The sequence below is a fragment of the Pleuronectes platessa genome, chromosome 23 (assembly GCF_947347685.1).
Source record: "Pleuronectes platessa chromosome 23, fPlePla1.1, whole genome shotgun sequence".
Taxonomy (NCBI): Eukaryota; Metazoa; Chordata; class Actinopteri; order Pleuronectiformes; family Pleuronectidae; genus Pleuronectes; species Pleuronectes platessa.
Window position 1 is genome coordinate 9,159,939 of NC_070648.1, and position 482,507 is coordinate 9,642,445.

The 482,507-nt window shown below is 42.6% G+C and overlaps 30 protein-coding genes and 14 non-coding genes across 63 annotated transcripts; 12 read left to right on the top strand and 32 right to left on the bottom strand.

Annotated features, from left to right (window-relative positions):
* Window positions 1-1,181: 1,181 nt before the first annotated feature.
* On the bottom strand, window positions 1,182-16,635 carry LOC128430463 (uncharacterized). 5 transcript variants are annotated; one of them, XM_053416531.1, is made up of 12 exons: window positions 16,461-16,635; window positions 11,763-11,916; window positions 7,447-8,834; window positions 6,951-7,174; window positions 6,101-6,306; window positions 5,814-5,974; window positions 5,430-5,533; window positions 5,222-5,282; window positions 3,791-3,879; window positions 2,740-2,862; window positions 2,313-2,413; window positions 1,182-2,164 (listed from the first exon to the last, which is right to left on the bottom strand). In XM_053416531.1, the coding sequence occupies exons 3-12, from the start codon at window positions 8,804-8,806 to the stop codon at window positions 1,648-1,650; spliced, it is 2,946 nt and encodes a 981-aa protein (XP_053272506.1). In that variant the 5' UTR covers window positions 8,807-8,834; window positions 11,763-11,916; window positions 16,461-16,635; the 3' UTR covers window positions 1,182-1,647. The 5 variants fall into 5 exon arrangements, with proteins under 5 accessions (XP_053272506.1, XP_053272507.1, XP_053272503.1 ...); XM_053416532.1 differs by lacking the exon at window positions 11,763-11,916 and having other exon boundaries at window positions 7,513-8,834; XM_053416528.1 differs by lacking the exon at window positions 11,763-11,916 and having other exon boundaries at window positions 16,461-16,634.
* A 4,366-nt stretch (window positions 16,636-21,001) lies between these two features.
* On the bottom strand, window positions 21,002-26,388 carry LOC128430266 (4F2 cell-surface antigen heavy chain). 2 transcript variants are annotated; one of them, XM_053416297.1, is made up of 11 exons: window positions 26,241-26,388; window positions 25,151-25,359; window positions 24,869-25,053; window positions 23,820-23,993; window positions 23,609-23,703; window positions 23,368-23,504; window positions 22,766-22,875; window positions 22,336-22,538; window positions 22,172-22,249; window positions 21,838-22,057; window positions 21,002-21,724 (listed from the first exon to the last, which is right to left on the bottom strand). In XM_053416297.1, exons 2-11 carry the CDS (start codon window positions 25,345-25,347, stop codon window positions 21,573-21,575), a joined length of 1,551 nt encoding a protein of 516 aa, XP_053272272.1. In that variant the 5' UTR covers window positions 25,348-25,359; window positions 26,241-26,388; the 3' UTR covers window positions 21,002-21,572. The 2 variants fall into 2 exon arrangements, with proteins under 2 accessions (XP_053272272.1, XP_053272273.1); XM_053416298.1 differs by lacking the exon at window positions 26,241-26,388 and adding an exon at window positions 25,971-26,186.
* Window positions 26,389-33,002: 6,614 nt separating this feature from the next.
* On the top strand, window positions 33,003-40,333 carry snx15 (sorting nexin 15). The gene is made up of 7 exons (XM_053416299.1): window positions 33,003-33,208; window positions 33,916-34,072; window positions 34,483-34,598; window positions 34,807-35,143; window positions 35,237-35,404; window positions 36,172-36,369; window positions 39,764-40,333. Exons 1-7 carry the CDS (start codon window positions 33,110-33,112, stop codon window positions 39,901-39,903), a joined length of 1,215 nt encoding a protein of 404 aa, XP_053272274.1. The 5' UTR covers window positions 33,003-33,109; the 3' UTR covers window positions 39,904-40,333.
* A 7,169-nt stretch (window positions 40,334-47,502) lies between these two features.
* prox3 (prospero homeobox 3) lies at window positions 47,503-58,716 on the top strand. The gene is made up of 7 exons (XM_053416592.1): window positions 47,503-47,871; window positions 50,683-50,759; window positions 51,554-53,429; window positions 53,541-53,655; window positions 54,427-54,539; window positions 55,140-55,245; window positions 56,825-58,716. The coding sequence occupies exons 3-7, from the start codon at window positions 51,556-51,558 to the stop codon at window positions 56,996-56,998; spliced, it is 2,382 nt and encodes a 793-aa protein (XP_053272567.1). The 5' UTR covers window positions 47,503-47,871; window positions 50,683-50,759; window positions 51,554-51,555; the 3' UTR covers window positions 56,999-58,716.
* Window positions 56,109-56,182, bottom strand: trnai-aau (transfer RNA isoleucine (anticodon AAU)). Its single transcript has one exon. It is a non-coding gene; the product is annotated as a tRNA-Ile (tRNA).
* A 1,869-nt stretch (window positions 58,717-60,585) lies between the features above and the next one.
* tmem179ba (transmembrane protein 179Ba) lies at window positions 60,586-64,843 on the top strand. Its single transcript, XM_053416493.1, has 6 exons — window positions 60,586-60,735; window positions 61,149-61,341; window positions 62,238-62,434; window positions 63,102-63,239; window positions 63,586-63,664; window positions 63,766-64,843. The coding sequence occupies exons 2-6, from the start codon at window positions 61,243-61,245 to the stop codon at window positions 63,955-63,957; spliced, it is 705 nt and encodes a 234-aa protein (XP_053272468.1). The 5' UTR covers window positions 60,586-60,735; window positions 61,149-61,242; the 3' UTR covers window positions 63,958-64,843.
* Window positions 64,131-64,212, bottom strand: trnas-gcu (transfer RNA serine (anticodon GCU)). The gene has a single exon. It is a non-coding gene; the product is annotated as a tRNA-Ser (tRNA).
* Window positions 64,844-70,962: 6,119 nt separating the features above from the next.
* brms1 (BRMS1 transcriptional repressor and anoikis regulator) lies at window positions 70,963-80,742 on the bottom strand. Of its 4 annotated transcripts, none has more exons than XM_053415948.1 (11): window positions 80,733-80,742; window positions 74,743-74,814; window positions 73,256-73,483; window positions 73,064-73,154; window positions 72,834-72,961; window positions 72,042-72,121; window positions 71,836-71,932; window positions 71,623-71,712; window positions 71,449-71,513; window positions 71,318-71,357; window positions 70,963-71,238 (listed from the first exon to the last, which is right to left on the bottom strand). In XM_053415948.1, exons 3-11 carry the CDS (start codon window positions 73,479-73,481, stop codon window positions 71,219-71,221), a joined length of 837 nt encoding a protein of 278 aa, XP_053271923.1. In that variant the 5' UTR covers window positions 73,482-73,483; window positions 74,743-74,814; window positions 80,733-80,742; the 3' UTR covers window positions 70,963-71,218. The 4 variants fall into 4 exon arrangements, with proteins under 4 accessions (XP_053271923.1, XP_053271924.1, XP_053271926.1 ...); XM_053415949.1 differs by lacking the exon at window positions 80,733-80,742 and adding an exon at window positions 74,041-74,096 and having other exon boundaries at window positions 74,743-74,823; XM_053415951.1 differs by lacking the exon at window positions 80,733-80,742 and having other exon boundaries at window positions 70,963-71,226; window positions 74,743-74,879.
* On the bottom strand, window positions 76,080-97,723 carry ppp1r14bb (protein phosphatase 1, regulatory (inhibitor) subunit 14Bb). Of its 2 annotated transcripts, XM_053415953.1 has the most exons (5): window positions 97,452-97,723; window positions 97,047-97,358; window positions 79,282-79,365; window positions 79,129-79,161; window positions 76,080-79,018 (listed from the first exon to the last, which is right to left on the bottom strand). In XM_053415953.1, the coding sequence occupies exons 2-5, from the start codon at window positions 97,245-97,247 to the stop codon at window positions 78,950-78,952; spliced, it is 387 nt and encodes a 128-aa protein (XP_053271928.1). In that variant the 5' UTR covers window positions 97,248-97,358; window positions 97,452-97,723; the 3' UTR covers window positions 76,080-78,949. The 2 variants fall into 2 exon arrangements, with proteins under 2 accessions (XP_053271928.1, XP_053271927.1); XM_053415952.1 differs by having other exon boundaries at window positions 97,047-97,714.
* Window positions 97,724-107,889: 10,166 nt separating this feature from the next.
* Window positions 107,890-152,970, top strand: plcb3 (phospholipase C, beta 3 (phosphatidylinositol-specific)). The gene is made up of 34 exons (XM_053415976.1): window positions 107,890-108,555; window positions 120,441-120,527; window positions 134,225-134,293; window positions 136,861-136,998; window positions 137,324-137,403; window positions 137,510-137,563; window positions 137,859-137,931; window positions 139,468-139,568; window positions 140,275-140,441; window positions 141,435-141,581; window positions 141,697-141,854; window positions 142,146-142,228; window positions 142,792-142,876; window positions 143,761-143,902; window positions 144,740-144,841; window positions 144,934-145,007; window positions 145,097-145,193; window positions 145,320-145,404; window positions 145,836-145,960; window positions 146,129-146,283; window positions 146,367-146,528; window positions 146,625-146,724; window positions 146,837-146,941; window positions 147,174-147,268; window positions 147,459-147,582; window positions 148,283-148,324; window positions 148,497-148,606; window positions 148,748-148,857; window positions 149,281-149,440; window positions 149,677-149,753; window positions 150,136-150,225; window positions 150,325-150,382; window positions 150,511-150,597; window positions 151,175-152,970. Exons 1-34 carry the CDS (start codon window positions 108,457-108,459, stop codon window positions 151,466-151,468), a joined length of 3,735 nt encoding a protein of 1,244 aa, XP_053271951.1. The 5' UTR covers window positions 107,890-108,456; the 3' UTR covers window positions 151,469-152,970.
* A 12,488-nt stretch (window positions 152,971-165,458) lies between these two features.
* slc8a4b (solute carrier family 8 member 4b) lies at window positions 165,459-243,740 on the bottom strand. The gene is made up of 16 exons (XM_053415532.1): window positions 243,612-243,740; window positions 206,948-207,192; window positions 205,801-205,940; window positions 205,226-205,378; window positions 204,904-205,131; window positions 204,388-204,786; window positions 201,776-201,886; window positions 201,504-201,656; window positions 198,933-199,029; window positions 198,573-198,764; window positions 196,753-196,945; window positions 175,809-175,915; window positions 172,857-172,981; window positions 170,946-171,045; window positions 170,272-170,544; window positions 165,459-167,385 (listed from the first exon to the last, which is right to left on the bottom strand). Exons 2-16 carry the CDS (start codon window positions 207,111-207,113, stop codon window positions 167,006-167,008), a joined length of 2,817 nt encoding a protein of 938 aa, XP_053271507.1. The 5' UTR covers window positions 207,114-207,192; window positions 243,612-243,740; the 3' UTR covers window positions 165,459-167,005.
* A 16,290-nt stretch (window positions 243,741-260,030) lies between these two features.
* On the top strand, window positions 260,031-264,422 carry badb (BCL2 associated agonist of cell death b). Of its 2 annotated transcripts, none has more exons than XM_053415543.1 (4): window positions 260,031-260,191; window positions 260,850-260,999; window positions 261,087-261,307; window positions 261,672-264,422. In XM_053415543.1, exons 2-4 carry the CDS (start codon window positions 260,858-260,860, stop codon window positions 261,807-261,809), a joined length of 501 nt encoding a protein of 166 aa, XP_053271518.1. In that variant the 5' UTR covers window positions 260,031-260,191; window positions 260,850-260,857; the 3' UTR covers window positions 261,810-264,422. The 2 variants fall into 2 exon arrangements, with proteins under 2 accessions (XP_053271518.1, XP_053271519.1); XM_053415544.1 differs by lacking the exon at window positions 260,031-260,191 and adding an exon at window positions 260,304-260,512.
* On the bottom strand, window positions 261,688-268,344 carry zgc:101765 (uncharacterized protein LOC450036 homolog). Of its 2 annotated transcripts, none has more exons than XM_053415533.1 (6): window positions 268,250-268,344; window positions 267,255-267,538; window positions 266,894-267,039; window positions 265,914-266,053; window positions 265,653-265,811; window positions 261,688-265,563 (listed from the first exon to the last, which is right to left on the bottom strand). In XM_053415533.1, exons 2-6 carry the CDS (start codon window positions 267,503-267,505, stop codon window positions 265,384-265,386), a joined length of 876 nt encoding a protein of 291 aa, XP_053271508.1. In that variant the 5' UTR covers window positions 267,506-267,538; window positions 268,250-268,344; the 3' UTR covers window positions 261,688-265,383. The 2 variants fall into 2 exon arrangements, with proteins under 2 accessions (XP_053271508.1, XP_053271509.1); XM_053415534.1 differs by having other exon boundaries at window positions 268,285-268,336.
* Window positions 268,345-268,465: 121 nt separating this feature from the next.
* On the top strand, window positions 268,466-275,648 carry LOC128429763 (membrane-anchored junction protein). 7 transcript variants are annotated; one of them, XM_053415536.1, is made up of 10 exons: window positions 268,466-268,598; window positions 268,785-268,892; window positions 270,137-270,182; window positions 270,319-270,394; window positions 270,637-270,747; window positions 271,052-271,080; window positions 271,179-271,315; window positions 273,488-273,554; window positions 274,594-274,724; window positions 275,228-275,648. In XM_053415536.1, exons 2-10 carry the CDS (start codon window positions 268,792-268,794, stop codon window positions 275,265-275,267), a joined length of 738 nt encoding a protein of 245 aa, XP_053271511.1. In that variant the 5' UTR covers window positions 268,466-268,598; window positions 268,785-268,791; the 3' UTR covers window positions 275,268-275,648. The 7 variants fall into 7 exon arrangements, with proteins under 7 accessions (XP_053271511.1, XP_053271516.1, XP_053271517.1 ...); XM_053415542.1 differs by lacking the exon at window positions 268,785-268,892 and adding an exon at window positions 268,947-268,999 and having other exon boundaries at window positions 268,514-268,598; XM_053415541.1 differs by lacking the exon at window positions 268,785-268,892 and having other exon boundaries at window positions 268,491-268,598.
* A 6,480-nt stretch (window positions 275,649-282,128) lies between these two features.
* gpha2 (glycoprotein hormone subunit alpha 2) lies at window positions 282,129-283,028 on the top strand. The gene is made up of 3 exons (XM_053416474.1): window positions 282,129-282,249; window positions 282,650-282,834; window positions 282,924-283,028. Exons 1-3 carry the CDS (start codon window positions 282,129-282,131, stop codon window positions 283,026-283,028), a joined length of 411 nt encoding a protein of 136 aa, XP_053272449.1.
* Window positions 283,029-285,461: 2,433 nt separating this feature from the next.
* LOC128430507 (glycoprotein hormone beta-5) lies at window positions 285,462-288,646 on the bottom strand. The gene is made up of 3 exons (XM_053416594.1): window positions 288,383-288,646; window positions 287,300-287,501; window positions 285,462-285,800 (listed from the first exon to the last, which is right to left on the bottom strand). The coding sequence occupies exons 2-3, from the start codon at window positions 287,498-287,500 to the stop codon at window positions 285,612-285,614; spliced, it is 390 nt and encodes a 129-aa protein (XP_053272569.1). The 5' UTR covers window position 287,501; window positions 288,383-288,646; the 3' UTR covers window positions 285,462-285,611.
* Window positions 288,647-293,659: 5,013 nt separating this feature from the next.
* On the bottom strand, window positions 293,660-323,155 carry ppp2r5b (protein phosphatase 2, regulatory subunit B', beta). The gene is made up of 13 exons (XM_053416593.1): window positions 322,963-323,155; window positions 307,149-307,345; window positions 305,941-306,042; window positions 305,248-305,340; window positions 304,710-304,840; window positions 303,205-303,264; window positions 299,824-299,932; window positions 297,022-297,075; window positions 296,387-296,437; window positions 296,167-296,286; window positions 295,822-295,949; window positions 294,778-294,879; window positions 293,660-293,888 (listed from the first exon to the last, which is right to left on the bottom strand). The coding sequence occupies exons 1-13, from the start codon at window positions 323,153-323,155 to the stop codon at window positions 293,660-293,662; spliced, it is 1,569 nt and encodes a 522-aa protein (XP_053272568.1).
* A 3,137-nt stretch (window positions 323,156-326,292) lies between these two features.
* Window positions 326,293-332,706, bottom strand: batf2 (basic leucine zipper ATF-like transcription factor 2). The gene is made up of 3 exons (XM_053416120.1): window positions 332,353-332,706; window positions 331,276-331,395; window positions 326,293-329,710 (listed from the first exon to the last, which is right to left on the bottom strand). The coding sequence occupies exons 1-3, from the start codon at window positions 332,440-332,442 to the stop codon at window positions 328,685-328,687; spliced, it is 1,236 nt and encodes a 411-aa protein (XP_053272095.1). The 5' UTR covers window positions 332,443-332,706; the 3' UTR covers window positions 326,293-328,684.
* A 4,623-nt stretch (window positions 332,707-337,329) lies between these two features.
* On the top strand, window positions 337,330-338,431 carry LOC128430606 (gastrula zinc finger protein XlCGF49.1-like). Its single transcript, XM_053416710.1, is given in 2 exon segments — window positions 337,330-338,221; window positions 338,305-338,431. Coding segments are annotated over 2 exon segments (666 nt in total). The 5' UTR covers window positions 337,330-337,682.
* A 10,894-nt stretch (window positions 338,432-349,325) lies between these two features.
* Window positions 349,326-356,327, bottom strand: LOC128430390 (oocyte zinc finger protein XlCOF20-like). Of its 2 annotated transcripts, none has more exons than XM_053416432.1 (2): window positions 355,932-356,327; window positions 349,326-351,612 (listed from the first exon to the last, which is right to left on the bottom strand). In XM_053416432.1, the coding sequence occupies exons 1-2, from the start codon at window positions 356,224-356,226 to the stop codon at window positions 350,282-350,284; spliced, it is 1,626 nt and encodes a 541-aa protein (XP_053272407.1). In that variant the 5' UTR covers window positions 356,227-356,327; the 3' UTR covers window positions 349,326-350,281. The 2 variants fall into 2 exon arrangements, with proteins under 2 accessions (XP_053272407.1, XP_053272408.1); XM_053416433.1 differs by lacking the exon at window positions 355,932-356,327 and adding an exon at window positions 352,795-352,840 and having other exon boundaries at window positions 349,327-351,612.
* On the bottom strand, window positions 352,662-355,910 carry LOC128430387 (general transcription factor II-I repeat domain-containing protein 2). Its single transcript, XM_053416430.1, has 2 exons — window positions 352,994-355,910; window positions 352,662-352,859 (listed from the first exon to the last, which is right to left on the bottom strand). The coding sequence occupies exon 1, from the start codon at window positions 354,806-354,808 to the stop codon at window positions 352,994-352,996; it is 1,815 nt and encodes a 604-aa protein (XP_053272405.1). The 5' UTR covers window positions 354,809-355,910; the 3' UTR covers window positions 352,662-352,859.
* A 2,847-nt stretch (window positions 356,328-359,174) lies between the features above and the next one.
* Window positions 359,175-364,712, bottom strand: LOC128430388 (zinc finger protein OZF). Its single transcript, XM_053416431.1, has 2 exons — window positions 363,537-364,712; window positions 359,175-361,730 (listed from the first exon to the last, which is right to left on the bottom strand). Exons 1-2 carry the CDS (start codon window positions 363,829-363,831, stop codon window positions 360,400-360,402), a joined length of 1,626 nt encoding a protein of 541 aa, XP_053272406.1. The 5' UTR covers window positions 363,832-364,712; the 3' UTR covers window positions 359,175-360,399.
* A 2,054-nt stretch (window positions 364,713-366,766) lies between these two features.
* On the bottom strand, window positions 366,767-383,845 carry LOC128430607 (zinc finger protein 271-like). The gene is made up of 4 exons (XM_053416711.1): window positions 381,235-383,845; window positions 377,627-378,868; window positions 371,053-371,490; window positions 366,767-369,258 (listed from the first exon to the last, which is right to left on the bottom strand). Exons 1-4 carry the CDS (start codon window positions 381,527-381,529, stop codon window positions 368,012-368,014), a joined length of 3,222 nt encoding a protein of 1,073 aa, XP_053272686.1. The 5' UTR covers window positions 381,530-383,845; the 3' UTR covers window positions 366,767-368,011.
* An 82-nt stretch (window positions 383,846-383,927) lies between these two features.
* Window positions 383,928-389,064, top strand: arl2 (ADP-ribosylation factor-like 2). The gene is made up of 6 exons (XM_053415916.1): window positions 383,928-384,028; window positions 386,330-386,459; window positions 386,749-386,859; window positions 387,563-387,725; window positions 388,437-388,517; window positions 388,669-389,064. The coding sequence occupies exons 2-6, from the start codon at window positions 386,395-386,397 to the stop codon at window positions 388,801-388,803; spliced, it is 555 nt and encodes a 184-aa protein (XP_053271891.1). The 5' UTR covers window positions 383,928-384,028; window positions 386,330-386,394; the 3' UTR covers window positions 388,804-389,064.
* A 1,139-nt stretch (window positions 389,065-390,203) lies between these two features.
* On the bottom strand, window positions 390,204-391,112 carry LOC128430608 (semaphorin-4A). Its single transcript, XM_053416713.1, has 4 exons — window positions 390,989-391,112; window positions 390,705-390,912; window positions 390,447-390,556; window positions 390,204-390,359 (listed from the first exon to the last, which is right to left on the bottom strand). Exons 2-4 carry the CDS (start codon window positions 390,820-390,822, stop codon window positions 390,204-390,206), a joined length of 384 nt encoding a protein of 127 aa, XP_053272688.1. The 5' UTR covers window positions 390,823-390,912; window positions 390,989-391,112.
* Window positions 391,113-395,998: 4,886 nt separating this feature from the next.
* Window positions 395,999-397,802, top strand: LOC128430007 (carbohydrate sulfotransferase 12). The gene is made up of 4 exons (XM_053415914.1): window positions 395,999-396,442; window positions 396,534-396,677; window positions 396,810-397,087; window positions 397,181-397,802. The coding sequence occupies exons 1-4, from the start codon at window positions 396,239-396,241 to the stop codon at window positions 397,461-397,463; spliced, it is 909 nt and encodes a 302-aa protein (XP_053271889.1). The 5' UTR covers window positions 395,999-396,238; the 3' UTR covers window positions 397,464-397,802.
* Window positions 397,803-398,601: 799 nt separating this feature from the next.
* On the bottom strand, window positions 398,602-403,284 carry LOC128430609 (semaphorin-4F-like). Its single transcript, XM_053416714.1, has 8 exons — window positions 403,210-403,284; window positions 402,902-403,109; window positions 402,644-402,753; window positions 402,405-402,556; window positions 400,920-400,975; window positions 400,590-400,780; window positions 400,218-400,465; window positions 398,602-398,947 (listed from the first exon to the last, which is right to left on the bottom strand). Exons 1-8 carry the CDS (start codon window positions 403,282-403,284, stop codon window positions 398,602-398,604), a joined length of 1,386 nt encoding a protein of 461 aa, XP_053272689.1.
* A 2,323-nt stretch (window positions 403,285-405,607) lies between these two features.
* LOC128430006 (carbohydrate sulfotransferase 12) lies at window positions 405,608-409,394 on the top strand. The gene is made up of 5 exons (XM_053415913.1): window positions 405,608-405,899; window positions 406,256-406,431; window positions 406,523-406,666; window positions 408,304-408,581; window positions 408,675-409,394. Exons 1-5 carry the CDS (start codon window positions 405,800-405,802, stop codon window positions 408,913-408,915), a joined length of 939 nt encoding a protein of 312 aa, XP_053271888.1. The 5' UTR covers window positions 405,608-405,799; the 3' UTR covers window positions 408,916-409,394.
* A 14,551-nt stretch (window positions 409,395-423,945) lies between these two features.
* On the bottom strand, window positions 423,946-424,015 carry LOC128430709 (small nucleolar RNA SNORD31). Its single transcript, XR_008334064.1, has one exon. It is a non-coding gene; the product is annotated as a small nucleolar RNA SNORD31 (small nucleolar RNA).
* An 864-nt stretch (window positions 424,016-424,879) lies between these two features.
* Window positions 424,880-424,951, bottom strand: LOC128430705 (small nucleolar RNA SNORD31). Its single transcript, XR_008334061.1, has one exon. It is a non-coding gene; the product is annotated as a small nucleolar RNA SNORD31 (small nucleolar RNA).
* A 390-nt stretch (window positions 424,952-425,341) lies between these two features.
* Window positions 425,342-425,465, bottom strand: LOC128430711 (small nucleolar RNA SNORD22). The gene has a single exon (XR_008334066.1). It is a non-coding gene; the product is annotated as a small nucleolar RNA SNORD22 (small nucleolar RNA).
* A 312-nt stretch (window positions 425,466-425,777) lies between these two features.
* LOC128430704 (small nucleolar RNA SNORD30) lies at window positions 425,778-425,846 on the bottom strand. Its single transcript, XR_008334060.1, has one exon. It is a non-coding gene; the product is annotated as a small nucleolar RNA SNORD30 (small nucleolar RNA).
* A 248-nt stretch (window positions 425,847-426,094) lies between these two features.
* LOC128430700 (small nucleolar RNA SNORD29) lies at window positions 426,095-426,158 on the bottom strand. Its single transcript, XR_008334056.1, has one exon. It is a non-coding gene; the product is annotated as a small nucleolar RNA SNORD29 (small nucleolar RNA).
* Window positions 426,159-430,358: 4,200 nt separating this feature from the next.
* On the bottom strand, window positions 430,359-430,428 carry LOC128430710 (small nucleolar RNA SNORD31). Its single transcript, XR_008334065.1, has one exon. It is a non-coding gene; the product is annotated as a small nucleolar RNA SNORD31 (small nucleolar RNA).
* Window positions 430,429-431,427: 999 nt separating this feature from the next.
* Window positions 431,428-431,499, bottom strand: LOC128430707 (small nucleolar RNA SNORD31). Its single transcript, XR_008334062.1, has one exon. It is a non-coding gene; the product is annotated as a small nucleolar RNA SNORD31 (small nucleolar RNA).
* Window positions 431,500-431,672: 173 nt separating this feature from the next.
* Window positions 431,673-431,796, bottom strand: LOC128430712 (small nucleolar RNA SNORD22). The gene has a single exon (XR_008334067.1). It is a non-coding gene; the product is annotated as a small nucleolar RNA SNORD22 (small nucleolar RNA).
* A 311-nt stretch (window positions 431,797-432,107) lies between these two features.
* Window positions 432,108-432,176, bottom strand: LOC128430703 (small nucleolar RNA SNORD30). Its single transcript, XR_008334059.1, has one exon. It is a non-coding gene; the product is annotated as a small nucleolar RNA SNORD30 (small nucleolar RNA).
* Window positions 432,177-432,427: 251 nt separating this feature from the next.
* Window positions 432,428-432,491, bottom strand: LOC128430701 (small nucleolar RNA SNORD29). The gene has a single exon (XR_008334057.1). It is a non-coding gene; the product is annotated as a small nucleolar RNA SNORD29 (small nucleolar RNA).
* A 574-nt stretch (window positions 432,492-433,065) lies between these two features.
* On the bottom strand, window positions 433,066-433,139 carry LOC128430702 (small nucleolar RNA SNORD26). Its single transcript, XR_008334058.1, has one exon. It is a non-coding gene; the product is annotated as a small nucleolar RNA SNORD26 (small nucleolar RNA).
* A 1,892-nt stretch (window positions 433,140-435,031) lies between these two features.
* On the bottom strand, window positions 435,032-439,733 carry sb:cb1058 (uncharacterized protein LOC394209 homolog). The gene is made up of 3 exons (XM_053415787.1): window positions 439,558-439,733; window positions 437,964-438,748; window positions 435,032-436,500 (listed from the first exon to the last, which is right to left on the bottom strand). Exons 2-3 carry the CDS (start codon window positions 438,666-438,668, stop codon window positions 436,351-436,353), a joined length of 855 nt encoding a protein of 284 aa, XP_053271762.1. The 5' UTR covers window positions 438,669-438,748; window positions 439,558-439,733; the 3' UTR covers window positions 435,032-436,350.
* Window positions 439,734-442,025: 2,292 nt separating this feature from the next.
* On the bottom strand, window positions 442,026-446,449 carry b3gat3 (beta-1,3-glucuronyltransferase 3 (glucuronosyltransferase I)). Its single transcript, XM_053415788.1, has 8 exons — window positions 446,276-446,449; window positions 445,814-445,916; window positions 445,076-445,256; window positions 444,796-444,979; window positions 444,546-444,707; window positions 444,362-444,448; window positions 443,776-443,979; window positions 442,026-443,475 (listed from the first exon to the last, which is right to left on the bottom strand). Exons 2-8 carry the CDS (start codon window positions 445,905-445,907, stop codon window positions 443,377-443,379), a joined length of 1,011 nt encoding a protein of 336 aa, XP_053271763.1. The 5' UTR covers window positions 445,908-445,916; window positions 446,276-446,449; the 3' UTR covers window positions 442,026-443,376.
* Window positions 446,450-446,938: 489 nt separating this feature from the next.
* Window positions 446,939-458,011, bottom strand: naa40 (N-alpha-acetyltransferase 40, NatD catalytic subunit). Its single transcript, XM_053415790.1, has 8 exons — window positions 457,820-458,011; window positions 454,991-455,086; window positions 452,638-452,690; window positions 452,361-452,456; window positions 451,727-451,885; window positions 451,567-451,650; window positions 451,375-451,452; window positions 446,939-450,975 (listed from the first exon to the last, which is right to left on the bottom strand). Exons 1-8 carry the CDS (start codon window positions 457,823-457,825, stop codon window positions 450,828-450,830), a joined length of 720 nt encoding a protein of 239 aa, XP_053271765.1. The 5' UTR covers window positions 457,826-458,011; the 3' UTR covers window positions 446,939-450,827.
* Window positions 458,012-459,555: 1,544 nt separating this feature from the next.
* Window positions 459,556-459,637, bottom strand: trnal-aag (transfer RNA leucine (anticodon AAG)). The gene has a single exon. It is a non-coding gene; the product is annotated as a tRNA-Leu (tRNA).
* A 5,491-nt stretch (window positions 459,638-465,128) lies between these two features.
* rcor2 (REST corepressor 2) lies at window positions 465,129-479,286 on the top strand. 2 transcript variants are annotated; one of them, XM_053415808.1, is made up of 14 exons: window positions 465,129-465,207; window positions 470,379-470,504; window positions 472,931-472,987; window positions 473,612-473,692; window positions 473,955-474,007; window positions 474,168-474,329; window positions 474,446-474,570; window positions 474,852-474,918; window positions 475,093-475,329; window positions 475,762-475,839; window positions 476,136-476,193; window positions 477,207-477,274; window positions 477,533-477,694; window positions 477,843-479,286. In XM_053415808.1, exons 2-14 carry the CDS (start codon window positions 470,381-470,383, stop codon window positions 478,191-478,193), a joined length of 1,623 nt encoding a protein of 540 aa, XP_053271783.1. In that variant the 5' UTR covers window positions 465,129-465,207; window positions 470,379-470,380; the 3' UTR covers window positions 478,194-479,286. The 2 variants fall into 2 exon arrangements, with proteins under 2 accessions (XP_053271783.1, XP_053271782.1); XM_053415807.1 differs by lacking the exon at window positions 465,129-465,207 and adding an exon at window positions 467,281-467,474.
* Window positions 479,287-482,507: the final 3,221 nt, after the last annotated feature.

Sequence of the window (482,507 nt, forward strand, 5' to 3'; positions counted from 1 at the left end):
TGGACATGTAAAGAGGACAAATCTGACACTGGCAGACCTCATTTATTAACAAGCAACAGCTCTATCTCTTTATTACAGAGGTGGGCGGTGCTGTGTTAGAAAAGATCTGAGAAAAGCCGACATCAGAGGGAGAAAGGAGGGCAGACACACTGTGCCAGACATGTTGGACTTTAAGCAGGGGGGAGGGAGATCTCTGGTAGGGGACACTTGTTAAAGTTATCAGAGACATCAACAGGAAAAAACGCATGATGGTCACATGCTACACACGCAGACACATACAAACACACAATCATAAACACATCCATGCACTCGTCGAGGACAGTCATACTCAGGTTGTCATTTTTAACATACAAACCATAAACACACACTCAAACACTGTTATCATTTGGTAGTAACAGTCGTGAAGACATGAGAACAAAGAACATGTCACCACCTTGACTGTTAAAAACCGCTTATATCTGCATCATAAACACATCTAGCACCAAACAGCAGCTCCAGGGAACATTTAGTTTGTTTGTGTCATCACAGAGACCCTTACGTGACTTTTATGTTTACCTGTTTCATTTTAGCTCAACCTCGGTCTGGATTTAGCTGACCTACTCCACACAGAGATCCTGTGCAAACCTCCCTGTGCGCCTTTCCTGGCATCTTCCAGGACACACACACAAAAACTGGAGCTGTGGTTAACCATCAATAGGGCAATGCCGGCCACTCAGACAATTATAAGAGAGGAGATGACCTACCAAGGTCAATATTAGCCCATTAAAGTGTTATATCAAAACCTTTCAACACGCCGTGTCTTGTGTGTGTGTGTGTGTGTGTGTGTGTGTGTGTGTGTGCGTGATTGTGTGCGTGTGTGTGTGTGTGTGTGTGTGTGTGTGTGTGCTCCTCTTTCCATGTCTTTAGGCATGTGCATTTTAAACCTTGATGGACCATTTAGCTCATCCTGACTTTTTTAAAGGACTTTGTGAGAAGTAATAGTTTGACATTTTAAATGGTTCTATTATTGATTTAATGACAAAAACTTATATAAAAAGTCTGACATGTCTGTCCATTAAATATGAATATATCAGCACAAAGCCTGGAAACAGGGAAACAGCTAGCCTGGACCAATAAACATAATATTTCGTATTTGTTTGATCTTTGTAAAATGTTGTGTTTTACTGAACTCAAAAACAATCTTAAGGTCACAAATTTTATTCAAATGCACAATTTACAAAAAAAATCTCTTTCTTTTACTGAGCTACAGCGCCCCCTGCACCCACATGTGGTACTGGACTGCACAGTCCCTTAAACACAACTGAACGTTGGCTATTACCCATGACCCCTAGCTTTCTGAACCAGAAGAGCTGCTGGTTTGAAATGATGTCGCTGTCTTTTTAACTAATCTACAGTTCAGCGTTACTCTTGAAGTTGCTAGGCTAGATCGCCAAAGCTACATAGAGCAAGAACAGATGTTGGGGTTGAGGCGTGGGAACGAAAGCTGCCCCATTCTCACTTTTCCAAGTCATAGACCCATCAAACTAATTTTAAAGCTGCTATTTGAAGGTAAAAAATTGAAAGTGTTACAGGTAAAAGATACAGAATCTTGAAGTTTAAATTATAGTTTGACTTCAGCGGTGGTAATGCTTTTGGGAGAGTTAAAAGCTACTGCCAGTTGATAGGCTCTTTTCCTCCCACTGTCCCATCTCCAGGCTTCTCTTTCCCATCTGTGTTGCAGAAGAAGACAGCATGAGTGGGACCGGGTCCATATGAGCTCCATGACTGGTGGAAAGGTAAGACAGAGGTGGGCTCTCTTTGATTTGAGTCACCAGCGTCAACACTGGTGATCACACGAGAGTTAGACGCACAGATGTTGTTATATGTTACTGCTGTGCTGGGATCTCGGGCATCGCTGGGAGTGCTGGTGTTGCTGCTGGTTATAGAGTTGAGGATAATGTCTGCATTGCTGCTGGTGCGTGATGTTCCTGAGGAGGCGAAGGTCAGAGCTGGAGCATGAGTAGGGAGCAGGTTACTTCCTGAGGTGGGCATGGGGTTGGCGGAGCGGCTGAGGGCCAGACGCTGCGTGAGGATCTGGTGCTGCAGCCGCCGGTCGCCCCAGTCCTCCTGAGGCTGGCGGTGGATCTTCATGTGAGCGTTACGGGACTTGATTTTGTAGAACATTCTGGAGGGAGAGGGTTGGAGGAGAGAGGAAGACAGAAAATGAAAAGAAGACTTGGAAATCAGAACCATCTGCCGGCTTGCTCAGAAATGCCAAACCCTGTACACAGCTGTATGCTGTGGGTTCCTCTGGTCTGACTGGTCCTACTCACTTGCCACACAGCTTGCAGGGGAAGAAGCTGGCCAATGAGGGCGCGGGGACCGCCTCCGCCTGCCCAAAGCGTCTCTCCGCTGGCTGACAGATGGGCGTCATCTGTAACAACAGGACCAATTAAAAGCCACCATGCTGGGACTGACTTGTTGAGCCGCATTTCAAGCTGGATAACTATGGAACACAAGACGGCCAAATACCCCAGATTCCCTGAGCACCATTTTGTTCTGTTAGTGTGTATCGTAAGGCTTATCCGACACATGATGCAGTGTATCATGGGAATAAACAAACCACCACAGGACAAAAGAGGAGGAGAACTAAAGCAAAAGAATGTTACTTAAACAGAAACATCAGTGGGAAGTCCAGGATCAGTTTTCTAAGAGGAAGAAAGAGTCAAAGTTAACTCTTTACATTCACATGTTTCTTACACTTTTCTGCTGCTGCAACTCTTCATCTCTGTTGTCTTCCTCCTGCTGTTTCTTCTGCTTGTCCACAAGTTTCTTGCTCAGGTAGTAAAACTCAATGCACTGGCTCACAGTCTTGGTCCTTACCTGCAGCGTAAACAGACAAAAAAACATGTAAATACATTCAAACGCTTGATTCCGAATATCAAGCCGACACATTCAGTAGCACTAACACACTGTAAAATACAATGTTTTGCAACTTTTAATTCTTATTTTCACTAAGTCCTGTGAAAGTGGCGGTGCACTCTCAGTAATGTCACAGTTGCATAAGAAGCCATAAAGATAATCAGTGGATGTGGGGAGTTTAACTACTTTGACATCGCAGCCACTCAAATGATAGACTACAGATGGGAGACATGCAGTAAATTCTGCTTTCATGAGCCTGTGAAGGGAGTCGATGAGTTGAATGGGACGTTCTTCAAACTCTCTACTTGCTGTAAATGATCAGGTATTTATGAGAGTTTGTAATCTGTCTGTGCACCATGATCAGAAGTGGAATAAAACTGTACATTTAGTGCACTTAGATGAGTCTGCTGCTCTCCTACTGAAGTGCATGGTGAGTCAACAAAAAACACACAGGTGCAGGGACGGAAAGGAACACTGTGTACACTGCAGCTAAGGAAAATTCTTCCTCACCTTTGTGTCATGACCCTGCACAAAATGTAATGCTTCACTTTCCATGTGTTGATTTTGGTGGGTTTTAGTGGGTGTTACTCACAGTACTAACATTAAATGTGACAATCTGTTAAGATGCTCTATTTCCTAAATATGTACACAAGGAAAAAAAATTCACATATATTCCATGATTTGTGGCTATAGAGCTAACAGTAAACAAGGAATGACTTAAATGACATAAATTCTGGCCCCTTTATGGCTCCTGATTTAGAAGAAAACTGGATGTATACATGCATAGTTTTTTTAGGTTAGGGCATATGCAAATTAGAAGGGAGCACATTGAGAAAGGATTCAGCACAAAAGACAACCAATGCATTAATTCTTGTTGTAAAAGTTGTACCATTTTGTGTATGAGTGAGAAGTCTTTTCCGTAAGTACCCAGAGCTGCACCAAAGAGACTCTTTTCAACGTCTGTCCAAAAATCACTCCCTACAGAGAGAGAGAGAGAGAGAGAGAGAGAGAGAGAGAGAGATAGATGAGCGATGGGGGAGGGGGGAGAGGGCACGGCAAATAATGAAACAAATATCAAAAGGTCGCTGTTACTTGCGGTGGTGCCATGTAATGCAACCACTGTTGCGAAATCCTGCAGCAACTAGACAACCAGCCATGATTTGTCTGATGTGGAATGACTGCTTTTTAGCAATGTGCTGAGTCGATAATGCTGATGAACACGTGTTTGTTGACTTATCTCCTATATAAAACGTAACATAGATTGCCGGAGGAAACACACACACACACTCAGTGTGACTCACAGCTTTCGACAGAGCTGGGTGTGGTTGGTATTTGCTGTAGAGACCAGGAGTGATTCAGGGGGGTTAATAGCTGCAGTGGTATTCTGGGAGATGCCAGCGACTTTAGAGATTATTGAAAATAAACTTTTTAGCAGTCACCTGAGTTGACACTACAGCATAGAACCATGTGTCTTCTGTACCTCACATAGTTCATGGTGGATTTAAATGCACCAAAAAAACGGGAGAGAGACCTAGAAAGAGTGGGGCTGTTACAAAGCCTGCTATTATACAACAGTGGGAAGAGTTTGTGTTTTGCTGAGTCTGTTGTTTTACAGAAATATTGAACTTCCTTCACTGCATCACATTTGATGTGAATGTTACTTCTCTGGCCATTTATGTCCCCTGGTTAAAAGAGGTGCCACTGGAGAAAAAACTGGAAAAGATATTTTAGTGATTTGATTCCAATGCTGATAATTAGTCTTCATACAGAAGATAATTGACCCGCTTCTCTTTCTACCATTAACATTGGCCATTACAAAGTTATACTGTGCCCCAAGATTTCCATTTTATAGTCCATTATACGATCAAAATATTTAAAAAAATGTTAACTTCTGCAACAGAGGTTTTGATTATTTTCTGTTGAATGCTGCAGCTCTACATTATTGTGTATACGTGTTAAAAAAGGACACATTACAATGAGCATGAAAACACACACACCTCACAGTGTACCTTTTTTCCATCATTAATCATCAGAATACATAATATTTATCAAATATTGACTCAGTTTGTGAACAAGAACATTATTTTTATATTATGTTAATCTATACAAAGTGGGTCTGATTCAGAATCAGCTGAGAAACAGAAGCAGTGTGAACGCTCGTGGCATTTAACTGTCCGCCAAGTTATTTTACATGGTGACAGAAGAGGATTTAACTGTGGGTAAAGAGATGTCTTGACATAAGGTGATTTTTTTAGAAATTATTCTTTATTGAGTATGAGATAGCTCAGGCCTTAGGGTGAGGTCAAAGGTCAAAGGTTACCAGAGTAGTGGTAGTCTCCTGCTGAAGAGGGCTGCCAGAACAGCAGCATCTCCACAGTGGCCTGCACAGGAGAGAGGGACGGACAGGGAACAGATGACTGAGGCATGTGTGATGAATATTATGAAGAGAGTTATAACTGGATATGAATGAGAGAGAGAGAGAGAAAGAAAGAAAGAGAAAAGGAAAGAGAAAAAGAAAAAAAGATTACCATTGTGTTCCCCTGGCAGTGGTGCAGACAGTGCAGAGCCAGCTCGGTGTTACTGCCCCCTCCTGGTAGACAGCTCGAGCTACACAATGACAGCAGCTTATCCACTGTGCACGCACACACACAAACACAAAATAATAAACGGCCATTACTACATTTCATTATGTTACGGGTCTATATTTTTTGTCTAAAATTATTTTTAGTTCCCATTTCTCCTGTGAATAACAATGCAGGTGAGAGAAGAGGAATCCTGCGTACTGTCCTGTGGGACTTTCCTTTTCCCACTTCCTTATTAGGTTGGAGATCGCAGAGGTCACCTATTTCATTTTACATATAATCACATTTATCTGGTCAATGGGTTACAGATTATGAAAATCAGACATTTACCTTGATTTTGTAAGTTGGCGCTCTCCTCCAGCTCCAGCGAGGGTTTCCAGAGCAGCTGTTCCCTGGGAGCTTGGTCATGTTGGGACAAAGCCTCTGACCCATTGCCCTGAACGCAGCATGGTGGAAGCTCTGCCTGGAACTCAAAACCTACATTCACACACCTGGAAGAAGGGAAAGAGAAATAGAAACAAATGAAAGGGACTTAAACCCTAATCCTAACCCAAAATATTATTTTTAATATAATGATACTGTATTTTTCACCATCTCCCAGTTTCCTTTTTACCCACCGTAACACACCACAATCCTCTTCCTCGTCTCTGAATGCCGGTTTATCGTCTTTGTGATGGAGCGGTAAGAGGGAGGAGTACAGCCCCGTCCCTCTGCGGATTGGATTGAGCAGGGGTCGTGGAGTGTAGTGGCCCCTCTTCTGGCCCCTGCTTGGGTGAAGGACACTGGGAAATGGAATTCCAGTGTAGACAGGAGAGGCTTGTTGCTGTAAAATCCAGCGACAGAGTATTTTATAGTGTTGCTCTTTGTGTCATTTGATTAATACATGATCAAAAACTAAATCCAGAAGGAAAAATGTGAGAATAGAGTCCTAAAATTTGCAGTATTTAGAAGATGAGCTACATTTTTGTTGATTTGAAGGCAATCGGGTAACACAAACTCCTTAGAACTGTATTCTGAGTAAGGTGATTGGGGTAAATTAATAATTGCAGGGAGAAGCCCATGTTGCATCTGGCCTAGTTTGGAAGCAGGCGAATCAAACTCCATCATAGGTGACAATCGGGCCTTTCACCGACTCTTACTGTGTCTAATTTACAGAATCTATCTATACAATGATTCTCAAAATAAGAATGTGGTTTTAGAAGCAGTAAAACAAATAGAGCTAACATGATTTTTGGACAAATGTATGCATCCGCCCATCATGTGTGTACAGCTTCTACCCAGTTTCCTGAGTTTTGTTTTGTGTGCAAACACGGCAACCTCACAGTCAAAATGTGACTTTAAAAAGGCAGTGGGTGTTCATGGAGAATATGCAAAAAAATCTTTTAACTGTAATCTTAAAACCTGGCAACCAAACAAGTATAATGTATACTGTTTATTCAAGTCAGGATAACATGTACCACACCATACCTGCACAGCGGCTGATCCCGTCTTTGCTTTCTGGCTCACCAATTTAGGAGATGTGTCTTCTGCTGCCTCGTTATTTTGGCCGGTGAGGTGAGATGGAGGAGAGAGAAGATGGAGGGATGGGGTGTTCAAGGGACAGAGGTCTCTGGGTGAAGGGTGGAGGGACGAATGATGGAATGGGGAAGTGAGGAATGGAGACTCAGGAGACTGGAGGGTGTCATGTACAGCTGTAGGAATAACGAGAAGATGGTGGGAGAGAAAACAGAGTAAAATCTGAATAGTAATTCTGACATTACGATAATTGGTTTTCATATGGAAACAATTTCATTTTTCACATTTCAAATTTATTTTACAATGGTGTGAAAATGTAAAACGTGAAAAAATGTTTTTATAAAAAACCCCATGTCCCCTTTGTTATTTAAATTATTGATGTTTAAGTGGTATCAAAAAATATATATATTCATTTTCTTAGAATCATACTTATATTACAATATTTTACCAGTAATATTTCCATAATGAGAAACATGGGAAGATCTTAAGTTGTTGTCACTGCTGCTGGGGTCACCTGACGTCTGTGGAAAGCTGTGCGACAGCACAGGAAACTTCCACATCATCCCAGAGCAATGGACAGATGGGAGAGACTGAAGGTGGGATGTGAAAAACTGGAGCGGGCCAAGTGATTCTTGGCCACTTCCTCCAGACGCGCTGGGAGAATCCATTTTGGAGGGAGAGTGAGAAGGAGGGGGTAGAGGTGTGGGAGGAGGACTGAGAACTGAAGACGCGAGGTGTGACGATGTGGGAGGAGAGGGGAAGGATGGAAGTGAGTGGTGAACTGGGGAAGAGAAGGAGACAGGCGGCAGGTAGGGGTCTGAATCAAAAGCACAGCCGTGACTCGAGTTGACAAATCCAGGTATTTCTCCGAACTCCCACAACTGTCCAGAGGAATCCCCACTTTGGATCACAGGGAACCGTCTCTTACGCTGGGAGGGGAACGCCTCGGAGAAGGAGTCCAGCTTCTGAGTGTACGTCCCGCTGCTGATGGTGATAGGTGACCTCAGGGGCAGGCCCCCCTCTGCTTCTCCTCTCCACCTCCCTTCTCCGGTCTGACTCGTGGGAGACATACTGAGCCAGTGAGCCTCCACCTCTGCTTGCTGCAGCTGATCCTCACCCGACCCACAGCTGGACCCATAGTCTTCCTCTCTTCCTGAATAGTTATCGCTCACTCTTGAATCTGTCCGACAATAACCGACGGTGCTGTCGCTCAAGCTGCCTGCAGCACTCCTACTGTGGCACCTCGTAAAGTGGCTGATATTACCCTCCCTATTGTAAACCGCTTCACTTTTAGCATCACAGCTAACCTGGGTATAGTTATTATAATTTGCTCTGAGTTTACAACTGAGTCCTTCCTCGCTGTCACAGTTCATGGTGTAAAAAGCCCCATTTGGGTTATTGTAGCAATCGGCTTTACTGTAAAATACTTCTGTAGAGCTTTCACCGTCTTCCCATACTTCTTCTTTCTTGATACCACCACACCAGGGGTCAGTGAACTGACTGCCTGGCCCGCCATCTCTGTCCCGATGGCCTCTCAAGCCATCATCTCCACCCATACCTCTACCACTTGTGTTTTGGAATCCTCTATCTCCGCCGCTGCTCCCCTTTCTCCCCCCAGAGGAGTTGCTTGAATTCGGGAAAGACGCGACAGATTGTTCCCCCCTGCCTCCGTACTGCTCCAGGGGGTCCAGCGCAGGTTGATACCCGGCTTCTGGGCTCTGCAGGTTGGGCAAAGTGAGGTGAAGGGATGGGCGTTGGCGATGGTGGTGGAGGTTAGGGAAGGATTCGATGGGTGAACAGTCATCCATGGTTGTCTGCTTGGTTTGGTTAATGTGACTACAGGACACAGAAAGGAGCACAGGGTCAGTATAAACAATCATGTCACAGCATTAGCATTAGTACTCCCTTGCCACAACATTCTCTGACAGCTTCTAGGACTTTATTCGAAATGTGAGCTCTTCTGCAACCAATATTGTTATTTCTGTTATTGCATTTTATTTTTAGTTCAGTTACTCCAGTACCTACAAACTCAATCACATTAGAATAGGGAGTAAAAAATAGAAGCAGTCCGCAAACCAAAACAACACAGACGCGACTTAGAAGATAGAGGATAAAAGAGATTCTGTGATAGTAGAGGATTAATTACAAATTATGAATTTGTTATGACCTATCCTGAATACAATGTTTGGTTGTGTTATTGTTGCTAATCGCAGCTATCAAAATAAAGTAACGAAGAGAGTATCGTTACGTTTTTGCATTGGAAAAACAGCTGACATGCCTATTATCATAATTATTTACTTATTTACTAGCCTGTCCTTTTCCTCCGTTAAAAACAGATTCAAAGAAACAGCATCGGATGCGGTAGAAAATGTCTGCCCACAACTTGACCGAAGAAATCAAATACATGAAAACTTGTGCCGAGAGCGACGCAGCAAGAGAAGCCAAGAAACAAAATATAAGTTCATTTAGCTTAAATCAAGTATATGAAAAAACAACACTTCAAGAGAGAAGAAACTTGGTTACAATTCACATTCACACTGCGCTGCATTCAACTTTTAAGTCTTTCATTCTTGAAACCACATGCCGCTCTAAATAGGACAGTGAGTGAGTCAGAAACAGAAAGTACGAAGGAAGACGAGATGGAGACAGATACACTGTATCTACGTTTTGAGGTTTTCTTCTTTTTTCTTTTACCAGTCCTTGGTGCTTTATTTCTTTTTCAAACATTGTCCTCTGTTGTTTTCGGGTTCTGGTTGTTCTTCTTCTAATTTTCTATTCTTCATTCTTTCTTTCTCTTTCTTGGTCTGTCGTTCGCTACTGTGTCCAGAGTGTTATAATTTCCCCCTTCAGATTCATAGACAGACACTTAGTCCTTCCTATCTCTCTCTCTTTCGCTCTCTCTATCTATCTCTCTCCATCTCTCTCTCTCTCTCTCTCTTTCTTTCTGCTGTTTAACACACACACACAAACACACACAAACACACACAAACACACACACACACACACACACACACACACCTAACTGGATCAGTTACTGACTAAATCACACTTATGTGCGTCTACACACACACGCTGAATTTCACACACACACACACACACACACACACACACACACCTGCAGGTGTCAGAAGGGACCGAGGGGTAGTGATGTTGCCTCGCTGCCTTTTCGTTGTTGTGGTAACCACATCCTGAGGAAACAAACGCTGACGGATCTCCCTCCGTTCAGCTATCTTTATCTCTCTGCCCTCCGCCTCCCTCTCCCTGCCTCTCTTTCCGCCTCTATGCCCGTCCTTATCTCACTCGGAGTCGTTCTCTTGCAACTTTGTTTTCTCTTGTCCCATCTTTCATCTTCTCTCCATCGCTTGCTCTTTTTTTCATCTCTCTGCTTTGCTTTAATCTCTGTGTTCGTTCATACGCTCTCTCCTCTTCGGTGCACATCTTGGTTCTTTCCTAGGCTTTCCACATCTTCTAGGCACTTTTTCCACTATTCCTCTCTTTTTTCAGATACTCGTGCTGAGATTGAAAATGTATCCGAGAGGAACCTCAAAAGCAAGATGTACTCTATAAAAAGCATTCATCTTGGAAACTCTTTAATCGTTTCAGTTTAAAATATGTGTGTCTTTCAGTTCTCAATACAGTACATTTTGTAAGTATAAGTAAGTAGATTAAGAGTCTCTCGCTGAGACAGCTGACAGGAAGTGAGAGACATTCAAACAGGAAGGAAGACGGCGACAAGCGATGAAGTTCAGGGAACCCTCTAAACACATCGCAGCACCACCTACTCGCCACCCACTCGCCTACCTGACACACACACACACACACACACAAATTAAATAACTGTTTTCAACCTTTGTTTTGTCACAAAACCTTAAAGCACCTGCTCGCTCATGCAAACACAACCTCAAACATGACCACTGACAGGTTTACAAGACTGAGGAGCTTCAGAAAACCTCAGCCACACACACTCACACACACGCATACACACACACACAAACACACAAACACACACTCACACACAAGCACACGCACACGCATGTTATTTAAGGGTCTAAGAGTGATTGAAAGGTTTAAATAACATTCGTGATACTACATTAGTTAAAGTTTCCTGTAAAAGGCAGTATGACAATGTAGAAATAGTCAATAATACAAAGTGCCACAGATAAAAGGGAATTGTTATTTTCTGTGTTAAATAAACTAATAAATCAAATCCTGTGGTTGTCTTCTATATCACCTACCATCATCACTATCATCATCAAACGTACAAATAGAATACACACGTGTCATGTGGAATACAGTATTTATATATATGGTCAAATCTAAAATGTACAAAATTATTCATTTGTAACAAAATGGAAATAATTGAATTTAACGTATTTCACTTGGGTTAATGTAATTTCCACACCTGGAAAGCTGCTGTGTCACATTGTTCGCATTCATTGTAAAAAGTTGCATCATTCATGTAATCAAAGGAATCAGCATCTGTCTGATCGTCGTTCGAATCAACAAAAGTGAATTGAGGAAATTTGCGTCACTAAAATTGCAATTTTCAACAAAATTTGAAACTTTTAGTGCCGAAAATGACAGAATTTGCTTAATATAGTTAAACAACATTTGCAACACATGCACAAACACATGAGACCTGCTATGTACAGTTCGTGAGTGACAGTGCAGGAATGTGATGCTTGTGTAATCTGTAGTTGAGCTGCAACATTAGTCAGAATAATGAAAAACGTACACTGACGAGGAATTAACAAGGTTTCTTACCGCTGCTTATTTCTCGTCCAGCACAGGAAGTTGTTGGATTCAATTTAATGCCAACTTAAACATCCTCCTCAGCCGGCCTCAGTTCCCATCATTACAATTCAGTCTCATATTTGAGAGTAAAATGATGTCCTTCCAAATATTCAATAATTCTATTCTGCGAAGAAAATAGAAATTGATGCAATTTATGAAAGAAGAATCCAGTTTTTTGGAACCTAGCGAAACTGAACTCTGCATTAACCTTGGCCTTCAAAAGCCTAACCTGAGATCTACACCTTTCCGTCTTTATTTCAGTCGTTCTGACATGAGCTGCTAATTCGTCTTTGTCGTCTGTGCGTATATCATTTGCATACATTTGTGTCCGGAACCTTGAGAAAGCAGCGGAGTGAAAGATGTCTGAATGAGAGGAGGTGAGAAGGAAGCGGAGTGTGGAGGAGTGCGTACGTACGGGGGAGACACTTCTCTGGTTTTCTCTCGAATTCACCATAAAAACCCGCAGGAGCAGAGGAGGGGGGAAGAGAGAAGCACTTCTGGACTTTTTTCTTCCTCCGTCCCTCCGCCTGTCTTCCGTCACCGAGAAAAGAAGAGATGACTGGTAGGAAGAGAGGAGCTAACAAGCCGAGGGAGACATTCAACTTTTTCACCAAACCCAGCAGGTGTTCGACCTTCGGGCCTTAGGGTCGGCTGAATGAGCTCATTCCGTCTCCGAGACAATGTCCACATTGACACTGTAGGTGAATGTGTAATGGACGGGATGTGCAACTGTAACATTGATGATAAGGCGACGATGCTGTGTGTGAAATACTTAGCACACAGAAGCAAAACTACAACCAAACTGTGCGTCACACAAGACGTATGTGACTGAGATTATTTTTCAAAAAAGGTGGACCTTCCCTTTAATGTCGTTACAAACATTTAAAGCAAAGGGGAAGGATGATTCAGCGAATTCACACATTTCACTCAAACGACAGAGGATTTTTATCTCATAAGACAGTTTAACAATAGTAAATAACACTCAGAAAAGGGTTCATCGCAGTGTATTATTAACAAATGTGCCACACAAATGAACATAAATAATAATATTGTTGGAAATATATCATATTTTCATTTCAATGCACGAAGGCATTTGGAGAATGCCATATCTTTAATTGTTGAGGTAACAAGAGTTTATACGCCTGAAAAGATCACAGGCCATAAAATGTTCCGAGACCTTGTCTTCATGTCTGCACACACGTCTCCGACTTTTCACATTTCATCACCTAACACCAAAGTTATCAAAGCTGGATTTGAGAGCGACAAGACATTTAGCAAACAATAGTAGAATAACGCATATTAACTACAATTTTACATGTGACGCTGCTGATGAAGTGTGATACTAATATTTGGACACTTTCCATCACTGTATTTTCTACATGAAAAAAAACCTCAATCCTAATGTATTTAGCCTTTTTTTAAATTATCTGTTCATGTCAGTGCAAAAGATTGAATTCAGTTTTCCATGATGATAAAGATCAAAGGGGTCAACTAAAGGTGAAGTAACAGAAGCAACATTATATGAATATATAAATGGAAATATACTAAAGGGGTTCCTCCATTATTTTAAACTATCACAGCACTTTAACGAATAATGAATATTGATTAGCTGTAGTGCAAGTAAATCCTTTCACTTTTCATAGTTGTTTTTTGCATTTTGAAAAACCAATTACGAACAAATTATATAAGGATTACTATAAATATAAAATTTGCTATTGTGCAGAATTAGTTTTTCTGTCATTTATTCTCAAAAGGACATCAGCGTCAGGGATGAAAGTTACAACATCTCAGTTTGTTTGAGTTGTACCAACTTTTTAAAAGTTTATTTAATATAATCGCCTCTACAGTATGGAGCTGTACGATGATAACAACTAATTTCTCCAGGAAAACGTATAGTTTCATTTTGTCTCATGTTAATTAACGGAAGCACAAAACTTTTAGTTGAACTTCAGTCTTTTTGTCATTACAAGGATTTCATACTGAAACCATGTTTTTGAAGGATTTGTTTCGTTTGATTACAAAAACGTATGATAATCCACAGGGTCACTGCTGAGTAAGCAACAATCGGGCAGAAATCAGTGCATTGGGGTAAAACGGGGGAAGGTAAAACACCTTGTAGTCAGATATACCCAGATTCTGTCTGCTGCTGATTAGATTGTATTAGTCATACAATAATCTAAGGTATTATTCATTTCTGATGAATGATGGTTATCATTTACATAGCAGGTTTACAATCGATGGTAAACGTTCTGTATGACTGTATTCATATCTTATCGACCACTCAAAGCGCTTTACAGTAGAAAACACATCCTCCAATACAGTGTCAGCAACAAGGTCACAGAGTTAAATGTTTTGTGTTTACTGCTTCACACTTTGAAACTAAAAGGATGCTCGGAAACGGGAACAAGGCTAACGTCCCATCTCGCCATAATAGAATCTCGTTTATCCAGCTCTGCTCCAAACTTTAGCAGCTTCTTCCTCCGTCATACACCACCCCGCATATATATCTCCGTCCAATGTCCATCAGTCCCCTTAAATTAAATCAAGCAGCAGCGAATTACATTCCGTTTTTTTCATCAGCATCTTCATATAATTTCTATATAAATTCACAAAAAAGGCCATATCTCCCCAGGTTCGCCGCTGATCTGGATCTGCATTAATATTTTCTAGGTTCTGACCCATCCCGCATCCTTCCACCAAGTTTCATGGCAATCCATCGACATTTTTGCACAATCCTACTGACAATCAGACGCAGATGTTAATGTATCAATTTTAATTTTTTGCTGAAGTGCAGTCTAATGGGTGTACTGGTTTAAATCAAGTGCAAATATAAATCACAAAAAGATAGATTCCACTAGTATTTAGCCTTTTAGTTTGACACCTAAATCCCCACGCATGCATCTGATCCATTGTTTTGTGTGTTAAGGTATGATGAATGATTTGAGGTTGCACGAAAAGAACATTGCGGATGAGTCTGTGTTGAAGAAATACCAATCAGTGGAAGAATATAAGAATATTTTAGAGGTTTGAGAGGACTCTGATTGATTATCCTCCAACACTTAAGTCTTGGTAAAGAGCTAATAACTGCGAGGGAGCAGCAGGTCTCCATAGCTGAGCAGGGAGACACTGCAAACAACAACTGTGTCACAGCTTTATAACAAAGAGAAAACCCCACTTTACACAAGATCACATGATATCTGAGGTAGTGTTTATCAGAGCACATGTGGTAAATAAAGTGGTTTTATGGCCTGATGACTCTTTTATTTCAACTGTGCACCGCCAAATATTAGCAGAAAACTCTAAATACCCACTTTGAGGTTTGGTGGAGCAGCGTCATGCTGTGGGGATGCCTCTCTGCAGCGAGACCCGGAAAGCTGGTGAAACGTAAAGCTGAACAAGTCTTTCAATCCTTGATCCTAATATTTCTCTGGATCAGACTGAATTGCAATGCAACTTATTTCAAACTTCCTAAGTGTCCTCATTTCATCCTCTCTTCCAGAAGCCCATAATAATGGCTCAACATAATTTAAAGATGAAAATAGACGAAACAAGACAACGACTCAACTTAATTCTGATTCTACAGTTTGAGTTTCATGCAAAAAACTCTGGAGACGTTCTTCATAGAGGTTTTTTGATCAGGGCCCTTGTTGGCGCAGACGCTTGCTCGACTTCACACAAAGGCGGTCGTTGCCCTCGTTCTGTCTGCAGATGTCAAAGGAGGTCACAAAAATAATAAATAACAACAATACAAAGACTTCTCCTCAAGCTTTGCCCACCTTATTCAAATATTTAAGACAGAATAGCCACACCACACACTGCAGCCTTCAAAATAACGAAACATCGCCTCTGGATAACTGTTTGAAACAACTTCAATTCCCGGAGGGGTTATTACAAGAATATTATATGAGTTTGAGTTGCATGTCACACCAAATGCTATAAATGGTTTCTATGGCTATGTCCAAGGCTTAAATTCCACAGGCCTCTTGCCAAATGATCCCAGCAGGACCATGACCTAGATGTGTTTAACTGTACCTCAATCAAGATTAAAGTCAAGCTCTGGTCTGTTGTTGCCACCCTTATACAAAGCATCGGGTTTTAAGACTGTCCATGTTAGAGCATGTTTGCTGTAAACACCAACATGTTGCAGGTAACAACAATGAAATGCTACAAAATAAAGTGGCAGCTCGCGTCTCACTACCGTAGTTTCTCCTTATAGGGAAAAGGCATAGCTCTATAGCCACATGGATTATAGGATACGTGATATTCAAAAGAGACACATACGAAACTGCATGAAAAGAATTAGGACAGATCTTAGTGGGATCTGTCCAAGTTCAACAAATGTATAGAATATAATGGATCTCTTTATGGATTTGAACTGGATTTCTCTGCGTCTACATCCTTTGATTTGTGGATTTATTCAAAGCTACATTCACAACGAAGCATTTAACCCATCAAATCCTTATATATGTGCACCTTCAATGTCAAGTTGGTAAAAAACGTCGAAACGATACCCGACAAACAAGACCGAAGCAGAACAGGTGTGTTTTAGAAGTGTGTGAGTTTTTTAGCGATGTTGAGTTAAGTGAAACCTCCTCTAAACTTAGTGTGGCCTTGTCGTGTTCAACATACAAAAGAGAAATTTGAAGGAGAATAAAAATGAAGTCTTACCTGTTTATGTGTCATTACGCGGACAGATGTGTCTGTGGCAGATGAAATGCGTTTTGTGTGTGTTTGGGTGTGTGCGTGTGTGTGAGAGAGTGTGTGGTCTGCTGGAAGTTACACGTGTGTGTGAAAGGGGGAGGAGAGAGAGAAACGGCGAACAAGAGAGAGAGATGTAGTTTCACTGAAGGTGATCGGCCGCTGGCACTCTTTCAGTTGATCTTTCAGCCTTTCATCCCCCTTGTCATACCACAACCGTGTGTATGTGTGTGTGTGTGTGAGTGTTTGTGTGTGTGTGTGTGTGTGTGTGTGTGTGTGTGTGTGTGTGTGTGTGTGTGTCTGTGTGTGTCAGGCTGTGTCATAGTGATGCTGGAAACATAAGAAAAACACCCGGGGTGTGTGACTTCAACCTCTTACATGTACATGTACATACACACACTTTCGGTTTGAGAGGTTGGTTTTTCTTCGTACCTTCTCATCCCTCCTTTTCTCTTATGGTCTGTTTATTTTAAAGACACACACACACACCCACACAAATACAGGACCACTCAGAAAACCACATGCATATTGCCCATGCTGTCACTCAGCGTGTCATATTGACAATTTGGAAAGTTTGTCCAGTGGCTGACCTTCTGTAGATAATTGAGGTCTAGTGTTAAAGGGATAGTTCACCGAAAAATGAAAATGCATTCATTATCCACTCACCACTATGGCGATGGAGAGCTGGGCGAGGTGTTTGAGTCCACACGGCACTTTTGGAGTTTCAGGGTAAAAAGCGTTGCAGCAAAATCCAATAGGATTGAAGAAACGGGGGACTACTTCCTCAAACCTAAAAAAAAAACAGCGTAAAAAACACAAGATATCTCGATACTGCTCCTGTGGTGTCATCAAAGTGTCCGTTAGTCCCAAAATGTCCACTGATATCCTCCTCTGACCCGCGTTCACATTCGCACACACACCGGAAACACACACACTGCACACAAGCTCTTGCCCAAGGTCATGTGCATTAGCAAGTTAGCATCGGCACATTGTTAGGCTAAAAGCACGTTGTAGACAAACTGTTTACAGTTTTTAACTACGTAAACTTTACTCCAAAGGTCATTGCAAAGAAAAGAAAACAAAGAAAACTGTTTGTCATTCAATCTCTTCCTTGCTTCCTTGTTTAGATAGAGTTAGATCGATTCTCATGCCTGGATGGAGGCTACAGCTAGCATCCGATTAGCTTAGCACAAAGACTGGAGGCATGGGCTAGCAAGCTAATCCTTACAAAATCTGCCCGCTCGTTCTTTTAAAGCTCATTGATAATCACATTTGAGATACAGGAACTTTTTTACGTTTTTCGTTTTTTGAGGCAGGCCAGCTGCGTTCTAATCTTTATGCTAAGCTAAGGAGATGAGTTTCTTGTGCTAAAATCTCCATCTAACGCTTCACAAGTCTCCTTAGCTTTAAGTTCTGTCCATTCCCTGACAGCTTTATTGAATTTCAAGCTGAACTGACCTTGTGTATGACCTCCGGCGTCGGGTCGGCAGGAGAGTCGGATGTTTGGATTCGGAAAGCTGGAGGAACAGAGGGAAATAAAAAAAAGGTGAAGTTAGGGTTAGGGTTCTCTGCATATCCTAATTCCATCTTTTTCTAGTTTGTAATAAGGGAAGTTTTATAGGTGGGAGGTTTTTACCTTTGGACGGAGGCAGACTTGCTATTTCCTCTGTTTCCTGTCACGCAAAGCTAAGCTAACCTTTGACCTCTCTGGTCAGGTGTTCAAGCATCATAGAACAGGGCAGTCGGAGAAAGGAGTTCAGGATTAGCATCTAGCTGCTAGCATGTATATATACTTTAACCAATAAAATTTCATACATGAATTAAGGAACCTAACTTCAGGAAGCCACTCAAATTGTTTTCGGAAATAACATGTGCCTTTCCCTGGGAAATAAGAAAATGGCTCCATGTATTTTCTACACTCCCTTTGGTGATTATAGAGACACAGGTATGAACAGATGGATGTGTTCATCTAGATTTGTTGTTATCCAGGCAGTGAAAGGTAATCATCATGACAGCTTGATGATTTAAATGGGGACCACACTTTGAGATGAAGATATTAAATGTCCTGGACTCTCGGTCCCAAGCCTGATCTGTCCTTGTGTCACCGGTGGCTCTGTGTATAGCGTTTGTTGTAAGACAAATGTGAAGAAAATATAATGTGAAGCGTCATTTCGCCAGTGACTGAAATAAAGATGGTTCTGCTTTCTGGTAGTAAAATTACCATTGCTGTCATGAGAGTATTTATAAATAAGAGGTGCACAGCAGCTCATTGTTTCTCCAAGGTCCTGTGACATGATAGATTCAGCCTGATTTATGAATTGATGAGGCTGATAAGCAAGGCACAGATCCTCAAACTGCTGCAGACGAGTGTCACTGACAGCTCAAAGTGAAGTATTCCTTCATTATCAATGGAGCTGTGATACCTGGACTCAGTTTGTAACCAGCAGACACAAAGATATACAAATGCATTTGGTGATGAAGTTTAGTTAGCATAATAACTGCAACAAGAGGAAGCATATGTCTATATCAAAACCTGAGGATGTATTGAATGGTTAAGACAGTGTCTGTATATCGACTGAAGTGACTTTCTTTCGGGTTGATCTTGTTCTCACTCACTTTCAGCTTTTCATTGCAGAGGGCTTTACAATGTGAGGTGACGTGCTGCAGTGGATTAACTCAGTGTTAAACATCACTGTGTCTCTTGCCTCGCTCCATGAAAGCCGAAAAGGTCAAGTAACCCTGTGATGTAGATGGTGTCACACTCAGATTGAGAGTCAGGCATGAGTGTGCATGGTGGTGAGCGAGACGGTGGTTGGGTTTCACTGCGGCGTGGGGAGCGCAGACAGGCGCTGTGACAGGCCCTGGTTCCCGGTATCATTCACTTCAAACCTCCCCTGTGATACCACAGCAACACGACGGCACTGTATTATCTCCAGAGCCTGAAACTCAGCTGAAACTCTCCCCAAGCTTATTTATTAAAGGCAATTTGTGACATTTTTAAATAGAGGATGGTTTGAAATCTATGTTTTATGACATTACATTATACACAAGGTAAGAGTGACTAAGGTTAATATTGTATTTTAGATACAGTGGATTTAGGGGCATGACAAAGAAAATGTCTCGGGAAAGAACATTAATTACTGAATTGTACTTCACTGTTCAGTTTAATGCTACTACATACTTGTACTCCATTACACTTTGCTGACAGCTATAATGACCATCTACTTATCAAATTAAGATTTTACATATAAAGCATATGATGAGCTTATAAAATCTTTTCAATTCCTAAACTGCATATTATCATTAGAAATTAGCTCCACCTCACTGAGGGGAAATGTAAGTTACACATCAGTGCATGAGCAATGATAATACACTGTAGTAATATAATATAGGATTTCATAGTCCTTTATAGTACTAATTAAGAGTACAGTTAAAAGTACAGTTTGCAAATAAAACTAAAGGAGAGCAAACTTACGCCACATTTTCAGTGCATGACTTTTATTTAAGTAAAGGATTTGAATGTTGCCTTTATAACTGGTTAGCAGAAAAATACACATAAAATCCATGTCATTATTTATTTATATTATTATGACTGATGTATCAATGTGTGAACCACAATTCAATTAATAACTGGTTAAGTCCGAGCGTATTTTAGAGTTAATATATTGTTTGCTTTGATTAGATTCAATTAAATAAAATGAATTCATGAAAGTGTCATATTTCACAAACAGATATTATGTACTGTATCTCGAATTATAATTTACACAGTAACTAGTAACAACAGCTGTCAGAAAAAAGTACTTATACTGAAAAGCAGTGGTGTGCTTCAGACGTAGCTGAACAAAATAGTTCTTTCAAAAAAGTATTGAGTAAATGTACTGTTGTTCCTCATTGATGACTAAAACTAGAAGCCTAAATGGCTCTGGAGGAATTCTGGATGGGCTCAGGTTTGATCAAATATTTATGTCTTCATTGTTTTGCTGTAGTAAACATTACAATTATAAAATCTTGCAAAGAATGCCAGCCGATAAAGAGCAGGATCACAGAAACGGTTGTTGGATGACAAAACCTTGATCGTTTACAGTAAACCCTGTTCTTGTTCCCCCTGGAACCTGTCAATACTACAGCTAATCATCGTAGAGCATAAACAAGCCTAATTCATCCAGTTAATCATTATAATGAAAACAATTATACTGTAAACAATTTCTCTACAAAGTTTGAAAGTGGGACGTAGGATGGAGTGTTTTTTCGACAGTAGTTACTTCTGTAGAAGATCATCACTGTGTGACCCAAGTTGTGAAAAAGTATATGCAGATGGTACATTTTATTATATAAACCCATCTGAAGATGGTGATTGAAATAGACATGCTTCCTCTGTTGACATCTGTGACACACTTTCAAACACACACACACACCTGTACGTTCTGAAAATAGTGGATATCTTATCTGATGCTTTCCGACATTAAGAACACGCTTAAACGAAGGGTGACAAAAACATGAGAGCACAGGAGTCGGTTCAGAAACTGTTTATTCATTTCCAATGGAGTTCTCTTGACAGATTCAAAGCATCTGCAGCAGTATTGTCGTCTTGCCTTCTTAAAAAATACTTGAAACGCAGGCACCGCACATGTTCAAATTTGTCACTTGTTTTTTCCCTAGTGCCTTGCGAAAGTAAAACGGTCATTTAAAACAGAACTTTTTAAAATGTTTAAGTAAAAATGACAAACAAACCAAGGATTGGTAAAATGCCCAAAGAACAAGAATGGAATGTCTTTCACCCAAATGAACAAAATGCTCAATAGATGATGTTTGCATCTTTTCTAGAATTAAAAACAAGAAAAATAAACAAAAAAATTACACAACTTTGAAAAACAATTAAAAAGGATCAAATAAATCCAAGAGTTTAAACTGACCAATATTCTGCTGTTTTATGGCAGGTTTCCTTTGACCTGAATTTACCTTTGTTCTCACTGTATAAAATACTTTTGAATATGCCAATTTATTCCTTACGACTGGGACCTTCTTATCTTTCATTTAATGACACTAATCTGTATGCAGCCTCCCTGTAGTCTGGCGCCATCTCTAGACCGTGTAGGGGAACTTCAGCAGGACTGCTTCTCCTGATTCTAGAGTGATACTGTCCAGTCTGACCTCGGATTCTTCTGCGAGAGCGTTCAAGGAACTGTTTCCGGTCGACAGCCTCACAGTGGCAGTCTCTGGCAGCGCTACTCCCTCTGCAGGAACAAAGATCATGGTGTCAAAAAAAATATAAAAAGTGGACAGAAGTACAACCTGCTGGATGGTACACTTCACATTTTAACTGGATCACGGTTGAATTTAAACTTGCCTGTGGGCGTCAACGAGAGCTTTAGTAGCTCTGGTGTGTCTCCCCAGTTGACAGCCGCGATGTATCTCTCGCTCTGGTCCCACAGACGAAGGAAAGCGAGTGAGGTGGCAGAGGAGTAGAGAGGGTAGTAGTCTCCGTGGAGGAGAGAGCGCTCTTTGCCTCGCAGCTCACTGAGGGATTTGAACCACTTCATTACAGAAACTTGTTCCTTCCTCACCGTCTGTAAATGTGAGAAAGGAGGATAGTGGTTAAAAAAAAACACGGAGAGCAAATTTATGTTTTTTTTTTTTAACCACAGGTTCACTAGTTTGATCCTGGAGAAAAATCCACGTACCTCGGCTGCCTCGTCAACTACTGCTCCTTCTGCAGGGGCCTTCTCGATGTCCCAAACCATTTTAGAAAAGTTTCCCGCCTTAAAATAAAAGGGGAAGAAAAGTAGGTTACACTCTGTAACCAGCTGAAAGGCTGCGCACAGACTTCAACTGTGTTATCCCTTACCCCTCCTGCCTTAAGGCCGATCTCGTCTCCGTATGTAAACACAGGGGTTCCAGGCATGGTGAACAACAGCAGCTGGTAGAGACGGATCAGGGCCGGAGTTTTTGCCAGTGTGGACAGCTGGTCCCTCTGGGCGGCACCCAGACCCCAGGCCAGACTTCTCTGGTCAGTGTGAAGGGTGTCCATGGCCTTGATGCGCTCCACACCTGTGCAAATTCAGGTAGAAATAAAATCACCTATATTGTATTGCTTGTACCGAAGGACAGAAATTTATTTTCTTCATTAAGTCAGTCAGATAGCCAGGATGGAGACACAGCAAGGGACACACAGGATGAGAACCAACAGCATTTGCCACATTACTGTGGAGTGGTATTGCTTCTGATTGTATAACTGTACTCTGTAGAAATAGCTGTGAACACAACTCATAACCAACCTGCAGTTTTGGTGCTGAGCAGGTCGGACAGGGCGAGGTTCACACCGGAGGTATTGACGAGCTGGGACAACTCGTTGGGAGAAAGGCCTTCCACTACACCCATCAAGGCCCTGAGGGAAAGACAGTGAGGTCAGATTAGTGACCGTTTTCCTGCCACCGGATTCAATCGGCTCGAAATAGAAATTTTGAAGTTGGAGCATAACTTGTTTTAAGAAATAAACAGTGTTCAAATGTAATATTAAAGTCAATTGTGTCATTTCTCAAATACACCACTGGGTGTCGCTTTGTCATGAGTGTAAAGTGCCACAGGAACTAAAGACTCCTTTTTGTTGACCCAGCTCTTCCTGATCCCCCACCCACAGTCAGTCTCTTCCCCCCCCCCAGCACTGGAATGCGTTTAATCTCCACGGTCTCTTCTCTAAACAAACTAAACTCTGTCGGCTGACATTCTCCTCATGCTTTGAAAATTACTTCTACCCCTTCAATAAAAAGAACAGGCTTAAAAAACAATTTTTTTAACATCTTAATATCTGTGTTAAAAGTATATGCTTCTGTATGAAAGCAGCAGACACCATTAGCTGTAAACAAAGTGTCATAGTTACCTCTTCTTCATGTCCTCTGTGTGGTTGCCCAGTACAACAGCTTGCAGGTTTGACCATTCATCAGAGCTGGTGGCGACGCTCAAGTCTGAGAACTTGATGCCATCGACACCCAGAGCCAGCCAATGTTCTGCTGCAGCCTGAAAGACAACGTGTTCACTTTAGCTAGAAGAAGGAGTAAGGACAGCTAAACGACATGAATCAATTGAGTGAAGGACCACAGACCAATGTGTGTTTGTCCTACCTTAAGTTTAGCCATCACATCACTGGTATCAGCAGGACTGAACCAGGAAGCTGCTCCTAGGTAGTTTGGAGTCAGGTCTAGCACCACAGAAATGCCTATAAAAAACAGAACGCTTAGAACCAGTGGGCAGGAGCAGCTCCGAGTCCACAAGCCTAAAAACCTCAAAAGGCACTCCGTTACTCATACTGATCTCAATTCTATGATGGCCTACCCTTCTTGTGGGCCTTTTCCAGCACGGCTACCAGTTCGCTCTCTTTTCCCTGAGTTGGATCAATTACTTTGAGATCCAGGGTGCTTGGCTGGTCGACCTGGATGGAGTGAAGAGGGCCCAGGACCAGGCCTTTCACCTTAAGCTGGTTCATGGCGTCCAACTTTGCCTCGACACCTGCAGACAGAGAGAGGGAGAACTGTAGTTACACAATGGACCACAGAACCCTGATGTGTGAAATGTAGCAGGGTCAGGGGGTTAGGAAACGAGGGCAGGAGGCTAGAGGGCAAGAGACACAAGAAAGGAGGTAAGTTAAGAGTACTTATAGTTAGTATTGACTCAAGGCAGGAGAATGTGAATGGCTCCATCCACACCCTCTACTGGCCACGAGAAGCCGGAGTACAAGGCGGCCCTTCACTTGAAAAAACAGCCGGCTCACGTGGGGTTCTTGGAATGCTGCCCTAGGCTTTTTGGAAACCCGAGTGCTCACATGTAATTCACTTTAAGAACAGCAGTGCAAACAGTCTTTCCTTCCTGCCTTTAAAAAAAAAAATTGGAACACGGAGTCTTGTAACTGTTTCTAGCTTTTTAAGTGACATTTAATGAAAAGCCAGAGAGAGATCTGTTGAGATCTAAAATGAAGTATATAAGATATCTTAAAAAAAATCTGCACACCACAAAAAGGTTCTGCATTGCTCACCCATGACCTCAAGCCTGAGCAGAAGATATGACAGAAATGACTCGTGGCTTCTTTTTTTTTAACCGTCCTTTAGACCTTGAGTCACTCAGCGTCGGCCTCGTCAGCAGTTTGGTATCTGGCCAGTTGAAGTAGGCCACATATAATTCAGGAAACCCAAGACATTGTCACGAGACTTATCCCATGTTACGGCATGAAGACCAGAGGACTCCTTAAATAATCTCCAAATCTTATATTGGGCATATGCATAGCACCAAGAGCAGAACAGCACCAAGAAGAGGCAATGATCTTAGCATGAAAGAAATCATATAAAAAGAAAACCCTGAAATACATCTGAAATCTTAAAATACTCTACCTTCCATTCCATCAGCGAAAGCCACGACGTCTGGGATCTGGTACAGGGGTCCTTCGTTCCACCAGTTCATCTCAGGGAGGGGTTTGCAGCGGGGGGCCTGGACGATGATGGCGATGGCTCCGGCCAACATGCCGATCCAGCCCAGCCAAAACAGGATGAGAAGCACCCAGCGGGTTCGCACCCATCTGCAGGGACGGATGAGAATGTGGTGGACAAGGTTAAGGTGAGGACATAGTTCAAGACCAGAGGTTAGACCGCATCTGTTGCAGGTGGTGCTCTTACCCTGGAGTGCCGGCCACCTTCATCAGCTCCTCTTTGGACAGGCCGGTGAACGTCACCACATCCTCGGGGACCTTCAGCTTGACGCTGCCATTTTTCTCCGCGCCCGGTGCCGGGCCATCACCCGTCATCGGCTGCTTCTCAGGATCCAGCTCATTGAGCTCCACTTCCTTCATGTCGACCTCTGTGTCCTTACTCATGGTTGAGTCTGACTGTTAAAAAGGAGATGACAGATTGTCAAGTTGATGATTAGAGCAGGTCCAAAGAAAACACATGATGTGAGGATATGAACGAAAAGTGCCCAAACATATGACAGAGAAGACATAGTTGAAATGAGAAGGGGTTTGTTCACGTTTCCAGTGAATTGTTGTTCCTCATTGTTCAGACATGGAAACAAAAGCTAGTCCCTAAATGGTTGTTGCTGATTGACATGCTAACCTGTTCCAAGATCAAAAACAGGCTTTAAACCAACAGCCTTGGTTTCATTATGAGCTAGGGCTCATAGAAGCTGGGAACAAGAAGAACTAATAACAATAATAGTTGTGGGAAACAGTAGCTTCCAGTTACAGGATAATTAAACGGCTGTCTCTAGGGAAACAGAGACCTTCAAATTAAGAGCTCGCTAATCGATAACTATCCTTTTCAACCCCTCGTATAAAAAGCTGTTAATCACAGAAGACCAAGAACAGAGCATACACCTGATTGAAAACGATATTGATTACAACTAAAAGGTTACATCCACTCGTTGACACGGGGAGGTGTCAACCATAGACTGGCTGCTTCGTCAAACGCGATTATAATAATACAAAGTGAAGAAAACAACCGTATAAACTCGAGTGTCTCGACTGAATCCAACTCGGTTCTCGAATTAATCCCAGTACGATTCATTTAAAAACGTTTAATGTGGTTTAATCCCTTCCACCCCCCCAGAGATGATGAAATCCACCGTCGTCGACGTCATCATCATCCTCCTTCTCCTCTAAGGAGCCACGCGGCAAAAAAACCGCATCGCCTCTTCCTCTTTCTCACGTTCATCCTCCTTTGGACTCACAGCTTTGAGGAAGAGGAACAGATGAAGTAAGTGAAAGGTTACCTGTTAAAACACAAAGTATAGTCCGTCCGCTTCTCTGTCGGTCTCCTCCCGTCGGTCAGTTCTCAGTTAATCTAGCTGCTCAACCGGATCCGCTTTGTATTAGTAGTCAGATTTGAGGCCCCGCCCACGGTGGGGAGGAGCCACTAACCCCCTGTTTGTCCCTGTCCCTCTCTCTCTCTTTCTCTCTCTCTCTCTCTTTCTGTCTCTCTCTCTCTCTCTCTCTCTCGCTCTCTCTCTCTCTCTCCCTGGAGTAAACAAAGAAACAAGTAAACATCACCCTGTCCCCACACTACTTATTAGTCCATATACCAATTTCCTGTCAACGTCCTTTCTCATCCTCCATAACTCCAACTCATCGGTATACATTAGGTATTAAACCCACTACATGTCTATGGTCTGCTCATGTTTGTTGTCACCACTCACTCTGAGCCACCATGCTACACAAGACAGGAAAAGGTGTGTCCTTTTGCCCGGGGCTCTGTGTGTTTTACTCTAAAGCTGAAAAGAACTTAGATGCTTAGAAATTGTTACGACATACAAATTCCCTTTGCCGACGTTTCCTGAAGATAATGTCATCAGTCCTCCATTATGTTGGCCATCTGCTGATCAGCTGATCGACTGATTGATCGCGTACTATCTGGGCTCCTGGTGAGGCCTGTGATCTTGTGACTAGTGTAGACATCACTAATCTCATTTAAACCCTACTTCCTACACATCCACGTCAGACCCCTATTCGCACAGCTTCTCTACTGCACTGCCTAAACATTCACTGATCAATCTATTCCCTCCGAATAGATTGATCCCATCTATTCCCTATGATCACATGACACTGCTGATCAATTCAGCAAAGACAGGAAAAGAATCGATCTATCCATCTATGTATTAGATTGTTTGCCTTAGTAGGTGATGGGTGGGCTTGGTTTCCTGGGTTGTTGTTGACACTGCTGCTGTTTCATGTCCAAATTTAGAATGAATGAGCAAATTGACACTATGGATAATTTATTTATATAAATTGATATTCTTAACATGTGTCATTTGATCTATATTGAATTATAGATAGGATTTGTGAGCAGCTCACCTAAAAAGCGAGGCCGTCCTGTACTAGCCGGCACTCTGAAGTCTTTCTCAGCTGTTGACCTTCATTAAGTTACAGTATGGGAGAGAGTTCCTGGAAACACACCCACATGTACACAAACTGCTGTGCTGGGTTCCAGACTATATTTGTACATGATACACTATGATATTTTTTGTTATTAAAGGATGAGGATTTTGTTGTTTATCTCAGTATGTGACAGCTCGGATCCATATAGTGTGTAAATTAGACATCATCTAACTTCCTGTTAGTTCTATCTATTGTGATGAAGTGGAGGTGGTTTTTCCTTAGTTTTCAATAGGTCTTACAGCTGTGACTGAGTGGATTTCCTGGTTTACAGGGTTTCTAATGAAAGGATAAAAAGACAAAAGCCTTTAAGTTGTTGATTAATAGCTGATTAATCACTGCTCTTTGCCCTCTTTTACACCCTCCTGCTTCTACAGCTCTCATAAATGTGGTAAACCTCTATATGAAGTGACAGATAACTTTAGGAGCATGATCCACCACTTTGCTCAGGTGTGACTGTACCTGCAGGTTAGTGGTTGCATGGTTCACATATATCCTGTCTAAATCCAGCGGCTGTTGTCTCATGTGACAACAAACCGACAAAACACCCAACACCACAATACACACTGTAATAGATATAAGTCCTCTACACATCCCTCTTTCTCATCAAAATAAATGTATTGTCGCCTAAATTTAAAAGACAGTGATAGAGTATTCCAGTCCAAAATGTATTGGGTTCCTTCCTGGCCCATGTTTCACCAAGTTTCTTGGAACCTGCTGACAAACAATCCAACAAATTGACACAGTTGTTCTCGTAGATGTTTTCTATATTTGGATTTTAATTATTTGGGACCCAGTGGCGGCTACGAGTCAATTTCTGGATGGTTAGTGCGTCAGAAATCCATCTGAAATTTCCAACAAAATAAATCTGTTATTTGGCAGCTGTTTGTCTCTGGATATGACCCTGTCGATAAAACGGTCTCAGCAGGCACGTCCCCACTCGTGTGCATTGGTTACTATTTATATTCCCCTGTTAGACAAACTCAAACACACACCATCTGCTTCTGTTTGTATCTCGGGCCTGTTGATCCAGTCAGGTTGGAACAGAGCGGCAGGCTCATGTGACTGCGCTGTGGAACCAGCACTAATGGATAACCCTCCTATCTTCTCTGCTTTCATAAATTTACAGCTACATTAGCAAGCGATTCCGTCCAGATTTGATAAACACAGGGGGAGAGGATAAGACCGATCAGGGGTCTGATAAAGAAATAAGAGTGAGGAGGAGTGGCCGAGAGAGAGGGTGGTGCAGAAATGAACAGGGGAAAGGGGCGGAGAGACAGAAAGGAGGGAGCAGTAAACATGTTTATGAGTTGAGGGGGAACATTCTGAACAGAATTTATGTTAGAACATGGCCACTGATATTAGTGGCAACACCATACTGAGCAAAACGTGCTTGTGTATTTCCCAAACTCTTCCCCCACATGTTGCTTTAACCCTTGAGTCACACATTCCCAACAACATGAACGTGCAGGATACACTGAATTTCAAATTAAAGGTGACGTTGATTGATATATTTTTCAAACTGGCAGCAGTGTCGGGCAACAGAGATGGAGATCGCAGGTTCACGGAGGACGAGGATTAAATGAAACCTTTCCAGGACTTGTTCTATTGTGGAGCTCATTTGGTTTGTCTTCGCATATGGCATGGGAGGAGAGGAGAGTGTCCAGTAAATCTGTAGGCCTACACACACACACACACACACACACACACACAGAAATGAGAGAAAGGAAAGGAGGGCCAGGTTGCAGTCTATAGTTGTCTGTTTTTCTGAGGCAGGAAAGGAAACATTCAGCAGGGACACATCACTCTACACTGGATATCAATTATTACAGATGATTGGCCTATAGAAATAACTAACAATAAAACACTGAAAATCTTTAACGCCTCCTTATTTATTACATTTGCTGTTTTCTTTTGCAACGTTTTTACCTTTAAGTGTTGTTGACGTCAACCCTAATTCTGATTGCTTTGTCATACAGAACCTAGTGAACCTGAACTGCACTATTAGTTATTAATACTGTCATGTGAAATCTGACATATATATATATAAAGTATTTTGAAGCTTATTCCTGAGAAGGTCTCGTAACACATAATGTTAGATTGCAATTCGAAAATGTGTACTTTAGCTGTAGAGTTTGGTATGTCTGAGTCAGGTCTGAGTACACACACAAAGACACACACACAGAGAGAGAGAGAGAGAGAGAGAGAGAGAGAGAGAGAGAGAGACTCACAGTAAATCCTCATGTGATCCCTGTAAAAGAGGGAGGGTTTATTTTGCAAAAACGGCATGAGCCTGAGGAAAGAAGAAAAAAAGCCGGGGTTCAGACAGCCGAGCGAGCAGAGCTGGACCAGTTCAAACCAGTCTGGGCGAGTGGCTTTCATCTCATTGTTTCAGTGCTGTGTGCGCTCGTACAGTTCACACTGAACTGGAGGGCTTCTGGGAAACATGGCTTTCATATCAATGAAAAAATGATTTCTTCCGTTTTTAAACAATTTGTCCTGAAGACAATCTGCATAGAAAGTTGAGAGTGAAAAGTTCAACACGTGTACGCCACAGATACACATTAGATAAAATACAGTGAACTTCAAAGGGACTTTGTCGCGTTATGTAATGTTAGGGCTCTATAATCTCTTCCACTCTTATCACTGGTTTATTGCAGGTGTACATTAACCCTCCAGGTTTTATGTAAGAGCAACAGTAAAATCTGAATCCACACTCCCATGCAGATTGTACATTTAAATAATCTCTCGTCTTCCTGTCTCGCTCTCCACTATTTGTCTGTCTCTGATGTATTTCCTCCTCATTGTTTCGTCTCCCCTCTTCTCTTTGGATGAGAAATCCGTGACCTAGTTTTCTCCCACAAACAAAGAGGAGACTGTTCACGGGGGTAAAACCTTCCCCTCTAACTCTTTACCGGCATGAATGGAACGCTGATATGGACAAAGCAAACCCTGACCGCTCTGTCACGTCAGTTCATTCACAACAGAAATATATCCAGATTATAACACATTGAATGCAAAAGTGTACAGCTGATAGAGATAATTAGAATCGGCGCGCTGCATTTGTACACCTCCGCCAACGAATGCCGTCTCAGTCCACATACAGTTGTTCCAGACTCATATGAGGTCACGGTGACCCTCGGTCCCTGAAGTGTAATCAGTTCATCTTTGAACCCAAGTGACAACTGGTCAGAATTTGAAGTCACATTTGCGATATCGTGTTAAAGAGGCTGGAAAACAGAATGGTTTGTGGGGAAATTGGGACCTTTAACTTACAACCAGTCACATCTAAGCAGTCGAGCACAAAATGGAATCAGTTCCTCTTAGTTTCCAAGTTCACATTTGTACCGAGATTGAAAGGATTCCCTGGAGGTGTTCCTGAAATGTAGCCTTAACATCGCAAATAATGTACTTTGTATGGTCCCCCTATGGTTGACCTTTGACCGACAAAAGTCCAACTCAAGGTTAGTACCAAGTTTTAAGAAATTCCTCAAGGCATTCTTGAAATATTGTGTTCACAAGAATGGGGCGGACAGACGAACAACCTGAAAGCATACTACCTCAGTGCAGGGGCATGATAAAAAAAATGAACTAAGACAATATTATCTCTGTATTGCAGTATAAACACATAAAGTACGTACTCCCCACTTTCCTTGTTCCCCCCGTTCAGCCCCTTTCTCCTCACCAACTCTTTCTGCTATCAAGGAACAATGGTTGCACATTATGTAAGCAACCCCTCTCTGTGAGGAGAATTTCAAACAGTTTGATTCACGGATGCAGTGGGGCTGCTTCAGAAACATGCCAGGCCCATAAACCAGAGCCTGAAACGGATTGAAACACTCCTCTTGTCATGTTGTTCATCGTAAAATCCTCTCACAGATTATCCTGCAGCCTGAGTACAACCTGTTTGGAGACTGTCAGGAGCCGACTAAAAGACAAACCAGCAGAGCAGGTTATCTGAAATTAAATATTGACCTCATTTGTGTCAGCAGACATTTCCCTTTCAATTTAACAGGTAATTACCAAGAGGAAAGCAGCAGCGGGGAAGATTGACTCTGACCTTTGAGCTACAGTCTCCTGGACAGAAACTCTTACTCTACCTTACTACCATTCAAAGTGTTGGAAAGGGTTGTGAACACATGGGATAAAACCTGGAGAGACCAGCTTTTATGAATAATGTGACTCTTCCCACCCCTACAGGTCTTTTGAAAGTGTTGCAAAATGTGAAAGGGGAAATAGATATAAGCCTGGGAAACGGTTTGAGGGATTGTATGTATACGCAGCTGGAATTTCCTTTCCATTACATTGATGTCTGTTGTGTCTCTGTCTGATGTATTGTCTCAAACAGGGTATATCCAGGGCTTTTATGTGCTTTTCTTATTTTAGCACCTTTGACACAGAGACATCCATGAAGGTTCATTCACAAGCTACATGTACAAGTATAGATATAATTCTATTATCAAGCTATCATCAAATATAATTCACTAAACGCCATTTTCATATATCAGTTCCTCGTCCAAGTTAGTGTGTCTACAACTGGGTAAATTACAAAACCTTTGGCGCCCCCTGGAGTATCTCGATGCCATCTACATTTATAAACCACTGGCAGACATAATGTTGCTATTTGCAGATATCGTGACACATTTTAATTTGCATGACACTGACTGACAGTTTAATTGAACATTTCTACAGCTGCAAAATGGCCTCTCAAATAAATTCTGGATGTAATGGAGGATTGTCTTTCCTCTATGGTGACAATGGTAACCTCGTCATGCTGGATTGAAGCAGTTGGAGTTTTGAAATGTGAATATAATTTCAGAATACAAATACATATAGAATGCTGACTTTAGACTAATGTGATTTTAACTGCATCTGAACTCCTAAAACCCAAACAGAAGGATTGACCTCATCTACAGCAGTTTCTATGTTGTTCCATCACTGTGTTTGTGTTTGTATGGAGAACACAACAAGTAAATAAGAATTAACTGTAATGTCAAATCATTTTACATTATATATTGTGTTTTTTATGTATTCAATATTAAACTTGACATTTCACACTGAGACTTTGCTGCAAAATTTAAGAAAATATTAATACATATATATATATATATATATATATATATATATATATATATATTAATATTTTCTTAAATATCTATATATAATAAGCAATCAGGTTAAAAAATAATAGTACTGAATGTTATCACAGCCTCTTTTACATATGGTGCGTATAAAAAAGATACAAGTACAACGTATAAAAAAACTGACTGCGACTAAAAATAAAAAGTCAGTAGAGAAACTTAGTTTTTGAAAAAGTTTATTCAACATTGAATAGCTTACACACATGGACAGAATAGAAAGATCATCACAAAGTAATTGTGACATAAAGAAAATACATTGGTGCAGCTGAATAATAAAGGAATTGACAATAAATAAAACAATAACTACAAATATACATAATAATAAATATATACTATAAACGGTAGGCAGTGGAATCAATACAACAACAAAACAATTAGTCATATGCATATTTGATTATGCGTTTTAAAATAAATTCGACGTCGAACACGACTACGCAATCACGCACTCCCCGACGTCACTAGCCCGGAAGTGAGTGGAGAGGAGGGCGGCACGGGAGGATCACAACAGAGACTCGGCGGCCGATGACAGCTCCGCTTTTTATTTTCTGTTTCCATCAACAACGAGTATCATGTCGCGGAAAGCCAAGGAGGAGTATCACCGGTTCTTCTCCGTCACCGAGCCGCGGCCACACGAGAAGGGACACACCGAGTACAAAGTGTCCGCGCGGGTTGGTTTCTCCTCCTTCAGCCTCAACAGTGCAAACAGAGTTGTAAATTTGTTGTTATGTGTTGTCTCACGTCATCTTACATCTTTTTCTTATTCCTCAAACTACACTGAGCACACCTGTTCTCCGGTGTTTCATTGAAGTTAGTTACGTCAATGAAAAGTAGCTTCCTGTGTGTTGTTATTAGCCTGTAACACAACGTCACCTCAGCACTGTGTATGGACAACACAACGACTCTGCAGCCAGCCCGCACAGACAGAGGGAAGCACAATGGCTCTTTTCTCTGAGGCCCTGGTGGACAGGGAGGGAAACACAGAGAACTTGTGATCCAGCCCCATGACCACACCGGGGGCCCCTTGTTCTGGACCCAGGCGTTCGCATAATATCAAATAGGATCATATCTGTGGAGTTGCGATTCAACCCGTGACTTGTGCAGCGACTGTTGTGTAATTTTTGATGCAAAACAACCTGAGCTAGCGTGTCAAAGAGAAAAATGCTAATTCTTCATCGCAGTTGCACGAATCCCATGTTATGAATCACAAGCCGAGAAACTCATCCGCTCCAGCAAGGGGGCCACATGCATTTTGCCCCTTTTATTAGAATTTCAAACTGGTTGCCACCGGGAGTACCAGTCCTGGTCCTGGGCTCAGAACCCGACACAGAGTTTGTGAAATAACCTCTCCTCGCTCTCCTCTGTGTTCATCTCATAGTTTGTGTCCAAGCGCCATCCCGAAGATGTGAAGGAGGTGGTCGTGTGGAGGAGGTTCTCGGAGCTGAAGAAGCTCCACGGGGAGTTGGCCTACACGCACCGGAATCTGTTCAGAAGACAGGAGGAGTTCCCGGCGTTTCCTCGTGCACAAATGTTCGGTAAAATGATGCAAAGATTGTGTTACACTTTAGTTGGGCAAGCTGCAAGGACGAGAAAAAAACATAGAGGCATAATAAACATTTTACAATGTCAGAGATGTTAATTCATCTAGATTTTGAGGCCAGTTTTTTTTATGCAGATATCCTGTTGAGGTTATTTCCTGTTGAAGATCTACTTTCCCGTCTGTAGCCTTCTGTAATGACGATTGGGACATTTCCCCTCGGACTATGACATCATATTTCAGGGGTTGCAGATATACAACTGAAAAACAGCCACACAGTTGTGTTATACTAGTAAACAGTCACTATTTACATTGATCTTTAAGGCAACATATAGCTGCTATGTAAATACGAGCACCCTCACCTGAGTTGTCATTTACTGGTTTTTGTGTTGTGTATATCTGCTGCAGGAAGGTTTGAGGACGCTGTGATTGAAGAGAGAAGAAAGGCAGCAGAGGCCATGTTCCTGTTCACGACCACGATACCCGCTCTCTACAACAGCCCACAGCTAAAGGACTTCTTCAGAGTAAGACTCTCTCATAAGTTGCAGTCAGACATGCACTGAAACACGGACATTTTCCTGAGGGGCTGCATGTGAGAAGGCAAATGTCCCAGTCAGTTTATTGAAAACCTTTCCTGACGTTGTGTCTGGAAGATGTCAGAGTGAGCCCATGTGCCCATTAGATTTATCTCTCCACTCTTTCTACATTTCACATACCTCTCCCTCCTCCCAGGGCGGCGAGGTCATGAGACCTCTCGATCCAACCCCTCTGTCCTCCGCCGGGCCTCTGCCTCCCCCTCTCATCCCCCTCCCCAAACGGAGGGCCTCCGACTGTGAGCCCGCAGAGGAGGAGGAGGGGAGGGAGGCTCCCACTTTACCCCAGGACCTGGGAACCAACCTGGGTTTAGAAGTGGGAGAACCAGAGGTGGCGGCCGAGGCTTACAGCGAGATGGGAGGCTCCCCGAGAGAAGAGGAGCGAGAGGAGCAGGAGGAGCAGGAGGAGCAGGAGGAGGAGGAGGAGGAGGAGGAGGAGCAGGAGGAGCTCAGCGATACAGAGCTGGATAACAGAGGTACACAGAATCTTCTGGACTTAACCAAGGTCTGTTCTTTTCTTTTCTCTTCTTCTCTTGGTTTTACCTTTTAGTCCATGTTTCCACCAACAGCGCCATCTCCTGACCCAGCCAGGGAACACAAATCACAAGACTCCATAGAAGAGTTTGATTCCCTGTTCGACTCGGTGGCAGAAGAGCGGGTTCCATCCCCAAAGGAAGTAGATCAAGCTCCGCTGTCTGACAACGACCTGGCCGTCTTTGATCCCTGCTATAAACAAGGTGAAAACAAATGTGAAAGAGAACATTTAGTTGAACTTTGTTTTAAAGGGAATCTCTTGTGAAGATTCAGTGATTTTTACCTTTTTCTTTTTACCTTTTTCTCTAAACTGTAGAAAAGCCCATTGAACCTCATCTTGTTTCAGCTCATTTCTAAGTTTCTCTTTAGCCCAGCTTTGTTAAAACCATAACTCAAAACTGAAACAAATCATTAGAGTTTCTGACTAGTTTCTCAATCTACAGTGTATTATTATTGAACGACCTTCTCCCAGCTGTCGCAGATGTAACTATGTCTTTTCACTTGTGCATGAGGTTTCCCTCTTTTAGAAATGTTATCTGCTGCTCAGCTATAAGTCACACCTCTCTAATGGTTTATCTATTTTTACTTTGTGCTTTCTCAATGGGGTCTATTTATACTTTTCACATTGACTAGATTTATTCCCTGGCACAGTCGAAAACAACCCACCCTCTCCTTCGAATAATTTCAGAGTGTCATATGTTGGTTGCATAGGGGTAGCGTGGCCGAGCGGTCTAAGGCGCTGGATTAAGGCTCCAGTCTCTCTGGAGGCGTGGGTTCAAATCCCACCGCTGCCAATTTTGTATTTCAAATCTACTGCACTCTTCAGCTTCATGAAGCAGTATTGACATAGTAATTACAACTGTGTAACAGACTGAAATTATCATGAAATCCAGATAATCTGAAAACCTTTACTCAATGTCTCTGTGATTTTTTAAATACTTCTCTCTTCTTTCTCTTTTCTCTATCTCAGATAGATCTGGTTCCTCCTCGGACCACTCAGAATTGTTCTCACTGCCGCCGACCAGCCTACAAGGAGGCGATGTGGGTTACCTGAACCAAGCGGCCACTCAGCTGACATCTGCCATGAAGCAGGAGAAGGAGGGAGAGTTCAGCGCTGCTATATGCGGATACAGGACGGCCGTGGATATATTGATCACAGGAGTTCAGGGTGAGAATGAGGGATTGAGAAATGTGGGTTGATGAAAAAGGAAGGCAGGGATTGGGTTTTATAGTATTTAGCTCATTATAATATATTAATGTTTCCATAATACTGATGAAAGAGGTAAACGCTAAGGAGACGTACAAGGTAGATTGCACCTTCTTTGGTTACCCTGCCGGTTTAAATTGGTATTTTTCCTGCAACATAAAATGCATCAGCAGAGTTTATGTTATGCCTTTAAATTTAGAGCTGTTTGCTCTGTTGGTCATATCGACTCTATAGTGGTTATTCTGATGTGCTGTGCATACGCCACCACGTTGATAAATTCATTGTGCACAGCCGACGGACTGAGCTCACCAAAGCAAATGTGGCATCTCATAATTAGACCTCATAGTAAATTCAACAACGCAATTTTGTTTTAGTGAGGGTAAATCTGTGCTGTAAATCCATTGAGGCCCAAATGGATGACTTATTAGGTCAGTCTGCTCTTATGTGTTCTTGTTTAGTTTCAAACGGTTGAAGGCTGTAGATTCATTGCTTGGATTCCTTTTAGTGACATTTTGCTGACAGAAGTCAGAAAGAGCATCACAGAAAGAATATTTTTTAAACTGTTTTCTGACATGAAATATGGTAGCGTGGCCGAGCGGTCTAAGGCGCTGGATTAAGGCTCCAGTCTCTTCGGAGGCGTGGGTTCAAATCCCACCGCTGCCAAGTTTGCTTTTCAAAATCAGATTCATTAAGCATAAATGACAATGCAATTATAAATTTGTAGCACACGGAAATAATCAAAGATATGTATATTGAGGTTCCTAATCTACAGTATGTTATTATTGAATAGAAATGATAGTTTAATTCTCTGAGAGAGAGAATAATCCACAATATTGGATGGGACACGTGAATATATATTTGTAGAAATCACTTTACAAACAGTTTATGTGCAGATCCCAATTTGTGATAAGAGCTAGAATGGAAAATGCCCTAATTGAAAATTCTGCATCTTCTGACGCATATATCAGAGACTGTCATGCTCAGATCTGTTTGCATGTTATCTGCTGCTCAACTAATAAGTATGGAGGACCATACATGACTTAAGTAAAAATAAATAAATAAATAAATGTATAAATAAATACAGAAATAAATAATTAAAAAAGGAAATTAATTAATTAATACAGAAATAAATAAAAAAAAATACCTTAATAACAACAGAAATGTAAAAATAAATGACTTTTGATATTTGCACATTTATTTATTCCCTGATACATTTCCTTTTCATTTGCAGTGTCCTTATGCTAATGAGAAAGGCGGGCCTAACCGCAGTCTCATGCAGGATTGGTCACAGGAGTGTAATGATCCAGCCCTACTGCCTCTCAATGCTGACTGGTGTCCAGTAGCTGTTTGCAGCGTTGAGCCAGTCCATACTTAAATGAACTAGTTTAAGTTTAGAGGGTTAGTTCAGGTTATTTTTTATTGGGATGATTTAGGTGTCAGTAGTCCTGACTGTGAGCGTCACGTGTTGTACTGAGCACAAGGAGCGAGCCGAGAGGAGAAGGAGGAAACAGAAACTCCAGCTCGGTACAAACCACCTGCAGCTTCTGCTCTGATCATGAAGCCGCTGATCTCTGATCAGATGTGACCAGAGAAACTCTGTGTTTCCACTGTTCTACAGAGTCACTAACTGTCTGTTTCATGGTGAAGAGCTCAAGTCTCAGTCACTGCCCGTGTCTCTGAGCGAGTTTGTGGCGGAGCGCAGGGGCTGTGTGTGTGTGTAGCTCAGTTGACCAATCCTGCTCGAGACTGAGGTTAGGCCCGCCTTTCTCATTAACATAAGGACACTGAAATCGAAAAATAAAAGTTGGAATAAATGTGGAAATAAATAAATAAATGTGGAAATAAATAAATAAATGTGGAAATAAATGCAGAATTAAATGAATCAATGTCTTAAACTTATTTCCACATTTATTTATTTATTTCCACATTTATTCCAACTTTTATTTATTCCGTGATATATTTCATTTTCATTTTCAGTGTCCTTATGTTAATGAGAAAGGCGGGCCTAACCTCAGTCTCGAGCAGGATTGGTCAACTGAGCTACACACACACACACACAGCCCCTGCGCTCCGCCACACACTCGCTCAGAGACACGGGCAGTGACTGAGACTTGAGCTTTTCACCGTGAAACAGCCGCTCAGTGACTTTGTAGAACAGTGGAAACACAGAGCTTCTCTGGTCACATCTGCTCAGAGATCAGCGGCTTCATGATCAGAGCAGAAGCTGCAGGTGGTTTGTACCGAGCTGGAGTTTCTGTTTCCTCCTTCTCCTCTCGGCTCGCTCCTTGTGCTCAGTAGAACACGTGACGCTCACAGTCAGGACTACCGACACCTAAATCATCCCAATTAAAAATAACCTTAACTAACCCTCTGAACTTGAACTAGTTCATTTTAAGTGTGAACTGGCTCAACGCTGCAAACAGCTACTGGACACCAGTCAGCATTGAGAGGCAGAAGTAGTAGGGATGGATCATTACACTCCTGTGACCAATCCTGCATGAGACTGCGGTTAGGCCCGCCTTTGCAAATGAAAAGGAAATGTATCAGGGAATAAATAAATGTGCAAATATATTTAAGACATTTCTTTTGACATTTCTTTTGTTATTAACATATTTATTCATTTATTTCTGTATTAATTTATTTATTTCCTTTTTTATTTATTTATTTATTTCTGTATTTATTTATACATTTATTTATTTATTTATTTTTACTTAAGTCATCTATGGTCCTCCATAATTAGGTTCTTAATCTGCAATATGTTATATAACCTCAGAGAAATTATAGTTTACTTCTCTGAGAGCCAAGCACAATATTGGATAGGGCACGTGAATATATATTTGTAGAAAACACTCTACAAACAGAAACACATTACAAGCAGTTTATTTGAAAAAGAGTCTATGTGCAAATCTCAATTTCTGACAAGAGCTAGAAAGGAAAATGCTTTAATTGAAAATTAAGTCTGCACTTTCTGACGTATATATCAGTCTGTCATGCTCAGATCTGTTTGCATGTGATCTGCTCCTCAGCTAATAAGTCACTACTCTCTAATGTTGTTACTTTGTGCTTTCTCAATGGAGTTTTCTATTTTTGCACCCTCCCGTGTGCTTTCGTGAGCAGTGTCAATTGATGTGAAAGTATGGTAGCGTGGCCGAGCGGTCTAAGGCGCTGGATTAAGGCTCCAGTCTCTCTGGAGGCGTGGGTTCAAATCCCACCGCTGCCAACTTTATGACGTGGTCTTACTTAAAATTAATGAGGCAGCTGATTATGATAAGAAATGTGCTATCATGCACCCTGGTACAATTAGTGGATAATAACACGGAAAATCCTGACCATGGTCTCCCTCTTATTCTTTTAGGAGACCTAGATCCAGTGCGCAAGGAGTCCGTGATGAGAAGGACGGCCCAGTATCTGAAACACGCCGAGATGTTGGTCGACAGGCACTCGTCACCCACACACACTCTCACGGCTACACACACACATGCACAGGGCCCATAGATGTATATCTATATACACTGCTCCTACAATGAAGGCGAATCACAGATAAAGCTCAGGGTTGTGACACACATACGGAGACAGTATGCAGACTCACCTACACTCAGTGAGATCACCTGGACCACAAACGCCAGCTCGTTCAGATACCAAACTACAGCACACTCTCCTGAAGTACACACTACACTGCAGAGTGTTTCTTTGGCTGCTTTTGTTAAGTGAAAAAAATCTAAAAAGCTGAGAACTAAAAATGACTGTAAACCTAATGGATTCATCGATAATAATCCTTCTTCTCTCGCTCTCTCTCTTTCTCTTGTTAAATTCTTACCTTCCTTTTACAACGTCCTCTTGTTGAATACAGTAATGTGTTTGTAATTTTGTTTAATTTGCATTTTGCACAAAAAATGTTTTGTTAATAAATATGATTTAAATTTAAGTCAATAACAAATCTGTTTCCTTTCGTTAATGTTATAAAGAGCAGTTGGTTCACCCGAACCTCGGTAAGAGTGTTGCATGACATTATCAGACGGTCCAAATAACTGTCAACAGGCCGGGATATTCTGGGAGGTTGAGCCCAGTCAGGGGTCAGACATGAGTCAGGATCACTCTCCCTTAACTATTCATAGAATGTATTTTGATGGCAAATTATAGCGTTGTGTTATTTAACCTGCAACTGCAGATACATCTATCTTTACGTTCCAAATTATCAACTTGAAGCTATTCAGCTGGATAGATTTATTCTTTCTATCGTCGTCAGTAGTATTTATTATTTATTTTCAAATTATTCCTGAGCTTTCAGTGGCCTCTCAACAGGATGCAGCAGTTCTTGCAGGTGTGCAGTACTAAGGCATTTCCTCTGAGAGGCGCTGTTGGTCATTAGATGATAACGCTAACACTTCCTACCAAAATAAACTCATCATCTGTGTTAACACTTTAAAATCCGAAAATGTTCACGTTACTTCTCCCCAGCAGAGCAATTTTGGTCTTAAATCACAAACGTAGTTACTAAAATAAGCTTTTACACAGTTGCAGCTATTTCTGCTTTTTCTTGTGTTGAATGTTCTGTATGTAGAACAGCTTCCTCCAATGGGAAGTTAAAGTTAATTCATAAACATGTCTATCAGGCTGCTGCAAACCAGTCATTAACACGTTATATATATATATCCATTATTCATCATCCATTTTGATGTATGATAGTAGGCGCTTGTGCTACTTCACTTCCCCAATTTGCGGTCATAAAGCTGTTTCCTCTTTCCAGACTTTGAAACGTTAAAGAGCTTTCACTGCAATGCTTAGTATGGTATGCTTAGTATATATTGATTGATAACATATCCAACATTTTCACATGGACACTGTTTTCCTGTGTATACTGTGCTAATAAACCCATGGACCCTTTTATCAACTGCTCCCCTTTAGAGATTTGAGTTTCTGAATCAGACCAATCTCACGTTTTAAGGGTAAAGTTTTGTGTGTGCTATTCAAACAAAGCGGGCGAGTGGTGGATGGAGAGAAGAATGGGATGCGAAAGAGAGGGGACTAAAGAGAAAAGAGATCAGTGCCATGCAGCAGAATCCCTTCTCTGGAGAGCAGAGTGGGATGGAGGCAGGACTGGAAGGACAAACAGATGGAGAGGCGAAACAAAAAGAGAGGAGGCCAGCGAGAGGAAAAGACTACCCTTTCTTTCTCTCACCCCGACGAGAGAAAAAGAGGGTTTGCAAGAGATAACAGAGAGGATGGAGGAGAGGAAGAAAAGGAGGGATGTGATTAGTGGATAAGCAGAGATCATCCCTCCATTGTTGAAGGGATGGAAAAAACTGACCCTCCCTCTATTTTCATCCCCTCGTTCCTCTCCTTTTATTTTCAAACTCGCTGTGTTTTGCATGGTGGAGGATGGAGGGATGACGAGGACCGCGAGAGATAACATTGGTCCATCCTGTTATACATCCCTCTCTTTTTTCCTCTCCCCCCTCTCTCTCTACCTCTCTACCTCTCTGTCCATCTCTCTTTCTAGTGCCGCACCTGTGAAACGCGGATGTGAGAGGAAGATGGAGAGACAAAGAGATAGAGAGGGGTTGGAGAGAGGGATGAAAGGGGGGCTCACAACATTAGCATGCTGAGAGTGTCGGCACTCTCCTCTTTTTTCTCTCCCTCCATCTCCATCCCTCTTTCCTTCCCTCCCTCTGTCTCTTTTTTCCTCACTGGTCACTGCAATTATACCATCAAAACACTCCAGCCTGAGAGCATAATAGCTTCCCCCTGTGTGTGTGTGTGTGTGTATGCGCGTGCATGTTTTTGTGTGTATGTGTGCGTTATCATGAGATATAAAAAGAGAGGGGTGTGTGTGTATTTGTGCATAATTTAGTGCTTTACATGGTGCATTACGTGTGCATGTATGACATGGAGGGCAGCTGTTGGTGTGAGTGTGGAAGCCAAAACTGGATCCACTGCGAGTGTGGGTGCACATGAGTGTGTGTGTGTGTGTGTGCGTGTGTCTGTGTGTGTGCATGTGTGTGTGTGTGTGTGTGTGTGCAAGTATCTTTTGAGTCCTACCGGCTAGAAAAACTGCTTCTCCAACCTCTGACCAAACACACTCTTAAATGCACGTTAAGAGACCCACTTTACATACGTGTGTGTGTGTGTGTGTCTAGTTAGCTCCTATTTACACACACATACAGTACAAGCTGTCTCACACTCACACACACTAATGGACGCACACATGCATACAGTCATGGCTTTGAGACACAAACCGTTATGACCTACATGCCCAGTGGGTCATCGTTAAGCCAAATAGCACACTCTGACACCTTTGGCTGCACACACATACACACATACACATACACGTACACGCACACACACATACACACACAGACACACACACTCATTATATCTCGCTCTCTCACTGTTTTTGTTTTTGTTCTCTCAACTTCCTCCATCCCTCTCCCCTTCCACCCTATGTCTCTTCCTTTTTTATCTCATTCTCTAACACACACACACACACACACTCACACACACACACGCACACGCACACAGCCCCCCCCCCCTCCATGTGCCTGTTATCCCTCTCTGTCCGTTTGTTTTTTCTCTGTCACCTTGCCCTCAGCTATTCGAGTATACTTCTGTTGCTCTCTCGCACCCCCATCTCTCGCTCTCACACACACACACACACACACAAACACACTCGCTCTCTCTCTGTCTGTCTTACCCTCGCACTCTCGTCCAATCTGTTTCTCCCCCTCTGTCGGTTTCTGCCTGACTTGACGTATGTTATCTGTTTCTGAGTGTCTGTCTCCCGTTGACACTGCGGGCCCGGTAAGTAGCCTATTGTCGGTGTTATTTTTAATGCAACTGATTCATGGGCTGTATATAGAGATGGAGGGCGCGTCTCCTTTTCGTCCAACTATCACGAAAATGAAGCCAAATATCCCGGATATGAACGCTGCCATCTTGTGCATGGGGAGTGTGTACGGTGGCGATCAGGTTGTGGAGCCTTGGTAGCGAGGCTCAACGAATCGTGAGTGAGTCTCAGCTTTCACTCGGTTCCAAAGTTAATGATGCAAAGTGAACCACGAAGTATTTTACTTTATGTTTTTGCAAATATCACACTAACTCGCATATAATCAGACTCTATGTAGAGCCTTCGTCCATTTGTTATCTAAGTATCTCCCTAACTCAACCTTGGGTCCTATATGCATACCCCCCCCCCACACACACACAGTGCTTAGTTAGTCACAACTCTCTGTGGGTTTCAGGCCTGTGTGCGACCCCTCTCACATTATGCACAGTCATCTGAACCGTTGTTAATATGAAACTATTGATTGACGCAGCTTTAACGTGGTCTCACACACACTCCCTCACTTCCCACTTGTTTGTGGCCCGTCCTGGATTGAGCTTGTGTCTCCTCTTTTCCCGACTCGTCCTCTCTGCCCTGCTCTCCCTCTTTCTGCTCTTCTCTGTTTTCCCTGCTTTTTCAAACCCCCCCCCCCTTCCATCCCCCCGTCTCCCCCATCACTCTCGCCCATGTAAGTAAATCAATGAACATACACTTTATGCCATTTATTGATCCTTTTTGTATCTATCTGTCCTCACCCCCTCCTGTTCTTGCCCTCTCTCTGTCTCTTCACTTTCCACTCTACACTCGTTTCCCCCACCACATCCTTTTTTCTCACCATTTTTTTTTTTTGTCTCCCTTTTGAATTGATAATCTCTTTTCACCCTCCCTGTCTCTGTCTCTCTCTGTCTGTCCCTTTCTCTTTCTATCTCTCGCTGTGGGATATCCTATTTATATGGCTGGCACCTTCATGCTTCTACTGAAGTGTGCGTGTGCGTGCGTGTGTGTGTGTGTGTATGTGTGTGTGTGTGTGTGTGTGTGTGTGTGTGTGTGTGTGAGGGAAAGCGAGCGAGAGTGTTTGATGTTGGTCTAAGTGGTTAACATAATATGAGCCCTTAGAGAGATGACGTTCCCGTGCATGCACAGACACACACACACACACACACACACACACACACTTTAATACATTTTGGGGGTTTTTTGGTCGGCCTCTCTGTGAACATTTTGTGCTTTTTAGTATTCTCCAGCTCGTGCAGCAGATCCATGTATTATCTATCAATTGCATTCTCCCACTCTGACACTTACAAACGCACACACACACACACACACACACACACACACACACACACCACCACCACCACCACCACACCTTAGTGGCTCAACAGTCTTCCTAGAATGACAAAACCTGGTATTATCTTTTGTTATTTATTATTGCAGATGGAGCCATCATTTCATGACCTCGCCGTCTCTCGCCCCCCCCCCCCCCCCGCTGCTACCCGCTTTGTTTGTTTGATTTATTCAGACCTCTCTCACTTTCTCTCCCTTTCCCGCCCTCTCCTCCCGTCTGCATGTTTATGTTTATGCAGACCCATCTCCCTCTCTTTTTTCCCTCTCTCTCTCTCACCGTTTCTCCCCCCCCCCCCCTCTTTTTTTTCTTTCTATCTCTCTCTCCCTCACTCTGTACCCGTGTGTCCAGCTTTTGTTACCGGCCTCGTTTCCATAACAACTGCGACCTTTCAGTCACTGCCTAACCGTTTTTAATCAGAAGTAGGGAAAGAAAGAGATGTGATGACAGAGAGAGAGAAGGAGAGAGAGAGAGGGGGAGGGAAACAGGGAGGGGGAGGTGACTCAGGTGATGCTTTGGATGGTTTAAAAAAAAAAAACGATCCCCGAAAAGAGATAAGAAGAGAGAGCAACAGAATAAAGCGAGGAGAGGAAAGTGGCCCTGCAGGTCTCACAGGGACACATTCCCTGCAACAGGTAACGAAGCACTACTCAAGGTCAAGCCTCCACTTCAGTGTTTTCCTGGAAACAGGAGGTTTCTGTGTAGATCAGTAGTTTTACTGAAAGGTCGTGATCAACAGGGTATTTCTCTTGCACTGATTCAAAATCCATTTACTCTCAAAACTTAAAATATGCAGTAGAATGCTGTTTACCTTCATGTCGCAGTCCAAGGGCGTTACTCACCGGTTACAATTCAATAGTAGAATGAAATAGCACTCAGCGGAGTGCACACCTCTGCCAAGGCCCATCAGTCCCCTCATGAAACCACATTCAAATTCACCAGATCCACATTTTTATTTGGATCTGCACCAAATTGCAACGACATAAACATCAGTCCCCTAAAAATGTGACATCTTGCAGTATTAGAGGAATTGAAAAATGCTCATGCTCGACTCCTCCACAACATTTCATTGAACCTGTTATGTCGTTTTTGAGCAATCATGCTAACAATCAAACATTAGGAAGGTAAACATACCTATTTAATCATTTTTTCACTCATTTAACCAAACGTCTAACACGTATACGACCTGTTTTAGATCTATATATAACTTAAAAAACGTATTTATTAACAGGAGTAGACCTATTGTAGAATCAGATTAGACAGTGATTTGTTACTTTAATTATCAATGTTACTACCATATAACTTACTCCCATTATCATTGTCATTATTTCCCTTAGACAAAGTTTACAGTTTATCGTTATGTTCACATATAATATATATATATATATTATACTTAATATTCTGTTGTGTAAATATTTTGTTATCTATTGTATACTGTCATCTTTTCTTTGGGATTAATAAAGTCCATTTTACCTATTTTTGTTTAAAATAAATGCAACAAAAACGTGTGAGGATACTGTAACTGTCTGTATTTTGTCTGTGCTGTTTCTCACAGTAAATTCCTGTGGTGAGATAAACCTGTTAATGAATGACCACCTCCCTCTCTATGGCGATTGTGGAGTGACAGACCCTGCTGGACCTTGAGCAGTGGCCCTGGACAGCAGGGCCGGATCCCGGGGCAGGGGGGGCACTGGCCCCGGCTGAAATCTGATTGCCCTTGAGCTGCCGCTGTCCTGTCAGTATAGGCACCTATCCCTTACTAACGGTGCTAACATTAAATATAACAATGTGTTAAAACAATTTGTATGAATTTTGAAGTACACAATTTACCATTTTTACAGTATATTCAATAATGTATGGCTTTGAACCCAAGCTATAGAGCTAACAGTAAACAAGGAATGACTTAAACGTGCGTCTCTCTGAATCAGGACTTGGACATGGAAGTTGAACATATAACAGGCCCCTCTGCACCTGTCCATGCACCGACCACAATGAGACTGTCTGGTCTACCTATTGCGTCACCAGCTTGTCCCTCTGTTACAGCCTGTCACCTAGCAACAAAGCTATAATCCAAACTCTTCTTCGGTTGATAAAAAATGTTGAAAAGATGTTTTTTACCATGTGTACCGTTAGCTGTTCGGTTGTGTACTTACATTTAAAAGTCGATTCTCCTGCCGTGGTTGCCCCACTTTTTGCCACCGTTACCTCTTTGAACAACCGTCCATTACTGAAGTGCAATGAATCATAGGATATGTTGGGAGGAGCCGCTGAGACATCAATCAATCAAATTTGTATTCATATAACCCATATTCACATATATCACAATTTAACAAGGTGCGACATCCTCCATCCTTAACCCTCAACAAGAGGAAAGAAAAACTTCCACAAAAAACTTTTAACAATGGAAAAAACGTAGAAACCTCAGAGACAGCCATGAGGGATCCTTCTAGGGACGGACAGAAGTGCAACATGATGCCGTGTGTAGCGGAACACATCAGCAAAATAACATTGATCGATTTGAAGAAACAGTTTGTAACGTAATGGAACAGTGTGTCTATGTTTAAAGGATTAAATGATATATATTATAAATTAACTGAGGAGTCTTGTGGCCCCTGATGTAGGAAAGAAAATCTGCATCTGGACAGTAATGACAGGTGATGTTGTTCCGGGTTATTTATCTACTGTAAATATCTGTCTCTACGTGTGGGAGTGTGTGTGGTGGGCGAGCAGCGGCCATCTGTAACAAACTGTTGCTGTCATGAATTATCTAAAAGAGTTCATTTGAAATCTGTTCGAATGACTTCAGTGTGTGTGTGTGTGTGTGTGTGTGTGTGTGTGTGTGTGTGTGTGTGTTTCATGCCAGCATGGGAGGGACCGGACCGTCAAGTGGACACAGCTCTCGCGCTCGCCCGCCCACCGCGCGCCACCCCACTCCACACCGGCGGCAGCAGCGGCGCGTGAGGATGAACACGGGATTTGTTGCGGGAGCAGAACAACCCGCACAGTGACACAACTAGTGAAGAAGAGGAGGTGCGTGAAGGTAAAGAAGAAGAGGGTGCGGGGGGGCACATATTTTGAGAGAGTTGCGGAACAAAGAAGAAATAAAAGAGAAAAGAGAGAGCGAGCGAGGGAGGGAGAGAGAGAGAGAGAGGGGCTGGTTCCGCTCTGCCCTCACTGAGCTCCGAGGCCCGGCCGGTGTCCAGCTGAAGTGACCGAGGCAGAGCTCTCAGAGAGCGGCCGCTGGAAGTGGACGGCTCCCGGGGTGAGTGGACGCCGCTGGAGCTCCTGTCTGCGCCTCACAGTGAGTTCTGTTTATTCTTGTAAAGTAGCTTCATTCGTGACAGCATCCGCGTGTGTGTCCGTGTCCGTGTGTCCGTGTGTGTGTGTGCGTGTTTGTTGCTCTGCGACATTAGTCCACCGCTGCCAATTAGTCACAGGACGCCAGACGGGCGCGCGCACACGCACTCGCACACAAAGTGACAGCTCGTGCGTGAGGGCAGCCACAGTGTATTCCTCTCGCGTGGCAGAGCCGGCAGATGCTGCCACGCGCATTCTTCAAACATTTTATTATTTATTCATTCGTTTATTTATTTATTCATACAGATGAATAGATAGATAGATGGTAGATACTTAGATCCTTTAATATCAAAAATCCATAACAAAATATAAGTTATAGAAAACTAGACAGATACATAGATAGAGAGATAGATAGATGGATTAAAAGAAAGAAAGAACAATATTACCTAATCAATATAGAAATAGTGAAACACAATAAAGACAGTAATCCTCCTATAAATAACTGTAGCTAAATATCAATTATATATATAAATTGACTGATTGATGGATAAATTGATTGATTCAACAATATAGCCTAATCAATATCAAAATTATCGATATAACTGAGTGACCCTTTATACATCCAGACAGAATATTGAATATTTTAGACAGACACACAGTCTACTTCCATCATGATTTGTGTGTGTATTTACATGTCAATACGTTGATATAGTGTAATACATATAATACAGGAATAAAAGTATGCAAATGGACAACAGGCCCAAAATATTTTAGATTAGAGATGTAAACTGTTAGCCTCCGATTCCCCCCCCGCTGGCTCATGTCTTAGTCACATGTTCCGTCAACACATAAACCCAGATTAGAATTTGAAAAAAAGAATTTACTGACACACATTATTTAATACCAGCAACTTGTATGTGTTTAATTCAGCGCTCGTCCCCCTGTCCTCTCCGTCCCCCAGTGACAGCTCCACAGCCGCCCAAGTGCACCAGCCTTAAATCATAATCTAGCGGTTAACAGCTTTCGTTTTTGGTTGCTGGTTGTGTGTTTGTATTTGGTGCAGCTTTCCACTGGCTTTGAAAAGCTAATCTGTCCCTGATATAAGCGCATTGGCCGGCTCACCATCTGGGCTGTATTATAGTGGAGAAGAGAGGGCATTTGAATAATTGATATTTAGCTATTTATAGGAGGATTATTCTCTTCATGTTGCATCAGGGGACCTGTGCACTGGTATCAATCCATCTATCCATCTATCCATCTATCCATCTATCCATATATGCATCTATCCATCTATCCATCTACCCATCTATCATCTATCCATCTATCCATTTATCCATCTATCTACCAATCTTTCCATCTCATCTATCCGTCTATCCGTCTATCTATCTATCTATCTATCTATCTATCTATCTATCTATCTATCTATCTGTCTATCTATCTATCTATCTATCTATCTATCTATCTATCTATCTATCTATCTATCTGTCTGTCTATCTTTATATCTATCTATCTATCTATCTAACTTATAATAAACAATTGCTTTCAATGTAAATCAAGTGTATTTGTGTGTGTGTGTGTGTGTGTGTGTGTGTGTGTGTGTGTTTGTGTGTGTGTGTGTGTGTGCCCGCGTGTTCACATTTGCCGTATTGTCGCCCGCTGACTGCACCTCTCTCAGTCTGTCCTCACATCTGCCCATTTTCATCATCCATCCATCCGTCCCTCTCTCTGTTGTTGGATGAGTGGTAGTGTATCCATCTGAAGTGGATTAGGGGTGTTATCAAAGCTAAGTAGGACTACTGTTAACACACACACACACACACACACACACACACACACACTCACACACCCACGCATACACACCCACACACACACACACACACACACACACACACACACCGACACACACACACACACACCGACACACACACACACACAGGGTCGCAAACATACATGCCGCTCGCTCACTCCATTTCTCTCCCCAAGGACCATTGACCATTGTTAGCCCTCCCTCAAGCCTCTTTCGCTTTTGTGCAAATGTGTGTGTGTGTGTGTGTGTGTGTGTGTGTGTGTGTTTGATGGTAAATACTCTGATCAAACAGTGCTTAACAAGCTGCCTGAACTGATAACAGAGGGAGGAGAGGAAGAGAGGATGAGAGAGGGATAGAGAGGAAGGAAAGGGGGGAAAGGGGCGTCCAGAGGGAAAGAAGGTTACGTACTGAAAAAAGAAAAGGGAATGGGGGATGTGTGTGTGTTTGAGCTTGGTTAAAGTACAAGCTTTTCCAGGTATTGTAGGGAAACCATGCAGAATCATACACTAAAGTATCCAATAACACAACAGCTGTTACCCCACCCTTAATGTTCAGTGATTGGTGCTCTCTCTTTATTATACTCAGTGCCAGAATCCACATCCACACATGTTTATTATTGTGTAGTAAACTAAGAGCTTTGATGTGAATCTATTAGTCCTTTTAATTCTATGTATTTTTGGGACGATGGCGCTTTCTTAAACACCAAATCATTGAGAGAAACAGGAAAGACAGCGTGAAGAGACAAGGCTGATATGTGACAAAGATCATGAGCCAGATGTTAACCTACTGCACCACCAGCTCATAGCCTGGTCCCCGGTCTGCTGACCTGCACTCACACCCTCCCTGTGTCCCTGTCCTTCCATCGGGTTTGGATCGGAGCTGCAGCTCTCCATTCCTTCCCATGACAAGTCTGAAGGCCAGAGAGGAGACGACCATCCCTCTGGTCCTTGTCTTAACTTAATCTTACTCGTCTACACTCTCAATGTGTGTGCTTGTGTATTTTTCAGCTCTACGCACGGAAGCTGCAGCTCATTCTCTAGTGGTTGTGTCCTTCGATAGAGCCGTGACCCATTTCGCCGTCCAGGTAAGCAGAGGACATTACCCGGACATATGACACACGTGGTTTAGGTGTCACAAATGCCATACAGAGACTCTAGATGAAATTATGTATATTTCACTATGCTGAAAATGTCTGTCAGTAGAGCGTTTACCTCCAAGGCCCAATAGTCCCTTCAATTCAATCGAGCTGCACCAAATCACACACCTAGATATCAGTCCCCTAAAAAAAAAGAAGATAATTTTGGGTAAAATCAAACAAACGGACAGGAGTGAAAACATCACCTCCTCGACAAAGTTAGAAATCAAAAGCAGCAGTTTCCCGTTTTGCTGGATTACCCACAGAATTCTGTGTTAAAACCTTTGATGAGGAAAGTTTCTTTTGTACAGAATGATTCCAAAGTAAACTGTTCACATTGAAGTCTCTCCAAGATCTAGACTGACAGGGACAGGGCCGCTCTATCCGGTGAGCTGGCGGGCCCCACATATAGGGAGGCTTGAATCCTCCTGCATGCTTGTCCAGTACCCCCCCCCCCCCCCTTCTCTCTCCCCGTCTCAGGGCAAAAATCGTGTGTACCACAAAGACACTGCCAAATAAAACCAAAACTATCTGCATGACCATAGAGTATACCTATTATTTGTAATTTTGCTGAACTTGCCACTGAAGTGTATTGAACAGAGTTGTGCCGGTGAAATTGTTGCAGGTAATCGGTTGCAAAACACTTCAGCAACAACAGTCATGATCGTCTCTCTCTCTCTCTCTCTCTCTCTCTCTCTCTCTCTCTCTCTCTCTCTCTCTCTCTCTCTCTCTCTCTCTCTCAGCGATGGATTCACCCACAGATCTTTTCGGCGACTCCGCTTCCCAGATTCACGCATTCGCTCCCACTCTCAGCTCCACGGACCTCCCCGGAGTCCATCCCCAGCCCAGTGCAGGTCGCCCTCCTCCTGCCTTCAGACCGCCCGGCTTCCCCATCATCCACCACCACCATCAGCCAGGGGGAGCCTCCAGGAGGAGTGGAGCACAGCTCAACACAAGACACCCTGAGGGCAGAGATTTGGAGGAAGGTGGAGGAGACAGGAACGCACAGGTGGAGCAGGGGTGTGAAGGAGGAGAGGAAGGGGTCCTGGAGGGAGAGGAGAGCTTGTTGGAGGTGAAGAAGAGGCACAGTGATGCCGTTCTGGCAGCAGAGTGGAGCCAAGACGTCTTGAAAGTGAAGAGGATGAAACTGGAGAGTCGTCAGAGGGATGGAGAGGCTGACGGAGAGGCCGACGAGGGAGGCAGGAGACGCGTGGGAGGCAGGGAGGGGAGGAAACGGGAGAGGGAAGAGCTGAAAGAACAGCTGGATGAGGCGAGAGAGAGACTTCAGCTCCTGCAGGAGAAAGTATGGAGGGCTTTTGGGGAAAAGCACATGGTAGATGAGGAGACGAAAAGAGGGCGCATGAATGGAAACAAAGGAGCAGCTGATGGAGAGGTGGGGATGACGGAGGAAGAGGACATCACAGAAGGCATGTATGATGAAGAGGACATTGACGATGGAGAGACGGAAAAGGAGTCTTTCTCGCTTCTGTCCGTTTCCCCTTTTGAAAACGTCCACACCCAGAAGCGGAGAGATGAGAGGCCGAAGGAGAGAGAAAGGAGGATGGAGAGAGGTAGAGGAGGACTGCACCTGGAGGGCCTGATGGAGGGCGCAGGGTTGTGGTTGGACTGCGGAGGACTGGTGAGAGGAGACTGGGATGGAGGGATGGAGGATGAGGGTGAGGAGGGCGGGCAGAAGTTCGCTCAGGCACTGAAGCTGGAGCTCGGCAGCGCTGTGGCCCGAGTCATCGACCGAGTTCTCAGCCTCTACACCGAAACCACAGATTTCCCTCCTTCCTCTCCGCCCGCCGCCATCTCCTTCCTCCCATCTGATCCAGGCAATGACGGAGGGAGGGAGAGGGGACTGTGGATGGGACTGCTAACGAGAGGAGGAGGGGAGGAGAAGACAAGGGGTAAGGAGGAGAAGATGGGAGGGCAGGACGGAGAAAGAGAGAAGCAGCTCCAAAAGTTGAGGAACGGGGGGGGCATCGGGGCTCAGGGGCAGATGCACCGCGCCGAGCCGTCGGATCTGACGATGCCATTGGCTGTCCAACGTACACCCGACATGCGGAAGTCTCACCCGCTCCTTGGCCCACCCCTCTCCTCCCACCTGAATCCCTCTCACCCCAACCTCTCCCACCATCACCCGTCAGTACCTCGCCCTCCTCCTCTCTCTCACCCTACCCTCTTACCTCCAACTTCGCAGCCCAAGGACCCCTCCTCACATCCGTCCTCATCCTCCTCCTCTTCCTCCTCCTCATCCTTTCCCACGCCTCACCCTCCTCCTCCTCCTCCTCCTCCCCCTCCACCTCCCCCTCTCCCTCTCCCGCTGCTGCACTACTCCATGCAGCAGCTCTTCTCCCGGGCGCTCCACCACACGCAGCTCCCCCACATGCCGCCGCCCCGGAAGGACTACCTGAGCGCCGACCCCTTCCTGGAGTTCTCTTCCCACCCGGCGTCCCACCCCTCCTTCCCGCCGCTCTCCTTGCTCGGCCACCTGGATCCCGCCCTCGCCCGGCACGCCCACGGAGGCAGGGAGAGGGAGAGGGGGATGAGAGGGGACGGGGGGATGAGAGGAGGCGGAGGGATGGACGGAGGGGAACTTTACCTGAGCGCTGGGGGAATATCCTTTTTTGTGTGCGTTTGTGTCTAAGTATATGTGTGTGTGTGTGTGTGTGTGTGTGTGTGTGTGTGTGTGTGTGTGTGATGCGTGTATCTCCTTGACTGGCCTCATGTATACACCCAGGAGGGCTTGTCTCCCTGTCATCTGAAGAAAGCCAAGCTCATGTTCTTCTACGCGCGTTATCCCAGCTCCAACACCCTGAAGACCTACTTCCCTGATGTCAAGGTGTGTGTGATGGAGCCACAGTTCATTCAAAACCAGATTTGACTCTTTACTACAGAAATAAAAAAAAAATCTTGGCTCACCATGACACGGTTAAATTGAGTCTATGGCTCGGACACTTTTAGTTTGTCTGACTTTTGTCAATATTCATGCTTGTACATAAATTTAATAACATTATTTAATGACACACTATTTATAAGATATCATGTTTAACAGGTTACTTTCACTTTGTAAATTTCACTATGTAACTTTCAATTTGTTAATTTACTTTTACTTCACTTATTACTTATTTACTTTTACTTAAGGTCATAAGTTTAATGACCTTTAACCAAAGCAAAAGATATAATGAGATAAATAAAAAATATATATATATTAGTATCCACAACCAATGCATTAAGTGACATTTTGCTGATAATACTGTGCATTTCCACATTTCATGCATTTAATAAAATAAATTATAAGAGTAAGAAAATTATTATAAATAATAGTAAGTAATATATCAAATTTATCAAACTTTACTTCGAGAAAATGATCAAAAAAACTAACATTTTGGTCTTTAAAACATTTGTTAGCTGCACTATTACTAAAGCATATGATGATAGCATTATATTTCCTTATAATATTTTATATATAACGCTGAATGTCACAGGTTGGAAATGTAACTTTTTGAATTCAAACTGATGAGTCACTGTTGACGCTACTAACGAGCAGTTAGTCTGTTGCTGTGCTGTGCCGCTCACTTCTCCCCCTGCTGTTCCCCTGTTCGCTGTCTAGTTTAACCGCTGCGTGACCTCCCAGATGATTAAATGGTTCAGTAACTTCAGGGAGTTCTTCTACATCCAGATGGAGCGCTTCGCACGACAGGCTGTCCGCGACGCTCTCACCCGGTGAGTTCAGCCTGGCACCGGTTCATTTAAACTCATCTGCCGCCAAAACAGTCCACTGCTCACACGCTGGTACTGACTCGGTTTCAGTTATGCATCTGATGCCGTGCATATGTCGCCCTGCATATTCGGTCATTTGTAGAAATAAAGAATTACAAATTGCTAAATCATTACGATACACTGTTATTTCATTCTCTTGTCTTTCCGGTTTTATGCAAGAGTGAAGCATCCTGGTTTATTCACTTTTTTTTCATTTTATCTCATAGTGTTCATTGTTAGGCTAGTGTTAGTTGTGACACATTTATTAAAGATAATTTAAATTGAATTTTCAAAGGTTTAATTTACGGAATACATATATTTTCTTTGTAATTATTAGACCAATTCAATTTTAGCCCTACTGCTTCTGATACTGGATCAGTTTTAAAACTTAATAAATGTGAATGTAATGACCGTCATTATCTCAGACCAAGAGGTAAAAAAACTCCTCAGTGAATAATGCCTCATACATTAGTGTTAATTATAAGTAATAGTAATTAACACTACTAACATTATGCCTTTTTGTAATAGCTGAATTAAAATTCATTTGCTGTCCGTGTCTCCCAGGGATGGAGCACCTCGCCTGAGCAGAGAGACTCAGATGCGAGTGGGCCGTGACACGGAGCTGTACCGCATCCTCAACATGCACTACAACAAAAGTAACATCTACCAGGTATGCTGCGAGTACCGTGCTTTTCTTTAATGGAGTGGGGACCTTGGTTTTTCTTGAATAGGGTCAGAGCATTTCGTTTGTGAGCACAGGATCAACCCCAAGGTTCCATGTGTGTTATGTCATCAATGCTTTATAATGTATGTTATAATATATCAATAGGATGTACAAGCTCTAACTGCTGTTTTGAATGGCATGACCTTCTCGTGCAAGGTAACATGAATGAAAATCAGTGGTGGGGAAAATAAATTAAAAAAATATATATATATATATATATATATAGCAAATAGACAAAAATGCACTCAATTAAAAATGAATACACCACATTCCCCTTTCTACTTGGGTAAAACGTACTTGATCATCTACTTAAAAGTATTTAAAGTAAAAGGACCTGCTGAGAGTAGTCTAGTCCCAGTACTGGGGTTAGGGTCCATCATTAACGGTGCCTGCTGTATGGATTACTTTACTGTATTATATATATATTATATTAAAATATGAAGAACATGTATCACAGTGCAGGAATGTAGTGCTGTAGAAAGTACAGATTTTTGCTATCATTTTTACTGGAGAAAAACTACCTGTAAATAAATCTACTGAAGTAAAAGTACAGATATGTGAAGAAGTACAGTAACTAAGTAAATGTACTTTATTACTGGTGACAATGAAGCTCTTGTTTAAAAACACTTCAGACTGAATGAAGGAAACAGTTCAGATAGAAGCTCACCACAGTATTTATTTATTATGTATAGTACATGTAAATGATCAAAGTTGTGTGTTATGTGTTCGTTCCCATTTTGCATATGAAGTTTGCTGTGTTGCATAGCATTGGTGATATGTTAAGCAACGACACCTCTTCAAAAACAAAGTGGCCAGTACGGGGATCGAACCCGCGACCTTGGCGTTATTAGCACCACGCTCTAACCAACTGAGCTAACCGGCCATATTAACTATTTCAATTAGTTGTATTATTACCTATGTATATTATATATATATATATATATATATATAAACGTTTTTTTTTTTGATTGGGTTCATTTCACGTACATTTTTAAGTCAATGATGTTTGAATTTTCATATTTAATTTACAGACGCACAAAAGAGCATTGGGTTATTAATCGTATAATTATTTCCATTCTGACGTTTAATGAAACTCTCTATGGTACGGAGTGGTAGAAGTGTGCAGGCTTTATTTTGCACCTTGTGATGTGCGTATAGTTTTTTCTTTTCTCTCTCTCTCTCTCTATAAATATATATATATATATATATTTTATCTACATGTATAAGCACGTAGCTACAGTTTCCACTACCTGGTTGGATGGTGCTTGTTAGATACAGACACGTTGTGTATAGCAGCAGACTGAATGAAACCTATAAGACCATTACGATAAAAAACATGTTGCTTTTATATAACGACATCGTTTTGGTATAACAAGTAAAGATCACAGTTGACAGGAGACACATTTTCCAAAATAAAACTCTAACTCCAAAGTGTGTCCATACGTTTCCGGCCCTAATGTGTAGACGCACAGACGCACAGAAGCACGTGTACGTTGCCCTTTGACATTCAGCCTCCTCTCCGCAGGTCCCTGAGAGGTTCATCGAAGTGGCGGATGTGGCTCTGAGGGAGTTCTACTCAGCCATTTGGACTGGCAGGGACAGCGACCCCTGCTGGAAGAAAGGGATTTATAAAATCATCTGTAAACTCGACAGTCCCGTGCCGGACGCCTTCAGACTGCCCGGCTGTCCTGTCGGCTGACCAGGGAACCGCAGTGATCTGGTACAAATGCACAACTTCATAGACAATCACGACCACACAAAGAGAAGGGATCAACACACCATCATCCTCAAACTGTACAATTCCAGCCTGTGAGAAAAACCTTCGGCTCCACAGTTTGGTTCCTCATTATTCATCCCTGTAGAAAATGAAAGCTCATTTATGTTTATAAGATGTTTTTTGCGTGACAGTGTACAGGGAGCGGCACACGTGGACTGAAGCAGACCCACACACTCGCAGCCCTGTGCTGTGGATGAGAGTCTTGTGACTGCACTTATCAAAGAATGTGACCATACCGTTGAACTGGGAGGAATGGGCCGAGCAGGAATTCTCCTCTCTCCCCAACCTTCTCCAGCTGCCAGTGGGATTGTGAAATCACAGAGCTGCGACTCAGGTTTGATTACACGGACGAACAGGTTTTCATTACACTATCATTAAAAACACACATGTATATATAGTCACAATAAAAGGGTGTGTGTCACCACGAGATGGCAGGTGTGTCCAAATCAGTGAGCATCACATCCAGGAGCATTTCAAGGAACAAGCTGACGCCCCCCACCCCCCACCCCCAAGAGACATGTGACACCAAAACACATCATTCCAATCTTCAACTTCATTTATTTTATTTCCACAATTATTAACTAAGTGCACATCATTAATAGTAAAAGAAGTATTGTTTAAGTGCAAACTCATGTTATCGAAAAACTTACCAAGCTTTTGGCAGAAAGCTAGTGGGGCCTCATTAGGGGGTTTCTGACCATGGTGCCCTTGCAGTCGCCTGTACATAATCCATCATAGAATCTAAGGGGCTGTGGACTAATGTATTCACAGAGGCCCCAGGCATTTGGCCTCTTTCCCCTGTGCAGGTCGTTAAATACATTCCCCGCCAATGTATTGTAAATTACTACAGTTCATGAAAGACATGAGGTAAGATTTTTATGCATCCGTTCACTCATCAAACTGAGTCCACAACCCTAAGTACCTAACAAGTTTAGTGTGGGGCTTAATCACCAACAAACCATATAATCACACAGATTTAAGTTGGACCCTCCCTTAGGAGCGTTCATGGTTTTACACTACATTGATAAAACAACGGGATGATTTGCCAAACAATTTTTTAAACCCTAAAGCTACAGGTCAGTGGGTTCCATCAGTGGATTTGTTTTGCTCGTGTATCGGTCTCAGTTTAATATTACATTATTATTATGCAGCTTGGTCAAGCTTTTGTACAATGTAATCTAACTGTAATAAAAATTCTGTTCAGAGAGGGACAATATATTGAACTCAAAATGGTTAAGGTGAATGTTTTGTTGTTTCCTTGATGTACTCTCACAGTTGAAATACTTTTGTATAACTTGAATGTGAAGCTAAACGTGTTAGGCCAGTTGCACATTTAGGGTATATCAATATTTGTTTCCAGAAGTTTATGGAGAACTCTTTCAGTCTATTTACAGTTGGTGGACTTCTCCATGGTAAAAGACCATATGTAAACTCTTTGTGATGTGTTTTCAGATGCATGTTTCCTATATTTCACTTTTGTATTGTAACCCTGTACGTTTCTTTCATTGCAGTTATTGCTCTCTCTCTCTTTTATATTGTACATACACACTGTATTCTCTAACGTATATATCTGTGCCTCAATCCAGCTGTGGTGAATTTTGATGTTAAAACTTAACAGTGAATTAAAGTGATAGCAGGCTCGTGTTGGTGTGATGTCGCACACACTTACACACACAGACACACACACACACATGCACTATCTCCTGGTAGCCAACACTAATGCCATCATACATTAATCCCTTAATCTAACACAACCATAGCAACGCACACATTCACATACACATTGATGCTAATTCATGGATGATGGCTTTGGAAGAGGATCAGCACAGGACAAAGTCCAGCCACCTGAGACAGCACACACACACAGACACACACACCCACAGACAACATACAAACTCACAAACACACACAGACAACACACAGTTTCTCTGATATAAATGCATCTAGAAGTGTCTTATCACCGGACCTGGTGGTATTTTAGTATTTTTCTTGGAATGAAGTGGTTCCACATAAGAACAGCAGAATCATAAATCATAAATATAAATGCAAATCTTCCTTGTCTCACTTATTCTTTGTCCGTCTTTGTCCACATCTGAAAATCATCCAGGGTCCGATTTTAGCCAATTCAATATCAGGCCATTTTTACCTGCGGAACTAGTTGGTATTTATTAATAAAATACTTTAATGTCAAGACTGAGTGACCAATTCATTTGTACAGCTGTTACACCCCCCCCCCCCCCCCGAGAAAAATCAATCACAGCGGGGAAATGCACCACATCATTGATTTTCGTACTTTTACAAAAGCTAAATTAGCTACAGCTCTACATGTTCCTATTTACTTTGCCCTATACCTTTATTCTTGCTCCTCTACTCTGAATACTCCTACTTTCCAGGGTTTATTCTCATGACTTGTATTTACCTGAGATTTTAACAAACAAGTGTGTGTCCTTGCAGCTGTCTGTGAAATGTAATTCATTTGAGGGGTTTCCTGCACAATACAACTTATACAGTGATCCACAGCAGCCTGACACACACACTTTAACCTTGTTTCTTACCATAGACTGGACACCATCAGATTCTCTAGAAGGTAATACGAGAACTGACGAGCTCTGAGGAGAAACTGCAGTAATGCAACAGCTCCTGTATAAATGCAGAAACGTGTCAAACTGAAATTATTTCCCCCCCGCTCTGTGGATTTGGTATTTCCGCAGCAGAAGTGAATGGAATAGTCTGGAAGCGGCGACGGGGGCCACACAGAAAGTGGCACGGTCGTATGACAAATGTCACAAGGTCTGATTAAGCTCTCTGGGAATGGAGGAGCTACCCGTCCTAGCCAACACACACACACACACACACACACACACACACACACACACACACACACACACACACACACACACACACACACACACACACACACACACACACACACACACACACACACACAAACGCACAGTAGCTCTAAATCCTCTAGTAGCTCAACCTTTGACTAAGTCTAGCCACATGATAGTCCACTGCATATTATTACTGCATATTGTTTTATATTATACTATATTTAATAATCTTCTATCAACAGCTGGTGCCACATGAGGACAATGTGTCAACATAGGCCTTCATGTTAAGTGTGCATGTTTGTATGGGCCTGTTTAAAGGGGATCAGGGGATCCATCATCGCTTACATCCAACCGTCCATCCACCCAACCACACATCCCTTCACCCATTCACTCCATCATCCATCCATCCATCCATCCATCCATCCATCCATCCTCTCTTCTCACTGCTTCCCACAGCTTCAACTTGATCTGTATGGGTGATGGGATGAAACCAGCTCCTGCCCCGAAGAGAATCGTCTTGTATGACACCCAGTGTCCCCGGTTATCAACCCTGTCAGTGACAAAACCGACCAATTTTACGCATTTCTGGACGATTTGTATGCACGTCTGGCAGAGCCGAGGAGATGGCAGTTCCTCTTCTGGAAGATAAACAACCGGAGCTGTAGGAAACTACCAAACTTAGACACGAGAGCGAAGCTGGAGGCAGGTCGACCGTGGAGCGAGAGGAGCCCAGAGAGAGAGAGAGAAAGACCACAAGTCTATCACCGGAAATCAAGTGTATTTACCTTCAAACTTAAAGCGTGGCACCAGAGGAGGACGAGGCAGGTAAGTTGATTATTAGATCACAACTGAAACATCTGGATTTGATTCTGGCAACACACAAGAATGTGTGAGGGAGATTTTACTTCGACGATAATTCCAGGAAATCGAATCGGACTTTATTAATCCGGGAGGAAATACATGCTACGGGTTAACACAACACATAATCGAGAACAGAGAATAAAGTAATTCATATCAATATGAAGAATAAAGCATAATAAGTGAAAATAAAAAGTATAACGTGGGAAAAGTAAGTGTATGAGGAGTAAATGCAGAAGTAGCCCCTGATAGAAATCTTCACAAGACTATTCAATGAAACGATGGAGGGTTAAATGATTGATGGAGGCTTTAGAAGTATAATCTTATGTCTCATTACGCATTTGTTGTATTAGTGCGTCACATGTGTTTGTATTTTGAAGGCCAGCAGCGGAAGCCGGTGGTGTGCTAGCGGCGGGTTTGACTCCGGAGTCCCACTGCACACTGACGCCGGGCGGGCGCACGGGACGCAGCGGGATGATGTCGCTGACCTGGCTGCTGCTGCTGGAGCTCGCGCTCTACGCCAGCTCCTTCGTGTGCGGGATCGTGGCCGCCGCCTCCACCACCATCGTCCAGGTGACTCCAGGAATTAGCCCGGTCCATTTGTCCCGTCCCCTGGCCTCTCTTCCGGGTGGACTCGCCCGCTGGCGTGTTTGTTTTTTTGGGTGTTTGCGCGTGAGTCAAGTGAAACAAAAAGTTGGCGACAGAGACCAAATAACGTCACAGTTTGTTTTTGACACTTTTTAAAAACACTTTACTCCGTTTTATTGATTCGTTTTCACGGTGATTCAGATATTACGGTAACAGGAGCCCAACTCTGTCTTCTAACTTGTATTTTACGCTCTTTACTTTCTACTTGGCACATATTGCCAGTAACCGAGCGCGTGGACTCGCGACAAACAGGCACGCGCTTTCACTCTCTGCCCAGGAGTGTCATCTCCATCATCTTCCTCATCTCCATCATCTTCCTCATCTCGTTAGTTGCGCTCATCCTACGCTATTTGCGCACTGGAGGAAAAACAACCCTCCTCAACCTAATCAGGAAACGCGCGAGCACGTGAACAAAGCACACGAGCGTAAATGCTGGATATGCGCGCGCGCGTTAACAACAGTCATGTGCCCAGATTCTAGCTACTTGTGTGTGTGTGTGTGTGTGTGTGTGTGTGTGTGTGTGTGTGTGTGTGTGTGTGTGTGTGTGTGTGTGTGTGTGTGTGTGTGTGTGTGTGTGTGTGTGTGTGTGTGTGTGTGTGTGTGTGTGTGTGTGTGTGTGTGCGTTCTTTACCTCCTTAATTCCCTTTCCTGGATAAACACTGATCAGTCGTTATCATGGGGACCAAAGAAGAAGAATCATGTACTTTGGAGGTTTTTCTATGATAGAATCTCTCTCTCTCTCTCTCTCTCTCTCTCTCTCTCTCTCAAATGTCAAAAACAAAATCAAATCTCACACACGTCTGCCTTGTCTTGTCTTCCAGGGTAATTTCGGAGGCCTGTGCATGCTGTACGGACTCGTCGACTACAATGCCACGGCCGGCCTCGTGGGGATCCAGTCGTCCAGCGCCCCGTCCCTGTGTTACTTTGTGTCGGCCATCTCGGTGATGGTGGCAGTGGTGTGCTTCTCCCTGTCTCTGTACTGGGTGTACACCCTCTGCATCGACGGGAATTTCAGCAGGTGATTATTTTCTCATCATCTCACATTATAAGCCCCCACAGGCGTCTTTTTAGATTTCATTAGTTTTAACTGTCACAGAAAACCTACTGTAGTGGTTTTATAGGTTGGAGAACAAAAATACAGCTGTTTTACTGCAATTTACACAATCCTAGAAAAGACAATGGACACGTGAACATAAACAACAATATTCTGATAGTAACCTGGTTAAAACAACAACATGTCAAACAGGAATATGATATCTCCATTTACACGGACAGCAATAATTTGCCAGTAGCACAATCAGACAAAACATGTGATGGTTTTGATTTCTTTTTAAACCCGATATGAACGGATTGTCGTACGTCTTAATTTAATCGTGCTACAGCATCAAACCCAGACTAATAAACTTCATCAAGGCAGCTTAGTTTGAGGGTTTCATACAGTTTAGCTGCTGCTTACCCAGACTGAATCTCTGAAGCTGCAGAATTGATGAAGAGGTAACAAAACATGGAATGAAAAACACGACAATCAAAGCAGAGTGTAGTGTAGGTCAATGTCATGGAGACGTAGTCATTTGACATCATTTCCTCATTTGGTCAGAAGAGGAATCCACCTTTTTAATTCCTGTGTTTTTCTTTCCCCTCACATGAAAACGCTCTCACGCTCCTGTTCCTCCTCCTCTCCACAGGGAGCGCATGTGGATGAACATGGTTGTTGTTGTGTGCGGCATTTTCCTCTTCTTCCTGCTCATCACGGGCTGCATTCTGAAGATGGGGCGGGACTCGCTCTGCAACTCGGTGCTACAAGTCGTTCCCAACATTACCAGGTGGAACGAACACACACACACACACACACACACACACACACACACTATAACGACTAAAAGCACATGCATGCAGAAACATGTCCACACAACCAAAACGCCTCACAAACAAATCCCAAATGAAACAGACATTTGAAACCCACAGAGTTTTACTTCCTGATTGGCTGGACTCTCTGTCACTGACCGACCTGCCTGCCTTTTGGAGGCCGATACAAATGCACATCTTCTCTGCATTGTCTAGTCTTTGAAATATGTTTTCATGCAAACTTACCTACTGATATGTCTGTGAAAGCCTAATATCAGACACGATCCATCCACTTTCTAACACGCCATCTGTTTCTGTCTCAAGTTGTGAGCAGGCCCAGACTAGACCCTGGGCGACTCCTCTGAGAGCAGGAAAGTTCTACGACAGTCTGTACAAAGCTGAGGTCAGTATTCCTTTTCTTTATCCTGATGGCTAGTCCTCATAAACCTCTGCACTTTAACTCAAAGCCAGGACAATAAGGAATTTCATGTGTTTCCCTAACAGACCGCGGTGTGGGTCAACTTCTTCTTCTGGCTCATCATCGGGATCCTGGTCTTCATTCAGCGGCGCCACGGCCCCGGGGCGAAGGTGATCGTGGGGGGGTTCGGCGGGCCGTCCGGTGGGCTCTTTGGTGACCCGGGGGTGACTGCTGCGGAGACAGAGCCGTTTTTCAACCGACCCCCGCAGACACAGTGAGGACGTGAGTCCCAGAGGTTAAACAAACACACAGCAGCAACATATGGAAATAGGGTTAATACACTCAGTGTTCTAGTGAATGCCAACAAAGTTATTATTAAGATGCTTGTGATAAATTGTGAGTAAATGTGGCCGATCGAGGCACTGTCAACAACAATATAAACATTGTTCACCGACGAGGATGGGATTCGAACCCACGCGTGCAGAGCACAATGGATTAGCAGTCCATCGCCTTAACCACTCGGCCACCTCGTCCTGTTCAGCAGCATTATATGAAGCCAAGTGGTGTGCAGAGCCGTTTGTGTGTTTGCCTCAGGGTGTGTGTGTGAAGCAGACTTCCAAAGATTGAACTGCTGATAAGTGCATTTACCTGTTTCCCACATTTAGCTCGAAGCCATTTTCAACGTCTGAGACCTGGATCACACAGAAATGTGGAGTCCTGCCTTTGTTTTTTTTTACATGACTTAGAAACAGGATGTGTTCATCACAGGCATTTGGTTATATTTCACCAGTGGACTCAGATTTTGTACTTAGGTGTGATTTGCAGATTTTGTTTCCTACTTCAAACATTTTCTCATTTTTTACATCCGGTCCCTCCCAGTTTTAATAATGTTTGTTCTCTTTTTCTTTCTTTATGACAAATAATTGAATTCGGCACTCTCCTTTCTTTTTAATTTGCCACTGCTGATGTGTCCGACCCCTCACTTCTTTTTCTAACTTGTACTTTATGTTCACTCAGTGTTACTTCTATGGGATACTGTGTGTGATCATGTGCTGTAGAGTGAATGCACTTCAGGGCTGTTTAGTCCAGAAATCCAACAGTTGGCTGTTTGTGCTGATGCTACTTGACACATGTGCCAGAATAAACCAAAGAGTTTAAACACAATGACCTAAAGTTCTTTTCTTTTTTGCTGCTGTAGCATTTGTCAAGTTTTCTTTAACTCAGCTTAGTCACGGTCTAAGAAAGAATGGAGGCATGGGAATTCATATGTGGAGCTGTGTCGCCCTCTAGTGGGGGATAATGAGTAAAGACTTGGAGTTCGACCAGAGTCACTCTTTCATTTTCGCTTGTTCAAAGTTTTTTAACTGAGGGCGACAGAGAGAACAAATTCTGCAAAAGCTGTTTCCTGCTCGGCAATCGTATTATTGTAGCGAGGAAATGATGCAATGACTGTCACCAATACAGACCTGAGATCTGTGGAAACTCAACCCGGCCACTTTGTTCACAAAACAAGTCTCCTAAGTCATTATAATGAGAATCCTCAAATATATAAAAATAACAACATAGTATTTCCCCAAAAATGACTTAGTATCTCAAAATTATGACTCATATTATGATTTCAATTTTTTTAGTTTGATGCCATTTATCTTCCTGTGAATTAAGATGTTTAGTTTGACTCAAGGATGAACCTGATTTGATTCTTGGGGGTCAACGGTTAAGGTCACATGTTTAAGGTGTAGTTTTAGTTTTTCCAAATTGCCCAAATCCTTACACTCTTTACTTTGCATTTTATGAACTGAGTGCCAAGTGGACACAATTGACATATCTTTCTTTTCCATCCACAACTCCGTGTTTTAAACCGAGCACCTTCTCTGACTCGTGCGATCGGTGCGTCTAAATGCCTCTGCATTAATTCACAGCAGTTGCCAGACAGACAAGAATAGACAGGATGAGCTTACTCCTGCTATTCCAGCAGGACCCCTTCTGTCTTTCACCTTACCTGCGTAATCTCTGTGGATTACCTGATGTCCCTGAGGTGGAAGATAACGTTCACTGAGGAGAGAAAGAAAGGAGACACACGCCAGGAGACGAACACAGAGAAGTCTTCACCGGTCTGTGCAGAAAGAAGAGTTCATATAAAGTAGAAAGACTATCGAGGACGACCAACAGGAGAGAGAGAGCACTCTGGAGGACGCTGAGGACTCTTTGAATCTCGAGTGGGAGAAGGGATCCCCCTCAAGGCTCGTGATAAATCTGACTCTGGAGTCTATGGTGAGACACTTCCATCTCTCTTATTATTAAGATGTGTGGCTGTAAGAACGCATGAATGAGAGAGGGAATAGGAGGAGGAGTGCATCAGAGATTGAGTGCTGGTGGGAGAGGAGTGAAAGAGAACGAGTGAGAAGAGCAGTGGACAGTGGAGACCGAGCTAAGCTGTGATAAGCCTCTTTGAGCTACTTCACTCTCCACACATCAAATGTTCTGTTGTGAACCTGTTGATCTGAGCCGGGCCTCGTCACTGTGACATATTGATTCTCTTGATCTGCTTTTTTGGCAGGAGACCTCGGCCTTACTGCCAAATCAGACAAAACCTGTGGAGAACAGAGTCGAGTCCTTAAATCTCCTTAATCACAGACCGGCCTTCAACTTGACAATTACACTTTGCGTCTCTGTTTTTTTAAGCCTCTGTCCTCATCCTGTCCATGTCCTAAGCTGACCTCTGTCCGTCCCCCCTCCAGAACATGTCTCGCGATCAGTGTGAGTCTGTGGCCGTGAGCGTGGAGTCCCTCCTCAACGACGCCAAGAGGATGCAGCTGCAGTGCCGGGAGCGCAGCGAGCAGCTCTCCATGGCCGCCACGCAGCTCAGGGTGGAGTCGGCGTCCCTGAGGGAGCAGTGCGAGGCCACGCAGCTCGACATGGCGTTCATCCGCCGGCAGCTGGACGAGCTGCTGGACACCAAGGCCGCCTTCGAGGCCAGGGAGAGGCAGGCGCGCAAGCTCAGCAAGCAGCTGTGAGGAGAGGAGGAGGAGGAGGAGGAGGAGGAGATGGGGGTGTGAGAGAGGGGAGCAGCGTTCTACGTGTCATGAACTTCAGGCTCCCCCACTGAAACCCTTTGTTTGGCAGCCAGGAAATAGAAGGGATGTGGGTGAGGGGTTAAAGAAGAGAAGGAATAGGTGAGGGAGGAAGAGGAGGAAGAGGTTAGGGAGGAAGGGGACTGCAGACAGATTTAGAAGAAACAGTAGATTGCACAGCTTCAAAAAGGATCAGTAGTCCCCTTATGAAATCACATTTCAATTCACTAGATTTTTATTTACTCCAAAATGTACACACTGAAAATATTCAATATTTAATTCAAGTATTTAAAAAATGTCCTGTATCACAATGTTAAAGAAAGTTTAAATAAAATCCTGAATTTAACGGATTCTCTCTCATTGGGTTATTTCACAATCCTACACAAACTATTATGGAAAACAACTGAGTAGTTTTTGTGTAATCGTGTTGACTATAGCAACCGATGCAGTTGAAAACATAATAAAGTCAAAAGACAGCAAAATAATAAAAAATGTTTTACACCCAGCACCAATGGGCCCTTGAAGATTTGCTGTCATTATGAACAGATCCTAAAAATATATTTAGCAAAAACACAAATCATAACTGAAAATAAAGCAGCATGTGTGGTTTGTCAGGTTGTTGAAAGAAGGAGAGAAAAAGCACTTTATTGACTTGCACAACTATTTTCCATTCCTCTTGATTTATGCTGCTACGTTGCACATGCACACGAATTTCACGTCTCCTCTTTTTTGTGTCAAATAAACAATTTTCTTTCCTTCCGTCTCATTCTCTCTCTCTTTCTTACCGATATAACGTGTGGGAAAAGTATAAGTATCAGTCTTAAATCCTCAAAGTGTGACCAACCCCTAGTTTTAAAATGACTTCAATGGATAACACACAAATTAATTAAGTTTGTTGTGTTTTTGAAGTGGGCAACACATTTGAAATTAACCCTTAGATGCACGAGTGACTGGACCCTACACTCTTCCATAAGTGGGTCAAAAATGACCCATATTCGAATCAATGGGTTTTTATGCCAATTTCGTCATTTTGGTTAAGAATAATCACTTGTATAATATTTAGTATTATATTTAGGACCACACAAGAATGATTTCAAGTTTGAAATATCTTTATTTTTCACTTTCTAGCATTTTTGAAAAAGAAAATTAGCCAAAACAGCAATAGAAAAATGTGAACATCCATTGTCACAGACTGATACATCCCAGTTCTTCTCACTTCCTGCAAGCAGGGTCAATCCAATGAAGGCCATGAATTTATCTTTGGTTACATTTTTCCATTCTTTTCCTCAACCTGTTGCTACTCCCCGTCCTTCCAAGTTTGTGCTCTTCATCACCTCTTGTATTATATCATCAGTGATAAAGAGCTCCCATGCTAAGTGGTGCTAAGCCCTTGTGCAGGCCAGGCCCCTTGTGCAGGCCCTGACCGACTTCTGAGGATATTGTGGGAGGATACCCTGACCGACTTCTGGGTGGAAGTTACCTCCAACCCTGGGTGGGAGGTAACTCGCTCCAGTAAGAGCCCGTCCGACTCATTCTGTTGGACACAGAAGAGGAATCTTCTGAGTCAGATTGATCCTGTTCAGTTGGATTTCCAGGTGGACAACTGCCACTGCCACCTGGACAATAGTCTGGGTCCTCATCATCAGAAATGTCAGACTCGGAGTTCAACCCCATAACTGCCTCTCCATCATCCAGCATCTGTAGGACCATTTCAGCTGTGTATCTAGCAGCCATGACACCTTGGATGAAGAAACATAAGAGTAATGTTATAGATCAATATGTAGCTATATAAATAAATACACTCAAACACACTATATATAGTAATGTTAGCTAACTTAGTTAGCTAGCTAGTGTTAGCTAGTTATAAGGTAGGCTAATTTGTTGATAAATAAAAATAAAATACTCTTTCACACAACAATCATGAATGACACGCACACATACGCACACACACAATACATATAGTAATATTAGCTATCTTAGTTAGCTAGCTAGTGTTAGCTAGTCATAAAGTAGGCTAATTTGTTGATAAATAATAATAACAACAGTCATGAAAGACAGACACACAATATTATATGAAGATAATACTTACACGTAGCAGCTCTTGCTGTGTAAAATAATCTTCTTGAGGGGTGAAACTTCTGATATAGTCTGTGTGGTCCACAGTTATTTTATTCCTGACAGCCACAGTTGATAAAAACCAAAGGTTCCCATTGGATTCCATAGAAAATGCATGCGGGTCATTTTTGACCCACTTATGGAAGCTTGGGGTAGTAATACAAAAACTACAATTTCTTAAAAGGTATAAAACTTAAGTTAAAAATGTAAATGGCATTATATCAAAAACATGTTTTTTGAGGAATACCTGGAATATGAAATTATAAACAAATTTCATTACGAAGATATTTCAAGAAAACTACCTCACTGGGTCATTTTTGACCCACTTATGCATCTAAGGGTTAAAATTAAATGCTGATTGAAATGTGCTTTATTTATTTTCAGTTTATGCATTAATCTGACTCCTTTTGAATTATTAACAGTTTTTAGATTTTAGGTTCATCTGTGTGAATCTTTTTATTGGTGGATCAGGTTTTTGTATTTTATTTGCATTTGTTGGTTCCTTTTTCCTCGTGCTTTTACTTTACTTCCTGTCTGTATCCTGCTTCCTGCTCCTGTGATTGTCTGCACCTGCCGCAGTCTGTGACCCACCTGTCTGTTGTGTGTCTGTGCTGCTCACTCTCAGTCAACAGCCCTGGATTTACATCGTGCTGCAGTTTTGCAGGTTTGTTCCCTTATGTCCACTTTTAGTTTTGCCAGTTTACCTGCTTCTTATCCCCCCACACACACACACCTGCCTTTGGAGTCTGTTTGGAGTGAGAACTGCTGATGTTTTCACTAGTGTGTAATCACCTACATTGTATGAATTGTTGTTTTCTTTAACCCTAGAATGGGCCCTTTATGTTTGAATACTTTATATTTACATCGGGAGCAGGTCCTCTCTACAGAGGCCGCCATGTTTCTTTTACAGTAGCCCGGACTGGACAAACTAAACAGCTTTTGAGTTTTTATGACAACTGAAGGCTTCCACAGGTTCTCTGTCATGTCTACATATACACTATTTATAGGCCTAGTTGTCCTTTCAGTTTGACAATAATAAAAATATTCTACACATTCTATCATCGTGTTTTCTCACATTCATTTTAAAGCATCGATTGGAGCTAATAGAGCTAATGTGTGCAAGTGGGAAGCAGCCATGTTTTTAGGACTCTGTGCTTTAACCCAAGGTGTGAATTCAGTCTACATGGCTTCTTTGGGTCTTATTTCTAGACCTGTTCTGTGCTTTCAGTGTGGGTCGGCTGTTTTTTCCATTGCCTCTTTGTGCGTTGCGATTTTTGTGTGTTAATAAATCCCATTGTTCTTGTTGTTTCCAAGGTTTCCTGCAGTCGATCTGTGTCAGTGGTGGAGTGATGTTCGTCCTCACAGAACCCCCCCCATCGTGGGAAGTCACAATTTGGGGACTCATCCGTGATTTAACATCCACAAGGTGAAGTAAGTGTAATTATATATATGTCTATAACGACCTTTGATTTAAGATAGTGGTCCTCTCTTTATTTGTGTGTGTCTCTTGTGGTTGTTGGTGGTTGTTGTGTTTGTGCGTTCGGATGGGTGTTGGGTTCATTCTGATTCTAATCATGTAGTTATCCAGCGCCATGTTATTGCCTTATTCATTTCATACGAGTGTGGGTCCGAGTGTGGCAGTAGGGATGACTTAACATTGTGTGTAGTGCATGTGTGTGTGAGCTTTATGCTATGGGTATTGCTTTTGCTGTGTCACTTGTTGGTTGCTGCATTTTGTGTTGTGGTTGTTGCTGTTCAATTTAGTCGCAGCTACAGGTTTAGTTGCCTTTTGTTAGATTTAGTGTATTTAAGGAAGTTGTAAGTATTCAAGTATGAGTACAGATATAAAAAAGAAGCATACATCCAGAACTCGGCATTAAATAAATGAGTACATATTCAAAACATTGTGTTTAATCTAACTAATTTCATTATAACTTTATTCTTAAAATATTTAGATGTTCCTATTTTCCTCCAGTGACCATAATACTCTATAATAAGTAAAATTACATCAAAGAGAATATTTTTAAATGTTAAAGTTACTTAACAGCAGTAATTATATATAAACACACACCACAAAGAGATGCAGAGTCAAGACAGTTGTGTCACAAAGCATTAAAATTTTAATCATCATTATGAAATCATTCTATAAATACACGGTGGTCATATCATTAGGAAGTTATTTTAAATAGCAATAGATAACAAAGGGACAGGAGAGATGCTTGTTGGGGTCAAAGGCGTAAAGAAGGAGCGAAAGTCTGCCGGGCGCAAAACTGGGACTGCTAGTGGGAGAAGCTGGGAATGTGTGTTTGCGGGTGTTCAGTTTGGTGTCTTTGCCACTGGGACCCTCGTGTCATCACCGCTCTGAAAGACAAACTGAGAACAGGTCAGAGACTGAAGCTTCACGGCGTGCAGTGGTTTTGACGTGTGTTGAGGGAGAGAGAGGTGGACTTACTTTCAGTTTTCTTTTTCAGTGGCAACAGTGCTGCTTTCGCCTGGAGAACACACAACGTTACCGAAACACCTGGACACAAAATAGCTGAATGACTTAAAAATGAAAGGTCAGACCCGCAAGGAATAAATCACCTTCTTTATAGCGGCCCAGTCTTCGAGGATGTCGATGTCTCTCAACATGTAGACGATGAAAGGTCCTGTGAGAGTGACAAGGCAGTTTTCGAGTTGACCATTCAACATAGCAGTTATAAATGGTGGGATTAATAGAACAGTTTAAATGTGAAGAGTAGGATCTTTTATTTTTACCGGAAACAAGAGCTACTTTCTTCTTTCTCTCCATGCGACCCGGCAGAATCTTTCTTTTACACTTCTTGCCCCTCGTCTCATCGCTCCACTCTGCGATAAGAACAGATCACATTCACCACATGACATTCATATGAAGCCTCATGTCTTCTGGCAGTGGACTGAAGGGACAAAGAAAGGAAATAACATGTTCACGGTACAAAAAGGTGCGTGTACCCGAGGTGAGGTCTGTGTTCTGTCTGTCCTCGTCCAGTCGCCGGATCTTTTCCAGCAGCTCGGTCTTCATGGCGTCGAACAGCAGCGTCCTCTCGCTCTGTAACACAAGTGTGCACGCGTACACGCACAGTTTCAGTATTGCAATAGTTCTGCTGGTGTCCCAGTGCAGTATTGGGTATGCTGTGTTCCTACTGTGCGTGCGTCACCTCCAGGTGCTGCCGTGCTCCTTGCACTTCACACTCGTGCTTGTGCTGGATCACCTGCAGACACAACTCCCTGTACACTCCTGGACATGCAGACAGAGAGAGGCACATGTTATGTGGTTATCATTGTGGACCGTACAGCACATCGTATACATTTACATCAGGATATGAAGTCTAGTTTTAATAGTAGTGTCTTGGCATATCGTAAATAATAGAGTCTGACCGCTAATCATTTTTGGAGCCCGATTCAGATGTTAAGATTTGGATTATTCTTGTCTACCGATATATCGGCTGATAAGCATGTTGAAACATCGGCAATGATTCCTGAGAAGTCTTTATCAAACCCTTATGGCAAAGAAATTGATGATAAGTGAGGCTTGATATTTTAGAGTTTATCCAAAAACCTAACTACAGTATAAACAAGTATAAATAAATACAACAAAATTTATAGAACTCGAATTTAGAAATCAAATATACACTTACAAAGTGAGTGCAATGTTCTTTTCTGTATTGTTTATTCTATGAACATAATTGTATCTGCAAACATAAACACTGATACCAATACCTCTGTGAAAGGCTCATATCTTTAATTCATAGAGTAAGTTGTTGCTACCCTTCAATTTCATAAGTTAGCACCATAATAAAACCAGTGCTGTTTTCAGACTTCACTTTTTGTGCCGATTTAAACAAATGAGGGATTATGTGTTAATCGATGAGCTATCAAAGTTCTGGTTCCGACAGGAGGATGTTGTTTCCTTTTTGAGAAAATCGAAATGTTTACCACCAACCACGTACCGGCCACCTGTGTTCGGATCTGCATGCTGTTCTGCAGCGCCGCCAGTGGTTCCCTGTATTCTCCGGCCTTCCCAGTGAGCACCTCGTCCAGCTTCACTTTCATCTGGTTCAGCCGCTCCCGAAACAACCTGCAATCACACGCTGAAGTCAGGCTCCTTCTCCTGCTTCTACCGTCCTCCAACAAACATCTGTGGAGTCGTCCACCCCCCCCCCGCTCCGACTCTACTCACTTCTCCTTCAGCTCCTGGAATTGTTTTTCAAGATCGTACATCTCGTGGAGACATTCCCCCCTCCTCCGCTCGCAGTCTTCATCGTCCATCTCTTCACAGGGGACAGAGAGACAGAAACAATGAAATTCAATTTTTCCTTCTTTTCTTTCACTCAGTCTGGTGACACATTTAGCTGAGCACTTTTGACTTTACCTGAACTCTCCTCTTCTTCCTCCTCCTCCTCCTCCTCCTCTCCCTCTTCACTCTCGTCCAGGTCGCTCTCCCTCTCCTCCGTGCTCTCCTCCATGGTCTCTTCTCCGCCTCCTCTCCCTTCGTTTTCTCTCGGCTCCTCCACCTCTCCGTTGGCCTCAGGGAGCTGTGACTCTCCTTCTGCCTCCATCTCCTCCTCGGGCTCCCTCACAGGGGGCTGTGCGGGCATGGCTGAGAAAAGTCACAAGAGGAATGAACTCACAACGAGGCACGAGGAAACAAAGGTATGTTTTCGTCTGCATTTGTCTGTAAATCTTTTGGATGGCAAAATAACGCAAAAACGACAGAGCACTGTTGGTCAGAGGAGGCCCATTCAATTTGGTGCCTTATTTTTAGTGTTTGACTGTGGGTGCTGTGGAGTTGTGCGGTCTGATGGCTGGTTGGAGGCTAGTGGTTGGATGTGCTGTTTACATTCATATAATATAGTATTCTATACCTATCTAGTGCCTATATATTAATATAAGTCTGTAGGTAGATGGATCGATTTACTTGATTGATCCCAATTTCGGAAATGATTGTGTTAAAGCAGCATGTCCATGCTATGTAAACATGCATGCTTGTTTTCATAGCAGGTACATTTTCTCCTTTACTTTTATTATCTTAACTTTACCTTATCCTTGTTTTATCTTTGTCTTGTGTTACCTTAACTTATCTAACCTTTATTTTATCTTGTCTTATTCTATCCTTTTCTTATTGTTATCTTTATCTTATCTTATACTTATATCTACCTTATCTTATCAGTGAGAAGACAGCAGAATAGGGCTGCCGTTTGACTTCCGGTTCTCTGTCACCGCACAAAAACAAACATAGGTGATAGTTATTTGAGGAAACCAACAGTAATTAAATGCTGCAGCGCGTTATGAAGACTTAAACTAAAACAATCACTGATGTTATATTAACTTATCATCTTCACAACATCAGTCAACAGTGCTTTCATTTAGTAACGTAACCGGAAGCGCTGCTCCGCTCTGCCTCTCTTGCCCACCGCCAGCTGCCGTGATGTCATTGAGTAAACGATCGTTAACGTTACTCGCTCGGTTCTTTTACATGAAGTCTGTGGTTCACCCTGAAAACAACTAGTATGTAGTTTATCACAGACTCACCACAGACACTCGGGATGAGTCACAAACTAACACTCAGTCGCTTCGGCCATTTTCACCTCTCATCCGTGAGAGCGCAGTGAAGTCAAGTGCAACAGCAGCTACCGACGGAGAGGGACGGACATGCCACACACCGACACACATATACAGTGAAGGGGTCTCATGTCTGCTAGTTAACTAGGAAGCCGGTGTTTAGATGTCGGTGGACAAACAGACGCAGCTTCAACTCTGAGCTTCTCTTCCTACGAGGATTAACGAGTGACGTCCATTCTGTTGGTAAACAAGTAAGCGTCCAATCCCCGCGGAGCCAACAGGAAGCGGGACACTCACCTCCTCAGCGCGACTCGGCTCAAACTCTCCTTCTCCACATTTCCATCTTTTTCAAAAAACTACTTCCTCCTCTTCACTTCCACACTTTGCCGGACTCCTCAGCCCCGCGAGCTCAGCCAATCAGCGGCAGGCCCCGCAGCTCGGAAGCCGACCAATAGGAGCGACCGTCCCAGGTGAGCGTCGCCCGTCCAATCAGAACGCCAGAACGCGTTGCAGGGGCCAATCACCGCTCAGGTTGTTGCTGTGGGTCATCGCATTTAGCCAATAAGAAGGAGGTAAAACGAAAAGCGCGTATCTGGCTTTTTTTGGATAGTATTACATCTTCCCCACAATGTAATGTAATGTAATGTCATAATATATGTAAAATTAAATTATGTAATATAATATAAACTAATACAATGTAATAAGTATATTATAATGTGATTTAACGTAATATAATATGTAAAGTACAGTTATGTAAAAAAAATGTCCTGTAAATAACACATAAAAATAATTTGTTGTTTTGTTTTTATTATCGTTTTTAAAATTATTTTTGCAATGTGTTATTTATTTGTTTCTTGTCTTTATTTTGTAACCGGATTCAAAATCATCTGCTAACTTGATTCTAAGATGGTCCTCTATAAAACAAGGCCTTTAAGTTGTTTTTATTTACATTTTTTTATGATAAAGTAAAGAAAAAAACTGAATTTCTTATTGAGGAAGAGACTATGTAGTAGATCTGTGTTCACAAACCTGATACCAGGAGAGGATTCAGACTCTCTTCTCTGCTCCTGCTGGGACATTGTCATCACCACTGACTGTCCATGAACAGGACTGGACTCACATTTAACCACCATGTGATAAGTACTGGATAATATTTACTAAAAGGAACTTTCAACAAGACCTACCCTTTATTGTTAGTGTCTGTGTGTATGTTGTGTTTTCTCCTCTAAATGGCATTTGTGTCATTGTTCTGTACTGTAGCTTCAATGGCTTGTGAATGTCCTTACATGACCACTAGATGACGGTGTCCTACCATCACCCCACATGTACTGTAGTTGCCATACTTGCCATTGACCACAAGCTGGCACTAAAGCAATGCTAAACCTCAAGAGCCATGCAAATAATACAGGTGGAATTCTTTTCATTTGGAAAACAGGGGCTTGTCATGGCCGACATTTTGACTCATCATAAAAGGAAACCCAATGTGCAATCATTTCTGTAGTGCACTTCTTCATGTGGTGTAAAACCTGCTAGTCCTTAAAATGTATCTAAAGGATCAGGTTTTTTTTTAAGTATAGTGGCAAAGAAAATTACACAGAAGTCACATACAAATTGAGAGAGAGAGAAACAAAATGTCCATTTTACATGTTTTTATTAAAGTTGCATAAAAGTGTAACAAAATTGGGCAAAAACAAGACCTGTTGTTGATATTGCTACATTTGTTAGTTGGTTTGATCTAATCATTGTCCCAAAAAAAGGCCACCGCTCCTTCAATCCACATGGTTTAGCCTCAATGATAATAATCAGCATATATATAATCATTTGATATTTTGCAATTTTCCCCAACAGTAAAAAAACCGACCGCTCAATAACAGTCTAGGAAGGTATAATCCAAAACTGGATTTAGAAATAAAAATCCATTCAAATTGAGAGGATTGAGCTCACATGGTTACGATCGGACCAATCACAATGTCTCTGCAGACGGCGCTGGGTTTGGAGGTGCCACCAGGACCGAGAAGACGCAACCACACCAACGTTAATCTGAATGGATTTCTGCTCAGATATATATTAATCCAAGGCCCGGCATCAAGAAGTGTCATGATCACAATAAAAACAGATCAATGTAAATGTAAAGAACGTTGGTTTTCATCTAAACAAAGTATCACTGTATCAAGGCCTAAGTATTAAACACACACACTTCTACAAAAAAGAAACACCAGAATCTCATTTTGTTTTTCAAGAAAAAAGAGAAAAAGGAGTGACTGTGGATCTGAGATTCTCCACGCGCCGCAGTTCTGCTCAGCAACACACGTTTGTGTTACCGTTTTCAAAATGAATGTCTCCCGTTTATTTGGTTTGTGTAACATAAATAATACCTAAGGCAACATCTGTTTTTCAAAAAAGAAAAAAAAAGAAAGAAAGGATAGAAGGGGAGGTTGGACAGAGGGAGGATAATGGAGGAGAGGGAAATGACAGAACAGAACGATGGAAATGGGCCAGAGTGTGTGTTTGGTATGTGTATTTTTTTATGTGTGTGTGTGTGTGTTGGTGCTGAGAGAGAAAGAGGCAGACAGTGGAGGTCTGCTGTCACCGCAGGTGTTAGCAATTGGTAACGGCGGATGTAACCGCTCCTCCTATTGGCCGACGGGCTTCGGTCTCCAATCTGATTGGCTCAGGATGGGAAACAGATGGCTTATTCTTCGAGATGATTGGCAGTGGCGGCACAGAAATGCGGATCTTGTGTCAGCTGAGGACCACTCGCTCTCCAATTCTGTCCTTTTACTCTGCACTCAGTGTGTGAGTGTGTGTGTGTGTGTGTTCACATCTGTGTAAGAGGCAGCTGTGTTTGCTAATGCGTCTCCTCTGCCCCAAGGGGGTGTGTGTGTCTGTGTGAGTGCATGAGAAAGAACAACGGAAGAAAAGAGGGATGAATGCATTTAGACAGCTTCAAATTCAAAGCAGCGACCTCCCATTCCGAGGTCTAGTTGGTGGCTCCACTGATGTGACGGGCAGACAAAAGGTGTCCGCAGAGGAGACACGTGACCGCTGCAACGTGACAACACAACGTGGTGGACTATAGGATTTCTTCGAAGAAAGGGGAGAAACAGTGAGAAATAGAGAGAGAAGGGGAGGGGGTTGTTAGAAAGAAAAGAAAACACAAGGCAGCTTTGTTTCAGGTCCCCCTGTCGGACTGTCAGTGTGAGCGTGTGTGTCACAAAAAAACAAACAAAATAAAACAGGAACCAGTCCTCTTCTAAAATTCAAATATGTCGTACAGAACAGCAGAATATACAGGCCAGGAAAAAACCCTCACGAGAATGTTGCTGTACATTATGTAGCAACACACACACACACACGTAGCATTTCAACACACAGACGTACACGTGTGTGTGCAGGCCGCACACACGCGGGGCTTCTAAATCGCCGTCTTTGTACAGACCTACGTATCCGAGGAAAGAATTTAAAATCTAGTCAAACACGCCCAACCCAAAAGAATCTACTCCTACTCCTAAAACCATTCATTTCTTTAGATGACCACCGCAGCCAACCAGTGACTTTCTTTTGGGTTCACCCATCGTTCCCAGGATCAAATTGGCCTCTTCGCTGGACTAAAAATACACCGCACAATACTCCTTGTGGTCAGAGGCTCAGATTTTCCCCGCAAAATGACACAGTGCAGTTTTTTCAACAGACACACACGGAAAAAAAGTCTTCAAATGCACCACTGTAGCAAATACCTTTGATTTAAGGTGGAACATTTGCTGTACTGACCTCAAAAAGGTTAAATCTAAAGTCAAGTGATTATTGACTCCACGCCCTCAGAATGAAAAAGAAAGCAGCGTAAGAATTGGGGTGGGTGGCTGGTTTCAAATCTCTTACAAATAAAATAAGGGAATCTCATTGGTCGAGACCTGAGCCACGATTGGCTGCTTCCTCCTTTGAACCCTCCTCATCCTCCATCGTTCACCCATCCACTCGTTTCTTGGCTTCTGCCAGCTCTGGCTCTTCCCACTCTCGGCTGCTCCCAGTAATTATGGGATTCTTCTCGGCTCCCCTCCTCTTCCTCCTCCGACAGATGGAGGAGCTGGATGAGGGAGAGGCGTAGCTAGATAAAGGGTGAAGGAGGAAAGGCGAGCGCCTGGAATCAGGGCCGATGAATTGCTTGCTCTCGATCAATTATGAGCTCTTTCTTTCTTTGCTGGTGGTATTTTACGGAGGAAGTTCATCAAATAAGCAGGGGATGTCAGAAATAATCTGAAATAAAAGGGATTAATGGGACTGGATCCAGGCAACGGGAGAGAAGAGGATGAGATGAAGGGGAGAACAAAAACAAGAATGGGGATAAGAACAGAGGGCCTAACGACAAGAGGAACAAAAAATTTCCTCAATGGAAGAAGATTGACGTTAGAATACAAAAGAGAATGGGGAGTGAGAGGAAGACGAGAGGTGAGGGCGGAGGAGGGAGGATGCCCGGGGAGGAAGGGCAGGAGGAGTAGGGACGCCATCATTTCTTCTGAGGCGTGGAGAGCTTCTGCATCCCCCGGATCTTGTCGAGCAGGTCTGAGACGAAGTCCTACGGGGGGGGGGGGGGGGGAACAGGAGGGACAGAGCACATGAGGTGGAGTCAGAAACCAAAACGTTGATTTGGGCGCAGACAGACGGAGGAAAGGAGAGATTTGTTACCTCGGTGGGTTTGTAACAGTCGACCACCAATTCCTGTAAAACAGAGACAGACAGTGTGAAATGATGCTTTGTGATGCTTTCAGACCTGCACTGCGTTTTCTACACATCTGACCCAGCGGTTTTCATTTGTAAAAGGTAGTCTCCATGTCCTACCTTGACCCTGGCTGCACGATCATTGTCACTGGGCATATCCAGCAGCTCGTCCACATCTATCTCCAGCTCTGGGATGGCCTCCTCCTGCAACACAGACAGGAAGAGGAGAGGACACGTGAGCGCATGCAGAGACAACAAAAACACATCGGTTCGTTAACACGGTTCCCGAGAAACCAAAAGTGGCCGATCCCCGTTAGGAGCTCCTTCACGGAACGAAATCCTCATCATCCGCTCTATTCTTAGTCCCTGTGTTTATGTTATGTGGTCGCCTGCAAATAGATCAGCACTGGCATTTCTGACCTGGTGCAATTGCTGGTGTATGTTCTTCTGTTGAACACTAGAGGGCGGTTTCCTACCACCACATGTTGTACAGAACATGACAGAGAAGAGACAAAGACACAGGCAGGTAGACGGTTATCTGTCACGAACAAGGGGAACTGATCAAGCACGCGAGGAAAAGACCAAAATCAAACGGATCCATCCAACTTTATTCATATAGCACCTTTCAAGCAACTCAAAATGAATTCAAAGTGGTTTCCATGCGATTGACAAAACACAGGATGGTAAAAATGAATTCAAAATTGATAATAGAAAGACAACAATTAAAGAAAGTGAAGGCAATAGAATGTAGATGATCATCAGTAAAATTTTGGTGAAACATAACAGAATAAGCTTAAACAATAAAACCCATTCAATTATAAGACTGGAGAGGTGGGTTTTTAATCCCTGTTGAAAAATATCAAGCTAAATGCAATACATATGTTTAATTATATTTTGTGTTTATATTATAATAATATGAACATGTTAGTTTTCATTCAACCTTGTGTCGCCTTTGTGAAGCTAAATCCAGCAGCCAGTTAGCTTAGCTTAGTATAAAGACAGGACTGGTGGCTAGCTTGGCTCTGTCGAAATGTACAAACGGACAAATGTGGGGGTTTTGTTTACATACGAGTGTGGTATTGATCTTTCCAGCCAATGGCACTTGTTGTTGACACCAGGTGAATATTTAGACATAAACCTAAAACATGTAATATTGATAAGATGTAGATTTGCCCTAAACGCTGTTGAATCCATCGGGTAAATCTGGTAACATTAATTCTTTCTTCCTTGTGAACTGCTGGTTGTCACACTGCCGCCTTGAGTGAAAGTGTTGGCTTCTGAATCTCTTGAGGGGGAATCCGCTCAGTTCAATCATCGTACTGATTCAGAGCCGAGCAGAAACTTAGACGATAGGTTCTCGTGTAATTCCCATTCAAGCAGAAAAGCTGCAGCAAATAAAGGTGGAAATCGCAGACTTTAAATTGAAGCCCAGCAATTATTGCCTGATACTAACAAGATGACCCCTTACATAAAAGGCTTATTGAATTGATACTGTTTATTAAAGCCATCAGTGAAATATGCTAATACCATGTCCTTTCTTTCTTAGTGTCTCGTCTCTTCCTTCCTTCCTTCTCCTCTTCATGCGATCAATTCTTTGTCTGATTAATCTGTTGCCGTATTAAAAGTGGTTTAATAGTCTCCCACACGTTCTCCATTTCTCCATCTGTCTCACACACACACACTAGCTCAGTGTGTTCCATCAAAGCGCTTCACCGCTGGCAACACCACACACACACTCACAAAACCACACACACACACTCGTGCAAACACTCACAAACCCACACACACACTCGTACAAACACTCATTTACCCCTCTTCTGCAGCTCAACCGCTCCCCTATATTCATGTCATTCTCTTGGAATCTCTCTCTCTCTCTCTCTCTCTCGTCCTCCCCCTTGGTTAGAGTAGCCCACACCAGCTGTCTCTGCACCTGCCCGACTGCCCCCTACTCCAACACACACGCTCTCTCTCGCTCTCTCAAAGTCATGTGGACTCATAGGCAGCATGCTGTGTGTGCACACTTGTGTGTCACGTAAACCAAATGGTAGCTTTTTATTGTCGTGAGAACTCCGTCGACATCTCACACATTGCCTCTGATATACACAGCTCACTCACACACGGATTAAAGAATTATAAAAATATTTTTAATAAGTCTGAGCTGGATGAAGTGTGTGTCTTGATGTGAGTGTGTGTGTGTGTGTGAGTGTGTCTGTGTTGGTGTGTGGAGAGGTTGGGGTACAAGGATTAAAGTCAGAGCAGGACAGTCTGTATGTGTGAGATAGAGACTGGAGGTGACAGACAGACTTAGTGTCAGCAGAGTAACACACACACACACACACACACACACACAGTAAGTAGCAACACAGACAAAAATGTGCCAAATCAAACACACAAAAGATGAGAATAAGACTTTCCAGCAACAATGGGACAAATTAATCTTCACACACACACACACACACACACACATTAAGGTGAACATACACTGAAACACACACATGCTTACACTGCAGACATATTGAAGCTATCTGATTTACACACACAGTCTCCCTCACACGCACACACACACTCCAGTCTCACACAAAGACTCATCAGCAGAACATGTGGGCTCTATGTGCTGCTACATGTTAGAATGAAAGAAAGAAAGAAAGACTTCCAGTGGAGGTGTGTTCATATATAGAAAGGAAATAAAAGAGAAATACCAACTTGGCTCTATATTACTTCTAATTGCTGTTACATACTAAAAAATAAACACAATGTACCTGCTGCTCAATGTACTGGAAATAATAAGTGATACTAGTTTAATGCGGCTTACGTGAAAGCGATTTGAGACTCAAATGTGCGAGGGGGGAAGGGGAACGCCAAGAGGAAGGAAGGTAGGAGGCTAAGAAGCATGTTGAGAAGAGGGAGCAGCTGAGTGAAGCAGCCCAAAAGAGTGAGGGAGAGGAGGGAGACGAGGGGGACGAGGGAGGGAGGTTGAAAAAGGCCGGAAGACAAGCTTCAGAGAGGAGACACAAAGAAAGCGGGGAATCACTGGGGAGGATCTCCGAAACAAAGATGGACTTACTGAACTAGTCTGGAGTCTGGAGTCTGGAGGGGGTTTTCACTGTTGGCCACAGATGTGATGCAGACTAAAAGACGGCTACCAGTTACTTCCCAACACACACTGCAGGCGTCTAAACAAAGCAGCGATCTGGAGGTAACAGGTTTGCTTAACTGCAAATCTCTGTGGGGATCATTCAAAACCCATCTACATGTGTTTAGGTGTTTGACACATGATACTGCAGCAGCTGCAGTGCAGTAATGTGTTTTACCACCACATCCTTCAGAACAACTTCCCTGCTCCGTACTGTAGCTTCTCCACTCTCTACCAGAGGGATATGCCTCTCATTGGGTTTTTTTTTAAGCCATGCTTTGACCGCAGAAACCTCCCCTCAGGGCTAGGAACCTTTGGAGGAACTCTTTGTGTTTCCACCACAGGGATCAGGTTCGGAATAACGTTCCGGGGAAATCTTTTTTACCCCTAAAAATAAATCCCTGCTATGCGAAAGTACCCAGAACCTTTAGGGTGGGGCTTGCAGAACCAAACACACCTGATTGGTAAGAGCACTCCAGCATTTTATTTCAGTCACCATTTAAAAAAACTTGTACAGAAGAAAGTCGAGGCACTCCTGAGTACTTTTTGCTGATATTGAGAGGAAATTGTAAACTGCGGTCCTGTAATTATAAAGTTTATGTATAACCTCATCAGTGCTGTATAGTGTTCTGCACCACCGCCACCTGGTGGACTGGAGTTGAACAGTTTGTTGTAGCCGCGGGTTGTCCATATATCAGCAGGCTAATCTCCTCTGCAAGAAAAAAAGAGTGCCTTGGACTAAAAGTTCTGAGTCAAAACGAGGCTTTAATGATGATGCTGTGGAGAATGTGAACATTACTCCCATTGGGGACGCTGTGTCCATCTTTAAATACAGTCTGTGAACTGGGATACTGACTCATTGTTCTGTGGTCTCTAAAAGTTTAATTACACCCCTCCAGACGGGCTTGCAAATACGGTTCACACACCATCATCACCACCACCTCCACTGTGAGAGACACAATGTCTGTCTGGAGGCTGCCTGCAGAACCGAGCAGAACGAGATGTGACAGTATGAGAGCGGTGTGTGTGCGTGTACGTGTGCGTGTGTGTGTCATAGTACTATTTCTCTCACAGGGAGCTGTGTCGTGGCCGCAGATCAAATAGCAAATAGAGCACCGGAAAAACATAAGCTACACAAACATACACACAAGTAGGTCATTACATCCAAATAAGTCCTATCATCACTGTTACTGTTTATACCTCTTCAGAGGGGAACTGAGGAGAAGGAGAAGGGAAGTTAGATCTTCTTGGAAGTTCCCTCAAAGAATTTACTCATTAAAAGACTGAGTCACGCGTCCAAAGCTTTTGTTTTAACTTGACTGACCTCAGATCTGATTCCAAATGAAACAACGTGACTGTGAGTTTCAGATTTGTGTCCAGAAAGAGCGGAGACAAAGATGATGCAATGAGAGGCTGTGCGGAATGAAAGAAGCAGACCTCAGGGTACAAAGAGAGGAGATTCTCAACAGCCAGTGGCCAAATGCTAATAGGAAGCTCAGTGTATATCAACACGACCGTATTACATGTAATAAGATGGGAGGAAGCCAACTTCACTCTGGGAGCTGTGTGTGTAAGTAGGTCACAGAGGCCACCTACAAGGATTACACAGCATGGATTCCAGTGGTACCACACTACATTACCAATTCCTATGATAGGATCTGTGCAAACTGTGCAGCAGGGAAAGCGGAGATGAAGATAATTAAAAAGTAAGGAATCGCTGAGAGGCTCAAGTTTGAGCGATGAACAGCCACTTTTGCTTTCCTGCCGCCTCAGTAACACACCGGGATAAAAATAGTCAGACTTAAGGGTGGCTGTTGGCCCCGCGCTGCTACAAAGACGAAAACAATGTTCTGGCTGCGCGGACTGTTTGGAGAAAAGAGGAGTGGGGGGAGAAGGAAGCTGGAGACAGAGGGAAGAGGTGATGGCCAGGGGCAGACAGGATGGAGGAAGGAGGAAGAGGTAGGGAAAAGTGGGCCACGTGGCGCCGAACAATGTCGCCATTCACTCCAGCTTCCTTCTGCTCGAGTTTGTTGTGACTCGTCTGGCAAAGTGATAATTTATGCACCAGACTTCCTTTCTACTCCATTTGCTCCTCCTTTGTGCTTCACTTGTTCATGCTCTGCCATGTTATTGCACAGGGGCAGTGGAGAGACGTGGGGGAACACAGATGGCGAGAGAGGAGCGGCTGACCTGTGGGCTGCACGTTACCAATTTATCACTGATACAATATCAGGGTCTGAAACCAGAGCAGCTGATCGTCTGCCTCATTCAACTGTTGAACATCTGTAATGGATTTAATGCATTGAACTTTAATCATCGGTCTTTAAATGGTCCATATCGAAAGGCCTGAGTGATAAATCATTCAGCACTTTATCAATACTTAATAAAGGTTTATTGGTGCCTCAAAGATGTAGAGATCATTCGATGGTTCACTGAGGTGTGCTGAACGACAGATGTGAGGGTGACAACAAGTAAGAAGCGAGTACAGACATGGATAGGCTCATGACCACAGAACAAACAAACATGGTGGAAGGAACAGAATGTCTTGATGAAATATTTGGATGATGACCAGGTCTGATAAGGATGTGAACAGTGGACAACACATAATAGCAGAGCAGTTTTTTGATAAACACTTTCATTAAATAGAATTGTGCTAACTAAGGACACACTGCTTGTCCTTTAAGGCCGCAGAAATGCTGGAGCCATTCCCCACGGACACTGAATGCAGAATTCCTCGTGATCAGGAGCTTCAGATTTTCAGCTTTTTTTAAACTATCACACCTTCATTCATGTGCAGACCTGCGTATTGAAGAAACACTGATTGAGCAAGGCAGGATGTGCAAAAGAACTGGAGTTGAGCCGACGACAAACATATGATAAAAACAAGGGGACTGGAGACATTAAGCAATTTCTTACTTGTAATTTCTAAACTTTGCATAGTTATGGTCAAGCCAATATGGAAACATTTCACCTTATATGATAAGTGAAATGAACAATATGTAACTTACGCCCCTAGAGGTCTTTAAGTCAAAGCAATAACAAAAAACCTGATGTGATGACATCATGAAGAAGCGTGGGATCAGGGGAAGTTGTTGTTTTCATCACCGATTCAGATGAATATCTGCATGACGGAGTAAAGTTATATTCACCTCAGGCAGCAAACTGGCAATGAAAAAATCATGATCCATTACGAGTGACCAATACAAACAGAGGACAGAAAAAATGGCGGTTTGGCAAGCTGTGTGTTTTTGCTTCGCCAATAATTGTTTGTCCGGAAAGTAGTAGCAGAAGCCAGATGTGGTGGTGACCAGAATGAAACGTCCAGTTACCTCGAATGAAACTGGATATTACTCCAAAAACATTTTGGATAATGTAAGTACACAAGTCAATAAACTAAATCGTGGCCTATTCTATAATGAAGTTTAAAGCTGAAAAGTTGCCTGCAAGTCAACTCAAAGTGGTAGTTCATGAAACCCGTTCACCTGATTTGGTCGACTGTCATCTGATACACACACACACACACACACACACACACACACACACACACACACACACACACACACACAGAGAGTGGAGAGTAGTGGAAAAATACAGGGCTCGAACCTGCTTCCTGTCCTTGCTTCCCCCCCCTCCCTCTCTCTCTTTATCTTCATATCTGCTTTGATGCCCTCGCTCTCCGGCTCGATGTGCTGCTCTTGTATTAATCACCCTCAGTGTGTCTGTAATCGGCCAGTTCATAGCGTTTAGACCACCTTGCCTTGGGCGTGATAGCACTTATGACAAAAGGAGAGAGATAATTTAGAGAGTGAGGGAGGCACCGAGGGGTCAGCAGGGGTGTAAGGATCAGGGATGCTTTGTGTCAGTCATCGCCTGCTGCCTTCCATCCCCCTTATCGCGCTCTGTCTCACACACACACACACACACACACACACACACACACACACACACACACACATGGTTGCTTATCAGGAATCTGGAGTATCCTGCCGGCCTCCTTTTATCATGCTCTCTTCTCTTACAGCAGTTTTAGGTGACAAACTCATATGTGAGATGTGTGACCCCCAGAAAAACGCAGATGTATACAAGTCTCCTCTTGTTTTCTTAAGCACTGCAGGGGTTAAAGCACCAGCTCACCCAGCTACTTCCTGTCTGAGCACGTGACCTTGGGAGATAACGGGGGAGGGGGAGGTTGAAGGTTGGAGGTATCTGTGGGAAGTGGCTAGCCGAGTTTGTGTGTGTGTGTGTGTGTGTTGTAGAGTTAACAGAACCACTTTAAGAGGACAGGGTGACATTAGTAACGCTACTCTTTGTGCGATTGTGGGCGTGCACGTGTCGTTGCGTGCATGTGCACAATTAATCTAAGTGGTGACTGGCTGCTGTATTGAATATGTGGCCTCACACACAACCGTGAACCACAATCCATAATCAATACAATACAAGAATTTGCTTCATCTAGTCTGGAGTATTTGTGTTTTTGTGTGTGTGTGTGTGTGTGTGTTTGTTTGATATTATCTCTATTGCACGTCTAATCAGATGGATGTACTTCCTCCCAGGAAGAATATGACATCCTGTTTTGAGTCATGTGAAAAACAGAGAGAAGGGGCTCAGCTGTCACCGTTTTCTTTCCACTAATGAAAGATAAAACTTCACAACACAACTCTCTGTGTAAAACCTCCTGGAGATCCTTACTTCTTAGTATTACTAAAACAAGATGTGACCATCGGTTCCTACATGGTACCACCGTGTCCGTCTGTTTTGACTCCGCGGCCCCGTCAGCCTTCCTGTTATCTCACTCACAGATAACACGCAAACAGCTCTGTGCTGGAAAGTAAGGAAGAAGCACAGCCTCGAGAGTCTGCCTGTGTGGTGATGTGGTCCCGCTGTTGTGTACCAGTGCTGTGTGGGTTGTTTCAGACTTACTGCAGGAGAACGCCAAACCAAACCGGCTCCAAGAACAGAGGACGTATCTTTATATGATGCCAGGAAACGTTCATCACTATAATTAGACGTCAGGCACGGTAGTTTGGGTCCTTCTGACACTGCAATTTGGTGACAATAGCATGTAGCATAGTAAGAGATTATTAGCAAAGGAGGGAATGACAGAGTCTCTGGTGCTATATTTCATGGTTTGGCCCAGATCTTTCCTCTAGAATAAATAATCTATGGAGTGAAAACAGACGAAAAGTTCGGACAACTGCTAGAAGATTTTCTTCTTTAACTTCTTTTCTCCCTTAACTTCAGCTATTGTCTCTGCTTTAGCGGCCTACATCTCCCCAGCTGAAGACTCTGGTCAAGGTCAGTAATAGCACAGGAAGGCAGGCTGCTTAGTGACAGACAGATACGCCAGCCTATCATTTAATTTGGTCTGTGATTGGCCACAGACACATCTATTTTATTAGATTTTTTCTACTAAAACTGCCACAGGGTGAAGGTCTTTAATCTCCAATCACTCACACACACAATCAAACTCGCTTCAAAATCTGTTTGTGGAGTTAGAACATGAAATGTCACCCGACCTCGACCCTTCCCCGAAAAGCTGCCCAGAGTCATGGCTGCCCCGCTGCATGGTTGAATGATTCACACATCAGCTTGTTTGGCCTGAGTCAACGGTTCAGTGGTTTCTGTGTGTTCACTGGACATGTCTGTGCTGCAGCCTCTCCAGAGACACACACACACAAACACACACACAGTTGTTGGTTCCTCAGGGTGACAACAAGCCCTGGGAGGACAACTGCCAATGCTAACAGGGCTGGAGCTCGGTCGCTGTTTAACACTCACCCACTCCTGCATGAAGGCAAAAATGTGTCTCTCCATTGAACTGTCAAGCAGCCTTCACAACAAAGACCTACTGATAGAAATCAATAACTGTTTCCCAGATAATAAACACATTTCTTTGTCTCTCACATGGAGACACAGAAATCTAAAGGCTGAAGACGATTTCCATGTTTTTATTTGAAATTCAACTATGTTTTAGCTTTGGAACAATCGTGGCTAAAATGAGATCTTGATCATTGTTTCTAACATGTATTTGATTCCTAGAAATCCTCTCGGGACCCTCCTGCTGTGTCTCATGACAAATGATCATAGGAGCAAACAATCAATAATACAATAAAACGGAAACACATTCAGAAGAGAGAGGAAGACCAGACACACACACTATGACTGCATATTTAAAACGATATGCAAAGTATTACGATACAGGGGTTAGGATTCGATATATCTGGATATATTGATACTGTAAGATGTCATATATTTTATTTTTTATTCTTATTCCTAGAATTCCTCTGAGTCCTCTACAAGGCCCCTCTAGGAGCCAGGGGAGTCATCACCACTACAATTGGACTGAAAGGAGAGATTACGTGCAGATTAAAAAAAGAAGGCATACAAACAAGGATTACAACAGATTATCATTATGTCACTCTTGGCGACATTCATTAGTTAATTTGCCATGCCATTCTCTGGGTGACTTAATCCTTTGTTGTGACAGTTTGGAGCGGGAGGAGAGTTTGACTATGTAGGATCAGCTCTCATTTAGATATATTCTTTCTATCAGTTTAAATCCAAACTTTTCACAGTCATTTCCACGTGAAGCCTTTCAATTAATTCTGCCATGACAGATAAAATCCAAGTGGGATTGGGGATTAGATGTTATTAGAATTCTCTCACTGATCAGTCATCAACACGACCTCTGACCTTGTGAACACTGGGGAGGTTTCAGCTCCTGGATAAAAGAAAACAACTCACATGGCTGCAGCTGATTCTTTCTCTCATTTCTTCTTTCAAGTCATCACATGTATTAATTCTTCAGAGTTTAATGATTTAACACCTGATGACATGTTCAGTCAATACTCATTATCATCCTGTCTTTGTGTGTGTGTGTGGGTGTGTGTGACCAAGCACCTTCCTGTCAATCAGACACTTTGCCCAAATATGGTTGGTCCTTCCTACTCAGAAACTACACATACAGCACAAAGGGTGTTGAATAATAAAATAACATATCAAATAGTGTTTCATTGATAAGATGAAAATGGAATGAGCAACTTGTGTATTTATAATCCTTGTCTGAGTTGAAGATTCTGAATGATCTGACAGAAGTAACAGGTCACATTATTCCTCCATCTACTTGTCTGTCAGGCTGCCAGCTGTCTGTCCATCTGTCCACACATCTCTCATCCATCCATCCATCTCTCCACACCGCCGTGCCATTTCAACCAGAGCGATTTTCCTAGCAGCATGAGAATCCTTCCACATGACGTGTAAGCACGCAGTAGATACCACGGAAGCTTGAGGTAGGCTTCCCGCTGTGGTGACCTCATGGAGGACACGCGAGGCCAACATGGCGCCGCGTGCCTCTCACCCTGTGACCTCTTTAGGTCAGTGGCTGTCTGCCTGGCTGAGATGGACATCAGGTCAGGGAGTCACTGGCAAAGCAGCCTGTACCTGACGGAGCATGACTTGTTCCCCTTCTGGAAGCTACAGCTATTTAATATTAAAAGTCACATCCTCAGTCTGTCATCAATAGGGAAGCTAGCGTGCACTGCTCCTGTACTTTCTGTCATTGGCGTTTAATAAGCACATTATACACGCAACACAATGGAAGACGGTGAATAAAGCCATTAACTCAAACCTGCTTCCCTGCAATTACAGCTTAACGGGTGCCTGCTCTTAATGCACCTCCTGGGACTAAAATACTCTCCCCAGTGAAAGTGTGTTACCTCACTCTACCTGCAGGCAGTTGGCATAACTCACAAAGAGGCTCTGTGTGGTGATGACTCTGTACCGACGATCCACACCAACTGTTGTCGCAACCGATTCATATCAGGATGATGGCTGAGCGTGTTTTATTGTTTAATATGGTTTTAGTATGGAGGCCCGTGAGCGTGCATCACCAACACCCTCATATTCATCGCTCATTTAAAAAGTGCTCGGCTACAGCACCCTGGAGCCACGTTTAGAGAACTGCCACACTATTATGGCCTGTTTACCTTAAAAGCATCCGGATGAGTGTGTGAGCTTTCACAAAACGGCTATATATGGTCTTAAAATGCAAGAAGGGTATAAATGGATAACACCCTTTGTTCTTTATGACCTTCATCATTCAAACAAGCCGCTGTCTGCCGTTAGATACACCGAGAGCAGCTCGGTTTCATTATCTCTCTCCAGACACGCCCTGCACCACATGTGATCTTTACGGCAAAATGGTTTTGTTAAACCCTGTATTGTTTAAACCCTTCTCTTGGCCGGGGGCCTGATCCTTGTGACAGAGGGTGGAATGACAAGCTCATCGAGCTTAGCTAGTCTGAAACATAATACCGACGGGTTTACGAGGTGGGGAGGTGTCAGGCAATCAGTATGTACTGTGCCGTCAGGGTCATAACGGCTGACACATGACAGGGATTGTGGGAGATGACAGAAGACACCGCGACAAACAGGAAGAGCCCGAAAAATATGAAAAAAATGTAGAGTGTATGCAAAATGAGTTAATCAACTAAATGCATTAAACACTCAGATTTAAGTAGAGCCTCATTTATCTCGATGAACTTACCCAATATGAGTCTTTCACTGATATATTAGTGTCAGTGTTTTTTAAAACATGCAATTAAGTCAATTTTCTTATTTCAATGTCTATTTCAATTGTAAAATATCAAGCCTCATACATTTTTTCGTCATAACAGTTTAACAAAGTTAACTGGAGAATCATTGCCAATTTTTGGTTAATACAGATAAACTGATTGGTAATAGTATCAGCCCAAAATGCCTCATCAGTCAGGCTCCACATTTGAGTAAAACATTAAGTTGAAAGGAAGAAGATGATGAAAATGTATGTCTTCTAAATATCCTGCTCTTCTCATTAGCTCGCTTTCCCCCATACATGCAATGTATTATATTGTCAAATCCTGACATTAACCAGACCTCAACCTGACGTTTATGTTTCAAATTACATTAATTGTAATTATATTTAATTATATTATTTATTTCACCCTCACTGTACAACTGTAATACTCATACCATTCAATATTTATCCCTGCACTTCATTTTCTTCTTTTTCTTAGACCATCGCATTGTTTGTTTTGTTTAGTGTTGTTATGTGTATTCTATGTAAGAACATTGAGAGCCACTTCACCATGTCAAATTCCTTGTTTGTACAACTTACTTGGCCAATTAAACCTGATTCTGATTCTGAACTATCAAACGTGAACATTTTTAACAACAATCCCTTTAAAAAAGTGATTGACAGCCAGCATGCTGTCTCCATAAGGACCTGTGGGAGTGTGTTTGTGTGAATCAACAGGTGTGTGTGTGTGTGCGCGGGGCAAAAGTTCCTTTGAGTGAAAGTTAATATTGTTCATTTGTTTTATGTGTTTAATCCTTTCTCGCAAACCTGTGACAAGCTCCATAAACATTGCACCGAATGACTCACATCCCTCCTTCTCTCTTTCTCAAACCATGCGATCTCTCGCTCGGCTTTCTTCACTTCCTTCCGATCTTACTCACACGCCAATCGAAAAACAAACAATAAATGCTTAGTCTCCCTCACTCACAACATTCTTGGCCGTCTTCTCTCCTCTCTAACTTTATTCACCCTCTAAAAACACTCACATGGTCCGTCAGTAGGTCAGACAACAGCACATGCTGACTCACTCCATCACACAGGAAGACAACTATGCATGTGTAGGACCACATTTAAGCTATTAACGTGTGTGTGTGTGTCTGTGTGTGTTTGTGGTGCGGAGCAGGGGGGGTTTACAAAGACACACTGGAGTCTTTCACTCCCGCTGTGTAACAACCACTCTTTGTAGTCACCCTCTTCCATACCCTGAGCGATCAGGGCAATACTGATTGGTATTCAGACCTTGAAGTGCACTGTTTTAGACACATGTTGCCGGCCTCCTGTGTGTTCCTGTGCCCCGACTGAAGAAAGCCAACTTCATTCTCAGCTATGAAATTACAGCTGTTCCCAGAGTCAGGCTTCCCCCAACCCAATTCTTTCTAGTGAGTTAGTTGTAGAGCCACACAACAACAGGATGTATCGCTGCTTTAACTGTTTGTTGTTGGAGACGTCAACAGATTCAGGGACTAAATCTGACCAGAGGAGCATTTGCTGTTCATTATGGTGTGTTTGTGTTGTAAAGAGTAGAGTATGAACAGAGCGTTTGCATTTCCTGTGTAGTCCTATATGGATTTATAAGACTTACTGAAGGATACAGATGCATTTCCTTCATTTGCTAGAGTTTCAATAGGAGTAAATTAGTTTTATTGTTGAATTTAGACAATTGCTTTATATTGACTGCATTGGTTAACTATCTCATATATTATATTATTTTCCCTGTAACTGTGGACTTTTCATTTCTTTGCCCTTGTTACATTCTGCTTTTTTCTAATGTATCGTATGTGATTTTAAAGATATAATATGTAACAATTCTTCATTAAATATCTTAAAACAACTAGATCCATGTTTTTTATTGTGCTGACTCGTTAACTTACATTATCAAAACGTTTCCCCCAATGTTCAAACCGAGAGAAATCCCCAATTTGATTCAAGGTAACAAGATCGTTCATTTATGGCCTGCAGTGTAGATAGCAGCAATAACAGTGGACACAAAAACACTCTCTCCCTCTCTGACATCCCTGCCTACTCCAGCTACAGTTTCCTTCCCCTCTGCTTTTTTCCCCCTCTCTTCCTCTGTTCACTGCATTCCTGCTCACCAATTCTGCCACTGTTCTCCCTCGTATCCCCATCTGTGTTTATGTGTGTGGCCACGTAGGACCCTGGAGTCTGGGGATTGGTCCGCCCACTCGCTCCACTGTTAACCATGTAGCTACTGGTTAGCTCCAGTGCACTCATGCTGAAAACACAGCGAACTGAAAGGAAATAGGTCTTTACATGACGAATACAATTTTAACCGCCCAGTTACCAAGGAAATGGAACCAAGCCTGGAGTGAGACTTCATAATTTTACTAGAAGCCGAGTCGAGGAACTGATGAGTTCAACCCCCCCTTTCCTGTTCCCTAGAGTGAGCTCAAACTCACTTAGCACCTCATACACAGAGCCGCTATTAGAGCGGGGGGGGCGCTGTAACAACAGAGAATGTGTATATACAACTTATCTATAAGGAAACACTCCCTGATTTTATCATGTGAAACTTAGCACTGAAGTGTTTATGTTTCTTGAATTAACACAGTTTATAGTTGGGTTTGAGACATAAACTGTGAGATGGAGGGGGATTGTGGGATTTACTGCTCTGTTGCATCAATTCTGAGGATAGAAAGATGTGTCGGGTGAATTTGGGACGAAGGTTTCCTCGTAGATCCCTCGGACATCACTTGTAAATACGTCATTGTTGATGTTGCTCATGAATAAGTAGAACAATAATCTGCTACAACTTTCAGTTCCTTTCAATCAAGGCTTTTCCGTTTGCTGCTGCTTCTATTAACTCACATCGGAGGCTTTTATTTTTATTATTCAGACACGGCACAATTTAGTTTTACCTCCCAAAGCCTGAAAGACGAGTTCTCTGATGGTATCATAAGGAAAAAGGAAAAAAAATGATTTTTGGTTCACGGTGAGACTGTGGCGAGAATGTATCGGGCCACCACAGTATACATGATTAATGGGAACACTGCTTAGACACGGTGAGAAGGGAATCAGCCTTTGTGGAGTTAAATGCTTTCAAAGAGCCCATCCAGTTTTCCATACAGTCGATCTGTCAGTATTAATGTTAGTCAGGGCTAGCTTGCAGTCCTACTAATAGTCTATATGTATTTTGATATAAATCCATATACAAAGTCGATACATATACTTAGTAATAATTAAAAAATGTTTTATTCCTGGACCATATCAACATTCTCCAAGTAGCCCTCCTATTGGCCGCAGCACAACTGGAGTGTTTCTTATTCAGAGCAAATGCCACATTAACATCAACTGCAGCCATTTATCAAGCCCCTGCTAATATAATAACTGGATGGCTTTAATTACAATGCAGAATAAATCAGGGGGCTCTTTCGGGAATCGATGCAATTCCTCGAAGCTTCGTTTGATGAAATGGACACAGCCCTTTTTTGTTCCACTCCACGGTTAACCAACATAAACAGTTAACCAACCCTGTTGCCATGGAATCATAGGACGGCTCGGCTCCTCACTTTTAACCATAGCAACTCTGACTGATAGGCTGACTAAGTGCCTATGAGGACGAATACATCACAGGCAGCATCGCAGAAACGCCCGGCCGATAGCTTGAAGCATTTTTTTAAAGGGATTACATGAATGGGGAAAATAGCTCATTATGAATTCCCCGTTGAACAAAGTCTGTGCCGGTGTGCTAAATTGTTGAAATGTGCATCCATAATAGGAGAGAGAGAAGGGGGGGGGGAGGGGGGGGTGATAGAGTGGGAATAATGATTCCGACAAATGAAAACGTGGATTAAAACGAGTCGGTTCAAAAAGAGACATGGCGAGTGAAAGGCAGAGATGAAGAAAGAAAAGTGTGCTCCTTGTCCTTGTCGGTGAACAGGGTCGTCCCAGTTCCTGCTCTGCCCCCCGACCGGCTGAAGCTGCCTCTCTGGTTACACTGCTCGGTAGCACGTGCTCCACATTTCCCCCGTCTAAATGAGCCCAATGTGTCTCCATCAGTGAACCGACTGTAAGTTCATCTCTTTGTTGTCTAACAGCCTCGGCGGGGACGGGAGTCGGACAATGAAAAGGGGCGAACTACCGTGGACGAACGCCAAAAAACAGGAGAAGTAGGAGGAATGTGGGTCCAAAGAAATGTGAAAAATAAATCATTAAAGTTACACTCACACTTATAATCTGAAACCATGTAAAGTGTCTATAATAAATCAGTGCAGGGATCAGGTCTCGATATCTAGAGACGACAGCTACCGTCACTGTGCGTCCATCGGCGAGGGATTTTTCTGGAGTCTTTGTGCGACTGTTTGTGAAGTTGAAAAGCAGGACTCATAACACACCATCAGTGCAATGGATCCAAATAATATCTAAAAAAGATTTGTCAAAATGTCATAGTACCGCAAAGATTTTCTCCGTGGCAAATGTTTTGTCGCATAGCGTACAATTCCTGGCGGACAATCAAGGCACCCCCAGATTTGAAAATCCTCTGCAGGCCATTTAATCACCTCTGCTGGCACATGAGCCTCTGGCATATCCCTGCCACTTTATTATCCACATCTCACGGGATATCCCACACACTGCCACAAAATCCCTCACTGCAAGTGGGGAAGAGAAACTTAGCGGAGACCAACGTGGGAAAGACGACTTTATTTGGTCTTCTTACCTCACATGATAAGAGAGGTTATCGATTTTTAGACTTTGCCGCGAAATGACCCCATTCATTCACAGTGGCCTGGGATAATATAGGGTAAGAGTTTGTGAGAACAGTGTGATCTTCCACGTCTCTACCTCAGCCTACAAGGAATTCTCCAAACCTGTTAAGTCGTTGTATTCCTCACGCTCGGAATAGAATGTGGGTCAACGGCAGCTCAGTGGAGTTGACAACTTGACATGAGCTTACCAACTACTGACGCCAGCAGCTCCACCGCAGCTGCCGCCAGGTTACATTATCACTGCACAGCTCCAACATGTGTCACTCTGACCACGGGTCTGATGTTTGACAGAGCATGTCATACCCCTAGGAGGTATGGCCTCTACTGCTAGTTTTTTTCTTGTTGGCACCACCACTTTACAGTAGCTCACTCCCTCTCACTCAGCGTCCATACACGCACCGGACTCCGTGGTTCCTCTGTATTTGCTCTGGAAATATCTGATTGAGGTGCTCTGCAGTTTCTAGGGACTTTATCCTCCAGGTCCCCCCCCTAGTATAATGTCTGCAGAGATCCAGGAGATGTCCTGCTTCTAAGCTTCTAGATGTCATATATCTAGAAGAGGCAGATGTCAGGAGAGTTCGGGATAAGGGCTGACAACAGGGTCAGGACGCTGTAAACAAAGTCACGTGATCTAGTTAACTCGTCACTTCCTGCCCCCCGCCTTCTACAACCTACTCCACCTCTCACCTGAATTATCAGGAGGTTTATTGCTGTTGTGAAAGCGTCAGTGCAGAAAACCCATCGCTGCATTGTGCAACGTGTGAAAAAAACCCTCTGAAGTCATATCTCCAGATTTTACCCAGAGGTCATGTGTGAAAAACGGCTTCACTGCGCTTTAAACTTTCAAAGTTTGCAAGTAGGACACAAGAAAGGTCTTTGGTTTATGCAGCTGCACATAAACCAAAGACACAAGGCATGTCCTTACATTGCTATATTGGATTACTGTTGATATTGCACTAGACGCATTTACAGGTGTGCTTTAAATCAGCTCCAGCCAATCAGAGGGGGGGACAGGGGCAGTCCATTTCACGATCAGGACTATAAATCTGCCTGTGCCACATTTAGCCAACCTGTGGGTGGAGGAGTGAAGTTACACCACAGAGCTTCTCACATGGTTTCATCGCTTCTGGTGCCGTTACCCATCATGCCCCATCGTGCCCCATCATGCACCACCACGTGTACTTGTACATGGCCCTGATACTCTACATGCTACCGGAGGAGCGAAGCTAGGCCAGCAGCGACACAGGGGCCCTTTAATGTCTCTTTGTCAACAGTTGGGACACAAAGAGGAGCTGATGGACAGACTCCACCACCACCACCACCACCACCCCCAGCCCTATTACTTAGCAGAGCCGCCGGATCGATGGCTTCGATCGGTTTTGCATGCGGGTTTATTGTAAGAGGGGGTCTTTACCTCGCAGTCGTACAGGTCCGTTAGCTGGTCGATGATCCACTCCTCCAGGTTCAGCCGCTTCCTCAGCTCCTTGCGGTCGTATTTGACGGTGACGCGTCCCTGCTTCCGAACCGGCGTCTCCGGCTCCTCCGTGGTGCCGGCCGGCGTCTGGAAGTACACCCGGGGCGGAGGGCTCGTCTCCGGGCTGGTGACGGCAGCCATGGTCGCTTGTTTCTCCAGTGGTGTTGGTGGGTGGGAGAGGGGGGAGGTGAGAAGAACCGGGGAGGTGTGGAAGGAATCGAGGCGAGAAAAGAAGAAGAAGAGGAAGAAGATCTGTCCGGTTGGAAACAAAAACAACAAATTACGCACAAAAACCAAACAGATCCCGAGTGGAAAATGTCCCCCTGAAGAAACAAGCGCTGGAACCTGATGCTTTTTGTTGTCCGGGGAAAAAGACACACAAAAATGGTTCTGAGCGACGAGAGTAACCGGCTTATTGTTCTATTTCCAGCAGGCAAACTCCGCTTATATAAAAAGAGATGGACGCGGCCTCAACTCTTCTCTGAGCACAAAGAGAAACACTCGTCTCTCTACCTCCCTGACTCTCTCTCTCTTCACGTCCCTCTACCTCTCTGTGTCTCTTCCCCTCCCTCTCTACTACCCTGAGTCTCTTCTTCCCCTCCCTCTCTCTCGCTCTCTTCTCTCTCTCTCTCTCTCCCCCTCTCTAGCCTCGAGAGGCGCGTGCATGCGTGCTCTCTCTCCCACTGGTATCAAGCACGAGCACAGTATGCAGGAATAAACTTACAAATGATTCTAAAGAATGCCTAGAACCCCCCCACACTTACAGATTTGACCCCCCCCCCCCTTACAGTTCAGGAGGTTCTCTACACTAGAGGTGAGATAAAATACCGATAGGCGATGTACCGACTCAAAAGATCAGATTATCGATATGCCCGAGCGAACTATGGACATTTAGTTATAGTTTGGACTTGGTGGCCAATTTATGGTTATTTTTCAGTTTTTTAAATTGCAATATAAGAGACAATACATGGAAGACAAGAAGACATGTACAGTGCCTTGCATAAGTATTCACCCCCTTTGGACTTTTCTACATTTTGTCATGGTATAACCACAGATTAAAATTTATTTCATCGTGAGTTTATGTAATGGACCAACACAAAATAGTGCATCATTTGGAAGTGGGGGGAAATATTACATGGATTTCACAATTATTTACAAATAAAAATCTGAAAAGTGTTGAGTGCATATGTATTCACCCCCTTTACTGTGAAACCCCTAACAAAGATCTGGTGCGACCAATTGCATTCACAAGTCACATTTGCAAGTCACATAATTAGTAAATAGGGTCCACCTGTCTGCAATTTAATCTCAGTATAAATACACCTGTTCTGTGACGGACTCAGAGTTTGTTGGAGATCATTACTGAACAAACAGCATCATGAAGACCAAGGAGCTCACCAAACAGGTCAGGGATCAAGTTGTGGAGAAATATGAAGCAGGGTTAGGTTATAAAAAAATATCCAGAGCTTTGAACATCTCTCTGAGCACCATAAAATCCATCATAAGAAAATGGAAAGAATATGGCACAACCGCAAACCTACCAAGAGGAGGCCGTCCACCCAAACTGAAGAGTCGGACAAGGAGAAAATGAATCAGAGAAGCAACCAGGAGGCCCATGGTTACTCTGGAGGAGTTGCAGAGATCCACAGCTGAGGTGGGAGAATCTGTCCACAGGACAACTATTAGTCGTCTACTCCACAAATCTGGCCTTTATGGAAGAGTGGCAAGAAGAAAGCCATTGTTGAAAGGGATCCATAAAAAATCCCGTTTGGAGTTTGCCAGAAGCCATGTGGGAGACACAGCAAACATGTGGAAGAAGGTGCTCTGGTCAGATGAGACCAAAATTGAACTTTTTGGCCTCAATGCAAAACGCTATGTGTGGCGAAAACCCAACACTGCCCATCACCCTGAGCACACCATCCCAACAGTGAAACATGGTGGTGGTAGCATCATGCTGTGGGGATGCTTCTCTTCAGCAGGTACAGGGAAACTGGTCAGAATAGAGGGAAAGATGGATGGAGCCAAATACAGGGAAATCCTTGAAGAAAATCTGATGCAGTCTGCAAAAGACTTGAGACTGGGGCGGAGGTTCATCTTCCAGCAGGACAATGACCCTAAACATACAGCCAGAGCTACAAAGGAATGGTTTGGATTAAAGAATGTTAATGTCTTAAAATGGCCCAGTCAAAGCCCAGACCTCAATCCAATAGAGAATCTATGGCAAGACTTGAAGATTGCGGTTCACAGACGGTCTCCATCCAATCTGACTGAGCTTCATCTTTTTTGCCAAGAAGAATGGACAAACCTTTCCATCTCTAGATGTGCAAAGCTGGTAGAGACATACCCCAAAAGACTTGCAGCTGTAATTGCAGCGAAAGGGGGTTCTACCAAGTATTGACACAGGGGGGTGAATACTTATGCATCCAACAGATGTCAACTTTTTTGTTCTCATTATTGTTTGTGTCACAATAAAATTTATTTTGCACCTCCAAAGTACTATGCATGTTTTGTTGATCAAACGGGAAAAAGTTTATTTAAGTCTATTTGAATTCCAGTTAGTAACAGTACATAATGGGAAAAAGTCCAAGGGGGGTGAATACTTATGCAAGGCACTGTACATAAAGAGTTGTGCATGGGTGTATGAGGTGGAGGGGTGTGCGTGTGTGTGTGTGTGTGTGTGCACCAGTCTGGGTCACTGATGGACAATGGTATTTGAGAGGGGAGGGGTTGGATGGAAATTTAAAAAAGAGGGTCTAACACGACAACCATCCACAGAAGTGATGATAAGGTCAGTGGGAGTATATCCTGGCCCAGAGACAGACTAAATAGAGACTGAGTTATAATATATCAATACAGAATCATTGTGTCGTGATATTATCGTAACACAAGAAGTTCACAAATATTCCGGGAACCCCTTCCAGATTTCCGTGTTGTTGTCGAACACGTCTTTGTGCTCTCACCCCACCTCCAGGTCCTTACGCACACTCACCCATTCAGACTCTGTTAATAGCTTTAACCTTTGACCTCTACTTTTTGTCCTCCACAGTTCATCTCTGATCTCTCCCCTCTGAAAGCCCATCATTTATCCAATTCAATTGAATTTACTTGTCACAACATACATTATCTCAGAGCACTTTAAATACGATTATGGATCAAGGATCAAAGGATGTCTTTATTGTCCGTGTTTGGTAATTAGTAGAACGCAAAGCATTATCCATACAAACCTCTGGCTGAGCACGAGAGATGGAAAGTAAATACAATATTAAAGACTTGAATCAACATAAACACAAAAAAATGCAGTCTCAATAAATAAAAATTGCAGTATCATAGAGAAACAAACAGTTCTGCCTCGACCGGTTTATATCTCTGTGTGCACATAGTCATATTGCATGGTACTTTTTGTCTTCCCACAGTACTTACACAAGTTTCCAGTTTGCCCCCAGGCCCTAACTGCTTCAAACACTTGTACTTTGAATGCTCATATGACTGGTTCATGACTTACAGGGAAAAACGTCATGCCTACATTTCACACTATTGGAAAAGATCATCCGATGCATCATTTAAAAACAGAGAAAATTTCGTATCATGTGTGTGAATTTGTATTTTTCTGCTCAAACATCACACAGTGTACCGTGAGTGGAAAGGAGCTCCAGCATATGGATTTGTTAGTTGGGGGTTGGTTTTGGAATTTAACTTTTATTTTTCATCTAACAGGCTACGCTAAGGATTAAAAATACTCTGAAGGTGTTCCATTAACAGGAAGCCAGTCACATTTCTTCACACGCTGTCCATTGTGTTGTAACAGCAGGGATCTCCCTCCCACCCAACACACACACACCCCGGCTACGCTGGTTAATAACAAGAGATTTAATCGTAATAGAGGGGCTTAGTGAAGGAGGAGGCAAAAGTCAGCGACAGCAAGGGAGTGTGTGCTTTCGTGTTTTCATGGTGTGTGTTTGTGTGTGTGTGTTCAGAGTGTTTTTCTGGGAGTGTGTATCATTTTAATGGACAACCATGGCAACAAGACAGAAAAACCTGAATTATTCAGTGAGCATGTCTGAAACTTACAGTTGAGTTAGCACAAGCGGGTTGGCAACACACACACACACACACACACACAGATGTGTTTACATGACTTCAGAAGACATCATTTTGACTGACATTGATTTCCTGAAGACTTACTCAAACCTAAGCCTAGTTAACCTCAACCTAAAACTAAACCTTAAAACGTGTCTGCACTTTAAGATTTAATGATTTACTTGGTGGAAATTTGCTTTTTGTCTAGTCCCTATAATGGTCCGCACAACATGATACCTGTAACACACACACACACAACTAACTTATACATTCCCATGCTCTTTTTTGATATACAAATGCTCTTTCACACGCCACACAGAAGTAATTCAATTCCCATTAGAGCAAACCGCTTGACAAAAGCCTAACCCTCATGTGTCACCTGCATCAGTGATATTTTAGTGTTTCAACTTCATGTTGGACACAAGCCTCTGCAGAGAGAGGTCAGGGCGATTTTAGCTTGTAATATTAAATCTGTGGTGACCTTGGAGAGCCTGTGTATGTACCTGTGCAGAAGTCATGTCAGGGGCTCGGTTAATCTCAATAAGAACCTCAAACTTGAGAATAGCCACAGAGGAGTGAGCTTATTAGAATTTACACTGAGAGTAAAGACTGGACATTGCTGGGGGACTTAAGCACCGTGGGAGGCCTGTACAGGACACAGAGCCGACACAGACCCCGGTGTTGCCTCACACGTTTATCAGAAGCTTACCTCAAGTGAAAATGACAGATGCATGATTCTGTTAAAACATCATTATTGAGAAAAACCTTCTAAAATGTGGAATAAAAGTCTAGGGTTTGTTACTGCTTACAAAAACAAAGTGTCTGGTCACTTAACCTGAGGCCCTGAAGAAGTGATGAAATATTCGCTCACAAAAATCAAAAATCAAAACTTTGAGAAATGTTCTTTATTTTGTTCTTGCCTGAGCCCTTTAGTCTGGGAATGTAGGGAAGTAGTTCAAACTGGTACATACATACTTGCATCATTATTGAAAACTTAAAAAATATATAGATGATAACATCAATCTCGGGCGGCATGATTTGATACAAAAATTGTATTTCACCTATAAAACTTTTACAGGAGTTTTTTTTTTTTAAATGTTTTTTTAAATAAATGCATGTGTACTTTTACCTGACGTGATGTGAGTACTTCTTCCACCTGTGCTGCAAATGAACCCGAGGGGAAGTGACAGATCCTGTTATGGACTCTCTGTCTCTACTTCCTCCTCCAGTATGAAAACATCACTCGAAGCTCAAATCTGTTCTGAAGTCATGGCTTCCCTGGTCTGTGCTGATAAATGCATGTGTGCATATGGACTGATGGAGCCTTTGTAGTTTAGCTGATAGATACCAAAATCTCTCTTTTGTTTTTCCTATAAGGGATCCTTCCACTTGAAGGCGCTGTTCAGCCAATTCCTCTGTGTTTTTAGTTTGGTGAGAGGACAAAAAAGTGCACAAGTTTAAACACCCTGATCGCTACACAGTTATTTTGAGGTGCATTTATACTATGGTGCATTTTATTCACTTTGTAAGTCTGATAGACAGTCTCCCTCTGTTGCATTTTACCCATGTGTAAGATTAAGGTGATATTTTGTTTGTCATTACAGAACACATTTCCTCTCCTCTAATACACCTGAGGAGACCATGCAGCTGAGGAGACCATGCAGCACCTCTGGAGATGCACTGATAACAGAGGAAGACTGGAACCAGGGCCGGAGTCAGGGAGAGGCCACACACATGGTTACCCAAGACTCCACCAGCTGGAGGGATGCCAGGGAGGAAGAAATATTCTCTACATTTATAAGTTAGATTCTGACCAAAAATACACTGCTCAGATGCACAAAACTGCCTGGCAAATCATATCAACTCTAAATCTAGATGTTTGCTTGTGGACAAGTCGTCAAACTTACCCCACTGTGTACCAAACAGGTTGATCCTCAAATGATATAAAAAGCGGTGTAGTGGTTAGTTTCATTTCTGCAGCAGCCGTGATTAGACCTCTGCACCTGTTCCAGTGATATTTAGCAGCTGAACACACCTCTACAGTGTTGGACTGACATTTCATTAACTGTGAGATTAATGAGCGTCTGTCAAATCCTGTCAAGACATTCCTGCTCTGCTGGGACGTCAGGATATGTCTGCTACAAAAGAAACTCTCTCTGTCGGAGACACTGAAAGTTATGTGATTATAGAAAGAAAATCACAGAATCATATTGAAACACCGGCTCCTCAGTGGAAAATGTCAATGTGGAGGCATTGAAAGGCACATAGATGAACAGTGGCCTGATAATGTTGAAATACATGATGTTCAAACACACAGCTAAAATATAATGAATCATGTTCTACGTCAAACCCTGAACTGGTAAAATAAGGATAAACGAGTTAAATTTGATATACAACAGTATCATGAAATTATTATAATTGCAATTAAATATTCTAATGAAATATTAGACCCCCGCAGATGTGCTGCAGAGGGCATCACAATGGGCCTCACTGAATCAAAATAAACTAGCGTGGCTCTCAGAAGAGTGCATCCCTCGGCCTCGACCCAGCAGTCCCCTTATTATACCACATTTAAAATCACTAGATCAAGATATTTATTTCAATCTACAACAAATTTCTCCAACATGTTAGTCCCCATAAACATGCCTGATTCTTTTCATCAAGATCCAAGAATTGTTCTCTGAGAGAATGCTCACGATATCACAATGTAAAGGAAAGTTAAAATTCACAAAACAGAATGGAAACCGGTTCAGTCGTTTTTATACAATCCTGCTGAACAACAGACCGATAAATGCAGATAAAACACAATCTCTTGGCGGAGCTAGAAAAGTACAACACATTTGATTCACTTGTGCAAACACAGCTAACACAGACTTAACACAGGTTTCTACTGGTGATAAGTGTGCACACACACACACCAACACACACACACACACACACACACACACACACAGGTGGGCTAGACCCCCAGTGTGCTTGTAGCAGCTAAAACTGGCTAAATCCACATTCCTGATGATTGCACAATCTAGCCAGCTCTGAATGCAGGGGATGTAGTGAACACATATAACCACCAGAGAGCAGCATAGGATCGTGATGCAGCCACACAGAGGCAGCAGAGCAGTAAAGAGCCAAATGGTCAATATATAGTGATTCAGTTGTGGAAAAGACTAAAGTGATTAGGACGAAGTTGACAGAACTGAATGGTTCTCTCATGAAAGTAAATAGTGTTTTTAGCTCATATCCGTCTGATTCTTCTCCTGGTTAAAACTGGAATCAGCATTTTGCCTGCATGATGCCCAACACATTGACACTAACCCTGAGATGTTAAGGAGACAGATTCCAGGTCAGTGATTCCAGGTCGACCTCTAAGCAGTAATCTGATCAAGTTTTTTATTTTGCTCCTGTTGACTGAGTCAGGCCGTTCCCATTAAAGCTAGTGTGTGTGTGTGTGTGTGTGTGTGTGTGTGTGTGTGTGTGTGTGTGTGTGTGTGTGTGTGTGTGTGTGTGTGTGTGTGTGTGTGTGTGTGTGTGTGTGTGTGTGTGTGTGTGTGTGTGTGTGTGTGTGTGTGTGGAGAGGGCAGTGAATATGCCCCTGTGTCTGTATACAATGTGTCTTTGTGAGTCCCTGGCTTTGCGTCGGAGAGAAAGATCTGGCTGTTACTCAAGAGAGAGAGAGAAAGAGGGAAGGAGACAGATATCGAAGGGAGGGAGGAGGGGTTTGAGGTCTTCTCTCTTCCCTGTGTCTCCGTCCCTCACTTCCTTCCAAGTTTAACCTCTGTGCTCCCCCCTTTTGTCTCCTATTCAAACAGAGTACGAGTCCTTTTTTTCTTCTTCTAAACTCCTTCCTCCTTCTCTTCACCTCTGCTTTCACTTGTTCTTTCTTTCCTCCTCACCTTTAATTCAAACACTTAGATTCTCACTGTGTACAAAACAGACCAAAAACAGCCGCTTCCACGTTGCAGTGAACCAAAGCCTGACCATGATAAGATCTCATATTCATTCCAGTGTGGTTTGTTATTTTGTTTAATGATACTCCCTTTAGCTCTACTTGTCCTCTTTCTCTCCCTCTCTCCTCAGCTCCATCCCCCTTCTCCCCCCCCCCCCCCCCTCCTTCTCCTCACTACAGCTGTGTGAGAGATAAATGGCAAAGTTCATTCATATCCTGCATTTCCCAACTGGTACACTCAGCATGCTTTCTGTTCAAATGCAATCAGCAACAAGTAGCCTGCAAAGCTCTGCTACAGCAAATCTGTGAGACAACGTGTACTGTTGCTACACAATCTGGTATAATGCTCAGCCACACTCCATATTTACACCATGCACATGAGCCACATTATGTCACAGAGGAGAGGGACACCTGTTGGAATGAGACACAGCAGGGGAGAAACACAGAGGAGGGACAGGGCTCGTTTAGATGTAGCAGAGATGAAATGGAGAGAGAGAGAGAGAGAGAGCTGAAGAAAGAATGTATTTGTCAAAAAAGAGAGAGAAACAAAGAGTGGGGTGAGTGGAGGACAGAGGCTGTGCCTAATGACACCACAGGTGCCTGCACTTCAGATGCAACCCAACATAGTGTGTGTGTGTGTCTGTGTGTGCGTGTGCGTGCATCTCATTATGCACCGGAGAAACACAATATCCTGGCTTTATGCATGTGTGCCGCGCCGTTGAAAGTATGCATATGCATGTGGCCGTCTTGTTTTTGTTTGTTGTCACCTGAGAGGTTGTGTGTCTGTGCCCGTGCTTTGTCAAGATCAGATTAATCAGCGAGTCCACTGGGACTCAGTTACAGCTCAGTTGTAAGCCTACAAACTGTCCTGCTGCTAAACTGGCAAACCATGTATCCTCCACCTCCTGCGGCTCAAGCAGGACCAAGGTACTTCCTTCATACAAATATGAACGTGTGTGTGTGTGTGTGTGTGTGTGTGTACAATGAATAATTTCTGATTGATTCCTGTGCATTGTTTTATTATTTCCTCCTCCACTCTATGGTTTTGATCAAGGAACAAACCAACAGTAAGTCCCTCCATCAGTCAGTCAGCAGGCTGCAGCATAGCAGACATTCCTGCTGGGTGTAGTTAGGGGAGGCGGAGAAGGAGAGCGGTTGCCAAAAAATCTGTTGCTCCCTGGTGATTTTTTTCTTTCTTTATGAGAAGCCCAAGTTGTAATGTTGCTTGGCAGTGGGATCTGGACGGGGATCGGACTGTGGCAGTGCAGCCTCCTCAGCTCTCACGCTTCTTATAAACCTGATCCGCTGCCACTGACACGGGCGGAGAAGTTACCTGATGACTTCCTGAGAGCTGCATAGTCTGGATGATTTCCTCTTTATATAATTCAGACTTCACATCATCATTCATAAAATATGACTTTAATCTCACAATCTGGCTGCCGGAGTAGCACTCACACACTTACAGTCTGTCGCTTTGAAATGAACTCTAAGCAGATTAGAGCTTTACAATAACATATTTTTTAATAACATTACCGACTGCAGCAGTAATCTGTCAGTGTCAGCACCAGGGAAAACAACTCAAGGCAATTAAAGGAGATTGGAAGATTTAAATTGGCCCTTTGATTACACTCCTCCACAGTCCAAGAGGAACAGATATAATGCGCCCATGGTCAGCAGCAGTTCCCACCAATCTCCTCCATGTTAGCAGATGGGACACGGGCTAAACCAAAATTGTGAGAGAAGGTCAAATACATTTTCCTTGAAGATGATTTCTGTCATTAAAGGTAGTTCTTTACGCCCTGGTGTATGTCCAAGTGATTGACAGCTGAGACTGTCTCATGATTGGTCGAGTGCTCCATCCCTCGATCCCCACTCTGGCTCCAATCGAGCAAGATGGAAGCGTTCATGTCCGGCAAATATTTGGCTTCATTTCTGGATAGTGGGAGGAAGCTGCAACTCGACGTCCATCTTTATATACAGTCTATACTTTAGTTTCGTATCTGCTGAAGGCTGTGCGGCCCAAGGGCTCGTCAAATAGGCAACCTCCAGGTTTTAAAGGTCAGGTTACTCTTGATGGACACTATTGCTCAAATGTAGCTATAATGTCTTCTACAGCTCTGAAGGAAGTTTGTCAAAGTTAAACAGATTACCCGCGTTGTGTAATACAGTCGAGACAAAAACGTTTCATCAGAAGCTATTTGCTGAAAAGCCTGTTTTACACATGGTAACAAGCGATAACAATGTGTGTCACAGAAAGGGTAACACAAACTCTTAGCTTACGTTACGGGTCGGGTTCAGACACAATAAACAGACTCGGTTGGTTTCCTCTTGGGATTGTTCATGCTCGGAATGAAAAATGCATCCCACGCCGCACACACTTTACCAGGGAAGTAGGGTCTAATGAAAGATGCATGATGGGAAGTGTAGGAGCTGACCAGAAGTCAGGATCTTCTGACCTCTGCTGCTTTATATTGACTTTTTCCAAAGTTTCCTGGAATTCCCCTAAAGTTATAGAAGTAAAAATGTTAATGTACTGGATCAACCCTTTAAGTTCCAGCTCACGGTTTGATTGCATTTGGAGAAGTGTGAGTAGATATTTAACAATATTTGAAACATGTGCCCACTGCAGTATCATGTCCATATTGGTTGTCAGTGTAAATCTGAGAAGACAGACAAGCAGCCAGGCAGAGGACTGAACTAAAACACACCCCTTCTTCACAAACTCTGACAACCCTCCTCCTCCTCCTCCTTTCTCATTCACTCAGCTCAATCTACCGCCGTCTCAATTTCTATTTCTCTCTCTCTCTCTCTCTCTCCTCTTGGAATCTTCTCCGTTTGTCCCCCCCTTCGCAGAAAACATGCAGGGAGGAGAGGAGGAGGAGAAACGAGAGTGAGGAAGCGGAGAAAGTTGGTCGGGCAGAGGAGCAGATGGGAGGGAGGAAGGACAGGATCGCTCGAGTGTCGCGACTGATGAATAAACAGATATATGAATCAAAGCCTAGAATAAAAGGCGAGTTCTAGGCGCGCCGCCGCGGTGCGTGGACGCGGACAAGATAGCGGCGGTGCGCGCTGGAGCAGCCGAGTCCTCAGCGGGTCCGACTCCTCATGTTCTCCGAACTCTCGGCGAGGCTCCCTCAACTTTTCGGAGTCTGAAGAACTTCCCCCCGCGCCTCCGCGTCCCGGCCAGCACCCTCTCCCCGGAAGAGAAGACACAAGGACGCCGGTGGAGGCAGGAAGGGAGAGAGGAGTTTCTGTGTTCCCTCCGAGGAGTCCAGCTCGCCGCAGCCGGAGTTTAGGCGTCGGCGCCCGGGCAGGCAGTCCCTCGCCATGGCCGGGGCCAAGCCGGGAGTCCACGCGCTGCAGCTGAAGCCCGTGTGCGTCCACGAAACGCTGAAGAAGGGAGGGAAGTTCATCAAGTGGGACGAGGTGAGGGTGGACATGTTTGGAACTGGTCCCGAGCTCAGAAAACACGCGGTTTACTTTATTGAAACAAGCCAGGGTGTTGTGTATTGATCCAGAAGGGCTCCAGCTTTGGATTCCAATTGATTCAAAGGCAACATGAGGCGTGACAGCCTGTTTCTGACAGTTTGGGCCCGGTGTTGTGAAGTGACACGCGAGATCTCTGTGTGTGTGTGTGTGTGTGTGTGTGTGTGTGTGTGTGTGTGTGTGCGTGTGCAGGTGTGTGTGCGGTGTGCAGGTGTGTGTGCGCGCACTCACAGCCCCTGCCTCGAACCCAGGTGCCCCACTATATTTGCATTGGCGTGTGGGTGTGTGTGTGTGTGTGTGTGTGTGTGTGTTTTAATCAGATACTCCAGTAGAATTCCTGTGTAGTTGCCAGCAGCAGCAGTGCTTGAATGTGTTGTGTTGTGTTGAGTTCTTGTCAAGCCGGTTTTCTCCAGGCTCAGGTTGAGCTCCTACTCTCTCCTTTCTTTCTCTTCTCCTCTGCCCTTCTGGGGTTGTGCCTCCATTCCTTGGTGGACAATGGAGAGTAGAAATAACACCTTCTTCAACTGGGCATGAGGAGAAGTCTGTGTTTATGGCACTAACTAAATAAACTTGGTTTTTATCTCTAAATCACACCTACATCAAGGTTTCAATTGCTTTTACTTTGCTCTACTGTTCCTTCCGCGTTTTGCTTCAGAGCTGCAACCCTGGCATGCACTTGCCTGTCGTTAACCATAATAAAGCTGGTGAAACCTTTTCCCAGTATAAACACTGACCTTGTCAGGACCAGTAGACCTCACAGGGACCAAAGCTTGGGAATAATAATAATAATAATTTTGTATTTCATCTTTCAAACCCACCGCTTCTCAACGGGGTAAAAAAAAAGATAAATCCAATAATACAACAAAAAAAAGCAACAGGCAAAAATAATATTAAAAAAACGAACTTTTCACGAGCTGACAGGGAGTAATGTAATATAAAATCAAGGAGAGCAAAAACAATAATAAAGCAGCATTAAAAACGGGTGGCAATGGAATATGATCAAAGAAACAATAATGAAGTAAATGCCATTCAGTAAAAGTGAATGAGACAAAACGTAAGGTTTATGTTGGGATAAGGTTGTGGTTTGGCTGTAAACAATGAATGGAAGTCAATGCAGTGTCCTAACAAGGGTAGCTGTGTGTGATTGTGTGTTTTGAATGGACACGGCACAAGGCCATTCTGCCCTCTTCCTTACAGAGAAAGAAGGTGTGTGTGTCCATCAATGATTAACTCAGAGGCTGATGAACCCTAACTGGAGGCCTGTGTCTTCCATTTGGAAAGCCCTGTTGTGGATTTACAACGGAGATGCATGCAAGATGTGCCTGTGTGTGGGTCATCACAATCCTGCAGGGTGAGGTCTGTGTACTTCTAATAAAGCTGTTACCATAACTTAGCAGATATCTGGTCAGGTGTTGTGTTTACACGTGCGCGCGCACAAAAACCCACAGTCGTTCAAACTGCTGCCAAGGGCCATTAAGAACTGGACAACTTAAGTACTTGGAAGTAAATAACTTCTCAGCAACAGAGCCCCACACATTGCGATAGTGACGCGATGCGCATGGGTCTGCACTAGTGTGTAGGTCTGGCCTCCAAAGAAGGGTCTTGTCACGCAAACAGTGAATGGCATGTCCTTTTGATTTCTTTTCTCTCTCTCTCTCTCTTTCTCTCTAACATGCACACCAGCTCTCTCTGTCTCCTCTCTCTCGCTCTCTCTCAAAGGGAATTCCCAGGAAATGGTTATGCTGGTGATTAAGTGTGTGAACACTTGAAAACATGTGCCATCTTTCTCCCCTTCTGGCTTTCATCCCGTCTCCCACTTCTATTTGCCGTTTTTCCTCTAGAATACACAAATGTTTTATGGAGGATAAATTGAGAGAGAGAGAGAGAGGAGGATCGTGGGAGAGATGAGAGAGAGAGAAAGAGAGAGAAAAAAAACACTTGAGTATGGTGGTAGACGGCAAAATGCTCCATTGTTGTATACGAAATAAAAAAACATGGCTGAGATGATAGAGATTGGATCTCCAGCCTGTTGGTTCTTTATTCTCCTCGAGCTGAAGTGAAGGGTGAACTTCATTCAGCGCCGTTATCCCGCTCCAGGAGATCAGATTCACATCCTCTATAAATTCTGAATGTGACCGTTGTGAAAACAAGGCTTCTCCTTGGCCTCAACTTAGAGCAAACTCACAGAGGAACTGTTCACAGTGTGGTAGATATGCTGTCATTGAGATTATTATCTCACTCTTACATCCTCAGTAGTGGTAAAGCATTCAGTTAGCAGGGCTATGGATTTTTACTGGCCAAAGTATAAAATGTAAAATAGCGATATTGAGTCAAATGTTTCTGCTACCTGGATATTGGTAGATACATACATCTCTCTGTATATATAAATATATTAAAAATGTTTTTATCAATTATTCCTAAAATGGCATCAAGTCCTTCTGTATATGAGTTTTGTATTTTCTTCAGAAGAGACCCTGGGGACACGGAGTTATCTATTTCAAATGAAGCATGACTCTGAGCATTTAAGCCAAATTGTGCTTCAAATAATAACCAAATGACTTCAAGAAATAGTTTTTATTCCAACATTGATTTACTTAGAATTAACTATAGTGGACATTCAAGCTGCATTGATAGCCTCAAACTGTGATCTAGTAAAACCCTGAAAGGAGGAGTAGGTTCAGAGGTGAAGGTTGTGATTGGAACAGATCGGTTATTTTAGATAATCCCTGATGGGCTATTGTCACAAAAACTTGTTATGTTCCTTTAAGGACTTAGCAAAGTGAGAAAAAGAATTAGGACACACACACACACACACACACACACACCAGAGGGTGCCTCAGGCCAGTGCTGTTTGTTTACATGAAAACCCCACTTTTGACCCCATCCCTCTCTTTCCCCCTCTTCCCATCACTATGTCCGTCTTCCACGTGGCTTTATTCCTTCATCCCCCGTCCTCCACCTCCTTTCCTCTGGTCCCTTTATAAATCATGCTCTCTTTTTTCCTTCCTAGTATTCATCCTCCTCTTCTCCTGTTGCCCATACTCGTCTATCATCCTGCAGCCTCTGTCGTCTCTTCCCCTTCTTATCTGCTGGTCTCACAACCAAACCTCTGTTTCTCAATGGCCTTGGGAATTCTACTGTAGGACCATCAACTGACACACACATGCACACGCTCACACACAGTGACTCATGTAGGGGGGAGTAGGAATGCAGTCCAAATTTACCCCTCTTTCTCCTGCGCTCCGGCTTGTGTACACGTGTGCTCCTATGCGTGCGTGTGTGCGTGTGTGGTTGTTTTGTTCTGGGTGTGTGTTTCAACGTTGAACGACTTCCTGTCGGAGCTTGTTGCGAGGCTCCGGAGCCCAACCATTTCCCTCCCTCCCTCCCTCCCTCCCTCCGCCGCTGCCGCTCCGCCCCGCCCTCTGCGGCATCGGCCACAATTCAATTTAGACAAATTCCGACTGGAATTCAGTTAAAATTCCTCCTAAACAACCAATTAAACAAACACAGACAGACAGTTTGTCTACAGAGCAGCCTGGCTCTTTGTCAAGCGTGCCTCGCAGTGCTTTGATACAAATCTTAAAAAGCACACAGAAGTCAAATAAATAATCATCCTAACACATTACGTTAACATTTGCCTGCTTTGCCGAGTGTTTGCATTATTACTATCATACAGTCTGAGACCACTTTTCCATTCAGAGCCGCTGTGTATAAAGCTGCTGTGCCACACCGCTGAGCATTGTGCAGGAAGATTCTATCAAACCAAGCACTTTATATTCACTTTCTTTGCAGTTATAAAACAAAAGGAGACTCCTACATGTTTTATTTGGTCAGAACCAACTGAGAAAAGAACCCCCCCCACTTCTACATTTCTGTACATGATTTGTTTACGTTCAGTTTGCACAATTACAATTTTTTTTAAATAGAGTCGCCCAGCGTGTCATTAATTTGATGGAGCTCTGGGAATTGAACATCTTTTTGAGATTAGAGGTTTTGGCACCGCTGCAGCTCCCCTGTAACGTAAGCCAAACATGACAGACCATCAAATGTCGAGTTTCAGGCTTGTTTCCTGTCATTTGGCTGCAACCTCAGAAGGAAGATCCAGGCTACACCTGAGGACGCTGGGGATCATTCCATTGTCCATCAGTGTTTATCAGTGGCGTGTTGTCGAAAACCAGGCCGACGGTAGATACTTCCCCCTTTTGACGAATGACCTGAAGGCGTTTTCTGAGCTGCTGTTTTCATCCATCAACCCCGTCGAATCTAAAAGATGAGAAAGCCCGTTTTGTGTGTCGGACCACAGCCACGAGCTCCCAAGCTGCACTTTGTCCGTCTGGGCTCAGGAGGACTTTCTCTTTTATCAGAGGGAAAGATCTCTTCTCTGCTGACAGGTTGCTGAATGAGTCACAGTGACTCAGGCCTCTGTCAGCTCCTCTCTACAGTCAGATGTGTGTTACAGCGAATTTCAACTGGTAGACTGCAGGCGATTGTTTTTTTCCCTTCAGCAATTTATGCAAACTATCAGAACTAACACGAAACCCATGTTATTCCCAAGAAGGAGATGTTTTTCTTTGCCATGAACTCCTCCATGCTAGCGTTTCACTGGGGTGCTGTGAAATAACCCGCTTCCACCCACTTATGATTGTCCCCTAAGGCCTTGAGCTGGACTGAGTCGCTTAAGTTTGCTGATTTATGTCAGAAAATTCCCAAATGACGTATCCGTACTTGTTATATGTCAGAAAATGGGGGTGAATGTTGATTTGTCTGCGAAAAAGCGCAGCGAATTGAGCTGAACCAACGTGAGGTCACATTTGTTTTTAAATGTGCGACAATGGCGGACAGACGACACAGCCTTGGCGTGCAAAGACCTTTACACATCCCTTATACCCTCCTACAAATGTTCTTCCTGCATATTTGGTCCTCTGCATGTTCGGACGTGTTGAGCAGCCGTCTCATTTTTTTTTGGTTTCACTTGTGGCCCCGCAACGATACAGACCCTGCTGCAGCCTCGAAGGATCACAAGCAGGGAACAATAAGCAACTCTGCACTGTTCACGTGTTCTCATTTATAACGTGCACTAAATTTGATATATCAGAGTCCCAACACAAGGCAAGGAGATTTCACAACAGCTTGGAAAGCACTTTACACCTGAAACGCGACAGCCCCCTTTTTCAAAAGGAAAAACGTCTCGCTCCTTAGAAAAGGATCTCGGTCGTAAGTGGATGTGCTTTGTCATTTTGACCTTTCACAGGAAAGCACAATAGGCTCTGCTTTCATTCCGATTGTGCAAGTGAGCTGGTGTTTTAATAAAGTGGATAGCTTAGTTCCGCGTTAGATATGAGGGAGAAACGATGTCTTAGAGATGAGAAAGAGGAGGAGGAAGGAGAAAGCTCGGGCTTGCGCGAAGTTGTGACACCATGCCGAGAAACACCGCTGACATCCTGACAGAGTGGTGAGAAGCGAGGGATGGAGGGAGGGAGGGCGAGGAGGGAGGTGGGAGGTCAACCACTGCCACATGTGAAGTGTGGGCCTGACATCTGGACGGCTCCATCGCCGCTCCGGCTCTGTTTGCAATTTCGCCTCGATTTACTACACATGCAGCCTCATTGGACGTGTGTAACCTACATGAAGTCATTGTCATCTAGCCACCACTCTCTCATCCTCTCTGTGCTCGTGTCTGTCTGCTTCCCGTCTCTTTCGATTCGCTTCCTCTTTGACTTTTGTAGTCTCCCCCCCCCGTCCACTTCTTTATACCTCTTCTTCATTTCTTATGCCTGTCAGGTCTGGTTTGCTCCGACCTGCTTTTGTTCAAGCTGTGAAATAAAAAACCGCCCTTGTGTTAAGAATTACAAAAGATGAGATTTGTATCGTGTATCAGGTGTTAATAAGGTGCAGCAGCGGCTTGGTTGGTATCCGTCCTGTCAGTTGAGGCTGTCAGCCTTTGTCACGCCATGTTTCCTCTTCGTTTAGACAGGAAAAGACAAAGGGAATTTAATAAACGAGTAAGATTGAAGAAAGGCCAAAAAGGAGCGAGGCTGTTTGGAAAAATTTGAAGGAAATACGCAAGGATGCTAGGAAATAAACTAAAACTTAGGCGCTGACTTGCCAACTTTTCCCCGGGTGTCACGTTTCCATCACTGCCGATCGGAGCCGATTAAAACCCGTGTCTACAGAATCATTTGACCCTGGAGTGAAAGCCGATTGTATCCATTCCCATTGTAGGAAAAAGCCAGATGTTATGGGGTGTTAGTGTTTTTTTTTTGACCAGTGGATGAGGGCCAGTGTGCCGCAATGCAGAGGTGCAATCAGAGCAGCATTTTATTCATTCTTTGCAGTCAGTTTTTGCCGTACCATCCAGTAACACTTCAAATTCAATTTCAGAATTCAAAGCAGGCAAATGTTTCGTCTGACTTTTATCTCCCTCCTTGTGATGCACTGGCTAATCAGTGTGAGATTGATCAGGATGGCACGGCGTTCACCATGCCGAGACTATAACATTGCACAACAAAGTTTCCTGGGAATTCATAACTGGGGCGTAATGTGACTTTGGAGCACAAATCAAAGTATCAGACGCAGAAAAGGGTAGGAGGCTGTAATTGCAGGGTATGGCTTTGATTACAGTTTATAGACGGTGCCTTGTTGTATAATATTCTATAGCTATAGTGTTTTTTCTCCCTCTCTGGCCCCACTCACTCTTTCCTCTCCTCTCTCCAGAGTCCAAAGGTTACCTACTGTCATCAACTTTTACCATGTTGCCAAAGCAGCAGCTCAAACACCCTCGCACCGAGTGCACGCTGGCCTTCTTTTCACACACACACATACACACACAAACCACTCCTACAAGCTGTCACTGAACACACAAACAAACACACACACACACATACAGCAAGGCCGACCAAAGGTACACTTGGAGCGGCCATTTTTATCAGTTTCTCACTAATGGCTTTCTGACTGATAATCTACTATAAAACACCCACACCCACACACGCACATCAATTTGTGTTGATGACAGGATGCAGGAAGAGAGAGAGGTTTGTCTCTCTACATGTTTATGTTCTCGTAGATTGTGATTTTCAAGAAGTCTCATTAGGTTGTGGCTGCCTGACCTCGGCTTCAGAGGGGGGTCCATCGACCGGGCATGTGTGTGAGCCGTCGCGGTCGGGTAATGAGGCCCAGGGCATCTGGAGGGGGTCTGGAGTGGGAGACAATCAATCAATTAAGGAGAAAGAAGGTGATGGAGAGAGCGAGCTGACATGGAAAGGAGAGAGGGAAGTGAGACGTCTGAAGGTGCCTACATATGGCTGTTAATTGGGGAGTGCGGTGAGATCCAATTATAGACCATACCACCCACTCTCAAACAGAAAACACACCGTAGGGTGCATGTTCATGGTAAATAAGGTGTATGTGTGTTTGTGTGTGGAGGGCATGTGCTAATGATTTCCTGTTAAGGTTTCTGACATTTTGTACTTGATTTCAACTGCGAACTGAAGTGACCTTTGGTGCTAAAAGACATTTAATGACTGTGTATCGTTTGTTTGTTGTCAGATCATCAGATCAGAATAAAGGGGAGCAAGGCGTAGGCTACTTGAGCCCATCCTTTTATAATTGTGCATACATTGCGCTGGCATAAAGCCAAGCCACTTCTTTTGACGTGAGCAGGGAGAACACAAGAGTTCTGTCACTGAGAAGATCAATGATATGATGGGTTGATGTTTGCAAATCAGATAATTTACATCAGGTTGAGAAATACAAGAAAGCCACCACTTCCTCATCGAGTTGCTAGAACCAGCAAATGTTGTTGCATTATTGCGTGGTTTATATATTTAATCAATCATTAAAAATTAAGTGTTTTAATGAGTGTATAAATCAGTCACAGACTTCTGTGTGTCAATGGCGAAAGGCAACACTAGAAAGTAACTGGCAGGTATGGAAAACTCTGCAGGCGTGACATGCAAATACATGGAGTCATGCTGGTGTACGAGTCTTCATCCCTACGGCCAGCTGTATGGGTGGTGATGTTATATTACTGGTCACATGAGTTTGTAGATCACATTCCTCTGGGTAATTGTTTGTGGGTCCGGTTCCACTGGAATTCCCCATCTAAGTGTTGAGAAAGTATCGACACTGGATATATAACCAGTCGGTCCAGTCAATTTTAATTCTACACCGCTAAGTCAAACCCCATGTGATCTCAGGACTCTTTTAATATAGGAGAAGGTCTATAATGAGTTTCTCTAACGTTGTTATTTACAGAAACTCAACATGGCTCCACGAGCAATTAAGCTCTGACTGATTAGTGTCAAGGAAAACATTTCCTTTTTAACAGGAAGAAGCCTCGAGCAGAAACGGGCTTGTCGGCCATCGGCCTCGACCGGCTCAATTGAGAAGGAGAAGGAGGCAGGAATACATGTAAATACTGTATATTATAATAATAACAATAATGATCAATAAATACTGTTTAAATGGCAATCTAATTCAGACTATTGTCTTAATCCAGTCATATGGAATTGTATTGTTGTCCATGTAAACATGCTTGGCAGCCTGCTCAGGTAGATTATGAGACCTTATGTATGGTGAACACTGTGTTCCAGTTATAGCCAGCGCTACAGGACAGCTGTGTCAACTCTCTGTGTGTGTGTTAGGTGTGTGTGTGTGTGTGCAGGAGCAGACAAAAATACAAACACTTTTAATTGATGAGGAATATTCATACTTATCATGCACTGTATTTGTTACTAATACACTTGTAAATGAGGGACAACTATTGGATAGAGCTAATATTTTGCTCCTCTGGGCTGTCTATGAAAGGACCTTTTTGCAGGAAAATTATTTAATTATTACTAAAAGACATCCAGGCATTTGTTCCAGTGTATCCAGAAACAAGAGGAATACCTTGTGTCACCCTGTCGAGGCTCACTTGAGGCCATTATGGTGACATTTGAACATTCACATCGTCATCACATAAATCATCCCTGAGGATATGATCCAGATATTTGACTTTATTCACCACTGTGAATAACGCAAAAAAAGATTATAGGAACAAAATCTACATGTGATGAAATCTATATCTCATAACCACATGTCAGGCTTTCATCGATCTCAGGTGAACTCGACTGTAGAATCTGAAGTGAGGCGTTTATATTGTGGTAGAGTTCAGTGCAGTGTGTGGATCTACAGTTACAGGTCTTGACATTTACCAGGTGCCAACAACACATGTCTGGTTTGGTTGGGTTAAACTCTGGGTTAAAAGCATTTTCATTATCATGCAGTTAAAACAGGATTTCATTGGGATGCGTCTCTCTGGCGAACGTGACCTTATGACCGCCATGCATCTTGCCATATATTGTTTCCACTGTGCGAGTGGGCGTCTGAGCACCATGTACTCTTATTTTGAAAAGCGTTAGCTGCAAAATAGCAATCCTTCCATAATTTGTGCACCGCGATGACCGTTGAATACATTTTGATTAAACGGACTGAGCGTCAAACAGAGGTAAAAATGTGATTGTTCTGTTTACAAGCTGTAAATAATTGAAGTTGAATGGAAACTGGCCTGTTGAATGGATTAGTTTAATTCAATTTGCAAGAGGAATGTGCATAGTGTAGCCCAAACCAGTTTGCGCATGTAGCATTTACTACCCAGTAGCGTTCAACCAGGACTACCAAGCCAGGTATGATGATGTGCAGATGTTTCGCTGTTTATGCATTTGATAAAAAGCACAGTTATCTCTGCATATATGGTTTTGTAGCTGGTTCTGTTTGTGTCCCTTTGGAAGTGGGAACACCTGGTCTATTTGCAGTTTCTATTGTGTGCGCTTGTGTTGTCTCAGGGAATTAAACCTCGCCGACTCAAGATAAACAGACACGTGCCAATGCGGCTGCAGATTTGCGAGCTTAGGTTTCACTGGTTTCAGGTTTGGGAGAACTGCTCGTCGCTGACATCTGACATCAGGTCACAGCCGTGAGATAATCACAGCATGAAATTGGAGTTGGACAGTTTTCCACTGGTTCCAGCGAGTGAGCACTCCTCCCAGGTTCAGTCATTTACAGTAGCTTCCCAGTCGACCACACGTTTGAAGTTCTGCCGACATTGCATCTCTGTTTTTTTTAATACGAAAGCCTCTTCGTTACGAATGTCTTCTTCTACCCCTGACCTTTTGTTTCTCTTTCTTTTTCAACCCTCACCCTTTCTTCAAACTCTACTCCTCTCTACTTTCTTCCCATCCTCTCTTGTTTTTCCTTTTTTCTTGTCCTCATCCTAATCCTCCCGCAAACCTTTTCTGTGTTAGCAAACCTCGGAGCCTAAACTTAAGGTACGTTCAAACTGTCCCAGGAAATTGAACAGAGGTAAAACCATGGGATCTTCTTTTAGGAATAAGTCAGAGCTTTTGCATGTAGTTTGTTGGAGAAACGGATAAGTATTATTTGCTTTTACTGTAAAGTACATGAATAAATCCAATCAAATTGGATTTATATAGTGCCTCACGTTAAACTAAACAGTACAGCAATACAAAAGGCAATACAATATATTGATAAAATACATAAAAATAGAAGAATAGTTTAAAATTAAATTAAAAAAAGAAAAATCTAATTACAAACACTTTCCAAACACACTAATGACTTAGTATGACATCAATTGACTTGACATCATTTCAATTAGGTTAAACAACTAAGAATGCTTTTGGTTTCTGTTATAACTTCCTCCATTTATGGCATGATTATTAACAATCACTAGATATTTGCATCAAGTAATTTAAGCCTTGATTATTATCTCATGCAGATGATAACAATTTTAAATCATAAAATTCATGTTTTAAAACGTGAAGCTATGACCATTTGTGCATCAGCTTTGTTAAAACCATGTGATCCTCATCCGGCCCACATCACATAATAATAAGTGTGAGTGTGTGCTCAGTGGTGCGGTGTTTGTGTGTAGCTTTCTCCTCAACCTTTCTCTTCTGGTGGTATGTTGTGGTGGTTAATGTGGGCTGCCACACACGACCTTTCTCACTCTTTCCATCAGTTGTTGTTGATGATGATGCTTCATGACGCCACGTGCACATGAGTCATCTGTCGCTGTAATAAGAAACTATCTGGAAAAGTCTGGATGATGTTTGGTGAACCAGAGTGTGACTGCACAGCACTGTAATTACAGAGCCTGCTTGCGTGTGTTTGCTTGTGTGTGTGCGTGTGTGTGTCGTCATGGCATCTTGTGTATGACTCCATGATGATGATGCTAATGACATGTTGATGCAGGCTGCTTTGCCATTGTTGGGCTTCACTGTGAGTTCTGAAGCATCAAAACAGCTGCTGAACAACAGGTGCACACAAGCTCAGTATCCCTGTCTGTCCGTCTGTCCGTCTGTCTGCAATCCCATAATGATAAGGCCCCAGCCTCTGCTGTTATGAGTGACCTATTTCGCACCACGCTGTCTTCCAATATGGACACAGGAGACTTATAGATACATTTAGATGCACCTCAGAGTAAGTTGAGGCTGTCTCTAATTCAAAACTAGTTCAACCTCAATCTGTTGTGAAGGGAGTCAGTGCTTAAAGTAAAATTCAGGTTTCGTACAACCTGGGAACCTCTACCCTGATATGAGCTTTAAATGGATTGACAGAGGTTTACTTCTATCCCCAGTTTCTCCATATTTTGTACATCCCTATGTTGTACTCACCGGGTTTTTTGCATATAGACACATTGCAAAAAAAGTTGTCAGATGGGAAAGAAACGTGTGTGTGTGTGAGGGAGAGTGGGAGATGTTTATCCGTCCGTTGGATGGATCTTGTGTATGCATCCTTCTAACAGCTCTTTTTCTCTGGTCGTCTAGGAGCCAAACAGCGGGCCTCCCACCCTGGTCACTCTGAAAGTTGACCCAGATGGATTCTTCCTCTACTGGACTGGAGGGTCCAACCTGGTAAGACATGGACACACACACTCACACACAGACACACACACTGGTAGGTCTCAAAGTAGGCAGAGTGTCTCCCAAAGTAGAGGAGATCAAATCTAAATGGGCCGCTCTAAAGCAGACCACAGTGGGTTTTTAATGCACCCAGTTAAGTGCAGATATGTATATCACACTTGTTCTTTGTTTGCTTTAACTCTACCACTTTTACCACACTCCATCTTCATCCGGCCGTTTGGTCTCTCCCTCCTTCTCTCTTTGTGTCTTCTTGCCTCTTATTAGGATTCTATCCAGTCCATTAGTTCGGCCAATGTGGGTTTTATCAAGTTGTTCTCCACCCTCTCCTTGTTCCTGCCGCTCCCCTGATGTCATTGTGGTCTTAATCCCTTTCTCCCTCCATCTCTCTCAATCTGTTTATCTGTACGTGTATTTCCCATTAACCATCCTTTCCTCCTTATCATGTCCTCTTTTCGGTTTCGGAAGCCATTAGTGTATTATTATGCGTTATGCACTGAGGCGATGTAACCAGTCACCAGCATTTCCAGATCTTGATTGTCGTTGTGGTTTTGAAGTGCTATTAGATCTATGTAGTGTGCTTTATTACAAAGTATCTCTTATTACCACATTTAATTGTCAATCTTGAGGAAGTTTTCATGAACAATATATCATATCTACATATATCTGTGGTAATATGTGTGTGTGTGTGGGGGGGGGGGGGGGGCTTGGTCAGATCGAATGACATTACATAGCTGCTCAATTAACTCCCCATCTCTCACACACACACACACACACACACACAAAAAGTCTCTCTCTTTATTTCTGGCTGTCTATTTATCCACCAGGCACGTATGGAATGACCCGTTGATGTATGATCATATTTTGGAAGTGTGTGCAGGCGGCATGTTGTGTGCATGTGTCGATATGTATGTGGGCCAGAGCACACGTCACCCTGTCCGTCTGCACATGTGTCAGCATGTGTTCCTGCATTCATATAACAAACAGTCTTTAAATACTCATTTTATACTGAGAACTTGTGCGTATGTGTGTGTGTGTGTGGTATTACGATAATAGGCCATTAGTCGCCCGAGGTGCAATAGTGACACTGTTTAGCAGAGTCAATTGTCTTTTCATTATGCTTGTTAGACGTCTCTACACTCTCACTGCAAACAGCTCTATTAAGGCACATTACTGGAAACAAGAGGTTGTTCACTTGTCACATCCCGTATATATATGACCAGTGTGTTATCTATGGAAACCATCCTATACAGAAAGAAAACACAGCTCATCATTAAGAGTTCTCGAGCAATATTTACCATCACTCCCCTCTAACGACCCCATGTTGGTGAGAATGTCCCCAGAACTGGGTCCAGACTCTCTCAGGAGTTTGTCTTTTAATTTTGCGTCTGTCATGTGTCAGAATCATACAGTTTTTACTAAGGGGCTTACAGGAGAAACTCAGAAGAAAGTCTGCCGCCCGTCATTTGTCCTCTCCCTTACTCTGGAGAATGTCAGGGATTCAGTGCATGTCTGAAAGCAACTAAATTAGCGATTTTATTGAAAAGATGTCAGGTCTGGGCAGGAAACAGAGAAGCAGTCACCTTTTAGCGAGACTGATTTGTAATACAAAACCAAACGGCAAAGCGTAGCGTAACATACGTCTGCGACAGTTCCTCCTCATTTGCCTGAGGTGCTGCAATATTTGACTTTTCCTCCCTGGCTCTTTCATCTTTGTTAATGTTGGCCCGACTCAGCGGTATTATGTTCACGACTCTTACCTCAGTAGTGGGAATGCCGCTCGCTGTCGGTCACTGGCGCAAACATTTTTGAATGTGCCTCAACTAATCCAGTAATTTGAGGGAAATTGTGGGTTTTTTATTCAAATGCAAAGTTTTTCATTCTCAGGCCTTACTGTGGTGTTTTTTAACTGGTTTCCCAGAGATCACAAGTCAGTCAAGCGGAGTGGCTGCTTTTTTCAGCTCCTCTGTGTATTGAGTTTCTACAGTGACGCAGGCTTGAACCTGGACAGTAGATGTGGAAAACATGTCGTCCACAAAAACCTCCATTTGACGCTTCTCTGCACCGCTGTGAGATGAAAATAAGTGCACCCAACCATCTGTGGCTTTGGAGCGGTATTGTGTCAAGGAAAAGGGAAAATGGACACCGCTTCTCTAACAAGAACTCTATGTATATAGCACCTTTCAAATCCAAAGTTACAAAGTGCTTTACAATAACAAAAGATGCAAGATTCACAAATTCTAACAGTAGAAAATTAGATGAAATTTTTAAAGTGAGTCTTAAGAAGAGATTTAAAAGAATATACAGAGTCAGGGAGTTGCAGAGTTGAGGAGCCTGGACAGAGATGGCCCACTAACCTCTAGTGTTCAGTCAAGATTCTGTAAACACTAGTAGGGCCCTGTTGGAGGATCTCAGGCAGGCAGCAGCGTTCACGGTCATGGGGGGTTAACAAATGACATGTATAGGCCTGAGCATTCAAAGCTTTACAAACAGAAATCCTAAAACTCTCAGGTGGAGAGCAGCAGGGATTAGTGTGATCTGGTCACTTCTCTATGTACGCTTTTAAAAACCTCTAGTCTTAATAACAACTGAAAGTGCTGCGAATGCTACAGGTCACATTCGCAAACATATTCATACAGCACGTCTAGAACTGTTCTCCTTTATGGCTTGGAATGCAGGCACGCAGTAAAAGGAGACTTGAAGATGTTTAACGGCTTCCACTATGGATGCCTCAGGAAAATATGCCGCCTCTTCTGGCCTGTTGACAAACGAAGATCGACATCATCCGGCATGTCCTCAAAACGGGGAACTGTTACCGAGCTGAGACTACTCTGACGTGGGAGATGTTCTGACACGCAGCCCTGGACAGGCCTGGGTGGAGGCAGATTATTGATGCTTCACGCCCCTCAAGGAGCATAGAGGATTAGGAAGGCAATAAGGGCCATTTAGGGTTCATACACATTTCAACATGTGGACTGGATGAGCCAGAGTTCAAACCACCGAGCTTCCGATTTGTGAATAACCCGTTTTAACCCCCCCGATGCAGATCCACTGGGGTTTTTTGAATTCAGCGTCGTGGCTCCCCCAGGAATTTTTCTTTTTCGAAACCAGAGCTGAAAAGAAAGAGGACATGGCAACACAGATAGCAAGCAATCATTAATGAGAGCAGCTCGTACTCCTGGATGACAAGGGCAATCTGGATGGAACCCATTTTCTCTGAATAGAGGTGCCCAAATATATTTTGATCTCCGGTGTGTTTTTTTTATTTTTCGCCGCTCTGCTCCTCTTATTACTTTTAGATGTAAATGAGCTTTAATATGAGGGTCCCTTCAATCTGGGCTTGATCTGCGTCGGCACTGCTCTCCAAAGCAATTTTTAGCATCCCAGCAAGGACGTGCAAAACTCTGCAACCTAAAAACGTCAGAAGCACTTTTGCAACTGCACTGAACTTGAGAAAAGAGGATAGAAAGTGCTGCTCACTGTATGAAGGGCAAGAGGGACGCAATACTGACAGTGCATTTTATATAGGCCAGGGATACATATGGGATTAAAGCTCAGCCCCAAAATGTGTGCAAAGTCAAAAGAGAAATTTGAATTATTGAAATAAACGAAACGGGCATGTAAACATTTTCAAACAACCCCCTTGGAAATTCATGTTCCCTCTTCTCTTCATCCATCCATCATTGGTCTATTAGCCTCATTTTTCCCCCTCTGACTTTATATGCACCACCTGTCTCCCTCTTTTCACCCTTTTCTCTCACACTTCTTTTACATTTCCTCTTAAATCTGGTTTATCTCACTCCCCTAGTGTATATCAATCTGTTGGTTCATCCTCATCCCCTCCTCCCATCTTTTTTCTCCCCGCTCACTTATCTCCATCTGTTTCTTGTCACCTTCTTCCCCCTGCTTCGCTTTGTTTAACATTTTCCTTTTAAATATGTTTTTACTTCTATTCCAGTCTTTCATTTGTCTCCGTCCTATTTGTCAGAACAGGATTTTCTTAAACAGTCTTCTTCCTGTTCCTCCATTGAGCTCCATCCCTCTCTAATAATCTTCCACATCTCTCTCTCCCTTCCTCCACACTTCTTTCCTCCCCTTTTTTCAGTCAGTTATCTCCCCCTCAGACCTCTGACGTGTCTGTGTTTGTGAGATTTTCCCATAATGCTTGAGTCATTGGCGATAACTACCAACTGCCGCTGACAGAGACACACACACACAAACACACGCACACACACACACACACACACACACACAGTGGCTTGGCAGCAAATCGATGGAGACACACCCCACCACACACCAGTCTCCACTGTTTTTCTTTCCCGCCCGGTCACTGTTCTGCTTTCTCTGTCCGCTCTTTGCACTTTGAGATAAACTCATTGCGAAAACGATCCCGCTTTTACTTGAAAGAGTTGAACTGAATGTAACTGAGCCGCACTCTTGGGATTTATAGAAGTTATAATTGGTGCTCGGCAGCCATAAATCAAGTGGGGTCCTCAGGGGTTGAGGGTAATGACAGCAGGAGCCGCTAACATAACATACAGGCCCTGTGGAGTGTTAGTGTAACATGGTTGACACTATGTAGAGATGTAGCGGAGTGGAGGGATGGTCTCCTCCACTGTGTCTCTGTGCATTCTGCTAAGAGCTTTGCTTCAAGTGGTATAGCTTTAGTTAAACAGTGCATAGTTCACCAGTTCCCAATCCGTGCAGCTGCTCATGTGACATAGACCCCAGTTTTTTTGTCAAAGAAGAAGAAGAAGTCAAAGTTTATTTGATGACAATGCTAACAGGGGAGAAACATGCTGCCTTGATCACGTGTGTCGAATTGTCCAAAAAGAGATGCGTCAGCATATTGCCATGCAGGTGGTTTGGAAGATGTGGGCATTTAGGTTAGTCTATTTTGCAGAAAGAAAGAAAGCTATACATTTGAGGCAACTATATTGTAAATTGACTGTGATTAATGCATGCAAGCACTTTACCGAACCCCTTTGTCTCCTTTTTCTTTCTCATTTCAGCCATAAACTAGAGGTCGTAGAATTTTGATTTGCCATTTCGCTCGAATGCAGTGAGTAAAAGGTGCAGATGGCTGACATGTCAGATATTCATCCGACAGGTTATCTCAGTTGTCTGCCAAAAACGGGTTCAAATCGCAGTGTATGCTCAGGTTAAAGGCCCCACGTCCTGTTTGAAAACCAAATCTGACAATACAGCTCTGTTGACCCAGCTGAGGCTAAAATACAAAAAACTGAGCACGCCAGCTCTTCATGCACATCCCAAATCCACACATCCGCTGCAACATATGCTTGCACCCATCCAAACGCTTTGTGTTCGTCTCCTCTCTGTCCTTTCTCTCCTTCGGCCAAACTTTCCTCCACCTCCTTTTTTAGATTGGCAAACGGACTCGTGGACTTTAGAGGTGTTTTTGCAGATGTTCTCGTGGGTAAAGAAGTCTGCAGGATGAATATTTCCCACATGAAAGATGAAGACGACTGACAAATTAACATTTTTAAAATCGAAAGAATGGTGTTCGCTTTCCAAAGATCCCCTCGATGACTCGTGCGGTTTTAAAAAAGCAGCTCCATGTAAAGCCTGCTTTCCACAGCCTAGCAGTGCCAACCACGACAGATAGTTTTCACTGGACCTCGGAGGACATTGGTGCATTAAGTCTCCGCACTCCCAGCATTGATGATTTGTCAGCTCTAATGTAGTTTACAATAAACAAAGAGGAGCTTGATTTAGTGCCGCGGAGCCGCTCCCGGTCGACTGCAGCCTCACCTGCCACAGAGGTGAGATGCACCTGGCAGCAGGAACAGTCCTCCCCCTCGCTCTGTTTCACTATCCCTTCCTTCTCACTTTTTTGCCATCCGCTGTTGCCATGTTTCTACACTGCTAATCCACCTTCAATTTGTTTGACTCTTCCCCCCCCACGCTTTTCCTCTCCCTCTTCTCGGGGCAGCTGCTAGCCGTCTGGGAGATGAGGCAAAAGTTGTTCCTCTAATATAAACTGAAGGATGACATTTTCTCCCCCTCTGGTCTCCATCTACTCTGTCTCCTTGTCTTCCACCTCTGCATCTCCATTTCTTTCTTCCCTGCTCCTCTTTTTCCCCATCTCATCTTCAGCTCTCTTTTTCTTCTCATCAATGCTTTTCCTTACATGGTCCCCCTGAGTTATTGCCCCCTAATTTCTTGCAACAACACTCTTAATCTCCCCCATTCTCTCTTTCGGCGTGGGAAAGTGGGCAGGAAGTTGCTCAGACGAGGAGATGGGGGGGTTCTGGGGAATTTCCTTGCCTCCTCTTCCTCCCACTCCTCAAATTCCTCTTCCCCTTTCCCCGGAAATCTGCTCTCCCTCCTTCTGTCCGTCCTCCCTCCTTCCCTGAAGGTGTGCAGGTCAAGTCAATTACACCTGGGCTCTTAGACACGTGCCCCAAGGGATGTAATTGAGCTGCCGTTTAGCCTCTAATTGTGTCATATACCTTGAGCAGATTGGGTGGCAGCCCTCAAACACACAAACCACAAACAAATACTCAAGTTTGTGAGGGGTGGGTGTGCTAAAACTTGAGTTTAACAAACACCCCAGGGGGATTATCCAGTGCCGTCACATTCCATGTAACTGGAGCAGCTGAAGTGAAAGTGGTTTAGTTCAATATAAGAAGAAGTTAACCGTTAATGTGGGTGGTTTGGCTTTCACCAATTGGTTGTATGTAAAGTTGGACGCCTCCACTTCCTTAAAATGAAGCTAAGCTATCTGGAATACAGGGGCCTCCTTCTTGTTGCCAGCTGTGTCTAAGTTCAGGGGCTGTCATGTCATCCATCTACCTTTCGGTCTAAATCGTCTGTATTGATATGTATTGACAGGCTAGGAAGCTTATCTAAAATTTTACTTGTAGTTCCAGCTTCTCGAGGCTATTCTTGGGATACTCAGAACCGTGTAAGTTCATAAGTGTGTGAGTGTGTGTGTAAATAAGCCAGCTGAATTGCTTGTAGAATGATTGTTGGCAGGTATAAGTAGAGATCTAATAGAGATTATTTCCCTGGCTCAAGTCAAACACCCAGAAGGAATTAACTTCGGATAAGGGTTTACATAACACACACACACTCGTATGCAAGAGGTCATTCCTGCATGTGCACGCCAGACACACGCACACGCACACACACACACACACAGTGAGCTGATAAAATGGGGGGAAATTGAGGGTGTCAGTCGATAATGGGACAGTTTCCTCTCTCTCTCCTCTCTTTCAGTTCTTTGGTCACATGTTTTATTTTCTGTTGACATTATCTGTTGGTGCACATGACAGAGCAGTCACTCTCTCTTTTCCTCACACAGACACACACACAGCATAGACATTCACTTCTTCTTGTAAGACAAATTGAGACATGGCGTGGTATCGAATCCATTGTTTGAGCAGATGCTTCCTCTATATTTTGTGTGTTTCTCTCTGGCTGTGTTTGCACGGCACAGTGCTTAGCTAATGAAGCTGCTGCAGGGTGTGTATTAGCTGCATGTTCTAAAATCCTCTTAACTTTAAAAGAGTATTCCTTTTTTATTGAGAACTTGTGTCTTATTTTCACGGATTTGGTGATCATGTCTGTCAAAACAAATGACGGTGAACTCAGACGGCTGAGATCTGGTGATAACGTGTCAGACGAGGCAGTCAGACTGTTGTACAGGTGGTAAATAAACTAAGTTGTCAGTTGTGAACATTGATCACAGACCATTAACCATCCTTACATACAGAAGCTGAGGAATAGTCAATGCACTCCTTTTTCATTTCTCCTCCAAATACCATGGTTTAAATCATCTGTTTGTCTTTCCTGCTGGACTTTGCCTTGGCGTTGTCCGCGTCTTTCCAGATATATTAAGCATCATTACTTTGGTGAGTTAAAAAGGTATGATAACAGAACCTTGTACTGAAATAGAAATAGAAAAGTTTCAGAATGAAATATTTGCTTTATTGCCAAGAGTTAAATGAGCAAATTTGTAGCACTCACATGTCTGTGCAGCCAGCAGGAAGCTTGCTTTGCCTCATATATAGATGTCCAGCAGGGACAAATATACCTTCTATTATCTATTAGCTCTGTTCCTAGCTGTTCCTAAAAAGTCAACAATAATAATGCCCCAAAAAAGGCGCTAGACAACATCATGATGCCATAATGTAACTACTTTGAAGTGAGACCAGATTTTACTTATTTTAACTATTTATATCATTCTTAAAGCTGCTATCATCACCTGAATATGGAATTAAATCTACATATAAGTTTGTTTGCCTTTTGATTTTGAGGGTAAGGAAATAAACAATAAAAAAAATAACATAGTCAGGGGTCTCATAGGACTTTCTTATGTTACGTTACCCTGTTGAGACACCACCAAAACAAACAAGCAAACTTTTTTGTCATAGCCTAAATTGCAATTGAGACATATCGGCCAATCTGCGCCTTTTACAGACATATCAGTGTCATCATTTACTCGGCAATATGCTCCGGCCATGAACCTTAATCATTTACAGAATAAACAAATTGTGTGTGTGTGTGTGTGTGTGTGTACATGTGCGTCAGTGGGCTGCGGGCATCTGCACATATACAGGCTTGTGTTGTGAGTTCACCCCGACTGATCTATGAGTGTGTGTGTGTTTTGTGAAAGATTTACAATTCCCGCAACTATTTTGATCATGAGCATGTCGTTGTTGGTGTGTGTCTGTGTGTGTGTGTGTGTGTGTGTGTGCTTGGCCCTGTTCACCCTGTATTTATTTGCATGTCAGACATTTGCTTGGACTGTTTTGTTGATGTGTCGTCTCATTTTATTGCCGCTCCGCTCTCTTTCTCCTTTCCTCTCATAAATGACGGCGTGTCCTCATCCATCTGGATGTCATTTCTTTTTCACGTTTTATTATTTCTCTCCCACTCCATCCTTTTCACGCATCCTCTTCTCTGTACACATTCTCATATCTCACCGACTCCACAGCAGTTTGTCTGCTAAGTGGCAAAAAACTGGTTCTCGTGTTTACCCTCCTCATTTTCACCCTCTCTAGAGCCCAGAGATATGAAACAAGGGAGTGAGGAAGAAATAAAAAGAACAAGAGGGAGATGAACAGATACAGGAGGGATTGATGGAGAAAGAGAGCGACATTATGCTGATATACAAATAGGAAATGTTATGAGGTGAGACAGAGAGTAATAGGATCATCCAATGCTTCACAGGGGGATTAAGTGTCTCCAACCTTCTCTTTGTCTAAACACATCGCCAACTCTCCCAACGCAGCCATTAAACTGTTCTCTTTGTTCTGCCATGTTCCTGTGTCCTTTTAAAGTCTTCTGTCAAAACCTCCTGCTCTTCTTATGTCTCCTTTCCTCGCCTCCTGTGTCCTTTTGTCTCCTATGATCTCATCTCATCTCCTCTTGTCTCGTCTCCTCGCCTCACCTGTCAAATTCCTCACCTCACCTCACCTCATATCCTCTCCTCACCTCATATCCTCTCCTCTCTTCTCCCTTCCTCTTATCTTGCCTCGTCTCCTCTCCTCACCTCTTGTCTTGTCTTCTTGTCTAATTTTGTCTCATCTCCTCAACACCCATCTCCTTTCGTCGCCTGTTATCTTCCCTCCTCTTGTCTCCTCACCTTTCCTCTCGTCACACCACCTCTCCTCATCTTGTCTTCCCCCCTTTGTCTCCTCTCCTCTCCTCCCTTCCCCTCATCTCCTCTCCTTTTGTCTCCTCACCTCATTTCCTTTCGTCTCCTCTCCTCCCCTCTCCTGAGGCAAAGAGAGGGTGGAGATGTCCTGGCACCGCGTGTGTGTGTTTGTTCATGAGGATCAGTTTTCTAAATGCCGTCATCGTGTGCCATTTGAGACATATTTAGCCTCTGTCATATTTCATGAACACACACGGCCTCGTCACAGGAAAGGAGTGGCGCTCTCCTGATTGTTTAGATGCCCTTTCGTATTTTTCTAATCTTGAGAAATTGAATGTGAGTGGGGTTGAGAGCCAGGAGGGAGGAGAGGAAGTGAGAGGGAGAGGAACATTTACCGTACTCGAATTTGGGGCCTAAAAATAGACTAACCTCTAACGTACCTGTGCACATGCTGAGTAAGAAAATGTAATGTTATTCATAGCAACAGTCTGGCATTTTGTTAAATGTTTATTTTATTCTTGCAGAGAGTAAGATGAGAAGATGAATACCACTCCCATGTCTGTCAGATAAATCCGAGGCTCCAGCCAGCAGCCGGTTCAGCTCAGTGTCATGACTGAAGGCAGGGGGAACCAAACACAGCCCCCACCCGCACCTCCGCACTGTCTACATTACATGTTACAGCCGTTATCTTGTTTTAATAATCCATATAAAAACCAAAGTGAAAAGAAGAGGAATGTATTGGTGGGATTTCTCAGAGGAAGGAAACTCTTAACTTGCGTTTATTTACAGATTAAACAAACAAGATACAGTAGTTAAATGACCTGAGGGATATTGGTAGGTTTATTTCCCCCCGTGTGTCAAGTCTAGAGATACAAATCCGTTTCTTCTGAGGTGCTCTGCAGGGTTTTGCATTTTAGGGCTGACTATGTTAACTGGCAATAATGACTCACTGTCTCTGATTCTGCAGTTGGGTGTTACAGCACCAAATGTGTCATCCTCAACTTCTTTTCTATTGCATGTTTATCTTTCTTTATAATATCTCTACTTGTGGATATATGAGTTTTGAGGAGGGTGGGAGTATCCTCATTATGTGATGCACATGTCACCCTCATATCATCACTCCAGAAGCCTGATTTTGATTAAACCCCCAATGTGCGATCCAGCTTCCTCCAGAACTGTTGCATGTTAACACCTCACCCACGTTACTGAGACTGCGTTCACACAGAATATATTTCTTCCTCCTATGTGACCCAGATTGGAATATGTTTAATGACAGTGTGTGAACAGCAAAAATCACATGCAATCTGATCTTTTCAAATCAGATCTGGGCCTCTCTCATCTGTGGTTCTAAATCAAATACAGACCAGATTTGATTTGAAATGCCTCCTCAGTCTGAGCGGCCATGGGACTGTATTGGAAAAGACAAATAAGGAAGAAGGCTGCGAAGGAGGCAGTCAGTGGAAAGACGGTGAGGTGTAAGACCTCCTAAGTTCTTGGGGTGACACGTCTGTACAGCCGAACTTGAGGGGTTGGATTGTCACCGGTCTGTGTTTGAAAGCAAATCAAGAGAAAGAGTAAACCCTAAACAATCACATCTGTGGCCTCTTTGTTTTTCACCGACTTCTTCTCCTTGTTTACTTCCTTACACAACGTTCTGCATGTGACGTCTTGTTGTTCCTCTGCGCAGGCCGGTCACTTCAGGGCCATGACTAGTCCACATTGGATTCTGATCCTGGAGACATTTTACCACAACATTGTACGTCGTGTCGGTGTTCACTGCAGGCGTGTCTTAGGCTCCACCTTTACTTAATAAGGATGATGATAAACCATGATTAAAGCTATTGTATAAGATGCATGGAAAGTAAAAATCCGATCCCTGACATGAACAGGATGGGTTGTGGTAGCACTTTCTCACAGCATGTTTCCTGGAAAACTCCCACCCAGACTCATTTGGGCAAATGATGATCCTGTAGCCGAGGCCGCGCTGATAAATGGAGCGAGCCGTGTTTGAGCTCTTCACCGAGAGATGAATGGAGGCTACAGCCACCACGACTAGCTAAATATTACACACAGCGACACACAGATACACACGCGCTAACTGAGCAGAAGGCAGAATATGTGAGGAATGTGCTCTTGGAGATGACCGACCTTCACGCGGACACACGCACCACGTTGTGTGCTCGGATACACAACAAGTATGTGGAAGAAAAAAAACGCACACATTTCTGCTTCACGTTCACACAAGGTTCACACGCTGCTCCGATCACATGCTGACACATTTGTGCTCGTCCCGGGTGATGATTCGCTCATGAAGAGTTGCTTACACATCTGATGTGCATATACAAGGACTTGTCCATACACACACACACACACACACACACACACACACACACACACACACACACACACACACACACACACACACACACACACACACACACACACACACCCTATCTTGCTCAACAGGTCAGGATGTTGCACAAGTTAGGGCCTGCATGTCGAGGATATGTCTGTGTGAATATTGCTGCATCTGTGTCAGTGTGTCTGTCTTTGTGTGCAACTAGTCAGTGAGAAACTTTTAACCGTTTATGACACACACACACATACACACACACACGCACACACACACACCGGCAGCCGTCACATTTGTAGTCTCATTACTGTTGTCTCCAAGGAGTCACCATGGCAATAGCAGAATGAAACCATGGCCAGTGGGAGAGGAAGTGTGTATGTAGAAGTGTGTGGGTTTGTGTGTGTGTGTGTGTGCGTGCGCCCTACAGACCCAGAAGCGCTTGATTCCCCCAGGAAGTTACTTACTCTCCACAGGCCAATCGGAGGACAAAGTTTGAGACAGAGTTTAATCCAATTGGTCTAACTCTTCTGACCTTTATTACTCGCGGCCAATCCCAGGGGGGAGGACAGCCTGCAGGGCGATGACATCACAGCCGGAGTGAAGTAAAGAAAGAAGGAATGAGGAAGAAACACATTTCAACACATGAGCCAAAGGAAAGTGACTTTATGAGCTCGTCTCTGCTGTTGTTTCTGGAAAGGGAATGGGAGCGGAACAAGGCTAAAACGAGGGCGAGGAGACTTTGGACGAGCTGATAAACAGTCAGACAAAGATTAACAGGATGATTGACGTAAACACTGAAGGTTTCCACATTACATCATCGATGAAACAAAATCGCATTGGGGCCTAAAATCGTTACATTTCCCAGCAAGGCCCCCGCAGAGACAGCGTTTAGCATGAATGTAAAACTAAACAAATATTTACAGTGCGTCCGCCTCTGCTGATGACCACACGCTCCACCTCCCGACCAACCCCGTCCATTTTCATCCCCTCCACCACAACGCATTAGCCCCAGGTTGAAGGTGCAGTCATCTGTGGGTGTTTGGCTTGTTTGCATGTTGAAGCATATATTCAAATTTGTATTGTTGTGTCACTCATGCAAACTTACTCCAGGAGATGAAAGATATCATTTTCCCCAACTTTTACATAACGACTAGCTCTCTTCCTCACAGTCGCACAAACACACACAGAGGTGATATGTCATCGGTTGAGTTTTATGTCTGTGTCTGTTCGAAAATAAGTGGAGGATTTCATGGAAGGAGTAGAAAGGCTCGACATGCTTTTAGCTTGAAGAATTCGCTTTAACACAGGCTTTTATTTTCATCAGTTTAAAAACAGACTCTTGTTCCATCTGGGATTTGCACACAAAACAAAACAGCAGAGAATAATGTTGGCTAGTGTGTTTCTTAACATGCTTGACCCGTCTTGAGTTGAATTGCATTTTCTGCTCATTTGTTTTTCTAAATAGCCACCGACTCAGTCTGCTTCCTGAAAATAGACTTTTTCTACAGCCATGGTTACAGCTCCATGAGTCTGCTCCAATTACTGTTTATAAAAATGGACTTAGACGCCGGTTCAACAAAGTGAAGCCAATGAGGAAGCGTCTGGAACCTGTATTCTCTCACATGACCAACAGAGGGCGATTGCACTGGTCAGTCTCTAACATTATGGTCATACACACACATTTTGACATCTTGTTATATCTCTGTGTTTCAGGAGGTGGAGATTCTGGACATCAGCAACATCAGGGACACCAGGACGGGAAAGTACGCCAAACTACCAAAGGTTTGTAATCTGTGTGAGAGAGAGAAAGGAAGAGAGAGAGAGAGAGAGAGAAAAGAAGCTGTCTCCTCCTGCTGCTGATAACTCCGTCCTCTGACCAGCAGCGATGTGATGCTCAAGTGTGACTGTCACTACAAGATGTGTGTGTCTCCTCTGTGTGTGTGTGCGTTTCCTCTCCCTACTGATGGTGCAAAGGTGACGGAGCACTAATGAGCCCACTGACAGATGGGCTGTCACACAGGAAGTGATATAACCAGTGACTGTTGGCGAGGAAGTCATTGTGTAAGAGCGTGACAGAGACCCTCATATGAAGCTGCTGCACATTATTGGATCAAACGCATGAAGACTCCAGAGCATGTCCTCTGCTGGGCCTAATGTCAGCCTCGGCCTTTTAGTTTGAAACCTCCAGGGCTGTGTTTTAGTCTGGACGAGCAGAAACTGAGACTTTTACACTCACAATGCTTATGTACACACTCAAGATCAATTTTTAGTCATGATGTAACCTGATTCGTTAGGCTCCTACCACATGACCCCCTTCCAGAAGGAAGCAGCCAGCAATTATCGTCAGCTACCAGTGTAGAACGCAACATTGATAATCAATTACAAGTGTTGCTGACCCTGTTGTGCTGACAACTGTTGTGCAGTTAAATTCTACAGTTTATTACAACAACATGCTTACGTGTAAGAGACGAGCTGCTGTTCTGTTTACACCAGCACATGCCCAGTGCACATGAGCTGTCTGGTGATGTGCGAGTTCATTCGTGAGTGTATGGACGGAGATTAAAACTGATACAGAGAAATAACGCTTTTGTGGACAGAAATTGTTTTACTTTGAAATTGCAGCTTTCAAAAGATAAAGTAGGACGTCCATCATGGCCAAACAGTCTCTTATATTTAATCAACCATTAATTATTTCCTGGGACATTGGTAGAGAGAAAAAAAACGTCCAGTCTTACAATGTTAACAGAAAGTGATTAAAAAAAAAAAAAAAATGTTGTCCATGTCCCATCCTTCCACCAGATTTGTGGAAATCTGTTTTAGTAGTTTGTGCCTAATCCCACAAAGGGACAGGGGAGAAAACATAACCATAAATAATGAATCGAGAACATGTGTCTAATGTGGAAAACCCACAGATAATTATCACCCGACTCCACAGATGCATTTCAGCTTCTTTCAACTTCTTGTTTTGGCCGCGCGTCCTGCAACTTTGCTGTTTTGGCTGCTCTCATTAGCTTTGTATCCCGCTGCGGCCGGCAGATGTTTTCAATGGAAAGCTCTCATTAAGTGACTGTGTGCTACCTGCCCAGCACCACACAGCACACAGATGCTGTCGATTATCTGGTGGAGCATTTAAAGCAGATATGGAGCCAGATGTTTGCCTCTGGAGCTGGTAGAGATCCGAGTGAATATTGGACTTCATTCGTCAGGTGGGAAGCGTGAATGCTTCCCTTGGTTAAAATAAGAACTTGTTTCCTGTCATCCAGGAAACAAAAACACACAGAACACACTGAACAGTTTTTACTAAGATTAATGCTTGGATAGAAAGAGGTTCCAGAGAAAGTGGCTGATAGTTGGGTCTGTGATTTAACAGATGTCAACAGATGTAACATGTCGAATCAAGTGTTTTAAGGCCTGTACTGTAAAAGTATGATGGCTCTTAGTCACAAATCTGTATCCAGGAACATCCAGAAGATGATCAGCTGATCTAAAAGGATATGCAGGCTCTGGAGTTAGTAAATCCTTGGTATAAACAGGGGCTTGGTGTAAATTGTCAATACAATCTTAAAATCATTGCAAAAAGAAACAGGAAGTCAATGCTGTGAGGGCATTATCAGAGTTGTCACCATTATGGTTAGCATGTGGTCAGGTTTTTTTGAGCTAGTAATAATCCTGACAGCATTTTGAACCAATTGAAGACGGATGCCTGGGTAAGGGCCCCGTCACACACACGAATATCTCAGGTCAAAATTTACGACAGTTGAACTGCATGCAAATCGCAGCGCCGCTTTCAACTTGGGGAACTTTGACCCGTGATATTTTCGTAATGCTTTTTGCGTACGTGTCACCAGACCCGTACAGAGGACGTTAGCAGGGAACATTTAAAGGCACAGACAACCCCTGGGAAAGTTCTCAAACGTTGCGAAGGATTTAATATTTGAAAAGCACTTAAGTTGGAAAAAGAAAGGTCGGAATCAAAAAAGACTCCTGCTGATTTTTTCCGTCAAACATTTGTGCAAACGGATCCTTTAAAGTCTTGCTTGGTTTTTAACGATGATGCATTGGCCATCCATGTTAATTTTTCTTTAATTGACGTGAACAGAGGCTTGACAGAGAGGATGTTCGGTGGAGTCGGTGGTCGTAAGAGGAGGAAAGAGTCGTTTGGTTAATCGGATCAGAGCGCTGCACCGCATGCATCACATTAACTGTTCTCAGGAGGCGATGGAGAGATGGGCGACCAGCGGATGTACGATGGAGAATATACATGTCAAACCAGTGTTGATGTTTGTGTGTCATGTTCACATCCAATGTCCCGAAGAGTTTACAAGTGTGTTTGTGTTTGTGTGCATTAGGATGCGAAGTATCGGGAAGTGCTCGGCTTCAGCAGGGGTCCGAACGTCGAAGGGAAGATGTTAACTGTCGTCCACAGCACCGACCTGGTCAACATCTCCTTCCTCAACTTCCAGGCGATGCAAGAAGATACAGCCAAGGTGACCGTGGAAAACATGCATCACATAATCGACTCATATGATATAATGCTTTTTATTTCTTCCTTTTTCCTCTTCCTCCCTGTGTTATGTCCTATCTTCCCCCTTCCTCCCCTCTTTTTGAGTTTTTCCTCAGGTCATATGTTGATTACCTACTTTACTACGTTGACATAGAGGCACGCATGTTTAGGAGTTGTAAAGAGGGATTATTTCCTCTCTGTGTGTGTGTTGTATATAGAAACTGTTCCTCTTCACTTTGACATCAGGCAAACAGTCAAACAACTCGTGTTTTATCCGCTCACTCTTGTTTGTGTGTGTGCGTTTCCAGATTTGGACGGATGAGCTGTTCGCCCTGGCCACAAACATACTTTCCCAGAATGCATCACGGAACACCTTCCTCCTCAAAGCGTAAGACGTGTCTGTGTCTCATCCTGACACGAGGCAGCTGCAGATCTTAGGTCATTTATTTATCTGTTTATTATACACTGTTTCTGTGTACATCCGTCTGTTTCAGGCACACAAAGTTAAAGCTGCAGGTGAATCAGGACGGCAAGATTCCGGTGAAGAAGTGAGAAACACACCAACCACTTTTTAAACAGAATTCGAAAACACCAGCATCCTTCACTTCCTCTTTCTTTACCTCTTCCCAGTCTCTCTTCCACTTTCTCTCTGGCCTCATCTTTATTTCGCCTCTAGCTTTTCCTCAGTCATGTTAAATCTAATCCTTTCACACACTTTAGATTTGTTTCATGTTGTGAACAATAACTCCTTTAGCATAATGAAAGTTTTGTGTCTTAACTCTCTCTCTCTCTCTCTCTCTCTCTTGCTCTATCTCTCTCTCTCTCTCATTCTCTGTCATTCAGCATTCTCAAGATGTTTTCTGATAAGAAGAAGGCAGAGACGGCTCTGGAGCAGTGTGGCCTCATGAATAACAAGGTAATCATCACCAGCAGTCACTGACCACACAGCTACTTAAGATATATATGTGTGTGTGTGTGCGAGTGGGTTGTCGGTCCATACATGACAACAGATGCAACTCAGTCTCTCACCCTAAGGTGTCGGATTCCTCGCATGCCTTTGCCAGTAAGGTAAAAAAAGAAGGCTTCTATGTAGGGGTATAGTTTAGAAATCTACAAATTTACATTACAATCAACTGCCAACAGAAGAGACACGTTTTTGTACATGTTGGTTAATGAGCTTCAGAGACACAAAGGCAAGCTGTGTCTCCACTATGCAAAGATGCTACGCTAACTGTGTCCTGGGTTCACATCCAATTGATGGAAAAACATTTTAAATGAATCCAGTTATAATTTATGAGTGTTTGAAACACAAAGTAATAGTTATAATAACATAAAGGTAATGCTCACCTTTATTTAGGAAATGGCAATGAAACAATATCAGTACCTATCACAATATAAATTTCATTAATAGCATTATAAACCAAGGCTCCATATGCTTTGTGTAAACATGGTGAGGAGAGATAATGGTAATTCATCTACATCAGAGTTATAAGAGCACAACTGTCACTCAGGAGCAAAACTCTGTCTGAAGGAAAATTAACCATGTGACATTTATCTGGATTTATCGATAACGAATGTTGTGAAAGTTCTTTCTTTGATATATTGATATATAAACACGTTATATGTTTTATTGGCAATATGACCGGGTCAAACTAAATTGGCCCATTTTAGTACATTTTCTTCTTCGTATTGTTATTATTATGACTTAGTATTAGTTGAAAAGAAATGGAATATTCGAGTTTGGGTTGCAGCAGTTTTTATAAAGTTTGACTTCTCATCCACTGTATATTCAAAATCCTCAGCTTGTATTTGCAGAGTAAGTTACCAAAGGGTTTTGGTGTAGTAGGTGAAACAAGGTCTCTTGTGTCTTTATCGGTCAGTGCGATCTTTTGTAAAAAAATCTCTTTGGAGTCACAAGACATTTCCCTTTGAATGAGAGAGCAGATTGTGCAACTGCACCGTCAGCGTTTCTCGGTGTGTCGCTGTACTCTTCTGCCTCCTGCTGGTCGATCAGAAGAAGACACACACACACACGTGAAACAGAGGAGCTGTATTTTTGGGTTATTAGATGGATGGATGGATAGATAGATAGATAGATAGATAGATAGATAGAAAAACAGGGGAAATTAAAAGAGTAGCACAAACTATTAATATATACACAAAATATGAAAATATCAGGTAGGTTATTGCACAAAAAGTGACTGAATACACAAAATATTGCACCAAGACATTGTATTGCTCTTTTTTTCTTTGATGCATAGAGTTAAGAATACTTTTTCATATACATTTGTATTCCTTTAGAATTTTCACTTTCATTTGTCTCCATTCACACACATCAAATCTGAAAATTTAACTAGAAAAAAGACTGATGCAACGTGTATTTAACTTTGCTTTGTATCCTCACTTTGTCATTTGATTTTCACTCTCCCTCCTCTGTGTTCCCTGTCTGCAGTGCGAGGGAATAAAGCCAGATGATTTCACGTGGGAGGCCTTTGAAAAGTTTCTGGACAGCCTCTGTCTCCGGCCTGAGATACAAAGCATCTTCGAGGAAAGGTAACGTTTGTGCCACGGCTGATTTGGACTCGAGCTACTTATCAATAAAATGTGAATGAACCGGTAGCAGTCAGTAGGGGCGGGGCCGTGTGTCTTCAGTCTGCAGAATGAGTGTAACATGTCTTCCTCTGCGTCCTTGAATAAACTGTAGAAGTGTTTCTTCAAATTAAAAGCATAACGTGTGTGTTGTTGCAGCAATGCTTCACATCGAGCTGAATTACAGAGCTTTTATTTTGGAAAATTGTGTCCTTTGCTCAGAAGACCTCTGTAACAGACGGCATTTAATGTATTAAAAAAAAACACCGGTTCAATAAATCATTCAAACATATATAAACAAATTCAGTTCTCTATATGAAAAGCATGGATTACAAAATCCTCATTGCAGATAAACCAGGTAGGATGAACTCAAATCTCACTTTGCACAGTCACCTTTGACAGTTTATAGAAAAGCTATGCACACAAACTTTAAAAAGTGATAGTATAATGTAGAAGTGTTGGAGGAGGACTCACTAATGACAAGAAATAATCCAGAAGTAGCTCTGGAGGTTTAGAAGAGACACTGAACTAGTATTAAATTCACAAACACACAGGCTGTGATTTCCATTTTTCCCCCTGAATAAGAAATTGCAACTGCCGACCCTCTAGTTGTATTTTGAAGTCTTCCAGTAACACTCACAAGTCTTTTCAAATCTTCTCTGCGCTCCAGCGGCTCCAAGAGGAAGCCGTTTATCTCCCTGGACCAGCTGATGGAATTCATCAACCGCAGGCAGCGAGACTCCCGACTGAACGAGGTGCTCTACCCCCCGCTGAAACTAGAGCAGGTCCGACAGATCATGGAGAAATACGAGACCAACAGCAGCCAGCTGGAGAGAGGTGAGTCACCTACGTTCAAGGCGTTTATAAACTTACATCCAGAGCTCACGTGATTTCATTTGTGGAGAACGGGATTCAGCATCTGGCTCCTTTGCCTTTATTTGATCCCAGAAGGTCTCTCTTTAGGGAAGTGCACCACCCTGCTGTATCTTGTTATAGTTTGCGTCCTGTGGCGAGGTTTATCAGCAGCAGCAGTGCACAGATCATTATAGGTTTATAGGTATCATTTATTTGGACTTTTATTACAGCAAAGTTGGGCACAGGTTGAGCTCGTCTCAAAATCTTGGCCATGGCCTGTTCGAGGATGTTTCTACTTCTGTTGGAATCATCTACGTGTGTCGGCTGTGGTCGTCCCCTGATACGTGGGAACGTCTAGAGATCTGCACGGACACGTCAAACCAAAAATCTATAAGAAGCCAATATTGGGACAGAACCCGGAGCTGCCCTGGAAAGCCGATTTCAGACATGAACTCTGGATAATGCCAACAAGGATTTTACCTCTTTCATATGAAGAACACGGCAGGAGACTGTCTGGGTCAGACGTGTTCACAACTAAAGGAAACTCAAGGATTTTGGACACTTCTGGCTTCATGTCAAGCTTTTTGTCTTCATCATGTTCAAGACAGCATCAACCCGCCCACTTGCTAGACTATATTGTGCCGTTTTCTCACACTGGCTCACTCAGACTTTTTCCAGATATTTTACGAGGGCATTGGCAGGAAAACCTCTAGACGACATCCGGAGCACCTGACATGTACATACAGCCCCTCTGGATAATTTCAAGAGTTCTGTGAACATGTGAAACATCTTGTTTGAAATCAGGAGCCCTATTGCTGCTGAGGCCAGTTTACATGTAGAACTCTCATCTTCCTATCACTCTACGGATGCTGCTCAGTCCAGTTAAACAAACTGTCAAAAACAAGGTTCGCTGGTTCATAATTCATTGCTTTCTAATTAAAGTGTGGACCTCTGTCGTCTGTGTGTCTCCTGCAGACCAGATCAGTTTAAAGGCTTTCAGCCGCTACCTGGGAGGAGAGGAAAACGGCATCGTGCCCTCGGAGCGACTGGACGTCCTCGACGATATGAACCAACCGCTGTCGCACTACTTCATCAACTCCTCACACAACACGTACCTCACAGGTGAACGCACAGACCTCAGGTCCAAGGGGAGACGTATGCAAATTGAATGAGTCAACATTAAAGTTTGGTTTCTTTGGATCTGACAACCATCTTTTGCCTCCCTCTCTGTGTTCAGTGGGTCAGCTGACCGGCCTGTCGTCGGTGGAGATGTACAGACAGGTGCTTCTGACCGGCTGCCGCTGTGTGGAGCTGGACTGCTGGAAGGGCCGGCCGCAAGACGAGGAGCCGTACATCACCCACGGCTTCACCATGACCACGGAGATCTCCTTCAAGGTCAGAGGCGCAACGTGGAGTTTACAGAGTTTGTCCTGTTTCTAATGACACATTCTGTCTTTTATGGTCATGCTAGAAAGTCCTGTTAAGACAAATATGTCCTTACATATTATGTTATACACTTCTATTCATTGTCGTTATTATCATTTTGTTTCCCCCTGTTTAATTTGCTCTAACACATTTTTCATTTTGCTTATCAGAACTTATTAAGTGCCTAATAATCAGAACATGTAATGAGAAGTTTCGATCGGTTTTAATTCGCTCGCTCTCTTTTCCTCCGACTACCTGCAGGAGGTGATTGAAGCGATAGCGGAGAGCGCCTTCAAGACTTCGCCGTACCCCCTCATCCTGTCCTTTGAAAACCACGTGGATTCGTAAGTCACATAGGCTGTTGGTGTGTGGGTGTGTGAGTCTGTGGGTGTGTGAGTCTGTGTGTGTGTATGTGTGTGTGCCTAGATGCTAGAACTCAAGGGGTTTGAATGAGATATATCCTAGAAAGCATGAACAACTGTTGAGTAAAGGGCTTTGTCCTTTGATTAATGGATGGATGGGTCAACAGTCCTGATGAAGCAAAGAAAAGAGGTTAAGATAAACAAGATAAAGTTAAACGTTATAAAATAATTAAAATAGCCGTTAAAATCAGAACTAGGAGAAAGCACACCTATAAAAAGGAGTCTTTAAGAGAGAGTAAACAGAGAGGTTTAAAAGAGGATAAGGAGATTGTTCGATGCAGAGAAGTTAAAGGTAAGTAATGAGGTAGATTTAGTGAGGAGTCTTACTGCTGCGTTTTGGATACATTTATATAGATAATACTTTGTCAAAGGTTTTTTCACAAATGTTTATAAATTATAAAATGAATAAAAACAATAAAATAAGATAAAAAATGCTAGTTTGAAGGAAAGAGCCTTGTTGAAAGCCATGTCTGGTCTCCTCTCAGGGCCAAGCAGCAGGCCAAGATGGCAGAGTACTGCCGGACCATCTTTGGAGACGCCCTGCTCATCGACCCACTGGAGAAATATCCGGTAAGACTGGAGGGACTGACGGGCGCGATCTAACGTCTCATGTCATTGTGAAACACTTAGATTACGATATCCCCTGTTTCAACAAACACCATCTGCTGCTTTCAGTCTTCATTTTGAGTCACAACTCTCTGCTCTTAGCAAAACAGCCCGTTCACAGAGCGTCAAATAGGATCAAACACACTGAGATAAGCAGACGAGCTCATGATCTCGACCATTTTCCGTAAACTCGTGATGCTCCGGCCTCGACTTCAAACGTTAGATAAAGAGCTACTAAAGATACAACTGGCCCGCAACACAGACCACGGGTCAGGTCATTTTGACCGTAAACAAGCAGAGCTGATACTGCTGTTCATCTGGAGACTACATCTAAGAGCATTTCTAACGTGTTATAATCTCTAGAAAGAGTTTCTCATTTGAGCGTTACACAAGACAAGATGGAGAACAAGATGAGCTGCTGTAAGAAGATGTGATTGCTTTATCGTCTTGTTTTCTTGAGGTCGACGACTTTTAAACCACACACAATCATTCACAGTTTCAAGACATGAAACTTGTTGTGTCAGAGCGAGTTCAGGGACATTTATGTTGAGTTATGAAACCCTGTGGTTTTCTCTGACTCCTGTGACACTGCAGCATTTCATTTAGATTATATGTTGTGGCTGCTCGTCCCCCGTGACCTTGTTCCCAGGGCCTCATGATTCAAGTCCTCCATCTCAGTTGGTCAACGTCTAATAACTTTATCTTTTCTGTTGAAACGTTTCTCACCTTCTCGCCACATCACAGTTTGTTTTCTTTACCTAGCCACAGGATAGATGCTGACCCATCCCTGCTCGTCGCCCTCCCAATAAATGATGCAATATCTTCTTTGTTGTGTTACTCTTCTTTAGCTGATCCCAGGTCAGCCGCTCCCGTCGCCTCAGGAGATGCTGGGGAAGATCCTCATTAAAAACAAGAAGAAGCACCATCACCACCGACCCTCGAGCAGCATACGACGCAGGGAGCTGGAGGAGCCGTCGTCCCCCAACAATGGTAGGCCCACATCAATAGTTCAGGAAGCTGTGATTTAAGAGGGGGGGGGGGGGGGGGGGGGGGGGCGTTCCATTCCCTGTGCACGCAGTCAGACAAGTTCGGGGGGGGCCTCCTCTGCTGCGGCCCACAGCTGAGCCCACACTTGAGACTAGGCGGTTGCATGGTACAAAGTGGACAAACAACCTTGTAAGTGTTGGGTCCATTTTCATAGAAAAACCACGTAACATTACTGACTTAATTTACTGAAAGGTCAAGTGGGCAGGCAATAGTTTGAGCGCCCTCTGCTGGATTAGGAGGCAAACTACCTCAGACGGTCTGACGCTTCTCCACTCTGGATTTTGAATTCATGTCCCAACGCATTTTTTAATCTTGAACAAAAAGTGGCGGCCATCAAGTTAAAAGCTTCCTCGACATTGTCCACATCAGAAAAAGTTTCCAAACTCCGCTCCAACTTTCTCTCGATCACGTTTCCATCTCCATCTCCCTTCAACTTCCCAAGAGAGACTTGTCACTGAGCGAGAGACATGTGCAATGTTGCAGAGTAACAATTTGAGCCTTTTGCTTGGTGGATAAAAACACATTTAGTGGAAAGTCTCCCTGTTTCCCAGTAAGATTTCATTGTATTCACTGCTGCTATATGAAGCGCCCTTTATTTATACACTAAGATATCCATGGTTGTTGCAGCTGGTGAAATCTGCTTCTCTTTGGACGAATGAAAACCTCTGTCGTCTTGGAAGCTACACAAAAGCTCAAAGTAGCTGCTACACATCGATGTGCGAAGACAATAGGGTTTAATGGCATCTAATCAAACCTGGTACCTGTGTGTGTTTGTTGTAGACTGTCCGTTGACAGATGGCGAGGGGAGCCAGCTGCTGTCCAACGGGGAGGAGAAGCTGGCTGAGAGGATGGTCAAAGACTTGGAGCCTCGCAAGTCCATCGGTGGGTTGAAGTAGAAGAAGAGTGGATGATCAGAGAGGCTGCGAGCGCGCTGCCGATTTGTCCTAACTTCCTTTTGTGTCCCGTCCTCCCAGGAGGAGAGGGGGAAAGCGAGGAGGACGAGGAGGATGAAGCTGTGACGGAGCCGAAGAAGCCGAACACTGACGAGGTAAGAGGCGTCGGGGAGCCGGGGCTGATGGGAGAGTTTGACCGGCTGATGGGATGATTGATGGATCAGTAAGTGTCTGCCTCCTGTAGGGCACGGCCAGCAGTGAGGTGAACGCCACGGAGGAGATGTCCACCCTCGTCAACTACATCGAACCCGTCAAGTTCAAGAGCTTCGAGGTGGCAACCAGTAAGTGTGGGAGGGATAAAGAGAGACCGACGGGAAGATGAATCACGACTTGTTCATAGTCAATGATCAGTCACACGGCTTCATTCCTATAATCCCATTCTGTCTTCCTGTCTTCGTTCTCACCAGAGAGGAAGAAGTACTTCGAGATGTCGTCTTTGGTGGAAACCAAAGGCATGGACACGCTGAAGAGCTCCCCTTTCGAGTTTGTCGAGTATCCTTTGAGTCTCTGTTATTCCTTAAATGTCTCTTTTTCTTTTCTTATCCATATTCAAGAGCGTGTTCTTTCAGTTTGAAGGCAGGACTTCTGGATTTCACGCTCAGATGTTTCAATGCTTTCACTCAAACCCCTGCGCTCGCACTCAAGTAGTCCCTGCGTGTGCCTAGTTTAGGGTGTGTTCGCTTAACCCATTTATAGTCCCGTCAAGGTGGTAACTTTAACCGAGTTCATGCACTCCTGCCCTCCACAGCTTCTTTATTACATCGACTTCCCTTTTGTGTGCTTGAGGAAAAACACTACGAGACCTTCATGTAGCAGTCGCCCTTTTTTTCTGCTGTAATTTACAACACGTGAGAAATGGCACCCGCTCACGTACGCCACCCTCCTGCTTCGTGCAGCGTTGTTCCTCAACGGCACTCCTCCAGGTACAATAAGAACCAGCTGAGCCGGATCTACCCGAAAGGCACGAGGGTGGACAGCTCCAACTACATGCCGCAGCTCTTCTGGAACGTCGGTTGCCAGATGGTGGCGCTAAACTTCCAAACTCTTGGTTAGTTTTTTACTCTCAGACAACTAAGGAGGTTTAAACTATTTATACAAGTATCGCATGCCAGATGTTTTTAATTTCCCCCTTTTTTTAAAGTAGAATTTGAAACAACCATGAACAAACAAGTAAAAGGTGTCCCCGTCCTTTTTTTACTCCCTCCTTCCCTCTCAGACCTGCCCATGCAGCTAAACATGGGGGTGTTTGAGTATAACGGCAACAGCGGCTACCTGCTGAAGCCCGAGTTCATGAGGAGGACGGACAAACACTTTGACCCTTTCACGGAGGACATAGTGGACGGGATCGTCGCCAACACAGTCAAAATTAAAGTAAGTGTGTTTGATTTGTGTCACCCTGTGGGTTTACCCTGTTTTTGTGATGTAATAACCATGGACGGTTTAAATTCCACCAGGTGATCTCAGGCCAGTTCCTCACGGACAAAAAGGTGGGCGTGTACGTGGAAGTGGACATATTTGGACTTCCTGCTGACACAAAGAGGAAGTACAGAACCAAAACGTCCAATGGGAACTCGCTGGACCCCGTGTGGGATGATGAAATGTTTGTCTTCAATAAGGTAAATCGTGCACATACACACACGTGCATGTACCATGTGTCAATGACCAAGCATTTGGTTTCAACGTTTACCATCTCTCTCTCTCTCTCTCTGCAGGTGGTCCTCCCTACGCTTGCCTCCCTGAGGATAGCAGTGTTGGAAGAAAATGGGAAGTTTATCGGTCACCGCATCCTCCCGGTGTCGGCCATTAGACCTGGTCAGTACACACACACTTTGAGCTTTTAGAGAAATTAGTCTGTACATACTGCCCTGCACCACCTTGCTGTAGCATTTATTTATTCCTCCCTCCCTTTCTTGCTTCCTTCCAGGTTACCACTACATCAACCTGAAGACGGAGTTGAACCAGCCGCTCCTCCTGCCGTCCCTGCTGGTTTACACTGAGGCTCAGGACTACATCCCTAATGAGCACCAGGGTGAGAAGAGCAACACACTCACATCACACCAGTTCAACCACTGGACTGGACACAGACTCGACTTACTGACTTCTTTTAAAACCAGTGGAACCCAGGTTTCACTCTATTTCATTCATTTTTATATAAAGTCTAACCTTGGGACTTAACACTGGTCAAAATTGAGTTATATATGAAAATTAACCCGATGATATGCGTGACATTAAGGTGCTCTCTTGTTTTGTGTTTATCTCAGAGTACGCAGAGGCTCTGACCAACCCCATCAAGCACATCAGTCAGTTACACAGGAGGGAGACACAGCTGGCTGTTCTCATTGAGGACAACAGTGAGGTAAGACACACCTGTGTGTTGAATGAGAACCAATAAAATTACAGAAACTCTTGTTGAGATGTCAGAGGGTGTGTGTGTGTGTCTGTTTGTGAGGAGAACAAAACATCTCCCCACATCCCTCTAGTTGGTTCCTTTCAAATATCAGAACGTGGAATAAACACACTACATGTGTCCGTTGCTTTTGTCCCAGCTTGACCCCGACCAGCCCAAAGACGGAGAGAACAAGGAGTGTGAAGTCATTTCCTCCCCCTCCCACGACTCCGCCCCCAGCCAATGGGACGAAGCCCGCGACATCATCCCATCTCCTCCACCAGGTACGATACACAGCCTCCACATACAATGAGGAAACCCTTCAGTCAATACCTGCACCTGCCATTGACCACTTGTTTTCCTAAATGTAATTAGAGACTTTCTTCTCACTAGTTTCATGTTTCCAGAGCTATTTCATCTTTACCATGAAAGGAAGCTGCACTAATCAAGTGTACATGTGTAATGGCGACGGTTGTAAAGTGGCCCATGCTGAAAATAACAGAAACATTTCAGCATGTTTAGCTTTAAAAAAAAGTATTTTGTCAATGTAATTTACTTTTTCCTGAAAAGATAATGCCAAAGTTATATCAAACCTAACTGTTACATGTTAAGCCTGGATTTTAAATCCAGATCCAATGTTAACATTTTGAAATTAATATTAAATCTAGGGTGGTGGGTTGCAGAGCAAGTTTAGTATGACAATGTTCAATCAGTCTGCCTATACCTATTATTATGTTAATGTGTGTTTAAAATGTAATATGCCTGTCTTTGATGCACAATTATTTGATACATTATATATTAACCATTATTTATTTCATGCAACAATGTGTTTAAAAACATCCAGAAACAAAGGGCACAGTATGTTTTCACTGTGTTGTGAGTCATGTTCCTCCTCAAGTGTCCCACCCTCATGATTTAAAACTCAAAATCCATCGAGGATTTTAGTTTCTCATGACATTTTTCTTCCATCATCCATGTGTGTAGCACCGACTCAGAAGGAGGACCTCATAGCCACCGTTCTGACAGGTAAGGTCATCCCAGCACATCCATTCCACACACAAATGATTCAAAGCATTTGCGTGTCATGTTTTACATGTACATGTGGTGTAGATTGTTTCTTAGATCACTTTTCCACAGAGGGAAAGGTCAGAAAGTGGCTGTTTGAGCTGAAGATAACTTTCCTGTGTGTGTGTCTCAGACGTCCAGGTTCACTCCATCGAGGAGCTGAGGCAGCAGAAGTCCTACATGAAGCTACTGAAGAAGCAGAGCAAGGAGCTCAAAGAGCTGCGGAAGAAACACCTCAAGAAGGTACGCACTCGGGCAGACACACAACACAACGGATACACAGATTTCGGATTCAAAAGATGTATTTTTTATTCGACGGTTAAGCAAACTTGGATACAGAAAAGTAACTTCCTTCTGTGCTGTTTGTTGTGTGTGTGTCTCCAGGTGTGGAATCTGAGTAAGGAGCAGAAGAATAAAGGTAGCAAGCTTCAGTCCGACACCCAGAGGAGACGCAGTCAGGTGGAGAATCGTCTCAAACGTAGCATTAAGAAAAAGTAAGCATGGGGGGGATATGTGGGGAGTTTAAGGCCCAACAGTTAAATCCAATCAAGATGCACCACTTTTCTAAATATGCCTGATTTGTGTCATCAAGGTCCATGAATTATTTCCTGGGAAATTGGTGACAGTCAAAGAATCACTCAATGTTAAAGGAAGTAATCGTTCTCGGCCCATGCTCCATCAAGTTTTGCAGAAATCATATATAATAGTTTTTGTGTAATCCTGCTGACAACAACTGGAGAGGGGTGAAAGCATAACCTCCTCTCTCACCTTGATGGAGAGAACAATATCGAGTGAGATAGATACAGATGCTGTATGAAGATAGAGAGAGAAGGGAAGGAAAGAAAGGGAGAGTGAAGGGATGACGTAAAGGAGCCGGTGACTCGTGACACCTTCCTTCATTGTGTGTGTCTGGTCAGTGAACCACATGAGCCGGTGCAGCGGGAGTTGACAGCGTTGGACCAGGAGCTGGAGAAGCAGACGGTGCAGCTGAGGGAGTGGCAGTTGAAGGAGCTGCTGAAAGTACGACAAGAGCTTCACCTGCTGGAGAGGGAGAAGCAACAAGTACATCTGCAAGAGGTGACGTCACACACACACACACAGACACACACACACACACACACACACACACACACACACACACACACACGTTTATGAGACCCACATTTTGCACCCTCAGACATACTCATGGTGACATTTGAACAGCAGTGGCCTCCGTCCTGTGAATTCCTGAACTGACCTCTGAGAAACTGTGTGGCACTTCCGTACTCCTGCACTGTGATTGGCTGACAGGTGGCCGTCTGCTGTGTTTTCAGACCTTCCAGAAGTTAAACGACACAGCCCGTGAATGCCAAGAAGTTCAGCTGAAGAAGCTCAGGGAGCTGTGTGAGAAGTAAGTGAGGACGTTCCAGAGTCATCATTTATAGTCATTTACTATGAGGTCATTTTATGAGGGTCATTATAGAAGAATAAAGTTGTAATATCGTGATAGAATACTATAAGAAAAAGTTATGTTACGATAATGAAGTCGTAACAGGTTTAAGGTAAAAATATTACAATAATCAAGTTGATATATCACAATAACAAGAAAAAAACGTAACTTACAATAATAGTCATATCACAATAATAATGTCATAATCTATAACAAAGTCGTAATATTACGAGAAAAGTACTATGACTATTATGAAAAGAAAAATCTTTGAGTTACAATTTTAGTCTTAGTTTTTAATAAAAGATGAAGAGTTGTAAAGCTGGTGTGTACCTTTTGTCTGCAGGGAGAAGAAAGAGCTCCAGAAGATCTTGGACAGGAAGCGACAGAACAGCATCTGTGAAGCCAAAACCCGCGACAAAGAGAAGGCTGAAACGTAAAACACTTTGCTGAGCTGAAGTGTAATGATTATTGGATATTTGGGCGTAAACCACTCACTTTGGTCTTCCTCTCGCTCTTTCTCCTCACGCTGCAGGGAACTGAGTGAGATCAACAAGAAACATATTCAAGACTCTGTCACCTTAATCCGCGGGGCAAGTACACACACACACACACACACAGGAAGTCGTTGAGAAGGTCTATTTATCTACTTTAAAGTACGTTATGGCTCTTGAGTAAAACTTTTCACCTCCCTCCTCTTCTCTCTTTCCTCACCCCTCAGCTGGAGCAGGCTCAGATCAGGAGACAGGAGAAGGTGGAGCTGAGGCAGCTGGAGATTATGCAACACATAGTCGAGGAGCTCCCACTGGTGAGGCAGCACACACACGGACTCACTTTACAACGACCATTCATTTAACTCATTTAAGAGCAGAAGTAGTTCTGTTGAACAGAGTTTATGATGTAGAAAATTAGTTTTGTTTTGAATCTGCTAGTAGTTTAAATTGCACTCGATTTCTTTGAAAACAAAAGAAAATATTCATTTTGTAAATACGGATGCACAAAGAATGAGTTAACTGTTTAAATATGAAGCATACAAATCACTTAGCTCTTTGTAAGTCATGCTATATATAGATGATACTTCTGTTTGAAATATCTTTAAGTAACTGCACAGCCATTCAAAAAGAAATCATTTCTAATGGGTTATTTCAGAGACTTCAGAACTCACTGATTCTTGCTTGATCAAATTTCACCTCAGGATAAAAAATAACATGGAGACACACTGCCTGCGTCCTCAGGTGGTTGTGTAAAGTTTTGCTCTGAAAAATGTGATAAAAGAATCAAGCTCCCATACTAGGTTTTATCTGGCAAGAGAGCAAATAAGTGAATTTCCAGAAGTCTCTAACTGTTCCTCTGTGACACTTGTTTTCCTGATGTGCCGTATGCAGCTTAAGTCCCAGTTAGAGAGGGAGCTGGAGGAGGAGTACCAGCGCCTGCCGGAGGAGATCTGCCAGCACCTGCAGCTGGAGCTGGAGAACAAAGGTCTCCGCAAGGACGCCCTGTTCTCGCCCTTCTCCAACCACAGTGGCTCCGACTCCAACTGCTCCACGCCCTCCTACCCGTCCACGCCCAACCGGTGCACCTCTAATAGGTGCATGGACAGTAGCACCACCTCACTGGCCGACTCCAGCTCCTCGTCCACCACTCCCGGCCTGTCGGAGGTGGAGATGTCCTTTAGTTGAAGTGACTAAAACTATTACGTGTAAAAAGGAAGATACATTCAACTGGGGTCTATAATGATTAATATGTGGGATAGTAATGATATAGATTAACTAATTTTATTCCTTTTATTACAGAATGTTTTATTTGTGTCTACAGAGCTTTAATATTTTTATTTTGCAGTCAGACGACACATCGTGCCATTAGTTGGAAGATTTCATATGAATCATATCAAAACATCTGTTTTTACATTTCGTTGTTTTTCATTTTAATCTTTTTTACCTTATTCTTTGCATCCGTTCTATTTTTGTTCCGGTCATTAAGCTTTGCTACAGTTTTCCCACAACAGATTTGTTTTCACACTGTTTTCGGTGAAACTTGTTTGTGGTTTTAACCATTTTTATAGAAAAGGTTTCAGAGGTTTATCTGTAATGTCAGTCGGTGACCAGTAGGTGGTGGTGCAACCTCCTGATGACTTCCAGCTGCACGTTGACATTTTAAAGTAAAAACATACTTTACACTAAACCCCTGTTTGTTTTATTCTAAATCACCATTCGAAGCAAACACATGAGGGTTTACGAATCATAGCGTTTACTCGATTTGAGAAATGATCATTGTCACATTTTCTCAGGGAGGGACCACTCTCCAAATTTGAAGCATTCCCTCTTCTTGCCGTCGTGGAGAACTGTAGTTCAGCTCCTGTTTCCAGAGTCGACATAGGAACAACTAATAGACACTTAACATCAGGGTATTTATTCAAGGTACTACATTCAAATTTAGCGGTACTTTAAAAAAAATCTGTGGTTTTACTTCCGTTCTCTTTTTTAAATATTGTAAATGATTGTTGCTTTTCCATTCTTTTCCACTTTGAGGGGTAAAATGTTGGCACTGTGTGTGTGTGTGTTTGGCTGTACGTGAATTTTACTACTGACCACAAGTGCTGCGGGGGGGGGAGGTTAAGGACGACCTGAGAGAGTCCCATCTTGTCCTCCCTCCCTTCGATGAGCACTGACTGCCTGTCTGTCTGATTTCCCCCCACCCCCCCTCGTATTCGCATGCACACATACCCCCCTTGTAAACTATTATCTATTTAAATGGAATTTAAACAACATTTCTTTTCTATTGTGGTTATTTCAAGTTTTTTGCGGCTGGAAAAAGATTTAAATTCGCTTTTCATGATTTGCAGTGGAAAAAGTTTTTCCCATTACAATTTTAAATCGTGTTTTACTGTGTCTGAAAACAGCATGAAGCCTTTCTGAAAATTTGAGTTACAGTAAAAACCTACTTCAGCTCAACTTACCCATTCTTGTAATGCCCTCATTCTAGGTGCGTTAGCGTAACTTCTCCCATAAACGCTTACACACCTCCAAGCAAATAAGTATCTGAGTGCAAGCAGAGCATATTTTAAGAACAAGCGCAGGGTTTTGAGTGAGAGCATTACAGCATCTGTTAACGTGAAATCGCTCCTGTGACATGGACTTCAATAAAACCACTTTCCACTGGGATTTACTTGTGTAAAAATGAACAGTACTTAGTAAGTTTTGTTTAGATTGAGTGGCCGTTGACTTGGTCCATTACACACTGAGGTCCAGTGTGTAATATTTAGGTGAAGAGATAGAATATAAAATGATCCTAGCGTGTTTCATCTAACAGAGGCCGCCATGTTGTTGACAGTAGCCCAGACTGGACAAACTAAAGATAGAGTTTTTATGAAACTGAAGTTTACCTCAGGTTCTCTATCATGTTTGGAAAAGGAGGGTGAGATGAGTGGTATTCAGCTGCAACATGACACTTCACCACTAGATGTCACTAAATTGAATCACTAAGAGTCATCAAGCAGATTTTGAATATTCGACAAGGGAGGTTTTTGTTCTTTGCACGTTGACCTTAGATTTATGTTCCTATATTCATGAAGGAAAGCTTTTTATTGATACTAAAAACATCAGTTAAGTAGGAGTGAGTCGTTAGCCTGCTCTTCAGAGGAACAGTGACTATATATATATTCACAAACAATCTTTGGATCTTTTGACTCCGATGAAGACGCAGTTAAAACACAGATTGTTGGTTGACGGTAACTGCCAGGAGCTTTAAATTTAGCAAGGTGGATACACAATGTCATGACAGTGGATGTAATATACCATAGGGCCTTTGGTGTTGCACTGTTTTGTGTAAAAGGACGACAATGACATTTTGGGAGTTTGACCTTTATGAAACCAGATTGATCAGCATGAAGCTGTGACACTGAAAAGCAGTGATCAAATATAAATGAGCTCTTTTATTCATTTGACATCATGACTTGTTTGATTAAAAATGAAAAGACTAAAATTACATGTAGGGTCAAAGCATCTTTTTTGAGAATATTAGACTTTCACTAATCAATAGTCTTTTGAAGGAAGAAATTATGAAAGGTGATTCCTCTTTGTTCTACTGAACACTTGAGTTTAAACTTGCTGTTTTGGTTTTTAATCTTAAATCTGAGTCTCACCTCTTTTATTGGACCAAACAGAAGTTACCCTCCTGCTGCTGATGTTGTCAGCATGAATTCTGATAAACAGACTCTTCACTACCTGGTTTGACAAAGGCAGCAGGTAGGAGCTAAAAGAAGAGCTATAGTTTGACTTAACATAAGTCGGGATAAAAACACGACTCCAAATTAATCCAAAACGAGTTGTTTGTGTCTGTCAGATGTGTAAATAATCCTTTTTCTAGTCTACTCATTTAAGATGAACAACCATTACTTATCAAATTAACTCCACATGTAATGTTATTTACCTAAATCAATAATTTGTCTCCCAAACTCTCAATTTGTCCATATAGGCCCTTACAAACTAATTATCATTTCCTCTTCAAACCTTGACACATTTAGTTGAAATTTCTTTCAGTGACAAGATTCGGTCTTTGGTCCGTATGGCCTTGACACACAGAGAGGAGAGAGATACCCTGCAGATGGAGTCTGCATGGAATCGCTGTTAGCTGTTTCCTATAGTGCTCACATTCTGTCCTTTTCTTTAGTGACATCTAGTGGTGAAGTTGCAGCTGAATACCCCTCACCTCACCCTCCCCTTCCAAACATGAAATCAAATTTCACTTAATTCTGCCGTGTATCACAGATCATGTGAGCAGGGAATAGGAGTCAGAGGGGGTGTAGAGACTCACTGGTGAAGACAGGACGAGGGCTGATGGAGTCCAGGGGTCAGAAGATCACGTGCACTGCAAGACAAGACCGAGGGGAGAGGGTCACGGAGGAAGAGAGGCATCGATAATGTAGATTCAAAGCTAAGAGTTGGTCACATGTAGGGAAATAAAGGATAAACCAAAGTGACAGGAACATCCCTTCCTACATTAGACAGTGAGTGGTCTCCCCCAGGCCCGCCCTGAGCTCTCTGGCTGTCACGTCTCCCCCCCCTCCAACTTCCTTGCCCCCCAGCTCCACCCGTCACTAAGACCATCCTTTACTTCTTGGCTTATTGAATGAATGTAAAGCTGCCGCCATGTTTGTAACACTGCTTTCACACATTACAGCAGATATGTAGCGTCAGACACTATACATCTAGTGTATGTGGCTGTTGGATGTAAACTATACAATGATCTGGATGTAACATTTGATTGTTGCTTCAGAATTAATTTAAAGTACAATGACTGAACTTCCAGTAATAAACTTCCAGCTTCCTCTGCTATTTTGTGTTTTATTCTGTGCGCACCATCACAAGTACACTTTCAAAACCTCCACAAGGTGGCATCACCACCTATTTTCTTAAGGTTTATTTGTCAGGATTGCTGATGGTAATAATGTAAGGCTTTTTTAGCACTTGAATCCCATTCATCTGTCAGGAAAGGTGTTGTTTTAGCTGAGTTACTTCAAAGAAAAAGTGACATTTACTGATTAAATATCAGTCTCGTAATTAAGCCAATTTTTTCCACCAAGATTCTTGAATTAATTATTCTCTAAGAAATCTGTGAAACGGTCAAAACATGTTGCGCAAACATGACTTTTTTTATTTCATTAACAACTTGCTTTACTTGAAGAAAGGCTGATTTTCATTGCTAAGACAATTGTAGACAATTTTATATAAATTAATAAGTCAGAATGCAGCTGATTGCAGGACTCATCCAACTAGAGTGAATCATCAAGTCCACTCGCTCACCTGGTCAGACAAACACCTCTCACGTGGAGGCTGTTCTATCAATAAAGACCAAAATGCATTAACACTATAAATGTTAAAAAAAACTATTTATTAACGTTTAAAAGTCACACAACCAAACCTGTTGACATCTCAGTGATTGGTGATGGTAAATAAACCCTTCACCAGATCCCAGATGAATGCTGCTTATCACAATCACTGTAAGTCAGTGTAGATCAAGCTGTGTGGAGGATGTGAATAAACTGGGACTGTCAAAGGGTTGAGGGTTCAAGACCCGGCTGAAAACATTCTGGAGTAAAGATGCTCAAACAGAAGCTGTGTTTTCCTTGATCACGTGTTTGTGAACGAGCTGCAGGAAGACGTGTATCACAGATCATGTGATCGGGGCTTAAGAATCAGGGGGGGGTGTAGAGACTCACTGGTGAAGACAGACGAAGTGTGGACGAGGGCCGACGCCGTCCACCGGTCAGAAGATCACTGGCACTGCAAGACAAGGCCGAGGGGAGAGGGTCACAGAGGGAGGGATGCACCGATAACGTAGATTCAAAGCTAAGAGTAGATCACATGTAGGGAAATAAAGGATAAACCAAAGTGACATGTACATCACTTCATACATTTTGACTTTTGTTTGTTTATTTTTCTGATTTCTTTAAAACACAAAAGAAACATCTGAATGCGATATCGTTTGCGGCCACCTGATCAGCTTACTTCCATGCTAATAATAACAATACTAATGACATCTGGGTCACCACACACACACAAACACACACACACACACACACAAACTCTGATCAGTGAACATCACTGTTTATTTTCCTCTTCACACTGGCTCCAGTACGTTTAAGAATTGATTTAAGATTATTTTAATAATCTTCAGAGAAACTGACTGGCCTGACTCCTCAGTGTTGAGGAATTTCTGACAATCCTCACACATTACTGGATATGCCACTATATATTATGTTTAGTGTATATTACATTATATCTGCAGAGGAGAATAGTGCCTGTCTGAATTCCACAGACACTCCCTCTTCTCTCTATGCAGCAGAAGGTCAGGTTATAGATAAAGGACCAACTAACAGCATGTTGTAGTGTTAACGTTTAGACACTGTCATATCTTACTCTGAAGCTCCAGACAGAGAGACACCAACTTCAACTCTTATGTGTATTTCACCAGTTGAAAGACACGAGGACACAATGTGATTCAGTTATGGATATTTAGGCTCAACTATCCAATCGGATGTGAACATTCACATGTAACATAGAGAGTGACAGCAGTACTAGCCCTTCATGGATGTGCTGTTAGAATGGGTGATGCAAGTAGAGGGAGATATACTGGGAGGCTGTGGGAGACATCTTCAGACTGGGGGGGGTGACAGTTACTCTATTAGTGTAACAGACAGTAAAGTATTAATTATTGATTATTGAAAAAATTGATTTAATGAATTTCAGATACCGTCACATAGTTACACTGTAAAACTCCTCCACTGTCAGGAAACTGCTATAGTGTGAGTCTCTGCTGTGTGTGAGTGTGGGTGTGAGTGTGTGTGTGAGTGGGGGGGTGTGTCATGCTAACTCACTGTTTCCCTGTCGTCTCTCTGGCCTCGTCCGTCCCTGGAGCTGCTCAGTCCGGGTACATGTCTCTCTTCGTGGCTCCGGTTCTGCTCCTCTCACCCTCCTGGTTCCTCCACAGCGGGCCGACCTGTTTCTGTAGCGGGAGGAACACGTCCTCTCCCCGGGTTAGCTTCCTCGCTAGCTGCCGCTACTGATGTTGATACCGCACACGTGCGACTCACCCCGGAGAGGAGAGAAAAACAAACAGGATGTCTCACTCTGTGGATGATTTGTCCTCCTGATGCTTTGGTCCTGTAGAAAGAACAGATTCAGTGTGGAGTGGGAGCTCATGTTTTCACCCTGAATGTTTACTGGCTTTTATGTTTGTTTAAACAAGATAAAGCAGAAAATACTGGACTTGACATGTTTAAGTAACTACGTAGTATTCATTTTATGAGTTAACTATCTTGTCTTGTAGTTACAGCCCCCGTTATTTAATTAATTTACACTGGTGTACACATGTTCTGTCATGTACACCTGTATTACCATATGTATATATATATTTAAACGATTATATTTATAATGATGGGCAGTGTCAAGTATTAAAGGGCGCCATCTGCTGGATAACTGCAAGAATTACACATTTCAACTTAAAAAACAAAGTATATGCATATATTTATATTTATATTACAGAAAAGGTCTTGAGTTGTCAATAGGCTGCTGGGAGAATTCAAGCTTCAGTTTTCAGTCTCAGTTAAGGCAACACATTTAGTGTTAAAGTTTTGGGGAAATTTACAGGTTGGGTTGAAATAGATCAAGGGACACTAGATCCAAACACTGAAAAGGAAGAGGGATGTCTCATCTTTTATTCAATAAGTAACGAGTAAGTTTATTCTGCAAGTTTTATTTTTAAGAGGAGGAAGCAATCGTTTCTCTTGAAGCCATCAACCTCCACGTTCAACCGAGTAAACTCTATTCAATATTAGATTTAATAGCTTTGTCTTGGACAATTATTAGGAAATTAGTCATGAAATGAAAATGTGCAGGAAGGACAAAAGCCTAAATGAGAATAGAAAAAATAACAACAATCAGAACAGACATTAACGGCTGGTGTCCAAGCCTTTTCCCCACAGCAGCAGAAACCCTACACACTGGGTTTCTGCTGCACTGTGTGTGTGTGTGTGTGTGTGTGTGTGTGTGTGTGTGTTTGTGTGTGTGTGTGTACCCTCCGTGTCGATGTGTTGCCCTCTGGTGGCCTTGTGTTGTCAATCGATATGATGATGACTCGCTTAGACTCACACGCACTTGCACACAAGCTCACACTTACATGCTGGACAATGGACTTGCCTTGTGACAGTGAGTATACTCTATTACACGTGCACACACCCTTACTCAGCAAAGTGGCTGCTGTAGGCCCCGTTTACACTCATTTTATTTTAATCCAGCTTTCTCCTCAGCCCTTCCTCTTCCTCTTTTCTTTTTCCTCTCATCCCACAATGCTGTTGCTGAGCAGGGTCCATTTAAAAATATAATCCACCACAGATTTAATGATTACCTGCTCAAATCCTGAGTAACCAGAGAGACACTAAGGGGTCTCGGAGGAGTCAATCGGTCTGGGAGATTATGTGCGTTTAATCCCAGACGCAGCAACGTGTTCCGATTATCACCTGCGTCATTTCCAAATTCAACCTCACGAACAAATCTGTCAAATCTGTTCCAACTGCTGGATCTCTCTTTCATCGAAGCCTTTATTCTCCAATCTCTTCATCATCTTGCAAAATCTAACTTCTTCTCTCCCATATACCCATCTAATCTTGTTATGCCTCATATGATTATTTTATGCATCATGTAGATTTTTCTGGGTTTCCAATGTTTACATAATTTTAGGCCTCAATCAGCCCCGGGGTCTTAATAGATCCTAATGACCTCAGTGTGGAACCAATGTATCCACTTCACAATATAATAGATAAATGTTATGTAGGAGATTCTATCACCACAACTGCAACTTACACTGACTGGACAAACACCAAATATCAAAGATTTCTTCTGTGCTCACAACATGTTTGTTTTGTGATCCTGAGCAGATCGAGGACTGAACCTTCCTCCCTCGATTAGCAGCAGCTCTGTGTTTGGTGAATACAAACAGGAAGTTGTTTGCAAAAGAGCTGCCGAGCCAATTAACCAACTAAGAAGTGTCAAATCGAGTCTTACGCGCACAGACAAACATTTGGACCCAGGAGAGGCGAGGCGATCAATGCAGCGTGTCACTTCCTGTCGTCTTCCTCATCCCACAGGACGAGGCTGTGTGAGTTCCATCCTCCCTCTTCCCCACCTCTCCATTTGTTTATCACTCTCTGTCTGCCTCCCTCCTCTCACACTCTGCATCTCCATCCTCCTCTCCTCCGTCCTCCTCCTCCTCCTCCTCTCCCCAGTCTCTCCCGCAGGACCGTTGTGTTTACTCTCCGTCTCCTCGTCTCGTTCTTCTCCAGTGGAGGATGGACAGGCGTCTTGCTGCCGTAGTTACCGTGGGGTTGCCGTAGGAATAACAGCTGCCACTGTGTTGTTGGGAACTGACGAAGAAGAACGAGGAAGGGGAAGAATAATCAACAGTTTAAAACAAAAAAAGGTGCCAAACATAAATTGTTTCAAACCTTTTAAGACCAACTTTGTGTGTTTTTTCCTGCACCTAATTAAATTCTAGAAAGTGGAAGTATTTAATAGCTACAATGCAGAGAAGTGGAAATAATCTCACCTCCCTCCACTGTCCACTGCTCCCAAAGGATCACATCAGGGAACCGCAGTGGAGTTTCTTCACCGGCCGACCAGCTCCCAGGTGTGTGCATCTGTTTGTGTGCGTGAGAGTAAACATCTCCAGCAACATTTCCCCTCTGGTCACGACTATAAATACGTTTCTCACGTTGCCAGGTTAGCAAACAGATTTAAAAACAGACAGTGGTGAACGCCGGAGAGATAATTAACCGTGAGGCTGATCATTAGTGGGGAAAAAGAAATGCACAAACATAGGGGAGTTTGCTGCTTGACCTCATTGAGCATTTCACAGAGGCTTGGTTATGTTATGAACCAGCCACAAGGCAGAGCTCCCGATTTACCGGTCAATAAACATGGCCGACCCTCGTCTATCTCTGCAAGTGGCTGCAGGGCTCGGCCTCAGAGATAGCGTGACGGGTTAGGACAGCCGGAGGAGAGTTGCTGCTCCATCACGTTGAGAAGAGGACAGTGGAGGTGGTTCGGGCCTCATCTCATCAGGACGTCTCCTGGGCCCTCTCCATTGGAGGATTACTGGCTGACTACTTATCCCATCTGTCCTTGGGATCCCCCAGGAAAAGCTGGAGAGCAGAGATGGGACGTCCGCAATATCCTACTTAGCTCGACATCTGCAGACTTAATGCAAGTAGTTAATTTATATGGTCAGAGGATCATCCTGCTGCTTTGCACTTAGGGAACGACACTGCAGTATAAACAGGACTCCATCATTTTTATATCCGTGCTTATACATTAGGCGCAGACGTTATATGCTTCAATTGAGTCCATAATCCTTTCCAAAATGGCTTTATACAAATACTACAGCCTTCTGTAGACTGTTAACTTCCTATATTTGTTATGAGGGGTCTGACACAGAGGTAGTATAAAGCAGTTTTACGACTTAACGTTCTCTGAACTTGTATAAAGCACTTTTCATTTTGACCACAAGGGGGCAGCATATGAATGATGAAGTGCAGGAGGTCCTTTAAAGGAGTAATAAGCGATTTACTGTCATAGACTTCAAAGGTCACCACATCTGCAATAGTTATTGCCTAAAAAATGAAATTGTACTCTTATGGCCCATATTCACAAATCAGAATTTGACTCACAAGGCTTCAAAATCCGTTAAGGACATGACAACCTCTGTCATTAACCCCCGACAAGGGTGAGCAAAAACTTTTAACAGAGGAACAAATACACAGAAACTCAGAAGACTCAAGTGAGGGATCCTTGGTCATTCAATGGTTAAAAGATGAGCGGGGTACAAAAACCTAATTTAGTTTTTTAAACTAATTTGGCATCTTCTAAAAGTCAACGTCTCGTCAGACTGACATTTCGGCTTTTTCAGTTTTTTCACAGCTTTCCCCCCCGCTAGGCTCAGATGTAGGGAAACCCAAACAGGACATTTCACACTTAGGAGCAGTTAAATGAGCTGAAGAGGGGATGTGGCTCAGTGGTTGGAGCCCCCGGCTGCTGCACCGCTGTGTGGCTGTGGCTCACCATGCAGACTGGATGGTTTTCTAATTGCAGCACTGATGTTTAATGAAGTGTACAAACATTTTCCCGGGATGCAAACACAGATATAAACCAGGACTAAGTTACAGACTAATCCATTCGATACAAATATAATTCAGCATCTGCAAATCTGCAAGAGTTACGTGAAATTAGAATCTGAATTGGGAAAAATATAGACTGTGAGTCAAGACTTAATCTTCATCAGGTGAAAAAAGACACACACTTCTGCGCATTTGCCAGTCAAGTTTTATTTCATCTTGGAAGGGGGGGGGGGGGGGGGGGGGGGGGAAGAAAAGTTTGGTCTTTGTAAACATCTATATCATTTTTCGTGTCATGTCATTTTTCTGCGTTTAAAAATACTTAAACTCTGTACTACGACATTTTCCAACATCAACACTGTATTTCAGAATGAGTTGAATTCATGCATCGACACACTAATGGATGGAATGATATGAAGTCCCCACACACACACATTCACACACACAGACACACACTCATCTTAATTTGTAGTACTCTGAGGGATTTTTTTTTTTTTTTTACAAAACAAGTCACCTTAACAACACAAAACAATGAAATACACCAAAAAGTCAGATAATATAACAATAATAAAATAAATGGACAAAGTATAATACCAATTATTTATATCAAAAGCACTTTGTGACCTCATAAATAGGACTGAGTGATAAGTTAAAAATAAAAATTACAGAGTAAAGTGATAAAACAAAGATTTGTAAGGGAGATAGCGACAGATATTGAGAGAGAGGGAGGGAGCAAGGAAAGAAACATGCTGATCAATATGAAGAGGCTGGTTCTCACACACACACACACACATACGCAAATGTGGCCAAGCACAAACATGTGAATACTTTTCTCAATGACTTTATTTAATATTACCTGTATTCAGAAACCAAATCATTTAAAAGTCCGAACAATAATAACCAGCAGCGACAGCTCTAAAGACGTGACCTCATCACTGGGTTATAACCGCCTGACAATGTTCATAATGTTAATGCATGTTCTGCTGGTGGGCTCCACAATGTGAGGGCAATCTAAGTGTTGAATATTAAAGAACAACATTATAATATAAGTAATTATCTGAATAAATGCAGGACAAATAAATACTGTTAACATGACATTGTGAAATAATTCAAGAGAAAAGATGGAATATCAGAACCATGTAGTTAATTCTTGTGCGCACACACACACACATACAAATAAACACACACACACACACACACAGACACACAGCAATCCAATTTCCGAACATTTTGGCATCTCATTCATTAAACTAGCGTATGGGACTCAGCCAGCGACTGCGACTCACAGGTGAGCCCTTATATGAGATTACTACACCAACACACACACACACACACACGCATGGACACACAATGCATGTAGGCGTGAACACAATAGTCACATGCAAGCGAGGGGAGATGAGAACTACACGCTGTATGATGAGGAACATGTGTTGATAATCACCTGCAGAGAGAGACAATGAACGAGAAACTATGGTGTCACAGTCAATGACAAAAAAGGGCAAGCAGGACAAGTAAGACACGCACACGCCTCACACACACACTCACACACACACACACACACACACACACACACACACACACACACATACCGGCAACAGTCAAGAAGACAACGGCTTGCGGATAGATGGTCACTAAGCAACAGGCAAGAGGCTAAAAATACGGTTGCATTTCTACACTCAGTTAGCATGCACACGCATAAAGACACACAAAGACACACACACACACACATACACTCAGCTCTCCTCCAGCAAAAGGCTTATCAACCTTTAAAAAGACGACATGTCTAAATCAGTCCTAGTGTTCCTGTGGCGTCAGCGGCACCGTGGTCCCGCCCACTCGTTCTTTAACTGGCAACTGCTACACAGACGCTTAAGTCATTGAGAAAAGCCGTCGGGCCCGGCGGGCGTCTCTGGCGTCTCCGTGGGCCGGGAGCCAAGACAACATGTGTGTCGTGTCAAAACCGACTGATGACCTCTTTCGTTTCGGCTCTCGCTCGAAACAGCGTGCGTGAGAGAAATAGAGCGGGTGAGAGGATCTGGGGTTTTAGTCTGAATACATCTAACGTCACGTCAGCATCCAGGGCCGAAGCTACTACTGACAAATCGGAGGTGGTTTCCTGTTTATTTGGATATTTAGAGATTCTACGATTAAACCTTAATGGAGGCAATTGGGAAACTTCAATCGGATTTCACTGCCAGACACTGAAACCATAGTAGCATTACACTTCCTGTTGACATCCCAACTTCTCGAACTTTCTTTTTGCTGTCACGGCCAATCCTTTTCAAAGAGGGGTTAGTCGCGCTGAGGGAGGCCTGGACCTCGGCATTTAAAAAAGCCTTGCTACGCTCCTGCTAGCAGCTAACATGCTTTAGTTTCGCTAGGAGCTCAAGGCCAGCTCTTCTGTGAGAACTTATTTCCAGACAGCGATGTTAACTAAGACGATCCTTTAATATAGGGCAAGAGCAATATGGCAGTTGTCTAAACTCCTTTCATCAGGGAATAGAGGCTGTTTCTGGCTGGAAAACAGGCGTTTTAAAGAATCGCAGAAATCTTCATTGTTTCCTAGCTGTCAGAAAGCGAAGGTAACGGCTGTGAAATTTTAGGACGGGAGGAAAATGCGTACAGACGTTGTCACCCCCATGGATCGATGCCCCTACGCTCTAAATCCCTCATTTTTCTCATATGTGCACAAGCGTCGACCTTGACGAGGCGGCGTCAGACAAGCCGGTGTCTGTTAATCCCGGTCACGGCTGAGCACACTTTGTAAACACGGCTTTTTCCATCGGGCTGAAAGCATCCGGTAATTTGAGCATATTTTACAGGCGGGCATGGTGGGCAGGTAAATTCTAGTTCTCACTCCTCTTTTCTCTTCTTCGTGAACAGGAGTAAAACAGAGAAAACAGGCATAATTATTGTTTTCTCTCGAGAGGTCTATCCTTGAAGTTTTCAATCGGCATCGGGGGGCAGCCGAGAGGAAAACAAACAAAAGCTTTTTTTCCTTCCTTGCTGTCGTTATAACAATGCTTTAATAATGATCTGCACTGACAGGCCGTATGCCGTCCCTTCTGTGCAGCTGCAGTCTGTAACCCTAGGGCCCGACAGGAGGAGTAACACAAACATGATGTTAATGTGGCCTCGACACTAACTCATACCTCTTTACCACTGGAAGTATGCGCAGGTTAAATCCAAGAGAAAAGGCGAATGACTCCTCTCCGATTGCCAGTGGAGGAGTTTGCCCTTCAGGTGTTTCCCCCCCCCCCCGAGTGTCGCGTTAGATGTCGGAAAAACTGAGGCGCTCTCAAATTAGCAAGTTCCTTCTCTACTACAGAGTCATTGTGGAGTGAATACCAATAGAATCCATTCCCATTGCAGACAGAAGCCAGACGTTAGCAGGAGTTAGTGGTTTTCTTATGACCAGTGGAAATGGGGGCTACGGACAAACAAATACAAAACAGATGATTTCATATCATATATGTGGCATAAAACTATAGTTTCCAGCCAATTGGAGTTTCACTTTTTACACACACCATGCCTGGATCAATTCAACTTTCACGAAAACAAAATAAATAGCACAGATTTCTGATAAAGGACGCACACCCATAAAAAAATACCTGTGGTTCGAGCATGTTCAGCTGTGATGAGGATTGAAATGCACCTGTTCTTTACAACCACAGCCTGTGGGAACCGCACACGGACAAACAATGGCTCTCTACCTGTGTGGTGATCTGTGACAATGTTCTTCCATCAAATCTTTGGATAACAGAGACTGGTGTTTTTTCTGGAGTACAAAGAAACGTCCCAATGTTACAACACCTGCGGAACAAGACACGATATTTCAGAGCTGCCATGCGTTTTCCCTCGGAGCACCCGACCTCTCTCTCTCTCCGTCTGTGAGTCATCTCTGCTTTTATGTTTCTCCGACGACGGATTTTCCTCAAAACTTCTCCTTGAACTGAAAAAAGGGTGCGAGGGCATTTCTCGTCTTCCTCCGGGGGGGGGGGGGGGGGGGGTTCTCTCACAAAGAGAGCGACGTAACATAAATGGGATATCAATGTCTTTAAATGTCTCTTTTATCATCATGTACAACTAGAAACACAAGGATGTAGTTATTCATCATCAAGGTCACAGACAGTTGTGATTGGTCCTTCTTGTAACATCAGTTCCTGCTTTGCTCAAGCTGTCCGGGGATTGGTGGAGTGTAAACCTCACAGCGTGTGGTGCACAATGCTCCGTCACTGCAGGACACAAAGATCTCATGAGGCGGAACTTTGACGCCACTCTTCAAATGTTTTGTCCTTTTTTCACCATCCTCCATTTCTTCCCCCGGCGCGAAACCAGCATGTCAACTCTCCTCCTCCTCGTAAATCTATCTCGTCATATACTGTATTAATACTTTTGTTTTTACAATTGCACGGTAACAACATCAACACGTGACGCCATTGAAAATGTAAGAAAAAAAATGGGGGGTGGGGGGGCATTTCTGTTAACGAGATGGTTGGCGTTAAGAGGGGGGGGGGGGGGAGGGATTGGCTCGCTTAAAAAAGAGGCTCGGTGCGTGGTGACTACGGCGTTTCATTATCACAACTTTAAGACAAGATCCTACAGGGGGAGGTAAGAGTAAGGCAAGAGGGAGGGGGGGAGGAGTGTGTAGAGTCTGCGTTTGTGGGTGTTTGTCGGTGTGGAGGGATGGGAGTGTGCTGTGTGTGTGTGTGTGTGTGTTTGTGTGTGTTTGTGGGATGAAGCACAGTGTATTCAAGAAGAGATGGAATAAAGAAAAACAAAAGGTTGTCAGCTCTCAAGTTGTCTTCTGTTGCAGAATCAGTGTATATATAATTGTTTGTGTGTGTGTGTGTGTGTGTGTGCGTGTGAGTGTGTGTGTGTGGCTGTGTGTGTGTGTGTGTTGGCAGAAGAGAGGTTAAAAGTCATAAGTCACTGATAGAACTGGATTGTAGTGGGCATCATGGGAGAATCCAACTGTTCCCACAACAAGGAGACACAGTTGCGACACAGGGAGCGAGGGTAAGTGAGGAGGGGGGTGTGGAGTATTCTTGCCAATCTATTCTTCTTTTCTCTCATCTCTCCATTCATGTTGTACAGACTTTCAATTTGATTTAGTTTTGCTGCCTCTCTCGTCCTCCCCCCCCCCACACACATGTTCCCATTCAGAGCCTGGCTGCGTCTTCTTCTCTCCTACTGGTTTGGCAGTATACTGGAACAAAAAGTGCTCTTTAAACCCTTTTAATATCGATGCTTTAATCCTTTTTAATTTAGAGGGTCGGTGTATCCTGGAAGTTTGGGTTGGGTCTCCATGTCTAAAAGAGGCTTTTATGCTAAAAACAATATTTAGTTTGGACATTCTCAGGAGCTTTTAATCAAGGTTAACTCTCAAATTTATTCAAAAGGAAATGTGTAGATCTGCTAATTCTATAAAAACTACCATCCCAGAACCAGCTCTATTTCCTTCCTGTGTTTGAACATTCCTTCCTCCCTCCTTCTCTCTCTCTTCATATTGGCAGTGGGTCTCTCTCCCTCCCCCCTGGCTCCTCTCCGTTTAAAACTGTGGTAAATGGCAGTAGGCCTCCAGTGAAGCCAGCAGGATGTAAATGAGCCACATCGAGAAGAATATGAGCGACGTGACCAACTTGCAAGTCCGCGGCCCGCCCAGCTCCCCGCCGGCCACCGCCGCCCGCCGCCGGTACAGCAGTATCAACACGCAGACCACGGCCATGATGGTGAAGAGGGTGACGGAGAAGGCCAGGTTCCCCGGGTCCACCTTGAACGGTTTGCCCCTGAAGCGCCAGACGACGGCGGCCAGGGTCCACGCCACGCCGATGCCCAGGAAGACGTTGACGGCGTTGGAGCCCGTGACGTTGCCGATGGAGGCGTCGGCATACTGGTCCTGGATGGCGGCGACTTTGCTGGCGAATGTGTCTGAATGGGAAAGACAGAATATTTACAATATAAATGAAGTGAAGCCAATGGTTCGAGTGAGACATTTCAATGATGGTGTAACTTCTGAGAAGAGACTTGTGGTCGATATGCTGTTACTTCACCCAGACTTTCTCAAGCGGTACATTATCATGAACTCCTCCACCATCATCATAATTGTTGTTGTCAGAAGCTCTCGATTCCTCTAGTGGATAAGCGGCTGAAAAACCGTGCCAACATGAAGGATGCATGGAAGCATGTGTGAAGTGACATCGTTTGAAACGCTCGTCCTTCTTTTTGTGCATATAGGCAGCATAAATTAGCCTTCACACATTTTTTTTTCATTTTTTTTTTAATTAGGTTGGGACTTCAAACTAATTAATAACTCTACAGCTAAAGCAGTGTATGAACAAGGCAAAATACATGAAAACACTCCCAAGGTCAGAACAACACAGTTTAATAATGTAAAGCAACGGTATGGAATTATTATGTGACAAATGTTTTATGTTTTGCTCTTTCACAGCCACTGAGGAAATGGCCTCAAGGTAACATACAGTATGAAAGTGGCCATACACACACACACACACACACACAGATGTAAATTGTGCCCCCTGATTTAGAAAACTTGGGTTACACTATTATGTAATTTACCCAAAATAGCTAATCCTGTGAAATCTTACATGTAAGTATTACTAATGACAATTTTCCCTTCCAGTTACATCCAAAAGGATTATTCATAATTTCTATCCATGTTCTCGAACTAATACATATAAATCAGATTATTTTCCAGGATAGTCATAACTCATGCCTTCCTGGAATCTGCACTTGTATTTTCCCCATCATGGAACAGATGTAATAAATGCTGCGGGCGTACACGAGTGAAGCTCTTTGGTGGGAGGAAGATTCGGATAAAAAAAAAAAGAGGCAGAGACTCCACAACTGAGTTGGCAGGAAACACCAGGGAAACAGCTGCCAGTTATTGTGCGCCTGTCTTGGCTTATTTCTATTTTTAGAAGGGCTGGCGAGATGAGTCTCAATTCTCATTTCAATGTCAGCGGGTTTAATCGAAATTCATGAAAATTATCCCCCAAACTTTTCTTTCTTCTGGGCAGTCCTGCTGGTGACAGACCACACAAAAGAAATGAAAAGCGGGGCGCGTGTTGTTGACACACAGGCACATGAGCTGTGGGTTTTAATCTGAGTGATGAAGCTGCAAGTGACAACTCCGAAGATCGTAGCCAAATTTAGAAACCCGCGTCCTCACGGTTTTCCCTCTTAAACAGCCAGAAGCATTTAAGGGTTCAGAGCGTTCAGAGCAAGCCTCCGATCGGCGTTTGCCTCTAATTGCCTGAATCTGCAAATCTGGTGTAAATTGGCTTGATAATCCTCGAGTGCGTCTCCGATGTAATAATGCAGATATGCTTTTATAAAATCCGGAGGAGGGGCACATCAGAGACTGGGAGAAGCTGTGGTTAATGTTTCCAACAACTTTGAAGATCACGATCACACAAACACACTCGGGAACGCACACCCTCAGTGGAAGTTATAATAACCCGCCGGACTTGTCGCACACAAACTTGCATCACCTTGGTCGAGCGTGGTTTTTCACCCACGCACACACCTGGGGTATGATGGATGATACAATCGTGGAAACAAACCAACCCTGTAACACAACAACCCTATAAGAGGATAGAAGAGAGGGAGTGTGAAGACGGAGCTAAGAGAGCAAGCGGTACAGATAAGTGAGGTGGAATACAAGAGGGTGAGGGAAGAACAGATAAAGGACTGGGAAAGAAAGTCAATGTGATGAAACAAAGCAGAATAGAAGAGATTCAGAGATAGAAAACGAGAAAAAGAAAAACCACAACGCAGACAAAGCATCGTCAGTGTGTCTTGTGACAGGCCACACACACTAATGGATATCAAGCCTCCAATTCCAACACACAATATAACACGGCTGTTGGAGGAATTGATTCAAACGCTAATTTCCAGAGACCTCGCACCAAGGCAGCAAAGTTATCACCTGCAAGAGTCGCAAAGGAGCTATTTCTATAAATCATACACCGGGGCTTCAATAAAACAGCTGACGAGAGGAAAGAAGGAGGGAATTGAATTAAAGCTCTGGGACGATGCGTCTCCGCCGGGTGGAGACAGACTCAGGCTGAGGGCTCTGATGGAGCCGGGGTTTTACAATACAATTTTGATTTCCAAGCCTCCACACTGACGGCGGCTGCAAGTGAAATGAGATGGAGGAGAGAGGATCAGAGTCTGCTTTTATTTGTTTACTCACCTGTCTGTCACCTCAGATATTGGAGGTTAATATGCATCTGATTTTATGTATATTAACGGCTCGATTTTATTGTGAGGAAGCATAAATTACAATACTGCAGCTATTGTGTTATAGACACATCTGTGGAAACACCTTCTCAGCTTTAGGCTCCAGGGTGGAGATTCTCCCTGGCAAAAGCGAAATGGCGTGTTGAGAGCAGGCAATGCTGAGAGATCCCTTAAAATCTAAAATGGCTAACTAGCTTCCGGTTGGACCGCTGAAGCGAGCTAGCTTTACCAAGACTTGTTGAGTCATCAGCAGCCGTTATATGAAGGAGGATGTTTATCCTGCAGTAGCTGTTATCCTGTTGTAACAATAGACTGTGTATAAGAATGGACGACATGTCAGCTTCCAAAAAGTTAACGTTTTTAAATCGTCCCCTGGTGGCTGCCTGCAGTAGAGGTCATAAATCCTCCTCCATGTTAGTGCACAGGACTTGGATCAATTTCAAAAGTTGTAGGAGTACAAGCATTTAGTTAGTTTGAACCCGGTGTTTCAGAATGTCAAATAATAAATGCATATAATGTATATTCACACTATGTACAAATATAATTATTCACCTGGCACTGATGTTCCCAGCGCCACAAACACCACGGCGGTCACAGAATCCTTCAGTCCTATCGTGCAGCCGAAGTGCGACGCCAGATCGCCGGTGACTGCCGTCAGGCAGCCGATAAGTGATATCGAGACGAAGAAGCAGGCCCAGCCGTTCCAGTACTCAGTGGGCGGGACGAAGGCGAACAGCACCTTCCAGAAGACGGTGAGGAAGTGCATGATGTAGTCGAAGCAGGACGGCAGCCGCTCCTCGCCGCTCTCCTCCTCGTCGTCATCGCCTTTCAGGGAGAAGGCAAAAAGAGCAGTGAGATACATTGAAAAGACAGGACGAGACAGGGGAGTGGGGGGGGGAAAGGAGACAGGCGGTTTAGGATTGACTAAGAAGGACATATTCAATTATGGAGTGGATCTGAATAAACGGGCGTATAATTGTTTTTTTCTGATGTGAGAGAGGGCTTTAGCCTTGGCAGAGGTATGTACTCTCCTAATTAAAAATTAAACTTCAACAAACTCTTGTCAAGAGAAAGAAAAAATGTGTAACTCCCTTTAAAGGACAAAAAAACAAAACGTTCTTCCAATATAGTGTTATCAGAGGAGAAAATGGTGAAAGCTGTGAATAGATAAGTCATAAATTAAAATACAAACGCTGACTAAAACCTTTAGAAAATGTGAGAGTTACCTGCACTGACAGTAACGGCATTGACAAACTGCTCCCTCCAGCTGCTGCTCCCCACCACCAAGGCCAGGTTTGTCTTCTTGATCAGCTTATCTACCGTACTCTACACACACACACATGCGCACACACACACACACAAACATAAGAAAACATGCAAGTGGATACAAATGAGGCAGAAGGGAAAACACACAACCCTCAAGTGGTTAATTCACTCGCAGCCACACAGATAGAGGAAAATGCTGATTTCATGCCTTTCAATTAGCTTCCACGCTTCTATGATCTACGGAAAAAATCTGTTTTTCATAACGCTGAGAATTAGAGGTATAGGATGAGCTAATTAATACGATGCTGTGAAATTGAAAGTTCCACTGATGCCCCCTGTGAAATCTAGGGGAAAGCCTTCGGGCAAACCAGCTGAGGTTGTTTTATATTCAAAGCAGCGAGGAAGAGGAGTGATAAAAGATGTTGATGCAAAACAGCTTACAGCAGCTACGGAGCATCGCACCAGCAGTCATTATCATAACTCAGCTGACAGGGCTTTGAGGGGAGAAAAGCCTGCCCTGTTTACAATCTAATATGTGAAAGGCACCATCGAAAAAAAGCCCACCACAATATCAGCACTTTCAATAAGAGAAGAGATTGTTATGTATTGTCCAATACAGGGACGTGCACAGACATTTTGAGTGCCATTGCTCTAACCTGAATAGAAGACAACACCCCCACCCCCCATGCTTGATTAAGTTAGTACATCAGTGCAGACAGGATATTATTTCCTGTTGAACTATTTCAACTCTGTCATCTGTCTGATGCAAAGGACAATATTTAATCCTTGAAAGTAAACGTAATAAATCACTTTGCACATCATGTAAAGCAATTTTTGTGACACACGTCTGGACAGTCTCACAAAAATCACTTTGCATTATTAAAAAAATATATTTTATGACTGGGTGCTATGGTGATTTAATTTGCTCAAACTTGAACTACTATAAGTTTGCTCATATATATGCAGCTCCTATAATAACAGGTTTTGTCTTCAGATGGGCAGCTCAGTTTAAGTGGGCAAACAGGAAGTTGCCCAGGCAGCTTTATCCCTATGCTGTGCACGCCCAAGGTCCAGTAGCAGATAGAAGAGGTAGCATAGCATGCAGAGGCAAATTAAAGAGGGAGAAAGATAGTTAACCTGTTGAGCTTTTGTCAAAAGCGTAGTTACTGCTCTCTGCATATGCACACACACACAAAATTGTAAAAATGGACAAATGAGCAAATTAAATGGTGAACAACACAAAACAGTATGATTGATGACATTTTAAGACAAACAAAAATGACAGATTACACAAAAACTCATATAGAAATTAGCAAAATAACAACTTATTCAAGGTAATGAAGGCTGAACATGGAAGGATCTCAAAATCACAACTGATCAAATTAAAATACACATTCAATAGCTGCAATATTCATTGAATGCCTATTGAAATGAGTTTTATTATTTACTGGTGGACTGTACCAGCACCTTTCCTTCTAAGGCCTGCTGTGTACTGGAACAAGATAACAGCTCACTTTGAATACATTATCTTTTGTCTTTTTGCATCATAATGACAAGCTTCTCATTAGAGACTCCATTACAAAATGAATCATTCATCCTCCCGACTGGAGCGGCTGACATTTACTTTAAGCCATTTTACAACTGATTTGCATTTCAAGTCAACTTTACTCTGTAGGTATTATTCCACCCGGCTGATTTGATGGAGACCAAACTGGTGGGTGTTGTTATTTCATCAAGACTTGAACTTTTTAACAGAGAGCTGCCAAGATAGATATACGACATTCACTCACATGTATTTTACAATAACCGAGAAGTAGACACACACACACACACACACACACACACACACACACACACTCACAAAAACTTACCTTGAACTCGTAGGACTCCTCTATGACCACTTCTACCTGCGTGTGTTCACCCAGACTGGGACAGCCCATCTTCGCCACCTCCTCGTCCTCTGCTCCCACTAACGGCTTGTTCTCATTGGAGTCGCCTGGGAGACCAGAGAGATGACTGGGTTAGTCATCGGTTGCCAAATAATGGTTTCACAGACTCGTCAACTATCGAGACCACTACTCAACATGGGGCTTCATAAAGACTGGTCATCTGTGGTCTTAGATCGTTACTGGCAAAGAGCAGTGGCAAAGCATCTACAGCCGATATGCTACAGGGGGCCAAGACATGTCATAGGCCAAGTTGTCATGCGTGACTTTAATGCCGGAGGTAAGCCCGCTCACACATACGTGAATGTGAATTACATATCGCTAGTCAAAGTGCATGAGAGTCATACTGGGGTTTGCCTCGCCACAGGAAGTGAATGTAATGAACCGGAGGTAAAGGTTCACCCCGACAAGTGACCGGCCCCATTTACTTGCTTATAAGTACGCATCATGGCTATCTTGCATATCCTGAGTCCTTTGGTGTGTCGGGACGGGTCAGTGAGATACAACACGCAGTTAGTAGTAATAACATTTACCACCATGCGCTTTCTTTGAGTTTCATCTCTCTTAAACACATTTAGTTGACATCTACCAAAATGCTGTAGTCGTGAATGCCTTAGTTGCTAACGCTAATATTCAAAAGCTGAAGTGCCACATGGGAATCCAAGCTATCAAGCATCCCCTGCTAATATAAATCTGCATACACAAGGAATTCTATCAATTTGACCCCTGAAACGACCTTCCCATATGCCTTTCTCACTCACTCAGTGACAGTCTTTAATACAGCCAGCTGTTATCAGTGCCGACCAGCTGTAAGTGAAAACACTGTACAGTGTGTTATACAGTGTGTTTGTGTGCGGCGGCTCAGTGTGTGTGTGTGTGTGTGTGTGTAAATGTCAGGCCAGCAGCTCAGTGTCATCAAATAATTACTTCTAATTATATTTCTCTGTAATGAAACATGCCCTCTTCATGTCTGACATCTAGAGTGTGGGCCCTGACGCCACCACCAAGAGTCTGTGTGCTGAGAAGGACAGAGATAAAAAATCAATTGTCGACCACTGTGGAGACTGAGGTTTGAAACTCGGCCTGTAACTGGAGGCTCCATTTAACACAACCACTGTTGTACACATGAAGGAGTCTGAAACCTTTTGAAATACCTCTGATGCTCGACTGGGAAAGAGTAGTGAGTAGCCAACTCCATGTTGGCAGGTGAACACAAGTGGCTGGCAGATTCATGTCTATTGGAACAAGCACTTGGCTATTCATGACCTCCAGAGAACAACAATGAAGGAGCAGGAGAAGAAGCATAGAAAGGGATCTTGGTTGGAACTACTGGCCCATAGAGTAAAGACAGAATAACTGTCCAATCTTGTGAGGAAGGACAAAGTGAGTAGTGGTCTGACCCTTAAAGCTGTGGGCCAGTATTGATTGAAAATCTGAAATTAAGTGACATTGTGCAAATACTATTGGACAATTTTTGGGTAAAGTAAAAATGCAAGAGTAGTCTTTAATGTCACTCTTTATAACACACAATGTTTATCATTTAATGGATGGTATCTTTAAAAACCACCACTACATCCCTGGACAGGAATCTTATAGATTTTGCAGATATTCTATTATAAGCCAGAGTTTTGGACAAATTGAGAAGTTGACGTGGTGATGACACTTGGGCAAAAAATGACAGCGTCACCACAGTTGTTATATTGCACCCTGAAGGGATGAGTGTCATATCCAAAGAAATTTCATGGCAGTCGACTCGATAGTAAAGACATTTCGCTGAAGACCACAAATGTCAAACTCTCAGTTGCAGTAAGGTGAGGGGATTAACCAGCCAGTGTTCTATCCGTCCTGTAGATGTTCAGCTTCATCCTTTAAATTGAATATCAATAAACAATGACCAACTAACACTGCTATCCCTGGAGTCACGTCACCAGTAAAACTGAAGAGACAGATGATACCATACTGTGCCAAGACAATATATTTCTACTGGGCTGAAGAGTATTTATAAATAAATAAATAGGATTATCCAATAATACATTTTTACCCTGCCCCTTAGAGATATCCTATGACCCTCCAGGTCGAGAACCAATGCTTAGATGTGTGCATCTATCCTGTTAATAACACAAAATACAATCCTAAGTGACCTGCTGGAGATAAGTGGCCTGTCTGCGCTAATGAGACTTTTTAAAGTTTCAACTAAAACTTCTTTGATTCTTAAAGAAACGTTAAAGGGCTTAGACGTTTTAGATTCAAATATTTTTAAGCTTTTTAGGTAATTACGCAGATTAAAACATGACAGGAGAGGAAACCGACAAAAATAGAACTTTAGGCTGGAATGAACTACTTATTGTTCATTCTGCAAATGTCTTGCTGCCTAGCTCAATGAAATCTTTACAGTTATGACCCCAGAACACAATGAGTTCATCGGGCTATTTATATACTGTAGGATATCACTTATTTATGTAAAGTCTAAGGCAAGAAAGTGAATCAAATACAGATTGGGACAGGTTATTTTTCTAGTGAGTTCCAACATAATATTATGACGATGTTGCTACGTTAATAATACTTCCATTTTGAGCCTGGTGCTTTTTAAAATCCAAGCCAGGTCCTTAGTGGTTCAAGTAAAATGTTTCCAAACTTAATCTGAGTTTAGTTTGGAGGCCTCAGGCAATCGATGCCGGTCTCGCCCTGTTTATAGGAGATAGGTGTGTAGGCGGCCTGGGACTCTGGTGGCAACGCTCAACAAAGACTCTGTTGTGTCTGTCACTCCCATCAATTCTTTCTGCTCCTGCTCCTGAATTCTTGATATTCTCCTTGAACAACAGCCACACACACACAGACACACAGACACACAGACACACGGTATATAGGCAGACTCACCGTGTTTCTGTCCTATCTCCAGCAGGACCGGCTCTCCCAGCTCGATGGTGAAAGACTTGTTCTTCTCATACTCTTCATCATCAATAATCTTCACCTCGATGATCTTCCTGTTGTAGAGAGAAGCGAGAGACAAGACTGAGTGCATTCCAGATCATTAGCCATTTTTGTTTTATGAGCTCCCTCATAATAAAAAAGTCGTTCACAGCCAATGTGTTTTGTGCAACATCAAAATACAGAAAGTTTCCTCTCGTCAATCTTTAATCAGTAGTTATTTCTGCTGCTCAGACACAAAACACAGTAACAAGAGTTAGAACTTCTACACGAGGCGCATAAAACATAAAAAACTAACAGATTAAATCTGCTCTCCTCCGTGTCCTCATGCAGGAGATGATAAGGAGTCTCTGCAAAGATGAAGGCCGAGGCCCGAGTCGACATGGCTCAGTGAGACACTACACCAGGCTGCTACTCTGTCCCCGGCTGACAGTGATGCCACGCACAGCTCAGCCACTGCTGAGACATGTTCAATTAGGAGCACCCAGGAGAGAGGCCCAAAATGCAGCGCAGAGAGTTTTGAGGGAATGCATGCCACGACCGAAGCTTAATAAGTCAAGTGAGAAATAAAGAGGTGTGCACACCGACTCATAAATGTGATGATACCAGTTCGTTATCACCTTTGACGGAAGAAAGAATATCTGTTAATTTGAACGTATTGTGAAACACTGCTGTTAGTGTTCACCGACAAAAGATCAGAAACACTCTTTTCAAACGGGATATTAATCACTTGCAGAAAAGCTCATCTGTAAAACAGTGTGAAGAAAGATGACAGCTACATTTCATTATTTCAGCTCGATTTTCTTAGTATTTTCTTCCCGAGTCTCATGATGCTTTATTCCTTCTCTGTGAAACATTTATTGAGTCAGTGCTATAAGAAATGTCAACCATGCAATGTTTGCACCCATTGTTTGCAACAAGCTCAGTGGTGGGGATGAACCTGGACTGTGAGGAGGCAATGACTTAGAAGAGGTTGAGAGGAAAACTAAAAGCCAACATGGTCAACCCCTCTCATCCCCTCTCTGTTTACTCGAGGGGGGATGAATAAAGGTACATCTCATATTTCAATAAGCATGTGATATATGAACTATGCTGTTGGTGCTTCTAGATAACTCTCGTTAGTCTGGCTTCTTCCTCGCCTGCATCACCTCAAGTATATCACCTCCATTGCACCACTCCATCTGTATCTGACAGACAGAGAGGAAGAGAGAGTGTTCATTTCCACCCGGTTGTGTCATCATACGCCTCACTGTCAGCCATGTTGACTCTGACGCCGCAAATAAGCTTCGGTTCGACAGAGAGAAAAACGGGAGGGAGAGGTGGAGGCAGGATGGGGGGGAGATGGATATGAGAGATGGAGGTGTAGAGAAGTGGAAGAACATTGTTTTCATTGGTGAGCTGTGCAGCTACAGTCGATGAAACTGGCTGGATTTGCTGTTTTTATCGACTCCGGATAACATGGCAAACGATATCAAAATGTTGTTTAGTCAGATGGGAAACAGAAAAGGAAAGAAACACTTTGCTACTACATGCGGACTCATGTGAGGAAGAAGTGGAGCTGACTTCTTTTTTGGTTTAATCATGTCTTAATCAAGCTAATTAACAGAATTGAATCACCAGATTAATGTTATAAACACTACCATTACATTTGATTGTCGTGTGTTTTGATCCCATTTATAGGAGGATTGGTGAATCAACCGGAAACATTCAAAGTGACTAACAAAGTGTGAGTGTATGTGCACGTGCCTACGTCTGAGTGTGTGTTTGGGTTGAAGGCTTGTTGGTGCGTCAGTGTGTACATGTGCTGTTCTTGAATCAGTTTGATGAAATGTAGTTTTATATACAAAATCATTGAATACACCCATTTCTATTTATAGATATTGTTTACATCATTTCCATGCAAGAAAGGTCAAACCCAACCAACAGAGAAGAAATTCAACTCCTCAAAATTAGCCCATTTCTACAGTAAAAACCGTGGACCTGGCAACCCGTAAAGAGAGGGATGAATAGAGCAGAGGAGAGAGAGAAAAGAGGGAAAAAGAGTGTTGGGGGGTAAAAAGAAGAAAGGGAGAGAAAGAGGAGTGAATACAAATGAGGAAAGAGGAGTATGACTAATGCATAGATATCAGTGAGATGGGAAGGGTTACGATTCAATACGCACTCAGTCTATTCAGGGGGGTAAAGAATACGTAAACACACACACGCACACACTGAAGGATAACAATTTAACTTGCCTATACAAACACAGACAAATCATATCATCGACAGCGATGGGGAAGATACACACACATTCAGGGGATATTTACTGTTATTCAGTGTTTTTCATGTTGCACGTCGTACTCATTACACAGATTGTGGTTTGTATGAACAGACAGAAACCACCCCCACATGTACTCATGCTTCACTTGTGGCACAAAAACACACACACGAGAACACAAAGACGCAAACAACTCCGCTCACTGTACACAAAAACGCATGTTAATGTGTCCCAGCCAACGCTTGGGGGGGGTTCATTACCGTATGTGTGCACTAATCTAGCCAATTTACACGTTGCAGGCGACACACACTCACACACTCTCCCACTGACTGTAGAGCTTTCATTATTCATACTTGGTGCTGGCTGTATAGCAGCACTCCCATCTGTGCCTTCCTCTCTCCCTTACGTCTCTTGAAGCCCCTTCCTCAAATGATTTTCTCTTCATCAGATGAACCCAAATCTCTCTTTCCCTTTCTCTAATTTGTTTTAGCCATAGATTTTACTACACTTGTAACTGATGTCAGGGATCTTTGTTTTCGGCTTTTAACACCCTCCCTGCTCAGTTCTATGAAGTGTTTGGATGGATTCGGGTGCTTGTGAAAAGCTCCTACATCCCTGACTTTGAGAGTCAGCAATACTGGTCCTGGGGATTATCAGCAGGGGTCCAGGGCTTTGTGAAGCTTTGGCATTAGATGGCAAGTACTTTAGTTTTACTTTGACTTTTTTAGTTTTCTCTAGAAGCCTCTAGAATTTTACCAGGTACTAATAAAAAAGCAAAACATCACTCCTGTTAATTCAGCTTGAGTCTGGTTTATAGTCCTGTTAACTTTATCTTTTTTTTATTTGTTCCCTGTTGCAGCTCATGCCCAACAAAACCCCAGACCAACTTGAGAAATCTACTTTTGTGTTGTACCCATGAGGTGTTTTCAGTTTCCACTGCTGAGTAGGCAACAATTTCACTGTTTTCCTCAGTCAGAATATTACCACAGATAAAAACAAATGCTAAACATGCTGTGAAAATGTCGGTGCACCCAAAAATGATTCCAGAATTGGACAAGCACTACTTCCTTCCACAAAGTTATACAAGCCTGTTGACATTTAATAATACAAAAAATGCTTTAGCATCCAATAGAACAAGCACCTGACAAATAGGGAAACAACCAGAGAGAAATATGCAGAGTGCACACTTGTTGCTCTGTTGAATTCATGCTGTTCATCCTGCAGAAACAATCCTAAATGCAATACATCACAACACTCCTCTCCCACCTTCATTCTCCACTATCTCTCTTTCTCTCTGTGCTTCTCTATATTTCTACCTTGTTACTTTTTGACACCTGCTCCCACAGAAAGTTCCTCAGTCAGAGAGTAGCCTCCGTGCCCTTGTGTGTCAACAGACTGACACAAAACACACACTCGCACACACACACAGCTTCACTGAAGACACAAATAGACACAAAGAAATGCTAAGAAATAAAATAGAGTGAAAAAAGGTCAACAAAAGGCATTGATGATTGAAAAGCCCAGACGAATATCAAGAAGGCTGTAAATTAGTTTAATGGATAAACTTCATATTGCTGTGCAGTGTGCAATGTGTGTGTGTGCGTGTCTGACTTTAAACTTCTCACAGAGGTGAATGATTGAATGACATTTGGATTTTATCAGCCGTGACCTCATCGCATTACTTAATGGACAAAACCTCTCTTTACAATTCAGTCTCCATCGCTTTCCATTTTCTTCTGGCTGCAATTCTACTTGTGATTTACAGCCACTAGAAGCCCTGTATATGTGTGTGCGGCAATATGTGTGTGAGAGAAGGAGAGAAATCATCTTCGAGAACCACAACAGCAAACAATTAATTTTCTTGAGTGAGATTGATTCTTATATATATTAACACTCCAATTTTGCCATTTCTGCTTCCAACTGAGCCTCTAAATCTTAGACACACTCATACACAAGCACGCACGCACGCACACATACACACAAACAAACAAACAGACACACACACACACACAGTTGTGATAGCTTTGCAGCAAAATTAGATCAAAAGAGGGAATCTAGAAGTCAGATTTGCAAGCACTTTACACTGCAGGTTGAAATATACAAAAATGTATTCAAATCATCAGATTGGCTTTTCTATTGAGAAAAAAGTAAGGAAGTAGTAGTAATATATAATAACAAAGTAAATACGCTTCACCTTGTTTGAACCTAAACTTTTTGTGTAAGTGTAAAACAGAAAAGTGTTCCACAGTAACTACTGTCACTATCTATCAGTCTGAAAACTGCTGACGTTAGTCAGTGGGACTCTGAGCTAAAGCTGCTTTTTTTGTATTTTAGAGATAATATAAAGTGGAAATGGCAAAATTACAATATTAAGATAAAGTATAAAAATAAAGAAAATGTACAGCCGTTTGTGATCAAGTGATAAAATGCAAATTTTTCTGTCTTTGTCACACACATATGCCCACACACATACACTTCAAGAGGAGCAGGTAGGCTGAAAGAAATCCTTCACTCAGCTCTCCTCGTCTGAGCGGAGGCAACACAAAACAATTCGAGGGAGGCCATCGGAGAGAGCGAGCGAGATATTAAGCTCTTAAGGGGAGAGATATTAGCCCTCTTAATCATATCATGGAACTCAAAATGAAAAACTCCACGAAACAGACACTCTGTGTCACCCACAAACACACTCGTGCAAAGTGGTCTCCTGCTGTGGTGACTAATAAAGTTGTGTCTCTGGTGTCTGTGTGGGAGACGGAGATGGGTAGGCGCAGGAGATGATTTGAGGCTGAGGGAAGAGGGTCAGAGCGAAATATGGAAATAGGAGGATTAGAATGTGACAGATAAAGAGTATGAGAAGAAGGACAAAAGGAAGATGAGGATGCGGCCGGGATATGAAGTGAGTAAGAAAATGCTGTCGAGGTAAGAGTAGAAGAAGAAAAGATAAAGTGTTCTCCTGCCTCTCACACAGGAAATTCAATACATTCATGGTAAAAGGTGACCCTCAGTTAAAAATGAGACTTTCTGCTTCTCCAGCAGATTGCGTTCTTTATATATGAATGGCAAACTTCAGAAAGGGTCTGGGAAACATTTTGCTGACTTCATGCCTGAAACCGGCTTAGCACAGCTGGTGTTTGTTTGAATGGAGCAGAGAGGGGCCACTTCGCTACAAATATTTGATTGATGTAACCAATCAAAACTGAAATGACATGGAAGTTACGAAATATGTCATCAAACAGCAAAATCATCAGAGGATCATTGATGAGCCAGCTGCTTTTACACAAGAGACCAAAGTTGGAGCTAGGTTACCGTTAATAGGTTTCTGAAAGGAACTTCTGTAGGGAGGTAGGGAAACATTTTTTCATATATAAATCTTTAGTACTTAATAGTAAAAAGATGCAAGTGATAACTGGTTAAAGAAGTCTAAATAATAAGTGAATTTACCTACAGTACATCAGACAAGAAACCAGTAGACTGCTGTTTTGATTGCACACGATGTTGATGCTATTTGTCGCGTAAATATCCTCCAGCAAAGCCTCTGTGAGCACCAATGCTCCTGAGAGTTTGAATGCTCAACATGACCTCATAATGTGAACTTGACTCTCTGTTGTCATCCAGGAAGGAGAGGAAGGGGAAGAATGACAGATAAGAGGGGTTGAGAGGGAGGGAGCCTGTTAGAGTCTGAATCACCAATGGGTGATACAATATGGAGGATGTATGGTTGGCAAGGAAACCATTGAGTCAGGTAAACACCGAGTCGAGTATCATCCACACCCACACATATACACGCAAAGAGCTACAGTATATACACACACGCATCACATTGTACGTGTGTGTGTCTTCAGATCAGCCGTGGTTACAAAGTGTGTGCACGCTAATGCCTTCCTATCTGTGTGAGGTTGTGCAGGATTAAGCAATGTCACAAATCACATCATGCATATTACCACACTCACATGCATGCGCACAAATCTGCATGATGTACTGTAATCCAGAGGAGCTACTGTACTGTTAACCGCCGGGAATAGAAGAGGGAGAAAATGGGGGGATGGAGGGGAGGATGATTAAGAAATGGTAGCAATGGCCAAGGAAAAACAGGGAAAAGAGAAATGAAGGGTAAGAAATGAGAGGCTCAGATAAAGAAGAGGAGAGGCCGAGAAAATGACATGGTTTACGAAAGAAGTAATGGGATAAAAAAATAGGATGAAGGGGGAAGAGACAGGAGGAGGGGGAGGAAAGAGGAAAGAGGAAAAATGGGATTATGTGTGGAGGGGAAATAACGAGAAGAAGGAGGAAGGAGAAACTGTGGTTTTGGTGATGAGGTTTGAAGCAAAACATGGAAGTTGAGAAAGCAAAGCGTACGCACTACTGGGACTTGTCCCATCAGGTTAAAAGGAGAGTGGAACACACAGGCGCTGACGCACAGCGTACATATAATGTACATTACTCATATTCAGAGTGGCAGCAGCATTGCACGCCATCTGCACGTGTGCGTAAGACTGTGCGCGCGCAAAACACACGTTTATATCCCCTTTGATCAAGATCTCTCCCCCACAGCTACTCTCGCTCTGTTCATTCAAATACGCCTCATTTGCATGAATGGGTGCTGCGTGTTGCAGAGGACAACATAAACATATGACACAGACAATATGTCTCCTCATTGGAGTTACATGGGACATATTTGGGTTAGTTCTGGTGCCACATTTTGATTAATATATTCCTCTGATATGAATCTATTTAGATCGGCATAGTAAAAGACGCAGCTCGTATATATCTGCTGATTTCTGTGGCCTAATTGAGAACGCTACATCCCCCCACCTCTCGCTCTGCCTCTGTGTGTGTGTGATGTTACTTGGGGAGGGTCTCATGAGGAAAAGTCCGCACTTAGCAGTTTTCAAAGGAAGCACAGAAACACAATCGCACTCTTCATTAACAGTTTTCATATACTATTCATGGAAAAAAATGCAGAATGGGGGGGAATGAGGGCTTGGTGTGGCTCAACATTTGAGGCTCGTGACTTCAATCACACGAGACGGACGGACCCACAATCCTGGCACTTTGCCCTCCGTGGGCATTTTGTGTCTGTTCAGAAAAGCGAGAGAGGAATATATTAGGATCCCAGGGATATCACGGTGCTTTGGGCAGGGAGGAATCACTGCTTGCCTTCACGTCCGAAGGGATTCGCCCACCGACTTTCACGAGAGCGCATGAATCCGCAAATCAGCTGAGAGTCTTTTTGATGCGGCTCGTTCATAATGGGTCAGGGGGCTTTTGACTGAACACTTTGACTTTATGTAATAGTTTATGTAACAGCTTGTGTTGCCAGCCATTTTGCCGCCTTCCAAGGAAGAAGCCGGGCAGAGTTCAGTCGTGGAACATGGAACAATCTGAGAATAAGACGGGAAACCTTCACCTGAACAAGAACAAATACTGGTTTGTGCTAGTAAAATTGTTAACTTACAAGGCAGCACAAAAAAATTCTGTTGTAAATCTATTATCTGATTAGAAATTTTTCCATTTCAGAGTTGAATAAAAATACATAAATTTGACAATATAAATGAAAATATTTCCAAATATTAATTATTTTTCCCCTGTTTCAACTCTTACTAAATGTAAAACTCCACCACACTACACAACAGCATCATTCATCCCCAGCTATTTAGCTTGATAGGGTTTCAACTTGAACCAGTCATTAGGCAGTTGCCATGGCGATGGCCAAGATGCATAATGCCCCCCCCCCCCGTTCTCACGCTGTTGTTGCGTTTTAGAAAACGTTGCTCAAACGTTAACGGGTGTCAGTTCCGCTGATCCGCCTGCCACAAACCCTTTCAGCGGCGTTTAATTATACATTACCGTTGGCTTCTTTTTTTTCTTACCGGGCGCAGAGATGCACGGATGGATCGAAATGTGAAACGAAAGGAAGAGAACCAGGGGCTCAGGAGGGAAAACACAACGAAAAAGAAATTGAGACAAACAATATGGAAATACAGCAGAGAAATAAAGAGGCAATCCAGTGAATGTAAGGATGAAGGATGGATCAGTCGATAGGTCCCAACACATGAAGAGATTAGAGCGAGGAAAGTGCAGGGAGGGAAACATATTTCAAAGAAAATGGAGACTAGAGAGCTAAGAGAGAATGAGAAAAACAAATAGAAGACACACTTTTTTATCAACACTCCATAATCCTCCTCCTTTCTTTCTTTCTTTCTCATGGGTGAAAAACAAGCAGTGTTGAGAACAAACAAACGAAGATAGATGAATGATTGACAGGCACTCGTTCCTCCTCTTCTTCTGTGATCATCACCAAGTTCTCCCCCCCCCCCCCCCCCTCTCTCTTTCTTCTTCTCTCTCGTCTGTTCTCATGTAAGTTTTAACGCTTGTTATCAGATATTTATGTTGTGGTCAAATACGGGGCTTTGAGGTTGCAATTTCTGTTTTCAGACATGAACAGATGGAAAATATCTGGAAAATTGGGTCCAACCTCTTTTCAGAGTTTGTATTTCAAATATAAAGATCGCAGCAGCACAATGTCTGGGTCCGACTTATTTGCAACATGAGGAAAATATCGAGAGCATTCAGACAAGGGGTGGTGCCAGGGTAGAGGAAGCAGAAGGCAGGACACGCCGCTTAAATTAAAAAAGATGGTGATAGAAGAAGCGACTGACTGAGCTGTAATATTTATTTTCGTTTGACAACAATACTACAACCATTTGGAACCGGAAACTAGTTGATTTCAAGTTTTGAATCTTTTACATGTTAGAAACAGGCCTACTTCCTTGCTTTCAATTTTTGGGAGACTTTACAAATGGGCTCATTTGGACATCTTCTTGACATTTCACATGGGCTGAGAAGAGAAGTTGTAGAAAAGTTATGGAGAAACTGACTCCAGCATTTGTTTTCTAACATACAACCCCTCCAGATAATTTCAGGAAAATGTAAGAATATGCTACAAGCCATCATTATTACTTTAGAATGGGCAGTACAATTTGTCATTCGTAATTTTTTTAACAAATTTGAGCAAATTTTCAATTAAATTAGCACAGATCACTAGACATTCACATACGCCTGGAGCTTGGGGCCATAGGCCAGTATCCCACTCTGACCAGTAGGCAATCCAGTCTTGATCTACTAGGATTTAATATAAAGTTCACTGGTTTGCATGAGTTTGAGAGAATTATTGAAATTAGCTGTGGTCCTCACAACTATAGACAAACTGCTTTGTGCATAATGGCCGCCTGGTTTGATTGACTGACAGTAGATCAAGGTGAGAGGCTTTTAGCAGTGGGATATATATATTTATATATATCGTCATGCCATCCGCTGCCAAGGCCACATGTGGCCGACTACCAAAAGCTATCACTCACTGACACGCACACGCCCTAATTCTCTCCCTGCTCCCGCCACAGTCAAAATTACCACCCCTCTACTTCCCGCCCCTCAATCTACTCGTTCCTCATCTCTCTCTCCCTCGATCACCACCCAGGATTGCCAATGCTTGCCCTCACTAAATGTGAGCAGTTCTCCTCCTCCATTGGTCCCTCCACTCGTCCACCTACCCTGTTTGTTTTACTCCGACCCCTCCAGCCATTATTTGCTCCTGTTCTCGCTCTCCTCCGCTCTCCACCTGCCCTTTCCTCCGCCTCTTGTTTTTCCTCCCATCGGTTAATCTGTCTCTCTTTCCCCTGACTCTGCCAGTGTCTGTCTTTCTGTCTGTCCCCCCTCTATTGTCCATTTGTCTCTCTCTTTCTCTCACTCTCTCCATTTTCATTTACTGACTGTTCCCAGACCTATCCATCTTCCTCTGACACTTTCACTCTCCTCCTGTGTCCCCTTCATCCATCATTTTGTCCTGCATCACCCAAAACACCTGCACTAGTGTATTTCTAACCTGGAGATTGTGAGAGGTATTTGGTCCCTGACCATCAGGAAACAACAGATTGACAAAAGTGAGTATACCACAAGAAGCCCGACAAAATATGTTATGCTTGTTGGTCTCAACAACATGTTTAGGATGGAGAATTAGGGCCATATTGAAGAAAAACAAGTAAATTCAATGATAGAAAAGAGTTTTTATTACAAAATATTGATTTGAGTTTCTTGAGAAATTGTGTAATTTCTCAAGAAACTCAAGTCAATATTCAAATGTCACGTAGAGTCAACCAACAATCACCATACAGCCAAGCACTACCAAAACTTTTCCTCCAAATCTGTGTGGTTCCTTCTTTGGAAAATATCTTCTCTCCTTCTTCTACGCCTATCTCCCCAGTCTAATCTTCACCTGCCAGTCTCCACTTTACAGCGTGTATTTAAAGACCTTTAAAAATGAAATTTGTCTCTACACTCAGCTTTATTGGCATTGTATTTACGGTACACTAAAGAAATCAATCATCACAACCCGTGCAGTATACTAATAACTGCATAAAAAAATGTATGTATGTGTGCACACACAGAGAGGGTGATGTCTATTTAAAGTCATCCCAGAGTTGACCTTTACAATGGGCAGGCCAAACTTTCTTAATTCCTCCCTTTCACTCATAGAAATAGAAACAAGATAGAAGGAAACGATAAAGGACAGAAAGATGCAGGTAAAGTGATAGAGTGAACGGTGATGAAGATGGTGGGGAAACGATAAAGTGGTCAGAAGAAGTATGCAGCTGGGGAGACAGCAGAGGAGGTGAGATGGAACGGATGGGTGAGCAATAAGACGGTGACTGTAAGGGACGATAGATCCTCCTTAATAATGAAGAGGGAGACAGAGAAGGTATCAACAGCGATTAATAGAGGAGGAGAACGATGGAGTGATAGACAGATGGATGTTGAGGAATGAGGAAGGGAGATCAGGGCAGTAGAAGAAGAAGAAGAAGAGGAAGAAGACTGAGTACAGACGAGAGAGTGAAGGATTTGAGTTGAGATGGAGAGCTTGTGTGAGTCACAATGTCTCCTCCGCAAGCTATTAGTGATTTAATCACTTTGACATGTGTGTGTGTGTGTGTGTGTGTGTGTGTGTGTGTGTGTGTGTGTGTTTGTGTGTTTGTGTGTGTGTGTGTGTGTGTGTGTGTGTGTTTGTGTGTTTGTGTGTGTGTGTGTGTGTGTGTGTGTGTGTGTGTGTATATATCATACCAGATTACCCTGAGCTTGTGCAGTCAAGAACTGCCTCATCACTCTTCCAAGGCAGCGTGCATTCATCATGTCAATTGAGTTTCTCCATCTCTGGGCCGAGACCCCAAACAGGTTATGGCTGCTTATGGGTGGGTCTCCACTTGGCTGATGTAAGCTTTTACCAACCTATATATCGTGTGTTGGGCTGACATTAGCAGTGTGATAAAGCTCAAAACTGATCTAATACAGCAGGACTGTGGTGACACAGCAGAAACACAATCCCACACTACAGGCCTAGTAACACCAGTTCTTAAAAATGCAGCAAAATCTACCTACATCACTGAAGTTGCCAAGATTCTCTAAAAAGTGGAAAGAATATCGGATTTAAAAAAAAAAATTACCTTCAACATGCAAATTTGCCATGTGGACGATAATGAATATATTGAATATTTACTGATATTGATGATTGCTGCAGGAATGACTGATAAGTTTCTCAAGTCTGTTTTCTAAAATGTCTTCTTCTACAGAAACGGAATGGAACACAGTGGCAATATTTCAAAAACGCAGCTAAGAAATCAAATCAATGTGATTGAGAGACTTGATTGAACAGCGTTATTATCGTCACCTACAATCAGCATGAACCGGATTTTAGAGACTAAATGTAGCTAATTATTATATTTAAATCGAACACCTTTTCTTTTCAAATTAAATTAAAAAAAATACTGTTATCTTAGTGCTCATTATCTGATTGCACCTAACTGCTACACAGATATTATTTAGTCTGAACAATGACAAGCAATGAAACATGGAGTCAGACATCTGTCCTATTAGGCGACATTTTTATGTGATTCATGAACCTTAATATAATGTTATATAGGAAATTGAAAAAATAAAATTTTTAATTGGGGGACATGTCTCCCTTATGGACTGCATTAAGGGACGAAGGAGAAAGAGGGCGCTGTTCTTTAGATGTTTGTGAGTTCTTTTCAATGGCAGATGGTGGAAGCAGTGAAGAACTAATTCAAAAACCACTTCCCACAAGTTTATCCTCTCGCACAGACTAAACATTGGATTTATGGGAAACCTAGTTTTCCTAGAGCGGTGGTGTGAAAATGAGGCCAAAAAAACATCACATTTTGTAACGATAGGATAATGTATGAATTCATAAAAGCACCACCATGCTCTGCCCTCAACTCTTCACACTAGCAGTTCATTCAGTCAGTCTGCTGAGAGAGTGTTTTAAAACTTGTGGTCGGACTAAATAAATGAAAAAGCGGCAGCCCGGCTGACCCACCCTGAAGCTTCCACTGCAGCCCTTTGGTCAGTGAACCCAGCACCGAGGCCTTTTAATGTGGTCTCTGTGTGGCAGGGTGGGCCAACTGAACAGGGAGGCCTGGGGAAGGAGGGTGTAGCAGTGGGGGGGTGTAGTGGGTTTCTCTGTCCCTTGTTGAGGCTCTAATCATGGGCATGGAAGGGCAGAGGACCAGCAGCCTGTTGCCGCAGCTCACGGTGGGTCTCTGAGCCGTGATTACAGGGTGTGTGTTGCAGCCCACAGGGTTTTGATCACAGGGATACGCTGGCGAGAGTCAGGGTGCGCGAGCGCTCCTGTGTGTGTCTCGGTGTGGGCACGGAGCTCTGACCATAGGGTGTGTTTGTGCGAGTGTGTGTATGCTTGGCAGAGAAAATTGCTGGGACTGCAGGGCTAAGAAAACAACCACAGGGCTATAAGGAGTACAAAGAGAGAAGACGCGGAGAGGCTGGAGGAGAACAGAGACAGGGAGTGACAGGGATGCTAAATGGCAGAATTGTGCGACGAAGAAGCAGAGGCATGGAGGAAGAGAGAAAAAACAACTACAGGGGAGGGAAAAAAGAGCAGATCGGCAGAGGCAGCAGAGTTACAGCTGCTCTGGCTGAAAGCTGTTTTGTATTCGAGCATCGACAACTCCACCTTTCAATACCCCTGTCTAAATCACTACAATAAAATCCTTAACTGCAACTTTAGGTGTCAGGTCGCTGGCTTCGTCTTAGACCCACAAATCAATAGACTTTTATACGGCAACAATACAAGACAAAAGCAGAGAGGAGCCAGAGGCAGGGATTAAAAATGGGTAAAAAATTGTGTTTAGAAGAAGCCAGAGGTTCTGTGTGTGTGTGTGTTTGTGTGAGTGTGTGTGTGTGTGTGTGTGTGTGTGTGTGTGTGTGTGTGTGTGTGTGTGTGTGTGTGCGGCAGCAAAGTCAAAGTAATGTAGGACGAAGACAATCAGCAATGGGCAAACTTCAGATGGAGGTTGCCCCATAAATTTTAATACATGTCTAGAAAACAACACACACGGGCCTGCAAAGCCCGCACTCGCACACACACACAGACACACACACACACACACAGAGAAGCTTCTAAAGTTGTTGAAGATGTTGACTTAAGCTCCTTAACTTTGACTGCTCCGACATTAGAGGAGATGAAGAGAAGGGGGAGAGGGTTGAGGAGAGAGAAAAGAGGCAGGACAGGGAGAGAGAGGAACATTTAAGAGCAAGAGCCCAAAAGGAAAAAGATGCAGAGGGTGGATTATTTTTCTCTCTTCCATCTTTATCTCTTTCTCTCTGTCAGGCACCGTCTCATCTTCTATTCATAATCCATTTGTCCAATGAATGTTTTCCTTTACAAATTAAAGAACAAACAATAGACGTGTACCTACGCACACACTCTCAGTAGCAGATGTTTTTTGAGTCTGAAAATAAATGTTACAGAAACGCAATGTACAAATCTGAGAAAACGCGATAGGAGGAACTATGTTCGGTATAAAAATATGGATCTTAGTGTTAAAACGTCAGCGCAGACACGTGGCAGCAGAAAACAAATCAGTAGAAGAGAAGCACAAATCAAACCCAGCGACAAAGCTCCCCTTTTCTACTGTAATTATTCCCTTTGATTCTTTATCTTTCCTTCTATTTTCCCATCCCTCTCTGTCGTCCCCCCTTTGTTGCGCCCACAACGGTGCGGAGGGATCAAAAGTTGCTACGGCAACAACAGAGAGAAGAACGGAAAAAGAAAAAACCTGTCACAGAGACGGAGGAATCCTGACGTTCTGCGATGGAACGAAGAGAAGGGGGGGGGGGGGGGGGGGGGGGGGGATGGAGGAAGGCAGAGAAAGCGAGGCAAGTTAAAAGTGTTTATCTGCCCATTAGCAGGCTGCGTGTTTGAACCTGTAAGGAAGTGGGGTGTTGTAAGAGAGACAGGAAGACATCAGGGGAGGAGATGCTCCGGCAGAGTCCTGAAGAGCTCAATGAAAAACTGTGTTCCGACTGAATCTCGAAGATTTTGTACAGTACTGCATCTCTAGACGGTAAAACGAGACCGATGTGCAGGTTTTAAAGATGGGATCCTCCATGTGATGGGAAGTTAAATGTGTCACGCCATAACTGGCTGCTGCATTGTTAAGCTGTAAGCAATATGCACACAGGCTGTATTGGAGGATGGAGAAGTGGTAAGTGGAGTTTCACATTTTAGAAAATTGAAAATGGAAATTGTGGAAACACACACACATGCACGAGCTGAGAATAGCGAGCCAAGACACTCGCACACACACTGTAACGCATCTACACGCACTGAAAGACACACACTTGCACACACACTGTCACGCACACGTACAGTGCTCGGCTCTTCGGGGGATTTGGAGTTCAAAGGATGTTTTATTTCGGGAACAGCTTTGGGTTAGCCACCACACTCTGGTGACAGACGGAGAAACAGGTTGCAAATATCAAACCCTTTACAAGCAGTGTGACACGCACACCCATACCGCCCACACACACACACACACACACACACATGCTCATACTCTCCTTTTCCTAGTATTTCCTCTGTCTCTCTCTCCTAATTCCAAGAAACCTCTCACCAGAGAGGGCATGCGCTGTTTAAAACCTACAAGTTGACTTTTCCTTCCCCGGCAGCTAATGCACGATCACAGCTCCCCTGACAGCCGTGTGAAAAACAATAATGCTATGTTTGGGCTTCATTACCACAACAAAACATGGCAGGTTGCTGGGATTACAACAACAGTAGTTCATAGCTCCTACATCAGAAAACAGAGTCTTTCCCACTGAGTGAAGGGTTTCACATCTACGGTGTTGTTGTTTGCATTGCAGGAGATTTCTCTAGAGCTGACTATTCATATAGCTTAGCAACCATCATTAGGCACAGCTTGCCACGTGAGGATGGGGCTGTATCAGAGCAAGTGGAAACCCATCTGCCGACTATGAGCTAAGGACACTTCACACCCAACCTACACCTGCATGCAAACTGCACCCATTGGACTGTACTACCTGTCAATCATACTTCAATACATCGTCTATTTGACTCTAAATGGGACCATAATATACTAAATGAACATCATGCTGTATTGAAGAAGACTTGAAACTATCTAGTGGAGTTGCCCTCTGCACTTTTCCCCCCTTTGTACTACAAGCCTTGGTCAGCATGGTTTATCCCCAAGTTCAATTAGGGACATATAGTAAAGGTTAAAGGAAGCATCACATTTTCAATAACATCCCAAAATACTGGAGGTGCTTGCATGCACACACAAGGCAGCAATTGAACAGGCGTCGACACAGTTTGGAGGCAACACCTGTTTGAAATGTATAATGAGCAGCCAGGGGAGAGAGCCACACACACACAAACACCCACACACACAGATGCACAAGCACGGACGCGCCCACACACACACACACACACACACACACACACCTAACTGTCCGTGTCCTGGCGGTGATTCTGACTTGCAGGTCAGACGGAGGCTAAGAATAAACTGGTCCTGCTGAGCTTCTCTCTCTGTGTCACACACACACTCGGAATACAACACACACTGTTCACTTTGCCTTCTGGAAGAACACACGCACGCACGCACACACGCACACACCCTCATTAACAAAAAGACTGAGAAATAGATGGGGAAATCAGAGATGTAGAGACATAAAAAGGATGGAGCGAAAATCAGAAGTCTTGAACAAGAGAGAGATAGATAAAAGAAGTACTCGACTTCTGGATATATGACAAGAGTCAACATTGTGAATCATACATATTTCCTTTGCTGTGTGATGTATATATATGATTTCACCACAGTGACACTGAATAAATTCCACTCAAGGGAGAAATAACACACTGACATTAACACACTTAGACACACACATTTCCTGTCCAAGTCATGAAGTACAGATATTTGTCTTTTTCCTCTTGTTCTCATCCTTCGCTTCACAGCTCCTCTCTTCTCCTTCTCCTACACACGCTTGTTAAAAGACGGCACATGAAAAAATCATTCATCTTTGGGAATTGAGATGTCCACTTCTATTCACGTTTTAAGGCTCACTTCTTTTTTTGATCATATCTACACTACTTTCCCCGTAATTTGAAGGACGGGGCTGCGTGCTGGTTAACCAGCCGTGGTACATTAGCAAACCCAAAGTTAAAGGGGAGACAATGTTTCTGAATGCTTTTAATCTCGGTTACCTAAAGCAGTTGAGACCCTCTTGACGTCAGCTGTCGGTGGCGCTGAGGATAATGGATTTAGAAATATAAATAACACAACAATGAGAGCTTTAATAAAACATGTCATTAATCTTTCTGCAGATTCTGCACTACTTAGGCTCTAAGCCTCCTTCAATTTAGTGGGAGGCCCTCGTCAATCTACCTCTAAAGGAGACATATTATGCTATTTCAATTTGTTCATGTGCTCTAATGTATTACAGTTATTTTTGTGTATGTAAATGCAATACAAATTACATAATGCATAGCTAATCTAACCTAAACTAATGCTTCCTCATGAAACCGGGTTAAGTGAGTCTGGATGCAGACATGCACTGGAACTGGCTGACCAATCACGACAAAGCAGACTGGGCTTTAGAGCCAGGTAAATGTAAAAGAGGAGCTACAGCAATGAGCAGTAAGATGAAAGAACATTTGAACATGTAAACTAACCTGACTTAAAATTGTGACCCTGAGCAGAATATGTGTCCTTTAAGAGTATCTTCAGTATCCTGCTTTCGGGATGCATCCTATTAACTTTAAAAATTATCATAAATGGATTTTACAATCATCGTAGCCCAAAGATGCTTTTTGGAAACATCCTGACATCCTGAGCGAGTCGCACTCCCCATGACTAAACTGACCTTTCTGTCTAATTATGGAGGAGCAGGTATCCACCTCGCTGAAGCAGAAATAAACGAAATGTCAAATCACTGTCAGCTCCTGTGAGCCCCTCACTGAAACGGGATCGCTGACCTCTGACAAAAGGAAGCAGAGGAGGAAAAGGAGAATTTATACGAGTCCTTTTCCTTCTCCACTTCCCTCTCTTCCCCTCTGTTCTTGTCAGTTCAGCTCCAGTGACTTTCAGATTTTCTCCGAGAATGTTCAGCATCACTACCTCCACCCACCCACCCACCACCACGCTGCAGTTTCCTATCACTTTTAGAAATGGTTGTTCCAAAAGTTTTTTTCCAACAGACAGATTAATCAAGTGGCAGAAAAATATTGGCTTCCTTTAATGCACTGACTAACTCGTCAAAAATAATAAATGAAAGGTTCCTGGATGAGTGACATACTGTAGGTGGGACTAAACTCATTCTAGGGAGTGTGTTGACATTGAGTTATGTCTGGGTTGTGATTCAGCTAAATTACCTTGGCAGTAGGTCCCTTCTGTCTGAGTAAAGAGTTCGACAGAGATGGATGGATGGAGATGATGAGGAGATGGATGAAATATGAAGTGCAGAGAAAGATGGAGAGGTGAGAAAGAGAAGGTGATGTAAAGTGAAAAGGTGCCAGGTATGGCGAGAAAGGCAAAAGGGAGGAAAGGGGTGAGGAAAGGTCTGTCAGTGTAATTTAGTAAAATGTGAAATGCAGAAGGGAGCAAGCTGCAAATGAAAAACAGTCACGGGTGTGCAGGAGCGAGGGATGAGGGAGGGGGAAAGACAGGAGATGACAGGGAGGTGAGGGTAGAGGAGGAGGTGAAGAAAGGAGGAGCGGAATGACAAAACTCTGAAGAAAATCTAAAAATATAAACCCACTGAAATACGGGGGATGGGAGGAAGAGGTGAAGGGAAGAAATGAGGAAAGAAAGAAAGAACGAAAGCACAAAGCAGGAGCAGCAAGAAAGGAAAATAAAGAGGGGAGAGATATTATGATTGAGTGCAGACTGAATGAGTGGAGGATGACACCGGAGAGATGAGGGCAGAGAGAACAGAACAGACAGATGAGAAGAAAAGGAGGCATAAATAAACAGAGAGAAAGAGCTTGTGGGGTACTTGATGAAGAGAGAGGTAGTAATCCACCTTAAGCCTTAATTCAGGAACTGATTAGACCTCTAGGGAGACAAAAGTGGATGCATGGATGGATGGATGGATGGATGGATGGATGGATGGATGGATGGATGCATGGATGGAGATGAGGAGAAGAAGCTTGAAATAAGGGCTGCAGAGAAGGGAAGAGAGGTGAGAAAGAAAAGGTGGAGTGAGATGAAAAGGTGTAAGGTACAAAGAGGAGGGCAAAAAGGAGGATAAGGGGGAGGGAACGTCTGACGGTGTAATGGATGGATGGATTGAAATGAAGCTACAGCCCGCCTGGCAGTAAAAAGACAGACAGAAGGTACACAGAAGAAAAGGTACAAGCCCGGGATGAGGGTTGACGGGTGGAGAGGGGGAGTTCACGCGAGAAATGAAGAGCGAGGGATAAACAGAGCACTGCAGAAAAGGTGGACAGGGGGAGGGAGACGACAGGAGAAACTGCTCAATATGTCAGTGGGACTAACTCTCTTTCCCTCCGATGATCAATCCATCCCCACCTTTCGCCTAGTTTAATTTCTCACTCATCAAACTGCTCCGGAGCAACGTCTCTTTCGTCTAGTGTCTGATACCCTTAATTATAATAATAATTCACACCTAGCCCAGGAATATGTTTAGAGTTGCTCATTGTTGACTCTTCACCCACAAACTTAAACTCTATTTGGGGTAAAATGTCTCCATAATCCTCTTGTAGCAAACGCAGCAACAGTAGTTTGACTTTCAGCTAATCTAATCGGCAGCCATCTCCACTCCGCTCACATCAGGCCTGTATTTAGTTTCCTGTAGTGACACATAAGCGCCAGACTCTTGCTGTGGTACCTGAGGGCAGCGTTGATCCTGCACTATATCTCCATCTTATCTGCCCGTCTCCTCCCTCCTGCTCACTCCCACTCCGCTCTCAACCCCTCATGGCCTCACTGTTCACCTGCAGCAGTGATTGCATCAGGGATCGTACATAATTACACACAAGCACAGACACACACACACACACACACACTGCCCTTGTAATGACACTTCTACCTAGAGGCTGGCTGGTATCAGATGGCAAACTTTTTCCTAGTCAATAACTAGAGTATATACCTAATCTCAGCTCTTGATCTATCTATCTATCTATCTATCTATCTATCTATCTATCTATCTATCTATCCACCCATCCCTTGATCTAGCTTTCAACCAAAACCTAATGCCCAAATCACATTTGAGAAAATGGCTCTTGAAATTACCAAATACAACTAACAATGGAGTTCTTACAAGAACTGCAGTACAAGATTAAGCACACACTCCATCTTCTAAGTCTTTCTCCGAGGGCCAGACACACACGGACAGCTTTTGAACAGCCGTGCCAACATTTGCTGCCCCTAAACACGCAAGCACACACATACTCTACACACAGAAACACACACATCTCTGCCATTATACTTGCGAGGATGCTCACGGACATAAATGTGCTGACTACGGTCATGTCGTAAGAATTATGACCCTGACTTTATTCCTGTGAATCAAACAGCACCTCGAGGAAGTGTGAAACGTCCTCACTTTGCATGAACACCCTCACTGTTACCTTCTGAAACTCTTAATTGATTCCCATGCACTGAGATTTACAAGACCAAACACACACTCTCACGCACATACACAGAACACTTGCTTTATGGGCCCCAGGAGGCGTCGAGTAAAACTGCATTCCAGACCGCTTTATGTATTGGTCAATTTAACACCGCTAACATCAGCATATTAAAAAATGCAGGCGCCTAAGGATGCAAAAGCTTGTGTGTGTGTCTGTGTATGCACACGCGCTTGCAAGAATGAGAGGGCAGAGGAGCCGACCTTACAGAGGGGCATTATTACACTGTTCTCCACACAATTGAGCTATTTATTCTGTGAATGTTAAAACGCTCAATCAACCTGCAAGGTGTTGAATCAGACAGAAAGCACAGAAAGAAGGGGATGTATAATTTGTGATATAATAGATGTCTCTTTTTTTAGCATTTCAAAAAACATATCTTTGAATTGAAGGTATGAGGTGAAGGTGTATTGAGCTGTGTACCGCGTAGACTTGCATTATAGAGCAACCGGGGATATCACACAAAAAACCTGTCTCTGGTATAATCAAGATGTCACTCTACGTATCGGAAAAGGAAAGATATAACACACTGTGGATTCAACCGTTCAAAAGGAGTTCTGCATTTACAGCTGCTCCTGTGACAACATCTCTGTACTCACATGGTCTCGTCATTCTGAAACTCCAGCTTGCCAGATGACAGTTCGTAGTCCTCCCCTCCTCTGGCAGTGCCGTCCACTGTCCGATAGGGGACGGCTACGAGGCCCCGGGCCCCTGAAGTCCGGAGCACCTTCACCTCCATCACACCTATGCTCTCGCTCACTTTCTGACTGGCACACTCAAAGGTAAAGATACCTGGGAAAGAAGGGAAGAGAGAGAACGCGTTACCTCCCCGGGGAAGAGCACAGGAGAGATTTGAAAGATGAGGCTGCTATCACCGGCTTGCACTCCAAGGTGTATGGTATATCAAGTGGGAGGCTAATAGATTACCACCCACTCTCTCTACATAAAATGTAATAAGCATTAAGTGAACACCCACTCATCCCCCCCCGCACTTCCATTCTCTTTGGTTATCAAAGTCCTGTAAATGAAAAAGTGGAGTGCGAGCTGGAACTCTTCAAACATTCCTGTGATACCTCTTGTGGATGTCCTGGGAGTACAGGCTGTACAACAGAGAGGATTTAACACAGAGCTGAAGCACAAACATGCCGCACACGTTTCTACCAGATCTACAGAACGTGTTCATAACAGCTTCTTGTGCTGTTTTCACATTAACTGGTTTGCATGTAAAAGCTCGATCAGAAGATTGAAGTTAAGCTGAAATGAACAGATTTCCATCAAACTTTGATGCAGATCTGGACAAAGGTGCTGGTGGGGTGCTGGATTTTTTTCTATCCCTTTCCCTTTTGACATTTTCAAAGATCTCTCAAGAAATAATTCATGGATCATAAAAAAATGTCAGGCATTTTTATGGGACTAGAATCTATGAATTCGTGAAATTTGGTGCAGCTAGTTGAGTTTAAGGAGAGGGATGTGGTCTACGTTGTGCAATTCTAGTTTAATTTAAATAATTTGTAACTTTTAAAGATTTTTTTTTACTAATTCATTTTTCTGGAATAACAGTACCCCTCCAATTCAGTGTATTATTATTAAGTAGCCATTCTTTTTCGGTACACTGACATAGGAACTACATTGATCAGAATTTCCACTTCAGCTCCAACATCAACACATGCCGGCAGCTAACCAGCTGGATGCTCTGTTGTTACAATTTATTAATAAAGAGCTGTTGAAACTCAAAATTTCAAGACAACTCACTGCACCGGAATTTTTAATTTTGAAATCAAATACGATTGGCTCATTACTTAAGTCAACAGATAATCTTGGGTTCTTATCCTTCTTTATCTTTTAAAATTATCCATAAATAAACAGACTGCATTTGTACAGCTAGTCTATTCTATTGTAGTTTAGAAAGGTCAGTAGTCAAGTCGATAAGAGGCACATTCACATACAGCACTTCTATAAGCAATGTTTTTTCTTTCCCATCCTTCACACACTGTCGGTAGAGCAGTGGGGGGGCTAGCTGGGGTTGCCCGAGGACACTTTACTATGTGGACTGGAGTAGCCTGGGATCGATTCATCATTCTTCTGGTTGGTGGACGCCCCCACTCTCCCTCCTGGGCCCCAGCCGTACAAACGTATATTCACTGCAGAGCCAGAATTGCTACACTAAATTCAACCAACTCACTTTTAGGACGTCATGTGTTCCTTGACTTAGCATGTGGACACAAGCCTGCACATAAATGATCAGCAGACCCCAATCTTTGTGCATATCCCTGCTAATTTGCTCTGTAGACCCAATAGGCTTTAGGTCACCATGAATTAAGTAATAACAGCAACTTCTATTAGCCGAGCAATTTCATGTTTGTATCATGATTCCATTATAGTTATCAGTGAGAAGAATTTCCTTTAACATGATTTTTACCTGCGTGATCGTCATCGTAGATGGTCACGGTGGCTGTGTGGTTGTCGCCCAGCACAGCTTTAGGGGTGACACTGGTATCCTGAGGGACGGTGCCGATCTCAGGGTAACCAACCAATCGAGGGTTACTGAGGTGGACGTAGAAATACTCATCCTCCTCAAAGATGTCATCATCAATCACTCCGACTGTGATCTCTGTTGAGAGGAAGTTATTTGATTTCAATAACGCATCTTAAAATCATATTTTGTTGAAGCCAGTAGAAAAATTAATATGCAGATGGCCTGTGCAAATTGAGCTTCAGGCACGGTGACATGTTTTTTGAAAGTATGCGAATGACTCGTTGCTGTCAGTGTTGTTTTTACCTTTGAGGGTCTCTCCGGGCTTAAACATCAGTGTTCCCTCTGCGAACTCATAATCTGAACCTGCGTTTGCTGTACCGTCCTCTGTGCGATAATCCACCTGAGGGAGAGAGCAACGCAGAGAGATGAGAAGTGGGGCGAGGGAGCGAAAAGAAGAAAAAAAAACGAGCCGTCAAAGATGAAACAGAAAAGTGAAAAGATGTGAAAAAGAGCAGATAAGCACAAAGGGAGGGGACGAATGGAGATGAAGGAGGAGAAGAGAGATAGGGGAGGATGGCAAAAAGAAGAGAGGCATTTAGGGACGATGGGAACAGAGGGTGAGAGAGAGAGAGAAAAAAACTGCTTCATTAAACCGAGCCCTGTGGTCAGATACAGTCTGATAATAATGACTTTGAAGATAGTGAAACCAAACTTTCCCTGTAGCCTCTTCGTTCTGTCTGTCCTCTCGCCATCTGCTCGGTTGTTTACCCTCCTCCACCCCACACAGAGCCGTACAAACATGTCTACTTTACTTCTAGTCACGAAAGGATCATCACATTCTGTCATCCTTTCTCTAAAAAATTTGATAAAAAGAAAATGTGTTTGTGGGAAAAGCTGAATCAGCGTTCAACATGCTGCCATTGTAGTCCTTATCATCCACTCTATTTTTAGCCCTTCATGAAATGTGCATTGGGGACAAAGATCTTAACTTATTTTTGAATGCATCTATTCCGCTGGACGATATTGCTGTGAATTAAAAATATATCCCAAGGAGGGTCAAGTGTTTTTAAATTACACATAAAAGTTACATTTTATACGAACAAAAAACTTGAAAGATCATAATAAAAAACAGTTCCGTTAAATTTTAAGTGGATATGAATAGATATAGTTGAACTGAATCCAGAACTTATGACTGTGTTTTTAAATGACTCTTAGTTTCTAAAATAAAGTACAAGCAAGCTGTTTTGCATAGGGATAATCTGCTCTTATCACTATAATCAATATCTATACAGAATTTGAACGACTCAAATAATAATGAACCTAAGAACTGCACCTTATAGTGATGTACCCACAGTGAATTGTAAAATGTTGGCCACAACTTTTCCAGGCCACAACTTTACAGTTTGATTCACTCTTACTGTCTAATTTTCAGTGACAGCCAATGACTGTACATAAAGATAGACATTTTGACTGCTCAAGAAAAATGAAGCCACCTCCATTTCCTCCTCTCTGCAGCACAGGTCATAAACCTTACCACCTCCATGTTAGCTGAATGCACGTGAGTCAAACTTTGGATATCCTGCTGATTTATGTTCAAGTGCTGGTTTTACTGATAAGTTAGTTTATACTCAGTTATTTGATGTTATTAAAAAGGGCTGTGAAGCTGAAATGGGCTCCACTCTCAGATCCCCATCCACAGATACTGGCTAGACATCACCAGAACAATATGGCATTGTGTTTCTACAGTGGGAGTAAAGTGTAAACATGCTTTGCATCTTTATATTCAGACGTTAGTTCAAACAGACAGCTGCCTTCAGAGCATATCACCAAAACCCCACAGTGCACTACCTGCCCTTCAGCACGCAATGAAATTAGAAACTAGTTAGTGAACAGAGAGGCACATTCAGCAGCTAAAGATATTTCCCTGAGGAGCTCATGAAGTGCAAAACAAAGTTTAAAGGAGAGATAATATTGCAGATTCATCAGGTGAATCCAAATTAAAGCTGCCGAGTGTCTGACGGATGGGGCTGTATACTGTATGGCAACTTTGCTAGAGATGATGAATATTATCAGAGGTTTATTACCAGCTTGTTTCCATGAAGTTGCCAAAGAATAGCAAGTTAGCCGTTCTTTGATGAATGAAAAAGTTGACTCTAAATTAGTGGGCCTAATTTTTTTAACTTGCAACTTTAAAAGAGGATAAATTACTATGTTTATTTCTTTGACCATTATTTGAGGGCATTGAAAAAATTCTGAATCGTGGGTAGACTGTTGGAAATGTTGCCCAGTCCAAGAAGTTGACCACTGATTCCATGTCGCCTTGTCGAGTAATTCTGCTGGGAGCATTTCTTCATCTTTAATGTGCTGCTCTGACACCACGCCTGAAGGGACTGTGCCGAGGCTAAACAGGGCACTTGACTTGGCAGCTACAGCCTTCAGTAGGCGCCACATTGAGGCCACGCCATCAGCACAACACCGAAGACAACCCTGATGTTGCAGCATAGTTTCATTTGTATGCAAGGGGAGGAGTAGAGGAGAGACAGCAAAGCCCCTGTGTTTAAAGCGAGGAGATCAGGTATCATTACACCGACACAGACCTTCCATGGGAGGCTTGAAATAAAATATCTTATCCGATCAATGAGAAAGATGTGTTTTTTGAGATTCAACTCTGAAATCTGAAAATCTCTAAGTTGTTTTCTATTGTTTCCCAGTTCTCCTCTATTCAACTCCCATCTCTTTACCAGCATCACACCACAGTGTCAAGGTGAAGAAGATGATTCGATAAAGTAAGATTAGAATAAAAGTGCAACAGTGCCTCTCTGCATATTTCCCTCAGACACACACTCTCATTCATTCAGTCCACCACACACACACCTTGACGGTAACTCCGGCGTCTCCTCCGTGTCTGCCGACGGTCAGCTTCAGGGAGCCACAGTTCTCAAAGCACTGGTACAACGCGGGTTCAAAATCCAACCGGATGGTGTGAGGGTCGTCCTCAAGGGCTTGGATCTCATGGCTGCTCACCACCTGGAAAAACAACACAGTATCAGTTTAACATGTTTACTTTACATGCTTTTATCCAAAACGACTTTAGATATTGCACTTGTGTGTGTGTGTGTGTGTGTGTGTGTGTGTGTGTGTCTCACCTTGCGAGCCTGGTCGGCGGCGTGCTTCTTCAGGATGTTGCCGGCTCCAATCATCATCCTGGTTGCCTGGATACGATAGAACGCCCGGCTCTTCTGCTGCTGCATCAGGACCTGATCAACAAAACGCACACAAAAAGTAATCTATCAACAAAGTGATTTATTGTTCCTATCGCTTTAATTCATGCCTTCATTTGTTTTCCCTGACTTGTCCCACTTTCATTATGGCTTTCACTTTCAAACTGTCGGAGGCACTCGGAAGGTTAAGCAGGGAATCTCTCGTGGGAAATTCGGCTCATGCCTCCGCAGGGAGGTTAGAGGTCAAAGGTCACCTACAGATTCACTGAGTTAATTAAGGAAACTTCAAAAGGGTTCAGCCCAGTTCCTGCACTTGGAGATGAGGGATGTGTATTTACCTTGTGGTGTTTGAGCTTGGAAAAGGTCTAGTACTTTTTTTAGCAATACGCTATCAAGACAGAAAATAAATGAGTACACGAGTGAAATTTGCTGAAAAAGAATAATTGGACCTTGTAGAAATCCACTTTCTCTCAAAATCGACTCGGCGAAACGAACACTCGACTGTATTCCGCGGGCAAACTTGAAATCTAATGATCCTTATCAATCTATACTTAATGATTTCAATAAAAAAGTAGGGGTGACTAGCCATTTGATATCCTAATGATCCGCCAAATTGAAAACGAAGAAATTGGCCACTCTAGCTGTGGCGATCATTAGATTACATCTGGCATCGGAGCCGGAGAACACTGCAATCTATTTAAATTAAAAGGAAGTGAGCCGGACACTTTCAAATCTGATGGAAGGAATCGATAATCGCTAGTTAAGTTAAAGCTTAATCTGTTTTGGGTGAGCAAGCTGCTCCATCCGACTTCAATTCCCCCTGAACCCTTAGTGGAAAAATAACACTACTTACATTTTCATCACAACCACAAGAACCTCAATTTATCTTGTCAGGTTTAATCTGTAGGACAGCTGCCATTCTTATTTAAAGCTCAAGGCTGAGGGAGGAGCTGGAAAGGGAGGCAGCTCTGAATGTTTCTCTTTTTCCTCCCTCGTTTCCTTCTTTTCTTCTCTAACAAAGAATTAAGACCAAGAAATTGTGGATATCAATTAACAAATCTACAAGTAACTGGAGGCCCATTTCCTATAGCTTTTTGCAAAGCTTTTAACTGCATCTCATTTTAAAGCCACAAAGCCCTAATGCCTTTTGTGGTTGCTGCTATTTACAGCTGACTGTAAAATTGTGTTATTTGGTTCTTAGGTGATGATGTCTGAAACTCACCAACGTATGTATGAAGATCTTCACCGACTTTAAACAAATTTGCCCTCCTACTCAATGTGGTGTTCACGTGAATCTTTCCAGTCAGGAACATATTTTTTTAATATTCTGACACCTCACAAACCCATTGTAAGTTGTTACATTGTGTTACATTGTGTTGCTGCAGCCACAAACATGTACCTTTTGTCTGATTTCTTATGGTTTGATTCCCTGACTTTTTTCGTGATGAATCTGCCTGCCTCTAGAAACTCGAACTGGACTATCTTGCTCTCCTCAGAACATTTAGTCAGAACATTACATGACATGAGGAATACCCAAGATGTTTTCCTCTGAGTGTTTGTTTAGATCATTAGGGAACTACTCAGCCAATTCAATTAATTTCTCCAGTTGCAGTAGAAGACATAAATAGAGAGATTAAGTCTATTTACTGATGCAGTTATGCAAAGATTAGCCAGTGAATTACAAAATAATTTGTTAAGCGGCTTGAAAGTTGCTCTGAAACATTTGGAAATGTTCTCTGTACAACCGCTCTGCTTTCACCTGCAACAACTGTTACCTTGTTAACCCCTTCACGCCGTCACCCTCAGAGGAGTCACATATGAAAAGTGATGCCTGACAATGTGGCTGCGGCTGATTCATTCTGTAAATATAGGACTTGAGAAGCTCGGAAACTATGAAACTCAATTTTAGGCGTGAAGTCAACAGAAGTGGAGAACATAATCTTGTGAGATATTCAGAGTTGTTTTCAATTCAGTTGCTTTCTTCAGTCTTCCCTGATCAGCTGTAAGTGCACAAGTCCACACATCCTTTGAATTGCCCTCCGGGGATAAATAAAGTTGTTTGGAATTTATAAGCTGACACTTCAAACAGGAATCTCCTCTGATACATTTTCACACTGTGCTGCTGTAGCTCTCTGCATTTAGTTTTGGGTTTCATTGAACTCAAATGTTCATCGCTGTCTTCTACATGTATGGCTCCTTTTTCATCCTAAGATATTTGTATTATTTTAGTTTTTTTTCAGTAACACGTCCTGCTGTGGTCTCTCATGGGCTCACTCGGACATATTTCACACTTTTACTCAGGGGACGGCTGGGAAATATCTAGAAAATATCCTTTCTCAAACATTTGTTTTCTCACATACTGGAAAATATCAGGAAGATATGTGGACCTCATGTCTGAAAGCGGTTTTAGTTAACTGGTGGTAAACAGCATCAACAGGAAGCCACTGCATATCAAATGTGCACAGGCATATTTACCTAAACGTTTCCCTAAATCTACATGGCTAGCGTGTCTTGGTGTGTTTATGTAGCGTCCTAACCTGATAATTAGCCATCTCAATTAGCTGCTCCGTGTCTTTATCCGGGTGCCTCTGCTTCAGCTCCTTCAGCGTCTTCGCCATGTCCCTCCTGGCCTCGTCCTCCTCGTCCTTCACTCCTCCCTCCTCCCTCATCCCACTGTGACAGTTCAGCGCCATCTGTCCGTCCAGCTCCAGCATGTCCATCTTGGTGAACCCACCCGGACCCAGAGCTCCACCGCCTCCGTCCAAGCCCCTGACCTCTCCGTCCGCACTGCCCTCCGTCTCGATGATGATGCCGCGGTGCTTGTCGGCACGGTAGCGCTTGCGGACGTACTTGTAGATGAGGAGGCGCCGGTCGGCCACCCAGGCCTGGACCACGCAGACTGGGAAGTAGAGGAAGGTCAGCACGGCCTCCCAAACCTAGAGGAGAGAAGAGACAGGGTTCTATTTTTCTGTCCGCTCTTTACTTCCATACCATCCCTGCAAAAAACAACCTTTCTCTTTTCCCATAATGCTTTCTCCTCTTTCCATCCTCACCTCCACCTCCCCAGGTGAGAAGACATTCAGAATCAAGTAGAGCCAGATGTAGGCAAAGATGCTCCACGCTGCCGTGACGAAAAACACCCGGAGGTGTTTGATTTTGCGCGTCTCTCCGTCGGGAACCACGTACACACACAGGGCGATGATGACGAACATGTTGAAGGCAGCACTGCCCACGATGGTGCTGGGACCCAGGGAGCCGGCCTCGAAATCGTGACCGCACACCTGTAGGTACGGTGGAAAATCAGATTGCCGTGTTCCCATTACATTCTGTATTGGTTATTTGAATGGTTGACCACTTGGGTCATGCTGTACCGACCTCAATAACGGACAGCAGGATCTCTGGGGCGCTAGAACCCAAGGCCATTAGAGTGAGATTGGAGACGGTCTCGTTCCAGATCCTGACCGTGGTCGTGGTCGTCTCACCGTTTGGCCTCTTAATGGTGATCTCTTTCTCCTGGGAGGTTATGACCTGCACACAGAGAGAGGAAAGGAAAATACATAGAAAAGAAAAGAAAAGAGTGATACATAAGGAGAGGAAAGGAAAAGACAGCATAATGAATAGCGTATATCGTATCAGAAATACAATGGACATCCTAACTAATGAGTTATATGAGTATTACTTAATCTACTTTAAGGTAATGTAATATCATGTAGAAACCATAGACTGTAAATAAAGAAGGCCGACGCATCTCCAATTTCTCCTGTTATTAAAACATGAAGCGTTTTTATAGCATCGAATAACCAATTAAAATCAAACTCTTTAATTTATCCTTTTAAACTGCGGTCAACCACCAGGGGGCAATCAAGATGATTTGGCATGACTTTTAGGGGGCTGTCATGTCATCCATGTAAACAGTCTATGGTAGAAAATACTAAGCATGTTTTGCATACCTCGATAGACGACATGAACCGGTCGGCTATGATGCTCATGCCCAGGAACATGTAGATGAGCGCTACGAAGTAAACGATGGCCCGGGCCACTTTGTCCCCTACAGAGGGGTTCTGAGGGTTCCACACGGGCAGCACCACTCCTGACAGGGAACATCAAAAAAGAGTATTGCAGTGAAAACATTATTTGGTCGGGACAATTTTGTGAAATAATCTCACTAATCCCTCCCTCTCTGATCTCTGTGTGGCTTTAAACTAGTGTTTTAGCACCTGGCAGTTGGCAAATAAATCTGCATCTTGTTGTTTCCACAGCTTGTGGACAGGTCGCACAGACTAATCTGGCAAAATATAAAGTGATACACTGGTACCACACGATAAATATACAACAGAGTCTATGGAGCTGAGCTGTGGAGTACCAAAGCATGTTTCTGTATGATTCCCATCCATCCATCCATCCATCTATCCATTATCTACTGCTCATCCTGTAAGGGCTTCTATATGTTGGATAAAGAAATACTATTTTTTAAATACTATGGACAGAATACCATACAATAGAGCTGAGACTGATCGTGAACTCTTTCTCCTATCTGAATACAAACTGTATTATAATGAATATTTATTATTCCGCTCTGTACATAATCTGTGGATAATACAACCTAGAGGGTGGAGGTTAATAAATCTGCAGATACTATCAGTGACTACTTTTACATTCATTAATGCAGTCCAGCTATATGATTCAATACATCTACTGCGTCCATTGTAGCATAAATATTATATAAGATCATGCATGTCATGTTTAATCATTGTTTCTTAGAGAGGGCGTAATGGAGATTATTGAATCATCCAGTTTGTTCATTCAAGGAGGGAAGATGCTACTGACGCAGTGTTTCCTCTGACATTACACTGTAATGTTGTGTTTTTATCAGATATCAGTATTTAAAGGTAGACTTGACATCATTAGGTGTTGTTCTCATGAATGCTACTTATATCCATTACATGGCTGGTACACAGCTTTTAAACTGTTCTCCTACTTAGCCGAGGCTGCATTAGCTGAAAGGGTTAAGCACAGAAATCTATCCTGTGTAAATCTTGTTAATCCATCCTTTTGTGCATTCAACGGCGGCGTGCTCACAGATAAGACCAAACCCACCTTCCTGACAGGCGTCTCCACTCGACGAGCAGTTCTTCTCCTCCGAACCCGCATGGACCGATGCGGGACACGACAGGAGCAGGAGGAAAGAGAGGGCGAAGAAGAGGAGGGATGAGGAGAGGCGGGTGGCGGGAGAGGATGCAGGTGCAGACATGGCCGGAGCCATTTCTGCTGATGCAGCCGGGCCCTCACTGGACTCTACTGGTTTCTACTGGGTCGTCTCAGTGTGGGGTCACGTCCAAGTCCTGGAAACAAGAGAAGAGCAATTACTCAACACTTCAATCATACCACATTTCATTTCATTTGATGTATTATTACAAAAACACCTTCTGGGGAGGGGATAGCCATACAGAGATGTCATATTAAATGGCATGATTCTTGTCTTCATATAAATGGCCACATTTTACAACAAAGCAGAACTTAAAAATTGAACACCAACATCCTGTATGTCAAAGCAGCATGTCACCGTATTCAGCTATGGACGGTTAACACACAGGATATTTTGTCTTATAGTTACAGCCCCTATCACTGCTGAGGGGTTGCAGCAAGTGCACCAATTTCCAGCCTCCCTGCTTTCTGCTAATTTGAAATAAGCTCATGTTCCTCCAATTACAAGGCGAGGAAAAACAATCCTGGACTCGGTGGCCTTGTCAGCAGAGCCCCATTCTTCATTTGTAGTATTCTTCATTTATTCATATTTCAATGAAACATAGTTGTAAAGTGCTTCTTGGCGGATTAAAAAGCGATCAAAGGGAATAAAAAAGTAATAAAAGGCAATAATTGAAGGTGATTACATCACAGCGAGTCTACAAAAACAAGTCTGAGAACTGATGATTCATGTTTAGCCAGCATCTGTAATAAAGTTAAGATAATAAAGTAAAGATAATAAATAAATGTAGCAGGTCCCAGCTTCTCAGGAGACAGAAAAAAATCTATCCATCCTGTTTTAGTCCAGACTGGAGGACAGTGAAAAATCTTTTTAACTGGACCACAGAGCAGGCAGAGGACACACATCCATAAAGTGCTCTTTATACAAAAACAATTATAAAGTTCTTAAATCCATGGACCTCAGAACTTTATAATTGTTTTTGTCTTTCTTTCAGAAAACCACATGGTGTAAAATGTCTTGCTTTGTTTGTAAAACTCTTGAAATCAAGTGTGATGGAGGATAAAGGGGAACGTGGTTGCAGTAATATGGTGGGTTTTGCAATTGTTTTTTATAATTGTCCAATAGAGTAGCTCCACATGAAGACTAATGGTGTGTGGCCACTTGGTGAGATTAAAATACTGACTCAGATATTTACTATTTAACTATGGTTAAATGTTTAAGACATCATCCCTCTCCAGAAACTTAATTCCTTCACCCTGCAAGATTTCCCTCACAACATACTTGTGTTTACTTTAACCCTAAATTGCCCCAAAGTTAGTTAATGCAGGATTAAGAGTAGTATCAATAATATAGTTGGGGTTGTCTCTTGCTGTCTGTCCAGAAGTAAAAACAAGTGCAATATCTGGCCCACGAGGCTGAGCATGCAAATCCCTAGTGTACGATTGATTCCTCTTTTACCTCTTTTAACATGCTCTCATATGAACAGTACGATTTGGCACCAACCGCAACAACAATAACATTTAAACAGATTTTTTCAGTGCTCCCACCATTCCCTAGCGGAAATAATGGCCTTGAAACAAGTGTTTCGTGGGTGAATAATGACACTAGTCATTACAGACCTCTGCGTGTGTGTGTGTGTGTGTGCAGCCAGCTGTAAATGCTGCGAAGCCGAGTTTGTCAATAAGCGTAAGCTGAGCCGAGAAGAGGCAGCCGCACAACAGCGATGTGTTTCCACCACGAGGAAGCAGAGATAATAGGTAGTGAGTGAGAAGGGACTGAAAACTTGGTGGAAAGGCAGTTTGGGTTATGTCAAATCGAAAAAATAACAACAGACACATAACAATGGATGATAGGTGTACACACATGTACACACACTCACACAAACAATATTGAGACAAATACACAAACTTGATGCTGCTGACCTTGTACTTGCACACACATTCAGGGTTAGTCAGCCTTGAACGAAAAAATTGCTGACCCCTTCTTCACAAAATTACACCCCTCCACAAACACACACTCACACGAAAGCACAGATAGTCATCTGTTGTGATATTAGCAGAGTTGTTGACCCTGTTATCATCCGTCTTCCAGGGTCTCGCTACAATGACAACAACCTGTCACTTCGATACTCGGCTCGCCCCTCACCTGCACCACCCATCCCTGCTACCTATACTCCCCTGTCTCCCTCCTCTAGCTCAGTCTCTCCCCTCCATCTTCCTTTCTTTCTTTTATTCTCTGGTCAGTGGTCACACTTCACACGTATCACACACTATCCGTTACACTAAAATGTAAACAACGTCGTCAGGAATCAACTGTTTAACTCAGAATTGTAAGTAGAAAATAGTGTGAGATCTTCTGATGTTGGCAAACATGATTTATATATTTTATATAGTAATTATCAAGCAGAAAGAGACGCAGAAACGATCACACATGCTTTTATTACCTCACCCCTCCATTACCGCAACAGCCTTTTCTCTGGTCTTAATCAGAAAACCCTCAAACGATTGCAGTCTGTACAAGATTCAGCAGCTGGGCTTTTAACTAGAGCTAAGAGAGATGAGCACATAGCACCTGCTGTATGTTTTTACATCCTCTCCCTGTTGGTTCCAGGATTTATTAAAAAAATATATTGATTACTTATAAGTCTCTTAATGGTCGGGCCTGACACATTGATGATTAGTTGAAATGTCCCCGCCACTTTCTCAGCCGTCTTCTTTTACCTGTTCTGTTTCTTATTCTCTTGCTGTCTTTCCTTCTCTATCTGCACCTCCTCCTCCTCCTCCTCCTCCTCCTCCTCTCCCTCTCTGTCAGCCTCTTTCACCTGCTGCCCATCCTCTCCTCCCCTCTCCGTCTCCCTGGACGTGCATAAGTTAAACTCCTGTCGCCCTCCGTCTCTTTCTCGCTCTTTCTCTCCATTTCGCCCGCCCACGCACACGCTCACCACTTCACGTCTCTAGCACCTCTCCAGATCCACCCGCTCGATCTCTCTTTTTCACACCTCCTCTCGGCCCCGGACCTTAACGCTCCTAACATGTCGTCCTCGTCTGTAAACAAATCCAGGGCCCTTGTAGCGCACAATATGTGTATTTTCTGGCACAAATATAGCTAATGATAGTTAAAGTAAATCATGGCTTGTCCTGGAAAAGGTAGTTGTGGAGTATATAGTGTAAATTTATGGATATAGATCCGTCCATTCATTCATTATCTCTACTGCTTAGCCCTCGAGGGTTGCGTGGGCCTGACATTTGGCGAGGGGCAGGGTACTCCCTCGACATTTCAAACCATAAATCCTAATATTAAATACAAATGGCTACACGATGCACGGTGCTTTACGTCAACGTTGCCATATTAATGCTACAAACTGATATAAGTCTGATTTTCAGAGCCAAGTTAAGAGCAACCTTTAATGACAGCACTGGGTTAATGGAAGCTTCACCATTCATTGAGCAAATTAAAACCAGGGGGAAACACTGAGGGCAGCAAAATGAAAGTTCCACTGTAAATCTGAGCATCAGCAGAAGATGCTCCACTGAGTCATCATCGTAAACTAACGTGGAGCATTTGTGGAAGATGGAGCACGTGCTTATCTTGTGAATTGATCCATCCACTGAAACTGCTGGCTTGATAATACAGAATTCACGGTCTAAGCACACATTACTTAGGGAGAATTTTATGCTGACAATTAATTATTTTTCCCTTTGATAAGCAAGTGAGTTTGAAACTGTATCCTAATGATCCTTGTACACGTATGTATCTGTGTGTGTGTCTGTGTGTGTGTGTGTTCCTTATAACCACAGGGTTTTTCCTTGTAAGACGTTAACCATAGTGACAGATCATACATGCACACATGCCACGACCTGTCCTGCCTTTTCTCAACACTAACAGTGATGCTTGTGCACATGTGAGCGTGCAGGCAGACATGTGTGTTAACGTGTGGCTGCACACACACACACACACACAAGCTGTGTGACACATTCACAAAAACACCAACACACAAGTTGAACTGTGCGACACATTCACAAAAAAACAGCTGTGATTGTTAGTTTTCTCTGCTTTCGATCCAACCGACAGATGTTCAGAGTGTTGAGTGTGTGTGTGTGTGGGGGTTGGATCAGTGAATAGGATGAATGAGTGATGCATGTTTACAACATTGTCTCTGAAGCTTAAATGCTTGAAGACATCAATATAACGACCAAGAAGAAGAAGAGGAGAGAGGAGGAGAGGTGCTAATACCTATTTAAGACCTCATATATCATATTTAAGATATTCTTTTTTAAGAATTTCTTTTCAATTATTTAATTTGAGACCACTGAAAACCTGACAACAAGAACCAAACATAGAAATTACGATCTGTTATTTTTCAGCAATTAAAAAAGCGGAAAGGACGTCCAAACAAGAAACCGTCTTGAGGAAAAAACCAATGAGCTGCCCAGAGACACAGTTGTTAAATAAACCCGACTGATAAAGTTTGCCTCTAAAGTGAGTTAGGACACTGTTGAGTGTAGTGTGTGCCAGAAGCGCTGGGGGATGAGATGAAGGCCGACAACACACATATTCACACCCACTGTACAGCACATCTCTCACACACACACACACACACAGACACACACGCACAAGCTTCGACCCGCTTTTTGAAAGCAGTAAGGGCACCGACCATGGTTGTTGATTCATATCACATCACAAGTCGTACGACCTCTGCACTGAGTTGTAAAAATCTGAATGAAGTGAAGTCAGGTGCGATGGCATCACTGTTTTCTCTGTGAATCGCCTGCAGCCCCCTGAACACCCGGAGGAAAGTGGGAGTTGAAGATTGCAGGTAGCGTTTTGGTTTTTGTAATCTCCCATCCCCCTGCAGATAAATAATATTATATAACTAAAACACAGTGGTTGCTTATATAGGCCAAGAAGACTGCGTGTTTATTTTGTCATTGCCCAGCTTTGAATCTGCACTTCTATTTACAAAGGAATGTGGGAAGGAGTGATCGATTCCTCTTGCTTGGATTAAGACTCTAATTTTGTATTTGCTCTGTGTGAAACAAGCGGAAAATTAACCCATTTATGATCATCATTTAAATCCCCCCACTGTCTCTATCTCCTCCATCTTCCCTGTCTCTATTAGTTCTTCGATCTTCTTACCGCTCCAGCTCATAATCTCTCATTTCATTCCATCCCCCAGTTGCCTCCTTCCTTCCTCCTGCATCTATCTCCTCCTTCCTTCATCCCTCCGTCTCGAACAAAGTTATTGTCTCTGCTCCACAGAGAGTGAGAGCGACCAAGATAAAGCCAGTGTGACTGATCTTGGTCATAACTGTGGTTTTTGTGTGTGTGTGTGTGTGTGTGTGTGTGTGTGTGTGTGTGTGTGTGTGTGTGCGTGTGTGTGTGAATGCGGACTCTTCCTTGCAAATTCACTGGAGCTGTGCTGTGTGTGGTACAATTTGCTGGGTGTGAGCGTATGCATGTGGTGTGTGTGCATGCACATGCGTGACTGATCTTTGGCTACAGCTTTGGAAGCTCCAGGCTCCAGTGGGTGGGTTGGTGGTGGTGTGGTAGTGGAGGGGGGAGGCAGGGAGGCAAACCCAGGAGGGAGCAGTTATTGTGGGGAGGGGGGAGCAGAGTGGCGCTGGCTGCCTGTGGCACACAGAGCTCAAAGAGCCGGGTTTACTTGGTTAGGACAAGATTAGAGGAGAGATGAGGCGAGGGGACGATGACGCAACACACACAGAGGGGGACAGAAAGGGGGGAGGGGGAAGGGGAGAGAAAGGTAGCGGGGAAAGGAAACGAGGGGCTGAGATGAAAAATCCGTGGAAGGGAGGAGATGCACGGAGATGAAGAAAAAGAGCTGGAGAAAGAGAAGCAGAGCGTGAGGGTGCGTGGCTGCAGGATTACAGCTATCGAGTGGCTGAAGAGCTGATGAGATGCGTAATTAGGCAGATTTAAGGGCGATGGTGAACGCGCCCCACTGGGCCGAGGATACAGCTGTCCGAGCATGTTAGAGAGCGCTGGGAAGGGGCTGCCCTCGCTCGGGAGCACAGTGCAGATTGAAGGCGATGGTAAACGAAGCTCAGTGGAACGAAAACAAAGACATCAGGGACGCGGCCTGGCTGTCCCCTCCGAACACTGTTAAAAGTGTCTTCCGAATGTTGCACACGCATCAGTGAGTTTACGATGAGTGCGTGTATGTGTGTGTGTGTGTGTGTGTGTGTGTGTGTGTGTGTGTGTGTGTGTGTGTGTGTGTGTGTGTGTGTGAGTGAGTGTGTGTGTGTGTGTGCGTGTGTGTGTCTGAAGAGCACAGTGAATACGATCTGCAGACGGACTGACATCTGTCCGTGACACTGACGTCATGTTGAGATGGAACACGCAGAATTAAGAGCATTTGTGAACGTTTTATTCTCGTCTTATCTCATGAAACATTCAGGCATTTCTTGTGTCAGTGAATGCAACCCATAGACAGGGGGAGGCTTTTGAACTGTGGCACAGCACACACTGTCGAATGCATCCCACTGGAGCCACATGTTCCTTTACTTCCTCTCACTACACTAAATAATTCAACGTTAAATCATGTGCATTTAAAGACACATTTGCACCGATGGTTATTGTAACAAAAACACTTCACTAGATTTATAGAGTTGCCAACTGACTCCAGTGTGGGTGTGTGGTCAGTGCCCTGGTGGTCACTCTGTGGTTCTCCCTTCACAACTGTGCTCATCATTGATTGGCCACTGGGCTCATCCATCACTCTGAGAACAAACAAACTTTTTCCCTAAACAGAAAAGACAGCCCGCAAGACACAAGCTTGAGTACAGAGCGTCTGTGGCTCCGGGGCTACGACCGGCAATCACGACTTTTCATGCAGAGAAAGGAAAGAAAGGATCCAACAGGTGGATCCTTCCCGGCCAAATCTGTCCATTTTTCAAAGACACATCAAATGCTTGAGTATCACACATCAACCCCCCTCAAGAACTAATGATACACATTAAAAGAAAAAAATATCGGGCATTAAACTTTTCTCGTGGGGCCGAACCTCAGCCCTGTTGCTCGGCAACAGCAATAGGGGCGTGACGAGCTGGTGACGCCGGTCTCATTTCGGTTTGGCTTTGGGCCGGGGTAGAGCACGTCGTCAAAAGGAAGCAGACCTGACGCAGCTTGTAACTCATCAAATACACACTTACACACACAAATACACATATATGCACGCAACCGTGCACCCACAAAGGCAGGTGTACTGTTCAAACACACACATTCCACAGAACCTCCAGTGCAGTGCAGAGGGGAGTGCATAGGAGGGGTGACCTTTAAATAAGGAGACTAATCCAGATTTGACTTATATAAGCCAGTCTCATTATTTAATAACCATCCTTCATATGTGCTATAGTACTGCTGAGGGAGCGCACACACATGCACAAACACAGAATTACATGTAATGTTTCTACGTCAGCTTGAGTCATATGATGTGCAGAAAGTCAGATCAAGCCTCTAGCCAAGGTCACAGAGGTTAAGTCAGTATAATCACACGGCTTTTCTGTCATTACATCGTTTCCTCTCCTTATTCCTATTTACGCTCGCTCTTATTAAAATACAACCCCCCCTATGTTTGGTCGTGTGGCTGCACCCTAAGATGGTTTAGTCCCCCTCAGAATGATGTGAGAAACAGGAGAAGGTGAAGGGGAAGTTAATTAAATCAGAAGTCTTGCTGTTCTCTGCTCCCAAAAGAGTCTGGCTCCTTCATTTGCAGCATACAAATCCACCACAGGGTCCCCGAGTAAATGTACGCTAATATTGTCCTGCCTCAGGCAACAAACCTCAGCTCTGGTCCTCTCCCTTTACGCCTGTTTCTCCATGTGTTTGAATCTTTGTTCATGAGGTGATGATCCAACACGTTTCACTACTGAAAGCACAACGGCTGCCATCCTAAAGTTCGCGCTCACTCTCTTTTTAAAAATAGTGTCCCCCCCCCCCCCCCCCCCGTCTCTAGCCCTTCGTCGGCATGCTGCATGAACATGTGAAAGTTTGTGTAGGCGAGGACATCACTCAGATGGGGTTAAAAGGGTTTTAATGGGCTGTGACATTAATATGGGAGGAGATGATGCATGATATGATGCGGATGTCTGTGTGCGGGGTTTGAGCATGTGTGTGAGCGAGCTAGTGTGTATACGTGAGGTTTTGTGTGTGTGTGTTGTGACTGGGGGCCGGAAGCATAAAATCTCTGGAGGTGGAAATTCATGTTGTGCATAAATAAGTAACATTTTTGCCAGTTGGTTTGAAACTAAGTGTTGGGAAATGTGGGACCATATTTCAAACCAAGATTCATTTCGTTGTTATTCTTTTTTCATTATATATACACATATATATTATTTTCCTTCTTATTCGATTTAATTTCCTCTATGGAGCATCAATGTAGGTTCATCTTATGTCATCCTAATGCTGTCTCAATTTCCTGCAATCGGTATGAAGCTATCCAAAGGGGTGTTTTCACATTGCAAACAAATTGAACCCTGGTTAAATGGTGTGTAAAGTGCTTCACAGTACGTTTTCTCACTCATCTATAAGCAGCACTTTCTTCACTCACACTGCCTCCTATTTGGGATTCAATTTCTTCTCTGAGGACACTTTGGCGCAAAGAGAGGAGTGAGGAGACTTACGTTGTAACAGTGTTCTCACTGCCAACATGCTTGAGTGTGTATATTACGAGAGTGCTCATGCAAAACAAGTGTGAGCACCCACAGGGGGAAATGATACTGTTGAGAGATTTTATTGGGGGAACTGTGCATCATCTGTGGATGACAGATTGGATCATCTTCTGATCCGTTAGATATCTGAATCACGAAGCTGCTATGTGGATATTTATGTACAGATTCATGTTCCAATGCCAGGAGAACACAACTACATCACATATGGTTGCAAGTGATAGTGAAAAGTCTCGTAATCTGCTCTGCACCCGATCACAAACCTGAACTCACTGTTGGTTTCAGTGGAGTGTTCAAGCTGATACAGTGATAATGAACTCTGCTAATAACTAAACAGGAACAGGTCAGGTAACGTCTGACATAACATCTGGCCAACAAAAAGCAAAATGGGAGAATGTGTGTGTGTGTGTGTGTGTGTCAAAGTAGTGAGGGTGAAGAGTTTATCATCACAAACATCCCCCTTATCCCCTGGGCTTCTATTAGACGGGTGATGCAAGTTCTTCTCTTGCTTCCCTTTCCCACCCTATTTCCTGTTTCTCCCCCATTCCTTTGGTTTGTCTTTATACTCTCCTGCTTATCTCTTTTTCCCCCTCTCATCTTTTCTCCTTCTCTCTCTCTTCTACTCCTTCCTTTTTTATCGTTTCATTAATCGTACATTTCCATGTGTACGGCCATTTCCTCGTCATTCACAGAATCTCTTTCATCCTCAATCCCCTCTTCCTCCCTTGATCCCTCGTGTGTCAAATAACATCAATCTTAATAAAACTGGCTAAAGAAAATCCCCTTGTCACTGAGAGCTTAGAGAAAAGAGAAGGAGAGAGGAAGAGACAGGTCAGTCCGTGAGTGAGGAGGAGGACCAGGAAGAAAAAGAGTGGGAAAAAAGAGAGGGAAAGAGGGAGAGAATGGAAACACATGAACAATAATTGGAAGTTGCATTAATCCCTCCTATTCTCTCTCTTATATTAATAGTGAGTAGTGAAGCAGGTACACACGCACACACACACACACACACACACACACACACACACACACACACACACACTTACCTGTCAGTGCAAACATACTCGTCAACATTTTTCCACTCCATCTGCACAAGTACTCTCCCTCGTTAAAACACACACGCATTCATCTGTATCTGTTCACACACTCCCAGCATCACCCCCTCCTCATGCCATACAGGGATAATAACTTATGGTATCCCATTAGTTACCACGGTTACGGCCAATGTTGTGTTCCACATTCTTCTCACTGTCACTTTTCATTTTCTCTCTCTATATATATGTGCAATGTTTACCCGGTTTCTACCCTCTTCTCACTCTTCATTGAGCCTGTCATCGCTGAATTGGCACAACCTGAAAAAATGTCAACATGACCACAAAGATGCCAAACTCACTCGAGCTGATGCAAAACAGCAACAAAAGCCGCAAGAAAAAGACTCAAGTTGAGCAGAAAGGGTCTCAAAGCAACTAAAGGTAGACAAACAAATAGAAAAAGGTGTAAAAACAACCAGAAACACACCCATAGGACTACAGAGAGATGGAAGTGACTACAGAGAGGCGCTATCCAACCAATAGCTGCAGCTCTATATTAATGACATTCTTTAGCTATGGATTCATTCAGCCCAAAAAAAAGGGAATTTACATGTTGCCTAAGTGGCCTCAGAGTTAAGTCTATATTCTTTTCTTCTCTTGGTTTTCAGATTAAAGCATGTAAGTGCGTTTTTTATTTCTTTCCTTTTTTGTGTTCATATATTTGAAGACCGTCTTTGGGCGAAGAAGGATGATGGCCAAACCGAAAAGAGACGGCCCGGTCTTCTTATTGCGTCACAAGCTTGTCCCACCCCTAAAGCGGTCGCCTAGCAACAGAGCTATTAACGGGAAAAGTTTTTAGGTTTATCAAAAAGGCTGCAAAGATGCTTTTTTAACATGTGTATCATTACCTGTTAAGTTGAATACTGTAACCTGTAACCTTTATTGAATATTGTATATGTTTTGTACTGTTTTCTGGTATATTTGGATGTTGTTTTCATATACGCGATTACTGTTTTCCTGCACACCGTATGTGTTTTTTTAACATTTCATTTGTGTAATTTGTTTAAATGCTGTGTGAAATAACCTAAATATGGGAGACTCATAAATTACACAAATATTCCGTTTGCTCAGTCATAAACTCTTATTCAGTAATCACTTAACATGAGGAGCACAAAGGAGATGTTGAAGGTGAACTCATGATTTAGGAAGAGATAATCAATTGTATTGATTAGAAGTGAATGCATGTGAATGAAGCAGAAAGCTGTGTGCACAGTAAGTATTCATTATTATTATCTCAGGATTGTGACACGCAAAGTTAAATCCATGCAGCTGCGACACGAGGCAGTGGAAACCCCATCATTTTAATGCTGCAAATCTTTTGGCACTAATACCGAATGATGCACTTCTTTTTGAGTGGAGTGCAAAAAGAGCTAATCTGTCGTGTGTAGTGTTGTATTCAAATGGAAGAAGGGATGATCAGAGAGAAGAAGAGGGAATACAAAGAGAGAGTAGAGAGCAGAGACAGGCCTGTGTGCTGTTGTTGTGTTACCACAGTGATTAATGGTATAGGAACATTATTATCGTTGTCATTAAGGGTATGAAATGAGTGGGTGATGCACTCTGTGTGTGTTTGTGTGTGTGTGTGTGTGTGTGTGTGTGTGTGTGTGTGTGTGGTGTGTGTGTGTGTGTGCGTGTGTGTGTGTGTTTGTGTCAGCCAGATGGAGGAAACAAGAGCGTAATGTCAGCAGATTATTCATAGGGAAAACATTAACTGAATCAATTAGATAAGAGGGTTTTTCCGCATAAATCAGACTGTTAAGTGGAGATTACAGTAACAAGTCACTGCTCAAACTGGATTTCCTAAAATAAGGAGCATTACTCCAGCCTGGGCTCTGCTGTGTGCTAATGACTACATTATAGTGTGTTATTAAAAGTTTATATATGCTGCTTGTACATGCTTCATTAGGGTACACATACTCAACAGGTGGATTTAAAACAGTGTTTAGGCAGAGTGTGTTTAAATCCACAGATCATATATTATATATATTTATGGCCTGAAATGGTGAATTCAAAATATACAGTCTACAAGCGCACCTGACCAGCTGAAGTAGTTTGTGTCCTGATCCAGCAGAGGGCGTACACTCTCAGTTTGACCTATTGCATGTCCTCTTGACCTATTAGTAACCTTAAGTAAGCCAGTGATGCCACATTTTTTCGTAAATATATTGTGAGTCATGTCAAATTCATTTTTAACTTTTGAGCACCATAGGATCAAGTGTATGATTAATTGGTAGAACTACCTGATTCATTTGATAAAATACATCTTAAATCACTGGCGTCGCTGTAAAGAGTTAGCTGGAGCTGTGACAGGTACACACAAACACACACACACACACACACACACACTCAGCTTCTATGTCCTTCTTATGCACAAGTGCAAACAATGACTGTAAAATGCAAATGAATGTGGAAAGACCTTCGCTGTCACAGCTGTAATGACGGGAACAGGGAGGCGATGAGGTTGGCGAGAGTTTTAACACTTGCTATTAGTGGAGACACTGTACTTCTGTAAACACACACTGTGGCACAGGCTTAGCCAGAGATGAGCAAGGTTGACAGTTAAGTGCAGTAGAAGAGAGGACTGCACGGTCGGGAGAAAAGGGGCGAGGGGATGGAGATGGAAGAGTTGAAAGAGAGAGGAGACAAAAAAAGCGAAAGGGGGAGAGGTTTATATTCGGAGGGGGAACGAATTTCGGGCTTGGAACTGAATCAATCCATGGCATTACCAGCGGCGACGCCAGAGAGGTCTGGCAATCACCAGCTGAATGGAGCGCCTCAGCTCAAGGTCACACACCTACGCACACAGATTGAGGACACAACGCTGTTAGTGGGGACGCACAATTCCAACCTGCTGTCTCACGCTCCCCCTTGAATGTTTCCTCTTCTAAATGATGTCAACAAAACCTATGGTATCACCACAGTTTTGGGGGTGATCCGCTCCTCACTCTGTCTTTATTGACTATTCGGGGAGTTCAGTGGGGGGGATTAGCCTGATTAGAGAAGAGTCCAGGACTTTAAATGAGATTCTTACACCCAATTACCACTTCAGGTCCCCCTGCACTTTTAACAGGACACGTTAAAGACACATCTTGGTTTGTTTCATTTTCCCAAAACCCCACTGGAATTTTAGTCCCGAGAAGAAAAGTGAAGCCAAACTATCTTGGTCGCCCCCTGCTGGCTGGCTGCAGTAAAGGTTATTGTGAGGGAAAAGGTGTGATCAGCAAACTCCAGTAAGCTCACAACAACAAAGGTGTATGAAAGGAGTCGTGAACCACAGCAGCCGGGCAGCCGCAACTTAATACAGCAGTATTTTAATGGGAATGTTTTTACAGACACACAGATGTTATTGCAAATATATAAATTGCATAACTGCAATAATTGCATCAGTGGGCCACAGGCTCGATCAGCATTATGTTACCTCATTAGGCAACAGAACATAACAGATTGTTAGATGCAGAAAAAAAAAAGAAAAAAAAAGGCAAACTCCTAGTGGCTTAGGAGCCATCAACAAAGTAGTGCATTAGGATTTCGCATGTGCCTGACCACGCACTGATCATTTAGAATGACATACAGGATGCTACTTCAGATAAAAAATATTATTCTCAGAAACGACTTAAAAAACCAAAGAGCAAACTCTCTGGAGGTCTAAAAGGCAGTATAAGCTAACTTTGGTGAATAAATATTTGTCTGCAATTCAACTTAAACTGCTACAATCCTTCATAATGATGTTATGTGTCATATTGATAACATACCGTTTAGATAAATATGAAGCTGGAAAAGAGCTTTACAACGATAAAAGATTTTAACGCTTGCAATATCTGTGCCGGATATCAAAAATGATTTGACCAGTCAGAGTTGCAGGGTTCCCCTAAAAAGCCCAAACTTGGTAAGCACATATCTTCCCTAATTCATCGACTCAAATAGATACAGTATGAGCGTAATTTGTTGGGACACTGAGCTTCAGGCATTTAGTTTAGAGGATGGAGTGAGTCCTGACTTAACGCTGATGAGCTGAACTGTGCTCTGTGTGAGGTGCTGGAGCCTGAACCGGCTGACCTCTGCATCACTGGATAAACAGCAGGGTGTGGGTCAGGGTTAGTCATCTCTGACAAATAAGCCCCAAAATGCTAAGGGGAACTCACCCCTTGCAATTGTTTTGTTTGCGGGAGAAAGGTTTGCAGCAGAACCGGCTATTTTCCAGCAGGTATATATTACTATAGCTGCAATCTAGATCAAATCAGCCCTCCAGTGTGGTCTGAGCACAGTCTGATTATTCTGTCCTCATGCTTGAAGGTCTGTTTAGAAGCAAAGCAAGAGGTTGCTTCTATAATTGCGACAGAGTAATCAGTGTTTGAATAAATTCAGTTAATTAACAGGGGAAACAATCGATAGAGGACGAGGCCGAGCGAGGAGAGGAGATTAGCAAAACAACAGCTCATATTTACGATGCGGCTGACAACAGGAGCAGGGAGAGAGCGGCGGAGGAAATGAAGGATAAAGAAAGGAGGAGGAGGTTCTCAAGGAGCTAAAGGAGATATATAGCCTGATTAATAAGGACAGTGTGCATTTCCATTTTAACCTTGAGTCCTATTCTCACACACACACAACCAAATAAGTCAGACACGGGCTTGACTCATGAGCCTCTAGTGAGATGCACGGATTCCGTAAAACCCTCCAGACATCTACCGGGTGACAAATCCAGCTCACAATACCACAATCTGACCACAAGCCTCCTGATAGAGAGCTCGTGTGGACAGCGATCGTTTTAGATCGAAAGCGCCTCTTTTTAGTTAACGCATGGATTCAGCCTCATACTCTAAGTGTCCTGTGAATGACAACACTGACACAAATAAAGAGAGCGATACATGGAGAAAATAAAAAAGGCAGACAGAATATTTGGTCCTGCTTGAACTGGAGAGCGGGCAGGGATGAGTTTCAGCCACAGCCTCGCAGCGTTGTTTGACCACAGCCCCTCGCAGCCGCTCCATTAGACCAGACCAGAGTGGTGGGAGGACAATTTCACCCAATTTGTCTGGCCTCTAATGCATTCATCTCAAGCAGGCGGGCTTGCAATGTTTAATTTTCAAATGCACTCCATCTCAAATTACCGCTTTTCACCGTGGCAAAGTGGAACTGATACTGTGGCCGCAAGTTAAAAAATAAAAACGTGTAAGTTACTTTTTGGACGACTTGAATTCTGACCTCAGCTCAACAAGTAGATAAATGGCTACACCTAGAAAAAACGACCCGTCTGCAGGGAAACAGGACAGAGGCTTATTGAGGATGTCAAAGGTCAAAAGTAATGAGCTAGGTAAAGAATCCAGACAGGGCAGCGACAAATCCAAAGTCTTAACAAAGAGCAAAAGTCCCAAAAGGAGCAACACGAGGTAGATGAAGGAACTGAACATGTATCATCACTGAGGTGATTATGTTTTCAGAGCAGAAGCACAACCTGAACCTGAATGAGTAATATCCCCATTTTACAGTTTTTCAGGGAACTGAGGAGGTGAACAGATTTGCCCTTTTTATATATCTTGGCACAGACCTTTGTATTAGATCTCATATCTTCTCGTGAAATTTTAGACAATTGATTTAACAGCACTGAAAATGGCCTGAGTCGTTTTTAACAAGTTCACTGATGTCTTCCGATGAATCCGAAAATTGGTCCGTTTTATTTAAGGAGACTTCTTCGCGACCCTGGGCTCCTGACAGACCATCGGTGATGTCCCGAAAAAAACCATACGACATTAGAGCAAAAACCTATTTTGTCCCCCATCGAACCCACTTATTACTGTCTCCATTGAGAGAGACTATCCTCTCAGAAAAACACTTGTATCAGAGCAGAACTAGTTGGTGTTGCTACCAGCCGAGTTTTTTGTCGGACACTCGACGATTCCGAGACTAATTGTCTATTACGGGGGTGGGAGTGTCTGATCCCACCTCGTTCTTGTAATGATAATGGCTTCTCGCAGTTAGCTGTTAATTACTGCTGCTGCCCGCATGTATTTGAGTGTGTGTGCGTGTGTGTGTGTGTGTGTGTGTGTGTGGGTGTGTGTCTTCGTTCGTTATGCTGAGCACGCTCGCTCCAGTGTGAGCAACCATGGGTGAAACCGCCCCTCTGCTGCGGAGCGACGACGAGGGAGGAAAAACCAGGAGAGATAAAGTTAGATCGAATCTCGAACAGGTGGGGTTCGTCCCTGAGTCACCCTGACCTTCTGTGTCGTCCACTAGCGCGCACACACACACACACACACAATGATAAACACACTTGTCCCGATACGCGCACACACACAAATACAGAGTGTGTCTGTGGCCTGGTGATGTCAGAGCAGGTGATTTCAACTGTCTGCTCTCGACACCACCATCTGGCTTAACTGCAGGGAGCCATTCTCTCTGACACACAAACACACACACACACTATTTATGTCAGAAATAACTCACTTAAACACCATTCCTGACGCTAACAGCACACGGATGGAGAACAAGCACCCTGACGCACGCTCTGTTTCTATAGAAACACAGGAGAAGCATTTACAGCAATTACAATATCTCACAGCAGATACTAATGCGCGCACAAATTCCGATGCATGAATAATTTATTCATGTTCACATAAAATATACCCAGCCTCAAATCAATTAGGATGCAGATGCTCCTCTCTCACATATATATCTCCTCGGTGTCACAGTGCCTTTGACCAACCGTAAAAAAGGACGAGTCTCCGGAGCTCCTGACCAGGCCCTGCATTAAATTACAAGCACTGAAATATAACACGCAGCCGTTTGAGAGAGTGGTTGTGACCCTGTGCTGATTTTTCCCCCAAATCACTCGGCGGTTAATCAGAGTGGGTGGGAATGGCACGTCCCCCCCCAATGTTCTGTTTGTGCTGTTCTTTTTCTTTGGCTTTGTGAGGTGTAATTGCTAATGCTAAGTGCCCGACACTGAAACCAAATCTGTGTCTGACATACAGTACATACTGCAAACGAATGCAAACCAGGGTTTGAGTATTTACTGTAGTCACACCGGGAAAAAGATGTAGTCCCTGTATGCATTTGCCAAATCTGCTTGTTTTTTTGATGTGTATCAAGGATAGAGGGAAGTTATTTCATATAAACTGCTAACGGTGGTGAAACTGCTCGCAGAGGACGGCGGAAAACAAACAAGTATTAAATCTCCCAGAAACCCCCCCCCCCCCCCCCCAGTGTTTGAGTGACGACCACACAGGGACCAGCTCCTGCATCTCCCTGTCAACCGACACGTCAACAGTTCTGTTACGTGTAAACAACTGTGAGAGATTGGGCCGTGCTTTTAACAATCTAATGGACTCAAGTGCATTGTGCAAGTAAGTGCATTAATGGTGATGTCCAAATCAACTTGTATTAGTTTAATGTCGATGAAAAAGGCTTCAGTGTCTGACGCATGGTTCCAGATGGCTTTACTGGGTGCCATTCCCTTTAAAGCAACACTTTGTAGCTTGTCACCTTAAATTAGCAGCTTCCACATTAGTTTGGTGATTCACTGACTTAAAGTAGACAGAATAGCTTCACTTGCGTGTGTATGCTTGTGTGTGTGCATGCTTGTGTGCACATTGGAGACAAGAGCATTAGCAATATATGTGTGTGTATAGCAGTAAGTACCCAGAGGTTGTTTAAGGCCTTGTCTACACTGCTGAAGATTTTTGTTAAGTGGATATTTTCTCCTCAGTTTAAAAAAAGTCTCCATTCACCCATCCAGACGAGAACACAAAAACTACTACAAAGCCCTCCAACAAGCAGTCCCAAATCAATGATCCGTTCAATACCAAGAAACCCTCGCTGTGGTCCAAGTAATATTGGCTGAGACACACGCCTGGGAAATCTACATTTAAAAAGGGCAGCTTTAGCAGCGTAAAGCACCGTTAGCGTGTTTGTTTCCCACAGGGTGTAAGATTCCCTCGCCAGTAGAGGAGCACACATACTGGTAAAGCAAGTTACTAGTACAGTAAGTAAACTCTACTCATTGTGCCACCCACCAGCTCAGAGTTCAAGCTGAGACTGAGACCTCTGGTTCAGCCCATGATGTAGATCTTTCTGAAGTGTCACATTAGATGAGACAGCGCGGCTCCGGTATTCTCCTGGCGCTGATGAGCAGGGCAGAGCGGGGCAAGGTCAAAACACACCAAGGGCAAGAACAGAAGACATGAGCTGCATTCCAACCACACACACTCTGAAATAAGAAATTCATGGATTGAATTAAAGGCACGCCGTCCTTGCATGGCTAAAAGTTCATTCTTCTTTTCAACACACTCTCTTTTAGTGACCGAAAGAACACTGTCATGGCCAAATGGGTAGGCGACCCAGGGGTTGACCCAGAACTCGCTGGAGAGATTACATATCCGATCTGGCCTGGGAACGCCTCAGGATCCTCCAGGGCGAACAACGTCTGGGTTGGCCCCACGGCCCCACTTGGCCAAGCCTGGATAAGACAATGGCAGAATGGATGGCTGGATGGATGGATGGACCCAGTCTTTCCTCTCCACTGCCTATTATCACGGATCACTCATCTTTCAGTTTACCATGTTCATCTCGCCTTTCTATCACAGCTTGTCTTCTCTGCCAATTTGATATTCATCTCCATCCCTCGCTTCTGTCGCCTATATATTCCTCTTTTGTCCTTGTTTATTCTCTTCATCGCCTTCCACTGCTTGAGCTCCATTCAAATCTGCGACAACCTCTTGCAGGATTTCCCCCCAGAAATAATGACCCTGCCTCAGAATCAGTGTTATTGTTCATTAATGAGCTGGTCTGTCTCCGTTCTCTATCTCCGACATAATGGCTTCCATCTATTGGTTTCACCTTACGTCATTACAGTGCTCTAATTAGGTTTCATCTTGTCCCACACACCACAGCGGTTATCCATCCGTTCCCTACCTCCTTTTTCCACATCGCACTCCACCTCTTCACCTCTATCTGGTCTCCAGCTCTTCCGGACACATCTATTTGTTGTCCGATGCTGAACTTCATCACTTTCTTCCTTTATTTTCCTCTATCATTGTGCCTCTTTCTCATCAGTTTCTTCTGGCCGTTTGTCGGCTCATCACTCATTCACTATTTCCTATTATCTGTACCGTCTCTTAATGTTCCCCTTGCCACCTCTCCATCTTTTCATTTTTTTCTGTCATTTTTAACTGCCCACTTGTCTTTCCTTCTATATTCTTTAACCTCACTTCTCACAAGTCTCCTCTTCAAATCATTTCCCTCGTTCTGACTCTATTGATTCGTACATTCACCAGTGCAATAAAACAGCACCATCTGCACACGTAAACCCTATGGCTACAAATGAGACAGCGCATACGTCGAACTCAGCAAAACTAATCAAGTCCGAACTGGAATTAGTTGCCTTGTTAAATGATTTATCTAGAAAGAAAGAAAGAAATCTTGGCATAAACAAATTTCGGGGGCACATATTTTGCAGAGCCCACAGTTTTGGGGACTATTGTTGGATGTTGTTGCTCTCTAACTCTAACTCACCAAAATTGAATTGAATGGGTTCTTCCCTGACACATCTTTCCATCAAGTCAGGCTGTAATCCAGCCAGCTATTTCTGTGCAATCCTGCTATAACAAACATACAAATGCAGATGAAATGATAACCTCCTTGGTGAAGATTATCAAAAAACATAGCATGATAACTGAAGCAGGAACCGAAAGAGAAACCAAACAATGAAGGAATCAAAGAACAAAATCTAGATCCCAAAGGAAGATCTGAATAGAAGAGGAAGACTAAAAACCAAAGAGATCCAAAGAACAAACCAATAAACCACAAACATGCAGAAATAACCAAATAATAAAAGAAAGAAAAACAACATGACCTCATCCATATTTCTGTGGTTAGCCGCCAATGACATTTGTTTTTTTTATTATTCTGGCCCAGTCGTGTTCAAAGGACATCCTTTGAACCGGACTAATCTCTCGTGCCCTTTGAGAATGCATTTCAATTACCTGCTCATGTATTCCTTATTGATCCGGTGATGGACCAATGCCCGGATTCAGATATTGATCTGAGTCATGATCCATACTCACAAAGCGAGAGGCCGCTCATAACAAACATTCAACAGGCATTAGAGGGCAGTTAAAGGGTTATTTCATTAAGACTCTTGGCAATTAAATTACCTTTGACCCCTGGGCTATGATTTGGACTGACAACTCCCTCTCCATTTCTCTTTCTCCCTTTCTCTCCCTTTTACTCTAATTCGATTCATGACATCACCATCAGTTATACATGAGTAATATCGAAAATCATACAAAAACATTTATGACATTTCTTGCGCTCGCTCTCCCCCTTTCTGATTCTCTCGGTGTCTGCACAGTACACACACACACACACACACACACACATTCACTCACTCACTCACTCACTCACTGAAGGAATGGTGTGTTGGGATCCATTGCGAAGCAGCGGCGTGCAACGGACCAAGGGATTTCCAAAGGTCATAAAGGAATAGGGAGCTAACTGCTCTATACAAACACACATGTCTCCAAACACCACACACGACACACACCTTTCTCATGCAATACACTGCCAACACAGAGACACATAGGAAATGCAGCTAACAAAAAAACATCGGGTGAAAAGAGATATGCAATTTCAGATTCATGTACAGGACACACACATACAGACACACACAGACACTCACGCACCTCTGAGTGAGTTATGGTCCAAACGGCACATTATTGAGTGGTGGGTGACGGATGCAGCGGCCTTTTGCTGTCTGCATTGATTAAAGACACAGCGATTCAATCACTATCTGGAAAATATTTGAAATCATTATAACACCTAACTTCCCCTTAAACCACAACAAGTCATCTTAAATTTCTTTTGGGCCTTAAAGAGCACAACATGTAAATTGGTTAATTTGAGCAATAGCAGTTTTGGTATATCATATATTGGAGCTTTACCTAACAAGGCTGGGTGCTTCCCTCTGCCTCTTGTCTACATGCCAAGCAACGAAAGGCTCCAACGGCTGGATCTTTCTTGGGGGGCCAACATGTCCCAAGATTCATTGCCCTTCCTGCACAACCAAAAATCCATTCAGAAAATAACCACAGAACTCGTCAACCCCGGTTGACCTCCCTGCGGGTGTTACATGGAAGGAAAAAGTGCAGTAGCAATCGTGACAACAATTGGAGCCGTGAAGTATTTTCTCTGAGCCTTTTTTCCTTCTGCAGTTGCACCATTCAGCCCCTCCTCTTCCCATTTGGCCTCTGGTGCCCCGCAGGAGCATTCAATATCAGCAGCAAGGCTTGTCTGCAGATGACAGGTCTGACTGCAGGTCATGCAGAGTTGATGTCTTTGCTTCAGCTAGACCATGAGGCTCAGCTGCCTGACACCAGGACGCTCACTTTCTAATCAAAAGGACTTGACACATCTTTCTCTGCAGACCTTATAGGAGCTTAGTCTCTAGCAGTGGTCATTGCGTGCTTTTCACTGTCAGAGGAGGATGGCGATCATGCCTTGGGCACAAAACACGGCAATAGTGTCATACTGTCAGCGGCAGCGCCAGAGACAATAGCGTCAAGTCACAGCCTTCACTTTCTTCAAACAACACGTCGGTGCAGTCAGAGAGAAAAACGGGAGAAAAAGTTCAACCAACAAAACCAGGTTAAGTAATCACAACGGGAACCAGTCACACAAAAGGATGAGTGAGTAGGTATAGGGTTAGGGTTAGGGTTAGACTCTTTCAAGCCTGTGAGTTGGTGCACTTTAAAACAGAACCCACATTCCACCTTAACGACACCGCTCTGGAATTATTATTATGGATTTTGCCGAAGTCTCATGTCCTCACTCCCTGCTGAGAGCAATATACCCCCTACCCAGCACCTTCAGGAGATTTTATTTCGGTGTGGTGCAGCAGGTAAGTGTCTCAAACTATTTTCAACCAGAGCACATGAGCTCAAATCAACACTGAATCCCTGCAGCTCTGATGGAAGAGAGAACTCAGAATTATCCAACTGAAAGGAAAACACAATCAGAGAGGCAACGCATACCCTGCACAATCTGTATACTCCCTTATCAGGAAATGCTCTCTTCTGATGATGATTGGTTACTCTAAATAACTTGTAAATCATGTCTTTAACTCTATTGGCTGCAGAATGTAATGCACTACTTTGCTATATGTGGCATAGTGATATCATGATGAAGTCATTCCTACCATATACTTTATGATGATATGGCTATAGTCCTGTAGGAGTCCTATATAGCAGAGATACCTCGGAGATAGCTTTTGATTGTCTATTTAGCCTTATTATTTACGATGACATCTTGTAAAACTTGCTTTCGGGTCATATTTTTGCTGGAATTGACCTGAAAGTTGACTCAAAAACCCAACAAATATACTGACTGACTTTGGTGAAAATCTGTCCGTGTATTGTTTGAATTATATTGTACATACACACACTCAAAGGGGCATAAATCCTGTTTCCGGCTAGGCCAGTGCGCACGTTGATGACAGGATTAATAAACTACAATGGTGCAACTTGGCTCCTGCAACGTTAAGTTCGACCCAAGTGCAGAAAGCACACCACAGCCCTTATATAGCATAAAGTCTTCTGCCGAGAGGGCAAAGAGACTTCAACTGGCCAACGACATTTGGCAACTGCAACTGCTTTAAACACAAATCACTCTCCTGACTGCTGAAGTGGCAGGACTGACTGAGCTGATGGCTTCCTGGCAGAAATGACGGCAGAGCTCAGGATCTGCAGAGTACACAGATAAACAGGTGTAAAGGATGGGCTACCAAGTAAGAGCAAAGCATTAATGGAAACTATTATTGTGTAAAAATGATCTTACATGTAAAGCGCACTCATGATGATGTGTTGTGCTCATTAGTGAGGCGAACAGTGTAATCCAAAGGCTGCTGTTTGTGTTGTCGCAAGAAAACACTGTTCATCACAGTTTACAAGGTCCTGTTGTGATGATCAAAGCTTCACATAATAGAGAGTGAAAAAAGGAAAAGGGTAGGAAAACACTTAAGTGCAGTGTCTTGCTGCTGTTTAAATTATTGATTTCTTCAGGCTTATTTATGTTGCCTATACGTGCGATGAGATGTGTCCATTTCAATCAATGTAACTGTCACTGCTTACATACCACAAGACGGTTTCTATCTGTAATCAGAGGTGTTGACACAGGGACAGTGAGTCACAGGTGAGGGGTCAACAAGTGCAATGGATTGTAGCGCACATCAACACAACGATATTTACAACATCTATGACAAAGAGGTTGATTCAGGTGTGCGGATAGAAATTTTGGGCCGTGTGAAAGAATACAATACTGGCAACCCCCTCCCCCAATTCTTTTTTTAAATAAAATTAAAAAAAATAGAAATGTGCGCACAGAGAAGCACTCACACAAAGGATGTTTCACCGCTCTGTTAACAATGCAAGCCCTTAGGGGTTACACACCTGCCTCAGCTTCCAGCACACACTGCTGTTTACACTGCTCCCACACGCTCACTAGCTCTTACTGCTTCAAACACACACACATACACACACACACACACACACACACACACACACACACACACACTTATATGCAGGTACACACATAATAATGATCCAGCAGCGCATCCTGCAGTAAATCTAAACAACGAAGGTGCATTAGCAGTATATCACATGCAATACAATATACTTCTGAGACATACATAACGATATAGTGTGTGTGTGTGTGTGTGTGCGTGTGTGAGAAGAGAGAGCGAGAGAGAGGGAGAGAGAGAGAGAGAGAGAGAGAGAGAGAGAGAGAGAGAGAGAGCGAGAGCTTGTCAAACAAAGGGAGAGAAAAAAGTTAAAGTAGGTCCAAAACTGTTGCCATGGGGATTAATGAGATACAAAAGTCTTTAACGTAATCATTATAAGTGTAGACGAGTGTGTGTGTGTGTGTGTGTGTGTGTGTGTGTGTGTGTGTGTGTGTGTTTGTGTGTGTATAGCCGCTGCGACACAAGAGAAATGAGAAATCCTCAGTGAAATGAGTTTAGTTCGAGCCCCCGGCTGCCTCTCTATCTTTGGATCGATGCCGCTTTAAACCAGGACACCGTTTGACAGGGCGGTGGAAGGAGGTCAATAAAACCACACACCATGTACACAAAAGATTTCTGAGCAAATCTGAGTGAAATCAACTTTCTGCATGCCCGTCATTTCACTTCTTAAATCTGAATTCGACTGCTATTTTGGACCAACAGCTGTGGGCAACACAGCTCTGAGAGCAGAAAGAGCAAAGAGGTTGGAAGAGCATGGGGGGGCTCTTGCAGTTTAAACTCAGCTCTACAAAGCCATTAAACGTTTTTCATTATAATGGCAGCCCACCCATTGGTTTATGAACTAATTTTTTGAAGACTTGAGTTTTGCATTTTTTCCAGCACAATCTTAGTTTAATAAAACCAGAAGTAACCATGTTTGGAGGAGCAGGGGATAAGCCTGAGAGCTGAAGGACTCTGTACGCCCGCCAACACCTGCAACCGGCACCCATTGGACGGTACTAGCTGTCAATCACCCCAATGTATACTCTACTTGAAACTGGCGATGATAAACTTCATAGCTAAATGTCTACCGATGTTACAAATCAACTGAGAGGGATTTTCTCATAGACCTCTAAAGCTGATTTATTTTTTTCAACCAGTGGAGTCGTCCGCTGCTGGTCATTCAAGAGATAAAAGGTTTCATGCATTTCTGCATTGGCTTCACTTTCCAGAGTCAAAGTCTAAATTTGGATATAGTCTTTGCTCACAGCTCACTGTTTTTTAGCTTTAATGTTTTGATTCGGTCTCACCAGACCTCAGCAGCATCGTTTCCAGGCGCAGCAAGGAAGCTGTTGGCAACAAAAAACAGAAACAAAAAAAGCTCCAATAAACTCTTTTTGACCCCACAGTTCATTAACTGCTCAGCAACAGCAGGGAAAGGGCACAGCTCGTGAACACAGTGGAGCTCTCAGCAGCTTAACAGCCACATATCGTGCCCAGGACTGGGTGGACAGTTTAGGATCTTTTAGTTAAATGTTTCGGTTTTCTGGTTCAGTCACAAAATCCTGATCAACATTGTTTCCTGATGCGACAAACTGCGGGATGCATAAATTGGAAAACGTTTGCTAACCCATACTGCATGTCACCTTGGTAAATTCACAATATGTTAATGTTGTGTTTACAGCTTGTTCCACTGCCCACTAGTGGTCAGAAATGAATGCAGCCTGTGATATATTAATGCAGCTACTATATGTGAACGTTGTGTTTACAGATTGTTCCACGGATTTTTTTTATGTTCAATCGATTTGTGTCAATGGAGAACACAAGAAACAACCATTTCACAGCTTGTGTGTCTGTCCATCCCAATTTCTCACACCCCTAAAATATGCATGTGCCTGTGCGTGTGTATACGTGTGTGGTTGTGTGTGTGTGTGTGTGTGTGTGTGTGTGTGCGCTCCAAAGTTCGATTAGGGAGTTCTTGCTGTCTCAAATGGGTCAAATTAAGGTTGATCAATAGATTCACAGATCTAGAGGTCGATGCGTCCTCACTGAGGGAGGCATGAAAGCGCTTTTGAAGCTTTCGACTCTCGCCCTCAACCAGTGGATCCGAGAGAAACAAGCATTCATTACACTGGTAGTCACACACTCCGCTGCTACACACTACTAGATAGACACAACTGACCACACGCTCGCTCTAATGGTCCTGCTCCCACCTTCATACATTTTTTATGCATGTGCTCGTTAAGTGTGTGTACTACTATGTGTATGTAATTTGAGTGGGTGGGTTTGAACGTGTGTGGGAGTGCATGTGAATATCCAGAGATAACACTCTGCACAGCATTTATTTAGTCTTTGAAGCCAGTAATTGGCAGCAGGCTCATTGTGAGGGTGAGGAGATGTACACATGTGATGCTCGCATGTGTGGGTGCCTGAATGCGTGAGTCTATCAGCGGCTATTATCTACTTTGATCAATCTAAAAGCATGTTTGAAGCTACAATTGAGATCCAAGCAGGCAATAGATTTGTCCCGCTAGTAATGGCAGAGGAGGGGAAGGCGGTGAAGGGGGGAGGAGAGGAAGTGCACAAGGGAAAAAAACTGGGAAAATAAGAGCCGGAATATGGATAACAGGAAAAAGGCAAAGGAGACAAAAAGAGCAATGGCAGCACGATACAGAGCAGGAAATGAGAAAAGTGTCCTTGGGCCCTTTAGGCTGTACAGGCCACAAAGGTTTGGTCGTATCAGCAGACAGATGAATGGTGAAATGTGTATGAATGTTTCATTCTACCGCTAGATTAGCTGACATTTGAGAATTAACTTAATGAACATGGCCCTAGGACTGGAGGTTAATAGCTACACTGTCTTTGGAAGGATATGATCAGGGATGAGAGGGACAAAAAAAATTACTGTACATACTCAGCCAGGGAACAACTGGAATGGCATCCATAGGTTGGTGCCCCTGTAAGTGTATGAGCCTCTGTGTGAGACACTTAATGTGTATTGTCAAAATGTATTTGCTCTCAGTCTTGCTGCGCAGAGCGAAGCTGTTCTCAGCAGGTCTGTACAATAGCTAGTATTTTATCAAGGCTACCAATGTTAGTATATCAGGACATGCTGTGTGTGGCATCATTTTTCGGTTTCACACAAAGACTGTATAACAGAACGAGGATCAAATAACTATTTAAAACCAAACTAACCCCCCAAAAATGAACACTATAACATACATAATTTATAAAACGCAGACACTGTCATTGAGAAAATATTATTTAACTTGTGTTTAAACTTTGTTTTTATCTTGTTACACTTCCGATCTGCTAACATGGGGGGGGTTATGATCTATAGTGCAGCAAAATATTTAGGTCAATTTAAGTCAAAGATTTATGTTATGAGAAATGCTTAATGGATTTTAAATCAAATTTTGTCTGGATTTCTACAAATCAAACTACACTGTGCAGGGTATAGACTTTCTATACATCAGGATGCTGGTAAGATACTGTATGTAGGTAGTTTTTGAACCAATGCTTCTTATAGGCAGATAATTGATTGCTCAGACGCACAATGCTGGTAACAGGTCTTATGCCATTCAAACATAAAATCCTTCATGATCTAGATAAAGGAAAGGGACGCCAGCTGTCCTCTGCCATTTTACCATGACCGGATGGCATTAGTTCTGATTAGGTGGTGGTTTGCTTTGCGCATTTATATAATGTAATGTTTACTAACAGAAGTTGTGTGCTCACCATTTCAAAAACAATATGTTAATCATGAGCTGTCATGTGATGTTATGCGTGCAGTTCAAATATAGCCACAGTAATACATTTAATTCAACAGAGTGTCCAGGCATGTTTCGTCAACCAAACATAATAGAAACTGTATCAAATAGCCTTTATCCAGCTGGAGGATTGTAAGTCTCGCTTTAAATGGCTCTGGCAATTTGACAAATCTCAAACTGTGGCTTTAGATAATCCCCATGATTCCCATGTATGCAATTTCATAATGCATATTACACGTATGGTGTTACGCAACATACAGTCAGCATAATCTTCTCCAAGCTTTCTATGGATATGCTTTGTTCACGCACACGCATGGACTGTGCTCTCTGAGAGCACAAGTCATGTTGCAGATGTTAGTATCCGGTATGTGCTGCCGTTTGTTTGTCTTTTTGTGTGTGTGTGTTTGTGTGTGTGTGTGTGATGTTGAGGGATACTGGCAGCACAGTGCTCAGAATTTCATCCCTTGCTAATGGCACACACAGCGAGGATAGCAGAGAACCTGAGGGAGCTAGCAAGCTAAATCACATACACACAAACACACACACTTATGCATAAATAACAGGCATAACAACATTTAAATTGAACATACTCACAACAATGTGCCATGAAGGCTGTTCAATAATGTACCTTGACTTTTCCTTTTTGCTATAACACACACACACACATTCACACACACTTCTGTGCAGGCTGTTCATTTAAGTGTTATTTTTCTGCTGCAGGGCCCTGATGACACACACATGTACACGCGCACAAGCATGCACACACACACAAAGCCATCCTAAGGGAACCTCAGTTTTTTGAGTTTGTTTCACTACCCTCACCCGAGACGCCTTCACACCTCCACCCAAAGCTTCCCTCCATTTTGATGTCACGTCCATTTGGCTGCAGCCGAGGCATTAATGCCAAGTGACAAAGAGTTGTAGCTACAAACCGCAAGAGGAATCGAGATTTTAGGGGACCAGCAATCACTTTATATACAAAGATTCACCAGCAGCGGATTTAGTCAAGCTGACTTGTTTTTGCATCTGCGAGTTCATGGTAAATGCCAGTGACAACAACAGTAACAACAGGGAACTGGGAGGTTTTCTAAGAGGACGACATAAAAACTAAATGCTTCTTTTGCTAAAACAAGGGCAGTTGTACTTTACCTCAGTATAGTACCAATACACAACAATGTTAATAATAAAGAATTGCATACTCAAGCAGAAGTACCTAAGATGTAGAAGTGCAGTATAGATATAGTTGAAAAAAATAGTATTAAACACAGAATAAAATCAAATAGAATATACTAAATACCATATCAGAACAATTAGAAACAGACACAGAAACTTATAGTTGTAGCATTACATCAACAAGTGATGTAAGTAGTTCAAATGCAATAGACAATCTATTATAAACAGTATATGACATGGTACAGTATAAAATGTGATGACTTGCTGTGTAGTCTTCTCTCCGTCTATCACTCTCTACTCCACCTCTCTATTTTCTCCTGATCCCTGTTTCTCCATCGCTCGCCCTCCAGCTGCACTGCCTCGTCACCTCTCTCCTCCAGCTTAGAAATAAGTGCACATTACAAGTCCTTTGGCCCCTCGCTCAGCCACAGTCATAAAGAGCTGGCACTGTCCTGCCCTCTCTCTCCTCCACTTCTTTAATTTCAAAAGTAAATACCCCTGTGGTGACGAGAAATTACTGCTTTTTTAGGCAAATGCCAAAAATTGGCGCGTGTGTGTGTGTGTGTGCGTGTGCGTGTGTGTGTGGGCCGGCGAGCGTTGCCAAGAAGCAGTACAGTTTGATAACAGAGCAGATGGATAACACGACTGCTTTTGATTTGTTTGTGTTCAGGAAACGGGAGCGACAGAGCCGTGGCAAAACTAATGAAGTTAAATGGAAGCGAGTCTTTCATTAGCCCAATGCTTTCCCGTGTGATGAAGCTCCACACTGCCCTTTCTTTTTGTTGTTTTCATTTCACAGGAGCAGCGCAGAGAGGCGGCGAAAAAGGCTTCCACGTCCCGAATGTATTTCCAAAAGAGATCATTATTTTCGAAAAGAAAGGATAAAAAACGGCTTTATTATCTGGTTTACGCCGACACCAGTGCACACTTAGTGGCTCAGAGAGGACACAAACTTCCACATGCATGCAGACAAACCATGAAACCCTGCACATTGAAGCGGAGTATAAAGAGAAATGGCCCTGAATTGTTTGGCTTTTTGCACAGCAGTGGCGTGTGAGTGCTCCAAAAAGAGATAGAAAAGCTGGAGATGTGCATTGAGTGTGTTTGAAAGAGGGGAAAAAAAACGAAGGGAATGAGAGAGGAAATAGCATGACAGCAGAGTGGATTATGGGTATTTAAGCGGGCCTGACGTCCACTCCTGCCTGCTACATTTCATTTTCTGTTGTTTTTCCCGCCAATCGCTCCTGTGATTCTCATCCGTCCTTTAATCCAATTAGTAAAATCACCATACACGACAATACTTTATCCACACACACAAACGCACACACACACGTAAACCCACAAAACCACCCGGTCCGATGAAGCTGACACTTGCAAAATTTCACAATCACACATGCGTGCACTCGTGAACACACCGTCACACACATCGCATGCCGAGACCCCCCCTGCGGTCATGCATGCAACGTAGCTGGACAGCTTGTGTGTACGTGTGTGTGTGCGTGTTGAGTCTTATCAGATTATATAAACCAGGTTTGGGTTTATGCTGCTGTGCCAGATTATGCACCAACAAAAATAAGAAGAGGAGGCTGCCTGGACAGGAGAAAGACAGAAATAGCAAAAGGAGAAAAGACAAGAGCGAAATGGACGAGCAAAGCAGGAAAATTAAGAAAATGTTAAATTGAAGTTTCGGGACAGAGTCAGACCTCTGATGATTGAAGGGGACCTGGCAGGTAGAGAGTAATAAGGACATATGGGAGAAACTGACAAAGACGGAGGGGAGGTGAGGCATCAGGGCAGAGGTAGTAGAGAGCTCACGAGTGTAGCGACAGACAGAGAATGCAGGTGGGCACAGGGTGAGGAGAGAATAATGAGAAACAGAGGTGAGAGAGAGGAAGAAAGAAGAGAGGTTTCAGGGATGTGAGAGAGAGAGAAAGAGAGAGAGAGAGACTGATAGAGGAGAAGATGTGGGAGTGGGAGTGTAGACGAGGGGAGGAAAAGAGACAGAGGGAAGGAAATGAAAGTGACAAGAAAAGAGGAGGAAGGTGAAATACAGAAACAATAAATCGCAATAAATCAAATGAACAATGTCAATTTAATAATTTCTGCATAGAGCAGATATGTGACGGTGCCACATTGTTATTAGGGTTGGAGGTTGCTTCACTTATTAACTCCCTGGGATATATAATATAATATATCAGGAAAATGTCTCGCTATGAAATTAGATTTTTAAAAGGTGCAAAGATGAATATCGAATATGGATGAAACGACAACTGTGTGGGTAATATGAAGAGTTCACGCCTGAAAGCCAAGGATTCAGAAGAGACGTTTAAAATCAAGTATTTTCGGGGGGGGGGCTCTTTGTGCATCAGTGCGCAGTGTACTTCTGCTTTCAAGCACCCAACAACATATTATATATTTTGCCTATTGGGAATTACTTGTTACTAATTGATTCATTACTCTGTTCAGTGACTCTAAGGCCTGTCTCATGCACCTGATGCTCCACCTGTTGAGTGTTGCACTGAATTCCTGTTTGGCGATAGAGACACAAAAGATTGAGTAAAGCTTGAACGTTTAATAAGTGTTACATTTTTCCACAGAACTGGACTGTAGGCTGAAGTCTGAACATGAAAACCAACTGCTTCATCTGAAAAGGTTTATGGCGAGAGACGAACAGCCACGAGCTGAACTTTGGGATGTAAAAGAGGGAGGGGGAGACAGAGGAGAGGAGAAAATGAAAGAGTGAAAGCAGCACAGAGAGGGCGGAGAGGGAGAGACGAGAAGAAATAACAGGGCAGAGAAGGGAGGGGAAATTCAGAGGGAGCCAGACGCACAGAGAGAGAAATCTGTCAGGAAATAAATGTATGCTTGAGAAACAAGTGCTCCATCCGTTTGACAACCAGTAGCCACTCCGAAGACTTATTTCTCCTTAAAAAAACTGCCTCCGACATCTGTCTTCTTCACATGATGTTACCCATTCAGAAAAGCTTAAAAGGTCAATGCATTTTTCATCCGTGCCCGTTTTCACAGACGACTGGACACGTCTGCGATGGCCCATTTGGCCACTCATGAAGTCAAAACAGCAGATTGTGCCGAAGCTGGCCGCGGACACCAACTGAGAAAAGGACAGACGCCTTTTCTTTTCTTCACCCACCCCCCCCTCATGTCTGTTCCTCCGACCTCCACTAATCATGACCACCTTAGTCATTTCTCTCCTCTTAGCACAGTCTCATGCTGCCAAGCATCACACCAGCCCTGCGATGTAATTTAAGGCAACAACAACACCGCTGACAACAATAATAACATCTCCACGACAGTCTGCCCTGTGAGTCATGGCACTGGCACCGACACACAGACAGATTCACAGACACGGCGACCACCTCTCTCCCACACGCTGTCACCAGTTCAAGTGTGTGGCATATGCTGAGGTTACTCCTCAAACAAATGGCTCTCCTTCACCTTGGGATTTCTATTCTTGGCGGCGGCAGGAGGAGCCGGTCTGCATATCAATGTCCGGCTCATCAAGTGTGTGCGCGCGTCTGTTTGGAAGTTGACATCTGTCAGATTTAGGTTGCTCTGTGTTGACCTGTGTGTGTGTGGGTGTGTGTGTGGGTGTGCACATTGTTTTATCTTTGAGCCATATAAGACCTGTTGCGTCATATGCGAGCTTCTCCCTTTAGACCTTTGCAGTCACCGTTTTCGTGACATGACACTGTTTTAGAGTGTGTCTGTGTTTCTGTGCCGATGAAAGGAGGGGCACAATACATATTTAGGCAATCTGCTGCAGAATCCGACAAAGACAAATGGACGTAGTGGTGGGTCGGGAGGTTAAACCTTCACCTGCTGTGGATAAACGTCTGTGGATGAGGAGATTATTATTTTAATGTCTGAGATCTGTTTGCTGACAGTGGCTCTTCACCTTTAAATCCGTGTTTATTTCCAGTCAGTGAATAAAGGGGAATATACTGGGAGAGGAGTGTTGTACAGTTCTTTGTAGAGCACTCACTTATCCCACCACTTGATGATGGAGACTTCTGCTGAAACACATGTGGGCCTTTTTGAGTGGAAATTGTTTGGCGCCTGTCGAGTGATAGAAACTTCATCAACGCGTCCAATTGCTCGGGTTGAATCCTCTGGAGGATCTCCTACTGTGTTCTCACCTGGGCTCATTTGGACATAATCCAGTTTTAGTTTTAACAGGGGGCTGGCAGAAAAAGCTCAGGAGGAAGTCTGCAGCAAACCAACTTGTGAGATTTGTGTTCTCGCACACAGCCCCCTAGGAGACTGTCCAGAGTTCAGTGCATGTCTAATGTTGCTGGAATAGTTTTAAGAAGTGGATTTTTCCTTTAACACTCTCTGCAACCACCCTTCACCTGCCGTCTCAGACATTAAACGCGATTGCATTAGGAGTTTACACATGGCGTGTGATAAATGCAGTGAGTTCAAACACTGACTTTTCGCCAAGACTAAGGCAATACTGCAATATCTCCCTGTCCTGTCTCTGATCAAGCTCCTTGGTCCTGGTCAATATCGGGATTGAGAAAAAACGCTGTGTGCTGCATTCAGCGCTAGAGGCTATTAAGGACTCTGTTCATCATTAGTCGCTTTCCCTTTCAAGGACCGATCGGGCGCACGAGTGAGCAAGGGCCAAATCACTCTGCAGTGCAAGTGCGATCACCGTTGCTACATTGGAAACTGCTGTCCGGCTTGGAAATGGCACCGTTTGGCAATTAACTTGTCAAAGTGAATCCCTGAAGTGACGCTTTGGGAGCGATTGGAAGCTGATTGGGATGATTGATGTGTGGGGGGCCAACCTGTTTGTCCCCACGAGGGAAATCAGGGTGATATTAGGTCGGCACTACTTATCTTATATTTTGTTTTTGTTTTAACTCAGAGGGTGTTTCCCAGCAGTCTCCGGATATACCAGATGTCATGCTGTATTTTCTTGTTTTACGGCTGAATTTAACAAATGCACATGCTGGCACGCGTTATAGACCGAAATTTTATAGTTTAAAGAACTGCCCCTTGGCCTTCATTCTCAGAACGCACTGCGACAGTGAAGGCCTGACTAGGTGACTTTGTGCCGTAGTCACAGAGGCCATGAACACATATATCACTGTCCTCACATTCATTTGTTAGAGCGATTTAATTAATAAACTTGTAGCAAGGAGGCCGTGCTTTAAAGCTCCAGGGGCGGGACTCGCAGCTGATGCAGTAAGATTAAAATGCCTTTTGAAATGATTCTGATTAAACTGTAGTCCAAACTGATTGAAGGAGATGGAGTGTTGGTATCAAAAATGTAAATCAAACCACTGCTTTAGTGCAGGAGGCCTTACAGGGAACCTTAGAAAATATAACGGTAGTTTGTGAAAGATTTAAATGTGTCACGTCCAAGGACCATCTACCACTTCTGACTACAGCCCCTCCTCAACTAGTCAAAATACCCTCTCACATCAGATAAAATCTTGCTTTTGTCTGCAATGGGAATGGACCCTTCAGTAGGCACAGATTTTAATTAGCTCCAGTTCCATTCGGGAGTGATGGAAATGCGACGCCCGGGTGAATGCAGTAATTTGGAAAGACAGCAAGGTGAGAGAGCGATTTAGTTGTCGTGAAGTCGAACATGACGCACCGGGGTGGGAAAAAAACAGAAAAGCAATCTGCTCTAAAGTCGATGGGAAAATAATCAATCCCCTTTTGTAGTGGGTTCAACTACCCGCTTATTTTGGTGTAAAAGAGGCACACAACAGGACACACCCACAACGGTGGGCTGTGTAAATAGAATCAATCATGCAATTGCTGTAAAAACCTACAAATAAAAGTAGTTCCATCGATCCATTATCAATACTGCTTATCCTCTTGGGGGTCGCAGGGGCTTACATTGGGCGAGAGGCTGGGTTCATCGGCAACCAGGATTCGAAAAGGGAACCTCCTTGCTTGCTGCTTTCCTTTATTGTGAAATGTAATTTTTCCCCTGTTCCTTCTTCATTAGATTTATTTTTCTACTCTCCTTTCATCATCTGCCCACTGCTGCGCCGTTCACAACACACGGCATCTATCTCCAGGGCCAAAAACAACCCCCCTTCCGCCCTGTCAACACTACTAACAACATGCAACACACACGCACACACGCAGGCACACACACACACACACACACACACACAAACACACTTGAGAGAAGAGGATTATGACCGATAGGACTTTCCTACCCCCCCCCCTCCCCAGCAATCGGACAGACACACCATGCTGACACTAGCGGGATCCCTGGGTTCAGCAACCGGTAACAAGCGCACAAATAACCCCAGACCGAGTGCCAGTGATTCACATAACCAGATTAACTTGGACAGGAATAGAGGCGGAGATGCAGGTCAAAGGAAGTGAGTGTGTTGTTGAAGTCATTAATGGATTAGATGAGGATACACTCACAGGTAAGGACAGGAAGACACTGACGGCAAGCGGGTCTTGGATATTTTGGGTACTGGCATGAATACAATGAGACTTAGTCAGTACACAGGCCGGCACTTATTGTGCCTGTATACAAAACACACGCAAACCTAGAGGCGGACTATAAATGTGACAGCTCGACCAAAATCAACGTCAATATTGACATTTCTGGGATTAGGCCGCTCACAAAATAATGAATAAATGCATGGGCTTTAACTTCCTGACACCTGGTTATTGTCTGCAGTCGTATACAGTCACAGATCGCCCGGGATGTAAAAGTGAGCAGATGGACGACCTGTACAGAGAACCCAAAGCAAACAAATAAAAAGATACACAGAGCAAAGACATAGAGTGGGAAGTCGTCCGTTTAAAAATGTAAGCTCTGATGGAAATTCAGACGGAATCATCAAGTTGTTTGTATCAGGAAGTTTTCTTCATCAGGCCAACAGAGGTTCACTTTTTAGAGGCTAGAGAATCAGAAAACACTGGAATAAACATCTGACCCGGTGCACGAGGGTCAAAGCATCGCAGCCGCTTTAAACACAAAGATTCCATCTAGCTGACGTAAACTGAAAAATGGTTTGAGTTATGCAAATTGATGTTTAGCCCACATTTTCCTGAGACAGCTTGGGTCCTTGAATTATTGAGATGGCGACATATCTTTAATTTATTATTCATCATTGTTGAAAAAAGTCCCCATAACTATCGTCACGCTGCCATTGGCTCAGCTATCGCCATAAAACCACCACCACCACAATCATCATCATCATTACCTCATCCGTTATCATAAACACCTCACTTATTATAATCATAAAATAGTATCAATCAAATCCTCGTAATCATCATTACAACTACAACCATTTGCCATTATCATCGTAATTGTCATCACAATCATTTTCATCATCGTCATTAACCCTGTTATCTTCATCATCATCATCACCAGAGGTATGCACGCATCACCATCTTCCTCATAACCTTTTATTCTCACTAAGAATCTTTTAATCTTCATCATCTTCATAACCATCATCATCATCATTTATATTTTACTGTCATCATTTTGATCTCCTTCATCATCATCATCCAGTCTCAGCAATCATCATCATCGAAACTACAACCAGCAGCAGCAGCAGCATTTTTACTGTTTTTATTTTAACACACATTGTTTTAATCTTCTTCATACTCATGCTGTCCCTCTTCCGGCTATCATCATCTAGACTACCATCATCATCATCGCATATAATTGTGTTAATCTTAATCACCTAATCCCTTCTCTTCCTTATTTCTCTTCCTTATTTCCCTCATAAGACGCACAGAGTTCACTGTCCGTGCAGTGTATTCCATAAGGCAGTAATTCATTTCAACATAATTCGATTACAGTTATATCCCTTCCTGCCCTGCACCCTGACCCTGCGCACTCCCTCCATCTCTCACCCTGTAACCTAACCCAGCACCAGCTCCCCAGCCTGCACGGTCCACGACCCCGTTCGACCGGGATACAGTCCTGCAACTGAGGGGAAATATCACGGATGATCTGCCTCCAGCGGAGACAGCTCCCCGGTCAGGATCCCTGGTTTACGCACATACACTTTGCCTATTTTCTCAGCGGACTGCGCGCCGGAGAAATGCTTAATTGGACCGGTACTGTTGGTTTCGTCTGGACGTGCATGGGGCAGGGGCTCAGTGGTGTCGCACACATCTGACCGAGAGAGAGAGAGAGAGAGAGAGAGACCCCCACCGGTCCCGCATGTCTGCCCGGTGTCTCCATCAGCTCACCCTCCGCCTGATCTACACCTGTCCGCTCCGAGCTCCGTCTTTACGCACGAACCGATCCGCGCAGAGCCACCGCCAGCCGCACGGCTCGGACAATGCAATCATCATAAATGCGCGTTAATAACAGAGGTAATACACACGTTTGTTTGCGTCCTCTCACCGGTTCGGCGCTGTGGAAGAAGCCCGCGTCTGGATCCGTTCATTCATTCATTCACGCACTCATCCCTCCATCTGTTCATCCTTCGCTCCGTTCAGTCCCTCACTCAGACACCGAATAAACGAGCGAGCACGCGCACTTCATCCGCTGGCTCGCTCGCGCGTTATTTCAGCGTCCCTCCCCCCTCCCTCTCTCTCTCTTTCTCGCTCTCTCTCTAGTGGTTAAGGATGGGGAGGAAAGAGAGAGAGAGAGAGAAAAAAGAGATTGAGGGAGGCTGAGGAAGGACGAGCTGATGTGAGCAGGAGAGGAGCGATCATCACTGGGCTAGACGTGTGTGTGTGTGTGTGTGTGATGGGGGGACACTCAATGAGTGTGAAACAAAGAAGCATGCATGACCAGCAGCATCACCCATAGGAGTTGAAAGAAGAGAAGAGAAGAGAAGAGAAGAGAAGAGAAGAGAAGAGAAGAGAAGAGAAGAGAAGAGAAGAGAAGAGAGGAGAGGAGAGGAGAGGAACAGAACAGGAGAGAGGCACCAACCATGAAGCACAAACTTCCTATGGGGACCTTTTGTCCCTCAACTCCCCTTCACTGCTCTGTTTCTCATATTATCAGATAAAGGCATGAAATACACCCCCCCCCCCAAAAAAAACAAACTGTGCTTATAACACTTGAATTAACTAATCAATTAAGCTACATAATAAATAATGAATGTGGAGTAACATGGAGAAAGTAGACAACAATTACTACTACTAACACGATCATCAGAGACAATTCTCCTCAAGATCCCAACTACCTGGACAGAGAGCTGTGTAAATCTGTGTTGTTCTGCCATTAAACACATGAATGAGCTGCATTTTAAAAACTGTTTAAAATCAGTATTTCTAGAACATTGTTCTCGCTTTACGCGTGTGATCTTATTTCCATTAATTCACTTTAGCCAAAAATTCCTGTTTCTATATTTGTTTGTTGGTTGTATGGTTGGTTGGTTTATGAAAGACGCAGTTCAGGGAAGAAAACTGTACATTTTTATGTGGATCCGGATCAGGGGGCAGATACAGGAATTTCGCTTTCTTTATCATTTCATTTAACATTGGGTGTTTTCAAGATTCTCTCTGATTTCGCAGAGAATATTCCAATATCTTGATGAAGAAAAACATCAAGGATATTTCGGGAACTGAAAAGGAGTGTGTACAATTTGGTGCAGGTTGATTGGACTTTTGGGGCTTGGCAATAGGTTCTCTACTGAGTGCCATTATATTTTTGTGCGCGTAATTGATCCCTGCTTGTGTTTATGTTTGAAACCTTTTCCCTTCATTGCTGCTAATCTTGACCAGGACTTTGGGACCTTCCTGGTAAATAAAGGATAAATAAAATCCATATTTATCAGAGAAAAGTTCAAATATCAGTATGAAGAATCCAAACTCTAAACAGACAAACACTGTCACTGTGAACGAGTTTCACTACAGACCCAGAAATATGGCGTTAGGAATTTACTTGTGGATTTATTAAGTGCTGCTCTGCCTCACCTCGCCTCACCCCTCCAGAGAGAAGGAGGTGTTGAAGGATGGAATCAGAGAGTAAGGAGCAGACAGAATATTGTGAAAGGGGCCGAGGAGAGAGGACAGAGGCCTTGAGGACAAATGAGGAAAGGAGGAGGTAGAATGAAAGGCGACAGGGGAGATGAGTGGGATGGGTGAGGCTGTGAAGGAGCGGGCAGAAGGGAGAGGAGCGCCGAGGTCGGTGTAAATAATGAGGGAGAGCAGTAGTTTCACATTATCGCTTTTTTCGACACAGTTGATCAGAGTTCTGTCTCGGCGTAAAGGCCATGCTTCACGCCGCAAGCTAATTTACACCCTGAGGGGACACCATCACTCACTCTCTCACACAAACACACACGCAGACACACACATAGACCCAACCAGCTAACGTTGAACAATTCCAGTCCAACTCCTACGTACGCAGAGAGAACGCAGCAATCATCCACATCAAATTGTGTTCCAGCTCAACGCATAAGTGGGAATGCAAAGCTGGACAAACAAGCACACGTGCACACATGCACTCACAACATGACAAAAATATGCATGAACAAGCAAGAGCACATAAGCACATGCGTACACGCAGATCCCAACGCATCCATTTTGCCTTTACATAGTTTTCTATATATTAACCACAGTCCATGAACATAACAGAGGATTCTGTTTATCTTTGTGCATGTAACATCAAAGCACTTAATTAATGAACAAGATACTGTGTTCGAACATCGGGGAATAAATACAAAGGCAAAAATATCACATGCTCTTTCAGGGTCTTCTTGTAACTTTCATTAGCCCTGTCCGTTGGTTGGTTGGTTGGTTTATCAGCAGGATTAAACTAAATCTACAGAACGGACATGGGCCAAGAGAGAAGCTGTTCAATTTTAGGGGAGAATATTGTTTTCACCTTCTTTAACAATTGGAAAATGGGATGACATTTTCATCAATTTCACAGAGAACAATTAATAGATTAATGGAACATGTATATTAAGGGGACTGATATCTGTCAGTGTGTGTTATTTGGTGCTGCTCGTTTGAATTTAATGGGATTGTTGGGCCTCTGCCGCAGCATGTGCTCTCCTGAGTGTCAATCATGTGTCTGTGAAACGTCCATTTGTTTGTGACTATTGTCATTCACGGCTTAACACACATTTGGTGTTTCAGTGAGTTCTTCTGACAGCAGGATGGTGTTTGCAAGACTGCCTCGAAATAAACTACAGTGACAAACAGTACAATGTTGTGCAGGCTCTGTGACACAGTGGAAATGAGGGTGTCAAGCTCTCCCTAATAATTAGTAAAACCCATAGGCCGAATAAAAAGATGGATGACATAATAGCTTTGACAAATGAAGCCAAAGACTCTCAAAGTAACATGTGAGGGCTGGCTGTAGTGTAGGTCATAAACCCTGCCTACTCCATGTAAGTGGAGGGGACATAGACCAAACTAAAAATACACATTAAATACATTTTTCTCAAAGATGGTTTCTCTCACTTTAAGTAATTGTTATCAAACTGATGTTTATTCAAGTTTGGATTTAATTTGTTGTTAGATGCTATCAAAACAGGGTGAAATGTATTGATTGACAGCTGAGACTGACTCATGATTGGTCACGCCCCAGTATTGGTGGGACCATCCTTAGCTCCATCCACTAATCACTACAACACCTTTCTGAGACTTTATTCAGCAATTACAGCAAATACAATGCATCTTAAAAAGGGAATAGAAGAAACAATACACAAAAATAAGCTTGATTAAAACAAGTACGTAATACTTCAAATTCAAATAACGACAACAAAAGGCTTCAAAAAAGTCAATTAACAAAAGTCAAAAGTAAAGAAATACATCTAATTCAAGGTCCCAGCATCTTTTTCCGTCTACTATAGCGTTACTCCTCATGCCATTCCTTTCTCCTGACTAACTCTTCCACATTTCCTCTTCTCTCAGCTCAGCCTCACAGCATTACACATTCGGTGCCTATTAACCCTCCCCCATCACCTCGTCATGTGTGTGTGTCTGTCAGCCTCCATATTCCCAAACAAACCACAGTGATATCTTCAGAGGAAGCTCCACGTCTACCCAGTTTCTATGGCAATGGGAGAAAAAGTGGAGCGTTGTGTCTTTCCACTGTAACGTAGCTGAGACCGATGAACGTACCACGATGCATTGGCATGTTTGAAGGCAGCATTGGGAGCCATCTCTGCCTGGAGGATAATTGCAGTTTGCAATGAAATATTAACTGGGTTCTTTAGCATCCCACTTGTGAAAGTGTAAAACATTGATTACAGTCCTGTTTTCTTTATGTGACTGTAATGAGACTTGTTTGAGTTCCCTGTGAACTCAGTCCTAAAACATTATGTAAAACATTAAAACTTTAGTGTAGCTACATCTAAAACCACTGCATATATATATATATATATAGAGCATGCGCCTACACACTCTATTTCAGAAACTCTGGAGACCATTTATCATTTTATTATGTCCACTAAATCACCCTCCTTGTTACTACAGGCTAGCAAACTAGCTCTAATTAGAGATGCACTGAACGGGAACAATGTAACACTCCCTTCACCAGTTAAGCTGTCTGGCTGTGGATGCCCACAGCCCAGCTTCTCATTTCAGCAGCGAGAAAAAGCTCTTATCTGATCGCAAACTAATGGTGAGGAACATTAATTACATCCAGACAGCAGCCAACTGATGTTTGGTCCTGTTGCTCCATCTTAGCCTCAGTCAACTAACCACCTACTGTACCTCTACTAATTCCACAAACATCTCTCTGTATGTGGAACACATATCTCCTGAACCTTTAATCGAATCAACTTCACACTTGGAATGTCTATTCAAAATTGCCAGAGAAAGTGCAGTATCTGCGATTTGGACACACGATACATTCAATACTAATAGAAATTGGAATAACAGGCGACCAGCACTCTGTAACCGTGGGGCCGGGGCAGTGTGCCTTCAGTCTGCTGAGCGAGTTGAACATGTCTTCTTGGATAAACAGCTTCAAAAACCGGGTCAAACCGTGGATCATAAATCCCCACTAAATCATTTTGATAATTTGATTATTTTAATTTCAATTTATATGAAAAGAGACAGGCTGACACGTGACAGGTGCTGTTCTCCATCATGTCTATAGCATTCACAGAATCACTTCCTGACCCATACTGCAACCCTACACCAAGTTTCTTGTAAACCGTTCAACAGTTTTTGTGTAACCTTGATGACAAACCAAAAGACAAGTGGACAGGGGTGAAAACATGAAACAAAGTCTTTTAGTCACACATCCTGTAGTTGGCTCTACACAAAAGCCAATTTCTTCTTCACACTGATTTGGCGCATGTTGCTGTTCCTTATCGATATACAGGCCTAATTCCTCTCCATTCAACGTACCTATAAAAAACAGTGCAACACGCATGCTGTTGCATTGTGTTCTGTTGCATTGTGTTCTGATGTCTAACACGTGTTTCATTTGAACCACCATTCATTTGTTTTGCTGTGTGTAGGATTATTTTAAAGATTAGTGTGACAACAACCATAGCGAGAATGTGTGAGACAGGCTAGAGAAAAAAAGGACACAAAATCCCAAGGCTCCTACATGCTGGAAGACTTTTTGAGTTGGTCATCTGTCCTTGGTCCGAATGCCCTGGAGCGGACAGTAGTATGTTGGATGACCATGGAGGCCCTGAGATATATCAGGCTTTTGGATCCAGCCCCTGTAATCCCCAAAGCCAGAGCTCTTGGAGCTGAGCGTGGTGTCCACGGTCTCCAACTGTAAAAGCAGTGGGTCGTTATCGAGGGACACACTGTCCTTAAATCTGAAACCGTTGCTAAGCCCCACCGGGGTCTGAGGGGAGAGAATGAAGACCAGAGGTGATTCTACAGCTGTCAAAAGCACAAGGCTGAACCCCTGCAGCATAAACTCATGAGAGCGATGGCTCTCGATAAGCATGCATCTGAAAATGAGCAGTTGCTGGGGGGCGTGGACCGTCCACATCTATTCCATCCAACAATAGCCTATACTTATTTATCCTTAAGGGTCAGGAGGGCTAGAGCGGACATTTCTCAAGAGATGGGGTAAACGCTGGGTACCCATCAGGGCTGACATACAGAGACTGCTTTCATGCTATCATGCCATTCTAGCTAAAGAAAAATAAATAAAAACCACAAACCAGGTTCACCAGCTCCCTTTGACTCCGCTTTCATATCAGAGCAACCACAGTTCAGCAACACCGTCCCAAGTTAGCAAGCAGAGGTTTGGTAGACGTACCAAACACATTCAAGAGACCATGAACTTCCTCCTCTGACACTTCACACTATCTATCTTTTTAAAGCCAAGACCTCACAAAAAATATTTTTTATGTAAAAAGCACAGACTGACTGTATTTCACAATAAATATTACCAAACGTGTGCTTCTACTTTCGTTCTGCAATCACTTTCACTTCTTGAAAATACGATCATTTCATGTTTTCATAAGGGCATCATAAGGTTCAGAGACATACTCAATCACAAATACCAGCTCACATTAGTGGTGTTAGTTTGATGCGGCGTATTGTTGGAAAGGAGCCGGTGTGATTAGAGAAACTATCTTCAGTAAATAAAGGCTAATAGAGGCAAATTCCCCAAATCCCATTGCAGAATCCTCCAGGCAGTCGGGGGAGACGGCTAAAAAATTGGACATGATTACACAGCAGCTCGCTAATCAAGCCATTCTGCTTTATCTCCATGCTTACAAGGCATTGTTGCCTCCTGATTATTCACGAGCCACCTCAGACCCTCTGTGTCAGGCCACCAGAGCTATTGTATGTCATGCCGAGCGCAGTCCACGGGGGAGACGTGAAACAGAACCAAATGATGATGAGCACTGCGAGCTAATGAGCTTTGATCATTTGAAAGGGGAGAGGTGAGCGCCGCAGCCACACTACACTACGCCTCTCTCACACCTGCTGAAATATGCAGGGTGATACATCCTCACCCGCTTGTACATACATCCACAATCCTGCCAGGACACATGAAACCACACGAATGGATCCAGAATCACATAAACGTTGTTAGTTGTCTGTCCACCAGAGGTTGTTTTAGCAGTGACGGCCATGATACGCATGCATCAAAGCATCTGTCGCTGTGGGGCTCTGGCCATTAGGCACATCGTCAATCACAACAGGAGTCGATTGCTAAATGCTTACGTGACTCTGGGACCGACTGTTGTCAACTATAAACAAACCTTCACACGCTCGATATACTGTAGCATTCAAGGCTGTGTCCACTCACCAAAACAAACACACACACACACACACACACACACACACACATTGTAGCAGCTACATGCATTCAAAGTGAGTGACTCGCCAACATGATACACAGGAAAACACACACACACACAGAGTCAGATGAGATGAGATGTGGACTACTTCCATCAGCATGCTGGGTTATTGATCAGTGTTGAAATGGAGCCGCTGATTAATCAGGGGGCAGAAACCAATCAGATCCATGACGGACACACAAACACACACACATTTAGAATCCCTGTGTATCCTGCCAGATCTCACTCTGATCTGTGAAAATGTAATGCACTCTGGAGGCCAGATGGTGCCTGCATTCACTTTTTTTTGTGAATGTGCAGAGTTTGGGTCTGGAAGCCTTCTGGACACTGTTTCCGGTTTAAGCAGGCTAAGGACGACCGCAGGTAAACAGTCTATGTGAAAGTAAAAAAGGTGGAACACATATATTGAAATGTATTTGTCATCTGCCTTCTAATTTATCTTGATTCATATACAGCAAGTTGTTAATAGAGATTAGCTCAAATATCGCCTGGACCTAAAATACCTACAAAAAGTGTAACTGTCTGTGTTTTGTGGAGAAGAAACTCTTGTCCTGGATATCAACTGTCTACACCAGAGGCCCCAGAATATTGGCTGTATCCCCCAGAAGCGAGTTCATCATCAGATGGGCTCACAGATTCCTAAAGGCAGCCCTGCGCTGTCATCTGAGCAAACGTCAAAATCTGTGATCAACACAGCCACAATGGAAATATCTTTTGCCAAACCATGTCTGAGCTTTGTCTCCACTTCGGCAGTATATTGTGTAATTTGAATATAAAAACTAAAAAGGGGAAGTTGCTGCAAATAAAGTTTGACTACCGTCATCAGTGTAACTGTGAGAACATCCTGGAGTTTTGAAGCGCGTGTGGGAATCTGCAACTCCACCCAGAGATCTCAGACCAAATCACTCTGTGGATTACACCATACATGTTTGAAAAAACGCACACACACATGCACACACACACACACAAACACACACACACACACACACACAGGGTTAAACAGCATCCTTATAAGTATTGACTTCCATTCATTGAAGGCAGCCTAAACCAACCAAAAGGGCATCACTCATCCTAACCAGGACCTGAGAAATGATATTTTGCCTCAGAAGAACCAGTCCTAAAGTGGGAGCAAAAATGGACACGCATGCACACACAGACACACACAGAGAAAAACTCTTAAATTGTCACCTGACATAAAATCATGTTGTAATTTTATGTGTACTTTACTTGCTATAAAAAATATATTACCTATAACCTCATCTCTGCTCTCCGTCACGTGAATGCATGTGCACACAAGTGTTCTCTATTCAAATACACATGCGTGCATCCACCTGTGTTCTTTCTCTGAGTGTGTATCTCATACACACGATTCAGTATACAGTAACCTGAGGTGTTGCAAGAGCAATGGTTCTAAACTGCAATTCATCACTTCTGTCTCCTTTGTTTCTTCTCGCCTCAGGCAACACTGACCTTTCACTGTGATTCATATCACTACAAACACACACACACACACACACACACACACAACACACACACACACACACACACACACACCAATTTAACACAAGTTGTATGTAAACACTCTAATCTAGTGCTTTTTGCTTTTAATAATTTTGTGAAACTGAAATGTATCCATCCACTGACTAAATGTCCGTCAGTGATATAGTTAAATAATATGATGGCTTTTAAAAGTAGGATGAAAAATACACTGAATCATTGGCATCGTGTTCCAGCTCCATTCCTTCTAATGGCGTCCATCTATCAACATCTTTATTTTATTATTTCTAATGCAGATTTGCATTGTTATGCTGATATTACTTACTCTTGTTTATGCTCTGCTGACTGGGACATGCTGGAGCCAGCAGTAAGTGTAAGTTCTCATTAGCATTCAATGGTTTGTTAATGTAATTGTGCCGTTACCGCCGCAGTGTATTAAAGCGGTTTTCTAACTTTGTGAGAAGTGCAGTCAGAGTGCAGGAAAGTATACACGCGTGATGGCAAATCAAAATGTGAAATTATATTCCCCAAACTTTACTTTTCCTCCTGATTATCAGCTTGTGCTTGTTTCTGTTTAGGCTCTTACGATTTCTGTTACCACCTGGCTGAGACCCAACAAGCAGCTTGTTTCTATCAAAGTACATAAATAAGTAAAGCGAAATGACGCCATCAGCCAGCAAGCTCCACATGAACTAGTTCAGTCGAGCAACCTAGATACACAAGTGGTGAGGAAAAAGAACGGTGGGAAAATAAAGAAAAAAGAGACACAGCGGAAAGTGTAACAAAAGGGGGATAGTGAGAGAGAGAAGAAGATGGACAAACGGTGAAGGCGACACAAGGGGAGAGAAATGGAAGAAGAGGGAATGAGAGAATAAAAGGGGGAGATGCTGAGAGTTTTCGTAAGCCGGTGAAATGTGTGAGACAATTAAGGCAATGAGGGAGATAAATCTACTAATGCAGATACCGTGTAGTCTCATCTGAGCAGAGAATGCAGCTTGTTATTGTGCCTTGTTATGCCTCTCCATCCAATTTCCTGTCTCCCATCACTGTCAACACAAGACAAATAAAATCTTCAAGGCGGATGGATCATCCCGCTCCTTTTGAAAAACAGGGAAGGGGAAAACAGAGGCACGGAGCGGAGCAACTGAACGGGTCCCCTGGTCGAATAGTTATTGTGAAGAATATAAAGGTCATTTGCTACAACACAATGACTGGGACTGGTTGATATGTGACCTCTGATACCTCTGATACCAAATTGAAATATGTGCTAAGGCAAAAGAAAACGTTTAAAATCTTAATAAATTGCATAATAATTGCTGGAATGAGAAATACTGGAAATAATAAATACATAAATGATAAATGTACATTGGCGAACTATGGGGACTGTTGAGCCTTGGCGGAGGTCTACTCTCTATGATTCTAGATTTAGAAGCAATCAATAACGAGTGGGGAATTGGTGCACTGATCCAATCATAACGGGCAGGTAATATTAGATCCCGCCCCCTACAGCTGTAGTTTAAAACTAACTCAAATGGATGGAAATGATGTAAAAGACCGTTGTGTTAGTGAATAGGCTACAATTCATATTTACTTTTATTCTTAAAACTTTAAAGTATATTTAAAGCAGGGTATTACTAACTTTTACTCAAGTAAAAAATGAATGTGGTACTTTCACTTGAGTAAATGTAAATGTTGGAATACTTCCTCCACCACTGTGTCTTTTCCAGCTAAATTTGCATCACACTGTGTTATAGAAAAATGTGATTTAATTGCCACAGGCGCTGGAAATGCAGTCTGCTGTATATGGCTGAGTGCTGCACTGTATGGGGGCTTTATGTCAACTCAGTGAGCCATGACATTAAGTTCTGCTGCAGGCAGAGCGTCACACATAGTGCACATAAACTGATTAGCCAACAAAAGTAAATTTACTGCAGACAATCAACGCAGCATTGTGATAATGCTTAGAGTGGGTGAGGCTGTGCCAGAGCTTTCTCACTGAAGTGTGATTTAGCTGCAGCAAAGTGGGAGAGGCAAGAAATGAAAGGTGAAGGGTTTAAGAAGCAGGAGCAGTACTGAACTGCCTTTTCTATAGAAAGAAACCATTCATTAAGTATCATTAGACAAGCATGTGCAAGTATACACCTAAGAGTTCACATATGGAGCCCATATGTTCCAGATCAGCCTGCATATAAGTCTACAGCATCTCTTCTGAACGCACAAACACACACACACGTATCACGTCAACCACATGAAAACAACCAAAGACTTACAATATTAGAGGGTTGAAGGAGGGCTGGACAAGACTGTGTGTGGCTTGAGACCAGATAAAGAACATGCACAGGGTGGGACATGTGTGTGTGTGTCCTATAAGTTCAGGGTAAAGATTAAAGACAATTTTCATCCTGGCTTTCACCTTTTAGCCGACCCATATTCATAGGGGAAGTCAGACTATTGTACTATTTTTCCTTTTTCTTTTCTTTTGTTACTGAGATTTAACTTGTTAGAGATTGTGTATAAAGATGGACAACGCAACCATGTTTCTGTGTCTGTGGAGTATTTCTATCGGGGGATGGAGCACGGTAGCGCACTCAACCAACATGTCATAAGAAGAGACAGATTACATGTCTCGCTGGGCTGGACATTCATGTAATTTTATCCAGTGGAGAACCAAGCGAGGAATCCATTTTTAGCCCCGAACTGAAGTTTAAGAAGAGCAGGGTTACAGGAGCAGCGGGTTTACACAGGGGCGGAGTGAATGTAATTAGAAAGCTGCCATATGGCAGCCTTGTGATCAGTTATACAGCGAGGGAGCGGTCCGATTATAATGAGCATGTACCGAGAGCGGTGATGAAAGGGCTGGGGTTGAATATGTGGGCTGGAGGAGTGTATTCCCTCTGACCTCCTGTAGGTTAGGTTTGTTCTGTCCATGTCACTCTCTTCCACCAGAGCCATTCTGTTTTTATCCAAAATTCTCATACATTTACACTCGTCTTCTGTGCTCTTCTATCACCTCTTTCTCTATGCACTCTCACACACACTTCTGTCATGGCTTTACTTCTCATCATCTGTCGCTTTATCTCTCTTTGTCTGAATCTCTCCCTCTCTCTGTCTCCCCATGTCTGGTGCACAATGTCTGCATTTCAGATGTGCTTCCCATCTTTTTTGGGGTGGAATTGGGAAACCGAAACATCCTCTCTTCTTTTTTTTTCCACCACTCCTCCTGTGCTCCTCTCTCTCGGCTCTCCAGCCTCAAATAATTCAAAACCTGCTCTGCATATTCTTCATCTCCCACGCCGACAGACTAGCTGACTGAACCTGGGTCTGCACAGAGGGGAGAATATTTGATAGGACAGTGAGTGAAGCTGTGGCAGTGGCAGCAGACAAGCTGGGCCCTGGCACTGAATTGGAAGGAACATTTCGGGAACCACTTGCATACACTGTTAGCATTTGCTCTCAAGCAGCGACACACACATACACACACACACACACACACACCCACACACCCACACACACAGAAGCTAGCTCTAGCACACTGAGTGGTGGTTTGGAGACAGTGTGGGCGTGCACCCGCCTCTGTTTCCCAAAATAACCGCCAGATGAGGGGCACAGATGCAGGGCGAGGTTGGTCCAGGGAGATATAAATGGATGCTAATTGTATGGCTCCTTCAGATTACACTCAAAACCTGCAGACGTATACACAAACATGTGCGAGTCCGTGTTTAGTATATGCGTGTACATGACTCTGCTAGTACATGAAAGTGTGTAAGATCAGCTTTTGTCACTCAAACGTTCTCAGCCTCTTACGCACGGTAGTTCTATGGCTTAAGTTGGTGCATACATGGCCTGACTTTGCCTCACACACACACACACACACACACACACACACACACAGATTAAAATGGATAATAATTGCATGGTTCTCAAACGGCACCCAAATCCAACCAAAAGGAGAACTCCACTGTATTATCTCTATAATCCCTCCATAAATACAGCTCAAAAGAAGCGACTCTCGACAATGATCTTCAAGAGCTGCTTCATGAGTACGTCAGTGTATGAAAGCCTGACTGTGCAAACTTTGCATTGCATGTTTGTCTAAGTTTAGAATCTCACATTTGTTCCATTTGGATGCACTGAATTAGAATAAGCCCTCTGACACTGGATACGTCACAGCATTGTTTCAATGACTGACTTTGCAACGTTAACTTCGTTTATTTGTAGTGTCTAATAAAATAGCGGGAGAGAGAAGAATGACATTGGGGAGGAGAAAAACAGGCTCTGGATTAAAAATGTTCGATAATTACATGGGTGAGTCTCCTGTGTTGACGTGAGGAAAGTGCAAGGAAGTAAAGCCGAGCACATACATGGTAATTGCACACCCATACAGTGCTGCTCTACTGTAAAGATTCTGTATAAACAAAAGGAATGTATCCTATAATCAGCTTTTCAGGGAAAGAGAAAAACTTTTCCTGAAAATGTCACAATGCGATTTTCATGTACGCCTAAGCCTGAAACTATGACACATTTTTGACATGCCGCAATAATGTGACTTGAGTAATCAACTGCAATTGTAATATTTATTGGAAATAAGATATTTTCTCCTTTTGTTTTCAAGAAAGCACACAACCTGTGACAGGAGATGAGGCAGTGTGACAAACACAGCTCAGAAAAAGACAAAGTGACTCAGTTTGTAGTCCTACCTCCCCACCTGCTGCTCATGTGAGGTATGACAACTAACAACAGCCTGGCGGATTTTCTGTCCTTGTCTTCCATGTGTCCCAGCATTTGAGAAATACGAGAAGATAGAAGAAGACATTAACCTTCAAGTAATTTAAACAGGCAATGAGAAGGCAAGCAAGGAATGTGTGTCTCTATGTATTATATATGTCAATATTTTTGTCAGATGCTTTTTTTTTTTTTTTTTATATATATGTTTATTAGTTTTCCAACAGGTAATACAACACAAAACAAAACAAAAACAAGACAAACATTTGGCTCACACACATATTCAAATCAATACAGGCAGAAGATTCAGGGATCACGTCCTATACAAGTAAGAAAAAATTAAAAACAGAGTAAAATAGAAGTATACAGAAATAAAAGTAAATCAATTAAATGGTAAAACAGAGTGCCTCTTTTGAGGCAGAGCATTCTGATCTATGATACAAACCCTCTTGTGAGAATGGTGGAAACATTCAGACCAACATATGACAGAAAGGGTTCCCATGTTTTACGAAAGGCATCATCATTGTTGTGAAGTTTGCATGTCAAGTGGTCCAACACAACATATTCAAATACAACCCTTTGCCACTGAGCCTTAGATGGAGCTTTATCTGTGATCCAATTCAAAAGAATACACTTTCTAGCACAAAAAGCAAGTGTCTGATAAAGTCTTCTTTTAAATTTGTCAGTGATGGACATGTCAGATATACCAAGTAGCAGGTATAAAGGGTTATTATTACTGTTAATAGACAGAATCTTATTAATTTCCTGCCCTATGACCTGCCAAAACTGCTGTATTTTTCTACAATTCCACAAACAATGTGTCAGACCCCCAGATTCTATCTTACACTTGGGGCACAGTGGAGATGTATTAGGGTTGTATTTATTACGCTGAGAGGGAGAGATATGAACCCTGTGTAGGAGCTTCAGTTGCATAGCTCTCAGTCGGTTACAGATATTCAGTATTTTAGAACTTTTCCAAGCATCATTCCAGTCATTATCTGTTATCCTAACATTAAGTTCCATTTCCCATAAGCCCTTCAAAGAGGAGGTGTTTGTGATGTTATACTCCTTAAGGATATTATAGAATAGGCTAATAGAACTGCCAGATTTTTGAAAAAAGAGCTGTCTCTCTAGGCGTGAGATATCCTGACACTGAAGGATTGAGGTATCCTTCGTGACAAAATCTCTCACTTGCAAATATCGAAAGAAATCCTGTTTTGGAATATCATATTTCGTTTTCAACTGACTAAAAGACATCATGGTAGAGCCTTCCAATAGTTTGTGTAAAGTAGATATTCCTTTATTTTCCCAAATCCGAAAGTTATTGTCCATTAGTCCAGGGGGAAATTCAGGATTGTCACATATTGGAGTGAATACAGATGTGAATCGAGATCTGCCCTCTAATTTTCTAATGGCATACCATGCTTTAACTGTGGAGATTGTAATAGGGTTAGTACAAGCAGACTTCAAAAATGTATTTTTCCTAATAAACAGAAGATTAACCAAAGGGTGTTTAGACATTGAACTTTCTACATCCAACCAGAGAGACGTGGACTTATTATGCACCCAGTCAGCTATGGTACGCAAATGAACACTAAGCTGAAATTTTCTAATGTCCGGGAGATCGAGACCCCCCTCTGAGGATGGAAGACATAATGTAGCTATTTTCAGGCGGGCTTTCTTCTTAGACCATATAAAGGAGCTAAACCAACTATTTAACTGTTTGATAGTCTTATGGAGGAACATGACTGGGATCATTTGTATGGGGTAAAGTAGCCTAGGGAGAACGTTCATTTTTAGAAGTGCGACACGGCCTAACCAGGAAATTGGGAGGGTATTCCATCTTTCCAGGTCTAGCCTTATGCGCTCAAATATGGGTGGGAAATTTGCTTTGTATAGCTGTTCAAACAAGGGTGTTACACGTATTCCCAAATAGACAAAACTTTCTGGCGACCATTTAAACGGGAAGGGAGATGGGGTTTTAGGCATCTGTTTCAGACAGCCTAATGGCATCACTTCCGATTTATTAAAATTTATTCTGTAACCAGAAAAAGTACTGAACATATTAATGGTCTCAATAAGGGTTGGAATAGATATCTCAGGTTCAGTCAAAACAATCAGGACGTCGTCAGCATAAAGAGTAATCTTGTGTTGTTTAGTGGCCAAGGTGAGACCATGTATGTTATCATTTATCCTGATAGCCTCAGCAAGTGGCTCAATTGCTAAGGCGAAGAGCAGGGGTGACAGAGGACACCCCTGCCTTGTACCTCTAAAAATTGGAAAGTTAGAAGATTGTAACCCATTGGTAAGCACTGCAGACAGGGGATTTGTATAAAGTAACTTTATCCAGTTTGTAAAATTTTCACTCAAGCCAAATTTGTGTAGTGTAAAAAACAGGTATGGCATCTCTACGCGATCGAACGCCTTCTCAGCGTCCAAAGAAAGCACTACACCATTCAAGGACTGCTGTTGAAAAACCTGAATTGTGTTTAATAATCTGCGCATATTATTGTATGAATTACGACCCTTAATGAATCCAGTTTGGTCATCATTTATAAGAATAGGGAGTAAGCCTTCTAGTCTTGTTGCTAGTATTTTGGAGAGAAGTTTCAGATCGTCAGATGCTTTTTAAGGCTCAAGAATCTGAAATTCATATTCTAAGGTAACAGATAAGAAATCCTGTGAAGTATTTAGAAAATAACAGACATTTATCACAAAAACAAAAAACACCATTTCAATTTTAAGTAAAAGTACAACTTGGTGCTTTAAACTCTTGCTACACTAAAGGAGGAAACTATTGTACTTTTAACGCCGTAGATTTACTTATCACATACAAAACATGTGGTCACTTTATTATATATGATGCACTGGAAAAAGTTTAAGACATTAAAATTCTGCTTACATGTGCGATTCAGTAATATTAAATTATGATCCAATACTTTGATATAAATGTTAAACTCTCACAATACTCTTTTACACGTGAAAGTCCTACTTTTATTGATTTATTAAATTAAACTACTCATTAAGCAGAAAATAATTTGAACACACACCAGTATGATAAGAATTAACTAAAATAAAAACATCTTAAAATGGTTCATTAGGTTTATGTCCCATCTGATTACATGGAGATGGCAATCGAGACACTTTGCAAAAGCACATCTGCTTTTACCCAGATGTGCAAATGTGCAAAATGCCTCCACCTCTGTGAAATCTCGCTGCGCATGTACCCCATGCACTACGGTAACCCGCGGGGGGGCAGGGGGGTGCACAAACAAAGCCCCGGCCCAGTCCTAGCTCGCAACAGTGACGTCAGCGCGCCGCGGCGGAGCGGTGACGCCCGGCGATTGGGTGAGAGCGCGGAGCTAAAGTGAGCAGCAGGGCGAGAAGCGAGAAGCGAAACGCCAGCGGGAATAACAACAGCAGCAGAGGCCGCAGGAGGCTCCGCTACCGCCGCCTCACACCCCCCGGACCCTCGGCCCACTACAACCCGGGTAAGGAACCAGCTTGAATGGCCATCGCTTCGGTCTTAGACCCTGTTCGCCTGCCGCCGAGCAGCAGCTGCCGCCCCGCAGGAAGTTTCTTTTGTCCTCCTCAGTCAACAACAACACAACAAGCGAGTTGACCGGAGAGGAAGAAGAAGAGGAGGAGGAAGAGGAAGGTGTGCTGGCTCGAGTGTTAGGAGTGTGACAGCAAGTTCGTTTGGTTCGAAGCGGGCTTGTGCTGTGTAAACAAGTCGCTTATCTGTGGGGTAGTGACACTTTGAACACCTTTGGACCGGCTAATATCTGGGCTGGCAGAGAATAGCCCGCTGGGTGTGTGAGCCGTACAATAGACGATGCCATTTGATCACACTTGTAATTAGCAAAGACACTGTTTGACAATATACTGGTTGGACAGCTGTCGTGTAACAACAGTTTCATTCTGTATTCTCTCTAATGCAGCTTCTTATAATGGAGGTGCACAGGGACAGGTGTTGTTTTGGTCATATGTATGGACAACCTGCTTTAAGGCTGTTTTCTAGTGCTCCCAGACAGATCAACAACACTGTTAACTCAACTGGGATCTTAACAACTTTGTATGCATTTAGTTATCTGTAATACACTGTACTTAAAGGTTTGTACTGACTTCACGTTTCCCCCCCCCCCCCAGATGCCTCAATGGCTGCACACTTCACCATTTCAGACAATGAGTCGGAGACGTCGGAGGAGGTAGAGGAAGTCGAAGGGAGCCAATGGCCTGAGCCAAACCAGCAGGTTCTTCTGCGCCAGGCCCTCACCTTACCTGAACTCAAAATTGCAGGTAGGAAACCCCGGAGGACTACGAGTTTCTCTGTACCTTTTGTCTTATTATAACCCTAACCCGTTACCTTTCTCTCCCCCGATGTAGCAACCGGTCGACTCAGGCTGAACTCAGAGTCCCATGCCTACACTGTCTCACGAGACGAGGAGCTCCAAACCAGGGCGGAGGAGGAAGCCGGCACGCCCACCGACGGCGCTCCATTCCGGGGTCGGTCCAAGTCGGCTCCCCCTGCACTGTGGGCGGCAAAGAAGTACGGCCAGAAGCTCCGGAGGATGAGCGACGAGTTTGACAGCCTGCTAGACAAAGGGGTGAGAATTGAGGGGTCAGAGGACGAATGAGGGGTTTAAAAGGGTTTAGAACAACACAGATCACAGACTGTATATATACAGCAATGGCAAAGGAGACAATAATCCAGTATTTCCAGGTAGAAAGAAGCAAGTCTTGTTCGACTGATATGGATTTTGGGAGGCTGTTACCGTTATTAGGGAGCAAGACATTTCCAATACCTATATTTTGGCCGATCTATTGTGATAAAGAATTGGGCTATGATTCCAAAGATGTTGTATTCAATCAAGTATTTGTACATTTTAATGTCGGTAAACATAAACTCAGTGCAAGGCTAAGATGTTAATGTCTTTTTTTAACTCAACACTGTGTCTCCACTTCGTGCAGGGAATGAGGAAGGTGAAAAGCGCCGGGACGGCCGGCCAGTTGCACCACTCTAAAAGCTGGTGGAGCTACCTCTTCAGTCACCAGGAGATGGAGGGAGAGAACAACCACCTTGAGAACCAAACTCACCGCACTGAGTAGGCACTGCGAGTGGATATAAGAGCAACAGAGGGAATCGATGGGAACAAAAAGAAAGCAACGGGGAAGCCAAGTGAACAATTGTGAATGAGAACAGTGAGCTCTGCTCGGAGTAGGAATGGAAGAAAGGTTGGTTTGATCAAAAGGAGGAGACTCCAAACACAAAGGCATGGCTTAACGGGAGAAGCAGTACATAGTACTGAGGTTCTAAAGCCTCCAGTCATGTACATTTTACAACTAAATTGATATAAATTGTGTGTTTTTTGTTGGTTGTGATGTGAACAACACTGTTGGGCAGCTCACTGTGAACTGGTCAAATGTGAGACGAGCATGAGAACTGACTTGTGGCTTTCCAAACCCACTGTGCAAACGGATGGAAGGACGGGCCGAGAGAGGAGAGACGACCTCTTTAAATCGCAACAAAAGAATATGGGATGGGTCTAGAAAGGTGAACTATCAGTTAGTAAAAGACACTCAATCTTTTCAGTTGTCTCTCACATCAACACTATGCAATATACTGTAGATGGAGAGATAAATGTGCTGAAAACAAAACGTGACTATTTGAGACCACCTTGAATGCTGTTAGAACTTCCTTCCTTCCTCATTTTCTTGAGGAAATGCCAGCAGTTTGTGTGATGCTTGTTTGACTTCAAATGTTGGCGCTTTAATCGCACAAGAAATCCCTGTATTGTGCCAAAATAATCTTCAGGCAACAGAAGTGAGGAGAGAGGGTAAAAAAGGAAGGATTTTCTGTAAGTATTCAACTCAGGGGGCCTTTCTCCAACTTCCTGTTCTGCTACCAGAACCGTTTCAATCACTGTACTCGACTATCAACTGCTTTATATCTCAAATTGATCAAACGAACAATCTTGTACAAGGACAATCTTTGACAATGCAGAAAAGAAATATCTTTTCTACAATTTCAGGGTTAGATTATATCGGAAGGAAAGGACATTAAACAGACGTATAAAAAAGAGAAAGCACAAACCAATATGAATCTATCTTTTTAAAGCCTTGGCTGAGCAAATAAAATAAAACAGACTGCCAATTTTATGTGTAAATATTGTGTTAATATTTTATCAAATGGCATTGGACGAGGGGTTAAACGCGGCATTGGTTTTTAGCTAGAATCGAATTTCACGCGTTCCTATTTTAAAAGTCTGGCCAACCCAGCAATAGGCAATGTACAATCCATGGCTGTTGTGATCAATGTTATGTGCTTATTTAAAAGCTGTGGGTGGGGATGGAGTGACTGCTGTACAAGGTTTTAAACACACTAGCCGTTGGGCCCATTTACTCAGTAACCAGTAAAAATAGAGGACAGATTCAGCGTCCCGCCCCTTTTACTACTCACAATCCTATCACGTTTATATAAGCATTAAATGTCGGGGGAGGGGGTGTCGACTTTGACCTGCATTGAGGTGTGAATAAAATGGAATCAAGCCGTTGAGTGCTGATCTAATTACCAATTTATATGATATTTACTGGCTTTCGAAGATTCCTTGGCACATAAACTCCAAAATACCTTTTTATTTATGTTCTTATTGCTCATATTAATAATTATACAACTATGATCCGCCCCTCTACACAGCTCAGTAATTGATTTGGCTATTTGTGATTTGTGTATAAATGTGTGATTATTGGAAATAGGTTTGTTCTCTTCGTGTCTTGCGCTCGACTCGTAGGGTCGAGTTGTGGCGTGCCAAGCTGTGCAGGTCAAGGGCTGCGTTTGTTATCGTCTTGAAAGATCAACTTTGCTACAGCTTTTTTGATACAAACCTGAATGACATCTACCCTTTTTTCTAAGATTTGTCTAAGTCTCCTGTGTGTTTTTGTAACATGATGAGTTGACTGATATATCTGGTATGAAGCTCCTAACACAATGAATACAGTTAGAATATTCAGTTTGAGTCATACTGCTCAAAAAACGAGTGACTCCACTGTTTAATGATATTAAATATAAACAGCGGAGTCAGGAATGAGTGTTGAGGTGAGAACAGTACTTCAAACATGTCTCTTCCTGTACATCTACCTATACAAGTACTACAGTTAGCAGCTGTGTGGTGTTGTGAGCTTGGGACCAGATATGACCGCTTCACTCTTTAAAATAAAGATCAGCTGAAATTTTAAAGAGTATAAATCTTCTTATGAACTGCCTTGAACATGCTGTAACCCACGACCTGACACCACACAGCCGGCCTTGTCTCTTAACCTTATCAAACGCCTTAAATCTTCACAGCTCGCTGTCAGTCATTGACCTCAAGAAAGACGCACAATGACGTGGAGGTGCGTTTGCTAGCACAACCGCGAGGGGACACATTTTTAGCCTTAAAGGGCATTTCAGTGGAAGTCACGTGACCAGTAAGGGTTTTGACTTTGAAAACATTTATGACAGTGAACACACCCGAGGAAAAACCTAGCGTGGCAGCTGGAGTTCTGCAACCATCCTTAGTATTACTTGAATCTAGAGATGTGTTTTTGGAGAAAACTGAATTTGTAATATTCCTTTTTTCTTATTTTAGTTTGATTCATTTCTAATGACTTTTGTAAATGTATTTTCTCTACAGCTGTCTAACTTCTGGTATATGCTGTCCTAAATAAATAATTTTAAGAGTGGATTTCTTGCAGTTCCTTCAAATTCTCCAGTGCAGAGGAAGCTTTGGATTGTTTTAAATCCATTCATATGCAAAAATAGAAACAGAAATGGCCTCTGATGTGGAGGAGGAAATGTTGGGTAGCGGTCGACTGTCAACAGCTGCCATTGTTGGTTACATCTGTGTGATAGTCAAAGAGCTTATGTAGTTTCTTGACAAACAATGAGATTTGTTCAAGATTATTAATTTAGAAGCTACAAGATGCAGAGCAAAGTTTATTTTCGCATTATTGTTGTAATATTATGACATTTATTTCATAAAGCCCTAATACTCCATTATAAGAGGCAACGGAACTATATTATATAAAGCTATATTATTTTATAGTTATTAAACATTTGACGATTAGGCAACAAATCATTAGGTATTTTCTAAGAGGGCTCTCAGTTTTGGGGACACAACACACAAGGCAACTTCCTAGACAATATAAACATGATAACTGAACTCTTGAATCATCTCAGTAATTACATGTACGTCAGCTTGAATCGTCAGTGCAACCCAATGTATAAACCCAGAAAAACGTAATTAACTGAGCTGCATGTGTTGAAATATCCATTTTCCCACTGCTTGCATCGCTGGAAACTATACTGGTACTCAGTAGAGTGCATTTCTCCGCAATGGCACCACCAACAGTCCCCAAAATTCAATCAAGCTGCACCAATTTGAACACACTCATAGATATCAGTTCCCTATATGTGCCTGATTTCATTCATCAAGATCCATGTGTTATTCCACCATGTTAAAGAAAGTGAAAAAAGTCCTAGATTGTCCATGTGATCCAGATCTGCACCAACATTTAATTGTTTCTTTCCTTGCCCAAACAACCTCCATCACCCAAATTTTGTGATAATCCATCTTGTTGTTTTTTGTGTTGTCTTGCTTACAAACCAACAAAAAAGGCCCAATGGAGGCAGACTAGTGGTCGATCAAGCCACTTCTGAAGGATCCCAGCAGTACTTGTGTCCACAGTCTAAAGCCGACAGTCGGTCCATGTCTGCGTTGCTCAGCGTGAAGTCAAAAAGTTCAGCGTTCTCTGTTATCCTGTCTGGATTGGAGGACTTGGGGAGGACTGGGACACGCTGCTGCAAAGCCCAGCGCAGCAGGACCTGGAAGTGAATGAAAGTGAAAAAAAAATGATTTATCTTGAACCCAGAATAGGTGAGTTTGAATTCAAACAGTCTGTGTATGTGTTTACCTGGGCAGGTGTGCGTGCACAGTTCTTTGCCACCTCTGTAACACTGGGATCAGTGACAAGCTCCCCTTTCCCTAAAGAGGAGTAGGCTTGGAAACACACTGCGTACTTGTCACACACACTCCTCAGCTCTGTCTGGCACAGCCGTGGGTGAAACTCTACCTGAAGAAAAAAAAAGATATATATATTTAAATATATATATACACTCTGCACTGGCTGTTTTCATAGTGCACAAAATTATTTGTGTACAGCTGTGTATGATACCTGTAGCACTGCAGGGGGGATTCTGCAGGTCTGCATCAGCTCACTCATGTGCGCTGGTGTGTAGTTGGACACTCCGATGGCCTTCAGCTGGCCCTTGTCATGCAGCTCCTCCAGGGCGGCCCAACTTTGAGCTCGATTACCTGGAATCAAATATTAATCTACATTATCTCAGCTACACATTTGTGGTAGTTACAGGTTTGTAGCCCGATTTGTAACCATACAGCAGCGAGAAAAAAGCCCCCCCCCTATGAAACCACACTTAAATCTGCAAGATCTAGATTTTTACTCGGATTCTCACAAATGACACACTCATGAATATCAGTTCCCCTAAATGTGCCCGGTTGTTTTCATCAAGATACATGAATTATTCAATGTTAAATCAGTGAAAAGGTCAAAAAATTTGATAAGTAAAATCCTGCATCCACCCAAAACATTTCATGGGCTCTTTTTTAGCCCATGTCCCATTCTTCAACCAAGTTGTTGAAATTCATTCAGTTGTTTTTTGCATAAGTCTACCGACAATAAATGTAATACAACACAATACAACTTACTATTCCCGCAAGCAATTTGGTTTTATAAATAAATAAAAGAGCTGTTAACCTAAAAGTGCAGTCTCTTTAAGAATAATAAAGGTCACAATAGATACATAAATTAATTAAATACCCACATGGCAGATGGCATTTAAGAGTAAGTGTTTTTATTCATTCATGTGTTAAGCTCTAGATGGAGAACAGTATTGTCCTGTAATGGCTACAGGCTACATGGCTTGTGTCCCTCATAAGCGCCTTTTCCAAGGGTCTAAAAACCCACTAACATTTGACTTTTGTCTCTAATGGGGGTGGATTCAGTCGGCATTCACTCCCAGGTCGAAGGACTCCGATCTGCAGTGATGCATTCTTTACGTCGCACCTTACACACCAGGGGGGGAACTGAAATGCAAAGTACATTAAGTAGAATGTGACTTTATGTGAAATCTTTACCTGGGTTGCGTTGATCGGTCACCAGCTGACCCTGAGTACCAGGCCAGTGGATCAGGTAGAGGTCAATGTAACCCAGGTCCAGCTGCGACAGGCTGTGCAGAGCTCCTTCCATGGCTTTGTCACCCTGATCCTTTGGGCCCAGCTTGCTGCATCGGGAAGGAGAGAAAGTAAAATTAGGAATTTTTGCTCTGTGCAAAAACCAAGAGCTCAAGAGCCTCCATATTGTAAGAAAGAAAATCTCAAAACAAATATCCCATCTATATGTTCAAGATGACATGTGTGTTCAACAAAATATCATATCTTCTGTACTGTGGTACCCCAAAGGTCACTTATGTGGCAGATATGAGCTCATATACATCACCTGGTTATGAATACGTCCTGTCTAGTCAAGCCATATTTGGGCAGGAGCTCCCTCAGGGCTCGACCCAAGTCAGCTTCATTCTTGTAAACAGCTGCACTGTCAAAGGCACGGTAACCTGCAGCCAAGGCGGCATCCACAGCCCGGTGGACGTCCTCAGGACCCCTCAGCTTGTAGGTCCCCAAACCCAGGAGGGGCATTTGAACCCCCGTGTTTAGAGGGACTGAAGACGTGGAGGAGGGTGAGGACGACATCCGGTCTGTTTGGACGCTGTGGTTTACTCAGCACTGTTGAAGAGGGACACAGAGCAGAGGGAGGAATGAATGGGAGGCTATCTTGAGTATGGTTTGGAATGAAGATACTAGTGTTAGAAAATGAGCACTAATTGTGCTACAATGTTGCAGTGGTGAGGTTAAAATGTAGTAACGGCAACATTTAGACACTGGGACATCAAATTTTCGGGCATTCCATTAAGTAAAATCTCCCATCATGCCATAGTCCCTCTAAATAACCGTGTTATAGTACTTTGAGGTGATAGATGGGATATTTAAATACAGCATATTCACCAACCACCTCCATTTATTTAAAAAAATACAATTTAAAATCTACTTCCTGTAACTGGTGGTTAAATGTTCCCATCAACCCACAGAGTTTGTCACTGTACCAGCCAGTCTGTACATGTCTCGTTGTTAATACAGTGTTATTAAAACAACACACCCTGTTTCTTGACTGAAGCCACAAAGCTTTGGGAAATACACACGTCACAATATACCGACAATGACGCAGTGAGGACAGTAATGGGACGCAGTGTGCAGATTCAAATCCCATATAACCAGTCGAACTGCAACATGGCAGTCATGGCTGATAGTAAGGGACGCTCTGGTTAAATATAAAAAACACTCGTCTTAACTTTTGCTCGAGCTGAATTCTTATAAATGAGAGATAAATGTCGATAAAGTGAATGTCAGAGTATTAGAAAATATATAATTAAACCTTACCGAACTAAAACCGTAGTTTAAATGTGAATATTTACAACTTGTGATGTCTTCCTTCCTGCTGCAACACGTGGTCAGCTGATGGTCATGTGACCGTCTGGGCGGTTTTCTCCGTCTCCATAGCGACTCCTGCTGCGGCGCCGCGGATTGGATGAGGAGCTGGCCAATCATGGACGCCCGCAGAGAGTGGAGGGCGGCAGTTCCGCTCGTCCGGCGAATCACGGGGCGAGCGGGGCCTTTGAGTGACAGGCGTTTAACTGTTGACGTGCCGCTGGAGGCTGAAGTTCACTCGCGTCTGAGGAGAAGTGGACGACGTGGGAAATACAAGTCGCCATTTTCTGTAGACATTACGGTAATTTAGAGAGGGCGCGGGAGAGAGCTTCATTATAAACTGTTAATTGTGATAATTGGAGCAAAGGCTCAGGTGAAAGTGAAAGTGTTTTCTTGCTAGCTCCTAGTTAGCTGCGTGTGACATGTATGCTAACAGTTCAAAACTTGTTCAGGAAGACGTTCATTTGTTTTGTTTACGAACCTCCAGCTGAGCCATGACGCTGGATACCTTCTCCTTCCCTCTTCCTGAAACTCGGTTCTTCAGAGCTGACGGGTTCATCTACAAGTTTAAGATCAGAGGAGGCAGCAGCTTCAGGCAAGAGAGAAACATACACACAAGTTTATAATCCTGTCATTACTCTTCCTCTAGCGGAGAGCAAGAGGGTTCAAGTGAGAGACTCCGCATCAGAAGAAGTTAAAGATGTGAGTTTTCTGGCTTTATGGATCTCCTCTCCTCCAATAAGTTGATTTTCCTTCTTCACATTTTATTTTATTCAATAAGGGAGTAAAACAACTCAAGCTACAAAATCCAAAACCCAAACAAATAATAATAATAATAATAATAATAATAATAATAATAATAATAATAATAATAATAATAACAATAATGATAATAATAATAATAATAACTTGGATTTATTTAGCGTCTTTCTAGTTGCCCCAAAGCCACCTTACAAAGTTGAAAGGACAGAGAGTTATAGATGGACAGATGGACAGATCGATAGATAGATAGATAGATGGATAGATGGATAGATGGATAGATAGATAGATAGATAGATAGATAGATAGATAGATAGATAGAGGAGTATAAGGCTAGAGGAGTTCAAACATGTAGGGATTTATCAGTGAGGAGGAGGATCATGGTGTAGGATGGGTGTGGTGTACTGCCATGTCTTGTTTCTAATGGGAACCCTGGCAGCTGTGTTCTGTCTGACTGGAGCCTGCCAAGGTCCTTGCTGGGTACCACAGACAGGCAGGGTGGTCCAGATGGGAGGCGTTGAAGGCGTGGATGAGGGTCTCTGTCCCTTTCTTCCTATCCTCCTCAACATCCAGCGTAAAGCGGTGCAAAAAAATGTTCAGTCTCAAAAGCAGTTGTTGCCATCGCTAAATCATTGATCCTTTTTCTCCCTTTTATCTCCATCCTTCGCCCACAACAGAGACGACCACATGCTGTGACTGTGTCTTGATATTTTGTTTCATCTGTACAGGAAAGAGGATCTAAAGCCCCACAGCGTCTGTCTTCCTTTAGGCAGAAAAACTAGAGTCCTGAGTGATCATCCAAAGCCTTCAACCTGTTTTTTTTCTTCTTGTGACTGAAGATTATTGCTTTATCTAGCATCTAATGTTTCCAACACTTAAGGCTCAGCAGCAAACCAGCGTTTTCTGCTTTTAGTTGGATATTGTGCTTCAACAGTCTTTATTGCCTTTTCTTTCATACACTGTAATACATTCACCGATGGATACATTCCCTTATGCTGTGATCAGATTTGACCGTATTTAAAAAAGAAGTTACCAGAACTAGAAATGCTTCCACAATGTTCAGTGATGTGTTTATTTCAGTGGAGAGGAGTTGATGGAAGGAAACAGCTTCAATCAGGAACTGGAGGTAACAATGATTGCTCTTTGTCCCTCTGTCAGCATTTACATTTGTTATGTTGACTTTAACTGTTATTCACACATTTCTTTTTTGGTCAAATTCACAATGAACTGATGCGTTCTGACTGTATCTTCTCTGTTTTCAGGACATCATCAGAACGGTTCTCGGCAACCTGGACAATCTCCAGCCTTTCTCCAGCACCCACTTCAATGTCTTCCCTTGTATCCCTCAATGTAACTTCACCAGGGTGTTCGTCCACCAGTGTATTTATTCATCTGACATCTATCGCGGGGGAGGAAGTCATGCAGATGTACAAGTTTGCACGTGAAGTTTTGGTTGCATGTCTGTGTTTTATGGGTTGAAAAGTAGGTCACAGCCATTATTCAGAGTTGAGATCCCTTTCGTGCATGCAGCTACTTGTGTTATGTTCAAATCCCCTTGATTTCTTAACTTTTTCTCCCAGATAAGAAGCGGTGGGAGGGATTATCTAAGGTGATGTGCAAACACGATGAGAAGAACCTGAGCGCCTACCCTTTCATTCTCATCCTCTACCTGGAGAAAAACACTCCGAAGGGTGAGGTCACACGCAAAGCACTTGTTGCTGCACTTATTGTCTTTGTCGACAAACAGCTGCTGGTAAGATCACAGTATCTAATGCTGAATACACTCTGAGTTACATGCTGCCTTCACCTCAAGATATCTGGTAACTCAGCAGTATACATGGGATAGAAATTCCCATCACAGGCTCTCAGACGTTCGTCCTTGTTGCCAATCCTTCATCTCTTTGTGTTTAAGTGCAGAGGACGAATAGAGTTGTCTTTATACAGGTGCATAATGATGTCTCACATGTGCTATATATATTTGACATCTTGTTTCAGGAACACATGCAGAGAAGAGGCTGAGTCCAGTGAGTTAACGTTATATTATTGACAACATAATACAGTGTTATATAATTCAAACAGACACTGGGAATAAAGAAATGACCAGAGAGTGTGTGTTTTCTAGGAGAAAGAGAGAGAGCATCACTCCAGTGTTTCTAAGCCCCAGTCCAAGCGCACTAAGACTGACTCACCACTAGAGGAGGCCATACTACTGGATTTAGTCAAGGAGTTGGAGGCTGAGAGCCAGATTTCCATGGTGGGGTAAGTCCTCTTATCTACTGTTCTGAAGAGACTACACCTTCTGCCCCATTGAGATAAGATAAACTTTACTGATCCTATACCGGGTAAATTCACCTGTTTACAGCAGTAGATAAAGGTGGTGGAGAAAGTGAAAGTATAAAAATATATACTGAAAATAAAACAATAGAAAATACAGAGTTCATTTAATCTACACCTTTCACCTTTCTACCCTACAGGTGGAACATATCAGCAAAAGTATTATAGCAGTTTCAGGGCTGTACAGTGTGGTAATATTTGAATCCTCTCACATTGACTTTGTGTTTGCAAGTTTCTTTGATAAATTACTAGTTCATACCCTGATATATAATATTACTTGATTTGATTTTATCCATATCATCCACACTTATTATATATTCTCTCTGTTAAACAAAACCGAAAGGTTGCTAGTTTAAGTCCATAGACACACTCTGCATCAAATGCACTGTAATAGTGACATCTTTGTCATCATGGCTGTAATGTTAAGGAAATGTAGCAGGTATTATCGGCATTAATATGGACAATGCAGTGTGAGCTTACTGTATATTGACACACACTCACACAACTGTATACACATTGTGTAGAGATGAGCGTATTCCACACACACACACACATGCGCGCGCTCCAGTGATTCCTGCAGTTATGAATCAAGACATGAGGCAAATGGGCGCCACCTCAATCACTCTGACAGTCAGCTCAGTAGGGTGAAACTTATTATTTAAAATGCTCACACACAATCGCAGGCCTGCACACACACAAACACACACACACACACACACACACACACACACACAGTCACACACAAACAAGTTCCTGTCCTCCACTTAGTTTGTCATTCACTTATGTAAACAGAATTGTCTCCTCTATTTAAAACTTGACGAACGCACAGTCAAATGCACAAACTGTGTAAATATCCGGGGAAGAAAGAAAAAACCCGTCCTCGAGCATCATTACGAGTTCACAGGAAATCCAGTTTCATTGAGCATTTCTCATTGAATTACATTCACCACATTGACCATCACATTAACATGTCCTCACAAAGGTGGCGCACATCAGCACGCAGCAGTGCGAGTTCAAAAGTACAGCGCACATATTGTACAAACACATTTACTGTCCATGTTCAACTCATACACTGTGTGTGTGGGGGGGGGGGGGGGGCTATGTGATTGCCCTGGAGGGACAGAAGGTTTGTTTTTGTGTTAAACCTGCTGGAAACAAGGGAACAGAAAAGTACCAGTTACAAAGAGCAAGTGTGGACGTAGAACGGACAAAAAAGAGCTTTCTGTTCTGCTGCCATGTCTCTATGAATAACACTGACTGTGCAGTTCATAACAAAATGTACGGGTCATACATTGTTATAAATGTATTTCTGATCAGTTTACCAATGGAATTACAAAGTGTGTTTAAGACCTCATCAGACCCTCAGACGTGTGGTAGAGATAATGGACGGCTGGAGCTGAAGCTCTGAGGGCTGCACCCTCCTGCTAGTTCTTCTCTCTGCAGCCTCAGCCTAGTCATGGGAGATTTGGTTTGGTCAAAATCAATAAAACACTGCAGTTGATGCAGTGCTCTGTTGAAAGGAAGACTTGCCACCCTGACTTTTTTGTAGCCACTTACTGACTTCATCTGGAAGCTGACTGGACTTCTTAAAAGTCTCTTTGGACAGTGTCTGCTTATGCATGTTAAGTAATGTACTTAATACTCTTCACACAACTCTAACTCTAACTTAGTGTAAGAACTAAAGAGTAAAATAATGACTTATATACTCTTATCTAAAGGCCTTTGGAGGCCATGCACGATGAAGCATGACACCATAAAATGATGACTCATCATTTTAAATATATATATTTAAATACATTTATATACGACAAACCCTAAACTTAGATAAGCTTTGATATTATAGTTCTGATATATAGAGAGGAGTATGGACCTGGTCCGTTTCATGAAATGTTCACATGAAAAACTTGTTTAGTCACTTGTTTCTCAATCATTAAAAAAAAAAATAGTAACAGCACTCTATTTTTTCAGGAAAGTTGCACAAATATATTTAAATGTTGAGTTCCACATGGTAATTATTAGTTAACCACGCTTTCAAAAATGTTTACAAAAGAAACTGTTCCATTAAAGCAAGGTAACGGTGTGATGTGCGACTTCCAGCAGGCTGCACGTGGACAATCCACATGAAGAGGGAGAGGTCAAAGAGGATCCAGGACATGTTGTCAAGGTGATGCTTTTTATTTAGTCATTCATTCACTTTCATTCATCTCTTGCTCACATTTGGTGAACTGATTTGTCACTCTCTGAAATGTCAAATGAAGAAGTCAGTCGTCTCAGCTCACTGGTGTGTCGACGTAACCGAATCCAACAAGTCATCTTTCACTTTGAATCCCTCTATCCCCAGTACTAGAGCACACACACACACACACACACACACACACACACACACACACACACACACACACACACACACACACTTGTGGCACCTCTGCTTTATTGCAGCCCCAGGCTAACATTAGCGCAGACAGGTAGGATAACAAGTGTGATTAAGGTAATAATAGCATTACATCAGACAAAGAGTCAGACAGAGAGTGTAGGCTATGTGTGTGTGTGTGTGTGTGTGTGTGTGTGTGTAGATGATGTAAAGCAACAAACGTCTCCGATCTGCCCAGCCCCGCTCTCTTCTTGTCCAGGTCCCTTCATCTCATCTGACCCTCTCATTTTCTTTTTTTTTTTACACTCGTCCACCCTGACATCTCTTTCCACCTCTTCCATCTACAGCTTTTCTTTTCTTTTTTTCCCCCTCACATTTGTTTCAAGTGGAAAAAATGATTTAAACTAATTATGTCAGCCCATTGAGTTTTTTATTTTCTTAACACTGAGAAGGAAGTGCCAATACAGGTCTACAGAGCTTTAACACGGATTACGTTGGAATATTGTGGTGGTGTCAAGGTGATTGGTCACTCGTGCACAAACTCAAGAGAAAACTTGTGAAAATTTTTGAAAATCAACTACAATTTACACTAATAAAAACAGCTTTACTCCGCGTATAATTAACAGTGATGTCTTTTTTACACAAGAATTTGAATTCATTCAAAGATGAATAGGCTTTTTTAAACTACATGAGCTGTGGTCAGCTAAGTAGCCCAGAGCTTTTCTTGTTATTCTAGCTCATAGCCTTTGGGTGTTAGGTTGGTTCTACCACAGTTAGTAGCTATTAAAGCTTCGCCATCATTTTAATTGAATCCTTGTCTGACAAACTCCAGCTGAAATCAGACGTCAACATGATGAGTGAGAGTCCAGGTGAAGTGCAGCCAGGGACAATACAGGAAAAAGAAGTGGAGGAGGAAGATAGGGCAGCTTCAGAGAGGTCAGGGTTTCTGACTCGACTGGCCAGGTTAGTGGGATGGCACAGTGGGCATGTTTACTGATCAGCCCAGTTGAAAACCGCCAAGCAACCAGCAAGCAGTGTCTCACTTGTATGCAACAGACAAACAGCAGAAAGGTTAGAAGCAGATCTGCAGGAGCAGAAGACTCACGTCACATCTTATCTGTAGATATGATTGACTTTTACACCCACAGGAGAAACGAGCTGATTAGTATTAAGACAGAAAAAGAAGATGTCAGAGTTTAGGATGGATTGGGGAAATCCAGCTAATATGTGCACAGAAATTACAATACTCCCGTGAAGTATCTGTTCAGACAAGCTGGGACCCCAGACGTCCGCAGGGGAAACAAGGACTGTCAAAAGTAGCTCAACGTCAAATCTTACAAATGTAGTCTTATGGTTTACCCTGTAGTCGTTATGGTGATCATGATATACAGAAGCAGTTTATTGAATGAGACCAAGAAGCAGAGAGTTTTAACTTTTAAAATGTCTCGTTCTCCATCTCTTTGCAGCCGAATCTTCCCTTTCTCCTTGTTCTTCAGAGACGATTGAGAGACAGGAAAGTAGTTTCTGTAATGGAGTCTCATCAGGGTTTGGTTTAGTGGCACAAAACTAATTGTTTGGCTTAGTTTTAGTTTGGTTAAACTTGTTTTGATTTCTTCATGAACTATAATCTATAGATTTGTTGGTTTGTCTTCAACCTCAACTGATTCCTTTTTACATTTGTATTTGTCAGTATAGTTTTCTTAAATGTCCCCTGAGATCTCTGTTCTTGTTCTCTTATTGTTCTTGTGACATTTTACTTTGTAAAGATTTGTTATGAAATTGACATATTTAACTATTGTTACAGAGATGAAGAGTCTATTTTTCACAATATTTTTTATTGTAGATTTCCCCTAATATAAGCAAATAAATATTGTATTGTTGACTCTAGATCACTGCCTCTCTGTCCATTTCTGCTCTTGTATAATCTCTCAGCTCTAGTTTCTAGCGATGGAAATGAATATTTAGAGTGAGGCAAAATTTAAATGTTGACATTGTTGCTCAGCGTGCAGACTGTGCGGTGAGTTCAGGAAAACACATTATGATGCTTTTATTCTGATTGCCGTAGAACCTTCCGTAATGTTTCCACTCCTTCATTTGTGCATGTTTGTGCGCGTGTGTGTGTGTGTCCTCGTAAGCGCACACCTTGAGCTTCAGTGAGTATCACCTTGTGGAAACTCCACTTTCCTCCTGTCAATCTAAATTAGCTAAGTGTTCTGTGTGTGTGTCTCTGTGTGTGTGTGTGTGTGTGTGTGTGCATAGTTTAAAAGTATTTATACCTGAATTCTGATGCAAATATACCCCCAAAAAATATGTTACAAAATAAAATAATGCAAATGAACTTTGAGAAAAAGGTGTGGGGTGTGTGTGTGTGTGTGTGTGTGTGTGTGTGTGTGTGTGTGTGTGTGTGTGTGTGCGGTGTGCGGTGTGCATCCCTGTGTGTGTGTGGCTGCATACACGTGTCCAAGTGTTTATATATGGAGGAAAATGGGTCGACTTAAAAAACATTATCTTAGAAACAGGAAAACGTTGCCTAATCCTGTCCTTACATTGTCATAGAGCCCAAAATAACACACATCACATCATTTATCTAACATATACTCACACACTTTGACCACACACACAACATCCTGTCAAGACATAATGATACACACACAAAGTATTTAAAATAACACACACAACATGCACTCACCATGCACTCATCACACCATCATACGCTGAGACACACACTTCGTATAACTTTCCCTCACACACCGACACACACACGCGCGGATGCATGTGCACACGCACTGAGATTAAAATAACAGGGAAGAAGTGGAAGCGGACACATTAATGATATTATAGTTATTCAAGACGCCACAGTTTCCACGGCAGCCGAGAGCGACGGGGCCACTGAGTGATACAAACATCAGTCACCCCGCTGAGTCACACTGGAGTAATGTGTGAGTGTGTGTGTGTGTCTGTGTGTGTGTGTGTGTGTGTGTACTTCCAACTGCAAGAGAGACTCCAGTTTAACAAAGTTCATTCATGTCTCTCTCTCATGATGAGGTGCCTTGGCCCACTCAGACCCAAAGTCTCTCTACCCCCTCTCTCTTTGGTTGGCATGGAATCAGAAGAAACACACACACTGTGGCCGTCCATGCAACTTACAGTCAACACACTAATTGTTTGGTGTGTGTAGGTGGGGGGGTTTAAGTGATGATGTCACACATTCCGTTTTCCATTGACATAACTGGATTGGGAATGTTTGGGGTAGAGGGGCCATAAGATGATAATTGTGTTTTCGTTAGAAGGGATGTGTGTGTGTTTGAGAGTGAGTGAGAGAGAGAAAGTGTGTGTGTGTGTGTGTGTGAGTGAACGTGCAGCGCTGGAAGCTCATCCAGCATCGACTGAATCCTGCGTTAAGGCAGCTTGTTGTTAAAATGCATTGAAATAGCAGTGTGTTGCTCAAACATCACCTGCTGTCATGAAAATGTGTGTTTACAAAAAATGCACGCATGAGGCATACAACAAGTGAGAGGCAGACATAATGTGAATGACATAATTCTTATCCAACCCGGGCTCTGCATTGAAAGTGGGTTTAGAGGATGCGGTTGCCATTATACTTTATTTTCAACAAAACACAAGTAAAGGCCAAATCCACGAGTTAGAAATCCTGGTCGGCAGCACTCAGCCTCAAAGCAAAGAAAGAAAGAAACATAAACTATTTATACAGATGGATGACTTGACTGCTCCCCAAAAATCAAGTAAAGTGTCCTGATTCGATCTTGTGGCTGTCTCCAGTATAGCTCATAAATCCTGCCTCCTCCTCCATGTCGGTGATTTGGACATGGACCATCATAGAAAGGTAAAAGTAAAGTTAATTAAAATGTAGGGAGACGTCCTGATTGACAGCTGACATTGACTTACGGTTGGTCGAGCGCATGTGTTGGTGGGACATCTCTACCACGGCTACAAGTATTAGCATTCCCCGATCGGGACAGTGCGGACTCTGCATCCAAACGATGGCAGCGTTTATATCCGATTCATATTTGGCATAATTTCTCGATCATGGGAGCAAGTGGAGAAGCTTCGTCCATCTTTATATACGGTCTATCATCCCAAATATATGGTTACATTTTTGAATGAAGGCCAAGTAGAAAATGTCTTGGCACTGTAGCGTCACGCAAATGTTTAAACGTTCGGGGGTCAGATGAGTAAAAGTCAGCAAGCAGGAGTGAGTCAAACCAAACAATGTGTTTTGTTTATGATAATGAAGGAACATGTCACCCAGCGCAACAGTGTGGTTCACTGATGTGTTTTAAATAGCTGCTGGGCAACAATGGAGCGCTGTGGAACCGAGGAATAATCTACAATCAAGCTACGAGTCCCAGGATGCCCGTCAGGAGAACACATTCCTCTGCCAAAGCCCAACAGCTTCACACACTCATGAATATCAATCCCCGTTATATTCCTCTTTTTTTTTTTTTTTTTATCAAGATCCATTAATTCATAATTGACAGATTGATAAATATGTCCAAAAATATCACGATGTTAAAGAAAGCGATGAAAAATATTATCAAATCTGCTCCAAAATTGAATGCAGCCTTTCCTGACCATCAATCCTTTAATCCTGCTGACAAATAGCAAATGAAACCTCAACCCCCTTGGCAGAGGTAAACTGTACAATAGTTTGATTTTGTAAAAACGGTTGACAATGAGTTTGTATTGCTCTATTTTAGCTTAAATCGCTGCCAGGGTAATAAGAATAATCAATAAAGTAAATCGACTTTTCTCAAGTATCTTTTGAAGGTAGGAAGATTTTATTATCTTCATTCCAGGACATTTATTCAAGTGATAGATATGCAGAAATGTGAAAAGGTCTCACTATTAAAATAATGATTGTACGGATTCCATAGCATACATAAAAAGTTTTAAGAAATAAAAGACAGATTCTGATTGCTAGAAAACTCTTGAATTGGGCATATTTCTGTCTTTCTCCGACCTAAGGAGTTGTAAAGAGTAAAGATAAAGTTATTCTGGATAGAGGATAAATATGGAGCAGCTGATGGAGAAAAATTGAAGCAATAATAACAACTGTATCTGAACTCTAATCCAAAATATCTCGAGATGGAGCTAAATGTGTTCTCTGACACACCTCAGGCTGCTGCTTGCGATCGTATTGTTTGGTGAGTTCTTCTAGAATCAGTTCAACTGGCAGATTCTGTTGAGGACAAAGAGTCAAGTCATTTATTTTTATGGCCCAGTATCAGTGGGCTGCAGTGTCTCAGTGGGTTTTGCTGGCACACAACTGCAGTGACTCCCGACCTCACCTCGGGGAAGACATGGAAAAACTCATTGAGAAACCAAAGTGTAACCTCAGGGGAGGAAGTTTAAATAGAGGAACCCCTACATGCACACACACACACACACACACACACACACACACACACACACACACACACACACACACACACACATACATCTAACCCCCTCCTCCTCTGATCGCTGGGAAGTTGTTCCAGCAACTAAGTTTGTTCCTTCACCGTGAAACCCAGTTTAATTTGGAGACGCACCAAGAGAAGACAAAGGGAACCTATTGTGGGTCTTTGGCACCACGTTTAAAGATCTAGAACATTTTAGGAGTGACAGTGATACACGCGTCAATGGTCTGATCTGATAGTCGGTGACCTCTGATGTGTCACTGAAGCCCACACGTACGTGCTGCGACCAAAAGTCAAATTACAGGAATGTCTTTACCCGCTGGAGTTTGGAGAGGACGGTTGCTAAGCTGACATCCTCTGTTCAAGACAAAAGTAGAAGAGAAGCAGAGTCAGGCGTTCCCCAAATACACACACACACATACACACACACACACATGCTGAGAGAAAGAGTTGACCGAAACCCACAATATCTTCTGACCCGACCCTGCCCTTCCTCCTGCAGCCACAAATGGAAAACCCAGGCAGTGTGTGTGTGTGTGTGTGTGTGTGTGTGTGTGTGTGTGTGTGTGTGTGTGTGTGTCCCATTCAGTATATTCATTCCCTTACAGTGTGTATCAGGCTTAGAATATTATTTTGTGTGTGATTAAGTGTGTGTACATGCTTGTACGTGCACCTCCCTGCGTGTGTATGTGTGTGAGGTGAAGCTGTGTGAGTGTGTGTGTTCTCACTGTTGTGGTGGTGCGTTGATGGAAAACCTATCTAGTTTTCCTCTGTGTCACAGCAGCAGTGCCCCTGAAGGTTTAAAACAGAGTGCGAGGATGGGGAGGGCGGAGGGACGCGGAGATGTGAACACGATCCAGGAGGAAGACAGAGAAGAAGTTCAAAGCCATTAGAATATAACTGGAGAGTGTGTTGCTGCACAGGTAGAACGAGTGGAGGAGAAAGACTAAAGAGGGAAGAAAAAAAAAAAAAAAGGGGTCAGACACTCAGCTCTGTTATTGTGGGTGTGCCCACAGCTATAAGTGTCTTACCTGTGTTACTTATAGCCCTGCATGAGGCTCAGAGGAGACACACACTCACACACACACACACCTGTCTGTCCACACACCTGCCCTGCACTTCAGACGCCGCGCTCTCCACTCCACATCTCCAGGTAAGACCCTGCTCGTTTTTTAATTTGAAATGAAAGGAATAGATCTTTAGAACTTGATTGTTGCTTTTTTGGGGGGGATTTTAGAGGCTTTTGTCTGAGAATGCAAAAACATGGAAGTTTGATTTAGTTGAGATTTAGTACATTTGGGAGGAAATGCTTTTTTAAACCTATTTATCTGTTTGAAGATTTCAAATTTTTGCCACTCAAATTTTTTGCATGCATTTGCTCTCTAGTAACATGACAGTAGAATGTTTCAGAGTTTCTTTTAACATTCATAATAACTCAGCTAACCTTTTATAAAAGTTAGTATTATTTTTTATGATTTATATAAATGTTATCTTAATTATCTTAATAAATGATATCAAATGTATTGTTCTCTTTCAGTGAGGCTTTACACATGTAGTAAATGCAAATCAGTAAATTCCATCACTGCATTAAGATGCAGAAGATCCAAATAACATTTATTGTATCTGATATAAATTTTGAACATGAACTGTTTATATAATGACTTGGTTTGATGGTTTGATGCAACCTAAATCCTTCATACAACTTAAAGTAAATTCTAATATATAATTGATGATAATCTGGATGAGTGACAGTGAAATATTTTTAACTCTTTCTTGCCATATGTTTAAATTTATATTTAAAAGTTCCTTTTAGAAAGGATGCATGAGTTTTCTAGCCCTGGATGAGGTTTTATAGAAACATGTTTAGACATTTTTAATGTCTTTAAGATGGAGCAGCAGCTTATGTCACTATGCATGAACTTTGCGTCTTCATGTTTTAAGTTCCTTTTGCACACACCTTTTAAAGGCAGCATTGATAACATGATTTTCAGAAGGTGTTTCTGTGTTCCAAAAACCCAGTCTGTTCTTGGTGGTCTCAAATGCCCGCCCTCCCACTGTCATTTCCCAAAGTGGCGTGTCGTCTATTACAACCCACTTTCCTTGAAAACTAAACCTCCGGGCGTGGAAATGGCACATAAGAGGAAAAAGCCGGGCATATCCCCCTTTCCCGGTGCCCCCACTGGCTGACATGGGGTTAATGGGCCTCACACACACACACACACAGCCACTCAAACACAATCCTGACCCGTTAATTTGCTCTTATACCAGCAGAGTAAATGGCGATTCCCAGCGCTCCCTGGGCTGGAAAGAGCTGCCATTTTAGAGGGCAAGGGTCAGGATCGGTAGATTCTCAGGAAAATATGACTTTATTGTTTACACACGTGCTGGAGTGTGAGAGTGTGAGGGTGGGGGGCACGGGCACGTGCATCCATGAACACTCAGGATCATGCATGCATGTTTGCTCATGTGCGTTCATGTGCAAAACACAGACACACCGACACACACATAGGATCCTTCACCTGATTGAGACTTTAATCCATGCACAGCGATAGGCCGATGAACCTGCCGTCATGTTCTCAGCTCCTTGCTCATTCGTACGAGTCGGAGAGGGCTGTGTACACATGTGTCAGCAGGTAGCTGTTAAATGAGGCAGATTGAAAAGGTAAAGACAGTTGGCTATTGTTTTTACCCACACCGGCTGTTCCTCGGCTGAGTGACACCCAGCCAGACACGCAAGAGGGGAATCACCTTGGCCCGATGGAGACGGTTGCTCTGGGAAGCGCTTTGTTTTTAGGACAAAGTTCAGCAGCAGGAGATCGAGAGTCTTTGAGGCACCAAATGAAAATCCAATGAGTTAAAATGATTGTTTTGTATAAAGACGTTAAAACTTGTGACTTCTCTGTAGTCTTATCATTGCTCTGTTTGGACCCTCTAGGCTGCCATTCAGATGTCGCCCTGCGTGACCTCACATCTCTGCCTGCTGGTCTTACCAGTGATGTCACTGCTGCTGCTCTTCTCTCCCATTGGTTGGAGCTACGATGGCCTCACCCCTGGCTGTCACCTTCACCGTGAGTTACACACACGAGCACACAGGGGTACAACGTTTTCAGACCCCAAATCTATTCATAGGGAGCAACAGTGTTTATGGGTAATGTGGTCTTGAGTACATTATCATCAACCAATTGTTGAGACCAATGACTGTATATAAAGAGGGATGACACGTCTTTCTAGAGATCATAGAAAACGTTTCCAGGAAAGATTTATTTGACGTGTACTTTGACTGACGTATGGTCTATGTCCTAACCATTAACATGGAACCAGTCACCAGGGGACAATCAATGCCACGATGTCTACCATCTTTTATATACAGTTATATACAACCTTCAATATCTCATGAAAGTATTGCTTGGCCGCATCACAAACACAAAACACAAACATAAGCTCATTGGCCCTCTTGTTCCTCTCCAGCCTTCAACGTGACCATCCGCAGTGACCGCCGCAGCACGTGTAAAGGCACCCATCTGGTCTACGCCTGTGTGGGCTACTGCGAGTCCAGCGCCTTCCCGTCCCGATACTCCGTCCTCGTGGCCTCCAACTTCACCCACAACATCACCTCCGCCTCACGATGCTGCACCATCAGCAAGGACGCCAAGGTGAGGAGCGGAGGGAGGTGACTGGTTGTGCACTACGATAAAAAGTTTCTAAATGTCTTATTCATGGACTTTTGCTTTTCTTCCCTCAGGTCAAAGTTCGCTTGGACTGCCCTCGTGGTCGCCACCATGATGAAATAGAGATCCTGACAGCGAAGGCGTGTCGCTGCGACATGTGCCGCAAGTCCCGCTACTGACATGTCATGACAGCATGAGGTGTGGCACTGGGATGAAAACCACAATCCCCCTCGGAACGATTGAACCAGTAACTGTCCTTCATCTGTCTGTGTTGGCTTCTTTTAAATGTTGAAGAAAATTCACTTTAACCTATTTCACTGAAAACAAATTGGTTCCACCACGTTACTCTCAAAACCAGGATGTCCTTCATACGTCTTTGTAAAGAAAATCAAACGATGGAGAGGCACCTGCAGAAATACAGAGACCATAGGAGTCTGAAAGTTTCACATCAAGTGAAATTTCCTCTGGATCACTAATCCATTACTTTTTATTGAAATGCAAAATTCCCACTTTTGAATGTCCAAAGATACGTGCTGTATGTGTGGTGTGTGTACTTGTACCGGAATCTTTGTGAGGACGCATAGACCTTACGGAGTGTGGACATCTTGGGAAAGTGAGGACATTGTGACTCGTCCTCACTTTAAAGGGTCAAGACTCTCTTCAGTGTTAAGCTTCACCATATTTCTGCCCAGACAAGAACTCAAGAACGAACACAGCCGCTCAACTTGGAAGGCCTTTGTAAAAATCTTAACTGTATTGTCTGAAAACACCATTTGCAAAATGTTATTGGTGACGGTTGAGGCTGGGGCTGGTGTCCTCATTAAGACAGTAGTTTGTGTCTATGTGTGTGTGTTTGTGATTGTATTGTGTTTTCTTTGTTGTGTAAAATGTGATGTGAGGGCGTCTTCTGTAGAAAACTTGATCGACACACACACGCGTGTGACAGTATAAACAGTCTATCACAAAAACTGAAACTTAGCAAACCGTTACATATACGCAGACAGAAATGAAAAGTATTGACACTCATTCAAGCACGATGCAGACTCAATCAAATTCAAACTCTTTCATACTGAACTATATATCATATTATATATAGTTGATATTGAAATACAGTGTGGTCCAAGTGGTCTCAAACTTTCAGGACCAGACATGAATAAAAACATGTCAGGCAGTTACGTCAATGTTAATTCACGACATCGGCAACGTTTGGACTCAAGGTCATTTAAATACATAGTTCCATCATTTGCAATAACCACTAAACCCAGACACGAGACTAAAGAATGTAAAACATGTATTTATATTTATGAATTTGAACTGAAAGACCTTTTTGTAAATAATAATATCTATTGATGAAACCAAAGAATGTTTGAAAAACCAATGAAACGAGAAGAGAAAGAATGCACTGTATAGTTTGTGATGAATACGTATTTTCAATAAATTTCTATTCTGCAACTGTTCGAGGCTGATGTGGACTTTTGCTTAATCTTTTACACAGACACTTGTTTCCTTCACTCTAAGGCACATTGCAGTTACTTATTGTATTAACATGTATGGTAAAAAGCAGACTTACGGTTTGCTTTTGACCAAGATGGAGGAATATTTGAGCTCAGGTGTGACCCAATGCAGCAGGTGCAGACAAACAGAGGAGTAGGAACCAGGCTGTGTCTGAAATCACTCACTCATCACTAATATAGTCCACTTTATAGTGAATTCACCATTTTGCAGTGTTGCATAGATGTTAAGTGATATTTAACCTATATAGTGGAATCATTGTTTCCCACAATGCATCATGAAAAGTTGTTGATGGTAACTTACCGAGGAATGTTTACCATCATGCATTGCGCTCACGGCGGGGAGGAGTGAAGCCAATGTTCATGATTTACTCACACACACACACACACACACACACACACACACACACACACACACACACACACACACACAGTGATACTGCTGGGTTTTCAAGCATCTTTACCTGGCTAACATTATAACATTACACAATCAATATTATGCAGTTAATCAATTACTACTATTGAGCAAAGATGGAGCCTAACACCGTGTGTATCGTTTCAACACAAAGCAGATGACACACAACATGGCTGGAGTCAACCTTTTGGAATCCTGGGCCAGTGATAAACTGTGGGTTCCCAGTGACCTCACCACTGACATCTTTCCTTGAATGGTGTTTGTGTCAGGTCATCTGCATGTCAACAAAACATATTAATTTTTATAACAAGCGTACAAGATTGAGAGGACAACTTGATTGATCGAAGACTCATAGTTCAATTAAATTTCCCAAATGATTTTCACTTTTCATCTAATTTAATTGACAGTATGAAGGCCCTAAATACAGGACACCAGAGGTTCTGGGGTCTCAACTAGTTACCCACAGTGGCTGCTTGGTAATGTAGCCTGGTTTCACAGATACAGTAGAATAGTTGAAACACAAAATGTATGCAACAATAATGAAATGTGGTGTTTTAACACATATGCATACTAAAAAAGGTTTTTAAATGTAAAATTAGTAACATCATGACAAACGATCACAGATCTTGTATTTTAATATTTTTATTCTCATCCCTTGATTCCTCCTTTCTTACATACAGCCACATGTTGAGTATTGATACACACAAGGCCTTTAGTCCTCAAGTATCCTTCTTTCCAGAACTCTCCCTGTTGACATCGGCCCTCACGATGTGACTTTTCAAGTCTAGAAAATCATATCAGTGAATCAGTCGTTGACGTTGTGAGCTGAATGTGCCTCAGAAGGTCTCGCACTCTGTGTCCTGTGTGGAGCAGATGGCACAGTGGCAGTGCAGGGCCATGGGATAGTGGTAGAGAGGGGAGACGTTGGGGGGGCAGCCCGGCAGCCGCGCCGTCATGTGGCGGCTGCGGCTGTACGTGCACACGCGGTGGTGTCGCTGGATGTAGGGGGGATCCGGCACGGGTTTCTGGAGGGCACACACACACACAGATGGATCACAGGTTAAAGGTTATAACTTTCGACTTGAGCGTCTCTCCAATTTACAAACAGAAAGTATTTTCGGTGAACACAACAAAGTAACAGGGTCTCTTGAAACACACAACTAAAGTCTGCATGATGATGAATGATGCTGCTGTTTTCTGTCCTAGTTCACTGCAGCCTTAAACATTTGAATATCTTTATTTATAGGGCACTTCTCAAAACAAAGCAACAGATTAGTGCTTCACAAGTAAAAAAATACTAAAATTACATGGAGAATAACATAAAAAAAATATAAAAGGAGTCATAAGAGCTTAAATAAATAAATAAAATCAAACGTGACCACCCATTACATCATAAAAATCTAGGATAAGGTCAAATCAGGTACGATAAAAGTGTGTTTTCTTCAGACAGGGTGTTCCAGAGCCTCGGAGCTTATCTTTTAAAAGCTATGTCCCCCTTAAGTTTCAGATGAGAATCTGTAAAAGACAAAAGATCCCTGCTCGAGGATCTCGAGGTAAAAGATTTGTTTTACACTGAGGATTTAGACCGTTACGTGTCTTATAAGTCTTTAAAAGAACCCAAAAGTCAATTCTAAAGTAAAAACCAGTCATCATCCAATTACTCCAGGTGGCATGGATGATGTTAGTTACAGAAACGATGCAGCATCTAACTCTGTCAGACTCATCATCAGTTTCTCTTGCTCTATCGAACATTTGTCCACTTTTTGTGTGAATGTTTTGAGGACAAGTTATTGTCTTCATCCTTTTTTGCATCTAACTCCTCCCAAGATTATAAGATGTGCTTGAAATCCCGGAGAGCAACGAGCAAGTGGGCCTTGCCCTTGAGTTTCTTGCTTTGGGGGCCTGTGAGGTGAATTTCAAAGCGCACGATGATTCCACCCTGAGAATTTCTATTCTGAATGAGCCAATGCACTCCCCTGAGACAGATCATTAAATGTTGTGGAAAGCCCCCAGAAGTAGAAAGTGACCGTTGAGAAGGTTGCTTCTTTGTTTTGTAAGTGAAGCGCGCTGATGACACTAACGCTGACGTTCCCACCGTGAGTCATCTCCACTTGCTGCTGATTCAGAGCTTTTCTCCTCCGAAGACATGGAGTCTGACGGCGCTCCTGACCCACTAAACTTGGTTTTTCAATTACTCTTGAGGTGAAATTCGAATCTCGGCAGACGAGAACACGTCCAGTAAGAGAAGGCCCACCCTCCCCCAACTCGGAGGGCTGTGAGTATCTTTTATGACAGTAGCATATGGGTCGGGGCTGGGAGTGGGTCATCAGCCTCCTTATGGTTTGGGTTGAGTCCTGGGTCATTAATCATTCATCTGATTTCTCATCTGTCCAGTATAATGGAAGCTTTCAGAAATAGCAACGGAAAAAAGTGGCACAGATGCTCTGCCTCTATCCTGTGTGAGTTCATGTGTGTGTGTGTGTGTGTGTGTGTGTGTGGTTACATGTTGTGTCTGTTTTGGTACCTCCCAGGTGTGGCAGCGCCCCCAGCAGGCCTCCGTGGTGATGCGGAGGCCCTTGCAGCCGGGCTTCTGGGCCACGAAGGAGAACTCTCGCACGGCGCAGCCTCGGAAGCCGTGGAGCGCTGTCGTCACGGCAACGCACATCACGGTTGCCTCTGCAACCAGGAGGATGAAGAGGGGGAGGGGCAGAGGATGGAGATGCATGCTGGGTAAGGAGGATGGGGGAGAGAAAGAGAGAGAGAGGGTTAAGTAGCTTTGATGGAGGAAAATTATCAATCATATATATATATATTATAGTCTTGTATTCATCAGCTGCACATGATCAACCATTGTTTTTAAGTATTTTAACGTTGTTAGTGACAAAATCAATATTAAGTAAAGAGAATTAAAACTATTAGGCCTGAAATAACACTGTTGCTGTGAATCAATGACATAAACGGACACACTTATTCAGGCTGAATCTCTAAAAATAGATAAATGTTACATATTGATAATCTATCTGTTGAATATGATTATTATACAGTGTGGAATTTAGCACAACTCACACCTCCCTCTAGTGACTGTTTTGGCCACTGCAGCCAACAGCCCCACCGATTACCACACTGTAAAATGTATTAATTGGCAAATTGAACAGTCAAAAAGTTACACCTCCAAAAGAAAGAAAGAAAGATTGAATGAAAAACCCTGTTCAATCTGCCACGGGAGTTACTTCAGGTCGCTCTGTTGAAAAGCAGCAGTTTTTCTCATTGTGTTTGAGCCGGAGACGTCAGCTTCATTATTCTGCACAGACCACTCAAACTGCACTGAAACAACTGGAGACTGCAGAACGTCTCACTCACGTTTAAATGCTTCCTGGTGACAGAATGATGTGGAATCCTTACATCAGCCCTGGCACCACTCTCACCACAGCGTTCACTGGGACTATAGGCTACGAAACTGCACTCATTCTACGTAAAATAGTCTATTCACAATCGTGTTGACAGCCAAGTCACTTCAAAGTCTGTTCAAATGAATGTTAAGCTGCTCATTTAACTTATTAGTTGCTGTATCTGAATGGATGTTGAATAAAAAAAAGACACCTCTCACCTTTTTTCGGCTGAAGATCTCGCAGAGGTTTGAGCTGCTGGACTCCTGTGTGTGTGTCTCGCTGCTCAAAGAGCCAGTGAATGGAACCAATCTGTCCTTGTTATTGTTTTTAGAAGGCCAGTGGGGCGGACGGACACTCTGACATCATAGCAATTACAATGAAATACCATTAGAGACCCCAAGCCAGAAATAATGGATACTCCCTGGAAAATACTGATGCTTGTCTATGTGTTCTTAACCCCGGCCTGTATCTCTCTGCATGAGCGTGTGTGTGTGTGTGTGTGTGTGTGTGTGTGTGTGTGTGTGTGTAGTTCTTTATCCAAGTAGTTGACTCCCAATGATGTCAGGAAGGTCTGCACTTGACTTGACACTTCCTCTGACAAAGGACTTGTAGGCCTTTTTACTGGGCAAATTAAAACCTATGAAATCATATAATTATATCAAATATACAAATTGACTATGACCTAAACAAAACAGCATCATACAGGTGCTGTATGTTGGCTAAAACACTTGAATAAACATTAGTGTGTTAAGAACCGTCATTTATTTGATGTGTAATTTGAATATTTTTGGGGGGTCCATGTCCCATCCACTAACATGGAGGAGGCTGGTTTAATGACCTATACAGCAACCACCAGGTGGCGATCAATACAGCTTGGCTTAACTTTCAGGGAGCAGTCATGTCATCAACCTTTATATAAACTGGTTTTTAACATTTCTACCTTTAGCTGTAACTTTAACTCAAGCATTGCACATCTTGGCCATTAACACTTTGAAAAACGGTTTATCACTGAAAGTGCAATGACCCCAGATCGGGATATTGGACTGTCATTTCTCAGGGACAGAAGGACGCAATTGTCCAGTGCATTTGAAGGGGCCTTCAAAACAGGACGGCCTTGTTGATCAACCTTCAAATGCATCCTCCAAGGGATGCAGTCGCTGAACTGAGGCACAACAAATTCTTACTAGATTGAGTAATACAAATATTGATAAGTTATTAATAAACCCCCTCACCCTAGCCCCTGATCAAGAGAGGTCGGGTTTATACTCAGCTGCAGAGACAAACAAGTGTGACACAATAAAACAGCACAGACTCTGAGTGTTTTCTCAAAGTGAAGTTTCATTTTTAGCACATAGTTTTTCCCCCCCTCCATTCTACATCCCCTGTAATGTTACTACAGTAGTAAGCCTCTCTACATTCAAACCCCCCCCCCTCCCCCCCACACACACCATTGTGTTGGTCCCCAAAATATACATCTTCTTCTTCTTCTTCTTCTCCTGCATCTTCCCTAAGCTTTTTCTTCATCACAACAAACACAGACCATTGGGCAGACAGTGCAAATCTAGAAATTGAGTGAAATTGCTACGTAATGCGGTTGTAGGTTTTCGGTAACATCACATTTCCATTGTTACTGTTGGTCTGACTTATTGCCATTCTATTGGGTTTAACTTTGTGTCTTGTCTTTCCTCCGTCGCTCTCCACTGCGTTTTAATCTTAACCGGCTGCCTTCATCGAATCCAGTCGCACCCCCTCTCCGATTTAAAGTTTTTAAACAGGAAGGAAATGTCGTCTGACGGCGATTGGACGACCAGAGCTCTCTACGCAAACTCTCTTCTCTCTTGCTTCTTGTTCTGGAGTGGCTATAAAATGGACGACGGAATTCCAGAACTGAAGGATTAGGCCTACTATTGATATCGATATCACTGAGATTTCTAAAACAGTGGGAGCTGGGGTTCAGTTTTTCCCCCCACGAGTCAGCAGACTGACTGACAATAACAATCAAGAGGGTTTGTGAATAAGCTATAGCCAAAAGAAAATAAAAAACAAGCTCAGTTTTATGACAGTGAGGTCACGTTTTGTCTCTTTTCGGTTGTGTTTTTTTTTTTTTTAGCTTTTTTTTTAGTTGTTGCCTGAATCAAAACAATTATTGAAATCCAACTAAATGGAAAGGTTTGGTTTACGGTGTCTACAGACGTGGGTTTGGAGGTGTTCACTGGTATGAGGCTGTGGTTACACCTAATCCATCAGCATACATCATTGTAGTACCTGGAGAAAACAGACAAAAGTCGTAACCTGCATGATGGATTACATACCTGCAAATAGCATGAAACAGTTGTAAATAGCACCCTCTTGTGGATGAGGGTGCAGTGGCAGATTAGGTGTTACCACAGCCGGATATCACCAGAACGAGTCAACCAAACTTAAAACGTGCATGATAAGAACTTCTGAATGGATGACTAACAGCTAAATAAAACTTTGCATGCCAAACTGAGGGCTGTCACGTCAATGGATTTCAAAAACCTGGTTGACTCAGGCGTGATGTGAGGTGAGCGTTTAGGAAAAAACTGCTGGTCTGAAAGAGTTTTTGAACGTTTGGTTTATGAAGCAGCCGACGGGCGCCTCTGCGTCTCAGGCGATTAAAAAACAATCGATTAGTTTAACGATACATTCGGATTCAAACCCTGTCTTTCAGGAAGGAGACAAGGATAGAGATCGTTCCCTATCGCTCCATCTACACACATCTACGGCTCGCCGACTCACTCACTGGCTACACACCAACACTCTCACTCACACACACACACACACATATGCGCACACACACATACACAACCTGACCTTCATCTTCAAATAAGGTTACATTTCCTGATCAAATAGAAAATAAATAGCATCAGTATCAGTTTTACACAAAATGAACAAGATCATACAAAAACCCAAAAAATAAACAACATAATTACAAAGCGAAAAATCATTTTTTTCATCAAATAAATGTACACAGAAAGTACCGTTAAGACAATGTGAATATCAAGGACGCAACAGGAGTAAAAACGAGTGCGGGGGTTAAACGTGCGAGTGTGACACCCACTTCTTGTTCAGCCCCCGGGAAACACAGATTATCCTGAAAGAATGAAAATATTGCTAAAATAATTTTTTTCTGGTTTTTTTCCACCCTCTCTCCTCATCCCATCGGTCTTTCATAATGGCCAGACAAGAATAAACAGATTTTTGTTGGTTCACACCGAAAAAGTTATCATCGTCATCATCATGGTCGCCAGCTAGCAGCCTCAGGTCTGCTGAGCCGAAGGGAACAGACGCTCTGGGTTCAGAGATCCAACTGGATTGTGGTGGTTTTCTTTTGGTTTGAGACGCGTGTCGTGCACGTCCTTTCGCCCTCTGGTGGCCGCCGTGTTACGCGAGACGTGCTGATCTGCTTGGATTCTGTTTGGTTGTACGCTGGAGTGATCTAAACTTCAACTTAACCAAGACATTCTGAAAAAATGTCTTTCTGTACGGAAACCCCCAAATTAAAGGAGCGCTTTTACGTTTTTTGACCAGTAGAGGCGCTGTGGAATGATGTTTTTGTGAGATGGTCCTCATCCTTTTGTTTGCGTCGATGTGATTTAAAATGTTGAACGACAGTAGGGGGCGCTGTTAAACTACGGTTATGCTAGACGGATTGGTAAATGTGCACGCCAACTGTCACGTCAACATAATGTCTGCCCTTTGAGGCGCTGTGATTCAGTTTATATGCAACAGAGAAAGTTTAACCATAGCACCATATAAAAGGCAAAGAAGAAGAAGAGGAAACACAAATAGAACACTTATGGCACAAGCTTTCTTTCCTTCATGAGTACCACTTCAGGCTTGTGCACACTTCTTTGCCTTGACAAACCAGTTGCCGAGGTTTTCCCACAGTTTCCTGCAGAATGCCATTAGGCTTTTAACGAAGGAGCATAGAGACGTCTATAGATATAAACTCTTTCGCAGTCTCTTGCCTCCAGTTTTATCCATTTAGAACTAGACACGCTGCGTGTGCCGGGAGATGTGCTAGCAGCCGAAACGACGCCGTGCACCGACTGAGATGACGTTATTTCTGACTCGGGCTGATCGACATTAACAAAAACAGCCCCCCCCATGAAGAAAGCAAGAATTAAAATGAAATAATCTAAAACAATTGGCTTCGCAAGGCCTCACAACTTGATTTGGTGAATTAAAAGATTCCCTTTATTGGCAAGAAAACTGCTTTGAAAAAGATTGTATAGTGTTGTTCTTCAAACTTGGAATTTTGGGGGGATTTTTTACGCAGGTCATCCGCCACCACCGGCATCGAACATTTCAAAATAAAAGAAAAGCAACCACCACAAATCCAGTCGCCTCTTTAAGGTCTGTTATAGGGGAAGGCCACTGAATTTCAGCGCTCACATTATGGCCTCGTACATTTAACATGTGACGTGAGATCAGACTTCGAGCCGGCCTTCCCCCTTCGTGGTATCTGCTACACTAGTGTTTCTCCCTTAATACACTACAGAAATATCCAGAGACATATGTATATATATAAAAACATTATCATCATCATCAGTAGTACTTAGAGTAGAGTAGAGTAGTAGTAGTAGAGTAACAAGTAAGAAGAAGGAACATTATTGTACTTTATATCATTATCATCATCTTCATCGGTTGGACCTTTTCGTGGGACCCGACAGAACGGGGGCGGAGTTAGTGCCAGAACCAGCAGTTGAGTCAACATGTACTGTGATTGTGTGTGTGTTAGTGTGTGTGTGTGTGTGTGTGAGATATTTTGGTGCGTGAATCAATCTGTGTGTGAGATTTGTTTGACCTGGATACACTCTGTAGCTCTTTCATATTTACAGCAAGTATCTGTCTGGTATGTGTGTGTCTGAGTGTGGTTGTGTGTGTGTGTCTGGTCTGCGCTGCAACAGTTTTGGGACCTTTGTGTGAAATTGCTTCTTTTGTGTATTAATGTATTGTGCTATCCACGCATGAAATAAGCATCTGTGAGCAAAAGATAAATACGAGGCCACAGTACAGACTCGGTTGGTTAAATGTGGGGACAAGTTAGACGCGTGTTGAAGTCGGTTAGTTTTGCACCAAAAGAGAAATCTCATCTCTTGTTTCGAGGCAGGTTTGGAAGCAGGCCAGAGTTTACCGTTTTCGGCACCGACCTGCAGTTGAATCAACCAGCCGTTGCTCTTAAATGACGGTCTGCACTTTTGGACGGTATTCATCTTCTGATCTGCGACATGATGTGTGTACAGCAAAAAGTGAACCAGTTTCACACAACTCTGTCCGGAAAAGGGTACGTCTTAATTTTTTTTTTCTACCTTGGATCACTGAGTTTGTGCACTCGATGATCAAAGATAGAAAAAGAGAGGATTTGTTTGGTACCTTTCTCTGTCCCCCATCTCTAAACACCATCAACTTCACATCTTCTCCCTGTCCCCCCCTGACCCCTGTGTTACGCAATCCCCGTGGAGCAGCACCTAGGTGGCGCTTTCCCCGGCTCCAGTGGGGGCCCCGCTGGGTTTGGGCTCGGGCTGGTCGGAGTGGGCCGTCTGCGGGGACGACGGGGTGGGCGGGTCCCCTCTCTCGCCCCGCTCCTGGAGGTTGCGCTGGTTCCGGGCGGCCTCGGTGAGCATCTGCATGCGGCGCTCCTGTTGCTCCTCCAGCTCTCGCCAGAGCTCGGTGCGTTCCCTCTCTCGCTTCATTTCCCTGGAGGAGAAAAAAAAAAGAGAGGGATGAAGAGAGAAGAGGTAGGAAGAGAACGGAAGGGAACCTGATGAACAAGCTAAGGATGCGGCCAATGACTGGGAGGCAACATGTTTAGAGTTCTTTTGCTTTCTTTCAAACTGGCACAGAAGGATAATGAATGACAATTTGTTGTTTTTTTAAATGCTGAAATTCCTCCTGGTGAACATCAGCAGGACACAGTGACGTGTGTTTTGCCAGGCTTGGTTCCATTGCATGTGTAGAGCGGTGGTGTAACTCTCACAGATGCCTTTTTTTCTGGATTATGACGATTTTAACTAACCGAAACACTTCCTCTTACCCTGAACCTCGCACAGCCAGTGTGGCGTGACAACATTGCGTCAGCCTCTTTCTGGAGATGCTTCTGCCTCGAGCTCGGAAATGTTTTTATTGTCATCAACAGTCATTGCTTACTCACCACTTCAGTGCTATTGCCTCAAAAACACTGTCACAACAGGTCTTTACGGGTGCGTGGGATATGTAATAGAATTCAATTGACAGATCCCCCTGCCAGGACGTGGGCGTATGCTGGACAGGTCCGTACTGAGCAGATAAAAGATCTTCTCATTTCACTCTTAGAAAGAAAGCGCTGATGATTTTTCTTAAATGTTGAACTACCCCTTCATTATTCCCCAGTAGTATCAAATATCTCGAGTTGGAACAAGTGGAATCATGTGGTGCGTGTTCATAAGATGACCTAAGTGATACATGGTTACAATATGAAATATAATGTGAGGGATAATGAAACAAACACCGTCGAACATATGACTGAAAAGCCTCCAGCCTCTGCCTCTTGTTGTCAAACACACACAAACACACACTCGTGCACACAAAGCGAGTGAGTCATGCTCACTTCTGTTTCTCCACTTTGTAGGAGGCGGTGAGGTCATCAAACAGCTTGCTGTTCATCTCCATGAAGGTCTTCAGCACGTTGTAGATCAGAGACACGATGGTCCTGGAGGGACAGACACAACATAATCAATCTGATTGGTCGTCTGTCCCATGGGATTGTGGGTTAGGTGAGATAGCGACCCATTGGCAATAGTATGTGCAGTCTAGACACCTGGATTGTTCTTGTGTAGCTTAGTGTAAGTTAATAGGAGGCTTAAGAGGAATCTGATGCAGCTGCGAAAGTAAATAGTAATAATCTTCATATGAGTATTGGTGGAAAGTAGCTAGGTACATTTGTTTAAGTTTGAATTTGAAGTACTTTTGCTTGAGTATTTCAATTTTTTATACTTAAAAAGTAAAAAAGTCTCACCGCCTCCTCATCCTTTTGATGTTATAGATTATTCCAGTAGATTTAAATTTGTCATTACCCCAAAAAATCTGTTCTGCAAATAAAATATAATGCAATGATGTGGATCTGACAACTCAGCCGTATAAAGAATATTAGATTGGAACACTACAAGGCTGCTAACATATCAGTGCATAATAACATAATACACTAATGTGATATTTATTTCCTACACCAAGCAGCTCAAAATGGGGCCAAAATGAGTACAACTGATTCTCAATCGTTTTGCTGGTATACTATATGTAATAAGGCTTTTATCCATTGTAGTGTTGTTTATTTTATTCAAATACGGGATCAAAATACTTGTTAACATAGGCAACAATAATAAATGTCTGCAGATCTCTTTTTTCCTCACATAGGTCGACAGGTCGATCACAAAAGTCCTCCGTCTGTGTTCAGAGGTGTGTTAAGGCGCCTGTTACTTTTACCCTGAACAGAGCTTATAATAAAACCCATTTCTCCGTCTGATTGGACAGATGGTCAACAGGGACCAGTAGTGATACAGCTCAAGGTTACACCCAGACCGACCAGTAGCCAAAGACAAAAGCTGTGAATGGAGTCATGAGTTGTGTTAATGTGTGTCACTCGTGTGTCACTGACTGGTTCCAGTGCTCCTTGGAGACTCTGTAGAGGGTGGCGAACACCAGCGGCAGGATGACTTGACAGTTCTCCTCTATCAGACTGAGGATGTATTCGTTGTTCCAGAAGTAAAGGGCTCTCTCCGCTACCTATACTCACAGACACACACAGACATAACATGGAGGGATTAGGTTACTGTTATCAATTAATAATCCTAAAATAGTATGTTTAACATGATTTTAAGAGTTGATTTATGTCGCTTTCTTCGTGATAATTTCCCTGTATCATGACACATATTTTTAGATAACACTCACAGATATATTCATGCATGGTTTGAATGCAGACAGGGGTGTATGTAGTGTTTACCTGGAAGTGAGGGCTGGAGATACAGGCTGCGATCTGCTTAAAGAGCGGCTCCTGGACCCTGATGAACTGAGACGGCTCGATCACATCCAGGATCTCCTCGATCTCCCCCAGGAACATCACCTAAACACACACCACGCACCGACACACAATTAATAAAATGCAATAAACAAGATCAAACTGTTCAGATGTCCCTAGCTATTTATTTCATCAGCTGCCTCACCTCTTTCTGCGTGCAGGTTTTGGGCCAGTACTTGAGCAGCCCTCTGATGATCTGCAGAGATAAGAAGTGTTCAAATAAACGCTGCAGCCTTTAGCCAAGCAGGGCAGCTGGCTGGCATCTGTTTGCAGCATCTCCATTATTCATACTCCGGCTAGTGTATTAAGAAACATGTTGTGAACTTTGTCTTGTCTGTCATTCTTACTGTACTGATGTCGATGAACTAGGAAGTAGGTTATACTCTGATTCAACCTCTACCCTGCAGAGAGACATGTGTGAACTATTTAAAGGGTTAAAATGAGCTGTGGTTTAATCAGGGGCTTCCTCCCTCAGAGGTAGGTAGTTTCTAACTGTATCGGTTTCCTGCTGGTCAGACAGTATACAGTGAATTACCAAGTAATTTAATGGAAACAGTGAAGTTGTGGGCCCCAAAAAAAAGAGATTATACCTATGAGTGACATCTTTAACCCACTGTTTGTATAAAAAAGATCCTTTAGTGCAGCGGTTTGTGGAACTTCTATTATATCATCTGACTTTTGTCCAAAAGGCATAACAAAAATAAAGTTACAAACCAGACACAAACAAACCGGAATTATCATATGAATTTGATTAGCAAGTGTGTTGTTGTGCAGCCTTACATATTCAGTGACTGTAGCATCTTTCTCCATAAACTGCACCACACAGTAGGCCAGCTGTAAGGACAGAGGAGATGAGGTTAGACCATGCATACCAGTGCAAACACACACACACACACACACACACACACACACACACATTCCCTAAAGCTGTCAAAGAGACAAAGGGGATCTTAGCAGTTATCCCTCATGATTACACACTGCTAAAGATCGGAGAGACAAGTTTTCCAACGAGATATGTGTGTGTGCCACAAGCGCATGTGTGTGTGTGTGTGTGTGCGTGCATGCACACATTCATGTGTGTGTGTGTGTGTGTGTGTGTGTCTCGCTCTACATCACCTCTTCTGATCTGCAATCATTTCCCACTTTTTCTGCTCAAGTGTGTGTGCGTGCACGTGTGTGTGCATGTGTGTGTGCATGTGTGTGTTTTGCGGTTGCCCCCTTCGCCCAGGGCCGGTTGCCGTGGCGAGCAAGGCACCGTGGCGACGGAGACTGTGTGTGCGTGTGTTTACTTCGGAAGGAGTGATGTCACACACACAAAGTCCCTCAAGGGCAATGTGAGATAGAGTTTAGACCTTTTGTCCCTGCCTCTGTCTTTTCTCTTCGGTACTATTTATACCTTTGCCTTTTTACAGTTCATTTTAAGACTCTTTGATAAATATGATTATTTCTTATTAAAATAGAAGAAGGCTGGATTTTCCAGTGTTATATACACAGGACAGGCAGTACACCGTCAGTCTGTCGATGGTTGTTGGGACAATGAGCTTTGTTAGTTTCCCCTCATTTTTTCTTGACCTGCAGCTCCATCGTCTGTCTCTGTCTCTCTGGTCGTTCACATCCTCCTCACATCTAATCTCTTTTTGGACTTTCCTAATCCTCTTTCCTTCATACCGCACACCTCTCTACGCCGACTACACTCCGGCTGCTCCCTCCCTAACTTTCCCGTCCTTCCCTCACACCGCAACATGATAATGGCGGCACAGGAGCGGAGGGAGCGCTGAAAGCAAGGGGTGTCAGGCTTGAATAAAAAGTAAAGCAGGAAAAAGGCGAGGATTAAAATCAAGGTGCTGCGCGGTGAAACTATTTAAGGCATTAGCGAGGCATTAGAGGAATGGCTCGGGGTAAATATGATGTTGGATTCCATTGTCAGGACAGGCTTTGTGGGCGAGCAGGGCCGATAGTCTGAGGATTATGGACACCAAAGTTTTTTTTAAAGGCTGAGATTTTACCAATATTGATTCGTCAAGGTGACATGTCAAATTAAACTCTATTTCCGGAGATGAAGTCATTGTAGCCTTTTACAGTTCTTTCTATTACTTTATCGGGTACTGTACAAACAGGGTTATTCATGAACTTCACTGTATTATCCCTTCACAACACCAAACAATTGGAATAACCCACCATGATGTTTATTCCCCCGCTACCAAGTTAGTTAGTTGCCAACTAGTAAATACCGCAGGTCAAAGTTCAACAACGATTTGCCTCGCCCCAGGAAGCAAATGATTTATTCACTCCCTCACTCTCACAGGTTGGAAGTGAACAGAAGAGGTTACCCACTGAAACATTCACGTTTGTGTGACCGGGCCTTCAGCATCTAACCAATATACAGGTTCGACCAATCGTGAGTCAGTCTCAGCTGTCAATCATGATGTTTTCACCTCCTTTTTATAGCATCTTGTAACCAATTCAACACTTAAACAGAAGCCGACATCTATTTGACATGTAGCTCCTTTGATTTTTGTTTGGTTCATATGGCTTTGGTTTCCCTTTAGGGTAGAAGTAAGGCTATTTTTGTCAGTTTCTTAGGAAACAAGCAAAAGTTCTATTGCTTTTTCATTTGGCACCATGATTTGTAACCATGTTGTGGTTCCACGGCTCTAACAGCTGTTATTATAATAACGTAATGTGAATATAAACTGGAAAACCCTTCACAGGCCACAGGAAGGAGGACTCAAGTGTGTTTCACAGCTCTGAGAAACCTTTAAGATTATGAGAAGGTGCGTGTGTGACGTTAAATTTGTTATATTTGATCCAGAAGTGGGTCACTCCTGTGCAGCCGCACTTACTGAGCGCGGCGCTGCCGTCCATGAGCGCCGTTTCCCCCGTGACCCTGTCAAACTGAGCGTGTGTGTGTGAGTGAATAATGTATGTGTGTGAACCACTGGGAGAGAGAAGCGGAGGAGAAATGTAGGGCACAGTGATGCTGAGACCCAGAATATTCAAACATGCTACCACCCACAAACACACACGTGCACACACACCACAGACCAGTTTGTCAGGAGCAAACCTTCTGCATAATCAAATACTGTTTGACATAAATCAAAATTCAAGGACACACACACACACTAACACAATAGAGTGGCCACCATCTGCGACCCTGCAACATCCCGATCACACAAAAGGCACACACCCTCTACTTCAAAGACAAATGCATATTTTGCAACATTATTTGACTCAACTCTGCCTCCTAGTGGTGGATGTGACACATGGAGGAGACCATCATCCACCACTGTTGAGGTGTTAAGTGAATACTTATTCATACATATAAACGTTATATGAGACGAAGAGACCAATCATGACGAATAGTCATGTAGAATAGCAGATTTTGTTGATGCTGATTAGAACCAAACCCCCGGGATAGAAGCTACAGCGCAGGAGCCAGTGAAACCAGTCACACACTACAGCAGGTGGAGGGTTGGAGTCTCTAAAAACTACAGCAAACAATGGTAGATTCCTGCATTTTTGAAAGTGTCAATCTAAAGAAAAGATGATGTTAGGGTTTTATCAGAGGGTTTTCTCACTGACCTGTGCATGGAAGATAGAAAGGGACTTTGCCGTGTGCAGTGGGATGAGGACCCGGACCAGGAACTGCTTATGTTCGGCCTTCAGAGGCAGGGCGAAGCCATTTATGATGCTGTGGAGGAGGAGGCGAGACAAGAGGTTACTGTTACAGTCTGGGGGGCATGCACTGCCTTGTTTTCTTTCTGGCAAAAAACAACATGAAAACCGGTACACATTGATGCTGTTAAGGTTATTACTGGTTCAGGAAAAAGGGCCCACATCACACAGATTTTAGCAACGCTGCATTGGCTCCCTGTTTATTGTTTGCAATTGATTTTAAGATTTTATATGTGACCTGCGTATATTAAGGGTTTTTAACTCCCCTAGAGCTAACTGTTTTTCATTTGATACATCATTTGTCCCGGAAGCTATAGCCGAGACAGGAAAAGCAACGAGTAAAGTGGATATGAAGCAACTACAAGGCCACCAAAATTACTTAAACGCCTTCAATTTAATAGCAATTGAGTTGTTGATGGATTCTTGCTCAAGCGACCGATCGGCTCATCAATTGACGGTTGCAGCAGGCGATCCAGTTCAGCTGTTAGACAACTGGAAACGAGAATAAACCACGCTGTCACCCCCTCTTGTGGCAGATTCTATTCTCCTTGTGATGCAACTCTTTTATCCGCATCACATTCTACTCCTCAGACTTCACATGTGCATCCGTCTGTGTGCTGGAGTCTATTCTCGTGCTCCTGAGTCCATTTCCGAGGCGACTGGACGAATGCGTGGTGCGTTCCCTGCTCCACTGACTGGTATTCAGCCTACAGGAGGAAAGGCAGAGCGGCGGAGGAGTGGGAACTAAACTTGGAAATGATGCCTCGTATTTAGCGGCCAGCTGTTTGTCAGTTTTGTGTTTGTGTGTCTGTCTCAGTGGGTTTGACACACAACACAGTGTCGGCCTGTCTTCGTTTTCTAACAGCATCTTAATCTGTCTACTAGATCATCCTTTCAGTCATATTTCTCTCCTGCTGTTCCTCTAATCTGCCGCTGCCTCCATCTCCCCTCTTTTTCTGAATGCCTCTGTCTGCTTCCTGCCCTCTCTCTCTCTTTCTCTCACTTTTTTGTTCAATGCATCCTCCCTCGCCCGTCCCTCTCTCCTTCTCGCCGTGTGTGGGAGGAGCTATAAATACCACTGTTACCACCAACATGAATACAAACCTCTCTCTCTCCGTTCCTGCTCTCCCTCCTTCCTCCGTCCTCCACTTCTGACTCACTGACTTTTTCACTCACTCACCCTCATCCCTCCATCCCTCTCCCTCTATTCTCATCCTCTCCGCTACCTTCCCCCCTCAGACCTCAAAGTCGTCGTGCTATTTGTCTATCAGAACAACCGGAAAGGGCGGTGACGTTATGAAATAAAAATGTTTTTTTTTCTATAAATCTCTTCGTCCAAGAGTAATTTTTTACATATAAAGTTTTATGGAAAAAGCATTCTTTGTAGTCAACATTCTCAAGGCCTCAGCTGTAATAATCTCCTGGAATTGTGGCTATATATGAGAACATACATTTTCAAATCTGTTGAGGACATTTCCCGCCCCATTTCCTGCCAGTCCCATTGTAACATGTCAAGAACATGTCCGAATGTGAGATTACAGCAGGACAATTTCCTGAAAATTCACAGCGAGCGAGAACTGGAGCCATACATATAGAAGACGACACCAAACTTCACTGTGTTCCCAACATTTTTTAGTTGTTGTGAACAATCTCCGGGTGAGTTCTTCATTCATGAAAGACAAACTTCAGAAAATGTCCAGACCAAATTTTCCAGCCATTTTTCAGAGCGCATGTCTGTTTACGTCATGTCTCTCCGATGTGTAACACGCAGATTATTTAAAGGCATTTCTGTCTCATCAGATTCTAACACTTTGCTTTGTACCATTCACACCCGCTCAGTCACATTGCTGGACCATCGCTGCTAACATTGCTAACGCTACTGTCTTTGCTTCTATCATTCTATTCATCTTCTATCCGGTCTATAAGTACATAAGCACATTTCATTTACTGACACTGTGGCATACACAGTGCAACAATCATGTCATGGCTCCAGTGACATAATAGGTCACCACTATAGATAATGCATGTACATATTTCACAGCAGGCATAATGGCTGTAATCATTCGGAACAAAGGATATTGACGGATCAAAGTGCTGCATTCGCATCTTTACAGTTTCTGCATGAGCACAGGGACACAGAGTTCATTTACTGTACATAGTGATTTACTGTGATGATAAACGCTACCAGGGTTGAAGTCATGTAGTGTCCTATTGTCTTGAATACGCTGTCACGAGGATTCATATTTATAGATGTTTGTAAGAGCTGCAACTTGATATAGTGGAAAGCCTTGAAGAGATTCTTATACAAAGTTGCCATTGTACAATATGATATTATCGAGATTGTAGCTAACCAAGAACAACACACAACTACATAAATCACGTGATTGGATAGCACCATCATTTTCTTTTGGCTGAGTTTTGTTTTGGATGTCTTGGATCAGCGCATTGCAGATTCCTTCATTTCCAGAAATGCAAACACATAAGACACGGCAGCTTATCTTTCCGTTAATGTCACTTAACAAGGTCATGTGTCGTCCACGTAGGAAGATGTGATCCTTTGATTATTGCTCTTCAGCATCAAAGTGAAGTCTTACTTCAAAGTTGCCTCTGTGGAGATTTGATTCTAAAAATGTTCCTCGGAGAAAAACAAAGAGTGGAGAGCAACTCGACTGACAGCAGCGGAAACAAACCTCTGAGTCATCTCTCGTTTATGTCCTTCTCGTTTCTCTCTCTCTTCTATTGCCCTCAATTCTGGGTTTTACACAGTTTGTCTTGTGATGAATAAAAACTGTTTATGCTTCGTCACTATTTTAATTTTTCTTAGTTGTTAAAGTCACTGGGTTACTAGCTGTCTCATGCAAGGGACCTGGGAACCACACATCAAACCACACCCACATTATCTTAATTAAGATGATTTTGGTGGAAAGGTAGTGGCATGGGCCCTCTAACATACAATGCAGCACTTGCCGCTGGATTCAGAAGAAAGAACTTTCCTTGTGGTTGATGGCATTAAAAAGAATGGGTTTCAGAGCACAGCGGCGACACTTTAGAGGGTTTCCGACGATGGTGTCATTGCAGTCTCTTGTACATAGCCAATCAAACAATATAAAATTGTTGTTGCTGTGGATAAATATAATCCGCTGTTCTCTGGGGACCTTTCTCAGCTCGGCCTATCCTCTCGCAACGGCCCTGTCTAAGCGTTTAGCTAACATTATATTCTACACTGCATACTTCCCTCCAGCAGCAATTTATACTTCAAAGTGTGTGTGTGTGTGTGTAAATACCAACCTGCCGAGGATTTCCAGCAGCTCTGCGACTCCGTTGAAGTGCTCAGTTTCATATATGAACCTGAAATATCACACACATGCAAAGACTTGGGATTATCGATCATTAAATCTGGTAAAAATAACTAAATAAAGAAAGAGTAAAACATATTCTGTTATTTTTACATATCAGGACCTACTTAAGCATGGGTCACATGCTTAAGTAGGTCCTGATATTCCTGTCTACCTAAACAATTGATCAATTTCCTGTGTGACCTCCGTGAATAGAGGAAAAAGACGTTCAGTAAGACTTGAGGAAATATGTTTGCTCGGCAGGTGTCAGTCAAACAAGGAAACAAAAAGCAGCTAAGTGAAACATAAAACTGATCGTTTCCGCGTTGCAGCTCCCCAATGTTTGAATTTAACTGCAAACACAACAAAAGACAACAGTTCAGCCACACACGGGGAAGGAAGGAACTTGTAAGACACAGCGTTTTTTGTTGGTCTGATAAGATGATTCAGCACGCAGCACAAATGCAGGATGAGACACACATGCATGCCATTATGTGCATGCAGGGCTGAATACAGCTTTATGTTCGATTGTATCGATACATTTTAGATGCAAAGAAACCCAGAGTATCAGGCTACATCCATAGGATTAAGTTTTTTGTTTGAAAGTGGCCTTTTCAAACTAAAACAATCTTGGTCCTTAAAAGCGTTTTGGACCTGCACATTCTTGTCTTCTAAAGCCCCACATAGATCAGACTGATGTCACACTTATACAATTTTAAATACATGTTAAAATCCACTAGATCGAAACACGAAATCACTAACAAAACCAGTCGTTTAGTTTTTCGAATTTTGTTTATTGCAATAATTTTGACACTACTCTGTATTGTAAAGGAGGAGCGCACATTTGGTTTGTCATTATCAGCTGTATCAATAGTTTTCCCTTTGTGTCACCTGGTTAGTTCTGCTTCCTGGTCTAGCCAAGAGATGTAGCTATGGCTCCTTAATTACAGCTGCTAGTAAATGGACCAGACCAAGTGCTGAATCAGCATGGGGGGGGGGGGGGGGGGTTCTTTGGAAGGTTTTTTTCTGTCTCCTCCTACCATTTGAGGTGGTTTGATCAGCCAAAATGTACGTGAGCAGTACTTTTGAGAAGGCCCAGTTTCTAATTTGCTTATTGTGAATGAAATGACTCTTTTGAAGAGTAATCCTGTGCACGTTCGCTTATTGCTCGATCCCTGACAAGACATTTAGGAAAAGTCAAGTCTCGGGCTCTTAGTCCAATTATCTCCTCATCAAGTCATTAGTCACAACAGCCAATGAAAGCACTTAATAACTACTGGTGTGACTTTTGTGCTCTTAAGTCTTTAGACGCATTAGGGACAAAAAGACATTAGAGAAAACACAGAGGAAGCATTTGTCCCTGCTACTGTTAGATTTTTTTTTTATATATATTGAATTGAATGCTCTAAGTGGCACCTTGAAGTCCTGCACATTGGAATAATAGACATTAGCCTGTACCTGAGGAAGATGTTGTTGATTTGTTTGCGGATGTAGGCTCGGAGGCCCAGTAGTTTTCCATAGACACGGTGCAGGATGGTCTTAAGGTACTCCCGCTCCCTGGGGTCCTCGCTGTCAAACAGCTCCAGGAGCTACACACACACACACGCACACACACATATTAGATAACTAATGATCCAAGTACACTATGGTTGCACTGTGACTCAAACATTCTCTAAACGGCTCACTACAACAGGAAGCTAAGTAAGTAATCTGAATAGTTGAATATTTGCTTGAGTATTTTCCTCATTTTTCAGTACATGGCCATTAGAGATGTATTTTTTACAGCCACACAGCTAAATTAATATTACATGAGCGTTTTTTTCCTTATCGTTTTCTAACATGAGCAGAATATTATAGATAAAAGTTAAACAACAAGCACTGTGGCATCTTTAAATCATTTCTTTAAATGTTTCAAATGAGAACTTAACTTTATGTAAAAGTCATCGTAGAGCTTAGAAATACATTTTTCAAGAAGGGGGATGAGAGAGAGAATTACCTGCAAGACAAACTTCTGGTCGACATAGCGTTTGGCCATGGAGGGCTGGAAGTCCGGACTCTCCAGGAAACGCAGAAAGAACTCGTACACCAGCTAACGGTGGGAAGAGAAGAGTAGATGTCACTCAGTGTGTATGTGTTTAACCAATCAGAACTTACACTATGTATATTTTCTTTATCACATAATTCCTTGTAAAACTACAATCATTATTAGTTTTCACATGATTAAATGAGATGAAACCTTCTAATTGGTGAGCTTTAGAGGGCGCTCCTGAGGTTGCTCCTAATGCTATTGACAGATATAAGTGTGGTATCAATCCTCTCATGTAACTCAAGAAAAGGTGTATTTTTCAAAATTGTGGACTATTTGTCAAAGTGTTGCATGATTAATTTATGAGTGTGATACACATCTTGGAGAAATCTGAGTACAAAACCCCAGAAATGTTGAAAGGACAGGATCACCGGCAGCAGAGTACAGATTTCATTCTTGTGTTTTCACTCATCTCTTCCTGAGGTGACTGTACACATCACCTACATGTTATCTGAGAAGCATCACAAGTCTGTTGTCTTCTTTTTTGAGAAGAGAATGCCAGAGTCAACACTTGCAACTGTCCTTTGTCCCTTTACCTCTGCACAGGGAAGTGTATGAAATGATGTAAGCATTTATCACAACAAGTATTTGCGTGTAACACACCTGCAGATGAGGCCAGGAGGCTTCCAGTGTCGGCTCATCTTCTTCGGGATCAAACTCTGGATTCTCGCTGGGTGGGAGAGTCCGGAAGATATTTACCGAGATCTGGAAAACCAGAGCACAGGAGATGGGAGGAGAGGGGGAGGAGAGGAGATGAGAGGAGGGAAAGGTAGAGTGGTTGAGAAAAAAGTTTAGCAAGAATCTAATTTATTCCCACTACTGCTCCTTCCTACTTGCACACTAAGGCCTGCAGCACACTTGCCGTTTAACTCCACTTAGACGACTGGCTGCATAATGAGCATTGCTGTTTACTTCCAGATTTTCATCTCATTAAAGAAGTTATACAGTTGTGGTAGGTTGGTGGAAGTATTGTACGACTATAACATCACAACTCAAATAAAGAAACTTTTGCATGCAATTTAAATAATTATTTTTTAAAGACAAAGTGTGGTCTGGGCGGCCTTTTGTCGGCCATATTTGACTCTGCTCATGGACCAGTATTATCTCCTCCTTCTGTTGGTCACCTAATAATTTAAGCTTTTGAAAGCCTGCGACCACACATGTAAACCTCACCCCCCTCCATCCACCCCACCCTGCATCCTATCAGCGTTTTCACATCCTCTGCCTATTGCTTGCTTAACCCCCTCTCCTCATCCCTCCTTTCTCTCCTCCTCTTTTTACATCCTCTGGGATCTCTGCTGCTCCGTTGGCGTCCACACTCTCTACCCCACCACCACTCTATCTTGCCTCTCCCTCCCTCTTGCCTACTGCTTCTTAGCACCCTTAGCAATTGCACTCTCTCTCTCTCTCCTTCCCTTCCTGTCTATCCATCCCGTCCTTCCTCTCTCTTCTCCTCTCTCACCACCTTTGTTTAAAGCCTCTTGTGACTCCTCAGCTGGATACCACCTTCTCTCCTCCCCTCCTCCATCCCTGCATACCTCCTCCTCTCCTCCTCTGCTATGGCCCGAGCCTCCAGCTGTTAGATTTGATGAGGATTGATTCATGTGTGGAAATATATCTCTGGCTTTCTATATTTCTTCTCCCTCCATCCATTTCGCTATTGATCTATTTACCCATCCACCGTGACCATTGCTTGTCACTGTCTGTCCTCGGATTTCGGTTCACATTGTCTTTTTTGATACTTAAGATTTGACTTATTATTTCTCTCTCATCCATCCATCCCTGACCTCCCTCCTCCTCCCAGCTCCTACCATCTTTATGGCCTCTGGGTAGAGAGGCTCTATGAGGACGCCTCTGCTGGTGGCCACACTCTCCACCAGCTCATTGAGCGCTGCACGTTTGATCTCCTTCCCCTTCAGGTCAGCCACGCAGTCCAGGAAGTCAAACAGCACACAGCACTGCTGCAGCTTCTTGCAGAACAGGTCGTGTAGCTCTGCCACCGGGGCGTCTGGAGGGCAAAGAATGAAAGAGAAGAGGGGGAAAAGTTAGACAAGGAGGTTAAAGGCAAATACGATGGCGTTCCTGAAAGTGAATTGTTTGACAGATTGTGAGAACGTAAGCTGGTGTACTCAGAGATGTGTTCTACAGGCTGGATCTTCTCTCAGAGTTAATGAGGGGAAGAGACTATTACTCCACAAACACATTCGTACACAATCACACACACACACACTCTCAAAGGGGTGAGCATCCATGCACACACATTCACACACACCTCCATCCAGAGGGTCAAGTTGTGCCTCAGCCCTATTACCTGTCAGCTCCACTCCCCAGACCTGTTTGTCACAATGAAACAAGCTGCGGCCGGCCGTCACATTAAAACCTCGTACCTCTGAAAACTCCTTTTTCTCTACACCTTTCTACAGGTGGAGAGAAAGTGGCTGATATTCTGGCGGATTACTGAGCGACTACAATGAGTTCTAAATTGATTCCACGGGTCTGAGGGAGTGTGGAGCTCAGCAGCTCAGCCTGCAAAGCACCATGCAAAGAAAAGAAACATGTTTTAAAATGTAAACACCATAATAGACGCTCACCGGCTTTGACAGCAGCCGAATGGGAATATTTGGTTCTTTTTTTCTGTGAAGCCAGATGACTGATGACTCAACAGCTAAAAAAATCCAGATTTTAGTTCCGTGTCTAAGTGAGATGTATGGGAGGTTGGTAACATAAAGATTTCTATTGTATATTTATATAAATTATAAAAAAGCGGCTTTTTTTCCCATCAGACTGGTCAACATGTTACTGTGACCTGCACTGAGAGGTCTGCATTGTGACCTAATAATTATCACAATATAATTTTCATCAATAGCAATATAACAAAACTTCAATATATATCGATGTAATAATTATGCACTGTGCACAGAGAGAACAAATGATTTATTTACCTCAGGGTTGTAAAATGTTTTGATGATGAGTTTAACCACAACTATCACTTAAAGCAAAGATTTTACTTTATCTTATTTTACTTTATTTCATTTCTGCTCCGTTTTACCAGGAAGTTCCCATTGAGATACAATATCTGGTTTGCAAGAGAGTCCTGGTCAAGATGGGCAGCAATGAAGTCAAAACTAAAGTTTAAGATATATGAATACGACACACACCCACACACACACACACACACACATGATCAAACACAGAAGAGACATAGACACTCTCACAAATCAATGGGAACAATAAATTATGGAAAATAAAGCATGGGTCTAGGAAAACTGATGATAATGTGACATTTATCATGATTATTATCAATATAGTTTATATGATCATCATCTTGGTGACAATTTCTAACATGTCAGCTGTCATTTTTACAACCCCGCTACCCAAAAGTTATTCCTTTTAATGTAAAAGGCAGGAGTTAATTATTAGCTATTAATAATCATTAGTTAGAGGTATGTGCACCTTGTAACAAGTAATCTCCCTCTGTCAGAGCAAGACGAGACAAAAGGCACCGAGAGGATGCGACGGCTGGGAAACAGTCTAGACTAACACACACACACACACACACACACACACACATACACACACACACACACACACACACTCACATACACACACACAAACAGAGCAGGATGAGGATTAGATTTAACCCTTCTTAACCCCCAGGTGGGAATCAGATGAGGGGTGAGGAGGAGGTCTGACTGGAGCTCTTCCAGCCCCAGACCCCCTCACCACTCGTGGGCACACCAGGACCATCTGCTCCCCTTGGCACTGACCTGCACTACAAACGGAGGAGGACGGCCCTTTGATTCACGTGTCACACCCAATGTTTTATTCCATTAATCATGACTTACTCAAAATGCAAATGCGAAACTACAGTCGTAATTTTCTATGTTCCTGACCTGCATAAACTCTCTCTGTGACTGTTCTCCGTCCAGTTCGTTCTTGAATCTCACCCATTTCTCAGTCACTGGACGATTGTGTGGTGGAAAAGTTCTCTCTATTTTCGGACTTGAAAAAACAAGTGTGAAAAGATTAAGAGGGCGAGGGATTCAGACTTTTTTCTGGCAGAATAAATACGAGTCTAACTCTGCGGCGAGGTGTCCACAAAACCCCTCTGGAGCTGTGTCTTCTGGCTGGTGGAGATAACTGAAGTCAGTCCTGAACCTTCATCTTCACCTCTTCCGTCTATCCTTTTTCACATTCCTTCAATCCCCACCTCCTTTTCCCTTCCTCCCTTCCTATCCATATCCTTTCTATCTCTTCGTCCTCTCCTGTTTTCTCAAAGCCCCCCCATCACTTTTTTTTCCTCCCCCCCTTCGCTCTGAAGACGGCCTGTGAAGGTGAAATCTAATCCATTTTTAATGGACAGTAATTGTATGAAGATGTACTGTGCCGCGGACAGAGTGAAAAAACTCGAACGGAGTGAGGTGAGAAAGACGAAAGATAAAAAACTGTGCATGTGGAGAAACGGAGTGAGGGAGGAGGTGAGAAGATAAAGAGAGAGACGGGAGATGAAGGGAAGCACAGGACTTGGCGGGTGATGTGAGAGCGAGTGTGGGAGAGTGGAGGAAGAGGAAAATGAAAGAATCGAACTCAGCGGAGAAGCGGAGGCAACACTGGTTTCCTCTGCTGTTGTTAGGTCGACGTGGTTCAGTCAACACTCGTTCATTCACAGCTTTTAGTATCATGTCAGTGCAGTGACGAGAATATTAACTGAGGCCTTAATCACAGCAAGTGAGTCATTTATAGCATCAGAGCTATTTTCAGCCGTCTGACGTTCCAAATTGGTGTTTTCAATAACTGCCGGGGCAAGATGTAGACGATAGAAATTTAAACGCAACATTAAAACGCATGTGGTCAATTTGACACCCTACGTTTAGTTCACCTTTATTAAGGCAGTACGATTTAAACTGTCATCCTCGACGTGGCAAAGTTACATTACCACAATTGTAAGAGCATGTTAAAGCAGGTAGGTACAAAAACTGGAAACCCAATGTAGCTTGTGAGAAGCAATAACACTCTTCATTTGATTTATTATAAAGAATAAACAATCAGTGCTAATACAAAGCAGCAGCAGGGTTGTGTTGTTATTCACGTCAATGTGCTTCACAACGAGAGAATAAAATAATCAAATGATAATAACGAAGCAGACATAAAGGCGTACTACAATCACAGACATAGGAATATTATACAATAAAGCATACATCAAATGCACCACACATCCATGAGGCAATCGCACTCAAAACTCACACACTCAAAAGACACAATCACACTGCGTTGTTGTCTGTCTTGTGTAACGCTGAGCAGTGCAGTGTAATGTCCAACGTTCACATTTGGATTTATGAAAGAGGGCTGACAAAAAAAAAGAGGCTGAAAATAGTCAGAGGGGCGACGGGTCACATTAGCAGTTTAGAAAATCTACTCACTCAAGCATCTTTATTTTTATAGGCACAGCGGAGGAGAGCCACGTGATATAATTTGCTAATAAGTAAGAAAATATTTAATTGCCAGATTCTAAATGGAGTCGGGTGAGGAAATGATCTTCCCAGGAGGGAACTGTATCAGAAGAGAATTTTGAAATAACTAACAACTGAGCGCTTGAGACGGTTGGTTTCTGCCGATTATATAAACCCTTTAAAGTGTGTCCTAAATGCATATTTTTACTTTTTTTTAAAGGATCAGTAGTTTCCTAAAACAGCAAGGCCGTTTTTATTTGTCACAAGCATTACTCAGAGTAAAGAGAGCTTTTGCTGGAGACTGTTTACAGCACTAGGATGTTGTGTGTGTTTATGACTACGTTTGTCGTAATGAAGGGACGTGGATTCAGTACAACAACAATGGGGCTTTATATGGGACAGAGAAATAAACAATACGAGGGGTTGGATTCATACCAATAAATATAGACTCATCCTTTAAATAGACAGGAGAGAGGCCAATGAACAAAAGACGACCTGAACCATAGAGAGGGAAAATGTGACGTAGAAAAGATGGAGGAGAGGACGAGGAGAGGAGAGGAGAGGAAAGGAAAGAAGAGGAGGGGAGAGGAGAGGACGAGGAGGGGAGAGGACAAGAAGGGGAGAGGACAAGGACAGGAGAGGAGAGGAGAGGAAAGGAGAGGAAAGGAGAGGAGGTAAAGGATTTGGTAAAAGGAGCAGTATCATATACGAGTGTGCAATGCCAAGGACCCTGCATCAAAACACAGACGCACACATACAAAATGCACACACACAGCTGCACAATTCTAAATATAGTCCTGCTGGAGAGAGAGATGGAGAGCGGAGGAGGAAGAAATCCGGGGAGGAAGCAGGAGGGAGGCGCGGGGGGTGGTATAGGGTTAAAAGATGACATCATGCCCTTCCTCCTCCTCCTCCTGCTTCTCTCACATCGCTCCATCACAAGGAACCTCCCTTCTTTCTCCTCCCTCCATCTTTCCCTTCCTCTCCATCCATCCATCTCTCCCAGGGCTTTTTTTTTTTGTATTATTTAAATGAGCTCTCGTCTTTAAATAACAGTTATTCTGTTTGGGGCTGAGTGTGTGACGGAGAGAGAGAGAGAGAGAGAGAGAGAGAGAGAGAGAGAGAGAGAGAGAGCAGGAGAGAGAGAGAGAGAGGGGGACAGCTTCTGTTTTAGCTCCCATCCAAAGCCGCCTCTGCACCTCTGTCATTAAGCACACACTGACGCTCAATGCACAGATACAGTGACGCAGAGAGGGTGAGGGAAGGGAAAGGGGGAGAAAGAAAGAGAGGGAGAAGTGGGATGAAGGCAGATAAAGAAGACACACTTATACAAAGCAGAGGGAGCTACGAGGAGGGAGGCACTGTGCAGAGTGGAAGTCAGGGCGGTATAAATATCACCTTGAGGGGTTTGAGTGGCGAGCTGCAGGTCCATCTCTAAATAATCGAATCCCCCCCCCCCCCCGATAACACACAATCTATCCACGACATGACAACCTGTCTACGTGCAAACACATGAGCCATCGCCTTGCTCATAAACAGCAGGATTAGGAAGAGGACAGAGGAGGGTTGCTATCACGTGGGACTGACTGCGTCCCCCTCCCGCCGCCCGTCTTCATATTTTCACAGAAGTGTAAACAGCAATTTACCCGCTGCGAGAGGACAAGACGAATCGTCCCGTGCTTTGAATTAGAGCCGGGAAATTCTTAGAAGTAGCCGCTCGCCGATGGTACCGAGAACAGGTAATGAGAGCGGCTGGGTGTGTGCATGTAACGCGTACATGTTGATCAAGTTAAGAGACGGGAAGGAAACGAGCAGGTTTTTTTTGGACAGGTTGGTGTTCGCTGCTCAGGATGTTCTGTTTTGTTTCCTCTTGTTGAGTTTTCCTGTCTGTCGGCAAAAGAGGAGGAGACGTCACCAAATCAAAAAGAGATGCCAAGAGACTTGTCTAGATGCTGAATTTCCACTTTGCTTTGAAAAATCAGCTGGATTTCCAAATTCTATGGGATGTTTGCAGGGTCAAAATTAACTCCCTGTGAACTATAGACATCACTGAAATCGCTTCTCACTGTATAGTTCATGACATAGTGCGTCGTCAAAAGTAGCGTACCACAGATTGTCAATAACCGAGCACCATATACCATCATGCATTGTGCTCCCGGGGTTGACAGGAAGAAAAATGGCCGACATGAGTCAGGGCGCCACATCTCGACCTTCTCCCTCTGGCGATTCTACTCCTTCTCATTTAAAAAGAGCCTTTATATTTGTCCCTATATATTTCCGATGGTGTCATTCGTTATTTTTATGACTGGCAAGGGACAGATCTGTGAGTTGTGGCGGTAAAACGTGTAATACGAGCAGAGCTGCGCATCACAGCACAAACAAAGGTTTATTTCTTCATTTTAACATGGACGTTCAACATGTTTTTTAACTAAAAGCATTAATACGATCTTTACAGGATGCTTGCAGGGTCGAAACCCACTCAGGCATGTTTAGGTGACTGATCCAAATCAAATTAAATGTGCACTCATTAGTGGACTCTTGGGTCTTGGTGGAGGTATATGCTCTCTGAGTGCCCTCCCGCCCTTTTAGGGATATGACAACTTTTAAAATGTTCTTATATTTTATTTAGTGCCAGAGAAAGCACCTACTTATATTGCCAGACTCCAGAATTTGTCATCGTCCCTAACGACAGAGCTTCACAGGCCCGAGAGTTTTATTCCAAATTAAGACGTCTAGCATCCAAAATAATAATAATGATTGGAGTCGAACTCAGTGAATAACAGTGGCAGTGACAGCTACTCAGCGAAGACCTGAAAACATCATTGTACTTTTCAAGACGAGAGCGAAAGGTCCACTTCTCTCAGGGACAAAGAGAAAGCCTGAGACAAATCCTCATCCTTAAAAATAAAGGTGTGACATTTTTTTGTCTCTTCTATAATTAGCAATAAATACATTTCCATTAGTATCAATAAAAGCTTTTCACGGTGTTTGAGCCACTGCACATGACTCGTCTTTTCCTATCCACATTCTCCCTGACCGCGGGACGGCTTTCAGGAAATGTGAGATATTAGTTATTCTCCTCTGGAAGCAATGTTTGCCGTGCGAGACGTAAACACAGATTTGAGACGGTTGGCAAACAAATATGGGAGGCAGTTAGCCCAGCTGGAGACATCCTCAACATTTGATCAGCAGCTCACTTGTTGAATAATAACAATCTTTGCTCTGCAGGGTATACGTCATGCATGGTGTTTCCCTGCTGCTGCTGCGATGTGTCACAAATAAGCATATTTAATTGAAAATGTATACATATATTTTAAGGTAAAGATGATTCTTTTTAAAGCTGGTTGTTATTCATTGCAGCAATGTTCACTTTCTCGCTCGTCTTCTCCGCGTCCGATCTCTCATCCCATCTAAAACAAATCTTCCTTCCCAATTTCCCTGAAGAGCGATTCACCGCACATCACCTCTGCGACGGCCGGTGTTTGATTTTCTTTGTGTGCTCAGCTTTGCCGGAGCGAGAGAGCATGTTTCAGAGTGAGCGTCCACAAAGAGGGGCCTCGTGGTGATTGGGTCTGAGGGTTGATTTTCCTCAAATTCTGCGTTTTCCTTTGAGAATCCTCTCTTTCTCCCCGTGACACAGCAGCAGGTCGTGGTTATTGCACGGCCGGTTGTTTCATGACACCCTCTCCTTTTTATCTGGCTGTCTCTCTTCTCCCTCCCACCGCTCCTCCCTGACCTGTCAACTTAATGTTCACTCATTTCCTCTCTCCTCATGCACTCCATTTCTTTCATCACTCGCCTCACCACCACCCCCAGCCCCACTCTCCCTCTTAATTGATCCGAGACAGTCACCGAGCGAAAAAAACTACTCTGTGTCTTCTGTAACCTAATACCAGGCCCATCCAGCCGGCCTCTCCCTTACACACACACACACACACACACACACACAAACACACATACACACACACACACACACACACACACACACTAACACAGTCATTCAATCTCCCACATACAGTCTGTGTGTGAAGGTGACTGTTTTACAGTAAACAGCACATTTCCAACTGAGCCTGCCATACACCCATTATTACAATGTGGACCAACACAAATGCTGGACAAATAGAAACGAGAGCACCCACACAGACCAACATGTTCAGACTCAGGCTCATGTGAGGTTATGTTACATTTTGCATTGACAATATGTCCTGTGTGACAAACTACAGCATGCAGGCCTCAGGAAATGAGGACAATAATATCTAAGCAGGAAAATTCACTAGGTCTCTGTCACAAGCGGTAACCTATGCCAGTTCTTTCCATGTGAATCATTGTGTCTGCTGTGTTTCACTGTTGCAACATATAGTTCTGACACTGGTCTTCATGAGGAAGTGTAATATGTGAGGTTTGGTAGGGTAGATACAGCTGTATAATGGACGTTGCTGAATCATTGTGTCGACCATACAATCATTATATAGCCTGTTATGTTACATTTCTATCCCCTGATGTTTCTGTATCAGAAAACTTTTAGCACTGTTAGCATTTCTCATTGAGACTTACAGAACAAGAACTCTGCAATTTTTAAATAAAAAACTGAGCAGAGTCTTTTCCATCCTGCCTGTTTGCTGTTCTCTTGTCCTGTTTTAACGCTCTGGAGCTACTTCAGAAATATTCCTTGAGTTCTGCTCAAACAGTTCTACTACTGTCACTTTTTTATTGTTTGTGTGCTGCATGTTTTGTGAAGTCTGAAAACATTGTGTTCATCCTACCTGGTTTATCTGCATGAAGATTTTATACTCAAAGTTTTCTTTAAAATGAAACTGATTTTCCTTTATTACGGTTCACCGGTGTGGTTTGTATATAAGTTAGAATGATTTGCTCCACTGATGTTACTTTTTCATACATTTCATGTTCACAACTCTTCAAAATGAAAGCTTTGTTATTCAGATCAATATGAAGCATTGCAGCAAGATTACAAACACGGTGCTTTTACTTTGGAGACAAATTACTGACGAGAAAGTGATTACATTAATGTTTGAGCAAATGGACAATACTGAAATCATTACAAATTAGACAATGCACTTCCACCGACCTTAAACAATACACATACCAGGTGTGACGTGGATAAGATAAATGGTTCTTGAGAATTGTGCTCCATATTCAGACAGACAGACAGACAGACATTTGGGGAATAAGTACGTAGATTATTATACAAGAAGGTAGCATTGCAAAATTCATTCTTGCATTTTGCATAATATGTGGTTCTACAAGCTTGCTGCCTCCATTTTAGTTGTACACTCAAGCATTGGTATTGTCAAGGTGCTTTCATTTTGATCCTGACATTTATAAGCTACTTCAGCTCCTCTTTGCACCTTTTACAAGGCCGATACACAACATCTTTCAGATTATGCTCCATTCTAATTTAAGAGGTGGTCGTTAAGATTTCATAAGGTGGATGTTTTTTCTCTAATCCCTTCTTTGTTAGTTGCAATGGCCCATTTTTTGAATGCATTATGAAACACAGGCGGCGGTGTATTTTTGGTCTTCTGCTGACAGCACTGGCAGCATTTTAAATCCATTTCCTCTCATCCCATAGAAACTGAAGGATTGCTAGAGCTCACTTTGATGTGGTAAACACGATCCGGCGTGCTGATCGCATAATCAGGCAAAAATGTTTACGTACAAGGGTCTAAAAGAGCCCTGTGGCAAAAAAGGTTGCCTCCGTGCTGGTCTGCAGCATAGATCATTGTTTCCTATTTTAAAAAGGGATTATGTGCATCTAAACCGATGCATAACCATTTTATCTAAACGGTGTAACCACATTTAATTCTTCCTGAAAATTCCTCATAACCTGCTCCCCTATGCGACATTGTCCTTAGTGCTCATCTTATACTTGCAGGGTGTTTTAAGGCTTTCACAGATGTTGAAATGGTAACTCAGGAGTTTTTAACATCTTGACAGAGTTATCTGAAGCCACTCAGCAGCCCTTTGAAGAGATGCTAATGCTGCTGGCAGCCATGATGGAAATGTCAAGGACAGGGAGCTACAGTGCCTGGGATTAAGGTGGAGCTATCATCCGAAATGACATACAATAATCATATTATGTTTTCATCAGTATATAATCCCATAAAACTGAGAATAGTTGTGTTACCAGAGAATGAGGCCTTTATATCTACAATGGGAGTGAGCCCGGCATCTTTCTATAGGAGCCCGCAATGGACAAAGCACAAACACTCTAGAGAGGGACTTATTATTTAATGAAGGCCACCATAGCTTCTCCTACATGCTTGTGAGGGGGGAGGTGAGGCATGGGGGTGTTCAAATAGCTGCAACACACAACTTTACCACTACATGCCACAAAATCCTACACACTCTCTCGGAGATGGGGCCCAACAGGATTAATAACTACGTGTGACTGCAGAGGGCGCTGTTGCTGCGGTTAAAATGGTGATTTGAAACGGAGTTACCGGTTTGCAAACATCCTAATTATTTTATGACACAGCATTTCCTACTTATGATTTATTTGTCTTGGGGTGTTGTGAGGATTCCGCACAGTTTACTGGACGTGAGCGAGTTGACTCCAAACAGCAATCGGGCCTGATGCTGCTCTCACACGGGTGAGGCAGATAATAATAAACAACTTGGTATTAATGTTTGATGAGAAGAAACCCTACGGCTGGGGTAAACATTTGGGCCTTTAAAAATGTTTGAGCTTCGTCCGCTGACACAAGATGTGTCTTTAACTAGGAGGACGGAACCGTGGAGCCTCTCATGACACACAGTTTACAGGAATAGCTGTAGTATGATTGTCTTGTGACTTCTAAATACAGCATTTTTTTGTTGTTGCTATTCCACTTTTGTGCCAATACCCTTCACCACTGTCAAAATGGCAACGTAAGCCGATCGGAGCTGTTGAGCGGCGCACGGCGGGAGACAATGTGCTGCTGGTCTGAGCAGAAAGTCTGTTTTGTGTATTTTCTCATCGGACACATTCTGCGGTGGCTGCTGGGAGCAACGCTGCTGCTCAAGACGGAGCAGAAACGTGTCCCATGATCACCCTGAATGTAAACCCCCTCTCCACAAACACACACTCAGGCCCTAATAAATAGAATTGCTGCAACCCTCAAAGGTCAAATATATCCCGACCTATATCCCTTAGCATGGAAATTTGCTATGTGAATCACAGTGATGGTGCTTTACTCACGAGGAACTGAAGTAATTACAGGTCAGACAACTCCATTTGTAGTCGGCAGTAATTCTGGTGATATTTCTATCCACAGTGTTGATGTACTTTACCTACACACGGTAATGACGCCTCTACTACTGTGTCTCCCCCTGTTGTCATGACATTTACATGCCACGCTGACATTAATGCCTCGGGGGGGCAATGCTTCTATCCACGTCAATGATGTGTTTCCTCCCGCAGGTGGAACATGTTCTTCCAGACATGGTTACTCCGTGTGGAACATATTTGAACCTGGATGAGTCATACTTAGAGCAAGACGAATCAGAATGCAAGCCTGGTGGTCGGACGGACGTAATGTTAGCAGGTTGCAGCAGGGGAAGATGAGGGAAAGCCTACAAATAACAAAAAGGGAATTGGGAGCAAGTTTATCTCAAGGTCAAAAGCAAGGAACCTATCGCTGCCTTGCTTGGCTGCCGGATCTGTTGGTAGACAGAGGTAGCTGGATCAATAATCTCTCAAATCTTCCTGTAACTATAAGTTTTTGCAAGACTAACCGGGCATTGTCACAAGTTTGCTCATCTGCTGACTTGATGTCGGGCTTTAATGTGACATTAGCCTGGTTAGTCTGCCATCAACAGTGCGATACCCGTGACCAGGTAGCCTGACCAGTGTGTGCGGGGGCCCCAGGGGAGAGCATCCTGGCTGGGGAGGAGCGTAAAGCTACACCTGCTTCCTCTCTGGTTTAGCCAAAGAGACGCAGTGTAACCGAAGACACGGAGGAGGAGGAGGAGGAGGAGGAGGAGGAGGAGGAGGAGGAGGAGGAGGAGGAGGAGGAGAAATCCAAGCTCAAACATAACAAGAATTTACCAAAACACATTTTTCGCATGTTTTCTGAAATATAACCTGTGACTTCTGTCTTTCAGTCCTTTTCCTTCCTTCCCTTCTTGCCATCTGTTTCTGATTCTAAGGGAAACAGAGGAGATAGCAGCCAGCTGACGATACTGGGAGAGTTTCCACAACCACTACCTTACAGCAACCATCTTTACTGGACACCATCCTCAAGTATTTTATTGTTCTATGTGACGATTGAGGTGTAAAGAGAACGGGAAAGCGTTCCCCCGTGTCTGAAAACATTCTTCATACCCATCTGGTTGTTCCTGTAACTATGTGACTGCAGATATTAAATATTTTAATTTGCCAGGGTCCCAGAGAGACACTACGTTTATCAAGCCCCGGTGCCTCCGTGCGACTTAATCATCGTCTCATTTGGGGCCTCCTCTGGAAAAAGTTCAGCAGTACTTACATTAAAACAAAGGAATATTTAGATAATGAGAAAAGAGAAACCAGTTGAAAAGGAGCTACTTTAGTGGTTACATAAAACTGTGACCACCCTCAACATTTTGATGATTTGTGGTTCAATGAACAACACCACTATTTACTTGAAGGCAACATAGTTTGGGCATCCAGAGAAGCTTTTACTAGAAAGGTGTTTTGTTTTTATGAATTTGACCTTGACATGAAACCATCACACTTTTGGGCCACAGATCTTAATGAAATTGGATGTGCTAATTGATGTGTTTCCAATACAGGTCATTTTTATGTATACAACGCCGGCTTAAATTAAATGTTAAACCACTTCATGGTTAGAGGCCATTTTTATAAACTTCCTTTAGGACCTTATATCCATCGCAATTTTCTATCCTTGCAATCTCAGTATCATATATAAGCAATACATTGTACATCTTTCAATATTCTATAGTTCCTTATTGTATTTTTTATTACACAATTTCACAATTCCCTTTTTGCTAGAGTAACACAGTACATTTCATCATAGTGGGACTAATAAAGGACTTATCTATCTTATCTATCTTATTTTTTTTTTTATATCTATCTTGTGGAAATACAAAGTTTATTGAACATCATTTTGTAACTTATTGGCACTCAAGGACTGCATAGTTTCAGATTATGCCAGCTTTTTGTCCTAAGTGAGAAAAGATCACGTTTGAGGAAAATAACCTACAGTTAAGGTATCTTGAGGATGAGACGACTAAAACACACACACAAACAACTCGTGGCTCTGAGCTCTGAGCTCCTCCACCATCCCGACTTCCAGGTTCTTAATAACAACGACTCTACTTGCTTCACTTCGAGACTATTTTCGCCGAGCATGTCAGCATTTCTCATTCTACAAAAAAATGTCTCCTTCTTTCTTGTGCTGTAGGTTGATGTTTCAAACACTTCTGATGTCAGATCTGCAAAGATACAACTATGACTGTGTCGGTGGCTGATTGAGGACACTGCTGATGGGAAAACCAGTGTCTCGAAGATTAGGTAACAGCTAGAGAAACTAGACTTCAACTTTTACCGCATGTATAATACATGGGAAATGCACTAAACTTCTGCAAAGGAACAGACCAATAAACTGACCCGTTTCCCTCACTGAGCGGAATGAGGGGAGAATCCACCCTCCGTTACTCTGGGATTGTTCATTTCATAATTCCCTCAGCCTCTATTGGTGTTTGAAATACATCAAACCTTTTCCATAGTTGCTTTATCAGGTCCAGAGAAAACTAACGGCACAAAAACAAAACAAAAGAGCAGTTTGAGATGGTTTCACATGCTACTGACAACAGATCTGCATTGTGGTCAGCTGAGGCTGGGAATCAGAACATCTCCCTCTTCATGTCAGATTCAGCCTGGTTTGATGGTTTTTGATTGTTATCAGCTTTTTTTTTGTCCCATCTTCTTCACTATGTCCTTCCGAGTCTGTTGCATATTTCAGCCTGGAGCTGTGAGCCAGACTGGAGCTTAAAACCAAAAGAGATGTGCCATTGTTAACAGGAGGAGAAGTTCAAATTAACAATGGCAATGTGATTCCCCGGAGGGCAAAACACCCACAAGTCTGTCTACACTTGGCCTATATACACTGGCTGCTACAGACTTTCCCACATCACCAGGCTTTTCTCTTGCACCGCTGCTGCAGAATCTTACTACCACTTCCTCCTGGGGATCCAGAAAGAGTGCCGCAGCGGTGCAGCAGCCATGTGATAACTGGCCCTTCTGTCTGTGAGGGCTACAGCAAGTATGCACAGCCAGGTCTGAACCAAAAGGAGCCATAAAGACATAATGAAAGCCCTCCATCATGGTGCAGCACTCACTCGTCTCTCACGGGCCTGAGAGGAAGTCAGAGCGAGGGAAACAAAGTGTTAAAACACATAAGAGGCGCACGGACCTCGTGGCTAAAAGCAGAAAGGTCCTCTAAGCAGAGGGGGCTGATGGGAAGTGATGCAGGAGTAGCCTGATAGAGAGGGGTTAGAGCCATAAATGAGGACTTTGAATGTGCTCTTGTATGGCACACATGGCTTAGACAGGCAGGAAGAGAAGACATGGGAGGTGAGGAACAGGTGGAGATGAAGAAATTACCAAAGAGGGGGAAGGAGCATTGAGGAATGGTTCGTGTTGACTGTGTGAACCAAAAGAAGAACCTAAAGTGTGGAACGCAAAGACTAGAGAAAATGTCCTTTTGAGGGTAACGCAACAAAACGGAACAACTGGGGCCACAAGTGGCAGTGACAAGAAAAACCCTACTCCTCTGTGATTGTTCCATGGCACACTCCACCCGGTCCTGTCTGCAGGTTGGTAGGTAGGCGAACTGCAGATGACGCTATATTTGAACAAAACATCTTTGCGCTGCCTTCACTCTGAGAGAACACTGAACACGCTCCCACAGATCAAAGTGGCCTCTGTAGAAGCTCTGGGATTACAACTACGGCAACAACACACCCGCAAATGCTGCAGCTCGTCTCGGACACGTCATTTCTTCCCTCAAAAAGTGTACAAATGGGTTTCTCGCTCTTTATTTCACAGTAGAAACAAGGCTTCACAACACTGTGGTGTTGAAGGACCTCCTGATAATGGGATGAAGGTTTGATGGTTTAAATAAGTGTGTAAACTGAGGCTCAGTGACTCTGAATACATGGATTTCAACTTGAACCTTTGGGTTATCTCTCTCCTACAGCCCCCGTGTGAAGCATGTTGTCCTCCAAATAACACTCAACGTTTCATAATCAACTAGATAACAACACAAAAAAGAAAGACTGCTCAAGGTGTGTGTTGAGCTGATAATGTTTGGTAAAATAATAATAAGATAACAGAAAGCAACATTTGTTAGTTTTTACTCTATCATCCCTGTAACGGTTCCATTACCTCCGCCAGGGAGGTTGTGTTTTCATCTGCATTCGTTTGTTATTTAGCAGGATTACACATTTGGGGGCGTAATGCATTCAACATGAACGCAATTCTTCTTTTCCTGCAGTATTCATATAGATCATTTCTTTAATACCTAAACATTAATTTAATCAATGGAGTAGTTGAGTGACTGAAAATGTACGTGATTTTTAAGTTTGATTAACAATTTCAGGATTCTTTTCTCTATTTTAGTGAAAATCTTGAGCAGAAAATCTAAGCTAGACATCTGACAGCATCGCTTTGGATTGTTGGAAACCACGGTGGATATGTTTCTATGTTTTCTGAGCATTAAAAGACAAAATGCATCCAGATCAACCCCATAATTGGCAGATTATTAAACTATGAAAACGTGTGTTAGTCCTACAGCAGAACCTTCTCATGACAGGCCTTTAAAAAGTCCTGAACCAGACTGCATGGCTCCTCTCAGGCCGATCAATCCAAGACATTGCTCTCATCTCTGTCAGGACAGAGGGGACAACATGTACCAGCGGACACATGATAATACACAATACAGTCCACTAATAGACCTTCTCCACTCCTCTGATTATTAAATATGTATATCGTGAAAAGTTAGTGACTGTTCTTAATGTAGAAATGTTTAAATAATAAACAATAAAGTGGGAGAATGGAAGTTTATGGTGACCTCATTAGACTTTACTCCTCATGGTCCCAACTCTAATACTCAAAGTATTCCTATACGTGTTGTTCCTGACATAGGACCACAGGAGGGCCGCTTGAGTGCCTCACCTTTGAGCAGGGGCAGCGGGGTGAGCTCCACCTGGGAGCTCTGGTAGCGGAACTGGGACGAGCTGTGGGACCTCCTCTGCCGGGCCCTGCGCATGGACCGGCGCGGGAAGCCGTCCACCTTCTCCGCGGAGGGCACCGAGAAGCTGGTGGTCGGTGAGGACGGGCTGGATGGGGGCAGCTTGGTCGTCTCCATTGTGGCTGTGGACGGCGGTGCGCCTTTACGCGTGCGGGCGCGTAAAAAGAGGCGTTTGAGAGGATGTACACAGCAGGGTGAAGTGAGGGGAGGACGGAGGAGTGAGTACAGGCTCTCTGAATCACTGATGGATTATCAATTGATCAGAATGATACAGACGCTCCGGGAGGGAGGGGGGAGGAGGGGAGGAAGGGGGTGAGAAGTAAAGGGGAGGAGAGGAAGGGGGGAGAGGTGCAGAGGCGGAGGAGAGGTGGATTTCTTTTCTGGATGCCTTGGTGTCGGTATCAGAGCCGGACTGGAAATGTCAGCAGCAGCAGCATCTCTGGCTCTTCCTCTTCTTGTCTTTACGCACGGATGGAAAATCGCGTGTGTGTCATCCCCGTGGAGGAGCAGCCTGCATAGCCTCCAGATGATGCTCAGACATGCAGGCGCGTCTCTTCACACACACACACACACACACTCACAGACACACACACCTCTGTGCTGCTGTATTGGCGTCACACACACACACGAGTCATGGGCCTGAATCAGGATGTGTTTCTGATCCTGATGTGAAAACAGAAAAAAAAGAATAATCAATAATCACCGATTGACCTCCTGCTGTTTATCCACATGAAAGAAAAGAAAAAAGGCAGCAGACTCCAGGTCAGTTTACAGCCTCTTGGTGGATGTTGATATGAAATCATCAGTCGGGGCCCACCTCGGCTGCCGCATCACTGTCGTCCTCCTCGCTTTTAACGCATCCTCTGTCGACCCTCACATGGGCCGCACCTTCACATGAGCCAATATTATTATTACGTGAGGTTATTATTATCTCGGGAGATGTAAATGTCGCGGTTCCTCCTCCTGCTCCTGCCCGTCCTCCAACCGTATCAGGGCGGGGAAACAAACGCTGCCTCACCGAGCCGACATGTGCAGGTCCTCCGCCGCTCCGCTCCCGTCTGCGTCCCTTTACCTCCAAACAAGAAACGGGGGAGGATGCAGCCGCTCCCCCCTCACTCTCTCTCTCTCTGAAAAAGAGGCGAAGGCCCGTGTTATACAATAGCAGTGTGTCAGACTGACGCGCTCCGCTCCTGTCCCCCCTTCTCGGTTCCCGTTATCCGGTCCGTACTACGGCGCCGCGCATTGCTGCGTCAAGAGGCGCACATGAGATGAGGAGATCACAGGAAACGGGGCGTCTTTGCTTTCAAAATAAAGTTAGGCGATTAGAGTGAGGCTAAATGTGGCGGATCTGGCGGATTTGTCTAAATCAAGGGCCACAAAGGGGCCACAGTTTAACACCCATGCACAATTCCTGATCCAGTAAGGTTCACATTTAAGTAAATCCTTGTTTATGATTTTTTATCAAAATTTCATATTGTAAGTATGGTTAGTAAGTCACATCCTTACTTCAAAAAGGATGACTGACCGGACAGGAGCCCTCAGGGGACCAATCAGATTTCAGCTAAGGCCTGAGCCCCCGGCTGGCACCACCTCTGGATCCGCCCTTGACCATATGGTACATAAATAAAGCTGTAAAGGGATAGATTTTGATTCCGGGCCCTTTCAGGCAAAATAACTCCTATCTTTAGGATATCTTTTCTTCAGTATTTCCTATAATTTCAAAATAGAGCTACAACTATGCAATTGCTGATTCGGTAAGGTGAAGATTTAAGTCGTTCCTTGTTTACTGTTATAATATAATAGTAATGTTCTACAAGCTAAACATAAAATTATCGTTGAAGTAAAAAAAAACCTCTATGTCATGGGAACCGTTGTAACTGTGGCCCCTGATTTATAAAAATTCGAGCTTGTCATGTTTTACATATCATCGATTTTCCACATTTTGCCTTTGTCTACTTGATGCCTAAGTTAGGGAAACCAGTATGGATTTTATTTTGAAAAGCGTGACCGGATGCTCTCTGATCTCACTCGGTGTGACTTGAGACGGTCCCTGAGCCTGAGGTGCTGCAAGGAGAGAGAGGGAGAGAGAGAGGCTCCTCACTGCGGATGACGCTATAGGATGGACTTATTTATTTATTTACCAATCAATGCATTTGTCTGGATTTGGCCTGGATGTGATGCTTTCAAACACGTGCGTCATTATGGCGTGTCGCGCGCCTCCATCACACACAACCCGCAGCATCACCTCATGGCCAATCCCGCGAGCGTGGCTGTTGTTTCACGCTGTAATGAAATGATCCCCCCTCTATACCTCCCCTATCCTCCCTCCTCCATTTTCTTCGCTCCTTATCCGGGGTGAGTGCGCGCGCGCGTGTCGGTGGCTGTAGTTGGCTCTTAGGATCAATTGCCATCCATTGTTCTTCTCTCCTCTAAGCCACTTGCGCTCTCTCTCTCTCACACACACACACACACCTTGGCTGCAGTGGATGTGTCAGAACCATAAACACACCCCATCGTTTTTATAATCATATATATATCCAACAAGGGCGTGCGTAATGCCATGCGCCTGCGCTCCGTGGCCCCCTCCTCTCTCCCTCCTCCCCATCCTTCCCCGTGTTGTGTCTCAGGTGAGGTTGCATTGTGGGTAAAAACCACCAGCACCGTGAGTAAAGCAGTGACTGGTAAGACGCAGAGCAGAGGTGCGCATATGCTCCACATGTGTACGTCACCAGAGGTTGTTCTTATACTGGACAAACATCCAGTCACCCTGTGGTTAACAACACTTCATCATCCGTTTTATAATACATGTTTGTTTTTAAAGCCAGTCTACAGCCATGGTCTGTTATATAAAGACTAATAAGCCATTGTGGTATCCCATAGCAGTCTTACGGTTTAGGAATAGCTCATCCATTGCGGCTTCCAAATCGAGACCATAACCAAAATCCCAAACTAGTGAATAAATAACAAGAAACTTCGACTAAAGTGTTTTACCAAATCTGAGATCATAATTTAATTGTATTCTTTTACATACTTCTATTTCATTTGCATTATTTTACACCTTTAACTTATTTATATTTTAATTGTCATATAAATGTATCCTTTTTGTTTCCTTTGCCTCTTTTATACCGCTCCTTTTAATCTATTTAGCTTTTTTTTATATATATATATTTTGTCTCTGCATTGTCCCTGTGTACAGCACCTTGAATCTACCTCTCTGTACGAAATGTGCTTTACCTAATAATAAGAATAATACATTTGATTTGTATGGCATTTAATGCTCACAGTCACTTTACAGGATTACAGAGAACCGAAAGCAGCTCCAAAGGGAATAATTATAAATATAAAATACATATCGTCGTCACACTTCAATATACAGTAAGCTACACGTCATAATCAAACATCAGAAGCATATTAGAAATATTAGGTGGCAGCAGAGATTTGAGCTGCGTGGTGCTGATTTTACATACAGTTTATAATGATTACTATGTTCACCATCTAAGGTGACTTGCTAAGATGCATATGAGCAGATATGATCACATTTTACACCCAAACATTTTCAAATGATGACAAAACACATGTAACACTCTTTATACGGTTTAGGGGTTTGTTTCTAATTCTGGGTGCACAGAATTGAGTTAACGTTTGGTCACGTGGTCTTTTGTATAACGCTTACCTTTTTGTTTGTCTTACTGGGATCCCCTGATAATAAAGGACTGACACCTGGCAAGAGACAGCCCACAGGAAGTGGAAGAGGCCATCGGAGACTGAAGAAGGGGGGGGGACTTTGATTTAAGATTTCTCAAATCCTTTCTCTGATAGGTCATGTCATTTGTGAGGAGGTCAGTTTTGCTTATGTTTACCTTTTGTGCTTTATCAATTAGTCACATGTGCGGAGTTTGTAGCAAAAAACACAACCAATAACAACCCATCTAAAGCAGCAAAACTATTGAATGTATTTAACTCAAATTTTACTGAATTAAACTTTTAGGGTAATGTGTTATTTCATCTTTCAATATAAACACAGTGATCATCAAACTGTATGTAAACAATATTGGAATAGCCTTATATATTATAGATTAAACAGAATTGTAAATTGAACCCCAATTAACATTTTAATGCAATCAATATAATAATTAATACATAAATACAAAAGAAATACAAAAAAGGTCATAACAGACATACAGACTCAACATCTTCCTATAAAGCTACTGAAGCTGCTACATGGAATACAATTTCCAATAGAACTATAGATATATTGTGTACGAAGCAGATTTATCCCATAAACCATCATATGGAAAACCAAAATCAGATCAATACAATCGTTAAAAAAGCCCACGTTAAAAAACATTTTATGTAGATATTATTACACCGATTTATGTTCTCGAGAAAAATATTCTGTCTCCAAATGGGAAAGATGGTCGCATTTGTATCCAGAATAATTTGGCTTCATCTCTTGATAGTAAGAGGAAGTGGTGACGTGTTGTCCACCTTTATATACAGTCTATGTAAAATACAGAAACCAAAAGAATTTATTAAGAATCAAACTGACACACCAAATTTTTTCTTGGATAGAAATATTGAATATACCATAAATAAATAACTAGTAGCAGCGGAATATGTTAGAATGTATTTTGAACGAGGTAAAACTAAGAAAAGAGTAAAATAATATACTTTCCTATCGGTAAATCAGGATAAATATCACATGCAGCCAGTTCGCAGGCTGTGTGGTTAACTTTGGCACCCTCATATATATTTTAAATATTGCAGCTGCAGGCACATTTTTCTTCTTTCCATGAAGTGGTGAGGAAGTGTTTACTCCACCTCTTTTTAAAATAACAAGTCAAAGTTCAGAGTGTTGAGTCAGTATTTGTCTGAAAGGCATGACGCCCACTTTTGATTTATACAAAATTCAAAACTAAGAATGAGTTTCCACTGCTGGATTTGAGCCTGAAATCCACGGACTCACAAGCTTCTCGTTCACTCAACAAGATGGAGAATTTAGCAGCCGCAGGAAACTTGTTGAACAAATATAAGAGTCTCCTTTACGCAATTGACTGCGTTCTATTGGAGACAACTTTTATCGTTTTTTATTGATTATTAAATTTGAGCATTACACAGCTTATGGAAACCGTTACATGTTGTCGTCTATGGCTCTGATCAATCTGAGAAAACGACAGTGATAGTGTTTTCATCAGGGTTAATCTAAGTTTGAGCTTCGGTGATATCCGAAAGCTTGTGTTTTAAATGGGGGCATGGGGTTAAATAAACACGGCTTATATTCTCAGACAATGAAAGTCTAATTAAACATTCTACAGGTTGCATTAAGGGAAATGCCCGACATGGGTTGTCAGTTGTGTAAATATGTGAGTCTCCCTTTAAGCAGAGGAAAGAGATGATTAAGGGCAACAGCTCAGATATAGATTCATTTTCTGATGCCAGTTACCATTAATAACCACCAACTGGATGTCAGATGTGAAAATCTGTCTATAAAACCTGGCATTATACAGTAGTTGCTTTAAACAGTCAGTTCTATTGGAAGACAGCTGAAACCTAAATCATCAGATTTCAATTAAATAGCTGAAAACATGTCAATTTGAAAATTTGAAATAGGGACGCTGGTCCTCCATCGCCTTGTGACATGTAGCGTTATTGATCACTAGTTCCACTTAGGATCCAATCATCTATCTCCAGCAGCTCAGAGAGAGAAAGGTCACCTGAGGGATTGCCCAGCAGCGGCTCCGAGGGCGAAGGCTGACCGACAAGTGCGTCGGAGCTGCTGCTGTTCAGAGGACTCGGGATTGTGAGGAGGGCGAGCAGAGACTCTTGATTGGGTGTTTGTTGTCTGTAACCAAAGGAGGCAGGGGCAAGAGCTAGCTTCAAGTTTGCCTGAGGTGAATGAAAAGCAGGATTCTGAAGAGTTGGTGGTAGCAGCGGACCTGAGCCGTTTGGATTTCCACTGTGTCGACCCAGAGGAAGCTGGGGCACATTCATGGGACAAGCTTGGAATAATGGACCCCCAGTTTCTACTGCCAAAATTTGGTAAGGGGGCACCACAGAGGTTGGCTTTATTAAAAAAGCATCCAATGTGCCAGAATTAAGAGGAGGAAAACACGCGTTTGCAGGCACTGAGGAGGTTCCGTGGATGTTTTCTCGCCCAGATTGAGGCTGAGCTGCTGCGGTGAGGGGGCTGGGGGTTATAGAGGTTGAAAGGAGGCTGGTGCAAAGAGGCGTAACCCCTGTCGGACTTGTGGTGTTTGGAGGCTCTTTTCTGAACAAAGAGTGACGATCTTGGACGGAATAAGGAAGAGTTGCAGGGCCAGAGTAAGAGGGGATGGCGAGTTTGGCAGACAAGCCAGAAGACAAGGAGAATGTTTGAGGAGAAGCTGAGGATGAGAGATGGGCTTGAAGACCCAGGCTGGAGGAGACCAAAGGGGGAGTAGCCAGAGTGGAGCTCGGAGCCTGGGGAGCGAACCTCGGAGGAGGGCCTGAGGTGCTCTGACAGCCACCTGAGTGGGACGCGGAGACGTGTTTTCTCGAGGTGGACGCAGAGGCTCGGAGGCAGCAGTAAGGCTCATGACGTGCCAGAGCTTTTGTGTAGCGTTGGAGGGTTTTTTGCAATCCGGCAATCTCATTTTGAAGGGAGGAGTTTGATTGCTCGAGACGCTGAAGCTCCTTAAGATGAGGGAAGAACACGAGGAGGAGAAAAAAGGACAAACAGTTAAAGTCAGGTTGAGTCAGGTATATTTTTAGCATCCCTCAGAGTGGAGCTCCTTGGCCATAAAAATGGATTCATGACATACATGAAAAGACAAATTACAAATACAATCACATCCCTCCCACGTAATACTACAGCAGGCTGAAATAAAACACTAAAGCCTGGAAACACTAATGATGAGTTGCTTAAAGCGTCTTCTGGAGGGCTGCAATAGAAAGTAAAACAGCCATAAAGCGGATGATGCCTGGCCTAAGTCTGAACCTCAAAGGAGAACTGAAATGCTGCGCCTAAGTGACGGCACTGCCAGTTCAGCATGAGGGGAGAGGGAGTGCGTGCTGTAGTGAGCAGGAAGGGTGATTCCCTGGTGAACTGGCAGTGCCGTCACTTTCAGAGCAGCATTTCAGTTCTCCTTTGAGGTTCAGACTTAGGCCAGGCATCATCCGCTTTATGAACCCTCTTTTCATACCACATAACCAATTGAAACCAAACTTACTGGAATGATTCACACTTGAACATATTTAATAATAACTACCTAAAATGACAGAAACCATCTTAGAGAAAAGTTGATCCGACTTGTTGTTTTAACTTTTTAGTTTGGTGGGGGGAGGTGGAGTTTAAATGTTATATACTTAAAAATAAAGGCACTGACACTTTACCCCTATTGTCCCCTTGAAGGTCAAGGAGCAAACTAGGAGTATACATTTGTATATGTATATGTACATTTTTATGTATGCTGGCTGTTTAAACTATGCACTCGTGACACAATCTAATGTTTATAAATCAAACTTGCAGCAGCCATGATTCTCAAACCTAACCTGCAGGTCAAACAGCAGAACTGATAAGAGAAGAAGAAATAGAAAGTGAAAGATTGTAGAAACAACTGCATTAAACAACTTCAAATGTACAAGAGATATTCAACATCCAGCCCACATTGAGATAAGGATAAGACTCCAGATATATAATAGGTTTATGTCAAGGTGACCTATGACAATATCTTCAATATCTATGACAATAAACTAATTATCAATTTCTATTTTGGAATGTGTTTCGAATGAACTTTGAAAAAACATTTCAAGGAAATTCTGTTTAAAAAAAAAGTTATTAAACTGATTCAAATAAAATCCATTTGTGAAAAACCGTTGTGTGCCTGGGGGCAAAAAGCAATTAAGGTAAAGTATCATAAATCATTCAACTTTAAGGTGTGTGTTTGTGTGTGTGTGTGTGTGTGTGTGTGTGTGTGTGTGTGTGTGTGTGTGTGTGTGTGTGTGCGTGTGTGCGTGTGTGTGTGTGCGTGCGTGTGCGTGTGTGTGTGTAGAGAGTAGAAATGGAAAAGGGAGGGCCAGAGTGAATGGCTTTCCCTTAAGGCCGGCTATTTACAAGAAACGGCTGTGAGCATGCTGACTGATTACACAAGACAGACACACACTCTGGTGACACAAGACTCTGTGAATGTGAGTGAGAGGACGATAGAGTCACCAGGTGATGGTGTAAGGACGGAACGAAAAGAGAAAACGTCTCGAACCTCGTGAAGTTCGTCGGCTCTCTCTGTTTGCTTTCGGCGGGTCTTCCTGGCCGCGTTTCTGTTCTTCTCTCGTCTTTTTCCCCCCGTTTTTCCCACCTGTTGTCCGTCTCCTTCTCTGTCCTGTAAAGATTCACGTACACACAGGAGACCACAACCATTACAGTAATGACACTTACTTTGTGTTTCGGTGCATACTTCTCTTAAGGCTTTTGAAGAGCACGTACGTTCTGTAAAGTTTCATGGTTAATAAGGTCACGAGACAAGCTAATCACATGTCAGGTGGTCGCTCACTTCAAGCAGGTCAATAAAGAAAAAGCGGATCTGGACATGGATCGAGAGGAACTTGATCCAATAGACGTGAAAATAATTTTTTCTCTTAAAATGTAATATTCTAAAGGAGACTGTATCTAAAAATGTCTTCCATTACTTATGTATTTTTATTTCTTGAAGTGGGCGTGGGTTCTGGATCTAAAGCAGAACCAGAAGCACAGAACATTTTCTCGGCATCAAAACTTCTGTTAATAAGAAACTTACGGTAAATGCTTTAAATCTCTTTAGGAACAAGAGCTTTGTCATCAAACTGTAAGTGCATCTCATGCAAAACAACTAAAGCTGTGACCAATGCTACTGGGAATAAAAAGATTAGATGCATGAATTAGCACTTTTTCTTTACCCATATGAGACGACGGGTGCAAAGCAGCAAGCTGTAACAAAATAACCCGACTGCACAAGACAACTGGTGCTACCTTTCCTAACAGTCACAATATTATAAGGTGAGGTTAGTATTTCTAAATCTGAACTAATAATATTAGTACATTAAATGACCTTGCATACAGTTTTTTGGGGAATGACTCATACTCTATCTAACCCTGACCCCTCATAAACAAGAAATGCGTGGAGCAGAGATGAAATGTATATCACAAAAAGAATGTAGTGGTTACTTTAGTTTTATTATCAACTTTTTTGACATGAATATCCACAAACGGTTAGGAACAGTGGCTATGACGGGATGTCACATGATTGGAGTCTATTGGTTAATTGACTGATTGATCTATGAAGGGAAGACAGAGGACTCACCGATCCAGCCGTGTTGCTGTTGCTCTCCTCAGCGGACAGGTAGCAGGGGCTGTTGGGTCCGTCCCTTGTGTCCATGAGCGACGGGGACATCTCTCATCCCCCCCCTCCCCCACGTCCCACACACAGCTGCTCTTACAACGGTAGCTTCAATCTCGATCTACATCCAGCCGAGTTTACCCACGCGTCATGAGGGCTATTACGCACAGCCTGCGCGTCTTGCTGCAGCTTGGACCGGCTGCAGGATACTAAACTTGTAATGTCGGCGGCCGGTCTAGTTCCTGGCGGATGCTTGGTGACTCTGTAAATGTGTGTTCAGCCTGAAGAGCAGCTGCTGTCCCTTGTGCGCTCAGAGGCTTTTTGTGTGCAGGAGGTTTGGCATCTGACGCAACACGACGCTGCGTCTGCTTTCAGTTTCTCTTTATGTGAAATTGGCCATTGCAAGTTAAGGCTGGCGAAGGGTTGAGTTGCATTCCAGTGCAGCTTGTTACTTTCACTTTTGAAGCTTGTGACGCTACACTGAACCAGCAATTTAGATTTTTTTTAAATCCTGATTTTTGAAACGTGATGTATAAGCACACACGTTCAATTGCTTCTTATAGCCCCATGTTCCAATATGAATGTGTGGTTGACTACAGTACAAATCATAACTGATTATTTTCGACTGCACTTAGAGGCATCAAGATAAATACGTGGGAAAAATGTGACGTATGACAGGAAGAGCTCGGAGCTAAGGACCATATTAGGAGCACAGCTGTGCCCGCCTCCACGTGCAGGGAATTCCTGAATCGCTTTTGCCGGGAAATCACTGCCCCCGTGTCCAGTCACCAGCTTTCAAAAGGTTTTGCAAGAGAAATGATTTAAGCTGCATTCATTATTGGACAGAGTGCATGACTCCATATGTGATCAGCAAAGTAAAAACAAACACGCAGATAACCTGCTGTGTTGCTGTGGAACTAGTTTTCTGGCAGGAGTGAGAGTCAAATATTTAAAGAAATAATTATCCAAATTTCTTTGATGATTGTTTTCATTGGCTATCATTAGGTAAATGATGTTCTGCTTACATTCCCCCTGCACTGGGAGTTAGTTGCTTCTACCTACAGATACAGAGCTATACAGAGTTCCTAACCAAATGTCCCAAAAAAATGTAACTCTCCTTGTTCTGGGCAAATACTTCATTTGAGGGCTTAGCAATATGACCAAAAGATGATATCATGATAAAAAAAATTCCAGTCAGCCAATCTTGATAATTATCACGATGAATGTCACATTATCTTTTCTTACAAATTGAAAGTCTGATTTGTTCACGCAGGTTTATCTGGTGAGTTTGTGGAATCTTCTTTATGAATCTGTGTTTATCTGCGGAACTGATGTTCATTGGTCACAGGTTCAATGGTGAACTTTCTTCTCAGGCTGCAACACTGACGGATGTAAAGCTTTAATTAATGCTAAATATACAGTGTGGAAAGAAATTACTTTTTCATTTATTTTTTGATAAAGTTAAAGGTTCGACTAATGAATTGATGAATATTGCATTCCTTAGAAATAGCGTTTTCATCTTTCATAAGGTGATTACAAAACACTGACAAAGTAAAAATTACAGAATGTAAATAAAGGTGGACGAAATGGCAGCTCCCAAAAGTGACGCCTAATCATCTTGATCGCCCCCTGGTGGCTTGCTGCAGTACAGGCCATAAACCGGGCCTCCTCCATGGAAGCAAATGGGTCATGGACCAAACTAAATTATAAAAGCAGACAGTAAATAAATGTTTGTCAAAGAAGGTTTCTGTCATTTTAGGCAGTTCTTATCTCACAGGTTTGTTCAAGTGTTTCTGATTGGTTTTGGTTTTTATTCGTTATTGTATAATAATAGCTCAAATCTATAAAGCACCTTTCAAGAGAACCACGTGTCCTCTGGGACAAGAGAGTAAAGAAAAGAAAGATTTTGGTTGAGAGAGAGTTCCAGAGGGTGGGATATAAAAACGGGTTGACATCATGATTGACAGCTGAGACTGACTCAGGATTGATCTAGAGTGTGTATGGGTGGGATCCACAATCACAACTGAACAGAAACTGACTGTAGAACAAATCTACGAGCTGCCGTTGCCACGATTTGAGCTTCCTGTCTCTTTTCTGGGACTGGCTTCTCTGCAACTTAGCAACGGTGTTTCCCATATCCTAGCAACAATGGACTTTTTCAAACAAAATTGTATTAACCAATGATGCAGGAGAGGTCACATAAACAGTTACCAGAACCAGCCAGGAATTCGGCTAATTATGTTTATTTTAATTCAATAATATGTAAACATTATTATAATATAATATATATAATTCCTTCTTTAGGGTAAAGGTCACAAGTCCCCCTACTTCTCTATCTTAGTAATTTAACTTCCAATGGGGTATTTTTACTTTACAGTCTTGGTACTTTTACTTATTATTGAGTATTTCTACTTCATTGTGTTCATTATTTTACTAATAATAGAATATGACTTTGCTTTCTCAGTACTTTTACTTCAGTGAATGATCCGAGTTCTTCTTCCACAACTGGTCAAGTTTATTTTGTTGCTTATACTTTAATACTTATTAAACAAGTACTTGTAAGAGAGTATTTATACTGTGCAGTAACAGCACGTTCGTTTCCTCTTCGTCCTCCAGTCCAGCAGGGATCGCTGCTGGTTCGGAGCTCGGAGTCTCTGTCTTCCTGAATCAGATAAAGAAATGCACAATAGGCTACATAAAAATACCTATAGAGGCGCTCAGAACAATAACAAGCTGTTAAACACTCATAAACTACATATCAATCTCAGGAAATAAGTCACAAATAGCGGTGGTTACCCTCAAATTGGATGGGAGCAGTGGCATATGTACGGTGGCCCTGAAAGCTCAACGAACGGCAACTTAAGAAATGTAAGGGAAATGTAACATGTGACCATAATATAATCATGTTTATGTATACTTGGATTGATCATCATTGAATCTCTAACAAATGTAACTTTGATGTTGCTGTTTCCTGTAGAACTGAGTGAGTGTTGGCCTGATTACTCCAGTCACAGTAATCTAATTAGTCCGGACACAGTGTGATAGTAATTAGCTATTCAGGCATTATGATTGATGTAAGGAACTACTTTGATGTTCCTTACACAAACTCACCTAACAAAGACCTTACAGCACGGGGGATTTGTGGTGGTTGTAGACACTAAGAAGGGATCTTGGAGACAGATGTTACACTCCAGGGGTCTGAGAGCAGGGGACAGGATACCCGTCACCTATTTCCTTTATATCAAAGAGGCTGATCAATAAGTTTGTTCCTCTCTAGGAGGAGCTTGAAGATGTTTGAAGTGCTGCTTCTCCTGTGTCATTAACTGTTTAACAACCCCCTCCCGAATGGGTGGGGTTAGCCAAATGTATAAATACCAACCACTGTCTTCTGTCTGGGTGCATATGACAAACTCAACTCTGTTGTATGTACCATGCTCGAGCATTAAAGTGTGACAATACTGTAAGAGAATTGTGTCTCGTTTCCTCCTTGCTAAGGTGGGATTATTATTAATTGCCACGACAGAAAACATGTGCAAGTTGACAAAACACCAGCAAAGTAAAAAAACATCTTCATCAATTTCACAACGAAACACAACACATTACAGCAACGCGCTGCAAAAAGAGAAAAGCGCTGCAAATAAAATTGTATTAACCAATGATGCAGGAAAGGTCACATAAACGGTTACCAGAAACAGCCAGGAACTCGGATAGTTATGTTTATTTTAATTCAAGAATATGTAAACATTATTATAATATAATATATAAAATTACTTCTTTAGGGTAAGGGTCCTATACAATAGCAATTTAACTTGCGATGGAGTATTTTTACTTATCAGTCTTGGTACTTTTCCTTATTATTGAGTATTTCTACTTCACTGTCTTAGTACTTTTACTAATAATAGAATATGACTTTACTGTCTCTGTACTTATACTTCAGTGAATGATCCGAATTCTTCTTCCATCACTGGTCAAGTATATTTTGTTGCTTATACTTTAGAACTTGTTTAACAAGTACTTGTAACTGTGTAGTATTGGTACGTTCGTTTACTCTTCGTACTCTAGTCCAGCAGGGGTCGCTTCTGGCTCGGAGTTCGGAGTTCGGAGTCTGTGTTTTCCTCCCGCTGGCTCCCTTTGTTCACTCCGAGACACAAAGTGCTTATAAAAGAAGGAACATGTCCGCCGTGCAGCTGCTGCGGGTGTCGGTACATGAGCGGATCAGCGCTGCCGCTGAAGACTTTCTGCTGCAGGTGGAGAAAGGAGGAGGAAAGGATCAAGTCCCGTCGCTGATAGCGATGCTGACCGAGCGGCTAATGGCGGCAGCAGAGGAGATCCTCGCGGTGCTTGAGGAAACCGTGGCAGAGTACGAAGACAGAGTGGAGCAGTCCGAGCGTTCAGAGCTGGAGATCTGCCGCCAGAGGAGGCTTCTCGATGCCGCGATGAAGCCCGTAGTCCGGCTGCACAGAGCAGGTCAGTCCCTAGAGGAAACCGCTAACAGGCTAACGTTAGCCAGCATCAGCTCGTGCATCGGAGTTAATACGCCACCTTCCTGTCTCTGTCTGCTCTCTGCTGCACCCGGCTGCTCAACCTCTCACCTTAATAATGAGGAGGATTTGATGTTGTTGTGAACAAGTCTGTGCAGACAACCTGCTGCTTTGTTGCTCATGTCTGAAACAGAAAGTCTGGACACATTTTACCCACAGGTCTAGTCTGAAAGCAGCTTAACCAACTAACTAACTTCCCCTCGCCCTGATCTCCTCTGTTAGTGACCTAATTGGTTTATTTGGCCTCAAAATGATTTTTTTTTTTACCAGAAACCCTTTGTTTTATGCTGCTTCCTTTTATGAGCTGCGTTTTTCAAAACACTTAAGGAAACTCTGAAATGATAAACGTGTGTATTTGTGTTTCAGTGTGTCCTGCAGACGTCCAGCAACTGATGGTGATTATAGAAGAGGTTCCCCCTGAGCAACAGCAGTGGGGCCCACTTGTGGACCAGGAAGACCCAGAGCCCCCCCCACATTAAAGAGGAACCGTGGACCAATCAGGATGGACAGCAGCTTCAAGGACTTGAGGGGGCTGATATCCAGTTCACATTGACTCCTGTCGCTGTAAAGAGTGAAGAAGATGAAGAGAAACTTAAATCGTCAAAGCTTCATCTGAGTGAGATAAAGGAGAACAGAGCGGACTGTGGGGGACCAGAACCAGCCAGGAACTCAGGTACTGATGGACGCTTACAACCAGGTCTTGAGGACAAGACTGAAGACTCTTCTGAGACTGAAGACAGTGGTGATGATTGGATGGAGACATGGGAACCTCAGTCTGGTTTAAATAGAAAAATAAATAACAAACAGCCTCTAAGTGATATGGGATGTAAGACAGAAAAAAAATCGTTTAGTTGCTCTGAGTGTGGTAAAAGATTAAGAAGTAAGTACGATTTAACAAGACATATGAGGAGTCATACAGGAGAAAAACCTTTTAGTTGCTCAGAGTGTGGTAAAAAGTTTAGCCAAAGGACCAATCTAAATACACATATGAGGAGTCATACCGGAGAGAAACCGTTTAGTTGCTCTGAGTGTGGTAAAAGATTTAGGAGTAAGTCCGATTTAACGAGACATATAACGAGTCATAAAGGAGAGAAAAAGTTTAGTTGCTCTGAGTGTGGTAAAAGATTGAGCAGTAAGTTCGATTTAACGAGACACATGAGGAGTCATACAGGAGAGAAACCTTTTAGTTGCTCTGAGTGTGGTAAAAGATTTAGCCAAAAGAGCCATCTAAATAAACATATGAGGAGTCATACAGGAGAGAAACCGTTTAGTTGTTCTGAGTGTGGTAAAATGTTAAACCATAGGGGCAATCTAAATAGACATATAACGAGTCATATAGGAGAGAGAAACCTTTAGTTGCTCTGTGTGGTAAAAGATTTAGCCATAGGAGTGATCTAAATAGGCATATGAGGAGTCATACAGGAGAGAAACCGTTTAGTTGATCTGAGTGTGGTGAAAGATTTAAGATCCAGTCCTATTGTACGAGACGTGAGGATTCATAAAGGAGAGAAATGATTCAGTTGCAACCTTTAAAAAAAAGCTTTATTAGGATTTATCAGCAGATATTCATATTACACATATTCATAGTTCACTGGTTTAAAAAGACTTCAACTTTTTTATATTCCTAGAAAATATATATCTCATTGAATAACAGGAACAATTTGTGTTGATATTTCTTGTTTCTACTGATTTGATTTATGCCTAATAAAATAAATAACTATACATAATTTATCTTTTTTCATATTGTCCTTCATGTCATTTTAAGGTTAAGTGGGTTCCTTGCACAGTATGTATGTGTACTTAACTAGTTCATATGATTTAAATATGTTTGTATTAAAACAATGGTTTCTTTGTTCGTGAGATTCAGTGACAGTGTCTATTCCTTTATGTATTGAATTGTTTTCAGTAATAAAAATGTAATAAACGGATAATGGCGTCGTCGCCCTCCTCCTCTTTGTTTCTGTACGAATGGAGGCTGCACTGGTTTCAGTTGAATTGTCTCATCACCAGTGTTATTTATCGTGTCAGGCCGTCATGAAGTATCATGAGCGGGCGAGTGAGTGTGTCTGTGTGTCTGTGTGTTTGTGTGTGCGCCCCAGATAGCGCACCGGTCCCGAGGCTCCGCCCCCGCCCCGCTCACTCGCTCAGAGACACAAGATCAGAGCACGTTCACGTGAACCGGCTGCTTCTTGAACAGTGGAAAACAGTGAAAACACAGAGTTTCTCTGGTCTCTGCTGCTCAGAGACCAGCGCAGAAGCTGCAGGTGGTTTGTACCGAGCTTCAGTTTCTGTGTCCGCCTCCAGCCTGACCGGCTCTCACTTTTTGTTTTCACATTTAAAACTAAATATATACTTTTAAGCTATTAGGCTGCAGCTATATGTTTTTATTTATTCCAAAATAGGGTTCTTCTTATTTCATACATTTCCCAGAAATATTGGGAGGACTCAAATAGCCCTACAATGTTCTGTGTTTAATTTAATTCAAAGTAGGCCAACACTTGCCTGTGTATTTTCTTCTCTTCATAAGTGTTTGGTATTTTCCTTTGTTGTAACAGGTACAAACAGCAATAAAATGTCAAGAGTTTTCTTTATTGTCGTTCTATAATTTCGTAAATGCAACAAACTATAGTTTAGTATAGTATAACTTTATATTAAACTTTATTAGCTTTGTTATCAAATATGTTTTACGGCTCCAGACACATTTTATTTGGGGGAAGAGGGGGCAAAATAAGTAAGTAAAGGTTGCCGACCCCTGCTATAGACCTATGCTGGTAGGGATATCTAATGGACAACCTAAGTACTGCAAGCTAGACTATTATGCAGTTTTAGTCACAGGGTCCCTGGGCCTGAGAAGGGAAGAAAGGAGTTTAATGTGGCTACTAAATGTGACTAAAACTAGACTAAAATGTAATTAGTTTTCGTCGCCTAAATCTAGACTAAAACTAAGAAGGATAAAAGTGACTAAAATGTGACTGAAACTAATATGCATTTTCGTCAAAAGACTAAGACTAAATCAAAAATAGCTGCCAAAATTAACACTGCTCATCACGAGATAAATTCACCAGCTTCTCACAGTCAGACATGTTTGACGTGAAGTCAGAACTGGGAAATTTCAGGTCAGAATATCCTCTTTCCTCCACTCGTTACCTGTATTAATGGCACCTGTTTCAACTTGTTATCAGTATAAAAGACACCTGTCCACAACCTCAAACAGTCACACTCCAAACTCCACTATGGCCAAGACCAAAGAGCTGTCAAAGGACACCAGAAACAAAATTGTAGACCTGCACCAGGCTGGGAAGACTGAATCTGCAATAGGTAAGCAGCTTGGTGTGAAGAAATCAACTGGGGGAGCAATTATTCGAAAATGGAAGACATACAAGACCACTGACAATATCCCTCGATCTGGGGCTCCAGGAAAGATCTCATCCTGTGGGGTCAAAATAATCACAAGAACGGTGAACAAAAATCCCATAACCACACGGGGGGACCTAGTGAATGACATGCAGAGAGCTGGGACCAAAGTAACAAAGGCTACCATCAGTAACACACTACGCCGCCAGGGACTCAAATCCTACAGTGCCAGACGTGTCCCCCTACTTAAGCCAGTACATGTCCAGGCCCGTCTGAAGTTTGCTAGAGAGCATTTGGATGATCCAGAAGAGGATTGGGAGAATGTCATATGGTCAGATGAAACCAAAATAGAACTTTTTGGTAAAAACTCAACTCGTCGTGTTTGGAGGAGAAAGAATGCAGAGTTGCATCCAAAGAACACCATACCTACTGTGAAGCATGGAGGTGTAAACATCAAGCTCTGGGGCTGCAAGGGGACCAGGACGACTGATCCGTGTAAAGGAAAGAATGAATGGTGCCATGTATTGTGAGATTTTAAATGTGAAAACCTCCTTCCATCAGCAAGGGCATTGAAGATGAAACGTGGCTGGGAGTTGAAAGTATGTGTTGCCCAGCGACAGCCCTAAAACATCACTGCTCTAGAGATGATCTGCATGGAGGAATGGGCTAAAATATAAGCTTTTGAAATCTTACAGGATACGTTTGACCTCTGTCATTGCCAACAAAGGGTATATAACAAAGTATTGAGATGAACTTTTGTTATTGACCAAATACTTATTTTCCACCATAATTTGCAAATAAATTCTTTAAAAATCAGACAGTGATTTGAATTATTTTTCTCATTTGTCTCTAATAGTTGAGGTATTCCTATGATGAAAATTACAGGCCTCTCTCATCTTTTTAAGTGGGAGAACTTGCACAATTGGTGGCTGTCTAAATACTTTTTTGCCCCACTGTATAATAAGAGCAATCGGGCCGCTGACTTCAAACATCATTGGATCCTAACCTCCGCTCTGTGATATAATTTGGAAGTAGAAGTTGAAAATGTATAGTTTTTCTTGATGATACACAGATATTAAAAACTATTAATGACTCTGCTCTGTAACTTCCCTGTTTAATGGAATGTGAACGTAATTTGCTGTTAGTTGTTTTATATCTTTTGCAATTGATGTTTTGTATAAAGTTGTTGGTTTTAATGGTAATGATGAAGTGCATCAATAATCTGCTTCAGTTGACCACCTCATGTCTGCATCACCACTTTCCCGACTCCAAAATGTTCATACAAATGAAATGAGATAAAGACATACTGTCGCTACTTTGTTGAAGTCACATACTGTGCAAGGAAAACATTTCAACCATAAAAAGACACAAAGACATTATGAAAACAAAAATGTATATATATGACGCATAAATCAAATCAGTCGAAACAAGAAATATCAACACAATTCTTTTGTGTTATTCAATGAGTTATATTTTTTAGGGAAATGACATTGTTAAAACTGATGAAAAAAGACAAAGGAGGGTTTATTAATTCTCGATTTGAAACAGTTAACTATGAATTTATTATTGGGTATTTCTTCTTCACGGTCTTCGTAATTTTACTTATAATAGAATATGACTTAACTGTCTCTGTACTTTTATTTCAGTGAATGATCTGAATTCTTATTCCACCACTGGTTAAGTTTATTTTGTTGATTACACTTTACAAGGAGAACACCCAAAACGGCCCATTTTCATATTTTTCACATTGTGTTCCACCTCTAAATCTCAATGAATTTCCTCAAAACTTAGCAAAAGCCATTTTTGTGTGTGTTCGAACAAAATGCAACCCCAGAGGGTTTGATATGTTGAGATTTAATTTTTGCATTGCAATTTGATGCACCCTAAGAACGCATTCATTGAACACATTCATTTTTATGAGAACGATGAACTGAATGCAACTTAATGAGAAAAAACTAATTTGAACGGTGAACACGTACATATTATCTGAGGTCTAGCTAAAACGTTACAGAATGTTTTAATTTCCTGAGCAGAGACGCCGTCTAAATCGAATGCTTGCAACATGTCGTTGCTCAGTGCCCGTAACATTTCCGCGATATAGCCTAACCTAAACCAACTAACTCTGTGACTGTGTAAGCTCTGTGACTCCTCATATGTTTCGTTAAATCTGAGTTTCTGCTGAATCGTTTACCACACTCAGAGCATCTCAAGGGTTTCTCTCCCGTATGACTACTCATATGTCTTGTTAAATCAGACTTTCTGGTGAATCGTTTACCACACTGAGAGCAACTAACTAGATTCTCTCCGGTATGGATGCTCATATGTAATTTCAGTTGGTAATTTCGACTAAATGTTTTATCACACTCAGAGCATCTAAAGGGTTTCTCTCCCGTATGACTCCTCATATGTATATTTAGACTGCCCTTTTCGGTATATCTTTTACCACACTCAGAGCAACTAAACGGTTTCTCTCCTGTATGACTCCTCATATGTTTATTTCGACTGCCACTTTGGGTAAATCTTTTACCACACTCGGAGCAACTAAAGCGTTTCTCTCCCGTATGACTCACCATATGTATATTTAGACTGCCCCTTTTGGTAAATCGTTCACCACACTTTGAGCAACTAAACGGTTTCTCTCCCATATGACTCCTGATATGACTATTTAGATTGCCCCTTTGGGTAAATCTTTTACCACACTCAAAGCAACTAAACGGTTTCTCTCCCGTATGACTCCTCATATGTCTCCTTAAATCAGACTTTCTGCTACATCGTTTCCCACACTCAGAGCAACTCACTAGATTCTCTCCTGTATGACTCCTCATATGTATATTTAGACTGCCCCTTTGGGTAAATCTTTGACCACACTCAGGGCAACTAAACTTTTTTTTTTCTGTCTTACATCCCACATCAATTAGAGGGTGTTGGTTATTTCTTGTATTTAAACCAGATTGAGGTTCCCTGGTCTCCATCCAATCATCCTCACTGACTTCAGTCTCAGAAGAGTCTTCAGTCTTGTACTCAGGACCTGGTTGTAAACGTCCATCAGGACCTGAGTTCCTGGCTGGTTCTGGTCCTCCACAGTCCGCTCTGTTCTCCTTCATCTCACTCGGATGAAGCTTTGACAATTCATGTTTCTCTTCATCTTCTTCACTCTTCACAGCGACAGGAGTCAATGTGAACTTGATATCAGAATCCTCCAGTCTTTGAAGCTGCTGTCCATCCTGATTAGTCCACGGTTCCTCCTCTTTAATGTGGGGGGGCTCTTGGTCTTCCTGGTCCACAAGGGGGCCCCACTGCTGCTGCTCAGGGGGATCCTCTTTTTTAATCACCACCAGTTGCAGGAAGTCTGCAGGGAGAGTAGAGAATAATTATGTTTTTTGTTCTCAATTAGTATCAAAATACCAACAATATTGAAAGAGGAGAAGAAAAATATTCGTTAACGACCCTTTTCCCATGAAGACAAAGTAAGGAAAACAAATCTTTGAAAATAAAAACTGACTAAATCTATTTTAACTTATTGTTGACGAGACGAGACGAAAAGGTTGGGGGTTGACTAAGTCACAATAATTGTTTAAAACATCATCATATCAGGCCGTAGTGAAGTACCAGGAGCGGGCAAGTATGTGTGTGTGCTCCCAGCTCCCGCTCACTCGCTCAGAGACACAGTAAGATCAGAGCTCGTTCACGTCAAGCAGCTGCTCACTGACTCACCGGCTGCTTCTTAACAGTGGAAACAGTGAAAACACAGAGTTTCTCTGGTCTCAGCTGATCAGAGTTCAGCGCCGCAGCTTCTTGATCAGAGCAGAAGCTGCAGTTGGTTTGTACCGAGCTTCAGTTTCTGTGTCCGCCTCCAGTCTGACCTTTAAATATGGAGAGCACTAAAATAGCCCTACATAGTTCTGTGTTTAAATTATTTCAAAGTAGGCCTACACTTGCCTGTGTATTTTCTTCTCCTCTTCATAAGCGTTCAATAATAATAATAATACATTTTATTTATAAGGCGCCTTTCAGAATACTCAAGGTCGCCTTACAACAGTCAACAATACAGTTAATTAAAAAATTTAAAATACACAAAGCAGCAGCAGAACAACAACTTCAGCAGACAGGAAAATTAAAAGTTATATGCCTGCCTAAACAGGTGGGTTTTAATACTAGATTTAAAAAGAGTGATTGAATTTGGGTCAATGTTCCTGATGTCAGGGGGGAGGGAGTTCCAGAGGTGAGGGGCAGAGTTGCTGAAGGCTCTAGATCCCATGGTTGACAGATGGACTCCGTTCAGTGTTTTCCTTTCTTGTAACAGGTAAAAATAGCAATAAAATGTCAACAGTTTTCTTTATTGTTGTTCTAAAATGTCATAAATGCAACAAACTATAGTTTAGTCAAGTATAACTTTACATAAAACTATATTAGCTCGGTTATCAAATATTTATTGGGACTCGTGACAAATTTTATTTGGGGGAAGAGGGGGCAAAATGGCCCATTTGATAGTAAAGGTTGCCGACCCCTGCTATAGACCTATGCTAGGAGGGATATCTAAAGGTCAACCCAAGTACTGCAAGCTAGACTATTATGCAGCTGTAGACACAACACAGGGGGTCCCTGGGCCTGAGAAGGGAAGAAAAGGAGTTTAATGTGACTAAACCTAGACTAAAATGCAATTACTTTTCATCAGGGAAAACTAGACTAAAACTAAGAAGGATAAAAGTGACTAAATGTGATTATAACTAATATGCAAAACTGTTCGCTACCGATACTATGCTTCAAGAAGAGAATGGCTCTACCTGTGCCATTGTCACCAGACTCCTGTAGTTTGATGATATGATATGTAGTTTGTGAGGCTACAGTAGTGTGCAAGTTAATCCTGGGTTTGAAATGCCAGAATTACAAGGTCATTTCTGTTCATTAGTTCATGCTGAATAAAATGTAGATTAACTGTTAAGTGTTTTTTTGTTTGCTTCCATGCATGTCGGTGTTTTTTGACAATGGATAAGCTTAGCTACCAAACAGCAGCTTAGCTCCATTAGCTAAGCTAGTGGAGCTAATGTGCTCTGTGCTAGCTAGTACGACACAACAGCTTAGCTCCAGTAGCTTAGCTATCTTTCCGGCTCCAGGGACTGACCTGCTCTGTGCAGCCGGACTACGGGCTTCATCGCGGCATCGAGCAGCCTCCTCTGGCGGCAGATCTCCAGCTCTGAACGCTCGGACTGCTCCACTCTGTCTTCGTACTCTGCCACGGTTTCCTCAAGCACCGCGAGGATCTCCTCAGCCGCCGCCATTAGCCGCTCGGTCAGCATCGCTATCAGCGACGGGACTTGATCCTTTCCTCCTCCTTTCTCCACCTGCAGCAGAAAGTCTTCAGCGGCAGCGCTGATCCGCTCATGTACCGACACCCGCAGCAGCTGCACGGCGGACATGTTTCTTCTTTTATAAGCACTTTGTGTCTCGGAGTGAACAAAGGGAGCCAGCGGGAGGAAAACACAGACTCCGAACTCCGAGCTCCGAGCCAGAAGCGACCCCTGCTGGACTAGATTACGAAGAGGAAACAAACGTACCAATACTACACAGTTGAAATACTCCGTTACAAGTACTTGTTAAAGAAGTACTAAAGTATAAGCAACAAAATAGACTTGTCAAGTGGTGAAAGAAGAATTCGGATCATTCACTGAAGTATAAGTACAGAGACAGTAAAGTAATATTCTATTATTAGTAAAAGTAATAAGACAGTGAAGTAGAAATACTCAATAATAAGGAAAAGTACCAAGACTGTTAAGTAAAAATACTCCATTGCAAGTTAAATTGTTAATGTATAGGACCCTTACCCTAAAGAAGGAATTTTATATATTATATAATAATAATGTTAAGATATTATTGAATTAAAATAAACATAAGTATCCGAGTTCCTGGCTGTTTCTGGTAACCGTTTATGTGACCTTTCCTGCATCATTGGTTAATACAATTTTGTTTGAAAAAGTCCACTGTCGCTAGTCCACATTCCCGGAGAGACAGGAAGCTCAAATCGTGGCAGCGGCAGCTCGTAGATTTTTAAAGGCAGTTGCAGCGATTTGAGGCAGCTGACAGTTGTCACAGCTGTTTGGGGGCATATGCCCCTGCTCCCATCCGATTTGAGGGTAACCACCGCTATTTGTGACTTATTCCCTGAGATTGATATGTAGTTTATGAGTGTTTAACAGATTGTTATTGTTCTGAGCGCCTCTATAGGTATTTTTATGTAGCCTATTGTGCATTTCTTTATCTGATTCAATATCTGGTCTTTTTCTGCAGATATTCAAATCAGATCGCTTTTTGAATGTATTGTTTGTTTCCATTAATCTGCTAAATGAGTGGAAGATGTTTTTACTTCACTTTTCTATAGTCAAGCTGCTGTAGGTCTCGCAGGAGAGACTATTTCAAGGTGTGTTAGGCCATAATGTATTATAATACAAATACTAAGTCAATTTTACTTTCAGATCCACTGAACAGTCTCGGGGCAATTCACGGAAGACTGCCAAGGTGATGTAACCAGTTTCATGTGCCGACAGGAAGGGTGTGACTTTCTGTGTGATGACCTTTATCCAGGCATCATTTTGAGATGTTGATAGAGAGTTGAGCTGTTACAATCTGGTACACACAAGTGTGGCAGGACTTGACCGTGAATTCAATGGAATATGATAGTTAATGACTAAAACTGGAACCCTGCTTTATTTTCAATGAGTCCGACGGGGGCCTAATTGATGAGGCCAGTTGCAGCCGGGATGAAGCTGGTCTTGTGGCGGGAGGTTTTGGTCTTGATGGACCGGAGCCTCCTGCCGGAGGGAAGAACCTCAAGGAGTTTGTGACCCAGGTGGGAAGGATCAGCCACAATCTTGCCTGCACGCCTCAGGGTCCTAGAGGCAAACAGGTCCTGTAGAGATGGCAGATTGCAGCTGATCACCTTCTCAGCAGAACGGATGATACGCTGCAGCCTCCTTTTGTCGTTTGCGGTGGCAGCAGCGAACCAGATGGTGATGGAGTTGGTGAGGATGGACTTGATGATGCAGGTGTAGAAGTGCACCATCATTGTCTTTGGCAGGTTGTATTTCTTCAGCTGCCGCAGGAAGTATATCCTCTATATATCTTGTTTCTACTGATTTGAGTCATGCCTAATATAATAAATATCTATACCTTATTTTTCTATTTTCATGTCCTTCATGTCATTTTAAGGTTAAAATGGGTCCCTTACACAGTTTGTATGTGTGTTCTTAACTAGTTCATATGATTAAATATGTTTGTTTTAAAACAATGGTTTCTTGTTCGTGAGATTCAGTGAAAGTGTGTATTCCTTTATGTATTGATTGTGTTTTCAGTAATAAAAGTCTAAGATAACGGCGTCGTCGCCCTCCTCCTCTTTGTTTCTGTACGAACGGAGGCTGCACTGGTTACAGTTGAATTGTCTCATCACGAAACAAATTAACCAGCTACTCACAGTCAGACATATTTGACGTGAGATCGTAACTGGGAAATTTCAGATCAGAATATCTTACGAGTCGTCTGGAACGGAGCATTACACTCACACACAAGGACAGAGAAGCAGCACTGACAGAGGAGCCCTGGTTGACGTTGATGACAGTAAATGTCAAACAGCAGGATTGTTAAATTCCGAGACAGCTGTGACGTCCCCAATCTATAAAATAAGATCATTATATTTTTATGCTTGTGTTTGAACTGGGATTGTTCGGTTCCGTCAGTCATTCTGTGTGATACTGGACTCAGTAGATCACAGATCTATATACGCTATATCAGCTGATCAGTCATCGTCATGGGACCATAAATCTCCTCCTTCTATTCACATGCATCCATCTCATAGCATTACACACGAGTGTCACGGCAGTGTATATATATAATAAGAGCAATCGGGCCGCTGACTTCAAACATCATTGGATCCTAACCCTCCGCTCTGGGATATAATTTGGAAGTAGAAGTTGAAAATGTATAGTTTTTCTTGATGATACACGGATATTAACGACTCTGCTCTGTAACTTCCTTGTTTAATGGAATCTGAACGTAATTTGCTGTTAGTTGTTTTATATCTTTTGCAATTGATGTTTTGTATAAAGCTGTTGGTTTTAATGGTAATGATGAAGTGCATCAATAATCTGCTTCAGTTTACCACCTCATGTCTGCCTCACCACTTTCCCGACTCCAAAATGTTCGTACAAATGAAATGAGATACAGACTGTTGCTACTTTGCTGAAGTCAAAGTGTCCTGTTAAAAACATGACAGGATCTGAGAAAATATACTTTCAGTTTAAACAGAGAGAACATTTAACATTAGTTTCTGACAGAACAAAACCACATAGATCATAGATCAGTCATTCAAAACAAACATATTTAATCATATGAACTAGTCAAGAACATGCATATACATACTGTGCAAGGAAAACATTTCAACCATAAAAACCAGGAAGACATTATAAAATATATATATATGAGACATAAATCAAATCAGGAGAAACAAGAAAAATCAACACAATTCTTTTGTGTTATTCAATGAGTTATATTTTCTAGGGACATGAAAATGTTAAAACTAGGGATGCACCGCTACCGGCCGAAACATCGGTAGCGGCCGATATTCGCCTCGTTTACTGATATCGGCTTATCGGTAATAAACTTGACTTTCACCGATATCATTGGCCGATGTTTATATTTGTGGTAAAACCACTGGGCACGTGCCGCGGCTGGGGGAGCAGTCGCTCCGTCGCCCTCCTCTCCGCGCCGCCGGGGGCTCAGTGTGCGGCACCGGGAGGGCCTCATCCGGTGGCACCTCACGGCGCCGGCGCGGAAGGCGGGGAGGGGACTGGGTACGCGGTCAGCGGCGGCCACTCTGGACGCGTGTCGGGCCCTTCTCGCGGATCACCTCAGCTACGGCGACCGCTGGGGGAACCCTCTGTTCGCGCGGGGGGGGGGCACCCTGCGGTGCGCCTCGGCTGGCGCCTAGCAGCTGACTGAGAACTGGTGCGGACCAGGGGAATCTGTTTAATTAAAACAAGCATCGCGAAGGGCCACGGTGGGTGATGACGCGATGTGATTTCTGCCCGACACTCAAAACAGGTAAAACTGAGGAGGGCTTGTTAAGTTATCTTGACTCACGCAGTGTAACTTGGCGTAAAAAGTATGAGCGTAGCGTCTGTTTAAGTACTTTATTCTCATGTGCACCGGCTCTATTCATCCGTCTCATGCACAGGTAACAAGGGAATTGACAACATACGTTATACACACAGAAGCCGTAACACATCTAATAAACGGGCAATACTGCTACCGTAAATCAATGAGAAGAGCGTTCTCTATAATGATACTTTAACAGGGCTGTTTTAGACAGGGTAAAAGGTGCTGTTTTAAATTATTCTTGTGGTATTTTGACCAAAATATGTTACAGACATTTCATTAAGATCCCAAGGAACCATTTCAACTTGCGGTAAAATGGGCCTAATATGTCTCTGTTAAATAAAGTTTAGTTAAATCAGAGATTGTTTCATAAATCTGATTCAATTTGTGCTCATTAAAAGATAAGAGTGATGAATAGTGCTTTTTAAATAATTATTTAATTATTTTTCTGGCACAAAGGGGTGAATGAATAACAACAAAAAGAAAATAAACAAATATCGGTATCGGCTATCGGCCAGATTGTTATTTTAAATATCGGTATCGGTATCGGCCAAGAATTTCCATATCGGTGCATCCCTAGTTAAAACTGATCAAAAAAGACTGGGAGCGGAGTTCTCTAGTGGGTTGATCGGGTACTAACAGCTCTTTAAGGTAAAATGGCGCCATATTATTAAGGGCCTTGAAGGTGAGGAGGAGAATTTTAAATTCTATTCTAGATTTAAACGGAAGCCAGTGTAGCGATGTTAATACTAAAACGTTACAGAATGTTTTCATGTCCTGAGGAGAGACGCTGTCTAAATCGAATGCTTGCACCATGTCGTTGCTCAGTGCCCGTAACATTTCCGCGATATAGCCTAACCTAAACCAACTAACTCTGTGACTGTGCAAGCTCTGTGACTCCTCATATGTTTCGTTAAATCTGAGTTTCTGCTGAATCGGTTACCACACTCAGAGCAACTAACTAGATTCTCTCCGGTATGGATGCTCATATGTAATTTCAGTTGGTAATTTCGACTAAATCTTTTACCACACTCAGAGCAACTAAAAAGTTTCTCTCCCGTATGACTCCTCATATGTCTCGTTAAATCAAACCTTCTGCTAAATCTTTTACCACACTCAGAGCAACTAACTTGATTCTCTCCGGTATGGATGATCATATGGAATTTCAGTTGGTAATTTCGACTAAATGTTTTATCACACTCGGAGCAACTAAAGAGTTTCTCTCCTGTATGACTCCTCATATGTGTGTTTAGACTGCCCCTTTTGGTAAATCTTTTACCACACTCAGAGCAACTAAACGGTTTCTCTCCTGTATGACTCCTCATATGTATATTTAGACTGCCCCTTTGGGTAAATCTTTTACAACACTCAGAGCAACTAAATGGTTTTTCTCCCGTGTGACTCCTCATATGTGTATTTAGACTGCTTCTTTGGGTAAATCTTTGACCACACTCAGAGCAACTAAACGGTTTCTCTCCCGTATGAGTCCTCATATGTCTCGTTAAATCAAACCTTCTGCTGAATCGTTTACCACACTCAGAGCAACTAACTAGATTCTCTCTGGTATGGATGCTCATATGGAATTTCAGTTGGTAATTTTGACTAAATGTTTTACCACACTCGGAGCAACTAAAGGGTTTCTTTCCTGTATGACTCCTCATATGTATATTTAGACTGCCCCTTTGGGTAAATCTTTCACCACACTCAGGGCAACTAAACTTTTTTTTTTCTGTCTTACATCCGATATCAATTAGAGGGTGTTGGTTATTTCTTGTATTTAAACCAGATTGAGGTTCCCTGGTCTCCATCCAATCATCCTCACTGACTTCAGTCTCAGAAGAGTCTTCAGTCTTGTCTTCAGGACCTGTTTGTAAGCATCCATCAGGACCTGAGTTCCTGACTGGTTCTGGTCCTCCACACTCCGCTCTATTCTCCTTCATCTCACTCGGATGAAGATTTGACAATTTATGTTTCTCTTCATCTTCTTCACTCTTCACAGCGACAGGAGTCCATGTGAACTTGATATCAGAATCCTCCAGTCTTTGAAGCTGCTGTCCATCCTGATTAGTCCACGGTTCCTCCTCTTTAATGTGGGGGGGCTCTTGGTCTTCCTGGTCCACAAGGGGGCCCCACTGCTGCTGCTCAGGGGGATCCTCTTCTTTAATCACCACCAGTTGCAGGAAGTCTGCAGGGAGAGTAGAGAATAATTATGTTTTTTGTTCTCAATTAGTATCAAAATACCAACAATATTGTTTCCCTACCAGTGTTAATTTTGTTAACGAAAACTATGAAAACTATTCATTAATGACCCTTTTCCCATGAAGACGAAGTAAGGAAAACGGATCTTTGAAAATAAAAACGGACTAAATCTATTTTAACTTATTGTTGACGAGACGAAAAGGTTGGGGGTTGACTAAGTCACAATAATTGTTTAAAACATCATCATATCAGGCCGTCATGAAGTACCAGGAGCGGGCAAGTATGTGTGTGTGCTCCCAGCTTCCGCTCACTCGCTCAGAGACACAGTAAGATCAGAGCTCGTTCACGTCAAGCAGCCGCTCACTGACTCACCGGCTGCTTCTATACAGTGGAAACACTGAAAACACAGAGTTTCTCTGGTCTCAGCTGATCAGAGTTCAGCGCCGCAGCTTCTTGATCAGAGCAGAAGCTGCAGTTGGTTTGTATCGAGCTTCAGTTTCTGTGTCCGCCTCCAGTCTGACCTTTAAATATGGAGAGCACTAAAATAGCCCTACATAGTTCTGTGTTTAAATTATTTCAAAGTAGGCCTACACTTGCCTGTGTATTTTCTTCTCCTCTTCATAAGCGTTCAATAATAATAATAATACATTTTATTTATAAGACGCCTTTCAGGATACTCAAGGTCGCTGTACAACAGTCAACAATACAGTTAATTAAAAATTTTAAAATACACAAAGCAGAGCAGCAGCAGAACAACAACTTCAGCAGACAGGAACATTAAAAGTTATATGCCTGCCTAAACAGGTGGGTTTTAATGCTAGATTTAAAAAGAGTGATTGAATTTGGGTCAATGTTCCTGATGTCAGGGGGGAGGGAGTTCCAGAGGTGAGGGGCAGAGTGGCTGAAGGCTCTAGATCAGGGGTGTCAAACTCATTTTCACCAAGGGCTACATCAGCATAATGGTTCGCCTCGAAGGGCCACATTAACAGTATGAAAACAAAATGCAATGGAATTTAAAATAAATGAAACTACAACTTATTATATTGTTAGATAACTGTTTCTGTATTTATTATGTATTCAAGTCAAAGGGGGGTAGGACTATGGCACAACCAACATATGAAAGAAGCAGCATTTTTCAAAACAAAATGCTGCCTGTCCTTGAACACACAAGTAGATCCCTCCTCATCCTGAGACGCCATCTCACACATCCTCATTCATCTTGATCATCATGTTCTGGAAATAAAAGACACAAAAAGAAAATGCAAGCACAATCATTAATTTGTACACATATTCTACTGTTCTTAGTAAATACAACGCATTTATTAAATAAAAGGAAAAGGAAAAAAAGGATTTTTGAAAATGCTTACCTATTTTTTCTGGCCGGATGTCTGGCACCGTTTTCCGTTGGTCAGGGTGTCAATGTCTGGTTTTAGGTCTTGTGCTGAGGCAATCCGCAAAACAGCGTGCAGGTTGTCATCGGTGATGCGTGATCTGTGCTTGGTCTTGTTTACATTCATTATTGAAAACATCTGTTCGCACAGATAGCTGCTCCCAAACATGGACAGAACACGAGCAGCATGAAGTCGGAGCTGTGGCATCAAACCAGGGGGCAGGAGACGGTAAAAGTCCTCGATTGCAGAATCCTGGAACTTTGCTCTCAGGCCACTGTCACTTTGAAGCTCAATTAACTCCATCTGAAGGTGATGGGGTGCACTACAGACGTCAGTGGTGAAAGGATTTGTAAAAATGTCAAAACCAGATTGCTGCGCTTTAAAGTCAGAGAAGCGCAGATCAAACTCACACATTAACCGGTTCAGTTTGGTAGCCAACCGAGAACATGAAAAAGCACCGGGAATGGAGGCTGAGATGCTTTGACAAACAGGAAAGTGGGCGAGATTGTCCTGTTCCACCTGACACTTCCATAGATCGAGTTTTCGCTGGAAAGCTGTGATCATGTCGGACATCTGTGTGATGACTTGTTTACGTCCCTGGAGTTTCTCATTCAGATGAGCGAGATGCACGGTTATGTCGCACAACATAGCAAAGTCACACAGCCAGTTTGGATCTGATAGTTCAGGCAACGGTTTTCCTTTGCTCTGCATGAAAAAACCAATTTCTTCCCTCAGCTCAAAAAATCGTTTGAGGACTTTGCTCCTGCTCAGCCACCTTACTTCTGTGTGGTACGGCACATCTCCGTGCTCCGAGCCCATCTCCTGCAAGAGCAGCTGGAACTGCCGGTGATTCAGGCCGCGCGCTCGAATAAAGTTCACTGTTTTCATGACCGTGGTCATTATATTATCCAGCTCCAGAACCTTTCCACACAGAGCTTCTTGATGGATAATGCAGTGATAGGTTATCAGGGGCGTGTGACAGTTACTTTCTTGCAATTTCTCCTTCACTCGTCCAACCAAGCCTGATTTTCCTCCACGCATCGCAGGTGCTCCATCTGTAGTTAGTCCCACCAACTTTTCCCACGGCAATTTATGCTTACTTACGGACTTCTCCACTGCCTCAAAAATGTCCCGACCCGTTGTGGTCCCATGCATGGCGGCTACATCCAACAGCTCTTCGAGGACAGAGAGGTCCGGCTTCACTCCTCTAATAAAAATGGATAACTGCGCTGTATCCACGTTGTCTGTGCTTTCATCCACAGCTAATGAAAAAGCTAGACAGCTCCGTGTCTCTTCAGCCAGCTGTGTTGAGAGATTTCCTGCCAGTTCCTTAACTCGGTCCACGATGGTGTTTCTTGACAAACTGACATTTTTAAAAGTCTGTATCTGGTCGGGGCACACCTGCTCACACACCTTCAGCATGCACTGCTTAAAAAATGCACCCTCTGAAAAAGACTTTGAAGCTCGGGCGATTTCTTCGGCCACGATAAAGCTGGCTTTCACTGCTGCATCGTTTTTGCCCGTAGCTTTTCTGAACACATCCTGCTGCGACTGCAGTCTGCCTTTTAATTCTGCTGCTATTCCTTGTTTTTCTTGGAGGCTGAATTTAGCATACTGAGCTCCGTGTTTGGTGTCAAAATGCCGACGTAGATTATATTCTTTTACGACCGACACCGCCTCATAACATACAAGACATACCGGTTTTTCACCTTGAAGTACAAACAGGTATTCGTTTTCCCATCGTTCGTGAAACAGCCTTTCTTGTGCATCAATCTTTCTCTTCTTGGACATGTTGGGGTTTTGTTAACTTTCTCCTTTCCACCGGTGTATTGAACGCATAGCGGGGTTACTGCAGGGCGACTGTTTCCTTGACGGGCGCGTCGAAATGCATTGTGGGAGATGTAGTTTACGGTCAACGTGCGCTTTTAAGCAGCATACAGTGAACTTATTTTCAGACAATAATGCACCAGCTCTCGCGGGCCACATAAAACAAGGTGGCGGGCCACATTTGGCCCGCGGGCCTTGAGATTGACACATGTGCTCTAGATCCCATGGTTGACAGATGGACTCCGTTCAGTGTTTTCCTTTCTTGTAACAGGTAAAAATAGCAATAAAATGTCAACAGTTTTCTTTATTGTTGTTCTAAAATGTCATAAATGCAACAAACTATAGTTTAGTCAAGTATAACTTTACATAAAACTTTATTAGCTCTGTTATCAAATATTTATTGGGACTCGTGACAAATTTTATTTGGGGGAAGAGGGGGCAAAATGGCCCATTTGATAGTAAAGGTTGCCAACCCCTGCTATAGACCTATGCTAGGAGGGATATCTAATGGTCAACCTAAGTGCTGCAAGCTAGACTATTATGCAGCTGTAGACACAACACAGGGTCCCTGGGCCGGAGAAGGGAAGAAAAGGAGTTTAATGTGACAAAAATAGACTAAAATGCAATTAGTTTTCATCAGGGAAAACTAGACTAAAACTAAGAAGGATAAAAGTGACTAAATGTGATTATAACTAATATGCAAAACTGTTCGCTACCGATACTATGCTTCAATAAGAGAATGGCTCTACCTGTGCCATTGTCACCAGACTCCTGTAGTTTGATGATATGATATGTAGTTTGTGAGGCTACAGTAGTGTGCAAGTTAATCCTGGGTTTGAAATGCCAGAATTACAAGGTCATTTCTGTTCATTAGTTCATGCTGAATAAAATGTAGATTAACTGTTAAGTGTTTTTTTGTTTGCTTCCATGCATGTCGGTGTTTTTTGACAATGGATAAGCTTAGCCACCAAACAGCAGCTTAGCTCCATTAGCTAAACTAGTGGAGCTAATGTGATCTGTGCTAGCTAGTACGACACAACAGCTTAGCTCCAGTAGCTTAGCTATCTTTCCGGCTCCAGGGACTGACCTGTTCTGTGCAGCCGGACTACGGGCTTCATCGCGGCATCGAGCAGCCTCCTCTGGCGGCAGATCTCCAGCTCTGAACGCTCGGACTGCTCCACTCTGTCTTCGTACTCTGCCACGGTTTCCTCAAGCACCGCGAGGATCTCCTCTGCTGCCGCCATTAGCCGCTCGGTCAGCATCGCTATCAGCGACGGGACTTGATCCTTTCCTCCTCCTTTCTCCACCTGCAGCAGAAAGTCTTCGGCGGCAGCGCTGATCCGCTCATGTACCGACACCCGCAGCAGCTGCACGGCGGACATGTTCCTTCTTTTATAAGCACTTTGTGTCTCGGAGTGAACAAAGGCAGCCAGCGGGAAGAAAACACAGACTCCGAACTCCGAGCTCCGAGCCAGAAGCGACCCCTGCTGGACTAGATTACGAAGAGGAAACGAACGTACCAATACTACACAGTTGAAATACTTTGTTACAAGTACTTGTTAAACAAGTACTAAAGTATAAGCAACAAAATAGACTTGTCAAGTGGTGGAAGAAGAATTCGGATCATTCACTGAAGTATAAGTACAGAGACAGTAAAGTCATATTCTATTACTAGTAAAAGTAATAAGACATTGAAGTAGAAATACTCAATAATAAGGAAAAGTACCAAGACTGTTAAGTAAAAATACTCCATTGCAAGTTAAATTGCTAATGTATAGGACTCTTACCCCTTAAGAAGGAATTTTATATATTATATTATAATAATGTTAAGATATTATTGAATTAAAATAAACATAAGTATCCGAGTTCCCAACTGTTTCTGGTAACCGTTTATGTGACCTTTCCTTCATCATTGGTTAATACAATTTTGTTTGAAAAAGTCTACTGTCGCTAGTCCATATTCCCGGAGAGACAGGAAGCTCAAATCGTGGCAGCGGCAGCTCGTAGATTTTTAAAGGCAGTTGCATCGATTTGAGGCAGCTGACAGTTGTCACAGCTGTTTGGGGGCATATGCCCCTGCTCCCATCCGATTTGAGGGTAACCACCGCTATTTGTGACTTATTCCCTGAGATTGATATGTAGTTTATGAGTGTTTAACAGATTTTTATTGTTCTGAGCGCCTCTATAGGTATTTTTATGTAGCCTATTGTGCATTTCTTTATCTGATTCAATATCTGGTCTTTTTCTGCAGATATGCAAAACTGATCGCTATTTGAATGTATTGTTTGTTTCCATTAATCTGCCAAATGAGTGGAAGATGTTTTTACTTCACTTTTCTATAGTCAAGCTGCTGTAGGTCTCGCAGGAGAGACTATTTCAAGGTGTGTTAGGCCATAATGTATTATAATACAAATACTAAGTCAATTTAACTTTCAGATCCACTGAACAGTCTCGGGGCAATACACGCAAGACTGCCAAGGTGCTTTAACCAGTTTCATGTGCCGACAGGAAGGGTGTGACTTTCTGTGTGATGACCTTTATCCAGGCATCATTTTGAGATGTTGATAGAGAGTTGAGCTGTTACAATCTGGTGCATACAAGTGTGGCAGGACTTGACCGTGAATTCAATGGAATATGATAGTTAATGACTAAAACTGGAACCCTGCTTTATTTTCAATGAGTCCGATGGGGGCCTAATTGATGAGGCCAGTTGCAGCCGGGATGAAGCTGGTCTTGTGGCGGGAGGTTTTGGTCCTGATGGACCGGAGCCTCCTGCCGGAGGGAAGAACCTCAAAGAGTTTGTGACCCAGGTGGGAAGGATCAGCCACAATCTTGCCTGCACGCCTCAGGGTCTTAGAGGCAAACAGGTCCTGTAGAGATGGCAGATTGCAGCTGATCATCTTCTCAGCAGAACGGATGATACGCTGCAGCCTCCTTTTGTCGTTTGCGGTGGCAGCAGCGAACCAGATGGTGATGGAGTTGGTGAGGATGGACTCGATGATGCAGGTGTAGAAGTGCACCATCATTGTCTTTGGCAGGTTGTATTTCTTCAGCTGCCGCAGGAAGTACATCCTCTATATATCTTGTTTCTACTGATATGATTCATGACTAATATAATAAATATGTATACCTTATTTTTCTATTTTCCATGTCCTTCATGTCATTTTAAGGTTAAAATGGGTCCCTTACACAGTTTGTATGTGTGTTCTTAACTTGTTCATATGATTAAATATGTTTGTTTTAAAACAATGGTTTCTTGTTCGTGAGATTCAGTGAAAGTGTGTATTCCTTTATGTATTGATTGTGTTTTCAGTAATAAAAGTCTAAGATAAAGGCGTCGTCGCCCTCCTCCTCTTTGTTTCTGTACGAACGGAGGCTGCACTGGTTACAGTTGAATTGTCTCATCACGAAACAAATTAACCAGCTTCTCACAGTCAGACATATTTGACGTGAGATCGTAACTGGGAAATTTCAGATCAGAATATCTTACGAGTCGTCTGGAACGGAGCATTACACTCACACACAAGGACAGAGAAGCAGCACTGACAGAGGAGCCCTGGTTGACGTTGATGACAGTAAGTGTCAAACAGCAGGATTGTTAAATTCCGAGACAGCTGTGATGTCCCCAATCTATAAAATAAGATCATTATATTTTTATGCTTGTGTTTGAACTGGGATGGTTCGGTTCCGTCGGTCATTCTGTGTGATACTGGACTCAGTAGATCACAGATCTATATACGCTATATCAGCTGATCAGTCATCGTCATGGGACCATAAATCTCCTCCTTCTATTCACATGCATCCATCTCGCAGCATTACACACGAGTGTCACGGCAGTATATATATATATAATAAGAGCAATCGGGCCGCTGACTTCAAACATCATTGGATCCTAACCTCCGCTCTGGGATATAATTTGGAAGTAGAAGTTGAAAATGTATAGTTTTTCTTGATGATACACAGATATTAAAAACTATTAATGACTCTGCTCTGTAACTTCCCTGTTTAATGGAATCTGAACGTAATTTGCTGTTAGTTGTTTTATATCTTTTGCAATTGATGTTTTGTATAAAGCTGTTGGTATTAATGGTAATGATGAAGTGCATCAATAATCTGCTTCAGTTGACCACCTCATGTCTGCATCACCACTTTCCCGACTCCAAAATGTTCGTACAAATGAAATGAGATACAGACAGACTGTCGCTACTTTGTTGAAGTCAAAGTGTCCTGTTAAAAACATGACACGATCTGAGAAAATATACTTTCAGTTTAAACAGAGAACATTTAACATTAGTTTCTGACAGAAAAAAAACACATAGATCATAGAGCAGTCATTCAAAACAAACAATATTTAATCATATGAACTAGTCAAGAACATGCATATACATACTGTGCAAGGAAAACATTTCAACCATAAAAAGACATGAAAACTTTATGAAATATATATATGTATATGAGACATAAATCAAATCAGGAGAAACAAGAAAAATCCGCACAATTCTTTTATGTTATTCAATGAGTTATATTTTCTAGGGACATGAAAATGTTAAAACTGATCAAAAAAGACTGGGAGCGGAGTTCTCTAGTGGGTTGATAGGGTACTAACAGCTATTTAAGGTAAAATGGCGCCATATTATTAAGGGCCTTGAAGGTGAGGAGGAGAATTTTAAATTCTATTCTAGATTTAAACGGAAGCCAGTGTAGCGATGCTAATACTGGAGAAATGTGCTCTCTTTTCTTGGTTCTCGTCAGTACTAGAACTAGTCAAGAACATACATATACATACTGTGCAAGGAAAAACATTTCAACCATAAAAAGACACAAAGACATTATGAAAACAAAAATGTATATATATGAGGCATAAATCAAATCAGTCAAAACAAGAAATATCAACACAATTCTTTTGTGTTATTCAATGAGTTATATTTTTTAGGGAAATGACATTGTTAAAACTGATGAAAAAAGACAAAGGAGGGTTTATTAATTCTCAATTTGAAACAGTTAACTATGAATTTATTATTGGGTATTTCTTCTTCACAGTCTTCATAATTTTACTTATAATAGAATATGACTTTACTGTCTATGTACTTTAACTTCAGTGAATGATCTGAATTCTTATTACACCACTGGTTAAGTTTATTTTGTTGATTACACTTTACTAGGAGAACACCCAAAACGGCCCATTTTCATATTTATCACATTGTGTTCCACCTCTAAATCTCAATGAATTTCCTCAAAACTTAGCAAAAGCCATTTTTGTGTGTGTTCGAACAAAATGCAACCCCAGACGGTTTGAAATGTTGAAATTTAATTTTTGCATTGCAATTTGATGCACCCTAAGAACGCGTTCATTGAACACATTCATTTTTATGAGAACGATGAACTGAATGCAACTTAATGAGAAATAACTAATTTGAATGGTGAACACGTTCATATTATCTGAGGTCTAGCTAAAACGTTACAGAATGTTTTCATGTCCTGAGGAGAGACGCTGTCTAAATCGAATGCTTGCACCATGTCGTTGCTCAGTGCCCGTAACATTTCCGCGATATAGCCTAACCTAAACAAACTAACTCTGTGACTGTGTAAGCTCTGTGACTCCTCATATGTTTCGTTAAATCTGAGTTTCTGCTGAATCGGTTACCACACTCAGAGCAACTAACTAGATTCTCTCTGGTATGGATGCTCATATGTAATTTCAGTTGGTAATTTCGACTAAATCTTTTACCACACTCAGAGCAACTAAAAAGTTTCTCTCCCGTATGACTCCTCATATGTCTCGTTAAATCAAACCTTCTGCTAAATCTTTTACCACACTCAGAGCAACTAACTTGATTCTCTCCGGTATGGATGTTCATATGGAATTTCAGTTGGTAATTTCGACTAAATGTTTTATCACACTCGGAGCAACTAAAGCGTTTCTCTCCTGTATGACTCCTCGTATGTGTATTTAGACCGCCCCTTTTGGTAAATCTTTTACCACACTCAGAGCAACTAAACGGTTTCTCTCCTGTATGACTCCTCATATGTATATTTAGACTGCGCCTTTGGGTAAATCTTTTACAACACTCAGAGCAACTAAATGGTTTTTCTCCCGTGTGACTCCTCATATGTGTAGTTAGACTGCTTCTTTGGGTAAATCTTTTACCACACTCAGAGCAACTAAACGGTTTCTCTCCCGTATGAGTCCTCATATGTCTCGTTAAATCAGACTTTCTGCTGAGTCGTTTACCACACTCAGAGCAACTAACTAGATTCTCTCTGGTATGGATGCTCATATGGAATTTCAGTTGGTAATTTTGACTAAATGTTTTACCACACTCGGAGCAACTAAAGGGTTTCTTTCCTGTATGACTCCTCATATGTATATTTAGACTGCCCCTTTGGGTAAATCTTTCACCACACTCAGGGCAACTAAACTTTTTTTTTTCTGTCTTACATCCCATATCAATTAGAGGGTGTTTGTTATTTCTTGTATTTAAACCAGATTGAGGTTCCCTGGTCTCCATCCAATCATCCTCACTGACTTCAGTCTCAGAAGAGTCTTCAGTCTTGTCTTCAGGACCTGTTTGTAAGCATCCATCAGGACCTGAGTTCCTGGCTGGTTCTGGTCCTCCACAGTCCGCTCTGTTCTCCTTCATCTCACTCGGATGAAGATTTGACGATTTATGTTTCTCTTCATCTTCTTCACTCTTCACAGCGACAGGAGACAATGTGAACTTGATATCAGAATCCTCCAGTCTTTGAAGCTGCTGTCCATCCTGATTAGTCCACGGTTCCTCCTCTTTAATGTGGGGGGGCTCTTGGTCTTCCTGGTCCACAAGGGGGCCCCACTGCTGCTGCTCAGGGGGATCCTCTTCTTTAATCACCACCAGTTGCAGGAAGTCTGCAGGGAGAGTAGAGAATAATTATGTTTTTTGTTCTCAATTAGTATCAAAATACCAACAATATTGTTTCCCTACCAGTGTTAATTTTGTTAACGAAAACTATGAAAAATATTCATTAATGACCCTTTTCCCATGAAGACGAAGTAAGGAAAACGGATCTTTGAAAATAAAAACGGACTAAATCTATTTTAACTTATTGTTGACGAGACGAGACGAAAAGGTTGGGGGTTGACTAAGTCACAATAATTGTTTAAAACATCATCATATCAGCCCGTAGTGAAGTACCAGGAGCGGGCAAGTATGTGTGTGTGTGCTCCCTGCTCCCGCTCACTCGCTCAGAGACACAGTAAGATCAGAGCTCGTTCACGTCAAGCAGCCGCTCACTGACTCACCGGCTGCTTCTTAACAGTGGAAACAGTGAAAACACAGAGTTTCTCTGGTCTCAGCTGACCAGAGTTCAGCGCCGCAGCTTCTTGATCAGAGCAGAAGCTGCAGTTGGTTTGTACCGAGCTTCAGTTTCTGTGTCCGCCTCCAGTCTGACCTTTAAATATGGAGAGCACTAAAATAGCCCTACATAGTTCAGTGTTTAAATTATTTCAAAGTAGGCCTACACTTGCCTGTGTATTTTCTTCTCCTCTTCATAAGCGTTCAATAATAATAATAATACATTTTATTTATAAGGCGCCTTTCAGGATACTCAAGGTTGCCATACAAAAGTCAACAATACAGTTAATTAAAAAATTTAAAATACACAAAGCAGAGCAGCAGCAGAACAACAACTTCAGCAGACAGGAACATTAAAAGTTATATGCCTGCCTAAACAGGTGGGTTTTAATGCTAGATTTAAAAAGAGTGATTGAATTTGGGTCAATGTTCCTGATGTCAGGGGGGAGGGAGTTCCAGAGGTGAGGGGCAGAGTGGCTGAAGGCTCTAGATCCCATGGTTGACAGATGGACTCGGTTCAGTGTTTTCCTTTGTTGTAACAGGTAAATATAGCAATAAAATGTCAACAGTTTTCTTTATTGTTGTTCTAATATTTCATAAATGCAACAAACTATAGTTTAGTCAAGTATAACTTTACATAAAGCTTTATTAGCTCTGTTATCAAATATTTATTGGGACTCGTGACAAATTTTATTTGGGGGAAGAGGGGGCAAAATGGCCCATTTGATAGTAAAGGTTGCCGACCCCTGCTATAGACCTATGCTAGGAGAGATATCTAATGGTCAACCTAAGTTCTGCAAGCTAGACTATTATGCAGTTGTAGACACAACACAGGGGGTCCCTGGGCCTAAGAAGGGAAGAAAAGTAGTTTAATGTGACTAAAGCTAGACTAAAATGCAATTAGTTTTCATCAGGGAAAACTAGACTAAAACTAAGAAGGATAAAAGTGACTAAATGTGATTATAACTAATATGCAAAACTGTTCGCTACCGATACTATGCTTCAATAAGAGAGTGGTTCTACCTGAGCCAATGTCACCAGACTCCTGAAGTTTGATGCTATGATATGTAGTTTGTGAGGCTACAGTAGTGTGCAAGTTAATCCTGGGTTTGAAATGCCAGAATTACAAGGTCATTTCTGTTCATTAATTCATGCTGAATAAAATGTAGATTAACTGTTAAGTGTTTTTTTGTTTGCTTCCATGCATGTCGGTGTTTTTTGACAATGGATAAGCTTAGCTACCAAACAGCAGCTTAGCTCCATTAGCTAAGCTAGTGGAGCTAATGTGATCTGTGCTAGCTAGTACGACACAATAGCTTATCTCCAGTAGCTTAGCTATCTTTCCGGCTCCAGGGACTGACCTGCTCTGTGCAGCCGGACTACGGGCTTCATCGCGGCATCGAGCAGCTTCCTCTGGCGGCAGATCTCCAGCTCTGAACGCTCGGACTGCTCCACTCTGTCTTCGTACTCTGCCACGGTTTCCTCAAGCACCGCGAGGATCTCCTCAGCCGCCGCCATTAGCCGCTCGGTCAGCATCGCTATCAGCGACGGGACTTGATCCTTTCCTCCTCCTTTCTCCACCTGCAGCAGAAAGTCTTCAGCGGCAGCGCTGATCCGCTCATGTACCGACACCCGCAGCAGCTGCACGGCGGACATGTTCCTTCTTTTATAAGCACTTTGTGTCTCGGAGTGAACAAAGGGAGCCAGCGGGAGGAAAACACAGACTCCGAACTCCGAACTCCGAGCCAGAAGCGACCCCTGCTGGATTAGAGGACGAAGAGGAAACAAACGTACCAATACTACACAGTTGAAATACTCTTTTACAAGTACTTGTTAAACAAGTACTAAAGTATAAGCAAGAAAATAGACTTGTCAAGTGGTGGAAGAAGAATTCGGATCATTCACTGAAGTATAAGTACAGGGACAGTAAAGTAATATTCTTTTATTAGTAAAAGTACTAAGACAGTGAAGTAGAAATACTCAATAATAAGGAAAAGTACCAAGACTGTTAAGTAAAAATACTCCATTGCAAGTTAAATTGCTAATGTATAGGACCCTTACCCTAAAGAAGGAATTTTATATATCATATTATAATATTGTTTACATATTATTGAATTAAAATAAACATAAGTATCCGAGTTCCTGGCTGTTTCTGGTAACCGTTTATGTGACCTTTCCTGCATCATTGGTTAATATAATTTTGTTTGACAAAGTCTACTGTCGCTAGTCCATATTCCCGGAGAGACAGGAAGCTCAAATCGTGGCAGCGGCAGCTCGTAGATTTTTAAAGGCAGTTGCAGCGATTTGAGGCAGCTGACAGTTGTCACAGCTGTTTGGGGGCATATGCCCCTGCTCCCATCCGATTTGAGGGTAACCACCGCTATTTGTGACTTATTACCTGAGATTGATATGTAGTTTATGAGTGTTTAACAGATTGTTATTTTTCTGAGCGCCTCTATAGGTATTTTTATGTAGCCTATTGTGCATTTCTTTATCTGATTCAATATCTAGTCTTTTTCTGCAGATATGCAAATCAGATCGCTTTTTGAATGTATTGTTTGTTTCCATTAATCTGCCAAATGAGTGGAAGATGTTTTTACTTCACTTTTCTATAGTCAAGCTGCTGTAGGTCTCGCAGGAGAGACTATTTCAAGGTGTGTTAGGCCATAATGTTTTATAATACAAATACTAAGTCAATTTTACTTTCAGATCCACTGAACAGTCTCGGGGCAATTCACGCAAGACTGCCAAGGTGATGTAACCAGTTTCATGTGCCGACATAAAGGGTGTGAATTTCTGTGTTATGATCTTTATCCAGGCATCATTTTGAGATGTTGATAGAGAGTTGAGCTGTAACAATCTGGTACACACAAGTGTGGCAGGACTTGACCGTAAATTCAATGGAATATGATAGTTAATGACTAAAACTGGAACCCTGCTTTATTTTCAATGAGTCCGATGGGGGCCTTATTGATGAGGCCAGTTGCAGCCGGGATGAAGCTGGTCTTGTGGCGGGAGGTTTTGGTCCTGATGGACCGGAGCCTCCTGCCGGAGGGAAGAACCTCAAAGAGTTTGTGACCCAGGTGGGAAGGATCAGCCACAATCTTGCCTGCACGCCTCAGGGTCCTAGAGGCAAACAGGTCCTGCAGAGATGGCAGATTGCAGCTGATCACCTTCTCAGCAGAACGGATGATACGCTGCAGCCTCCTTTTGTCGTTTGCGGTGGCAGCAGCGAACCAGATGGTGATGGAGTTGGTGAGGATGGACTTGATGATGCAGGTGTAGAAGTGCACCATCATTGTCTTTGGCAGGTTGTATTTCTTCAGCTGCCGCAGGAAGTACATCCTCTATATATCTTGTTTCTACTGATATGATTCATGACTAATATAATAAATATGTATACCTTATTTTTCTATTTTCCATGTCCTTCATGTCATTTTAAGGTTAAAATGGGTCCCTTACACAGTTTGTATGTGTGTTCTTAACTTGTTCATATGATTAAATATGTTTGTTTTAAAACAATGGTTTCTTGTTCGTGAGATTCAGTGAAAGTGTGTATTCCTTTATGTATTGATTGTGTTTTCAGTAATAAAAGTCTAAGATAAAGGCGTCGTCGCCCTCCTCTTTGTTTCTGTACGAACGGAGGCTGCACTGGTTACAGTTGAATTGTCTCATCACGAAACAAATTAACCAGCTTCTCACAGTCAGACATATTTGACGTGAGATCGTAACTGGGAAATTTCAGATCAGAATATCTTACGAGTCGTCTGGAACGGAGCATTACACTCACACACAAGGACAGAGAAGCAGCACTGACAGAGGAGCCCTGGTTGACGTTGATGACAGTAAATGTCAAACAGCAGGATTGTTAAATTCCGAGACAGCTGTGATGTCCCCAATCTATAAAATAAGATCATTATATTGTTATGCTTGTGTTTGAACTTGGATGGTTCGGTTCCGTCGGTCATTCTGTGTGATACTGGACTCAGTAGATCACAGATCTATATACGCTATATCAGCTGATCAGTCATCGTCATGGGACTATAAATCTCCTTCTTTTCAAGTGCATCCATCTCGCTGCATTACACACGAGTGTCACGGCAGTGTATATTTATTAAGAGCAATCGGGCCGCTGACTTCAAACATCATTGGATCCTAACCTGCGCTCTGGGATATAATTTGGAAGTAGAAGTTGAAAATGTATAGTTTTTCTTGATGATACACGGAAATTAAAAACTATTAATGACTCTGCTCTGTAACTTCCCTGTTTAATGGAATCTGAACGTAATTTGCTGTTAGTTGTTTTATATCTTTTGCAATTGATGTTTTGTATAAAGCTGTTGGTTTTAATGGTAATGATGAAGTGCATCAATAATCTGCTTCAGTTGACCACCTCATGTCTGCCTCAGCACTTTCCTGACTCCAAAATGTTCGTACAAATGAAATGAGATACAGACTGTTGCTACTTTTTTGAAGTCAAAGTGTCCTGTTAAAAACATGACACGATCTGAGAAAATATACTTTCAGTTTAAACAGAGAGAACATTTAACATTAGTTTCTGACAGAACAAAACCACATAGATCATAGAGCAGTCATTCAAAACAAACATATTTAATCATATGAACTAGTCAAGAACATGCATATACATACTGTGCAAGGAAAACATTTCAACCATAAAAAGACATGAAAACATTATGATATATATATATATATATATATATATATATATATATATATGAGACAAAAATCAAATCAGGAGAAACAAGAAAAATCAACACAATTCTTTTGTGTTAGTCAATGAGTTATATTTTCTAGGGACATGAAAATGTTAAAACTTATCAAAAAAGACTGGGAGCGGAGTTCTCTAGTGGGTTGATAGGGTACTAACAGCTCTTTAAGGTAAAATGGCGCCATATTATTAAGGGCCTTGAAGGTGAGGAGGAGAATTTTAAATTCTATTCTAGATTTAAACGGAAGCCAGTGTAGCGATGCTAATACTGGAGAAATGTGCTCTCTTTTCTTGGTTCTCGTCAGGACTAGAACTAGTCAAGAACATACATATACATACTGTGCAAGGAAAACATTTCAACCATAAAAAGACACAAAGACATTATGAAAACAAAAATGTATATATATGAGGCATAAATCAAATCAGTCGAAACAAGAAATATCAACACAATTCTTTTGTGTTATTCAATGAGTTATATTTTTTAGAGAAATGACATTGTTAAAACTGATGAAAAAAGACAAAGGAGGGTTTATTAATTCTCGATTTGAAACAGTTAACTATGAATTTATTATTGGGTATTTCTTTCTTCACGGTCTTCGTAATTTTACTTATAAAAAAAAATGATTTTACTGTCTCTGTACTTTTACTTCAGTGAATGATCTGAATTCTTATTCCACCACTGGTTAAGTTTATTTAATTGATTACACTTTACTAGGAGAACACACAAAACGGCCCAGTTTCATATTTTTCACATTGTGTTACACCTCTAAATCTCAATGAATTTCCTCAAAACTTAGCAAAAGCAATTTTTGTGTGTGTTCAAACAAAATGCAACCCCAGACGGTTTGATATGTTGAGATTTAATTTTGCATTGCAATTTGATGCACCCTAAGAACGCGTTCATTGAACACATTCATTTTTATGAGAACGATGAACTGAATGCAACTTAATGAGAAATAACTCATTTGAATGGTGAACACGTTCATATTATCTGAGGTCTAGCTAAAACGTTACAGAATGTTTTCATGTCCTGAGGAGAGACGCTGTCTAAATCGAATGCTTGAACCATGTCGTTGCTCAGTGCCCGTAACATTTCCGCGATATAGCCTAGCCTAAACCAACTAACTCTGTGACTGTGTAAGCTCTGTGACTCCACATATGTTTCGTTAAATCTGAGTTTCTGCTGAATCGTTTACCACACTCAGAGCAACTAACTAGATTCTCTCCGGTATGGATGCTCATATGTAATTTCAGTTGGTAATTTCGAAAAAATCTTTTACCACACTCAGAGCAACTAAAGGGTTTCTCTCCCGTATGACTCATCATATGTCTCGTTAAATCAGACTTTCTGCTAAATCTTTTACCACACTCAGAGCAACTAACTTGATTCTCTCCGGTATGGATGTTCATATGGAATTTCAGTTGGTAATTTTGACTAAATGTTTTATCACACTCGGAGCAACTAAAGCGTTTCTCTCCTGTATGACTCCTCGTATGTGTATTTAGACTGCCCCTTTTGGTAAATCTTTTACCACACTCAGAGCAACTAAACGGTTTCTCTCCTGTATGACTCCTCATATGTATATTTAGACTGGCCCTTTGGGTAAATCTTTTACAACACTCAGAGCAACTAAACGGTTTTTCTCCCGTGTGACTCCTCATATGTGTATTTAGACTGCTTCTTTGGGTAAATCTTTGACCACACTCAGAGCAACTAAACGGTTTCTCTCCCGTATGACTCCTCATATGTGTATTTAGGTTGCCCCTTTTGGTAAATCTATTACCACACTCGGAGCAACTAAAGGGTTTCTTTCCTGTATGACTCCTCATATGTATATTTAGACTGCCCCTTTGGGTAAATCTTTCACCACAGTCAGGGCAACTAAACTTTTTTTTTTCTGTCTTACATCCCATATCAATTAGAGGGTGTTTGTTATTTCTTGTATTTAAACCAGATTGAGGTTCCCTGGTCTCCATCCAATCATCCTCACTGACTTCAGTCTCAGAAGAGTCTTCAGTCTTGTCTTCAGGACCTGGTTGTAAGCGTCCATCAGTACCGGAGTTCCTGGCTGGTTCTGGTCCTCCACAGTCCGCTCTGTTCTCCTTCATCTCACTCGGATGAATATTTGACGATTTATGTTTCTCTTCATCTTCTTCACTCTTCACAGCGACAGGAGACAATGTGAACTTGATATCAGAATCCTCCAGTATTTGAAGCTGCTGTCCATCCTGATTAGTCCACGGTTCCTCCTCTTTAATGTGGGGGGGCTCTTGGTCTTCCTGGTCCACAAGGGGGCCCCACTGCTTCTGCTCAGGGGGATCCTCTTCTTTAATCACCACCAGTTGCAGGAAGTCTGCAGGGAGAGTAGAGAATAATTATGTTTTTTGTTCTCAATTAGTATCAAAATACCAACAATATTGTTTCCCTACCAGTGTTAATTTCGTTAACGAAAACTATGAAAACTATTCATTAATGACCCTTTTCCCATGAAGACGAAGTAAGGAAAACAGATCTTTGAAAATAAAAACGGACTAAATCTATTTTAACTTATTGTTGACGAGACGAGACGAAAAGGTTGGGGGTTGACTAAGTCAAAATAATTGTTTAAAACATCATCATATCAGCCCGTAGTGAAGTACCAGGAGCGGGCAAGTATGTGTGTGTGTGCTCCCTGCTCCCGCTCACTCGCTCAGAGACACAGTAAGATCAGAGCTCGTTCACGTCAAGCAGCCGCTCACTGACTCACCGGCTGCTTCTTAACAGTGGAAACAGTGAAAACAAAGAGTTTCTCTGGTCTCAGCTGATCAGAGTTCAGCGCCACAGCTTCTTGATCAGAGCAGAAGCTGCAGTTGGTTTGTACCGAGCTTCAGTTTCTGTGTCCGCCTCCAGTCTGACCTTTAAATATGGAGAGCACTAAAATAGCCCTACATAGTTCTGTGTTTAAATTATTTCAAAGTAGGCCTACACTTGCCTGTGTATTTTCTTCTCCTCTTCATAAGCGTTCAATAATAATACATTTTATTTATAAGGCGCCTTTCAGGATTCTCAAGGTCGCCATACAACAGTCAACAATACAGTTAATTAAAAAATTTTAAATACACAAAGCAGAGCAGCAAAACAACAACTTCAGCAGACCGGAACATTAAAAGTTATATGCCTGCCTAAACAGGTGGGTTTTAATGCTAGATTTAAAAAGAGTGATTGAATTTGGGTCAATGTTCCTGATGTCAGGGGGGAGGGAGTTCAAGAGGTGAGGGGCAGAGTGGCTGAAGGCTCTAGATCCCATGGTTGACAGATGGACTCGGTTCAGTGTTTTCCTTTGTTGTAACAGGTAAAAATAGCAATAAAATGTCAACAGTTTTCTTTATTGTTGTTCTAATATTTCATAAATGCAACAAACTATAGTTTAGTCAAGTATGACTTTACATAAAACTTTATTAGCTCTGTTATCAAATATTTATTGGGACTCGTGACAAATTTTATTTGGGGGAAGAGGGGGCAAAATGGCCCATTTGATAGAAAAGGTTGCCGACCCCTGCTATAGACCTATGCTAGGAGGGATATCTAATGGTCAACCTAAGTTCTGCAAGCTAGACTATTATGCAGTTGTAGACACAACACAGGGGGTCCCTGGGCCTAAGAAGGGAAGAAAAGTAGTTTAATGTGACTAAAGCTAGACTAAAATGCAATTAGTTTTCATCAGGGAAAACTAGACTAAAACTAAGAAGGATAAAAGTGACTAAATGTGATTATAACTAATATGCAAAACTGTTCGCTACCGATACTATGCTTCAATAAGAGAGTGGTTCTACCTGAGCCAATGTCACCAGACTCCTGTAGTTTGATATGATATGCAGTTTGTGAGGCTACAGTAGTGTGCAAGTTAATCCTGGGTTTGAAATGCCAGAATTACAAGGTTATTTCTGTTCATTAATTCATGCTGAATAAAATGTAGATTAACTGTTAAGTGTTTTTTTGTTCGCTTCCATGCATGTCGGTGTTTTTTGACAATGGATAAGCTTAGCCACCAAACAGCAGCTTAGCTCCATTAGCTAAGCTAGTGGAGCTAATGTGCTCTGTGCTAGCTAGTACGACACAACAGCTTAGCTCCAGTAGCTAAGCTATCTTTCCGGCTCCAGGGACTGACCTGCTCTGTGCAGCCGGACTACGGGCTTCATCGCGGCATCGAGCAGCCTCCTCTGGCGGCAGATCTCCAGCTCTGAACGCTCGGACTGCTCCACTCTGTCTTCGTACTCTGCCACGGTTTCCTCAAGCACCGCGAGGATCTCCTCAGCCGCCGCCATTAGCCGCTCGGTCAGCATCGCTATCAGCGACGGGACTTGATCCTTTCCTCCTCCTTTCTCCACCTGCAGCATAAAGTCTTCAGCGGCAGCGCTGATCCGCTCATGTACCGACACCCGCAGCAACTGCACGGCGGACATGTTCCTTCTTTTATAAGCACTTTGTGTCTCGGAGTGAACAGAGGGAGCCAGCGGGAGGAAAACAAAGACTCCGAACTCCGAGCTCCGAGCCAGAAGCGACCCCTGCTGGACTAGAGTACGAAGAGGAAACAAACGTACCAATACTACACAGTTGAAATACTCCGTTACAAGTACTTGTTAAACAAGTACTAAAGTGTAATCAACAAAATAAACTTGTCCAGTGGTGGAAGAAGAATTTGGATCCTTCACTGAAGTAAAAGTACAGAGACAGTAAAGTCATATTCTATTATTATTAAAAGTACTAAGACAGTGAAGTAGAAATTCTCAATAATAGGTAAAAGTACATAGACTGTAAAGTAAAAATACTCCATTGCAAGTTAAATTGCTAATGTATAGGACCCTTACCCTAAAGAAGTAATTTTATATATCATATTATAATATTGTTTACATATTATTGAATTAAAATAAACATAAGTTCCTGGCTGTTTCTGGTAACCGTTTATGTGACCTTTCCTGCATCATTGGTTAATACAATTTTGTTTGAAAAAGTCCACTGTCGCTAGTCCACATTCCCGGAGAGACAGGAAGCTCAAATCGTGGCAGCGGCAGCTCGTAGATTTTTAAAGGCAGTTGCAGCGATTTGAGGCAGCTGACAGTTGTCACAGCTGTTTGGGGGCATATGCCCCTGCTCCCATCCGATTTGAGGGTAACCACCGCTATTTGTGACTTATTCCCTGAGATTGATATGTAGTTTATGAGTGTTTAACAGATTGTTATTGTTCTGAGCGCCTCTATAGGTATTTTTATGTAGCCTATTGTGCATTTCTTTATCTGATTCAATATCTGGTCTTTTTCTGCAGATATTCAAATCAGATCGCTATTTGAATGTATTGTTTGTTTCCATTAATCTGCTAAATGAGTGGAAGATGTTTTTACTTCACTTTTCTATAGTCAAGCTGCTGTAGGTCTCGCAGGAGAGACTATTTCAAGGTGTGTTAGGCCATAATGTATTATAATACAAATACTAAGTCAATTTTACTTTCAGATCCACTGAACAGTCTCGGGGCAATTCACGCAAGACTGCCAAGGTGAAGTAACCAGTTTCATGTGCCGACAGAAAGGGTGTGAATTTCTGTGTTATGATCTTTATCCAGGCATCATTTTGAGATGTTGATAGAGAGTTGAGCTGTTACAATCTGGTACACACAAGTGTGGCAGGACTTGACCGTGAATTCAATGGAATATGATAGTTAATGACTAAAACTGGAACCCTGCTTTATTTTCAATGAGTCCGACGGGGGCCTAATTGATGAGGCCAGTTGCAGCCGGGATGAAGCTGGTCTTCTGGCGGGCAGTTTTGGTCCTGATGGACCGGAGCCTCCTGCCGGAGGGAAGAACCTCAAAGAGTTTGTGACCCAGGTGGGAAGGATCAGCCATAATCTTGCCTGCACGCCTCAGGGTCCTAGAGGCAAACAGGTCCTGTAGAGATGGCAGATTGTAGCTGATCACCTTCTCAGCAGAACGGATGATACGCTGCAGCCTCCTTTTGTCGTTTGCGGTGGCAGCAGCGAACCAGATGGTGATGGAGTTGGTGAGGATGGACTCGATGATGCAGGTGTAGAAGTGCACCATCATTGTCTTTGGCAGGTTGTATTTCTTCAGCTGCCGCAGGAAGTACATCCTCTATATATCTTGTTTCTACTGATTTGATTCATGCTGTTGGGCAAGAGTCCCTGCTGAACTGGCCATGTGGTGGGACCCACACAATGAGTCGTAAAAGTAAGGCCTGTGAGCCAAGATGAAACCAGCTCTAAAGTTTCCAGCTAAGATCAAGCATGGAGATAGCATCTCCTCTGGTAGTAACTTCATCCCTGGGGTTTCCCCAGAAACCCCTGCTCTGCTCCTGGCCGTTCCCACTCTGATCTGACCTCTGACACTCAATTGGCTTAAAGCCAGCATCATCCCAGGACCACACCTCAAGGAGGCTGGGCCTCCACAGGTTAATAAGAGGGGCTGCTCATCAATAATCGCTGCCCATTCCCGATTCCCTGAAGATAGAGCTGACCTTTCCAGTTAGTTGATCCAGAGGTAATTTTAGGGAGCAATTACAGACGTTTGTTTTAATTCCATTTTCTTTTATTTCGTTATCCAGTCGACGTTTTATTTTGATAGGACTTTTTGTTATTTTAACTTGAAGGAGATCGCCAAAGGAAGTTCACTCGCCGGCCGAGATCACAGACTTTCTTTTTCACGATCCCCACAACAGCGCCACAGCTGTTAATCCCTGCAGGACAAAGCATCATACTGTCGCAGAAGAGACGAGGCCGAATTCCGTTCCAAGAGCAAGAGACGAATTCGCTCTATTCGGCCCAGCGCTGACCTCCGTTGCAACCACGAGACCCAGCGGAGCCCCGCTTAAGAGGCCAGGACTTCACTCACCTAATTCCGGGGATTCGCTGACCGCATGTACCCCGAGGAACACAACACGAGATTCACTGGACTTCCCGAAAATCCGCGCGACACGCGCAAGCAACACTGCGAAGGTCACAGTAAGAGGCTTTATTGTCTGGGCAGAGACTATTTTAAATACTTAGCGTGTCATGTTTATTTGAGTGTTTGTTTGTAGATCGCTGATCTGTTTTTAGCCGTGTAACGCGTGGCGAACTGGAGACGTCACATCCGGTTCCTTTGTCTACTATGTTCTGAGAAGCGCGCGTAATAAGCCGGCACTTCCCTTTTTAAAGTGTTACCGTCAGAGATATTGTGCGGAGATTTACATCTGTTAAAAGATACATCTCACGTAACTGGACTGCCCGCTTCGCCGGAAGTTTGTCTCTGACGATGTTTTGAGAGCTTTCCTGATCTCTCTATCTCTATCTCTCCCTCTCTCTCTCTTTTCTCCTAAACCTGTTTTTACACCCGTCCCGACCTACACTTACATATTTCATGTGGCATAGAAAATTCTAGATTTAAGGAGCCTTGATACATCTCGACGCCATTCGGCGCCAGAACCAGGAGATAAGAACTCTCTTTGTCTAAAGATCCCCTTTGTTAAGTTCAGTGACCGGCAGCCATTTTGCTTTTCGCAACGTGGCTTCATTCATAAACCTCCATCTTGAAAGTACGTGAACGTAACATCCTGATCCTGGCCAGACTTCGTCACCACGTGATCTCGTCATTACGCCATAGCCACTCCCCTTTCTCTTTAGACACACACACCCACACACACACATAGAGACACAGACAGGCAGACACACACGACCACGCACACACTCACCAGTAGATACCCAGTATTACCTGTGTGACCATTGTGATAAGTGCTGCTGCTGCTGTTGCCATCTTTGAAATATTGGTTTTGTTAAATGAAGAATCATTGAAATAACATTAACTTTATTTCCCCTTTTTAATAAATACTTTTGTAATTAAAGTATTTGTATTTCTGTGATTATTTGTACATGTGTATGTGAATACAGCTGGATTACTATAGCCTGTGCTCGAACTTAAAACCCTTCATTTTTTATTATATAATCATTAATATTAAATATTGAGATTATTAATTTAACTTTTATCACTTGAGACTGATAACTATAGTTTGACTAGTTGGTCCCTGTAACCAGGGTGGTGCCCCGCTACGATAAGCATTAATTACAGATTGTTTCATTCTTAATTGATAATTTTATTGTTTTCATTAATTATTTAACCATTATTAATTGATAACTGTATCATTTCTAATTAATTATTTTACTATTCTTAATTACTAGCTTCATAATTTTTAATTATTTTTAATAAATAATTTATATTTTAATAATCATTTCTCATGATTATTAATAATTAGCCAACGTCAATTCTACTACTACTATTGCACAACAATGCCTAATATAATACATATCTATACCTTATTTTTCTATTTTTCATGTCCTTCATGTCATTTTAAGGTTAAAATGGGTTCCTTGCACAGTTTGTATGTGTGTTCTTAACTAGTTCACATGATTAAATGTGTTTGTTTTAAAACAATGGTTTCTTGTTCGTGAGATTCAGTGACAGTGTGTATTCCTTTATGTATTGATTATGTTTTCAGTAATAAAAGTCTAAGATAATGGCGTCGTCTCCCTCCTCCTCTTTGTTTCTGTACGAACGGAGGCTGCACTGGTTACAGTTGAATTGTCAAATCACGAGACAAATTAACAAGCTTCTCATAGTCAGACATATTTGACGTGAGATCGGAACTGGGAAATTTCAGATCACACACACGGATAGAGAAGCAGCGCTGACAGAGGAGCCCTGGTTGACGTTGATGACAGTAAATGTCAAACAGCAGGATTGTTAAATTCAGAGACAGCTGTGATGTCGCCAATCTATAAATAAGATCATTATATTTTTATGCTTGTGTTTGAACTGGGATGGTTCGGTTCCGTCGGCCATTCTGTGTGATACTGGACTCAATAGATCACAGATCTATATATGCTATATCAGCTGATCAGTCATCGTCATGGGACCATAAATCTCCTCCTTCTATTCACATGCATCCATCTTGCAGCATTACACACAAGTGTCACGGCAGTATATATATATTAAGAGCAATCCCGGCCACTTCAAACATCATTGGATCCTAACCTCCGCTCTGGGATATAATTTGGAAGTAGAAGTTGAAAATGTATAGTTTTTCTTGATGATACACGGATATTAAAAACTATTGATGACTCTACTCTGTAACTTCCTTGTTTAATGGAATCTGAACGTAATTTGCTCTTAGTTGTTTTATATCTTTTGCAATTGATGTTTTGTATAAAGCTGTTGGTTTTAATGGTAATGATGAAGTGCATCAATAATCTGCTTCAGTTGACCACCTCATGTCTGCATCACCACTTTCCAGAATCCAAAATGTTCGTACAAATGAAATGAGATACAGACAGACTGTCGCTACTTTGTTGAAGTCAAAGTGTCCTGTTAAAAACATGACACGATCTGAGAAAATATACTTTCAGTTTAAACAGAGAGAACATTTAACATTAGTTTCTGACAGAACAAAACCACATAGATCATAGAGCAGTCATTCAAAACAAACATATTTAATCATATGAACTAGTCAAGAACATGCATATACATACTGTGCAAGGAAAACATTTTAACCATAAAAAGACATGAAAACTTTATGAAATATATATATGTATATGAGACATAAATCAAATCAGGAGAAACAAGAAAAATCCGCACAATTCTTTTGTGTTATTCAATGAGTTATATTTTCTAGGGACATGAAAATGTTAAAACTGATCAAAAAAGACTGGGAGCGGAGTTCTCTAGTGGGTTGATAGGGTACTAACAGCTCTTTAAGGTAAAATGGCGCCACATTATTAAGGGCCTTGAAGGTGAGGAGGAGAATATTAAATTCTATTCTAGATTTAAACGGAAGCCAGTGTAGCGATGCTAATACTGGAGAAATGTGCTCTCTTTTCTTGGTTCTCGTCAGTACTAGAACTAGTCAAGAACATACATATATACATACTGTGCAAGGAAAACATTTCAACCATAAAAAGACACAAAGACATTATGAAAACAAAAATGTATATATATGAGGCATAAATCAAATCAGTCGAAACAAGAAATATCAACACAATTCTTTTGTGTTATTCAATGAGTTATATTTTTTAGGGAAATGACATTGTTAAAACTGATGAAAAAAGACAAAGGAGGGTTTATTAATTCTCAATTTGAAACAGTTAACTACGAATTTATTATTGGGTATTTCTTCTTCACTGTCTTCGTAATTTTGCTTATAATAGAATATTAATTTACTGTCTCTGTACTTTTACTTCAGTGAATGATCTGAATTCTTATTCCACCACTGGTTAAGTTTATTTTGTTGATTACAGTTTACTAGGAGAACACCCAAAACGGCCCATTTTTATATTTTTCACATTGTGTTCCACCTCTAAATCTCAATGAATTTCCTCAAAACTTAGCAAAAGCCATTTTTGTGTGTGTTCAAACAAAATGCAACCCCAGACGGTTTGATATGTTGAGATTTAATTTTTGCATTGCAATTTGATGCACCCTAAGAACGCGTTCATTGAACACATTCATTTTTATGAGAACGATAAACTGAATGCAACTTAATGAGAAATAACTAATTTCAACGGTGAACACGTTCATATTATCTGAGGTCTAGCTAAAACGTTACAGAATGTTTTCATGTCCTGAGGAGAGACGCTGTCTAAATCGAATGCTTGCACCATGTCGTTGCTCAGTGCCCGTAACGTTTCCGCGATATAGCCTAACCTAAACCAACTAACTCTGTGACTGTGTAAGCTCTGTGACTCCTCATATGTTTCGTTAAATCTGAGTTTCTGCTGAATCGGTTACCACACTCAGAGCAACCAACTAGATTCTCTCCGGTATGGATGCTCATATGTAATTTCAGTTGGTAATTTCGACTAAATCTTTTACCACACTCAGAGCAACTAAAGCGTTTCTCTCCGGTATGACTCATCATATGTCTCGTTAAATCAGACTTTCTGCTAAATCTTTTACCACACTCAGAGCAACTAACTTGATTCTCTCCGGTATGAATGCTCATATGGAATTTCAGTTGGTAATTTCGACTAAATGTTTTATCACACTCGGAGCAACTAAAGCGTTTCTCTCCCGTATGACTCACCATATGTATATTTAGATCTTCCCTTTTAGTAAATTGTTCACCACACTTCGAGCAACTAAACGGTTTGTCTCCCGTATGACTCCTCATATGTATATTTAGATTGCCCCTTTGGGTAAATCTTTTACCACACTCAAAGCAACTAAACGGTTTCTCTCCCGTATGACTCCTTATATGTGTATTTAGACTGCCCCTTTGGGTAAATCTTTGACCACACTCAGAGCAACTAAACGGTTTCTCTCCCGTATGACTGCTCATATGTCTCCTTAAATCAGACTTTCTGCTAAATCGTTTTCCACACTCAGAGCAACTCACTAGATTCTCTCCTGTATGACTCCTCATATGTATATTTAGACTGCCCCTTTGGGTAAATCTTTCACCATACTCAGGGCAACTAAACTTTTTTTTTTCTGTCTTACATCCCATATCAATTAGAGGGTGTTTGTTATTTCTTGTATTTAAACCAGATTGAGGTTCCCTGGTCTCCATCCAATCATCCTCACTGACTTCAGTCTCAGAAGAGTCTTCAGTCTTGTCTTCAGGACCTGTTTGTAAGCATCCATCAGGACCTGAGTTCCTGGCCGGTTCTGGTCCTCCACAGTCCGCTCTGTTCTCCTTCATCTCACGCGGATGAAGATTTGACAATTTATGTTTCTCTTCATCTTCTTCACTCTTCACAGCGACAGGAGTCCATGTGAACTTGATATCAGAATCCTCCAGTCTTTGAAGCTGCTGTCCATCCTGATTAGTCCACGGTTCCTCCTCTTTAATGTGGGGGGGCTCTTGGTCTTCCTGGTCCACAAGGGGGCCCCACTGCTGCTGCTCAGTGGGATCCTCTTCTTTAATCACCACCAGTTGCAGGAAGTCTGCAGGGAGAGTAGAGAATAATTATGTTTTTTGTTCTCAATTAGTATCAAAATACCAACAATATTGTTTTCCTACCAGTGTTAATTTTGTTAACGAAAACTATGAAAACTATTCATTAGTGACCCTTTTCCCATGAAGATGAAGTAAGGAAAACGGATCTTTGAAAATAAAAACGGACTAAATCTATTTTAACTTATTGTTGACGAGACGAGACGAAAAGGTTGGGGGTTGACTAAGTCACAATAATTGTTTAAAACATCATCATATCAGGCCGTCATGAAGTACCAGGAGTAGGGATGGGCATAATTAATCGACGATCGATTAATTGATCATCGAGAAATTCGCTAATTACACGTTTGACCACGGGGGGCAGTGTTTGAAAAAAACGCCACAGTCCTACTCAGTTACCTGCGACTGGCTTCGAGTTACCGTGTAGTTCCATTTCCAAAGTAAACATGAAGAGGTCACGGCGAAGTGTTGCATGGGACCATTTTGAGTTAAAAAATGACTTGGTTCACTGCCAACACTGCGAAGCTATCCCAGAGGCTGCGGGAGACAAGGAGCATGCGTTGTCTGACGAGGGGAGCGCAAACACCGGAGCCGCGGCCAGGCTAGCCAAGTTAGCACGGAGCTACCTGTGTATCACGGCGACGTCAGTCCCCTCAGAGCGGGTTGTTCTGCGGCTGGACTGACGGTGACCAGGCTGCGTTCGCGTCTGACCCCAGAGCATGTTATCATGCTCATCTTTCTCAACACAAATCGTAGGCTGGTGCTGAAGTTGTTTGTGAGTTACTGGTTATTTTTATGAAGCTTTCTCGACTCGGTGCCTTGTTTGATAGTTTTGAGTTACATTTGGCAAAACCTGTCAGACCTAAGCATTATATATTTGTAGTTGTTGTTTAACATTAAGTTTTTTATATTATTATTATTTTATTTTGGAGGAAAAAAAAACGAGGGTCAGTTGTGTTTAGTAGCACCGGCTTCTAGCTGTCGGCTCCGCTGCTTAAGATTACGGCAGCGCATATTTTGTTCATCTTGTAATAAAGATCTCAATCACTGCATTTTAATGTAGCTTATAAATAGTGAATTTTTTAACTTGAAAATATTAATGATTAATCGAAAATTCGTCATTAACTCTCCCGACGATCGACGAAGACAATTCCAGGAGCGGGCAAGTATGCGTGTGTGTGCTACCAGCTCCCGCTCACTCGCTCAGAGACACAGTAAGATCAGAGCTCGTTGACGTCAAGCAGCCGTTCACTGACTCACTAGCTGCTTCTTAACAATAGAAACAGTGGAAACAGAGTTTCTCTTGTCTCAGCTGATCAGAGATCAGCACCGCAGCTTCTTGATCAGAGCAGAAGCTGCAGTTGGTTTGTACCGAGCTTCAGTTTCTGTGTCCGCCTCCAGTCTGACCTTTAAATATGGAGAGCACTAAAATAGCCCTACATAGCTCTGTGTTTAATTTATTTCAAAGTAGGCCTACACTTGCCTGTGTATTTTCTTCTCCTCTTCATAAGCCTTCAGTGTTTTCCTTTGTTGTAAGAGGTAAAAATAGCAATAAAATGTATAACAGTTTTCTTTATTGTTGTTCTATAATTTCATAAATGCAACAAACTATAGTTTAGTCAAGTATAACTTTACATAAAACTTTATTAGCTCTGTTATTAAATATGTTATGCGACTCGTGACAAATTTTATTTGGGGGAAAAGGGGGCAAAATGGCCCATTTGATAGTAAAGGTTGCCGACCCCTGCTATAGACCTATGCTAGGAGGGATATCTAATGGTCAACCTAAGTACTGCAAGCTAGACTATTATGCAGCTGTAGACACAACACAGGGTCCCTGGGCCGGAGAAGGGAAGAAAAGGAGTTTAATGTGACAAAAATAGACTAAAATGCAATTAGTTTTCATCGAGGAAAACTAGACTAAAACTAAAAAGGATAAAAGTGACTAAATATGATTATAACTAATATTCAAAACTGTTCGCTACCGATACTATGCTTCAATAAGAGAGTGGCTCTACCTGGGCCAATGTCACCAGACTCCTGTAGTTTGATGATATGATATGTAGTTTGTGAGGCTACAGTAGTGTGCAAGTTAATCCTGGGTTTGAAATGCCAGAATTACAAGGTCATTTCTGTTCATTAGTTCATTTTGAATAAATTGTAGATTAACGGTTAAGTGTTTTTTTGTTTGCTTCCATGCATGTCGGTGTTTTTTGACAATGGATAAGCTTAGCCACCAAACAGCAGCTTAGCTCCATTAGCTAAGCTAGTGGAGCTAATGTGATCTGTGCTAGCTAGTACGACACAACAGCTTAGCTCCAGTAGCTTAGCTATCTTTCCGGCTCCAGGGACTGACCTGCTCTGTGCAGCCGGACTACGGGCTTCATCACGGCATCGAGCAGCCTCCTCTGGCGGCAGATCTCCAGCTCTGAACGCTCGGATTGCTCCACTCTGTCTTCGTACTTTGCCACGGTTTCCTCAAGCACCGCGAGGATCTCCTCTGCTGCCGCCATTAGCCGCTCGGTGAGCATCGCTATCAGCGAAGGGACTTGATCCTTTCCTCCTCCTTTCTCCACCTGCAGCAGAAAGTCTTCAGCGGCAGCGCTGATCCGCTCATGTACCGACACCCGCAGCAGCTGCACGGCGGACATGTTTCTTCTTTTATAAGCACTTTGTGTCTCGGAGCGAAATAAGGGAGCCAGCGGGAGGAAAACACAGACTCCGAACTCCGAACTCCGAGCCAGAAGCGACCCCTGCTGGATTAGAGGACGAAGAGGAAACGAACGTACCAATACTACACAGTTGAAATACTCTGTTACAAGTACTTGTTAAACAAGTACTAAAGTGTAATCAACCAAATAAACTTGCCCAGTGGTGGAAGAAGAATTCGGATCCTTCACTGAAGTAAAAGTACAGAGACAGTAAAGTCATATTCTATTATTAGTAAAAGTACTAAGACAGTGAAGTAGAAATACTCAATAATAGGTAAAAGTACCAAGACTGTAAAGTAAAAATACTCCATTGCAAGTTAAATTGCTAATGTATAGGACCCTTACCCTAAAGAAATAATTTTATATATCATATTATAATAATGTTTACATATTACATATAATAAAAATAAGTATCCGAGTTCCTGGCTGTTTCTGGTAACCGTTTATGTGACCTTTCCTGCATCATTGGTTAATACAATTTTGTTTGAAAAAGTCCACTGTCGCTAGTCCACATTCCCGGAGAGACAGGAAGCTCAAATCGTGGCAGCGGCAGCTCGTAGATTTTCAAAGGCAGTTGCAGCGATTTGAGGCAGCTGACAGTTGTCACAGCTGTTTGGGGGCATATGCCCCTGCTCCCATCCGATTTGAGGGTAACCACCGCTATTTGTGACTTATTCCCTGAGATTGATATGTAGTTGTTATGTAGAGTGTTTAACAGCTTGTTATTGTTCTGAGCGCCTCTATTCTGAGGTATTTTTATGTAGCCTATTGTGCATTGCTTTATCTGATTCAATATCTGGTCTTTTTCTGCAGATATGCAAATGAGATCGCTTTTTGAATGTATTGTATTTTTCCATTAATCTGCAAAATTAGTAGAAGATGTCTCTCCTTCACTTGTCTGTAGTCCAGCTGCTTTAGGTCTCGCAGGAGAGACTATATCAAGGTGTGTTAGGCCATAGTGTTTTATAATACAAATACTAAGTTAATTTTACTTTCAGATCCACTGAACAGTCTCGGGGCAATTCACGCAAGACTCCCAAGGTGATGTAACCAGTTTCATGTGCCGACAGGAAGGGTGTGACTTTCTGTATGATGACCTTTATCCAGGCATCATTTTGAGATGTTGATAGAGAGTTGAGCTGTTACAATCTGGTACACACAAATGTGGCAGGACTTGACAGTGAGTTCAATGGAATATGATGCTTAGTGACTAAAACTGGAACCCTGCTTTATTATCAATCAGTTCCATAAAAAGACTCAAATATGCTTTGACTTTACTCCTCTGTCTGATATGATGGGTTAGGGTTAGTAGCTCTGTAGCTCATTTTAAGGTTCCATTATTAACATTTACCATCACTGACACAGCATGTCATAACAATAGACAATGCTATAATTTCATGCTTTTAGTTAGTTATCATGATCTGCATTAGCGCAAAATACTGAGGAATAAAAGGTGATTATTTTCACATTTTGAATGTCAATCTATTGTCAAAAGCCTTTTTTATTTATTTATTTGAAGTTGTACTCTGTAACATTGGTGGGGATGTACTTCAATTTACTGGTTAGCGCGGGGGGATAACAGTTTGCTTCAATATCAGTAATTTCACTTTATATCAACAGGATAAGCCATATCAATATTGCTGTCCATGGTGTCAGTTAAATTAAGTCATAAAAATACTGAAGACATGAGAATAAAACTTGGTTAAAAAGTAATAGGTCAGTAGCTGTTTGTTGTGTACAGCTTCGTTTGTCATTTGTCCAGTATGTGCTCTGATGCTTTTACAGCACAGAAGTTCATAACTCATAGAAATACTTTAAAGTTGACGGAGTAACAATGTCTATTTTACATGTTGTTATGGATGTTAGTGTATTTAACTAAGAGTCCTTGAAGAATGCCTATCAGATCCCATCTCATAAGGAAATATTTTGGCCAAAGTCAACTTTTGATAGTAATTAAATCTTTAAATGTTTTATATGCAACTCGAAAGTAACATTGTGTGTGTCTCTCTTTGCTGTCTTCTAACGTAAACAATGAATACATGTATTCAGCCTAGAGAGAACATACATGTAAATGGAGATTGTGCTTGGTCCTACCGTTACTAAAAACCTTTCTTTGTGGTACTTCCATCTCCCGTACTTTGGTACAGTTGTAGTCAAAACACCTCTACATGAGCAGTGGCATCTCTGTGCACCATAGACACCGAGATCAGGCATATGGATCGGATAGATGTGGAGCCTTTCTGGATTCACTTTGAGTCCCCCCCCCCCCCCCCCCCCCCCCACCCTAGAGCTATAAAAAAAACAATCCAATACATTTTCATAAACCGATAGATCATTGAATAAATCACAAGCAGCTTTAGTTGCCCTCAGACAGCTGCCGTTCCACTCAGTGGCGGTTTATGTTGACAGCGGAAGTGCATCTACGAACTTCCTGGAATGCCGGTGTTCCAGTTTAACTGGCGGGCATGGCTTCTGGCGACATTCCAGATGTTGAGGCTGTTTTTCAGAGCCGGTGGCAGATTCGTCATTTTCACAAAGCGCCTGTGTGTGAAGTGCGGTGATCTACTGAAGGTCTTGCTCAAATAAAAATCCTACAAAAACCCTTCACGAGTTCATGTGTCCGTGTCAGCATCACGTTGAGACCGCAATATACATTCAAATGATAAAAAAAAAAAAATAGTACAAAAACCTTGAACGGGATTCGAAACAACAAGCTGAAACACCATAAGCGTCTAGCCTGATGACGATCTCACTACGCCACCGAGTCGCTGAAATTTGCATCGCGCGTTAGATAAATGTCTCGTTCTTTGCTTTGTCAGCTGTATATCACCAGATGTGCTTTCAGGTAACGCCCATGTCATCTGGTGATAGTCCGAACACAGAATAAACGCTTTAAACGTAATACCAGGCTTTACAAATCTGACGCTCCTCTTCATAGGAGACACAGGGAGCATTGAAGAACACACACGCGTCACCAGCTCCACTCGAAGTGCTTTTGTTTGTCGCTGGTGATCATTACAACGCGCACACACCAAACAACAGGTACATGTAAACATCCCTCACATCAACAAGGCGGAAGCTCGAGCGGTGTTTTCATGAGTTAAGTTGGTGAACGTGCTTCTAATGGACGTGTGGAGCTACACGTGTCCTCCTGTCGCTGCTGGTTAAAGTCAGCGGACGGGATTTTAAAAGATGTTCTCGTTGTTGTCGATGATCAGGTTCTGTCATCGGAGAATGAAAACAACCCAACCGCTCATCACAGAACGGGTGTGTTGGTTGTTCGTAGTTTCTGTAATGCAAGTGTTGTTTATCTGTGTGAAATCAACAGATGATCTGTCCGAAGTGTGTCGAGTGTGTTGTCAACATGACACATGTGTGACGAGGCAAATCTGGAAAAATAAATGTGAAAAAATCCCACCACGGGAATCGATCTGCTGTGGTCCACATAAAAACTAACTTCGGGACAGCAGCACTACGCACTGCACCACTGACCAGAGTTGTAAACATAAACACCTGTATCAATAATTGACTGTGAAGCCTGTGCACATCTTAACATGAGTTATTGTTTCAGGGAACACGCCCAGGTTAACTTGTGACAGTCAAAATGTAACCGTAAACTCAGAGTTATCGGTCACACGTCACACATTTGGACACCGCTGCGCCCGTGTGCTTACCACACGCACGACAACATGAAAACGGCTGTATCCTGCGCTCATACAAAGCAGAAGCCACAAAAGAGTTTGCGTGCTTACTATTAGTCTGCGTTTCGTGTGCGTTAAGTTATTTTTCCAGATTTGCCTCGTCACACATGTGTCATGTTGACAACACACTCGACACACTTCGGACAGATCATCTGTTGATTTCACACAGATAAACAACACTTGCATTACAGAAACTACAAAAAACCAACACACCCGTTTTGTGATGAGCGGTTGGGTTGTTTTCATTCTCCGATGACAGAACCTGATCATCGACAACAACGAGAACATCTTTTAAAATCCCGTCCGCTGACTTTAACCAGCAGCGACAGGAGGACACGTGTAGCTCCACACGTCCATTAGAAGCACGTTCACCAACTTAACTCATGAAAACACCGCTCGAGCTTCCGCCTTGTTGATGTGAGGGATGTTTACATGTACCTGTTGTTTGGTGTGTACGCGTTGTAATGATCACCAGAGACAAACAAAAGCACTTCGAGTGGAGCTGGTGACGCGTGTGTGTTCTTCAATGCTCCCTGTGTCTCCTATGAAGAGGAGCGTCAGATTTGTAAAGCCTGGTATTACGTTTAAAGCGTTTATTCTGTGTTCGGACTATCACCAGATGACATGGGCGTTACCTTAAAGCACATCTGGTGATATACATCTGACAAAGCACAGAACGAGACATTTATCTAACGCGCGATGCAAATTTCAGCGACTCAGTGGCGTAGTGAGATCGTCATCAGGCTAGAAGCTTATGGTGTTTCAGCTTGTTGTTTCGAATCCCGTTTGTGGTTTTTGTACTATTTTTTTTTTTTTTTACCATTTGAATGTATATTGTGGTCTCAACGTGATGCTGACACGGACACATGAACTCGTGAAGGGTTTTTGTAGGATTTTTATTTCAGCAAGACCTTCAGTAGATCACCGCACTTCACACACAGGCGCTTTGTGAAAATGACGAATCTGCCACCGGCTCTGAAAAACAGCCTCAACATCTGGAATGTCGCCAGAAGCCATGCCCGCCAGTTAAACTGGAACACCGGACATCTTTCACGTGAAAGCTAAGTTATCACAATACAAACAGCGGAGCGGGACGAGTCGAAGATGGGTTTACTGACGATTCTGAAGAAGCTGAAGCAGAAGGAGCGAGAGATGCGGCTCCTGATATTGTATCCTGTCTGTAACGGGCTGTTTAGCTTAGCAGCTAACATCTTAGCATCCATACGACAACGTTAGCACAGCTTCATTGGCGTTAAAAACGTCAGCACCGCGGGTGGTAGTTTCATATCCGCCTAGTGATCGGTATGATAACGGACAACGGTTCTGCTGTGTTTGGAGTTTGTTGCGTACGTTTTGTGCTGTATCATGCTACACGCTAGCTAAGAGCTACGAGGGAGTTCTGTTCGTCACGTGTGTGTGTTATTGTTGTCATTGTCATCTTTAACGTGGCTCGTGCAGAGGTCTGGACAACGCGGGGAAAACTACCATCCTGAAGAAGTTCAACGGCGAGGACGTGAGCACCATCTCCCCCACGCTGGGCTTCAACATCAAGACACTGGAGCACCGAGGGTAACGCACACACACACACTCACTCACTGCAGGATCATAGCAGGACGTGACACTCATTCTTCAGGCACCTTCCACACATCACACATTGCACAATCTTTACCGAAAAGATCGTTCTCATTACTGTCCCATTACTATGTAACTTCAGAATATTGATCGCGCTGTGACACTGCCACAAAGCACTGGGTCACTTCCTGACATGTTGAAATGTCTGCTGGGGAAAAGGCCTATAGCTATAATAATTTGTTGCACAAAATCCTGGTGCACTTCTTAAAACATGAAGGTCGTCCATCCTCACTGCTTCTGCATATATCTGTCGAAAGTCCCTCATACACAGGGTGGACAGAGCAAGCATCTGCCTGGGTCCCCTAGCCATGGGGGGGGGGCCCTGAGAACCGCTGAATAGATGGATCCACAGTTAGCAACAATTTTATGAGAACCCCTTTAATTTCTATGATTAGCTTTGTAAAGGAGATTACAACACAACTATATTTGAGTTGCCAAAGTTAAGAGAATGTGGCCACCTCTGAATTTTATCTGATCTCTCTTCACTTCATTCCTTTACCATAACACAGGGGGAACGGAATTGTCCTGGTTTTGTTAAGAATCAGTTGCTTTGAACAAAATGTATTGTTAATTTGATCAGGATATCTTTATCTAGTCTTACTATAAAGTCCTCATGTTCTCTTCTGCATGTGTTTTCTAGTTTCAAACTGAATTTCTGGGACGTAGGAGGTCAGAAGTCGCTGCATTCCTACTGGAGGAACTACTTTGAGAGCACAGATGGGCTGCTGTGGGTGGTGGACAGCGCCGACAGACTCAGACTGCAGGACTGCGGACAGGAGCTCAGTAAACTGCTAAAGGAGGAGGTGAAGTAAATAATACTGGTGTTACAAGAGGGGATTTGCTGAAGTTGAAAAATCTAACAAAGCACTGAAGACTGCTCCCATAAAAGCCCCGTACAAGGAATAACAATGTCTTAAAGTTGACAAAATCTACAAAATTGTAAAAAAAAAAAAAATTTAATGGTTAATGTGTCCATCAACTTCTCGCCGTTATCTGGGTCCAGTTATGTACAAATGAAATGCCCTTCACTCTGTTATTTAGATATGAACATATATATATATAAATGTATATATTTATTATTATTATTATATTGTTTCCTGCAAGTCTCAACCGCTGTGATCAAGACACTGTTGAAGGAACCTTATGGGTTTCAGGGGTTATTTTTTGAATAATCTACACAAAGGTATCAGTGTAATATATTTTAAGCTGGAAGTGTCTTAGAATGGAGTTTATGAAAACATGAAACTGGTGGAGACTGGTTAGCTGTGTGCATACCAACAAGGTAACACATCTCCTTCAATATGTCTCCGAATGCTCAGATATCTTTACTCTATTAGCAGATAGTTAACGGTTTCTCTTTAGTCTATTTTCTGAAAGTTTCTGAACCAGTGCACACTCAGACAGCAGTGCGAAATCCCAGTCTTGTTATTTTCAAGTTAAGGTGCATCAAGCTGCTCCTTTGCATTTAAAAATGACTGATAGTGTTCTCGTCCTTTTTTCTTTCCTCCCTGCAGAGGTTAGCTGGTGCAACACTGCTGATATTTGCAAACAAACAGGATTTACCTGGAGCTCTGACTAAAGAGGCGATTCAAGAGGTGACATTTACATTCGCATTGAAAGGATCCCTTACTGTGTTTCACTTGTGTAATGCCCCACAGTCTTATTAGTGCTGTTTCTTTGTCATATTACACTTAATTTGACTAGAATTGGCGCATCAGAATCTATGTTGTCACTTTGTTCCTGTAGGCTCTGGCTCTGGACGAGATTAAAAGCCATCACTGGTGCATCGTTAGTTGCAGCGCGGTGACGGGAGAGAACCTGTTAACGGGAGTGGACTGGATGTTAGACGATATCGCTGCGAGAATCTTCACTGCGGACTAATGTGTGTTTTATAAACCAGGGACACAATTAAAACACAGTGGCCTCCTACGTTTGGTGAAGTCTGACATGACTCCAGAATGCCAGTAGGGTTAAGAAAAGCAGCAGTGTAAGAAAGAGTGGACTCTTAAATCGAACAAATGATCTAGATATACAGACACCTGGAGGAAATGTATTATATAATTTAAGCAATGTCATGACCCTTTTATACTAAGTTGATGCCTCACATGTTATCTACACAATAAAGGTAACTCATACACTGTATTCTTTTGAGTCTCTTTCAAGGGGGTCGTCCTCTTAACTGACGCACTTCATTGCCATAACCTTAGTGTCTTCACTGTGTAACTCATGCTGTTTGTGTAACTGCTTGTAACCACAACCAACATCCCATGAGAACAGATCTGCATTTCACTTTGAGGTTCTGTTATAACCCATGGAATGTACTTTTCCATTTGTAGCCAAGCATGGTTAAATCTATACTTCCCTGCATAGTTAATTATCACACCTGCCTCCACACAGACTTCTCAATTAGTATGAGAGCGTATAGCTGCTTATATTTTGAGCACATTTCTTTTAAAAGCATATGAATTATGTAAAACTCAGCGTATATGAAAATAGCATGTATTTTTCAGTCCTGGAAATAAACATTTTACAATTCCATGACTTTTCATGTCCGTAGGAACCCTGCAGAGGTATGCATACCCCTCAGTTATAAATTTCAAGGAAGTGACAATACACACTAGCATTCTGCAATGAAGCCTGTTTTAGTTTATTACAGCAAGCTGATCCTTGCTTAATTAAAGAACAATGCAGATGTACCAAGTAAGTCTACCACCAAACCTATAAACTACTATTTTAATACAAGATTCAAAATTTACAGTAATGAATGTTCAACACCTCAGACCACCTGCAGCTTCTGCTCTGCCCATGAAGCAGCTGATCTCTGAGCAGATGTGACCAGAGAAACTCTGTGTTTTCACTGTTTCCACTGTTCTACAAAGTCACTGAGCGGCTGCTTCACGGTGACGAGCTCAAGTCTCAGCCACTGCCTGTGTCACTGAGCGAGTGTGTGGTGGTGTGGGGGGCGGAGCCCCGGGGCCTGTGTGTGTGTGTAGCTCAGTTGACCAATCCTGCCCGCCTTTCTCATTAGCATAAGGACACTGAAATCGAAAAAATAAATCAGGGAATAAATAAATAAATGTGCAAATATATTTAAGACATTTATTTATTTATTTCTGTCATTATTAACGTATTTATTTATTTATTTCTGTATTAATTAATTAATTTCCTTTTTTATTTATTGATTCATTTATTTATTTCTGTATTTATTTATTTATTTATTTATTTATACTTAAGTCATGTATGGTCCTCCTTATTCCGGTTCTCTGTGTGGAGAGTAGTACTCACTTTGCTGCCGTGCTCCTGCAGGCTGCTTCCTTCTCGCTCCACACACAGCCCAGTCCTCTGGCTCTGGCACACAGCTCACAGTTGGGATACAGAGCGCAGCCTTCAGCCTGGACACGAGCCAGAGACAGAGGGCTGCCCACAAGAGCCTGGCCCTGGAAACACAAGATGAAAGCTGATATGTCCTGGCACTGCAGGTGACTATGTATGTGAAGGGTGTGTACGGATGCATGTAGTTTTACCGTGTGTAGTAATATATTGTTGACAGGTTCATTTGAGGCGAACAGAGGAATCTCCTGCAGAAGGGTGGTGTTCTGGCCCACTACCTCCACCTGGTGGAGCTCCCCACGGTCTGCAACATACATGATCACATGGTGAACTTTTACATCTCATCTTTTAACAAACTATTTGAACACTTTTTTCCTGTGATTAATCCCCAAAGTATTAAATATGTCTAGAAAGATGCTGTTAGCGACATGTAGGTCCTTATATCTCCTCACCTGTTCCGAGGTGCAGCACCACTCCTGTTGGCTCTGCTCCTATCTTGGTTACAGCCAGCTTGGTGTATCTTGTCCCCTTGCGGACCAGCAGGGGTGCTGCGTTGACGTTGTTCTCCATCAGAGGGTGGTCCCTCACGAATATCAGAACCTTGTCTGGGAGTTTTAGGGATGAGTCCAATCCTTCGGCCTTTAATGCGTTATTTAATCACTAAAAAAGATGTGGAGGGGAGAATATATACATTAAAGAGATTGAAAGAAAGAAATGGGGTAGTAAAGCTCAGTACCTGGCCAGGCCGGGGTGTGGGGACAGGATTCCAGCCCTCACCGGTCTTTTTCAGCTCTTTAAAGGGGCCATCCATCACTTTGATGATGTCAGACAAGCTGAAAACACACACTGCCGACAGCTCCTCACGTTCCCTGTAAAAAAAGAGTAATAAGAGTTCATTTCTCATTTCGTCAAATATAAAAAGGATCAACATTTAGGGAAAAGCCTATTCCATTTCTGACTGAGAGTTAAAGGAGAAAAATTATTTCTTCTTTCCAAGAGTGTCAAAAAAACATGTGCATGGTTCTGCTTGTTCCTCATCTTACCACTGGGGGGGGGAAGAGTCCGTAGAAGTGCTGCTGGGGTTGCCTGGCATGTGCTGCATGGTGAAAACAACGGTCAAGATGTTGTAGAGCTGATCACTGGGTTTGTCCTCACACACCTTTAGCTAATGTAAAGCTGCAGTTACACAACATCTAGATTCATCATATATTATTACAAAAAAAAACTGACAACTCTTTGAAACTAACACTTTAGTAGCACTTAAATGGCACTTACTTATAGCACTTTGTTGTTTTGTTTTATTTTGAAGAAATTGTACTTTCTTGATTCTTGTTGTTCTGGGTCTGTACCCTCGGAGTTGATGCACTTATTGTAAGTCGCTTTGGATAAAAGCGTCAGCTAAATGAAATGTAATTTAATGTAATGTAATTATGATCATATCTGGGTAAATGAGAGAAATACATGGAAACATGATTATTAGACTTATTCGCTCACTGTGACTTTTCTGTGTCCCTTCAGTTGAATTTAAGCATATAACAGTTTGTATAACAGAGCACGACAAGGATATCCGGGAGAAGACAAACACATTTGAGGCATAACCAAATATACATAAGGCTTTTAAGCTAGGCCAGCGACAGGTACTCACTCTAGTCCTTTCTGCGATTCCTGTTTTTAGTTTTGTGTGCCTAGAACTTGTTTCCCTTTGCTGAGTTATCATAAGGGGCATTGTGTATCACTACTGCTACTGATGAAAGGTCCATGTTTAGTGATATTTACTGAATTATATAGTGGTTATACTGTGGTCTATTAGTGGTTTTAGGTAGACGCAAGAGGCACTTGTTTATTCTGTTCTGTTGATTATTTGTTGTCTCTAGAAGTTCAAATGCACTAGTCCAATAATATTTGAACCTCAGCATATGGGGTTCCAAATTTGTAAAAGTATACATTATATATATATATTGTTGCTGTTATTTTTCAGTCAGTTGAAATAAATCCTGAAGAGAACAATTTTGGGTTGTTTTGTGCCTGTATAGGACTACTATAAAAATCACTTTGCATTTTTAATGTTGGTGCTTGTACTTTACTTTTGATACTTAAGTACATTTAAACACCAGATGCTTTTGATACTTAATTTAATATGAGCTACTTTAAGACTTTTACTCAATTCATTTTCTGACGGATGACTTTTACTTTTACCGGAGTCACTTTCAGGTAAGATATATGTACTTTCACTCAAGTATGACTTTCAAGTACTTTAAACATCACTGCTTTTATGAGTCTAAATGTGTGAGTGTCCGGAAAATGTCCAGGTGAGCTCATGTGGGAATACAGAAGGAAAATGTAGAGAAAATTACGTTTCTAAATTGCAGAGAAAATCTTAATTCAGCTGAAGGACGGTGCTCATACATATGGGTGTATTCGGGAGATATACAGAGTTGATGACTCAACTGCAGCCTGACTATTGAGTGGCCTACATGTAACCTGCATGTAAAACCTGCATTTCTTGACGTCAGGTTATTGTTCTACATCCTCATTTACCTGCGCTCTGTTGATTTTTCCTCCGTAACAAAACCCTAGTAACACAGCACAGCATTGCTTTGATTATCTTATACCACTGTGTGTGTGTGGGTGTTGTGGTGGACTTTTCTTCTAGTGCTCTTCTTTTTTGTATTAAGATTTACTTTTTTGGGGCTTACAGTGTTTCTATGTGATTAGATTGTCAGTATTTATATTCATTTCTGACTTCAGTCAATTGTGAACCTATTTGAACTGCGCTAGCCTGTATGAACGCTTCAACAGACAATAAAGTTGGATTGATTCATTTATTTTACCTACAAGTGCATTTTCTTCTCTCACAGTATTTCATGACCCATTTCTGAGAAGATACTCTTCACTTTAGCTAGCGCTGGAAATGTATATCAAAGTGTGGTATTTCAGAACTCAAATGCAAACCAGTATTGGCTGTCTTTTGTTGTGATTATATCAAATGTCATTGGCTTGCGTGCTCATATCCGCTGCGTTAACGCGCACGCAAATTCCAGTCAGCAAATTCAGAGTAATCAAGCCCTGCCACCAATCCTAAATACAACAAACTCGCATCCAAATGTGTCACACAGCAGACTAAGAAGGAGTACATCCCCCACCACTCCAATCACCAAAACATGTACATGGAAAGGGGCGGGATGGTCCAACACACCAATTTGTCTAACTGTACCAGGAATGGCCAAGGTCACGTTCCAAATTGACCTTTGTAAGCATTTCTGCTGTCCACAACATCGCAATGACCATTATTACTTGAATCCCCTACCCTACACCGACTGGTCCTCCTCATTTGCCTACACAGGATATGATTGGAATCCCTCACCTACTACAGTGTCAGCTAGAATGCTACAAAGCAAGATCTCTGTAACAGGAGGGATTAAACAACCACAACATAATGGTGGTGGCTCTTATGTATTACTGAATGTTGATTTCTCTGAAATGAATCTGACTCAACTCCAAACCCAAACAGGATCCACTGGAACATACTATCAGATATTGGATCAAAACAAACTGTATTTGTCAATGTTCGCCTATGCCTCTGGGACAGATCCAATGGTTCCTTTGGTAGTAGAGCAAGTATTTCCCAATACAACCAAATCACAAGGTAACGACACAACCAAACCTAAAGCCTTAGCCCAAGTTACTCAGGGTAGCGGCATAAAAGCGTATCCCACTGAAGAATTGAATTATGAGGACACGTTGGGGGCAGAAACTGGATATGGATCCACGAATGCATGGATCTCATTGGCTGCGAAAGGGGCTGGTTTTGGGGAGTGTATAGTCTGTGCTGGACCACGTTCCACACTTAAAATGGTGGCAACACCTTTCGAACAAACCAACCTAAATGGAACAAATCAAAAACCATTGAATACTTCAGACATGATATGCCTGCTTGATTTAATGTCCAAACAAAACCCTGCACCCAACTGTGTGATCTATGGTTCACAATGGCTCCCCAAAATGCCACTCCACAATATTTTGACCCCCGAACCCATGCTAACTACACCTGTATCCATCGTTCCTCAGAAAGCACTCCGGGAAGAAGTATGGGAACAATTCCCTCTGACAGGTGTCATACCTCGATTAATATTACAGGTAATGCTTTGGCCTCCACCCTTACCGTGGCTAGAGCAGACGTATGGTGGCATTGGAAGAAAGGTCGTCGGGTGGCTACCTCCCTATTGTTATGGTACCTGTGCACTGGTCTCTTTCCCGTCTCCTGTAACGGTATTCAAGCCTCAGCAGGTGATATAGCAGCTCAAAGGTTGGGTCCGCGTCCAAACGCTACATTGACCCCATGTCCAATTCCCCAGTCTACATAGATGCGATAGGAATTCCCCGTGGCGTTCCTGGTGAATATAAATTAGCAGAGAATATAGCAGCTGGGTTTGAGAGCATGCCTCTGTTAAGAGCAATCTTCCCGGTCACACCCATCAAGAATGTCGATCGCATCAACTACATCCATTTCAATGTCCAGCATTTGTCCAACCTCACACGTGAGGCTGCAGCTGCAATCCATGAACAACTGTCCGCCACATCCCTGATGGCCTTCCAGTATAGGGTGGCTCTTGATCTATTGCCAGCTGAAAAAGGTGGCGTTTGCTCTTTGTTCGGTGGAGAATGTTGCACTTGTATTCCCAACAACACAGCTCCTGATGGGACTTTGTCCAAAGCACTAAATGGTCTAAAAGCCCTATCTGTAGAATTAAAAGAGCACTCAGGAGTGCCATCATGAGATGATTATATGACAGGATATTTGAGCAAATTGTCCAAAATGGTAACAGCCCTTCTAATGTCTGTAGCCGTCTTCATCGCTCTTTTTGGCAGCTGTGAATTTTGTTGCATTCCCTGTGCACGCGCTCTATGTGTTCGAGTTATTGAAACAGCTGTTGCAAAACGAAATGGTGAACATGCGCCTATGATGCCACTCCTCGATGACATGGATTCTGACCATGACGCTGGCAATTACCTGCCACTATTCCCTCAGGCCATGCACAGGGAATATAATCTGCCAGAGTATGACCAGAACATAGCACAGGAGGTAGAATATGACGACGTGGCTGAGGGATATGTCGATGTGTCCAGCGTCGTGTGATTTTTGTTGACTGATATTCCGTGTTTTCATTTCCTATTCTGATTATTCTGTGACGTACAGTTATACGTCAACAGAGGGATTGTTGTGATTATATCCAATGTCATTTGCTTGCATGCTCATATCCGCTTACACACTTACAGGATGTGGAATGAACTTACTCTGCAAACAGGTTCTGCAGGCCTTAGAGGAAGTCGGTGTACGAAGTTTTACATGTGGGAAGTGTTAACCTGTTCCACCAGTATTTAATCTAAACATAACAAGTCCATTAATAGGCATACAACAAAGAACAAAAGAGATTGGGGCTCGAGTCTGCATAGCAGCCCTTCTCCCATTGGAGGACTCAAACCTTCCCTCCTCTCAGGCTGCACCCAGTTCTGTCTCTATAATGTGTTGAAATTTGTTAATCAGATAAAATATTACAGACGCCGTCTGTTTGATGCGACTCGTGACTCTCCGGTGCTGCTAGAGTGCCGGGGCTATGCTATTGGTGCCCATTGCTTTGCTTTTCATACCTTTTCATTGCTTCTAAAAATAATACTTGATTTTCTCACTGTTCCTGCTGCATCCTGCTTTTGGTTTAAAATGCATTTTGTTCATTTTATTCATTGTTTGCATTTAGCTCTCCACTGCCTATGAAATGGGTATTAGTACATGGACTGGTAGATGGTGCACATGTGACCTCAGCTCTGATTTCTTTTGGATTATCATGTATTACATTTCTTTACCTGACTGAGGCTTTCACCAAGAGAGACATTTGCTTTTGGTTTTGTTTTGGTCGCACCTATTTTCTCTTTGAGTAAGAATTCAGTGCTAAAGCTATTTTTAGCACTAAACACTTTGGATGACTGAATGTATCTTCTGCTTCTTCTTATCACAGCTGAAAGGATGCATAACTTACAGGAAGGGAGAAAACAGCTGCTAAAAGAAATCTGTGAAAATGACAAAGAGGCCATTTCTAAGGGGAAACGCAGTCTTGAAGACTTGAGTGACAGTGAGCTGGAGAACCTCGTTGTGGATGACAAGCACGGCATCATCTACTGTTACATTCCCAAGGTGACACGGACATGAACACACAGCACACAAGATTGTTTAGGAACATACTTTATAGCTAAATGCCCCGCTGGCTGTAAACTCTGTCTCTCAGGTTGCATGTACCAACTGGAAGAGGGTGATGTATGTACTGAAACACGGGGAGCCATATCAGGACCCTAGTTCCATATATGATCAGTACGTTCATGGCTTTGGCAACTTACGTCTTTTAAGCAACCACACAAGAATAGAGAGGAAGGTGAGTCCATATGGTGACCTGAGAAGTATGTTTAAACTTACAAACCAAAAGTTTGTCTCGCTATGAGTTGATTCAGTTTCAACACAGTTAGTATGGCAGAGTGTTCATGTGTATTGTATTTGTTAACCACAGGCAAAGCTGAAGCACTACACCAAATTCCTGTTTGTACGGGACCCGTTCGTCCGTCTCATCTCCGCCTTCCGAGACAAATTCGAAGATTCGAAGAACGACTACTACTATAACCCCCTCAGCCAACACATCCAGCGTCTCTACGACCACCCGCCTTATCCACCACGCATTACATTTTACAACTTTATTCAATATCTTCTGGACCCACAGACTGAGCAGAATCTGCCCTTTGATCCTCACTGGAGGCAGATGCATCGTCTGTGCCACCCCTGCCTCATTCAGTAAGGACATTTTGAATGCTGCAACGATCCTGTTCTCTGCAATGTTGATGTAAATTTACCTAAAGGTTGATACTGGTTGGTTTTATTTCTCAGGTATGATTTCATTGGCCATCAGGAGACTCTACAGGAGGATGCTGAACAGCTACTGAACACCTTAAAGCTGCAGAACGACATTAAGTTCCCTCCTTCCTATGTCAACATTACAACTCCTGAGTATTTGTCAGGCTGGTTCAGAAAAGTGCCTCTAGTGGAAAGGATGAAGCTGTACAAGCTCTATGAAACTGACTTTAAGCTGTTTGGCTACAGAAAGCCAGATGAATTGCTTGATGGTTGTATGAAGCAACAACAATTCACAGACATAGCATTAAAGTCATGAAGTTATTCTGAGAAGTAATGGCCTATTTCAATGGCAAGATTAAAAAAAATCAACAGAAGAATGAGGAAGCGAATTGCATTCACTTGAAAAAAACACTTAACATTATCAAATCCAAATACCGTTCAAGAATGACATTCTTTTACATTTACATTCCTGTTTGAGAACGACACTGAGTCGTTCAGTTCAACCTTTGAGGATGTCGCATCTTTGATGGTTAAAAATAATGTAGGCCTATATGCAAATTCATGTTTGTCCAGAATAGGCATTGTATTTTTGCCAAATTGTGTTTGATTTTGTATTGTTACAAAAGCAACCTTGTGCAATAAAAATGTAAATTAAGATGATTTAGTCAGAGCCCATATTTGTATGTCTCTACTTATCCGGACCCCAGAAGGGGAGGAGGGTTGATGTCTGGACCCATTTTAGTTGAAGTCCCCTGGACTAGAGTGAGAGAGGACTATGTGCACCAGTGTATGTGAACTGTATGTGCAATCATTAAAAACTACGCAACTGGTTTACATGAAACTTTGTGGCGGAGTGGGACACGACAACGGAAGAAGCCATTCAATTTGGGTGTAGATCCATATGGGAACAGTGATACCAGGTAAACAGCAACTTTTGTGTCTTTATTATAAAACAACAGGACAGAAAAATCCAACACATTTTTATGTTGAAATCCACACACAAGGTGATTGTGGCTCATGGTCCGTTCCGCAGATTGCTTCCACATCCCTGTTGAAATTCGTTTGCCTTCTGAGTTACGGTACAGGTGAACAGTGATATTTCTGGGCAGCTGTAGACTTTCTTGCTGATGGGTGAACTTGAACCTTTGATTCACTGTGACATCTGAAATGCCCAGAGTCACGCTCACTGTCCTGTCCACAGCTTATATTTACAGTTTTATTTATTTACATCTGATACATTTATTTAGCTGTGACAGTCCATCCCAACACTCGCAGTTCTCTCTATACGTCTCTCTTACTCACATATTTTCCTTACGTCTCTGTAGTCTCTCTTTGAGCCACAGCTCCCTTTCAAAGGCATTTGGCAGTAGCCATTTGGCATCCCTCCCAGCAGTACTCAGTTTATATGGAGGAAGCAAAAATGGTGCAATTATTGATATTTTTGTATCACTTTGTCATATTGAGCTTTCCTCACACTGAGCCAGTGGTGCTGGTGATTTAAACATGGGAAAGCTGGCAAGCTCCTCCTCTAGTCCTTTTATTCCTTCCCCTAACCCGTCCCCCAGCCCTTCATCCACCTCGTCCCCCTCCCCTGACTCCCTCTCTACCACCTTAGGCCTCACCCTCTCCACTGTCCTTGCGTCCAACATGTCTGCAGCTAGAATTTCGGAGGCAAGCTTCAGCCGACTGCTACTCGTGTTGCAGTTGGTGTACAAGGCGTTCCCGTGGCCATTGCTTGGGTTGCTGTGGATCAGGGTCCCGCTGTAGCTGTTACCGTGGGGACCACCATTCCCCTGGTTGCTGAGGAGGGTGGTTCACGTGGTCTTGGTCGCGGTCCCGTTTCGCTTCTCCGTTAAGGCTGAATTATAGTCCTGCGACTGCAACCGCGGAAGGCCACGCAGCTGCATCGATGGACTCGTTTTGGTTTATGCTTCTTTAACTTGCTGCGCGTGTTGCAACGCAATTCACCGCCAGAACACTAGGCGGAGTAACTTTTTTTTTCGAAAACAAAACACAAAAAGAAGAGACGTCTTCTTCTTCGTCGAATGTTTATTTACATCGCCACTCCGGCTCCTCATAGCCTATTTCTGGCAGACAAATCGGCCAGTCAGTGACGGGTTATACAAGTGGTCATACTTTCGGATCTCTTCTGCCAAGTGCTCATCTATTTGGTCCATATTCGTTCTTCTAAATCTTCCGTGATTTCCGCGTATTGTGGGGCATGAAACCGGAAACTAGGCTCCGGACGGGATGTAGTAAGACGACCAATCACAAGGCTTGCGGGCTGCGTGAGGCTCGCGTCGTTTTGTTGTATAGTTAGAAAAATCGACGGACGCACGCAAGATGCCAGAGGCCACGAAAGGGGCGTGTTGCGTGTCTTGCGTGCATGCGTGCGTCCGTGCAACACGAGAATAATTCGGCCATAAGCCGGAATCCCTCCGACAGCAAGCTGGCGCTGCTCGGGGACTGCGGAGTGGCAGAAGAGCCGAGTAAAGGCCTAATTATACTCCTGCGACTGCAACCGCGGAAGGCCACGCAGCTGCATCGACGGACTCGTTTTGGTTTATGCTTCACTCACGTGTTGCGCATGTTGCAACGCAATTCACCGCCAGAACACTAGGCGGAGTAACGTTTTGTTTCGAAAACAAAACACACAAAGAAGAGACGTTTCTTCTTCGTCGAATCTTTATTTACATCGCCACTCCGGCTCCTAATAGCCTATTTCTGGCGGACAAATCGGCCAGTCAGTGACGGGTTATACAAGTGGTCATACTTTCGGATCTCTTCTGCCAAGTGCTCTTCTATTTGTTCCATATTCGTTCTTCTAAATCTTCCGTGATTTCCGCGTATTGTGGGGCATGAAACCGGAAACTAGACTCCGGACGGGATGTAGTAAGCAGACCAATCACAAGCCTTGCGGGCTGCGTGAGGCTCGCGTCGTTTTGTCGTGTAGTTAGAAAAATTGGCGGACGCACGCAAGCCCGCAGAGGGCACGAAAGGGGCGTGTTGCGTGTCTTGCGTGCATGCGTGCGTCCGTGCAACACGAGTATAATTCGGCCTTAAGTCCTGCCCCTTCCCAGACGACAGCGAATTATCTGGCAGCTGGTGGCCCTGGCGTCCAATGTTGCGTCGCCGGGTCAAGAAGTACAGGACAAACATACCGAACGCTACACCCGCACAGAAGAAAAGGATGTAGACAGCCAGGACGTGACGACCACCGGCTGTGGCTACTGTTCCCCCAGCTTTAGGGCCTTTTAGTGTGAGGTGATAGGCTGCTCTACGACAGGGGGTGTGGTCTCTGCTACCTGGTCTCACCTCCTGGAACCAAGACGAAAAGAGAGAGAGTGTGAATTGACCTGTATGTAGCGTGAAAATGTAAATATAGAGAAGCAACATTTGAAACAAAATAAAGAACTTGCAGTTAACATCAGTGCAGTAGTACCTGGCATGTGCAGATGTATTTTCCCAGGCTCTCCTCTGTGACCGTCACCTCCAGGTCAGAGTGATGTTGCCGGGTGTGTCTGTGGAGAGGATGTTCCCAGCTGCAGGGCCTGGGAGTCAGCTGGACGCACGGCAACAGGAGGCGCAGGCCGATGGAAACTTGCAGCTCCCTGGTGGAAGGAGAGCAATGCCCTGGAGGAGAGAGAGCAGAGCCGCGAGACAGCAGAGAGGTGAATAACAGAAGACGGGGGTATATGATACTTGTTCTAAATTGATGCTTAACTTAATTTGCATTGTGTGTGATCACCACATGAAAGTGGAATACACGTACCCTCCTTTAAATCACATTTCCTCAAGGCCTCCTCAACCGAATCACCTGGAACAGGCCTGGACACACACACACACACAAAATGTAGTCAAACCTTTGCATCAAATGTTTCAGAAGGAACAGAAGTCTTTCCTTTTCCTTTGCATTTAAAAACACATCCACAAATAATAATAATAATCTATTAATGATGTATCAAGTGTGATATGATTAGTGAAGGTTGTATCTCTTGTTTTCTGGTATCTACTCAACATCATCATTAGACGTTTTACTTCAGCTCTGCTCACTAGCTATCGTTTTTTTTACAAAAAATTACTTTAGTGTTTCCACTATCAAACTAATGTAAATTAATGAACATGCTGATCAGAAATATAGCTACATTTTTACACTTAACTAAGCTTTTCTAAATCAATACAGTTGCTGCCTGCCTGTGATTTTCATTCCTGGAAGTCTTACGGTATGGAGGACCATATATGACTTAAGTATAAATAAATAAATACAGAAATAAATAAATGAATACAGAAATAAATAAATTAATAAATAAATAAAAAAGGAAATTAATTAATTAATACAGAAATAAATAAATAAATACGTTAATAACGACAGAAATAAATAAATAAATGTCTTAAATACATTTGCACATTTTTTATTTATTCCCTGATTTATTTTTCGATTTCAGTGTCCTTATGCTAATGAGAAAGGCGGGCCTAACCGCAGTCTCATGCAGGATTGGTCACAGGAGTGTAATGATCCATCCCTACTACTTCTGCCTCTCAATGCTGACTGGTGTCCAGTAGCTGTTTGCAGCGTTGAGCCAGTTCACACTTAAAATGAACTAGTTCAAGTTCAGAGGGTTAGTTAAGGTTATTTTTAATTGGGACGATTTAGGTGTCAGTAGTCCTGACTGTGAGCGCCACGTCTCGTTTTGTACTGAGCACAAGGAGACAGCAGAAAGGAGGAGGAAACAGAAACTCCAGCTCGGTACAAACCACCTGCAGCTTCTGCTCTGGCCATGAAGCAGCTGATCTCTGAGCAGATGTGACCAGAGAAACTCTGTGTTTCCACTGTTCTACAAAGTCACTGAGCGGCTGCTTCACGGTGACGAGCTCAAGTCTCAGCCACTGCCTGTGTCTCTGAGCGAGTGTGTGGTGGTGTGGGGGGCGGAGCCCCGGGGCCTGTGTGTGTAGGTGTGTGTAGCTCAGTTGACCAATCCTGCCCGCCTTTCTCATTAGCATAAGGACACTGAAACCGAAAAATAAATCAGGGAATAAATAAATAAATGTGCAAATATATTTAAGACATTTATTTATTTATTTATTTCTGTCGTTATTAACGTATTTATTCATTTATTTCTGTATTAATTAATTTATTTCCTTTTTTATTTATTTATTATTTATTTATTTCTGTATTTATTTATACATTTATTTATTTATACTTAAGTCATGTATGGTCCTCCATATTCCGGTTCTCTGTGTGGAGAGTAGTACTCACTTTGCTGCCGTGCTCCTGCAGGCTGCTTCCTTCTCGCTCCACAAACAGCCCAGTCCTCTGGCTCTGGCACACAGCTCACAGTTGGGATACAGAGCGCAGCCTTCAGCCTGGACACGAGCCAGAGACAGAGGGCTGCCCACAAGAGCCTGGCCCTGGAAACACAAGATGAAAGCTGATATGTCCTGGCACTGCAGGTGACTATGTGTGTGAAGGGTGTGTACGGATACATGTAGTTTTACCTTGTGTAGTAATATATTGTTGACAGGTTCATTTGAGGCGAACAGAGGAATCTCCTGCAGAAGGGTGGTGTTCTGGCCCACTACCTCCACCTGGTGGAGCTCCCCACGGTCTGCAACATACACGATCACATGGTGAACTTTTACATCTCATCTTTTAACAAACTATTTGAACACTTTTTTCCTGTGATTCATTCCAAAAGTATTAAATATGTCTAGAAAGCTGCTTTTAGCGACATGTAGGTCCTTATATCTCCTCACCTGTTCCGAGGTGCAGCACCACTCCTGTTGGCTCTGCTCCTATCTTGGTTACAGCCAGCTTGGTGTATCTTGTCCCCTTGCGGACCAGCAGGGGTGCTGCGTTGACGCTATTCTCCATCAGAGGGTGGTCCCTCACGAATGTCAGGACCTTGTCTGGGAGTTTTAGGGATGAGTCCAATCCTTCGTCCTTTAATGCGTTATTTAAGCACTAAAAAAAGTGCGGAGGGGAGAAGATATACATTAAGGACGTTGAAGGAGGCATTGTATAAGAGATTGATAGAAAGATATGGGGTAGTAAAGCTCAGTACCTGGCCAGGCCGGGGTATGGGGACAGGATTCCAGCCCTCACCGGTCTTCTTCAGCTCTTTAAAGGGGCCGTCCATCTTTTTGATGATGTCAGACAAGCTGAAAACTATGGAGGACCATACATGACTTAAGTAAAAATAAATAAATAAATAAATGTATAAATAAATACAGAAATAAATAAATAAATAAAAAAGGAAATAAATGAATTAATACAGAAATCGACTCTGAACGTAATTTGTTTTAAGTTGTTTTGTATATGTTTAAATTAAAAGGCACGTTTCACCCACATTTCCCCCTCCCGGTTGCGCGCCCCACCTTTTCGGGCGCGCCACACAGTTTGACAATCACTGGGCTATATTGCAGAAATTTCACGAGCACTGAGCAACGACATGGTGCAAGCATTCAATTTAGACAGAGTCTCTCCTCAGGAGAAGGAAAACATTCCGTAACGTTTTAGCTAGACCTCAGATAATATATGTAAAATGACCTATTAATGCCCTATTGGTTTTTGATGCATTTATTTTTAAATGGTTTCTATTATTTTGAAAAGGCACTTCCTGAAAATTACGGAAAAGATCGCTACCGGCAGGTGTGCCTTGCTGTTGCAGGAAAAGTATTCCCATTTGGGTTTTTTTGCACCGGGCTGAGAAAGGCACAAGTTCTAATGGTGTGTTCATATATCATGGCATGTATGGAAAGGAAATAAAGGAATGTGAACCATCAGTGAAAAAGAATCTGACCCTCATTCAGCCGGGCACGCTACAATATGAACGTGTTCACCCTTTAAAGTTATTATTTGTCATTAAGTTGCGTCCAGTTCATCGTTCTCATAAAAATGAACGTGTTGAAAGCGTTCTTTTGAACTCGTTCCTGCACAACACTGGGTACAGACCTGTGATTTCTTTGGTTTAGAGCAGGGGTGTCAAACTCATTTTAGTTGTGGGGCCACAAACTGCCCACTATGAGCTCAAGTGGGCCAGGCCACGCTCCCCTCCGCCCTGGATGACGTCGCATCACTCAGGGTGGGGGGGGGGGGGGGGGGGGGGGGGGGGCGTGGCGGCGGCGGATACCGACATGAAACCAACGTAACGGTGGGGTCCGACCCGTCTTGGAACACTGACCTAGGAATCTGACGCAAGCATTGAAAGTTAAAGGTGAGAGCCGGCTGAGGTTGGATTCCAGCCCCCCGGGGCTCCGTGCACACCACCGCGTACCCCGTGAACCACTTCGCGTACCCCGTACCCCAGTTTGGGAACCAATGGTCTATTGCAGGGGTCACCAACCTTTTGGAAACTGAGAGCTACTTCAAAGATACTGAGTAGTATGAAGGGATACTTGTTTGATACAAACTTCCTGAACAACAAAGATCACCTTTTAATAATAATAATATCATATGTGAAGAGATCACGTCAATGTTAATCATTAATTATTAACAATGATTTCCACAACAATGACGGTAGGAAACAGATATATTAAAACATGCAACATTTATTTCTGTTAATCTGTTTCAACTTTGCTTAAATTCAACTTAATTGAAGTACTTTTGGTGACATTTATCACTACATTCCTCCATCAGTATGTACTTTTTCAAAAATAGAGAAAAAATTTATTAAATTATAATCACTTTGTTTCAACGATGATAAAGCTCAACCAAAAATAACACATGCTTGTGACTGGGTTGTAATGTTTCTAAGTGTCTTATTAATTTGTTGGGTCTCATACTGTTAGTTGCCAGAGTTTTCAGACCTAAAATCCACACTGGTCTCTCCTCATGTCCTCCTTCATTCACTGTGAACCCAAGAGCAAGACAGGCTTCATCGTATTTTCTTTTCAACTTGGTTTTTGAACACTGTGTCTTGTTTGTCCCTGACCGGCTGCTTCTAGGGGACGAGCTCTGATCTCGTGTGTGTCTCTAAGTGAGTGAGTGGGGGCGGAGCCCCGGGGCCTGTGTGTCTGTGTTTGCTGTCTGGAGACACACACACACATTTTCCGCTCCTGTTATTTCATGCTGGCCTGATACGATGATGATTTAACGAATAAATCGGCCCGTATGTTTGACACCCCTGGTTTAGAGGATTCAAATGTTTCCACAAGCAGAACACACAGCCGATAGAGAACTCCAATGAACAACAACACTGACCCACAAGGCCTCAGCCGAGTCAAGGCTTGAACTGAAGATTTTGCCAAGCAAATATCCCAGGAGGAGTGAGATTGGGAGTGGCTGCTCGTCATATCCTTATTCCAATGAAAAAAGGGTGTTATTGGAATAAGGATATGACTACGCCTGTGCACCATCAAGGAAGAACCAAGTCTCGACTCCCCTTCCTTATTGACCAATCACATTATACCTACTGTTATAAAATATTACAGACGCCGTCTGTTTGATGCGACTTGTGACTCTCCAGTGCTGCTAGAGTGCCGGGGCTGTGCTATGGGTGTCAATTGCTTTATTGTAACTTTTCATACCTTTTCATTGCTTCTAAATAAATACTTGATTGAACCAAACCAAGACCAGCTCTTCTCATATTCAGGATAAACGAACACGCAACAACATTCGTTAGCGTACACTGACATTCACTATATCCAGCTGCCATGGCACTATGCAGAGGAATGCTGCGGACCCTTATATTTCTTGGATCGATTTTTCTCATCATGTCCGTTTACGGATGGGACAGGTTCTATCGAAAAAGAGGTAAAATGTGTGTTTGTTAGTTTCTCACTGTTCCTGCTGCATCCTGCTCTTGGTTTAAAAATGCATTTTGTTCATTTTAATCATTGTTTGCATTTTGCTCTCCACTGCCTATGAAATGGGTATTAGTACATGGACTGGTAGATGGTGCACATGTGACCTCAGCTCTGATTACTTTTGGATTATCATGTATTACATTTCTTTACCTGACTGAGGCTTTCACCAAGAGAGATATTTGCCCTTTGGCTTTGTTTTGGCCGCACCTATTTTCTCTTTGAGTAAGAATTCAATGCTAAAGCTATTTTTAGCACTAAACACTTTGGATGACTGAATGTATCTTCTGCTTCTTCTTATCACAGCTGAAAGGATGCATAACTTACAGGAAGGGAGAAAACAGCTGCTAAAAGAAATCTGTGAAAATGACAAAGAGAGCATTTCTAAGGGGAAACGCAGTCTTGAAGACTTGAGTGACAGTGAGCTGGAGAACCTCGTTGTGGATGACAAGCACGGCATCATCTACTGTTACATTCCCAAGGTGACACGGACATGAACACACAGCACACAAGATTGTTTAGGAACATACTTTATAGCTAAATGCCCCGCTGGCTGTACACTTTGTCTCTCAGGTTGCATGTACCAACTGGAAGAGGGTGATGTATGTACTGAAACATGGGGAGCCATACCAGGACCCTAGTTCCATATATGATCAGTACGTTCATGGCTTTGGCAACTTACGTCTTTTAAGCAGCTACCCAAGAATAGAGAGGAAGGTGAGTCCATATGGTGACCTGAGAAGTATGTTTAAACTAGGGCTGTGAAATGATTAAAATTTTTAATCAAATTAATCACAGGTTTCTATGGATTAATCATGATTAATCACATTACCGATTTTTTCGGAATATTTTTGTGAAAACAAGATTTATGACATTTAACTTTTCTTTTGTGCTGCAACTCAGCAGTTCTTCAGCAGTTATCATTGCTTTTCCATATGGAACATTAATATAATCTTCATCCTAAACAGAATTCGGGTTCCTTAGCCATTGTGTGGTTGAATAAAACTTTTTTTTTTTAATTAAACAGAAATTATTTGAGCTTCTTAGCCATAGGATGGTTGACATTTTTTATATTTTTTGTCACACAACCATTAACCACACCATGATACAATCTAATGCCTCTAAAGGCCCTCTTAGCTACTCGGTCTTTAGCCAGTTGGTGAGGCAAACTAACTTGTTCAAATTCTCTGACAGTAAAGCTGACCGCTTCTTTTGCACAATGTGTCCGGCGAGTGAGTCTGGTTTGGCGCATTCCACTTGAACGCCCCTCGCCGACCAACACATGCTTCGCGTTGCGGTGGTTAGGCGGGTATTGCTACGGTGAAACGATAACGTCTTCTCGCAGAGTGTGCATATCACCTTGGTTTTACTGAATGTTCGATCTTTGTTTTTTTGGAACACGATCTTCCCGTCCAGAAGGTCCTCAGGTTCATCCGAATTATCCATGTTGTTTGTTTGTTTGAATGGCAGCTGCCGTCTGACGCCGGGTTCACACCGGACGCGGTAGCGACGCCGAAGCGCCGCGCATTACTAATAATATCACATACTGCTGCTGTTATCAGCCTGTAGTAAAATCGGCATTTAATCATTTTTTTCAAGCATATACTTACTTGTTGCTCCAACATTAACTGCAACAGCATCCCAACATGTGTCTTTTTTGGTGTTGTCTTTATACAACATATGCTGAGAATCAACAACTCAAGTTACTCCTCCACTTCAATGATTAATTTAATATCATCCATGTTGAAGAACTTCTCCGCTGTTAGCTCCGGTAAAAGTTCGGGTGTCGAGGGTAAATTACGTATTCTCCACTCAAGCCTATGTGGAGAATACGTAGCCCCCCCCCCCCCCCCCCCCCCTCTCTTTTTTATCTTTATGACTGCTTGTGTGGCTTTAGTGGATTGGCAGAGGGGGACATTTAATAATGTGGTTGGTAAAAGTGGTAAAATTAAAACTCCAAGACAACAGAACGTGAATACAAAGTATGGGATGCATATTTGGTCATTTATATCAGCGGTTTAACATGGGAGTGGATGGGAGCCAGAGGATTGGCGCTGCGCTTACGCCTCACTTCGGCGTCGCTTCCGCGTCCGGTGTGAACCCGGCGTGACTGCATTAGAGCGGCGACTAGTGCAGAGGCGGCGGAATTGGAAGGTCCTTCTGCGCATGCGTTAAATGCGTTAAAAAAAAAAAACGAATTAATCCTGTATTTTAATCATAACGCGTTAACGCGTTATTTTTCACAGCTCTAGTTTAAACTTACAAACCAAAAGTTTGTCTCGCTATGAGTTGATTCAGTTTCAACACAGTTAGTATGGCAGAGTGTTCATGTGTATTGTATTTGTTAACCACAGGCAAATCTGAAGCACTACACCAAATTCCTGTTTGTACGGGACCCGTTCGTCCGTCTCATCTCCGCCTTCCGAGACAAATTCGAAGATTCGAAGAACGACTACTACTATAACCCCCTCAGCCAACACATCCAGCTTCTCTACGACCACACGCCTTATCCACCACGCATTACATTTTACAACTTTATTCAATATCTTCTGGACCCACAGACTGAGCAGAATCTGCCCTTTGATCCTCACTGGAGGCAGATGCATCGTCTGTGCCACCCCTGCCTCATACAGTAAGGACATTTTGAATGCTGCAACGATCCTGTTCTCTGCAATGTTGATGTAAATTTACCTAAAGGTTGATACTGGTTGGTTTTATTTCTCAGGTATGATTTCATTGGCCATCAGGAGACTCTACAGGAGGATGCTGAACAGCTACTGAACACCTTAAAGCTGCAGAACGACATTAAGTTCCCTCCTTCCTATGTCAACATTACAACTCCTGAGTATTTGTCAGGCTGGTTCAGAAAAGTGCCTCTAGTGGAAAGGATGAAGCTGTACAAGCTCTATGAAACTGACTTTAAGCTGTTTGGCTACAGAAAGCCAGATGAATTGCTTGATGGTTGAGAGGAAGTCATGAGAACTTCACTCCTCTCTATGAAACCAATAAGCACAAAAACCACAGCAGTCACTGCTCAGCCAAGAGCAGACAATCGTTTTTTGTATGAAGCGACAACAATTCACAGACACAGCATTAAAGTCAGGAAGTCATTCGGAGAAGTAATGGCCTATTTCAATGGCAAGATTAAAAAAAATCAACAGAAGAATGAGGAAGCGTATTGCATTCACTTGAAAAAACACTCAACATTATCAAGTCCAAATACCGTTCAAAAATGACATTCTTTTACATTGACATTCCTGTTTGAGAACGACACTGAGTCGTTCAGTTCAACCTTTGAGGATGTCGCATCTTTGATGGTTAAAAATAATGTAGGCCTATATGCAAATTCATGTTTGTCCAGAATAGGCATTGTATTTTTGACAAATTGTGTTTGATTTTGTATTATTACAAAAGCAACCTTGTGCAATAAAAATGTAAATTAAGATGATTTAGTCAGAGCCCATATTTGTATGTCTCTAATTATCCGGACCCCAGAAGGGGAGGAGGGTTGATGTCTGGACCCATTTTAGTTGAAGACCCCTGGACTAGAGTGTGTAGTAGAAAAATTAACTAAACATGGTTGACAAACTATTTTGTATTTGGATAGTAAGTTTCTGCAGTCTTGTAGAAGACTTTTATGACTTGTATTTACATACGCCAAATGAGTTGAGCTGTTTTATGGTCGGTACTGTTTATGACGTGAATAAGGTGAGACCTTTTGTTACTTAATTATCCATCAAAGGAAGGAGTGGATGTCTTCTTATCACCTAAGGAAACACATGTGAATTAGTTGCTAATGTTTAGATTCCTCTCCTTCCCCCACCCATGTATCCTTCCTGGATTGGTTCAGAAGGACAGCCCTAAATCCTCCTATATAAGATCTGTGTTTTTGACTGTTCTTCATCCTCACTCTGGGACCCTTGTGGTTTCCCTGTGTTGATCCTTTCTGCAGAAAGCCCCTTATTAAATACAAGTAGATAACGTTGTGGTTTCCAGCCTCTAGTATCTCCAGATTTCCATCACAATTTGGTGTCAGAAGTGGGATCGCAAGCAAAACATAGTGTTATGGAGAAGTTGGTCTAAGAGGAACGGGATCCTCAAGACAGGTGAAAGCCCTGTAAATTTTTAACCAAGGTTTAGAAAAAACCTGGAAGGCAGACTGACGAGGTACCTTTAAGAACGAGTTTGTTAAATAACACAACCACAGAGAGGACATAATACTGAATTGTATTTGCATTGTGTGAAACAAGTCTCGAAAAGCGCGCTATGTAGAGAACTTCTTTAAGGCACTATGATTTGTGTTGGTGAGGCAGGATATTTGAAAGTGTATTTAAAAGATGAATTGAGAAACTAACAGTAACCAAGTATTACAAGAGGAAATTACTATTGAATATAATATAGGAGGTATTACATTATTTTGATGATGTTTATATTACTAGGTTTCATATTTGCTCCTTAAGAAAGCGTTTAGGAGATTGATGAAGACTTAAGGTAACTAATACTTAAATAAAAAATTTTAAAAAATTCTTTATATAGGTAAATGAGAAAATAAGATTTGGATAATCAATCAATCAAATTTTATTTGTATAGCCCATATTCACAAATTACAATTCATCTCATAGGGCTTTAACAGGGTGTGACATCCTCTGTCCTTAACCCTCAGCAAGAGTAAGGAAAAACTACTAAAAACCCTTTTAACAGGGTAAAAATATGTAGAAACCTCAGAGAGAGCCACATGTGAGGGATCCCTCTCCCAGGACGGACAGAAGTGCAATAGATGCCACGTGCAGGAAAACATCATCAATAATCAAAGTCTCTAGCAGCATTTGATGAGGGTAGACATCCCGAAGGACAACCCCAACATGACATGCCAAGCAGTCCCGCTGCAAGCACAGTCCATGCTCAGCCACCAGCAGGACCACGATCCACCATCCAGACCAGACGCCACTCCAGTCCTCAGTCACCGTCCACCGCCGCCCACCAGGACCCATCACGAGCCACCACCGCTGTCCTGGTCCACCGCCCGTGCCCAATGCCAACGCGACACAGGGTCCGCCACCAGCACCACGATCAGCCCACATGACTCAGAATCCGCCACACTGGATCCAACACCGCGACCCCAGGTGCGCGATCCACCATCTGCAATCCATGGTGCGGCCACAGAGGCCCTGGATCTGCGGGTGATAAAGCAAAGGGATTCCGGGGAAGGGGGATAGGGATGGAGAAGAGGAAGGAGAAGCTGGAAAGAGAAGCTCTGTGTGTCATCTGTCATAAAATAGAACAAGTAACGTTCTGGCGCACTAATTAGCTCTAACTATAAGCTTTATCAAAAAGGAAGGTTTTGAGCCTACTTTTAAACGAAAAGATGGTGTCTGCCTCCCGAACTGAAAGTGGTAGATGATTCCACAGCCGAGGGGCTTGGTGGCTAAAAGCTCTGGCTCCTACTCTACTTTTAGAGAATTTAGGGACGACAAGTAGGCTTGAATTCTGGGAGCGGAGTGCTCTAGCGGGTTTATAAGGTACTAACAGCTCTTTAAGGTAAAAAGGCGCTATATTATTAAGGGCCTTGAAGGTGAGGAGGAGAATTTTAAATTCTATTCTAGATTTAACTGGAAGCCAGTGTAGCGATGCTAATACTGGAGAAATGTGCTCTCTTCTCTTTGTTCTCGTCAGGACACGTGCTGCGGCATTTTGGACAAGCTGTAGAGTCTTTAACGACTTACTGCTGGAGCCTGATAATAATGAATTACAATAGTCCAGTCTCGAGGTAACAAAGGCGTGGACTAGTTTTTCTGCATCTTTTTGGGAAAGGACATGTCTAATTTTTGAAATATTATGCAAGTGGAAAAAAGCGGTCCTAGAAATTTGTTTTAAGTGACTATTAAAGGATAAATCAGGATCGAAGATCACTCCCAAGTTCCTGACTGTTTCATTGGAAGCAAGGGCAATGTCGTCTAGCGCAGCTATATCATTAGATAATGCATCTCTAAGGTGTTTGGGGCCAAGTATTATATAATCTCTGTTTTGTCTGAGTTTAATAAGAGAAAATTGCGGGTCATCCAGGTTTTTATGTCCTTGAGACATGTTCGAAGTTTAGTTAATTGATTACTTTGTTCAGGTTTTATTGACAAATATAACTGGGTGTCATCCGCATAGCAGTGGAAATTTACCGAGTGTGTCCTGATAATGTTTCCTAGTGGAAGCATATATAATGAGAATAAAATTGGGCCGAGCACAGAGCCCTGTGGAACACCATGGTTAACTTTGGTGCGCACAGATGACTCATCATTAATTTGCACAAATTGGGAGCGATCAGAAAAATACGATTTAAACCAGTTAAGGGCGGTTCCATTAATGTTAATTAAATGTTTGAGTCTTTGTAATAAAATTTGATGGTCAATCGTGTCGAATGCTGCACTGAGATCTAAAAGAACAAGGACAGACACAAATCCCTGATCTGAGGCTATTAAAAGGTCATTAGTGACTTTTGCCAAGGCTGTCTCTGTACTGTGATTGGCTCTAAACCCCGATTGAAAGTCTTCATATATATTATTTTCCCGGAGAAACTCACACAGCTGATTGGCAACAACTTTTTCTAAGATTTTAGAGATGAAGGGGAGATTAGATATTGGTCTGTAATTGGCTAAAACCTCTGGGTCTAGTGTGGGTTTTTTGAGTAGGGGTTTGATGACAGCTATTTTAAAAGACTATGGTACATAACCTGATGATAATGACAGATTGATAATGTTAAGTAACGAACTATCAATTAGGGGCAGAATTTCTTTAAGTAATTTGGTAGGAATGGGATCTAAAATAAAGGTTGTTGGTTTAGAACCTGAGATTAATTAGCTTCTCTCTGATCACGGGTGATCAGAGAGAAGCTGTCTAAGTAATGGGTAGGATTCTCAGCCGTTTCTGAGATCTCTGTTGTTGGGAGGGTATTAGTGCCAATTGAGGGCAGGAGATGGTTGATTTTATTTCTAATGGTTTGAATTTTATCATTAAAAAAGGTCATAAAGATATTCCATATTTAGGGATCGAGGAATACTGGGTTCGGTGGAGGTGTGACTCTCTGTCAGCCTGGCTACAGTGCTGAAGAGAAACCTGGGGTTGTTTTTATTCTCTTCTATTAGTTTTGAATAGTAGGCGGCTCTTGCTTTGTGGAGAGCCTTTTTATATTCTTTAACACTATTCTTCCAATCTATTAGATTTTCAACATTGTTGCGGGAGCGCCACTTCCTCTCTAGTTTTCTTGATAATTGTTTTAACTCATTTGTCTGGGAATTATACCACGGAGCTAATTTACTATTGTAGCAGGATGGGCCTTTAATTAGTGCTGCAGTACCGGCCTATCACGGTTGGTTGCGCTGCCTATAAAGGTGAGTGGTTGTGCACTGGGAGCCCTCTTGCCTTGGAGCTCCAGACTGCCCGCCTCCTGTTATCACCGCACCTGGCCGCCTCACCTGATCGCCTTTTTTTAGCTGGGTCGTGCAGCTCGCCGTTGTTTGGTATGTAGTAGTTGTTTGCGTCTGTGTACCTTCTAAACTTTGCACAAGTCCTCAACATTGGCTTCCATCCCTCAGGCAGTTCATTGGCCGGGTCTTCCTTCTCCCGTATCGGCCCCAATTGTAGGGCATGCGAGTGTTTTCCTCCTCTGCCGGTTGCAGCGGGGAGCGATCAGCTGATCGATCGAGTTGCACGTAATTGTGCTGCTCGACGCAAGTGATCCCCTTCCTCCCCTTTGATGTTCATTCAACTCCTGACGGGTTGACGTGTGTGTGGGCGGTTTCTGCCAGCACGTTTCCCCCCCTCTTCACGCTGCTGTTGGCCGGCTGCTGTTTTGCCCACTGGCTTATATAGCCAACACATCCATCCTACTCTGCATCTCCTACTGTGCTGTACCTGCCACCGAGTATGGTGACTGCTGCCTCATCCTCAGTCTCATCTTAATCTATTCAGTTAACCGACTTCTAACTGATCTTATTGATGATATTATTTGTGTTTTGTGGTTTGCTTTGCATGTTTTTGGTTTAATTCGTTTTCTTAGTTATTTTGGTTTGGCTTAATTGCTTTACCTATTTATTTGGATTTATCAAGTTGTGGGTTGAAGTGATTTAACCCTGATTTAAACCCCATTTAGTTATTTGCCCTCCCTTTCTTGTATTTTGTGTTGTGTGTGTGTGTGTGTTCGCTTTAGTGTGGTTGGGTGAACATATTTTATTGCGAAGTCATGTTTAAAGATTATATATATTAATTAAAAGGAATTGAAATTGTATGCTGGACCCAGTCTCAAGCTTTCATTAGTAACGAACTTGTGTGCTTTAACTTTAAGGTTAATCTAACTCTCCAGGTGAAATTCCTGGGGTGGCGTTGTGGGCAACTTGTCACTAGTTCAACTAAAACTTCATCTTATTGGTCCCTCGAACGTCGAATGCCACACTTTGTTTGACATTTTTCTTTTTTAGAGGCGCTATTGAGTCTAATGTTAATCGTAATGAGTCTGCAGAGCTATCGACGAGGTGGTCGATCTCAATGGAGCTCAGGGTTTTAAAGAATTTGTTGTTTATATCTACTGCTAATACGGGTTTAAATGTAATTGGGATTATTTCCTTAAATTTAGCTACAGCACTATCAGGTAGACATCTAGAAAATGAATTTTTTATTAGTGGCATATATTCAGTTATTGAAAAATCAAAGGTTATTAAATTATGGTCTGATAGAACTGGATTGCGCGGAAGTACTGTTAAATTTTCAATTCCGACACCGTACGATAATACAAGGTCAAGTGTGTGGTTACCACAATGAGTAGGTTTGTGCACACACTGACTGAAACCAATAGAGTCTAGTATTGAAATAAATGCTACGCTAAGGCAATCTTTATTATTATCAACATGAATATTAAAGTCACCAACAATAATAATTTTATCGGTCTTTAGGACTAAGTTTGATAAAAACTCAGGGAATTCCTTTAAAAATTCAGTATAAGCCCTGGGAGCACAGTAAACTACGGCAAATATGATTGGCTGTTGGTGGTTCCTGGATTGGCGTGGAAGACTAAGAACCAGACATTCAAATGATTTGTAGCTGAGTTTAGGTTTAGGATTAATTGATAGACTGGAGTTAAAAATAGCAGCAACTCCACCTCCTCGCCCAATTTCTCTAGGAACCTGTGAATTGATATGACTGGGGGGAGTAGATTCATTTAGACTGACATATTCATCAGGATGCAGCCACGTCTCAGTGAGGGACAATAAATCTATGTTGTAATTGGAGACTATTTCATTAACTAAAAGAGCCTTTTTTTCCAGTGATCTAATGTTTAAAAGACCACATTTAAAAGTCTGGGTTTCCTGTATTGTTTCAGAGGTTGTTTTAATTTGTATTAAATTTTTGTGTGGAGTTCTCGCTCTTTTATTGTTTAATTTCAATAATTTAATCGGACGGTGAACAGACACAATCTCTATGGGGTTGTGTGACTGATCCAGAGGGAGCGCAGAGGAGTGTTTAGCACTGCAGCTCTGCTTCCTGGTCCCAACTATGGGTTGTCATGTAATAGACTGAGTAATATTCCTAGATAAGAGAGCTGCTCCATCCCAAGTGGGATGAACGCCTTCTCTCCTAACAAGACCAGGTTTTCTCAAAAAAGTTAGCCAATTATCTATAAAGCCCACACCGTTTACAGGACACCACCTTGACAGCCAGCGGTTAAAAGACAACATGCGGCTAAACATGTCGTCACCTGTTGTATTAGGGAGCGGGCCAGAGAAAACTACTTTGTCTGACATCGTTTTAGCAAAAGCACACAACGACTCAACATTAAATTTATCTCAACATTAAAGAATAATGGAACTGAACTGAGTAATCCTTATGTGAACTTCATGCGAAGGAACTGTGGTGACACTGTACTTAGTCTGATACAAGTATGGATGAGTGAATGTGGGTTTCCAGCTGGGGGGAGTTTTTCGTGCAAGGAATGTGGTTAGAAAGAGAATTGCATCAAAGGGACAGAAAACACACACTGGCAGGGACAGATAACACCTCACAAATGTCTCAGTGTCTCAAAATGCAGGTCTCCAACCTCGACTGTTCCCCGCCGACAAGAAGACAACCAGAACAACATCAAGTTCCACCAGAAGCGGATGTTACACAGCCAGGAGCCCAGGCTCCTAAACAACAACCTTTTCCAGCTAATAACGTTCCAGACCCGCAACTCCTCTCTTCACCTTGCACCAGACAAGCAGACAATATGGACTGGGACAAGATCCAGCCCAAATCGCGAATTGTTGAAGTGACCTGATGTTGCCAGCCTGTTAAAACGTACAGGCATGAAGTGGGACTCAGGAAGAGCTTAATAAAAACACATACAGTTCATGTGAAGAAGAAATAAGACACTGATCTGCATAAAGCCTCACTGACAATGTTCACAGGTACATCGCGGATGCAGAAGAAGAGGATTTCAAGGAAGGAGAGGAGACGGCACGTGGAATGATGATTGGGACATTTGATTTCTCTGTGGAGAGAAGGGACATTGGGCAAAACTAAAAAAATTGCAGAAGAAACAGCAACTTTACAAGGCGATTGAACCGAGGCGGGGATGGAGGAGAGGGAGGAACCAGCAGCTTTGAACACAGAACGAGGCCGTGAGGAACACATCACACATCAAGAGGGTGAATGCATCACACCAACACAAACACTTATCCGAGAAGAAAGACAAACTACTGATAGGAACATGTGTTAAAAATGAATGAGACGTATATGTTCGTAAGTTTTAGGAGCAACACATTCAGTCACCAAGAGTGATATGTTTGACACACATCCTAAAATGAGCGAATGAGTTGTTAGATCTGTGTTAGATTCAGGAAACACCGTGGTTAAAAATTCATGACTCCCTTAATATGAGGTGATATTATAATATAATATAATATGAGGCATAATATTCAAATTAACATGATGTGAAGAGATGTAAAGTGTCTTTAGGATATTTTTATAGTTTCCACCCCATCAGGAGTCATAGTGATCCGAACGGCTGATCTTTATCCACCACAGATTTACACGTGCATTAAGTGTAATGCTGTTTCACTGTTAAATGAGTATGAATGGAAGCTCTGTTCATCTGTTGTCACATCGATCAACACTGATCTAGTGGACAAGGCACATTCAGTCACACTAAGAACATCCAAAAGATGTACACTGTACTCAAACACAAAGGGAGAGATGCAGGTTTTGAGAAAAGAGGGTTTAGAGAAAGTTGTGTGAAAGATAATTTAACACTAAGTTTCATGTTCTGGAAGGAACATAGATGTGCTGTTTCTGTAGTCACCCTCTCAGTTCCTTCGCAGATGTTCAGAGGATGCTTTCCTTTTTTGAAGTTCCTGGTTCACACTCAAATGACTTGCTGTCAAACACAAAAATGATGAATGGCCAGACTTGGGACCTTGGATACAAAAATGTGTCAATGCTGACATTTGGGAAAAAATATCAGATCCTGTGGTTAGGTAAAATCTATTTTTAAAATTGTTTAGAAAAGGATTTACATCTGTTGTTCACACTTTCAAGGTTGTTTAACTGGTACCAGACACACGTACAGAAGCCCAATATGCACATGCATATTTAGATTATACAAACAACATTTCAAGGGCTCAAGGTAATCATGATGTGGGTTTAATTGAAACATGGAACCTGTGGTTATCACACCATGATCTGACAATATCTAATAAAACAGAAAGCCATCGATGGTATTACACCCGTTTTCAAGTCTCTATTGAGGGCAGGTGTAATTGTTCCTTGCAAAGATTCACTTGTGCACATTCCGATTTTTTCCGGTGAGGAGTATTTTTGATAAAACACAACCTGAGGATTTGCGATTCATCTAAGATTTGTAAGTTGTCAACGCTGAGTACAACAACGCGCTTCGTCGGTTCCAAATTATTAAGACAATCCTTTAGCAAGTTCTGAAGGATAGTAAATGATTCTCTGTTGTTGATCTGGCAAATGCATTCTTCAGTGTTTAAATTGATAAAGACAGCCAATACTGGTTTGAATTTGAGTTCAACAGAGAAAGTTATACATTCACATGCCTTCGTCAAGGCTATTGTGAATCACTGACCATTTACACCCAGGCACTAAAAGACAGCTTGAGCTCATTTAGAGGTAACAGCAGGAAGAGCACATTTACGATATGTTGACAATATAATGATTTGTGCTCCAACTGAAGAATACTGTGAAAATTATTCTGTAGCTCTCTTAAAACATTTGGCTGCATAAGGTCATAAGGCAAGCCTGAAAAATTGCAGTTTGTTAGAGTATAAGTTTGTAAAGGTATAGGTTTGTAAAAGAACAAGTTACATTTTTAGGGCATGTGATCACAGCAGAGGGCAAATCCCTCTACCCTAATAGATTAACAGTAATTCAAAGATTCCTAAACTGTTAGAAAGAAATAAGTGATGTATTTCCTGTGATCGATTCTTATTGCAGATCATTTATACCTAACTATGCTGTCCTCGAGGAGTTCCTCAGCGCAATCGCACATGGGCTTACAAGCATTTGGCAAAGTTATATGGACTGATTACGCAGAGAAAGCTTTCACTGACTTGAAACTGACCCTACAATCAACCACCCGACTTTATGACTACCCGACCCTGACCGACCTTTCACACAAGCAGTTGACAAGAGGGGGGAGTAGATGATATCAGTGCCGCTCCCAGACCAAGGGCAAACAGAGACCTGTTGCATTTTTCTGAGCAAAACTTGATCCAGTTGTTGCAGGCCTGCCTACTTGTCTCAGAGCTGTAGCAGCGGCAGAGAAGGCTGTAATGGCGTCCAGGGATTTAGTATGGTACTCCCCACTCACCCTGTTGGTACCACATGCTATGTCTTTGATTTTGTGGAACAAAAGATATCTCATTTGTCTGCTGCATGCAGGCTTCGTCATCATGCTATTCTGTTGGAAAAAGCTCATATCACTGTGAAAGGATGTAATGTTCTTAACCCAGCTACTCTTCTTCCAACAAGAGGAGATGGTGAACATCATTGTGAAGTAACAATAACCGAAGTTTGTTCCCCTAGAAAAGATTTACAGGAAACATCACTGCAGAATCCAGACTTTGAAATGTTTTTGGATGGATCAGCATCTTGCAATTCAGACGCAGGAGCAAATCAAGTTGGTTTCTCTGTGATAACAGCAAATGATTGATTACACAACCACTTCCTGCTTCCCTGTTTGCACAGGCAGCAGAGCTCACTGCTCTCATTGAAGCATGCAAATTGGCTAAGGGGAAAGGGTTAAGATCTGCACTGACAGTAGATATGCATTTGGTGTAGTACATGATTTTGGCACGATTTGGAAACAGAGAATTCCTTAAAACATCAGGCAAACCAATTGCACCTCATGCTCTAGTGTCTTGGATGCTTGATGCTATCCTCCTCCCCAAACAGGTTGCTGTATGTAAATGTGATGCTAACACCTCTAATAATGACCCAGTATCACAAGGAAATGCCAGGGCAGATGCAGCAGCGAAAGCAGCTGCTCGATCTGCCCTGGCTGTGAAGCCATCCTGTTCAAGGATGGCTTCAAACATCCTTGAACAGGGGGCAGTGTTGACCAGCACAGCTGTTTTTAATAGTTGCTTCGGAAAATGACATGATACACACACCGCCGAGAAGACGACAAATGGAACGCTGACCTCTCCAGTCAGCTGGGTCTAAGTGGAGAAGAGGAACTGTTCTCTCAATAATGATGACAGCGATCTCCCGCTGACACGCTTGATACGAATTTCGTTTTTGGAACATTCAAACCAATCTCCTAGGACAGTCTGTTTTTGTGGGTTTCAAGCATCCTGTGCGATATGATGATTTGTTTTCCTTTGAAGCTACAGAAAGTTTTTGCTCGTTTGAACATGTCACACTTCTATTCGCACATATGTCTCCCCCACACGGCACCTTTATACTCAGTTTGGTTACTGTAGCCTCCATGGGCCTTATGGGGAAGGCCAACTGTGTCCCTATGGTTTGTTCCGCCAGATGACACACAAATTAGATCTACAGTGACGACAATATAAGGTGTGTTTCCCCTCCCTGAGGGGTTTCCTCCCCAGAACCTTTTGATAGTGACGAAGAATGTGATGTTGTTATGTGTTTGTTTAATCTGCTCTTATAATTCCTTCCTCCCATTTAAAGACGCATACCGTTCACGACAAAGGCAGTTTGCTTTACACTACAGTGATGATGATGATGCATTTTGAAATCCTGGTGAATTGTTTTTACAGTAGGTGTGCGTTCTCATATGTTGTCATAAAATGACAAAAAGGAGGGAAATGTAGTAGAAAAATTAATTAAACATGGTTGACAAACTATTTTGTATTTGGATAGTAAGTTTCTGCAGCCTTGTAGAAGACTTTTATGACTTGTATTTACATACGCCAAATGAGTTGAGCTGTTTTTATGGTCGGTACTGTTTATGACGTGAATAAGGTGAGACCTTTTGTTACTTAATTACCCATCAAAGGAAGGAGTGGATGTCTTCTTATCACCTAAGGAAACACATGTGAATCAGTTGCTAATGTTTAGATTCCTCTCCTTCCCCCACCCATGTATCCTTCCTGGATTGGTTCAGAAGGACAGCTTATATAGGAGGATTTTCCGTTGTCCTACACGACAACGGAATAAGCCATTCAATTAGGGTGTAGATCCATATGGGCACAGTGATACCAGGTAAACAGCAACTTCTGCAACAGGACAGAAAAATCCAACACATTTTTATGTTGAAATCCACACACAAGGTGATTGTGGCTCATGGTCCGTTCCGCAGATTGCTTCCACATCCCTGTTGAAATTCGTTTGCCTTCTGAGTTACGGTACAGGTGAACAGTGACATTTCTGGGCAGCTGTAGACTTTCTTGCTGATGGGTGAACTTGAACCTTTGATTCACTGTGACATCTGAAATGCCCAGTGTCACGCTCACTGTCCTGTCCACAGCTTATATTTACAGTTTTATTTATTTACATCTGGTACATTTATGTAGCTGTGACAGTCCATCCCAACACTCGCAGCTCTCTCTATACGTCTCTCATACTCACATATTTCCCTCACGTCTCTGTAGTCTCTCTTCGAGCCACAGCTCCGTTTCAAAGGCATTTGGCAGTAGCCATTTTGCATCCCTCCCAGCAGTACTCAGTTTATATGGAGGAAGCAAAAATGGTGCAATTATTAATATTTTTGTATCACTTTGTCATATTGAGCTTTCCTCACTATGAGCCAGTGGTGCTGGTGATTTAAACATGGGAAAGCTGGCAAGCTCCTCCTCTAGTCCTTTTATTCCTTCCCCTAACCCGTCCCCCAGCCCTTCATCCACCTCGTCCCCCTCCCCTGACTCCCTCTCTACCAAAAATCCTGTGCTGCGTCATTTCCGTTTAGAAAAAGTAATCTTATTCACATCCACAAGATGGCAGCCTAGTGAAATACTAATATACAGATACCAGCACTAAAGGGTTTTATATCCTGCTACATTTATACACCATAAAATGATCTAAGGTTAAACAACGGCGCATTTTATGGAAATTAATATCCCAGATGATATCTGCATGAAAAACATGAACCACTTTTACTTTATTTTTGCTGCTACACAAGTGAATGCTGAGTATTTTCGAAAAAGAAACTAGCCAGAAATTGTGTAGAAATACAGCAGCACATCCACACGTATTCTGTTATTGTATATTATTATTGTTAGTGTATTTATCTTAAAGGAAGAGGTGAAGTAAATAATACTGGTGTTACGAGAGGGTATTTGCCGAAGTTGAAAAATCTAACAAAGCACTGAAGACTGTTCCCATAAAAGCCCCGTACAAGGAATAACAATGTCTAAAAATTTACTAAATCTACAAAATTGTAAAAAACATTTTTAATGGATAATGTGTCCATCAATTTCTCCCCGTTATCTGGGTCCAGGTATGAACAAATTAAAAGCCCTTCACTCTCGTGTATATATATATATTGTTTCCTGCAAATCTCAACCGCTGTGATCAAGACACTGTTGAAGGAATCTTATGGGGTTCAGTTTTTTCTATTTTTTTTTATAATCTAGACAAAGGTATCAGTGTAATATGTCAAGCTTGCAGTGTCTTAGAATGGAGTTTATGAAAACATGAAACTGGTGGAGACTGGTTAGCTGTGTGCATACCAACAAGGTAACACATCTCCTTCAATATGACAGCGAATGCTCAGAGATCTTTACTCTATTAGCTGATAGTTAACGGTTTCTCTTTCGTCTATTTTCTGAACCAGAATCTTCACTGCCGACTAATGTGTGTTTATAAACCAGGGACACAATTAAAACACAGTGGCCTCCTGCGTTTGGTGAAGTCTGACATGAGCAGCAGTGTAAAAAAAAGGAGACTCTCAAATCGGACAAATGATCTAGATATACAGACACCTGGAGGAAATGTATAATATAAATTAAGCAATGTCATGACCCTTTTATACTAAGTTGCTGCCTCACATGTTATCTACACAATAAAGGTAACTCATGCACTATACAGGTCATTCTTTTGAATCTCTTTCAAGGGGTCATCCTCTTTACTGATGCACCTCACTGCCACAACCTGTGTTGAATTCATGCTGTTTGTTTAGCTGCTTGTAACCACAACCAACATCCCATGACAAAAGATGTACATTTCACTTTGACCATTTCATTTTTAAGTTCATAAAATGAATCACGTTCTGTCCAAATAAGCTCCACATTTAGCACTGGCTTCTCATGAAATGTTACAATACACCTGGAAAGACTGAATATCTGATATGGAAGCTCTTCATGAATCCATGTTACTGATGCTGGGTTTTTGTTGGCTTAGTTACATTTCAGACCAATGTCAAGTTTGATGTATGCGATTAGAACCAGAAGTAAATTAACTTCATAATTTTAAGGTAAAGTCAAGTAACCACAGACGTGGTAAATACACATTTTAACCGATGGATTTCTATGACAGTCAAATTTCCATGGCCAAACATTGTGAAATCTCGTATACATGAAAGTGACAAAATGTAGTATTTAAGCCAACATTGAGAATTCAAAAGCATACCTTAAATGACAATAGTTGGAGGTCTTTGTTATAACCCATGGCATGTACTTTTCCATTAGTAGCCAAGCATGGTTAAATCTACACTTCCCAGCGGGTGCCTGCTTACATTTTTACCACATTTCTTTTAAAAGCATTTTAATTATTTAAAACTCTAAATGAAAATGACAAGTTATATCACTTTTCCAGTCCTGGAATAACATTTTACAATTCCATGACCGTAGGAACCCTGCAGGGGTATACCACTCATGAATAAATTTCACACAAGGCTGTGACAATAGGCATCATTAGCATTCTGCAATGAAGCCTGTATTAGTTTTACAGCAAGCTGATCCTTGCTTATTTAATGAGCAATGCAGATATACTAAGTAAGTCTACCACCAAACCTATCAACTAATATCCGAATACAAGATTTAAATTTACAGCAGTGAATGTTCAACACCTCAGATAACTTTAGCTCAAATTGGATTTGAAGTCTAGCTCCCTCATCTAAGGCCAGGCTGATGGAGTAGCAACATAGAACTGCAGTTTTCTGAAACAAAAAACATGCTTCAAAATTTCCACAGCAGGAGACCACTGAATTTCTCCCAAATTAAAGACAAAAGCAGGAGTTAGTTGAGTTATTTTATTGGGAAGTGCTGTATTTTACAATACATAGGAGTACAGGATATTTTTTTTTTTCTTTAATAACTCCAGAGTCCAATTGCTCTGAGTGTGGTAAAAGATTTAACCCAAGGGTTGAAATCTAAATACACACATGAGAATTCATGCAGGAGAGAACCTTTAGTTCTACTGATTTGATTTTGAAGGCCGAACACATGGCAGATCCTTCCAAGTCCAGTTGCAATCCGGACTCTGCAAAATAAGCAAAAACTTAGGAATTGATAGAAGAAAAAAACAACTTAATGTTTGTTACAGTTTAAAGCTTTGATCAGAGAAACCAATCAGTCATGAATTTTCAGACTGGGGCGGTAACAAAAACTCATCATTTCCAATTCATCTCATTTTTTCCAAAGAGCACTTCTTACCAGATATTCCCCAGCAATCAGGACAGCAATCCAAAGATGAGGCCATAAAAGTCAAGTGACCTGAAACATCAAAGTCATACAATCAATAAAGGCCGATGCAATCACAGTACACCAATTAAAATGGTCAGAAATAGGTCAATTTTGTAAGTAGCAGAAAAGTTGGAAACTGCACACCATAACTTATACATTAGCATTGATTTACTTTTCATAGTCACTGCAGAAATAAACCTTTCCTGGCAAGTGATTGAGCATTATGAAATCCTAAATATGCTTCAATTGTCTGAGCTATTTTATTGGTTAGGGTGGTTCGTACTGGCATGCTTACAGGCAACATCACACATCTACGCAACATTACATTCAAATCTTGTTGCACATGTTAGCTACGCTGAGTAGACTCCATGTAACGCAAGCTCAGTTGCAAGCTATTCCTACATCAGGTCCATGTTTGTGATTTGTTTAAACACAAATCCATTTAAAGGGAAATGCAACCAACTTGAAGCACTTGGCGAAAGATAGTTTAAAACAGAGGCAAGCTGTGTGTTCACAGCTATTGGTCATTTTAAATGCTTACTTCCAAAATGCCTCGCAACAAAAATGTAGCGTCATTTATGCTTTCACAAATCTGTTATGCACCAGATCCATATTGATTAGACACAATCAATGTGAAAACGATACCCAGCCCTAGAGATTTACAGGCTCATTTACCTGCAGCACAGTCACATATGTGGCCGCCACTGGAAAGTGAGACAGCATCTCCAAGCCTGCATCGAGAGACAGGGGTTCATCAATCCACTTTTATTTATTTAAATGGCAAGATATTTTATTTCTCAACTTTTGATCAGAGAAAACCAATCAGTCATGAATTATCAGACTGGGGCGGTAACAGAAACTCATCACTTCTACTCATCATAAGTGACAGCACTGATAAGACACTTACATCTGGGACGGGCTTAGTCATCACTCCGATCTGTTCCAAGTGGGCTTCATCCTAAAATATGGAATAAAGAGCTCATCTCATTTTCGTCCGCTTATCCGGGGTCGGGTCGCGGGGGGAGCAGCTCAAGCAGGGGGCCCCAGACTTCCCTTTCCCGGGCCACATTGACAGGGGGATCCCGAGGCGTTCCCAGGCCAGTGTTGAGATATAATCTCTCCACCTAGTCCTGGGTCTTCCCCGAGGTCTCCTCCCCACTGGACGTGCCTGAAACACCTCCCAAAGAATAAAGATTCAGATTCTAATTATCTGCTTACATACAAACTTCGCACCAGATTCCTTAGTCACTAGGTTAAGGCAGTTTCCAGTCAGACTGTTGGAACCCCAACGGGTCTTCCCCTTATTGCCAAGGCAACACCAGTGGGTCCACCTTTTCAGGTTCTGGCATTGAAAAGGCGTAAGACGTGTGCGGGTGTCATCACATAGGAAACCGCTTGCAACACTTGACTGATAGTATCTTGAATTTACAATGATTTGTTTTCAAAGGTTGCAGCCGTTGAGGCTCGCAGCAATTAAAACAGATTTTAATATTCCAACCTAAAAATGTGACGGTTTAATAGCCATCTTAGCATTTGACTGACACACAAAAGTGAACCTGCCTTTTCACACTTTTCAGAGGACAGACTCACCTCGCTCAATGAGGGAACTTTCTTCATCAGAACCTGTAACAGACAGAAAACTTGTTTAAGGTGGGGGAACAGAATTGTGATGTTTTATGCTGCAAAATATTGACCTTCATAAGTGTCAGATTTAGATTTCTCAACAGCAGTTCAGACGAACGAGATTCCAAATGTATCTCATCATTTTCAGTCGGTCTGGGACCAAGTCCAATATGTATAGATTCTATAGTGATGACTTAACATCTTACCGTCAATGGGAACACGACAATCACGATGCTGAAGAGTCACCGAATCATCTGTTGATGCAAGACAACGTTCAATTACAAGAATCTAAAGGAAAAAATCACTGCTTTGTTTTAAAGTTACACTGCATGTGGACTGTTTAGAGGCATTAGTCAATTCATGTTGCAGAAAGAATTTTTATAAAAAAGATGCAGTTTCTCAGTTGTTCGTGTCGTTTCACATTGGTTCAAAGTGAGCTAAGTTAATCATCATTGGAACTGCATCATCTTCTTAGAAAGGGGCAGGGGATAGAAAAATACACACCGAAAGACTCCATTGTGAATCTCTCCAAGTTGCTGAAGGCGCATCCTTCCTCAGTTAGATCACACACCTGTTGATCCAGAAAACACCGGTCAGTGCACTGCATGCTTTGGAATTCAACATCATTCTACGTAAACTCAGGGTAGTCAGATTAAAAGATGGCATCACTTTATTCAGGCATATGCTTGTCTTTAGGTTTAATCATCATGTTTAAAACACCACTCTGATCACTTGTAATTAAATAGAAAATAAATTCTCACCACAGTGGGCTTTCCAGCTGCTGAGAAGACCTGGCCAGCCAACCTGTAAAGAAAATCAGGGTTAGACAGATGGAACTACATCTGCAGTTTAATATTAATATTTAGCAAAACCATATAAGAAACGTGCACATGTCAGAAAATAATGTGGTCGCTTAAATACTTAATTTGCCTCCTGAGGGGGACAAAGAAAACATCTCCCGTCTCTGTTTATACTTTTTCACAAATCTGTTATGCACCAGAGCCATATTGATTAGGCACAATCAATGCGAAAACGATACCCAGCCCTAGAGATGTACAGGCTCATTTACCTGCAGCGCAGTCACACATGTGGCCGCCACTGGAAAGTGAGACAGCATCTCCAAGCCTGCAACGAGAGACAGGGGTTCATCAGTCCACTTTTATTTGTTTAAACATTAGTTACAAGTTCTGTGTTGATTACAGAACACATTATCAAAGATACAAGTTCTATCTAACAAGTTAAATCTTACAATTGATGAGGCGGAGTAGGAAAGAGTGAGAAGTCTTACATCGGTCAGATGAGAGAAGGAAGTGAAAGATGGAACCGGTCCGTCTTCTTTTTATCTCCGGCCTGACGGACTCCTCCCATCCGGTGAACCGGAGAGAAACCCAGGCTGATTATTACTCCAACTTCAAGTACCGGTAACTTAGGATAAATCCCCCCCAAAAAAAGAGATCTCTTTTATGTGAATTGAAATCACTGCTTTCAGAACAACAAGAAAAATCTTATTAAAGATACAGTTTATCCAGCGCAGGATACAAAAAAAAAACCTGTGCTGCGTCATTTCCGTTTAGAAAAAGTAATCTTATTCACATCCACAAGATGGCAGCCTAGTGAAATACTAATATACAGATACCAGCACTAAAGGGTTTTATATCCTGCTACATTTATACACCATAAAATGATCTAAGGTTAAACAACGGCGCATTTTATGGAAATTAATATCCCAGATGATATCTGCATGAAAAACATGAACCACTTTTACTTTATTTTTGCTGCTAGACAAGTGAATACTGAGTATTTTCGAAAAAGAAACTAGCCAGAAATTGTGTAGAAATACAGCAGCACATCCACACGTATTCTGTTATTGTATATTATTATTGTTAGTGTATTTATCTTAAAGGAAGAGGTGAAGTAAATAATACTGGAGTTACAAGAGGGTATTTGCCGAAGTTGAAAAATCTAACAAAGCACTGAAGACTATTCCCATAAAAGCCCCGCACAAGGAGTAACAATGTCTAAAAGTTTACTAGATCTACAAAATTGTAAAAAACTTTTTTTAATGGATAATGTGTCCATCAACTTCTCCCCGTTATCTGGGTCAAGGTATGAACAAATTAAAAGCCCTTCACTCTCGTATATATATATATTATTATATTGTTTCCTGCAAATCTCAACCGCTGTGATCAAGACACTGTTGAAGGAAGCTTATGGGTTTCAGGGGTTATCTTTTGAATAATCTACACAAAGGTATCAGGGTAATATATGTCAAGCTTGCAGTGTCTTAGTATTGAGTTTATGAAAACATGAAACTGGTGGAGACTGGTTAGCTGTGTGCATACCAACAAGGTCACACATCTCCTTCAATATGACACCGAATGCTCAGACATCTTTACTCTATTAGCAGATAGTTAACAGTTTCTCTTTAGTCTATTTTCTGAACGTTTCTGAAGCAGTGCACACTCAGACACCAGTGCACACTCAGACACCAGTTCGAAATCCCAGTCTTGTTATTTTCCAGTTAAGGAGCATCAAGCTGCTCCTTTGCATTTAAAAATGACTGATAGTGTTCTCGTCCTTTTTTCTTTCCTCCCCGCAGAGGTTAGCTGGTGCAACACTGCTGATATTTGCCAACAAACAGGATTTACCTGGAGCTCTGACTAAAGAGGCAATTCAAGATGAAATTTAAACTCACATTGAAAGGATCCCTTACTGTGTTCAGAATTATAAGTGCTGTTTCTTTGTCATATTACACTTAATTTCGTCTAGAATTGGCACATCAGAATCTATGTTGTCACTTTGTTCCTGCAGGCTCTGGCTCTGGACGAGATTAAAAGCCATCACTGGTGCATCGTTAGTTGCAGCGCGGTGACGGGAGAGAACCTGTTAACGGGAGTGGACTGGATGTTAGACGATATTGCTGCGAGAATCTTCACTGCCGACTAATGTGTGTTTATAAACCAGGGACACAATTAAAACACAGTGGCCTCCTGCGTTTGGTGAAGTCTGACATGAGCAGCAGTGTAAAAAAAAAAGTAGACTCTCAAATCGGACAAATGATCTAGATATACAGACACCTGGAGGATATGTATAATATGATTTAAGCAATGTAATGACCCTTTTATACTAAGTTGGTGCCTCACATGTTATCTACACAATAAAGGTAACTCATGCACTGTACGGCTCATTCTTTTGAGTCTCTTTCAAGGGGTCATCCTCTTAACTGATGCACCTCACTGTCACAAACTCAGTTGAATTCATTGTTTAACTCATGCTGTGTGTTTAGCTGCTTGTAACCACAACCAACATCCCATGAGAACAGAAGATCTACATTTCACTTTGGCCATTTGATTTTGTAGTTGATAAAATTAATCACATTCTGTCCAAATAAGCTCAACATTTAACAGTGGCTTCTCATGAGATGTTACAATACACCTGGACAGACTGTATCTGATATGGAAGCTCTTCATGAATCCATGTTACTGATGCTGGGTTTTTGTTGGCTTAAAGTTAAATTTCAGACCCATGTCAAGTTTGACATGTGATTTTAAGGTAAAGTCAGGTAGCCACAAACGGGGTTCACACATTTAAACTACTGGATTTCCATGACCACCATTGTGAAATCTCGTATACATGAAAGTGACAGTATTTAAGCTAACATTGAGAATTCCACAGCATACCTTAAATGACAGACTATAGTTTGGATCTTTGTTATAATCCATGGCATGTACTTTCCCATTTATAGCCTAGCATGGTTAAATCTACACTTCCCTGGCATATGCCTGCTTTAAATTTTGATGACATTTCTTTCAGAAACATTTAAAACTCTAAATAGACATGAAAATATGACAAGTTCAATCACTTTTGCAGTCCTGGAATAACATTTTACAATTCCATGAAAGTAGGAAACCTGCAGAGGTATACCACTCAATTATAATTTCAAACAAGGCAGTGACAATGGGAATCATTAGCAATCTGCAATGAAGCCTGTATTGGTTTCATAGCAAACTGATCCTTGCTTATTTAAAGAAACAGGTTGTAATTACTTGAGCATTGCTAAAAGAGAGCCTGTAACTCCAGCAATGTACTGCCAACGACTGCTTAATGTTATAGTTATGCATTTGATCATACAAATCTTGAATACTAATTAAGTCTACCACCAAACCTAGTAGCTAATATTCGAATACAAGATTTAAATTTACAGCAGGGTGCGTTCAACACCTCAGACAACTTGAGCTCAAATAGCACTGCAGTTTTCTGAAACAAAAAACATGCTTCCAACATTTGCACAGCTGTCACATCAGGAGACAATTGATTTCTCCCAAATTAAAGACAAAAGCAGGAGTTAGTAGAGTTATTTTATTGGGAAGTGTTGTATTTTACAATACATAGGAGTACAGGATTTTTTTTTTAAAATAACTCCAGAGTCCAATTGCTCCGAGTGTGGTAAAAGATGTAACCTCCGGGTTGAAATCTAAATACACACATGAGAATTCATGCAGGAGAGAACCTTTTGTTCTACTGATTTGATTTTGAAGGACGAACACATGGCAGATCCTTCCAGGCCTGGGTTCAATCCGGACTCTGCAAAATAAGCAAAAACTTAGGAATTGATGGAAGAAAAGAAAAAAAACTAAATGTTTGTTACAGTTTAAAGCTTTGATCAGAGAAACCAATCAGTCATGAATTTTCAGACTGGGGCGGTAACAAAAGCTCATCATTTCCAAAGCATCACTTTTCCCAAAGAGCAATTCTTACCAGATATTCCCCAGCAATCAGGAAAGCAATCCAAAGATGAGGCCATAGAAGTCAAGTGACCTGAAACATCAAAGTCATACAATCAATACAGGCCGATGCAATCACAGTACACCAATTAATATAGTCAGGAAGTCAATTTTGCATCACAAGTGCATTTTTCTGGGATGTGATCAGAGGCATACTTCAGTCATAACCTCACAGCCTGCTCTCCCACCCCCAGCAGAACTCCAGCAGATCACCTTACACCTGAGGGTAAACAGGGTTCTCAGTGCCGTACTGGGTCAACAGGGAGGAGGAGGGTCTGACTGGAGGAGTAAGGGGTGGATGAAATCTATATAAACCCTTGACTGCAAAAATGCAATCATCAGCAACACAATCCCAGAAACAGTGATAATAGGGTTGGGTACCCATATTGGAAACTACCAAACAAAATTTGACTTTGGTACAAGTGCTTTGTTCTGAAATAGATGGCATGCTTACAGGCAACTTCCCCTTCAGATCTTGTTGCACATGTTAGCTACACCAAGTAGCCTCATAACACAAGCTCAGTTGCAAGCTATGACTAAATCAGGTCCATGTTTGTAATTTGTTTTAACACAATTCCATTTAAAAAAGGAAATGCGACCAACTTGAAGCACCTGGCGAAAGATACATTTTAAAATAGAGGCAAGCTGTGTGTTTACGGCTATTGGTTACTTTAAATTTTTACTTCTAATATGCCTTGCAACAAAATTGTAGCATCATTTATGCTTTCACAAATCTAATGTGCACCAGAGCTATATTGATAAGGCACAATCTATTTAAAAACGATACCCAACCCTTGATATGTACAGGCTCATTTACCTGCAGCACAGTCACATATGTGGCCGCCACTGGAAAGTGAGAAAGCATCTCCAAGCCTGCAACGAGAGACAGGGGTTCATCAATCCACTGTTATTGTTTAAATGGCAAGATATTTTATTTCTCAACTTTTGATCAGAGAAAACCAATCAGTCATGAATTATCAGACTGGGGCGGTAACAGAAACTCATCACTTCTACTCATCATAAGTGATAGCACTGATAAGACACTTACATCTGGGACGGGCTTAGTCATCACTCCGATCTGTTCCATGTTGGCTTCATCCTAAAATATGGAATAAAGATTCAGATTCTAATTATCTGCTTACATACAAACTTCACACAAGATTCCTTCGTCACTAGATTAAGGCAGTTTCCAGTCAGACTGTTGGAACCCCAACGGGTCTTCCCCTTATTGCCAAGGCAACACCAGTGGGTCCACCTTTTCAGGTTCTGGCATTGAAAAGGCGTAAGACGTGTGCGGGTGTCATCACATAGGAAACCGCTTGCAACACTTGACTGATAGTATCTTGAATTTACAATGATTTGTTTTCAAAGGTTGCAGCCGTTGAGGCTCGCAGCAATTAAAACAGATTTTAATATTCCAACCTAAAAATGTGATGTTTAATAGCCATCTTAGTACTTTACTGACACACAAAAGTGAACCTGCCTTTTCACACTTTTCAGAGGACAGACTCACCTCGGTCAATGAGGGAACTTTCTTCATCAGAACCTGTAACAGACAGACAACTTGTTTGAGGTCGAGGAACAGAATTGTGATGTTTTATGCTGCAAAACATTGACCTTCATAATTGTCAGATTTAGATTTCTCAACAGCAGTTCAGACGAACGAGATTCCAAATGTATCTCATCATTTTCAGTCGGTCTGGGACCAAGTCCAATATGTATAGATTCTATAGTGATGACTTAACATCTTACCGTCAATGGGAACACGACAATCACGATGCTGAAGAGTCACCGAATCATCTGTTGATGCAAGACAACGTTCAATTACAAAAGTCTACAGGAAAAATCAGTGCTTCGTTTTAAAGTTACACTGCATGTAGACAGTTTATAGCCATTAGTCATATCAAGTTGCAGAATTAAAAGTAACGTCATGAAAAGATGCAGTTTCTCAGTTGTTCGTGTCGTTTCACATTGGTTCAAAGTGAGCTAAGTTCATCATCATTGGAACTGCATCATCTTCTTAGAAAGGGGCAGGGGATAGAAAAATACACACCGAAAGACTCCATTGTGAATCTCTCCAAGTTGCTGAAGGCGCATCCTTCCTCAGTTAAATCACACACCTGTTGATCCAGAAAACACCGGTCAGTGCACTGCATGCTTTGGAATTCAACATCATTCTACGTAAACTCAGGGTAGTCAGATTAAAAGATGGCATCACTTTATTCAGGCATATGCTTGTCTTTAGGTTTAATCATCATGTTTAAAAACACAACTCTGATCACTTGTAATTAAATAGAAAATAAATTCTCACCACAGTGAGCTTTCCAGCTGCTGAGAGGACCTGGCCAGCCAACCTGCAAAGAAAATCAGGGTTAGACAAAGGGAACTAAATCTGCAATTTAATTTGAATATTTAGCAAAACCATATAAGAAACGGTCATCTCTAACAGAAAACAATGGTCACTTAAATGTAAACTTAATGTCTCCTGAGGGGGACTTTAACGCATGGGGTTCACTACAGGTCTCATCGAGATCCATTTTGACTAAACAATATAGCCACAGCTACATGGTGGAGCCCATGTGCTGCTCAGAATCTGGTAAAGGAGTTTCTTCAAGGCTGATTCAGTAAGAGAGAGTTCTGGTATCATCACCGCAGCACACAGGGCTCCTGAACAGTACTATACAGAGGAGAGGAGGAAAGCAACTGGATTTACCCTAGATGGGTCCCGCATGGAGTCTTGCCACAGTCTGCTGCCACCTGATGACGGAGAAAATAAATGAGCATTTCATGGGATAATGACTCGAACGTGCACAGTCCGATACAGCAGCTTCATGCTCCTCAGTATTTTAAGATAAGTTTCCTCAAAGAGATCAGTGAGAGAGTTCAAATAAGTCATCACTGTAGCATGAGGCTCGAACGAAACGCCAAGACATTCAATTACTTTATTAGCATCCAGGCAAGAACAATCCAATTTGAACTAAAAGATGGTAATCACCTGTGCAGCTAACTCTTCCTGGTTCTTTCTCCATCTGGAAGCACAAAATGGAGGAAACATGATACGTTAGTTTGGATGTGAGTACATCTTCTGTGAGCGAACAACACGTGACCACGGCGTGCAACGTGTTCAGGCCCACCCAAGTTGGCAACATGTTTCTTTAAAAAAGGAACAGTGGCGTCTCACATCAGAAATATATAAGTTCATTCACAGTCATTCAGTTCAGGTCTGTGAGTATCATCATTGAGAGACACTGCCAACTATGAGGCCACGCGTGCAGCGGCCATTACACAATACTCGCTTTATATAGTTGTACGACAAATGCCACATAATGCATGAAGCAAACATGTTGCAGTTTGTGTAAATAAAGTTTTTCACACGATAGTATGGTGTTTAAGGGATGGATGGTAAAGGATTGAGATGCTGCACCTATCTTAATTCCAGCAAGCACGTTAAGTGGCTAGCTAATACACCAATAAAGCAGCATTAATGGATCATTAACAGTAGCTACAAGTTCTGTAATGACTACAGAACACATTATCAAAAGTAGACGTTCTATCTAACAAGTTAAATAGCATGAGGAGGAGCAGGGAAGAGTGAGATGTCTTACCTCGGCCAGAGGAGAGAAGGAAGTGAAAGATTGAGACGGTCCGTCTTCTTTTTATATCCGGCCTGACGGACTCCTCCCATCCGGTGAACCGGAGAGAAACCCAGGCTGATTATTACCCCAGCTTCAAGTAACTGTGGATAAATTCAACAAAACAAAAAGAGAACTCTTTTGTGTGTTTTACAACCACTGTTTTCAGAACAAAAAGAAAAACCTTATTAAAGATACAGTTTATCCAGCACAGGATACAAAAAAACCCTGTGCCGCGTCATTTCCGTTTAGAAAAAGTAATCTTAATCACATCCACAAGATGGCAGCCTTAGTGAAATACTAATATATTTATAGCAGCACTAAAAGGTTTTTTATCCTGCTACATTTATACACCATAAAATGATCTTAGGTTAAACAACGGCTCATTTTATGGAAATTAATACCTTGGATGATATTTGTATATTTGCATTTACATTAACCACTTTTACTTTATTTTGCTGCTACACAAGTGAATGCTCAGCATTTGCGAAAAAGAAACGAGCCAAACATTGTGTAGAAATACAGCAGCACATCCAAATTATTATTGTTAGTGTATTTATCTTATTTAATTATCTGTCTTTATTTCTTCTTCTTTATCACCTATTCAACAACCCATATTTACTTATTTTACAAACATGTGAATTCTGACACTGGATTTCCGGGCATTCACTTTCTGAGTTCCTGCTGTGAGTTCAGTGGATTCAAGTCGAATCTTTGTGTGACTTTTGATGCTGTTCATAGTTGCATGGAAACTGTTGACATCGTGTTGCGTTATGATGGGGTGAGGCTGTGTGCGTGTGAAGCCTCATTCATTATGATTCATATATTGAATCATAGCTGTGACATCAAACGCAGGCTGCTCAGTTTATCGTGTCTCGTTTACTATTAAAATGAAAATACAACCAGTAGAATAAATTCAGTCTTTATTTGATTAGGATACAAAATAAAATATATTATATATTTAAGAACAGTCATTATAATATGATAAATTATCTCCTGTGACCTTTTCTGTTTATTTTTCAGGGATGTCTAAGTACACTTGAGGCAATATTAAAAAAACAGATACATAGTAGTTAGGAGGAAATTAAAGCAGGTGTATTGTAAACATGTATTTTTTACATTAAGGGTCAGTCATTAAATCTTCTTAAATACTGTTTGACATGTAGGTTGGGGTGGTTTTCAAATCGGAGCACTTTTTTAAAAGATAAACACATGATGCACAGCTTCAAACAAACATCGAAAGGCAGTGGATGCTGTTGCTGTGTTCACTACAGGCTCATGCCCCGGCTATTAAAGCTATCTTTCTCTTTCTCTCTCAAACACACCCATGCAAACACTCTCCTGTCTTGTTCCATCAGGTTAAATAACCCTCACCAGAACACACACTGGGATAAACTTTATCTCACAAGGAAGTCAAACACTGTCCACCGGACATTGCTTGTGAATTTCCAACACACATATGTATATAAATGGAGGAAAACCTGTGTTAAAACGGGTTAAAGTTGATGAAAAGCTTCAATTTCCCCACAAATATGAACGCACATATTAGGGTTTTAATGATTACTGGCTACATTTGTGTAGTTGTTCTCCTCTCTGATGATTGATTAGCTGCCTGTAATCAATAAATGACGCTGATTAGAAATGTGAACATCATCAAAAGTAAAGTCCACTGACCAGTCATCATTGCTCATAACTTTCCATTCCCTTTGCTTACACATCAACATTTCTCAAGTTTCATAGTGCTAAAACAAAGGAAGCAGAGATTATTCGTACTCCAAGTTCTTAGTAGTGGACTGGAGCAAAGACGCTAAGACTTTCGGAGCAAAATCAGAAATCAGCAACGTAGAACAAGGGAACCAGACACAGCTGAACTCAGTCACAGAAAGACTTTAGAATTCAAACCAGTCCCATAGACTTCAATGTAAAATCAACCATCTGGCTCCTTCAGCTCCTACAGTGAAACCGTACATACGCAGTTTGTGTTCAAAGTAATTACCCCCATCCGATGAAAAGGCCGTTAACTTTATGTTGAGTAATTAAGACTCAGTAACTACCATAAATAATTAAATATTTCTGAGGCCTAATGCAGGACTCAAACATATCTTGTGGCTATCAAATTTCCGTCCGATGGCACAGTCATAAAAACCAAGGTTGTCCATCACATATTCAGTGTAATCATGATTTGAACCAAGTAAATATTAGAAATGGGTAATCGTCCATGTCAGAGTCCAGAACTACTGGAATTCAGCCAACACGGAGTTGTGCTGCTGCCTTTTCTTTAATGAAGGCGAAGGTGGCGAGGATGACGTCACAGGTGTGAGAGTGACACTGTACAGGTTGGTGATGAAAGCCTCCCAGCCGCGGCGGAACGCCCGGTCCAAGGCCTGATGGGAAGAGGAGGGTGAAGGTTAACAAAGTCAGAAATACAGCAATAAGGTTGACCTAGAAAGGATCGCTGTGTGAGAATGAAAAGTGTGGGCAAAAAATCCCTTGAGCATGTTGTGTTGTACAATTAGTCAGCGAATGTGAGGGAAACAAACGAGTCTGCGATGCTCAGTTGTGTTGATTTTAGCATCAACACAAAGTAAAAATGTGGCTGAGGAGGGCAACCGTTCTACAGGTATTTGGTATAAACCTTTGCTAAATCTTACTGATGGGGCTAAAAGTTAGGGGGTATCCATAGACTGTATTCAAGGATGGACGAAATGAAAGCTCCCGAAAGTGAAGGCAAAGTGTCTATATCGCCCCCTGGTGGCTGGCATAGGTATAGGTCGTTAATCCAGCTTCCTCAATGTTAGTGGATTGGACGTGGATGAAACTAATAAACCAAAAATTTTTTATTTGATGAGTGTCCAGGACCTTTTTCCCCTGGAAGTTGGGTTTTAATGAGCTATTTGAAGCTATAATAACTTGGTGAAATGTCATGATTGACAATGGGACTGATTGAGCTTTACTACGCAGATTCTGGCTCCAAATGCCATAATCGGCACAAATGATCGCAACATTCATATTCAGGATATTTTGACTGTTAATCCTCCGGTGGCCCAACATCTTGGGATTCACTGCTCTAAGCCGGTTGCTGGTTATGTTTGTCCCCCTCAATGATACTCAACCAACACTTAATGAAGAGGATGCTTGATTGTCCTTATACCCTTATCACACTCGCCCTCATACACAGAAACTTCTGTTCCGAGGAGAAACTAGCTGGAGGTCAGGCTGTGAGGCCCGAGGTCGGAGCTGATTGGCTAAGAGCATTGGAATGTTTTGCTGGTGTGGGTTTAGTAGGCGGGTCGTCACGGCCGTACTTCGTCCCACGGATCAAGAGACGTGACACAGGAGGCACAGGAATGTCACCTCTGTGCTTGTGCTTCCACGGGAGCGGAAAATCTTTAGTTGCGTGAATCAGGTGAAGGTACAGAGTGCACACGCAACCCACTTTGTACTGCTCTACACGTATGAATTAATGAAACCTCTGCTCCTGCTTCATTTGCTTTTCATGTCATTAAAACGTGACGTAAAGGAAAACTCCTGTTGGGGGAAGTTACTTAATATGTTGGTGACATGCACTAGTGGCTGCTGTACTTTGACCCCAGTGGCAGTCTGTTATTAAGGAGATATGATGGTTTCCCTGGTGATTAATAGCCCAGTATGCAGAGTGTGGAAGAGAGAACTTTACCCTCTGTTCCACAACCTTTGAGGACTTATGTAACTTTCAGGGGATTGAAGTTTAACCAGAAGGGGGGAGGCTCGACATGGAATTTATGCAAATGTAGATAAAGCAGAAGTTAATGGGAGGGAAAACAAATAGAACCAAAACATGAGTCGCTTTTTCTCCGTTCTCTCTCACCTTACGATAATTCTTCATCGTGGTCCTCTTCACCACCTTCATCCCCTCCTCCTGCTCTTTCTTCATCCTCCTTTCTTCATCTCCCTCCTCCTCTCTCCCCCTCTTCTTGTCTCTGATGAGGACCTGGTCGTCCTCGTCATCCCGCGCCGGGAAGTGGACGATCGTGGGCTCCTTCCCGCTTCCTGCCTTCTCATTTTCTTCCTCTGTCTTCTTCAGCTTCTCCATCTCGACCTCGAATATCACCCTGGTGCCCTCCAGGACGTGGGGGTCAGCCGGGTTCTCCGTGGCTAGACCAGGCCTTTCGTCTTGGGCCACGTCCTCGTCGGTTCTCCCTTCCTTCTGCTTCCTCCTGGAGCTTCTCCTCCACCTGCCGCTGAGGCGGCTGGGTTTCCTGTGCAGGAGGGTCTCACCATCGTCCTCAATCAGGCCTTCATTGAAGTCAAATGCCTCAGCCTCTTCCCTCTCTTCTGCTTCAGAGTTATGCACCGCACTTGGGGCCGGGGTACTCATGGACTTCACTTCTCGGCTGCTCTCTTCCACGCCATTCCCACTCTCCCCATCTTCCCTTCCCCTCACCTCCTCCCCTTCTACAGTGGTCTCAGGCTCATCAAGGCGACCGTAGAAGCCGCCGGATTTGTCCAGAAACTTCGGGGCGCGGATGGAGCTCCTGGTTGAGTTTTTCCTTGAGTTCTTGCCGATTGTCATCTTTTCTCTTTCGTTGTCTTTTCTCTTTCACCTCTTGCGTCCTCTGTTGCACTCTTTTCCCCCTTTTCTTTGGGTTACCTCTGAAAAAGAACAGAGATTAGCTTAATACCATTACATAACCTGGCTTTAAACCTTGCTCTGGGTCTCCGTCTTTCACACTCACAATCTTAATCATTTACTAGCAGCGATGAGAGAATTTCACGTGAAACAAAGTACAGGGAAGGGGATAGATGCATTAAATGAGAAATGTCATGAGTATAGGTCAGCATTTTTTATATCAATCTGATTTAGTTGATGCTCTGCTGTGATTATGGCTGATTTGCACCTGTAGTTCTACTATTGTTATGTGTGCCTGTGCATGTGTGTTTGTGTGTGTGTGTTAGCCCAAAGGTCAGGGTCAACGTTGCGTTGCGTTGTGATGTGATGATAACTAGATTTTAAAGATGAGAACAAAGTGTACATCTGAAGATAAACACACACACACACATGTGCAGAAACACAAACTCAGACTTTGACTCTGATTTAACCAGTCGTACACTGAACTGCAGCCAAAATCAACAATGACCATGTCGACTTGTCTGATTTCTGTGAGATGGAGATGGACAGAATCCGCTCAGTTCGACAAGAATGAGGAGGGGTCAAAACGCAAAAGTCGGATGGAATGAAGGAGAGACCAGCATGAAACCAGATCAAAAATCAATAAAAAAGGAATGAGAGAAAGAGAAGAAATAATCAAACAACCTGTTAATCATTCTAAGAATAACTAAGGCAGCTGTTAAGTGAATACTACTTCATTTTCCCCAATAGAATTACATCTAGACACAATACGTAGTTTACACTAGCAGTGAGCAAAATGATGATTGTTCAGATAAAGAGGAGCACGTCTTACCTGATATCTTGCTGTTGTCTTCCCCACTGTGAGTGTGTGTGAGAGAGAGTGTGTGTGTGGGTGAGCACTGGTGAGCACTTTAGCTCCCGTGTGGATGACTGAGCGCTGGGAGCTCAGGATACTCCCCTAACACACAACGTCACGAGTCGACCCTGCCCAAACCTGCACTCCTGTCGTCATCAGAGCGAACGACCACACACACACACACACACACACACACACACACACACACGCACACGCACACGCACAGTGAAAACCCTCACTAACGAGGACCTTTTGTCTTTCTCTCTCTTTTTGTCTTCTGACTCTTTCTGCTTAACCACACACACACACACACGCGTCCTCTTTGCATCCTTAAGCACACAATCACTTAAAGTTATGAAATCTATAACACCAATAAGAGATGAAGGGATAAATGCACTCCGGCCGACACGTCCTTGTACACACACACACACAAACACACGCAGGGGTTCTCAACAAGTGCCCAAAAGGTTTAACTTCATTCCACCGCTACCACTGAGCAAACATCCTACTCTGATATCAGCAGCCGTCAGTCATTAACCATGAACGTCCTCAACCTGCAGCGTACAGACGTGACTTTGCCTCCAACACACACATAGATGTTTTACAGTCAGTTTTCCTAATGCGTCTCCTTAATGAGGTTTAATATTTCCAAGTGTTTTTATCCCAATTAGGAAATGTCAGCAGACTTTCTTGAAAAAGCACATTTTATACAATCAAGATGTAACACATGTAATACATTACAATATACAATATAATTACATAATAGTAAGTATGTGTAGTATATATCTCAGGCTCAAAATGGCTTTTAGTAAAATAAGATCAACTGCTTTCTATTAGGGTGTCAAAAACATAACGCTTTACTGATAAACAGATATATGCTAAAGAAAAGAATGTGTGTGGGCGTGTAGATAAAATGGCCGAGTGCGGTTACTGAATGTTTGGACGTTAAACACTGTGTTTGGGTGGGTAGGGTAGCAGTGTGTGTGTGTGTGTGTGTGTGTGTGTGTGTGTGTGTGTGTGTGTATAATCATTTCTGTAATCTCTTCAGGCCCTTATCCAGCATAAACACTGAGCTTGTCAGGACCAGTAGACTTCATTGGGACCAAAGACTTGTTCTAATGAGGGAACGGTGTAAGATTAGGTGTAAGATTTAAGTTGTGTTAAGGTTATGGTTAGGGGTTAGGTATGATTTAGTTATGGTTACTGTTAGGGATAAGATTCTGCTTAGGCTGTACACATAGAATGTGAGTCAAAGGAAAAGTCCTGATAGGAATAGTCACACTAATCTGAGTGTGTGTGTGCAATTATCCCCATCCTAGTTATACTTAAGTCAGCTTGGGCACACACACCCTGTACATGCACACACATACATAATGTGCAACTGGGAAGACACAACAACAATTGGACACAAACATACACATGAATGGAGGGTGATGTGTGTTATTTTATGGATGAAAGTATGACAGTGTAGGTGATGATACAAATGTAAAAGTTACAGACAGGAATTGAACCAGTATCTATTTAAGTCTAGTCTACAGTTGTGTGTGTGTGTGTATAAATGCACTTGTACGACTGAGTGAATCATCGTGGATTCAGCTCTTAGTCACCCCCAGGTATATGTTCATCTTGCCAGGCCTGTGTGATTGTGTGTTTTGTGATGAGGCAGACTCTCGCCTGCCTAACACTCCCTATATGGTCAACGAGCGGGCCACTTCCCTGCAGAGAGGGCGTATCAGCTGCCAATCACACAGGCCTGTAAAGAAGCTCAGCTGTGTTGAGGTCGAGGAATCCCCCCCCCACCTGTGTGGGAGAAGCTGCTGACTGCGTTGGATGCTGGGAGCAGGTTGCCATGGCCTCCCTTCGAGCAGGGACATGTCATGCTCTCCGGTTGTTTGTGTGGTGAAACTGCAGAGGATCAGACAGAGAGGAATGAGTGGGGCAAGTCGAGCGTGACACCGTTACGTCCCATCTGTGCCTCGGGCTGCTGAAGTGTACGAGCTGAACCACTCAGACAGAGAACAGGTGTGCTGCTGGCTGGGCTCAGATCAGGGAAACTGAGGTGCAGGTCGAGACAGATGACGGACTTCTTAAGCGAGTCAGCGTTTATTAAACAGGACGGCCTCAGATTCCAAAATGTGACAAAAGAACATTGGTCGTGAATACAGGAAAGGAACAAAGAAAATCTGACCGTTGTTACAAATTTGCCATTTCATCTGCAGCAGCACAGAAAGACTAGATCTGTTTTAGTTTGTCTGGGAGTCTACTGCTTATATTATTATTTCAAAGTAAAACTACAATGGTATTCATAAGATATACAACGTTTTAACACATAAACGCAACAGGCCCTGAAATTCAATCAAGCGTCCTGAATTGTTTTCCACCTGCTAACAGTTAAGAGAAAAAGGCCAGAACCATTAAAGTTTGAAAAGAGGCAAAGACAAATATACGTTTCAAGCAACTAGGTTTATTTTGCACAGCACGTACAGACATGATCACATTATACGCAGTAGAGAATATTACAGTAATAAATACATTAAACACCAGTGCAGAACTGACTTACAGGCACTAATTATACAGAAGCAGACACTAGCTGTTTAAGAGTATACTACAACAGTAGGTGAGGAGAATCGATGTTTGATATCTGAGGATGTCGTGAAAGATAATCAAGCCCACAGAGTAGTTTGATATATACATAAAAGCTTTTTCTTCTCAAAATACTGCAAGGGTAAAGTAATATTCCTATTTAAGGGAAATTCAAGGGCAAATGTAACATGGACGCCATGTTTTGAATTGTGTTATTGCATAAAGGACTTAAATGTGCGTCAGTGGTGCTGTTCTGGATGGATTCCACAAACTATGTTTCTAAACAGCATCACGAGAAGCATTCACATATAAATACTTGTGAGAAGAAGCTGTTGTGTTATGATTGTGGGTGTAGGGCCATTGCATCTCTGTGTTTGTTATGTTTGTGTTGTGGATTAGTGTTGCAAAGTTTGAGGTATGAGGGCATAATAAAGACAAGGCAGCAACTAGTCACTAGGATTTGTTTCCTGTTTTGTTTTTGTGTGACTGTTTGTGTAATGAAGCTTGTTTACGATGAAAGCACCTTTGCCCCACAATGATATGTACAAATAATATGATCATGCATCTAATGGTGATGTCATTTTTTTTCTGTCATGTGACTAAAAACACAGCTCTTAAGGCTGAATGCAGACTTACAGATACCTATTCCACAACTATAGAGGCCATGCATGAAGAAATACTCCACGTCCACTGTGTCGTGTGGATGGAACCAGACATGATGTTATTCAGCTGTAAAAAATATCCAACTGCTGCCAGGAATGAGTGATACTGACAAATCTTTTTAATAAGACAGCCAGTTCCTTGAAATGTACCAGTGGTGCAAGTGCATGGCTTTGCAAAGATTTTAAAAGCTGGCGCCCCCATCAGGCAAATATTTGAACTCCTTCTCTATACTGTTAGAGAAAGATTTCTCACTAACTAAAACAAAAGAAAACCCTGACATATATATATATATATTTACACACTAACATAGTTACAATAACACACACTCATTCAATATATACACACACACGCAAATTTGACTACGCGACAGAACAAACAGACACACAAACAGTCATAACCACATTAATTTAAATATCGCCTCTAACAGATATTTTTCAGTTTTACAGTATTTACAAGGCAGGGTTGCATATGCAGCATTGAACAGCAGATGAAATAACAATGTGTGGGTGCATGTGTGTGTGTCTGTACACGTTTCTGTGTGTGTGTTCCTCAGACCTCCACAGCAGGGTCTGAACCCAGTCCCTGAGCCTGCAGGGCATCCTCTCTCTTCATCTTCGGTTTCTCTGTCCGCGTGTGCCACACCAGCACCTACAAAGTGCACGCACACACACAAATAATAAAAACACACAATGAGTGGGTATCAAATACTACATTTTGTAAATCCTGCAAATTGAAAGTCATTTCACATTTCACCGACACAAATCTTTGCTAGGTTACATCCATCTGCTATGTTTTAGTCTTAAAACTTACATGTGAAATACTAACACACCTGAAAACACCTATAACATGACCAGTTGCAATATGCTGAGTTTAACTAAGAGATGAAGATCAGATATCAAACGCAGTGGTGTGGCTATAGCCAAAGTTTCACAGTTTAGTCCCTCATACCTTTGAGCAGTTGTCCGCTTTGGGCTCCAGTTCATCCATGGTAACCAATCCCTGAAGAAAGCTGCTTTCAAGGAAGCCCATTGGTGCCTCTCCATCAAAGCAAGCCTCTGGATTGGCCAGGATCAGTTTGAGGGACACAGCGAACCCGGCCATGTCCATGGGGAAGGGGCGACTAGGACGCCAGCCGGTGTGGAAGCGAATCACCTGAGTAGAGTTAACACAAATAAGAACTGGATTGTTGACAATGATTAAGTTGATAAGACATTTAAAGGCGTCATTAAAGAATACTTTAAGAAGTTAAAGTAACAGTCACAGCCACATTTAGTTTGGGATTTGTTTCATTATCAAAATTATGATTTCAGGAGCTTTCAGTTGCGAAGGATAATCTTTATATTTTCAGAATTTCTAATGTTTTTATATTGAGGAACCTAAATTCATTCAGGTGTCACACAAAGTAAAATGTTTATGTTATTAGGAAAAAAGAAATCATGCATTTCTTAAATAAAGCAAAAATACTGGCTTTTTCAATCCTAGAGCAGTTCCTTCTGTTTCACCATCAACAAACTAGAGCAATGGAAGCACTCACTTTTCCTCCTTCAATCACTGGCCTCTCATATTTCATCCCTCCGACCAGCCCCACAGGCCACACAGATACTCGCTGGGTACTCCTCATCTGAGACAAGACAAGAGGAGATTTTTAAGGTTTGACACATGCATGGTGTCACAGCTTTAAACTTTGTAGAAATCACAAGCATATTTGCAACTTCCACCTCTTCAAATATCTGCAGGCTATATGTGTTGTCATCATCCGCGAAGTAAACCACTCCCTGCTGGTTATCGCCACCTGGCTGAGCCCTTCTGTCCTCTCTGAGCCACCGTAGACCCTCATTCCTCTGCTCGACTCCACGGGGCTTCAGCCAGCTGGGATCACCCTGAGGAGCAGATTCAAAAACATGAAGACAATAAAGTAATGTGACAGATTGAGGGGATTTTAGTCTCTACAAACCGGACTGTACTCACCTCCTGGAGTTTGCGGTCCTTGTTAGTGGGCATGTGCAAGTGTGTGAAGGACAGGCCGCTCTTCACCAGGAGGTCTGACACGAGTGGTGTCTTATGAGGAGAGTCTTCCACCACAATCCAGTGGATTTGAGGAACGTGGAGGAACGTCTGGGACAAACGAGTAAGCTCAGCTTTCTGCACCAGCCTGGATGGACAGAAGATTAGAAGAAGGGTGCGTTTGTGGGTTAAGGGAGATGTATCGTAGCAAGAGGAGGTTGGAGATGGGGGGAAAGAGGGCTACCTTGCGTATGTTGGGGTTATGACAAAGATGGTTGGCAGAGAGGGCTTGACATCCTGTTTGCTGGGCTGTTTGGTCGCCTCCGACTTCCTCATCTGCTCCTGAAGACGATGCAGCTCCCCCCGCAGCCGAGATATGGTACGGTCTTTGGGCAGGTCATGCTCTGTGCAGTCGCAGCGTTGACCTGCAAAAGATCAGGGGGGTGAAAACGGACCACTGCAGAGGGAGTTTAGAATATTCTTGATTTTTACTTGTACAATGGGAGAGTATTTTGCTGTGGATATTGTGAATCCAAGAGTAATGGTAACTGTGTCGGTTTATTTCTGACCTGAACTTATGAACATATACATGAGGAACAACCAAGACGGGACTGTGGCTGTGTTCAGACCTGTTATTAACATTCATCCCGAGAGATCGGATCATAAGTGGAGTTTTTAACCAGTTAGAGTTTACAGATGTGTCTGTTGTGTGTGTTCGAGGAGAAGGTAGCTGATGAAATGGAAGAATCCACAGATCTACAATGAATAAAGATTTTACCCATTTGAAAATAGTATCAATAATGGTGATCAATGAATCAACGTATAAGCACTGAGAAGTGTTGAAATACAAGTCATGCGACACTGTAGCAGGACACAGGACCTAAGCTACATAGGCGTGATCTAGGACCTGTACTTAACGCTGACCCCTTAGAATAGCAGACTAATACCAGGTCTGAGTGGGGTCTACGTGCTGGCCACTCACCCAGCTGCATCAGTGCATAGACGAGGCCCAGGAGGGAAACCATGAAGTAGAGCACGAACACAGTCTTCAGCTTCAGCTTCATCCTTGTTGCCATGGTGACCAGCTGAAAGGAGGACATGTCAAACGACACGAGTCACATCGTGTTGCTCTCTAAGGATTCTTTGATTCTATTTCTTTATCAGGTTTCGCTTTCAGCCTTTGGACTTGCAATGATGGGAAATTCTGTTTCTCATCCAGCACTCAACACTTAGCTAACTAGCTTAGAAGGCTAATCTCCCTGCTCAACATTACATTTCCTGTCACGCCGAGTGTAAAACGTTCAATCTAAACATGTTGAGGTTTTAGTGCGAGGTGAGCTGACCTCACGCTTTAAACTGGGTATAAACCTGTGCGAGCTAAGCTATGTTAGCCTAACAAACAAGTTTTCACAGGAAATAACTCGTGTTATTTTTATGAGCTCACCAGCGGCGGGAATTCGTGGAGGAGGAGAACGAGCGGCTGGAATCATGAGCCGAGAAGTTCAAGTCATGTCGGACAGATGGAAGAAAAAGCACTTCAGTGCATCACAGCGTCCATTCATTCCGTTTAGCTAGGACACAGAAATGTACCAACATCTTCCGGTTTCGGTGTACCGCTGTAAAGCGTCCCCTCGGATCGTAGGCAGTCCCTTATAGTTCCACATAAATCCTGCACAGCTGTCATCAAATGATTCCCCTGTTAATAAAATAAATATCATGAAATCCATGTTGGAATTGTAAAATATTCAAATTTTTTTTTACAAGTTCTAATTGTTAACCCATCATTTATAAATAAATATAAAATCCCATATTTCAGATTTTGTATTTATATTTTTACTTTCCATTTCGGTGCTACACCGTTAAGAGTCCCCCACTAATAGATTATCGTTCACAGGTCGGTTATGATCCCCCTGCTAGCAAAATAAAACAAGTTAAAATTTATCTAGTATAGTTATAGTCTTGAAATGTGTACAATGACTTATTTTACATTAATATATAAATGTCATGTTTCTGTATATTCTGTAATTCCATGCTTCTGTATATACACACACACAGTTTCAAATGTAAACTCATTCATGACAAGTAAAGAAAATCCAAAAGGCATCTCTTGAAAAGTCAAACAACTTTCCTTTATTTGTAACATACAAATAAAACACTGACAAGGCAGAATGACTTACTTTTCCCTTTCATTATCGTTTATGGACAAGACTATTTAAACACTCACTCTCAATCATGGAAGGTTTTTTTTGTATTTTTAAACATGTTTAAAAAAGTGTTTTACTTGTAAAAGGCCAAGAAATTAAAATGAATATGGATTCACAACAGCTTATATATATGTATATATATATATACACAGAGAAAAGACCAGTAGATAGATCTCTAATTTTGTGTGTATGTATGTAACCATTTCCAAAATAAAACTTCTCAGTGACTTTGAAATAATCTCGCAAAGTTTAGGCTCATTTATCAAGTTAGCATATTTTCACAAATGAATTTCTGGTTCAAGCGAGCCAATTTTTTTCTTTTTTAACACAGCCCACTTATCTGGATGAATGAAACCACTGAGCACGGATCCAGGTTCAGTTCAATATTTGTGTCATATTTCCTTTAAGCCATTTCACATCTCCAAGGTGAAGAAACTTTTTTCTTTTACTGAATCACAATTCACGCAAGAACAAAAATCAACTCCTGAAAAGTAGTTTTCTTTTCTTGGTAAAGTTTGATACAGTTTTACAAATCAGAAATTCATTTAAATTTGGTATGACACAAACAAATTTACTCTAGATCCGAGCTGCGGCCAATTCAATCCAGTTAACACCAAACTGACAACATGGCTGTTTAAGTGAAACAGATGAGGTTTGATTACGTTTGATTAACCTGAGAGAGACTGTCAGTCGGTTATAAACTACCACTATGTACAAAAACTTTTGTTTTCTTACTGTAACCTATGCGGTACAAAAAAAATGAATTACTGTACTTTGCAGAAGGCAGTCTAAAACAAGCAATATATTGTTTTGTTTTTTCTTGCTCATGATCAGAGTTCAATCAAGCAGGAAACACCATCATGTTGTCTACATGTGTAGAATATTTTTTATATGAATGTTTTATGGTCTCCATTAGGTTTGGAAACAAGCAAAAAACGTTCACCTCAGGTTCCAGACTTGATCATTCACAAGGGTTTTTGTCTTAATAACACTTTTGTTGACACGTAACGTATTATTTTAGTTTTCAACATACTAACCAGGCAATAATCTGAATGAAATCTCGAGTAGTCAATGATTGGACCAGTTCTAAAACCTTTCAAACCGTACCTAGTTAAGGCTCTCTCAGCCACATCAGACAGAGGAATATTTGCATCTACAGTAGTGTAAAGGAGCATCTTTTCACTCTTCCACACACAAAGTCCTCACAAACCGACTACAGTCCCGGAATTAATGGATTTCTCTTTCAATCGATGCCTTTAACCCAGCTGACAGGCGCTTGAAACTGTCCAAAAATACCCTGAAGGTTCTGTAAACAGATATGGAATCGACAAGGTGGAAGTGGTTACAGCAGCCTTTCTAGGTCGACTAGTGAATCTAAAATCCTCAGTCGAACTCCTACACGAATCTTGGCAGCTGTACAGTTAAACTCAACGCTAAAATGCTCAAACCCAAGCATTACCTTTCAATTTCACACAATCAGCCCTTTCACATACGTCTAACATGCACAGATTTGTATGAAACATTAAGGTAATGCTAACAGAACCACATGAGGACTTTAGGTGCAGGTGTGAACAGTGCAGCTGCTCTTCAGAGGCAGCATCACTGGAGTGTAATCCATGAAATCTTGTCATGCAAGCTAATGAGTGGGCTGGGAAAACACGTCACAACCGAGGTAAAGAGAAGAATAACGACCATAAGTACGGTTTCAGAGCTCTGCGATAACTTCTATCCCCCGTCCACTCATCCATCCACCTGTGCTCCTTCAAGGAAAACAGCATTCATCCCCTTCCATTTAATGAAGTGGTGACGTCTAGCGATTCTTATCCATGTTAAAGCAATATGATTCACTCATGCTAACAAAATATATAAGGGATGGAAGATGTTTTTTGTAGTATTTTTCCTTTTTAAATACAGCTAAAAGTAGCATCAACTTGTTTATCATTAATACCTCTTGGAAACAAAGCGAACTAAGAGGCCAACAGGAGAAATGCAACTGAAGAAAAGGTGACTCAAGATGAGAGCAACCTTAACACGTCTGCCCTCATCCTTTAGCACTTTTAGGACATGGGAGGGAGAATAGAGGCACAATGAAGGAGGAAGTAGAGAGGATGGTATTGTTTTTTAAATAACTGAAGAATGGGAAAATGTGGCAACAGGAACTGAATCTCCTATGAAGAGATGGTGGTGAAAAAGTAAACATTTCAACTCATGTCCCCGGATTATGAAATATGAGAGGTTAAAGCATTATTTACCTTGTGGGTTCGATGCAAATTTACCGCAACAAATGATGGAAAATTTAAGTTTTTTTTTTTACTCAAGTCATTGGGAGAAAGAAGTCGTGTCAAAAAAAGGCAATCTTGAACATCTTGTCTCATAAGTTATAAAAAAATAAAAGCTGGAGACATCTATACATTTAGTTATCACCCAAAGAGAAGCTGGCTCATGCAATTTGGATAGTGTAACCATGTAATAGTAGCATTGTGGGCAAATGTGCTTTAGCTAAAATAAAATGTAACAAACCACATTAACATAATTTGGGTTAGAATATAACAGAGGCTTCTGAGACTGTTTTCAAGGGGCTCATTACGGGATATTTACTCGAGTACACTCAAAATAATCCTGTGGGAAACAAGTGCCGAGCCTTTGAATGAGATCCCAAGGAAAAATTTTAAAAGTCAGATTTTAACCTGCTGAGTATTCATGGTCATTCAAATTGAAACATAATCAACTTACTTAAATGTGCCACTTTAGATAAAGCAGCACTGCAGAAGGATTTGATACAGTATAGTACATTTGAGTTGCTTTCAGACATGCACTGCACCCTGCAGTTCCTCCGTAGGTTGTTCAGAGGAAGTGAAAATGTGAACTCAAATGACCGAGTGAGACGCTCTGCACTTTCTGCAGACTTTATCTGCCTGGCCTCCTAGTATACTGTTAGTTAAAATCCAGGAGAAGAGGATGTAAGAACACAGCAGGGGATCTCTCGCTGGATTCCCTGTGAGCTAGTTTATGACGCTTGTAAAACGCGACAGACGCAAAAATTAAATAGACAAAGAAAACAAATATATCACGGTGAAAACGTGGTGTCCTATACGTTGAAAAAACTTGACGATTATGTCTAGAGGGTTTGTTGTGATAATAGTCGACATCGTCGTGTGAAAATCATGTGATCTCCGCAGCAGAGTTGATACATAGCTTCCTGTCTGTGTGCTGCACCTGGCTGCTCTTACTCGCGCCTGAATAACGAGGAGGATTTGTGGCTGTTGTGAACGCGTCTGTGCAGAGAACAACTCGCTGTGTTGTACATGTGTGGAAGGCGGACTCTGGGTTAACTTCCTAGCAAATTCCCTGGATTTTATCTGCAGGTCATGTCTGAAAACAGCTTAGGTGATGAGAGAAAGATGACATGAGGTTGAGTGTGGCTGGTAAAATAATGTCAGCAAAAGGCCTTTTTCTTGACTGGGAACTACTGATAATCATTAAGTGGGAGAAGGGAATGAGAAAAGATGACTTGGACATTGAACCAAGAAGTAGGAAACGACAAACAGGAGCTATGTGTGAAAGCTCACTCTGCATTCTGCCTTTGTAGCGGGAAACAAAGAGACAAGTGAATCTCAATGCGACATCAACATCTGTAGCCAGGTAGTCCACCATCTGTTCATTTTAAACGGTTGTAGAGAGGACCGTTCAAACTCAATGTTTGCAGAATAGCAGGCAGCTCAAGCTTTCACACACAGCCATGACAGTTGCTGGCTTTTTAAACCAATCAGAAAAGGTGTAACTGGAGTCGAATCAGTGGCAGCAGCCACCGCAGTGGCCCCCCCCGTGTGTGTGTCCCGCCGGCGCCTCGCCGTGTTTGGTCCGCCGGCTCAGGATCTCGTAAGAGCAGTCGTCGCCGCAGCAACCGGACATGCTCGGCGAAGTTTCGTCCATCTCAAACCTAAAAACGGAGGGATGAGAGGGTTTAGTTAAGAAGGACGAAGGAGGGGAGGAGGTTTACGTGAAAGGGGAAGAGTGAAGTTTCAACATAAGAGCATCATGTATACATGAACACAGCCATCAACACTTACTACAAACAAACTACTACTTCTGACCAAGGGTGAAACAGTTCTGGCGGTTTTCAGTACAAGATAAGAAATATGAAACATTATCTTTATACATCAAAAATATCAGCCCCCTTAATATACAATAGCCCTCCGCTGTACAACATTTTATGGAAGTCAGTTTAGCAGTTTTTGCCTCAGCCTGCTATCTACCAGACATATGCAGACTAAAACACCACCTCCTTGACGGAGGTAAATATACATTTTTTTCACTCTTGAGGAGCGAGTATACTTACTGTAAAGCATCTCTGAAGAACTGGTAAGCCCCGTGATTGTGTTTGAAAACTGTCAACATCACTTTCTTCATCTGTGTACTGGACAGAGACAACGCGAGAGCAGAAAAGAAACATAAAAAACAAAAACATTTACTATATGTTTTCACAAATCACACCGTTTCTCACTGCCATTAAGGTAGCTGTGGTTGTTACCTGTTAGCGATGAGCTGTAGAATCTGGATGAGGAACTTGCCGAGTCCTTTCCTCCGCACTCTGCTCTCTAACTGCACCTCATAGCTGGAGAATCGAGACAAAGGTTTAATTGCTGATAGACTTGTCCTGAAATCTAGAAACTTTTGGAATGGGAGCTTACCAATATAAAACCTCCTCCCCGCACTCCACATCGAATCGGAAGTGAGAGAAGGCCACAGGGGCGGAGTCCCCGTCACGGGCCAGCAGGTACCACGCCCTCTCGTCGTTCATCTCATCCCTCTTTTCCCTCTCCTTCCACCCCCACTCGCTCTGCTCGTACCTACGTCGCAGCAGAAAGTAAAAGTGTTGACCCAAACGTGACCGGCGTGCGCTCATTTTTACCTTCGCATTTCTCTGCACCATCACCTCAGAAAGGAGCGTTTTTCAAAATGGAGGACATTGAAGTTGAAACATACTGTCTGTCATTTGTTAAATTAACCCTTCTGGATCAGCGAGGAGACAAACTATAGTAATTTCTCTGCCTCATCTCAAATCTGTCTGCATTCCTTCTACTCTCCTTTCCTCAGGCTCCTCATTGTGTATTATCAAATTCCTGCTCATATTAAAAAACAGATCCAAATCTCACTCTGTCCCCGTTTGATGTCACTTCACAATTCTGCTGCACACAATGTCTGGCTTGTCCGCACTTCTTCCCAACTCTAATCTACAATGCATATCTATGAGAGTCTGTCTATTCATCTCTGGAAACGATTTTGTTCCTGAGTTACAACAAGGGAGAAAAAAGTGCTTCTTACAGTGTCTGCATGTTGGCTCTGGTGAGTTCGAAGGCCCACTCCACAGACAGGGGATTGAGGGTGGTCACCCGCTTACACTCTATCTGCAGGTTCAGCCTGGACAGGAGGACAACAGGGTCATCAGCATTGAGAACGTGTGACAAATGTGTGCAGAGTGGGTGGGAGAAGGAAACACCACCAGCAGACCAACTGTCCCCTCCATATGGCAAACGAAACAAGTATGTATTTCTTGAAATTCTAAATGAGTCCTTTGTGGGCATACAAAGCAAATGCGTACCCATTTCTGTCGTATTTTTTGAAAGCTGGGAAGGCAGCCAGGGGATCATCCAGCTGTGAGAAAAAGAGGCAAAATTAGCTTTAGAGGCTTTCATAACAAACTTCAAACAGTCTTTCCCCTTATAAGATTGAGTTTTAATAATTGACCTCAAATTAATGATACCATAAGGAATAACTTTAACAAATTAAACATATTTTGAGTTCTGATGTGGACTGAGGAAGATATCTTAACGGGTTTTTTTCACAGTTTTATGAAATTGAATTCACAAACCATCCATCCATCATGAACACCACCTATTATGTAAAGCAGCTAATCCCAGCAGACATTGGACGAGAGGCGGGGTACATCCTGGACGGGTCGAAAGCACATCGCAGGGCTAACATAAGCTGCTTTCGGACCTGCACAAAACTCTGTATAATTTCCGGACAGATGCCAAACCTAAAAAATACAAATATCTTTACATGAAAAAGAAGAGCTGGCTGTTGCTGTGTTGCATTGAAAGCATCTTCCTGGGGCATCTCCTGCTGCTTTGGTCACGTGAAAGCAAACCAGCATTTGGACCAGCAATGTTCTTGCTGTGCGGCAATGAATCATTCATTACTTTAATCATTATTCATATTCTCAAATAACACTTACTTCCCGTGCAAAAGCAGGAATTCACAAAAAATGACATTGAAAGAGATTGGAACTGTGTGGATCCTAAATCCTCCAACTTTGGCTCATACAGGCGGAGAAATAACAGAGCTAGTCGTGATACAGTGCCTTTAGTTAGTCATAACAAGCATCTACAAAGTCAGGTTTTCCTAGGCCCAGACAGTATAAATGAGCTCACATTAAGAATACCCCTTTTCTTATGTCATGAGACACTGATGGCCAGAGACCCAGACACTAACAGCCACATATTTTACCGTGGTATTCTGCAGGTTACTCCAAAATTCCTCGTGCTCGGTCTAACTTCCCACCTACTGAAATTAAATGTTTTGGTTTTCAATACCCTTTTTACTATAGAAAAATGCTGAATGATATTTATTTTTTATTTGGATATTTTTCTAATATTGAATGGCTCTTCAAATAATTACATTTGTGCAAAATCACATATTCAAAGTACAATTGAAATTGCTTCACTGTAACCCATTACATAAAACTAATCTAAAACAAAACCTTAAATTGTCGATTCTGGCAGCTTTTTATTGCAATTTGATGGACAATACTTTAAAACAATATGCAAGACAGTATTATTGTCCAGATATCACTTTTTGAGTGCCCTGGGGCTTCAGGTTAACTATTTGTAATTTGTTTGGTCCTGGATTCGGATACCTTCAAAGAAATAATGTCGGCAGTTAGAACCGTGTGGAGAAGCAGGAACAGATATCTAACAAATATAAACATTGGTTCAGGCTTGGCATCAGGTTTAAAAAAAGAAAAAGAAAGTCACATTCCTGCCTTTGACTTTTAGAGACAAATCCTTTCAACTACTTTAAACAGAAGCTCAACTTTAGTGTTCCTCTGAGCCCCCGGTCCTGATGAGTGATCCATCCACACCTCTGTTCCATTTAAAGACTAAATAGAACCTACCAGAATCAGGATTTCCCCAGCTTTTTTAAGCAATGAATGCACTATTTGTTCATTTCTAACAACAGCCCAAGTCCAACTGTGTTACTGTTGGCAACAGCATAAACAAAAATGAATTTTACTTGGGAAGAATTTCTTGCATTCCTTCTCTGCTGGCACATTGACAGAGGGAGAGGAGGGAGCAGAGCACAAAACAGTAAGTGGCCCATTTTGGGACAAAGTGACACAGAAAAGTCGCAGTGAGCCCGGACCGGCCTGTTCTGCTAAGAGCCTGTTGAGGAAGTGGCTGCGGCTCAGCTCGAGGAGAGTGTGAGAGCTTTGTTGTCCTCCAGGCTCCAGCACAGCTTACTAATGCTCCAGCCCACCTCCGAGCTGCAGGAGCTGTCTGTCTGCTGTGTGTTCTGTTAGATGGGCAGGATTTAATATTGCCCCTTAATTATGCATTGAGAAACATATGGCACTGTGTTCTGCTTTTCATGTCAAGAGCATATCAATTATTGGAGTAATTAGGGCAGGGGGGCACAGTGGAGGTTATACATTCTGAGAGGGCATGTGTTAGAGGACCATGTGGTGGCTGCCTTTATGGGAAGCATTTACAAATACAAAAAGTACTTTTATTTCCTGGATGATGCAATGTCATTATCAACTGGCAGGACAGCAAACCCAGAATATTTGTCTTTTTTTTTTTTGCAGTTAAAAAGCAGTTTACACCCTCTTATTCTTATACACCAAAAAATGTTCTCCTGCTTGATAACAGCTGCCACTCTGCAACCAAATTTACCTTATTGGCAGCTTCCACCTTAGCACAGACGGCGTCCATAGCCGCCCTCTCCTCCTGACGCCGGGCCTTCTTCTCCTTTGCTCTGTTTGACTTCCTCTGAAAGCAGGAAATAAGGAAGCGTTGAATGTAGGAATATGTCAAGATGGAAATGCACGTGCAGTACTTCTCTTTAAAGCATCATCAGGCCACCTCTCACAGACAGTTAATCCCTGAATGATCTTTAAGGCTCATATATCATAACTTAATCCTGATGCAGCTGCTCAAAAGTGCTGAGCCCCCTCTTCAGAAACAAATATATGAACCAAAGAAACCATATAAGTTCCATCTGGATCTTTTATTATAAGTAGAGCGGTAAATGAAAACTGTTAAAATGCTTTTTCTGTGTGCATACCTCATTGTAGAACCTGCATCAACACGACAAACACAGACTTAATGACCCAAGAACACAGCAGACCTCTAAACCGCAGAACTAGTACAACCAGTCAAAGCAAGATAAGTTAATGAAGGTCAGCCATGCAGAACAGCACGCATCACTATACAATGAAGAAAATAGTATTACTATTAAAAACATCATCTTTGAGTCTATAAAAACAGCAGGATAGCAAGAGAGGTAAAAACAAGCGCATTCACATCAGTAGCTTTTATGAGCAACACTTGCTGTATTGCTCAATGCTGTGTGAAATAGCCTGGTGTTTATACTGTATCGCTGATGGTGCATATTGCTGTCAGTGTGGGATTATAGTATTGGAAATTTCTGTGATACTGATACTCAAAATTTTGCCGGATCCTGGCTTCATCTCCAGTGCTGTTGTCAGCAATGGTGCAGCAATAATTCACACACACATTACTCTGGTTGCATCAATTCTTTGCAACAGCGAGAACCCACACCAACAGCTGGTGCAAATGTGATTCCATAGTAAACCAACATAAATGAGTATTAGCCGTCTATATAGCCGTGGTTTAAAGGGAAGATGAACAGTGAATCACAACAGAGCTGCCTTGGCAGTTACTCTTCCAACACACCTCCGCCAAACACCTTACGTTTCCACCTCTGACTGTTCTGCCTGTTCATAAGCAAGATTGAACAAAAAATCCTTGACAGATTACCACGGAACTTGGTGGAAGGAATAGGACCCGTTAAGGTGTGGATCTCTAGATCATGGGGTGGATCCAGCATTTTGTCTTTTTCTTAGTGTTTTTTTTTTTTACACTTTCACCATTTCCCAGGAGTCAGGAAAATAATCCATGGAATTTGTTGGAAAAAATAGGCATGTTGAGGGGACTGATATCTATGAGTGGGTCCATTTTGGTGCAGCTTGATTTAATTTGAGAGAACTGTTTGGGCTTGGCAGAGGTATGAGCTCTACTGAGTGCAATTCTAGTTTAAAAGCTTTTCCGCTGGTTAAAAGAACCTCCCTGATGACTTATAATACAGCGAACAAATAATCATGTTTCACGTCAGGATGTTTACAGGAGTAGGACCAACTAACTTGACGAAATTAAAGCCACCCCCTCCAACATCAAAATGAATACACTTGGATGAAATTATACTAAAATAGCAAAGGAGATATTTAGCCATGGAAATGCCACTTATTCAATTAGCATGACTACTATTCCAGCCATTAGACAACCTGCTAATTTGATCACAAGACAAGATCTGGGTCAGGATCTGGGGGCCTAAGCACCAAGTCATTAAAAAAAAAAAATCAAGAATGAACTTCTTAGATGATCAACTTAGTCTTTTATCAAAAAAACACAGAACATCAACTATTTCCACTCTTTCAAATGTGACAATTTGACGCAGTTCTGTTTTACATTAAACATAAACCATATGCATGTTCTGGGCTGTTGTTCATACAAAAAAAAGGTCCATTTGAAGATGTTACCACATGATCAGGCAAGCTTTCTAGATAAGTAATTACAACTAAATTCCATTACTGTGCCTCGAAGAGTCCATCTATTCACAACACGTTAATGAAGTTCACAGGGAAATGTTTACCCTCCTAAATGGCTGCATCATGGTCAAACAATGGCAAAGAAAGGGGGGGGGGGCAGGCCAGTTAGAAAATTAGCTGAATTGCTCCATTAGATCCAGACCTGCACAGAGGAGGCAACAGTTGTGGGAAGGAATGCAGTGAATGGCCAACTGTAGCTCAGAGCATTAAGTCAGTACCAAGCACAGAGAGGCTGCAGACTGTGCAAACACGTGGATTGGTTTAAGAGGAGTGAAAGTGGCGGATGAAGTCACGTCTGCTTACAGGGACGAGCTCAACTTGTGGGAACTAACCCCCCTAGTTAAGGCCCGGGTTAGTCCCGAGTACACTATTAAGCCCCACAACCAGCCCGGGTGTGTGATAACCAGGCGGGCCAGCACGGTTAGTAAAACAGAAAGGATGTACACACTCGTAGAGTTGAGTGGTTAGCATCCATAGCTAGCACGCCACTCGTCGTGAATGTGGCATTCCGGAGTGGCTAACGCAGCTAGCATGCTAACAATGTCACAACACACACCGGTTGGAAGTTAACTGTGCCCAGCGGAAAGGTCAATGCAGAAACAGTGCTGGGAAGCTCCCGTGTAAAGTGTGTGTGTTAGCTGGGGCTGGCCGCTGCTGCCCCGGCTGTGTGGAGGTAGCTCCACGGCTAGCCGACACCTTGAGCTACAGCTACATCCATCCACCACGGTGTCTCTTCCTCTCCTTTCCCTTCCTCCCCCTTTCTTTCTTTCTTCCTCTCCCTCGCCGTCGCACCACCACACATCCACCAGCCTCCCACTCACTAGGGGAAAAAAACCCATCCTTGAATGTGCGAGCACAAACAGAAGCAACTCACCCCCATTTTTGGCGCTGTGTCTGCTCGGCTCCCCCAGGAGAAACACGCCTCTATTGTCCCCGCGCTCCGCCGCTGCTGAGTTATTAGAATCGTGGCCACAGATACGAGGGGGCCACAGTCACATTAATATGACAACGGGAGGTGGTGTGCGCGGCCGATGCTAGCGGGCTAACGCGCCGAGCGGCGGCTGGAGGCGGCAGCGGCGGCCGAGGATGAATCTACCGGGAGCAATCAAAAGAGGATTTGACTGTTTTATTTCTCTTTACTCGCGGTTGGCGCCAAACAGCGAGCGGCTGAACACCCGGTCTGTTCCTGTGCCCTTTTCTCTCCTCCGCCGCGCCGCCTTCACGTGCCGCCCCTCAGCTCAGACTTCTCACCACCCACCGACACCCCCCTCACGGGCGCATTCAAGGCCATGATAAACAGTAGCGCTGCTCTCAAACTATGTGGAAAGTCACATACAGCGAGATTCATCTGAGGATTTGTATCGCTTCTTGTCACGTGAGATTGCTGCAGCTCCATTTAGAATTATTATTGTTTTAAATACAGTCACTAACAGCAACTATACATTGTTTTTTAAAAGTAGGCCAACTAAGCTTCAGACGGAATAAATTCATTAAAAGTAGTCATTCGTCTTATAGTCATTTTACCCCTTTTCACCTTGATTCCAGCTCTTACAAACAAACTATAGTTAACTGGTGAATCTCCACCATTACAGATATCAATGGACCTTCTTTCCCTTTTGAAAAGCAATCTCAAAAATGTAAAGAAATACTGTGTGAAAGTAACACTTTAGGCCCATGCAGGCATATCATGGTTTCTAGTCATGCAGTCGTGTGCTGAGATACACAGTCAAACAAGTTGAAGTGTGACTCTGTGTCCTACTGTCTGAATTTTTATACCTCTGTCTGGAAATTTGTTAATATCAAACTCTTTTCTGTGCATTCCCCCTCAAATGTGTGTGGGTTTTAGCCAAATGCATGTTCACACATAAACCTATATATCTCTTGCAATGCAGATCTAAGATCAATAGATATAGAGAGCTAGAGAGATAGAGAGATACCTAATCCTTACCTGAACAATAACCTTGATCTAACCTTAACTCAGACTTCACCTTATATCACCTTCAAAATTATTGATATGCGTTATGGGGGGAAAACCTCCCACAAAAAAAAGACAAATTCTATGCTGAATTATAAACTCCATGTGAAAACGATGGCTTTACACTGTGTGCAGATGTCAAAGATACTGTGGATCTGAATGAGAGCCAATGACGTCAACCCAGGCTTCTGCTCCAGGGGGATTAATACAGAAGAATTACAGTGGATGATATTTCTGCCTTCATTTAAATCATTTTAGGAATGTGGTCGGTCCAGTCACCTATTTGACATTTTTTATATTTTGGGTAGTTTAGCTTTTAACAGTGACTCACCTTTGACAAGATCATCAAACGTTCTGTGTTCAAAATGTTAATCTGCAGCGAGACTAGTAAACTCAATTTTCGGTTAAATGTAATGGAGTAAAAAGTACAATATTTCCCTCTGAAATTCGGTGGAGTGAATGTAAAGGCGGAGATGAAAGCAGCTCTGTGAACATGCACAGTATTTCTCACCAAAAAAAACAATTAGTGTGAACGTCAGCACAGTGTTGGGACTACTTCCTGTAGATTCACCATAATGCGCGTGTTGTCTCTTTATATAATCTGTCATGTGACAGCTAATAAAAGAAAATGTTTCTGGCAGCGGCGGGATTCGAACCCGCGCCTCCGAGGAGACTGGAGCCTTAATCCAGCGCCTTAGACCGCTCGGCCACGCTACCCCATATCAAGTGGCCAACCCACTGATCATCTGGAACTTGATATTCCAACGGTCATTGAATGCGTCACTGTTTTATCACGGATGTAGTATCCTTGTGTGCACGGAGGGCTGATCACAGCATATAATCTGATAGATGATAACATATAAGAAAGTGTAGGGAGTAACATATTATATAAAGTCAAACCCATGTGACACTTAAGTATAATCTTTATAATTCTCCATTAAGAAGAAGAAGAAGAAGAAGAAGAAGAAGAAGAAGAAGAAGAAGAAGAAGAAGAAGAAGAAGAAGAAGATAAAGAAGAAGAAACCTTTAGTTCATTGTGTTTTGATTTGTGTTTTTATCTTACATATGTAATTACAGCACAAATATCCTTATCCGTGTATGATTCATTTAGTGACGGCTCTCCTGTAACTATTTAGTTACTGATAGGCCTGTAATGATTTGAATAGTCCACATCCAGTATGAACATTTATCGCACAACATAACAGTAAACATTTTATTACTCAAAAAGCTGATTATTTAGGATAATAGCTATGTGATATCAGTACCTCTGTGATGCACTATTTCATAAAAGTAAGGCTGGTGTATGAGTTTGATAACCTACACCAATGCTTTTGGGAGTTAAATCGAACTAAACAATTAGTGGGAGTAAAGGGAAACATTGCAGTAATATATAATGTACCCGGATTTCCATTACTGTAGTGAATCGGGCAATAAAGATGCTCATAACCTCTAGTGCTGGAAAACAAAGCATCATGACGTTAAATGGTGCTTTTTTAAAATTGGTGCATAATAACTGAATACCTGAATAACTGACACTGCTCATTGACGTATAGTACATCAAAAAAAGTATATTCATTTTTGATCTCAGTAGAAAAATGTGACAGCCTCCGAATGGTTACTCTTACTCATCATCCAGGCAGCAGCTCCAGGATGTGTCTCCGTCTCCACATGACATCATCCTGACTCCAATGCACGAATTACAATTCAAGCAAAGCTGTGTGGATAGAGTACTAAAATGACTCAAGGACACAGAGGTCATGTCCTTGGTATGTTTGGGAACACAAGAACCTATAATCCATTGAATTATAATTTTACAAATATGGGCATTTAAAACGATGAAAGTCTTTATGCCACAAAAATTGTGAAATGCATGAATGAATAGAAATATGAATTCTCAATCTAAATCTAATCTAATCTTAATTCAGATCAATCTCGGCACATACACCACAATGCATGATGAATGATGAATTTTATTCATAGAAAAGTTAATTAAACTTTTAGAATATTGAGACCAATAGAAAATGTGCAGCTCTCTCTTATATTAGAAAGGAGAAAAAAAACAGTGAGTGAAATTTAGCTCATAGAAGTGCATGACTTGAAGTAGTTAGTAATAGTCACCACAAGATGGCAATATCGAGTATGAAATGACCCATTTTCTAGTGATGCCCTATATTTCTTCCAAATAAATACAATTAAGCTTCAGACAGAATCAATTATGAGATAATACATTACTAAAAGAATAACTATAATACAATAGTCATTTACCATGACATGAAATGTTCTTTTTTATTCACCCTTGACTCCAGCTATTACAAACAAACTCTAATTAACTGGTGAATCTTAACCCCCCCACCCCCCTCTCACCACCACCACCATTACAGATAGCAATGAACCTTCTTTCCCTATGGAAAAACAACCCAAAAAATGTAAAGGAATACTGTGTGAAAGTCACACTTTAGGCCCCTGCAGGCATTTCATGGAACACATGGTCAGAGGAGAACTAAAGGAGAACATGAGCACGACAAGGTCATTGTAGACTGAACACACAACCGAGGACATAAAACATTTCTTAATTATTTAAATAATTTCAAATAAAATCTTGAATACAGATGCATAGGTATGACACAATCAATATAGAAACCACACTGAGGATTATCTTCACAACATGTAAAAATGATCTCTGTTATTGGACTTTTATTCAAAAGAGTCTGACAAGGATGCATCTCTTGGCTCTCACATCATATTTTTATAGACATAGGTCGAATGACAGGCTCTACTTTATCTGTTGTCTTTCGGTGAAAAAAACAACATAAGTTTCTTCATATAACCACATTCACTCCATAAAACACAAAACACTAAATATAACTTTCCCCTGCCTATTCACAAGGCTCCATGGTCACATCTTTATTGTTTTACCTCTGTTCAAATGTGCAGACAGTTTCACTTCAACTCTTCTTTACATATTGGGGTTTGCTGCATAAAGCCTAAAGAAAATTCCATGGATATGGAACGTTTTTGTTGGTAACGCAGGTATTCATATAATGTTATAACATGCAGTAGTGGGCTCTTGTGTTGTATGACCCCACAACAAAACAAAACAGTTAAATATTACTTATGAGGTCACTGGCCATGACTGTGAGATCTTGGTTTAATGGGATATGAGATGGCCCCCTTCACAGGCCTACCCACTTTTCCATAATGCAAATAAAGGCCTTGTCTGGGTAGGGGGGGGGGGCTCTTCCTCTCTCCCTCTTCATCTCTCTCACACAACACACACACACACACACATAAACACACTCATGCAGCAGCTCTCCCCAGCACACAGATGGCCCAGTCTCTAAACCCCGCCTACAGTCTTTTGTCTTCAGGGAATCTGTCTCTGGCTGTGGGCAGAAAAACGATATATCCAAATGTGTCGGTAGGGGGCGCTGCGAGGAACAGGGAGTTGAGACGGAGGCCCAGATTCTCATTGTATCAGTTTCTCTCTCTCTGGCTCTCTTTCCGTTTCTGCAGCTGAAACCCACAGCCAAACATCTCTACTCATCCTCCAGTTCAAGTGTGACCCCTCTCTGCATTCTCTCTTCCTCTGTCTGGAAACGTAAATGTAAATATGAAACTCTTTTCTGTACATTCCCCCTCAAGTGAGTTTGTGTGTGTGTGTGTGTAAGTGTGTGTATAATGAAGCGGAAGGTTTCCCCTCCCACACACACACACAGCCACATGCATGCTCACACATAGACCTATATATCTCTTGCTTCAGCTCAGCAATGCAGTCCAAAAATAAGATAGATAGATAGATAGATAGATAGATAGATAGATAGATAGATAGATAGATAGATAGATAGATAGATAGATAGATAATAGCGACAAACAGCAGTGAGGAAGAAGAAGGAGACGAGGGGGGGATGAGGAGGAAAGAACAAGGATGAGGAATAGAGAAGGGAGAGATGAAGAAGGAGGAAGAGAGCCTAGGAGGAGAGAGGCAGAGAGGGGGAAAGAGGGAATCAACAGATGCAGTGAGGAAAAAACCAGAGGAGAATGGTGGATGAGGGATGAGGCATCGCTCCACACAGAGAGCCCTGCAGCACAGAAATGCACAACACAGAGCGGACGTCATCTCCACACGCTCTGGTTATTCTGCTGTGATGAGAAGTCGCCCAGTGTTGTCTACATTCGGCCTCTCTGCAATATTTGGAGATGATTTATGGCAGACAACTTTCATATCTTATTGGCGGAGTATGAACCAAATTGGCATGAATTCATCTAAAAACCGAGGATTTATCGAATTATTCTGGATTAAAGTGGTTTTATTGTTTGGTTTAAATTATTTTCATTGATTTTTATGTTCCAACAAAGACTTGCTGGGTTATTTCGTAGAATATCAGATCAAATAAATCAAACATACTAACATTGAGGTTGTTTTGTGCACTGCTTACAGCTGGACCTGAGATGACAATATTGTATACAGTGAAATTTAAATGTGGAGAATGATTAATAATGATGATGTTGACTCCGATTAGATTTTTCGTGACCTTTAAACAAAAACTCCATTAATAATAAACCAACGATTGGATTTCCATGACATTTGGACTAAATAGCCCATTCATGATCCCCAGAATATAGACCATGATGTTTTTGTTGACTTTACATCACAGCACAGTGAGGAAACTTTAGGATCTGGCTCGCAGATTGAGCTAAATTGTGATGACCTTCCACCTTTGCACTCCATGTGAACTTGAGTTCTTCCCTCAGAGCAAATTTGCAAAACAGGTCATATCTCATCCCATAAGCTAACTTGCAGATTGCTATGGGATTTGTTGGATACAGTCATGCTGCCAAATGGACAAATATTTGAACACTGTAGCTTCTTGGTAGAACAAGCCAGATTTTAAACCATTTAAATGTCTACAGTATACGCACTTAATACAAATGATCTCTGTTTTTAATCTCGGTAAACCCAAATCAACATCGGTCACCAGTACATTCCAATAGCAAATGGTACAATATGGGAACCAATGCTCAAAAAACAATTGCCAAATATATATTCTGGGGAGTTCAAAGAGCAATTTCAGACATTTTGTTTATTTTTTCCTGCTATAAGCAGCTGTTCCATTTGCTTTGTGCAATGGTTTGTGGGTAATTTTTGTATATAAATAGGATGTACAAAAATCTGGTTTATTTGAGTTCTCCTGAATATTTTTTAGAGTGGTTTTGTTAATTTTACAGCTTGAACACACCACCAATTCAAAACATGCATAGAAATAATGAGTAGTATGGAAACAGGGAGGTCCACTCCATTGTGCAATTTTGGAAAACGCAGCCACAATTGATATCGCCAGAACTCAGAATACCACCATGGATTGTGGGTAAAAACAAATATTATGTTTTCAGGTACATTTTCCTTTAAAGATTAGAGCCCTTGATACCTTAGATACATTTAGCTAAAAGGGCTCAGGTTTATTATGCAGGAATTCCTCCTCTGTGGTGCATGATGCTACAGGCATCTTCCAATGAGTGAGCACTGACAGATACACAACTCAAATGAAATTTTTACAGATAATATGTTCAATTCAGGTCCTAAATGACAACATTGAATCATATGTTCTACGATGCAACGTCTTTGAAATCAGTATGAAAATATCATAAAATAATGAATTTGCAAAGGCAAAGTATTGAAATACAAGACATTTCAACATGCACCATGGTATTACAACTATGAATGCATCAGGAGGAGTTCATTCTATCACATCTCATTCTGGAGCATGCATCTCCTGAGATAACAGAGAAAGTCAGAGACTTCACAGGAGGGAGTGATGGAGGGATGGGAGTCAGGGTGAGGTGTAAAGGGAAGAAATGAGGGGAGATGTGGAGGAAAATGGGGGGAAGTGAGGGAGGTAGACAGCCGGGGAGTGAGAGGAGCAGACAGACAGCCGAGAATAAAGGAATGAGACAGGTAGGGAGAGAGAAGGGGGAAGGATGAGAGGGGGTGAAGAAAGAAGTGAAAACAAGAGTGAGCTGAGGGGAGAGTGGGAGGGACGCTGAGTTCTGAAAGATCGAAGAGACGCCGAGTGCAAAGAGGAAGGAAGGGAGGAGAGAAAGGGATGGAGTGACGAATGGAGAGGAGGACAGAGGAGGAGGAGGAGGAGGAGGAGGAGGAGGAGGAAGGAGGACTGAGGGAGGAAGAGGAAGGGAGGTGATGAGGGGAGGAGGGAGGAGGGTAGCAGTTGTTCATTAGTGAGGAAGTGTGAGGGACTGGAGGACTGAGCAGGAAGAGAGACAGTGGAATGGTGAGTTTCATGGACACTGACTAATGAGAGGAGAGGGGAGAAGAGGGGAGGGTAGGAGGCAAGGGAGGGAGGGAGGAGGTGGCAGGGATGAAAATTAGACTGGGGGAGGAGGGGGGAGGAAGAGGAAGAGGTAGGAGGGAGGAAGAGTGGAGGTGAACGGAGCGAAACTGCTTTACTGTGTCACCGTAGGGGGAGAGAATGGGGGGAGGGGAAGAATTTGCACGTACGCACACGCACACACACACTGTTGAAATCAAAGGCACTGTGTGAGAGAGAGAGACAGGAAGGAGGAAGAGGAGGAGTGGGGAAGGAGATGAAGGAGGAAGAGGAGGAATGATGAAGGAGATGAAGGAGGAAGGAGGAGAAAGGGAGAACACGAGAGAGGAGTCATCACTGGGAAAGAGGAAGTGAGGAGGGGGGTGTAGAGGAGCAGGGGACAGAGGGGAGAGAGATATCAAGGAGTGGAGAGGAAAGAAGAGGAGGCACAGCAAATGGATAGAGAGAAAGAGGAGAAGGGAGAGGAGGTAAAAGAATGAAACAAATCAGAGACAGAGAAGAGAGAGGGAAGAAATGGGGAGGAGGAGAATTGTGGGAGATAGTCAGGAGTCGGAAAGGAGGAAGAGGAGGGAGAAAGTACTGGTGGAAGGAAAGAAGGATGAGCAGGAGGCGAATGGAGGAGGTGCAAAAAGAAGTGTGGAGAGGAGAAAAAAAGGTGGATGACAAATAGGAGCGATCACAGAGGAGATGGAGATGAGGTGGGGAAAAGGGGAGAAGTGGGATGACAAAGAGGAGGTGGAGGGAGAGAGGAGGTGGCAATGAGAAAGTAGTTTTTGAGAGAGAGAGAGAGAGAGAGAGAGAGAGAGAGAGCATGTAATAGGCTGTTACATCTCAGCAGCATGAGGCACTTGTGAACCATGTGTGTGTGTGTGTGTTCCTGTACTTATGTATGTGTGAGGACATGTTTAAGCACAGACCCTACAGACTGAGGACATTTTTGAAAGTGAAGACATTTCCACTTGTCCTCACTTTTTCAAATGGTTGTTTGAGGGTTAAGGCTTGGTTTTAGGATTTGGGTTAGAATTAGGTTTAGGGATTTAGTTTGGATGGTTAAGGTTAGAGTGAGGGGCTAGGGAATGTATTATGTCAACGAGTGTCCTCACTGAGATACTAACATGTGTGCATGTGTGTGTGTGTGTGTGTGTGTGTGTGTGTGTGTGAGGCGGGGTATTGTGCTTATTGCCAGCATCAGGTGAGAAATCCTGCTTCTACTGAAACACTTCCCATTCTGCACACACAAACACACACGCACACATACACTATTCCACCTGTGCCCGCACACATATACATTGCTCCACACATAAGCACACACACAACCAGAGGGCGAGAGGGAGCAAGAGAGCGAGCAGAACTCCATGATTTTAGAATTGTTCGACATGTTAAATAAAACATAAATAAAAAAGTACGTTGAGGCTGTTTGTCTGAGTCATCGTCAGGTCAGGGGGCGAAGTCACACGCATGCTCTTGGGGACACGTGCACTATCATACTCGCACACACATGTGCGCACGCACACACTCAATCGAATCGCCCCCCTCCTCCACCGTGCATACATCAGTGCAAGTCTGGACAGCCTGTCTCAGCACAGAGATGCACAGCTGACGAATCCCTCCGCCGACACACTGGCAAGTAGTCCCTAATTTATGGGATTTTGAGAGATGGCAGATTAAGAGACTATAACTGATAAATACCTGTTTATATTGTAGATAAATATAGATATTTACACTAGATAAACTCTGATTAATAATCAAAGTGCAAACCAGCTGGAAATAAATGTAAAGTCAGATTTGTTTTAAACTAGGCTTTAATTAAGATGAGCTGGTACAATGGACTCTTACGCGTTAAATCAGATGCTCAGCGATCTAACTGGAAAACAGGAGTGGACTACAGATACTAGTTTTGCGGGACTATTTCTCGTCAATCCAAACGGCTGGTTGGTTGGGAGAGGCGAACGCATCCGGGCGGACGTCCACCTCACTTTTCTCCGGGTGTTGTCCGCCTCCCCCGGCACTCACACTCACACACACACACTCATTCGCGGCTGCTTCCATGTCTCCGCGCTCGCTCACTTCATTGTACTGACCGTGTGCATCAATTAAGCAGGAATTAAGCCGTTTCGGGCTCCGCGGGTCGCTCGCAGCACTTCCAGGGGCCACTGCTCGCCGCAGAGAAGTTTTGTGTGCGGGGGAAAGCGGAGGGAAGCGGAACGCAGGTACGGTGCCACTGTTCTCTCCCCACTTCCAACTATTAACGTTACTCACGTAGCCCCGCAAGCTAGCCTGCTAACGCTAGCATCCCAACTAGGTTTGACTTCAGCTCTGCACTTTGGTGAGAGGGAGGAGGAGGAGGAGGAGCGGGGGGAGAAGAAGAAGAAGACATTTCGCCTGTTTTATTTCTTCTTTTATTATTGTTCCATCGCCAGAAATGACTTCATGGACTAGTTAGCACCTAAATGTCCCGGAACGCACAGACAAGTAGTGTTATAATAACCCGGAGAGCGAGTTTTTCCTCCACACCAGCAGCAGCACACAGTAGCGTCAGTAGTAGTAGTAACAGCAACGTAAGCGTGGGGGAAAACAAAAGGACTTCAAAGTGTGACACAGATAACTGCTCAGCAAAGCTTCCAGAATATCGATTTAGTCAGAAAACGTGGGCTCAGATGAAACCCCGGCTCTGAATCCATCGCCTCAAATGTTTAATACTGAACGATCGTGAAATTAATTTACAGCCATTGTTATGTAAAAGGATGCTTAGAGAGTAGTAATATTACAATTTTCCATGTGCCAAGTAAAAACGCTACCACAAGTCACTCTAAACTCAGTCCTGAGACCCACGAGTATATTATTTATCACTTTAAAGCTATATTATAGATAATATTTGAAAGTATGAGTTAAAAAAGGATGCATCAAATAGAAAAGGTGCATTAGATTACCAATTTACACATGTAAAATGTATAACAAATTATGAATATATCAAATTAAACTCATTCGACTGTTTGCAGTATTGATCATTTTTGTGTATCATACCATAGATATGTATATATTGTGACAAGTGACAAAAAGTATTCCATATGCTATATATGCCATATGCTATTGTTAAAAATCGATTGCAAAACACAAGTGGTTGATTGAGCAACACTTATACTGGCAACAAATGGCTCCTGCCTCGCCAGATTAACTATTAACTACTATTTTATAGTATTATTTCTTATTAGTCCATATTTATATTCGCTAATAAAAGTTGATTGTTGTGGCGGAGATCGAGGCTCCCGTCCGCCGCAGTGTTCGAGGCTACCTACGAAAACTCTTCCTGAGAAAGTAACTTAAGCTTCTCACTCATTTGTAGCTGATACACCAGACTTCGACAGGCATCGATGTTCTGTAGATTTAAACGAGGGGAGATGCGTTCACGAAGTTGTGGTGATTTCACCCCAAGTGAAGTTGGAGGAGGGCAGCTGTCGTAGTTGCGGGGGCCACCGGGAGCAGCGATCAGACAAAGACCCCCAGAGAGGCTCAGACACTTGCATTGTCTACTCGGGAGTTTGGTAGATGTGGTTTAATCTCTCTGGGCTGTAAACGATTTGGCCCCCGTTCCCCCATCCAGCAGCGATCGGGTTTTTAAAATATGTCGGTTTGAAACCGCTGGTCTCCGCTTTGTTTCACTCCGGGCGCATTTCAAGTTAGCTAACCGGAGATGAAGTTGCTGATGTGCCGACGGGGGACCAGAGGAGTTTTTAGTTAACTGGATTTGGTGATTTATAACAACCCGATCTGCCTCATATCCGGTCGATATCTTGTATTTGTGGTCACCTGTGTACGCGGAAGGAGTTCGAGTGTGTTACTACTTCCCACCGTGCGGAGCTGTGTCCTCAACTGACCGTCTAGTCTTTTGTGCAACTGTGGCACAGACTGGTCCGGAGAATCAGAGAGAGAGAGAGGAAGAAACTAGGCTGTGTCACAATAACATACAAGTGACTGTGGATGATAGCAGAGCCCCCTCCATGCAGAATGCCTCTCGTGTTGTCCATGACACGTTGTTCCCATATCGTTAGTCAGATGCTGCCACTTTGTCAATAGTTTGGAGCATTAGTTGGCTTTTGTGTGTGGATGAGTGTTTTCAAGCCTTTCCCTGGCCCCATGTTCCTGAAATGGAGATAATTGTCATGTATGTTGTATATGATGGTTTGTGTTGCAGACTGTGCTTTGACTTTGGCGTGAGTTTTGTGATACATACATATGTTCATGTTGGGGTACTGGAAAATATCCTAGTCTAAAAATAAGACGTCACATTTAGACATGTTTAAAGGGTTACTTAATATGCATGGACCTGTTCAGTATGGGTCATGCAAGGACAAGGCAGCAACGCTCTGTCTTTTTTATGACCAATTCAGTTTTAGATTATTCTGATATGTTTTCCCTCAATTATCAGTTTGTCTAATTGTCAGGCAATAGCACAAATGCCCTTTGTCCCTTCCCGATACTGATTACGATAGCTTACAGGGAACACTGATCCAGTTCCGGTTTATTTAAAAAATAACATTTTAACAGCTGTATGCTTCTGACCCCGTATGGAACTGATGATTGCTATTATTGTTTTTTGTAGTACTTCTTTTTCTTTTGGTCATTGCTCAAGATTTACACAACAATTATTTCCTGTAAATCGCTCGAAACTGAAGTCTTGCATCTGGTTCTTGCATTGTGGGACTTTCCAGCTTGTAATATTACCTAATTGCTGGGATTTTAAGTAGCTCCAACTCAACTGGTGCAGGTGCAAGGTCAATGTGAATTTTGCTTGGAGAGACACCAGGTAAAAGGTGACGCTGAGAGCTAGCAAGTGATAATGATAGTCTAACTCGAGGTTAGTGTCAGAATGAGTTCATAAGTGTACTGGATGTATTTGCTTAGAATAAACAAGGAAATAATGGGAAAACTTCCAAGGTATCAGCATAAGATATTGTTCTACTTAAAAAAAAAATTGAACTAGGTATTTCTCTAGATAAGGTTTTAAATGAAAACATCAAAGCCAACTTAAAAGAAAAATTAACTGATAGAATGACATAGGTGTCAAAGAGGTGGAATTGTATATTTAGGGTTTGTGTGTTTGTTTTTTTGTCCAGATATGCCCTCAGTGATGGAGCGCTCGGGGTCCGGGGTCCTGTCCAGGAGCAGAGCCAAGACTGTAACCAACGGCAACAGCCTACCACACTCTGAGGAGGAGAGCAGCGATGAAGAGCATGCTCATGGTAGACACACAAACGTTAAAATTAAATCTTTTTTACTGACATCTGAGTTGCTTAATTGAAGAATTGATTCAACATGTTTCTACTTCATATCTGTGCATGTGACTCTGACCTGAAGCTTGCACCCAGGGTTCTTATATGCAGACTTGATTGCAGCTGTTGGCTTGCATGCGTTGCATTTCTGCAGTGCTGCATAAGGCCCTGCACACTGCTTTCTCTCCTCTGTGGTACCCTCCTGCTCTCATCCACCCCCTTCCCACACTCCTCCATCCTTGTCATCCTCTGCCCACATGCATCTTTCCTTCCTCCGTCACTCCTTCACCCACTGACTTTCTGTTGATCTTTCATTGGGTAACCATTCTCTCACCGTGCACACGGACAAGGGACACATTTTTAGACCAAGCACAGCACTACAAGTGGAATAGTTATGGATGTCTCTAAAGAAACTTGTCTATCAAGATTATTGCAACCACTAAATTCCTCCTCCTCCTCTCTTCTTTAGTCTTAATATCAAATCCTCCTCTTCCTAATCAATGTGTCTCATTTCTTTCTCAGGCAGCGTCTCCTATTCGTCCTCCTTCCTTCCATCAATTCTTCTTTCTTCTTTTCTGCTCCCCTTCCTGCCTCTCCCCACCCATTTCTTACCATCTACTCCCGTTTCTATCATCTCCTTCTCCTCCCTTCCTGTCTACTGTCCCTGTGGAAACAGTAATCTGTCTCTTCCTCCTCTCGCTCTGCTTCCCTGCTCTTCATTCCTTGGCTTCCAGCCTCTCTCTCCCCATCTCTTCTACAGCATTTTTTGCTCGCTTCACCGCAGCACTGATTACTTAATGTCTGCCATCACATTGTCTCTCTCTCCTTTTATTTCCCCTTCAACTGTTTGGGTTTCTCTCATGTAGATGCCAAATGGATGAAAATGTTACCATGATGAAAATTCAACAGGTCGAGATAAAATGGAGTGAAAATGTAGTTACATGATTACAGTGACCTAAATGATCATGGTTATCTGTATTATTGAGGTCAAATGTGCTGATATTACTTAGTTTACTTTAAACATTAAAAGTACTGTTACACAAACTGAAATAACTTCAGAGTTTTGTATTTGAATAATATATTTATGTCAATAACATTTGAATTATTTATCAACATGTTACATCGAGTGCATATATTGATCCCAGTTGTCAGGGTCAGGTCAAAATATCAACGTTTGTTAAATGCATTTGATTTGGTGAACGTGGATGCTGACTGTGTCCAGAGCGCTAGCAGCTCTCCTGGTGTAACGGCTCCGTCCGCCTTGTTTTTAAAACACAAAACAAACGAACATAGCTTGCTGGGCCTGCATCTTGGAGACTTTTTAAATCTGGTCGATGCTGGATCAACCAAATCACCACGTTAATTACAGTGATTAAAGACTAAATGGTGCAACTAACGATAAGGAATTTTAACACAATATACTGTGAAACCAGCAACCGTTTGATATTTATCATGATAAATGACAGCAACTCACTACATGCTGCGGCTGACACATGACTGTGATGTAATTTAAATTGTTGATTTAAAAGAAGTCTTTATTTGTGGAAGTTATCAGTCACATGTTCTCCTGGTTTGACCTGGAAATGTACGCAAGGGGTGAACTGCGTAACAAGAGGAGCATTGTTTGTGCTGTTTTTTATATTAATTACATATCCTCAGGGTTTCCCCACAAGGTTTATAGTACCTTACTTGAAGTAAAGAATGCCTTTACAGCATTTTTATGAAACAAGTAATCAAGCAGCACTACTTTACACAGCAAAGGCCCCATATTTTGACGGTCGTCTAATAAGTACGTACATAGAAAAATAACACAAGTTACATCGGGATCTGCCTGATTCCTCTCAATGAAAAAGAGAATGTTTCTCTGAAACATTAAAGGTTTCTCACAGACATTAAAGGTTTCTCACAGACATTAAAGGTTTCTCTCAGACATTAAAGGTTTCTCTCAGACAAAGGCTTTCATCTATTTGATAATTTTTTGGAGAAGCCTTGTACTCATTCTATTTAAAAGCAGTGTAATTCAACTGTACACTTATCAAGCTGATGCAGTATTTTGTCATTGAGGAAAAGTTACCTTCGTCTAACTGCAGTTCTGAGTTGGTATGCAGTCCTCTAACAAACTTTGATTATCCCAAGGCAGAGCCTTGATAGAGCTAACCCGTTAGAAGGCTTAGCACATAATACAATAGAAGATGCTTATCATCCTCTGTGTTTGCTGTGTCTTGTGTCACCCTGTCGGTGACTCCTTCTGTCTCCTCTGTTATCGTCTTTTAATCCTGTTGATCCAGCTCTACTACTTCTAGGGAAATGTCTTGTCTAGTTACTGGAATCCTTGTTCCCCAATCCTCTTCTCTATCTTTCTCTCTCCCTCTCTAAAATATTGTCTCTCTCCACAGACAGTATGATCAGAGTGGGAGGAGACTACCAAGCTCACATCCCAGAGTTCAAACCAGGTGAGCTGGCACAAAGCAAAGGTTGGGAGGAAGGGAGGTGACAAATGGAGATATAAAAAGGCAGAGGAATAGAGAGAGGCAGGAAATTGAGGTTGTTAAAGGGGCATAGAGGTGAGCAGAGGACATTGAAATGGAGGAGAGAGGAGAATGCAGATGAGGAGACAGATCAATGTCAATGACCAGAGTTAATGAGGGAATCCAGGAAGATGGAGAAAGAACTTTTGCAAAATGTCTAAAGTAAGATGCTTCTTTTCCAAAAATGAGTCAGTTTTTCAGATCTAACTGAAATCTTAAAAACTATAAAATGTGTTTGCTGAGTAAAAAAAAAAAAGGGTTTGTTCTGCAGTAAAAACTGAAATGGGCCCTCAGATAGTCTGTAGCTACTGTACAATGAATGCTTTTTCTGTCCTTTTCATTAAGTACTACCCCCCCTCCATTTAGTTCAAATGAAGATGGAGCTGAAGAAGTAGTCTTAACCTAAAAGAAGAAAGATGATGAAAGTTAAAGTAAATATAATGTCTGAGGGGAAAGAGAGAGAGATCTATGGATTTAAAAGGTGTAGGGGAAGTGTAACCTACATGTGTGGATGCAATGTCTGAAAATGTGTTTTGTTTCCATCACTAGACAGTCCAACCCGCTACAATGAGAAGGACCAGAGGAGCATGTTGGTGTGGTGTCCCAACACTCTGCTCTCCGATGCCATGTGTAAGCTACAGACACACACACACCAAACGTTCACTACAACTTGACCTTCAGTTAGGTCCTTTTTGTTTGCTTTATATTCATTATTTACTCCTTTGCTCCTTTCTTTATCTTCCCATTTTTTTTAACCATCCCTAGCTAGTTTGCCTTTCCAACTGTCCACAGCATACTTTAGTGCTTTTTGCCTTTCTCCTCTTTTCCCTGCTCTCTCTCTATTCATTCATCTTTCTTAGCTCCTTTTAAACCAATTCTCTCTTTATTCTAGTGGATGAGTACATCCTGATGTCTAAAGAAAAACATGGATACAACATGGAACAGGTAAGATTAATCTTTCCTATTTTCCCTTAAAACATTTGTGTTCCCTCCTACATTTTACAACTTAAATAATATTCCCGTAGCCTCTGTATCTTGTCCCTCTACTTAAATTGACCTCTCCCAAAATATGTTTGGCTTCCCCTTTGCCCTCACGTTCGATCAGGCCCTGGGCATGTTGCTGTGGCACAAACACGACGTGGAGCGCTCACTGGCCGACCTCGCCAACTTCACCCCCTTCCCGGACGAGTGGACATTGGAGGATAAAGTGCTGTTCGAACAGGCCTTCAGCTTCCACGGCAAGAGCTTCCACCGCATCCAGCAGATGGTGAGAGACTGCGAGAATAACACACAAACACACCCCGGCAGTATATCTAGTACTGTAATTTTCAAATATATTTTAGTATGTAATACTCAATTCATCAACGGGCTGTGTTTGTGTAGCTGCCAGACAAGCCGATCTCCAGCTTGGTAAAGTACTACTACAGCTGGAAGAAGACCAGGACCAGGACGTCAGTGATGGACCGACAGGCCAGGAGGCTGGTCAGCAAGAGAGAGAGAGAAGACAGGTATGAGAATCAATGAAAGTTTAATGATCCCTCTGGAGGAAACTGAGTGTGCTGGGTGAGGAGAGAGAGAAGAAGGAAGATTGAATATATATTAGAGGAAGGAAAAAAAGTTCTCTCAGACACAAGTGACCCAAGAGCTTACATTTCCCAAACTGCTTTGTTAAATGACACTTGATAATTATATTCACCTGAGGAAACCAGAGAATAATATATATAGATGAGATCCTTGGATATTATTTATAGTTTGGGTTTCATTTCTCTGTTTACTTTTTGTGTTTCAGTAATGATGAGGTGGAGGAAGGCGATCCCGGAAGCGATAGCGATTTCGATATTAATCACAAGAGAGAGGTAAAGGAAAAACACATTTCTTTTTTCACAAGTCATGACTTGCCTGAGGAGACCAGCACAGCCAAATCAATTCTCTCTTTATCCTTCGATTTCATCTTCATTTATCATACGTTAATGTAATTCTACCCTTTTTTTGTTGCTGGTTTTTATTTGGTGATTTCTCTGTCCACAAAGGCGCTGAAACAGACCCCAAGTGCTAGCTCAGAGAAGCCCACCCCCAGTCGCTCTGGACCGATAAAGAAGGAGAATATCGGGGCCCAGTATCGCCACCACCCGCTCCGAGCCCGCCGCAGGCCACCGAAGGGCATGTACCTGGAGCAGGCAGACATCATGTCCCTTTCAGCCTCTCAAGATGCCGGGGTGCTGTCTGTACGACAGCTGGACACGACGCTGGTGTCACTGAAGAGACAAGTATGTATAGCTGCTTTCAGACATGCACTGAACTCCAGATAATCCCCTGAAATCATCTGGAGGGGCTGTGTGTGATAACGCAAATGTCTCAGTGAATTATGTTCAGTTTTCTGTGCAACAAACAAAATGAATTTGATGTCAGTGAAGGGTCGTTTAGTTACAATAACAAAACAAAAAATTGTTTAACAACCAGATCAGGGCTGAAATAGCTGGTGGAAACGTGACCAAAAAAAAGTATATTCTGTCACTATTGACATTTCAAAATCACCGCTACTTGCTTTGATTGAGCAGCGACAGTTGTGAGTTACTGCGTGTTAAAAGTTAAAGGAGTTTCTTTGTATCTACCCGGAGTTGCAGATTATTGTTTCATGGCATCTGTTTTCCTAATTATCGTACATTGTATTCTCTAATTTTTTCCCTCCTCTCTTTCAGGTTCAGTCCATTAAACAGAACAACAGTAGCGTGAAACAGAGTCTAAATGCAGGTGTTGATGTGTTCAGAGCAGCTGAGGTAAATCTTATTCTCCACTCCTGTCTCTCTTAATTTTCTTCCCTTTACATCCCTCATCTATCTATGCTTGGGAATTTTTGTTTCCTGACTCTAATGATTCTACTCAGCTCGTCCCTCTCCTCCTCATTTATTCATTCTGCCCTTCCCCAATTCCCTCCAGATATAATTTCACTCCTTGCGGGAATGAGATTAGTCTTAATCTGCTCTTTGCTCTTTTCACCTCTTTCTCCTCATCGTTCTTACCACCTACTGTACCCCTGTCACACTCTAATCTCTCTCCTCTCTCCCTTTCTCAGCCTACCCCGAAGATGAACTCTCGTTGGACCACAGAGGAGCAGCTCCTGGCTGTGCAGGGTGAGTCAAGGCTGCAGCCTCATCTTCCTCATCCTCCTGTAGAGTCACCTCAAAGAGCCTAGAATGATGTGTTGATACTGTATGACCAAGCAGTACATCTCCTTATGACTCTGCTGCAGGTTTACTTAAATGCTTCATTCGATTAGAGACACACAGTTGATCTACAGAGGTGCGTCCAGTCAGGGAAACTCCGAGGTAGTTAGAGGAGGAGTCATGGCTAATGAGTGTGGGTGCTGTTTGGCTGTTTGTTGCTATGAACACAGCTCAGCTTGTCACGGCACCCAATGACAAAATGATGGGAACGAATAAGATAAGTTCTGAATGACTGATGTAGGATCAGCTGCATTTACTGGAAATTATTACCTGATGTTACTCAGCAAGTGCAAACACATTAATTGAAATTATATTATTTTACCTGACATCCCCGATCAGAGCAAGGATCTTTATTGAGAAGTCTGAAGGGAAAAAAAGTCAAATTTTCCCATTATTACAAACAGACAATTAAGATCAGACCAGTGTGAGAGGCACTGGGTTAACGTCGGAGTTACAGGAGATTCCTGCCTGTAGTGCTAGTTCACAAGTCAGGCAGGACTCAAGGTTAATACAGTGGTTGGAAGCGAAATTGCCCCACTTTCGCTTTGCAGCTGCTGTCAATGCACCTTGGAGCATTGGATCCACAGCTACTGCAGCTGTGCAGCATTAACAGCAGGAGAGAGAGTGAAAGATCTGAATGTGTGCAACGACGTGAGGGGGAAGCAGGTCAGGCCTGTAAAAGAGCAGGTGCACTAAGTCAGCCGACCTCAGCTGAAGGTCGACAGAAAGCATACGCATCAACAAGCCAGCTCACCCCACATCCACTCGTCCCTGCGTTTCCTCTCTCTCTCTCTCTCAAACACACCCACACACACACACTGCAGCCGTTTCTGCAGCATTTTAAATCCAATGAAGTGCCTGTAAGTGACCCATAGAGACAACATGAACCTGATGGATTTTCTCTCTCTCTCCGTTTCCAGCCATCCGTCGTTATGGTAAAGACTTTGCAGCCATTGCAGAGGTGATAGGAACCAAGACGCCAGCTCAGGTGAGCATCCTCTTCCACTCCTCATCTCTCGTTCTGACCTCAGTCTAACTTTGCCCTCTCAGCGAGCTGCCTATCAGCTTTTCATCTCCTCTGCAATTATCCCTGCGTCTAGATTAGCATGTGTCTTTTATGGGATGAGTATAATCTCCATTATCCCTCCTCTAATTGGTCCATTGTCGGACTCTGTGTCCTTGAACATGGCACAACTTACTGTCGTACGCCATTTCTTCTCAAACACGTCTTTCTCGTTGGTTTCAGGTGAGTTCGTTCTTCGTGAGCTACCGGCGCAGGTTCAACCTGGACGAGGTGCTTCGGGAGTGGGCAGCCGAGCAGGTGGCCACCAGCCGCGACCAGAAGGACCCGAGGAGGAGCGGCGAGGAGATCACGGCAGCTACAGATGGAGGTGCAGAGGAGGACGAGGTGAGGCCTGTCAGAAATCACACGTGATGTTTGACATGATTTTCTCTTTCCTTGTTTTTCGCAAAACTTATCTCCAGCTGTCCCCCTTTTCTCACTTCATCTTGTCTTTACTAATTGTCCTCCACCTCCGTCTCCTCCCTCCCCTCAGGTCAAAATGGAGGACATTCCCTCAGATGCTGCCGACAGCTCCTCCCCCCCGTCTTCCACCCAGACGCCGTCATCTTTCTCCCAGCCTCCACCGCTGCTGCGTCCCGCGCCTCCCTCGGCTCCCCCAAGCCTCCTCCGTCAGCCGCCTCCTCTTCAGACTCGCCCGCTGCAGAACCGAGCGCCCCACAACCACCCGCCACCTCCACTCATCCGTCCCGCGGTGACCACCTCCTCCTCAGGGAGCTCCAGCCTCAGGGCTTCTCCACCCAGCTCCTCTTCCTCCAGCACTGCAGCGGGGCAGCTGCCTCCGTCACTGGTCGGGCTCAAGGTGGAGCAGTCCAACTCGCACTGATGACACACACGCAGAGACACACACACACACAACAGTAGCAGTAGAAGCACACACACACACACACACACACACACACACACACACACTAGCATGCAGACAAACCCATTTGTCCCTCTTTTCTCAAAGAAAATTCCTTCTACTTGTTACTGCAACGTTCCCAGCAGTTGTCTCTGGGAACACGACACGTCACATGTTCAAACGTTCTCGGGTCCCTAAGGTGACGTCTCAGTTCTTAAAAACGTGACAGGAAGAGAGTGAGGGGCGCAGCAACAGAGTCCACTGCATTGGTGATCTGAGGCCCCTTCACTGTACTGACACACACCTACCTCCAGACCAATGTTCTCTAGTGTAACACACACACCTACTCACACACAGACAAAATCAAGACAAAGACACTGGATCATCAAGCTGTTGACCACAAAGAGCCAACCCAGCTGCCCATCTCCATGGTAACTGTTGAACATCTGGATTGTGGAGGAGTGTGGTTGAACACACACATGTGTATATATTATATATACACTGCAGGTTCCACTAGGCAGGTATCAAGTCATCCAAACAGCCTTCAGGAAAAACAAATGATAAAAGAGGAAGAGTTTCTCTGACCTGAGCCAAACCTTCTCCCCCTGAGAGGTCGTGTAAATTAGAAACTCATTTTGATGGTGTGGATAGTTTTGCCTTTTTTTCCTTGCGTGCTTTAAAACTCGGACCCTCACAGGAGCGAGGAGGTACGTCTTCAAAGAACCCGAGGTCGTCCCGAAAATCCTGAATTGGGCAAAAAAGACAAACCGAGATCTCTCCTCTCATAGCCATGTATTACTAGTATTAACTGGAGTGATGTTTTCCTGTTCCTTTGACTAGACTTGAGCTCTAGATAGGCAGTCAGTGACTGTAAGTAGTTTAGCTAGTGCATACTTTATTATTATGATGATAATTATTGACTGAGTACGAAGGAGAAGAAGAGTCTGGACTGTGTCGGTCCTTTCAACCAGACGTGTTGCAACAGATCTTTTTCACCAGTCCAGTGTTGGAGTCACTGGTCACACTGGTCCCTGTGACGAGCAGCCGAATAAAACACGAGTTGCTGTGTAACACGCCTGCTCTCACTGACTCTTCATTCCTGGGATGTTATTCAAGAAGAAGGAAAATGTTCTGCCAAAGTCCTGTTATTGCTTTAAAAGCACATTGTCCCTCAAGTCTCCGGACACGTGTCGTCTCGCTTCCTACACCTGAGACATGAGAGGTTGACGATATTGTAAATCAGTTTCTTGTTGGGAGTTGCCTCTATGTCTTCAGGGTCAGATTGACATTCACGCCAGCCGACGGCTCACTTAAAGGAAGTTGGTTGACAGCGAGACTGGTTCTAACTAGAGGTTAACATCTGTCTAACTGTAAATAAGGGCACAGTCACAAATAGATCAGCGGTAAACCTTCTCCCATTTACTTGTTATCTGTGGGAGCGAGGGGGGTGAATATAATGACTTTGACCCCTGGTGTTTGTTTTGCATTAACATGTGACAGGGCCCTGAAGCTGTGATTAACACATTTGTTCGTTTTGTAAAAAAATAACCCTGACAAATTGACCTATACACTTCCACAGATTCATTAAATTAAATACGACATGTTTCATATTGTGTTTTGTAGGAATCGATAGCAAGTGTTTGCTTCCCTCCAGTCTTACCGCTGCCTGCTGGTTGGAGCCTCGGCTGATGTACAGACATGAGTGTTAGGTTGTCTCTCTCTGCGAGTTGGCCATTAACGTCCATGTATTCCTTTAGGGTCATGTTTAATCTAAAATATCACTCGCTTCTTGCGATGACTGAGTGTTTTGTTGTGAAGGTAAATTTCCAAAAGTTTTTTTTCAAAGATGCACTGACGCCTCAGTCAAGTCGTTTAAGGCAACTTTCTCTCTGGTACTTCTATTAAAGTCCTGACCTGTCTGGGCCCAGAGGGAGGAAGCCCCAGGGGGTCAAAGGGCATGTGGAAGGAGTTTATTGCAGTAACGTGAAAATCGTTATGGACGAGTAACTGTCCCGGAAACACTGAGTTTGGGCCACAGTGCAGGTTTCTGCCTCCAAAACTCTCTTTTCGATATCTGGCATCTGTATAAAACAAGTGATCAGCATTTTTTTCCTTTAGTTCTTTCTCCTGCTGAATTTCCAGTTGCCTGTTTTATCACCGCCTTCTCAAGCAGATCTGTGTTCAGTGCTGCTGCTGCTTCCACAGTCTCACATCGCCTGCGTTTTGCCAGCAGAGGCCTCCAGGGGGCAGCGAAGCAGCTCATCACCACACTTTGGCTTTAGAGCGTCTGTCCACTTTGCGCGGAGTCGTTCTTCTTCCCGTTGTTCCTTTGTTTGCAAAACTGCTTGTGTGTACTGTATGTGAGAAGCTGTTTACATTGTGGAAACTGAACTACTTGTGTTTGACAGATGTTTTGTTTTTTTAGAATAAAGAAATGACCAAACAATACTTTGCTTTTTCTCTTCATTGTTGAAAATGACTGACTAGGGATGTCATCTTAGCCTAATTCACACCTACAGGTGCTCCTGCAGCCGGGGAGCAACACATCATCTGTTCCCCAAAACCATCTGTCACCTCCCAACAGGTCGGGCCACCTGCAGCTTCCACTTTCACACATGGTCTGAACTGTCTTTATCTTTAGTAGAAAAAACTGAAAAATCTAAACCAGGAAAAACAGACAGCAGCTTTAAAACACCTCAGCTTCACGTTGTTGATTAACTGCACCAATGTTCTTTATCAGTGTTAGATTTAGGTGACCACCAAGTGACACACACCTGGATAAGAGTTGTGATATTCTATCTTCAGTGTTAATAACTAACCACCATTCTCGTTACTGATCAATCTCTAGCCTAATTAAATTGAAAGAATATATCACACCTAGAAGAAACCTAATGGCAGCAAATCTTCATATTGAATCCATAATTCAAGAATGACTGCTGCACAATTGCAGAGCACTTCTTTCTATTGCACATTAAAAAATCAATTATACATATAGTACTTCTATTCTTATTCGTACTATTACTTACCTTTCCTCTTGTGATGCTACTTTTCCTTGTGCTGCTGTGAATTTCCTCGACGGAGGATCAATCATATTTTAAGAAACATTACTGCTTTAAAGTCAGAAGATTCATCTTTAAACATAATAATGAAGAGGACAACAAGCGTGGGACAGTGAGATGTGTCCGCTGTTCTCCAGCATAACTAAAGAGTCAGTTACACGTCGCTGGAAGTCATGTCGCATTGTCTGAAATGTGAAAAAAAAAATGTTGCCTGTATAGAAACGATTAGTAAAAGAATAATAGTTACACACCTTCACTTCAACATCTGCACGGAAAACTGTCAAATTATTTATTTCTTGCTCACAACGCCCCCTTGTGTCAAAATGAGGCACGAGTTGATACAGAGGGCAGATATTTCAACTTTCATTCTTTTACTGAATCGAAAACAAACATCTTGGTTTGAGAGCTGGTTGAACAGGACCTCGACGCTGTGGTCGACATGGATCAACTCCAGATCCATTTAGCAGCTGTTCTGGAGCTTTCAGTCAGAACACATGATGCTCATTTAATCAAAAACATATAAATGGGTTGTTGAAAGTCACGTTCACAACCATATTTCTATACGCTGTGCTTTTCTTTCCATCACACACTGACAGCAAATCGAGACAATTTCAGGTTCAGTATCTTTCACAAGGTCGCTTCGAGATGCTGGGATCGAACCAACGGCAATCTGGTTAGCGGATGACCCGTTCTACCTCCTGTACAGAAGGCAAGATTATGCGACAACACAGAATGGATTTCTATGAAACTTGGAAGGATAGAGTAAGCGTCGGGTAAGACACCAGAAAAAAGAGACATTGGGAGAAAGGTTGTTTTTTTTCCTAGATTTTTGAGTTAACTCAAGACAATAATAAACGGATCTTAGTTTAAAAAGTTGGACATTTCTAAGGCCGAACTCTGAGTGTGTCCAATTTGGACACAGTGGAGAGAGACGGTCACGGAACTTCACATCACGAACTTCAGACCCAAAACTATTATTATATCATTGTTTTTATTACTATCATTGTAATTTTTCATCATTTTGTCTTTGCACAAAAAAAAACAAACAAACAAATAATACATTTTTCAGGAGTTGATCACCCCTCCCAGCCCCCGAAAACCCACCACTACAGTTACAGTTTGCTCAAAAACACATTTAAAATCAATGTAAATTACAGCAATGTAAAACGAAAACAAAAAAAAGGTAAAATAAAATCAACCCTGAAAGAGATAATATAACAGCAACAGCCAGAATAAT

Coding starts and splice junctions, on each gene's coding strand:
- LOC128430507 (XM_053416594.1), bottom strand. CDS start 287,500: ATGCATCTCCATCCTCTGCCCCTCCCCCTCTTCATCCTCCTGGTTGCA. Junction 285,801..287,299: donor GGCGCTGCCACACCTGGGAG/GTACCAAAACAG, acceptor TGTGCCCTCCAG/AAACCCGTGCCGGATCCCCC.
- LOC128430266 (XM_053416297.1), bottom strand. CDS start 25,347: ATGAGTAAGGACACAGAGGTCGACATGAAGGAAGTGGAGCTCAATGAG. Junction 25,054..25,150: donor AAGGTGGCCGGCACTCCAGG/GTAAGAGCACCA, acceptor CCGTCCCTGCAG/ATGGGTGCGAACCCGCTGGG. Junction 23,704..23,819: donor GGAAAAGGCCCACAAGAAGG/GTAGGCCATCAT, acceptor TGTTTTTTATAG/GCATTTCTGTGGTGCTAGAC.
- slc8a4b (XM_053415532.1), bottom strand. CDS start 207,113: ATGGCTCCGGCCATGTCTGCACCTGCATCCTCTCCCGCCACCCGCCTC. Junction 204,787..204,903: donor TCTCACCTGGGGAGGTGGAG/GTGAGGATGGAA, acceptor TCTCTCCTCTAG/GTTTGGGAGGCCGTGCTGAC. Junction 201,887..204,387: donor TTGAGATGGCTAATTATCAG/GTTAGGACGCTA, acceptor TTTGTTGATCAG/GTCCTGATGCAGCAGCAGAA.
- LOC128430387 (XM_053416430.1), bottom strand. CDS start 354,808: ATGTCCAAGAAGAGAAAGATTGATGCACAAGAAAGGCTGTTTCACGAA.
- ppp2r5b (XM_053416593.1), bottom strand. CDS start 323,155: ATGGAGACGACCAAGCTGCCCCCATCCAGCCCGTCCTCACCGACCACC. Junction 305,341..305,940: donor CCTCCTGGCCTCATCTGCAG/GTGTGTTACACG, acceptor TCCCACCGTTAG/CTGGTGTACGAGTTCTTTCT. Junction 296,287..296,386: donor AAACCTGCACGCAGAAAGAG/GTGAGGCAGCTG, acceptor GTGTGTGTTTAG/GTGATGTTCCTGGGGGAGAT.
- b3gat3 (XM_053415788.1), bottom strand. CDS start 445,907: ATGGCAACAAGGATGAAGCTGAAGCTGAAGACTGTGTTCGTGCTCTAC. Junction 444,980..445,075: donor ATAACCCCAACATACGCAAG/GTAGCCCTCTTT, acceptor CTGTCCATCCAG/GCTGGTGCAGAAAGCTGAGC. Junction 443,476..443,775: donor AAGCGGACAACTGCTCAAAG/GTATGAGGGACT, acceptor TGCACTTTGTAG/GTGCTGGTGTGGCACACGCG.
- rcor2 (XM_053415808.1), top strand. CDS start 470,381: ATGCCCTCAGTGATGGAGCGCTCGGGGTCCGGGGTCCTGTCCAGGAGC. Junction 474,008..474,167: donor ATGGATACAACATGGAACAG/GTAAGATTAATC, acceptor ACGTTCGATCAG/GCCCTGGGCATGTTGCTGTG. Junction 476,194..477,206: donor GCAGCTCCTGGCTGTGCAGG/GTGAGTCAAGGC, acceptor CTCCGTTTCCAG/CCATCCGTCGTTATGGTAAA.
- gpha2 (XM_053416474.1), top strand. CDS start 282,129: ATGTCGCCCTGCGTGACCTCACATCTCTGCCTGCTGGTCTTACCAGTG. Junction 282,250..282,649: donor CCCTGGCTGTCACCTTCACC/GTGAGTTACACA, acceptor GTTCCTCTCCAG/CCTTCAACGTGACCATCCGC. Junction 282,835..282,923: donor CCATCAGCAAGGACGCCAAG/GTGAGGAGCGGA, acceptor TTCTTCCCTCAG/GTCAAAGTTCGCTTGGACTG.
- brms1 (XM_053415948.1), bottom strand. CDS start 73,481: ATGCCCGCACAGCCCCCTGTGAGGGAGCCCGAGGAGGAGATGGAGGCA. Junction 72,122..72,833: donor GATCCGAACACAGGTGGCCG/GTACGTGGTTGG, acceptor CTGCATGTCCAG/GAGTGTACAGGGAGTTGTGT. Junction 71,239..71,317: donor ACTGAAAAAGAAAACTGAAA/GTAAGTCCACCT, acceptor ACCTGTTCTCAG/TTTGTCTTTCAGAGCGGTGA.
- prox3 (XM_053416592.1), top strand. CDS start 51,556: ATGGATTCACCCACAGATCTTTTCGGCGACTCCGCTTCCCAGATTCAC. Junction 53,430..53,540: donor CTTTACCTGAGCGCTGGGGG/AATATCCTTTTT, acceptor TGACTGGCCTCA/TGTATACACCCAGGAGGGCT. Junction 53,656..54,426: donor CCTACTTCCCTGATGTCAAG/GTGTGTGTGATG, acceptor TTCGCTGTCTAG/TTTAACCGCTGCGTGACCTC.
- ppp1r14bb (XM_053415953.1), bottom strand. CDS start 97,247: ATGGCTGCCGTCACCAGCCCGGAGACGAGCCCTCCGCCCCGGGTGTAC. Junction 79,366..97,046: donor CGGACCTGTACGACTGCGAG/GTAAAGACCCCC, acceptor TCTGTGTTGCAG/GAGGAGGCCATCCCAGAGCT. Junction 79,019..79,128: donor ACTGTTACAAACCCACCGAG/GTAACAAATCTC, acceptor CCCCCCCCGTAG/GACTTCGTCTCAGACCTGCT.
- LOC128430390 (XM_053416432.1), bottom strand. CDS start 356,226: ATGTCCGCCGTGCAGCTGCTGCGGGTGTCGGTACATGAGCGGATCAGC. Junction 351,613..355,931: donor AGTCCGGCTGCACAGAACAG/GTCAGTCCCTGG, acceptor CTCTCCCTGCAG/ACTTCCTGCAACTGGTGGTG.
- LOC128430006 (XM_053415913.1), top strand. CDS start 405,800: ATGGCACTATGCAGAGGAATGCTGCGGACCCTTATATTTCTTGGATCG. Junction 406,432..406,522: donor TCTACTGTTACATTCCCAAG/GTGACACGGACA, acceptor TTTGTCTCTCAG/GTTGCATGTACCAACTGGAA. Junction 408,582..408,674: donor TGCCACCCCTGCCTCATACA/GTAAGGACATTT, acceptor TTTATTTCTCAG/GTATGATTTCATTGGCCATC.
- arl2 (XM_053415916.1), top strand. CDS start 386,395: ATGGGTTTACTGACGATTCTGAAGAAGCTGAAGCAGAAGGAGCGAGAG. Junction 386,860..387,562: donor AAGACACTGGAGCACCGAGG/GTAACGCACACA, acceptor TGTGTTTTCTAG/TTTCAAACTGAATTTCTGGG. Junction 387,726..388,436: donor GTAAACTGCTAAAGGAGGAG/GTGAAGTAAATA, acceptor TCCTCCCTGCAG/AGGTTAGCTGGTGCAACACT.
- LOC128430463 (XM_053416531.1), bottom strand. CDS start 8,806: ATGGATGACTGTTCACCCATCGAATCCTTCCCTAACCTCCACCACCAT. Junction 6,307..6,950: donor CGGGATCAGCCGCTGTGCAG/GTATGGTGTGGT, acceptor TGGATTTTACAG/CAACAAGCCTCTCCTGTCTA. Junction 3,880..5,221: donor AGGAGACTACCACTACTCTG/GTAACCTTTGAC, acceptor CTCTCTCTGTAG/GGAGTGATTTTTGGACAGAC.
- snx15 (XM_053416299.1), top strand. CDS start 33,110: ATGTCGCGGAAAGCCAAGGAGGAGTATCACCGGTTCTTCTCCGTCACC. Junction 34,599..34,806: donor AGCTAAAGGACTTCTTCAGA/GTAAGACTCTCT, acceptor CCCTCCTCCCAG/GGCGGCGAGGTCATGAGACC. Junction 36,370..39,763: donor ATTGATCACAGGAGTTCAGG/GTGAGAATGAGG, acceptor TTATTCTTTTAG/GAGACCTAGATCCAGTGCGC.
- tmem179ba (XM_053416493.1), top strand. CDS start 61,243: ATGATGTCGCTGACCTGGCTGCTGCTGCTGGAGCTCGCGCTCTACGCC. Junction 62,435..63,101: donor ATCGACGGGAATTTCAGCAG/GTGATTATTTTC, acceptor TCCTCTCCACAG/GGAGCGCATGTGGATGAACA. Junction 63,240..63,585: donor GTCGTTCCCAACATTACCAG/GTGGAACGAACA, acceptor TTCTGTCTCAAG/TTGTGAGCAGGCCCAGACTA.
- batf2 (XM_053416120.1), bottom strand. CDS start 332,442: ATGTCCCCGTCGCTCATGGACACAAGGGACGGACCCAACAGCCCCTGC. Junction 331,396..332,352: donor ACAGCAACACGGCTGGATCG/GTGAGTCCTCTG, acceptor GAATCTTTACAG/GACAGAGAAGGAGACGGACA. Junction 329,711..331,275: donor GAGCCGACGAACTTCACGAG/GTTCGAGACGTT, acceptor CCTCATCTTAAG/GAGCTTCAGCGTCTCGAGCA.
- LOC128429763 (XM_053415536.1), top strand. CDS start 268,792: ATGACGCTGGATACCTTCTCCTTCCCTCTTCCTGAAACTCGGTTCTTC. Junction 270,748..271,051: donor GGAGAAAAACACTCCGAAGG/GTGAGGTCACAC, acceptor ATCTTGTTTCAG/GAACACATGCAGAGAAGAGG. Junction 271,316..273,487: donor AGCCAGATTTCCATGGTGGG/GTAAGTCCTCTT, acceptor TGCGACTTCCAG/CAGGCTGCACGTGGACAATC.
- naa40 (XM_053415790.1), bottom strand. Junction 451,886..452,360: donor AGAGCCAACATGCAGACACT/GTAAGAAGCACT, acceptor GCTGCGACGTAG/GTACGAGCAGAGCGAGTGGG. Junction 451,453..451,566: donor CTACAGCTCATCGCTAACAG/GTAACAACCACA, acceptor GTCTCTGTCCAG/TACACAGATGAAGAAAGTGA.
- LOC128430608 (XM_053416713.1), bottom strand. CDS start 390,822: ATGGAGAACAACGTCAACGCAGCACCCCTGCTGGTCCGCAAGGGGACA. Junction 390,557..390,704: donor GGTGCTGCACCTCGGAACAG/GTGAGGAGATAT, acceptor TGTATGTTGCAG/ACCGTGGGGAGCTCCACCAG. Junction 390,360..390,446: donor ACAATATATTACTACACACG/GTAAAACTACAT, acceptor TTGTGTTTCCAG/GGCCAGGCTCTTGTGGGCAG.
- LOC128430607 (XM_053416711.1), bottom strand. CDS start 381,529: ATGTCCGCCGTGCAGCTGCTGCGGGTGTCGGTACATGAGCGGATCAGC. Junction 378,869..381,234: donor AGTCCGGCTGCACAGAGCAG/GTCAGTCCCTGG, acceptor CTCTCCCTGCAG/ACTTCCTGCAACTGGTGGTG. Junction 371,491..377,626: donor CACAGAGTTAGTTGGTTTAG/GTTAGGCTATAT, acceptor TCAACTGTGTAG/TATTGGTACGTTTGTTTCCT.
- LOC128430007 (XM_053415914.1), top strand. CDS start 396,239: ATGTATCTTCTGCTTCTTCTTATCACAGCTGAAAGGATGCATAACTTA. Junction 396,678..396,809: donor ACACAAGAATAGAGAGGAAG/GTGAGTCCATAT, acceptor TGTTAACCACAG/GCAAAGCTGAAGCACTACAC. Junction 397,088..397,180: donor TGCCACCCCTGCCTCATTCA/GTAAGGACATTT, acceptor TTTATTTCTCAG/GTATGATTTCATTGGCCATC.
- badb (XM_053415543.1), top strand. CDS start 260,858: ATGGCTGCACACTTCACCATTTCAGACAATGAGTCGGAGACGTCGGAG. Junction 261,000..261,086: donor ACCTGAACTCAAAATTGCAG/GTAGGAAACCCC, acceptor CCCCCGATGTAG/CAACCGGTCGACTCAGGCTG. Junction 261,308..261,671: donor ACAGCCTGCTAGACAAAGGG/GTGAGAATTGAG, acceptor CACTTCGTGCAG/GGAATGAGGAAGGTGAAAAG.
- LOC128430609 (XM_053416714.1), bottom strand. CDS start 403,284: ATGGACGGCCCCTTTAAAGAGCTGAAGAAGACCGGTGAGGGCTGGAAT. Junction 402,557..402,643: donor ACAATATATTACTACACAAG/GTAAAACTACAT, acceptor TTGTGTTTCCAG/GGCCAGGCTCTTGTGGGCAG. Junction 400,976..402,404: donor TGCAGGAGCACGGCAGCAAA/GTGAGTACTACT, acceptor GTGTGTGTCCAG/GCCTGTTCCAGGTGATTCGG.
- zgc:101765 (XM_053415533.1), bottom strand. CDS start 267,505: ATGTCGTCCTCACCCTCCTCCACGTCTTCAGTCCCTCTAAACACGGGG. Junction 267,040..267,254: donor CAGGACGTATTCATAACCAG/GTGATGTATATG, acceptor TTCCCGATGCAG/CAAGCTGGGCCCAAAGGATC. Junction 265,564..265,652: donor GTGCACGCACACCTGCCCAG/GTAAACACATAC, acceptor ATTCACTTCCAG/GTCCTGCTGCGCTGGGCTTT.
- sb:cb1058 (XM_053415787.1), bottom strand. CDS start 438,668: ATGACAATCGGCAAGAACTCAAGGAAAAACTCAACCAGGAGCTCCATC. Junction 436,501..437,963: donor CGATGAAGAATTATCGTAAG/GTGAGAGAGAAC, acceptor TCTTCCCATCAG/GCCTTGGACCGGGCGTTCCG.
- LOC128430388 (XM_053416431.1), bottom strand. CDS start 363,831: ATGTCCGCCGTGCAGCTGCTGCGGGTGTCGGTACATGAGCGGATCAGC. Junction 361,731..363,536: donor AGTCCGGCTGCACAGAGCAG/GTCAGTCCCTGG, acceptor CTCTCCCTGCAG/ACTTCCTGCAACTGGTGGTG.
- plcb3 (XM_053415976.1), top strand. CDS start 108,457: ATGGCCGGGGCCAAGCCGGGAGTCCACGCGCTGCAGCTGAAGCCCGTG. Junction 147,583..148,282: donor CATCCCATCTCCTCCACCAG/GTACGATACACA, acceptor CCATGTGTGTAG/CACCGACTCAGAAGGAGGAC. Junction 149,441..149,676: donor AACAAGTACATCTGCAAGAG/GTGACGTCACAC, acceptor CTGTGTTTTCAG/ACCTTCCAGAAGTTAAACGA.